General features: G+C 45.6%; 4 protein-coding genes and 4 long non-coding RNA genes across 20 annotated transcripts in view; 3 read left to right on the forward strand and 5 right to left on the reverse strand.

Moving 5' to 3' along the window:
* Positions 1-3831: 3831 nt before the first annotated feature.
* LOC141568192 (uncharacterized) lies at positions 3832-24150 on the reverse strand. Of its 2 annotated transcripts, XR_012491237.1 has the most exons (5): positions 24001-24150; positions 22057-22137; positions 12568-12938; positions 7638-7901; positions 3832-4207 (listed from the first exon to the last, which is right to left on the reverse strand). It is a non-coding gene; the product is annotated as an uncharacterized LOC141568192 (long non-coding RNA). The 2 variants fall into 2 exon arrangements; XR_012491236.1 differs by lacking the exon at positions 12568-12938.
* A 58492-nt stretch (positions 24151-82642) lies between these two features.
* Positions 82643-162654, reverse strand: LRRC28 (leucine rich repeat containing 28). Of its 3 annotated transcripts, XM_019726654.2 has the most exons (10): positions 162504-162622; positions 158161-158388; positions 148226-148266; positions 143820-143857; positions 143095-143232; positions 116397-116603; positions 103900-104002; positions 92406-92581; positions 90584-90743; positions 82643-82953 (listed from the first exon to the last, which is right to left on the reverse strand). In XM_019726654.2, exons 2-10 carry the CDS (start codon positions 158326-158328, stop codon positions 82881-82883), a joined length of 1104 nt encoding a protein of 367 aa, XP_019582213.1. In that variant the 5' UTR covers positions 158329-158388; positions 162504-162622; the 3' UTR covers positions 82643-82880. The 3 variants fall into 3 exon arrangements, with proteins under 3 accessions (XP_019582213.1, XP_019582220.1, XP_019582219.1); XM_019726661.2 differs by lacking the exon at positions 116397-116603 and having other exon boundaries at positions 162504-162654; XM_019726660.2 differs by lacking the exon at positions 143095-143232.
* Positions 124066-143084, reverse strand: LOC141568309 (uncharacterized). Its single transcript, XR_012491433.1, has 2 exons — positions 141009-143084; positions 124066-124348 (listed from the first exon to the last, which is right to left on the reverse strand). It is a non-coding gene; the product is annotated as an uncharacterized LOC141568309 (long non-coding RNA).
* Positions 162655-162818: 164 nt separating the features above from the next.
* On the forward strand, positions 162819-226430 carry TTC23 (tetratricopeptide repeat domain 23). Of its 3 annotated transcripts, none has more exons than XM_019726665.2 (11): positions 162819-164779; positions 170566-170771; positions 172988-173111; positions 174499-174649; positions 174836-174961; positions 185534-185711; positions 195359-195473; positions 202187-202314; positions 204625-204774; positions 224904-224986; positions 225844-226430. In XM_019726665.2, exons 2-11 carry the CDS (start codon positions 170592-170594, stop codon positions 225932-225934), a joined length of 1326 nt encoding a protein of 441 aa, XP_019582224.2. In that variant the 5' UTR covers positions 162819-164779; positions 170566-170591; the 3' UTR covers positions 225935-226430. The 3 variants fall into 3 exon arrangements, with proteins under 3 accessions (XP_019582224.2, XP_019582222.2, XP_074174017.1); XM_019726663.2 differs by having other exon boundaries at positions 162819-164746; XM_074317916.1 differs by lacking the exon at positions 204625-204774 and having other exon boundaries at positions 162819-164746.
* A 2086-nt stretch (positions 226431-228516) lies between these two features.
* SYNM (synemin) lies at positions 228517-251159 on the reverse strand. Of its 2 annotated transcripts, XM_019726662.2 has the most exons (5): positions 250214-251145; positions 244988-245112; positions 236753-236823; positions 232372-234818; positions 228517-231450 (listed from the first exon to the last, which is right to left on the reverse strand). In XM_019726662.2, the coding sequence occupies exons 1-5, from the start codon at positions 251021-251023 to the stop codon at positions 231154-231156; spliced, it is 3750 nt and encodes a 1249-aa protein (XP_019582221.2). In that variant the 5' UTR covers positions 251024-251145; the 3' UTR covers positions 228517-231153. The 2 variants fall into 2 exon arrangements, with proteins under 2 accessions (XP_019582221.2, XP_074174016.1); XM_074317915.1 differs by having other exon boundaries at positions 228517-234818; positions 250214-251159.
* LOC109444912 (uncharacterized) lies at positions 251150-346174 on the forward strand. Of its 7 annotated transcripts, none has more exons than XR_012491364.1 (8): positions 251150-251529; positions 265149-265352; positions 294161-294248; positions 317279-317481; positions 319925-320042; positions 320545-320690; positions 324315-324692; positions 345440-346174. It is a non-coding gene; the product is annotated as an uncharacterized LOC109444912 (long non-coding RNA). The 7 variants fall into 7 exon arrangements; XR_012491370.1 differs by having other exon boundaries at positions 345443-346174; XR_012491367.1 differs by having other exon boundaries at positions 320578-320690.
* LOC141568265 (uncharacterized) lies at positions 283371-292405 on the reverse strand. The gene is made up of 3 exons (XR_012491371.1): positions 292086-292405; positions 291508-292002; positions 283371-288949 (listed from the first exon to the last, which is right to left on the reverse strand). It is a non-coding gene; the product is annotated as an uncharacterized LOC141568265 (long non-coding RNA).
* An 8676-nt stretch (positions 346175-354850) lies between the features above and the next one.
* IGF1R (insulin like growth factor 1 receptor) overlaps positions 354851-576716 on the forward strand; it is a 258712-nt gene continuing 36846 nt past the window's right edge. Inside the window, exons 1-10 of the mRNA XM_019726667.2 lie at positions 354851-355934; positions 401290-401835; positions 556669-556981; positions 560845-560993; positions 563256-563400; positions 571120-571334; positions 573231-573357; positions 574857-575095; positions 575650-575817; positions 576028-576232. Of these exons, the coding sequence (XP_019582226.1) occupies positions 355841-355934; positions 401290-401835; positions 556669-556981; positions 560845-560993; positions 563256-563400; positions 571120-571334; positions 573231-573357; positions 574857-575095; positions 575650-575817; positions 576028-576232 (2201 nt within the window). The 5' untranslated portion in view covers positions 354851-355840. The remainder of the gene's footprint in view (positions 355935-401289; positions 401836-556668; positions 556982-560844; positions 560994-563255; positions 563401-571119; positions 571335-573230; positions 573358-574856; positions 575096-575649; positions 575818-576027; positions 576233-576716) is intronic.

Below are 576716 nucleotides of genomic sequence, written 5' to 3' on the forward strand. Positions count from 1 at the left end.
GAAGGTAAGAAGCTGAATGCTCCAGTTTTCCAGGCATGGAGTAATCATTGTTATTAATTAATCTATACAAAACATGCAATTCTGTTTCTGGAGGGACATCCCAGTGTACCAGGGATTATATTTATCCTGGCACCTAAACAACTTTACAACCAGACAAATATCTGTGAAGCAATGATGTTAAGACTTTGACAGCAGGAAGTACAAGACCGTGATTCTCAAGAGAAGGGAAACAAATCGAATGAGCCCTACGATGGCCACAGCTTGCAGCTGGGAGGCAGGTTGCAGCCGGCAGTGCAAGGATGGGAACCCACACAGAGCCCCGTGGTCCAGCTGAGTTAAAGAGTCAGAGGTCAGCGTTTTGGGAGGTCAAGAGAGCTAGAATGTCCAGAGCAGAATACCAAAGAAGACAGATACACAGACAAAAAAGGTACTGGAGATACACAAAAGGATGGCCCTTGGCTAAGTGTTCCATTCACACACGTATGAAAAGAAACTACCCAAGACCCAGAATCAGTAGAAAGTGGTTGTTAGTCACTGAAGATTTGCGTCCCTTCCCTAGTGGAATAAAATAGGCATAGGATTATGGGTGCCTTTCTGACTCTTTATTCTTTCTCATCATTTCCTTTTTATGTTTTTCAAAATAAGTAGAGATATTACTTTTACACTTTTTAAAAAGTTATCATAAAAAGTTCTTAGTTAGATGGTATATGGTACAGCAAAAAAAAAAAAAAAAAAAAAAAAAAAAAATCCAGTTATTTGAAAGTAAAAGAGAATAGAATAAAATTTTCTAAGATTATTTCTGGATCTAAAAATGTCATGATTTTCTGTTCCATCTAGTTAGCTACAGCTCAAAGGAAATGGAGGGCAACTTCGGGTACTGTGCATAGGACACCATCCCTGAATACTGATGGTCCTGCATTTGTCACCCCAGGACCAACCAGTCTGCTTCTCTCCAACCCAAACCTCTCTCTTGGATAAAGAGGCACTCTATCATTTGGTCGTGTCGGTGGGTGTCCCTGCCCCCACAATTTTTATGGACTCTAGGCCATCATCTGCTTTTGGATCCTGGGATAGCATTTAAAAATATTTGGGGGACATTTTCTTCATTGACCAAAACAAAAAAAGAAATGAAAGATTCTGTAGAATTATGACATGAATAATACTGTACACAGAATTATCTGGATCAGACATCGTGAGCCTTCTTTTCAGATTTCTATGAAAATATTAAAAGGTAAGAGTAACAGAACCTTTACTGAGAGAATTGGTCATTTTCCCTTCACCCAAGTAAAGTCATCTAATCCCTCAATATCCCCAGAGTTTCACCACCTCTAAGCTCACCTGGTCTGCCTGACCCCTCCTCTTGGTCGAATGTCCTCAGTTTTGACGTGTTCACTCTGACCTGTATTGAGTTACACTTGCTCCAACGTTCTGAAGTTGTCTGAAGTTTTTATCTCCTAGATTCAGGCAACAGTCCCATTCTCCACAGAGAATGACTTTCTTTCTTTCAAATCGTCAGAAAGGATTTAACACAACAGACATTGGATGAACCATGGTGCTCGATTGGCACTAACTTCATCTCACATCCTGCTGAAGTATCTGTAAAGTAAAAAAATAACTCGACCATCTGATAATTGCATCAAAGCGAATGAATTGATTTTGTCCACAGTGGTTATTTCTAACCTGTGAAGATGCAGTCCCTTTTTAGAATAATGAAAGCTAGAGACCTCTGAGAGAAACACTCATCTACAATCATCAGATTTAATCACCTCGGGCTAAGATGTATATTAAGCAGAATGCATAGAATGCAGTGTAAAAATATATTTGTTTAATCCAAGCCAGTGATGTCTGGGAGATGTTATCATTTTATGAGTTCATATTCGTGAGATCCTATATAGAACCTCTCTCTCTGGTGACGATGACTTAAATAATTTAAGAGTTTGAAGAGGGGAGAAAGAAATGAAGTACCTACCACCTGTGATCACATTTCATGACACAGCAACCCTGGAAACAGCTATCATTGAGTCCATTCTACAGCTCAGGAAACTGAGGCTCAGAGGATTAAACAACTAGTCTGAGATAATGCAATTACTAAGGAGAGGAGCCAGGATTCAAACCCAGGCCTGTCCAGTGCGTAAGCCCCAGAGTTGTCTTCTGTGATAACATGCCTCTCAAACATCAGCCAGACTTTGTACAATTGCAGCTGCACAAACCTCAATTTAGGCACCCAGTACTTCAAGTGCAAAGTATTAAAAGTGCCTCTGGTATGTGAAAAAGAGTATTTTGGCAATAAGAATAAGAAAGGGAGGGGCCAGCCTGGTAGCTAGGCGGTTGGAGTTCCATGCTCCTAACTCCAAAGGCTGCCAGTTCGATTCCCACATGGGCCAGTGGGCTCTCAACCACAATGTTGCCAGTTCAACTCCTCGAGTCCCGCAAGGGATGGTGGGCTCTGCCCCCTGCAACTAAGATTGAACAGGCACCTTGAGCTGAGCTGCCTCCTGGATGGCTCAGTTGGTTGGAGCGCGTCCTCTCAACCACAAAGTTGCCAGTTCGACTCCTACAAGGGATGGTGGGCTGTGCCCCCTGCAACTAGCAATGGCAACTGGACCTGGAGCTGAGCTACACCCTCCACAACTAAGATTGAAAGGACCACAACTTGACTTGGAAAAAAATCCTGGAAGCACACACTGTTCCCCAATAAAGTTCCCTTCCCCAGTAAAATCTTTAAAAAAAAGAAGAAAGTGAGGTCTTAGAATATCTTATTTCTTTTGCCTTTCACCTCAGACAAAGCTGTAAACTTCTATGATTATTATTTACAAAAAAGAGAGCATCCAACACAGTAGTTCTAATCCCTGTTAAACTCAATGCCTTCTTTAAAACAAAAATTTTGTTAAGATCCTGTAATAAAATTCATAGATCACCTACCTATATAATTTCAAAATAATTAATATGATTTAAATATAGCATGAGGAAGAAAGAAGAAATTACTTTATAACAAATAATGTGCATTGCACTATGTAGAGACTCAGGCATGTCTAGACTAAAAGCCCTAATGAACTAATCAGTTTTTTGCACCAATATGTAGAATCACACTTACATGTATAGCCTGATCCAAGAGTGTTATATTGGGGGTTCAGCTACCTTGAGCAGTGTGTTAATGTACTGTAGATGTGATTTTTCTGAAAAGGGGAACAATTCTCAGTGGAGTTTCAAACACAATGCAAAACAGTCTTTTCTAAATTTATGTGATAATTGCATTCCTGGAAAATTCAGTGCATATTAACACGTGCAAATCTTACTTTCTGTTTATATGGAAAAAAAAACAGTATTACAAATGTAGGTAATTACAAATTTTCCCCCTACATCGATGTCTGATAGGCTATTCTAAAGTTGTGTGACATGTGGGCCAACTCTCTGCATTGTAGGGTTGCCCCATGGGTATTGTCTTGTGTCCTTGGCCCTTGGCCTCTAAATGCTGGTAGTGTCGTCCCAATTCCAGTGGTAGCCACAAACACTCTCCCCTTCCCCACCACCCTACTTCCAAAACTGCTATTGTGAACAACTGATTTAACACGTGCCAGGCACTCTATTAAATTCCCTGTAAATATCATCGATCGTGATTTTTTTTCCCATTCAACAAGTATCACACACTCTCCTAGATGCTCGACACTGGGCCATGCTCTGGATGTACAGCTGTGGACAAGATAGTCAATGGCTTCTGACCACAAAAGTGAATGGTCTAGTAGAGGAGACAGATGACAAAAACTTACAAACAAATGACTATATAACCACAAAGCGTGTCAAGTGCGATGAAAGAAATAATGGACACTGTGAAACAGAATCACACTTGAATCTATTTTAAAGAACTGTATCAGGAAAGTCTCTCCGAGCCAACAATGGAAGCCAAGACGTAGAGGATGTCAAGGGAGCAGCCCTGTGAAGTCATTCTATGCTTTCCACGGAGGAAGAAAATGGAGCCTGGAGAAGTCAGCAGCCCGAGACCACACTGCTTCTGAGTAGTTGAACCTATTTGAGCTCAAGCCTCTTGAGTTCCAAAGGTCATCAGCTTCCCAGATCAAAAACAGATGCATTATTTCTGCAAAGACGATCGACGAATGGCCAACAAGCATGGGAGATGATAGCCAACCTCGTTACTCATTAGGGAAATGCGAGTCAAAACCATGAGATGCCACTTCGCACGAGGAACAAACTAAAACAGAAAATAACAAGTGTTAGGAGGTGGAGAAATTGGAAGTCTTGTACATTGCTGGTGGGACTATAACGTGGTACAGCCATGGTGGAAAATAGTATGGTGGTTCCTCAAAAAGTTAACATGGGATGACCATATGGCCCAGTAATTCCAATCCTCGGGATACATCCCTAATAATCGAAACAGGTACTCACACAAATCCTTGTCCATGAATGGTCATACAGGACTTTTCATAATAGCCAAAAGTGGGCGGGGGGGGGATCCCAAATGTCTATCAATGGAAATATGGATGAACAAATTGTGATATATACATACAATGGAATATTATTCAGCCATAAAAACAGTAAACTTTTTACTGTGCCGCAATGTGAAAGAATCTCAAAAAAATTAAAAAATGCTAAGTGAAAGAAGGCAGATGCAAAAGACCACATATTGTATGATTCCATTTATATGAAACATGCAGAATAGATAAACCCATAGAAACAGAAAGCAGATGGGTGGTTGCCAGGGGCTGGGGAAGGACAGGGTGGGGAGTAACCGCTTAATAGGCAAGGTTTTACTATAATATGGAATGGTGGAAATGTTTTGGAATTAGGTAGAGTGGTGGTTGTACAAATCGTGAGTACACTCAACACTAATGAATTATTCACTTTGAAATGGTTAACTTATGTTTTGCGAATTTCACCTCAATACATTTTTATTAAAAAAAATGAATGGATACATTCTCTTGCCGTTTTAGACCTATACCCACGTGCTTTGGGAAAGCCCTGACTTGTTTGTGTATTTTCTACCAGTGTACAGTTATATGGCCAGGTAGACAATGTCAGTCACCAAAGTTTTCTCACGAGAAACCCAGTCGGAGTGATAGAGAAAACCCACTTCTCAAGTGTTGGGCTTTTCTGAGCCTCCTTGACTGGGAGGCAAGGGAAAAGCTGGGACTAGGGAACCAAGGGGATCCCAGCCACATGCGGGCCCGGGGGGCAGACGAAGCAGGTTGTGGGGACCTCCTCAGGGAGACAGCACTGTGGAGGGGAGGAGGTCAGACAGGGGCTGTGTGCTGGGAAGAAACCACAGGACAAATGAGTGACAGCAGAGAAATGTCGCTGCTGCCCAGGGACGCAGAGGGAGAAAGTTCTGCTTCCCCTGGATTAGGGGAAACTCTCTGTGGTTTGTGCTGGGTAAGACCTCAGAGACCCACACTCTACTAACACCAAAAGTAAAGCTCTACATTATTTGTAAAGATTTCTGGGGTGGGTTTGTTTTTTTCTCAGAAGGTGAAGAAATGTGTAAGGACATGAAACTCATTGGATCACAGGGAAAAATTAAAAGTTGAAGGCGTTCATTGTCCTCTGTGAAGGTGAAGGCTGTGGTGCCAGCTACAAAGAAGGAAGATGGGGCCAACAGAGGGATTTGGCAGAGGGCGAACCGTCCCAATGAGTGAGGGTACAGCTGAGACTAGAACCCAGTTTTCTACAGTCCCATGTTACCTGCCTTCTAACGCAGGGTTCATTTGTAGCCATCAGAAACCACATCAGTCATTTTGAGCAGAAAGGGATTTAATGCAAGGAACTGTGTGCTTAAAAATTCATTGGAAGGTTCCAGGCACCAGCCTCAGGATGGACCTTGAGGAACAACTTCCGGTATATCGAGGCAATGCTGGAATGCCAGGGAGCTGCCACAGTCAGGAGCAAGGGGTACCCAGAAGCTGCCCTCCAGACAGTGCCTGTAAATCACCTTCCCTTACGCGCAATCCAGTGCTCAGAAAGCTACCGCAGAAACACTGGACTCCAGCCAGGCAGTACTCCTGACCTGCACCTACAAAACACGAGTGCTCTCTGATGGACCTCTGGAGGTCAAGACTGAAAGGGGGGAGTGGGGACTAATGTGACAGCACCGTCCAACATATCGTCAGTGGCACTTGTCAGCAGAAACAACAAAGACGTGGTCTCCACCTTACTTTTGCCGTCCGAACGTTGTGCAAAGTCACTCCACAGGCCAAAGCAGAATTGTATCCAAAAGGAGTGCTGCAAGGGATCCTGGGAGAAGCAGTTGTTAGCCCTTGCAGTACCATAAGGCCCACCAGGAGGACGACATAGATTGTATGCCCATCAACAGTATCTTTCACACCCTAGCCTCCCTTGAGACTATTTGTTACCTTAAAGGTGTTATAAAATGACAATGGATCCAGCTTTGTACAGACATCTAGAAGCGCTAACCCTTGCCCTCAGTTCCTTGTAGATTGCAAATCCTAAGGGAAGGGGTGCTGTGAGGTACTGATTTCTTCACTGAATTTCATCTAGACTTAAGAGAATCTGAGAATTCTGGAGTGACAAGGGGAATCATTTTGTCCTCCCATTAAAGCTGGAGAAAGTAAAACTCAGAGAAATCCAAGCCCTTGATGCTCATATTTTTAAGCACTCACGCTCACACACAAAATATCCCCACATAGAAAACAGTTGCTACTTTAGAAGGAAACTCCTAAAATCATATTTTCATAGGTTTTTAAAAAGTTCATGGACTACACCACGGACGGGTAACCGAGCAGTCATTTTGTGCCTGGGGCAAGTTCCAACTGCCCCTCCAATTTGCCCCCCTAATTTGCCAAACCATGGGAAAACAAACCTGCAATTAGAGTTGTATTTTTAAATCGTCTAAGTTTTATGTGGCACTTCCCCCCCTCCGCCACCACCCCCCCATACACAGTCTCGCCAAAATGCTGTTATTTTCACAGAAGAAATACAAAGAGTGGGTTTAAAATTACAAGTCACAGTCTAAGTCAGAAAAAGGAAGTGCGTTCTCTGGAGCGACCTCCAGGGTAGACTCTACGCAGTTGTCCCAAATTCACGAAGCCACAACAGCCAGCACCTGGAAGACTCCTGCTTCTAGTTTTTTCCACACAGATTCACAGTACCTTACTGAACCCTAGGTATGTGTGCACGAGTGCAGGCTTTTGGTCAGGGCTAATGAAGAAGTTTGGATTCTGGCCCCACATCCCTGAAATATCAGAAATGTTCTCATTGCCTCTGTTGGTGAAATGTCCCTGACGCATACCCCACTGAAACTCATGACATTTTATCTGTTCTAGAAATGACAGAGGATAGGTCCCTCTGGGATTCACATTACCTCTGCTGGGATTTTCACACCATTCGCCACGTTAACATGAAGTAGCAGCTGGGTTGAAGAGAGTTGATAAAAATAGCAACATCACCCTGCAAGCAAGCTGCACGGAAAAGAGGGGAACCAAGTATTTAATGTAGATAGGGAGGCACCGAGCGCTTTTTTGCTGAGTGCCGAGCTGTGTGTCTTGGAACACCCACTTTTTCAGAAAGAGCAAAGTGAATTTACCTTTTAGCTAAGTGTTGTCTAGGAGAATGTGGAGAGAGGCAGGCTGCTCCCCACTTGTAGGCACCTGGTACCCCTGATTGTTTACCTGGTCATGTAACCCGAGGATGTAGCCCCTGAACAATCAAGTTCAAAGGCGGGAACTTGGTCTTTAAGGGCGCTGTGTGTTGCTGCAGAAGCTTCCTGCTGTTACCGTTATCCTTCCAGTCGTTAAAGTGTAGCTCGCAATTGAACATTCTGACATAACATAACTGAGATTTTTGGCAGCCACGTTAACCATATTCAAGAGTTTCCTTCAGACGACGTGAAATTTTCATATCCTCATGAATGCTTGCCACCTTCTTTTAATAACCTGAAAAAACAAGCTTCTCTCAGGAACTTCATTGTTCCAATATTTTCCCAGCACACATTTACTTCTTTTAGAAGGATGTTAGGTGTGTGTGTATTTATAGAGTCGGGGTGTACCTCGGTGGGTTAGAAGTCAACATCTAACTTATGAAAAGTCCGCAGTGTGAATGGATCTTAGAGAAAAGTTATTAGAAGTCTAGTATTTTCTTCATAAGATCTTACTTTGCTCCTTCAAAGCCATTTGTTCATTTCACCACAAAATTAAAATTTGCAAAAAAGGGAATATTCACTAATTCTCAGCCATGGAGTTTGAAAATAGCCAGTTAGAAAAAATGTGTAGAAATTTTACAAAGAGGAGGTGGTAAAATAAGGGTTTCCTTCCTTTCTGCCACAGTGAAAATGGCCTTACTCTTTACAGTTACCTTAGGAGACATTTTTTTTAAATGGAAAATCAATCGGTTTAAATTTCTAGCTAGATAGACAATTGGAAATTTTAGAAAAACATTCTTGCTAAGATACAAATAGAATGCTAAACGCAATGGAAAGCCCAAAGAAATATGTCCTTATAAAGTGCCCACACAATGGGAAGTGTTTTCTCTTCTGGGATGGCAAGTGGTTTAGAAAGTTCTCTAATTCTCTCATTTAAATGTGGTGGTTGTTTGCAGGCTGAACTACAGCAGCACACTTACCGTAGCATTATGTAATAGAACACAATGTGCTTTACTGAGATTTTAACCCATGTTATGAAACTAACAAGCTCCATTTCACTTTAGACATTGAAATCTCTGCTCTGTGTCTTCCTCAGTCTTAGGAGGTGTAAGCTGGCCTAGGGAAACAATAGCAGATACATTGGTGACTTCCACTGGAATTCACATAGTGAACTCTCATCCCCCGATTTACAGGTGAGGAAAGGGGCGCTCAGAGAAGTTAAGGAACTTACCTGAATGGGATATATTCATATATATATAATTTTTTCCCCCATTATAACTGAATGAGATTTCAAACCCTGGTTCAATGACTCGAGAGTTGATATTACAACCATTCACAGGAGTTTGCATGTGTTACCTGAACCTGTTGGATGTATATCGTGCTGCTTGCTGATGTCTCTTGTCTTTGTGTGAATTAAAATTAAATTATGATGGTTTTTATTGACTCCTTCCCCCCACGCAGGTATAACACCAAACAGAAAGTAAAAGCTCACAGATGGGATTCTAGAATATGATTTCTCCAACACATGATTTTATAAATGGATCAGGTCCAATGTGCTTGGTTGACCAGATGCTAAAATTGTAACACAGACGTTCAAGCAGCTTCTGAAGAAATAGGGTTGCTTCCTGTGTGCATTTGTCAAACCTGCTGTAGTTTTAGCTGCCTCCCCCCACACCCCCCCAATCACCACCACCACCACCACCACCAAGATACATCAGGCCAGAGTGTGTGTTTTGGGAAGATAGGCAGGGTCCAGCCTGGCCGATAGCTGAACATCACTGAGCTGGGGAGCACCCACAGAACCCTAAGAGCAGGGATGAGGGGGCCCTTTATTTCCCTGAGGAAAAAAAATACTATGGGAAGTATGAACCAACAGCCAAAATAATACAGAGCTAGAGGCTTGGATGGATAAAAGTATGTAGTAAAAAGGAAGAGAATTAGGGGAGGTGTGGGGATAGAAAGACTGAAAGGGACTGTGAGATCTGGAGAGAAGTGTGAAAGGCAAAAGAAGAAAACCATGTCTGTGCAGGGAAGGGGAACTGCAAATTAACTGGCATTGAGCGAGGACTGCTTCAATGTCCAGGGAGAGTCGGGAACCCTCTCCTACACCCTTTGTTTCGGTCAGGGCATTCTTGCTTGGGGGTGTGGAGAGAACCTTAAATGAACAATTTTGTTACTGCAAGAGAAATGTATTGCCTCCAGCAGCCAAAATGTGGGGAGAGCAGGTGAGCGTCAGCTGTGGAGGCCAATGGAGCCAGGACCCAGCGGAGAGCTCACCGCTCTCCAACACGCTTCACTGTCTCGAATCACTTCTCCATGAGGCAGAAGGTGTGATACCTGGGCTTTGAGCTCTCCTCCCCTCCAGCTTCCAGGCCAGAGAGAGGCCTCTCCATTTCCTTGCCCCTTTCCTATTCTCTCGCCTCTGCTCCACCCCTCCACTTTGAAAAGTCCTGTGAGGTTTGGGTCATGTGCCCAACCCATGAGCCAATCCCTATAGCCAGGAGCAGATGAAGCACAATGATTAGCCCAGATTTGGTTATGTGCCCACCCCCTGAGCCAATTCCTGTGGGCAAGAGCAGATGAAGCACTATGATTGGCCCAGATTTGGTCATATACCCACCCCCTGAGCCAATCCCTGTAGGCAGGGGCAGGTAAAGCACTATGATTGGCCCAGATTTGGTCATGTGCCCATCTATGTGGGAAGGAGGTGCAAAGCCTTTTAACTGATGCAGTGCAGACCGGTGTGCTGGGCAGATGCAAACTGTATAGGTCTGTTGTGCTGCCCACATCTCTTTATGTTCTGGCATTGAGTTGGTCTATCATAACTCAGCTGAAAACAACCAGATTGTCCTTACTGAGGGTCATTTTTGGATCTCAGTGGGTGGAGGGAGTCTGCATGAAGTATATCAAATTATGTAATTCATTTAATTTGCTTTGAATCACAATGTTTAATTTCACTTGAAATTTCAAATATTGAAGAAGGGCACAGGATGTTAAACGTTTATCAAAATGGGACGCGGATTAAAAATATTTGAGAAACAGCATTTTAAAGGGGAGCTTCTTCCACTGTCTCACCAGCAACAGAATCCATTCCTGTTTCAACAGAGGCTGACTGGTCTCTTTAGTTCTCTGTGGGATGAATGGAGCATAAAATGATTAGCCATGCCCAGAGGGAGTGGGGGAGAAGAAAGGAACAGCCCATGTACTGAACTCCTACTGTGTATCAGGCACATGGTGTTGTGCACGTCCCCAAAAGTGGCCCCATTTCATCCTTCTGGCATCCCAGCAAGATACAGCCTCTTGGGCTATTTGTCATAAATGCACCCTCCTTCAGACGAGCATCTTGGCCACTTGCTGAGACTCTCTTTCAAGGTGCTTCCAAGTTTGCTGCGTGGCTAACAGTTCACTGTGTCTGCGTCCAAGTGTAGACACGATTGATGAGATGGTGTTGGCACAGCTGAGCGTGATGAAGACACTCCTTTCGGTTCTGAAACCTTATTAGGGTACTGAGCGTTCTTTCAGTCCAGAATCCGCTAGGGAAAACTGGTCGTGCTGCAGCCTTGAAAGCGACCAGCCTGTTTCCATTTCCTGCTCAGAGCTGGCTCTCAGCAAAAAGCGGTGGGGGCGAGTGAAGGGCTGGGTGACCACAGGCAAGATACCTCCTGAGTCGCATCAACTTCACTGATGATGTTGAGCTGCAGGGCTTTTAGTGAGGGACAGCGAATGGCAAAATAAAGCTTCTGGCACAGCGCCTGGCACGTAGGACGTGCTGAATGCATGCAGCTAGTGTTACAAAGGGAAGCGTAAACAGCTGCCAATTTATTTTTATTTTATTTATTTATTTATACCCTTAGCTTGGGGGCCTAGCTTTGCTCAGCTTTCTGGAGGCCAGCCAAGCTAAATTAATGCTCTTATCTTCTGGCCCCTGCAGCTGGCAGCCTCCCCGTATATATAGGTCCTTGAGGCATTCGCTTTGGCTCAGCCATGTCCTGGGCTGTCCCAGGCTGTCCTCTGCCAGGGCCTCCTTCGTCCACTTGCAGGTGAGACCACCTAGGGCTCTGTAAAGGGAAGTCAACGGGGCAGCCCTGGGCACTGCTCACAGTGGAAACACAAAACACCTTTGCTTTGAGAGTGAATCAGGGCCCACAGATGTTCAGGATAATTGTCTCTGCCAGGCAAAGGTTCTATCTAGTCATACCAGCTGTTCCGTGGAACGAAGTCCCCAGGTTATCTTAGGCTGTGGTTCTCAGCTCTGAAGTACATGGTAATCCCCTTGGGACTTTGTTAAAATGCACATTCAGATAGAGTGTGTCCTGGGTGGGGCCTGAGATACCCATGATGCTATCTGCTGACCGTGTTCTGAGGAGCTTGGCTCCAACACATTCTTTCCAAAACTTTGGTCACGGTTTTGGTCAAGTGTCATCTTGTTTAATATTTAGCTAATACTTTTCTTCAAACTGACCTACCTTTTCACGTCAATCTATGTATATTACTATGAAATCCCAGCTTTGAGGAGTGAGTTTTATTGTAATACACCTTTTTTTTTGAGCTTGCTTTCACTGACTTACCCTGTTTCCCCAAAAATAAGACCTAGGCGGACCATCATCTCTAATGCGTCTTTTAGAGCAAAAATTTATATAAGACCCGGTCTGATTATATTATATTATATTATAGTACATTATATTATATTATATTATATTATATTATATTATATTATATTAGACCCGGTCTTGTATTATAGTAAAATAAGACTAGGTTTTATTTTTGCTCCAAAAGACGCATTAGGGCTGATGGTCCGGCTAGGTCTTATTTTTGGGGAAACACAGTCCTTTTCAAACATTAATTTATTTTCCAGGTACAGATGACATAAATATTAGATTCGTTTCAGATATACAATATGGTGAGTAGACATTTATATGCACATGAACACATGACTGTTCAGAGAAGAATTATATGCCTACCGTCATTTTATGTTCCACCAGGGGGATGGCACAGCATAATTTTCTAAGAAACACGGGTACACAGGGGTTCTGGAGGCAACTGCAGCCTGGGCCGCGCAGAACTTCTCAAGATGCTTTCATTCCAACAGAGTCGCTGTTTCCGCAGAAGCGCTGGGGATTCTGGGAGGAAGCTGGGGTAAGTTTTGCACAATGTAGTAACTGCAGCCAAGGACAACTTCCTGGGCCCAGCAGGTTGTGTAGGGGCAGAACCCTTGTATCAAAAGCAGGGGCACCTTCAAAAGGGTGGCTGGCAGCAGTGGCCTCTCATCCAAAGTCATTTCCAAAATGCTTTTTTCTGCTTGGCTGCAATTTTGTGAACACCTGTGGAGGGACTAGCGAATAGGAAACATAAAAAATAAAAAAAGCAAAAGACAAATTTCCTTCCCATTCTGAGGTGCTTGTTGACAAAGTACAAAGTCCCTGGCGAATCGTTTCATGTGGAGTTAAATCTAATAAGAAGCCATTATGGCTAAATTCAATTTGAGCTAATTCCATGGGAATTCTATGGCCTGCATCATTTCTGGACGACTAACTCCTTCCGAGGCCAGGCCTCCAGGGACGAACTCCAGGAGGTCAGTGAATAAAGAATATGTTGAGCCTAAATGCTCAGGTTGTAGAGATGAGACATCTGCACGACGGGGCCGGGAAGCTCCTGGAGGTTCTATGTGGGGCGCTTACCAGAGACTAGCTTTCCGCTCAAAGCACCAACCTCTGAACAGCCCTTGACCAAAGCAAAGCATTCCACTAGAGCTCAGCCCGTTCTGGCCACAGCCTCGGGGAGCCAGTAGCCAGGCCACGGGTGTCTCTCACAGGTTCTCCAGTCCTCTGAACGCCTGGATGTACCACACACTGTCACAAATAGGATTCCACTTCACCCCCAGTCTGAGAGATGTTCAGGTCTCTCTTCTTTGTTGATGCAATAAGGTGCTTAGAACCATCACCGCCACCATCACCACCGGTAGTCACCGCGAGAGCTGGAGTTTCCACCCAGACCCCTGTGAGTCCGGTTATTTTGTCCCTTCACGGAACCGGTGACAATGAAGAACCCCTTCCCCAGGCAGGACCCCACCTCTCCCAGTGAGGATGTTCTCTGGAAGCTTCCACCTTAGAGTTTCAGATTTGATTCTTGATCCCGATTTGGCTGCTTTCAGTAGCTCACATTTGAGTGTGAATTATTCTGAGAACAATCTTTGGGCCCCTCGGCTCTCTGGTGGTGGGAGTTGGGGGGTGGGTAAGGGAACCCCAAGATGAGAAAGCCTCTGAAAGAGGAGGCTGAGGATGCCGAGGACAGGTTCGTGAGATTCCTTTATTCTTGGAAGAAGGGGCTACACTCAGGCCCCCTTCTTCATGCCGAGCTGTCTTTTCTCAGGTTGCTGCGTTTCCAGCTTTGATTTCCTCGTGTAACCAAACGAAACATCCTCCCCAATTTATCTGTAAGTCTCTCTTGGGCTGTGTTGATGATCTCACTACTCAATTTGCCATTCGGTGATTGTATCCACTAGATGACACAGGATTATGGAGCCCACAAAGGGACAAACTTGCAAACATTCCCCCCCCACCCCATCTCTGGAATTAAGGCTCCAAAGACTCACCTGTCTTCATTTCCACAAGCAGTAAGCACCTGCAATTGCATCAACATTAGCATTTCTTTCCTGGTCATATCACCGGTTTCAATTATTAAGATGACCTTTGAAAGAATTTACAGAGCAGGTCCTTCAGAGGGTTTCTAATGTGATGCATTTTAACTCGGCTGGTTTTGCAAATGAAAAGATTAGGTCCGCGACAGTGCTTCTGCATTTCCTGTTGGCCTGGCCTTCCACTCCCAAACAGGCTGTCTGAAGGCAAGCGCAGAACCATTGGTTGGAAAATTTGGAGTCCTGGGGAATGGGCACTGTGAGGCAGTTTGCCTGTGTTGGGGCCTGGGGAGCGTGACATTTATGTTCCTGAGCAGGATGTGATTTCCAGCTGAACAGCCTGGGCACTGACCCAGCCTTTACCTCGGCACCAACCGTGTGTCAAGTGCAACCGACATCTCTTTTAAAAGCTCCCAACAACAACCTGAATTGATATGGCTGTTTTGTTTCTAACCCAAGAAGTGGTTAGAAACCCGGTGACGTTCTCAAGGAAGGTAAAGCCCAGTACACGGCGATCCTGGGCACTGGACAAAGGGGCAGGAGCCATCTCCACCCGCCATCGGGGGACAACCAGAGCAGCATGTTCTAACATTTGTTTCTCTTCTTGCCGTGTTTCTTCTTTGTCATCTGGTGCCTTGCATTCTGACCTTCCCCACAGGCTGCAAAACAGTAATGATTGCTCCCCTGGGGGTGGTGACCTTTCAGTGGAAATACTATCCCTATGACAAGAGACCACAGGCAAAAGGTCACTGCATGGTCCAGCAGAGATCTAGCTGCCTTGTGTCCCCATCTGGCGCCATTACCCTCCCTCAGCTTTGGTGTCCCTGCCCCCTCATGGATGGAGGGGAGGGGGTCTCTGATATTCATATCCCAAAGTCGAGGTCTTCACCTCTCCCCCTTGCCCTGACCTAATTTCAGCAGCATCCGATTTCATCTCAGGGTTGCCCACCCCCTTAACAATGGGGGTAGGGGTGGTGTTGCCCCTCATTAAGTAACTTTACTCTTGGCCAATCCAGCACTCCTGAGCATAATGGTCCTTTCCCTCAGTTCAGTCATACCTTCCAGGCCTTACGGGGTCCTCAGAGGAGGGGCCCCTCAAAAGAGGAGAGTCTTTCATCGTGGTTCTCACGTCTCTACGCACCGCCCCCACATAGACTCTTGACCCTTCTCACACCTCTGTCCTCCTCCCCCCCTCAGCCTCCCACCTGCCTGCTGGCTCCTTGGAGCATCTGAGACTATCCGAGAACCTTCTCAGCCCAGCTCTAGTGTGTGACAAGAGGACCCTGGTCACTTGTTGTGGTTACTTTATTTCGAGAATTGCCAATGGTATGAGTCTGCGGAGAAAAACCACCTCTCCCATAGGTACTGTGATGGTCAGATACCTCCTTTCCCAGCCTGCCTTGCAACTGGGGCTCAGAGCAGGGGCCACGCAAGGCCAATGGGCCTCTGCAAGGCCAAGCACAGCTCCTGGGGCAGAGCCGGTGGAGCTCAGGTCAGTGGTGGGGCTTCCCCAATAGCCCAGGTCTGGGCTGTGGTTTGACTTTGTCCTCCAAGATCACCCTGAACCTGCCCTCTAGCCCTCCATCCAACTGCTAACTACTCGATATTCTTTCAAGAGACTCCTTTTCTGACAATTGAGTCAGCACTGGTTGCTGTTGCTTGCCACTCAGAACTTGATGCAAAGAGTTTCCCTCCACCTTAAAGCCTATCACAACCCCTGTCACTGAGATTTCTTTATCCTATTTCCTTTGTTGGCCTGCAGCCTCTATACAAAGAAAGGGAGGGGGAAATCATTTGAATTTCTGAGTGGATTTTTTTTTCTTTTTTAACAGTGACAATACTCTTTAAAAAGCCAAGGCTTTGGTTTCTTTAACAAATAAATGGGAGGGGAAGGGGAGAGACAGAAGGGAAGGAAGCGTCTTGGAGAAGTCTCGTGTCTACCACGACATCAGAGCAGAAAGAGCCAGCACATACAGGGACCTCAGCAGATGGGCCACCCGTGGCCTCCCAGAACCCCCAGCACCCAAGGGTGGGACAGCCAGTGCCACCGAGGGGACATAGGTGTACCTGAGAGCAAGCTGGGGAGTTCTGGTGGTGGGATAAAAAAGACACAGAGGAATCTGCTTGGATCTGGCAACTAGAGAGTGGAGCTCTTTAGAGACAGGTGTGATACAGTAGGTGCCAATGTCCTGGGGCCAACGAGGATTAGACATATTGGTTACAGCCACCCAGTGTCTCCCAACCCATAATTGCATCCTCCTCTAACTTAACACACCTGGAGAGAAGGGAGGGAAAGAAGAACGGGGGGGAAAAAATTGCTGACTGATTCAGTTTTTACCCAAAGGGCACTGAAAAAAATCCGGTAGTGACTGAATGGAAACAAGGGCTTGGGAACTCAGTTCAATCACAGAAAAATAAAGTACGTTATTTTTGGAGATCGGAGGTAGAGAACCACCCCTTCTCCGACTCAGCTTTCCATTTCTCTTTAAGAATTCCAGGCTTTCTGAACTTGATGTGGTCACATCTGAACTTATTGGCAAGAAACATGACTGCCAAGTGTCCTTGAAAAGTAATGCCTTACAGTCCGGTCATCTAGAAGGGCCAGCACCCTTATTCTGGAAAATTCTCTGCTTTCTCAGGGAGAAAACCGCTGCAGTGAATGAAAACAAAGCGAAACAAAACCAAAGGAATCAATAGATTTCCATCCGCCTTTGCTGCTTCAGCCTCTCTTCTTGGAAGCTCAGACTCAGAGGTTGGTGAGGCCCGTTGGGGAAGTTTCCATAAAGATCAGCATTCCTGGGTCCTCGGGGCTAGTCTGGAACCCCATTGCAGGACCCCTCCTCGTTGCCCTCCAGCCAGCCCGTTGTTGTTCTAGAAACACCTCCTCTGATCAAGAAGGAGCAGACAGATGGACCTCACTGTGCCTCTTGCTTCAATGGCTTCTTTCCTAGCACTATGCGATGATAATACACACCCTCCCATGTGTGCCTGTTGCTTAGTGCCCTTTACCTTGAGGCTGGGGTTTCAGTGCATGCCCTGGGCAGCTTCAGCACGCTCCAGGAAGCCTCACTTTATACCATATTCAAAGAACGCTCTTACACGGCCCTAACTTCCACTGTAGTGGACAACATGCTCGTCTCCAAAAAGGCTACACATGTTCTTAGCACTGTGTCTTTAACACGTTGCTTCTCAACCCAGACTGCCCCTGACCTCCATCCCCTGCCTACCACCGTAGGATGTCCTGGGCTCTGCTGATGGCCAGGCTCCCTAGGATGGAGCAGCCAGGGCACAGGAAACATTAATGTGATGTCTGAGAAACCACCATAAGCTGAAAATCAATCAGTTCATCTAAAATGAGACTGTGAGTCAGGGTGTGTCTTGGGCTCTGACCAGATGGTGACGGGATGGGTCCATCAGCTGTTCTCAGCCTCTAGTTCCTCTTTTATGAGCTGATGGGGCTGGATGGATAAGCCCTGTCTACCACACCAGCCTGCCTGCCACTGTGATTCTGGGCTTGCTTCCAAGATGGCTTACTCACGTGGCTTTTGAAAGGGGGCCTCAGTTCCTCACCACGCAGACTTTTCCACAGGGCTGCCTGAGTATCCTCACAATGTCACAGCTGGCTTCCCCCAAAGCGAGTGACCCCAGAGAGACAGGCAGAAGCCAAAATGTTTTTAAACCCTAGCCTCGGAAATAACATGCCATCACAGGGTCTTATTGTATCGGTCACACCGACCAACCCTGATACATTGCGGGAGGGGCATGGAGACCCAGAGGTGGGGTCACTGATGGCCATCTTGGAGGCTGGCTGTCGCAGGGCTCACCGTCCAAATTTAATTAGGCTCTCCTGCATCAAGAAATCTATTTGGGGATTTCTTAGGAGTGCTTTCCCTCAGGGTCTGTCTCCTGCTTCTTTGTTGCCCACAAGTGGATGGGTCCCATGCAAACTGGATACTAAAGTAACTCCTTGCAGGAAACGGAGCAATTTTGGGAACAGAGTTAACAGATGAACAGGGGCCAAGGAGAGAGTCTGAGGGCGTAAGGCACTGGGATAACCAGACAGGCACATCCAATGTCAGAGGCCAGAGCAGGGACTCAAGTCGGGGCTAAGTGCAAGGATACATGGTTTTTTTGAAGAATAGACTGAACCCTTCCTCGTTGCTAGTCATGTACGTGTGTTCAGATTAATACCTTGAATTACATGAATGTGTTTCCTTTTCTCACTCCTTCTTTGTGATTTTCCCTTATTTAGCCACAGTTGCCATAACGTGTGTGAGTAGTCGCTGGAATGAAGGAGAGAGGAGAAACTGGAATGAAGAGCGAATGCCCAGCATCAGACATCCAAACAAGCTCAGAAACAATAGGTTCGAAAGCCAAGTTTTCAATGGCAAAGTTGGGCTGTTGAGAGAGGAAAAATTCTCCTACATTTAAATAGATTTCTTTGAAATATAACAATACGGGGGGAGGAACATTTTTACTATACACTGTAAAGTAAGGAGAGATGGACAACAGGACCCAAGAGTAGTTCCCAATCCCACAGGAAAGGGAATAGCCTTTCTTGGAGGGCCTGGAATGTGCAGGTAACAGAGGGCAGAGATTGGAAACATTTTTAGTCAACAACATTAGATTAAGCCACTAAATGTAGGGTGCAGGGTGAGATTATGGACCTACCAAGTGGTCTCAAGAAGGACCCAAAAGCACTTTCAGTTTAGAATTCTAGGCAAAGGGCACCTTGAAGGGTGACCTACGGTAGAAGATAAATGGGGTGGCTTCAGTAGAAGAGAAATGCTGGTGTAGCAAGTTTAGGCAGAGAGGGAGCCTGGGATCCCGTAGACCAGTTTCCCTGGGGCCTGTGTAGATCCAGAACTTTCTGTGTAGGTTGGGAGTGGGGAATGGTAGCGATAAGAAGGTGGGAGGAGAGCAAGAGGTGGTAGCCTGCCTTTAGTGTCATGGTTCCAGGGATGGAGCTGACCTCGAGATTGATGGGCCAATCCCAGGTGCTTCCCACACTGTCCAGCCTGAAACTGGAGGACAGAGAGCAGACCAGGAGTATCTACTTGGTGTCATGAGGTATGTAAGCAACTTCCTGACCATCTTTTATGGCACAAGAAGACTTCTGAGAGGATAGAAATCTTAAAGGGACTTTAAACTTTGGTCAGTTAAGTTAAATTCTGCACCACCTGAGTAATTTTACAAAGCAGAGTAAGTCTTTAAATGGGAGAGAATTTACCCTGAAGCAGTAAGAGTCATTGCTTTTATTCGTGCATTTGTTTTGTTTTCTGCTTTCAGCAGAAATGGAAGCTCATGAGACAGTTGTATTTGATTAAGTAGAATTTTGCATTTCTGCCAGTTGGGTCACAGTGCATCTTATCCCCAGTATACCATTCAAAGGGGTATGATTTAAAGTGGGATGGAAGGGTGGCAGTTATTCAGTTTCAGGAACAGGGGTAGCATGACTAGTAGCTACTTTTAAAAACTTCCTTTGGAGGGTCTAGCATATATAAAGAACGCTTACAAATCAACAACAACAACCAAATGATGAATAGCCCCATTTTTTTTTTAATGGGCAAAGGAGTTCAACAGGAATCTCATGAATAAGATATATGAGTGGTCAGTAAACACATAAAAAGATGCTCAACACCATTAGCCATTAGGGAAATGCAAATTAAAAGTACAATGAGATACCATTTCACAACCACTAGAATGGCTAAAATAAAATACTACAGTGAATGCTGGGAAGTAGTGGGACAACTTGAACTCATAACTCAGTTCAGATGGAAAGCTATTTAGCAGTCTGCTAAAGTGGTAAATGTATGTCTACACTGTGACCCCATAATTCCACTCTTAGGTATTAACCCAAAAGAAATGAACACATATGTCTGCAGAGAGACTGGTACACGAATGTTTATAGTAGTCATATTCATAAAAATAAAAAAACTGGAACAACCTAAATGCCTATCAGCTGAACAGAAACACACAATGCAGTGTATCCATTTGTGGAATATTACTTAGCAATAAAAAGAATCATTTACTGTTAAACCTACTACCTGGATGTCTCCCCAATGATATTATGCTGAGTGAAAGAAGCCATACACAAAAGAGTACATGCTGTACGACCCCAAGTCTATGAATTTCTAGAACAGGCAAAATTGATCTATGTTGGTACAAGTCAAAAAGTGGTCAGGGTATGAAGGAAGTTTCTGGGCAGTGGATATATTCTGTATTTTGTTTGTGGTGGTGGTTGTTACATGGGCATATACCATGATCAAACCTTATCACACTGAACACCTTATACCTTAATTTATTATGCCTTAATTAAAAAAAAAAGAATGTTACAAATAACTCTTTTCTCAGAGTTTTGGTCCAAGTTCTACAGCAGATTGGCCAGGAAAACAACGCACAAATCCCAGAGGCTCTGCATCTCTGGGGTGCACCTTCCTTCCCTGTGCCCCTTGATGATACATTCCAAATGTGTACACACACACACACACACACACACACACACACACACACACTTTAGACCTAGAAAATGCCCCCCCCCCAGGGTGCCCCCTCTCTCCCAGGGAACCTGCAGGGTCACACGGCTGCCACTCTGTCCTCTGTCCGCCCTGCCCACACCCTCCCCCCGTCCCCCATGGTCTCCAACTGCACCAGTCATCTCCGGTTCTAAACCTCAGCACACCCTAAATCATAGTGTGTGTGTGTTTGCAGCAAAATACGGATGCTTTTGAAACCACTTTCCCCTCCGAAGGCCTCCTCCTTCCTTGTTAACTCCAGGCTGTGCCAGTTCATAAATAATGCAGCTGCCTCTCTCATCTCAGTGAGAAATGGGGACATCTCCTTGTTTTGAAGGATCGGATGGGCTGCTTTTGGGGTTGCTTCCTTGTAGCTCAAGTCCAGCCAGCAGCCACCCTCACCCAGACCTGGGACGGAGTGACCCTCTGCACTGGAGGCTCTGTCTTGGACTCACTCACTTGGTTAAAAGCACGCTGATTTCCCTCTGCCTCTCTTTGCTGAAAGCAGACTGGGCAGCCCAGCTCTCTCTCTCCGGCCTGTAGGTCCACGTGGGAGTTTCCTGTGTACCTGCTCCCAGGGAGCAGCCTTTTCCACAGGATCGTGCACACCATGTCACCAGCCCCAAGGGACAAAGGTATGTGACATCAGTGCTCAGATCTCAACGGCTCTGAGCCCCTTCCTAATTTACTATAGGAATTCTGAGGCGCACACTCTCCAAAGAGTTACCGATTCAGCACCAGTCAGACCTGACGGTTGCCCCCCACCCCAGCTGGCAAAACTGGATGTCCAAAAAGCCAGGCCCTGCTCCCACTGCCAGGCCTGTCCCCACTGCCCAATTCTGCTGGTGGCCTTGGTGAGGCTGGGCCTCCCTGGGGCTGGAGGCCAGGTGCTTTGCCGTCTTTCCATGCAGATGTGTGCTGCGCCCCATTGGGAGAACAAATCGTGTCCTTGGTGTATCTGCTGAGGTCTGCACCGGGCTGGAGATGGAGACTGCCCTAGAGTCCAAGCCATGCCCTTAGAATTTCTAACCTTTCTGTTTTTCACCCAAGGTTCCTGGGTGCTTGGTGAGGGGGTCATCCACACCTGGCATGGTCCCATCTGCTGATATGGGACTTCCTATATCAGCAGATGGGACCATGCCAGGTGTCCCATCCTGGCATGGGGCTGAAGGAAGCCAGTGGGTGAAATGCCCACCCTGACATCATGGCTCACTTGCTGACCTGTGGATGGGCTCCCGAGAAATCAACCCTGGGAGGCACAGCCCTCTAGAATTGTAAAATAGGGTATCTGAAACCAGTACCTCTTGGATGGACTCAACAGCAGCTGGACGCAGGAGACTTGACGAGCAAACTCCAAGAAAGGCCAACAGGAAATATTCAAGCTGAAGAACAGAGAGGAGAGAATGAAAAGAATAAAGCAAAAGACCTGTGGGGCACCATCAACTGTCTGACATGTCATCACTGGAGGCCCCGATGGAGAGAAGAGACAATGAGGCAGAAGGAATATTTGACGAGAGAAAGTTTGACAATTGTCCGAAACTGATTAAAAAAAAAAAATCAACCCACTCATTAAAAAAACTCCGCAAACCCCAAACAGGACATATACACAAAGAAAATCACTCCTAGATACGTCATCGTCAAACTGCTGAAAACCAAAATCAAAGCTGTAATGAGCTTCAAAGCAAATTATTAGAAAACGGGATAGTACCTACCAGGGAGCAACTCTGAGATGGATGGCTGACTTTTCCACAGGAACTCTCCATGGCAGGCAGAATAATGGGCCCCCAAAGACACCCATACACTAATCCCTGGAACTTGTGGATAAGTCACCTTACATAGCAAAAGGGACAGATATGGCAGAGATGATTAAGAATTTTGAGATGGAGCGATTACCCTGGATTTCCCAGGTATCCTTAGACAAGAGAGGCAGGAAGTCAGAGAAGGAGCTACGATGATGGAAGCAGAGGGCAGAGTAATGTGATTGCTGGAAAGGGGCCACGAGCCAAGGAATGTGGGCACCTCTAGGGATGCTGGAAAAGGCCAGGACACAGACCCTCCCGTGCAGCCTCCGGAAGGAACCCGCCCTCCGACACCTTGACTGAGACCCATTTCAGACTAATGACCTCCAGAACTGTAACGTAATAAGTTTGGGTTCTTTTAAGCCATTGAGTTTGCAGTCATTTGTTACAGCAGCGAAAGAAAACTAACACGCTATAGAAGTCAGTGGACTATGGAATGACACCTTTCCTGTGCTGAGTGAAAGAGCGAGAGGTAAGGCGCTATAAGGACCTAAGTAAATAGATTCACTATCACTGTGGTCACCACATCTCTTACTTCTCTAACCATCCTTGAAGCACAGGGATCCCATCAGCCAACCACCGTGAGACCCTCTGACGCAAACTCTCATATCTCAACCAGACTGAGAGACAGACTAAATTCAAATCTCTTGACCAACCCCAGTCAATCTAAATACATGGTTAGTGAAAAGAGGAACAAACATTTAAAATCAATTCATGAATATTCTTTTCGTCACACTTCCTCGTCAGTGATATTCTGGTTTAGGAAGGGGGAGGGGGGCTAAGATTATTTAACGTTGGAATAAAAAGAAAATGGACCTTGTCTTGACATCTGGGATAGGCTCTTGAAGCCCATTCCAGAAACAAAAGTGAGTCTCTTGGATTGTAAGGGCCAGGTACTTGCAAAAGAAAAGTCTTCTAAATTCCCAAAAGGATCTTGTTACCCATCAAGAACCAAAGCCAGAAAGACTCAACATGGAGTTTCATTTTAATGTGGTAAAACATACATAACAAAATTTACCATCTTGACCATTTTTCAGTGTATATGTAGTTTCTTAGTGCAACCATCACCACCATACAACTCTCTCATCTTCCCAAACTAAACTTTGAAACAATTTAAACAACCCCTCATTCCCCTCCCCCAGCCCTTGGCACCCACCATTCTACTTTCTGCCTCTGGGAATATGACTCCCCTAGGAGTCTCACATAAATGGAGAATGTTGGTTTTAAGCTCTAAAATGGGAAAGGAGCAGGATATAACATGTGGGCAATTTCTCTAAAGGAGAGAGGAACCAAAGTATACAGTTCAAAAGCAGTCTGGGCCCTGTCTCCCCAGGGAGGGGAGATTTGCTCTCTTCCCTAAAACACCCCTTTCTTTGCATGACCCTTATACTCCCCCCCCCACTGCCTAGAGCACTGCCCCGTCCCCCTCCCCAGACATATCCTCACCAACAGTCTTCCCTGTGGTCTCAGAGACCGAGGTGGTCGAGCTGGGCCCCAAGAGCTGCAGGAAGCTCTGCTAGATGCAGCAGAATGTTCCCAGGAAGAGGGGGTGTAAGGGTCTCTCAGTGGGGGTCAGGAGACTCTATGAGTGTCAGAGCCAAGGACCTCCCCTTTGTCACTCAAAAGGGGAGAGGAAGCTGCCAAGTGAGCTGAGGACAAGGAAGTGGATGACATGTGCCTTTTGGGCCTGCCTTGGTGCCGTGGGTTTTAGTTTGTTTGTTTATTTTTGCTTTAAAAAAAAAATCTCTACCCTATTAAAGTTGTCAGTAGAGTGGCCCTGGTTCCTTCTTTCCATGGCTTTGAGGGTGTACTCCAGCCAACATTTCTACTCTAATTAGCATCATCTTTCAACTCTAGACAGGAGGACCCTCCATCTTTGAAACAGTGAGAATTTTCTTCTCTTTTCTCGAGGCCTGGGGTGGGCCTCAGACACTCTCACCCAGCAAGGACCCCAAGTCCTCCAGCATCTGGGGACACTGTTGGCCCTTCTGTGCCTCGATTCTTCACCTATGAGGCAGGACTTCTGATGCCACATTTTAGACAGGTTCTTGACAGTTTCTAGACACGTCAAAGGCTTAACAATGACAATTAAACTTATGTTAGTGATTCCTGTGTGCTAGGCCACCATTCTAATTCATCTTCACAGCCACTTCGTGCGGTAAGGACTATCATTATGCCCCATTTCACAGATGAGAAAGCTAAGGCCCAGTAAAGGTGAGGGATTTGTCCAAAGTCACAGAATGCAGAAGTAGCAGAGGAGGGACTCGAACTGAAGCAGACCTCAGAGTCCCCTTTCTTGTCCACGCTCAGCTGGCTTAGACTGAGAGGCAGGGGTGGGAGCAATCCTAAATGCAAAAAGGGGCCATGCAGGACGCACAAACCAGCCAGCACACAGCCCCTCACAGGGGACAGCTGCTCTTTATTTATTTATTTTTTATTTTTTTTTTAAATTTATTGGGGTGACAATTGTTAGTAAAATTACATAGATTTCAGGTGTACAATTCTGTATTACATCATCTATAAATCCCATTGTGTGTTCACCACCCAGAGTCAGTTCTCCTTCCATCACCATATATTTGATCCCCCTTACCCTCATCTCCCACCCCTCACCCCCCTTACCCTCTGGTAACCACTAAACTATTGTCTTTAATTACAGGCAACTGTCACCAGGAGGGAGAGCAGGCTCTGTGTTGTCAGGCACTGCAGTTTTTTTCAGAGAAGCTGGAAATATGGATATTTATGTGAGATTTCCCAATTAAAAAATTGTCACCAATTAATTAAAATCTTTTCAAAATCTTATGTAAGAAAAAAATGAAAAACCCACCATATCTCAGCTCATCCACTTCCCACCTGTCTGTGGCCTCTGCTCAGGGCAAGGAAGATTGATGTCATCGCCTGAATCGACATTCCATAGGTAGTGGCTGCCTGGCCTGCAATGTTGAAAAGGATGCTGTATGTGAGTCTGGCCTCAGTGAGCAAGAATGCTACAATCCACTAGTAATGTCTGCCACGGGCACAGCCTGGACGAGTGACAGCATCTATGTTACAAGTTTGCTCTGACTGGATTAGACACTGTACAGAATGAATTAATATTTAGTTTCTGTTCCTCCAGAACCTAATTGTCTGAGTCGCCACCTCACCCTGGCTCAGAGTGCTTTCACATTCAATAAGCATCTGTGGTCAAATGTTCCAGATGCTAAGTACTTATGTTACTAACCTTCACGCCAATCTTGGGAGGCCCGTGTGGCCAGGTGCCCTTGGCTCTGTTTCGGCTCCACTCCAAGCAGGAACCAGAAGTCCTGTATCCTTCCCTATTGCCACAAGAAATCCAACCTCTCCAGGCATGTGGTCATTTCACTGAGGCTTCAGGAGTTCTTGGCAAAGGGACATCACACAACACATAGTATTTTCACTGGAAAAAAGCCTCAGAAGACAAAATCCTTCCTGAGGGCTTTTTTCCTCACTCCCCTGTGGGGCGTCTTCCTCCCCTGCCACACTTCCATCTTCTTTCAGGGTCTGGCCTCATTAGGTCTTCCCTCATGAGGTTTTCCTTATAGAAATTCCCAATGCTTTATCCCTTTCCGAAGCAGCCATTTTCTGTGGCTTGAAAACACCCTTTAGACCCTTTATCCCAATTTGCTTAAAAACATACTTTCTCCAACAAGGTGAGCCTCTCCTTAACCTTTTCACTGTGTTGATTTCAAGTTTGTTCGCCAACATGTGTCAAAAATCCACAGAAAATAATTACAGTATTTATATTTTTAAGTAAATATAGTTAAGGTGCTACATTTTATTAAAATACATGACTGCTTTAAAGTATAAAAATGTCCTATTGTTAATTATTCCTGAAAAACAAAAAAAATATATAGAAAAATGTACATCAGTATCACGCGGGGTGTCACACGGAATCTCAGCGGCCGCTCCCCACATAAGAACGCAGTATATGGTGTGGGGGCAGAGCCCCAGAAAGTAGTTTACAGGCTCTCGGCCTCACGTGGAGGAGTGCTGGCTCGGGTAGTAGATGGCCGTCAGCTGTGGCTGATTGGCCGTCAGCTGTAGCCAGTTAGCCAATTAGCCGCTAATATAACTGCTGTGGAGAAGGAGAGAGAACGGGGGCTAGCAAGAAGATGGTGGCTGGGCTGGCAAGCGTGGATGGCGGTTTGCAGACAGTGTGGATCCAGCCTCCAGTGAGAGTATAGTGCCGCCAGAGAGAATATAGTGGTATGACTCCCCTACCTATGGCTCTGTGGGTATTCCTTTTTGGCCTCACCATATCCTGCGTTCTTATGGGGGGAGCGGGACCAGAGACCCCGCAGGCCTCCCTGCACGACAAATGGTGCAGCAAGCAGGGTCTCCCGCATGACAAATGGCGCAGCGAGCAGGGTCCCCCGCACGACATATGGTGAGGCCAAAAAGGAACACCCACGGAGCCATAGGTAGGGGAGTCATACCACTATATTCTCGCTGGCGGCTGGGATAGAGACACAGGAAGCAGGAGCCACACGATCCGCAACCTGCTGTCCGCTTCTCTGCCAACCAACCCCTTGGTAACTGCAACCCACGCTTGCTAGCTCAGCCACGGCAGTTATATTGGTGGCTAATGGCTAACTGGTTATAGCTGATGGCCAACTAGTCAGAGTTGGGGACCATCTACTACCCGAGCCATCACCTTTCCACGTGAGGCCGAGAGCCTGGAAACTGCTCTCTGGGTCTCTATCCCCACAATTGGCTTTCCTAAACTGCCTTTCTGGAACACCGAGCTCGTGGGGTAAAGTCGAACACCACAGTCAGCCGCATGGAGATATCATTTGACTATAGACGAACGTCACAGCGAAAATGTTAAGAGACGTTCTCACTTTGGCTAACAGAGAACAGAGGTCCCAGTCATTATGGTTTCTATAGTCATACAGAGACAATCCTTGTGCAACTTCAGTTACGTGACACACACATGTGACATCTATGATACCCAGCTGGTCTCACCCACATGCTGATTTTTTTTCTTCACGGCATCCATATTTGCTTAGCGTTTCTTTCGCCGGGTGTAGCACTTCCTCTGCTCTTCGTTTTTCCTTCTTCATGACATTGGTTTTCTCAGTCAAGTGATGAGGAAACGGAGAGCAGTTCTGAATTCTAGTACCTTCTGCACTCATTGGACAAATGGCATGTGAGTGCTGCTGTGGGCCAGACACTTCTGGAACCCAGGGTTTCAGCACTCGCTACACTCTTGGAGCTTACCTTTCCCTTTCTTCGAATTGTGTGGCAGTGGATGCCTGTAAACTCGCTGGGCTTGAGGAGTTTTGAGGTTTCGTTGGGCGCAGTCACACTCTTGGAGCTTGCCCCGGCTTGCACTAGCTCCGTGTATTTGGCTTTACTTTCTCCTCGTGAAGGCTTCTTTTTCAAGCTGTGTTGACACACGCTTTGAAGAAAGACCACCCCAGGCCCAGGTGTTGCCACTTGAGCCCGGGCAAGGCACTTAAACTTCCTAAACCCCTTTCCTCACCTGTCAAAGACAGGTAATTTCTACATGAGAGGCTGCTGTGAGCTGTAAGTGGCGTGAAGCACGTTAGCATGAGGCAAATGTTCCTTATTATGGCAGCTCAATCATGTGCAGAGATCAAAATTAAGGCTCTTCCTTCCACTCCCCAACACTGCCTGATTGCTCCGGTTCTTCTCTTTCCATGAGAAAGAGAAGAGACAAAAGAATACAAATGCCAAGAAATCATATTCTTGATTTTGGAGTTTCAAAATCAACTCTTAAAACGTATACAAGAGAAAATAATCATGTGAATCTAGGCTTTTTCCTGTGCAATAGTGATTCTTAGGGTTCTCCAGAGAAAGAAAAAGAAAAGGAATAGTTTATATATAAATACATATATATACATAAATTTATATATATATATATGGACACTGTGGTCAGCGTTGCTCAAGCAGTAGTTCGCCATAATCAGAAGTGTCTGGACGCTGATGGGAACCACTTTGAGCACCTCTTGTAATTGCAGAAGTCACACGTGACTTGTATCCATCTTTTGTTATCGGTATACATTGAGCATTACAATTTTAATACAGTTTTTCTTTCTTAAATTGTGTACACATTTTTTGACACCATATATATATATATATATATATATATATATATATGATTTATTGTAAGGAATTGACTCATGGGATTATGGAGGCTGAGAAGTCCCAAAATCTGCGGTTGGCTAGCTGGAGACCCAAGGAGCCACGGGTGTAATTCTAGTCTGAGTCTGAAGACCTGAGAACCAGAAGAGCTAATGGTACAAATTCCAGTCCCAGGGCAGAACGAGGCTGATGGCCCAGCTCAACAGTCAAGCTGGAAGAGTTATATCTTACTCACCCTCTTGGCTCCAGTCAGATCTTCCACTGACTGGATGAGGGGCCCCCACGTTAGGCAGGCTGATGTGTTTGACTTTGTCTACTGACTCAAATGTTAATCTCATCCGAAGCACCCTCAGAGACACACCCAGAATAATGTCTCACCAAGTATCCAGATGCCCGGTGGCCCAGTTACATTGACACACAAAATTAACTGTCACAAAGAGTGAGGCTTTTTCAAAAACACAAGGTTTGCTGAGTTTCAAATAGAAGCTAAAGAACTCTAAAGAAGCTGTAGCATAAGATTTATTCCCCAAAGGGTAGCATGGGAGGAGAATAGGAGAAGAATTGAAATAAGCCACCTACCACGCAGACCAAGTTCAAGTTGCTAAGGGCAAGGAGAAGGAGCTGGGAGGGAGAAGCCTATGGTCCCCATGTCCTGCCAAGATGGCTCAGGCTCAGGGGAAGACAAAGAAACCCCTAGACGAGTTTGGGGCAATCTAACTGCAGGGAAACCTTTCATAAGCTTCCTGGTACAAGAGCACTTGAGAAGAGATACCTAAGTATGCGGACATATGAGTGAAAGAGCCTGGGCTGGGGCCCCTGCAGTCCTACAGAGATTGGGAGAGCAGCCAAAGCCTTGTATGCTCCTGAGATGGGCATGACAGTCAGCAGAGAGTGAAAGCTGATGGGCCAAGGGATGCTGGGCCCGTGACAAGAGAACACAGCTTATCAGTAGCAGATTGGGCCATGCAAACCAGAGGGCAGATGGAGATATGTTCACTCCCCTAGATGCTGATATGAGGAAGTGGCGGTTGTTGCAACTGATACCAGCAGAAATCAAATAGTGCAAATCTCAGTGAGGGCCAGCACGCGATGACTCCTGATATCGTCGGGATAGGACAGGCTATGCTGTATGAACAAACAGACTTGATACCTGAAACGTGGTTTCTCCGTCATTTTGGTCTGATCCATTGCAGCTCTTCCGCAGTAGCTCCCTTCCAAGTAATGACTCAGGGATCCAACATGCATTGTTATGAACTCTGGGGTGGCCTCAGCTGGAAAAGAGAAGACTGGAAAGACACACAGAGGGCTTTTCATTGCCTTCCCAAAGAAATGACATGCTTTACAGCCCTCTGGTCAGAACTAATCACATGACCCCAACCTAACTTCCAGGGAGGCTGGGAAATGCAGTCCTCTTGTGTGACCAGGAGGAGGAAATGAAATGGGGCTTAGGGAAGACCTAGTATTGTCTCTACCACCATCGCCACCATCGTGAACCAGGCATATTCTGGTCATGACGATCCATAAATCCTCTGTGGAACTGAGACATCACCTCAGTGAAAAAACCCTAAACTGCAACGAGCTTTAACCTAAATTGAGAAATCATTGAATTCTACTGGGTTTTCATGAAAATGAGTAGGTTATCATTTTTGTCATCAGGGAGAAACAGAGATTAAAGATAAAAAATAGGTTCAGGTATTAAAAAATCAATGAAGTCATCTTTGCCCATATGAGAACATGTGTCATTACAGTATCGCCTGGGTCATTATATTACTATGGGTTATATATTTTTATAGCTACGAAAAATCTTACAGATTTTGGGTCAGAGATGGAGTAGCATAGCGGTTCAGTACATTGGCTCGAGGGTTCATTCAATCCTTAAAACAACTCTATGACTTGGGTGTCATTATCACCATTTCATAGATGAGGTCATCAAGGCTTCCAGAGATGGAGTAACTGGTGCAAGGACACTGGGAGAGTTTTAAAATATCTCCCCACCGAGATCTAACTCTGGCTCTGCCATGCACTGACTGGCCAACCCTGGGCATGTTATCTCAGGGCTCTAAGATTTGCTTTCTCTGCCTGTAAGAGGGGGATAGAGAGAATACCTACCTCAAAAAAAAAAAAAAAAAAAAAAAATTAAAAAAAGAAAAAGTGAAAAAAGTCCACAAACTCTTTGACCTTCCTCCAGCTGAGAGGTGGGTCCCCTCCCCTTGAATCTGGTGACTTGCTTGTGACCAATAAAATGAAACTCAACTTCAAAGGGTAATCAAAAAAAGCCATGTGGTTTCTGCCTGCTTCCCTCCGACTTGTGCCTTTGGAGGCCTGAGTTGTTACTGTGGGTTGACTTGTCCCCTCCCCCGCGAAAGAATCCACACGTTGGAGGGCTAACCCTCAGTACCTCAGAGCGTGCCCTTCTCTGGAAACAGGGTTTTTACAGAGGTAGTCAAGTTAAAGTGAGGTTCGTAGTGCGGGCCCTACTCCAATAGAACTGATGTCCATTTAAAAAGGGGAGATTCAGGCATAGAAACGTGCATAGAAGGGAGACCATGTGAAGACACAGGGAGAAGATGGCCGTCTACTAGCCAAAGAAAGAGAGGCCTGAAACAGATCCTTCCCTTACCACCCTCAGAAGGCACCAACCCTGTCCATACCTTGATTTTGAACTTGTGGCCTCCAGAACTGGGAGACGATACATTTCTGTTGTTCTAAGCCACTCAGTTTGTGGTACTCTGTTAGGGCAGCCCTAGCAAATGAGAAATCTGACTCCCTGAGGCCTCCATGCTGTGAGGAAGCTCAGCTCACATAAGAAGATCACATGTAGGTATTCAGTGCCCACCTGAGCTGGGGTCCCAACTGACAGCCAGCATTAACCACCAGACGTGAGAACGAAGATATCTCTGGATGATTCTAGAACCTTCTGTCCCCTCACATCTTTGAGTGTCCCCAGACATCATGAAGCAAGTGGATCTTTCTGTACCCCTGTCTGAATTCCTGGCCCACAGAATCTGGGAGCATAATAAAGTAGGTTTCTGATGGCAAGTTTGGAGGCTGAGGGAACAATCTCATAGCTCGTGAGGGCTGGGGCTCAGTGACTCTGGAATGCAGGCCTTCTCCCCATGCAAGCTCGGTCACTTTGCTGTCGCAGAGGGTATCTGGGTAGGAGGACCTTTGCTGGGTCTTGTTTCCGAGCGAGTGAGACTGGCCCATGTGGGCTAGACTCTGGTTAACCCGTGAGAACTATCTGGCCCAAGGAAGCAGCACCTCTCAGCCTTCTTCCAGCTTCTAGAGCAGGCCAGGCTCCCAAGGGCAGACATCCAGTCTGGTCTCCTCGAGGTCTGATCCCTTGGTTGAGGGTTAGAACCGTAGATATTGCTTGAACCTGTTCCGTGGTCAGCATTCCGTATACCAGGAATACTGCTGGGAGGCAGAATACAATCCGGGTGTCTGACTGCCTGGGTTTAAATTCTGGCTGAACCACCAACTAGCTGTACGGTCCTGGGTATGTTGTATAACCCCCCAAAGACCGTTTCTTCACCTGCAACGTGGGGAATTAATAGCACCCACCTCACCGGGGTCCCATGAGGTTCAGTCAGGACATTCTCACAGAAACACTGAGCCCGAGCCTGGCATATGTGAGCTGCTATTGTTATTTACCAAAAGCAACCGGTGAGCTGAGGGGATTTGTTCTCTTCAATGCAGACGAGTTTAGTTCCTGGGAGCCGTCCCTGCCAAGGGGGAGAGGGTAGCTTAAAGTAACCCCAAGAATGTGGGGCTCTTTCAAAAGTCCATTTAAAAATAAATAAATAAAGATTCCAGACAAACCTAAAGTAGCACTGTCATTACTGGTTTTATTGTTGCGAGCAGCCTTGGAAAACTCCTAGCTTTGAAGCTACAAAGGGTAGCAATTAGGCTCCTCGTGAAAGTCATTCCAGCAGTAAAGCCTGGCCACGGGGCGCAGGGCTTCACTTCCTTCCCCATTTTGTGGCCACCGTGTCTGCTGCCGCGTCCCCCACCAGGGCCCAGGCAGGAGTGGTGGGTGAGTGGAGTGGTGGCCTCCGTGACCTGCTGCAGGAAAGGTCGGTCACCTGCTGCATGGATGACTCCCCAGCAAGTGAAGGCGGCTCGGGGTGACTCAAAGTGAACCATTTCCTCCCCCCACCCACACCCCCTACCCTGCATACTGCACCCCGACAAGACCCCCCCGCTTCTGAGGGCAAGACTGAATCACTGCTTGGGGCCCTGGGATGCTCAGGGGCCCCGTTTTACCCAGGGTGTCCTTGTGGATGGGAGAACATTCTCTCTAAGCAGCAGCCTGCCCCACGGCGGCACTTTGTCAGAACCGATCTCTGGGCCGGCTGCTGGCAGGCTGCTGGCTGCTTGCTAAGTCTCCCTTCTGCTCCACGCGGGGCAAGGCTTGTCCAAATATTTGGCTTGATCCTGCTTTCTGATTCATCATGCCCAGGAACCTCTGTAATTTCATCTACTGCATGAGTCAGACCAGAGCTGAGCACAAGTGCTGTGCAGCGGAGGCTGAAGCCTGCTCCGAGGCCAGGCCTGCAGCCTGCTCCCCGGGCCGGCCTCCTGGTGAGAGATGCAAGCTCTCCCCACCGACCAGCCTCAGATTAAATCTCTTTTGTCTGAGGTGATTAATGGCACCCAGAACACGCCTGAGCACAGGGGTGTGAGGTGCACTTTGTACCTTTTCCAAGTTTTTTTTTTTTTTTTTTTTTTAATGCTAAATCCATTTGCATCTCATAAATTATATTGGCTCTAAAATGAAATGTTCCTGACAGCAGGCAGGGTGTGGATTCCACTAAAACATTTTTTCTCTGGCATCCCCTCGCTGTCGCTCTGAGACCCTAGGAGAAAGCCTGCTTGTCTAACCGAGGAGGTGGGGAGGCAGCAGAATGACCTAGATTCCAAATCTGCAAGACAGGTAGAGCCGGCTGGCCTGTCTTCAAAAGGCTGCCTAGGCACAGTGTTCCAGCGTTTTGGAAGGAGCTGGCAGGAGGAGTCTCTGTCTTGTTCCTGCTTGGACCCTCCCCGCTTATGGGGGACATGGGCATAGTTTCTTTTAGCAGGTTTGTCTGCTTAAGAAAGGCCAAAAGTTGGGCTGCTTGGGCCCCTGGGCCCCACCCCCCACCCCTACCTGGTGCCCCTTTATGATGCCAACTGGGCAGGGGGGTAAGCGAGGGGGTGTGATTGACACAAGAGCTAAGACAACTCACGGGGAGGTGTGTGGGGCAAGAGAAGGGGGCCTCTGAATATCAGGCAGGAGTGGGGTGGCAGCTCAGACACTGCTGTCTCCAGGAGTCAAAGACATGGAGTTTAAACCCTTTTCCCACCACTTTCCAGCTTTGTGGCCTTGGAAGAAGTACGTGCCCTCTCTGAGCCTCTGTGTGTGACCGCGGCAACACGCTTGGGGGTGACGGTGCTGAAGGGAAGCATAGAGACAAGCTGGGAGGAAGACGGCTTCAAAGCCCCGGGCAAGGGCAGACTGCCACACTCCCTCCAAGCCACCACGGGCCTTCACTTCACATCATGCCCCAAAGGTCACCCTGCTAGGGTTTCATGAGAGGGCATTCCAGGCCTGCGGCCTGCGCAGGGCCTCCAAGTTCCCGTCGAGGGTCAGCTGCTGGAGCTCTGGCTCGTCCCAGTTGGCCTCAGCTGCTGCCAGGCAGGGGTGGGGTAGACAAGGGAGGAGGGAAGCAGGCCCCAGGGCAGCTGTCCTTGCCATCGGAAGCTGAGCCCCAGCTGGGGCACGGCGAGCTCTGCAGGGAGGGGAAATAGAGTGCATATGTACAAACGCATGTGATTTCGTGTAATTATGTGGTTTTTTATTTCCTTTAATTTCCTGAGATTCTGGGCAGTGGCTGTTGTCTGTCCCCATTTTATAAGTAAGGAAGAGCGAGGCTCAAGGAGAGGCCAGAGCCTGTGTTCCGGGTGCCTTCAGGGGGTGGCCACGACACACAGAGACGCGGCCATGGCACCAGTGGGACCTCTCTCCTGATCACAGGTTCCATTGCTCTCCACGGAGGCAAACACAGGGACATTTTTGTGTGTCTTGTTTTTAAGCGTGACGGCGAGTCCCCAGAAGGGGACAGAGCCTAAGCAAGGCCCCCTCGGGCCTCACTGCCCATGATGCCAGCACAGCGGCCCTGTCCACCTCTTGACCCTGCATTAATTCTGCAGACGGTGGGTGGGCTGTTGGAAGCCCATACTCAGCGCTTTCTACCTTCCTCTTCCCCTTTCACTTCCGGACATTATTTGGGTCTGCGGGCCTGCAGCTGCCTCCTCCAAGGGCACCACGCATGCTGAACTGCCATCGTGGTGTGTGTGGGGGACCGTGGGGGAGGGGGAGCGGGAATGGTGGGAGGTCCTCTCGTTTTTTCATCTGTATTTCCATGAGGGAAACAAAATGCACTGCAAACCAGGCCAGGGCACAGCTTGGATGGCCTACCAACAGTGTGGAGGCTCGGTTAAGAAACACCATTTTACTCAGGCTTTCCGTGGCCACCATGGCCAAGAGGGCCGAGGCAGCTTGCAGAAAGCTGTCAAATGACAGAGCAGAAAACCCTGCCCGCCTCAGCTGCTGCGGCAGAACAATTCCTCTAGGTGGGAACCTCAGAGCGTAGCCACAGGGAGGGGGGCGCTGCCTTTCTGATGGGGGTGTAGAGGCGCTGTAGAGAAATAAATGAAAGTAGCCTTACATCTTAGGGAAGTTTAAAAACACCCGGAGAATGAAATCTTAGACTGTACCTTCCTGAAAGGCTGAGGCCGGGCATAATTCTCTGCTTTTGTTCTCCTCCTTTGTCTTGGGTAAATGTTCCCGGCCACACTTACCTGTGGTTTTATTGTCATCCGTTTTGGACATGGGCAGGGTATAAATCAGGGAGTGAAGTTTTAAAATGTAGCTCTTTGGGTTTAAGCGCCGAAGTAGACAAAGACGAAATGGGCTTTGGAGGCTTGTGACTTGCGTGGGGCTCCCCCCCAAAAAGACAAAGCCTTGGCTTTGAGGTTGCTCACACAGAACCCAGGGTGGTCTTTGGGCCTGAGCTCACCGAGGAGCAGTGCTGGTGGCTTGATCTCGCTCCTGTTGGAAATTGTCTGCCCCACGGCCACCTCTGGGACCTGCCAGAACAGGGGGAAGGCCCTTAGCTGTAGCAGCGGATCTGTCCCCTTGCTCACTCACCTGGAAAAGAGGGCAGGAGAGGGTGACACAGAATAACCTCGTCCCTCCCTCCATCCTCCACTCCTGGCACCATTTTGCCACCATTGGCTTCCCCAGCTCATCCCCTGATACAGCAGAAGTGTGACATGCCGGGGAATCATGCTTGGGAGGGCCCCTACCCCATGACGCCAGGAGAAGGCTGGTTTGCCTGTCCCCACACAGCACTAGAAGTGGTTCGGTCTTGGCAAGTGGGTGACTGCAGAAGGAAGGTGAGATGTGTCACTGTTGCCGTGGAGGGCTTGGCAGAGCTGGCACCAGAGACAATGGGCTCCGTAAGTTGTGGGGGAAGATCCCAGGAAAAACGGTGGGATCCTGGGCAAAGGATACAACAGAATGCTTTAAATATTTGAGTTAAGTTGTGGCAGCGGGATGGGTGGCAGGGGGAGTGTTATGACAAGCCAGCCACCTGCAATCCTTGTTCTTTGTTTGGAGGGCAGCCGTGATGAAAACCTTTAAGGGACGTCAAGGTCACCATGCAGGCCTGAGTCATTTAGCCACACACAGATTAGGAGGTTAATACAGAACAGTCTCGAGAGATGAATTATACCCAGAAACTGTGTATGAGCCCATGGGGTTGACATTGAAAGGTTCAGTTATCCTAGGGGCAGGGGAGCCTGCCTAATTTTGATAGGGCTGAATTACTGTGATAAGTGCCCTTGGAGTTTAACTCTTTCGCTCACCTAGTGTCAGAATGAAGATTTCAGTCTCAACCGGGTATAAGTGGACTGGTCCCTTCTCTCCCCAGACGCTCTAGGATCTTTCGGGAGGATCCTTGAAAAATAAGGTGTAGTGTTTCAAAAGGATACATTCTTCTCACCTGACACTGTCAGCCCACTTTAAACAAACCTATGAAATTTCCTGGGAGGAAATCGGACCCTGGCTATCAATCAGGTAACCAAAAATCAACTAAGGTACCCCACCCCAAGTCCTGTTCATTCTGCCTATAAAATAGGGTTTTCCCGACATATTTCAAATCTATTTCTCAAAACCAGTCCTATCTTTGTGGGTCCCTGGTTTCACCCTTCTCCCACGGCGCCTTAGCTGCTGCAGCAGCCGCCCTCCAAATTCCCTTCACCTTCCAGCTGCCAGAACTCACTTCCAGAAACACACCCCGACCTTGGGACTCTCTCGTGCACACACCTGCCAACCACCTGCAGAAGAAGGGAATGTCGACATGGGACCCCACGCTTATGCCTGGCTTCATACCCCCCGCCCCCCTCCCCCACTTCTAGTTTCAGCCTCAGGTTACCATCTGCCTCCACACTGCTCCATGGTCACCTGCTCCTTTCCCTTGGGAAACCGCTCTACCCAGCTCACTGTTACCCATTCTTCTTTGGGGCCCCAGTCAAACGTGGGCTCTTCCCTGAGGCGCCCCAGGCCTCCAGCTCTGTGACTGCAGGATCTCATTGCACCGGTGATCTGACTGCCTGACCTCCTGTGTGGATGGTGAGACCCTGGAGGGCAGGCACTTTGGCTGCCCATTCCCTCTGCAGGCAGAGTGGCCGAGCCTCTCCTGAAATCCAGGCCCTCTGCTGGGTGCAGACAGCACCAGGAGGCAGGGAGTGCCATTTCCTGTGCTCCCGCTCTGCTCAGATCTTTTTTGTCCCGGGTTCTTCCCCTCCGGAGAGCCCCTTATCTGGGGACAGTCCAGTACACAGCAGCAGGCCTGGGGCAGACATCCTGCCGATTTCCTGCCTCGGCCCACTCTGCGTTTGAGTCAGAAGAACTGAGTTTGGAGCCAAGCTGTGAACCTCCTCCCAGCTCGGTGACCACGGCCACTGCATTTGCCTCTGCTCAGCCTCCGTTTCTTAACCTGGGAAATGAACTGTTTTCTGGTTTGTTTAGTATAAGTTTGATAAACATAAAAGTGGGCCTCCCAACCCACCCCTCTCCCCACGAGGGAGAATCTGAATTCTACATAAGCCTTGTGATTTTAGATGGCTTTTTCTGAGATTAATCCAGCGGCAAAAGGCGGGACCCTGCCTTGTTCCTACCAGGTAGGGTTCTCTAGGTGGCTTTTATTAACATGTGGGGGGACAGGCTCTGTGTCACTGCTGGACCACGACGGGAATTCCAGCTCCCCAGTTGGCCTCCATTGGTACTACCCCATGGGGTGGGGGATGCCCCATGACTGCCAAGTAGGGGTGGCAGCCTAGGTTCTCCCTGTATTCTCCACTGACAACGCAGGGGGGCAGGGAGCTCAACTATTTTTCTTTCTAAAACCTGCTGTCATAAGGAAAGCTGCGTTCATCATTGCTCACGTGGTAATAGGTAGAATCTTGGAGGTGGGACTGCAGATAAGAGAGACTGCCCATGGTACTTGGAGGGCAATGCTTTTCAAATTGAGGATTCCAGGGGGGTGCCTGGGACTTCAAGGGGGTACAGAGGAGCTGCATGAGGTGCCAGGAAGCGGGTGGGTTTGGGTTCTCCCCCACCCCCCAACCCCCAGATCAGCTTGAGATGCTTCCGTCCCCTGTGTTATTTACTCAGCTCCTGGGTAGAATTTCATTCGAAGAATGAGTTCCATGGCGAGAGAGAGAGAGAGAGAGAGAGAGAGAGAGAGAGAGAGAGAGAGAGAGAGAGAGAATTTGGAAACCAAAGTGAACATGTCTGTTTCCTTCCATTTGTAAGTTTCTGTGCTGGGGCGAACCGTAAAATGTCCCGGCCATGTTTTCCTGGCTGTTCAGCCAAGGAGACGTGAACTTGAGTATAACTGGCTACGAGAGCCTTTGAAAAGACAGAATTTGCCATAGAATGGTGTCCAAGTGCAAAGCATCTTGGTGCATTTAAAACAGCATTTGATTTATAGCAAAGCTAATTAACACAGGATTCTTTAGACACACATCAATTAGGTGATGCGAGGTGTGCCTGGACCAACACTCCCAAGCTTTCAACTCTGGAGGAGAACATCTGTGTGATGGGCCCTGGGGGAGCGTGATGGATTTCAAAGGAGGGACAGGTCAGGTTGCCAGGGAGAAGGAGGGTTGCCAAAACGCTCAGAACTTGAAAAGATAGGTCCCTGGCTGGCAGAAGTCTTTCCTAAGCATTTGTCCTTCTGACCTCCCACCCACCCGTTCTCATTTGGCGTGTGGGTCTCCCTTCTCGAGGCAGCTGCCTCACGTTCAGCTCGTGACACCTTCAGAAGCTCTGCTAATAAATGCATATCGGAAAAGCGTTCTGCCCATGGGGACCAATTTCTTTTTCCATCACCCGTGGCTTCACAACATGAAATTAAAGGCAGCAGCAAGTAATTGCCTTGTGGCAGCTCCCAGGCTTCAACTGCAGCCGTGGGACCTGGTCTGCGTGCCTCTTCCCCGCTGCCACTCTCACCACCTCCCACTCTGGGATCCAGCGAAATGTGGGACTTTCCTTTTTCACAGATATGAGGCTGACATCACTCTGTTAGCACTTGGCTAGTTAGCTGAGGCCGGGTGAGGTGCCCTCTGCCAGCCCAGGCCACGGTGGGGTCTGACCACCAGAGCACAGCTCCCTGAGCCGCCCTTCTCAGGAAGCCTCTGAGAGTGAGCCGCTGGCCCAGCCAGGGGGCTTCCCCAGGTCTTGTCCCAAGGACAGGGCTCGGAGAAGGATGTCACCCAATCTCTGTCACTGCTTGGGACCATGAGTGCTCCCACGAGCTGCCTCCACCCTATGACTATTGGGGGAGAAGGTCAGGAGAAGGAGGGCTTCTCGTGGTGCCCACACAGCCCTGGCCAGGCACCGGTGACATTTCACAGCCACGTGGCCAAATGAGGGAGTGCAGAAAAAAGATAAGTAGAGTTTGCTGAAGCTTTGGATGTGAGCAGCAAGAGAAATGGAGGTGTCAAGGTGTCATCACGGCTTTTGGCTTGAGCTAAGAAAGGATGGAGTGACTGAGGTATTAGGAGGAGTAGCTTCTGGGGGCGGAAAGCAGGAGTCCTACTTTGGGGAGGAGGCGGTTGGGTTTATGAGCCGGGAGTTCAGGGGAGACGCCAGGTGAGAGATATACATGTAGGAAGCATCAGCTGGTTCAGACATTCTTTCCCCGACTGCTTCATACCTGGCACCAGCTCTGCTCCCTCCTGGTGAGGTACATGTTCACTCCCCAGGGTCCCCTGCCCACCTGCCCTCTCCCTGCAAAGAAGCAAGCTGATGGGCAGGGTGTGGACCTCTGCTCCTGCCAGCCGGGCTCCTGGGCTGGCAAGCTCTGTCTGTGATTGGGCTGCTAACAGAACATCCTCTGATAAGATCCCTCAGCCCACTCATGGCTGCCCACCCACACCGGCCAAGTGTCACAGAAGGAATGTGATGGCAGCTGGGCCCGAGTCATAAGACAGAAACACCTAGGACACATATGTCAAGCTGGGAAGTGCCTCATGAAAGGGAGAAGCCCAAACAGGCCACGGGGTGTGGGGGTGAGTGGGGGAGGGGGTGGGCTCAGAGGAAACCAGGGCTGGTGACTCAGCCCGCTGTTCTGTTGGAGGCAACGTGTGTTGCCGTCAAAAACAAATTCCTAAAGCAGGTTTATCTCCTTGTGGAGGAGGAATAATCAGCAGTGTGAAGTGGCAGAGAAGGGAGGCCATGTGCCCAAGCCCAGCGGCCTGTGCCAGGGTCAGCCAGGCAGAGCAGAGTTCCAGGAGCATTTGCTCTCAGGATGGAGGCCTCTGGGGGCCCCGTGTAGGGGAGAGGCCCCCACACCACACAAGCCAATCAGTCCCAACCTGAGTGGTCCTGGGATTGGTGGCCACAAGGGAGGTACAGCTCCTGTGGAAACGCTGAGGGGATGAGGGGAGATAATTTAAAGCAAATGTACAGGCAGAATTTCTGGGGCACCATGTGAAAATCTCCATGGTGACACTGAGCTTTCAGCGGGAACCCTGTTAGGCTTGACAGTCCGGGCAGGCACAGCTCACGTGGCTGAATCTGTATAGTGCACAACCTGCCCAACCATCCCTGGGGGCCCTGGATGCAAGGTCCAACCCTCCATCTTTATGGATGTCATTATGTCCCAGGAGCTCGGTTCCCACCGTCAGCTGCTGCACTTGGGAGAACCCATGTAACACTTAAGAAAACAGGGCCAGGTAGGCCCTGCTCAATAGAGTAAATCACACCTCAGTGGTGGCTGCCTGGAACCATTCTTAGATTTCCTTTGTCCCTTTCTTCTACTCCAGTGGTTCTCACAGTGTGGCCAGGGTGGGTCCAGCCTTCTGTGTTTAACAGCCCTCCAGGGGATTCTGAGGTCTGATAGTTTGAGGAGGACCTGCACAGCGTGGGGACAGGTGGCTCCCAGCCTCAGAATCACCTGGGGGAACTTTACAAAATGCTGATTCCACCCCCAAAGGTTCAGCTTTGATTGGTCTAAGGGTCAACCTGGGCTGCAGGGTTTAGAACTGCTCTCCAGCTGAGAACCCATTTCCTGAACTGCTTGGCTCAGAGTCACTGTCTGGAACCAAAGGACCAGTCCAGGGATGGAGGCTGCACCTGACACCTCACAGGTGTGACCCTCACACCTGGCGAGAGGTCCGTGGGCTCTGGGGGGCACCAGAATCACTCCCGACTGTGGAGTGTTGCTCGGGGATGCAGACCCCTGGGCACCTCCCCCAGAGACCCCAATTCGGCAGGTCTGGAGGAGGACCTGGGAATGTGCCTGGTGAGCAGTGTCTTACAGCATCGAATGTGGGGTCGGGGCCCCCCTTTGAGAACCACAGGTCACGGTCACCCGGTTCCAGTTCGATCTCCACCATTCGCCAACCACACGCCCCAGCAAATCACTTCATCAGTCGTTGCCTCTTCTATTGACTTGGAAGGATCAGTAGAGGCTGCCGTCACCTCAGAGCTGTCCTGAGCCTACACAGAGACGGTCAAGAGTGGCCACTATGGGTGGTAGAAGAGAGGTAGGGAACTTCTGGATGGTCCTGCAGTCTGCCTGACAGTTGAGTGGAAGTTTTTAGTGAGAGAGCTTGGCAGACGTGGTGGAAAGACAGACCCAGAGTGGGCGGGTGCCATTCCTACCATGTTTCCCCGAAAATAGGACCGGGTCTGATATTCATTTTTGCTCCAAAAGACACATTAAGGCTTCTGTTCAAGGGATGTCGTCCTGTAAAATCAGGCTAGGGCTTATTTTCCGGTCAGGTCTTATTTTCGGGGAAACACAATAGCTCCTGGCAGTGCCGGGGAGGGGTGATGGGTCAGAACCAGGCTTTGGGTGTGTGGTGGGGGAAGGGGCCGGTGTTGAGATGCCAGGAGCCAGATCCAAGACTGAGGGGCCTCAAGGCTGAGATGGTCATCGAGGTCCCCCTCTTTTCTAATGGGCTCCATGACCGTTGGGACTTGGGCTTCTGCTCAGCTGCCCCTGACCACAACCGACCATAGCCACTTATCCTGATAGGAGTTTCATTTCCTCACAGAATGAAGCCAGAAGCAGACAGGGCTGGTGGAGTTGTGTGAGTGGCCCCAGGGACCCAGGCTCCTTTGAGCTCCGGGCTCTGCCATCCTCAGAGTCACCAGATGGCCACCCCCAGCCAGACTTCACTTCTGCATTCAGGCAGGAAGCAGCCAGGAGACAGGGCGGTGACTGTGTCTGGAGCCAGTCCTCCCCCAGCAGCCGGCACCCTGCCACGTGCAATTCATTGGTGAACTTGACCCCAGCTGCCGGGGAAACTAGGAAGTGGGGTGGCCCAGAACAAACTCCTGGTGGTGAGGTGGGAGGGTGGACGTGGAGCCAGCTCCCAGGCTGGCCGTGCTGGAGTCTGGTACCTGCCGGCCCACCCCTCCTGGGTCCCTGTGCAGTGGGGTCACTCAGACCTCCATGGGGCGTAACAGGGCCTCCTGCTCCTCCCCGTGCCATGCTCTGGCCCCGTAAAGCCAAGGACATTTCCCAAGAGACTATGCCATCAGGAGAGAGACACTGACTGGTCATTGCAGGACACATCCCTGTGTCCCAGAGCCTTGGTTTTGATGACATTTCCTGACTACTCATTGGTGCATCTAAGAATCAAATGGGGACGTGATTGTGGGAACACCTGAAGGGCTAAAAGTCCGGCAGAAGTGTCAGGCACTAAACCCTGACTTGCTCTCTTCCCTCACCCCTCCAGTTATACTCAGAATCTCTCAATTCAGATCTCATCCTCCCTGCTCAGGTAGGATTTGCACTCATGCCCTCCTCACTTCTATTGCTTCTGGGGGGTTCTGGTGTCTCCCTCCCGCAGTTCCTGGCCTCCTCTGGGCTGGGGTCTCTGTCCCCACAGCCTCCCCCTGCACGCCTGCCCCAGGCTCTATGCCGGGTGATATCTGGGCACCACCAGGCTCTGGGCTGCACTGATGTCTGACCTTGGCTGGCCTCGGGCCTTTCCCACTCAGCACTTCTTCACCTGTCAAGAGGAGATAATCACGTTTACCTCGACTCAGGCAGGGGCCGGGAGAAGGCAAACAAAAGACCTAGCACTTGGCCAACCTAAACAGCCCTGGAAATGCTTCATAATCAAAACGCTTTTTCCACCTCTTGAAAATAGAAATGGAGGGAGAATGTAAAGACAGAGAGAGGAACAAGGTCACGGCTTCGGTGGCAGGGAGGAGAGGGAATAAGAAGGAGAGAGAGGAGGGCCTTCCCTGAGGCACGTGGGAGGGGGTCGAGAATGCCCGCCCCCCCCCCCCCGGAGGCTTCGGGGTACATCTGAGGGAACAGAGTGGCTGAGGGTATATGGTCAAGACCTTGTGTCCTGAGTGATTTGCAGGGTGTCCCCCTCCGGGCTCTGCTCCGTGGCTGCCAGCTTCACAGTGGTGCCAGAAGGGAGGGGGCTGTGGGTGTGACTCAATCCCACTTATTTAGGTGTGAGGAGAGCGGAGAGCACCCACGACATCCAAGCAAGAAATCTGGGTCACTGCTGCTGTTGCCTCCTCCTGGGGTTGACCTGGGGGTCGTCCTGGTGACCCTGACTTCACCAGTGCAGCAGAGGGTCTTCTGAAGGACACCGCCATCTTTCCCACTAAACGTGACCTTGCTGGGGGGAGCACCTCTTTTCCCAGCCTGGGACTTAGCTCTGGGTGCCTGGCTAGGCACACAGGCTCCCGGGAGTCAGACTCTGTGTTTTCCAGCTTGTCACAGGGCAGTCGTCACCTTCCCACTGGGACAGGTGTCAGCAGTTTCTTTTTTGCATTTCTCTAGGTTGGGCAAGAGCAGAGGCTGAGCCTGTGACCTGTGACGACACCACCAGAGAAGCCACTCTAAGAGCGAGGGGATTTAGATCTTGGATTTGAGAGAAGACAATCCTTGAGGGGTCTGCTCCTCGCTTCCCAGCAAGAGGGGTGGTAGGAGTTTGCCTTGTCCTTCCGGGGAGCAGCTGACCTCTCGGATGGGGGAAAGAGGGGGAGGCATGCAGACCTAAGCAGAGGAGTCTGGGTTTAGACACAGCGTCGTTTCTGACCCACGAGGTGAAAACATCTGACCCTGGCATGGGTCTCAGAGAAGAGATTCAGGCCCGCCCTGCTCCTGGGCCAAGGAGTATTTTTATAAATTATTTCTAAATTATAACACTGGTACCCAGACATGGTACCAAAGTTTCAACCCTATAGCAGTGGTTCTCAAGTGGGGCGCGGCAGCAGCGTCACCTGAAAACGTGTGCATCAGACACTCTGGGGGTACAGCCAGCGGGCTGTGGCGAACAAGACCCTCCAGGGGAGCTGAGAACCCTGGGACACAGAGAAGGAGACCATGGCAGGTAATCTCCTCACTCTCGATGCTCCTCCCCGAGGGAAAATATTGATTCATGTTCTCACACAAATGGGAATACACCCTCCTACATACCACGCATTGGTCTTGGGAGCCCTTCCTCTGTCTCCAGCCAGCTGACCGCCCTGACCTCTGCCTGGGAGGGAACCAAACCAAGGAAAAGGTCAGGGATGGGTGGGTGTCATGCAGGGTCTCTGATTCCGCTCCCGATCCCGGCGGGTGGACACAGAGTATGGTGAGGACAAAAAGGAACACCCACGGAGCCATGGATGGGGGTTCATACCATTACAGTCTCGCTGGCGGCTGGGTTGGAGACACAGGAAGCAGGAGCCACATGATCTACAATCCGCCATCCACGCTTGCTAACCGCACATGCTAGCCGCAATCCGCCGTCCGCTTCTCTGCCAACCAACCAACCCCCTAGCGTAGCCATGGCAGTTATATTAGTGGCCAATGGCTCACTGGTTACAGCTGATGGCCAACTAACCACAGCTGATGGCCAGCCAATCACAGTTGATGGCCATCTACTACCTGAGCCAGCACCTTTCCACGTGAGGGCAAGAGCCTGGAAACTGCTCTCTGGGACTCTGTCCCCACACTGGGGAAATTTGGGGAGGCTGGATTTTGAGTTAGATAGAGGCTTTTTGCAGCCGTCAGGGATGGCGACTAGAGAACACGCACTGCAGGAGAGGCAGATCGGAATGGAGAATGAACCTGCTGGCCAAATTCAGGAGACAGCCTTGCAGTGGAGACAGTCAGTGCTACCCTTCACGATTCTATGGGTCCTGATGAGGGCTCCCAGGGGCCTCAAGGGTCTTCCACAAAATGACCCCACACCCACACACACAAACAAGACACCTGGATGTCTGCATGCGTAGGAATCCTTCCCGGTCTCGGGGGCCTGCAGATTCCCCGCCTGCCACCCGAGGGCTGAGCTGGGTTGGGAGTGGCATGGTGGGGATGTACCACTCCTCCTGCAATTTGGCCCCGAGGCGCAGACAGGCCCAGGTGCTGTCCCCCACCCAGCTCTGCCCACCATGGAGGCCATGTCTGTTAATGAGCCAGCTGCAAAGGAGTGGCCCCCAGCAGCCGCCCAAGCCCAGCCAGGTGTGTGTGGCCCGGGGCGGGCAGACAGCTGGGCAGGGCGAGCGCCACTTGTAAAGGGTAATAACGTGGTGCAACAGGGTAATCGCCCCTTCCCGGCAGGCAGACGTGATCTCATTAGCACTCATACGGGAGGTCAGGGGAGGATTCCGTGCTCCCCCAGGTGGGGGACGTGCTCAAAGCCAGAGACGGTGCACCGTCTGCTCCAGGTGCAAAGGGGACCAGGCTCCAGGTCTGGGGAAATATTGGAGGGACAGGCAGAGACTGGGCATATTGAACAGAGAAGGAGAAGGAACCGCATGAGTACTGCTCTCTGGGCTGGCAGGCCCACACCTGGCTCTTCCCTGGCCGCATTTGTGCTCAAGCTTTGTCCACACCAGGAATACCCCCTCCTCTGCTGGGAAGAGCTCTCATCCAGGCCATCCCATCACCTTCTCTCTTTCCTCTGAGCTCCTGTGCTGTTGTCACCTGCATCACCTGGGTCGCAGGAATGACCTACAACACCTCACTGCACGGGGAGTCCTTGCACTGTGGGTTCTGGGGTGTCACCTGGGTTAGACGGTGGCCAGTGTCCACGGCTTGGCTGAATTCTGCTCTCCTGATCTCTTCCCTCTATCCCAGGCGTTAGTTACACCTTTTTGATGCATGGCCACTGTTTAGAGCCTGGTGGCAGCTGTTCATCTCCTCCCAGAAAAATACAATGTTTTGTCTTCCACCATTGGGACACTTAGCAACTGGGGTCCAACTCCAGGAGAAGGGCCTTTGCACAGGTAGAAACAACCAGCAGGGCTCCTGGTTTTGCTGCTCAGGCTTCAGTGTCTACGTGCAGCGGCCGGTTGGGGGACTGGGCATGGGTTGGCACTGCTACGCCTCTGGGCTAGCTAGTTTCAAGTTCGAATTCTAATCTGATGGACTAAGTAACTTTTACTCCAATTGCAAAAGCAGGGTTTGTTCTCAATCTGGGGCCATTGACTCTTCCATCTCATTAATTGTGCAAAAGTCTTGATGGCTATGTAGATTGGGAGGGAAATAAAAGATTATTTGACCTTGAAGAAACACATGCGAAATAGGTGTACACTCTCCCAGCCTCCTGTTTCCTTTTATGATGGAGCTGCAAAAATGGGTACAGCCCCAAATTAGGCTATTGTGGGTTGTCGGCCATCTTGCAGCCAATTAAGATACAGTATTCTAGTAAGTTACAGAAGTTTAATAATTAGGGTAGTATTTACAGGCGAGCTGCTTGCTGTGAATTTGCATGTAAACAAAAAGGTGGCGATCAAAACCAGTCAGAAACAGCCCACTGATGGGGTCCAATGGGGGTCCAATGTAAAAAGGGAAAATGCCTGTGAAGGAAAGGATTGTCACCGGCATGAAGGTGAGACCTTTATGAAGAATGCTGGTTTCAAGGATAAATAGCCTTCTGACTATACCTCTCTTCTTTCCTTTTAGAAGTATTGGTGAAATGTCCTGTTCAGGCTGATTAGTTGTTTAGCTGGTTTGGATCCTGGCTCTAACCAGCCAGGTCCTCTCTGAGTCTCAATTTCTTCATCTATAAAATGGGGAAAACCCCAACTCCCCCCGCGCCCCAGGCCTGGTAGACTTAAATTAAATGAGATTGAATGCCGAGCTTTGGGTACACAAAGACTGCCCATAGAAATGTCCGTTTTTTTATTTCCTTTCCTTTTCCGACAACATACCTCAAAGGTTAAGGAGAAAATATTTCCTTAGCAGCCAAATGGACCCCTGAGGAAAAATCTGTCCTTGTCTCCAAGGAGAACAAGCCAAATAGCAAACTACTGGTTTTCGTTGCCCCCAGTGGGGTGTGTAGGTCAGGGCTGGGGAGACGGAAGTCCCGGGTTTGCCAGGGTGGGACCTGGGGTGAGTGTGGCAGCCCCCTTTTCACTTTCAGCACACCCCAGTCTGAACCATAAATTACGCAGTCACGTTTGTCACAGCTGGGCTGCACGGAACCACTGGGAAGCTCTTTGGAGGCTTTGGGGAAGAGGGACATAGAGATGGGGCCACGAATAGGTTTCTGAGCGATTGTGTTACGCGTCTGCTGAATGCTGAGTGCCAATCTCTCCTAGACCCGCCCCCCTCAAGTTTTCAGCACGTTACCTCTTTGTTATTAACCTGCTGTGGAGCGGGAACTCTCTGTTGGATGTGCGGATTGCTGCAGATGGCCTCAGGGAAGGCGCATGGAGAGACGGTAAGGGCCGCCCATGGGAGCTCACACATTTGGTTACACCTGGGCTAGTGTTCGGCCAGCGCTCCCTGTGATGTCTGCACCAGGTATTAAAACCTGCCCAGCCTTTCTCACCGTGGCCCACTCACCACTGCTGGTATTTCCACGATTGGCTGCCCAGCATTTTCCAGGGCCCTCCTGGGTACCCAGCATTTAAGGGCTTGACACCTGCTGCCCCCAGGGGGTGGGCTCCAGGATCCAACACCAGCGTACCCACTGCCATGGCTTCTGATTGGGTGACGCCCCTCCAGGTCCAGGCACCAATGTTGTCAGGTCACATCTCTTGTTGCCTATGTCCGCACCAAGCTCAAGGTGCATTTTTCTAGTAAAATTGCCAAAGGCATTCCGTCTTGACGAAGATTTAGTCTCATCGTCCTCCAAGGGGGAACCATATACACTCATTTCCAACTTGGTCCAGTAAGTATTTAAGCGGATGTCCTGAAGGGGAGAGCTGGCCACCAAAGCACCCACTCTCCCGCTCAGTGATTTCAGACCAGGCTCCTGGGTGTTAGAGTTGGCGGAAAGAGGCCACGGGCTGGCAGGACTGTTTTCCTGGCTAGTGCGGGGCGTGAGTTTTGGCTCCTGGCCTATGTCATAGTTTACTAATCTTTTCCACACCAACAGCCTACAAGGAAGGGCATGTGTGACGAAGATGGGGTGGGTGAGGTATTCCTCCGCTTGCTGTTTTTGGAAGCACGGGGTGGGGTGGGGGGGTTACACGACTATTATTGCATTTAATCTTTACATGTAGAGCAAATGGGAGCTGAGTCATTTTAATAGTTCATCGGCAGCTTTCAGATGACATATTTCACATTCCTTTTTGGATTCAAAGGCCAGTGAGAGAACTCTTGGCAAAAAGATCAACTCCATAGATGCTTGAGTGATGGGAAAAAAATAGTGACACAGTTTTTCCATTGCAAATCAAAAAGATAGGATCTCATGTTAGTACAGGGAAAGGTTTAGGAGCAGTGATATTAAACAGGGATGAAACAAAAGCCGGTACCTGTACACTAATGAAAAGTGTGTAGAAACAGCTTTAAGATCAGATGGAAACTCAAAGTTACGGCACTGGGTGGACACACTTCCAAATGCTAAGTTACGTTTTAAGTTGTTCTTGTAAATATTAATTAGTGACATGGACCAATAGTTCCAGGAGGAGGGTGGCATTCCCAGGGGTTAGCCAAGTGTTTCACAGACATCTGGTGCCAGGCCATTTCCCAGGACAGACACTGAGGCCACTTCCTCTGCTGCCTTGGGTGACCCAGGGGGAGGTGACCTCAGATGGAGCAGGGTTGGAATGCTTTCTAAGACAAGAGGGTGAGGGAAAGGAAGCAGAGCATTGCCGCTGTCAGCCACAGCCTGTGCACAAAACGCACCCAAACACTAAGGCACAGGGGTGCCCATCTGTGTCTGGCTGGACAAAAGTCACCAGGGCCCACTTTGGCCCCTGGGGCTTGGGGATGGGGGTTAGGAGTGAGGCTTCACTCAACTCCACTTTGAGCTGTTTGATAAAACAAATAAATAACATGCAAACATTTCCTATTCCAAAAAAACTGAACCTTTTAATTATTTTAAATATTTAAATGGGCTTCATCAATGCATACAGCCTGAACCCAAACAGGAAGCCTTTAGAACCCCCTTGGGTTCCCAGTCTGAGTCCCGCCCTCCCCACCCTGCAGCGTAACCCATATTAATGGCAGCTTCACCCTTTCCTTCCTTTGTTGTCCAGGGTGATGATTCTCAAAAGATTCTTCCCTGAACTTATCCTTTCCCCAAGTCCTCACGCCCAACCCTTTCCCTGGTCCTCTGTCAGAGGTGGCCACACCCTCACCGCTTTCAGAAGAAGGAAAGTTCCAGTGGGAATGAAAAACACAAGACATAGGCAATGTGCTTACAAAAAATCCAAGATAGCTTTTTGCACACCAAACAAGAAGCCAAAGACAAGCATCGAGTTTGTATCGTAATAATATTGTAGAGAGAAGAAGAAACCTCATGTTTCCCCAACTGAAGAGGGGAATATGGGCAGGGGGAGGGAAGGAGGGGAGCAGGGGGAGGCTTTGGGGAGGCTGGGGGCTGCGGGCAGTGGCTCAAGGAGAGCACGGTGTCCGAGGTAGGGTTGCCAGATAAAACAGAGGATGCCGGTTCAAACTGAATTTTGGATAAATCATGACTACCTTTTAAGTGTAAGGATGTCTCAAATATTGCATGGTGTGGTTTTAAATGAGGAAATCTCCCCATAGGTTTTGGGTGGGACTGGACCAAGCTGAAGCCCTGCCCCCTCTCCAGCTACAGTGATATTTCAGACCCACGTCCACAGGAGACTGGTGTCCCCCAAGCATTAGAAACCATCCCCCCATTTTGTACAAGAATCCCCTGTGACCCAGAGTCTTTGTAATTGCCCACCCAGTCAGGGGCAGGTCTGGAGTCCTCCTGAGACCCAGGGCTACTGCTGGGGCTGGAAGCTGGGGGTACAGCTGTGTCTTCCTGCACCTGACCCCACCTGGGTCGTCAGGCTCATTGCTGCTCAGAGGAAGACACACCAGTGTCACCAGACCTGTCCCCTCTGCCCTGCCTGCTGGACCACGGGATCAGGTCCCTTTCTCTTTCACCTTTGGAAATATCACCCACGGAGACATTTGAAACTCTGCTGGATCTGAGGTTGGCATCAGTCCCCAACACATGTCAATGTGATCACAACCAGGGGCGTTTAAATCACAAACCCACCCACTCAGGACATTGAAGCCCCAAGTCAAACTGCCACCTGCCTGGGACAGGTCCCTCCTGAAATGTCCCTCATGAGTCTGCTTCCAAACTGAGTCTCCACAAAGCAGAGAAATGGCGGACGAACGAAGCCTGAGGGTGGGCAGTAGGATGGATCCATTTTACCCACGAGAAAAACGAGGTGAGGACAGGTTACGTGCCCTGTCAAAGGCCACGCACATCCACAGCGGAAGAGCCAAGCATTACATGCCAGGGAAGATCCTGGATCCCTCTGCTCTTCCATCTTTCTGGGTGATCCAGTGGTCCCTGTGTGACACCTGGCCCCCCAGCCGCTATGGCTAAGGATGATGTAATGTCCCAGAGCAGTGTGATGGGGAAATCCTCCCACCCCCACGCCCAGCTACCCCAAGTGGCAGCATTCGAGAACAAAGCTGTGTACCCTTCCACCTTCTCAGGCCTGGGAAGAGCCTTGCCAGCCAAGCAGATGTGGTGATAGGGCAGGAAAGACAGGGAAATTCAGAGCAAGAACAAGCACCCGACATGCAGCGCTGAGACTCTGTGCAAGCGATGGAAAAACCCACTGCAAGCAGGCTTAAGAAAATCATTTCCATAATACAATTCTGTGCGGTGGGAACTATTTCAACCTCGCTTTTATAGATGAGAAAATTGAGGCAGAATGTGGTTGCCACGCTTGCCCAAGCTCACACTGCCGATGACAGAGCTGGGAGGGAACCCAGACGGCGTGGCGCGCCAACCATGGGCCAGCGGCCGTGACACCACCTGGGAGCTTGTTAAAAATGCAGAGCCTCAGGCCTCTCCTTGACTCCTGATCAGATTCTGCTTCTGCTTCTAACAAGGTCCCAGGTGACTCATCTGCGCGTTCCACTTTGAGACGTGCGCCCCAGAGAACTGTCATCATATGTTCTGTCTGGGTTTATTGGACCATGCAGCTGACGTCCGGAAGCACGGCGGGCAGGAATCTTTTTGTTTCCCGCTGTGTTTCCAGCACCTAGAACGATGCCTGGCATATAACAGACAGGCACTCCATCGATGTCTGTTGAGTGAATAAATGAATGGATGAATGAACTGAACTTGAGTTATGTCTAGCTGAGGCTACCGGCTTAGAAGTACCTTGAAGACCTTCCCCGGGATCACCTTTGGGTTTCTGGGACCCCTCCTCTCCAGCCATCTTGTTGGAAGGTGGGAAGGAGCCATGAAAAGTGCCTCCAGCTTCGGGATTACTCATCGTTTGCGTTACCCACACTTCCCTCATTCGTGGCGCTCATCTGCAGTTATAACATAGGCCCAACGATGGCTCGAATCACAGAAACTCCCAGAAAGGAAGCAGCCTTTCTCCCAGGCACGTTCCTCATTTCTTCCGCGTGTCCGTCCAACCTTCCCCACTTGGGCACAGGGCCTGTTGTTCTACCCTCACGTATGTCAGCCACATTTTACATACCTGGGGGGTATTTCAATACCATTGCACCAGCCTCTGCGACGGTTTTATTTTTGTTCGGTGAAAAGCCTTCAAAGCCCTCTCTCTGAGCTTTGAGTGTGGCATGGACCGTTTCAAACATTCAATGGGAATTGTTATGTGTGTGTTTTTTTTTCAAGGAGGAATTATTCTCAGTAAAGTCTGGGATGGGCTCGAAGGAGACAGCCAGACACCTCCAGGTCAGACAAGCTTCCTGCTGCTGTTCCTGGGTGAATCAAAGAGAAATCGGCCCCACCATGCCTGGCCTGACCCCAGCCTTTCATGTACAGCGGCCCCAGGGAAGAGAGAGAATAAACCAGCACAAACCCCCAAAGTAAAGGCTTCAAATGAAACCATTTCACGAGGACAATGCTCTGTTCTTCTTTAAATTCTCCCCAAGAACAAACGGAAGTCTTTTTTCAGTGGAAAGACTGGATTCGAGCTTTCATCCTCAGAAGTCTTTATTTTGGGTACCTCCCCCCTAGCCTCCTTTCATTATTTCAGACCTTCCTAGAGGCTGGGGTGGGGGCAAGAGAGGACACGAGCCCTTGACTCACCCCAGGTGGGGCCTCGTGGCCTGGTCTGGGGATGCTGGGGCTTAATGAAGGGTCTGCTTTGACCCAGGCAGTCTGGAATAAGGTAAGTCCAGGGAAATAACGGTGCAGGTACCCTTCTGTCTCCAAAGCAGGGAGCTGCCCAGCCATCTCCTTTGTGCATTCCCAGGGAGGGTCGTCACACAGCTGGCACAGCTGGATGGACAGCTGGATGCTAAAATAAAATATTGTCACAGTGTGACTCTGGGTCCCTGCCCCGTGTGTGGAGCACATGCAACAGGAAGATGGCAGGGACGGCTGTGACAGCCACACAGCCCTTTCGGCAGCTCAGAGGTCCAGGGTGACTCAGCAGAAGTCTCAGAGGCTCGGGGTCAGATGGTGCAATGCAGTCCAGCCGTGGAAAAGCACTCACACTCGGCTGATGGTGCTCCAGAGGTGAGAGGAGGCCGAGCTGGGTTTCAAGTACAAGGTTGCTGTTCCCTCGGGAACACGCCTTTCCAACCTGAATCGGATGGACAGGCCAGGGGGCATCCTGTCCTCAGTGACCCAGAGCGGGACCCACCCCTCATCCAGGCCTCCTCCCTCCTGAATCTACACCTCGGGGAACCTACCACATGGAAATTATCCCAGCTGGAGGAGGCAAGAAAGCCCATCCCCATCCCCGCGGGCTGCTGTCCGGCTCTGGTCAGCACACAGCAGATGCCAGGTGTTCCCCAGACCCAGAGGCGGCCACGGGGGGTGGGGGGCAGGAACCAGTGAGCAGAGGCAGTACAGGGAAGGGCCCCAGGGAGCACTGCATCCAGTCCAGCCACCCTGATGGCTCTGTGGGGTCTCTGCCTGCCTGGTGTCCTGGGGTTTTACGCAACAGGTGATCTCATCTTCCTCCCTAGTCGTCTGTGGCTGGGCCAAGAGGCTCCCCAGGCAGCACCCAGCCTGGGGCCTGGGCTGATCGAGTCCAGCTCTGCTCTCTGACATGCCCCTCTCCCCTGGGCGGAGGTCTCTTCTTATTGCCCGAGGCCCAGGCCCCACTCCGGATGGGTCCAAATCGCAGCCCTGGCTGGGGGCTGGGTGCTCACGGTGGGTGACACGGAAAAGCCTTAGTTGCCACCATCCTAGCCAGGCAGTCAGCCACCCTGGGAAGAGGCAGAGATGTCAGGGAGGGAGAGCGAGCTGGTGGGCAGCAAGGAGGGCTGGCTCAGGCCACATGGGGCTCACAGCCTCGTGGTCCTGAGGGACTGGCTCATCTGCATTGCTCAGCACCACTCCTGCCCACGTGTGGACCTCACTCTCCGGCCGCAGACAAGCTCTCCCGGGAGCAGGGGACACACGGGAGGCAGGCCGCCTTCCATGTCCAGCTTCCACTGCCCCAGGTATAAGATCCCAGCGAAGGACCCTGTTCACATGTACCCATGCTGCAGGGCAAAGGGTGCTGGGACGGCAAGGCAGACCCCCAGAGCCACACTGGGGGGCAGAAGGCCGTGCAACGCTGTCCACCTGTCACTGAGAAAATGCTAATGGATCTTGAATAGGAGGGAGAGCATCTGATTGGATCCAGCTGGGGTCACTGAGAGACCTTTTGGTTCTGTCCTCCTAGTTCATGCCCAAGGAAAGGGGCCCCTGGATGAGTTCTATGTCTCCTCAAGGTCACATTCCAGTTAGTCTCAGAGGCCAGTCCCTCCGCAGCACAATGCAGCACAGGACCTGGCGGCCCCCTATGTACATGGCTGGCGGGGGAGTTTGTAAACATGGGGACAGGAGGAACTGGGTCTCCTCACAGGAGAGACACCCACCCTGGGGGTTCAAAACAGGCAGCGTCCTGTGGTTGGAGGAACAGGGACGGCTCCCAGAGGCTCCCAGAAGCTGTGGGCCTTGCCATGGAAGGCAAAGGATGGATCAGATTTTATCAGCTTGAGATGGCAGAGGGGTGGGTCCCAGTGGGGGGCAGACCGGCTGGGAGGTGGGGGCACCCTGAGCTGCAGAGAATGAAGCCCCTTCTGGCCCCAACGGTTCCCTTTCCCTTAGAAGCACCGATAGTGGCTGAAATCAAATCCGGTTTTGTTCCCTTGCTGGATCCCCTGCGGGACTCTCAGTGCAGAATGGCAGCGTCTGGGTCACTGGGTCCCCAGCACCCAGCGCGGTGCCTGCCCTCCACAAGGGCTGATTGACAGTGGACAGAGCAAAGCGAAGTTGACCGAATGGGAAGAGGCCCGAAGGGGATAAGGTGATGTCACGTGGGCTTCAAGTGGCCCAGAGATGCTCAGTGCCTCAATGCTCCCTGCAGATCTGGGTGCCAAGACTCTAAGCTCTGACCTCTGTGTCTCTGCGGGAGTTAACTACCCTTATACTCAGCTTCCTCATGTTTTAGCCAATACAACAAGCAGCCTCTGAATCTGCACAAGGAGACTAAGTGTGCGTTCTTACCAAGTCCCTTTGGGCGTGCCACTTACCTTCTCTGTGCAACCAGTGTACCAGATTAATATATTTTCCTTCTCTCTTTTGTAAAAAAGAGCGAGACCTCACTTCTACAGGGACGTCTCATTCAGATTTCTAATATATAATATAAAGCAGACAAGAGCAGAACTGCCTGGTGGAAGGTGGGGTATGTGGGACATTGGGGTGGGGGGTTTGGGCAAGGACTCCTCTACACCCCTCCACAGAGCCCCAGGGTGCCAGGGACCCCAGTTGGAACAGCATTCTGAAGGCCTAGCCCTGTCTGGGACCAGTTCCGATGCAGCATACAGAGCTGCCAGCAGGAAGCCCGACCCTCCAGCTGCCACGAAGCCTCACGCAGGTTCCTGCAGGAGCTGGGGCAGCGTCCCCTGGGTGTCATCCAGAGAGGGTGGGGCAGTGAGGCTTCTGACTGGGGCCATCTGCGGACCTGGGGAGGGCTGGGTGCAGGCGGGCGCTGCTGGGTTCCCAGTCACCCAGCTCCTGCATCCCTGTCACCCAGCTCCTCCCCCGGCCACCCCCCCAGCTGCAGGCACTCCCGCATAGGTGGTTGCTGTCCTAATGCCCCCCCCACCCCCGCCACGTCCCCAGGCTGGCACACCCTGCAATTAGGGATACTGTTCCTTGGGTTCTCTGTCCTGCCTGCCTCATCTCCCCACTTTCCCAGGCTAATTGCTGGGTTTGCCCTTCACCGTTTCCACGCAGCGTTGCTGCGCCCGTCCCCTCAGCCCCAGGCACTGGCTGTTTTCGTAGCTGCAGAGAAAAAAAAGAAATCAAGATAGTTTCAGAAAAGCCTGTCCCTTAGCCTGGGAGAAGGGGGTCTTTGTGAGCAGACCACCGGGGCTTCTCACCCTGAAGTGTGCCCTTGGAGGACCTGGGATTTTGTTAAGGTGGAGACTCTGGTTCCACGGGCGGGTGGGGACGGCACTAGAGGGTTTGGATGTCTGCCCAGCTGCCCAGTGGTGGTCGGCAGGCCTCAGCGTGAGGATGAGGGCGCGGGAGAGCACAGTGAGAGCTGGGAAGTCACGACTTGCTGGCTAGCTTGGAGCAGGTCGCCCCACCCACCTGGGGGTCCAGGCCCAGTAGCCCAGGGCAGGTACTGTGAGGAGGGTTCCCAGAAACAGCGGGGACCCAGGGGTCCTCCCTTCCCACCCTGCTGAGAAAGCGCCACTCTCTTCCGAGGAAAAGATCCCTTTGATTCATTCTAGAAAAACATTTATGGAGTGAGTGCCTGTGGCATGCCAGACACAGTTTAGGTTCGGAGGATACAGAGTGAACAAAATAGACCATGTTCCTCTCCCTCACAGAGCTTCTGTTCTATTGGGGGGTGGGGGGGAAGAGACATGAAACAAGATAAATAAGTAAAACACAGTGTGGTTTTGGCAATACATGCTATGGAGAAAAATAAAGCAGGAGAGGTAGTGAATCCGGATTGGGGGGAGGGGCTTAAATACAGTGGTCCTGAGGCCACCCGAGTGTCTCAGGTGGACTGTTTATAACAGCCAAAGGCATAAGCGCTTTAAAAAAAAATGGAAAGAAGTAATTTCTGAATGTGTGACAAAAACATGAACCCCTCTGGGACAGGTCTTGTTCTTCTGTTGCTCGGCCGCCGGGGTCTGCATGCTGGCCACCATGGGGTATGGCGGCTGGGGACAGTAGCCTGGCTGCCTCAGAGTGGGCGAACTCTCCATCGGGATGCTGGCAGGTGGCAGGGACAGGAGACAAGCTCTCGGCTGGGGGCTTTGAATCAGTGTGCCCTGTCCCCATGGCAACGGGGCACTTTCTCATCCTCTGCCCTGCTCTCGGGTGAGGAAGACGGAGGCTGCCCAGGCTCCTTCCCCATCCAGCCTGAGAGAGTGGCCACCTGCCCCCCATGCACACACACACCAGCTCTATGGGGTCCCTGCCATGGGAGAAGTTACCAGAAAGCCCCAAGCCTGGCGAGGAGCCTGCTCAGGCGGAGAGAGGTGGTTGGAGCCACGCCTGTTCTTATTTTCCAAGTTTTCCATTGGAACTGGAATCCCAGGAGTGAAACGTGGCTTCACTTGGCAAAGGAGACTCTTGTGCCCGGTCATGCTGTCCCATGGCGGGGCTCTTCCCCTCCTTGCCAGGGCCTGCCCTGCGTGTGGCCTCTTGGGGCCTCTGCTCCCGCCAGGTCAGGTCTCACCCAGACGGAGGTGGGGGCGGAGGGAGAGGAAACAAGCCAGGAAGCTGCAGAAATAGCTTTCAGGGGGTGGGAGGGCGTGGTGTTCCCTGAAGGCCCACACCCACGCGGGGCGTAGTTTCTCCACCCTCCCAGGCCAAGGGGATTTCTGAGACAGGCCGCTTTCCCCAGGAGCCATGGCCCCATCCCAGCCTCTGTTTCCTGTCACTGTTCTCCACTTAACAGCTGGGAGGGGACCGCAACAATCTGCTGGCCACGGCCCCTTCAGAAGGGGGACCTGACCCCAGTATCCGTGTGCCCAGCGCATGTCCACCTATGTCGTCCGGCCGGCGTATGCAACCCATCTGACCCCTCCCCACCACCATGGGCACAAAGCAGCTCCAGGCAGCAGTGTGGCCAGGATGACACCTGTCTTTTATGTCCCTGCCTGTGTCAATGGCCTGTTCATGTTCCGGGCTCACCCAGGAGAGCCATCCGTGCCCCAGACTCCCACGAACTGAGGCTGCACAAGGTGCTGGGTGCCCAACTCTGTCCAGCAGACAGGACAGCAGTCCGTCTGTCTGGGAGACGCAGCCTGGACGCAGAGGACCCGTGAGCTCTCTGCCCGGGGCCCAGAGTGGGCAGAGGCAGAGGCCAGGAATCAGACTGAGGGGTGGCTGCTTGGAGGCTGAAGGGTCTGCGTGTGGGGTTCCACCCTCAGTGTCTCCACACTGCATCTCCTTCCTGCCCTGTGGGCAGGTGGCAGAGCAGGGCACAGACCTGTGACCCCCTGCCCCCAACTTCTTCACCCTCTGCCAGGCAGCCATCGCTTTCCTGGCACCTGCCCAGGTATAGCCCCCAGTCCAACCCCAAAGGAAGAGACCCTGGAGGGACCTGTCTGGAGTGAGAGGCCCACCCAGGGCTAAACCAGTGTTGCTGGAATCCTTGGTTGGGTCCCCTCATTAGCCCATGTGTGGCTCAGGGGAAGGGGAGAAGGACCCCTGAGAGCTGGGCAGGGCCCCCCTTCTCACACACACTTTCCTGAGCAGGGCACTGCCCACCTAGCTGGGTGCTGAGGAGTCCAGGGCCTGCCAAGGCTGCTCTGCCAGGTCACAGAGCCCTCCCTTGCTCTCCCAGGAGGCCTGATGCCTCCCCAGTTTGTCACCCCCTCTTGAGCCAGACAGTTGGGGGTCTGGCTCCCAGTGGATGCTCACTACCCTCCCACGAAGCTGCTGTTGGGGGTCACGTGGGTTCTAGGGGTTCTGTGTGGGGTGCAGCGGTGGTCACTGGAGGAAGGTTTGGCCCTGCCTCCGGGTGCCATGTCATTTCAGTCCCCTGCCTCCCTCAGGTGGGCCAACAGGCCTTCTCACTCGTGCCCTGTCTCCTGCCAGCCACAACCTTTCCTTGGCGGCTCCCGCCCACCCCCAGGTGAGGTCCGAACCCCCAGGGAGGCCAGCCCATCATGTCTCCACACGGCTCTGTGCACAGCCGGCCACTAGCCCCCTTGTGCTGGCCCCCATCAAAGAACAAGATGGGGGGATGTGATAATAAAGGCCAAGGGCCGGCCGGCACAGGGAGAAAGTGGTGCCCTAGCAAAGGGGGTGGGTCTCAGCAATGCAGTCAGTTACTGAGCCGTCCCCAGAGGCGGGGCTGTGCTTAGCATGTGCTCTCACCCAATGCCACCAGCTGCATGAACTCAGTTACCTAACTTATCCTTAGTGCCTCAATAGCCTCATCTGACAAGAGGGGAAAGGATCAGTGGCACACCTACCCAGGGAGGCTGGGTGAGGATTTAGGTGCTGAGAAAGGGCCTGGCCCTTTCTGTACATGTGATCGCCAGACGACAGGGAGGCAGGAGCAATTGACCCTGGGGTGAGGTGACTTGGCCAAGGTCACACAGCCAGCAGGGAGCTGGTCACACTGCCGAGAGCCTGCAGGAAATAGATGGGGGCCAAACAGCATGGTTTCCAGCCTCCTTCCACGGGAGAGCGGGCAGAAGTTGATTTCACCACACAGAAATCAATAAGCAGGAGGTTGTTAAAAACCACGTCCCCACTGAGCCTGCCGCTGGTCAGGAGTGGAGGGATGCTTGCTTCATGGCCTGTCTGGCCCTTGGCCACTCAGGGCCAGTTCATACTAGGTGTGTGGGGCATGCTCGTGGGGTGTGGACAGACGGGGAGGAGGCAGGGCTGGGCTTGGGAGGTTATGCACGCACCTCTCAGCTCCCTGTCTAGCCTTGTGGGTTCCTGGGGACAGAACTTTCTCCCTGACAGCTTCACATCTAGAGGCGACCATCAGCTCTGGGCAAAAAACAAGGCAGGTGTGAAAACAGCGTTTTATGCCAACGGGGGCCCACACTTCCAGGGGAGGCCCTCCCTGGAGGCCGCCCATTCGCTGTGCTTCCTTAGCTGGGCTTGAAATCACAACCCTCCAGGCAAGCACTGCTCCAGATGGGGAGTCAGTGCTCAGGGGCTTTCCACGGGAGGGGATGGTGGTGGGGGTTTGAAACAATCCAGGCTGGCCATGTTGTTGCTGAAAGAACTGGCCAGGAAACGTAGGTCAGGCTCACCAAGAACCTGAAAATCGGCCTGTCCTAGAAAGAAAATCGGATGATTTTTCTGGGGTGAGTGAGACTACTGGGGCCCTGAACCTGCCAGGATGGGCTAGGTGGTGCTGCAGTAATAAACAACCCCAGGTCCTGATGGCTACTGACCACAAAAGTTCCTTTCTTGCTCATGGCACGTGCCTGTGGTGGGTTTCACTCCAGGACCAGGTAGATGGGGCAGCCGCCATCCTGAACTCTGCTCTGTGGCTTCTGTTTCAGAAGAAAGGAAACCCCTGGCAGGGCTCAGCCCAGAATGCAGATTCTCCAGCCTGGAAGTGTCACGGGTCACCACTCACTGCCTGAACGAGTCCCATGGCCCTGCCCAGACACGTGGGGGCTGGGAAGGCAGCCGCACTGGGCTCCCAATCACTGGGCAGCCAACGGCACTGATGACCATTGTCACCTGCTCCAGAAAGCCCATCCTCACCTGCTCAGCCCCTCCTGCCACCACAAAGCCACACAACAGCCACATCAGGTTATGTGCATGGAGCTCAAGGCCAGGCTGCTCCAAGTCCTCTGGCTTCATGTTTCAGACATTGGCTTTTGAGCTTCTGAGCATGGACTCAGAAAGCCCGGGACTAACGCACTTCCTTGTTCTTATATGGTCTCCAAACACCTCAAGTTTTACGTGTGTGTGTGTGTGTGTGTGTGTGTGTGTGTGTATACACACACATATATATTCTATCAATACATGTAGAATATATATATTATATGTAAATTATATAATATACATATATATATATATATATAATACATAATTATCCCCGCAGCTTTCCTCTGGGGCTGGCTTGAAACCATCTTGCTCCAGTCTTGGCCACGTCAAGCAGACAGTCACAGGACAAAAGCGGGGCCCCAGGATGTAAAAGATACCCGGTGTCACGCGCTGCGACAGAGAACTGCTGACTCCTATTTCAACTGGGGGGATTCGGGCCCCTGCAAAGCGACACTTGAGGCTTTACTCTGCAGCATCCATTCACACGCAGGTCCCACTGAGATTACTGTCTTCTGCCTCAGCCTGGCCCACAGCCACCTCGGCCCAGATCACATGCTACGACCTGGGACTGTGAGCGCTCGGGGCGCTTTAGTCAACTTACTTTCCTGCCACGCACAGCTCAGAGAGCCCAGAGAGTAACACCCAGGGGGAGACAGGTGAGGCAGGGAACACGACCCTCTCCCCACCTGTCTCCAATCCAAGGGGACATGTTCAGTTGATTTTCTACCTAGCACAGCCTTTACACATTCATATCCATCACTCATACAGCTACACATCCATATATTCATCCCATCCACCCATCCAGCCAGCCAGCCATCCACCCATCCACCCATCCATCCACCCACCCATCCATTTATCCATCCATCCACCCACCCAGTCCATCAGAAAACATTTTCCTTTCCTTCTTCTTGCTCACTGGGCATCTACTAGTGTCAGGTGGTATGTTCACCAGCTGAGGATACAACAATGACCACACTGAGATGCGGGCCCTAAAGGAGAATAAATGACGGCTCTCTGCTCCTTCCAGGGAGCAGATTTTCACCAGAGGAAGGGGCCCAAGTGGTGAGAGGAGGCAAGGAGGGGAGGGACGCAGAACCATGAAGCTACAGAGGTTCTTTGCTTTATTCACAATTCACAGGGCAAATGGGCCACAGCCAACACCCCAGTCAGAGGGGGGAGTGTGGGAGCCGAGGCCCCAGAACCGCCCACGAGGGCAGGTGTGGGGCCACCCTTGTTGTTCAGCGCAGGTACGGGCTTGTGGGGTCCTGCCAAACCTGCTGACAGAGGCCACTTGAGAAGGTGATGGGAGGATAAAACAGTGTGAGTCCATGGGGACCCGCGCTGTGCAGAACGGGCTGTGGTGACTATGAGTCAGACGCATCATGCTTGTTACTGAATTATCTGGTTGCCTCCACGTTTTAAAATGCAATGTGCAGGCCCTGGTCGCCTTCCATTCGGCCAATAGTGGTTGTGTAATTTTAGACCTTCACCTTTGCCATCTCCCCAGGCTGTTCCGGAGGCCATTTCCCAGGTCACAATTTACATGGTGTCATTTCCTCTCGCTCAGGCCACACGCCTTAGCCTCCACTGCAGCGCAGCCTGACCTGTCACAGGACTCAGCACTGTTCTGCCTCCTCTGTCCCCTCAGAGTGGCTGGGTCACCGCTCCCATCTCAGTGGCACCGGCTGCTCCCCCAGGGCCCTCCGACAGGGACGCTCCCCAGCGAGAGCCTCTGGAAGACCCGGCGTTATGATTACATTTGCATGGTTGCTGGCCGGGTTCGATGCCCTGGGAGGGCTTTCACCTGGCCACTTTGTCACCAAAACTCAGCAATAAACTCCTGGAAACAGGGAGGCCACTCAGCCTCACGGAAAAGACGACGGCTTCAAAATAGCTGGATCCTACTTCCATGATTATGTGGCCTCACAAAAGTGTCCCTTTCCTCCTCTGGAAAATGGGATATTTCATAGACTCTGTGAGCCCAGAGGTGGTCTTGAGGGTCAGAAGACTGTGTCAGATTGCAACCGCTTTTCAGATGCCGGGGTGGTGACTGAAGGCCTGACACTAACATCTGCTCCATTTCATGGGACACAGCCCTGAGGACACAATAGGTGCTTAATCAATGCAAGTGACAGTGAAGCAGGGCTGTGGCCAGTGGAGGGGGGCCGGGTCACATTCCACTGAGTTGCTGAGGCTGCTCCGTGGGAAAGGCCAAGGGAGCGACAGGGACAGGACAGGTGGCCCTGCTGTTGGGGGTCTTGGATGCTGGATGGAGACGCTTCCGGAAGTGGGCTCGAGGATGGAGCAGCAGAAGCTGCCGGGGTCCTGGCGCTCCGCCCTCCGCCTTCATGCCCCACCCGGCAGAGCTGAAGGACCTCCCGTGGGCCTGGAAATCTCCTCCTTCCTGGCTGGCTCCGTGGTGGGCAGGTTGCATTCTCCCTGCCCAAAGGGCCCACCACCTTCCCCTCTGACTTGGCTAAGACAAAGTAAGGCCCAGGCCGGGGGCCAGACCCTCGTGCCAATTTGGCATTTGGCCTGAGCTCCTGCAGGCAGGGAGGGTACTGCTAAAGCACTCTGGGCCCAGAGGGGGCCAGAGAGCCCCAGCCTTCCGCCCCAGCCCCTGCAGTCCATCCGAGGCCCCCTGTGGGTGTCGTGACTCCAGACATTCTGGCTTCTGTCAGATTCTTGAGACTCAGGCAACCTGATCCTGAAACAATGACCAGCCTGGGGACAATCCTTCCCGGCTCCCCTGGAGCAGCATTTCAGGTCCGGCCAAAAGGCAGCCAAATGGAAAATGACGTTAGGAGGGAAAGGTCAGGTGCTGGGCCTCCAGCGGGGGAGCAGGTGGCTGCTCAGGCCAGAGGGCCAAGTGCCGCACCCTGCAGGCCCAAGCGAGTAGCAGTGACCCTGCAGATCATCCTGGGCCCCAGCTGCTGACACAGAGCCCGGCCTGGTCACCAGTGTGGCCCCACCATCACTCTGGCTGGGACACCTCAGGGCAGGTTCTGGCCTCTCAGCTAGCAGGCCAGCTTGGTGTGTTTGAGTCACATTTGCCCCAAGCCCCAGGCTGCCCGCAGATGCAGGAAGAGGGGATGGAGCGGAGGTGGCAGAAGGGGAGGCAGACACAGTCAGGTATAGCATTCGGCAAGATCGTGAGGTACGAGGTCCTCACTTAAGGAGCCGCATTTACAAAGCCAGCACTTATAGAGCCCCTGCTGTATGCCAGGAAGTCCATCTGTTATTTGTCATTACTCCTCACAGCAGCCCTGCCATGTGAGGACCACTCACCCCATTTTGCAGATCAGGAAACTGAGGCTTCAGTGATTGAGCACAGAGCAGACTGCAATGCCAGCCCAGCTCTCCTGCCGGGCAGAGACACCTACTGGCTGGCTTCTCTGTTCTTCTCTCGCTGCCCTGCAGGCACAGCCTGGGAGTGCCATGGGAGTTTGTGCCCCAGGGGCCTCTCATCTCACAAGGATGGGAGCTTGGGGATAAATGCTCGTGGGATGTCTCTCCAAGGGCCCAGTGGCTTGAGCCTGTTGTTGGCATGGGGAGCCCCCCATTGTGCACTTTTCAGGGACCTCCCTCCTGCCTTGTAGTTCCTGGGGTCACCTTGCAAATAAATGAGACACAACTTGTCCTGGGGTGTGCTTTGGAAACAACCAGATGAAGACAGAGAGAAGCGTGGTGCCCTCTGCCAAGGGCATCGTGGGCGGCATGGGGTGGGGATGCTCCAACACCAGTGTCCAATTCAGAGTCAGACCCGCAGGAGTGTAGCTGCCGTGGAGATGCACACAGATAGCCCTTCACCACTTCCAAGGGGAGCGGAAGTTGGTTCGAACCGTAGTGGTCAGGATGCTGGGGAGCGGCAAGGAGTGGGAAATCCAGCTGGAACTGGGTTAGGCAGTGAAGAAATTCTGAGTGGCGTGACGAGTCCAGAGGCGAGGGGCTGCAGGGTGGGCTTCGTCCATGGTCCTGCTCTGGTTCCTGGAAACCCTGAGTGGTCCTCGTCCACCCCGGGACTGTAGCTGGTGGCTATGGCAGTTCCAGGCTCACGACCACTCGGGACAGAGTACAGAGGGCTCGTCCTGGGCCCTCTACCAAAAGGGAGAAGCGGGGCGACCACGCAAACAATCTGGGTTCTTGAGATGGAAGAAGGGGTGGTGGGAATTGGGTGAGTAGCCAGTGTCCACTAGCATGTTTTCCTGAAATTTAAGTTTCTTCAGGCTGAGTTATCCTGAAACCTTCAAGGCCACGAAGAAGCACAAAATGAATTCTCATGGAAAAGCTTGGGAATGGCCAGTCCTCTCACAGCATTCTGTGCATGGTGGACCCATGGGCTGCCCGCATAATAAGGCTCTATCGTGTGAGTCAACATGTTCCTAATTTGAGGAGGGAATTTCAATGGACGAGTGTTTGGCGGCCTTCTCCGACGAGCTGGGCATCCTGCCCCCAGTTCTGTGGGCTCCTGCCTGTGACCTGGCCACTCGCCTGTGTCTGTGGACAGCTGAGCTGGCGGCCAGTGCAGGAGTTGCCATTTCAGGCAGGTGCTGTGGTGTGTGGCGGGGCTGGAGGGGTCCTGGGCAGGCACGGGGGACTCCTGTTTACCTCAGGGCAGTAGAGATGGCACAGGACACATGTCTATCCCTTCCCCAATCCCAGCCAAGAATGTCAAGACCTCAGCACCTCCTTTAAATAATTCCCAGCTGTATGTCCTCACAGATTGAAGAAAATGCTTTGAAATGTGGAAGTAACCCAACCCTGGTGTCCCAAACCCCCAGTTTTTCCTCCTCGCAGGGCAGTTCACCGTGGGCCACCAGGCCCATCTGAGAGCCTTCACCTCGCAGGGCTGCTGGAGGTGACGTTAGAGCATGATGAGGCCCCAGGTGCAGGGTAGCGCTGTGACCCACTCACCCTGGCCTCACTGTGTCACTCAGCATCCAGCTGGGGGCAGACACCACATCAGCTCTCGGGACAGAGAGAGTTTACCACAAAGAATTGTTAACTCGGTGCAGAATGGGCAAAAGGGGAAACTGAGGCAGTCATCGGGGAAGAAGAGCAGGAAGAGGGAAAAAGAGGTGAGGGTGGGATGACCGAAACCCAGGCCTGGGGACCCCCAGGGAGCGGGGACCGGATCTGCGAGGAGGTGTCGTGGATTTCCCCAGTGAGGAGCATGGAATGACAGAACGGGCTCTGCGAGGTCATGTGCGATTCGTCCCCAGTGTGGCCCGTGCTGGAGAAGCACGTGAGCATGGCTGCGAGAGGCCGTGTCCTCCTCAGAACTCTGGGGCACTTTCATGCACCTTTTCCCATGGCCTCAGGGGACAGTTCCACAGAGCTGTGTGCCTAAAACACCGCACGTGACACGTCACACCACCGTGCTGTGTGCATTTCAGAGACACTGGGAGCTCCCGGCGCAGCCCTGGCGGCCGACTCTGGCGTGCCCAGCCCGATGCCTGGTAGCAGCAAGCACCCCGAGACGGAATTATACTAACAGTTGGTGTGTCCAAGTCTTGTCTCCCATCCTACATGGTCGGTTTCTGAAGCTCCATGTCTGAATGGCCGGTGTCCCTGAGCATGCGTAAGCCATCAGGGACCACAGAGAACCCCCAGGATCCCTTTCCTACCCTCTTAGTCTATTTGGGCTGCCGTAACAAATTATCACAGAGGGGTGCCTTGTAAACAACAGAAATGTCTTTCTCACAGTTCTGGAGGCTGGAAGTCCAAGATCAAGGTGCCGGCACATTCGGTGTGTGGTGACAGCTTCCAGGTTCACAGACTGCCGTCTCCTTGTGTGTCCTCCCATGGGCAACAGGGTGAGGGAGCTCTCCAGGGTCCTAAACCCATTCATGAAGACTCCATTTTAATGACCCACTCACCTCCCAAAGCCCCACCTGCCAGTACCCTCACACTGGGGACTAGGCTTCAATATAGGAATTTGGGGGATGGGGGGAACACAAACCCTTAGTCTATGGCACCCTCCATTCCAGACCTACTTTCCCTGTTCCCTAGGGTGGCCAAGATTATACAGATTATTTATTTCCCACAGCTAGTAGCAAAGACAAATGTCCCACTTCTGGGCGGGTGACAGCTGAGGTGCTGCGTGTCTGCCCTGAACCTGGGATTCTGCAGGCGCCCTACAACCTTGGTCTCCTCCCCTCTGGCGCCCCCTGCAGGCTCGGTATCCCCCATGTGCTGTCCTGAGACCTCCCTGGGAAGCACCTAAGATCACAGGTGGGGACGCACCTGATTTGAGACTATAGGTGGAGGCTGAGGGGCTGAGAAGGGCATCCCGAGCTCATGGAACCATCCAGCGGCCTCACTTGGGTGTAAAAATCAAGACTTGCCTTTTTTGTAGACATTCTGCTCTTTTCCTCTTTCTTGTCTGCAGAGACATGACCAAGTCTGCCCTATCCTTCAGTTGGAAGGAGTATTTATTTTTAAGACGCCAACCTTGGCCCATCCAATCCACAGAGCGGTGGTTGGCGGGGAGCTGGGGAGACCTGATCGGGCCCTACAGTGCACCTGGAAGGGTGCCACTGCTTTCAGAGCAGCAATGAAAATTCTTGTCACACACCTCTGGCCCACCTGGGAAAGCCAACTGATGCCTCCGAACAAAGAAAACGTTTTGTGCTTGAAACATTTCTAGGTGCAAGAATTATTTTTATGAGGCAGAAGATGTTGATGCCGCCATTTCACACCTGCTAGAGTCACTTAGCCCAGGAGGTGTATGTCCCTCATTTTGACAATACCAGATCTGTATTTCCTCACTTCCAGTAATGAACACAGGTGTCCTTTGCCCCCTGAGCCCGTCATGACCCATTACTCCAGCCCAGGGTCCCTCGCAGGAAGGGACACTATAGCACTGTAAGAGGGTGGAGGGCCGGAAGCCCAAGCCCCTGCACTCCCACAGACGGGCATCGTCTTTTCCCATTCATTCATTCATTCATTCATTCATTCACTCACTTCAGAACAGACTAGTCTGACCTTTGGAGTCACCCAGGAGCCTGGTCTCTTCATGAGGTTTTTTCTTTCCTACGGCTCCATTTCCTGGAAGAACCTTTTTCTTCCACCCATTATGGCGGGACCATAAGGGTCCCTGGAGAAGTGGCAGTTGGCTTTCCCTCTTCCCATGGCCAGAAGCAACCCTCTATCTTAAAAAGTAGGAAGTGGAGATCCCAGAGACACTCACGGAACCCACCTTGTTCTCCCCCAAGTAAACTGCTTTCTCTTACCCAGTAGCAGAGGGCAGTATTGAGGGGACATTCCAATGGGACCGCAGCAGACCCGAAAGGGTAGGACCTCGTCTTTGCTGAGCTTTCAGAGAAAGCTTCTGGAGAGGATTGCTATGGCCAGCTCTCAGTGTCCCGGGCTCCAGTCACCATGTCACAGTGTCCCTACCTGAAACAAGCAGTACATTCGAACAGGGTAATGTTTTTTCCTTATTTGATTATAAATGTGGTCACTACTCTCTCTCCACTTCCCTTTCCTACTGTCTTTTTACTCCAAGAACTATTCATGAATATATTATGACCTTCTTAAAGGCATGGGCCATGTTCTGTATGTATGTATATCCGAGGGGCCTGGAATGAGATCTTAACTATTGTAGCAACTCAGTAAATATGTCGAGAAAGATAGGACCTGAACTTCACTCATATGGCTAGTCCCTCATTACAGACTGCATGGGAGGTGCCACAGTGGGAGGCCTGGGACATTTCTATTATAATAAGGAAGTGATCTATATCGTTGGGGAACTAGGACTACAGTGTACAGTCAAGAGGGCAGGGTTTGCTGCTCCCCAGCGGTGATGAGCCGGGACGCTTGCACCAAGGAGGGGAAGCGAAGAAGTCAAAAAGGCACTTGACCTAGAGGGCAGAAAGCAACAAGGGGTGGCCGTTCGTGTCCCGCGGCTCAGGTTAGACTTCACACTGTCACTGCTAGAAACAGGGCTTAAGGGGGGTGGGGGACCTCAGCAAGAGCAGGGAGGCAGGACTCCATCCTCCTACCTCCCACAGAGAGTGGGGTGGGGCAGGGCCTGGCCAGCAGAAGTTCCAGGAGATGCTCCCCGACTTCTGTCATTCTCCCTTTTTATAGGGCCCACATGAGAAGGAAGCCCTGTCACAGGGGGAATACCCAGGCCGCTTGGAGCCAGGAAGTCTGGTTTGTGGTGCCAGCTGTTTGCAGGAGTTGGCTGGGTGCTCCAGCTGCCTGGCAACTGGAGACCTGGGCCCAGGAAAGTTGTAGAGAAACTGCCTGTCCCAGGGGAGGCCAAGCCTGGGGCCGTCTCTCTCATCGGGAGCAGGGGACCCAGGTCCCAGCTGGCCCAAGGTCCAAATCTAGAGTGACCCCTTGATCTGTGGACTGCCTTGCTCCTGCCTTATAAAGCTATGGAGATAGAATGAGTAACTAGGAATTTCAAAAAATAAGAAGATCACAAGGCATTTTGTATAAGAAATTCAGGAAAACAAAGAGAACAGGTCGGTACAGGAGCGACTTAGTATCAGGCTAGATAATACAGGCAAGACTTATCTGTACGTAGGGAACGTGGGTGAGACATTCTGAAGTCTAATGCCGAGTTCCTTAGACCCATATGACAATCCAAAGCATCCCCCTGAAAGGCTCAAATGCTCCTGGGTGGTGGTGCCCATGCTGCATGCCAGCTACCAGCTGGAGAGCCCTAGAAGAGTTTTGTTGAGTGATGGTGGAGCTCAGGTGGGGTGGTGATGGGTGTGAGCCTGGATTTGGGAAATACTGGTGGATGAGATTTGGCCAACTCTGGCAACCACCTGGACCTGGGAAGTTAGTCACCAGGAAGAGTCAAGTATGACTTGTGTTCAAGGCCAGTGAGGGCTCCCTGGTGATGAAGGCATGCCTGGGGACATCAGGATGGGGGGCGGGAGAAAAGCACTGTGGGGCTTTGCCCTTTGTTTATCTTGTTTCTTAAAGCTTCTTTGAAGTCTACTTTCCATCCCGTACAACTTGCCCGTTTTCAGGGTAGAATTCAGTGGTTATTGGTGTATTTACGGAGTGGTGCAGCCATCACCACAGTCTTGTTTTAATGAGCTGTGGAGCTTTCCGGAGGCTGAGGAGGCAGGGTCAGGCCTGGACAGGGAGCTGACAAGGCTCCTCCTTGCAGGTGACGGTGGTTGATGAAGGAGACAGAGCATGGAGGACAGCCTCAGCCTAACAGCTGGGGGGCTGTGTTTACTTAGGGGGTGGAAGGCGGAGGAGGAGCCAAAGACACAGAGAGGTAGGAGGAGGGGCCTGTTGGGCCAGAGTTCAAGGCCAGGAGGGTCCTTGGGGTGGAAACTACTGGCGACGCAGTCACGGGAGCGTGGGCGGCTGCAGTGGTGGGGATGGGCGTCAGTGACCTCCAAGAGCTGTGTCAGAGGGCAGTGGTGGCAAGATGGAGGCGGGGCCGGGGGAGGGGGGCAGTGGGAGCAGTGGAGGGAGGGAGACTGCTCTTTCGGTGAAGAACAAAGGGACAGGCCAAAACCAAAGAGGCTGCGGACAGCGAGACGGAGAGGGAGTAGGAATTGGAAGACCGGGCAGAAACCTGGGGCACCTTCTCTCCCTGGTCACCAGTGCTGCCCGCTTTACCTCGTCCACGCTGCTGTCCATCCACTGTTTCCCATCTCCAGTCTGGCCCTTCTTCTGGGCTGCCCCCCATTCCAGCGGGCCTCTGGCCACTCTCCACTCTCAGCCTCCTCCAATCCATTCTTCAAGACGTCACATCAAAAAGTGTGACAGAGCTGTCAACCTGTGCGTCACAGCTTCGCACGTCCCTGGGGAGAGAACCTCCATTGTTTGAGCAGCGCTGTTGTCACCCCCTTGGGGCTGCTTCCCTGTCAGCCCCTGACCTCAGCTTCTGCTGCCGAGTGCTTACCACACTCCAGCCTCAGTTCCACAAAGGCCAGGTGCTTCCCCACCACAGAGCCGTCAGCACACAGCTGCTGTGCCTGGAACAGTCTTCCCTCAGTTCTTCCCACGACTGGCTTCTTCTTGCCTTTCAGACTCCCTGCCCAGTGTGCCCCTCTGAGCCCCTCTCCTGGCACCCCCTTCGTCTTCCTAGCCCTCGCCGTTCTTTGTAACTATCCACTGGGGTACGTTTTTGCTGACTATTTCCTTTTACTGGGCTACCAGCTCCTTGAAGGCAGGCCCCAGCTCTGTACTGCTCACCCCGCAACCCCCAGAGCCGAGCACAGCACCTGCCACTCTGAAGACGTGTCGTGTCAGTGAAGAAATGCAGTTTGAGCTCCAACCCTTTTGCAATCAGACTGTGAAACCTTAGCTCTATCGCTTAACTTTCCTTTGGCACTGCTTTCCTCTCCTAACAAACATGGTCCAAAATATCCTCCCTCCCAATGTCTGAGAACCGCTAAGGAGAGGTGGCGGATCTTATGTCTCTGGCTGGCTGTGTGGACCACTGCAAAGCCTTGGTTTTCTTCTCATATTGGGGCTGCCCATTGAAGACTTGGTCCTTGCAGATTCCCACACTGTGGGGTGCCTGCACCCCATCTGGCCATCCAGTGGGGGTTATACTAGCTAAGCCTTGCGCCTGGGGACACCCGCTGTCTTCAGGCTGCATGTCCTGGGGGCACAGTCTGACAGTCTACTCAAAGCCAGCCCGACCCTGCCTGTGGGTCTCTTTTCCCAGAGCCCCAAACAACATGTTTCTTTCCTGTCTTGTGTGGCTTTTCCGCAGATTGGATTTTCTTGTTTTTGTTGTCTGCAGAAGGTGTTCAAGTTTCTCTCCTTACCCTGACACTTTCTGCGCCCCTGCCCTGCCCCCCCCATGGGCTCTGGGACACACTGCCCATCCGTAAATGACGGTTCAGTTCTTTCTTTGTTGTTTTGGAGCTGTGACACCTGCGCTGTTAACACCATGTGCTAAAAAAATTAAGATTGATTATCAATTGCTATCATCAGAGCAAGGTGTGGTAGGATGGTTTCAACTAGTCCCAAATTTCTGGAAGGGATTTGGCCTCCCATCAACTCCCCTCTCCTGAGCCGAGGTTACCCACACATCATTCTCATCCATGGCCCACCATAATGTTGGGTTTACCCAATAAAATCCCATTCTATGGCCTCAGTGCTAAACACAAGAAAGGAACCAACATTTCTTGACAGGTAATATATTAGTTTTTTGCAGTTGGACTGTGGGACTAAGGATAGTATATTTTTTTTTCTGGAAGCTGAGTTTTAACAACTAGAAAGCTTAATTAAGCTTTCCTGCTGCATCTCTTTTTAATTGAGTTAGAAGCAGGAGAGTATTTTTAGAACTGAAGTGATTATTTTGTGTAACGGATACATGTCTGAATATTCTTAAGTTGCTATATAGGGCAAAACATAGCTAAAGAATTGACTTCACAAGTCTAAAAGTATGACCTGTTGTTTTTACACAGATGGTCACCATCATATCTATTTATTCTATTCATTCATTATTTATACCCTGTGTTCTTTCCTCCTAAGAACAAGGTGGGGTGGGGTTGGGAGAATTTTAAAAAATGCTTTACAAACTTGGCGAGCATTGAATGTTGTTTTCAGCTCCCTCTGGTTTTGCTGGTCTGCGTGAGCTCCCTTCCTAGATTTCTCATTTGGATTTTTTCCTTCTATTGAGAGGAACCAGGATATCACTTAAAGATGAATGTGTTACATGTTCCTTCAAATAGTAAAAAATAACACGAAAAAGTTTTGTTATGAGGAAGCTGCCGGTTAAATAACAGCCAGGGAAGTAAAACTATGAAATGTGCAGTGTCTCAGCAGCTTATGGTGACAAAGTACCAGATGGCACGTTCTGAAATGAGGGCTCTGGCTAGATTGGCTTTTTTAGACTCCAGTGAAAAACATGACAGAAAGGGGCCCAAATGAAACTTCCAGATTTTTCTAAAAGGTTCTTTGTATACAAGTAGAACAAAGGTGATTTTCATATTGGTAATGTGGACAATGCAGTTTGACAATTACGGCTACTACAACTCCTGGTTAAGGTCACTAAAATATTTACATACAGACAATGGAAATCATTTAATAGAACTAGAGTAACTGATCTGAAGTAGAAATAATCCACGTTTGCACAAATTAGAAATTTGGCAAAGGGGCTGAAAAAGAACCTGTGAGACACCTGAGGGTGAGGTGGGGCAGGGTGTGCTGAATTCTATTTAAGGAATTTTCCACATCCTCTGAGGGGAGTTTGCCAATTCAGATATATCAGGGAGATCCACGCAAAGATATGGGACTGGGCAGGACTGTCCCAAAGGAAGGCAGCATGTGAAGACAACTCCCTGAAGTGGCCACGGGCACAGGCAAACATCAAGTCACTTCTTGCTTTCTTTTTGATACTTGTGGTATCAGATGATTCTGCTCTTTAATCTCACATTTCTATGTTTACCTTTAGAGTGAGTTTCAGTATTTCCCCATATCTCTTCCTCTGCCAAACACTGCAAATCTAGGGACCTTTCGTAAAGGATCGTGCACCACGTCTTCTGAAATTGTGCGTTATCTCTTTCATTTAGGGCTTCTCTCCATCTTCAAATACTCAGGTTAGCCTCCTACAAAGTAAACAGAGATGTGCTCACGTTCAGCCGAGGTTTCCTAAATACAGAACGAACACAACCACCATACTCACCAAGACATGCTCCAGGACACCGACCCCCTGGCCTGTCAGCAATCACAGCTGCCTGCCTGGAGGTGACCGCCTGGCACCAGCAAAATCAGGGCCCTGCAAGTCCTTGTAGGACTGTGGTTTGCTAGAGGCAGAGAACATGGAGGGTACCAACTCCACATAGTTCTTTCCTTAGACTTGGGTACATATTGATAAAGCAAAACAGGATGAAGAGAACACATAGCTACTAGTAAAATTATGCTCATTGTTGTTTTAAGTAATGTGTTCTTTCTGAAGTGGTGGTGTCATATTTTTCATCATCTCTCCCCACCCCCCGCCTTTCTTTTCTTCTTACTCTGATCTTTTCACATTTCTTGAGTCTGCAGAGCTCCTCGGCCACGTGGGTATGAGCCAGGCAAACTCCCCCAAAGGGTGTGCCTTGCTCTTCTGCTGACTCACGCCCTCCTGCTGGCTCCCCTCTCCATGCCATTTTCTCCCTGGCATTAATGCAGCTCTTTCTGTGAACGTGAACTGCTTGTTTTAAAGCTGGTTCCTGTATCTTATTTTTGCAGTGACCCCAGATTATTGTGCTATCTATAAATATTTTGGCTGGAAATCTGATGTAAATCAATGCTGTGGATTTAATACGAAACAGAAGCTTAATTGATCAAATCCCAGCTCACTTTTTTGTTGCTGTTTTTATAAATATATGCCAAATGGTAATGTTTTGGGGGAAACCCCTTTACTGAAAATTGGCATACTAGACAGTTATACAAACAAAAGTCCATTTTGAGTTAAATCCTACTTCAGGGCTCTAGTCACAGTGAATTTGACATTAAATAAAAGGATAAAGTTTTCCAAGATCGCTCTGGTTGAAAAGAGCTAAAGTAATAATGTGTTTATAAAACTAGTAGCAATATACTTGCTTATAAAAGAATTAACCTCCCATTTGCCTTCCCCCCAAAATTGGTATTACATAGAAACTGAAATTGATCACTTTAAATACAAAAAAAAATCTTTTTGCTTAAAAATATTATTAAATATGTATAATACAATACACAATATTGGTAGACATGTAATGCTATGTAGCCAGTAATTATGTATATCTATATTTATTGATATGGGTTTTCATAATACATTAGGTGAAGAAAGCAGGTTATAAAATAGTATAATATTTGTACTAAGATGCCATTAAGTAAATCCATGTGTGTGTATTTGTAGGATTCATAGAAAAGAGTGAAAACTTAGACAAACACTCACCACAAGGTGGGGGGATTCCTAGGATGGTGAGCTTTTTCTGCATGCTTTTCTTTAGCCTGCAGTATTGCTTTTGTAATCAGAAAAAGGCTACTTGATATGAATTATAAACTATAAAACGATTATGTGGATAGAGAATTGTTGCAGGAAGGCTGAGATTAAGGTATATTCTTCTAGTAATTTAAAAAGAGAAGGTTTTTCCCTTTTAGGGTAGTTGACCAAGTGCTTTTATGGATGATTGAATTAAATAATCAATGTATAAGGCTCATTAGTAATAACTCAAAACACAACTTACCTGGATTATTTCAAATAGTAAAATCATATTAGTAATATTACAACTAGGTTTTGTATGTTTTCTCTTAAAATTCATTACCAGCCCAATGGACTAAAAATAAAGGACATATACCTGAAGAAAGCAAGATATAGCTACTGTTTCTTATATACAATTTAAAAATATCTATGTTTTACTTAAAATCTAGACATAATTTTGGTCTATTGTATTTGACTCCATACCAGCAAAGAGGGTGTAATTGTTTGGCCAAAATCTAACAGTGACTTTTATCAGTTTCAGAGAATGATGAACAGCCTTGGATTAAGGTATTTTTGGAATACCTGATAGAATAAGCACAAATATTTAATAATTATGCTGAAAAGATAGGACCTTTAGTAAATAATACCTCCCTGTACATTTTTGTTCTAGGTAAAGAATGGTACCCACAACACAGAGCTGCAAGCCAGGAAAAAAAGCAAATACGACTTCTGATACATTGTAGAATTTCCTACTTGATTATATTTTCAAACATTAATTTAATGGTGTATTACTTTCAATGGGATTTAGTCCCCGAGGGGCCTTCACTGGAATAACTGTTTGATCAATGGATTAAGTGAGTTGGAAGTCTTACAACTGGGATTTTTAAATGACTGCACTACTGGCGTAATGCTGGTGTTAACCAGAGAGAACAGACTCACACTAGATGAGCTATTAACAGAGTTTCCGTCCATTTCACCGCCATGGTGACAGCAGTCCCATTCATGGCTTCTGGACGAATTGTTATTCTATCCCAAAGTAGTTTATTAATAGATACATAAAGTAAGATGCACCATTGGCTTTGGTTTTTGAGATATAATTTACATACCATAAAATTCACCCCTCAAAAGTATGCAATTCAGTGGCTTTTAGTAGGTTCACAAGGATGGGCAACCATCACCACTGTCCCACTCCAAACCATGTTCATCATCCCAAAAAGAAACGCCATAGCCTTTAGCAATCACTATCCATTTTCCTCTCCCCTCTAGCCTTTGGCAACCATTAATCTACTTCCTGTTTCTATGGATTTGCTTATTCTGCATTTTCATATATAGTTGCAATCATACAGTATGTGGTCTTTTGTGTCTGGTTTCTGTCATAAACAGTTCCTCCATGTTGTAGCATGTGTGAGTACTTCTTTCCTTTTTATGGGTGATAATATCCCATCATGTATATACCACATTGCATTTATCTATTCATCTGTTGATGGGCATTTGAATTATTTCTACTTTTTGGCTATTATGAATATAAACATTTGTGTACAAGTTTCTGCATGGACATATATTTTCAATTCTTAGACACCTAGGAATGGAAATGCTGGGTCATATGGTAACTCTAGGTTTAAACTTTTGAGAAACTGCCAATCTGTTTTTCAAAACAGCTGAGCGAGCACCGTGTAGTTCTTTATACATTCTGGATACTAGACCCTTATCAGATATATGATTTGAAATAACTGTTCCAATTTTGTGGGTTGTCTTTTCACTTTTTTGAGTGTCCTTGGAGGTATAAAAGTTAATTTTGATGAAGTATAATTTACCTATTTTTTTCTTTTGTTGCTTGTTCTTTTGGTGTCATATGTAAGAAATTATTCTTTAGTTCAATATCAAGATTTATACCTATGTTTTCTTCTAAGAGTTTTATTATTTTAGTTATTACAAGTAGGTATCTTTTCTATCCTTTTACTTCCAACCTATTTGTGTCATTGGCTAACCCCTGTCTCTTATACGCAGCATATAGTTGGATCGTGATTTTACCCATTCTGCTATCTCCGCCTTTTAATTGGAGTATTTAACCCATTTACATTTAATGTAGTTATTGATATGGGAGGATATGGTCTGCCATTTTGCTATTTGTTTTCTGTGTCTTATGTATTATTGTTCCTCTGTTCCTCCATTACTTTCATACCTTCTGTTGTGTCAGTAGATATTTTCCAGTTCACCAATTTCCTTGTTGCATTTTTTTAGTATATATCCTTTAGTTATTTTCTTAATGGTTTCCCTGAGGATTATAACTCACATCTTAATGCAGAACAATCTAGTTTGGATTAATACCAAACTAATTTCAGTAGCATACAAAAATTTTGTTCCCATATAGGTGTGTTTCTCCCCCCTTCCTTTGTGCTATTATTGTCATACAAATTTTTCTCACTTTGTGCCTATCAACACAGATTTATGATTATTTTATGCAGTTGCCTCTTAAACCAGATAGCAGGAAAAAAGTTACAAACATAAATGCATTTATGCTGTCTTTTATATTTAGTTATGTGGTTACCTTTATCAGTGCTCTTTATTTCTTCATGTGGATTTGAATTATTGTCTATTATCCTTTCATTTAGCCTGAAGGACTCTATTTATTATTTCTTGTAGGGTAGGTATGCTAATGATGAATTTGGTTTTTGTTTATCTGTAAATGTCCTAATTTTTCCTTCATTTTTGAAGGAGAGTTTTGCTGAGTATAGAATTCTTATTTGATAGTCATTGATGTTGGCACTTGAAATGTCATCCCACTGCATTCTGGCCTCCGTGGTTTCTGATGAGAATCCCTTGTACATAAGTAATTTCTCTCTTGCTGCTTTGAAGAGCCTTTCTTTGTCTTTATCTTTTGACGGTATGATTATGTGTCCAGGCATGAACCTCTTTTGAGTTTACCCTACTTGGAGTTCATTGAGCTTCATAGATATGTAAATTCATCATATTTTAAAGTCTTTGGTCATTATTTTTTTCAAACATTCTTTCTGCCTTTTTCTCTTCTCTGATGGGACTCCCATTATGCATGTTGGTACACTTGATGGTGTCCCATGGGTCTGAGGCTGTATTCATTTTTCTTCATTCTTTTTTCTTTCTGTTTCTCAGATTGAATAATATCAATTGACCCACATTCAAGTTTGTTGATTCTTTCTTCTACCTGCTGAAATCTGGTGGTGAGCACCTCTCAGGAATTATTTCAGTGTTTGTATTTCATCTGCAGAATTTATATATTTTTAAATAATTTCTTTGTATTGATATTTTCTATTTGGTGAGACCTCATGTTCACACTTTAGTTATTTGAACATGTTTAAAATAGCTGATATAAAGTCACTGTGTACAAAGTATCTGGACCTCTTCAAGAACAATTTCTTGACTGCTTTTTCCCCTGTACATGGGACACACTTCCTTGTTTCTTGGCATGTCTATAATTTTTTAGGGCAACTGGATTATTTTAAATAATAATAGGGTAATTCTGGAAATTAGCTTTACTTACTTGCCAAGGGTTTGAAGTAGATGCTGGTTTTGTTTAGTGACTCATCTGAACAAACTCTTAAAGTAGTCTTTGTAATGTATAGACACGGAAGTATCACTCAGGTAGTTCTGTGGTAAGTTAATGATTGCACAGGGATTTCCTTAACCATCTGAAACCAATAACTCTTCCAGTGTTTGGTGAAGACACCCTTCGAACTCAGCTGGGAAGTTGACCCACCGCCATAGGCTTCACTTTCTGCTTGTGCAGCTCCTCAAGGTCAATGTGAAGGTGAGAGTTTAGGATGCTCTCAAGTCTTTCCTGAGCGGGCGTACAATCCTTGACTTGTGCAAAGCACTATGCGTACACAGGACCATCTAGATTCCCAGGAATGTCACAGCTTTAGAAAGCCCCTTCAAATACCTCATTCCTCAGCTTTTCCTTTTAAGCTTTTGGTTAGCCTACTGTTTGCTCCAATGGTTATTCACTGCTTCAGGCAGCCACGACTGCCTTTGATTTGTCATTTTTTCAATAAATGTCCCTGTGGAAAAGGCTTTTCACACCTGGCAAGCTCTGATCGGGCAAAATAAAGACAGCTTTGCAAGTGAGGTCTTCCAGGGAATCACCAGACAAGTCAAATAATGACAGTTCTCTGGGAATAAGCTTTGAAGGAGCTCCAACCCCTTTCTGTTCCCCTCCAGTGGCTTCTACACTGCTGCTTCTACCTTGATTGTGGACTGTTACTTGTCAAAGATACAACAGGGCTGGAAAGGGAGGAAGGTAATGGAAGTAGGGCAAATTAAAATGCCACAAAGCTTACTGTTCTGAGATCCAGCAATTTCTCTTGAATAAATATTCCTTTGATTGCTGCAAGCCTTTGGTTAATTTCCAGAGTTCTGAGAAAAGTTGATTTGGACAATTTTTGCCAATTTCCTCCTTGCTTTTATGGAGGGGAGGATTTTCGGAGGTCCTTACTCCGCAATTTTTTGCTGGCTTTAAATACTTAATGCCCTTTTATTTTTCTTAACAAAATGAATCTGGTGAAGACCATAAAGCTACCACCATCGATATTTGCAAACATTCACATGGTTCAGGTTCTATAAACAGCAGTAGCTGTGAGAACAACCAAACTGGATACAGTGTAAATGTTAGAAGATGTCCACACTCCAAATGAATGTCATAATTTCTAAGGAGGCAGAACACAAGAGTTTTAGAAATTCCTTTCATGATACAAAAAAAAAAAAGGAAGAAAAAAAAGAAAGACGATGGAAAGAAAAAAATCTTGGTGATAGTCTCAAAATCACTATGAGAAACAACCCTGGTGTTTTTTGACACAGAGAGCAAGGACAAGCCACACTGGACTATAAAGTGAGTGGGGGAAAAACCAAACCTGGACACCCTTGCAAGTCTCTTAATTACGTATAGAAGTGATCTCCAAAGGCTCCCCCTTCTGCCCAGCCACACTGGGCTGCCAGCAATTTTCTGACTCTGAAGTACAAGGGACCGGATAGTCATGTTTCCAGGAGAACATCTAGGCTATAAAGTACTCTCTTGTCCTGGGCGAGGATAAGTCACTCAGCTATGATCAATCCCGTTCCTACAGACACTTGCACCATGTCAGATATATTGGCTGATGACACAGGGAGGTACTTCCTGGGTAGGGACAGTGAGACTTGAATCATTTTTAGCTGGACATTGAGCTACTGTCAAGAGTATACTTTATAAAACTCCCCTGTTTAAGAGAAGGCAAGATATTCACTGAATTCCTGGGGAAATATAGAAGTAAGCAGGAGTCGGTAGAAACCACAAAAATACTAAAATGGCCAGGATTATATAAGGATAGATTTTAAAATTAGATTCCTGAAGAGAGTGTGTTTACAAGTCTGTGAAATGAATTGACCTCTCCGTATTCCAGGGCATCAGGTTTCATTAGTGTTGGCCCAGTTAGGAATCCACGTTCATAAATCATCTGAATAAAAATGTTTTGATTTCTGAAGCAACATATCAAGTTGAAGCTTTTTCCAGTAAAGATAAAAATGTCTGATTTTTCAATTCAGGAAACAGACACCTAATTTTACCATTACCAACTTTTAAAACTGGCTTTGAATGTCCCCAGCGATTACAAAGTGGGTATATATTTTAGGGAAAACTATATGCAAAGTCTTGGAAGCCAACTGATACTGAAGCCTTTTTTCTTAGACTAAACATTTTAATTTGTTGTGTGGAAGAAAAGAGAGCTGTACATTAAGCTAATCAGACGGTGGGTGTTGAGTATCGTGATCAAAAATGTTTCAAGCCTACCTCACTTTTCCGAAAAAGGAAGGCCAGGTGACAAAGGACTTCATCTAGTCTTCTCTCTGAACCAGAGTGGATCCTGCACCAGCCAGGGCTCTGTGGTGTATTGATCATTAAAAAAAAGTTTAAAGTGTGTTCAAAAAAAAAAAAAAGAAAAAAAGAAAAAATATATATATATTCATTGATGATTCATTTCATCTATACTTTCCTCTATACAATGTTATGTAATTGAGGATTTTGGTACAATAACAGGCATTTTGAGTAACACTGATAGGGTTTAAAATCATAAGAAGGCTCATGGCCAAGAGGGTATTTTGGATTTAAAAATTTTCCAGGAACCACATATCAGATTATTGATTGTAAAATTACCCAAACAGACTGTATTGCCCAAGTAACTCACTTGGTTTTTTTTGCGTTACTATAATTGCATGAACTAGTTCTCTACGTAGTATAATTGTTGCTCAAGAAAACACAATATAATAACACTTTAGAATTTTCTGCAAAGTTCTGCACACAATTCAAATACATAGCATGGAGGCAAATTTCCCCCCGGGTCTAAAATATCCTTTATCATAGCAAAGGGTTAAGAATGACATCAGGGAATCCAATAGAAAATTTTTATAATGAACAGCACCAGGGGAGATAAATTATAAATTCCATTTCTCATCAATTAAGCCGATGCTGTGCCAAGGGCTAAGGTTGAGACTGCCCAAAGGTTGCCCACGGCTGGTGCTCAATGCCCGCTGCTTGTAACAGGAACAGAGGATGCTTGGATAGTAAGTGTCTTTGTAAAACTTCAAACGCGTTAAAACAAAAGTATTCCATACCCTTATCTCAATGAGAATCCTGAATATCAGGTTAGCACGTCTCAGAGCTCCATTTTAAGACATGATTGCAGAGGGTGAAATAGAAAGATGCCACTATTTACTGTTTTTTAAAGGATAGAGAGCAGCCACTTAGGCCCGAATCACATTTGGGAAGGTTCATGCCACATTTTTCACCTGCTCACTTACCTACAGGTAGAGGTTACGCTAAAACTTCAATTATTCTGAAGGATGAAAGAAGAGTTATATTTTGAGATAGATCTCCAGTTCCTATTATACTACAAGCCTTTGAAGGCTGAACAGCCCAAGTTATGAAAGGGACAAGAGGAAGTAAGAACAGTGGAAATTCAGCTGGAACATATGTAACGTTCTGCCTTCACCATTCTACGTGGACAGTCTGCTTTCCGGGCAGCGGGGGGTGTGACTGTGAAAAGATCACACACTCGTCAGTAACTGGTAGGATTTTTAGCACTGTTACAGCCCAGCATTACAGATGTAGGGCAGCTAATAAAATTCCATAAACCAAACTTTTGGACAAGTCTGAAATTTTTTTAAAATAATTCTCCTACCAAGTAAATCTTCTTGGTTCCCCTTTCAGTCCTGCCTTAGAGAAAACACCGTATAATTTAAAGTTTAAAAAAAAAAGAAAAAGTCAAAGAACCACTTCACGGCCACCAGATGGACATCTGGCAGCTGTGCAACATTAAAACGCCATCCTTTCAAAGGAAGAACAAATATGTGACTCCTCCATTAACAGTATTTCTTCTGTCAGAGTGTAATGTCCCAGACTTCCCACTTATGGTCTTTTGGCAAAAGCCCAAGGCTGACTTTGGACCTGTTCTTCCTGTATCTTCTCAATGGTATCTGGACAACAGTGTTAAGTACATCAGACATCTAGGGTCACAATGAACATAATCGAATGCACCCAGGATTTAATTAAATGTACCCAAGCAGTACTCTGAATCCCCCTGCTAAAAACTAGTAGCCGAAGTAGCTGAAGACTGTTTGTCACACGTCACAAAAATATGTCAAAGTCAATATAAATTTCACCATAATAAACCCAACAGTAAGCAAGAAACCCTGGAAGACATATTTTGATGTGTTTTTTTCTCCCCTTTTCTCATTAGCCAGAAAATGTTTAGATCTAGAAAGGAAAGGATTCGGCCTTTAGAGCCTCAAATACTCCTCAAACTCTTCTCATATATATGTACTAAAAAAATCTTAATGGGAAATCAAAAATTTCAAAAATTATTTTTCTGTAAACAGCCTTTCAAAATAAGAGTGTATTTCATTTATAGCCTCCATTTTTTATTTTTAAAACCCCTCACAAAAGTCTCTTGATATGCTGCAGAACTCATAAACAAGGTTGTAGCTTTTCAGAGGGTGTCTGCTAGGACACTTACAGGAGCTCCCCTGGAATCTAACTTCACAGCCAACCAGGAACACCCCCTCCCCCACTACTAGTCAGTATTGAGGCCACGGGGATTGCTGAAATTTGTTAAAAACCTAGAGAATAACCCCTGGGGTAAAGCATTCTCTGGAGAAAGAAGGAGAGAGATTAGAAGTATTATTGAAGGCATGTGTGTCCAAAAATTAATTTGGTTATATTATCAAAGTATAGTTCTTGAGGGAATGGAAACTTGCTTTGTATTAGATTTTGGGAGGCACGTCAAACTAATCAAACTAAATAGTTTGCATATGAGACACAGGGATAAAAAGAAAAACACAGAAGACAAAGGGTCCTTAATTTGGGGGAGGATATATTCCAATGTGGGGGCAGGGTGAAGGCATTTTAGCTCTGAAGCTGTCATGACACTTCCAGAGAGTTCTGCAGGCCCCTGCATCCGACAGGACCGGATGGCAGGGCCTGTTTGGCCTGGCTGGATGGATTCTCCTGTCCTCGGCCGCACACACAGTGTGTGTGACATGCAGGCAAGTGCCGAGTCGGGCTGGCAGCACTCCTGAGGCTCTCGAGTGTTTATCAACTCAGCAGGTCGAAAGTCTGCAGACACTGGGTGGAGCAGCAGTAAGCCACAAAACTGACAGCTGTCCTCCTGGAAGAGCAGAAAAGGGAGAGAAGAACATCCTGAATTCAAGGTCAAAGTCTCAGGACTCTGTCCATCAGAGGCAGTCATTTTCTTTGTTAAAATAAAGGATTAGGCATGGTCCACAAAGTACACAGCAGAAATGTAAATTTCCTTTTCAAATTGAGACCTGGCATCAGTGAGGTATGTGTGTGCTCATTTTATTAGCAGTTTTCAGATGACATAATATCCCTCAGTTAGCAGCGAAGGAAAAACAAGCCTTTTCCACGTTACGCTCTGAATTCTGCTTACTAGAACCAACAGTGCAATGATAGAATTTGAAATACATGAGAAAAATCATGTAACAGAAAACGTCACCAATTTAGCTAGAATACATATATATCAGAGAGCTTAAAAAACATCATTTTAAGGAATTTATCCTACAAATGTATTCACAGGGATTGCTTGTAGAGGTAATTTCAGAATCTGAATAATGGGGATTTGGAGGTCTTCCCAGCAAAAGCAGTACTAAAGGGAAATTTATAGCACTAAACAGAGGCATTAGAAAAGAAGAATGCTCTAAAATTAATAACTTAAATTTCTACCAGGAAGTTGGAGCATGAAGAGCATCTTAAGTCTCAAACAAGTAAAAATCATAGTGCATGTTCTCTGTCCATTACGGAATCAAACTAGAAATCAGTAACAGAAAGACAACAGGAAAAGCTCCAAACGTGAAAATTAAAGAACATAGTTCTTTGACTTCTTTGACCCATGAGTGGGTCAAATGACTACTTTCCCATGGATTAAAGGGGCAGTCTCAAAGGATATAAAAACTTACGTGAACTGGATGGAAACGAAAACTACAACAAATCAAAAATTGTGACACACAGTAAAGTAATACTGACACAGAAATTTATAGAAATAAATGCTGATGTTAGAAAAGGTCTCAAATCAATAATGTGAACTTCTATGCCAAAAGAAAAACTAAAAAAATAAAAATAAAAAAGAACAAAATAAACCCAAAGCACAAGGGAAAAAAAAAATAAGAGGAGAAACCAATGAAATGGAAAGTTTCACTAGGATTAAGATAGATAAAACGGATAAATCTTCAGCAAGACTGACAAAGATAAAGTGAGAGAAGAGACAAATTAATATAAGAAATGATACAGACGATATCACTACAGATCCTGCAGCCATTACAAAGATATAAGGGAACACAGTATGAGCAACTTCATGCTCATAAAGAAACAAACGAATTCCTTAAAAACTATAAACTACCCAAACTCAACCAACATGAAGGTAAGAATCATTTTTGACATCTTAATTCAGGAAATGACGTAAATTTTAAGTTGTTAGACACTTTGTATTACCTTAATGTTTTTTTAAAATTAAATTTGGTTAGAACCCTAGTTCAGATACTTTGCTACACCAGAATGTATGTATTTATATAAATCACAGTTGAAATGAAACTCAGACACCAAGTTATCTTAAATGGCAAGTACATTTTTGAGGATCAGCTCACTGATCCATTTTTTAAAGATCATTGTAGTCAATGAAAATCATTCATAGAAGCAGTACCACAACCATTGAATTTTTAAAAATAAAGGTTCTAAGCAAAAGAATCCAACTCTGTAGAGACGTGGGATTTTTACTCTCTGAAGCATAACGTCCATTGGGTCATCGCTAACTCATGACGCACGCTCAGGAGGGTCGGGCGGGTAAGCTAGGGGCTTCCTGTTCAGGCTACAGAGAAATCCCAAGCCTGTGTACCATTTACTTTTGGGAGATTCAGCTGATAACATAGTACTGTGTGTGTCCCCGAAAATAAGACCTAGGCGGACCATCAGCTTTAATGTGTCTTTTGGAGCAAAAATTAAGACCCGATCTTATTTTACTATAATATAAGACCGGGTCTGATATGATATATGATATGATATGATATATGATATGATAATGCTATATGATATAATCCCAGGTCTTATATTAGTTTTTGCTCCAAAAGATGCATTAGAGGTGATGGTCCAGCTAGGTCTTATTTTTGGGGGAAACATGGTATATCTGTCTGTTGAATTAATGATATAAGTTGTTGCAAGTACACCAACTCTGTTACTTTAAGAATGCATTTGTGTTGGTTAGGGCCCTTAAAATTCCAGAACTGTGGCACCAGAGATGTGAGAGTTTTAGGGGAGATACTTTGAGCTAAGTAATAAACTCTACAGTTAGGAAAGAGATGCTGATACAGTCTATAAAGAACATCAGACGTGACATTTGTTGCTTTAGAATCTGAGCATATTTATAGGCGAGGCAGAAGAAAGAGCATTTCAGCTCACTTTTAAAATACAGAAATACCACCATTCTGAAAAAATAAATCACAACGTTGTTGGCACATATTGGAGCCCACAAAAATCATAAAAAATGTGGTATTTTCTTTGCAAACGTGTTTCCTGATTAGAAACAAAAAGCACATTCTTGACTCATACAGAAATTCAAGCCAAAAGAAAAATAATATTTATTAGACAGAGTTGATCAGCTAAAACCTCGAGCCTGGATATGAATTAACTTACGAGAGAATCATCTAATAACACGTTGTATCTGCTTGTTACATTTATGTTAATAGCAACTAGCTCTCATGGGAAGAGTCGATGTGCAGAACCAGAGGCTTAAATATTACATACTTGCTTCTCTACTTGATCTGCCGTCCATGCCCTAGAAATTCGGGAGTAAGGTATGTATGGGGAAAAAAGTATCCGATAACTTGGTCAAAGCTGAATCCCCAATGCCTAGTACAGTTTGGCACATAGCAGATGGTCAATACATAATTGTTGAGTGATACAATAAGGAAGAAACAGCTAATGACTTAAATCTGTTGAAGAATACTTTAAAATATTAAAAAATATATATTACAAAGCTACAGTAATCCAAACAATATGGTATTGGCATAAAGACGGATATATAGACCAATGGAACAGAAAAGAGAGCCTAGAAATCAACCCACATGTACACAGTCAACTGACCTTCCACAAGGAAGCCAAGAATACATAGTGGGAAAAGAAGAGTCTCTTCAACAAATGGTATTGGAAAAACTGGATATTCACATGGAAAGAATGAACATGAACCCTTATCCTACACCATGAACAATAAATGAACTCAAAAGGGATTAAAGAGGTAAACGTATGACCTGAAACTATAAAAATGCTAGAAGAAAACAAGGGGAAAAACTTCTTGACATTGCTCTTGGCATTGATTTCTTAGATATGACACCAAAAGCACAAGCGACAAAAGCAAAAACAGATAAGTGGGACTGCATCAAACTAAAAAGCTTCTGAACAGCAATGGAAACAATCAACAAAAGGAAAAGGCAACTTATGGGGTGGGAGAAAATGCCTGTTCCATTGTTAATATTGGAAGCACATAACTTGCCTGGTTTTACAAGTTCACAGCTGTAAAGGAGTTCTGCCCCAGGAGGCATTATACCCGACTTTTACCCACACCTGATGGAGATATTTAAGATGAGATTTTTGAACTTAAGAGTTGATGCTGGAATGGATTAGTATTTGGGGGGTGTTGGGTTGGCGTGGATTTATTTTGCATATGAGAAGGACATGAAATTTTTGGAAGACTGTTACAGCTTGAATTGTATCCCCCCAAATTCATATGTTGAAGTCCTAACCCCCAGTACCTCACAATGTGATTGCTACTGACTGAACTGTGCCCCCTCCCACCCCTCAAATTCATATGGTTAAGCCCTAACCTCCAATGTGATTGTATTTGGAGATGAGGTCTTTGGGAGATAATTAGATGTAGAGGCGGTTCAGTGCCCTTACAAGAGACACCAGAGAGCTTGTGCGCACGTGTGCTCACATTCTCTCTGCCACGAGGCAACAAGAAGGCAGCCATCTTCAAAACAGGCAAAGAGCCCTCTCCACAACCTGACCATGTGCATCCTGATTTTGGACTCCAGAACTGTGAGAGAACAATTCTGTTGTTTAAGCCACTCAGTCTACAGTATTGTGTTATGGTGCCTGAGCAAAGTAATACAGTCCGCTTATTTGGACACAGGACCATTGCAGGTGTATTTAGTTAAGTTAGGATGAGGTCATCAGGGTGGGGTCTAATGCACAGCACTGGTGTCCTTATAAAAAGGGGCAACTTTGACACAGAGACAGACGTACATGGAGGGACGGGGATGTGAAGAGATGAAGGGAGAAGACAGCCGTCTGCAAGACAAGGAGAGGCCTGGAACAGATCCCTCCCTCACAGCCTGCAGAAGGAACCAATCCTGCCAACATCTCGATTTCAGACTCCAAGCCTTCGGAGCTGGGAAACAATAGATTTCGGTTGTTTAAGTCACCCAGTTTAGGGGGATTCTGTTGGGGCGTCCCTAGCAGACACATACCATGCTCCTGCAAACCCTGGGTAGCCTGATTTCCTGCTGGGATATCCAGAACGTGTGAGAATCACACATGTGTGGGGAAAAAGCAGACACATGTTGTTATACTAATAAATAACCTTCTAAGTTGATGCTCTCCACCTTCATAAATGAGCAATCAGTTCTGGGAGTGAAAATTTGTGATTTCTGTAAGGATCAAAAGTCATGAATATGCCAGCCACTCTTCTCTGCTATAGATATTTGAAGGTCTGGGTACTTAATGTTTATGCAAAAATACTGTAATTTCTTTTTACTTCACTCTGTATTAAATGTAGGTTGGCACTAATGCTTGGATGTGTACAACACTTGTATGGGACTTGGTATTTTAGAAGAATACTCACTATGTTCTTTTAAAATGATGCCAGATGTTCACACTGACTTAGATATTGGCTAATACAATGCATTATTTTATGACAAGCAATGTAAACTGAACTAACTGTAGTAGACAACTTAACACATAATGTTATGAAGACCTTTGAGAGGTTATGACATTAAAAATATTGATTTTTACTTTCAGCGATAAGCTACTGAGATTCAAGTATTTGGTTTTCAGTGACCAAAAAATGGACTTTAAAGACTATGGTAGACACTGAAGTCAATGCTTTTAATCCACTCTCCATAGCAACATGGGAAGAAGCAAAATCGGGTAGACCAAATGAAAGCCACAAACTCTCCAATTCAGACCCTAGCATTAACTCACCACAGGAAGCCAGGTTTATATCTTGGCATCTCATCTTTGCTATAAGCACAGGCACTTCTGGCTTCGCTCAGCAAAAGGGCATCCATTGTTCAAGTCCCATGTAGCTGACACACACATTTTATCAAACTAATACTATTATACAGAGGGTGCCAAAAAAATGTATACACATTTTAAGAAAGGAAAACTGTCTTAAAATTGTTATACTCAATATATACCGATAACAAAAGATGAATACAAGTCACATTTGACTCCTGTGATTACAAGAGGTGCTCAGAGTGGTTTCCATCAGCGTCCAGACACTTCTGATTATGGTGAACGACTGCTTGAGCAACGTTGACCAAAGAGTCCACTTGTAGACATTTTTTTGGCACCCCCGTATTTATGTTCTGAAATAAGATTATTCGTAGTGAATTTCTAGGTTGTAGCAGAGAAATAAGTAGCAGTAAATGGAATATGCAAATACTGACTAACTTTCCCCAAATTGCTTATAAAAGTAACACAAAAATGACTTCGTTTGAAGGACCTACTTTATGTTCACAAATTCATTACCTTGATAAAAAGAAAGTGTATCTTTTTCAATAGGTATTTAGAATTTTATCAGCTACTAACAGCATTCTAACCATATTAAATTGCTTTCATTTTTTCAGTAAGGAAATGTCTTCTATAGGAAATTGTGCAATCACAATGCATTAGGACTTTACCATAGTTTAATGAATTGGTTGATTTTCCTAGGATATTACAGATATGAAACTCATTTGCTAAAAACACACCCCCAAGAAAGAAATTTTAAGAAGTCTCTGAGCTACAAAAATAGGTAATAGTTAACATTTACTTAGTATTTGTTACATGCCAGGCACCACCTGGCTTTTTTACTCCTCACGATGACCTTATTAAATATATTGTCATTATGCTCGTTTTACTGATGAAAACATGAAGCTCAGAGACGTTAAGTAATTTGCCTGAGGAATCCCAGTGGAGGAGTCATAACCAGGCCCATGCACTTGACCACTATGCATTGTTGCTGCTTATGGATGTGTATGCTTTGTTTGTTAATTCTATTCGTGTAGTATTACACTCAGACCCTGACTCAGTCCTTTTAACCCGAATTTAAACGGAATTCTGATAAATTTGGTGATCTGATCACCTTGGATTAGAAGGATCAAGTAGAAAGCGTTTGGAGGAGGGCTTCCGTAGGCGGGCAGAGGAAACCAGGAAACATTAAAACTATAGAGAGTTGGAACAGGAACTGAAAGTATAGCAAAATAGGATTATTCAGGGTAAGAAAAAGGTAAACGCAGTTTGGGGTGGGAGTGGGTACAGAGATAGAAAAGGTAAGTACCATGTTTCCCCGAAAATAAGACTTAGCCAGACAATCAGCTCTAATTCGTCTTTTGGAGCAAAAATTAATATTAGACCCGGTCTTATTTTACTATATAATATAATATAATACCTGGTCTTATATAAGACTGGGTATAATATAATATAACATAATATAATACGGGGTCTTATTATAATTTTGGCTCTAAAAGACGCATTAGAGCTGATGGTGCGGCTAGGTCTTATTTTTGGGGAAACTAGGTACCATTATTGAACACCCATTATATGCCTCACCTTAGCAAGTGAGGACCTGCTAAGCTTCACAATGGCCCTAGCAGGCTGTCCTGTCCCCGTTTTGAGGCTCATAGGGGTGCAGCACCCTGCCCACGCTTGCTCTCATTCTATAAAAATGATTACAAAGGAAACACTTCTTGGCACCAATAGAGGTAAAAACTTATCTGGAAAACTTACTAACCCAAAATACCACAATTGGTGGATAAGGGAGGTATTACAGTACTTTTTTTTTTTTAACTTTGAAAACTACAAATTTAGAAAATCCTAAATTTAGAAAATCTATAAGCTATGCTTGTGCTAATGGAGGATTTTTCATTTGATGTCCTATTTTTAATTGTCTGGTATCTTTTTTGAAACTACCAGTATGGGGTTTTTTACTTAGTGAACATTCTTAGCAAGTTCGAGGCATTGTGCCAAGAAACAGAGACTGGCAAGAGAATGCCATTTGCAAGGGATATAAATTCAAAACAGAAACACATGCATGCGTGTGTGTGCACACCTACACACACACACACACACACACACACACACACACACACTGTTTAGCCACACACTCAGTTAGCAACACCAATTAAACAGAAGGGCTGGGCTGGTCCTGAAATATTTTGTTCTTACATTCCTTATTGCCTAAAGACTATTGTGAATAGGGGAGTCGCAGGAAAACATTCCCACAAAGAATGAGCTATAAAATAATATACATAAAAAAAGTGTTCTGTATATGACCAGAAAGTAACAAAGGAAAGTCCGCTTTTCCTGTGATGCTGAAAATGTGCATTTGTTTCATTTAACTGTATCTCAGGAAGGACTCTGTGCCCCTGGAAAGCTGCTGACGTCACACTTGCAAGCACGTCCCCCACCTTCCCTGTCCGCCCCCCCCTCACCCAGGTGTAAGCCTCAGTGCCCACTTAAGGCATGATTACCCCTGGTGCAGCCCAGCCATCGGTGTCTCTCTCAGGGGAAAGAGCTTGGGGTAGACGATCGTAAACATGGGCTCACTACACCGGTGACAGTGCCCCAGGGGGCAGCGCAGCAGCTCCAGGAGACTTCTGGGTAATGAGATTGGAGACAGGAAGTTCAAATCTGGAACACAAGAGAAAATCATGCACAAATAAAAAAAAGTCAGATTTCCTTCAACTAGGCTTCTTAAGATATTATATGTCTCTTTGTTGCCAAGTCAGTTCAGTTAGTTCAAAAGTACTGCATGCTGAAAATTCTGTTATCTGAGACCCACTGAATAAAAATGTCACATTATTTGGAAATGAAAGATTTTTTTACATGTTTGATACTAAGAGAAAACCTAAATCTGCTCTTTTAAGAGCAACCAGAAGCTGTCCTGAGGCAGAGGCAAGGAAAGAATAAGACCAAACATTCTTTAAGAACAAAGATCAAACAGACATGAATTTACCCAGAAAGGGTTTATAAACTTCTAGGAGAGACAAGAGAATAAAAAAAAGACTGGGACTGAAAACTAAAATGGACGTTCATTAAGTTCTTCCTAAATCTCTGGGGCATTAGGATCAATCAAGCTAAATTATGTTTACCGAAAAGAATGAAAAGAGAAACAAAGAAAATGAAGAAAAGGAAAAATAATGAAACCAAGCTTTTCCTTGTCTCACTCCCACGAGCTATCATTAATCAAAATAGGGTGCTTTCTCCTCAGCTTCGTCTGAGCTACGCCAAAGAAACGTTTAAAGCAAAACACCCCAGTGGCGCAGGCAATTCTGAGCACAAACATATACTGGGCTTGCTATTGATGGTAAAAGCATCCAGGAGACAGAGAAATGGTCCTAATGAGGTGAAACCTAAATGTCACTGACTCATCTTTGGGCAGGAAATACAAGTTATCTCGTCACTGTTTACATCTGTCCAGACTTATCAATAATCAGAAAAATGTAATTGACTCATAGGGGAATAATTACAATTTTCTGTTTACTTTGCCAAAACAACTTTGTATTAGGCATTCCTGGAAGGTTAATGTTAGATGTCTTTTTATGGCCCTTTTTTTCCCCAAAGCAAAGACAAAACGGCAGTTTTAAAAACACTTGAAATGTGTTTTTCTTACTAATATTGCCTCGTGCTTTCTGAAACAGCTCAGATATCCACTCCACAAGACCTATGAAATCTATACACTGCCAAATCCTTTCCAAGCCAAGAGCTGGCACGCTGTGGTAATACTGAAGAGAGGCTCCTGATATTTCTTCCCCTCTAGGAACATGAATTTCTCAGATGTGAGGACGCTTTAAGGCAAAAAAATAAATAAAAAAATAAAAATTTGCTCGGCTGGAAGAGGTACCCAGTTTTGCTTTAAGGATACGATCTTTGCAAATTTTTTCCTACCGAAGAGAGCGCCTCTGCCAGCCTTCTCACTTCCCCCAAATACAGAATCCCAAACACCAATTTCCTTCATTTAAACCACACGGTTTAACTTTTAACCTCTGTCCTTTGTGACTGAAGACCCTGTTTTAGTAAATGCTTCTCTGTCTATGGGAGGTGCTGAAGGGATCGGTGTGGATACAGCATGAAAACTTTTCTTCTGATTAAAAAAAGTCCCATCGCACAACAGTGTGAATGTCCATAATGCCACTGAACGGAACACTTAAAAAATGTCAATTTTATACGTTCTGTGTATCTACCACACTAAAAAAAACCCAAAAAAAACACAACACCGCCGAAATAGGCAGCATCAACACAACTCCTAAATTCACTGCGTAAGAAGCAGAAAAAAAACCAAAGGCCATGTACCTTTCAGAAAACTGTGGCAGGTGTGATGCAGGGTCCTCATGGCCAACTCTTGCAGAGGTAGGACGCGGTCGTTCTCTGTCCCTATGATCTTCACCTCGGCAGGGAGGAAAACGGTGAGCTGCCCCGAGGAAAAGGAAAGCAGCTTCACCTCGGAAACTTGGATGGGAGCACCACAGCTGCAGAAAAGCACACATTCACAGCAGGGTTAGCAAAAAGGAAAAGAATATATGTGCCAATAAAAATGTCTTAATCAAAATATACATTGGAAATGTTCAGGCACTGCTGAATCGCCAGAATTCTTTTCAAAGTGAACAGATGCTATCCTGGGTTCCTTAATGAAACCTGGCATGGAAATCTCAATTCATCAGTTGGGACTCAGCTAAATCACTGCTGAGGTCCAGTTATTCCAATAAGAAGAAACTGGGAAGGAACTTTCCTTCGGAGGAGCTACACAATTTGCTTTGGAAGCTCTATTTATGCTCATTTGATCACCCTCTCCGAGTTTATGTTTATTGAAATTTTTAAAATTAAAAGGAAAAAAGGACACTCTGGTATGCTATAGTACCTTGGTTTAATAGAACTTCTGTGTGGGGAAAAAACCAACAGCCCTACAAAGCAAATAGATTTTTAATGGTAGAAGATAACTTTATCGGATCCTTTCATAAATGTGAAGCGAAACATTCTTGGCAGAGCCTACTGAACAAGCCAAGTCACGGCCTAATCTCTGCAGCCACGCATAGCACAGGCAGAGACATCCTGTTTCTTCAGCTACAGGGTTACCACAACTCAGCCGTGATCTCATCCTACCGCCTGTCTTTGAGACCACTCACGGTTACCTGAAAGTCTTAACACTTTTCCTTTTTAACGACAAACAGGTGCCCACAAACCTGGGCTCTCCAGACATAACATAACGTGGGATGATCTCTCGAACCTCAGCTATAAACAGGAAATGAAGGAGAGGGCACCAGACTGGAAGGCAGAGCCCTTGGCTCATTTGTTTGTTAAGAAGTTCCTTCATGGCTCAGTCTCTCCATCAGAACACGTTTCCAGGGCACCTACTATATGCCAGTCAGTCAAAATGCTTAAATTTACAAAAATAAGATGACCCCCCTCCCTTAGAAAATGTAACAACTATAATATAATTGTTCTAATGTTGGGTTGGAGAAGACAGAGTGACTTACCTGGTCCATGGAATTAGGAAAGATTTTACAGAGGAGACAATATCTGACCTAGAACTCAAAAGATTTCACTCAAACGATTTATCTACCATGCTCAAGAAAAAGAACCTCAGAAGGCCACTCTGGGCGCCCCATCCCAAGGGAACCACTACTCCGAATTCTAACATTACAGTTTAGTTTTGCCTTTTTCAACAGCATGAAGTATTCTGGGTCCTTTTTTAACATTATATTTCTGGGATTTATCCATGTTGGCATGTACCATAGTTCATTCATTTTCATTGCTATAAAGTAATTGATAAACATTTGGGCTGTTTCCAATGTGGGGCTATTATGAACATTTTTGTGTATATTTGATGCATACGAGCATACAATTCTGTTAGGTACATATGTGAGCTCTGAATTGGGCTCATTACAGTGAGGAAACACAGGCAATACAGCGATGCATATTTAGATGCATAGAATAAGATCGAATGAGAGGGGAGTGAGTGCTGCACTACTTTAAATACCATCAACAAAGAAAGTCTTTCTGAGGAGGTGACATTTGAGCAGAGACTTGATTGAAGGGAAGAATTGACGCAGGAAAGAGGAACTAAGTCACAGCCTGGTAGGCGCCTTAAATTGAGGACAGGAACGAAGAGTACAGGGAGTGCAAAGCAGCTAGAATTTGCAGGACAGTGAACCTCAGAGGAGAGAGAGGCACAGAGAGAACTCTGGAGATCTGCAAAAGGTCCCCCTTGAGTATTCAGATGCGTACGGATGAGCACAGGCAGGTGAGGAAACTACCTGAGGCTGGAGAAAGAACCCAATCAAAGGATTCGGGGTAACAGAGCCCAGCACTCACACACGGCTGAAAACAGTGCCTGTTCTTAGCAGTCAGATTCTAACCTCATAATTCAAAGAGCAGCATGCACAGAAGGGTCTTATCCCAATTGTGGGGAATAATTAGCGCTAGACTGAACATCATTCCATTCCCACCTAACAAATCTGAAAAGCCACATCTGAAAAGATCAAATTGTTTCTGTTTAGCTAAATTGTGTTCCAGAACATACATCAACAATAGTTACATGGAAACAAAATGCCCAGCGCTCAGCATGGTAAAATTAGCACTTTCTAGCATTCAACCAAAAATCACAAGGATTTCCAAAAAGCAGGATAATATGACCTATAATGAGGAGAAAAATCATGCAACTGAAACCAACCAGGAACCGATGGATGTTAGCACTGGCAAAAAGGTCATTATAATAACAATTATAATTACTGCATAGAAAAGCATGCTACGTGCATAGCTCTCACCTAAAGAAACTAGAAGTGAGCAAATTAAGCTGTATGTAAATAGAAGAAAGTAAATAATAAAGAGTATCAAGAATATCAGTGATGTAGAAAATAGAAATTAATTGAGAAAAATCAATGAAAACAAAATCTGGATCCTTGAAAAGATCAATAAAATCGACAAATTTCTAACCAGACTAATCAGAGGGAAGACACAAATTACCAATATCAAGAATGAGAAAGGAGACATTTACCAGTTTCTACAGATAATAAAAATGTAATAAGCAACTTTATGTCAATACAAAGTCCTTGAAGGACAAAAATTACCAAAGCTCACTCAAGAAATATATAAGTTGAACAGCCCTGTATTTACTAAAGAAGTGGAATTTGTAGTTAAAAGGCTGGAATACTTCCCAACTCATTCTATGAAGCCAGCATTATCCTGATACCAAAACCAGACAAACACATTACAAGAAAAGAGAAACAAAAACCAGTATTGCTCATGAACATAGCAAGAAAAAATTCTAGCAAATTGAACTCAACAATAAAGTCACTATAATTCAATGACGTCTATCTTACTAATCAAGATTGCATTAACATTAGAAAATCAATGTAATTCACTATATAAAACCTAAAAAAGAAAACCCATATAATCATTTCAATAGATACAGAAAAAGTGTCTGACAAAATTCAACACCCATTCCTAATAAAAAAAAAAATCTCAGCAAACTAGAAATTGAAGGGTATTTACTTATCTGATACAATATATCTATGGAAAACAACAGTTAATATTATACTTAATGTTGAAAGATTGTTTTCCCCATAAGTTCAGCAAGACATATATATGTGCACTCACTACTTCTATTTAACATTGTACTAGAGCTTCTAGCGAGTGCAATAAAGCAAGAAAAAGAAATAAAAGGCAACCAGATTTGAAAGGAAGAAGTAAAACTGTCTTTACTTCCAGAAGACATGACAGAGTATGTAGGAAGCTCAATAGATTCTACACAATAAGTGAGCTTAGCAAGTTTGGAGGTTACAAGATCAACATATAAAATATTTGTACTTCTATATGGCAGCAATCATCAACTGAAAATTGAAAAAATTTAAATATCACATACAATATAATGAGAAATATAAAACAGGGATAAATCTGACAAAAGACATCTAAGATCTCTACACTGAAAACTACAAAATATTGATGAGAAATGAAGACATTTCTTGTGATCAAGGTTTGGAAGACTCAGTATCGTTAAGATGTTAATTCTTCTCAAATTGATCTATAGGTGAGTGCAATCAAAATTACAGCAGGTTTGTTTTTAATATAAATTGAAAATCTGATTATAAAATTTATATGGGGATGCAAAACATAGAATACTCAAACAATTTTGAAAAAAAAATCGGAGGATTAACACCACCTGATTTTAAGATTTATTGTAAAACTATGGCAATCAAGACAACATGGTGTTGGTGTCCAAACAGACAAGTGGGTCAATGCAGCAGACAGAATATCCAGAAATGGACTTGCACATATATGACAACTAATTTTCAACGAAGATAAAAAGGCAATAGATAAGTTGATAACCAACCAGTTCCTGAAACCAACCAGGAACCGATGGATGTTAACACTGGCAAAAAGGTCATTATAATAATAATTACAATTACTGCATAGAAAAGCATGCTACGTACATAGCTCTCACCTAAAGAAACTAAAAGTGAGCAAATTAAACTGTACATAAATAGAAGAAAATAAATCGCAAAGAGTAACAAGAATATCAGTGATGTAGACAACAGAAAATTGAGAAAAATCAATGAAAACAAAACCTGGATCCTTGAAAAGATCCAGAAAGGACAGTATTTTTAACAAATGGTGCTAGAATAATTGTATATCCATTTGCAAAAAAAAGGAACTTCAACTATATCTTGCACCATATACAAAAATCAACTCAAAATAAACCATAGACCTAAATGTAAACCTAAACCCTTAAAAATTTTAGAACAACATGTGAGTATTTCTGTGGGTTAGAAAGATATTATCCTCATGAACCGTTTGTGAAGATGAGGACGTGAATCTAAATTTCCCTTTACAATTATTGTTTCTTTCCTAATATGGAGAAAATTAAGATGAGAGGATCATAGCCAAAATGTTACTATGCCAAGTGGCTACTAAGTCTGGAAACATAGGCGAACACATGATAAATGATTCTTTTGATGATATACTAAAATATGTGGTGTGACGATTCAATTTTTGCATCTATTTGGCTAGGTCACGGTCCCCGGATATTTGGTCCAACACCAGTCCTAGAGGATGCTGCAACGGTCTTTTTTTTTAAATGAGTTGAACATTTACATCAGTAGACTGTGAACAAAGCTGATTACCCTCTATCAATGGGAGTGAGCCTCTTCCAATCAGTTGAAGGTCTTAAGAGAAAAAGCCTGAGGTCCCCCAAAGAGGGAATTCTGCCTCCAGACTGCCTTCAGACTCGAGCTGCCACATCAACTCTTCCGAGGGTTTCCAGCCTGCCCTACAGATTTCAGACTTGCCAGCCCTCACAAGCATATGAGCCAATTCCTTAAAATAATCTCCCTCTCCGTCTCTGCCCCCCTCACCCCATCCTATTGGTTCTGTTGCTATGGAGAACTCTGACGAACACACATGGTAAAATAATAGTATTTGTTTCTAAACTTTATAGCCATGCTGTAGTATGAAAACGCTGAGCAAAACCATAAAACAATGAAAATGTAAGGTAGAAAGCAAGCAAGTCATTTGTGAGTATTTACTTCATACTGGTATTGCCTTTAATAGCTGCTGCTTTTCAACAACCAATGTGGATGAATTCTACATGGACAGTGGCCATTTAACGATATAGAGCAACAAATAAAGGTTTAGAAAACTGAAAACCAGATTTTCCCTAATGCTTTCCTCGTCTCCAATAATTAAAAAGACAGATGTCAGACAAACTACAAAAAAGGCTCATGTTAACAAGTGGATCCTTTTATGTCAGGTCTCACTTCCCTCTGACAATTCTTTTAGCGGAAGTCCCTACTCTTCACCCTTGAATCTAAGGAGCTAATTAAATCCATTTTACCATCTATCTATTAAATGCCTTCTCTGCTTGACACCAGACAAGAGCTGCAGCTATGCAGAGAGCAGGCTGCAAGGGAGGAATTCACGTGAGTTAGGGACCCTTCTGCTGGCCACGGCCAGGCGCCCTTGGGCTCTTTAGAGTAAATATCCACCCTTACTACAGGAAATGATGCAGGAGAGAGAAAGGTATTTTCTGTCTCTGCTCTCAAGTTGCTGGTGGAAAGGCTCACGCATAGAGAGGCAGTGTATGTAACACAGAGGTTAAGTATGGATAATGAAGCAGATGATAACTACCTCCAAGCTTGGTGACCTGGACAATTTACTTAATCTCTTACCTTCAGCGTCTTCATTTCTAAGACGCGGATAATACCACAAGGGCTGCTGGGAGGATTATATGAAATATGCAGATAAATCTATCAGTGAGCATACTACCTGGCCCTCAGTAAAGGTTAAGTAGTGTTTACAGCTGTGCTTTCTTTTTATTATTATAATAAATGATTCTTTTGATAATGTACTACAATACATGGTGTGATGGTTCCATTGTTGTACCCACTTGGCTAGACCATGGTGCCGGATATTTGGTCAATCATCAGTCTAGATGTTGCTGTGAAGGTATCTACTGTTACAAGCTAAGATTATCTCAATGATATTCCAGGAAAGGGACCAGAGATTCAGCTCTGAGGATACTCAGGGCACACGGGTTAAACAAACAGCGCCCACTGGCTGGAGTCTTGGGTATACGGAAAGAGAACGGGAAGTGGGAGAGAAAGCTGGAAAGGTCTCTGTCTTGAAAGCTAGTGTCACTCATCTCAGTAAGTACTCATGAAATGAATTTTCAGCAAGGAGCAATGGTAGCTCCATGACACGTTTCAGTTCACTACAAAATGAGATAATTATTAACTGACAATTATTAAGCCTTGGTTTGTCTGATTTCTAACTCAGTATTTTTTTAAATTTATTTTAGATTAAATGCCGAGGTGGTTACAAAAAGACTATACATTTGAACCCTTAAGTGACTTATTAAAATGAGTTGAAATCTGTTATAAATATTAGTTATTACCTCTGGCTTCGTTATCTAGATAACATAACAACTATCACACAATTTTCTTTCAACTCAGTGTTTTCAGAGCTACCATTCAACATTTAACCCTAAACAAGCTAAATGAATAGTGTCATCATTTTGCCACTGAGACTATGCTCCATTAATTCATATGTATTTTCACTCACCATTCCACCAAACAAAGTGTTAAAAGCAGTTTAAATTCCCTTACCAAAAGCACCCAAATAACTATCTTTTATCCTTCAGAAAGTACACTGTCATCCACATGTTCATTATTATGGAAACTGCTACCAGATTTACCCCCCTTTTTAGCAATGAAGTTTTTTTGTGTGTGTTTTTTTTTTCAGTTTAAAATAACAGTATAAAGGAAAGAGGTAAAATGGATATGGAGAGGAAGGAAACTATGGCAGCCAGAAAGAATAAGCCTTGGACTGGATAGAGTCTCTCTCATCTTGGCAAAACCTTCTTTAAGACTTAGTTTTATTTCATCTGAGAATCCATTTATTTTGCTTTCATTCTTGGAAGGTATTTCTTCTGGTTGCTAAGTGGACTGTCTTTTTCTTTAGCACTTTAAAAATGTTTTTCTACTATTTTCTTGCCTTCAAGATTTCTGATGAGAAGGTAACAGTCTTTTGAATTATTCCTTTGTATATAATTTGTCAATTTTTCTCTGGCGGCTTTCAAGGTTTTCTTTTTATCTTTGGTTTTCAGTAGCTTTGCCTAGGCAAGGTTTTCTTTGTAACGTATTCTGCTTGGGGTTTGCTGAGCTTCTTGAAAATGAATTGGTGTCTTACATCATATTTGGGAAATTTTGGGACATTATTTCTTCAAACATTTTTGTTGTTGTTGCTGCCCCATTCTCTCTCTATTCTTCTGGGATGCCAATTATACATACATCAGGCTTTTAAAATATTATCTGGCAGGTCCCCGATGCTGTGTTCATTTTTGTTTTCAATCTTTCTTCTCTGTGTTCTTCAGACAGAAACATTTCTATTGATCTGCCTACAAGTTCTCTGAGTTTTCCTCTGTTGTACCCATTCTGTTGTTCAGCCCAGCAAGTAAAGTTTTTATTTCAGATACTCAATTTTTCAACTCTAGAACTTCTAGTTGTTTCTTTTTCATGGTTTCCATTTTTCTGGTCTTTTCATTCATTGCAAACTTATTTTTCTTGACTTCATTGAGAATTGTTGCTTTAAAATCCATGGCTGTGAATTCCAACATTTTGGGTCACCTCGGGTTGGTCTTTGCTGTCTCTTCCCTTGAGAATAGGTCGCATTCTCCATATTCTTTATACGTTATGTAATTTTGGGTAGTATCCTGAACATTGTAAAAGTTATACTGTGGAAAATCTATTATAGTCTTCTAAAATTTAAAGAATGTTAATGTTTTTGTTTTAGTAAGTAATTACTTCACTGAAATCAAACTGCAAACTCTGTCTCTTGAGTGAAATCACACTTCAGATTTTTCGTCTGTAGCCAGGCTACTTTGTGCCTGCCCCATGGAAGAATGGTTCAGATATCTAATATTGTTTGTTTTGCGTGTGTAGGCAGCCCCTGCATAAAAGTGGACAGTGATCTAAAGGATATTTTTCAGTCTAGTGGTTTAACTTAGAACTCAGAATGCATTTCTCATATGAACAATTCTGTTACCTTGAGGGATTTATTAACATACCATTTAGCTAAATCATTTAACCAACTTGTACCCAAATCCAGCTATAATTGCTTATTTATATAAGAAAAAGGAAAGAAGTGGCTTGGTTTTCTTGTTCTCATGTAATCAGACTAGAAAAATGACTCTGGTATAGGACCACTTTTACCATTAAGTTCTCCCAAGAAAGCAGATGTGCCAATTACCACTCTCTAAAATTCTAATATGGGAGGGACATCTGGGTGAAACGTAGAATAATTGAAGACATTTATTCCTGCAGTAACAATGAGAAAAACCCAGACAAAATAGAAACCATACTTTTCCATGAGTCTAGAAAAGAGCAGTGGATACAGGAAGCTGTGATAGCCAGCCTCCAAGATGGCTTCCAACATCCTTCCCTCCTACCATTCATTCCCTCATGGAGGCTCTTCCCACAGTGAAAAGGGTTGACCTGTATACTCAATAGGATTTAACACAAATGGCAGTATGTGACTTCAAGGCTAGGTCATGAAAGATAGTCCCATACTCTAAATTTGTTATCACTCTACCTCTCTTATTTACTTTTTTGTATTACAGTTATTTTTGTATATTGTAATCTCTAAATTATTTTTGTCTTTTTCACAATTCTTAGCACAGGGCTGCCTTGCTAGTTGATGCTCAATAATTATTTGAGAAATAAATGAACATATAATGAGGAGGTGCTGACTTTATTCACATTTCCATGAATAGCAAACATAATTCTGTGAGACTTATGAGATTCCTTGGAACTGTTTAATATTTGTTACCTGCTTATATACCTTATAGTCGATTCTCTATTTTCCTTCTGAGATGTGAATTATAACATATCAGATTTTTTAATAGTGTCCCAGGTCCCTAAAACGGTGTTCATTTTGTTCTGTTGTTGCTCTCGTCTCTTAGACTCTTCATCCGTAATGGCGACACACCTGGCCTACATACCATCTGTGACAGAAGGAGAAACCCAGTGTGTCTGACTGATCCTCGGTTATCAACTTCAATAGCATTCCTTAAAGAGAATTAGCACCAACTTTGTTCAATTATTTACTATTCATTTGGATCCCTGACTAGATTACAAGGTCCACTGAATTGTTTTGCCCATCACTGTTATGGCCATTATCTAGCATTGTGACCAAACAGACCAGTTGCTCAATTGAATTGAATGGGCAAGTGAACTAAATTCCTTGTTAAGAATTTTCTAGGCCACAAATATTCTTTTGCTCTCTTTATTAGATTGATCTCAGATCCTGGTTTTACTCTTTACCCCTCCTGTTCCCAAAGCAGCCCCCTTTGACCTGAAGTGGGGGAGTCCCTTTGCACATAGTCAACAGATAGAAAAGATGAAAGGAGGGACCTTCCTTCTGTTGCCAAGTCTTCAGTAGTCACCGTCTATTAGAATTCTGAAAATGTTTTGACATAAAATAGTGTGTAAGTGAGCATAATTTGGGGGTTGCAAAATGGGTTACATGATCTTGTCATGAGCTGTCTAGAAATAGAACCACTAGAATTGCTTCTATAAGAAATGCATTCTGAGTTAAACCCACAGACTAAAAACGCCTTTGGATCACAGTTCGTTTCTAAGTGGGATTGTCTACCCTCCAAAAACTACTATTAGAAAACTGATTGCTCAATACTCTCCCTTTAATAATAATTTTATTTATTTTCTTATTAGTACTACCCAAGGAAGATGTTAATAATAAAAAATGTAGACGACTATTTAAAAATTTGCATATTTTGCCCTACTATTTATTTTTTCAAAGATTTGGAGCCCTCGTAAAATTCAGTACCTCTGCTACCAGACACCAAGTTAAGGATTAAAAATGATCTCTGCCTACTTAGCACAAACAGAACTCTCTGGCAGCCAGTAACTTCCACATCTAAACCCCAAAGTAAAAGTCTCTTTACTTTAAGTAAAAGCTATTCCTTAATTGTGGTAGAGACTAAATCGCGTTTCAGTGCAGTCTCTGAAGGCTGTCCGGTGAGGGAAAAACTGCCTTATTCTTGGAGCTGGCTTGCATCATTCCCTGTATGTGGGTGACTGAGGGCATTTTACTCACTCACCACTTGGAAGAATTAGGCTACATTACAGATCCTTTAAGAATTCATTAGGACTAATGACTGAGTAGTAGCACAGCTGTCACACATCAGCTGGAGAAAAATCACTGAGCTAAAACACTCCACCACACATTCTATTATCTCTGCTTCATAGGAAGGTTCTGGAATACATCTATGGGCTTGTATTTCATCACCCTCTATAGGCACCGAACTCTGCTAGGGCTCTTCCAAGATAATCGTATAATTTTTCCTAAGGGAAGGCTGCTACTTGTAGGAAGGCTTCCTCTGGTCAAGTCACTACTCCGTACCCATCCCCTGGAGCCAGGGCGGCAGGGGAATGGCTGTCCTCCACGTACACGCTAATTGTCACCCCTTTTCTTTCCAGAACTAGGTACTGTATAGTATGAGCTAGGTTATGCTGAGTGTTGGGATTACAAGGAGAGAGTCAAACACGCTGGTCAAGTAGCCTCAGAGGTGTTCTAAGTATCCTTCGGCTGCTGAAGGTGACGCCAGTCAAAGCAGGTTCCAGTAGCTGAGTTATCCTATATTAACCCCGTTCCACCCTGGAACTTCAAGGTGGTTCTGTCCCACTGTGGTAGAAGGTGGAGCTGAAGCCATCTTTTTAAAAGCCTGATGAGAAGGAAAGATTATTTGCTTCTCTGAAAATAAAAGCCTATCATTTCCCCATTAACTGAAGCATCTGCTTTGCTTGCTAGAATCATGATTTGTATTGAGGGATTATGTCAAATGTTGAGTTCTCAGTATTTCCAAACGGTAAAGCTCGAGATATCAGAGCTGTTTCTGTAGTAAACTTGTCACTGTGATGGAGCGCCAAGAAAGAAAAGCTTTTAAATTCATGCTGATATCGCCAGTTTCTGGGACTGGTACTGAGTTTATAATGATATGCATGGACTCATGTCTCTTTTGCCTGGAAAGTAATAAACAAGGTACTGACAGAACTTGCAGCTTACTAACTGAACTCAAAGTACAACACTCTAAACTGCTTGCCCAATATTCTTGGCTTCTACACATTCTGAGTTTAGCATATTCAGGGCCAAAGACAAAATCAAGCAGGGTTAATCAAAAGTCATTCATCTCTTTCTAAGTTGTATCAGGACCAAATAATGAAATAGAAACAAAAGAGTTGAGCTGTGGGAACATAGAATGTGAGATCCACCTTACCCACTGCATCCGATGACCTTATTGTACAGATAGGATGGCAAGCCTTTCAGGTGGGTGTTGTTATCCACGTAGACATACTGCAGTTCTGGAGACCGACCTAAGTCTGGACGAGAAAGAAAAGTACTATAATTCCCACAACTCTGCCCCAATGCAATAGGAAATAAAAAAAAACCTGAAGCTACAATATTACAATCATTCAAAATTCCTATTCTGGAAGAAAAATTGTTGGAAATCTGAGAGCGAAATGATGTCAGCTGCAATGTTAGATTCTACATCAGGAAAGAGAACTAGAAAAATTGCTTAACCCACCTGCACCGTGATTTCCTAAACTGTAAAATGAGATAACTAGAAATTGAATATTATTAAATTTCCATTCCACATAAAAATTCTGTCACTTTGAATAAACACTTTTTAAGAATCAAGTTTGTTGTAGGTCATTTATTTAGTTTCATTTTTCTCCATAGGAAAAAAGGTTTGACCAACTAAGTTGGCAGGTCAGCCTAAACAAGCCTAGTTCGGCCCCTATATGAAGATTTACTGTGTGTCACCTCCTCTGAACAGGAAGATGGGAGGCGGGGTGAGGGAGGGCTAGGGATCAGGCCTGGCTGGGCTGGGGACTCAGGAGCCAGGCGGATGTGGAAAGACAACACTGCCCATGGCTGCAGAGGGAGGACGAAGCAAAGGGAAGCCCAAATCCCAGTGCCTGAGTGAGGTGTGAAGGTCAGGTGGACAAAACCTGCAGGTCAGTGAGCGGGGACTGGAATGGGTATATAGCAGAAAAGGGAAGAGGTGACAAAGGGGGCCCCAAAAGAAGGGTCTGCAACAGGAACACATATGCCAGGAAGAGGCAAAATCCAGATGTTTTCCAGAAGTAGCCGGGCAATGGGGGAGCAAAGACGGGAGGAGGATTCAGGGAGGAAACAAGGGACAAAGTACTACAGAAGGTGATCTCCAGCCAACACAGGCAGCAGAGACACTTCCAAGTGTCAAGGTCATCCCTTCCTGTCTACTGTGTGCCCAACACTCCTGTCCACTCCTGGAATTCACTGGGTGGGGCTACTTGTCTTCATTGTTGTCACAGAACAGCCCTCGGCAGCCTGGCTAACCCTTTGCCCCCTGAAGCAAGAATACAATACCCGAAAAGTTTTCTTGAGTTCTGCTTATGAAAATAGGAAATAAGCTGAAGGAGATCTCTTTCCCCTTGTCCTTTCTCAGTTTAGGAAAGATGAAGGCCCAGACAGCTAATTAGGAGCTCCTTAAGTGTATTTACAGTTCAAAAGAAAAGCCATTTACCCATTACGGGCCTTTTAGGTACAATGATAGGCCTTGAGGATACAGATAGAGATACGAATATGATATAAAACGAACGCAGGCATGAAAAACAGTAACTGCGATGCAACATGATTATTGCAATAGAGAGGCTTGTACAGTCACGTAGGTACACAGATAAGTTCTGGACAACTTATTGCTGAAAGTGGGAGGGGGCTAACAAGAGATGGAGTAAGGAAGGCTTCCTCATGGAAACGGGTGGGGAAGGGTTAGCATTACCTCCTCCATCACAACACTCCTGCCTAGGGCTAGCACTGGAGCAAGTCACAAAAAGGGAAACCAAAACTGGAAGCACTGGAAACAGGCAATGAAAGGGGAAGTGGTGATTGTTAGGGAGAAAAAAGGAATTCTGGGTTACTGGCTAGAGAGGCCCTTTCCCAGTGTGGTGGTTTTAAAATATCCAATAAACTGAAAAGGTAGAAATGGTGTGAGATTTCACAGAGCAGGTTACAAAAGGCACTGTGGCTTCCTCTTTGCTCTTTCCCTTAGTTCACTCATTCCGGAGGAAGATACTTTCTTGTCATGAGATCCCTCCGGAAGCTTTCTGGAGAGGAAATGAGGCCTCTAGCCAACAGCCATGTCCGGGAACCATCTTGGAAGCAGCTCCTCCAGGCTGTTCGGTCAAGCTACCCAGGTCAAGCCTTTAGATTACTACAGCCCCAAGACTAAGTAGATATCTTGTTCTTCCTCAAATTTTTGCCTACTAATTTTAGCATCCATCAATGAATCTTGTTTGCAAAAATTATGTGATATTTATCTAATGGCTATTTTCTATGACCGTTTTTCTATCTACATGAACCCACTGGAATTCTTATGCAGGAAGAGCCATCTCTTCCTTCCCGTTCATTTTTTTTATTTTTATTAATATATCAGTATGGATTCATGAATACGTATTTTATTGAAAGGACTGAAAATCCAATACCACTGTCATTGACCGTATTGATAATAATGGTCCAGTTTTGGCAATTAGGAGCAACGTCAGGTTATTCTCTTATGTTCTTTCAACAAGTTGTCATCCTTCTTTGAGCACTTGCTTACTTTCTGGCACCACAAGATGCTCCAAACTTAGCTTGTATTTTCCCTGCTCTAGCCCTGAAATCAACTGCTTCTACAAAGGGCCTGAATTCCCTTGACTGGGGTATGGTGTTTAGAAACCAAGATCTGAGGGTTATGTGTGCTCATTACTACGAGGGTGCCACTGCTTCTAGGATCTCCAGTGGATAGATCTACAGAACATATATGTATGTATACTAACACATATACATACACTTCTATATTGTTGGAGTTGTAACTTCAGCTTAGATCCCTAGAAGTGGATTTGCCGGGTCTAAAACCAAGTAAATGTATAGATTCTTTGGTATTTCCCTCCAGACAGGTTAGACCAAATTTGCATTCCCTCCAGCAATGTATGAAAACATTGGCTTTCCCACAGTCTCGCTAACTTTTAAAACATGTTGTCCTATTTACAAATGTGTATCATTCTGATAGATGAGAAATTATATCTCAATATTGTTTTAATTTACATTTCTCTAATTACAAGTGTGAACAATTTTTGATGTGTCTGAGGGCCATTTTCACATTTTTTTAAATGAATTGTCTGTTCATATCTTATGTGTCTGTTCACTTATTAGCCAGGTGAGCAGAGTCTCCGTTTGCACATATGTTAAACGACATGATAGCATGTAGTTCCTCGGCCTTAACAGGTTATATAACTGAATGTGAAAGTAATCTGTGCAATTTAAATCACTATACAATATGTTTTAAAGCATAAAAATACATAATCCCCAAAATAATGTCTAATGCTACTTTAGTAAGCATGTATATACATATCTATTGGTATAAAAGGTTATAAACTTATAAAACAGATGGAAAAAATATAGGTAGAAGTAACAGAATCCACTTGCAATGAAAAAGGCCTCAAAATTACCCTAAGAGGACCGGCCCGGTGGCTCAGGTGGTTAGGGCTCCAGGCTCCTAACTCCGAAGGCTGCCTGTTGGAATCCCACATGGGCCAGTGGGCTCTCAACCACAAGGTTGCCAGTTCAATTCCTCAAGTCCTGCAAGGGATGGTGGGCTCTGCCCCCTGCAACTAGAAAACGGCAACTGGACCTGGAGCTGAGCGGCACCCTCCCCAACTAAGACTGAAAGGACAACAACTTGACTTGGAAAAAAGGCAGAATTCTTGGCACACAGCCTTCTCCAATATATGACAATTACTATTATATTATTCTCATTATTATTAGTAAGTGACATAGTTGGAAGTGCAGCCTATAGCAGAAGGTCAATTAAGAGAAAATTCTCTTTGGCATGCAGCAAAAGGTACTAACATTTTTCTGTACTTTAATTGCACAGAAAAGAGTTGGCGGCAACAGCCTCTAGAGACAGTGATTCATCTGCTTGAATCAAGGACACAAAATGGGACACGACAGAGAAAGCACCTCTCTCTTCTAATACACACAAAAGAGCTTGTACAAATTAAATGAGGCTACATGCAAAGATCACAACACAAAGTTAAATAAAAGCTGCCACTTGCTACTTCTTATATAGTTTAGCCTTTTCTTATCCTAGTTTTATAGGAAAAAAAGAGGAAGAGTCGATCACTTAAAATGCTACCGTGTTTCCCCGAAAATAAGACCGGGTTGTAAATTAATTTTTTGCTCCAAAAGACACATTAGGGCTTCTGTTCAGGGGATGTCATTCTGAAAAATCATGCTAGGGCTTATTTTCTGGTTAGGTCTTATTTTCAGGGAAATACGGTATTTAGTTCAGATCTTATCTTAGGTTTTCAATATTCCAGAAAGTTGTTTCTGCGCCTCCTGACTACCTGGTCTGGGGCACGCCATGTTTTATGTAGTATGCTAATAACGGAATGAACTACTTTCTATGGGAGCTGAAAGAAAACATGTCAGCTGTGTTCAAATCTATTACATATCAGTCAGGATAATTACCACACGGAAATGAGAATTTAACACAGACAATTAAACTTTCCAGATAACACAATATCACAGAGAGTAAGAAAAAGCAGAACTGAAATCGCATGATGTAGAGGGCTTTGGGGGCAGAAATGAGTCTGAATCCTGGCTTTCTACCTTCTAACTGCTCCACGCTCAGGGAAATGAAACTCTCTGAGCTTGTTACCTCCTCTGTGAAATGGAGCCGAGAATACCTATGTCACAGGCTTGTTAGGAAGATTCGACGATGTATGCAATGCCAAACGGGACGCCTCGCAGAGGAATTGGTGCTCAGTGCATCTGAGTTTTTTACCTTTCTCTTCGGAATATAAAAAGAAGATCACAAAACAGAGTGCAGAGTTATAAAGAGAACCAGGTGGCTCTTGCTTTAGCTGACCCAGTGTGGCGGAGACACCCAACATCCAGCAAAGTCATGGGCTGTGTAGCAGGGCAGTGACTACCTCCGGGGAGCGCGCTACGGCCAGGAAACCATCCACTGGCAAAACCTCAAGCACAATGGAATGGCGTTTTTCATCATACTGAGGCTGAAATATAGGGATTTTCTGCATGAAGAGGCTTTGAGATAGCTCTTCACTCAGTAATGACCTTTGGAAGAGACCGTTCATCTACCAGCCAATGAGCTGCTTTGTTTTTTCCTTCCGTTCATTTTAACGTACCAATACGTTTCAATAAATAGACCAGGCAATAATATTTTTGAAAATTTCTGTGCAAAAATCCCCAGTATGTGAACTTTACAAAGCAAGGAAGCTGCCCATCTGTATAGATGGTACAGCAACAAAGAACTTTTTCATGTGTTTTTTTAAAGTGCTGTACTGCATCTAAAATGTTTTCCTCTTCTGCTTCCAGAGTCACAGATCAAAGTATTGTTACTTAGAAATTAGCAAAAGCTAGCAGTCTTGCACAAACTCCAACTCCATTTTTTTTTTTTTAATCATCAAGGCTCTGGCATATGCAGTCCACATGGCTGGTGACAGAACAAAAAGGATCTGTGTGTCTAGGATCCAGCTTTTTAACTATACTGTAAAAGCAAGCACGGAATGACAGCATGGGCCAGAACCAAACAGGATCTGTTTACTGCAAACTGACCAGTATGAAACTCATTTATTTTATCAAAAGATGAATGGTGTAGTCTCTTCAACAAAATGGTGGGGCAATGGAAACCACAACATCAAAGCAACAAACCAAAATCGGTTGTTTAGAAGGCTCTACCAAGGTTACACCAATTGTTATAGTTCAGTAAGTCAGATATATGATTAGTCACAATTCCATTTTAATGCCTGTAAAATGTGGGTTTCTTCGCAATGAAAAATTTATAGTGTATTCCAAAATAAATTTTAAAACTAATTTAAATTACCTACATGATGCTTTTTACAAAGAGAACTTTTCAACCACTTTTTCTGAATAATGAATTTTTTAAGTGCTAGCTTCTTTACACACTCACACACTCCATTAAATCTTTCCGTAATCATATTCTTTCTGATTTATTCAAGTTTTACAAAATAAGATTTCACAGTGAATTATAATTTTAAAAAATGCTTTATACACTGATAAGCAACAATTGCTAGATTAAAATAAATTGATTTTAATGAATTTGAATGACTGAAGTCGTCCTTTGCTGTTGGTTTAAATATTCATGCGTCAGCATCTCTATGTCTGTTACCTGCACAACTCAGGTAACAAAGACATTATTAGAAGCAATGGGCTAGACACTGTGTTAGATGCTTAGGGTACAAAAGTGAAGACACACACAGTTCCAACCCTTCTTACCGTCTACCCTACAATAAAAATCGTTCATGTCGATTATGTGCTTATGTAGTGTTTCTGAATGATAGAAGTGTTTTAAATGGATCTTACGAAATAGCCTTCCTAAGCCCACGAACACACAGCTATTAAACGGAAAGGATGGAATTCAAAAGCATGTTGGCCTGCTTCACCATGATGTTAGACAGCCACCTTTGTTTCCATAGAAACAGGGAACTCCCACTCAATACAGGAAATGATACTACCTAGCCGGCTGCATGGGTGCTGTGGGTGCCAAGCACCCAGGGGTGATGTCAGGACGCTTTGCCAAGCAGACAAGTGACGAACAAAGTGTCCCTGTGCTTCCTTTAAAAGGCCAGATAACTGGTGAGGTTAATTCTGACTTACAGATTCAGGGTAGTAATTTCAAGAAATACCTCTAGAGAAGGTTTTGAGAAGGAGACTGTCCAGACTCGGAAATTACAACAGCATTTCATCCAGCACCATGGCAGCCAGCGTGGAGAGCAAAATACTTTCACACTGCATCTCACCTTAAGCTGTCACTCAGTGGACTTGTACCTATTTTTTTCTTTCTTCACCCCGAAAACTTAAGAACTTTTTTGAAAGCTATGACTGGTAGAAACTCCAGATTCTTGCTTTTAAAAGAAGATGTGGGGCCGGCCCGGTGGCTCAGGCGGTTAGAGCTCCGTGCTCCTAACTCCGAAGGCTGCCGGTTCGATTCCCACATGCACCAGTGGGCTCTCAACCACAAGGCTGCCAATTCAATTCCTCGAGTCCCGCAAGGGATGGTGGGCTCTGCCCCCTGCAACTAAGATTGAACAGGGCACCTTGAGCTGAGCTGCCTCCCGGATGGCTCAGTTGTTGGTTGGAGCGTGGGCTCTCAACCACAAGGTTGCCAGTTCAATTCCTCGACTCCCACAAGGGATGGTGGGCAGCGCCCCCTGCAACTAAGATTGAACACGGCACCTTGAGCTGAGCTGCCGCTGAGCTCCCGGATGGCTCAGTTGGTTGGAGTGCATCCTCTCAACCACAAGGTTGCCGGTTCGACTCCCGCAAGGGATGGTGGGCTGTGCCCCCTGCAACTAGCAACGGCAACTGGACCTGGAGCTGAGCTGCGCCCTCCACAACTAAGACTGAAAGAACAACAACTTGAAGATGAACAGCACCCTCCACAACTGAGATTGAAAGGACAACAACTTGACTTGGAAAAAAGAAGTCCTGGAAGTACACAGTTCCCCAATAAAGCCCTGTTCCCCTTCCCCAATAAAATCTTTAAAAAAAAAAAAAGAAGAAGAAGATGTGAGATATATATATATATATATATATATATATACACACACAATAGAATACTATTCTGCATTAAGAAAAGATGACATAGTGCCATTTGCAACATGGATGGATCTTAAGGTTATTACACTAAGTGAAATAAGTCAGACAGAAAAAGTCGAGAACCATATGATTTCACTGATATGTGGGATATAAAACTGAAAACAACAAAGGAACAAGACAAACAAATGAAGAACCAAAATCTCATAGACACAGACAATAGTTTAGTGGTTACCAGAGGGTAAGCGGGGAAAGGGGTGGTAGATGAGGGTAAAAGGGATCAAATACATGGTGATGGAAGAACTGACTCTGGGTGGTGAATACACAACAGGATATACAGATGATGTAATACAGAATTGTACACTTGAAACCTATGTAACTTTACTAACAATTTTCACCCCAATAAACTTTAATTAAAAACAAAAAGTCAACTGACAGCATCTTTCAGACTTTGTCACTATTTTAAAAACTCTAAGTTCCAGAATCAAATTTATAAAAACTTCGCTGGCAAGATCCTGTTCATGATTCTAGGTCTCAGAGTACTTATTTTCCTAACTTTCACATCTGTACTTTGTAAAGAATGAGCAACAGTTCTCTCTTCTTTTTTGTAAATTGATACTTGAGAAAACAGGGTTAACTTTTTTTTACAAATCACTTCTTAACCCCCAAATCCTACTCCAAACCTTTGAGAAAAATATACATTTGTCCATTTAAAGCTCACCTACTCTAGGTGAACTTTTTTCTTCATATATTAGCATAACTAATATAATCATTTATTGGTAAAATCAATAATATAATATTATTTAAAGTTAGTGTCTGGCCCATGCTGCAGAAGCCATATTAAAAATCCTATTAACTTGCCAAGAAAAGCTTAAGGCAACAGCTAAGTCCTGAGGTGAGGAAAGAGAAATAAAGCAGTGGAAAGGGGTCCGATGAGTCAGCAGCATTAGGCTGAAGGAAGGAAATTCTGTTACAAATACTTGCAAAAAGATAGAGCTCAAAAAGGAGCACTGCTGATCCATTTTGTTAACAAATAAAAATTCCAGAGTTATAACTTTACTCCTGAAACAAGGTCTTATAGACTTTAATTTATAGAATAATTCTCTCCCATGTTTCCCCATTATCAGTTTTTGAATTGTGTTTTCAGGGCTTTCTTTTCACCATTTCCATTATGCCTTTGAGGAGAGCGGCCCCACAAACCCTACAGAACATGATTTTAGTGGCGTGTTCGGGTCTCTCCTCACCTCTGGGACCTCTGGTCTGTAACTAGAACAAACCCTTCAGCACTGAAACTTAGTTAAGCTACAAACTTCGCCAATTATTCCTGTTAAACAATGACCTCAAGGCAGGAGTTTGTCAAACTGCACATCAAATACATTCAGAGTTTAGTACGGTTTACACCCATTTCTAAGTCTGAGATTACGGCATTATGGACTGGTATCCTGCTAGTTTCCAACATGGTTTGAAGTTCAAATAGTTCCACTGTGTGAATTTAAACATTTTCTTTAAAAACAGTACACAGCAATTCTTTCCCTGACTTTCTAAACAGATACGGAGAAAACAGAGAGAAGCAACAAGACAAAAAACAAGTAGTAACAGATTTGTGTCTTACATGCCATCTGCAATCAGAGAAGGGATTTCAGCCTGGGTTCGGAGAATGTCTAGAAGCAACTTCCGAAAACTGCACAGCGAGTTAGCATAAATTTTATTTTTTTAGGGCTGGTTTGACATTCTTATCAAAGTCACAGAGGATATCACAGCAGTAACGGAGCTGTCATGTCCCTCAGAGCACAAGTGTTTGGCACACAGAATAACTCTTCCTGAGAAAATAAACACTTCACTACTAAAACCTCCACGGAACAATGACTCTGGCACTGGTTTAGAAACCCAAATAATTTCCCATTAGCAGGAAGCTATTCTCCACTAACTTTTGGGTTTACTACGTGGTCGTGTGTGTATCAGAATAGTCTATAGATCTCAGCGTCACTTGCCCAATGGTTTGGGTTAAGAATTCATTCACTGTTTTGTAACTTAACACTCAAAAACTCCACCTGCTGACATAGGTGCAACTTTTGTTTTCTTCTTTTCTTCTACTTACAGACATTGCTACCATTGAGTTTAGCTCACACAGCACGTCCTGTAGCTAACTAAAGAATTCTCTCCCATAGCCAATGTATGCATGGAAACCCTTGCAATACTTATGTCTGCCATTCAACATTAAATAAGTTGTAAACATTACTGAATAACCAGCTTTATTAATTATGTAAGAGAGACCAGGAACACCTGGTAAAAAGGCCTTAGAGGAAAAAACCCTGTTCTTTGTGTCTTCCTACACTTTCAGAAGCCCAGAGGTGAGTCCAACTCCATGAGCTACTTGCTGTAAAGAGCTATACTCAACTGACAACAAATATTGACATTTCAAGGCCTCTTAAATCTCAAAACACTAGGCTCAAGTGGTTAATTTCCCCTTTCTTCTCACTGATTGTCACCACTGTGAATAAAGCGTCTGTTTGTAAACTAATCTGTCACTCAATTGTCATGGTATCGTTATGACAGCAGCATCTTTCTTGGCGCATCTTTTCATCATAAAAAGAAAATACTCAGGGACCGGCCCTGTGGCTCAGGCAGTTAGAGCTCCGTGCTCCTAACTCCGAAGGCTGCAGGTTCGATTCCCACATGGGCTAGTGGGCTCTCAACCACAAGGTTGCAGGTTCAACTCCTTGAATCCTGCAAGGGATGGTGGGCTCCATCCCCTGCAACTAAGATTGAACACGGCACCTTGAGCTGAGCTGGCACCTTGCGCTGAGCGGCCTCCCAGATGGCTCAGTTGGTTGGAGTGCGGGCTCTCAACCACAAGGTTGCCAGTTCGATGCCTCGACTCCTGCAAGGGATGGTGGGGAGCGCCCCTTCCAACTAAGATTGAACACGGCACCTTGAGCTGAACTACCACTGAGCTCCCGGATGGCTCAGTTGGTTGGAATGTGTCCTCTCAACCACAAGGTTGCCGGTTTGACTCCCACAAGGGATGGTAGGCTATGCCCCCTGCAACTAGAAAAAAAGGCAACTGGACCTGGAGCTGAACAGCACCCTCCACAACTAAGATTGAAAGGACAACAACTCGACTTGGAAAAAAAACCCTGGAAGTACACACTGTTCCCCAGTAAAGTCCTGTTCCCCTTCCTCAATAAAATCTTAAAAAAAAAAGAACATACTCAGAGGGTCGATGGTTTAAAAAGTATTACAAGCGATTTAGATCATCCCTTACAGGTAGCTCCTGTAGTGGCTTTTTGAAGAGGCTATAATCTGATACACATTTAAGAAGCCCCATTTAAAAAAAACTGCTTTTCTCCTAAGTAAAGCTTCTTTGGCAAAAATCTGAATTCAGTAAGTAGCTCCCAAAATAAGATTCCTACCTCCAGAGATACTATAGGACTCATTTCATAAACTTTCATGTTCCTTTATCATTCACATAGAATCATGGTTAAACATAGGAATCTTCTATATGGGAACCTGTGTGTGTGTGTGTGTGTGTGTGTGTGTGTGTACACACAGGCTATCTCCTAACTATTGTTAAAAGGCAACCCTATTTGGTGAGCTCCCGAGAACAGTGCAGCATTAAGAGGAAAGGCCTGGAATGAATCTGGAAAGAAATGGATGAGACCACCGGAGAGTTGCCATTTCCGGCTGCCCACAGGTGGCTTCAGGAGATGAGCGACAGAACTATCTATGCCGATGATGGCACTGAAGCTGCCGGAAATAGTAACAATCTTCTCAGACTTTTTTTTTTTTTTTTTTTTAACACCTTGAAGGTGGATTTGGAAAGGGAATTCAATTAAGACTTTAGGAAGAAAATAATTAAATCCACGGCTGTCCTTCCGTGAAGTCTGTGCACTTGAAACCTCTCCTTGAACTCCTTTCTGATAAACGAAGCTGTCTACTGCTAAGAACCGTCTCGGACAGAGTCAAATGAAACGCGTGTTGTCAAGTGGTAGAACCAGGCGGCCATCTTGGTCTAGGCCCTCTGCAATCGTTCTACAGCCTGTGGTTTACGTCACAGGTATACATTTATTAATTGAAATCTACTTCTATTTGATAGCTTTCTCACTTGAAAGCTCTGTGCTCTTAGAAATGTAGCTTCCTTCTGAAATGATTTATTTTATTTTGTTAATTTCAGAAGTATAGAATTTAATTATACTTCGCAAAAAGTCATCTTCTTAAGTTGGATAACTGTTATTACTCAAATTGATTTTCATGTCCCCAAGTTATTTTTAATTGAAAATAACGTGTGCACTGTATTATAGTGAAAATATTTCCTTTCAGAAACTAGTAAATTATTTACTTCACTGCCCTCAGATAAATTATTCATTATGAAAAATGCTTTTATGAGTAAAATCACATGATGTTTATTGTGACAGTTTAGGCTTCCGTGGGGCTTCACATTTTAATTTTCATAAGTGGCACTTTTGTTTCTTATAAGTTAACAAAAGAATTCATCTCTTAGTGAAAATAAATGCATTATTTTATTAAAGGCTTATGTTCTTTAACATATATCATGTCAGAAATGGGCCAGCTACAGAAATCTACAATGGATAATATGTTATTTATTAGCCAGGGTGATATTTCTAGCTCAGTAGTCAGTTTAGCCAATTTTAAAGTTTTACAATTTGTAGTCTGGTTATCTGGCAATGCTAATTATTAGGATACCCAATATACATGTTTCTAAATAGATGTCAACATCTAAGAAGATATATTTCTACCAGTAGCTGTCCTTTCATATTGCTTAATATCCATCAATTTTACAGTTTTATATGTATTATATGTACATACATACATACATATGTATATTTTTATTCCTTTCTCAGAGTAAATCATCTCACATCTCCTATGTTTTGTTCCTAAACAAATTTTTAGCACAGATTTCTTTTTTAAAATATGAAATCCCGAACTGAAATACACTTTGCTAACGGTCTGCAAAAATGGACGTCAAGGGGCAATCTTCAAGAGAAACAGGATGAAGAAAATGAATCCTTCCTAGTCAAGGAAATGAAGTCTTTCCATCTATCGCATCCTCTGGTGTTTTTGCTTTACCATATAAACCGGATCACTTACCAAGTGGCAAAAATGCAAGACGGTTTCCAGCCACGGAGAGCTCATTGAGGCTGGGTAGCTGGCAGAGGTGGCGTGGCACGCACCACAGACGATTTCGGTCCACAGTGAGGTACTGCAGAGAAAGGCACAGGTGAAGCCTCTCGGGTAAAGCTAGCAAACGATTGGTAGAAATGTCTAGTGTCTGCAGCTCCTTCAAATCGCCAACCTCTACAACCAAAATCAAAATTAAGATAAATCACATCCTGATGAACTGAATCAAATAGATAAAAATGAATCAATACTGTAACAGTTCAACTGAATAACACCAGTAACCGTAGCTATTTCCACATAAATGCCGAAGCACAGGGTTTAGGTCTAGTATACGAACAATCCCACCTGGTGGGTGTCTTTAAATGAGCCTGTCAGAATTTTTTTTAAATGGAGGAAGTGCTGGCATGGAAAAGGAGAGACACGATGTGGTGAGTCTCAGCCAGAAGTCTGTTACCATGGTTTCTGCTTCTTGACGAATCAAAAGTTGTTGTTAGGGTGAAAAAAAAAAATTAGTCACTACAGGGTACCTGGTTTTTGCTCCTTTCATGATTTTACCTATCCCAGTAGATAGTAGGAGACTTAAAAATATAAGGTCTAGTGTTACTGTAAGCACACCTTGCTCATAGGAACTAAATAGAAACTTTCTGGATTAAGAATTAGGACATCTTTGGAAATTTTCACTCTGGTAAAGATTACAATAATAAAAATGAAATTATTGGTAGGTAACATGTTTAGATATTGTCCAGCCTTGTGAATCCTTTTAAAAACCCGAAGTCTACATATCCTATGAAGAGTAATTCCATCCAAATGAAATCCTTCCATTTACTCCCACATTCCCTCACTATGGATGGTCCACAGCTGGAATCTGTTCCATGGTGAGTACAATTATGTGCTTGCCATACATCAAATCACCAAGTTTGCAGGTCGGGAAGTTCTTTCCAAGGTACTTTGTCCTTCTCAGGGAAAAATCCCCATGAAGCGTCTCTGAACAGAGGAAACTCTGCTTAGCAATCTCTAGGGGCAGGACGTTTACTCCATCCCAGGACAGCACACCCCCTCAAGGCTCTATCGGAAGCTCCCTGCAGGACAAGTCTACTTCGTCCTCATCATGGAACTTCCAAGGTGAAGACCGCTGTGAGGCTGTCTCTCTGCCTGTCCTACTCCTGACCCTGTCCCAGAAGCCATTCTTCCAGGGTAGGGTTTCCCATGCTCCCACCACTTGACTATACCCACTGGGCACATTCCAGTTTGTTCAGGGCTTGGATTAGTATTAACAATGTCTTTTCTATTGGAGAGAAGATCTTCCACCATTTTGGATGCTCAGTTACACAGCTTCACTCTTCTTATTGCTACAGACTGGGGGTTGGCAGACGACAGCTCACGGGCAAAATCAGGCCCATGGCCCCCTTTGGTACTGCTCACAAGCTAAGACTGGGTTTTACATTTTTAAAGGGTAGTAACAAAAACAATAAAGAATATGTGACAGAGACCCTATGTGGCCTGCAAAGCCTAAAAATATTTGCTGTCTCAGCATTTACAGAGAAAGTTTGCCAGTTCTTGTTAGAGACTTACAGTTGACAGGAACATTTTTAATAAAACTGGTTGTTAAATAAAAGTAATACAAGTGCAAAACACATTCATTGTAGTTATTATTATTATAATGTTACAAATGATGTGTGCTAGAGTTCACACTTTCTTGCCCGATTCCCCCAGTACTGAACAACATACGTATCTGAAGATGGGTAGGCAGAATTCAGTGAATAGTCTGTGACTCTTAATGGGTGTTTTGTTCTATTGGAACCTAATTAATGCACATGGAGGTCAGTTTCACTCTTGGCTCCAATAGCAGAGTTTTTCATTTAGGTAAGAGGGCCTGCCTATATATCTGTTTCACACACACACAAAATTGCTTCTGACTTGGAATGTGCAGGGGTGAGAGAGTTGGAGGAATAATCATGTTTGAAAATTGAATAGCATGAAAAAGAAATAGGAAACCTTTCTGACCACACATTACGAAGTGATTAGAGGAGTGACAGAAGTGCAATGGGACAGAAGTGCAACGAATCAGCTACACACCATGTGGCCGGGTGCTGAGAGAGGAATGACACAAGGTCTCTGCCACCAAGAACCACATTCTACACAAGGGACAAGGCACGCGAGAGGCTCAGAGAAAGAAGAGTTGGACGAGGAGTTGGGGACGCTTTTGCAAAATGTACTGACGGAGACGGGAACTTGAACAGGTCAAAGGAAAATGGACAGAGCATTTCCGGCAGGGGATAGAGATGGGGTTGAAAGCATCAGGAAAGATATGGAAGTGAAAACAAAACAAAAAAAACAACGGCATGCCTAATGGGGTATTTGGAGCCCAACAAGTATCAAAGACACCAAAGGGAAAAGAGTAGGAAACAAGCACAAACAAGTTCAATACAGAGGGCTTAGGGGAGACAGGGATGGTTCTCATAACAAAAAAAAATTGTAGCTATGTATGGTGACAGATGTTAGCTAGGCATATTGTGGTGATCATTTTGCAATACATACAACTATCAAATCATTGTATACCTGAAACTAATAGAATGTTGTATGTCAACCATACCTCAATTAAACAAAAAGAAGAAAAACTATTTATAAACAAGAAAAAAGCCAATAAAGGAGGTACAGACGAACAAAAAAAGATACAATTTATGTGGACTATAAATGGCAAATTGGCTGATGTAAATATAACCACATCAACATTTACATTAAATGTCAACAGACAAAATAAACTAATCTAACAGGGGAGGATGTCAGATTGCATAGAAAATAATATGCTGTTTATAAGAAACACACTCTATATTCAAGTGTACAAAAAAGGCTGTAAGTAAAAAATGGTAAAGATATACATACTATGCCAAAAATAACCTGAAGAGAAATAGAGTGACTGTATGCATATCTGAAAAATGGACATTAAGACAAGAAATATTACAAGAGGCAAACAGACGTTTCACGACAGTAAAATGATCAATGCTTCAGGAAGATATGACAATTATAACTATATATACACCTAAAAACATACCCCAAATTACATAAAGCAAAAACTGATAGTACGGGAAGGAGAAGTAAACATTTCAACAATGGTGGATAGAGATACATCACTCTTAAGAACTGATATAATATCTAAAGAGACAATAAGCAAGGCTATAGAAGACAATGTATCCTATCAACCATTTTGACCTAATCTCACATTTATACACTTTGGCAGAATACACCTTCTTTTCAAGTGCACCTCGTACATTTTCCAGTATAGACCATATGCTAGACCATCAAACAAGTCTTGATATTTCAAATCATACAAAGTATGTTCTCTGAACAAAATGCAATTAGAAATCAACGACAGAAAGAAATCTGGGAAATCTCTAAAATGTGGAAACTAACAACATATTTCTAAATAACCCACAAGTAAAAGAAATCACAAGAAAATAGAAAATGTTTTTGATCAAAGGAAAACAACATATCAAAATTTATGGGATGCAGCTAAGGAAGGGCTGCGTGCCAAATTTTAAGCTTTAAATGCCTGTATTAGGAAAGAAAGTTTCAAATTCCTTAAGCTTTTCATTTCTTGAGCTTCCACCTTATGAAAAAAAAAAGTGAAAGCTACACCCAAAGTAAGCACAAGAAAGGAAATAATAAAAATTATACAGGTGCCATGGGATCCGTGCAAGCTGGTGTACAAGGGGCACAGGGATTTTGGGGGGTGTTGGAACTCTTCTACATTTGATTGTGGTGGTGGTTACACACCTGAAAAGGGTAAATTTTCCTGTATGTTAAAATAAAAACAGTGACACAAAAACTATTTTCAAAAATAAAACTCTTTCTAAAAGTTAAAAATAAAATGTATATGAAAGCAAAATTTTAAAAATTCCATATATTGATTATCTGCAGATTATAAATAAGTAGAATAATTAGTCTTAGTGTAATTTAATCAGTTTCTTTGCTATTTTTATTTCTAATAATGTGTTAACTTTCATTTTTCTGAAGTCCTTTTTCAATATGGTATTATTATGTTTCTTTTTAATAAAATGGTCTATAATTTTATCCTTAATAAATTTAACATTATTGACACCTTCAAAAATACTTATTGATATGTCATCTGGAAATTAATGTGTATTAGTGATGTAGAGTGATAATGAATTATTTTTGGAATATTAGTAGAATCCTACCCCTTTCAGTTGGTCTCCCTGTCCCCTCACCACTCCCCAGGGTGTAAACACCAGTTTGTAAGTTTATTTCCTTAGTGTGCTTAAAATAATCCTAATTTCACAGTTGTTTGCATTGTTTACTTTTATGCTAAATATACAATACCTTAAAACTTTTCAGCTACTTATAGAATATCCTGAAAATGATTGCATTATTGTCACATAGTAATTAGTTACACAAAGCATAAAAATAACATTAGAGTGCAATTTCCAAAGAGCAAACAATAAGTTCCCTTTAAATTATCATTCTCTGTGGATATACACTGACCTAACCTAAAATTGAAATGGGAACGGGAAGGAAACCACCCACTTCATGCCGAACCAGTGACCACAGACTCAGTAAAAAGGTTTGGTATTTTCAAGTGCTGGCTTTTTCCGGTACCACTAAAAACAGCTCTAATTTGAGCTCCAAAGCACACCAGGTTAGGGAGCGCGTGCAGAGAAATAAAGTATTTCAGTGTCAGGTTCCATTCTATATACAAAAAGTGTCTCTCATTCTCTTCACTCTTTCTCTTGATTGGGTTGTGGAAGGTACATACTCTGCTATGTAGAAGTAGGTTCAAGCCATAGTCCTATTACTTTTAGCTGTGCAACGCCAGGTTATTTACTCAAATGTGTAGATCATTTGTTTGATGTTTTAAAAACAATCATATATAAAAAAGGGATAGAATAACACATGCCTGAAGTGATTAAATAAAATATCCCATATAATCCCAGCAATACATGGCAGAAAATATTTAGTTCTAGTTTTCAGCTCATCAGACCACATAATATTCTAAATGTAAATTCTAAATATAAATACCTTTTTAGTTGATGCAGTTTTATCACAGTTTTTAACAATTATGAACACAGTGTCCATGCGTGTTATGTCTAACAGAGAAAGGGGCTCTTTCAGAAAATGGGCAGGACACCTTCTTTGGTCAAATAAAATATTAAAACCAATCATTGCTCTATATTATAACTTTGAATGCATGGCAGGCTATGTTTAATAACGAATAGTCACAATGGAGAATAAAATATCAGAAAACTCACTGAAAAACTCTATTAACCATGCATTCATTTAATACAAGCAATATCAAACAAGCAATTAAGACATCCTCTTAATTATGAAAGATGATTAAGTATTATTTTGGAGCTTTTAAATAAAATGCTCCCAAACATATGACATCTGAGAAACACAATAGACATAGATATGACTTAAAGATTTATGTCTGCGTGTCAAGCTTGTCAATTAATTCCCAACAGAAATTTTAAAATGCTAAAGACACTACTTCAAAAAAGAAAATCACATTGGTTTGACATTTGAACTCGTGCTTTGTGTGTGATTAAATTAGGCGCTAAAGTCTCCTTCAGTCTTCTTCAAAATAAGTTATTTACCAGGTGTTTATTGGTTATCTAACCAAATAGTCAATTTGGCACTTGAGATACCTAGCAAACTGTAACTGAGAATATTGCAGAAGATAAGAAAAAGTATTTTGAAAGTATTCTTCCTGAGTGGTAATTATAATATAACTCACTGCTGGAGAGAAATGGCCTGTATCTCTTTAGATTCATACTGTCTTTGAAATTGAAAAGCATTTATTCTACAACTTAGCATCTTTAGCATTGCTTTGTGTCAGTGCGTGGATTACTACTTGGCAAAATCCTTGATCTTCCGCATTCTGCAAGAGTCATGGAGACCACATACACAGGTTTTCATTTTCAGCTATACTTCAGTGGTTGTCCATTTTCCAGGTGTCTTCCAGGTAGGCTTTATTCCTCTTTACTGAGGGAACACAATGGAGTTTGCGGCTTTGACCTGAATGAAACCAGCCTGCAGTGTCCTTTGTTGGCATAAAACTATTATAATCACCATCTCAAGAAACATCACAGCATCACAGTCTAGAATAAAAATTTGTTTCTGTATTTTACTACTTTGCAGAGAATAACTACAAGCAATCCATATATCACTAGCTGGAAAAAAAAAGACATCATTATAATGATTGCTTTCATCTCACTTTCTAAACTCAATATAGGGAAAATTTTTAAATAGAACATTTTTAGTGTACATACATTTCAACTTGATCTACGCTAGTTTATTTCTTTGAAATTCCCATAAGAAAAAGTAACTACATTGAAAAAGAGAAAGTAGTTGATTAAAAGAATGACCTCCACTGATGAAACACTTAGAAACCATTGTAAAAATAAGTCATACCCAACACATGAACCATAGTTTAAAAAAAAAATTCTCCATCAATTAAAAGAATTCTACATCAAATTCAAAATGTAACTGATTTCTAAATACAAACCCTTTATAAGCAACTATTATCACTATTAACATGAGAAATTTTACATTAGAGAATGTTGGGTTTGTGCATGTCAGTTGCCAATCTTAATGCAAAAACAACAAGTCTCTAGGTTTAATACTTGCTATTGTTTAGTTATGGAGCAAACTATAAACAGAATGAAAATAAAACGTACCCAACAGTGATTAACATCAAGGACAGGAATGAAATGGGGACATATAAAGATGTTAATGTTTCATTTTTAAACTTTCCTATACTGTCTAAATATTTATTTCTATGCTCATGTACTACTTTTATATTAATACAAAATTAATCACATGCTAATATGGTACTTCATGACACATTTTGGGATTCCTTAGAGTAAGAGATGTAAGAATTCTAAACACCTGTTACATTTTTTAAAAATTAGTTGTATTAATTTTGCCTAAGAACAATCAGAGAAACCTGTGATTAAAATTCTAAGAATTTGAATTTCCTAACGGCATTTCAGTTCACTGAAATACAATGCAACAGCAAACAAAAATTTAATAAATATTTATATACAGTGCTGCTATGCAAATTTATATTGCTGAGGGTCTTACAAATTCTGTCATTATAAAATGAAAAAAAATCAAAGTTTACACAGTTTCTGTTGAATATAAGCATTACAGAAAAACTGTATGGTGCTTCTAAAGAGAACACATAAAAATATATTTCTTCAGATTTCTATTTATTCCCCAACCTTTGGAAAAATACTACAAAGTAGTACCACCGCTTTGTTGCAAGTAGGTCAATATACATCGGAGTTTGAAAACTTTCATTGCGTTCTGTAAATCTTTTCTTCTATACTGCATTAACAAAGCTTGAGGGGCATTTGACCCTCAATGAGAGGAAGTGACAGAACAATGAAACAAAAAGAACAATAAAAACTTGCAAGAATAAAGAATACCGAACAGTGCAATATGAACAGATGACTTGTGCCCTATCCATTGTACTTCTTTTAGAAATGAGTTTGTTGTACACAGTTTCCAAGAATGTGAAACTTTATCAAATTAATTTATTGTATGCTCGACTCATCTGATTATTGGAACTGGCAGTAGAGTAGAAAATAAGAAATTATGTCAAAACAACGCCCCAAAAAGCAACTTTAAAAAAATCCACATTTAATTTTTACATGAATTTGATTGACAACAAATGTTTACAACGATACTTGTGGTACCACTAACATACAGCAGTGTTTACTCCAACCACGTTCACAGAAATACCAGTTTGGAACCATGTTCCCATGATGGTCACATAAGTTTAGGAAAAAATGGTAGGTGTGCCGTATTATCATAATACACATTAGCATATTAAAAAACAATTAGTCATTCAGGAAACCTAGTCAGTGGTGATTCACCAACAGTTCCGTTTCCTACTGTAGCACCTAAAACAAGAAAAGGAGGAATTTACTTTTCTGTTGCTTAGATATTACTGTTTATTGATCTGCTGTTGTCCTCAACAACTCAATTAGATTTTGTATTTTAAACAAATCGTCAACTCTGAAATGATGCTGTGCTCTTCTGGGAATTATTACAGGAATTGCACGCTTACTTGTTAAAATCTATCTTATGATAAAATCTCATTTTCTCCCATCCTCTGAAGAGTTGCAAATCTACAAACAACATTTGGTGACTTTCGTTTTATTCCTTTGGAGTAAAGGGGAATAAAAATTGATGTTAAATAGTGCCCTAAATAAATAAAATCCAAGATCTTAGGTTATATATGCATCTTATTGCTTTCTGACATTTACATTTGTCTTTGATTATAGTTTTAGACATACATCTGCAAGAATCAAGGAAACTCCCTTGTCCTGAATGAGCCACACTTCAGAAAGATGGTAAGGATAACAAAAAGATTTCTCATACTGTGCTTGAGGCAAGAATAATTAGCTAACAAATGACAAATAAAAGGCTTCCACCTTCTCAACTAAGGAGAATAATGTTCAAACATCCTAGACAGGAACTTAAAGCCCAGATTAGGAAAAGGGCCTAAGAAGACTTGCACACCCTTAAAAGAAGTTTACATACCTAAGAGAAAGTCTGTTTTCAATGTTTTTCTCAATAACTTCAGACAAAGGACCTTGTCTAATAACTTTAGAACTGAAGTGCCACTGAACAAAAGATGGAAAGACATCATAAAATTCATGACAAAAATAGGGATTCTGAAGCTCCATGAGGTCCTTCAACATTTAAAATAGCTAATCAAATAAATGGCTTGAGAATATTTCAAAAGAGTGGGGGCCTTGGGTGGGATGAAGAGCTCAGGGAAGTCTCTCCACTAAAAACAAGCATCATAACACTGTAAAAAAAACAACTATTTCAGGGCTCTTGAAATCAACTAAAGCAGACAGTAAGTCAGGAGTGTTTATTCTTGAAAACCTGGTAAAGCTTCACTCCAGAGTAGTGGGAGTCTGCATGCCTTTTTCTTTTCTTTTCTTTTCTTTTCTTTTTTTGCCTGGAGTGGCTCCTCTCCCGTCATACCACCAAGTTCAATCTCAAGAATGTTAGTTTAGGGGCAGCTGGATGGCTCAGTTGGTTAGAGTGTGAGCTCTGAACAATAGGGTTGCCAGTTCGATTCCCACATGGGCCAGTGAGCTGCACCCTCCACAACTAGATTGAAGACAACAAGCTGCTGCTGAGCTTCTGGAGGGGCGGCCGGATGGCTCAGTTGGTTAGAGCGCGAGCTCTCAACAGCAAGGTTGCCGGTTCAATTCCCGCGTGGGATGGTGGGCTGCGCCTTCTGAAACTAAAGATTTTTGAAAACGCTGACTGGACTTGGAGCTGAGCTGCACCCTCCACAACTAGGTTGAAGGACAACGACTTGACTTGGAGCTGAAGGGCCCTGGAAAACCACACTGTTCCCCAATATTCCCCAATTAAAAAAAAAAAAAAAGTAAAGAAATGTTAGTTTACCAAAGCATGGTTGACTATAAGAGCACAGCTTTGATCTGATCTGAGACGTGGGACAAAATCTCAAAGCTCTGTAAGCTAAAAGGGACACACCATGGAGGAAAATAATGAGGAAAATATACAACATCACATCTGCTTTGCTAGCCTGGGATTGCAGCGCCAGTTGGAATGAGTGGTTGAACGGCCATAAATTTAATGGGGAGATTCTGGAAATGAGAGAGCAAATTAAGTGCTAGATATGCTCTCTATAAATCCTTAGACAATTGAGAAACTATGAGTATGTACAGGGAAGACCCAAGAGTTCACACAAAGTCAAAGCCAAAGCAGATGTGATAACCGACTGCCTCTGCATGCACTCCACCATCCAAATACATTTCAACCAGCAGAAGACAGAAGCTTTACAGAACCTTTATGGACTTGAAGTATTTGAGCAAAATCTCTTTTCAAATAGATGGCTATCCCTAAGTTACACAGATACAATGGCCACCCTCGCAAGCCAGGTTAAAAAATAAGAAGTAAGACTAAAAATCTGAGCAGAGCCATCAGAGGCTACACACCACAGGGGGAAAAGATTCTGCAATTTAAACCCTAGAAAGGAACAAAAATTAAATAAATAAAACAATGCTCAGAAAAAGAAATCAAAATCCGAAGTTGCCACAATATATTACCTAAATTTTCCAATTTTTTACAACAACAACAACAACAACAACAAAAATACAGGACATGCAAAGAAACAGCAAAGTACGACCCATCACCAAGAAGAAAAAAAAAAAAAAGAAGTCAACAGAAACTAACTCTGAATGGGTCCAGATGTTGAACTTGGCACAGATTTCAAAGCAGATGTCATAAATGTGCTTAAAGAAGCAAAGGAAACTATGTCAAAAATTAAAGAAAAATATGATGACAATGACTCAAGCAATAAAGCATCTAAATTAAAAAATATAAGCCGTAAAAAGAGCCAAGGAACAACTCTAAAATGGAAAATACAATAATTGAAATGAAAAACTCACTAGGTAGTCTCGGGAACCGATTTGTGATGGGAGAGGAAAGAAATAGTAAACGAAAAGATATTATCAATAGAAATGGTCAACTTTGAAGGAAAAAAACAAGTGAAAATGAACAGAAACTCAGAGACCTGTGGGATACCATGATATGTATAATGGGAGATCCAAAAGGAAAGCAAAGAAAGTAGCAGAAAAAATATGTAAAAAGACAATGGCCGAAGATCCCATATTGGATGAAAAACATTAATCTACAGATCCAAGAAGTTTAGTGAATTCCAAGTAGGAAAAACACAAAGAGATCCATACCTAGACATACCATAGTCAAATTTTGCTGAAAGAAATAAAAACAAAATCTTGAAAGCCGCAGGAGAAAAATGACTCATATATAGGAAACAATACAACCAAAGCGGACTTCTCATCAGAAACCGTAAAAGTCAGAAGACACTGAAATGACATATTTAAAATGCTGAAAGGAAAAAAAATATATATTTTAAAACATTATGTATCCAACAAAACTATCAAAAATAAAGTCAAACTAAAGAAGAACGAGAAATGAGAAAATCAGTTTCTAGTAGACCTGCCCTATAAAAAATATTAAAGCAAGTTCGTAGGGCGGAAAGACAATGACACCAAATGAAACCAACAAGAAGGGATCAAGTTCTTTTACATTTATTGAGACTAGTTTAAATACTTAATAAATGTACTAACAATCATAATAATCTCTGCTCCGTCTGTAGAAGGAGCAAAATTTATCACTTTTAAAAGTAACTGTTGGGGCCGGCCTGGTGGCTCAGGCAGTTAGAGCTCCGTGCTCCTAACTCTGAAGGCTGCCGGTTCGATTCCCACATGGGCCAGTGGGCTCTCAACCACAAGGTTGCCAGTTCAATCCCTCGAGTCCCGCAAGGGATGGTGGGCTCTGCCCCCTGCAACTAAGATTGAACACGGCACCTTGCGCTGAGCTGCCTCCCAGATGGCTCAGTTGTTGGTTGGAGCACATCCTCTCAACCACAATGTTGCCAGTTCAATTCCTCGACTCCCGCAAGGGATGGTGGACAGCGCCCCCTGCAACTAAAATTGAACACGGCACCTTGAGCTGAGCTGCCGCTGAGCTCCCGGATGGCTCAGGTGATTGGAGCATGTCCTCAGCCACAAGGTTGCAGGTTCGACTCCTGCAAGGGATGGTGGGCTGTGCCCCCTGCAACTAGCAACAGCAACTGGACCTGGAGCTAAGCTGCGCCCTCCACAACTAAGACTGAAAGAACAACAACTTGACTTGGAGAAAAGTCCTGGAAGTGCACGCTGTTCCCCAATAAAGTCCTGTTCCCCTTCCCCAATAAAATCTTTAAAAAAAAAAAAAAAGCAACTGTTAAGGTAGTATTATTTTTAAATTATTATTAATACCAGCAATAACAATAACATGAATACAGTGCACTTAAACAATTAAATTTACTAAGAGAGCAAAACTATCTACATACTACATCTTCCCTACTGTTCCGCATTACAGAGTAACCAGTAGATGCCACTTTGAATCTCTGACAACAGACACCTCCCCTCTGCCCATCTCTTTGTTACAACAGTGCCCTCTCCCTCAGGAAAGCAAAGGAAAGGCCAGTGGCAGAGGAACTACAAGCCGGGCTCCAGGGCATGTGGATTTATTTTAAGAGTCTTGGAATCAACTGGGAGGCAGAAGAATGAGATAAGAAAGGGAGTCAAGAGGGAGGAAACCAGAAGCTAGGACTAGTTGAGGAACAGATGATTTAAAAAACTGACTATTGTTACAGATTAGTAACCTTCTGACCCCTTTTGGTCAAGAAACTTGTGATATGCAGTATTCTTTCATACTTCTGCGTTTGGGTGGCATTTATACAATGGGAAAGCTTATCAAGCCTAACGTCAATGTGATTTGACCACTTATGTTTGTATCAAATGCATTTGGTTCCATATTGTGATTAATCCTACATTAGTGTAATTTCCAGCATCCCCATTGCTGGAACCAAATCCATCCATACCCACCAACATTATCCCTAGAAGTAGAATTAATTGTTCGAAGATCATTAGGGTGGACGGCTGGCCCTCATCCGACAATGAGAGGCAGAGAGTAGGAGAAATACAGAAAGGTTTGAGGGAGAAAGGGCGTGGGCTAATCCTGAATTCTCCAAATTCAGAACCAATGGACCTTGAGACCATGGAGATGGCCGACAAGAAGCGTCAACAAGAGCAAAAGTGTCAGCAGACAAGAAAACAGCGAGTGTTCAAACGTTCAAGAAAGCAGCCACTGCAAAGCCACCCAGAGTACAGTGAGTGCTGCAGGACATGGAACAGTAAGAATCACCACAGTGTAAGAGCAACAGCAGGAACCCAGGGTGCCCAGGAAAGCAGGTGCCAGAGGCAGCGCTGGAAAACCAGGCACTTTTTTTTTTTTTTTTTGATTTATCTTTGTCAGAGCTTGCTTTCATTTCCTCACACAGAAGCATATTACATATATATATTATCAACTCTTTTTTTTTTTGGCGGGGGGGGGGCATATTAGGGAACAGTGTGTTTCTCCAGGGCCCATCAGCTCCAAGTCGTTGTCCTTCAATCTAGTTGTGGAGGGCGCAGCTCACTGGCTCATGTGGGAATCAAACCGGCAACCCTGTCGTTCAGAGCTCGCGCTCTAACCAACTGAGCCATCCAGCCTCCCCATCAGCTCTTTTATATCATGCTATTTTGAAAGGTATTACAAATGCATAAAATAACGGAATAGAGTTAACTAATTTCGATGCATTATTCATCCACTAAAACAGAAAGTGCTTTTCAAAAGTTTACAAAAATATGAAATTGAAGACACAAAAATGAAGGGTAACTTTGGGAAAGGAAACAATCCATCATTTAGTGTGAATGTGCGTTTGAACAAAACTGACTTTTATTTAGGTGGCAGTGGGTTAGCCGAGTTCCTTTAACCGGTTAGGGATTTGCGAAGTGCAAAGCTCCTGTAACGTAATCTGTGTTTTCCGCAAAGCCCCATCGGTCCATTTACTTAAGAAACCCATGCTTCCTGGCTTGGCGCCAGCATACCAAACCTGCCCAGTAGTGCATAGTTTTATTTCTGTTACTAAATTAGGAAACCAAAGCAGGCAGTGTCAGGGTCAACAGCAAAAAGAAAAAGTTCAGCATCAGTAGTCTGCATGTCTCCTTAAAAGCAAGATCATTCTAAGATATTTAATTTTTCATTAGAAATCCCAAAGTAATTTAGCCTAATAAGGAACAACAGAAAGGAATAATTAAATGAAGACAAAGGGAGAAATATGAACATTTAACAAAAGTGGTCCTCTGAATAGCCACAATCATGTTCCAAATTAACTAACTCCTACTATTAAGGCTTAATGCTTCAATGACTGATAGTAAAATACTGCCATCTTTTCCTAAGCAGTGAGGAAGAAATGGGAAGTTACCCATCGCAAATTTCACCAAGATTTACTAACATACTTTATACAGAGCACTGTTGAGAGAAACTTGAAGTAGACCATTCAAAGAGACCTGACTGGAGAAACACAAAGAAGAGTTTCAAGAGAACAAAGTCACTGTGTTTATTTTCAAAGTAATTTTAAAATGACATAAACATATAGAAGGAAAAATTCATAATTTTCCACTTTTCAAATTTTACTTGTTCTTAATTAGCATGTCCAAGAGGCTTAAGAAGACAGTAGTTGTTAATTAACATTCCGTAAAGTATTTTAAACATACCCCAATACTTTATCAAAAGCTAAAGCTTGAATCTTAAAGGTATTGGGAGAATTTTAGTTCTAGCAATATCTGAATGATATTTTTCTTATAAATATTTTGTTAAATATTGATAAATTTCAAAGTAGTATATATATTTTACTTTAGTTTCATGAAAGAATTTAAAAATTCAATGAATACTCTGCTACAAAATCTCTATTTTTATATGGATAAAATGTATTTATTCACCGTAATTTAAAAATTATAGTAATAGAAAATATAAATAACAAAGTTTGAGTATTACTCAATATATGTTACTCTCTATATAAAGAGGTTCACAATATTTACTTCCTAGCCTTTCACAATACATAAATTCAGTCATGCTTATAAAGAAGACACAGAGAGAACTCTTCCAGTAACCATCGTAATTGCTTGGCACCCTTTCATCTAATCTCTTTTTATACACAAAGGGTGCCCCCAAAAATGTATACACATTTTAAGAAAGGAAAAAACTGTATTAAAATTGTAATACTCAATATATACCGATAATAAAAGATGAATACAAGTCATGTGTATACATTTTTTTGGCACCCCCGATATTTACACAATCTCTAGAGGACATGGAAAGGCATTTAAGGAATCTGGTGTGAGTCAAAACCCAGAACCTTTATCTTCTTTTTGCTCCACGGCCACCACTGAGATCTGGCCATCAGTAAATAGAGCAGTAGGTCCTCAGGGGGTGGGACAAGCAGAAATAGCTTCCCTCAGTCTTGAGTCTGTCTATCCTTCAACTGTCCGTCCTACAAGAGGTCACGATGCAGACCGTGTCATCTGGCCCCTCACCTGGCCCTTCACTGTCCCTGTATTAGTGACAAGAGGCATGAACGCTGTGGAAAGCATCATAAAATGAGAGAAGCAAGTTTAAAGTCCTAAGGCACATAAATTAAAATGGAAGCAAGAAACAGACTGAGTGATCAGAAATTACACTGAGTACAGTGTAATGATCCCCTCTTTGATACAACGCCCTCCAGACCTTCATCTGTAGCTTCTTACTACCACTGTATATACATAGACGTATGTGTACAAATGGAACGCCCAAAATGCAGCATTGAGTTTTCTTTGGTTGTAAGAAAAATCAATGAAATTTGATTATTTCAAAAGAAATTTGAAAAAAAAACAAAAAAAGTTGGAGGACTTACAAGCCTCACCTCAAAACTTCTTACAAAGCTCCAGTGAGCAAGTCAGTGCAGTTTTCCCATAATGACAGACATAACGACGGATGGATCAGAATATGAGAAATTAAACCCATATGTTTATGGTCGGTCAACTGATTTGCGACAAAGGTATCAAGGTAATTCAACAAAGAAAGGATAGTCTTCTCAACAGGTTGTACTGGAACAACTGAATATCCCATATCTAAAAATATCCCCTCCCTTACTTCACACCACACACAATCATTCACTTGAAATGGATGACAGACAGAACACACAATAGCTAAGTTTATATAGAACTTGTGTAAGAGAAAAATTTGGGGGGGTCCTAGGTTTGGCTGACATCACAGCACAATCCATGAGATAAAAAAACTGACAAACTGGGTTTCATCAAAATTTAAAACTTTTGCTCTTCAAGGGATAAAGCTATTTCCCACACTTAGAATTCTATGGAGTTTTAAGAACTGTGAACTTTCAGTAATAAAGCAAAAGCCTATAAAACGCATGTCACTTGATCCCTATGTCTCCATTTCCTTATCCAGTGTGGTTTTAATTTGATGGGTTCTGATATTCACTCTACCACTGAAGTCCAAATTGTGCTAATTTTAATGTGTCTGATTTTATGACAGGCACAGAATGACAACCTTGAAAATTTACTTTCTGCTGCTAAAAGGCATGACATAATAGGATATGAGGGTTTACATATTACATTGATTACCTAAATGTTAATTTTTTCAAAAGGAATAGTAAAAAGTATTAAACAAAGAACTATGATGTCAATTGCACATGGGGGCTCAGAGGGGAGTTTGGTAACAATCCATATCAAACTAAATTTTGTTTAATTACTTCTATTACATCAACCCTTGGCAAATCATAAAGCTTTTCATTCACTAAAACAGTCATTAACTTCAAAATTACTTGCAGAATAGACAATCTGATTTAAATTAAAATCTTTAACAAATTAAAACATAATTTACAGATGAAGTAAGCAACAAGCATGCTCAAATAACATAGGAAAAAAAGAAAAGTATTACATATTGAAGGCATTACTTTTTAAGAAATACTTATTTCAGCACATAACCTATATTCTGCCAGCTCCTTTTTCTTCACAACTATATAATTTGACATGAAACATCATTTTCTGATCATGTCACAAAACAACACCTCTAAAGCGCTGCAAGTTGATTTAGAGCCAAAAATAACAATTAAATCTCTGCAGTCTCATTAACAGGTTGTGCCTAGGAAAATATATTAAGTTCTCAAGAAAATTCACTCTAAAAGATTAAGAACAGTTATATTCACCAGCTTCTTTTAATACCCCTAATTCTTGGTATTCGTAATCAACAAATGATTATGAACCCAGTCATGCATTTTTGGTAAATTATTTACATGAAGGATTTTAATTGGGGAAGTAGCATATCAAACCTGCAATTTCGAACGAGCATGCTGGACGCAGGACGTGTGACAGACTGTGAGAGGGCTACATTTCAGATAAAATAAAAAGAAGCATCCAAATCCATATCACGAGCTCCTCCCACACCACTTACACATCAGCCTGGTCCCTCCCATGACGCGTGACGTCTTAACTCCTCTGCCACTGACCTCAGCACTGTTTTCATGGTTCCCGCATAGCACCAAGCTTGTCAAAGCCATGGTGTAGAAAATTACTGTACACAGAAAGGAAAGAGAAGCAGACTGCATGCGTAGTGAATTCAGAAGTATTCCCTTTTAGATTTCCAATCGGATTGCCGCTGTCAGGTTAGCTGCTTTTAAATCTTTTCACGAAGGAACCGTCCGTGCCTTCGTCAGGAGTATGACTGATGGGAGAGACTTTCCAAGGCTGAAGGACTAACTTTTCTCCTTGTGACTTTTTTTAAAGGGATCATCACAAATGAACTTTTGTTTTTTGGACATGCGGCAAGTTTCCCACTATTTCCCTTCACACCTTCCCTAAAGAGTAGTATTTTCTGTATTTACTTGACACTAAGAACGATGCATGGCCCAGAAAACAGAACTTTCCTTCTTTTAGAAGAATTTGAATGGCCATTTTTATTCTCTGTTTTTTGCCCAATTTTCAAAGCGTGGAAAAGTTTGTAATAAAATTTTAAAGTTTTAGTTCCATGGGTAACCAGATTTTACAATATAGGATAGCTGCAGTGTAAAGATATTCCTTCTGAGAAATCTATGTGTTTTGGCTAATCTGATATACGCCAAGATAATGTTACATAAAAATATGAATAAAAATACTTGGGGTGCCAAAAAACATGCTGTATACAAGTGGACCCTCTGGTCAGTATTGCTCAAGCAATAGATTGCCGTCATCAGAAGTGTCTGGATGTTGATGGGAACCACTTTGAGCACCTGTTGCAATTGCAGAAGTCAAACGTGACTTGTATTCATCTTTTGTTATCAGTACATATTGAGTATTACAATTTTAATACAGTTTTCCTTTCTTAAAATGTGTACACATTTTTGGGGCACCCTCTGTATATATGTTACTATAAAGTTACTAACATACATTTAACTACAGTATAAAGTTACTTTCTTAATTAAGTACTATGTTCTAATGAGAGACACTGAAAGAGCAGGTTCTGAATATGAGTTTAGGACTTTGATAGACAATGTATTCAAGTGTTCAGTGGTCATCCAGCCAGCTGGGGTTAGGCGGATCGCTGCATATTGTCTCTCTATCCATTAGTTGTCACATTGGGTATCAATGTCACTCAGCACTGTACCAAGACGACAGACAACTAACACATTGAATACTTCGTTCTCCAGCCTCTCTGTCTAGTCTCTTCCTTGGAAAGTACACAGTTTAAAACACTAGACAATAAAATATGATAAGCTCCTCTGAAGTCGGGTCTAGATTTTGTTCCCCTTCACCATCCCCACTTCCTCTGACACACAGCATGGCACTTTGAACCAATGAATAATTTTTGGTAAGCAGATGAAACAGTAGTGCCCAGGTCATGTAGATAAGCCCACAACACAGAGAAAAGTCTATGTATATACACTGCTGCCCATACATATATAGTCTGGTGACACCCGAGGGGTGATCTGACAGAGATTAATTATTTAGATTCCTTTTTAGTGATGAAAGTGCTAGCGAGGTCTTTTACCAGCATTGATGGAGAATCAGTGAAAAGCGGAGTCTTCCCTAGCGGGGTAAATTCTCCCTAAATGACCGAGGTATCTGCCCAACTAGGGTACACAGGGTGAAAAGCCTTGATGATCTGGGGGCAAGAAGTATAGGGAGACCCTTTGTGTTTTGAGGATTCAGAAAGATGGATGCTTGACTCTCCCTTTGGGTTGATCACGCAGGAGGCGGGCACAATAGACATCAGGGCTGACCTAGTGTTCCTAGAAACCGCAGCCCAGGGAATGCAAAAGTGGGGTACCTGGAACCAGTCTCGTACCTGCAGGAGCGGGCTCAGAGCCCCTGGAGAAGCGTTTCCGCCTGTGCTATTATGCATCAGAGTCTAGCGATGCAGTGTCCACAAAGTGGGTAATAAGCAAAAAGGGGGGGGGGGGGAATGACGCAGGAGGGGGGGGAGACCCAGAGATGGAGCTCGGTTTCCTTCCCTGTCCCCTGCAGGAAGCAGGCTCATCTGCTCTTCCTGACTCCACATGAGGCCAATGAGCACACAGATCCATCCCAGAACAATTTAGGTGGCAACGGGACAGATCGAAGACCAGATACTAAATTTCATTTCAATACAGCAGCAGAGGCTCCACTAGAAGAAAAATACATTGTAAGAAAAGAAATAATAAATGTAACCATACTTGGAAGCCTGAGTTTTAGGAACAATTCAAGCTCGTTATATATACGTATTTCTGTGTTTGGGCATGCCTTTCTCCATTGAAGTCCAAGACAGACTGCTTTCATGTGGTTCATTGGGGCTAAAAAATCCTTCCTTTTTTGGTATGCAAAACAATTTTTCAAGGATAAAAGCATTTCGAAAAATAAATAGGCTGATTTATATGCCAGATGTAAGCAACAACTTTTCTGACTCCTGGTTACATTTTATTTGTTACCAAAACCTTCTCTCGTGGGAGTTCACAGCTTATAGTAAAGCAAAAAAGCATCCAGCTTCTCTCCACTCTCAAAGATTAGCTGCTTTTTGTGACTCTTCCAATACCTACTGTCCTTGGTGGTCTTTACCAAGGGTGAGTTACAAAACGCTTGGCAAGGAGCTCTCAGTTGATGAAAACCCTTCCCCAACTATCTTTTACCTGTAAGAGTACAATACTTCTCTTCATAATAGATCACATAACTTCACTTAAATCGAGTCAGAAAAAGCCTTTGGAAGAAAATGAGTTTAAATTTGATATGTAACAAATAATGTCATCGTTTTGGTACTGGAAGTGGCAGAAGGCAACCTGTGAATGTTAAAGTGGTATATGACTGATATATAGGCATGCAGGTAAGTGATCGGATGAGAAATCAAAGAACACATAACAGGCCTTCCACTCCCAGGCATGATACGCTCAGGGACACCAGACTTGCCTCCCACCGAAATACAATGATTAAACTAGTCAAAAATACATTAGGCAACGGTTTCCAAGCCATGGAGAGGAAACACAGCTTTTGATCCCTGAAATAAGGGAAGCAGAAGAGGTGAGCCCTGCATTGGACCTGGCTTTCTTCCACAGGACAGGGAGGTGGGGCCCAAGCAGAGTTCAACAGTCTCAGAGGGCAGAAGAGCCAGACATCAGATTCAGGGGGTGGAAGTGGCTGGAAAAGGTAGGATAGGAGGGTACTAAGCAGGAAACGGCTGTGAAAGAGTGAAGAAGGGCTTAAAAAATAGCATAGTGGACAGCACAGAAAAAGTTCATGGAGCAGACAACAGATCAACAGGTATCATCCAACCTTTAGATCAGGCGGGGAAAAAAGATTTTTTTTAAAAAGCCTCAGTAACCTGTGGAACAGTATCAAATGATCTAATGTGTGTAACTGGAGTTCTGGGAAGAGAAAATGGGGCAACAAAATATTTAAAGAAATAATGACAGAAAATATCCCAGTTTGGGAATCAAGAAAACCTCAAGCAGGAAAAATATTTTTAAAATCTTACATTGTGGCATATCACAAACAAACTGATTCACACCAAAGATAAAAAGAAAAATTTTAACGTAGCCATAGAAAAAGATTATGCACAGAGTACCAATGACATAAATTACAACTGACTTCTCATCAGAAACAATTGGGTCAGAAGACAATGGAAGGTGTGTGTTTTTTCAAATGCTAAAAAATAATCCTGTCAATCCAGAGAAAATATTCTTCAAAAATAAAGATTTTTGCATCACGAAAAACTGAGAGAGTTCCTTGCCAATAGACCTGCACCACAAGAAATACTGAAGGGAAGTACTTCAGGCTGAGGAGAAATGATACCAGATAGAAACCAGATCTACAGGAAAAATAATGAAGAGCGCAGGAAATGGTAAATACGTCTGGGTAGATACAAAGAATATCTTTTTTTGTTATCTTGATTTCCTCTAAAGACCACTGACTGTTGCAAAATAAACATGTTAGAGTACATAAGAACTAGACAAATAAAATATATGATAAAAAAACACAACAGAAAGAGGATAAATGGAAGTATACTATTGGAAGGTTCTTATATATTAAGTGGTACAATATCCTAAGTAAACTATAATAAGTTAACCCGAAAGAAAAACCAATAGAGGAATACAATAGAACACTAAAAACGTATTCAAAGTAATCCGGAAGAAGGCAGAAAGAAGGCACAGAGGAACAAAGACAAACTGTGGTAGCCAGTGGGGGAGGAGGACTGAACTCCAATCAGGAAGTCAAAAGTCAAAAGAGATTACCACTCACACCCTAACTACTAAAAGAAGCTGGATAAGCTACATAATTATAGTTTTTAAAACTTGTCAGAGACTGAGGACACCAAGAAACCTAGATCAACTCCAAAAAGTGACAATTCCCTTTTAAAAGAGAAGAGATTCCCAGCTGCCACCACCCTTGACTGAAATAGGACAAAGATTCTACTACAGACAAGGGTTAAAGAGAGACCAGTCCATATACAATAAAAAGTCCTTTTTCTTCCGATTGCATCTTATCTCGATTCAACCTGTGCAAGTGTAGTCCTTTCCCCCTCCCCATTTTATATTTTTGTCGTCAGAATTATCACTTTTTTTTTTTTTTTAAAGATTTTATTGGGGAAGGGGAACAGGACTTTATTGGGGAACAGTGTATACTTCCAGGCCTTTTTTCCAAGTCAAGTTGTTGTCCTTTCAGTCTTAGTTGTGGAGGGTGCAGCTCACCTCCAGGTCCAGTTGCTGTTACTAGTTGCAGGGGGCAGAGCCCACCATCCCTTGCGGGAGTCGAGGAATCGAACTGGCAACCTTGTGGTTGAGAGCCCACTGGCCCATGTGGGAATGGAACTGGCAGCCTTCGGAGTTAGGGGCACGGAGCTCTAACCGCCTGAGCCACCGGGCCGGCCACAATTATCACTTTATATGCTGCGTATTTGTTTGAAAATTGCAAAAGCTATAGTCTTTTTTTAAAAATGCTTTTCCCCCTTTAATCTTTAGTTTATAATTAAGTGTTTAATACAATATTCTGAAATAGAGTTGCAATTTTCTGCTTCTGTCCTCTGTTTGCCATCTTAGTCACAGTTTTGTATCCTTTCATCTTTTTGTTTCAGGTAGAAGGACTCCTTTCAACATTTCTCATTAATACAGGTCTTGTATTGGAACATTTCCCTCAGCTTTCATTTGTCTGGGAAAGCCTTTACTTACATAATGTTATGAACCAAGGTTACCCCAATACATTTAATTTAAAAAAGAGAGAGAAACCAGTCTTATTAGTTTCCATGTTCTTACACCACACACCATCACTTCAATAATTTTAGCTGGAAGATTTGTGGTGGGGCGTGATGATTATTTATTCATCTTGGAGTGAAGTTAGACCCAAACTATTTAACTAGCCTCATCTTTCACGCTGGAGTCTATGGACCAAATCAGGAAGATTTGTAAAATAAGTGCTCCAAGCACTTGTCTTCAGTCCCTGATGCGTGTCCGCTGAAGCTGGTTGGAGCGCCACACGTACCACATCAGTGTTCCCTGGCTAATGCCCCACTGCCAGCGTCTCTATCCCTGTGTCTGGGGCCTTTGAAATGAGAGAAGCCAGCTGCTGTGTCCACATGTGTGCATGTGTAGCCACCAGAAGCACCAGGCAATTCATACCCATCTCCCACCCCAGCAACTCTCAACCAGCAGTTTTGGGGAGTAGATGTGGAACTGCTTTCGCTCTCTCAGCGCTGGAGTGGGATGAGTCTGAAGGATGTGTTTTAGACAAGATGACGCTCTCGCTGCCCCTTCCACAATGGCTGGGATAGGCGGTCAGAGCATGTAATCCCCAAATATGCCACTCTGGCACACTGATTATTTTGAGCTAAAGGCAGTGGAAAACCGCAGACAAGAAGGGCACTCTGACCTTCCTTTTTCTTCCTGAAAACAGGAGATAAAATGTCCATGTGAGAGGCATACTCCCTGTGGCAGGGATAAGGGAGACATTCTTATCACCAGAGACCGGGAGTCAAGGCCGAGGGAAATCTGTACAAACAAACCTTGTTAAACTGACCTTCATTCCCTTTTCCACAATGCACTGCCCTAGCCCAACCCCTCTGTCTTGCCACAGTTGCACAACTGACTGCTTTTGTCCAATCTAGCACGTAAGCATTGGGCTCTCACTGCTTCTTGGGTCTTCGTTTTTCTTCTGAAGGTTCCTGTGCACACATACAAATTGCTAAGTAAAAACTGGATACTTTTCTCCTGTTCATCTGTCGTACGTTAATTGTCTCAGGCCCAACTGGAGACCCTAAGAGGGCAGAGGAGAAATTTTTCCTCCCCTATGCTGGCTTACTAACATACTCTTTATAGGCTGTGTTTACATTCCTACATCCCATCACCACTCCACACCAGTGTTCTCTGCACCTCCTAAAAAACTACGTGCACTCAGGAAAAGAAAAAGACATCTAATAGAAGAGTGCAAAGCGTATTGTAAAAAAGGAAAAAGAAAAAAAACAACAACAGGTGACAGAACGAACCACTTCACAGACAGACTCCTGACCGTGCCAACCCTGGACTTGCTACTATTCATCAAAGCTTTTGCAATTTCAAAGCATTTGAGTTAAGGAAACAGGAGAGTTCAATATACAATTAATCCTACACCCCAGACAGGCTGTTTGCAGCCTTTGGGCAGCTATGTTACGTGGAAGTCTGTTGGTGGCAATTTCTAGAAGCCAACCAGAGCTAGCTTCGGCACAACCCTGTGAGCCTTAAGGACAGAACCAGTGATGGGATAGTAAAGAAGACTGAGAAAGTCTCTGCCTCCATCTTCTCCCTGTGTATCTGCTTCATGTTTCTTGCTGTTTCCTAGTCCACGTGGCTCCTTCTAGCACCTTACAAGATTACATAGCATGGTGCAGTATCCCAGAGAAGAAAGACTGGGGTCTGTTTTATTTTCTGCCTCCTCTGCTCTCTTTTTCTCCCCCACCAGCCTCTTCCAAAATTCCCAGGAAAAACAAACAAACAAAAAACTGGTCCTGCTTGGGTCAGGTACCTGTGCCAGGACCATTTAAACATGGAGAGAAAGAAATGTCACATGGTAGAAAAATGGCAGTACTCTGCAATCCAATAGAATGGGGGAAAGGGACATTCCCAGAGAACGGACATTGGTAAACAACACAACAGAACCAAACACGTATGAGTCAGAGATTTGTTTGAGAAACTGAGGAAAACAGTGGACCTTCTTTACTACAGAGAAACACCAAACTGCACACAATTGACAGTGTTCATGAAACCCCTACAATCCATTCTTAGATCCTCCTTTTAAAGCTCTCGATAGCCACTCAGATCTTCCTAATGTTTCAAATTTTTAAAATATGGCTCCAAAATTTTTCAAATTTTAAATACTGAATATGTATTTAAAAAACACTCAAAGGTTTTTCAACCACAACAAATACACATAGTAAAATATTAAGTCTCTCGAAGAATGTGACACGTAAGAAATCTATACGTAACGGCATGGTCTAGGTAGAAGGGACGATCAATTTGATATCCACTGGTATGTACTGTCATCAAGTGGACACAACATTGTTTTTACCAGTTAAAATCCTTTTCTATATCATGTGCCCAAACATTTGCGATGTACCCAGCCCGTCACCCATCCAAATCATGACATGTGAAATTACCTTATAAAGAGATGCGTAAAGTGAATCAAATAATTAGTAAGACCCAGTCCGTTGCTATTTGTGATGGCTTAGAAAGAAAAAAAACCTATACAATGGCTCAATCCAAAGTTTCTATTCAAAATACATGGCTATTACTGCAAATAATTTTGCTTAAAACAAGAAAAATCAAATACAGAGAAGCTTATGATAGGGAAATAAAATGAAAAGTAAATACCTCAAATCTAGAGTGCAACAGGTGAGATATAAATTAAAAATTATATGAAAGTAGTCAGGAAACCTACACACTTCACTGGTTATTAGGAAGCAGTCAATGATATTAGTCGTACATAGTTAAACTCTGAGAGTATATAATGGAAGGAAATGGCCACATTCAACCATAAAATGCTCTTACATTACAGGAAAAGAGAGTAACAGAATACAAAGAACAATGGTTTAACAGAATTGTATTTCTCATGTGTTACTTAAACATGTATAAAAAAGGCTTATAAATGCAGTATTATATCCATGTATTTTGATTCTACAATATGTCTTTATGAATTTCATTTACGAAAATTTAAAGTATTATTTTAATGATATACTTTCTAGGTAATCTCCAAAAGAGAATCCAATTTCCTGAATATCTGGATATATAAACTTGATAAAGCTAGAACGATGCAACACCATTGGGCCTAATTCCATACAATAAACTCTAAAATAAAGATATTCCTACACCGTACAGGAAATTTTTATATTAACAGTTAGAAAAAGTAAGACATATGAAGTTTAAAAATTATTTTTAAACAGTCACTGCTATATTGGTACCATTTTTATAAATGATTTTGAACATATATATGTGGATCAGCACATAAAGTATAAAAATTAATCAGTAATTATGTGTGCATCAAGAAATTTCTGTACTTGAAAAACTTTGGAGAAAGTATTTTTTAAATCATAAAGAAATATTATAGCCTCTTGTATTCTTGGACTTAACATGAATAGCTTTGAACATTCTCCTGTGACCAGGAAGTTCCATGTCAGGTAGTAATTTGCAATTGTGGTTGTCACGCACTTCACGTGGATACACTAAAAGTCTGGCTGATGTTCCTGACAGAGTTATTAAATAGAAATAATCCCAGCCAATGTGACATCTGTATTTTTCTCTGCTCATTCTTGAATGCAAAGTAACTTTCATCTACTATCTGAAACACAAGGGTTTTTTAAATTTTTAAATCATACTTCTTTTTTTAAAATTTGGGAAATGACATATGACAGTGGAATTTGCAAATGTGTGGGTTCACAAGGAAAGTCTCAGGATGCCTCCCTAAGAAAGGCAGAGTGTTTAATGGTAGCCCAGGAGAATGCAGGTTGCCCTCAGGTACATCATAGTCTAATAGCATGTTCAGGAGGAAGAACTGACAATTAACCCTAGGACCAAACTTAAATTCTGCTACCAAATTCTAGTATGATTTCTTATTAAATCAAAGTGAATGCACACCAATTATCTCACCAGAGAACGTGAGAAAACACTGTATGTATCTGCTGTTTGGATACTAAAATGATTACATCATACACAGTTCATCTAAATCCTCTGATGTGAAACTCAAAACTGAACTTCAGAACTGAAGTAGCTTTTCTATACAAATAATTCACCAGGGCAGTGGTCTGAAAAGCAATGCCCAGTTGTAGTAATTGCAGCTCCAAAACATAAATGTCGGGGGCGGCTGGTTAGCTCAGTTGGTTAGAGCGCCGTGCTCTTAACAACAAGGTTGTCGGTTCGATCCCCACATGGGCCACTATGAGCTGCGCCCTCCACAACTAGACTGAAACAACTACTTGACCCGGAGCTGATGGGTCCTTAGACTTAAAAAAGTAAATAAAAGTTTAAAAACAAACAAACAACATACATCCCTCTCTCTTATGTTTGCATCAGGGAAAAGATTCTTTGTCACACTTCCCCTACATTTCTTAGTTTTATCTTTAAACCAATGGACAATCGAATACTTACAAATATATCCAAAGTCCACTGTCTAGACATACAGTGAGAAATATGAATAAAAACAGATTTGTGATAGACAAGAAACTACTGTGTGCTGCATATTATGATTACCTGGAGGTAGGAATTGCAGTTGGTTATTAGCTAATCGAAGATGACGTAAAGCTCGCAGACGACCAATTTCTGGGCAAATAATTTCTAAGGCATTGTCACTAAGATCCAAACACTGGAGTTTTACAAGGGACCCAATGGCTTCAAAGAGAAAAGAAGGGTAAAGGCAAAATCAAAATGTTATGCAACATCGTTAATGCCAGTACTCCAAGTTAAAATATTTCAATACTTAATATCACCATTTCAGTGGCTCATAAAATAAAAACATAGACCGAACCAAATTTTACGGAAGTGATAAGACTTCTAAATTGATATAAAATATAACTTAAAATAGAACATAAACAAAAATTTTAAAACATTGCAAAATATTGCTTGAATAAACAAATAATTCATGAAACAATATATAAGGTCTTTTTTAATCTAACCAAAATTCTTAACTGGTTTTACTGAATTTAGAACTTATTCTATTATTTACCCAAAAACAATATACATAATAATAATTTATTTAATCATTATAACCATTTTGGACTTACTTACTTACTCATAATTCTTAACTAGACTTATGAAGTACGGGGAAAAAAGCTTTGAAACAAATAAATTAAAGATACTTATAATTAAAATTCACTAAGACGCCAAACAAAATAGGTTTAAAAAGAGTATATATTCTACTATATAAAGGAAAGCTTAAACTATCGTGTCCCCTAACTAAAAACTGGAAATGCGCTTACCTTCTGGAACTACAACTATGTTATTTGAGTGTAGGTACCTGGGGGAAAAGACAGGAAAAAAAAAAAGCTGTTATCAGCCAGTACTTTTGCTACATAATCAGTTTGAAAAAGGCTCACTTTTCATATTAGAAATGTATCAAATATAAAAGGACCAAACTTTCACACCCTACCCTAAGTACATAACACAAAATATATGGTCATCATAGATAACTGATAATACTTTGAAATTAATATTTTTATGCTAGAATTGCAAATATTAAAACTATTCACCGATTGAGTTACTATTTTAAAATTAAAGAATGCACAATGGAAAAATTATGAGGTATTTTTGCAACCTCATAAAACAAATTACTAGTTTCTTCTTTTTAAATTATTCAGGTTTTCAGAAGTACAGTTATTGTGTAAAGAAAAGTCAACACCTACTGTGTAAAGGAAAACGCAACATTTAGTTTCTGAAGGACAACTTCACAAAATAATCAAACCAGAGATATTTCCAGCTGGCATGCTTACTGAGAACCAAAAATTCTGGAGAGATTAAATACTCATCATTTACAGTCTCTGTATAAATACTCAACTGTCAAGGTACAGGATTTATTTATTTCACAGCAAAAGGAATTTCATGAACAAGAATCAAATTCTTTTCTTAAAAAAAAAAGAAAAAAAACTCACCAGGGCTGACAAGTCCAGGCAAGCCTAAGCAAATATTAATAACACTTTCCCACTGAAGTATCTTTAGCACACTCTGGTGGAAATTTTATGAAATGAGAAGCAACCAACCATTCAGAGCAAACCAATAGTAACCACTGGAGATCATAGAATAATAATTTCTAAAACTAAATTTATGTCATTGCTTTTAAGACAAGAAACCAGATTTTGATAAACTATTTTCAAACCTATCATTTCACTTATTATCCCTCATAAATCTTCATAGTGTATTTTTAAATAGAATTTTGAAATTTTCTTCTACGTTTTTAAGTCTAACACCATATGTTAAAAATGCCAACGACAAAGAATAAGACAGATGGAAATTTAACGGATTTAAGATTATTCTATGGTGGATTAAATCAATCTAACACAATTTGAACAATTACATCATTCCCTGACATATTTTATTCCTTGCTTTGTGTATATGAAATGATTCCATATTTTAATATCAATGCTCTTTAAACATTAATTTTGGGAAGAAATAACTACTTTATCAGGTGTCTCTGTGCCAAAACACTAAATGTTAAAAAAAGAAACAGGCCCCAAATGGATTTACCTGCGCTAAGCCCATGTCACCAAGCCCAAACCGAGACTCCGGGTCTAACAGAAGTGCAATTCCAGCCTCTCCCAGGAATATAATCTTAACCAGTCAGTCTGGAATTTCCTGGTCAGCACTAGTGAGGTCATCTGCCTGACAGGCCACTGCCAATTCGAGCGGACGGTGATCTTGCCTGAAATAATCCATTCTTTGCTAAACACCTCCTTGTCCCATCCTCTTTCTGCCTTTAAAAGCCTTTCCTTTTCTACAGCTCTTCAGAGTCCTTTCTAAATATATGCTAGATTGGATGCTGCCTGATGCATGCATGCATTTTTGAATAAAGCCAATGTGAGCTTCAAATTTACTCAGCTGAAATTTTTTAACAACATAAGTAAGTGTGCACACACACGTGCAAACACACACACACACACACATTTGCATTTGTTACACAAAAGTCAGAATGCCTAGACACCAAAATAAAGAGCAAACTGATTTTTTAAATTCCACAAAATAGTTGCCTCAAGTTCTACCTATAAAAAAGGACCTTCAAATGTCCGTATGGAAATGCGCACTAAAGTATTATGCCTGAGATCAGAAAGTGTATTTTAACATATTAAATGTATCTATATGATGATGAAGAGGCAGTCTACAGTAGGACAGAATGTCCCCAACCTGCCTGCAGATTAGAACCAAGTGGTCTTCAAAATACCGGGGCCCAACACCATCCTGCACCAAGTGAAACATCGTCACAACTCGAGTTATTCCGATGTACCGCGATTAAGAACCACTACTGTTATAGAGAGTGTCAGAGAGCAGCCCCTGGAACCAGACTCCCTGCACCTTAATAGCCATGTGACCAAGGGGAAAATTCTGAACCTCTCACTCTCCTAATCTACAGAAGCAGATGGTAAAAGCACCAACTATAACATGGGGACATTGGAAGCATCAAAAGGGTCGACAAACGCGAAGCTCTCAGAACAGAGTTCAATGAATGCTGCTGTTATTGTTGCCATAGAATTATTGTCATCACAGGTCATTTGTAATCATAAGCTGAGCAATTTTAAGTCAGTTCTTTTTACTTCATTTTTGTAATTCTAGAGTAGTTGAAACGTTGGTGTTTCAGTGTAACTAGTTTTCATCATGTTGCCCTACCTCACGTAATGCAGGCATTCCCATTCATTGACGGTGGGGACGCAAGATGGTACCACCACTTAGGAAAACGGTTTGGCAGGGGTTTTTATAAAAAATATAGATATTAATAGTAATATGCTAATGTCAGTTTCTTAGTTTTGACAAATGTAACGTGGAAATGGAAGATGTTAACGATGGGAAAAACTGGTTAAGAGGTATATTGGAACTCTATGTACTACTACCTTTACAACTTTTCTGTACATGTAAAATTGTTCCAAAATAAAAAGGTTAAATTTTCCTGAAAAATTAAAGGAACAGGACTTTCACTTCCTGCCGTAACAGAGTAACAGGGACCAGATTTACCCAATTGCAATAAAAGCAACAAGAAAACTGGATGGAATACACTGGGGGTGCCAAAAAAAATATGTACAAGTGGACACTTTGGTCAATGTTGCTCAAGCAGCAGTTTGTGTAATCAGAAGTGTTTGGACACTGATGGAAACCACTCTGAGCACCTCTTGTAATTGCAGAAGTCACACGTGACTTGTATTCATCCTTTGTTATCTGTATATATTGAGCATTACAATTTTCATAGTTTTCCTTTCTTAAAATGTGTGTACATTTTTTTGGCAACCTGTGTATAAAACGACTATTTTCAAATACTGACACCACCAACCAGGATTACGTTCCCTGAAAGAAAGGAAACAAGTGAGGTGAGCCACACAGCTTTCTGCCTGGAGGCAGACTGTTGACGGCAGAGCAGGAATTGAAGTCTCACTGAGTTATGGAGACATATATCAGAGTCTAGGGAAGTTGTGGGGTACAGATCTGGAGGAGAGATTGCGACCAAAAAAATACCTCTAAAAGTTTAAATAAGGGATTGTTTGAGCTTAGCTGAATTCCAAAATGTAGGAAAAGGCAAATGAAAATCTCTCAGTTAAAGGATCCTTGGAGCTCATACAGGGCTAGAAAGTTCTGAGCAGCAGGTGTACCAAGCCCTTGATGATCAATGGGGCATCCAAGAGAGGTCCTACAAAGGCTGTGCCTTAGTAACAGGTATGAACCACCCCTAGAGGAAGAGGAGAGGCTACTCTCTCTAGACCTGTCCTAACAAGGTGGAAAGTCAAGTCATGAAAAGATCACACTAAATAGCAAATACCCACATGCTAGAACAAAGCACAACAAAAAGAAAGACAACAAAGTCTAGACACTCAAGAATGTAAAATTATAAGGTCCAACATCCAATCAAAAAGCATTAGATATGCCAAGAATCAGGAAAATGGGACCAATAACCAGGATAAAAACAAGTATACACAAACAGACCCGGTATGGCAGAGCTGATGGAATTCGCAAACGATGACATGAAAGCAGCTATGATAACTATATTCAGGCATTTAAAGGTAAAGACGAGCATTGTGAGAGAAAATGGTAAGGTGTAAAGAATGAAATAGAATTGCGACAGATCAACAATATAACCAATAGAGTGAAAAACTTTACCGGGTGGGATTCATAGCAGATTGGACACTGAAAAGAAAATGTTATTGACCCTAAGACAGAGAGATACAATTTGTCTGAACTGAAGCAGACAGAGATACTTAAAGTTGATACACTAAAATAATCAGCAAAAGAACTACAACAAATGAAGCATGGAAGATGCAGGAAGGAAGCTTTTGTTCTGTATTTTAAATCTTTTATACCGACTGTTTTTATCAGGTATCACATAGCAGTAACAATAACAGCAAGATGCCCCAATTATGTGGACTATCCAAAAGGATTCTGTGACAAAGACGCCCAGAAAAAAATGTACCTTTCATCATTCGTCTCCACTACCCTGAGATGAGATATTTAAAACACAAATTTAAATGGCAAAATACTTTTGGATTAATTAGAATCACAGGTCTACCTACATAAGCACTATGATCATGATAGCAAAAAATAATAAATACATTACAATCGTATTTCCTATTATTTCAAATACCTTAAAATTATTTTCATTCATGTTTTTAGAAAAAGTTTGAATAAACACACTCACAGTTCCACAAGGTTTGGAAGCTTCTGAGCAAGGTTTTCTGGCTGAAAATTAAAAACTCAGAATTAAATTTTATTTTTGAAAAATGCATAAACATCTCTAAATAGCTTAAACATAAAGTACTATCTTCTCGTACATTTTGAGAAAATGTGAAAAATTAATAAGTGAGCAGGTCTGGATTTATGCTTAGGTACATAGACCATACTATAATTTAAACTTAGGAGTTTGAACACTTGAAATCAATGTCCACTGGAGAAACCGGAAACCTTGTATTCCATAGTCATGGAAGAAATAAAAATGTTCTTACCAGATACAGACAGAGGGACTAACGCCATGCGATGCCAGAGCCAGAGATTGGAGTGACACAGTTGCAAAGCCAAAAAATACACTGACGGCCCCCAGGTGGTAAGAAAAAGGACAGATTCTCCCTCAGAGCCCTGAGAAGGAACCAGGCCCTGCCCACACCCTGAATTGGAACTCTGGCCTCCAAAACTGGAAGAGAAAACACTTCTGTTGTTTTAAGCCACTCAGCCTGCCTTTTGTTATAGCAGCCCTAGGAAACTAATACCACATTCCCAGGCTGAGCTCTTCAGAGGAAAGTAAGGGAAATCCTCAGGGGCCAGAAAGCAAGACCTAACTGAGCTTAGAAGAAATACAGCAGTGGTGGTCCAAGGCAGGGTCAGACTGGGCCACAAGTGCCAGGTCCTGGTTTGGGGTAGGCGTGGGGTCTGGCAGGGACAGGAAACAGGCCGCTGAGAGGGGAGAAAGGGAGCTGGGTCTAAGTTCCTCACACAGTTAGGCCCTGGAAAGACTACCTCTTCCATGAAAAGAATCCCAGAAAAATTCCACTGAGCGATTGGGAGCAGGCTTCTCTCTGCTGGAGACGCTAAAAAAGGGGCAAGGGCTCCGGTAAATAACTGAAGCGGTTCCGATTTACAGGAACACAGAGATATGAGTTAAGACTGAAGGAGCACACTGAGTCAGGAGTAATTTAAAAAAAAAAAAAAGTCTGCATTCAAACATAGGATAAGTGAGGTATCAACAACAAAGAATCGGGAATGGTGGGGATTTTTTCTGTTTTTGTTTGTTTGTTTGTTTGTTTGGTTTTTTTGGTAAGAAATTAGGTCTGACCTGAGTCCTAAGAGACAAATATGAATTATCAGAGGTTGCCTTGAGCTAGGAGGATAGTTCTGGTTAGTTTTCTAGGCACAAGAAGCAACAAATGAAAAGGAGAGAGAAGAGAAGGGAAGGGAAGGGAAGGGAAGGGAAGGGAAGAGGAAACATGCAAGGGGTGGGGGAGGGAGGGAAAAGTGTAGGTATGTTTGGGAAATTGCAAATACAATCTATTCTGCTGTAACCCCCTAACAGGACTCCTAAAGAAACATTTTATTTTTTAAAATCCTGTTATAAAAAACAATCCTGTCAATAGAAAAGCAAAAGAGTTAGGGACTAGAAAGTTTTAGGTTTGTAACAGTAATTTTTCATACAGAAACTTAGTAGCAGTGACTGTCATTAGGAAAAGGACTAGGGTTGCTCTTCGCCATCTACTTTTGTGTCATTTGAATTTTTAACAATGAGCATGCATGTCTTTTAAGAAAATCAAATTGAAAAAATGTGGTACACACAGTATAAATTGCTACATAAGCGAGTAATCAATCATATTGTATGCAGTTCGGGTTCTAAACACACAATAAGAGAAATGCCATTAGTTTGGTATGGCTGGGCCATCGTGTGTGAAGGTGTATCATGATTCTGCAGAGTGGCAAGGAAGAGATCAAAAAGGGCTTACATTTTATACTAAGGAAAAACATTTCTTTTAAAATCCTGAACACAATGGAAATCCACTAGTTTATTTTAAACAAGGAAACAACATTAATTTCATACTGGGATACTGGTATAGCCAAATACTTAGCACAGCAAATCAGGCCACTTACATACAGACGTCCTGGCCCTTTTCTAACCAAATAGCACTGAATGAAAACTGTTAGGAAGTCAATTAAGCATGTATTGAGAACCCACTTTTGATAAAACTTTGTTTTCAAATGCTGAAAGCTGTGATTCCTTCCCCCCCCCATGTTTCGATATCAGTATATGCAATGAATTCCTTCATGACAAGTCTTTCCTCAGAAGTGACTCTTGGGTCTGTCCAAATCCCCAAAATGTTTCTTTTAGTATCATTATTGTCCCTAGTGAGAAGAATATACACTTCCATTTATGAGTATACAAACTAAGTATCCTAAAAAACTAGAGAACTGGGGTTGGGGGAGAGGCTTAAAAATCACTGTTCCTCTAAAAAAGGAAAGACTTGTCCGGAAAAGAAACAATGTCAGACATCTAGCGTTTTCTGCTACAATGTCAGTATCATACCTGCTAACTTACAGGACCTGTGGTCATTCTTTCCAGCTGCCTAGCTGGCTCCAGCACACAGCATTCTAATCTTTCCATGACAAGCTCATTGGGTTTTCTTTTTCTTTTCTTTTCTTTTTTTTTTTTTTTTTGAGTCATATAGCTACATACACAAGTAAGCGTTGAATAATGTTCCTGCTGCCAACAGTGTGTCACTATGTTTTTATTAACAAGTAAGTACACTGGGTTTTTATTTTAAAATAAGCACAATGACCATGGAAAATTGCAGTTCATTAGAATACTAGGATTAAAAAAAACAAAACCACTTAATTAGTTTCTGCCCCAAAAACTGGTACATAAGCAGCCTGTTGCCGAGGCTGACACCTGCTGGTGTTCTATAATATTCTCTGCTTTCTACTAGCACGTTTTAATAATGTAGCTAAATAGGAGGGGGAAAATGATACATTTTATGTTTCCATAGTTTATGGAAAGTAAGTGAGAGTCTAGACAACTATACATTAAAGTCAAAATTTTGGTTATTCTGTGGCTAACTGAACTGTAATGCTGATTTGTGGAGGCACACAAACTAGTTTATCTTGACCCATAGGATTTAGAGTCTATTAAGTTTTAAATGTTTTAAAATTTTAAAATCCTGATAAAAGCAATCATCTTAAAGTACCTCTCAAAACTATTACTATTGTTTCTTTTTTCCCCCCACAATTTTGACACATAAAAATTTTAATAATCTGTACCAACTTCCTTGAGTATAATTTCCTACTAAGCTATTAATACTACTTGAAAATTGTTTTCGAAATTAAGCCAAAGTTCTCTACATTAAATCTCACATTATCACTTAGCTAACCAACTTTTCGTCACAAATAATGTAAAACTCAACTTCAGCTAGCACAGGTAGTGTAAAATTTACCTCAGATTTTGAATCATTGATGCTTTGCCATATCCTATTAAGAAAAACATCCAACCCCCGTAAATGGGAATGCTTTAAAATTGTTTATCCTGGAACAAATACTTTAAACAGGTTGCAAGCGTGTTCCGTGATGTTTTGTGGTAGGCGCTGTGCACCCCCTACCTTTTTCTCTCCTCTGGGTCCCTGGTATAGCTGCACCCCTCTCTTCCAGCGTGGGGCCTGGTTAAGTGACCTGCTTTTGTCAGTGAAATTGTGTCAAAGTGAAAGTCTTAGAGAGCTCGAGTGCAAAAGGGCCACTGTGGCCTCCAGAGGGCGGATGCTTTGTCAGCCTTCCTCCCTGAATGGGGACGCCAAGAACCAGAGTCCCCAAGCGATATGCCATAGTAGTACACTGTGAACAAGAAATAACTGTGCTGCTAGAAACCAGTAGGATTCAGGGTTCAGCAAAACCTGTTCCATCCAGACTTCTAACAACACACTTCAAAGAAGTCATAAATGAAATGCATCTTAGTTCCTGTAGCAGTTATAAAAGTAGAATGAAGTTGGACCTCTACTGCCCACCATATACAAATATTAACTAAAAATGGATCAACAATTTAAGTATAAGTTAAAACCATAAAACTCATAGAAGAAAACACGGGTAAATCTTTATGAATGTGGATTTGGCAAAGTATTCATAGATAAGACACAAAAAGCGCGAGCAATAATAGAAAAAATAGATAAATTGGGCTTCAATAAAATTAATAAAAGTTTATGCGTCCAAGTACATCATCAAAAAGTGAATTGTAAGACAGCGAAGCTGCAAGCGTCCCTCAGATTAGGGAAAAGCAAGACGCCCCCTCGTTGGAATTCAAAAGGAACCAACCAAACAAAAACAAAACTTAATTTGCTCTCCCTATGTCTTGCCACACTTGATTGCACGATATGCTCTTTTACCATCTCCTTCACTTAATGCTTTTCCCTTCAAGGTGTTCCCATGCTCATTTGATCCAGATCCTGCTCTTGCCAATTCCAGTGGGGGTGGAAGGCATCGCTGTGTGACAGACAGCAACCCTTTTCACCCTCAACCCCCGCCACCAGCCACAAAGACCGACCGATGTCAATACAGCATAAACACAAGGCATCACCATGACTGTAAATCGACAAACTCAGACCCACTGATTAATCAAATTTGAGGGCTGGATCAGATCTTAGTGGTACTGTAGTCCAACAATTTATTTTTAATTGTAAAAATAATATTTATTAAAAAGAACATCAACCAAACTTAAGGGTAGACCCTTCCACTTTCACTATAAAAAAAAACTTATAACTTAAGTTTTTTGGTTTCTTCCAGGTCCCATCCACATTCTTGTGCCCTCTCCCCATCCACAGCTAAAATCACCAGTAAGTGTGATGTACACCTTTTTTGTAAGCCTTAGTTTTTTCATCTATAAAGCATGGATCATAATACTGCCTACCTCATAGGAGTAAGTGTATTGAAGATTAAGCAAATTAATACACGTAAATTGCTTTAAACAGCGCTGGCACTTAGGAAAGACTCAAACGATGTCAGTTGCTATCAGATTTTAACCAACCTCACACCAAGGTTTTTATAATTTTTCACCAGGTACAATGCTGTGATGAACACCCTTGCTTGCTTGACTGTTTTTTCTGTTGGGTAAATTCTTGCAAGTAAATGTGCTCACTCAAACACATCCTTACATAAAATTTTGCCAGATATGGTCCAACCACCACCGCAAACATCGAGTCCATTTCCTCTCCCTCCGATCACATGTGAGAGTATCTTCTCATCGTCTTGAACTTCGTTCATTAATCATCTTCAGGACAGGTATTAATCTTTTCCAATCTGTCTATAGGTAAAGAGGATCAATGGTCTTTTACCACTTCTGTCGGAAGTTAAATGTCTTTTTGGGTTTGACTGCCTGCGTTCTTTTATGACCTGCCTGTTTGTATTGGATGCGGAAGGTCAGGAAGGTCTTGTCCTGGGCCAATAGGAAAGAAAAGACATCTGTGCCTCGGCCCCACCCCAATTCAGGAAAGTCACTCACAGACCTCTTCGTCCTCCAGTCTCAGTAGGACATTATTTTTAAATTTAAGTTCTCGCTTATTGTATAGATTAATTATTTAACCAGGGTCCATCTGTTCTTTTTGCTTAGCCATAAGCCAAACTCCCCCCTTTCATTGAAGTCCAGATGCCTCTTTCTTGTCCCTTAATATGTATAAGTAAAATGCACAACTGGCGAGAGCTCCATCCGTATTGGGGTCCATCACTCTTTCATGCCCCCAGGAAGGCCTCCTGCCTACTGCGCTAAGAGAAGCCGCTGCAGATCTAGTCATTGATTTTGCTTCCAGGCTGAGACTTCTTTCCCCCTCCAAGTCTTTCGTGGCCTTTTGTTTTGAAAACGAAGAAACTGGGGTGGAGAGGGTTGTAGCACATAGAACCTGGGTCTCTTACCTGCTAGGACTAGGTTTGGCCATCAGACAATGAAATGCCCCCTTGCTGGGACTGCAGCCCTCCAATGCTTGCTCCGCTGACTCCCTCCCATGATGAGCTAGTGCTGCTTCCAACCCAGAATCCCTCTCTAGCTCTTACAAAGTCTCCAGCTATGCTGGGGTCGTTGGGGGGCCGGGGCGGGGCGGGGACTGGGGTAGGCTCTACCTCCGCTTCCTCCATCCTGCCCTCTCACATCCTGCCATCCTCTGAAACTTCTCCGTGACAAACGACTCCCTCCAAAACTGCATTTACCACCCCCCAGGTGGCTTCAAGCCTGCCCAGCATGCAATTCTTCAACATCACTGGGCCTTTCTCACCTCTCTCGTCTTTCTAGTCAATCACACCTCCTTTCCCGCTTTGCCTCCAGTCCAGCTCCGATTCCACGGGCCGTCCTTTTCATCACTCTTGCCAAGTTCCTACATCTCCTTGGTCCTTCTGGGTGTGTATCCAGCTGGCAACAACTGACTGCGACAGTCCACCTTCTTCATACCTCAGACTGCTGAGTATGGCAGCAGAAAACCCCCGACAAGCCTAGCCAGCAACTGCTCGCTGAGTAATGCCAATGGTTCTGCGAGCCTTCCCCTAGCCGGACTCCCACGGGACTCTTCGCAATAGTTTCAAACCTGCGTCGTCCACTCATCTTCACTCCCCAACCTGATGGTCTTGCCTGGTCAAGGCATCACACAAGAACCCTCTGAAATGCCGTTCTCCACACGTGCCCTCCTCTGCCCCACCCCAATGTGCAGCTTTCTTTGCACCTAACCTCCGTTTGTCTTCTTCCAAGGAGGAAAGGATACTATTTCCAAGGTCAGTCCCTCCACATGTACTCTGGAACCCATCCTCTCCTTTCCTAGGACTCTGGACTTTTCATTACTCCCTTTTTCTGTATCTTCACCTCCACTCTAATGGAGAGTTCCCGTCAGCATTTATGGAGGCGCAAATCTTTCCTCTTAGAAAAGAGAGGAGAGGGAAAGAGGAAAGGAAAGAGAAGAAAAAGAAAATCTCTTTTGTTGTCAAGACCCCTCTAGCGCTGCCCTCCTTCCATATCATAACCAAACCTGAAGACCCACCTACCTCGTTGTCTATTGTTTTCACCTCCTTCTCACCCATGAACCCGCTCAAACGTGGGTTCTACTTCCAGGGATCTCTGCCCTCCTAACATGTCACCATCACCTTCTCACTCAAGTCCTCGTCGTATTTGGCGTCTAAGCACCAATCACTTCTGAAAACTCTTCCTCTGGCCTCCATAACATCAAACTCTTGCTTTTCCTTCTGCCTCTGACAGCGGCGCCTCCTCTTCTGATACCCAATTTCTAAACGCAGCAATTGAAGTTTAAATGAGCTCCTTTCCCCATTCCTAAGCAATTTCATTCTTGCCCTTGGCCTCTACTGCCATCGACATGTCACAAATCCCTACGTTAATGTATGCACATCTACTTTTACTCTCCCCAAGCTGCCCACCTCTGATGCTCCCAGCTCTGGAAACCAGTTGTTCATATAACAGGCTGTGCTCCGTAACATGTGTCATGTGAATGAATGATGACCAAATCAACGAACGGGGAAAACAGCCAGTGGCCAATCTGATTCCAGGGATACTGGCTCCAGGTACTCAAATGATGTCATCAGAAAGCCTTCTCTTTTTTCCGGCCAGATCTGCTCCCCTCTGAGCTTGCTTCACTCTCAGGTAGCAGCCAGCATGGCCAGCAGCAGCTTCAGGTTGTTGTTAAAAAGAGGGGAAATGTGTGGAGAGAGTATATAATTACGTACATACCAGCAAAGGAGTGACAGGACACAACCAAACTAGTAACACTGGTTACTCCACAGGACAGAAGTGGATGCAGAGAGAGACCACTACTTTCCATCTATTCCTCCGTGTTGTTTCATAGGACAGCACATATGATTTTTGTATTTGATGCATAAAAAATGTATTCTTTCAAGTATATGATAAGAGGCTTTTCCTGTGTTTTAGTTCTAAATATGAGCACTCCCCAATTTCTGAACATTTGACACGCAACCACCCTACAAACAGAAACCACTGCACTGAGTGACTGGAAGAGAAAGGGGAGACGGGCAAAAATTCTGCATGAAGGACCCCTTCTCTTCTCACCAAGAGGCTTCATACAGTGAGGGCGGGGAAGGAAAGAAGGGAATGTTAAAGAGAGGGCATTTAGCACAATGAAACAATGTCCATATGAAATAATAAAACAATGAGAAAATGGAAATGATTGGCAGATTCCCAAGCTTCTTTAAACTTTTTTTTTTTAAAGGCCAATTAACCCATCATGTGTTTGAGATACTCTGTTTCCTTTTTTTTTTTTTTTTTTCAGTCAAATGCCACCCACTAAATCTCCTCTATGAACTATAGTTTATCAGTAACACCAGTAGATGTTGTAAAAAGCCTTAAGTCACTAGCTTGGAGCACTCTGGGATAAGTACTGTTTCATCTGTTGCCCAAAACTGTGCAGTAAGCTGCTTTATATCCCACAGAGAATACAATGAATGCTGCTATTCCCACGCACCCCAACATCTGTACAGCACCGTACAGGTTCCAAAGCTCTTGATATACATACATAAGTCAAATGTTCCACCTAAGAGAAAGCATTAAAATAAAATATATACACCTACCATTATAAATATATGCTACAGTTTAATCTTTGATGAATAAAAAGGTGGCAGAGCATGAACTTGAAATGCATGCTTAAGAGCCATTATGAATATCAGTGAAAATTGTTTCGTAGATACCTAAATATTTTGATAAATAGAAAAGCTCAGAAACTGCCGCAAAACCCAAAGTTGTTATTTTTACAAGCAAAGGTCAATTTCTTTGAACAACATCTTCCCCCGTGGACTTGACTGATGGTTAAGAAGTCATCCACTCACAACTTTTTCTTTGCACATCAGTAACCAACACGGGAAAATCTGGGCTCTAATCCTTGACAAATGAGTTCTTACATGACTTCTTCTCCAAAGGGGGAAAAATCACGAAAGAAATATGGTTTCACATCATGCAATGATGATTTTGCAAAAAGGATTCATATAATTATATGTAGATTATCAAAGTCTGACAGCTGAAAAATCTAATTTTCAAACTCGAACCAGGCACTCAAAATAACATACATGCCAAACACCAAAAAACGAAAGCTGTATATCCATTTACTTCCAGAAACAGCAAAGATAAACAAATTTTACAATATTTTCTGCCCATTATAGGTATTTTACATAGGCTAATAAAACTTTTTTAGGAAAGCACTCCACGCATATGAAGCCATTAAGATATACTTTCAGATATTGAGGAAAGTTCAGTATAGACAAGGGAATGACGAATGGGTCAATTCACGAAGAAATAAGACATCGTAAATTATCGAAAATGAATAAGAACTAGAATTCAAGTATAAGATCCAAATGAGGTTAACTGATAACCAGAAAGGGACACATAAAGCAAATACATTTAAAACAGAGACCAAATTTCTCAATAAATAGTGGGAATAAAAAGTTTGATTGGAACATTCCCTTGAAAAAAATTGTAAATCTTTTTTTAATCTTATATGAAATAAAATTTAGGTTATAATGCTAACTATGTGATTATTCTTAGAACATAAAAAGAGTGAGTCAAATGTTGCTTTTGTGGCAAAATTTTCTCCAACAAATTGGATGGTAGCCAATTCAAAATCATTTGATTTTCACAGTGCAAACATAAAAAAGATTTTTTGCTTTTTCAAAACACTCAAAGACTATATCAAGCTTCCCAAATGCCTGTCTTAATATTTTAATCTTCAAATTCTCTTTTTAAAGTCCTTCTTGTTGGTCTTTCTCTTATTTTTTACCATTGGGTATTGGAACATCCAAAAATCATCTAGGAAACTCAACACATAAAGAAGACACAGGCCCAGACGCATAGGATAAGTGAAGAGGGCTTTTTGAATGGGGACTAATTTTGGAAGTGGCACATTAGTGAATACTTTGCTTTCCTATGCAGCTCCTCCTGTAACAACATAAACTGTAGGAATAATGAATTCTCAGCTAATGACAACCCCCTGTATGTGTATTGACGTTACCTGTTTATATAACGAGAGAAAATATACATCTTGGTCTGAGTATCTTAAAATATATAAGCTATATCTTGGTCAAGACCACATTATAAATGATTTTTTTAAATGCAATACAATACCGTACCAAGGTTGTAAGGGAGTTTCTTTTCATATAAAGTCTCTCCAAGTGCTGTAGTCCCTCATCTTTCAGTAACTCCAATGGGAAATGGTGCAGATTCCTATAATTTAAGAACAAATTCTTGTGCTTTTCCAGCCTTGCCACAGAGATCGTCTTACAAAGTTCGGAAGCCATGGCTGAACATATCCCATCAGGCACGCCACAGCACTACATCTTGTCAAAACTGGTCCATCTCTACAGAGGAAAAAAAATTGAATAATTATAATACTGCTTACTAGCATTGCCAAATAAATGAGGAAGCATACAGAGCTGTTTGCAGACACTGAAAAAGAGCTATACATCTAATCTTTACATTTTTCTTTCATAACAACTAAAGTTGTCACACCTATTTAGAAGGAGATAAAAATGAATAACTACTTAATAAAAATACACTCCCTATTTAGGCAATAGTCACTACTCAGAAGAAACAGTCCTAATTGAAAAATAGTTCTTGAACTTGAGATCTGAATCTCTGTTTAAGAGAACAGAGACCAAAGAATGTGCAACCAAAGAAAGAACTTAAAAGTCAGATACAGCAAACCCATTTCCTTCCTGAACTACCTCATTTTGTAGCTTAAGGTATTTCAAAAATATTTAATTATGTATATAAAACATATCTACATCATTTACAATGTCATTTTTTCACTTCTCACTATCGAAATATTGTCCTATATACTAATTTTTTCTTTCTTTAATCTCTTTTTTCTTTTCTTACTTTCTTCTTACCTTTGCAGATTATCAGAAGTAACAAAGAAACAGGTCTGGGAAACAGTTTTACTTTATTATTTCAATGAAAGAAAAAAATACTGCCTAAGAAATAAGAACTCTGTATTCAATCTCTCTGGGCCTCAGTTGACTCATATATAAAATGGAGACAGAAATTTATTGGTAAAAGCCAAAACCCAGAACAGATTAAATTCTCTTCTACCTCCAAATCTGACAAGGACAGGAAGAGAAATAACATTTGCCATCTTATCAACTACGCACAGGGCAGAAACAAACTTCACAATCATTTCACACTAGAAGAAACAAACTCAGAGCTTCAATAATTTGTCCAAAGTCGAACAGCTCATAAGGGATAATGAAAGCAAGGATTTTTTTTTCCCTTGGATGGTGGGGTGTCCAGTGTATTTCAAAGCCTGGGTTCTTTACATACACAGATTCACAGACTTCCACAGGATACTGAGAAAATACTAAAAGTAAAAAGAAGTTGAGCTTGATTCAAAGAGCCTACTTACTCTCTGTTTTCATGGACACTCTTTTCTAAACTTTCTCATGGAAAGTATCTTTCAAAGAATTTATTTTTCTTAAGAAAAACTATTTCTACTTGGAATTAGCACCAAGTTAGTGCAAAATGTAGTACCATGACTTTCAATAAGCATAGTTTTGTAACTTTTTGGTTATTTGCTATTATTTCTGAATTCTAAATCCTAGCTAATAAGAGCAATTACCACTGTATACAAAGGGGCAGAAAATATGGAATATTCAGTAACATCCCAATACAACATGAGAATCCAGTATTTCCCCATATTTAGTCTACCTGCTCACCTATTTTTGTGAGACATTATGTGACTTTGAGCAAGAAACTCAAATCTTTTTACATCTTAATTCTCTCAGCTGCAAAGCAAGAGGAACCTCCAACTTAACACATGTAAAAGTTACCTTTTTCCTCCCACATCCTCCCCAGGTTTTCCCATTTCAGAAAGTGGCTCGCCACCCACCTCCCCACCCAGCTGCTCAAGCTGGAAGGCTAGAAGTCATGAATGATTCCATCTGCTCATTCACCTGCCACCTCCAACTCATCACCAGGCCAGTGGTTTCCATCTCCAAAACATACCTCAAATCTATCCACAGTTCTCCATCAGCCTAAACCAAAAGCTAGGCATCTCCTACCTGGCTATCTGGATTAACACTGGTCTCCCTGTGTCTACTCTAGCCACTTTCTGGTCCTTTAATTACTTAGCAGTGAGCCTTTTAAAATGTAAATCCAATTATATTTTCCTCTCTGTAAGGTAAACTGGCTTTCTAGTGCTCACCCATTCTACTAAATAAACCCTTCAAAAGATTTTTTAGAAAATCAACCTCTTACCAGGACTTCAGGGTTATTTACTATCTGGCCCCACACACTTCTCCGGGTTTATCTGGCTTCTCACCAAGCTCCTGGGCTTTTCCAGTTCCAGAAAGTGTCAAACTCTTCACAGCACTTGCTGCCCTCCTCTTAGCCAGGAAAGCACCCAACGTCCCATCATCCTTCAGGTTTCAATGTAAAAATCACGCCCCTATCTCAAACTAAAGTATTCCCCAGTTATTATTGCAGAGAAACCCGATTTTTTTTCTTTGTAGGACTCTGCACAATTTGTAATCTACATATTTATTGGTGCATTTGCTTATTGTCAATCTAGCCAAGAGACGATAAGCTCCTGAGGGCAGAGATTTGGGAGTTTTCTTCACTCTTATATGCCTGCCTCTGGCATAAAACAGGCCTTCAAACAGCTGATGAAAAGAGGATATGTGAGTAACACAGTAAGTCCTCACCTAATACCTTGGATAGGGTCTGCAACTTAAAGTGAAACAATGTAGACACCAACTTTCTGGTATGCTAACTGACATAAACAAGAGTCAAGTTCTACATTATCTCATCAACATTGTAACAAAATGACACTGAACAAACAATGTTATTGAAGGACCTGCTGTACTGCGTGGTAGATTTTTTTCATTCTCTGAACTAAGGTCAGCTTGTAGGTACTATATACTCAGTGCTTGCTATGTGCCATAAAGATCCCTAATGCTGGGGCCGGCCCGGTGGCTCAGGCAGTTAGAGCTCCATGCTCCTAACTCCGAAGGCTGCCGGTTCGATTCCCACATGGGCCAGTGGGCTCTCAACCACAAGGTTGCCGGTTCAACTCCTCGAGTCCCACAAGGATGGTGGGCTCTGCCCCCTGCAACTAAGATTGAACATGGCACCTTGAGCTGAGCTGCCTCCTGGATGGCTCAGTTGGTTGGAGCGCATCCTCTCAACCACAAGGGATGGGCTCTGCCCACTGCAACTAGAAAACGGCAACTGGACCTGGAGCTGAGCTGTGCCCTCCACAACTAAGACGGAAAGTTCAACAACTTGACTTGGAAAAAAAAGGCCTGGAAGTACACACTGTTCCCCAATAAAGTCCTGTTCCCCTTCCCCAATAAAATCTTTAAAAAAAAAAAAAGGGATCCCTAATGCTCACAATTCTGCATTGTAATAGACATTATTTAGCCCATTTTATGTATGAGGAAACTGAGCTTCTCATACAGTTACTTGCCAGAATTGCAGCCCAGGCGCATCAACTCCAAAACCTGTGCACTGCCCTACAATGCAGCAGTTCAGGCACACACTTTGATGGGTTCGTTTAAGTGGTCGCCAAGGCTTCTATAAATGTAAGACCACAAAGCAAAACTATATACAAAACCCACACTCACTGATGGAAGATCAAAGAAGAGAATTCACTCTAGTCTGATGGCTTTCCTTCTGAACCCTCTGTCTGCCTTAAAAACATCATTACGCCCTGTTAAATGCATCTTAGTACAAAGGCAGTTTAAAAGGTAAAATCTACACAGATGAAATCCGAAAGCCACCAATCAATCATAAATAATGCTAATGGTATCCAATAGGCATTCACTGGCAAGATACATCCTTTACCAGGATACTTTTCTTACACAGATTTCCTTCACTACCTCTTACCTACAGTTAAAAGTAAATGACATACTTAATATTAACTGTATACCAATGCACCTCCACATGAGTTTTCTGACAGGTAAACACCAATCCACTTTATTATTTTAAAAAAACAAAACCTTCCATCTTAATATTTCACACATTTTAGGCAGGAGCGCCTTAAAGGAAAGGAGTCCCTGAGAGTGACTTCAGTACTTAATTCAGAATACCCACTCCGATTTCCTAATACTGGACATTAGAGAATTAAAAACTGTTCATTAAAAGCATTTGTAAACGGTTATTTTCTTACTTCTACGAAGCCCTTGCAGAAGTCTTAAGCAAAACACATGCCGTTTTTGCCCGAGTTAACCAAACACTAAGGTCGTTACAGTTTGGAAGCAGCGAGCCCAGTGGCAGGGATTTCAAGACCCAGTATCCGATTCTCAGGACGAGGAGGGCTCGGCAGCGGTGGGGACCCGAGGCCCGGCAGGGCCCACTCGCACCTGGATCTACCCATCGCGGCCCGGACGCTCTTGCCGGACCCCCCCTGGAGGTGGGGGGCCGGGACAGGGGCCCTCGCCAACGTGAGCCACCCATGGACCTGGACGGCCGCACTCACCTCGGCGCCGGCGGAGCCAGCGCTCCGGGGCGCAGGCTGCGCTGGACCGCAAGCCAGGAGACGCCGGGCGGGAAGGGGCGGGGCGCCGGACAGGGGGCGGGGCGAGGCTTGGGCGGTGAGGGGCGGGGCGGGGGGAGGGAACCCTGTCAACAGAGAGCTGGGCCGGAGAGAGCAGTGGAGAGAAGAACGGAAGATCGCGATATTTCCAACCTGTTCTCGCAGTTTCACGATAGGTCGGACGAGAGGCTCGTTTTCCGAGAGATGTGGCCATTGGCCGAGAGTGCTGCTTCCTGCAGGCTGGCCCCTCCCACCTCTCGACGCTCGCTTCCGGCTCCCGCAGGTGTCTTGCTGTCAAGAAAGTGGTTTTTTGCTGTTTTGCATTTTGAGGGGGTAATTGAGCCGGCTCCCACCTCAGGAACCGTTAGTAACTAATCTCTTCTTCCATTCACACATTCATTCAGACGTTCGTGCTGTCATGCAATAGGTACCTTGAGGGACGACCGCAGTCACACCTGAGCGCTTACTGTATACGAGGCATCGTTCTAAGAGCTATGCACAGATTACCTCACTTATACCTCACAGCAATCCCTTGATACAAGTACTATTCTTATCCTAAGTTTGACCGGTGAAAAACTGAGGCCCCGTGGATTTATGTAAAGTGGCCAATAGTGGGCAGGTAATGAACCCCAGCACAGGTTTAAGCGCTCACTGCGCGCTGATAGGTTCGTTCCAAAGAGGAGGCGGGAACCTAGTCTCTACTCTTGAAATTCTACCTGTTGCTAGAAAAGATCGCTGAAAAGGATAGTCACCACTTAGTAAGTTAAATATTGGGGCAGTTCCTAGCATGGCTGGGTAGGCCGTGAATGCATATTTTTTTCAAGACGGGAATTCCTATGTCGGGAAAGAGGCATAAAAGGAAGAGAGCTTTATGCTGGGTAAAAAAAAAAAAAAGAAAAAAAAAATCAAACATTGTCAGGGAACATTAAAAAAAAAACCAAAATTTATTTTTTAAAAATTCCTTGTTTGTTAATATGGCAACTTCCATTCTGCAATGAGGTTTTTCCATTTTTTTTCCTCTCATGAAACTGCTGTTATTCATTGTTCTTTGAAAAGCTTGATAATGACTAATTTACCAGTGCTTCATTGTCAAGTAACCTTGACTATGTAGTTTTATATAGTTGGTTTAGTTCATTACTGTTCGAGATGAATAACCAAGAAAGCAGAGTTATGTTAAATAACAATAAAACCTATTCCAAAACAAGACATGAGCTATAATGAAATGTCAATTATCTATATATTAAATCTGGTCTTCCGAAGTTAATGAAGTATATAGCATGCATTTCTAAGACCCTTTATATAGGTTTCTAAATACCTAAGAATTTGTTGTACTTAGGAATTTTTTGCTAGACTTAAAACAAGGAAACCTACAGTTTGTGTAAAAACAAAAACCTTTAGGGTATTAAAGATCAACCCAAATAAGAAGACTTGCTCCTAATACTGAAGTTACACGCGCTCAAAAAAAAAAAAAAAAAAAAAAGATTAACAATAGATTGAACCATTTCTTAGAAAGTAATCAATGTTAGCCTCTTATTTTCATTTCTTTAAAAGGGGAAATATTTTAACGCATTAATTTAACATCCAATAGTTGATCATGTAAAACGAATCATCTTAAAATAACTTCTATACCGCCCCCTCCAAAAAAAAAAATTGACAAAAGTAGTAGCCAAGTGATTCTATGGTTATAGTATAATATCCTATGACTAACTTAAAAGTTCTCTAAATTTGTCGAGGGTCAATTTTCACATTTTGCCTCACCCAAATCAAGGGCGAAGAAATACTCTAAACTAGTGATTTGGCATAATTTAACAAACTTGAACATCAACAGGCAGCGATGCCACTTTAAGAAAACCCAAGAAAAAAATCAACCCCATTTTAAAATTCCCACCTCTGGCTCCCAAGGATTGGTTATAAACTTCAACAAAATACTTTTTTCCACTCCCTATTGGTGCTTGCTCTGTCATTCATTCTTCTGCCTGGAGTTTTGTGAGGTACCAGCTTACTTTACGGGAAAAGGCTGCTCTGCTTTAGTCTGGAACTACCCTACTTTAGACTTTTTCATGGTTATCAATCTGTACAAGGAATCGCCACACTGATCAGCGGGACCCACTCTGGCAAATCAGGCTGTCGAGACAGCTCTGTAAATTCACTGGAAAAAGAAACGGAGAACGTCTCAAGCATACAAGGTAAATGGACAAAGGATTTTACGACACTGAGATGTAAGCATTGCAACTTTCCTGATTTTTCGCTAGATTTGAAGGAGGAAGTGTCAGGGAAAACCAGATAAACTACGGGCAAAATCTGAGAGTGGCAGAAAGTGGTTTTCAGAGGGTGTTTTCCTCTTTAGGCTGGGGTTGGAAGAACATTATTCCCAGGTTAGCTGTGGATTTTTGAGTGATAAAGGGAACAAAGTAATAAGATTAATTATAGATTATTTTATACTCTAAGAAACTGTGTGGGTTTTTTTGTTGCTGTTGCTTTAAGATGGATTTAGAGGGACAATTAATGTTATTGTAATTGTCAAGTAAAAAGGATATTTTTTAAAATTAAAGTTTACTGGGGTGACAATTGTTAGTAAAGTTACATAGGTTTCAAGTGAACAATTCTGTATTACATCATCTATAAATCCCATTGTGTGTTCACCACCCAGAGTCAGTTCTCCTTCCATCACCATATATTTGATCCCTTTTACCCTCTAAAACGGATAAAAAGGATATTTTTGTACATTATCATACCTAGCATAATAGACAATCCATCTGTTAAAAGACATAAGAGAAAATTAAAATCATCTTTTGTTTCAAATTTTGTGTATATTTGTAGATTACGAGATCCAGGGACAATCTGCTAATGGCCAAGCAAAACAATATTGGTATATGAATCAGAATCAGTAGGTAATTAGTATAATAACCAATTATCAAAAAATGAAATTCACCACTTATATAGTATTTTCAAAAATGATAGTTTCATTAAAACTAAACTCTATTAATAAAAGTTCAGGAAAATATTGATAAATGAGAATAACATATATTAAAACTTATATTTGAAATAGCAACATAATATTAGGATCCTGCCCAATATATAATTCCAAAATATAGCATTGTAAAGATTTAATTAGCAAATATAATACCTAGTGGCACATCTAAACCTCTACAAGGCTAACTCATAGTAGGTATGCAATAAATATTTCTTTAGGTGCCTCTGTTAATCCATATAGGGGGATATAAAATAATAAAATACAGTCTCTCAAGAAGCTCATACTCTAGTTAGGGGAATGAGACTCAAAACATTTAAAACATCCGGAGAGTTTTTTATGCATGGATGACTATTATAGACCATAAGTACTTCAGGTACTTAGATCAGTATGAGTTGAAATATTCAGGGAGAGCCTCACAGTAGGATTGGGTCCCATTGTGGGCCTGAGCAATGTGCGAAGTTTCAGTCGATAGAAAAGAAAGGAAGTGGCATCCTAGGTAATGAAATAGCAATAAGTAATATGCAGCCTAGAGAATAACCGGCTCTGGCTGCAGCAGAAGGTTCATTTGGGGGACTTGGTTTAAAAAAAAAAAAGAAAGAAAGAAAGAAAAGAAAAAAAGAAGCACGAGAAGTTGCATGAAGAATCAAAATTGCCACCAGAGTTAAGGAGTTTGGTCCTAGGATTTGAACAGGACGGAGACCTTATGAAAGTAATATTTGAAAAAGATAAAACTGACATCGCAATTTAAGATAGCTCCCAGAGCAGAGACTGGAAGTAATGCTAGGAATAATGAAGTAAGGATTAATAACAGCCTTTTAAGACATTTTATCCAAATGCCTTTTATAAAATTCACTTGGTTGAATAACATAAGTCTTACACATTTCTTTCTAAAGCATAGAGCTCATTTGTTTAGCACTTCGTACAAATACAAACCGTATTAGATGTGACAGCAGTTGTGATGCAATCAAAACAGTAAAAGTGATTATTGTTCCCATTGTATCAGTTCTTGCTTCTTTTCCCTCAGGATTTAAGTGTATTTCTTGGTTCTATTTAATTAAATTGAAGAATTTCAACAAACAACAACAACAAAACCCTTATAACTGAAGGATGCCATGAGTGGATAGGAGGTATTCTTAGACTGTTGGCTTTCACCTAACCTGTTCTCTGAAACAGAGCTCAACTCCATACACTTGATGAGCTGCTTCCAAGTACCAGATACCACCCTCAGTGTTGGGCAAACAAAAGTGAATCAAGGACCATCTCTTCCCCCAAAAAGCAAGGTGCCTCAGGGACACCAAGCTTGTTTGTCTCCAGCTTCAAAACTTGCTTCAAAGAATCCGAGGCCCATTTAGCCTACATTGTTGATCCTTGGTCCTTAAGAAGGTAGATGGAGACTATGGAAAAGAACTCTGAGACAAGGCCCCCTGATGACCAATGGGGCAGAGTGCAATGCTCACTAAATATTCCACTTACTCTCCTGGGTACCTAGCCCCCTTTGCAGATGGGGAGCAAATGAAATGTCAGCAGAGTGACTGACGTGTCAATTCTGGGCAATGATAGTGAAAAGCCAATGTACAGTTTTCCATTCTCTGTTAGTCTGCAGGACTCAGACTGATGTGTAGTTAAACTTTGGTCACCTTAGTTCTCTGAGAGACTCTGTGGATCAGACATTCCCACTCTCCACCCCCATCATACACTCTGTGGTATTTTGCATCTGGCCTGTTTCACTTAGTAGCATAATGTTTTTGAAGTTTATCCATGTTGTAGTATGTATCTGTACTTTATTCCTCTTATTGCTAAGTAATTTTCCGTTGTATGGACACTGCCAGATTTTTTTATCCATTCATCAGTTAACACACATTTGGATTGCTTTCAGTTAGCTATTGTAAATGTTGCTGCTAGGAAGATGTATACAAGTTTTTGTGTGAACATGTGTATAACCTAGGAGTGGAATAGCTGAGTCATATGGTAACTCTATATTTACCTGTTTGAGGAATTACCCAACTGCATTCTAAACTGAATGCACAATTTTACATTCCACCAGTGTGGTGTGAGCATTCCAGTTTCTCCACATCCTCACCAACACTTCCTAATGTCTGTCTTTTTAATTACAGTCACTCCGGTGGGTGTGGAGTGGTTCTCATTATAGTTTTGATTTGCCATCTCCAAATGACCTCTTGGAAATAGAAGACTGACACCCCACTTCAGACCTCTTCTTCCTTCCCCTTTGATCTGGGCCTAATCATGGGCTTCAGCCTTCTACTGGGCAGGTCTAGCAGAAGGAATCGCATCAATTGATTGAGTATGTCTGACTGGCAGTTGTGGGCACTGATTCAGAGACCCAAGAAGCTGAACCCAAGACTGGCAGGGAGAGAGGGTGGTGTGTGGGGCCTGGGCTGATTTCTAATGAAAATTTAATCTCCAGCGATGGCTATTAAAAAGAAAAGAAAAGTGGCTGATGATAAGCGTGTTGCTCCAAGTAAGTGAACCGAAGAGTGTGTCTTAGTGCTAAAGGTCTTACTGTGTGGTGCCACACACGTGAAACACGCACATATATAAAGCAAGGTCACTGATTGAGATGCTTCCGGGAGCCAGGCAGGTAACATGCTTCATTTCATCTATTCGAAAAGGCACCTTTCTTTTGGCACTTAAATATCACTGAAGTCAGAAGGCATGTTACAAGTGAAGGTAAGTCACAGGTTAATAGCAGTGTTGTTTCCTCCTTAGTGGTTATAAAATACTGGTGTGTCTTATCATGAGTGGTGTTTTAGATCAGGTGAAGTTCACATTCCTTCAGGTCCGGCTTTCACTTTGAAAGAGGTACGGACACGGGGAGACCTATTCTTTCACAAGACGAAAAGTGACAACACAGGAGCAATGGCGCCTGTCAACCACTTTGCTGCCTCTGTGTCCAGGGAGTGGTGACAGCTGGCAAACTGGAGAGTGCACTGCCTCCAAGGCCAGCTGCGGCTCCCCTGGGGCTGGTTGTTTGTTGCCTGTGGCGACCTAGGCCCAGGGTTGACAGGTGTAGCGTTTTCAAAGGAAGCCAGAAATTCAGAAATCTAGATCTTTATGTGAAACTTCTAATTTTAAAATAATGGCTCTTTTTTTTTTTTCCAACTGTCTCACCAAAAAAAGAAAAAGCACGGATGGGGAGTAGTTAGATCTCAACTATGAGCACTCAGATTATAACCTCTGTTTTAAGGATTTAATATTATGAGGAAGCATGAGATGAACCACTGTTGACAATTAAGCGAAAAACTAAAAAAAAGAAATAACAAACCAGTTTTTAAGTTACTTGACTATTTCGTCAAGTAACCTTGACTATACAGTTTTACATTGGTTTAGTTAATTTTTTGGTTTGGTTAAGTTTAACGCTAGGTTCAGAGGCCCAGAAGCTTTTGGCCATTATTTCTTCAACTCTCTTTTCTGTGCCTACTACAGTCTGCTTTCCTTTAGAAACTCCAGTTGTGTATATATATTAGGCAACTTGAAGTTGTTTCACAGCTCACTGATTGGTTTTTTGTTTTGTTTTGTTTTTGATGGTCTCTATTGCTGTGTCTACAAATTCAGTCTTTTCATCGGTAATATCTAATCTGTCATTAATCCCACTTAGTATATTTTCCATCTCATAATTTTCATATCTAGACATTCACTTGGCATCTTTTTTATAGCTTCCATGTCTCTACTTAACTTTTTAAACATATTGAACACATTTGTAATAGCTATTTTAATATTATTCTCTGCTGAGTTAACACATGTGTCAGTTCTGCGTCAGTTTTGATTGATTGATTATTCTCATTATGGGCCATGTCATCCTGCCCCTTTGCATACCTGGTAATCTTGGACTGGATGTCAGACGTGGTGCATTTTACCTTGGTGGGTGCTGGCTAGTTCTGTGTTCCTAAGAGCTTCCTTTGGTTTTACCCTCTGGTACAGCTAAGTTACTTGGAAACAGTTTCATCCTGTTAGGTCTTACTTTTCTGATTCGTTAGGTGGATGTGATCTAAGGCTAATTATTCCCCACTACTGAGACAGAACCCTTCTGAGTACTTTTCCCTCTGCCATGAATTCGGTTTTTCCAGTCCATTGGTAGGAATAGGCACTGCCAGCCTTAGTGAGTGCCAGACATGTTTCCTTTCAGTCTTATTAGAGGAGTCTTTCTCTAGACTCACATCGTTTTCTTACACACTCACTCGTCAGTATTCTCTCCACATTGTTGAGGGAGTCCCTCTGCTAATCCCTGGGGTCCTCTCTGTGCAGCTCTCCCCCCTCCAGTAATCTGTGCCGTGAACTCTAGCCACCTTGGTCTCCCCAGACACTCAGCTCTATTTTCCCAACTCAGACAGTAGTCTGTGGGGTACTTTCTGGGTCCCCCCTCATTGCATGTCCTGGCAACTTTCTCAAACCATAAGCTGGGGCAATCATTGGTCTCGGTTTGCTTCTTCTTCTTTTTTTTTTTTTTTTTTTCATCTCTCAGGCTTGATGTCCTGTCTCTTGAAAACCATTATATTATAAGTCTTTTGTCTGTAAGTTGTTTTTTGGTTTGGATGGTTGGTTGGTTGGTTGGTTGGTTGGTTGGTTGGTTGGTTGGTTGGTTGGTATTTCAGGCAAGAGGACAAATCTGGTCCCTATTACTGTATCTTGGCTGAAGTGAAACTTTAACGAGCTATTTTTTCCCACGTCAAGGTCAGTTGGGGTTCAGCTGATATAATCTGGGCTCTTTGAGAATTGTCTGGGCTCAGCTGTGTGATATATACGTATAAATGAACAAATAATGTTTGGTTTCATTAACCCTGGAAATCAGCCTGAAAGTTTTACAAAGAAGTCAATACTAGCCACCAGGATTTCTTTCTTTTTCTTTTCTTTTCTTTTCTTTTTTTTTTTTTTGACAGACTGCTACTATTTTCTAAGAAGTCATGGGTATAATGTTGAAATTTTTCTAGATTCTAGCCTCAATTTCTAGAAAAACTGCATTTCTAAAAGTAACTATGGAAATCATCATTGGACACTTCTATTTTCTTATTTAAGAATCAGAGGAGAATGTATATAAAAATATGCAAGAATCCCAGGAAAGCCATTTCTCCAACCACCTCGATGAAATTGTTGCCGCAGTCAGCCTAACGGCCCCAGAGAAGACCCCAAGCAAGCTGACGCAGACGGCTGTCTTCCAGCCTCCCCGGGAGAAACTCCAGCTCTGTGAAGAGAAAGCAAAGTCCTATTCCAGCAGGCACGAAGTAAGGAGCCTTGCCTTCCTGTACCTGTGACTGAGACGCGTAATAGCTTCCGTTGCCTTTCTACTCTCTGGAGTTTGGTATAAGAAGGCATACAGGAGAGTCCGTTTGTCATAGCACGAGTGGGTGTAGCACAGCTCGGGGTCCCACACAGCCGCTGGCACTCCGCATCTCTGTGTGCTGAATGAATGCACGAATGAACAAACAAGTCCACCCTGATTGTGTGCATACTACACCCATGGTTGGTTGGAGGCTTGACCTACTACTGTCATTTTCCACCCGTCAATGATAAATCTAGGTGCCAGGTCTAAGCCATGGAACCCTCCGCAAAGCAGGTGAAGCTCCTGCTCTCAGAGAGCTTACAAGTCTTAGGTTCTCTCTATGTTTCTCTCCCATTCTCTCCTGAAAAGTTTTGCTCATTCACTTGTTCATTTCAGATGCGTTTCTCCCTCACTTCCGGTGTGTCAGACCCTGTTTGTGCATTCATTCATTTCACAAATGTGTACTCTATGGGTAATACGTGGCAGGTGCTGTGCAGGGGCTGGGGGCATGGGTGGGAAAACCACAGCCTCTGCCTCAGGGGGACTCGTGGTTTGGTTGGGAAGGTAGGGGGACAGACAGTGGTTGTCAGAGCTGCCACTCATGGGGTTGTGGGTTGTGGGCAAAGAGGGCCAGGCCCTGAGCCTGAGGTGCTGGGCGGGCAGCAGTCGAGACGCTCTTCTTGGGGTGGGAGTTCCGTGGGCTGCACTGCTAACGTGCTCAGGAGTTGGCCAGGTAAGGGAGGCGACAGCAGCATTCTGGACAGAGGTAGCAGGTGGACAGGAGCCGAGGGGCTGAGCGCACACAGTCTGTTTGGGGAACTAGAAGGAACTGCCTGGGATGTAGGCTGTTATTTTCTTAACTGGGATGTAACTGACATATAACATTGTGTTAGTTTCAGGTGTACAGCCTAATGATTCAATTTATGTCTGTAATGCAAAATGATCGCCACCGTAACATCCATCACCACACAGAGTCACATGTTCTTTTTTCTTGTGATGAGAACTTTTAAGATCTACTCTCTTTGCACCTTTCAAATACACAATACAGTGTTATTAACTATAGTCACCAGGCTTACACCACGTCCCGGGACTTATTCATTTTATGACTGGAAGTTTCTACCTTTTGACTCCCTTCATCCATTTTGCCCACCTCCCAATCCTTTCACTCTGGCAACCACCAGTCTGTTCTCTGTATCTCTGAGTTTGTTGTTTGTTTTCCTTCTTTTTTTAGATTCCACACATAAGAAAGATCACGCAGTATTTGTCTTTTCTCTGTCGGGCTTATTTCACATCGCTTATTGCCTTCAAGGTCCATCCATGCTGTTGCAAATGGCAGGATTTCCTTGTTCTTTATGACTGTGTACTAGTCCATTGTGTATATACACCACGTTTTCTTGATCTGTTCTTCCATCCGTGGACACGTAGGTTGTTTCCATGAGATACAGGCTGGCTTTAGTGGCACAAGGCAGGAGATAAGTTTTCTTATGGACAGGAGATGGGGCCGGGGAGTTTCAGTGTCTAGGGAAGGAGTTGAGATTTCCTCCCCAAGGTTTAAGACAACTGTCATGGGATTATAAGCAAGACAGTGGCCTGAGCAGGTTTGAGTTTCTGGAATGATCGCTCGGATAGCTGGGCAAGGGAGCAAAACTGGAGGAGGGCCTTTGTAGAGGATATTTGCAATAATCCCAGCAAGGAAGTATAAGAACTGTCACAGGGACAATAGAGGTGCTGAGCTCTTTTGACAGGAATTTGGAAATGCGAGTCAGTGGCACCTGGTGATGGAGGGGGCATGTAGGGGACAGGACGAAAGGCAGGCGACAGCAGGCCAGGGAGCGAGAGCAGGATTCTGGAGAGAAGACTTGAATCCAGTTTTGAATGTGTGCATATTCATTATGCGACAGATATTGATTTAGTACCTACTACGTGCCAGGCCCTGTGCTAGGCAGGCCCAGGCTGGTGGCCTTTCTCGGCCAGAGTTCTGCTCAAGAATTAAGCCCTGCCGCCCAAAACAGTCTTGTCTGTTTTGTTCCTTGATGTCTCTCAGGTGCTTAGGACCTGGCACATAGTAGGCCCACAATAAACACATACTGAAGGCATGGAAGTGCAAGGTGGTTTTGTGCTTCGTGGCTCTCCGTTTCCACTTCTCTGCACGGTCAGCCCGCTTTCTCGTCCTCACAGTATAAGAAGGCCATCCAGGAGCTCGTGCGCTGTGTCGCGCTGACGAGGATTTGCTACGGCGACGCCCACTGGAAACTAGCGGAGGCGCATGTTAACCTGGCCCGAGGCTACCTCCAGCTGAAAGGTGAGCTCAGCGCAGACTGAGGATGGTCGGTCCTGCCGTGCGGTTCTGCTCTGTTCCCCAAATGTGACTCACACTTGACGGGAAGGATTAGGTTGCCTTGATTCTCCTCTCCACACACTGAGACGCCATCTCCTTCAGAAAGAGTCAATACAATTTTTTAATATAACATATGAAAAAGAGAAGGAAGATTTTAGCCCTTTGGAGTTTTGTTTCTTATGATCTTAAAAGCAGGGTTCTTGGGAGAGAATTGAATTTGTTAGGTTTGAAGGCATTGTAGAAAGTGCCCCCAGCATGGAGTAAGGGACTAAAATGGGATCCATTCCGTTCCCTATTGATGGAGAGTCTCTTGCCTAGAAGCGATCGCCCCTGCCCCAAATTAAATAATAGACTAAATCAAGATGGTATAAATGAAAGGTAATTTAAGGGATCATACCACTTAACAATCCAAGGGTAAAACTTAGTGTAGATTTCGCGAGATTCAGGTGTTCAAACAATGTAATCGGTTTCTATTTCTCTCTGTTCCCACCACTTGGCTCTGTTTTTCTCTGTATTGGCTCCGTTCTTTGCCCAGCTTTGCCCACACGTTAGACTTCCCTCCTCAGCATTCCCAGGAAAAAAAGAATGTCTCTCTGCCCAAATCACAGGATGTGGGGGTTCCGATTGGGCCCTGGGTTGCAAAAGGCCAGGAATAGTCTGACTGTCTAGACCTGCCTTTGGCTGTATCCTTGGGGAGAGGATGGCCTTAGCTAAGTCACATGGAATGGGTGTGTGTGTGGGGTGGGGGAGGGTCCCAGTGTCCCCCAAAGAAAGCAAAAAAAGAATGGGTGCAGGGAAGGTGAAAGCAACAGGATATCATGTCTTCTCTTTCATGACTGGGTAACTTAGGACTCCATGTATAAGAGTATATCTATCTCTGTACCCTGTTTCTTCATCTGCAAAGTGACGAGGCTGCAGTTTGTTGGTGGTGCTCAATTCCTGGAATCGGTCCAGAGAATAAATAAAATAACAGAAGACACATAAAGTCACCACCCAGTAAATCTGGCCAAATCTCATCATAGACTGGTTCTCCCTGATAGATAACAGACTGCCAGAGCCGGAGGAGACCTTGGAGAGCATCGAGTTTAAACACCCCCACCCCCACCTGGTTTCTTAAAAAACCCTTCTGAGAAAACATGATCTTAAGTCCTAGAGTTGGGGAAACTTTAGTTTCAGTACAAGGTATAAAACACTACTTTGGTTTTACCATCATGACAACCATTCGTGCTGCTCCGAGACATCTGTGTGTGTCACTTGAGGGGACCTCCTTAGAGTCCCTGGCCACCCATAACTGTATTCCTGGCCCCCTGAGATGAAAGAGAAACAGAGGCTTCTCCTTCTTTGTCTATAGGACTGTCACTGCAGGCAAAACAACACGCAGAAAAAGCCAAGGAAATCCTCACCAACGCCGTCGTGCCTCCCTATGATGACCGTGCAGAGGTTTTTAAGTGTTCGGTTGAGCTATTCCACACCCTGGGGAGAGCCTCACTGGCCCTTCAAAAGTATCCTTTTGCCTCTACTCCTTACAGACAAAAATACTGACATTTACTTCTCAAGGCCAAATCCAGAGCTGACAGATGACTCAGGAGGGGTGAGGGGAAGCATGAGAGCCAAGGATGTCCAGGAACGGGGGGCGGGGGCATCCCAGCATCTAGAACCAAGGATAAAGTTTCCTGAACACAACTCAGATTCAAGGAAGCTGCAGAGAATTTGACAAAAGCAGAGACGCTTTCCAAGGAGCTGCTACAATGTGGAAGGATCTCACAGGAAGAATGGATGGAAATTCAAGCGTGGACCAAACTGTCATTCGCACGGTAAGTTTCCAGTTTCAGACTTTTTGTGCACATGATGGCTGGGGGTGCATGGCCAGCAGGCTCTGCCTTCAGGCCTCAGGTGTTTCTCCATGATGCTGGGTCCGTGGTTTTTACAGCTGTGAAAGTATTCATGCTGCCCTGATACATCTCCATGTGTCACTTGACAATAAATTTGGAGTATGCACTTTTTCCTCTTAGGATTGTTTGTAGTTGTTGTCTGCACCTTAGTTCACTGCTGCTGGCTGCTGCTCTGCGCTCCAGAGAAAGCATTTGCCACGCTGTGCTTATCCAGCCTCCCAGCAATGGACGCTCAGCTTGTTCCCAGCTCCCTGCTCCCACGACGACGCAGCCACGAGTGCAGCTCCGCTCATTGGCGAAGACGGACCTTTTCTGAGGTCTGTACCCCAGGGTAGGGTGACGTGGTCACAGGGTACCTCCCTACTTCAAGTTCACTGCCCGACTGTTCCACCCATCTCCACGCCCCCTCCCAGGGCAGGGGGGTTTCTGTTTTCTCACAGCCCCAGCAGTGTTTGTGTTGTCTGTCTTTCTCACCTTTGCCAAGCCGATGCATATAATGTGCTATCTAATTATTTGTCAATTCTACTTACATTTCTCGTATTAGTGAGCTTGAGTTCCTCTCCATGTACTTCTTAGCCAATTGGGGTTCCCCTTCTATGAATAACCTGTTAGTATTCCTCATTTTTTCTTTTCTTTTTTTTTGTTGAGGCTTCCTGTACCTCTCTTGATAATTAAGAGATTCTTGTATATTATAAATTAGTGCTGTTGCAGATATTTTCTGACTTGTATTGCCCATTTATTAATTTTTGTCTGTGATGTTCTTCATGGCAATGGAATTCTTAATTTTGCTAGAGTCAAATCCATTAATTTTTCACCTAATGAGTTACACTTTGGGAGTTTGTCTAGAAAGTCTTTCCCACCCAAATGTCAAAGATATTTTTCCAAAAATGTCCCTATAAGTCCTGCTTTAACTTTTAACATGTAACATTATCACTGACATTAAGTTTTTAGTATTCATAACTTAGTGTATAAATTACCCTTTAATCCAAAGATTATTCATGTGGTACGTGTTTTATTTTGCAGATATATGAGATTTTTTCAGGACATTCAGATGGCATTGATTTCTAACTTGACTGCATTATAGACAGAAACATATTTGTATGATATGGACTCTGAAATTTAGTGAAGCTTCCTTTGTGACTTAGTCCACGATCAATGTTTGTGAAAGTTCTGAGTGTGCCACAAAATAAATTATATTCTTTATTGTGTGTAAGGTTGTAATAAGTCCGCTTGAGGGTGACTGTCTTAATTCTGTTATTCAAGTTTACATGTTTGTTTATCTTTTGCCAAGTTTATATATTAGCTTTTAAGATGCGCATGCTTAAATTTTGAACTACGATTATTGTTCTATCTATTGCTGTTCTACCAGCCATTTTTTTTTATGTAGTCTGATACATTCTATTGGGTGGGAGGTTAAAACGGCGTGTCTTCTTATTCTATTATTTTGCTAGTCAGTGTATATTGTCCTTCTTTGTTCCCTAGATCTATGTCTATTTTGCCTGATATTAAAATTGATACTCTTGCTCTCTTTTGGTATAAATTTTCCTATAATGTCTTTTTCCATTCTTTAATACTCTTTTTTTTTTCAGTTACAGTTGACACTCAATATTATTTTAAATTAGTTTCAGGTGTACAGCATAATGGTTAGACATTTATATAATTTATGAAGTGATTCCCCCAATAAGTCTAGTACTCACTTGACATTGTACATGGTTTTTACAATATTATTGACTCTATTCCCCATGCTGTACTTTACATCTCCATGACTATTTTGTAACTACCAATTTGTACTTCTTAATCCCTTCACCTTTTTCACCCAGCCCCCTAACACCCCTCCCTTCTTGCCACTGTCATTTTGTTCTCTGTATCTATGAGTCTGTTGCTGTTTTGTTTATTTGTTTATTTTGTTGTTTAGATTCCACATACAAGTGAGATCATATGGTATTTGTCTTTCTCAGTCTGACTTTTTTCACTTTGTATAATACCCTCTAGGTCCATTCATGTTGTCACAAATGGTAAGATTTCATTCTTCTTTATGGCTGAGTTCTTCCTTTAATTTTCAGTCTTCATTTTTTTGGGGGAAGGAGGGATATTTTAATTACGGATATATTTGAGTTTAAGTTTCCTTTTCTCCTACCAGTTTTATGTTCCTTTCTGTCTCCTTTCTTGCCTTCTTTTAGTTTAGTCAAATATTTTTATTATTCCATTTTCCTACCTATTAACTGGTAGGTTATACATTATTTTATTTTTCTTCTACTGGTTACCGTAAAATTTGTCACTTATATCCCTGACTTATTAAACTCTAATGTAGATTAGTTAATTAGCTGCCTCTTAGACAATGCAGGGACCTTTGAGCATGTTAATTCTCTTTATCTCCTTCTGTTTGGTACTGTGTTTTTCTATATTTAAATCACTCTATATTTCATACCACAGAGGGGAAGAAGATATTTGTAACATATATAACTGACCCAGGGCTCATATCTAGACTCTATAAAGAACTCCTGTATGTCAGTGAAACAAAGACAATTGAATAGAAATATGGGCAAAAGACTTTTCAAGAAAAGGTTACCCACATCGTTAATAAACATATTAAATGGTGTTCCATCTCATCAGTTATCGGAGAAATGAAATTTAAAATCATAAGATACTACTCTATTTCCACTAGAATGGCAAGAATGTTTTAAAAGACTGATATATCAAGTGTTGGCAAGGAGGCCACGCTCTGGTATGCTTTGTTATATGTTGTTGTTTGGAATGTATTTGGTATACCTACCTCAGAAAACTGGTTCTATCTACTGCATTTGGAAGTTCACATACCCTGTGACTCAGCAGTAGCACTCCCAAATACACACCCAATAGAAATGCATACACATGTTCACCAAAAGACACAGCCAAGAATGTCCAAAGGCGCATTATTTGTAATAACCAAGAATCGGAAACAACCAAATGTTCATCAAAAGTAGATAAAATTGTGATCCGTTTACACAAAGCAAATGATCAAACTGCTCCTATGATTGACATCATGGGTGACTCAAAATCATCCTGTTTGTGAAAGAAGCCAGACCCCAAAAGAAGTCACACTGTATGATCCCATTTGTGTCACAAGCGGAGGAAGAGAGTCATGCCTGGGAAAGACTGGCCGGTCAGAATTTCTCCCTGCCCGGAAGTAGGGATTCCAACTTGTATTATAAGATAGGAAATCAGCACGTCAGGGTCTAAGATCTGATACTGGTTGCCATCTGTTGAGACCTGACTAATGTTATTAAGTACTTTCTGTTGAACAGTGTTGCTACAAAACAGAATAAATTGTCTTTCTCTGCCTCAGCACCTCCCTGAAGAGAGCTTTCCAGACTAGCAGTACCAAACCTTGCCGGCAGATGGCGAGCGTTGTATGCATCTGTGCTGAATACCTAATAGGTTCCTGTTCTCAGCTGGCCTAGAAAGTTACTTTGTATTTAGCAGAGCTGGTTTCAACTTTGCTACCTTTTTTCCATCCTGATTCTTCAACTTGACACAGTCACTGGAACTTGCCTGTTTAAACTGATGGATTTTATTCAATCACTTGGCTTTGTTTCCTCATTGAGGAGTGACTATATTGCCCAAACCCAGCTCCTTTAGAAAGTAACAAGGCTTTGGTTTTATAGATTTCTGTAGTTATAATCACAACCACAGGACCGTTTCTTTTGCCTGCTTTGGAGGTGGAAGGCGGGGTTCATTTGTCAGGCAGCTCTCACAGGATTTATATTTCTCTTAAAAGGTTATCTTTTGGGTGCATCGTCTTCCTCCTCCTGCTTCGCCTTTTATGGTGCCTGTGAGGCCAGGCCGGTTCTTTTCTCCTTGGCCTGACAGATGCGTGCTGCAGCGTGAGTCATGCTCTGTTCCTTCCGTCCTTAACTATGGCCTGAAGCTTCGTCCCTTCTGCTCGTCCTCCTCTGTTCCAGCACCACTTCATTCAGTAATTATGTATTAACTTTGGAGACAGAAGCCAATCCTATGCCCGCAGTTCTTTTTGTAAATGTGGTCGAGAAAGTCATGAGCAAAAATGGGCAAACTCTTCCCCAGTGTTACAGAATATTTTCTCGCCTGGTTACTGAGAGCTAGCTCCCCAGAGACAGGTAGTTGTCTTTATATGCACACCATTGCCCCCCCCCACACACACACACCTGTATGTAAATGATCTTTCTATGTGACCCGATGGTGATGACCCATCAAGATTGCCACTCCAGCACACATGACCTGTGCAGCCTTTCTCTGTGACTGCTAGCGTCACCTTTGAGGTCTCCCATCACTTGCCCAGCCAGCCACGTTGTCCGACATTGCTGGGCCGCACTAGCTCTCAGGCGTGCCGGTCATAAGTAACTTTCCAAAGACCATCACCAGCGGGACACTTCCCAGGTATCCGTAAGGAGTGTGAAGCGGGAGAGCTGACAGCGTGGGCTTGAGAGGCAGACAGCTTCACGTTCAAGTCCAGATCCATCCAACCTTCCCCGCTGTGGGAGAGTGGGCAAGTCCCGCGCTCCCCTGCCTGTTAAAGTGGGGGCAGTAGTCCCGCACAGGGTTGCTTTGACGATGAAATGGACCCCACATTAAAGCATCTGGGTACCCTACGTGGTAACTACTTAAAAAAAGAAGTAGTTATTATCGTGACGATCGAACGGTGCATTTTCCTTTCTGCGACTGCATCCCAGAAATGATTGGATTTTAGAGCGTGTACTTACCTCACAGATTAAGATCCTGACTTTAAGACTGCCCCTGGCGTGCAGTGTTCTTTCCTGTATATTTTTTTTGTTATGGCTTGAGAAGGCTAAGTGTTTTTTGTCACTGCTCTCATGAACCACGTAAGCTGAAAATCAGATCGTCTTATATGCTTTATATGCTTTTAAAACTAGAGTTTACGTCTTTGTCTCGCTTTCTCTTGATTCATTGTGGTCATGAGATTTGGGAAATGATTCTAACACAAGTTTTCTGAAAAGGAAAGTAAATGGGGAAGGTTTCTCTCTTAGCCAATATTTCCTGAAAAAAGGTAGAAAATAATGGGGAAAAAACAATGGCAAGTGGGACAATGTATATATCTACGTGCTATCACCTCATTACAGTGGTGGAATTTTACTGAGTTCCGTTTGCTTCCCTACAAAGCATTCTCACTGGCTTTGAGAATTTTTGATACTTCAGCAATAACCTTTACTTTTCGATCCCACCATCCTCCCTAAGTTGGTCCAATCAGTAACCTCCAAACCCAGCTTCTCCTTTCTGGACTCAGCTTTTCTTTTCTTAGGGCATACCCTCCTGTGGAGGTCTTTGATGCCCAAATTACACCTCTAGATGTGTTTCTTTAATGAGTCACTTTCTTGGTGTTTCCCTTTTGCGCACCAAGGCTCTGACAGATGCTCACGTGTTCAAAGCCCTGCTTCTTTCTCCCTTTCCTTCCTGCTCCCAGGAAAAGCCCTGCTCTTCTCCAGAAGAGATGTCTCTCCTGTTACCTCCTGCCATGGGACACTGTGTACCTGGAATGCTTTATGCCTTTTCAACAAAGAAGGAAATCGTTGGTTTTATTTCTGGCACACTTCCTCACCCTGTATTCCCATGATTGAAGAGATGCTCTTAACTTACAGAAAGTCTGATTTCCTTTTTAAAAAATCTTTTTTCTTTTTAATGTGGGAAAGCAGAGAAACCACGTGGCACAGATGACTTTCATATACTTTATCTACTTTCTATTTCTTGAATCCCCTAAAGCTTTACTATTCTGAAGCAGTGCCTTTTTGTCTTTTCCTTTCTGACCGCATATCCTTTCTAGCACTATATCAGGAGCTAGTGAATATACATTTCCCTTAAACAGTTGCGAGTAGTCACAACGATGATTTTAAACAACCACACTAGCTACCAATTCTTGACCCCTTTCTTTGTCAGGCTCTTGCTGAACGCTTTGCAAGACCTCATCTCCTGTCAGCCATAGTCCTCCCTGCGAGGCGAGGTACCCTTAGTTATTCTATTTTCAGATGAAGCAACTGAGGCTGAGAGAAGTAAGGTCGTTCCCAGGGTCACACAGCTGGGGCATGGCAGAGGAGAGCCAAAGCCTGTCACACTCTGACACCCACATCCACCCCTAACCATGGCGGGATCCCACTTCCCAGTGCAGAATGGAAACCTGACAGCACGCTCTGCAGAGCGAAGCCTTTACCTGCCTGTGCCCGATGGTAGAGAGAGACCCAGACATGAGCCTTTTCTGCCTCTGACGCTAGAAAATCCCACTCATCGTCTTCCAGGATTGATTTCTCATCCGATTCCGATCCCCTGCAACGTTCCCACAAAGCCCCTCCTTTTCGCGGCTGCTCAGTATTCTTGCCAAATTCTAAAAGGAAACCCTCTGTTGCCTCAGTAATGCCACTGGAGACCGCATTTGTTTGTTGCGTGGTAAAAACAAGTCTCCATCCCTGTGAGATCTCCCGACGCTCATCTGAGATGAGATAGCATCTTGTCAAATGCTCTGTCGCATTACTGCGGATATATTTTCATTCAATAAAATATGCCATGATTTAAGTTGTGGACCTGCCAGATTAACATACCGCCACATTCTGCTGTTCCAAATTCTCTCTCTTTTCATCTGCCTGGTGTGTTTCCTGGAGGGTTTAGACAGCTTCAGTATTACACATTATGGGCCTACTACGGTAGCTAATAAATCCTCAAAGCATCCCCGGCAGGTAGATAGAAATGGAAAGGAAAAAATGTTGCTCTCCCAAACATTACGGATGAGCAAATGGAGAGAGACAAGATTACCTGAAATTGACTGATGCTTTAAGTGACTTGGAGATGGAAATAAGACCATAATTTAGTTATTTCCTGATATAGTCCCCCATCAATTCCTTTTTTATTAAATATATTGTGAAGCTAAAGTAATTTTATTTTCTATTCTGTCTTTTACGTGAACAATGTGCTCTCAATGAGCTGCAGAAGCTCACTGTAGATTGCATTACCTTGAAAGCCTCCATTTCTGGCTGTGGGAGACCTGGGATAGCCTGCAACAACTTCAACAATTGAGGCATAGAAAGGGCTCCATTTGCACACACTACACAGCAGAGTATTGTCGCTGTTCATCTTTTTAGCAAAATATCTCAGACATATAAAAGCATACATAGTGTTAGGCAAATACAGATGCCCTACCAAGCTTACCAAATAGAACATTTCAGCTAAATGGAAGCCCGTTATACATTCTTCCCATTCCTGTTTTTCTTACCTCCACATTAGAGGCAATTATTGTGCTGGATTTAGTGTTTTTTCATTCCTCCGAATGCATATGTAAATATAAAAAATGTACAGTATTTCTTTTCATTTTTTAAAACTTTATATGTATGTTTTCTCCTGTAGCTTGCTTTTGTTTCTGCATTACATTTGTATCTTTGAAATGTATCCATGTCTGTTGATACATTTAACTCTAGTCGCTTCATTTTAAACCTCTATGCTGTGCTTCATCCATCTGACTTGCCCCTAATTTAATTATCCATTCTCGTGAGCATGAGGGTGAACGTGTAAATTGCTTCTAGTTTCTCACTCTTACACATGCTATTTGCATGATCACTCTTCCCATGTCTCTTTGGGCACACGTGCAAGCTTATCTCTGAGGTGTATGCCCAGGAATGGGATTGCAGTTTCAACAACAGCGTGCAAGAGATGTTTTCTGAGCAGTGGGGCTCACAGTTCTGTGGGAGCAGAGGCAGGTGTTCACAGAGGCACCCAGCTCAATCTGGGATGTCAGAGAACAGAGCCAGGGCCAGGCTGAGGACGCCAGGTGCCCAGGACACACCATTTAAGGAGCCCTTGGCAACAAGGGGCCTATTCTTTACTTCCTTGGCACATGGTGCGTCATTGATGAACATGAGAAAGAAAGAAGAGGATTTCCCCCCTTTGCTCAAATATCCGTGACATTGTCTAAGTTCTCTAGGCTGAATTAGGTGGAAAAAATCTGAAGTCATTTTGAAAGTATGTGACTTCCTCTGGATTCTAAACCAGAGGCTGGCAAGCTTTTTCTGTAAAGGCCCAGACAGTAAATATTTTAGGCTTTGTAGGCCATATGGTGTCTGTCGCAGATTCTCAGCTCTGCCACTCTAGGGCAAAAGCAGCCAGGGATGATATGTAAACAAGGCGGCGTGGCTATGTGTCAATAAAACTTTATTTTCAAAAACGAGACAGTGAGTAGGTTTGGCCCCCAGGCCATAGCTGGCTTTTCAATCATGTAATCTTTGTCTACCAAGAGTCAAATTCTTTGGCTAAGAGATTTGTTGCCAACCATATGTTTCAAAGCCTCTTTGTATCACCAAAGATGCTAGTGGGTTTTCTCTTCAAAAATAAAATATGATACTTACAAAGGTCATTATTGCATTTGAAGCTTATTAAGAGTTAGAAAGCAAGTCCCATATGACTAGGTCACCTATGAATCTCTTCTTATTCAAGATTAGAGTTGCTGCAAGCTACCTACTTGGTCCAGAAACACATCCCTGGCCTTTTCCTGGGTTTTAAATGTCTTTACAATTATTGAAGTTATCCCAGTTTATAAGCTATGCAGTCAACATTTTATTTCATGGCCATCTGAACCACAGATCTGAAAAACATCTTTACTTCTATCCATCAATTCCTGTGAAATTTATTGAAGAGCAAAGATAGCTGTGAAAAATATCCAATGAGTGAATTGAAAACCAAGATCAGTTTTTTGTCTTTCCTCACTCTCTCACATGATGCCTCAGTTTACCCATGGGCAGTCTGGGAATGGTAGGTAAGGCCTTTTTTCAGTAAAGATTCTGGGATGGAAGGCAACATAGGAAGGGTTTGTATCTCTCATTGTGAATTATGTACATAACATTTTTCCATGCCCAGAAAAGTTTTTAATAGTCTTAGCAAATGTTTTGGAGAAAGTTGTTTTTAAATGTCTATTCTCGTGTTTGCTGAACAAAATATAAGGATACATTTTTTTATATGAGAGAATCTGATCTCAAGAAATTACAAGACTATCCCCTCACTGCCACCTTCACTTATAATTTTTAAGTTAACATTTTTCTGATGCAGAAGTGCTATAGTTTTATAGAAGAAAAGTCGAGAAATTTAGAAAGCATAAACAAGAAAAGCAAAATCACTCCCAACCAACTTCTCAGAGGTAACTATTACTAACACGTTAGTGACCATTTAGATATCTGTTTATGCGTATGTGTACATACAGGTTAAAGATACATAATTTCCACATACATGAGATAATACAAACTATTTTTGTAATGTGCCTTTTTCCTGAAGAATATATACCATGTTTCCCCGAAAATAAGACCTAGCCGGACCATCAGCTCTAATGTGTCTTTTGGAGCAAAAATTTATGTAAGGCCTGGTCTTATATTACATAAGACCCGGTCTTATACGTATTATATTATATAAGACCCGGTATTATATTATATTATATTATATTATATTATATTATATTATATTATACCCGGTCTTATTTTAATATAATTACATATTGTATTAAATTACATATTGTTTTTAATATAATTACATATTATATATAATTACATATTATATTTAATATAGTTACATATTATATTAAAATAAGACCGGGTCTTATATAAATTTTTACTCCAAAACATGTGTTAGAGCTGATTGTCCGTCTAGGTCTTATTTTTGGGGAAACATGATAGTGGATATACTTCTATATTGATAAATATGGATCAACATTAATGGCTAAGTGGCATTCTACAGTATGGATGTATTTACTGTAACCTGCTTGGATAATTGCCTATTGATGTATTTTAAATGCTTTGTACTTTTCCACTATTACAAAGAATGCTTAGGTAAACATTCTTATGTATATATCTTCTTGTCTTGCCAGAGTATCTCTTCAAGATAAGCTACTAAAGTGCCATTAGCAGACGTGTGTGCGCGCGCATATATATGGGCAGTTTTGATACAGAAAAGTTGATGGCCAAACGATATTCTCTCCAACAGTTAATGAGAATGCTTCACACCCTCACCAATAATGGGAAATTTCTGTAATTTCTCAATAGATCAGTTATCAGCATCACAGCCTCCTTGATGGTTGCTATTGTTGTTTTGTTAAGTAGTTTATATTCTTCAAACCAATACCTACAGAGCAGTTACTGCATGCCAGAGACTCTTCTAGGTTTTTTTTTATGAATATTAACTAATGTAATCGTCATAATAACCCAATGAAGTGGGCACTGTTATTATTCTTAACTTACAGATGAGGAACCTGTTATGCAACGCGAAGGTTGTACAGCTAGTAAGTGATGGGGCCAGGATTTGAATCTTCCTCGTTCTTCCAAAGTCCATCCCCTTGACTGCTATGCTTCTTGGAGAAAAGAAAAATCTTATCTGGCTAGGAAACATCTGGACAACAGGCCAGAGAGGCAACTCCTCACCACCGACCACCTATATTTTCAGTATTTTCTGTTTTAATTATTTTTTTAAAATAATCACTTTGATTTTATTTTTTTTTTTTAGGGTGTATCAAGGTCAGAAGAAATCGAAAGAAGCTCTGCCCCACTACCAAGAGGCTTTAGAATATATGGAGACCAGCAAAGGTGACAAAAGTCTTGAGTGTCTGCCAGTATTGAAGGAGTTAGCAGGTGTCGAACAAGCCCTGGGGTTGCATGACGCGTCCATCAACCACCTTTTACAGGTAAGCTGCAACGGACTGGCCACCAAAGCTGCTCCAGGGCCAGTGCTTTTCAGAGACACAAGGGAATGGCAGTTCTGAGAATGCCTGGCTTTGGTGTTTGCTCCAGATGCATAGAACATGTTGCCTACAAACATCTTCACACAGATGGCCACGGGGGTGAGCGTGGGATACCAGTCATCTGTTCACCAGGTGTACGTTCCGCAGACAGTCTGAGATTCCCTGAAGTGGCTTTGTTCATACTAGGTGCATAATTTAAGTCTTATTTCCCAGACAAAGTTTCCTCATCCTTTAGTATTTACCTGTTTAGAGCTTATGTTATCAAACTGATGGGGGTTCTTTTCTACTCCACTCTAAAGCCTTTACCTGAAGCCACTTAGAGTTGTCACCTGTTAGCTGCTATTCTGCTTTATCGTTACAAGATTCCTCTGTGAATGTGTCAGCCAGGCTTCTCCAGAGAAATAGAACCAATGAGATACATCCAGGTAAAGAGAAAGATGATTTTAAGGAATTGGCGCACACATTTGTGGGGCGGACAAGTCCGAAATCCATGAGGTAGGCAGGCCAGCTGAAAACTCAAGCAAGACATTACAGTCTTGAGGGAGAATTCCTTCTTCTCCAGGATAACCTCAGCTTTTTGCTCTTTAGGCCTTCGGCTGGTTTCAGGAGACCCACTCGTGTTATTATTGAGGGTAATCTCCTTTACTCAGATGCCAGTCACACCGACAGAATACATTCACAGCTACGTCTAGACAAGTGTGTCACCTCACAACTGGGCACCGTAGCTGAGCCAAGTTGGCACGTACAATTAACCATCCCAGTGAGTTGGATGTTTTTGGATCATATCATCTGCTGAAAGCGCATTTGAAATCGTTTTCTGAGAATTTTTTCCTGTTGAAGTTGTAAAACATGGACATTCATTCCTTTCATTTCAAATGCCATATCATGACATGGTGCTGAGAGTTCTTTTTTGCTACTTTTACAAAATGTATCCGACCTTTATCCTCCCCCCCCCCTCAGTTTATAGAGGGTCCCATTCTATCACTTTATCTGGATTGTCTCTCTTAAATATTACTACCACCTGGTGACATATTATTATGTCCCCTTTCTAGATAAAGAGGTCAAGTATTAGAAAGGCTGAAGGATATGTCTAGGCATTCCATTTGTGCCAATAAATGGCATAACCCAGATGAAAACCCGGTATTTTTAGAAAGATTATTCCAGCTGATACGTAGAGAATGGACTGGGGAAGGTGGTGGGAGGCAACTGAGGGAGTGACGGTTACAGGTGAAGGTGGCTTGACCTAGGATGTGATCGTGATGGTGAAGAGAAGTAGGTGCGTTTGACAAAGATTTAGGAGGCCGAGTGGATGAGATACGGAGATTGATTGGACGTGCGGAAGAGAAGGAAGGTGAAGAGTCAAAGGTGACTCCTGGGTTTCTGGTTTGAACAACTGAGTGAATGTTTGTCCCATTTACAGTGGGGGCTCCTATGTGACTGGGTGATGGACGTTGTTTATCCCCGAGGCTAATAAAGATTTGAGAGTGTTTAAATAAATACTTGGTGATTATTATAAAAGAGATAGCAAAATAGCATTGTATCTGAAACCAGGAACTCTGAGGTGGAGTTCAGATTCTTTTGTTTACCAGCTCTTTGATTATATAAGTCATTTAACCTCTCAAGGAAACAAAAACAAACAAAACCTACAAAAGACCCTGTCCACTTCACAGAACTCCTCAAAGGTTTGAGATGGAAAGTGCTTTGTGAACCATTAGGCGTGTTGCCAGTGTAAGCTACTTTTGTTTATTAACAGTAATTGTTAAACATTTATCAAGGCTCGCCTTTTCTTTAGGAACTTTACCTCAGATACAGAAGGTACAGCGTGGCCTCGGCACTCCAAGGGAGCCCAAGCCTAAAGCCATTTATTAAGTACACCCAAACAAAGGAGGTTTTGTTATTTCCCCTCTTGTTTTTCACTTTTCATTCCTTTGGAGTGAGAGAAACACCCAGGGATTAAAGACCTTTATTTTCTGCAGAATGTAGAAAAGTTCCAAAGTATTTTAGGAACTAACCCATTAAAATGGAGAAAAATAAAGCAAGCCCCACAGAGCCACCACACAGAGAAGGCAGCAGTCCCAGGGACTGAGGAAAGCTGTCATCGGCCCATTGGTCGCTTTGCAGCAGGGGGGCTGTGGGAAAACCATGCAAATGGTTTTCGTTTCTGCAACTCCTCATGGCAGATTTTGGCAATGAAACCTTATTTTCCTATCCAACAAGAAAATTACAGCATTTCATTTCTGTGAGCGGAGTGTGTTTGTGGGTGTATGCCTTCAAGGGGTCGAAATTAACACCGTACTAGCTTACACTGCTTTTTCACAACTCTGACACTTGACTTGCATATCTCTTTTTTCAGTTTTCAGAGCAGCTCTGCGGCTCAGTAGTTCCCAAATGTAGGCAAGTTTGATTTGCAAAGTGTAATAATGTATCAGTTACTACACCAAAGACTGGGGTCATAATACCTGGCTTCAGGCTCCTGCCCCGGGTGTTAGTGGCCTTGGCCAGGCCTAGGTGATGGCTGAGAGGTGCTCACACCGGCTCCTGGCAGGTCCAGACTCCTGAGCAAATGGCAGCACTTCTGACTGGGTCTTGTGAATTGCTGTGTGTTTGCTAGAACGTGCTAGTTTTAATTTTCAAAATCTCTGAACATACGAGCCTTTTTGTTTAAAGTTAGAAAAGATGCAGAATGCAAGTATGGTTTTATGCTTTATGAAAATGTTCTAAGAATGACATAAATCCAGGTGCCATACTGTTTCTTTTGAAGTAGCAACTCCTTTTTAAAAAACATATAAAAATGGTAATGCCCTTTATATTTAAAAAAAAAATCAAGCCTGGGACTATGATGGAGGGTTCAGATGTCAGGTCCGGCCCACAAGGAGCAGGGTAATGAGCGAGATAGACCTTTAGTTGACTAATCATGCAGATGAACCTAAAAATACAACTGTGACATGCTCTACAGGGAGAAGAGCTCCCAACAGGGCAGTCCCCTGGTGTGGGGGCCCATGAGGACTGATAGTGAGATACCCCAAAGGTTGAGGAGAGGCGAGAAGAGCCCTTGTGGTGAGAGCCAGCGGGGGTGGTGGGAGATGAAGCTGAGTTAAGAGGAGGGTGGGGCCAGGTTATGATCATGTGTGTGCACGTGTATGTGTGCGTGTGTGTAAGAACATGTGCCTATGTGTGTGTGCGTTCGTATAAGCATATCAGTATTTCTGAAAGGACACACAAGACACTGTTGACAGCAGTTAGTGATGAGTCAGACTAGAAAAGGGGAGAAGAGAGGGTGAGGCTCGCAGACAGAAGGGAGGGAGCATTTAAATTGTTGTTGATTCTTTTCTGCCACTTAGGATTTTAAAAGTTATATTCAGGTATTACTGTTCTAATCTAGAAACGTGGTTACATTTTCAGAAAACACACACTTGTAACCAAAAGAGGATGAAAATATAAGCCCCCGACATGTCTGTTTTGGCGGTAATCCTTACAGGGTAAGGCCTTTTCTCCCCAACCCTTTGGAGGAGCTAAACTTGACAGCTGGAGAGCTGCCACTGAGGACTTTCTCTGACTATTAAAAGCAACTGGCTTGGTCTGAGGCCCTGAGAACTGTTTTCAAATGCCTGCTGTACCCAGTGCCTGCCCTTCTGTCTACTCCCCCGGGGATCCCCAGCTCCCTCTTTCTCTTAGCCAAGGCTCACCAGCTGCCCCAGGTCCCTGGGCTGTGTGTGGCCATGAAAGGTTTCCCTACTGGGCAGAGATGGGAGAGGAAAGGAAGTGGCAACGTTGGGCTACAACGTGACCCTGTCTTACACCAGGGCATCAACTCAAAGCTGGAGGGTGGAATGGCCAGCTTTGGCAGGGCTGAGAGGGAAAGCAATGCAGCTGGTCAGTTATAAAAGAAACACGGCAAGCTCACACCTCCCAATGACCAGCGGACTTGAGCTTCCGTTGACTTAAGGCACCAATCTGAATCAAAGCAGAAACGCAGACACTTGGTGGGAGATACCTTAGTGTCTGTTCCATCCACTGACCCCCCCCTCTGGCGTTCCTCACCAATCAGTTCTCAGACGCTGCTAAGGCACCCACATATTGTCAACTCACTGTCCCCCTAACCAGCCCATTCAGTTTCAGGGCCACATCTGCTAGTTAGCAACTCTTCCTCTGATGCTTAATTGGTTCCTCATCACATTGATAAGAAAACCATCCTTCTGTAACACGGACCCTCTTAATAACCGGATGTCAGACGAGAAAAGCATGCAGCTCAGAATCACAGGTCTTGGTTGGAACCCATGTGCTGCCACTGACCCACTCGGTGACTTGCATTCAGCCAGTTACTGCATCTCCTGGAGGCTTCATTTCCCCGTCTGTAAATTGGGCTGTTATCACTCTCACCGGTCATGTTAAGTTTAAGCAAATGGGCGCATGTAATTCACATAGCACCACCTGGCAAAAGTAGGTGCCTTCTCACTGCTAGTTCCCTCCCACCCTCCCTGCCGCCACCCCTCACCTCTACAGAGAGACACCAGCTAGTACTAGGTTGAAGATCCCATGAGTGTTCTCACCTCTGGGGTAAATAGACTCAGTCACCGTCCACTAAGGTACCTTGAGCTACTTGTGGACTCTCCACTTGTTACAGGAGAGATTTCCCTCGGAATCAGTGATCCCCTAATAATTACCAAATGGGGAGAAAAATCTATCCCACCCTCCCACCAAGAGCTGGGAACCCTCCCCGTGTTTTAAGTTGTGTATTCATCTGATGGGGTCTGCCGGCATCGATAGAAACATCTTGTTTACTGGTCATCAAGTTTCCTCTTTAAGAACTGTTTATTACACATTTTGCAAATCCAAGGCAACAGGCCCAGTTAGATAAGGGTCTACCAGCTCCGGCTCTGGCTGCATCTACTGTCAGCTGCATTGGTGCTGAGGAATCCTAGGTTCCCGCCCCCTCTCCCCCGCCCCACTAGAAACACACAGTGGGACCAGAACGCAACAGCTGCTGTCACCTGGGCAGGGCCTGAGGTGGTTGGTATTGTGAATGAGGTTTTCAGGTAATGACCTTGCTCGATAGGGTTTTTAAAGTTTGAAGTAGATATCAAAGGTTGTTTTCATTTTTGTTTTTAACCCGGTGCAACTCACTAGCAGCACAAGAGATGTAGGAATATTAAACACTCCTCAGATGACAGTAGATAAACATTTAACCGTGTGTGGAGACAGAGGCCCAGAGAGCAGTTTCCAGGCTCTCGGCCTCACGTGGAAAGGTGCTGGCTCGAGTAGTAGATGGCCGTCAGCTGTGGCTAGTTGGCCGTCAGCTGTAACCAGGTAGCCAGTTAGCCCCTGATATAACTGCCGCGGTTGGGCTGGTTGGAGGGTCGGTCGGTTGGTTGGCAGGCAGGGAAGCAGATGGCAGGTTGCAGGTCGTGTGGATCCAGCCTCCATGAGACTACAGTGGTTATGACTCCCCTACCTATGGCTCCGTGGGTGTTCCTTTTTGACCTCACCATGTCCTGCCTTCTTATGTGGGGAGCGGGACTAGAGGCCCTGCAGGCCGTCTCGCACGACAAATGGCACAGCGAACAGGGTCTCCCACACGACACCGTGCAACACTGAAAACGGCAAAGGGCAGGAGGAGAAACTCCAGCCCTGGGGAGATTAACAAATAACAAGGAGTGAGTGCAGTCAAGCCACAGGTCCCCAGCTCGATCCATCCCTGCGGGAAGCCGGGAGAGGCAAGCCCGACTCCTGTCATTCTGGGAACTTGAACAGTTAGTCCGTAAATGCTCTCAGATGTGTGCAGCAGGGGTGTTTATATTCCCTTAGCAAACACAGGGTTGTTCCAGAGTGCTGAACAGTGGTTGAGTTTGGAAAGAGGGTGTAATCGAACCACTGGCTTTGTCGACTTCCTTGGCACTTGCTCCCTCTACATGGTGCAGAGCTGGGGTTCTCAACCTGTGTCACCCCGAGCCCTCACATTCTATGGAGGGTCTTTTGGGGGGCAGCTGGGTGGGAGCAGGTCCGTGGGTTTCCAAGCCCTCTCCACCTTCTTCCGTTAGAGCAGCGCCACTCTTACCTGCTTTGTCTATTCGAGAAGCATTTGTGCTTCAGAACAGAACCGTGAACATCAGTGGTGCCATGTTTGTGTCCTTCTGTAAGTTGCCTTTCCATTCCGTGGTGTTTTTGACATGGAACCATGTTAAGAAATGCAGATAGAGTTCAATCATTGTATAAATCAAGCACAATATATTCATTCCCCTGCCAATGGCTATTTAGATGGTTCCCCCCCTTTTTACCATCTCAAATAATGCCTCAGTGGACGTAAGGGCACTTTTACATACAAGAAAGGAAGGAACAGCAGGACAGGGTGGGTGGGTGGTGGGAATGTGGGGAGTGGGGAGAGGACTAGAAGCTCTGCATGGACAGGATAGAGCCAGGGTGCCCGCATAATCAAAGCGGGTCTGTGAGCCGCAGGATCCAGAGGCAGCACAGATGAAGCGATGACCCATGGCACGATGGGGGCTGGGGGCTGAGGGGAGAGAGGAACAGGACCTGTGGAAACCTGAGAGGCCAAGGTGTAGGTGGGTCATGAGCTGGACGATGTGTTTTGCTCTCTAAGCTCCACTGTGCGTCCTTCCCAACCCTGCTCTGGGCCCCACCAGAGGACCCGACCCTTAAGTGCAGTGTGAGGGGGGCCCGTGCCCTCTGACCAGGAGCTTGACCTTGGAAGGAGAGGACAGGGAATCTATTCCTTCAGCTCCCCCTGCAAGGTCTGTGCAGGTGCGCTGCATCCCTCTCCTGAAAGCCATAGGTCCCTTTCCATTGCTAGGAAATTCTCCCTCCCTTTCTCTGCCCCTGAAGGTAAAGCACCTTGCCTTGGGGTCCTGCACTCTCCTCGGGTTTCCTCCCTGTAAAGGATCGTTGTATCATCCTCTTTTCCTCTATGAACCCATCAGACTGTACTGTCTCTCTCTTGCCTGACAGCGCAGGTCCATCCCATGGATACTGAAATCACTGAAAATAATGACAGGAAGATGGGTGGAGAGGAAAGTAGTGAGCTGGGCGCTCAAACCTAGAAGGGCAGTGTCTGCAAGGTTAGAGAGAATCGAACTAGCCCACATTTTTATAGCTTTTCTGTGAGCTCTTTGAAAATGGAGCCTAGTTTTGTTTTTTAATAAATTTCTAGCGTTTGATATCTGGCACATAGAAAGCATTTAAAAATTAAGATAAATCGAATTGAATAGGACGGAATTAAATTGAATTGAATTTTAGTGAATAAATGAGATACTAATCTTGCACATTTAAAACATCATGGCTTCCCTTCTCCACCCCCATCCCCCCAGCGTGTGGCTTTTAGAGGCTTCATGAACATTAAATAATAAATCAGATCAGGCATTGAGTTTCTGAAGTGAATAATGAATAATACATGTTTGCTTATATTAGCATCTCAGACACAGAAAAATGCTGAGGTTATGAAGATTTTGTGATAAATTCAGATCCCTCAAGTTTGCAGGGTCCACTTTTTCGATACTCTGAGCATTTTTGCTCGTGGAAAACTTTGCTTCCTGTCTCCAAGGCAAAAGGCAACTTAAAGGACTCTCAAAACAGGCAGTTCTTCCTTTGAAAATAATTTTGATAGACACATATCTCCGCCTTGAATGATAACATTGAGTGGAAACAACTATGACATCTTTTGGAATTTGAATTTGGGTTTTAAGTCTTTGTAACAATCTTTTCTGGCCTCACAGACTTATCTCCTCAGTAGTAGAGTGTAGAGGTAGTTCACCCAGGGGAAAAACACAAAATAAACACGATTCAGTTTGCATTTGGAATTGGATGAGCTTTTCCTCTCACTCGTTTCCTCTCCCCAAACACCGCACACATGTCCCTTTAATTCTCTTCCTGTAGCTCCTGTTGTCTTTCCTCACATGTAATTGCTTTTTGGAGTGCCCGTTACTTGAAAAGCATTTCAAGTCAGAGCTCCAGGCCAAACCGAGATGAATGACTAATTTGGAGGTCGCCAAAATCACTTACTTGGTGTATTGATATCCTATAAAAAGAAAACTAGTTTTAAAACAAAGGATATTGTTAGCATTTGCAAATACGAACTTCTGATTGTTCTAACACAGCAGTAAAAGTTGTGACCCCCCCATCTTGATTTGCAGTGGCCCCTACCATAAAAAGTCTAGAGCTACTAACTCAGTTGAGTTTAACACATGACAAATGAGGTGGCCGTCTAGACTCTACTCTGACTCCCTCTCAGACATGCATTCAGCGGGTCATCAGGGGAACAAGTCTTTTTGGCGTCGCTGTCTTCTTGCTCGGTCTGGACTCGGAGGGTTTAGCAGTATGGCTTTATCTGCTAGACCAGCTGCCATGGGTTAGTCACAGCTCCTGGAGGCTGAATGAACCAGTGCTCGGGACTGTTTAGGCACCATCAGCGACGTCTGCCGCCGTGGCCAGGGCGGGAGGAATGGCAGCCTTCACGACCCAGTAGGAGAAGCAAATCTGCAGTCAGAGGATCAAGGTCAGAGTCTTACCTCCGTCCTTCGTTAGGTGTGAGATATCTTGGGCAAGTGACCCATTCGGCAACGTCAGTGTTCTTGTGTATCAAGTGAGGATAACAAAAATGGCCAAGACAATCACGATGGATATCACAGATGAAAACCGTTATTAAAGTGCAACTTCTATCCGAGTTGTTGTTCGTATGACTGTCCCAATCTAGTGTTTCTCTCTTTTTAACTCGTGGTATTTTAGTCTTTCTGTCATTTTTTGGGCAGCTAACTGCAAACTACCTACCGTCTCACGTGAGTGCCCTGGGTGGTTTCATGTTTCCTGTCTGTTTCTTTCTGGACTGCCCACATTTCCCAGCCTACGCGTCTCCTATAAATACCTGTTTATTGGATGAATATAAACATGTCACGAAGAGCATTTATTTATGTCTTTTATATCTCTTCCTTTGAAGGGATATATTTTGTGTTTTACTTGAAAGGATTATTATTATGTCCATAGGATCATAGAGGATTTTTAAAATCTTCTTAACGAATTTACAAAAAGGCTTTCTTTTCAAGGGGCCGAGCTGTGTTATGTGCTCGGGCCGCTCCCATGGGCCAGTTTGCAGAGGGTGCAGGCACGTGGGCTTGGTGGGTCGTGTGTGGGGGAGGGATCCAGGCTTTTGTGGGTGAGGCTGCTGATGCCGCAGGTGCGTCCCCCTTTCTGGGCTGACCGGTAGGCAGGGGTCTGGGCCTGCCCCCCTCCTCTTCCCAGCACTGGCACTTTTTAGTCTATCCTCTTCCTTCTTCAAACCCTCCTGGCTCCTCTGCTGCCACTGCTCGCCCAGGAATAGAAACTTTTACATGATTTTCTTAGTGATGGGTTCTGGCTGCAGCATCAAGCCATCTGCACTCAGCGCCCGGTGCTTTTGCTCTCCCACTGCACAATGCTTTTAAAACCCAGCTCTCCCAAGAGTGGATTGTGCCTCCGCAGAAATCACATTGTCCACCTTGCTAGAAAGTTCCCTAGCTTTCTGCTTAGCGCTGCGAGAACAGTTAGTTCCGGGTCGTGGCCGCCAGCCGTGTAAACACGTGTGTTCCTTCTTTCCGTGGTGGCAGGCGCATCTCATCATCCTGAAGAGAAAGCCCTCCCCAGAGGAAGCAACGCTGTCTGCACTCTGTGTCGCCCGGGCCGCCGTCACTTCCATCGCTTCCGGGAGGCCCGAGCACCATGGTGAGAGCCAGCCTCGTGGGGGTGCCAGGCGGGCACTGCCCACTCCCTGCCTGCCCCACACACCTGGGTCTGCAAACCAGCTGCCTTTGGGATGGGTGAACAGGTGGATGGAGCTGGAATGTGGGTCCTTCGCAGCTTTATTCAATCACCATAGCTACGCCACTCTGGGAGCGTCACCAGAGGCCTTTGCTTTCTATCCTGGTTCGGCCTGCCTCTCATCTCTTACTTTCAAATACAATGAATCCTCATCCACACCTAGCTCTTCAGAGCCCCAGAGAATCCACGCAGGGCTTGCAGGGAAATCTGCTCTGCTTTCAAAGGTGATCTATTTTTAAAGATTGTTGTGGAGCTCCTGTGACAGCGGAGCTCCTGGCCTGTTGGATAGCCGGCCTCCAGACTCTCACAGGGCTGAGCTTTCAATTAGGACGAACTTACCGAGTTTCAGGATTCCAAAGGGAAGTTGCCATTTATGACGCATATGTTTTTCTTAGCCCCCCATGATGGGTAGAGCCGTGAGCTTGGGGAGTTCTTATTTCATCATCCCAGGATCAGAGCATACAGTATGCCGCTATTAATAGAGAACACACAGTCCAGTGACTTTGTTTTTGGGTTCAGAATATTCAGAAACAATATAACTCATAGAGAAGACCTAGGGGTCTATTCCAAGATGTCAGGTAAAAATAATTGTGTGTTATAGTAAAATAAGGTCCAATGTGCCAGCAAGCCTGAAATCGACAGCAGGGAGGCTTGGGTTGGGGTTCTGGGAGCAGGAGAGGGGCTCAGAGGAGGAGGCTGGCAGATGGGAAATAGCAGGGACACGTCAGTGACGCCCTAGTCTGCAGGGATCCCCGGACCAGGCAGGGGCTCCAGTCCAGGGGGGAGCTGGTGAAGAGATGCCAGTGTTTATCCATCTGTCCGCCCACCTTGGGTCCCTCCCTCTGGTCTCCTGGAGCTTTGAGCTCCTTTTCAGAGCTGGAGGAGCCTGTCTAGAGCTAGAAAAGGCCGGTGACCTTTCTGATTCTCGTTCCCTAGAACACTTCATACATAACAGTCAGTTTCAAAACCTTCAAAGAGCCAACATTTTGACCAGCTTATTGTTGCCTACAATTCCTGTAATAGGGGAAAGGAAACTTCTGTTCCACAACTGTTAATCATGCACTTAAAATGCAAGTGCATGTTTGATGGAATCCCCTGGAGTAGTGAGAGTCATAAATCTAAATGTCCGTAGGATCCAGATAAGCAATGTGAGGGGAGCAGGTAGTGATTAGAAAACAGTAGCAGCAGTGAACAGACTTATAGACGGCAGTTCCCTGTGGATTATAATACGAGAGAGGCCGTGTGGAGAGGCGAGGCCTGTGGCAAACCTGAGAAGCCAGCGCCCTGTGGAAAGTGAGCCGCTGCCAAGTGGACGGCAGCCTTGTGTTGGCAGATCTGCTGCTTTTTTAAGAGAAGGCAGAAATCTAGACTTTTATGTGAAATCCATCTGTAATGGGTGGTAACTAACTCCAGTATGTTTCAGGCTCTGAGTGAGGCAAACAGTGCGAGGGCTGGGTCCGTAACTGGAAAGCATGAGTGCAGTGCGGGGGGTCAGCTGCCGGGTGGCAAGGAAATCCCCCTGCGTGGGGGTCTCAGCTCTGCCCTCTGTGTGCTCACACCTGTCTGTGCTGAGTACAATTAAAAAAAAAAAGAATTATTCATGACAAAAATGTCTCATTTGGGGTTCTCTGTAGCCTGCTTGCTGAATGCCCATTGAAGGTAGTGCCCTCTGACAAAGAAACCACTGCCGGCCAAGGAACCAGTGCGTTTCAGTCTCCAAGCTCAAGCCCATCCCTTTGCTCTGCCTTCGATGCATTCCTTATGCAGGCAGAACGGCCCTAGAAGTCACCGAGGGCTGGGATTGCACGAGAAGTCCCACTTCAGGCTCCTGGAATGTCCCTAACCTGAGCCTGGCCCGCTTCCCGGAGCAGCCATAGACAAACTTGGTATTAACTGCTCTCCCAACCCTGCAAAGTGCTCAGGGCATCGGCCCTGAGTTTATAACTCTTCTCTTAAAGGATATTAACATGAAATGGGCCCAAGCCAAGTACATCTCAGTGTAAACCTTTGAGAGGCACAGCCCGCCGAGCACAGGCTGCCTTGTTTGGAAGTGGCCCCATCTGCAATCTGGGCTCCAGGCGGCCAGGGATTTTTGTGGGGTGCAGAGACATCAGAACAGCACGGGTTCTGCCTCATCGGAGCCTTGGGGGTAGAGGGTGGGAACCCTGACTCGTGAGCCTGGGGTGCATTCCTGAGACATAATTCCCCGTGCACATGGACGGATAACCCCAGCCTCCATTTGTCCCAGCCTCTCCCCAGGTTTTGCACAAGAGATGTGAACTTGTAAGGATCTGAAACGAGGCACTGTACCTCGATGAAGTCGCCTCCTTTTCCCCTTACACGATCCTCCCTTGTCTCCACTCTTCCTCCTGTGGCCTGCCTCCTCAGCGTGCCCCCCAGGCTGGATCCTGCCCCCACCCGGGCCACTCCCTGCTCACTGGGTTACGGATGTCCCTTGGGCCTTGTGTGTCCCAGAGAGACTGGAAGCCAGACAGCCCTTGGTATACACATGCGCCCAGCTCCAGTGGGCTCCTGACAGGTAACATGGCCACCTGGGAGCAGCCAGTCAGGGGTTTTTCACCTTCCCATGGCCCTCCTTCACTGCCCCTGCCGGTGGAAATGGGTGGAAGCCCCTGCTGGCCACAACCACCCACCTCTCCCTTCCTCCTCATTCTTCCCCATTCTATCTTCCTTCCTGCTCAGCCTTTCCACCCCCTTCAATCCCTGTGTGCTCAGAGAGACCCTGCCTCGCTCTTACGCAGGGCCCTTTTCTGATTACAAAATGCCCAGCCAGCCCGAGCCTGGCCTGCCTCTGAGATCCCCAAGCAGATGTGGGCATCCATGCCTGCTCTGTGCTCCCCAGGCCAGGTGAGAACGCGGAGGCTGCAGAGAGACAGCGGGGGGTGATGCCAGAGATGCAAAGGGAAGCCTCTTACCCTGTTTCCTACCTCATTAGTAGGCCCTCCTTCTCAGAAACCTCTGGAGGCATCTTGAGCACATCCCTTCTAGAGAATTGGGGTCCAAGGTGTGGCCCGGGTCACTGCAGGTTAGAGGCAAAGCAAGGCCTGGGCAGAGGCCGAGCACTGCCTACTCAGCCCCACTCTACAACCGCAGAGTGAGCAGCACTGGGGGTGCCCCCGCCCCAGATCCAGGGAGACAGGAAGCCTGGAGGATGGGCAGGTGGGGGCTGCAGGGGTTCGCAGCTCTTGGGGCCCACAGAGGAGTACATGGGGTGGCCTCCTCTTCACCCCAACTCTGTGTTGTTGGTCTCTCTTCACAGAGGGACAGACTGTGGCAGAACTGAAACCCCATCAAGCTTTGCTTACAAATAGCCTTTCCTCTTAATGTCTGAGAACAAAACCTATGGCTTTATTCCTCTCCTAGGGAGGAGAAAGTGCGTGCCCTCTCTGGGAACCACTTTTATGAGGCTTCAGTTTTTCACTTTTGTGCTGGCTCATAACTTGTTTTCAGATTGTCTCAGAAAAGCCTGTCATTTATACCCTGACTTAGCTTCAAAGAGGATTTTTAGGGCAGTTTATGGAAAACACATACACTTTCCCAAGACAAGTAACTGGGGCCATAGGCCTGAGGCTGTTGGACCACTACCTGGTGGCCCCACATGGGACTCTGAGTGGTGGTGGGGTCGGTTGGGGTCCTGTCAGCTTCCTGGTGGTGAGGAAGTTTGAGGCAGGCAGACCCCGTGGTGCCTGAGCCCCCTCACTGAGCCTGTGGGCGCCAGGGGCAGACACTTCATGTCCACTCTCCCATCCGCCTTCTTTTTGGTCACCTCGCTCTACTGCTGCCAACCTGCCCCCAGAGATGGCCATGGACTTCTTGGGCCACGCGGCTAGTGAGCAGCAGGCCCGCCACTCCCAGGAGCCCTGTCAGGCCAGTGTGGACCACGGAGGTTCCAGTGGGAAGAGAGAGCCTGTCCTGGGCTTCGTCTGCTCAGGCGCCCCGTGTCCCTGCCCCCCAGCCCTGTGGGCAGCCTCAGAGCCCACGTGGCAGCCCCCAGCGGGATCTCAGTGGATTCAGTCTGCTTGTCTGCCTGGTGATGGTACTCCTCTGCGTTCCTGCCAACCTACGCTCTGAGACTTTCCGTGTTCAGATTCCCTGGGGTCCTCAGTGCTCTCCCAATGAGTCCGGAGTCCAGACTATTTCCAAGACTGTCACAAAAGGCAATTGTCCATGCAGGCCTCCCTCTCGGTGAAAGCTGTCCTCCCTGTTCCAGCTCTTGCCTAGGACAGTCTCAAGAAAGTGAACCCAGGGTTACTGGCAATTAGTTTAATGAAAAGCCTTTTGGCCCCCAGGGTGCCTAGTTGTGACCCTGCATTCCTCTTGATCTTTGAATGAAGCCTTGCTTTCTTTTCCTTCTGTGTGAGCACACAGATTGAACAGTCTGATGGGGCCTGCAGGAGACATTCAGCCACCCTGCCCACTGGGCCACTCTTCCTCCCTCGCTCTAACTTGCAGACAGGCTAAACATTCTGTTGGAGGGAAAATAGGAGACGATTAATGGCCCTGAAACACCTGTGCCACCAGGGCTCAGATTTACAAGCTAAGTCATGCTCTTGTGCTTTAGAAAATGACCTCATCTTCTGCCCAGGCCACGAGCATCAGGTTACAGAGGATTCTAGAAGAGGTTTTTAACGTTAGGAACGGTGCTGAAACTGCTGGCTCTTTGTGAACCCACACGCAGCCTCAGGGCACAGGGTCCATGCTGGGCGGTGGCATCCCCCCCACCCTGCCGTGACCTCCTCTCCCTGTGGAAATCCTACTGTCACATGTCCCTGATGGGCCTGCTGAGGGATGCCCGGCCCCAGGAGAACAAACTGTGCTTGTCAGGGGTGACTCCTTAGCCGTAGTCATAGGACAGATTTGCTCTCCCCTCAAAGACGAGTCGTGTGGCTCATAGTCCAGAAAGTTAGTCTCGGGGGTTTGAGGGGTGAGGGAAATAAGTCAGGGTCTTACAATAAGGGAGCTTTCCTGCATTCTGGGTGAAGATAACAGTGGTTTCAAATGTATAGACAGGGAAGGTACCCACAGTGGATGCCTTCAACCTTCCACTAGTCCCAAACCCTGGGCCATTCTAGTACACGAGGGTCTGGCCATGACGCCTTGTGTCATCGTGGTCAACTTGTACGTGATGAAAGCTGTCAGAGAACCCCCCGCCCCATCCTCACCTCCCTCTGATGGGAGACCTTCCAGGAACAGAAATGGGGAAAATCTGGAGGAATGGGGTGCAACTCTAGGAGGCTGAGCCCCGAGGACAGATCCCCAGGCAGTGCCGTCCCTGACGCCCCACCTCGCTGTGTGGCTTTCCTTCACTAGCCCAGCTGCCGTTGGTTTAAGTAATAAGTTCCTTCCTCCCTCCCCTCCCTTCCTTCCTCCCTCACTTCCACTCCCCCTTCCAGAGATCCATATGTGCTAACAAGCATCCTCGTTGGAAAATACAAGTAGGGTTCCCAGATCAGAGGTTACGAGCCATTTACACTGTCGTCTGAGTTACACAGAGCAGCTTCCTTTCTCCCAGCATCTCTGTGACATCAGTTCCACTAAGAGCGGGAGCATGCAGCAGTCAGGGGGAGGGGACCAAGCTGAAATGGGGTGCTTTGGGGAGGCAGTTGGCCATCACCATGTGACCAGCAGGGCAAAGAATACCAAAAGGTAGGAGAACGTGACAAGACGGGGGCTGGAAAGGGGTCGAGCACGGCTGTGTCTGCCCCTGTCTGAGATACTGGCTCGTTGCCTCCAGTCCCACATGGCCGCACCCTTTGTCCGAGCATGGTGGCACTTCCTCTGCCAAAGCCCAGGGTCTCCAAGTCAGCCCCTGCCCGTTCACCCCCAACCCCGTCCTCCGGCCTTTACACCTGCCGGTCTTTCTAGTGAGGGCTCCCCTCTCGGGGAACCAGGCCGAGACTTGGGAAGTTCCTTACTTTTTAAGAAGGAATTGCTTGGTTACATTCTTTGGGTAATTCCCAATTCGACAGAAAATGAAAATGTCAAGAGGCTTTCAGTCGTGAACATGCTCGTTAATTTTTAGCCACGGACCCATTCATCTCTGATGCTTTTAGAGTCAACAAAATAAATGCCACATCATCCCTCACGTTTACTGTCATGAGATTATCAAAGCAGCCAACGTTAAGAGTTTGAGCAGTTACATCGGTAATGTTTTGTTTTCCCATGAGTCAGCCACGAGTAGAAGAGGTAGAACACTTTCCATGCTGTAGAGTTTTTTCCTACCAGGAGAAGATTTTGAGTAATACTCTAAACATCCATCTGCTGGTCAGACCCCCATTGAAACAGACCCTCATACTCAACCTTAAAACGTACTGATGTCTTCAGGTCTGGGAGATAACGTGCATTAATGTTGCTTACTGTATGTAAGAGACATGAAAAACCAAGGAAGGTAAATTGCTGTATCCTTCCGAGCCCGAAATCTTTTCTGATAAAACAGACAGATAAATGAGCAAAACATAGTTTCCTTAGCTGGATTCTCTTCTCCAAATGCTTAGTATTTTCAAATAGTCCACCACCCCTAAGACCGTATTTATTTTGTTTCCATTTCAAATCTGTGAGCAGTTTTCAAAGTGGTTGTTCATGGTGCTCTTCTTCAGATGTGGCCGAACAGTATTTTCAAGAGAGCATGGCTCATCTTAAGGATGCTGAAGGGATGGGAAAAGCCAAGTTTCTTTCGATTCAAGATGAATATTGCCATTTTCTACAAGTCACTGGGCAAGAAGAGGTAAGTTTACGTGGGTGGCCTAGGCTGCTCTATTCTTTCACTCTGTAGGTATCCAATAGGCATCTATTATGTGCCAGGCATGTGTCAGGCTCCTCTGGGACGTGGATAAATAAGGCAGCCCCCAGATCTTGGGAAACAAAACTGTATGAGAATCATGTTCACCCACAAAGGCCTAGAAGCCTTGAGAAGCCAGTGGACAGACGCTGCATCTCCCCACCTATGGTTCTGGCTGGGATGCAGCTCGTGCCCCAGCACGTTGCTCAGAGAGCAGAACACAAGCTCTAATTTGGGCCTCCGCTTCTCCCACCAGGCGCCCTTGTGCCTGGCACAACCCATCTGACCAAACGTGGCAACCTTGCATCGTTCTCACCGTTGGTGCAGCCTCTCCCTGTGGGTTGTAGCCAGAGTCAGCCGACAGGGGCTGGGCCCGAGGACAGTCCCTGGGAAGCGTTTGGGGCTGTGCTCAGACCACCCCAGACGTGGTCCCAGAGCGCTGTGCCCACAGGAGGCTGATCTTTGGGGAGGAACGTGCCATTTCAGGTAAACTGTAAGTGAAGGTCACTCTAGTCTGTGTGCGTTTATCTTCTAGCTGTGCCATTCTCCTGCTCAAGAACCCTCTCTGAGGTCTTTTTCCCTGTAAGAAAGTCTAAACTCCTCCGCCTAGCACCACAGCCCTCCACCACCAGCCCCGCCTGCGGCTCCACCTTGTCCCCTGAGGCTCCCCGCCCTACTTCCTCTGCTGCAGTCAGATCAGGCCGCTCACTGGCCCTGAACTTGCCGTGTCTTCATCCCCCGCATTCCTGAGCTCCCAGTTTCCCACGCCCTCTTCTCAGTCCATCTAAGTCCTCTTTACTCCTCTCCATTCATCTTATCCAACTCTCAGAGGCTGCCATAGCCTGTTTTCCCTAAACCCATGTAGCATCTCTTCCACTGCCATCTCGCCTTACCATTCAAGTTCATGCACATCTATCTCTCTAGTTTCCCCAATCAAGCTGTACATGGCATCGAGAGCTTCATCTAGGAAAAGGAGTCAGGCTCTTCTTTCATTCGCTGGCTCCTTGCAGGCTGACAATCAATTCCCATAGCCAAGCTGCCAGCCCCAACACCACACCAAGCTCTGTCCTTGCTCGGGATGCGTCACAGGGCGTGACAGGCTCTAGCCTTAGGCAAGTCCCTCACTACCAAGGGGAGTCACGCTTTCCCAGTGTACACAATGTCTGCCTTTCCACCTGAGAAATCGTTTCTGCCTCACCAGCGCTTTTACTGTGGTTCCCCCACCCCTAGCTCCTTCTGTCTGTGGAGAGATGTCAGGCACCTTCAGGGCTGTGTGGTGGGGATGGTGGGGAAGCCCCCTTCCCTGGCTCCCACTTTCCTTAGCTTTTACATTCAGCATTTGTGTTCTGCATCTGTAGTCATGCCTTCATGAAGATCCTGGGAGACTTTCAGGAGTAACATGGCAGATCGACATACAGTTTTCCCTCTGTATATCTTGATGTCTGACTGAAGAGATTACTGTCAGAAGATACTGGTTTCTGACCAATTCATTTTTTTATTCCATGTTGGTATAAATCAGATAAACCAAACCAAATGTCAAATATATTTAATTTTTTATCATGTTGGAATGTTTGATTTTTTTTTTTATTGTTTCATAACAACTTCTTATCAGAAATAGAAAACCCTGGACTATGTTTTGGATGTTCTGTAAATAGATAAATCACCAGGAAACTGTAGTTTTTCACTTATGTAAGAATGTCACTGTGCACAGATGGAGAAGACCATGCAACTAAAAAAGATTAAAATTACTGGCCGGATTCAGATCCTGTCTTTGCCATTGATGACCTGTTGGACTTTGAGCAGATTTCTTGACAGCTCCGTGCCTCAGTTTCCTCCTCTGTCAAATGAGGATTAAAATTGTGCTTATCTAAAGGAGGCATGAGGATAAAATTACATGAGCTCACACATGTAAACTGATTCGCACAGTTCTTGACACACCAAGGACACAATCCATGTAAGCTTTTTTTCTTACTACTCAGCTAAAGTGGATTCTTATAATCTTTGATGTGGCTTTTTCTCCAGGTGTCCTTTATGTATTCTCTTTTTATAATTCACACCCTTTTTCTCCCATGGATGTTATTCCTATCTCCTATTTAACCAGAGGAAAGTAGGCTCAGCTCATGAGCCACGCTATCCAAACCCATTCCCTTAAAAAGTACAAATACACATGAGTTACATCATTTTCTTAAGAGGCACTGATCTTTATCAGCTGATCTTAGAACATTTTAACCAGACAGCTTTTGGTTTCTTTCGCAGAAAGCAACCTCTATCCTGAGAGAGTCCCTGGAAGGCAAAGTGGGAGTGTTTGGTGACCTCAGTCCTGAGGTGGCAGAGACATACCGGCTCCTGAGCGGGGCCGACCTGGCCCAGGGGAACCACAGTGGGGCCCATAAGAAACTAAAGAAGGTAAAACTGGAGCCAATTTAATGCAAACAGAAGCCCCCCTCCCTCCCCATGGGTCACTTTCTCTCCTTCCATCATGCTCTTTTTAAATGAACCTTTATAAGTGGCTTACTTAGGTAAGATGACATCATTTTTGCAGTTGATTTAATACTTTTTGGATAAAAAATATTGTAATCCATATATATATATATATTTTTTTTTTTTTTTAATGAATTGTCAATTTTTTTTTACCAATCTTTTTATTTTATTGTACTCTTTCTGTACAGCCAGTTTATAGAGGAATTCTTCTGTGTGTTCTTCTAGCACTGACATATTTATTTCTTTTTTAATTCGGAATTTATTTGTGGATAGTGTGAGGTATGGGTTTATTGTCTTTTTTCCAAATGGCTACCCAGTTTTTCAGCACCGTTTTACCGAAGAGCCCATCTACGTTCCAATGATAATACCATCATCATATACTACGTTTCCATATGTACTTGAATCTATTTCTGGATTTTTCTTCTATTGCCCTGATCGCTTTGTTTATTCAAATGCCAGTTCCTCATTGTTTTAAGTTTAGAGATTTCATGGGATGATTTAATATCTGGTAGACTAGACTCCCCTCATGGTTTTTATCCCCCTAGAATATCAGAGATATTCTTGCATGTTTAGTTTCTACATGAATTATAGTATCAACTTGTTGAACTAGAAGGTTAGTGGTAATTTTTGGAGGATTGTGTTATTTGTAAACGAACTTTGGGAGAACTGATATGATACCAAGCATTATACCCAAGAGCAAGGGATGTCTTTATATTTGTTGATATCTGTTTACATATGATTTAGGCACATTTTATAGGTTTAGCACATTTCTTATTTGGTTATTTTCTAAACATTTTATCTTCTTGAGTACTATTATAAATGGAGTTTTTATTCACTATTATATCTTTTGACTGGTTATTTTTGTGCACATGAAGACTATGGGTTTCTCTATGTTAATTTTACATTCTGCTAGCTTGCTTAATTCTTTTCTTTCTTGATTAATTTGAGCCTTGATTCTCTTAGGTTTTCCAGGTACCTATTACATCATCTGCAAATAGTTTTACCTTTTGTTTTTCAATTCTATGGCTCTAATTGATTTCTCTTGTCCAATTGCTTTGGTCCATACCTCCAGTATGATAATAAATAGCAGTGGAGATAATAGGCATTCTTTCCTTGTTCCTGATCTTAGTGGAACTGCCTCTAGTGATTCTTCATTTAGTAGATTCTAACTTTAGGACTGACATTTATATATTTTATCGTGTTAAGGAAATATCAATCATTTTCTATTTTCATGAGTGTTTTTTTAATTAGAAATGTGTTGGATTTTATCAAAGGTTTTTTCACCATCAGTGGTGATAAGCAGATGGTTCATCTTAGATCCCTAATATGGTGTATTGTATTATAGTATCAAACCAACCTTGCATTCCTGGAATAAATACCCTCAATTACATTGAAATGTTTTCTTAATATAAGGTGATTCTGTTTGCTAATACTTATTTTAGGATTTTTGCACCAATATTTGTAAGTGATATTTGTTAAGTATCAATGTTATACTTGCTTCCTAAAAATAATTTGGAAGCTTACCTTTATTGTCTATGCACTGAAGGAATTTGTGCAGCATTAAAACTATCTAGTCTTTGAAGGTTTGTACCTCCTCTGAAACTCTTTTGGTCTGGTACTTTTTTTATGGGGCAATTCCTTGATAGTTTTCTCTATTTCTTCTACTACAAAAAAAAAATTGGTCTGTTGAAGCTTTTTATCTCTAATGGGGTCGTTTTGTTTACTGTATTTTTCTGGGTAACTATTTTATTTATATTTGAGAATGATTTGCATAGAGGTTTGCAAAGTACAGTAGTACCTCAGTTTTCGAACGTCTCCGTTGACGAACATTTCAGTTTATGAACACCGTAAACCTGGAAGTAAATTGCTTCGGTTTTCAAACACGCCTCGGAAGTCGAACATGTCACATGGCTTCCGCTAAGTGCAAGATCCTGAGGCCTAGCTGTCGGCTGTTTTTGAACGTTTCAGAACTCGAATGGTCTTCCGGAACGGATTACATTAGAAAACCGAGGTACCACTGTAGTCTTAACAATTGTGAAAATTTCTACTTTTTAATAGTTGTTTTCCCATTGTTATTTCTTAGTTTTATATTTGGATTTTCTCACTTTTTTCTTGACTGAGTTAGTTAGTGGTTTGTCTCTTGTTAATTTTTTCAGAGGATCAGGAATTTAATTCCATGGGTCACTTGTCTTCCTATTCTGTATTTCATTAATTTCTAATTTTATCTTTATTGTTTCTTGCCTTGTGATTTATTTTATCTTACTTTGTTGGAGTTTTCTGCTATCTTTTTGAGTTTGAATTTAATGTATATGTTTTCAGTTTTACTGATTTGAGTGTTTTAGGCTAGGCTTATTATTAATTGCTTTATTAATACTATGCTCTTATCATTGCTTTAAATGTATTTGATAAGTTCTGTCATGTTGAGTTTTCATTACATTAATTAGTTATAATATGGGGGGAACCTGGGAACCTCTAAGTAACATGACTGACCAAACCAAAAGACTTAACTTTAGTTCGGAATGGGCTATCCTGTAAGTCAAGCCTTTTTCTCTTCTTCTGAGTTTTCTGATTATCCTGCAAAAGGCACCAGATTTGGTAACATGTGTGCTGCCTATTTTTCAATGAGATAACACATATATCTGTTATCAGTTGCTCAACAAATCGTTATTGGACCCCTTTTATGGGCCAGTTACTGTGCTGGGCAGACCTGGGAAAAAATAGTGACCAAGACAAAAACACTTCTTGTCTGGGCAGGACTTTCCAGTATAGCCAGAAAGACATATATTACACCAATCATTTCAGATATTTCAAAGACCACGTGGTGAGGGAGGAGGTGAGAAGGGAAGTGAAGGGTGACAGTTGCTGTGTTTCCCCATTGCCTGCTTCCATGTCATAATAACTGATGCCTCTTGAGTGAGTGTCATTCCCTGGTGCTGTATTAAGTGATTTACATATGCACAAATATTTAGCTTATTTAAACCCTCCATCAACCCGAAGAGTTGGGTTCCTCTACTCTCTGTTTTGCACAAAGAGGGAAACTGAGGCGGAAGGGATGTGTCTCAGCCTTGCTTGCATAGCTAGGAATTGGGAGAGTGGGGATTTCGCCCCTGGTAGTCTGTGTTCCGCAGTCTGCTCAACACTATCATTTATCATTTATTTCACAGTTTGGGCTTCCAAGTAAGATTTTGGGTGAACGAGGGCTTCCTATGCTTAAAAGAAGTTTGGAAACCAGTATCACAGTGGGGAGAATGCCAGGTTCAGGATAGTAGGAGTCTTTGGGTTGCCACTGACAAAATACAACTCAAATTAGCTCGGGTATGAAAGGGCGTCTATTATCTTGTGGTTTCCATGGAGGACCAACAGGCAGATGGTTAGCAGGGCAGGGATGCAGCCGAGCCTCAGAGGAAGTGCAGAGGCCAGACTCTAAGACTCTCTCTGCCTAGGACCTCTGCCTGCTTCACTCTGCACAGCCTCCCTCTCCTCTCTCACAGCGGGGTCTCCACTCAAGATGGAGACCAGGGCTGCCAGACCTCCAGAGTTACTTCCTACCCCCATGCGACTTCTGAGTCACAGCTTGAAAGCTCTCCGGGAAAGACCAATAGGCCTGGCTTGAATCCAGTGCCTACCCTGGGTCAGAAAGAGGAGGCCCTGGGCAGGATCGGGTGTAAGAACTTGGTGCCTCCAAGGCAGCGGGGTGGCCTGGGGGGAGGTGGTATAGGAAACACCATCCAATAGTCAGAAGAACTGGGCCAAGGTCAATAGAGCCCCTCCCTATTTTTGGAGCATGCGCAGTGAGTACAACAGGAATGCAGCAGCCCCTTCCCTTAAGAGTGAGTATCCCAGGCCAGTGAGGAAATGACAGACTGTAAATCCCCAACTACGATCTTCTGTGCTAAGGTCTGTGCTCCAGGTTCATACTGGTGGGCTCTATGGGACGGAAGAGGTTTAGGAAAAATGTTCACTAAGTTATCCCAAAAAGGAGTACAGCCCAAAAGGGAGGATTTCTTAGATTGGAAATGGGGTGGAACAGGGGCTAGGTTGGGGGAGAGAGGGAAGCCCATTTAAGAAGCACAGAGCAGTTGGGGACAGCTAGAGCACGGGAAGAGACGTGGGGCCAGGCCCTGCGAGGTGTTTGCAGGTTAAGGGGCCGAGATTTGATCCTTTACACAAACGACCAAATCCAGCCCACTATTTGTCTCTGTAGGGCCCGCGAGTTCAAAATGGTTTTTATAGATGAGCATAAAAATGGATGTGATGTTAGGGTACACTAACTTTGATCCCCACCTGAGATGTTACCCCGCCCTCCACAACAGGAAATCCATTCTTCTCGTGAGAACTAGATTATAAAAACCTGTGCTCATTGTTATGTTTTGAATGTCACTGATAACACTTGGTGGAGATTTGTTTTCTCGCATTACGTAAATACAGATTTTTGTCTGCAATATTTACCATCTGCCCTTTGTAGAAAAGTTTTCCCAGCCTTGCTCTAAGCAGCTGGGAGCCACGGAGGGAATGTAAAACAGGGCTCAACAGGTTTACATGTGGAGTTGGGGTTTTGTTAAATCGCTGTGGAGATAGGGTTGAGAATGGAATGGAGCGGCCCAAGAACTGAGCCAAGAGGCCTCAGTGTTCTCATCTGTAGAATGACGATGACAACACGAGCTCTCTGGCCCTCCCACACTTGTCCTGAGGGGGGCGTGGGGTGAGGGGAGTGGGGCTGCTGTGATTAGCATTAGGCCTGCCCAGGTGTAGACAGCCAGGCTGAGGGGTGGGCAGAGCTTTGCTTCTCCTTCCTTATTTCTCTCCCAAGGAGGGTAGATGAAATAGGGGGAAAACTCTTCTGGGGGTTCAGCCTAGCCACTCAACTGCACGCAGGAGAGGGACCCCAGGAAACGGGGTCAGGCAGCAAATGTTAGGGGCCACACAAGAAACTTGACCAGGGGCCACCCAAACCTTCAGGGGCCTTGCTGGCTTCTGCCAGGCTGGGCTGGTACCACCAGCCACCATGAGCTTAGGACCCGCTGCTGCCAAGGGTGTCACACATCCTTCCTGGTCCTCACAGGTGCCTGGCAGATCACACCTTATGGTCCTGTTTTACAGACAAGCGGCCTGAGTTCTATAGAAGTGAAGTAAATTGTCTGCGGGCTGGGGACTCAAGCCCACCATTTTCCTTTATGCAGATAGTTTGACAAGCGTGGGACTTAAACCCTGCATCAGGGTCACCTTCTGAGCCAGTGTCTGGGGCAGGGGTCCAGGGGCCCAGGGATCTGCATTTTAGCTTCTGGGGGAAGGTTGAGAATCAATCACTTCTCTGGGCCCCGTACCCACCACAAGCTGAAAATCAAACTCTTGAAACTCCGCTTCAAGAAACTCTCAAGTTGCATCACCTCTAAAACCTACAGTGGAAGCTGGCAACATTTCTTCCCTGTAGTTTGGCCTCAGGAACCATCAGTCCGAAGAACAATAGCTTTGACATTTTAAAGCTGTCTGGCCATTTGCCAGCGTCAGAGAGGACAGGTTGGTGTCCCTGTGGGTTGTGCAGACACGCATGGCCCGTGCCATCCTTGTGTCCACTTCTCCACGGGTGACCATCTGAGGACAGGGCTGGCCGCTCCATGAGCAGCAGGGCACACACGACACTTGAAACCTGCCTTTCCCATCTGCTGCTGAACTAGACCTTCTCAAATGCCATACTGAGCACTGAGCTCCGTGGAGCCAGCGGCAGTGTGCAAAAGCTTCCAGCCCAGGGATTCTCTTGTTTTTATCACAACAGCTGCGTCCCCCAACTTTTTCAGCTCTGGAGCAGGAATCCACTGAATACAGGCCTCCCCAGATGTGCCCTCTTTTGCCGGGTGACCCAGCCATGGTCCTGCAGGCATGAAAAACAGGAAGGCACGGGAAACAAAGCAGATAGCCGGATTCAATTACTGAAAAGAAAACCCGATTATTGATCTGTCTTTCAAAGGCATCTGCCTGCGGGGGGAAATTAGAGAACCCCATTGGTTCCAGATGGAAATTTCCACAGCAAAAGCGCCCATGCTTTTGCAACAGAGAGACCTGGTTTGAGTCTAGAATGGACATTTTTGCTGACATTTTCACCCGGGTGAAAGGCTGCAAAAAAGAACTCACGAAGATGACTTCCTAGGTCGGTCGTCTCTCAGAACTCATCCTGGGCCCGGTTACAGTGTGAATTTGGGGTTGGGTCCCTATTAAGTCTGTCATCAAGGTTCTGTCCACTGCTTGAGTACTTTACAGCTGCAAACATGAAACATTTCCATGAAAGAATAACATAATTTTGTGACCTCGTTCTCCAAGAAATCCAAAGCCCATTATAATAAATCACTTGAAGGAGGTGGAAAATGATTTTTATTCATAGATTGGAGGTGAAAAAGCCAAGAGAGGACCCATGAGAACAGGCTGTCAGGTCCTTTCCTATTCCAGCCATTTCTCCAACCAGCCAAACACAGCCTTCGCATAGACAGCTGTGTTTTATATACAACTCATGTTTTGTCATCCCATCAGTGGCCACTTAGTTTTACTTTCCCTTTAGCATATGTAGTGTTTTCCTTGTTGGCATGGATACCAGGGGATCCAGAGCCAGGTTTGGGGTCCCCACAGAGCCCCCGTGTTAGCCCCCATGTTTCATGTGAAGAGTCTCCTTCATCCTTGATCCTGACTTTTCTCACCCACTGTTGGGCTCCACCTCGAGTCCTTTTTGAAAGAGAGGAAGGTCAGAATGACATTAATTTTATACACAAAATCGTGAGCTTGAGTTGAGATGTGCGTTTAACGATGCTTGAAGCCCTCGTTCGTTGGTGTTTGGAATATGACGGGAGCTGATGGCTAAAGGGATCAGGATCATGCATTCTTAGCCTTTAGTGGGGACCATATGGAGTCTCCTGGCCTGCTCCAGGCTGCGTGGAAATGAGAATGCCCAGTCCCTGGGCCACAGGCCTCCCTGGTGTCATCAGCTGCCAGGAAGAGTTGATCTCCTCGGGGTCAGGCCCCTAACGACGACCGCCAGAGCCCAGCAGCCTCCATCTTTGGTGTCCCTTGGAAAACACAGATGGGCAGTGGACACAGACTGCCCCTGAACAAGACTACCTTAGCTATGGAAAGCTCTCAAATACGGGCACTCTCACTGTGGTTGGTGAGTGCCCAATACCCAGAAAGTTCCTAAACGGGCATGAGGGTCTGGAGAGAGCAGAACCGTGGGTCTAGACAGACCGTCCCGGCCGGAGACTCTCTGGCGATTTGTCAGAGCCTTGCTGGAGGCAGAACAATGAGTTTATGGGTGGACAGCCAGGGGTGTAGGGAAAGTCGAACCTCCTACCACATAAATTCAGTGTGACCTTAAACAAGTGGGCAGAGCGATGGCAGGATGGCTGGTACAGACGCCACCCACTCAGGGAGGACCCAACAAGATGGCCATGCTCCAGAGCAGGAGGGAAACGCGCCAGGAAAGGCAGCGCCAAGGCTTCGTTTTCAGAGGGTCTGGATCTCTTCCTCTGTCTGACTCAGAAATAGGCGAGTTCCAGCTTTTATACGAAAAGCTGGCTAGCCGCTCTGTTCGGTTGGTGCAAAAGGAATGACGGTTTTTTTGCAATGATTTTTAACCTTGTAAACCACAGTTACTTTTGCACCAACCTAATCAAAGCAAAGCCTTCATGTACCTGTGGGGGCACAGCAGGGTTCCCCCTCCACAGCCAGTCCTGGTAATGCCTCTATGTTCTAAACGTTTGTGTTCCAGTTGTCCTGGAGAGAGGTGATGGTAGCTTGCTCCCAGGCAGTGGCCAGGGGATGAAGCAAAGTCGTGGGGGAGTCAAGGGATGTCGATAAGGATATAGGACCCACGGCACTTGGCAACTCAGAGGTGAGGAGTGAGGGAGCCACGGATGCCATCCACACTTCCCAGGCTGGGACTCAGTAGACAGGTACTCAGGGAGAGCTTTCCAGATGAGCTGCCCCGAGCCGCTCCATGAGTGGCAGTTCCTGGGCCTCCCCTCCTTTCTCCCTCATCTCCCATTTCCTTCCTCTGCCCAGGGCCCCTGTTCCCATCTTACCTGTATTTCTCTCATGGGAGCCTTCCTCCCCACCTGTGCGGCAGTCCTTGGGGCTCAGAATGAGTGACCCTCCAGGTAAGGGAGTAGCAGCTGTGTGTGTGTGTGTGTGTGTGTGTGTGTGTGTGTGTGTGTGTGAGAGAGAGAGAGAGAGAGAGAGAGAGAGAGATATGCAGGGTGTGCTCCTGCCTGGAACCCCACCACCTTCCCCACCCTGGTGCTCTTCACCTGGCTGACTCCCCATTCTGCAGGCACCTCACAAAGGCCGCCAATGACGCCAGTACACTGAACCACGACAGACACCCGGTTTTATTCCCTCATAGTCCCATGTTCTTTTTCCATAACTCTTATCACGCGTTGTTATGACATGTTTGTCTGCATATTTTTAAGAGTCTAGCTCCCCCACTGCATTGGAAGCCTCCTGAGAGTAAGGCCCACATCTGCCCATTCTCTGCCCTGTCACTGGCGTGGGCATGGGTTAGCAAATTGCAGGGGCTCAGCAGACACCTGCTGCAGGAATGAGTGGAAATGGCAGAAGCTGTGGCTCCAGCCAGGACGAGGCTGGCTTCTGAGCAGCGTAGGAAAAGCAAACCCCACCCGTGCATGACTGTTCCTGTAGGAAAATGTCATGTAATGGATTGTGTTTGGGTTTGTCCTTTCAGTTCCCCCAAGTTCATCATTTAGGTCATCATTTCTGCCTGCCTTGTAAAGATTAGTAAATGAAAGTGTATTTGTGTTTTTCTAAACATGTAAGACATTTCACACTTTCATAGATTTGAGGTTCTGACAGCCTCTATTTTTAATACTGGCCTTGAGAATTGACACAAAAACAGAAGCCCAGTTCATGAGTTTCTGGGTAATCTCTCCTCCATGGACATATGCTAGCAGCAGATAGTATGTGTGAGGCAGACTCGTGATTAGAATAGTTTTTTAAAAACCTACCTTTCTCTGGCTTTGTTTTTTGTTTCATGTAAAGACAAAATACAATAGCATGAGGGAAACCTCTGCAAATCAAATTGAAGGGAGTTATACACAGCAGTGAAATGGTTCCCTAAAAGTCATGTGGATACTCAGAATTACAAGTTTTTGCCCACTTACAGAAAAGTGAGAAACAGCCTTTGGAGGCTGATTTCCAACGAGAGCGCTGGCCTCCTTGGAAGGATCTGGAGAACACAGAATCCCCTCAGTACGGTGGAATGTGTTCTCCTGCCGAGGCTGGGGAATTCTTTCCTTAGCTCCGCGAAGTGTTTAGCCAAAGTACCCACTTCACACCAAACTGCTTCAGCAAATGTAGCTATGAGCAGCAGAGTGTTGGAAAATTCAATTCACGTGTCTTAGATAAATATACAGCTCTGTGAGACAGTTTCTAGTCAAAGTCAATAACGGGTTATTTTGCTTTTTAAGAAAGACATCTCTTAAAGACCATTTCAGTTACCGAATGAACCACTTTTGCCTGTCTTGGTGCCCTCTGTGACCTCCCTGGGCGTTGTCATCCCAAGAGGGGCGGAGGGACTTTCTCTCTCTGAGTTGACAGCCCTTAGCATCTCTTCTCACTCCCACTAGAGTTTTGAGTGAATCTCCTTAGTGAAGCTAAGTAGCCTTTTTTTTTTTTTTTTTTAAAGAATCTATTAATACCAGGAAGAGAAGAATCTTGATTGGCATCTAAGGATCGGAGGGGGGGGATGGGCTCACATCTCTCTGGGCTTGATGATTGAAAAGGGTGACTTTATCCAACTGCGACCTTCTCTGCTAACTCCACTCTTCCTACTAATGTAACACACAAGGTCAGGCGAGGAGGTGGTTAGTCGAACCAGTAAGAATTTGTATAAGCACTATCCATTGCCTTCTCCTTCATCTCAGGAACCCATGTGTACTCTGTTAATTATATCTCTCTCCCTAATGAATGAGGGAGAACAAGCTTCAGTAACCAATGGAGTGGAATGGAAATTCCTCCCGGGTTTTAGATGTTGGAGGCTGGCTGTTAAGGCGGGGTGAACTGAGACCTCAGGCTGTCTCAAACAATTGCTATAATGTCAGTAAAATTCTGTAATGTCACAGTGAATGAATTAACACCAACCAAGCATGTGGATATCATCTCGTCTCACAATGATCTGTATCGGAGGCAATTGTAAATACATAAACAGGGGAGTTCGGGTAGGTTTAAGAGAGCTGATCTGATCTGTCACACGGAGTGGAGGTATTTCTGGCCATGCAGGAGAAAATGAAGTCTGTACTGGCAACAAGTGTTAATCCTGGAGAGAGGCCGCTCACTGACTGGCGTGAATGAGGGGAAAGCACGCTTGCTTCTTGTTTGCTGTCCTTACTGCGCACCTGTTCGGCCAGGCCCCCAGGGGAGTAAGCTTTACCACCTCAATGAACAGCCGTACCCAGGCTTCCTATAGCTGTGAGCCAAGCAGGAGAGGAGCACTGTTGTCATCATGTGTCGTGGCTGCTGGGACGTGTCCCCATCCGCTCCCCTCAAAGCCACAAAGACCTTCTGAAGGGTCCTAAATTTTTTTTTTTTTTTAATTAAATTTATTGGGGTGACAATTGTTAGTAAAATTACATAGATTTCAGGTGTACAATTCTGTATTACATCATCTATAAATCCCATTGTATGTTCATCACCCAGAGTCAGTTCTTCCATCACCATATATTCGATCCCCCTTACCCTCACCTCCCCCCCACCCCCCTTACCCTCTGGCAACCACTAAACTATTGTCTGTGTCTATGAGTTTCTGTTTCTCATTTGTTTGTCTTGTTCTTTTGTTGTTTTTGGTTTATATACCACATATCAGTGAAATCACATGGTTCTCTGCTTTTTCTGTCTGACGTGTTTCGCTCAGCATTACTCTCTCAAGATCCATCCATGTTGTCACAAATGTTCCTATATCATCTTTTCTCACTGCCGAATAGTATTCCATTGTGTATATATACCACAACTTCTTTATCCATTCATCTATCGAAGGACATTTTGGTTGTTTCCATGTCTTGGCCACCGTAAACAAAGCTGCAATGAACATTGGAGCACACGTGTCTTTATCTCTAAATGTTTTCAGATTTTTTGGGTAGATACCCAGGAGAGGGATTGCTGGGTCATATGGCAATTCTATTCGTAATTCTTTGAGGAACCTCCACACTGCCTTCCATAACGGCTGCACCAGTCTGCATTCCCACCAACAGTGTATGAGGGTTCCTTTTTCTCCACAGCCTCTCCAACATTTGTTACTATTTGTCTTGTTGATGATAGCCATTCTGACTGGGGTGAGGTGATATCTCATTGTGGTTTTGATTTGCATTTCTCTGATGATTAGTGATGTTGAGCATTTTTTCATATGTCTATTTGCCATTTGTATGTCCTCTTTGGAGAAATGTCTCTTCAAGTCCTCTGCCCATTTTTCAATTGGGTTGTTTGTTTTTTTGTTGTTGAGTTGCATGAGTTCCTTGTATATTCTGGATACTAGCCCCTTATCGGAGGCACTGTTAGCAAAAATCTTCTCCCATTCAGTTGGTGGCCTCTTTATTTTGTCAATGGTTTCTTTTGCTGTGCAGAAGCTTTTAAGTTTCATATAGTCCCATTCGCTTATTTTAGCTTTTACTTCCATTGCCTTTGGAGTCAAGTTCATAAAATGCTCTTTGAACCCAAGGTCCATAAGTTTAGTACCTATGTTTTCTTCTATGCAGTTTATTGTGTCAGGTCTTATGCTTAAGTCTTTGATCCATTTTGAATTAACTTTGGTACATGGTGACAAATAGCAGTCCAGTTTCATTCTTTTGCACGTGGCTATCCAATTCTCCCAGCACCATTTATTGAAGAGGCTGTCTTTGCTCCATTGTATGTTTTAAGCTTCTTTGTCAAAAATTATCTGTCCATATTTATGTGGTTTTATTTCTGGGTTCTCAATTCTATTCCATTGGTCTATGTGTCTGTTTTTCTGCCAATACCATGCTGTTTTGATTATTGTGGCCCTGTAGTACAGGCCAAAGTCAGGAAGTGTGATACCTCCATTATAGTTCTTTTTCCTTAAGATTGCTTTGGCTATTCGGGGTCTTTTGTGGTTCCAAACAAATCTGATGATTTTTTGTTCTAGTTCTTTAAAATATGCCATTGGGATTTTGATGGGGATTGCATTGAATCTGTATATTGCTTTGGGTAATATGGCCATTTTAACTATGTTGATTCTTCCAATCCATGAGCACGGAATGTCTTTCCATTTCTTTGTGTCTTCTTCAATTTCTTTCAAAAATGTCTTATAGTTTTCAGCATATAGGTCTTTCACATCCTTGGTTAAGTTTATTCCTAGGTATTTTATTCTTTTTGCTGCAATTGCAAAAGGAATTGTTTTTTGTATTTCTTTTCTGAGATTTCATTGTTAGTATATAGGAAGGCAATGGACTTTTGTGCGTTGATTTTGTAGCCGGCAACTTTACTGTATTCGTTGATTGTTTCTAATAGCTTTTTGGTGGAGTCTTTAGGGTTTTCTATATATAGCATCATGTCATCTGCAAAGAGTGATAATTTAACTTCTTCATTCCCAATTTGGATGCCTTTTATTTCTTTCTCTTGCCTGATTGCTCTGGCAAGGACTTCCAACACTATGTTGAAAAGCAGAGGTGATAGGGGACATCCCTGTCGTGTTCCTGAACGTAGAGCAAAGGGCTTCAGTTTTTCACTGTTAATTATGAGATTAGCAGAGGGCTTGTCATATATGGCCTTTATTATGTTAAGGTATTTTCCTTCTATACCCATTTTATTAAGTGTTTTAATCATAAATGGATGTTGTATCTTGTCAAATGCTTTTTCTGCATCAATTGATATAATCATATGATTTTTGTCCTTTATTTTGTTTATGTGATGTATCACATTGATGGATTCTTGGATGTTGAACCATCCTTGTGCCCCGGGATGAACCCCACTTGGTCGTGATGAATAATCTTTTTAATGCATTGTTGTATTCGATTTGCTAGAATTTTATTTAGGATTTTTGCATCGGTATTCATTAGAGATATTGGTCTGTAGTTTTCTTTTTTGTGCTGTCCTTACCAGGTTTTGGTATCAGGGTAATGTTGGCCTCATAAAATGAGTTAGGGAGTACTGTCTCTTCTTCAATTTTTGGAAGAGTTTGTGCAGAATTGGTATTAGATCCTCTTTGAAGGTTTGGTAGAATTCACTAGTGAAGCCATCTGGTCCCGGACTTTTGCTTTTGGGAAGGTTTTGGATGACTGATTCAATTTAGTTACTGGTGATCGGTCTGTTTAGATTTTCCAGTTCTTCATGGTTCAGCCTTGGAAGGCTATATGTTTCTAAGAACTTGTCCATTTCTTCTAGGTTGTTGAATTTGGTGGCATATAGTCCTTCATAGTATTCTTGGATGATCCTTTGTATTTCTGTGGTGTCCGTGATAACTTCCCCTTTTACGTTTCTGATTTTGTTAATCAGTGTCTTCTCTCTCTTTATCTTAGTAAGTCTAGCCAAGGGTTTGTCAATTTTGTTAATCTTTTCAAAGAACCAGCTCTTTGTCACATTAATTTTTTCTATTGTCTTTTTGTTCTCTATTTCATTTATTTCTGCTTTAATTTTTATTATTTCCTTTCTTCTGCTGACCTTGGGTTTTACTTGTTCTTCTTTTTCTAGTTCTTTAAGGTGTAACATGAGGTTATTTATTTGGGAGTTTTCTTGTTTCTTGAGATAGGCCTGTAATGAGATAAATTTCCCTCTTAAAACTGCTTTCGCTGCATCCGAAAATTTTGGTAGGATGTATTTTCATTGTCATTTGTTTCTATGTATCTTTTGATCTCTCCTCTAATTTCTTCTTTGACCCAGTCCTTCTTTAAAAGTATGTTGTTTAATCTCCATGTATTTGTGTTTTTTCCCGCTTTCTTTTTACAGTTGATATCCAATTTCAAAGCCTTGTGATCAGAGAATATGCATGGTATGATTTCAATCTTCTTAAATTTGTTGAGACTGATTTTATGTCCCAATATATGGTCTATCCTTGAGAATGTTCCATGTACACTAGAAAAGAATGTATAGTCTGATGTTTTAGGATGAAGTGCTCTATAAATGTCAATTATGTCCATTTCATCTAATGTGTCATTTAGGGCTACTATTTCGTTATTTATTTTCTGTTTGGATGATCTATCCATAGCTGTCAATGATGTATTTAAGTCCCCTAGTATAATTGTGTTTTGGTCAATTTCTCCCTTTAGTTCTGTTAGTAGTTGCTTGGTGTATTTCGGTGCTCCCTGATTGGGGGCATAAATATTGATGACTGTTATGTCTTCTTGTTGTACAGTCCCCTTCACCATTATGAAATGTCCATCTTTATCTCTTGTTATCTTTTTCACCTTGAAGTCTGTTTCATCTGATATCATTATGGCTACACCTGATTTTCTCTGGGTACCATTTGCTTGGAGTGTCAATTTCCACCCTTTCACTTTGAGTCTATGCTTGTCCTTGTAGCTGAGATGTGTCTCTTGGAGACAGCATATGGTTGGGTTTAGTTTTTTGATCCAATCTGCTACTCTGTGCCTTTTTATTGGTGAGTTCAGTCCATTTACATTTAGGGTGATTATTGATATGTGAGGATTTCCTGTCATTCTATCTTTAGTTTTCTGGTAAGGCTGTGTCTCCATTGTTTCTTTGCCTTTTTGTTGTTGTCTATTATTTCTGTGTGGTGGTATTCTATGATGTTTCCCTCTGTTTCTTCTTTTATTTCAGTATATATTTCAATTCTGGATTTATTTTGAGTGGTTACCCTTAAATTTATGTAAAAGAAAGTTTGATATTTAGAGTATTCCATTTTTTTCAGCACGCTTACTTTCTCCATTCCCATATTCCGGTTCAGGCCTTTACTCTCCCCCTTTTTGAGTTTTGGTTGCCACAAATTGTCCCTGTTGATGGTGGTCGAATAGCCTCCTTTAGTATTTCTTGTAGTGCAGGTCGTGTATTAGAAAATTCCCTCAGCTTCTGTATGTCTGGAAAGGTCTTTATTCCTCCTTCATATCTAAAGGATATCTTTGCTGGATATATTATTCTTGGCTCATGATTTCTCTCTTTCAATAGTTTGAATATTTGGTTCCACTCCCTCCTGGGTTGTAGAGTTTCTGCTGAAAAATCTGATGATAATCTAATGGGCTTTCCTTTGTAAGTTACCGTCTTCTTTTCCCTGGCTGCCTTGAGGATTCTTTCTTTGTCGTTGATTTTAGACAGCTTCAATACAATGTGCCTTGGAGAAGGCCTGTTGGGATTGAGGTAACTAGGTGTTCTATTTGCTTCTTGGATTCGAGGGTCCAGTTCTGTCCACAAATTTGGGAAGTTCTCATCGACAATTTGTTTGAATATATTCTCTGTTCCTTCTCTCTTTCTTCTCCTTCTGGTATGCCCATTATTCTTATATTGCTCTTTCTGATGGAGTCAGAAAGTTCTTGTTGGGTTCTTTCATTTCTTTTAAGTCTCAAGTCTCTTTCTTCTTCTCTCTGTGTCATTTCCAGGTTTCTATCTTCGATGTCACTGATTCTTTCCTCCATCTGGTCAACTCTACTACCTAAGCTGGTTATTTCATTCTTAATTTCTTCTATTGAGTTCTTAATCTCCAGAAATTCTATTTGGTTCTTTTTAAGATTTCAATCTCTTTCGTAAAATGCTCATGCTGTTCTTTGATTGAGTTTCTGAGTTCCTTTAACTGCCTATCTGTGTTTTCTTGTATCTCGTTGAGTTTTTCAGAACTGCAATCTTGAATTCTCTGTCATTTAAGTCACATATTTCTGTATCTTTAAGTGCCTTCTCTGGAGATTTTTCACTTTCTTTCTGAGCTATCTTGTTGCCTTGGTTATTCATGGCGATTACTGGTTTACTATTTCTCTTCCTAGACATCTACAGGAGTGGCTTCTGCAACAGGTTGATAGAAAGCGGTCTTTCTTTTGTTTGCCAGTACTTGTTGGTAGAATGTTTTATTATTTCTCCAACTGCAACTTATTTTCCTTCTCCCACACAGTAGTGCTATGTTTTCTCTGCACTATTCCAACTTCTCACACAATGGGGGGATTCCCTGGGAGATGGGCTTCTCCTCTGTTAATAGTTCGTCTAGGTCACAGGGCGCAGTGTCCCGGTGGGTATGCGGAGAGCTTTTGATGTTCCAAAGCTCTTCCAGCTCCTGATTCAGAGCCCTTAGGTTTCAGCAGTTCTGTTTACTCCTGCAGGGATCCGCCCAGATAGGTGGGGTCAGAGGCGGGGTGAGTTGTGAGAGGTGGCCCAGAGCAATGGCGGCAACCACCACCACAGCGGGTCCTGCTTCCACAGCTCTCTCCCCTTTGCTGGAACTAGTTGGGCTGTGAAATTGTGTTTGCAGTCCACAGTTCTCAAAACAGCAAATTTTCTGTTGTTTTGATCTGACACTGCTACTGTTTCGCTTTTAGCACCGGGCAGGTGGGGGCGGGGCGAGCTCTGGGAGGGGAGGGAGGGGGCGGCTAGTCTCAGTGCCTAAGGCTCCGTTCTCTGCTCGGCAGTGCGGGCTTAAACCACCGTTTTCAGCCTTTTTCCCTCAGTCTTTTCTCCGAGGTCTCTGCCGTGAGCGTTGGGTTCAGCCGTGTTATATGCTGTCCCCTCAGCCCTGTGGGCCACAAGTGGAGCCCTAGCAGTCCGATCTCCCGCAGCTGCGGTAGTTCCGGGAAGCAGCAAGCTCGGCGCACTGAGCTAGGTCTGCGTCCTCCGCCCGCGCGTCTCCGTCTCCGCGCACTTCTCCTCCCTTTCCTCCTCCCTCCACTCGCGCGAATCTCCCACCTGTAGGTGATTTCAGTCGGTAGTGGACCTCTTCGTGTTGCCTGTGTGCTGTGCAGGGAGTCCTTTGTGGAGTTTTTGTTGTTCGATTCGTTGTAAATTCCAGGGGAGCTTTACAGAGGCTCACCTCACGCCGCCATTTTTCCCAGGGTCCTAAATTTCCAAGGTGGTACTTGCTGGGCAGAGGGGCCGGGATCCTTGCCTTTGCAAAAGGTGGGTTATGTACCAAATAGGATAACGGAAAAAAGTTTACTAGCTCTTGGTGCTATATAATTCAACTAAGAAACAGCAAATATTCTTCTGTCATTAAAAAAAAAAATCCTGTCATATTCTTATCTAATAATATTTCTTTCCTCCAAAACGCAACCACATTCTCAGATTCCACCATCATATTCTCAATTCTTTAGATTGAACCAAACATTCAGACAATTTTGAAATTTTCCACAGCTCATAAAGACAAAGCATTTGGCTGCTTGCATTTTAATTTTCTCGAAGGCCTAAAACCGGGTGGCAGATCATAATGAATAAACAGTCAGTCATCAGTACTAGGTCCCCAAACTCTCACACTTTGTTTTTTTAACTCAACCTGTTACCATGTAGAAAAACAAATTCAATCTTTTAAAAATATATTATGAAATACTTCAGATATGTAGAAAAGTATGATTAAAACAACAAATACCTCTGAGTCACTATTTAACATAAGAAATAAAACATGACCCATATGAAGTCCTTTCTGTACCCCTCCCCATCCCATCCCCAGATTCACTACTATCCTGAATTTGATATCATTCCCATGCTTTATTATTTTACTGTGGTTTTGTTTGACATGTTTTGTAAACACACACACACACACACACACACACATATGTATACACACACACACACACACACACACACAGAGGGTGCCAAAAAAATGTATACACATTTTAAGAAAAAAGAAACCTATTAAAATTGTAATACTCAATATATACTGATAATAAAAGATGAATACAAGTCATGTGTATACATTTTTTTGGCACCCCGGTATAGATATATAATGAACTCATCTGCAATTTGCTTTTTCCTCTCTATAGTCATGAGATTCATCTATGTGGACACACATATATCAAAAATTTGTATATCCCACAAATACAATACGTACGTACATCACAATTTACTTCTCAATGACTAAAGACCGCCAAATTGCTCCACAACTACTTTGTGGAACTTGAACACTCACTCTCAATATACAAAAGACTTCTTGTTCATTCAAATCCTTGACAAAGCTTGATTTTCCCATGATCAGACTGTAATTTCTGCAATTCGATCGGTGAAGGGCAACCTCATAGAAGTGTTAATTTGCATTTCTGGTTACTAGTGAGATTAGGATGTTTATCAGCCATTCCTTATTTTTTATTTTGCAGTTGTTGTTGTTTTGTTTTGTTTTGTTTTTAAATGTGTTGGGGTGACAATTGCCATTCCTTTTTCAACTTCTTGAATAATCCTTTTATATCTTTTGATCATTTTTCTTTCTGGAGGTGGTTTTTGTTTTTCTCATTACCTTATAGGAGTTCTTTACGTATTCTAAATGCTAATCCTTTCTCAGTTGTGTGCAAACATTTTTCCTCAATCTAGTCTGTCGTTGTATACTTTGTTTGAGGTGAATTTTGGTGCACAGATGATTTGCATTGTAATATAGTTAAATTTTTTCAGTCTTTTGGTCAGTTCAGATCTCATCCAAGAAATACCTCAAGATCATAGGTATTTTCGTCTAAAAGTTCCAAGTTTTGATTTCACATTTAGTTCTTCAATCAGTCTGGGGTTGATTTTTGTGTTTGGTATGGGGCAGGGGTCTACTTTGTTCCCTTTGGAAAACCAATGATCCCAGTTCTATTCATTGACTTAGTTCAGCTCTTCCACACTGACCCTTACGGCCCAAGTGTTGGGCTCTCGGCCATGTTCCATTGGTCTATTTGTCTGTCCCTGGATAAAAACCACACAGTCTTAATTACCAAAGTTTTATAAAGTCGTTGACAGGAAAGCAGTTTCCTCCATTTCATTCTTCTTCAAAATTATTTTGGCCGTTTTGGGCACACATCGAATCGTTAGCCTTTCCTTGAGTTTGCCTTCACCAGGCACAAGTAATCAAATGGCAGAACAATAAGCAGAAGGGAGAAATCAAGCCAAAGTTAGCCCTGGATAACGCATAAGCTGAATATTTAACACCTAAGTAAATTAGTTCCTAAGAAATTACTGTGTAGTAATGAATATATAGAAAGCCCATATACAATAAAAAAATTTGTTTACAAAAACAAAACTATTAAAAAACAAACTTGTCTGGGCTGGAGCCAGGGTCACTTGAAAATAGAAACTAGAGACCATCCTCTGGTTAGTACCAATGTTCTCGCCTTTATTTTATTTATTTTTAATGATCCTTCTGTTAAATTTTTTTTTTAATTTTTATTGGGGAATATTGGGGAACAGTGTGTTTCTCCAGGGCCCGTCATCTCCAAGTCGTTGTCCTTAAGTCTAGTTGTGGAGGGCGCAGCTCAGCTCCAAGTCCAGTCGCCATTTTCAATCTTTAGTTGCGGCGGGGGACAGCCCACCATCCCATGTGGGAATCGAACCCGCAACCCTGCTGTTCAGAGCTGGTGCTCTAACTGAGCCATCTGGCCACCCCATAAATTTTTTTATTGTGGTAAAATATACATAAAATTTACTTATGTTATCTTATCCATTTTTAAGTGTACAGTTCAGTGGCATTAAGTACATTTGTGTTGTGGTGCAACCATGATGACTATACATCTCCAGAACTTTCCATCATCCCACACTGAAACTCTGTACCCATGAAATACTAACTCTCCCTTCCCCCTTCCCTCCAGCCCGATAATCACTATTCTACTCTCTTTCTCTATGAATTTGTCTATTCCACGTCTCTCTTATAAATTAGTTTTTATTTATTTTTAATTTTCATTTAAACATACTTTTGTGTACAGGTAGTTACAGAGTTCTAAAAAATACTGCTGAAACGGTACATTTGTTTCTGGGCTCCCTCAGAGCATCCAAATTGAAGGGCAGACTGTCCCCAGGAGAAACCCTGAGAAGGCACTAATTGCATCATAGCGGGGGTCTGTGAATGAAGCATCCTTCCTCGCCTTCAGGCGAGACTTGTATTTCTGCAAAATGCTCTCAGTGACATTTCCGTAACCTCCTGGTCGCTCCTTGATGTTCTGCAGTGTCTTCAGATTCAAACCCTCTTATACGGACCGCAGGACAAGAGGACACTGGCCACCCAGCAGTCCATGGACGTCTTGTTCAAGTGAGTTGGCCTTTCCCGCCCTGTTTGCCATTCAGAATCTCCAAGGAAACTGGTTCTGGAAGGTTCTGTGGAACTTTCCAATGAAAGCTTTACTAACTGACTTCCCATTAACTCATACACTATGCAAGACCTGTTTCGTTGAAAACCCAGTTGCAAAATGTCTTCCTTGCACTGAGAGTAAGAAGAAACTAGCTCTTGAATGATGTCAGACCTGCGTGCTGGGATTCGTCTTCCCGCAGGCCAGCTGCCTGCATGTTACCCGGTCCTCCTGGGGGACTAGGGCACAGAGCGCTGCCTCGGGCTTCCTTCAGTCTGGGGTTACCCGTAGGGACAGGAGCCCGGGAGCCCTTTGACTTCACCTTGAAGGTTGGCCCCACGTTTTTCTCAGCCTCTGCACCCCATACTCTGCTGGGGAGGTGCCTCACCTCACAGAGCCCCCCACCCCACCCCACCCCCTGAGCCCACAAGCTGACTGCCAAGTCCATGCTCATGGAAGCCAGCAGGGGGCACTGTCCCAGAGCCCCCCTTGTGGCCCCCGGCCCCTTATCCCTGGGCAAATGAGCCGCCAAGGCCTCCAGCCCAACCTTTCTGCTCTTGTTCTGCCCACTGAGCCAGCTAAGGGTTGGTCTTCCCAGCTGGGCGAGAAAGGTCACCAGGAGTTAGAAAGCAGGAGAAAAACCTTGTTTTACGTTCCTGTGCCACAATTCTCCTCCCATTTACGTCCGGTCCTGAGGCTCCTCCGTGAAATGTAGCTTGGCAACTGCTGGGCTTGTCTTCACAGAAGCCCCTAAGGCTAGGGGGAAACCGGGCAGGGGCCTGTGGGGCGCCACACTCACCCACCTTCTGTTTGTTTGCAGGGCCCCTGAGATGGCTGGGAAGCCGAGGCAGCCCCCGAAAGCCAAACCGGCCTGCACCGGCGTGGCCCAGCACACTGCTGGGAAAAGCTAGGCTGCAGGCAGCAGACTGACCCCGCCCCACGCCGAAACACAGCCTTGGGCATGCCTGGGTGCTGACGTTGAGGTTGAGGGAGCCGTATAAATCTCTCTCCAGTTAGAAGATGGAACTCAGCAGCCATTGTACAGGTTTCCAAGGCCAATTGTTTGCTCCCACACGCGACAGTGACACCATACGCCTCCCGGGGGCCACATTTTGACTGTGGATGCCCTTTCAGGGTCATCTGGTACTTCTATGTAACATTTTCCTTTTTACCACCCAAGTGGGGTTTTTTGCCAACAATCAGCAATACTGTAGCCGAAAAGCTTCTCTTCAAAAGTTCAGCGCTTCCTGTGCAGGAAAATAGACTCAACACCTGACTGGCCTTGGATAGCCCCTCGCAGGACAGGTCTGGAGCCAGACTGGGAGCAATCAAATCCTGGGAAAGGCCCTTTCTTATAGGAAAGTAATAGGGATTGAGAATAAAATGCTAACAAAAGGAAACTCGTAAGTGCTGGGGTCGGTATGTGCTTTTAAAATGACGCTCAAGGTTCCTCAGAGACTGGAAGAGGGGACACGGAGGAAGCCCCCTTCACCCGTGTGTCACTCACTCTTCAGACCCGGTTGAGCACCCAGGTGTGTACCAGGCGCGCGCTAAGAACTGGGGACACACTAAGACACGCTGTCCCCACCCTCTCAGAGCTTGCCACCCGACATGGATGCTCGTTATTGAACATATAATGGTGGAATTAACTGATGGCACGAGGGAAAGAGCCGAGTAAAACAAGGTAGGTGATAAGTGAACCTGACTGGGCCTAGAGGTCAGGGGAGGCAGGTACAAGCGAATGGAGATGACCCGGCGTGAGGCTGGCCCAGAGCAGGTACCTCGGGAAGGACGCTGACGCCCTGCTGCTTCTTCTGTGGCCTCCACTCCAGGCAGGACACACATGGCTGCCACCCTGCAGCTCCGTTCTTGAGTTGGCACAGCCCTAGGCCCCCTGCTCTCCCAAATGTGTTCTTGGGTTCAGCCTGTGAGGGGCAGGGTGGGCTGGGATGAGCGCCCCTGCCCCAGTGCGCTTCAGTCTCCTGGGGGTTGGGGAGCGGGGTCATTCGAGAACAGAAAAGTAGATGAGACGTTCTGAGCACCTGTCTCCATGCTGTCAACAATGAGCTCGGTGCTGGAATGAGGTGGAGGGTGGGAATGGGGTGCGGATAGTGCTGTTCCCTCTCCTCCCTCCCCAACCCCCATCCCATGGCCCAGGGCCCAGCAAGGCTGCAGCTGGGTACCCTTCCACTCCAACGCCCAGTAGGGAACCCCAGACCACTCCATGTGTGCTGACGGCCACCTCCAGAATTGATGGGGGAAAATACACCAAAAAGATCCATGACAGGGTGGACAGAGGCAGGGTCCCTCGTCCTCCTCGGACGTGTCACAGCAACCACACAGGCCACCTGCCCATCCCCGCCCATCCCAGACAGCCCTATGACATGAAGGCAAAGGAAATGTGACCCTCACCAAGTGTCCCATCTAGTTGAAGACGGGGTTCGAGGTGGATGGTTAGAATAAGCATCGTAAGTATGTACACATTGGCTCTGCCAAGGACTGAATGTGTGTGTCTCTCCAAAATTCACATGTTGGAGCCCTGGTCCCCAATGTGATCTCGGGGCCTCTAGGAGGTGGGATCTCTGGGAAGTAATTAGTACAAGAGGGTGGAGCCCCATGAATGGGATTGGGGCCCTGATATGAAGAGACACAACACAGATGGTCTCTCTCGCCACCAAATGAGGACGCAGCAAGAAAGCGGTCTGCACACCTGGAAGAGAGCCCACCCCAAGACCCGGAACCACCAGCACCTTGATCTTGGTCGTCTCTCTCCAGAACTGTGAGAAATAAATGTCCATCGTTGCAGCCTCCCCACGGTGGTATTCTGTGTTAACAGCCTGAACAGACCAAGCGTCCGTGCTGGGGTTTTGAAAATGTGAATTCTCATGTTACTTTTCCCTTCCTTTCTGTATTGCTTAGAGGATAGTATCTTCAAATCACAGAACCTGAAGCACATTTTGAAAAACTTAGCTTTCACCTTGGAAAAGAATGAATTTTGGAATAGTCTACCAAATGTCTCCCATCTATAAATTATGTTAACTCCAATGTGAGAGGAAGACTATAGTTATTTATGGATTTTTTTGTAAAAGGTTACAAACAGGTAAGGGTATGTAAGTACCCCTTTGTCGCAAACTACCACAATTGTTTCAAGCTCCTAAGAAACAACCATGATTGACCACTCTTTTCCATCTTGGGGTGCCCAGGGCTGTCTGGTTGTAGCACTGAAAGTCCTGTGCCCCAGGAGACCCCTCCATCCCAGGCAAAACGGGATGGCTGGTCACCTAGTGGCTTCAGCCTTCCAGGATGTGAATGGCAACATTCTTACCACAAACTGTCCAGTCCCTATGTGAATACGGGCCAGCTAGGTTATGCTGTCTGCCATGCTTTCTAGTTCTATGCTGACAATATCGAGTTCTGGCTCAGGCAAGGAATTCAAGAACTGGACCTTTGCCCATATATCGTCCCCAGTGATTCTGTACCACCATGAAAAACATGCGTGTGAACACATTATATGCTTTAATGAGAGTTTACATAGCAAACACAAAAACATCTACTGGAAAACATTCGTTCTCTTTAGGAGCAACGTGGGGTTTTTTCCTTAGATTTTTATTTTTACACATTCTTGTGACATTTCCCTTTGCAGGGAACAGGAGGTAAGCAAGATCAGCTTTTTAGATGATGCCATTCTAAATATACATTGTAAATAAACAATATCAAACAACCAGTAGGAAGGGAAAAACATTCCATTAATACTGTTTTACCTAAACACAATAAACAGGAAAAGACTGTGTCTTCGCCCCATCCAACCACGCCATTGATATCTCTCGTCTCCAGAGTGACTAGTTTTATAGGCCACGAAGCTGTTGAGGGCACCCCCTGCTCCACAGACGTAACCAATGACAGCTCAAGATTCCATATTGGTAAGTACCCTGGGCAGGATACTTCTCGAAGATATTCATTCCAACATGGAGATAAGAATTAAGATCTGAGATATTTATTTTTCCAAATACAAGTGGGTCACAATATGAGCAACCGGTCCGTGTTAGCACCCATTTACAAGGTCATGAGCTATGACAGTGACATCAAACTAAGCCACTTAGACTCACATAATAGAGTCCCCATTATCAGTCCTGCCATCAAACCTGTAAGCTGTCATCCTGACCAAATTCTCATGGAGAAATCACTTATACAAATACCACTACCAATTACAGCTTACAGGAAATCAGCCCATCTTTGTATGAGAAGTTTTTGCAAAGCCGTCCCCTCCTTACCAGCTTGTGACAATCACTAATTCACCTGGCAGATAACAAGTTTAAACTTGCAGCTCAAATCAACTTGCTTTCTGTTCCCTGATGTACGGTGTTTTTCAAATAGATCAACCTGAAAGCTGGGGAGCATTTCTCCTCCACTTGCCTGTCGATGAAGGAAATGCATTCGCCCTAAACTGCCAGCTGCAGCCATTTCTGGGAGCTGAGGAGACAGACGTGTGTCCCGGGAGTCTGAGGGCCATCCCCTGAAACCCAGAGGGAAGACCCTCAAATGCCAAACTCCCGCCCCACGTCATAACCCACCTGAGGGTGACCTTGCCTGGATCATTTTCCCCAGTGCACGACAGGCCATTCTATGGTACTGTATGTTAGAGAAAGCAGGTTAGGCAATGTTATGTGAGAGAAACTCGTTTGGGTTCAAATAATGCTGTGCTGCTAGAGATACTAGTTCTAATATGATGCTACACCTTGAAAGATGGAAGCTTGGAAAACAATACCCTGCGTAAAATAAAATGGATCCAATGGAGCACACTCATTGCAGTATCTTCCACTCGGTGGTGCAAATCTGCCGGAGCCCATTCTGTGGCCCCCCTCCGGTGTGCTTCCCTGCTGGGCGATGGGACAGGCACCCAGTTCCTTCCCCCAAACATCTTATGCTAGTTAACGCATTACTCATTTCCCCTGACAACACACCCCACCGGTAGTGATTTCTGTTGAAGGTGCAACACCTTTTGTGAGGTTGGGTGTCCTTTGTCGTCTCTGACTCCTTGAGCTCTGAAAGGCCTCCACCAGCAGTGGGTTGAGAAGGGCTCGTTTGGGAAGCACAGGCCCCCTCAGGCTTCAGATTTGACGGCGCACGGCCCCCCTGCCGGTCCTGCTCCAGTCGCGGCGTCCGCATCCTTCTTCACTGTCTCCAGGGTCTACCTCCCACCAGTGAAATGAAACGTTTAGGTGCTAAGGGCTAAAGTGCAGACAGTTCAAGTACGTTCTGCCGAGAGCTGGCTACTCCAGAAGTTAGGTCATAACCGAAAAGAATATTTAGACTGTGCTCTATTAGTGATCTAGTGCCACAGAAAAGAAACGGTGCTGTAAGCGAATCCTGGTCATCATTCCCCCTACACACGGGTCTGGGCAGGATCCTCAGCACACATAGCAAGTGTTGATTTGAAATTTTGCACTACGCTGGAGCTGTCCTCTCCATAAATAAAATGCTGTGTTGTTGTTTTTTAAGTTCTGCACATAGAAAGCAGTTCAAGTCTTCGAATGAATTTAACTCTATGACAAACAACTTTTTCCTAAAGATAAAATAATTTAGATTATTTTTTTATTTTTTTTTTTTACTGTAAGCAAGCTGCTTATTTCCTATGATTTCTTTTTGCAAAGACTTTGGAAAGAGAAAACTGTATTGGCTTTTTTTCCTTAAAAGGTTAGTTTCCTATTTCTTATTAGCACATGCAAAGTACTCTTAAATATATGAATCTGTTACCATGTGGGCATCTTACCTAAAGGTAGTTAATTATAGTTTCAAGCAGATGCCAGGCATTTCTGTGACCAGGTGCAAACTGGTAAAAATCGTCTCTAGGAGAGAAAACTCCAGAAAAGGGAACTTTTAAGACGACAAAGAAGGATTTTTTTGTATAAATCCCAACTCAAAAATAAAGTTCCAACACCTTTTAAGGCATGAATTAATTTGAAACCTTTACAGATTATCAAGAAAACTGACGTTGCCTGGAGCACTCTTTGGAGAAAGTGAAAAAAGGGAGGTTTTCATAGAGTGGGCCTCCCCCCTAAAACTTACTACAGGCCTTTGTGTGGTGGTATATTATCAAATCAGATACCATTTAAAACCGATTGTTTGTGTCTCAAAACCAGTGTCCCTCGTCCTCTTCCTGATTGTCTAGATAGAGGACGGCGACTTTCTTTTCGTCGGAAACCACCGACCTCTGGTCTACCATCCTCTGTAGCTGCACCGTCTTATCAAACTCAGCTTGCTCCTTGCCCTGAAAGCTCACGCTGGCTGCCCGGTCATTCCTACCGCCAGGGTCTCTCCAGGTCCCACTGTCAGACACGCTACGAGCTTCTGCTTCCGTCCCTGTGGGGAAGAGGAAGGTGGCCTCTCCGGTCCAGGTGGGGGCCACCTCTACGTTACTCACGTCCATCTGAAAGGTAAATGAAGTGTCTTTGGGCCCCAGTGCAACATGCCTTGGCGTTGTGCTGTCGTCTGCTGACTCGCCAAGCTCAGGGGAATCTACCGAACCAGCAAGGGCAAATGTTTTGGAAATGGGCCCATGGAAGACGATGTGTTCAGAGGTTTGGGTTTCCCCAGGACCTAGCTGAATATGCCTAAAGGATCTGCTTGTGCCCAGTGTGGCTTCTGCCCCTGGCGAGTCTCCCCCACTTGCCTCCTGGGGAGATGCAGAAATGGCCGCTTGGAAGGTGCTCTCATCAGTCGTTAGGACTTTCCTACCCCAGGTGTAACTACGAGTGCCCTGGGTCACGTCTGCTGAGCCCACTCCATGGGCCCTGCTTTCAGAGTCGCCAAATTCCCTGGGTCGGGGACCTGTCTGCTCCATGGTCTGAAGCCTCTGAGGCCCGATTGTCACGTGCCTGACGGGTGTGCCATTCTCTGCCCTCTCTTTGGGGTGCACAAAAGCTCCTCTGACCCCCGACTCCACTGTGTCTGAAAGGGGGGCTGTGAACTGGATTTGCGCACTGAACCCCTCTCTGGGACCTAACTGGAGGTGCTTTACAGAAGTCTGGGTACCCACTGACTCTTCTGTTTGAAAAGAATCACCAACCTTCCCTGCCCCGGAAATGGAGCTCTGAAAAATCATTTCCCTTGTTGCGTGAAATTGTTTGGAGCCAAACACGCTGTGGCCCCCCAGCCTGCCAGTATCGGTGGAGAGCTCTGCTGGGCCAGGCTCTGCCATGCCCCCCGCCTCCCGACAGGCAGGGACAGGCCCTTCAAAGAAGATTTCTTTGGACACTTGACTTTGATCAGGACCCAACATAGAGTGCCTCACAGACCAGCTGGCTCCCACCGAGCTCACTGCCTGACTCGGGGCACCTTCCCCACTTACCTCCACCACTTCTGCAATGGGTCCTTCACGTGTGACTCGCTCAGTCCTCCAAATTCCAGGGGTGTCTATTTTAATGTGTCTTACAGACTGGCTTACGTCCTCTAGCACGTGGGACTGGGCAAAGCCCGTTGGGCTGGTGACCTCCACAGTGGCTGACACCGGACCCTGGGAAGTGACCCTGTGTGTGCTGTGAGAGGCCCAGGCAGCGTCATCATCCTCAGCACAGGGTCTGTACAGTTCTTGGGTGGCCCAGCGCTTAAAGCCAAAGCCGGCCACTGGGGCTGGCCCTGAAGCTTCCCTGTCTGGGCTCCCAGGCGCTGGGCTGTACCGCCGGGCCACAGCATCTCGCACCACCGACTCCACCGCTTTCTCTATTTCACCGGCTTCACCTTTGCTCAGCAACTCCAGATCTAACTGGTCTGCATCCACAGTTTCCGAGAGGTTGACTTCAGCAACCAAGGTCATGGAGCCATCGCCCGAAGTCGGGATTTTCTTCACATCCACGGAAACATTCCCTGAGCCGCTCTGACCCTCTTTGGTGAGGGCAGACAGCTCCTCCTTCAAGCGCTCTGGGAGGCTGTCCTCCAGCTGTCCGATAACCTCCACCATCTGGTGTCGGGGCTCCTTGGAGTCTCTCCTCACGGAGGTGTGGAATTCGTGGGGTATTTTAATTTCCTTTTCAATGACTGTGGCTTCTGCATGAAATTCGCCACTTCTAGATTGTTCTTTCCAGTGAGGAGAACCCACATCGCCCTCCAGCGAGGGTTCTGGAACGTCCAGCGGCTTCACAACCTTCTCTCCCAATGCATCGCCCACCCTTATTCTTCTCCGTGACCCCGGCACAATTTCGTCTTGCCAAGAGTATCTGATGGTGGATTCTTCTTCGATGTGGACCTGCCCGTACACTGAGCCTTCATCCCTGTCGTGTCCGATGTCATGCTCGGGGCATTCATCTGGCGTTGACACAAAATAACTCTGCTCTCCCTCCGAGTCACCTGCCTCCGTCACTTCTTCAACGTGACTTACGTTCTCTTGGGGCAGCTCCGTCTCCTTTCGTTGATGAACTGAGAACATGACCTCTCTCTCTCCATACCCTGCCTCCTCAGCCAGCCCCTGGGAGCCCGGAGACATGTCATCCACCTCCTGCACGTGGAATGGGGTAGAAAACTCACCGGCCTTCTCGCCACCCACGTAGCTCAGGGGCTCTTCGATGATCTCCACGTTGACCACCTTTGCTGTCCCCTGTCTTCCTTTCAGACCGAGACTGATTATGTCTCCTATCGCCTGCTCGGTGGATTTCCCTTTCAGCCCCACCTTCTCCCGTACATTCATGCTCAAAAGGTAGTCCTGGCCAGCTTCCTCTGAAACATCGACTACCTCGGTCAGTTTCGACTCCACGACGATCTCAGTCTTTGTTTTCTTGTCCCCAGGAAGCTCCTTCCTGCCCACATAAGTGACTCTCGTGTCTGGAAAAGAATCAGCAGGTGCTTCTGTAGTGGGAGACGGGGAAAGCTGCTTCAGGATACCAGACACAATGTCTTCTGCTATGGCTTCAGTCATGGAATCACCTTTCAGAGAGCCTGTGGCGTCCCTGGCATCCCACCTGAGCCTTGCCTCTCTCCTTTCCACCCTTTTAGCTGGACCACCACCTGCATCCTTCTTTAAGGGCGTCTGGAAACCTTTGGGGGCCCCCTCTGGTGTGCTGTCCTGGGATAGGTCCAGACGGATCGGTACCTCTCTTTCTCTCACGCTTTTCTCCTTCGATGGCAACTTCTCCTCCACCTTTTCCCTCATTTGCTGGCTCTCTCTCTTTCTCGCTTCTTTATCTAACTTGGTTAGTTCTTCCCACCTTAAGTTTCTCTCCTCTGAAGCCTTCTCCTTAGAATCAAACATTTTCTCTTCTCGCTTTGCTTGGACAGTGCCCGCTCTGTTTCTCTCCTGCTCTCTCGTGGCTTTAGCTTCTGTTTTTTTCCCCAAAATGACAGTCCTCTCATTTGACCAAGGGCTTTCGGAAGCACTGGCCACCACATTGCCCTGGCGTTCTCGGTAGGACTCCTGGGTGAAGGAGGACTCTTTGGTGACACGAGCGGGGGCGTCCCTGGTACCTTCAGTTCTTGGTCCACTGGGGAATGTTTTCAGTTGCGCTTCAGTATTTCTTAAAAGCCCATGGCTGGGAGAGAAAGTTCTGAAGTTGGCTGGACTGCTGCTGGTGGTTTTTTCGTAAGCGTGTTCCCGCCGGGTGGTGGTAAAGGAAGGATATCCGGAGCCCAGGAAGCTTCTCCTGGCAACGTTTCTAGTGTGTGACGCACGGTCTGCCCACAGGTTAGAAGGCAGCGCTGAGCTGTGCTGGAATCTTCCCGAAGGTGGTTTCTGCCTCAGAAACCGATTTCTTTCATTTTCCCTCTGTAATACCGAGTTGGTATAGTGATAGGACGTGTTTCTGAATTCTGTAGAAATTGAGCAGTTCATTAAAATGACAGTCATCATTACCTTTTTTTTTTTTTCAACTTAAAAAGCATCACAGTAGGTCAAATCCCATCCCATCATAATAAATACATACTGTTACCACAGGATGGTCATTATAAATATTTTCAATCCCCAGAATAATTTTTTGGTAGTCTTAAAAATCCTGTTACAAAATATAGCCCTACAAATGCTTCAGCTCAACGCTTTCTCTAGTTACTAATGTTAAAATACTCATCCCTGTTAATAAATACGTCAAACGTGTGATTGTAAACCAAGACATGTGCGCCAGAGAGGTCACGGGTGCTCATTTTTGTGGCCCAAATGTCACAGTATTATGATAATTTGGAATCATTCATTTCTACATTGTTGGGATAAGTTTATTTTATTTATTCCAGCAGAGAAGAGCTTCATCATTACAAAGTACCTACTTCATAAACATTAAGTGGAATTACCTCTCCACCATTTAATATGCTCTTATTTTTCATTGATTTCCGTGTTGGGCCAACAAGTATTAAAGAATTTAACTTTTTTTTTGTTTTTTGAAGCGTCCTGATTTCTTCTATTTTTACACATTTCTCATTTGACAAGGTGCCAACTCAGGAAGCTGACCAGTCACTGACACTAGGAGCTGATGTAATGTCATGACCCTGGGGGTTGGGAGGCAGTCCCTAGGACCCCCGCCTCGCTCTGGACCATCTGCAGAGTGCTACCCGTAGGGGTGTCCGAATTCTACCAGGTTCCTGCTCTTAGGAATGGCAGCCGGTGGTTAGAATGTGGCCAGGCGCACCATCTGCCCCAAGTCTGCCCCCTTACCCCCTCATCCCTACCCACATCCCATCCTGCCGAGCTGGGCAGAGCCTTCTCTCCCCACCTGGTCTCCCTCATGGCGGCCAAGGTCAGGGGCTTCTTTGGAACAGCTCCCAGGACATGGGAGAGAGACCAGGCCAGGAGATTTGTCTACAGAGATTGTTCTTTTGGGGTCGATATACTGATTCTAAACTGAGAAGTCCCAGAAGATAAACCCCCAGGAACCAGTGCAGGAATGACCTGCATTTTCATTAAGGTTCAAGAAGAAATATGGAAGATCACAGGTTGGTTTCGAGCCTATGATCATGTGGGCAAGTGGCCAAATTATAATATTTTATGCAAATTACAGAAGCAACAAATGCATTAATAAGCACTGATAAATTCACTATCTAGGAGTACATCTGTACACTTATTCGTGAAGTTGATCGAACAGGACACAGAACTATCTGGAAGTTCAAAGCCTAATCAAAGAGTTCACAAATGGTATTTATTCTAATACTTCCTTTTGGCATAATACATAATTGCTAAAATAAATTTAGTTTACAAACACTGTCTCTATATCCTTTAAGAAGCTTGAAAAATAATGAATGAATGAAACAAGTTAACAGAGATGCCCAATCGCCCTTTTCCTGAGCTCTTCGTAGCCTCCCAAATTCACAGCTAGTAAAAGATGAGCGAGCCCTCGACCAGGACACTGTTGGTCCTCCTTTCATTTTGGTCGTGGCCCTTGTTTTCTTTCTCCCTTCTTTCTGTGACGCATTTCCAGACTTATATATCCACACATTAAAAAAAAACACAAAAAAAAAAAACGAGATGACTAAGTAAATCTTGAAATCTGGTGCATAAATAATTCTTATTTTATAGATGTTGCAATGTGAATGGATGCCAGGCAGACTGACGAATGGCCACTTCAGTGGACATCTTTGCTTTTTCCAAATTTACTCTCAAAATCAGAAAGCAAACTTGCTGGGCATTGCCCAAGACCAAATCCCTTCTGGTCACAGAAGATTAGAACCCAAAATTATTATTCTGAACCCAGTGACCTGTCAACTCTGTGAAGTGCCTAATAGGGACATTGTTTTTGAAAACTAGCTTTTCTTATATTTACCTTGTGGCAGGTTTTCAATGCGCTCAGTTAAGATCAAAATCTCTGGATTACTTTCTCCTTCCAGTAAGGCTCTGTAGAAATTTAAAAACACACACACACACACACGCATTAAGCACTAAAAGAGCAAGAAGTGCCCCTATGAGCTGTGGTCTGGAGTATTCGCTTACTGAGTACAGTGTCACCGTGTCATCTGTTTTAGGACTCGTGTCTGAGGAGGGACCACTGGGAAGCAAGCCGGCCTCACCGAACCCAGCTAGACAGAGCATCCATCGAACAGAATGAACAAAACAAGAGTCCAGAGCTTCAGAACTACTGCAGAGCCAAGCCCTTCTAGAAATCCCTTCCAAACCCAGGGCCAGAAAAGGAGGAGGCAGAGAGATGTGGGCCGTGGAGGGCAGGTCAGGGGTCTGGCTTCTCTGGGAAGCGAGAAGGGGCCCATGTACATGTCACCCCGGGCTAGAGGACCCCAGAACAATGACAACCCCACGGGGGTCTTTCTGGAGTCACAGGTCAGAGGCTGACTAGGAGCAGATGAAGGACCGATATTTGTGTGTAAAGAAGGCAGCCACTGCGTCTGTGGTTTTCAAACCGGGTTCCCTGGGCATATTCTGGAGATTTTTTTAAAAAAGGGGAGAGATGGGACGGGGGCAGCAGAAAAGAGGAAATGAAGAGATGCAGACCATCCCCACCCCCAGGGGCCACATTTCACCCAGAAGAGTATCCGTTATCTCCTCTAACAAATTTCTTTGGCCACGTCCAGCTCCAAGAGACTTAAAGTGTAGTGTCCACACTGAGCTGTGGTTCCCATCTACCACCCAGAGCCCGGAGGAGAGTGGACACGTCAGGCTTTGGGCTGGTGGACTGGGCACCCTGGGGCTGGCTTAGCACTGGGATGGCCCTGGCTCAGAGACCCCCAGGACGCTGGCTGCTGCGGACACAACAGTTGTTGGGTTGCTAGGGCAACGTGAGTCATTAACTTCGCTTCCAAGAATTGCACTGTATATGGCAAAGGGCACCCCGTAGCAGGGCCCACTTGGAAATGCTGAAATTACCACTGAGAGCTGGGCACGAAAACAGAGGAGGGGTGCCAGAGCGGGCAGGCACTCGGTGGTTCAGGCCAGCGGGCACCAGGTTTCATTTCCACTGATTCCAATGTGCTGATTCCCACAGGTGGCATGAACCCCGTGGGAGGGGGAAGAAAGCACGGAAGGCCCCCATCCGAGGAAAACGGCAGAGACAATGGTGAGGGATTCCTCTCAAGGTGAGTGCAGATGGGACCATGGAAGCAGTGACGGACATGCACACGTGTGTCGATGCCGGGAGACGGAGGGCCGTGCCCGGAGCCCCAGCCCTTCCACGCAGGGCGAAAGCCAGGAAACAGAACACCAAGCCACAAACTCCACACCCTCATGACCATGCATTCTGGGTTCCAGGAACACAAATAGCTTCCGCCATCGCCGAGAAAATTCCGAGCTCTGTATATAATAAGAGGCACGTTCTGGGTAAAAGATGCAGAGGGTGGGCACCCCAGGATGACAGCCACAGAAGAGGCAGCGTCCTACAGCTAAGGGGCCCGGGGGGGGGGAGGGGGGCCTGATGAGAAGGTCACGCTCTATTTCAGACCTTTCCTTGGCCGGCTCAGCAGGAAGCCTTGGGTACCACAGGGCTTGTTGCTGGAACTGCCCAAGTCAGGATAGAAGTACTTGACGAGTCCAGGCCTGCAGACAAACCAATGGCAGCTGTGTGTGTGGGGGGGGGAGGCGGGGGGGGCAGGGGGAGGGGTCAGGATAAAGAAGATCCCCTTAGAGAAAACAAATCCTCCCTCACCCCTCAGTGGGGAATGGTTTTGTTCCTTTTTCCAGGAAAATCCAAACTGTCACCAAACTTCTCCTGAGTTTGGGGCCCCGAGAGTAGGGTGCTGGGGTACACCGGAGGGGTACCAGCTCCCCATGGGGCTTGAGTGGTCGGGTGCAGCACAAACACCTCCAGTAGCCAGGTGGGCACCAAGCATTTCCACCCCTCCTTTCTGATCCCCACAATGTCCTCCCCCCAAACCCATGCACAGGGGCAGTGTGTGGGGGTGGGGGGAAACTGCAGTGCAATAGGGGGGAGTGAGATGGCACCCAGGCAGCTTGGATGCTCAGCCCTCCCTTTCAAGGCCGGAGACTTCGGTATTTCCTACAAATGGGAGACAGAACAAATCCTGCCGATGAAAGCATACCCGCGAAAGCATATTCCACACCTTTTGGTACTTCCATCAAAAGGCCGTCCAGGGCTCTCCCACAGACGATGAAGCTCCTACAGGGGTAGGGCGTGGTTCACAGCTGTGTCTCATCTATGGCTGGCTCCTAGCAAGCTGGGGCAAGTGTCACCTTCTCCATCTGAATGCCCACCCAGGCCCTCACAGGCACGGCCACTGGTCATTTAATTTGTGCCTTAATTAACATACACCCCGCATGACACACACTGAACCCTGCCCTCCACCACCACGAGACTAACGGCCCAGGTGAAAAAGAAACCGATGATGAGAGGCCAGAAATGTAGGAGTTCCTCAAAACCTCTCAGAGGACCATTTTTAGGGACTTAGACTCGTACGACTTTGAAAAGTCGGCAGAGCGTTCTCTGGTTATTTTGAGAGTGGAGAACTGCCGCCAGGCCCTGGTGACTTGAGATGCCAACCCACTGACTCACAGCTATCAGTGAACATCCCACAGCTCCAAGGCCGCCAGCCTCATAAGCAGGAAAAGGAGCGGACACGTGCGGGGAAGCCAGGTCTCTGGCCTCACGAAGAAGTTGGGGCAGATCCAGAGAGCAGAAGTGAGCTACCATGTGGCCTCTGGCCAGGCGACGGGCCCTAACAGACCACCCGCCGTCCTAACCACCAGCAGCCGGGCTCTCCGGGATCAATTGTCCTAATGGCATTCCAGGGCATACCCAGTGTTATTTCACACTGTGGGTACCGTGCTGCCACAATGTACGCCCACGACAGGAAGAGTGAGAGGGGAGGGGCCCTCGGAGGATGTTTCCAGAACTGACACCAGTGGGATCCAAGGATGGTTTCCATGGTGCTTCCTGGCTGAAGGCAGGTGGGAGCTGAGGGATGCAAAAGGGGAGGGAGATGGGGGGCGCCTCAGACCTGCCTCCCTGGCCTCCAGGCTTCAGAGGGGGTGGGAGGACTGACTTGGGACTGGGCACAGGAGGGAGGGAGGAGAAAGGGTGGGATTCCATTCGCAAGAGGGACGTCACCATCCAAACCGGAAAGGCTCTGTCCCAACCACAGGTGATACGTGAAAGAGAATAATGAGGAGAAGGTGCCATGTCTTTTCTGGTCATTCCTGCTGAGCTCAGTATTAAATCACATATAAAGCCCATTCATCAAGTCTGTAGACTGACAAAAAAAAATCAAACGAATGACTCTCTGTGACTCAGTTTCCCCATTGTGAAATGAGGACACATGCACAGGTTTGTGGTGGTAATTAAGTAATTAGAAAGTTCTTACAACAACGGCTGTCACACAATAGGTGCTCAATGATGGTGAGTTTTCATCATCTTCCAGCTTCCAAGAAGGAGGGTGCTTTTCCACCTGTCCCGTTCCTATCTCCCCACTTTCCCCACCCCTTCCAAGGCCCAACTCAAATCCGCATCCCTTGAAAATCTCACATAATCACCTCGGCCTGAAGCTCTCTGTCCCTTCTCTGAACCATGTTTATCTGACCTTGTAATTCGGCAGTCAGCCATGTACAGTCTTTTCTTGGAACATGCGTTCTATTATTTTAACATCTTCTCCTGCCAGGCCACCCTTACTTCCCACCTCCCCCTCTCCTACGTGTCTGTTCACATCTCCACCATCCTTCAAGACCCAGGTCCATCTCACCGCACTTATGAAGCCTTCCCGGATTCTTATAATTCCCTTCTGATGTCTGGAAACCCTGCACTTGTGTGTCTTTGGGTCATTTCCTGTTTCCGGCGATGCCGGAGGCTACTTAGGTCCACGCTGCCCACAGAATAGGCTCCTCGACAGCAAGCCCACACTGGCCGGACCTCTGTGGGTCCCTCAGCAGGCATCGCACCCCACAGGCCAAGTGTCTGCGGAGCAGCCTGGGAACATAGACCCCAGCTCACGAAACCACAACACTTCACAGGTGTGGTTCTTGCCCCTCCATCACCCGTGGCAGGCCCCCAGCACCAAGCCGCCCGGGGACACCGACACACATGCTTGGCACTGCCCCAGATGCCACACGAGCTCAGTCCTCAGGTCCTCTCCCAGGCTGTCTGTCCCTCTGCCCAGAAAGCCCTTCCCACACGCCCTCCTCCTGGCTCCCCTCCTGCAAGACCCAAGCACCACCTCTCCCAGGAAGCCCGCACTGCACACCTCCAGGGTACCCAGTATGACACTAAGTCTGTCCATCCTTTGTCTCGTCCTGTAGGTGGCTGCAAGACGGGCTTGGTGCTTTCTGGATGCCCTAGGCTGCTCTGCAAACAGGAATGTGTACACAGATCACGTGAGATATTGTTATGAGGCCGATTTTGGCCCGTAGGTCTGGGGTGGGCCTGAGATTCTGCATTTCCCACAAGCATGAGATGCCCCCTCTGCCGACACTGTCAGTCTTCTGGGCCCTGGACCAGTGCATCTCTACCCTGGACACACCTGACAATCACCTGGGAGCTTTAAAACGACTACCCTGATGGGCCCACCCTGTGCCAACCTACCCAGAGTATCTAGGACTGGGTCCCGGGGCACGAAAAGAGCGAGCACAGCCCCCCTTCTCTGGCACTTTCTCTCCTCTCAGCACCCTGGGCCCCAGCCAGCCCCACCGCTACTGCCAGGGGTCACCTGCACTATGGGAGGAAAGGGCTCATTGTCACATGCACCTCCCACATGACGTGCCAGGGTCTTCCCAAGCGACCAAGGTTTGATGAAATCCTCAAGTCTCAGACTCCGAAGTTTGCTTTGCGTTCATTTTATTAGTTTCTTAAGTGATATACTTACGACCTGTAAGTCTATATTGATGAATTATGAATTTTACTATTTTATTTCGCTCCCACATGTTTTCATCCCTGTGAAGGGTACCGGGAAGGGCCACCTGTTTGGGTTCGGAAGTGTCTATGGCACTCGAGAGCTGGCGTCAGCACAGCTGACAAATTCCAGCTGGACTGGAACATGCCTTCAGCTTTAAAGGGCCACAGCCCTTACATGTGACAGGTTTAGTGGGGATGAGGACGAACTGAGCAGTGCTGGGGGGATGGCCCCTGCAGGGGAAATTGAGGCAAATCGCGTGATGTCAGTCCAAGAGGGAGGGAATGTGAGCGGCAGTGTCACCCCACCCTCAGCCTCAGGAGAGGGCTGGCGAGGAGCTACGTAGCTGTACTGCATGGGCCCCTGGGCTGTGTCCCCACAGGGTTGACCCTCTGCTGCCCACGGTAAAGCAGGGTGTAAGGGAGAAGGTCAACTTCCCCAAAGACGGCGGGTCAAGGCACGTAAAGGTCCGGTGGGCACTTGTGACAGGGTTGGAAGCACAGAGGGCACTCATGCAAACATGAATCTCCTGTTCTCAGAATTGGGGCAGCCACGCAAAATACTGCAGAGTCACATAGAGATGACAAGGGTTTATCTGCCGGACACTCACTCATCAGTGACAAAATGCTAGGCTTCTGGCTTGGACAAGGACATAGGTTGTATTCCACGGCCAGTGTGTCTTCTAAATCCTGAGCAGAGGGCCAGGGGGGAGGCCTGCAGCCATTCTAACCACTGAGGCTGGTGTGTGCCGCTGGCCAGGGCCGGGCGTGTACCAGGCTCCTGGACCAGGCCCTTCACTTTCACTGCGCAAACTCAGACTTCAGAAAGGCAGACCGTGCAAGCAATCACTTGCTTCCCTCAAAGGACTGGTGCCTCCTAATTTCCTAGGAGGTGGCCAAGTTGACCCCATATTGGGTTAGGGAAACGCCAGCAACAGACACAGGCAGTCCAGTCGGACCCTGCCGATAGTCCGGCTGCTGTCAGGAGCGAAAAAGGCTCCCAGATCGAGGCCCTCGGGAAAAGCTAAGCCGGTAGGGATGTGAGCACCTACCGAAAGGGTAAGCAAGATGCCCAGCTGTGCCCTCCTACTTTTCACGACAGAGAACTGGGGACAGGACGAGGCGAGGAAGCAAAAGGGCTTCACGTCCCAGAGACAAAGCACAAAATCAAAGCACCCAATTCCAACCCAGAGAACTAATACAGAGAGGAAACAGGAAGATCCAACGGCTCGGTAGGGAAAGGACTCGCCTGGCATCATAACGGGGGCACAGAGGTGGGTTTTCTGTACCGGCCCAGCACCCGCTCTAGGGTGGTGCCAGGTCTAGCGTGGTATCTCCCAGTCTCAATCCATGTGACTCATGGGAGGCTGAGCCCTTCCGAGCCCTGGAGCACTTTGTCCCCTGGCCAGAGAGCTGGGCCCAGGAGCTCTGATGTGATGATTGGAAAAGAGCCCCCTTCCCCAACAAGGGGAGCAAGGCTGCGAGGACAAAAGCACCGGCCTGCCCCAGTGTGGGAGGGGACCAGCAAGACGAGACGGGAGGAAGCAGGGACAGATGGCTGACAACTCACCCCAGCACCTGGCCCCATCGTGCCCGACCCCAAGGACTTTTTCAGCCATATGAGGAAGGGTATCTGTGACACACAGGTGAAAAAACTCCTGATTAAGGCTCCCTTCCCCCAAATAAAGCCTGGCTGTTTTTGAAGGTTTCCTTATTAGGCACATGTACATTATGTTACTGAGCATTTGTCTGCACACCCTGTGGGTTTAATTTTGTCATCGTTCACCCCAGAAGATGTCCAGCGAGAATGCGGCAGGTGGACCTGGGGGAGGTCAGGCTGGCCAGAGACTCCTGTCTTCTCTCTAAGCCCTGACCACCATCCCCCCTGCAGGACGCAGCCACAGTACGGCTCCTTGAGGGGGACCCAGCAAAGCCTCCACTGTTTTGGCCGCAGGACCACCCCTCAATTCAGTTGGAGGCTTCTCCAAGGGCTGCCGTGCTCCTTAGCGGCCACAGTGGGCCCAGGTAAGGGGCTGCCTGAGAGCCTGCTCCCTCTTCACTGATGGTAAGAAAGGGCCCCGATGGAAGGCGGGCTGTGGGGGGTCTTCCAGACAACAGAGAGCGAGGCTGGCCCAGGTCGCAGTGAGGACCACCAGGGTGCACCAGCCAGACACCTCGCCACGCACAACAGAGCAACCCAGGCCCGTCTGTGATTCTCAGAGCAAAGTCATGAGCAGAAGGCTGCTCAGGCCGCCTGCAGGGAGGGCTGAGCAAGGCCCGGCTCTGCCCCTCACCAGCGGGGTGGACCTTGGTTGGAAGATGGCATCTTTGATGGTGCCTTCCATTCATTTGCCAAGGCAGACTTCCCAAAGCTCGTTCACACTCACGATCGGTTCATGCTCACAATCCCGGGAATGAAGGGGGCACCGTGTCCACTTTACCCGGTTTAGGGGGTAAGGGTCCCTCAGCAGCCAGGACCCCTGGCTTCCAGGCCCCTCCCCCTCCCCTGCAAAAGGGGTGAGTGGGATTCACCACCGAGAGGGTGACTGTAGGCAGCGAACAGCCACAGACAACTTAGCAGTAGGTCTGGCAGGCAGTAAGGACTCCGCCATGCCAGCGACTGCTGTCATTCTCACACGTGAGGAGCTGGGTGTCTACAATTCTTCTCACTGTCCGTGTCTGAACTCTGGGCCTCTCTGTCCCAGTTCTCACGGAGCATGAAAGCCGCGGAAAATAAGGGGCACCACCCCAACCAAAGACCACTGCCCAGGCAGGGGCAGGTGAGGAGGCACCACTCTGGGGACGCGGGCTGTGCCCAGCCCCTTTGAGGGCTTTGTGACTTGTTCATCTGGGTTGCTCACCCCGAATTCAAATTGATAAACAAAGCCAGTTGCTCAGAGTCCCATGCCAATCTTTTGGCAGAAGTGTGTTTCTTGAAGGCCAAACCCTGGGATGGGCTCCGAGTCCTAGGATTCGAGGCGATAGGCAGCTGGACTTGGACATTCTGGGTTCGAATCCTGAACCTCCACTTTCTAGGCGACAGAGCTGGTTCCCTTCACCGGGGGAGGCCACTCCGTGATCTGCATGAGGCCCCCTCCCTCCCACGTCCCTCAGGGCCTAGACTCCTCGCCTGACCATGCCAAGGGCTGCTCTATTTGTCACCAAGCCGGGACAGCGATTTCACACTGCCGGCTGTCTAAAGGCAGATGGCATCTTTACCTGTAGGTTGCCACCTCCAGGCTGAGGCCGGTCTTCACCTGCAGGAGTTCCTGGTAGTCCCGCAGCCGGTCAGCCATGGCCAAGGTGAGGGCCGCCTTCTCCTCCTCCAGGCAAGCGAGCACGTTCTGAAAAGAACAGAGGCTTTTGAGATCGGAAGACGTGGAGCTTTGCTGGGTCGAACTCAAGGTACCAACAGTTCAGGACACAAAAAGGGATGAAAAACCTCCAGGTTTATGAAAGATGAGGTCATCGCAAGGATAATTTTAAATACTGCATTTCTGCCATGTGGGTGTTTTTTGTGTGTGTGTGCATGTTTTTTTTTTTATTGCACAGGGAAGATTTTAGTAGGACACTGGCTTCTCTGTTTATATTCTCTAACAATAATGAATGCTTAGGAGTTTATTAGAGCGTCTCAATCCAGATATCCGTCTGCTTAGGAAACTCAATACAACAAACTAGTCAACCAAGGTGCTCTTGAAAATAAACCAAAACCAGAAAGCAGGGGTTTTACAGTACTTAAAACAGAGGTCACTCTGATTTGAAAGAGAATTTCCCCCTCTACTCATAAATTCCCCCAATAAAAAGCAGGTAAGCTGATGATACACAGCTATTTGTTTCACATAGAAAAGCTACTTTTAAATCATCTGGGGAGAAAGCCTACATTAGTGAGACAGGAACATATTCTGGGCATAAACGTCAAACTTCAGACCCGCCTCTAGAAAAATGCCCTCCACAGACGAGTTACACAGCACACGATTGGGGAATTGGATTTAAAGTAAAATGATGAAGATACTATGACCCTCCTCAAAATGCACTATTTTAAATCGACAATATCTTTTAATTAACATAACTTTTAATTCATAAACACGATGGCTTTAGTCACACAGTTTTACCGTTTTGTGTAACGTTTTATAGTTAGTCTCAGGAATCATGAACTGAACAAATATGTAAACGTTGAAATAAGTCCACATATTTATAGCTTACAATGGAAAAATCGCATTATTTCTGAATACAATTAACAGGCTACATTTTTAGACATTTATCTGTGTGGAATTCAAAAGTTGGAAGACAGTCAGGAGGGAGCATCTATCTTCATTCCTCATGGAATCCCCCCACCAAAGACCACAGTCAATGTCTTATCTGCGAAACCAAGCAACGATCTTAACTAATGATCTCACACTGGATTTGCCATTTCCAAAAATGCGTGGCTAAAACCAAAAACGGAAAGCACTGAGCTTTGAAAGTAAAGGAGTACATTTAAGAATCGCTAGCTAGTATCCCCGGGAGGATACATGTTAACAGCCCCCAAAGCTGGGCATTGTAAGCAGAGAAAGAGGGTCACGGCCAGTCTTGACTTAAGTGACAGAGTGGCCAGAATTTAACCATGCCATTCACATACTCTACAGCTGATAGTAAACGATTGGGGTTAAAAATCTAATGTCCCCCCATTTTAGAGGGAGTACAGACTCAGCAATAAGAGAATATAAATCTATCACTCCTTCCCACTATAGGAAATTCAACCTAAATATTAAAACTTGAGAATTCATAGTAATTCATTCTTTACAAAGAAGTTCAATTATTGTTAAATTGCTAGGAAAAAAACACCAGATGCACTCAAGTCTCCAAACAAAAGTCTCCTAAGGTCAAGACCCCTCCGGCATGTGTAAAGGTCAGCTCTCCTCCCAGGGAGCACAGAGGGATCTGCACCCCACAAAACACAGAGAGGACACTGGAACTGTGTTCAAGTAAGTATTGTTCCGACCACATTTCCATGTGAGTCAACTCTGCCTAAACTGTCAAAGGGAAATGAGCTGACTTCTGGAAGCAGGCCCGGAAGACTGACTGGTTCCCGACACTCTGCAGAGAAACCGTAACTGATTCTGCTGGTTGCACAAAGCTTCGGACTTGCACTCTACTTTGCTGGAAGTTTGCAAACCGTAGGCCAGGCCAGAGGTGCCAGGGCTACCAGCGTGCTAACTCTAACTCAGGCAGATGCCGTTTCGCCTAATGTTATCAAAGCTGGGCAGGGAGGTCACCTTCCTTAGTTGTTATTTAGAGACCTGTGGGGCAGCATTGCCACGGATGATGAAACGTAGGTCTGCACCAGGGAAAGCACGCTGCTGGGAGTATCCAAAGAATTCACTGTCTTTTAAGCAAGCTTTGAGCAGCTCCTTGCTGAACAAGTCACCCAGACACCATAGGAAGAGCTTGCAAATGTCACTGTCACATCACTGGAATCTTCGGTGTCAGAGCTCCAGGAACCGGATAACCTCAAGTCTAAGTGTGATCACCTCATTTAGACACAAAAACTAAATGCATTAATAATAATGGCAGTGATTGGATGCTAAGTATGTAAGGCTCTAGTCCAGACAACACCCTGACCTCTAGCTTCACCGTTTTATTTTACAACACTAGCGATGGTGTCTCAGAGGCATCTCAAACTGGACTTTGATTTCCCACCCAAACTTGCTCTCCTGCACCAACCCCCTTCCACCGAGCGCGCTCCTGTCGACCAGTTGCTCAGGCCACACCTGGAGTCAACTTTGATGCCTCCTCTCTCCCTCCACATCCAATCCATCTGCAAACCCCATTGGCTCCGCTTCTGATTGGCTCAGCTGCAAAACCCATTGGTTCAGCTGCAAACCCCATTGGCTCAGCAACCCTCTGGGGCTGCCTCTGACCCTGCCTCCAGCACCTCCTGCCGTGACCATTGCAGTCCTCTCCTGAAGAGGTCGCCCTGCTCCCACTCTTGCCCCTCAGCCTGGGAGACAGGGCGTGTTACGTGTTACTCAGGATTTCAAGTGACCTAGACGACCTTTGAAATGCGGGAACTTGGATGTCAGTTCAGCAAACTTTTCTCTGGCAAACCTGAGGCGAGGGGCCTCAGAGAGAAGGCACATGGGCCATCTGGGAAGAACGACTTTTCCCAGGGATTCCTAGGGAGCATCTTGCCCCCTTGAGCTGCAGAGGGGGCCCAGAGACGGGGAAACCCTGGGCATTTTGGAGGGGTGGGGGGAGCCTCCTGCCTCCAGATGGGGGCTTCCCATTAAATCATATGGAAAAGTAAATGAAAGATTTAACACTAAAACTATTCTGACAGTCAGCTGGAAGGGTCTGAAAACATTTTAGGATTTCAGATTAACGGGCAAGCCCTTCTGCTGGGCTAGGCCTCAGGAAAAGCAAATATCATCATTCCATGAATGTAAAGTGAATGCTGGTTAACAGTCTATGTTTGGTGGAACAGATAGAAGAGAGGCAATGTGGCCCAGTGGTTAGTTGCTCAGCACTGGAACCCGAATTGAATCCTGGCTTAGTTACTTATTAACTAGGTGACCCCTGAGCCTCAGTTTCATCTGTAAAATGGGGCTAATATTAGAACCCACCTTATAAGATTGGTGAGAGAACTGAGGGTGAATACATGTGAAGGTCTTTACTCCTTGCTCTTTACGTCTAGGGAAAAGAAGCAAATTCCAACAAGATAGATATCAGTGGACAGGAAGTTGAGGGTGGGATTCTAGTTCCGGGTCAGGTGTGACCCCAGGGAAGTCACTTCCCTGGGTGGGTCCTGGGGTTCCTGTGTCAAAGAGGGGCTGGATGGTTATTTTAACTGCACTTCTCAAGTCCCCACCTCTCTTCTAATGGGAGGGAAGGGTTCTGCTTGCTAAAAAAGAACACTGAAACCAGAGCTTCAAGGTCCAAAATGAGCCAAGGGAGCTATGACAGCAAATGAACGGTGAGGATTTAGCCCACACATCACACCTCAAAGAAGCATTTTTCAAACCCTCTTACACAGCATCCCTGGCCACCAACATAGAAAATGGAAGTGCTCTGGAATCTAGAGTAAGTTCTGGAAATCAGCACACACATCAGCCAGTTGCTGGCTTTGCTCCACCTTCAACCCCGGAAGAATGCTTTTCAAAATTATGAGGCAGAGGCTGCACAAAACCCAAGACCTAAAAGACGAAATCCCAACGCTTTAGTACTATATTGCTTTGTACGATTTCCCATCTAGACTCCAGCTCTTTGAACACTGAAAACCCAGTGCAGTGCTGGGGACCCTGGGGTAGTCAATAGATATTTGCTGACTATGTATAAATACCTATCATCTCACCACAGTCCTCTGTTGCCACAACCCCCATGTTCTCCTTCCTTCTCATTTTTTTAAAGCACAAAATCACTCCGTCACAAATCTTTAACGCGAAGCTACAAACAGTTCTCTTAAAATACATCTAAATTTATGTGGATGTTATTTTAAACTGTCCTGAGAACTAATGATAGGATGATTTGGGAATATTTCCAATTCTGACCTGGACTGGGCAGGACCAGGGCCAGCCCTAGGACTGGACTGGATGTCCAGACAATAAATCAGGCACAAGTGTCACCCTATCGGTGTCAGAGGGTTGAGCTTTGCTTCTCTGAAATAGTAACTGTTTATATTTCTCTGCACTTGTAATAACATCCTGCCACAGGGACCCACGTTTCTACCACTTTTACACTGCCCAGAGATCTGACCTCAGCTTCTACTGTGAAAAAAAAACATCTCCAATTAAGCTCTTTTCTGCATTCAAGTAGCTGCCCCGCCCAGAACAGGGCAGTGGCCCAGGGAGCCACAACCAGCTGTGTCCAGCTGGGAAATCATGCTGGCAAAATAAAATCCATTTTGGAAAACAATTCCGGTTTCCTCCAGGGGAGGGCCAGAGCCAACGGAGCTGCCATTCTGAATGGCTCTGGGTAAGACTTTAACCTCCCAACACTGGGACCTATCTGAGAAGGAAACGAGCTGTCACTTCTGGAACACAGAAGGGCTTCTTGGTTGACTTTATGTGCACTAGGGTCTAAGAAGCACAGGAAATTGAAAGAGAACCTGGAGTAATTTGTCAGGACACACCCAGTCATTCAAGGTCTAAAGAAGTTGACAACCTAACAAGATGATAGGGGCAGGGCTTTCCCCCAGGACCTTGCACTTGGCACTGGCTCGCTCAGTCGATGGACCAACGGACCGAGCTCTTTTTCTATGGCTGGCGAGATGCTGGGACCCTGAGGTCCCGCCTCAAAACAAGGGGCTCCTTCAGCAACTAGGTCCCCAGCCGGTCCGGGCACCCTCGGGGCCGGCCACACCCATCTGCGACGCTAAGTGAAGGTGCTGCGGATCCGGGGATTCCCTCCGTTCCCCCACCACCTGCAGGGCGCTCGGGGCCGGGGCGCGGATCGTCCCTGCACACGGACCTGCCGCTCCTCGGCCTGCAGCTCATAGGCCTCGCGCTTCCGCAGCAGCTCATCCTCCAGCAGCACGCGCAGCTGCTCCAGCTCGAGCGCCTGGCGCTGCAGCGCCTCCGCCTCCTGCGCGCACAGCCGCGTCTCCTCCTCGGCCTGGAGCCGGCTCTCCTGGCCGTGCCGCAGGGCCGCCTCCAGCTCGCGCACCTCGTCCTCGTAGAGCTGCACGGAGTCCCGCCACGACTCGGCCACCAGCAAGGCGTAGCTGTCGTGCACCTCCCGCAGGCGCGGCGGGGGCGCGGCGGGGCCGGTGGTGCGGGCGCGGTAGTGCAGGGTCAAGCTGGCGGCGCGTGCGCGCAGCTCCCGCACTTCGCGCTCGTGGGTCGCGTCGAGGCCGCGGCGCTCGGCCTGCAGCCGGCCCAGCAGCGCCTCGAGGGCGGCGCGCGCGCCCAGCGCCTCCTGCAGCTCGCGGCGCTGCACCCCCAGCTCGGCGTCCAGGCGGGCGCGGGCGGCGCGCTCCTCCTCGCCCAGCAGCTGCAGCTCCCGCAGCTCCTGCCGCAGCGCGTCGCGCTCGCCCTCGGCCAGCGCCGTGGCCCAGCTCAGCTCGTCCAGCTGCTGCCGCAAGCCGCGCGCCTCCTCGGCCCAGCGGGCCTGGCCCTGCGCCCCCAGGCCCTCCTTCCTGCGCCGGCCGCGCAACTCCTCCTCCAGGAGCAGGTTTTCGCGCTCCAGTTCCCGCACCCGGCACACGTACTCCGAGAGCCGGGCATTGAGCTCCTGCAACTCGGCCTTTTCGGAGCTTGTGTGCAGCCGCCAGGACAGCATCGTGCTGAGTGTTCGGGACGCTGCCGCCCGGTCGGTCCCCTCCTTCCCTGGTCTTGTCCCCTCCGCCGCGCCCGCTCCGGCCCCGCCGCCGCCCGGGAGTCCCGCAGACTGCCACCCGAGGCGGCGAGCGGCTGCACTTAGCAAGGACCCGACGCGCGGGAGGGGCGCGGGCCACCGCCTCTAGCCAATCAGAGCGCGGCCCGGCACGGCCACTGCGGCCGCACAGCGTCCCCTGCCGGAGCGACTGCGTCGCCGCGCGACTGCCCAGCCCAGGGCCCTGGCGGCCGAGTCCTCGTCGCCGGCTGTTGAGTAACAGCGGGCAGTGGCTCTCCCGCTGTGCCGGCCGCGGAGAAGGGATGCCAGGGACGCCTCCCTGTGGCTGCTGCGTCACGCGCTCCCGAGGCACCCAGGTGTCCTGGCGTTCGTGGACGGACACAGAAGCCACCACCACGTGAGATGCTGAGATGTGAAGCCGGTCGTTGGAGCGGAGGCCCTGGAGATTGGAGGTTTTTATGTTTTTTAAAATTATGTATATGCGCGTATACCTATATAATCCATCCTATACACATAGACGTACACACCCATATATGCAGTCAATATTCATTTTTAGTTTAGCATATACATTTATATCTATTTGCCAAAGTTTCGAAGTTCAGGCAAGACTTTGATATGGGTTGACAGGCGTGCCCTCTTTTCCTTCTTAGATAAACTAGCCGCGAGGGACATAGTCTGCACTTTCCCGTATCCGGTTCTTTCCTTCCGAATGAGAACTCCTGAAGTGCTCTGAGTGCAGAATTTTCCTGGACACCTAACATCTCCTCACACGTGTCACCCCCGCGCCTAACGTGATAGCTGTCTTTTTTTCCAACAATGTGCCTCCATTTAATTGTCATAGAAACCACAGCTCCCTTTTGCACACTTGTGTTTCATTAGTTTTCATGACAGTTATTTCAGTCACAAGTGACATAACCAGTACAAGTGGCATTGAGGGGCATAGGAACAAAGACAGCTGGCCCTTGTTTGGGGTGCCCCTGGATTAGTGGAGACAGAAGTGCCGAGGGGCAGCCTGGAGGGTCATCCAATAACCAGAGTACACCTCATGGCAGGGCCACCAATCGGTGCATTTTACAGATGGCGTGGAAAGGTGAATTGGTCAGCAAGTTGGTCCAGGGACGTTCCCTCAGGACAACTGCCAGTGCTTACCTTGTGACAGGTGTGAATCTCCAGCCACAAATAGGGCAGAGTGGGCCTTTGTTTTACCACCAACCCCATTTCCCAGACCCCATTCTGTGAGTGGTAGAGATTAATATGTTCCAAATCAGAATTCCTATCCCTTTCTGCCAAGGGTAAGTTGTGGGGGAGGGAGGTTATTCACACTGGAATATCCTATAATATGGAAAGTCTGGGCTCTAGTCCTGGTTTGGGTGTGATCTAGTCCTGGTGTGATTTTGGCCAATTCATGTCACCTCTTCAGGCCACAGCTTCCTTGGCTGTCACTGAGGAACTCACATTATGTTATCACCAAGGTTCTGGGGTAGCCAGCCTCCAAGAGGAACCCCCGTGATGCCACCTCCTGGCCTTCACTCCCTCATTGGGCCAGAGCATGTTGGCCTGAGTTAGAGTTATAAAAAGCACTATGGCTTCCATCTTTGTCTCTCTCTCTTTTCTTTGGATCATTCACTCTGGGGGAGGTCAGATGGCATGTCATGAGCAGCCCCTCCAAGACGCCGAGGCTGTGAGGAAATGAAACCTCGTACCCAGAGCCCTCAAAGAACTGTGGACTGCCCCCAACAACCCGTGAGTGAGCTTGGAAAGGTCAGCCCTTGAGATGACTGCTGGCTGGTCTGCAGCTTGGCTGGACCCTCATGACAGACCCTGAGCCAGAACAAGCCAGCTAAGCCACTCCTGGATTCTTGACCTTCGAGAGCTGTGAGAAAACAAATATTTGTTGATTTGAGATCACCTGTTAGGCAGCAGTAGAATACAGACCCTTGCTGGCTTTCAAATCCTATAAGCCTAACGTCCCTGAAATATAGCAATCTTATTCAGGGAAAGCCTGATTTGTAAGAATTGTTTGTCTTTCCACGTCCTCCCCCAGCCGGAATCCGTAAAGAGATAATGCAAAATATGCCAAAATTTATTTTGGAGGAACAATATTTATTTTATTTGTGTTTATAAGCGTTCGCAAAGCTTTGCTAATTTTGCTTCACTGAACCCTTTATTTCACAAATGAAGGTGGAAATCCAGATAAATTAGGTGATTGGAATAATGCAAATGTTCCTCATTTTCACATTTGCATTTCTTCAGTGGTGAATAAAAATGAGGTACAGGCTTGCTTTTTTTTTTTTTTTTCTGCCCTTGCTTCATCAGGAGAAATGTGTCTTGAGCAGTGGTGACACTTATAAATATCTTCCCAGGCGGCCCAGGCCCAGTGAAATCCCAGGGGTCCCTAAGACAGGGCTACATTTACAAGGGAGAATGAAGAGTGCTAAGTCACTTCCAGAAAAATAGCTGAAGCTTGCAGAGGGACAGCTAGGCAGTGGGGCTACCACGTCAGCCTGGATTAAGAAAAGACTTTTGACAGGACAAGAAATGACTTTCTGTTTAAAATGAGACCAGAGTCCCATGATAAACTGGGGGACAGGAAGGAAATTGAGGTCATGGAGGGTCAGATTCCAGGGGAAGAATATGACCGTGCAATGAATCTAGGCAGAGATTTAGGACAGGCTCACAACCAGAATCAAGATAAGAAATAGAAGATAGCCAGCCCCCCAAGAAGCCTTCCTCATCTCCCCTCCCTGGCACGTATGGAATGGTGTCGCCAGTATAATGGAAATACACAGTATGTATTCTTATGTATCTGACTTCTTTCATTCAACATAGCAGTGTTCTTTGCAACAGCCAAGAACTGGAAACAGCCCAAATGCTCAGTAACAGAAATAACTGAGTAAGTAAATGGTGATCTATTCATACAATGTAATACAACGCAGCAACCCAAAGTGACGACCTGTCGCTACACGCAGCAGCATGGATTAATTTCACAAACGTAAGGTTGAATGAAAGAAGCCAGACTCAAAAGACTATACGATTCAAAAGTAAACAAGCCTAAGTTACCGGGTTAGAAGTCAGAGCTGTGTGTACCTTTAGGGGTGATGGAAAAGCACAATGTCCCAGAAGTTGTTCAGTATTTTAAATTGTAGCCATTATAATGGGTGTTTACGAGTTAGGATTTAGTGTTAGGATTGGGGGTAGTTAATGTATAAGGGTTAAGGTTTTGCATTGTCCTGATTACTAATAATTTATTGGCTACTTATTTGTGAACATACATCTCTGTTCACATCTTTTGCCATTTTTTCTGTAGGGCTGTGTGTCTTTTGCTCATTGCTTTGATTTTTACATATTCTGGATACAAGTCTTCTCTTGCATCTACAGTTATAGCTCTCTGGTTATAGGTATTGCAAATGTCCTCTCCCACTCTGTGTCTTGCCTTTTCTGTTTCTTAATGGGATCCTTTAAGAATTGAAATATAATTCATGCACCATAAAATACACCTATTGAAAGCATACATTTCAGGGGTTGCTAGTATATTCACAAGGTTGTGCATTCGTCATCGAATTCTAGAACCTTTTCATTAGCCCAGAAAGAAACCCCATTTCCATTAGCTGTCACTTCTCATTTCCTCCTTCTCCCATCCCTGGCAATCACTAGTCTACTTTTTTGTCTCTATGGATTTGCCTATTCTGAACACTTCATATAAATAGTCTGGCTTCTACCACTTAGCATGTTCTCAAGGTTCATCCAGGTTGCAGCGTGTCTCAGAACTTCATTCCTTTCTGTGCTGAATATTGTTCCATTGTGTAGATATAACAGATTTTATCTTTCCGTCCATCAGTCGATGGACACTTGAGTTGTTTCCACTTTTTCGCTGCTATGAATAATGCTGCTGTGAACATTCGTGTACAAGTTTTTTGTGCGAACATGTTTTCTGTTCTCTTGGATTTAAAGCTAGGAGTGGAATTGCTGGGTGACACGGTAACCCTATGTTTAACATTTTGAGGAATGGCCAAACTTCTCAAAAACAGTCTCCCCATTTTATATTCCCACTAGCAAAGTATGAGGGTTCCAGTTTCTCCTCATCCTTGTGTGTCGTCTGTCATTTTGTTTATGCCATCCTAGAGGATGTGAAGTGGAGTTTCTTTGTGGCTTTCATTTGCATTTTCCTAATGACTAATGTTTAACATCTTTTCATGTGCTTACTGGCTATTTGTGTATCTTCTTTAGAGAAATGTTTATTCGAATCCTTTGCCCATGTTCTAATCAGGTTGTTTTTTCATTGTTGAATTGTAAGAGTTATTTACATATTTTGGATACAAGTCCCTTATCACATGTATGATTTGCAAATATCTTCTCCCATTCTGTGTGTCGTCTTTTCACTTTCTTGATACTGTCCTTTGAAGCACAAAATTTTTATAAAGTCTAACTTATCTATTTCTACTTTGGTTGCTTCTGTTTTGGTGGCATATCTAAGAAACCAAATCCAAGGTCATAAAGGTTTGTACCTATGTTTTCTTCTAAGAGTGTTATTGTTTTAGCTTTGGTCTATGATCCATTTTGAGTGACCTTGGATATGGTGTGAGGTAGGGGTCCAATTTCATTCCTTCCCATGTCTTCAGTTGTCCCAACACTGTTGAAAAGACGATTCTTTCTCCCATTGAATTGTCTTGGCACTCTATGTCTTGGCCATAAATGTAAGGCTTTATAGCTGGATTCTTAATTCTATTCCATTGATCTACGTGGCTGTCCTTATGCCACTAGCACACTGTATTGGTTTCTGTAGCTTTGCTGTAAGTTTTGAAACTAGAAAGTGTGCATCTTCCAACTTTGTTCCTCTTATCAAGATTGTTCAGACTATTCTGGGTCCCTTGCATTTCTCTATCAATTTTAGGATCGACTTGTTAATTTCTGCCAAAATGGCAGCTGGAATTTGGGTAGGGATTCTACTCAATCTGTTGATCAATTTGAGGAGTATTGTCATCTTAACAATATTAAGCATTCCAATCCATGAACATGGATGTCTTTCCATTTATGTAAATCTTCTTTAGTTTCTTTCAATGACATTCTGTAGCTTTCAGTATGCAAATCTTGAATCTCTTTTGTTACATTTATTCCCAAGTATGTTATGCATGTCACACATGAGTAGCCAATAAATGTATGGGAAAAATTTCAGCCTCATTAGTAGTCAGGACAATGGAAAACCCCAACCCTAATACATAAGTATTAACTACCCCAATCCTAACACTACGTGGAATTGTTTCCCTGGTTTTATTTCCAGATCAGTCCTTGCTAATATATAGAAATAACCCTGATTCTAATATATTGATCTATCCTGCAAATTGCTGAACCCATTTATTATCTCTAATAGATTTCTTTGGAGCATATATGTATTTACAGAGTCCTTAAGTTTACCTATACACAAGATCAAGTCACCTGCAAAAAGCGATATGTTATTCCTTCTTTTCCTAGATGCCTTTTCTTTTACTTTCTTGCCTTTTCTTTTACTTTCTTGCCTAGTTGTCCTGGCTAGAACCTTCAGGACAGTGTTGAATAAGAGTGATGAGAGTGGATGCCCTTGTCTTGTTTCTGATCTTAGGCTAATCATAGGTTGTTTTTTTTGGTTTTTTGTTTGTTTGTTTTGGGGTTTTTTTTGTTTGTTTTTTTGTTTGTTTGTTTGTTGTTGTTTTTTTTACCATTTCATCATTAGCTCTTTCTACATTAAGTATAATGGTAACTGTGGGGTTTTTGTAGATCCTTTTTATCAGATTGAGAACGTTTTCTTCTATTCTTTGTTTGTGGAGTGGTTTTTATCGTGAACAGGGATTGAATTTTGTCCAATGCTTTTTCTGCATCTATGGAGATGGTCATGTTTTCACTTTTTACTCTGTTTATATGGTAGCTTACATCAATTTTCTTATGTTGAACCAGCTAATGGTGTCCTTTGATGACAGAAATTCTTAATTTTCATAGAGGTCAATTTATCAACTTTTTACTTTAGATTTTATATTTTGTGTGTCCTGTATAAGGAATTTTTGCCTAGAAAGTGAAGGCAGCCTCCTATATTATCTTATATGCTTTGTTGTTTTACCTTTTACATTTAGACCTGCAGTCCATCTGAAAGGGGGTTTTGTGTGGAGTGTGTATAGAGATAGATCAACATAAATTATGTCGATACCAATTTCCAATGGACTATTTACTGACAAGATCAACCTTCCCCATTGCTCTGATGACCAAAGCGTCACCCGTGTCATAAATGGAGCATATATGTACTTCCAGACTCTATTCTGTTCCATTGATCGTTTGTCTAGTCTTGCTCCAATGCCACATTTTCTTAATGATTGAGCTTCGTACGTCTTGATACGCTGTAGTGCAACTCCTCTTCTTTTGTTCTTTTCCTTCACAATTAGCTTCACTGTTTTGGGCACATTGTATTCATTGCTGTATAAACTTCACAATCAGCTTGTGAATTTATACACACACACTCACATACCCAGGCAACTCAGCAAAATCTAGAATTTTTCTTGAGATTGCATTATGTCTATAGATCAGTTTTGGAGAGAACTGACATTTTTTACAACATTGAGGAGGCATGTCAGTTTTTCAGTAAGGGCTTTTTAGGCCTAGTCTTTTCTATGATTTTATTTAATGAGAATAAATGAAGACATTATGTAATTAAATAACAGCAACAAAAATAGTAGCTAACGTTTTTAAAAAAAAATTTTATTGGGGAATTTTGGGGGACAGTGTGTTTCTCCAGGGCCCATCAGCTCCAAGTCCAGTCACCGTTTTTCAATCATTAGTTGCAGGGGGCACAGCCCACCATCCCATGTGGGAATTGAACCGGCAACCTTGTTGTTCAGAGCTTGTGCTCCAACCAACTGAGCCATTTGGGAGCTCAGTGTCAGCTCAGCGGCAGCTCAGCTCAAGGTGCCGTGTTCAATCTTAGTTGCAGGGGGCAGAGCCCATCCCTTGCGGGAGTTGAGGAATCCAACTGGCAACCTTGTGGTTGACCACTGGCCCATGTGGGAATCGAACCAGCAGCCTTTGGCATTAGGAGCACGGAGCTCCAACCACCTGAGCCACCGGGCTGGCCCTAACATTTTTAACAGTTATTATCTGCTGGATGTTTGGGCTAAGTGCTTTTCGGGTATTATCTTATTTCACTATAAAAATTTTCCAAAAATTGTAAGACCTCCCTGGAGAAAGCCATAACATTTTATATATTTGAACAAATAGAAGACACAGCATGTCCCTGGCTGGGAAGAATTCATCATCATAAAAGTGTCAATGATACCAAATAAATATTTAGTTTAAATGAATTCCAATCAGAATATCAACGGTGTTTTCCTAGGGTTGTACAAAAAAACATTTTAGCATTTATATTGAAGAAATTCTAAATGTTTTAGAATTGACAACAAAAATCTTCAATTTTAAAAAAGAATATTAAGGTATGATTGCCTTACCAGATATTAAAACTTTCAACGATGCTAATACTTTTTTAATAACCATATGGTTTTTGATCATAAATAAACTTACAGATCAGAAGACCAGAAAGTCAAAAAATCTGAGTATTAGTCAAATTTAATCCATGATAAAGATAGCATTTCTAGTCAATGGGGAGAAGATGGCCTATTTAATTAATGCCGTTGGCATAATTGATTATTGACCTGCAAAAAAACCAAAACCTGTCATGAATAAAATCATTATGAATGTGCTAAAACTTGAAATGAAAAACGTAAAACAAAGAATAATAGAATATGCTTAAGAGAAAATTTGCATAGCCTCACAATAAGGGTTGGGGAAGGGCAAAGATGAACACGTCTGACTTTAAAAATTAAAATGCAAAAACATACTGGGGAAAACATTTGCAATTTTCTGGTCTGACAAATTATTGTCCCTAATATGCAAGGAACTCTTTGAGTTGATAAGAACAAAAACTCAACCCAATAGAAACAGAGGAAAAGGTACGACTGGGCAATACATGCAAGAGGAAATGAATGTGGCCAATAAATGTTTAAAAAGAATCTCCAGACTCTACTCAACAGGGAGCTACAACTTATATCAACATGATAGCATGTTTCAGCCATCACATTGGCAAGAATTAAAAGACTTGAAAAAGTACATTCAGTGCTTATGAAGGTATAGAAAAAACAGACTGTCTCATACGATGCTAGTGGGAGAGTGAATTATAATACTTCCTTTTGATAGAAGAAGCTGGCTGACAGCATGAGTTAAAATGTCAAACTATATACCATTTAACCCAGCAAATCCATTGGGTGGGTGCTATACTTCAAAGGACATATATTCACAGATGGCTTTTTGCAGCTATTGAAGAATAAGTTAGAGTTATTGTATGGACTATATGAGATGTTTACAGCGCATTTAAGTTGAAAAAGCAAGTTGCAAAGTAATGTTATAGACTCTTAATAATATACATTTAAATAACATTTATTATGCAGTAGGGTCAGTTCTAAGCAACTCACAGGTATTTCCTCAGGGAAACCTCAGGACCAATGAGGTGATGTCCCCCTCAATTTTGTTGTATGGATGGGAAGCGGTGACCCAAAAGCTGTGGTAGAGCTGGGATTGGAACCCAAGCTCCCTGATTCAAGCTGTCTTTATAACTTCTCTGGTATTCTGCATGTTGATTCCATTTTTGTTTTGTAATTATCCAATTTTTAAAAAGAAGAAGGAAAAAGGAAACCTGTATACATGAAATTATTTCTATGAAATGTGCAATATGAAATAACTGGGGGAGGTTTTTCTACCTTGTAATGCATTGTTTTGGTTGCAAAGGTCACTGGTTCTCATTGGAACATCTGTGAAGTTAAAAAAAAAATGCAGATGCATGAGTCCCCCTCCCAGAGATTCCGACTTAATTGGTATGGGGTGTAGCCTAAGCATCAGAGTTTTACAAGGTCCCCAGGTGATTTTAATGGTTGGTATAGTCTGAGAACCACTGGCACAGCTAACTTAGGTCTGAAGCCCAGCTTTGGAGTAGTTTGGCATGTGACTTGTGAGGCTATTTTTGCAATTATCCCATTGACCACTAGATGGAGCGTTTGTCCACATGACAAAGATTCAGCAACCAGGTTTTCGCAAAAAACAAAATAAAAAAAACACACAAAACGCTTTCTGTAGGCGAAGTAGGAGGTATCCAGGAAGCATTGAGAGATTCAATGGACCAGATCTGTGAGCAGGTATTTGGCCAGGCTTTTAGCCTCACACTGTATTATGTAGTTAGCAGACATCTTTTTTAACTTCTAGGAAGAAATTCTCATCATCTTTTAAACCTGACTTCCCCTCAAGTCAGAGAGACACAACTCTTTAGATTCTTCCTGTCTCTGTGTCTTTTCTTGGCTATGAATTACCGAAAGTCATTCTTTGTGGAAAGGCCACACCCTCTGTTGTTTGGCTGCAAGGGTGAAATGCAGTGAGGCTCTTTGGAAATCTCTTAATTAAAAGTCTGTAATTGGCTGTGCAGGAAATAGCCAGGAGGGCAATATTTAACCCCTATTTATAGATTCAGATTAGTGATGGGAGTAAGTAGGAGAAAACAGTTAAATTTTAAAAGATTCCTGTCCCCCTAACACACAAGAGTGTGATTTTTACTTGCAGAAAACAAGTACCTCTGGGCTTAAATTTTTCCCTTTGATCTCAAAATAAACACCAACCTCCACACTTCTTGGTCTGGGCACTGTTGATTCATTAAAGAGCCATATGCTGATTTCCCGTAAATGCTTAACTCCTAACAATTGTGGGCACAGTCAAGACACATAATTGAAGGAAAATTTCACAATAAAATTAGCCCTCAAAACTAAGTGTAGTTACTTTATCGGTCTTTCTACCATTTGGACTTTCTCCCATTGGAATTTACAAATAACAGGCCTTCGTGAAGGTACAATTTCCATGGCCTAGAACAGAGAATGCCAACTCCCGAAGGAATCAGATGGCGGCTAGCTACAACCCAGAGCAGGGAATTATGTGAGGGAGTTGAGATTTTGGTCACAGCTATTCATGCACCAAGCCGTCTGTGAAATGGGAGGTGCCTCGAACCATCTACCACAAGCCTGTACCAAGAGCTGGGTTAGTCAGGGTTCTCCAGAGAAACAGGACCAATAAACACACACACACACACACACACACACACACACACACACAGTCAAGCCCCACCTAACGACCTTTTGGTCAATGACCATCCACATCTACGACAGCAACCCCATAGGATTATCATGGAGCTGAAAATTCCTAACGCCTAGCGATGCTATCACCATCCAAAGGTCATGGCACCGTGCATTCCTCATGTGTCTGTGTCAGTGCTGGTGTAAAGAAACCTACTGTGCACCAGTCATATAAAAGTATAGCACTTAGAATTCTGTACAGTGCATAAGACTTGATTTAGCTATTCTCCCTTGATCTCAAAATAAACAAAGTACTATTACTTTCGAGTATACTCTTTCTAATTAAAAAAAAGAAGTTTGCTGTCAAACAGCATACCCTGGTGTACAAGCAACAGCCTCCTACGTCTCGTGTTGACCACATCTCTCGATTGCATCATTTTCTCTTGTGCTGGATTTCATTTCATGTTGTTTTGTATGGAGACATGCTGCCCAGGCTTATAGCCTAGGAGCAATAGGCTGTGCCAGGTAGCCCAGGGGTGTGGTCAGCTGGACCATTTAGGTTTGTGTACATGCACTCTCTCATGTTCGCACAACGGCGAAATCGCCTAATGATGCATTTCTTAGAACGTATCCCTGTGGTTCAGTGGCACGTGACTGTGTATGATGTATTATAAGGAGTTAGAAAATCCTTATAACAAGTTTCTTTGCCATTATGGAGACTGAGACATCCGCAGTCAGCAAGCTGGAGACCCAGGAGAGCCGATGGTGTAAGTTCTAGCCTCAGTGTGAGTCCGCAGGCAGGAACAGACTAATGTCCCAGCTCAAACCGGTCAGAGAGAGAGAGAGAGAGAGAGAGAGAGAGAGAGAGAGAGAGCAAATTCTCCCTTTCCCGGCGTTTTTGTTCTGTTCAGGCCTTCAACAGATTGGATAGAAACCCAGTAGCTTTCTCAAAATGTGGTCCATGGAATTCTAGTTCTTTGGGATGTTAATTTGGCAATTTGGTGTAAAAGGGTTCCAATGTCAAATAAGTTTGGAGAATCTTGGGTAAAACAGATTTCTTTCTGCAGTCCTTCTCAGAGCCTTTAATATGTCAGTGTGCTTTGTGACTCTCCAAGAAGAGGTCATACTTTGCAAAGCTTTCCAGACTTATTTAACATAATACCTTGCTTGGCATTTCATACCTCTCCAAATACTAGAATACTGCTTTATTAAGTACTTCAGAGCAGACTGTGTTTTATCAGATTTTGTACCCCAGCCTCCAGCTCAGTGCCTGCCAAACAGGAAAGACCCAATAAATGTTGGAGGGTCTATTACAGGAAATGATGAATGATGACTGAAAGGGTAGTCGAGATATGGCCAAGCCATAAACAAATCCTAACAAGACTAGCCTGAGACGATGGCAAGGACTTCTGAGCCCACTCCCAGAGTGCCAGAAAATGTGAAATAGATTTTGAGGACCTTGGACTCGAGCCTCAGCTCTCGCCATTGTAGAAAATTTCATGGGGAGAACAAGGGTGAATTTACTCTTCTTCGTGAAGCAGATGCCGCTGGTTCCCTGACTGTATCTGCTCTCCCCCATCTCTCTGCACGAGGACTGTATGGCCCCAGGTTCCTTGGAGTTGGTCTTGGCCATGTGACTTGCTTTGGGCAATGAAATTGGGCAGAAATGATAAACTCCACTTCCTAGAGGAAGCCTTTTCGAGCTAATGCCCAATTGCTGTGTTCTTTCTCCTCGGCCATGACCGATGGCCATGTTCCAGATGGGTCAACTCTATCCAGGATGACAGTGACACATCAGCTGACTGAATAATCATGTAGCATAAGCAAGAACTGAACCTTTGTTGCTTTAAGCCACTGAAATGTGGGGGTTGCTCCTATAGCACGGTCGAGCCAATTCTGATGGATAAACCTGGGAAAGCTGCTCCAGGAAAGACAGATGCAGAATCCACAGGCACAGTGGTTGTCTGCACTGTCTCCGGGGCCCGCTGGCTGGTGTTTGAATCCTGGCTCTGCCATTTCCTCTCTGAGAGACCCTGAGCGAGTTGCTGAAGCTCTTTGTGCCTCTGTTCCTTCACCTATAAAGTTGTACTGTATTTATTGCATTTTCTTGTGACAATTACATAGGTTAATTCCTGTGAAGAGCTTGGAAAATGGCCAGGCACAGAGCGAGTGCTCGATAAAGAGGAGATTGCTTATTAATATTTCTTCAAAAACAAACAACAGTTGGATGCTTCAGGAGGCCCAGATCCCTCCTTAGGAAAACTATTATCCAAAGGAAAGCTCGCTGGCATCTGGCTTCCCAGAGAGGCCATGTTCCATACCAGGGACCCAGCAACTGGCATCAACGTGTTAGCTTCCATTTTTTTCATGTTTGTTAGAGGCCAGCTACAAAGAAAAATGTCTTTTGTGATAAAAGCAGGGGTGCAAAGGAAGATGAATGACAGCTGATACTCAGCTTCCATGTTGAGGTCTCTGGGGACTGTGGGTGCTGTGGGGGAGAGGGGTACTGGAGAGCGCATGTCCCCTCAGAAGGGACAGCTGGGGGCCGTCCACACAGGCAGGGGTCATAATGCAAGGGTTTTCTTTCTTGTTTTTCTGTCGTAAGAAGTAGACGACTCAGATTTTAAAATGTGAACTCTTTTCTTTTTGATCTGCGAGGAAGTTGGATGCAGGCTATGGTTTGCAAAGCTCTGCTTTCAAGACCTACACTGTTCAGACATTTGCATCTCTGCACATTGGGGTGTGTGGATGGCTTTTCTAAAACCTAGGACACACCTCCCCGAAGATGTGCTTAGGCGTCCATCTCCTGCACACATAAAACCGCGCTCGTTTTTGACGTGGCATGGTTTTCAGGGTATACCCCCTGTGAAAGTCCCAGACTTTCGCCTGCATGTCACTCAAACCAACAGGAGTGGCATCTCCTTGCAGCCCCTGGGAGAAGCAAGCTTGTGCCAGGCTCCTGGCCTCGTGTGGGAGCATGAAGAGGGGGCAGTGTAAAGTCGGCCTTGTGTCCCCCACCAGCTACACACCGCTTTCAGGGCCCTTCTTTGGTAGGTGGAGGTTTCTGAGGCAGCTCCGAGGGAGTGGCCCCTGCGGTAGCCCCTGCTTCCAAGACGGTGGTCCTCTTGGAATCTGTCCCCGTCCACCCGCAGGAATAGGTGTGGGCAGTCTGGGGTGTGGAGTTCTTCCCCCATCCTCTCATTCTTCCCACACAATGGGGGAAGGTCAGGACGTTTAGGAAGTCATCCTGCCCCCTCTTTTGTCTGTTAACCTTGGCCTGGAGTAACCGTGATTTCTCATCGGCCAGGCAGCAGGGTCTTTTGAAACCAGTGACATCAGACAGATCACTGATACACACACACACACACACACACACACACACACACATATGATTCAGTCTCTTTTCTGTAACATAGGTGTAATAATAGCATCTTCAGAGAGTTATGTGTCACATAATTCATTAGCACTTTCAAATGCTGGTGAGCTTCTGGGGGTGGGGGGAGATGGTACACCCCGGCTGCCCTACTCCATATGCTCCTATACGTGAATGTCTCCGTTTTCTGGGGAAAGTGATTTTGAGAAATGTGATTTAAAATATTTTACAAGGATGCATTCATCCTTCGCATCACGGACAGCGCTTCTCTGTGCCATTTATCTCTCCAGGTGGGTTTCTCCCCAATCCGACCCCAGTTCCAACTCCAATCCATGTCTCATTTCATACATGTGGTCTAAACACAAAACCACACATGAACATGGAAACCAACCAGGTCTGAATCCCGTGGAAGAGGGCGGCGAGATGTGGCAAGCCTAAAGTTCCAGAAGCACAGAAAACCTCTCTAGAGACATTTTTTTCAGAGTCATCCCCATTAATATTAGAAGACATTTGCTGCCACTTTAAAAGATGAAGCTTCATAACGTGTGTGAAACTGACTCAAATTAATTTATTTCAGGTGGATTTATAGCAACAGCCGGGAGAAGCTCAGGATTCGGTTCGTCCAGCAAACACAAGGGATCCGATTCCATCTTCTGCAGGGACGTCGGACACGGGAAATCCTTCAGGATGATCCCCTTACTGCTGAGGAGAGAGCAGGAAACCCTTTTTTCGTCTCTTCCAGGCACCTGCTGGAGTAAAAGAGCTCGGCTTCCAGCGCCAGGTGGGAGTCTGGTTATTTCTGTATTCTTTTGTCACTCTCCAAATAGCCTTGGCCTGCACTTACAAGAGTGGATGTGTTGGGGATGTGAGGAAGGGGGTTGGTCCACACGTGCTTGCCAGCCCCGGGCACACAGATGGGCCTCGGCCAGCAGAGTCGGTCAACTGCTGTGCCGTTCTGCCTGTGGGTTCTGAGTCTGTCTTTCGTGGGCAGCGGGCTCTCCCTGAAGGGGTCCCACAGTGAAAGGGGAGCGGCTGTTCTCATGAATGAGGATGGAGACTCTGGTTACCACCCTGCGCTGCACATTCCATTTCTAGAATCGAGGCTGTCTGTTGCCATCGTCACCTCGGACAGTCTGTGTCCCTAAGAGTGACCAGAAAAGCCGTGGGGCTGACCTGAGACTTCAGCCAGACCTAGGAAAGACTTATCCTGGCAGACGTTTCAGGGAAGGTGTGAGCTAAGGATCACATGGCTTTCGCAGTGACATCCCAGAGCGCTGCCTGCTCAGGGAACCAGTCACACACTTTTTGACGTCTCCACTTCAAAGCGGATGAGTGAGTACCGCGAAGTGGTGTCCAAGAGATGATTTGTGAAACCATAAACAAATGTTTTAGTATATGTGCTGCCAAAGCGAGCACTAAACAAACGTTGATACTAGGTTCAACTTAAGCAACTGTCATCTGAAAATCCATAATGACATTTTCTGAGAGCCCACGCCGTGGGAGATGCCAGCTTTCACGTGGATTAGTATGTGTAGCCGTTACCACAGCCCTGCCACACAGTACCAGGTACCTCAGAATCCGTTTTACTATGGAATGAAGCGGGCAAGAGGCAGACCTGAGAGGCTAGCTTAGGTCAGTCTGACGACATTCATCTCTGCAGTCTCTTGACTCTAGTATCTGTCTATAAGCCCCTGGGTTTTGAATGGGTCTCCATTTTCCAAAACGTGGGCATGACTTGCGGTTTGTTCAAAGTCAAGTAGAAATGGCCACAGATGGGCCAGTCAGGAGGGCTTGGAGGTGAAGGACATGAGCTTGGGTGTCAGACTTCCTGGGTTCAAATCCCAGTGGGGCTATTAATGATCTATCCTTAGAAAGGCCACCTAGACGAAGGACTAAGGTTATTAGCACAGTACCTCACCTAGGTAGGAAGCTCTCTGCCCACCACAGTCGCCATCATTATAATTACTCTTGCCCTTGGACTTGAGACTTAGCGAAAGGGGTCATTCACTGCTTCATGACTACTTACTAGATCATTCAGGGCTGGGTGTCTGTTCTGCTGAGATCTGAAGAGAACAGATCTAAATGCCTCGCCCACCACCCATCCCTGCCTCTAAACTTCTCCCCCATGGGCCGCCCCCGCCTTCTTAAATTCCATCACTCACCCTCCTTTGGGTGATCTTATTTCTAAAACCTCCTGGTCACCAATAGGAACTTACCTGGCTAATATAAGGCAGTTAACAAACAACTAATGATGCCAGTACTTCTGCTGTGGACCGTTCCATCGTTATGGGGTCCTACCAATCTATTGATAAGTATTTGAACCCTGCAATGGACAAAGTGCCATCTAAGGTACTAGGGGACATACTGAAAACAGTGAAACAATCCTCTCCCTCCCCGAATTTACAGTTTAGCTGGTGACAGGGGTATGTGCTCACATGGCTGAATATCTGTCCAGACATAAGTCCTCACTTGTGAGGGGCATGGGGGGCTGTCACTTCCAACGTTAGGGATCAGGGACGGTTCGGTGGGGAAAGTGGGCTTTGAGCACAGACTTGACAGTGCTTAAAACCATATATAATATATAAGATATTTATGTATTATATATAAAATACATATATATATCATACAGAGAGAAATGTTATTTCCCTTATGCCGTTGTGAAAAATAGCAAAATAGTTGTTTTATTAGAAAATAATATACATTCGTTTTCAAAAAGGGTTCAACAATGCAGAAAACATACCTGTGAGATGAGCCACCTGAAATCCGCGCCACCCCCCGTGACCACAGCACTGCCACGCGCGCCCTTCCGCGCAGCTGCGGGATCCTGTTATACATGCTGGTGTGTGCCCAGCTGTTTTCGTTCAACAATATATCACTGGACATTTTTCCATGCCAATTATTCCCAATCTACACCACCGTTTCAGTGGCTGGCGAGTATTCCATTATACAGATGTACTCTAAATTAATCAAATCCCCATCGATAAACATTTAGTGTTGCGGTCAAGGGCACGGGCTGGAGCCCCGCAGTCCGAGCGTAAATCTTGGCCCTGCAGCTCACCGGCTGGATAATTCTGAGTGGAAACCTAACTTTTGAGTGCTGGTTCCTCCTCTGTAAAACAGAGGCATTCATTAATACCCACCGCATCGGGATGTTGTGAATGGATATTTGTAAAACATGTGTAACAGTTTCTAGCACATAGTAAATGCCCAATTGTCGTGGTTGTCGGCGGTACTCCCCATTACCTACTTAGGACAAAGCTTGCAAGTGGAATGAAATAGCCAACGGTAAACAGATTTAGCATCTTGATAAATGTCGCCCCATTTCCCTCCATGGGTGGGCAGGAGACTCTGTGGGTGGCAGGAGGCAGTGAGGCGCAGTGGTTGTCCCCTCACTGCCTCCTGGCCTGGAGCGCTGGAGACCTGTACAAGTTGTCTGCAATGCAGCCAGCGAGGTCTTCTGACTTGCCCAGGCTTCTGGGTGGCATTCTGGAATATAAAGCAGGAGGAAAATTAACAGCAAGTCAGGTCAGACTCTCTCCCTTTGATTTCTAGAAGGAGAACTGGAGTTGAGGCCATACTCAAAAATATAGGTCAAATCTCGGTTTCTGTGGTTACCAAACACTGTCAACCACCAGTGATTCCCTCCCTCGGGGGTGATGCCAGGGTTCCGAGGACTGGCAGCGGGGCCTGGCTCCCCTCCAGCTGTGCCCCCCACCCCGCCGGCCCGCAGGATCTGCAGGGAGAGCTGCAAGGGGGTAGGGGTCCTTGCACTTAAACACTTCTGGGGCGGGGGGCTCGGCGGCACTGCCAGTGGGGCTCGGGGCACCCCAGACAGCGTCCCTGCCGGCTCGCCCGCCAGCTCCCCAAGTCCGCGGCTGCAGGGAGCACCCGCCTGGGCTCGGGCCATGCCCGCCCGGAGGAGGGAGGAGGCCTGCGCCGCCGGAACAATGTGGTCGGTTGTTTTGCCGACTGTCAGCCTCGTTCCCGGATCCTCCTTTCCACGCCCCTTGGCCTAACCGCCACAGGCCCGGCACGCAGAGGGAAGAGCCCCCTTATTTGGTCTTGGAAAGAAGGGGGAAAGGTTATCCTCAGATGCCTGCGGCGTTGGGTCATCGGCCCGCACCGGGGCGCAGTGCCGTCTCCCGCCGCTAGGTGGCAGCGCCGGGCAGCGCCTGGCGGAGGTGCCCCGAGTGGTAAACAAGCCCGCAGGTTCCGGTACCTCCGTCTCGGGTCCTCTTTTGTGTGCGCGCTGGGGACGAGATGGGGGGGGTGACCCGACGGGGAGCGGGAGGGGAGCGGCCGAGGAAGGCACACGAGCGGGGAAGAAGAAAACAAAGCCTTTTTGATGCGATAGGCAAGCTTTCAAAATCGGAAAATCGGCTTTGGTCGGAGGGCGTGACTGAGCCCTGTCGGTTTCGTGTGAACCATCTGCGGGTGCGCGAGGGGAGGCGGGCGTCATTGTCACGGTTGGTAGGGATGCAAATTCCTCGAGGAACATTCATAAGGTGCCCTGTGAGGATAGTCCCAGGCTGGGGTCCCCTTTCTTTCCTCTCTCCACCTCCCCCCCCACCCCCGCCCCACTTCGCCAGCCTCACAGGTGAGCTAGTGAGGGGGACGCGAGCCATCTGCCTTCCTGTGGCCTGAGCGGGGTGGGAGCAGAGGTTCCTGCACACTAACGGCGTGCAAGCCGGCCCTTGCTCACCCGTAGTGCTGGTCCTTCCACTACTATCAGCGAGGCAGGAGCCATCCTGCCATTTTAAACGGAGCTCGGAAAGGCTAAGGCCCCAGGGACAGTTAGTGGCAGAGCTGGGATTTGAACCCAGGTACTTCACACTGCAAACGCGAGGCTTGTCCCGCAAGTAGGAGCACATTCCATCGCCACCGACTCCTCCAAATAAAACTCCTGTAACACCGTCTCATTCTTCAAAGATCTGGAAAGAGAAACACACTTGGTCGTGGTTTGAATTTCAGCAGCAGAACAAAGCAAAAGACACAGAGGAGTGGAGGTGAGCGCAGGGGAGGCGGCAGCGCTTCTGCGTAAGTGCCTGGGGCTCCTGTGCTTCTCCGAGGCTCAGGGGCAGCATCGTGCTCCGTACTCCTGGTACGTTGTCCCTCACAGGGCTCCAAAGAGGGGCCTGCCGGGCGGGAAGCTGCTGCTGACTTTTATTTTCTGTTTTAGGCAAGTTGCAGGCAGCCCTTTTGTTTGGTTCTGGAAAGAAATTAATTTTCCAAGCCACACAATTATAGGCCACTTTCAAAAGAGTTTCTGGAGTGACAGTTTCAGGCTTCCCTTAAAGGAAACGGTACCAGTTTTCCTTTTAAAAAACAAAGTGTGCGTGAACAAGGTTAAATATATATGGTTTTTTTCTCTCTCTTTTTTCGTGAAAACAAACAAACAAAAAAACACAGCTGCTTCTATCAGTTTGGGGGGGAGGGGGTATCCAGGTTTCCAAGAATTTACTTAGCTTGCTACATAGTATATTTCTGTAGAAAAATGACAGCAAGACGATCCTATAGATATTTTTATACTTTCCATCATTGTGTTCTTGGTTCCCAGCTTCAATCAGAACCAGAATTGTCTGGGTTTGCAGGGACATTCCAGAGCTTGGGTCCCCATCCCAGAAGCCAGACAGACCTTAGCAGCATCAGGAAGGTGACAGCGATGGCTGCTGCCTTGTCTCTTCCCAGATGCGCTGGCAAACCAAAGGGGTGTCCTCTAAACACTCACATCCTTTAGCTCCCCTCACCCTAAATGTGCCAAAATCTCGATTTGGTTCAATTTAGTAGCCTGGATTCTGTTCTGATTATGCCTTGAGGCGGATGGAACCCAAGGAACACCACCCTACACAGAAACTGTCCTGGTTGGAGGGACAGCGATGACCAGCCACCCACCATGGGGAGGGGGGGAACAGAGCTATGCAGCCTGCGCCACGCTCCTTAACCTCTGTGCTCCAGCTTGGGGAGGATTTAATGATTTCTTCGAATGTGAAGGACTTAAAACAGTGTCCAGCCCATGGGGAGTACAGTAGGGCACACTTCCTAGAATTATTGGAAGAATTAAATGAAATAATACCTGTAAAACCCTTAGCCCGGGGTCTGGCACCCAGAAAGTTCTCAATAAAATGTCTGGAAAGTAGTATAATCAGCTACCTCTGGGTGTAGCTGACTATGCACTCAAATTCTTATGGAAAACGTAGGGTGTAGATAAGATTATCGTACATATAGGGAATTCAGAATCAGGTGGTTTCAATTACCCAAAGTCATAAAACTAGTACAGTGGTATCTTGCTTTTCGAACATAATCCGTTCTGGAAGACCGTGCGAGTTCTGAAACATTCGAAAACTGAGGCGTGGTTTCCCCATAGAAAGTAATGCAAAATGGATTAATCCATTCCAGACCTTTAAAATCAACCCCAAAAACTGCAAATTTAGCATGAATTTTACTAGCTAATGATACCATAGATCCATAAACTCTACGGTGTTCATAAACCGAAATGTTCGTCAATGGAGACGTTCGAAAACCAAGGTACCACTGTATGGAGCAGGGCCAGAATCTGTCTGACTCCAGAGTGTGTGCTCTATTGATTATGGGCAATCTGGGAGGGAAGAAGAAATCATAAACAGTCCTATGTGATGAGCTGAGAGGTCCTCATGGGCTGGAGAGTTATAATTGAGTCTTTCGTATGAATAATTTGCTATTACTCCTGTGTCTGTTGGGTGTGGAAGACAGTGGTGTCAGGCTAATTACACATGTACATATAAGAATCAGTGGACAGCAGCCACCTTTAGATCTCCTGATTGTCATCAGCCTAAATTCCCAAAGCCTCATGTAACCCTTTTAAGCCTAGGTGAGAGATCACGCTATATACTGGATGGCACTCTTTTTATTTTTGCAGAAGACAGAAACCCACGCCAAACTGGCTTATGCAAAAAAAAGGAGATATAATTGGCTAATGAAACTGATCATGGTTATGTCGGCTTCAGATATGGCTTGATCCAGGAGTTCAACAAGAGTATATGTACTTGGCCTGATCCATATCTCAACTTTAGTTTCCTCCATGTTGGCTTGTTCTCACATTGGCTCTCTCACTGACCCTTTTTTGGCCCTCATTGGTTAGAACTAAGAAAACGTGGGTCCCTAAAAGGAAAATCATGGTTCCCTTTATTAAAAGGGGCAGGGGTGCTGGGCAGGCAAGAACAACAGATATCTACTCCCCTTGCCTATGTAGCACCATCAATCAGGAAGATGGTAGAGAAAAAGCTTTAGTGGTGAACATTTCTGCCACAAAGGACACTCATGAGTCAAGCAGGTGGGGAAGGGGTGACTAAAATTGTTTCTAGTTACACAAGGGACCCAGGAGTTCCCAGCATTTTCCTGTTTCAAGTCAGGCTAGCTGATTCTGAATGGTAGAGTAAAACCTCAGTGTCTTAAGGACTGTGTCTAAAGGTCATGAGAAACTTTTAGGGTCCTACTGTAGCAAAATGCTTTAACACTATAATATATAATTGTATAAATATAATGCACAATAAAATGCTATAATTACACATCTACAAAAAATGTATGTAAAAGTGGATATATGTCCATATATACTATTATAAGGATACATAAATTTATGTAAAAATGCAACAAAGTCCTACTGAATTTACTGAACTAAAGGTCCCTATAGACCCTTCATGACAGTCACCAGACAACACACGACTAGAAATAACATGTTACAAATCCATACCAAGTGTGAATGCCAGGCCGCCTACTAGGTTAGTCACAAGCTGCATGATGATTGGTTCCTTGAGCCAATCTGATGTCATCAAACTAGCACCTCAGCAAATTGGCAAATTATTAGACACCATGGACCTTTGGTTACATCTTGAGCAGTCCAGCTCGAGAATGCTCACTACACAAATTCCAGGGTGCTGGTTTCCTGCTATCCAACATGGTCTGAGCCAAGGAAGGGCAAGGCCACTGAACCACATCCTACTGTGTTAACTTAATATGAGACCCAGTCTTATTTTAATGTAGTATAAGACTGAATATAATATAATATAATATAATATAATATAATATAATATAGTATAATATAATATAAATATAATACCAAGTCTTATATAATATAATACAAGCCCGGGTCTATATTAATTTTTGCTCCAAAAGACACATTAGAGCTGATGGTCTGGCTAGGTCTTGGTTCGAAACCCGGTCTGTTCGGAACCAAGGGTGCTGCTGGACCCCCAAGAATGGGGTTGGAAAGGGAGCCAAATGTTTTAAATGAAATGTGCTAATTCTATATGTCCTTTGATGTGAATCAGTTATTCTTGACACCGGATGGAATCTATTGCAGTTTTATGTTGTTTTCATTGTGATAAAATACACAACCCTTAATGTACATCTTAACCACTTGTAAGTGTACGTTTCAGTGGTGTGAAATACATTTGCAGTTTTGCTACTTATCTCCAGAACTTGTGCATCTTGCAAAACTGGAACGCCATGCCCATTTAACAACAATGCTGTTTTATATTTTGAATAATTCGCCACAAAAACCCAATTCAATCCTTCATTTGGAAAATAAGCATTTTATTTCTGAATTTTAAAGGATGTACCTGGAGGAGTTGACTGTGAACATACGTATCATTTCTTGGGTAACAAAATCCAAATCACATGTTGGAAACGTGTAAAAACATCTGTTTCAAAATGATCTTGCTGGAACATGCTTTTTTCAAAAAAGCAACTAATTGCTAATTTATTGTTCCAAGCAGCACCTTTACTTGAAGTTTCAGATGAAATCTGTTTCTTTCTTCAATTTCCCCTGCTATATACACGTCTTGTTGAAAACCACTTGTCATCCCAGAAAAGGTCAGAAAACCTGGAGTATTTCTCTCTCTTTTTTTTTTTTTTTTGTCAAAAAAGACAAGACCTGTTTCTTTTCTTTTTATAATAAGTAGAATACTTTTATTAGGGTTGGCAGATTATAGGTGATGTCACAAAAATTGGTGTTCATGTAAGAAATACAAAATCTTGAGAAATCAATAGAGCAAACTTAAGAGCACTCCATGTTTCTTCTTCCTCTTCCCCATACGGCCACTCTTTTCTCTTTTACGGCAAAGGTCATTTAAGAATGGGACTGGGTCCTGAATACAAAGAGAGAGGAAGGGAGGATGAGACAGAATAAAACCGTAAGCCCCAATAATAGCTCCTATGTATTGAGGACATTCCTCACTTCATCTTTTTTTGAGAATATAATCTTCTTTGTTTCCCATTTTCTAAATGGGGGAAAATGAGGCTTAAAGAGACAAAATGACCTGCTAGTGAGTTGGCAAAGGAGGGATTGCATCTAGGTCTGATTCACTCCAATCTTTACGTGCATAACTACCTTCATGAAGACCTGTTTCTTAAGGTCACCACCTGGTGACCTTAAATATAACATTGCAGAAAGACTTGAATATATTTTAAACTCCTTGTTTTCATAAAATGCATCTCACTGTTGACGCCTTGTATCACATAGTGTACTTTGAATTGTCTCATCCAGCGCTTTCCCTGTGAATGGTCTGCACTTGTAGTCCTCGCTCTGAAACCTGACCCCAGAACTTCTAGAAAAAACTGCAATCAACAAACCATCCCTGCTGTGGTTCCATGCACACCATTTGCCCACAAACATCATCTTTAATCATCATTACCATCCCCCTCATCTACTATTGAGAGTGTCTTCTCTGCTACATCTTGCCTTTAATACACTTCAAGCAACCAAATTCTTTATTTTTTCATCATTGAAACAAAATATGGCAAATACCACAAACAGATGCATGTAAAAAAACACGGTACTTTCATCCAATTGCACAGCAAGTGTCCCATATTGTATATTTTCCTAATAGTTGTATTTTCAAATTTTCAGCAATATATTCTGTGTTTCAGCAGTATTTGCCAACAAATGAATGCATTTTGGTTTGTCTTAATTTTTTTCCACATATCAGTTCTGCTATATTTATGTGACAAAAAGAACAAGCACTCATAAATGGTGTATGACTTTTGGTCTTTTGCACCAAAAACTTTAGATAAAACTTCTAAACCTTTAGCACCTAATGAAATATTTTAAAGTTTGGATTGAGTATTTCATTAGAGATTGCTAGAAAACATGTAGAAGCTAAGAAATCTTCATGTTCTAGATGTTTGTTTTGTATTCACTGAGACACAAGTCTTAGGTATACAGCCTAATGAATTGTTACCTACGTTTCCCACCCCGGTAACTATGACCCAAATCAAGACACAAAACATTTCCTGACCCCAGGAAGCTTCACTGCCCACCTTTGCAATAAAAAACCTGCAGCAGTAACCACTGTTCTGACTTCTACCATCACACATTAGTACTGCCAGTCCTTGAACCCTATAGAAATGGAATCATACATCTGTGTCTACCTTCTGATGCTCACTGGTTTTTTCAGATAAATCCAGGTGATCATTTCTTGTCGTTTCTATGTAGTATGATTCCAGTGTACAAATATATGAATAAACCACAGTTTGTTTATCCGTTCTCCTACTGATGGACTTTTGGCCTGTTTCCAGTTTGGGGAAATTATAAACGAAGTTGCTATCAAAGTTCTTGTACTAGAGTAGGTGTATGTTTAATTTTATTAGAAACCACCAAACAGCTTTCCTGCTTCCACTCCCACAGAAATGGACGAGAGTTCAGTTGCTCTGATCCTTGCTAATACTTGACCCTTGGTCTTTTAAATTTTAACCACTCTGGTTGCTGTCTACTGGTATCATTGTGGTTTTAACTTGCTTGTCACTGATGAGTAGTAATGGCACATATATTTATTGATCATTTGGGTGTCTTCTTTTACGAACTGCTTGTTCACATATTTTTTCCATTAAAAAACTTGGCTACCTTTTTCTTATTGACGTGTGGGAGTTCTTTACATAGTATGGGTCTGAGTTCTTTGTTAGAATGTACTGCAAATGCTTTCTCCCACTCTGGTTTGCCTCTTCACTTCCTTAGTGGTGTCTTTGGATGGGCAATGTGACATTTTAATGAAATCCAATGCATCCACTATTTTAGTTCCTGGATAGTCTGTTGTGTACTATGTAAGAAATCTATCCTTTTTCTAGGTTACGAGGCTGTTTTATAGTTTTCCACTTTCCAGATTTAGCTTTTACAGTTAGCTCTAGGATTCCTTCTCACATTAATTTTTTGAGGTAGGGGGCAGGGTTCTTTCCCCGCCCCCTGGAGGCCAGGAGTCTAAGATGAAGGTGTCAGCAGGGCCATGTTCCCTCTGAGACTCGTGGTAGAATCCTTCCTACCTAAATTATTTGCAGAGTTTATTCAGCAGTTTTTTTGTTTGTTTGTTTTTTTCCCTTTCTCTAACTTCTGGTGGTGACCGCTGATCCTTGGCATTTCTTGGCTTGTAGCCCTTTGGCTCTTAATGCCATCCTCTGTCATCACGTGGCCTGTTCCCTCTGTGTCTGGGTCTCTATAGGGACGCAGCCATATTGGATTAGGGCCCCGCCTACTGCAGCCCCACGTGACCTCATCTTAATTACATTTGCAGAAACCTTATTTCCAAATAAGGTCATGTTCACAGGTACTGGTACTTAGGAATTTCATCTTATCTTTTTTTTTTTTTTTTTGGGGGGGGGACACAGTTCAACCCATAGCACACCTATTCCATGCCTCATTTCCCCTCCTTTCTTGTCTGACTTTTGAATTACTTTTATCATTCCAATTTTTCTTACTACTACACTGAGAGTGCTATAATTTCTAGTCTTTACCTTCTTCCCAGATAATAGAAGAACCGTAGAGCTAATGACCCTCCCTTGGTCCTCTCCCAACCTTATGTACTATTACCGTCACGTATTTCAGTCTATTTTTTAAACAATCTTTTTATTGTAAAATAAAACCCAGGAGGCAGAAAAATCACATAAATCAAATGTATGGCTTAATAAAAGATATTAAGATAAACACCGTTTCAGGTCAGAAATAAAATTTTGCTGGCCAGCGCAGAAACGCCTTTCTATCCTTTTTCCCAATTATAACCCCCTCCTAATTCCTTAAGTAACCACTACATTGATTTCTATACTTATAATTTGCTTGCATTCCTTTCAAAAATGGTTTTATCACCCAAATGCACACCCCTAGACCCTACGGCATGCATTGCCCATTATAATTTTGTGGTATTTCTTTTAGGTCTCTTTCAATCTATAAATTCTCTTTTCATCCTTATTTTGAAGAATCTGGGTAATGTGATGAGAAGTTTAAAATCCAGCACCTGGATTTTAAAAATCGCATCCTCAGAGTTTGCTGTATTTCTCTACCCTCTATATTTCTAGAAAATTGGGCAGCTGGATCCAGAAGCTGGATCCAGATTTGGCGTTGATCCCTTTGGCAAGACTGTACTTAGAGTTTGACAAGACTGCAGGAGATACCTAATGCCCAGTTGCCACTATTTTTGTTGTTAACAGTCTTTGATGTTTAATGCCTAACTCTTCATTCAGTGGGGGTTGCTAAGTGGAGATGGTCTACTTTTTTTGTTGTGATTTGATAGTTGTAATACTGTTCTAAGAAGACATTCCTCCATCTATTGTCAGTTTACCAGGTGGAACAGTTCATACAGGAAAGACAGGGTCAGTGCTGGAATCTTTTCCTTTATTCAGTACTTTTCAAGATAACAAATTAGTTCCCTATCGTCCTCTGAGGTGACCAGTTCTTTTTTCCCCCCTCAATATTATTACGAATTCATGAAGTTAAACATTATATGTATCGCAGCTCTAAGTGTCCCAGTGGGAGCCTCTTCAGGTTGGTTCCTGAGTCCTTTCGACATGACCCTAGGAGGTTTTAACAGCTTCCTTGCTGTTTCAGGCACGCTTTATATATTTCTTGCACGAGACCTGGATTCAGGCAGTTCTGCAAAAGTCTTGGTGACTCTTAGTGAGAAAATGTACTTCAAGACCACAATCTCAGTCCTAGGAGCATTCATTGCTCTAGGTTGCTCATTGTTTTCTTTTCAGTGGAGCTACACACACACACACACACACACACACACACACTTCTGAGTTTTTCTAATTCTGATGTATATGTCTTGTACACATATATACAAATATATGTTTAAAGATAAAATATCTTATGAGGTCAATATTGATACTTCTAATCTAATTCAAAACTATCAAGATTTTGTTTAACTTTCTTCTATATTACACCTGTAACACCTCTCTTTTACACCACGAATCCTTGTTTTAAATAATCTAAGGGATATAAGTACAATTATCCATAACTAGTATTTTTTTTATCCCATATTACACACACAGCGGACCTGGAATAAAAATGCTAATAAAAAATTAAAATTCTAATGTACTACCAATGTGATTATTTAAAACATTAAGATAAATATTTCTGCATAGGCTCCCCTATTTTATTTTCTCTTCATTTTTTAAACAGTTGTACTATATATTGTCAGAGCACACGACCATTACAGCCTACAGTCAGCCCTTCTAAGCCGTTATTCAGTCTTGGTTCTATAGGTTACTATAAATTTCTCGCTCTCTGTCCTCACATCATTGAGGGTCATTTGGGTTGTCGAAAGCTTATTTGCTAGTAAATTTTTCACAAAATGGGAACAATATTTCTTGAGATCTTACATGTTGATAATTGAAATCTGACGATAATCTAGTATTCTTTTCTTACGAGTGCCATTTTCTTTTCCGATGTTCAAATAATTTTTATTGTTTTGTTTAAAGTCCTGTAATTATAGCAGAATATCTCTAAGTCTGTAAGTGTTAGTATCCTTTTGTTGATATTTATAAGTACACGGTGTCCCCTTTTGACATGTAATTTCAAATCTTTTGTTTTTCTAATTTTAGGCAAGTTTTCTTGGATTAATCTTTAGTATTTGTTTTGTTCCCTTGGGTTTCCTTCTTCAGTGCTTCTACATTCATATATTTGGTCTTCTTTGCTATCTTTTAACATTTGTCACTTTCTCCCAGATCTTTTTATCCCTTTCTTCACTTCTTTTTTTATTTGCAAACTTTTTCTTTCTTTCACCTTCTACTTCTCTTTACTATTTCTACTTCTCTTATTTTTTGTTTATTCTTTTTCATGTTGTTTCTAGTTTAGTCTTCATTTCTGAAATAACTTTTTCTCTTTTATTCCTAATTCATAATTATTTCTGTCACCTCATTTCTAAGTTTTTATAATTCTGAAGTATTTTCATGTCTTTTATCATTTTCTTAATTTTCCTAGCCTGTTTTGAGATAGATTACATTTTTATCTATTGTGTGGGCATGTCTTCTTGTATGTTTTAAATGTCTTCATTCCTTATTTTCTTCTAAGAAATTCTAACTTCGTACAGAATTTGATCTTAATGTTCTTTCTGTTGCTAAGTTTTAGGTGAAGTTTATTTTCCTGATTTTTAGAATGAAACAGGGTGCTATGGACCCAATGTCTGTGTCCTCCCCAAACTCCTGTGTTGAAGTTCTAACACTCAAAGTGGTGGCATTATGATGTAGATAAGTAGGCCAGGAGGGTGGGGCCCTCATGAAAGGGATTAGTGCCCTTAAAAAAGAGACCCCACAGAGCTCGCTCACCCCTTCCATCACATGAAGATACAGCAAAAAGTAGATGAGAAAACTACCCACACGGTCACTGAAAAGCCCAATAAATAGGAACTGAGGGCGATAGACTGGCATCTTAGAAACTCCAGGGTTGCTTTGTGTTAGGAGTAAGGAGCCCTGCTCTGAGGCAGGAAATCTGGTTTCTCCCCACCTGTCTGTTGCCAGCCAGCTGGATGCCTTCTATAGATAAGCCAGCCTGTCCTGATGCAATTTCCAGTTCTGTCAAGTGAAGGGAGTGATTTGTTTCATGCCTTTTAAGATTCTAGCCTGAAAACAGGGATGTGTTCCATATAACAGGATTCTCTCCTGTTCCTATACGGGTTTCTATAATGCCTTAAATTTGTAGGAACTGAAAACTCAGAGCAACTCTGCTACAGTCATTTAATTCCTAGTAAGTTTTATGTGGTCAGCCCCCAAATTGTCACCGAGGCTGAAAGATGAGTTTGCTACTAGGATAAATGTAAAATGGATATTACATCTCAAGTTTACTGAAGGGGGAAAGAATATGGCATACTGTCTTAGATTATACACAACAATCATTGCCCCATTTCTTTAAAAAAGTCTGAAATCATTTGGCATAAAAACAGGTATATACACCTTACCAAGGTTTTACTTCCTGGCTAACGCTGCTAGTTTCATTTTTCCCCAAAAGAAGGTCTTTGCTTAATGTCTTTTTCTTTCTTGCTTTCTTCCTTTCTTTTCCTTCCTTCCTTCCTTTCTTTTTCTTTCTTTTCTTTTCCCCTCCCTCCCTCCCTCCCTCCCTCCCTCTTTCTTCCTTTCTCCCTCCCTCCCTCTGTTTCCTTCTTTCTTCCTTCCTTCCTTCCCTTCCCTTCCCCTTCCTCCCCTCCCCTCCCCTCCCTTCCCCTCCCTCCCTCCCTCCCTCCCTCCCTCCCTCCTTCCTTCCTTCCTTCCTTCCTTCCTTCCTCATCAGTGAAACAGCAGAGTAAATTTCCTTGCTCGCCCTTCAGTTCTACAGTCTGCATATAGGTGTGTCGTGTGTTGTGCTCTCTCCAGGAAAAAGTATGTGTGTCATATTGCATTGCCTTTTCCTCTTCTCCTCTGCACATTTCCTATGATTTCGTTTTCACAACTTAAGCTTCCATTTAGAACCTGGAAGAAACTCTGTTATTTTAAGGCAAGCATGAAAAATTGGAAGGCTTTACCCTAACTCATCTTCGGAACCTTTTGGGGAAGGCGTGTCCTCAGTGAACAGGCTTGGGCAGGATGGTATCTGGCTCCAGCCTCCTGGCTGCCGCAGCCCATCCCACCTTAGCAAGAGCCAGTGCCCAGCCCAGCTCACCAACCCCTGGCTGGTGGTGGGCAGCTCTCCTCCATCATGCCAAGCAGAGTGGTCTTCTCTTGGGCTCATCCCACTGCTGTCATTTTTCTCTCTACACCACATTTTTGGATCCCACCCCTTTTTCTTCATACCCCGGTGGGTAGACTGGTGGGTTTCCAGGATTCCTGAGAAAGGTGTCAGCCACCATCTGTTCAACTGCTTTTCAACTCAGGAACATGAGAAGTGAGCTTGACACTGGTGCGAGATTGTGGCAGGACTCAGGCACGGAGAGGGCTGTTCACATCCTCTCTAGGATGTGATTTCAACAGCAGCAAAATACCACGGCAGGGGCCTCATTGCTTTGTGCCGCCGCTGCCTTGGGGGATATCGCACCTGCGGAGGGATCCTGGAAAATCGAAACCCACAGCCTCCTTTCGATTGTGGTGGATTATCCAAGTTAATCTTTGCTTCAAAGCTGTCCCACCCTCTCCCATCTCTTCCCGCCCTCCCCCAGGACTGCTTAGCCTACAAGAATGAGATGGTTTGGTTTGCTCCGCTCTGGGTCCCTACACCACCACTCCAGCACCCATGACGGGTCATCCCATGGAGCGGGATGGTGTGGGCCTGGGGTACATTTACCAGGTGCTGTCTGGGTCCTGCCCAGGTCACTTGGGCCTCGGGTCCTCACCAGGGGCCATAGCGCCCCCAACTGGGAGAGAATTGGTACTGGGGGGGGTAATATGTGTACATATGTCTATATACATTCTTATATATATATATATACAATTTAAATTCTAAATATATATTATTATATATTGTACAAATAAGAATATATTTTATATGACTATATATATATAAATGAAGTCATATTTACACACACACACATCTTACTGGTACTGTTCCACTGGAGAACGCTGACTAATACGGGGGGGGGGGGGAGATCTGGCATATCTTAATGGTTTGTGACCCTCCCCCCACCCCACCCCCACCACAAAGGGCCACAGTATGTAAACACATGCAATATATCTGTGGTATTAAAATTTCATGGGGGCGGGGGAAATTACAAAAAAAAAAGTTCTTTAAAAGGCTCCGTTGGAGTGGCGCTGATTTTTTAAAAGATTGAGAAACACTGCTTTGGACCTGCTTTTCCACGTGCCCAAATACCTACTAGCTACCAAGACGTCTGTTTCTGTCTCCGAAGGCTTTCCCCGCATTCCCAGGGTCTGTCCACCACTGGTAAACTGGTTGGTGTGGAAATGCCCGTTCTCCCTCACTCCTAGGGTGCATTGGGCGATTCTGAACTATGTGTTTTCAGTGTGCCCACAAGGGTAAGATCCAGCTGCCCTTTGCGGCTGTTGCTACACAACCTCCCCTTTATTTCCCCTTTATCTGCTGCCTCCGCTTTCCTGCCTCACTTCCCCACTCTCCTGCCAGTTTTCCTGCACCTTCCTGATAAACCACCTGCCCATAAATCCCCATCTCAGCGTCTGCTTCTATGGGAGCCCAAACTAAGACTACACGTGTCTGTGTGTGTTTTAAATGACTGGGGACTTCATTGATGAAATAAGAAAAAGAGGGTCCATGCATGAAAGATTCTATCCTTCCAAGATTGTAATTAATCCAATTCTCAGTTTCACTGAGGACCATGTAAAACTTTTTTTTTTTTTTTTTTTTTTTTTAATAGCCTGGACTCTGGAGCCAGATTGCCTGGCTCCCCAACATCCTAGCTATGTGCTCACGGGCAAGTTACTTAACCTCTGTGCCTCAGTTGCCTCATCTGTAACTTGGGGATGGTAATATTACCTCCTCACAGGGTTGCCGTGTGCGTTAAAGGAGTCAGCGTGTGGGAGCTCCCAGGGCAGTGCCTGGACACGGAAACCTCTACCTGTGTGGTTGTGTTGTTGCCGAGCACGGCACTCTGTGCACAGGCTTCCGTCTCACCAGGACAGCAGGAAAGGAAAGCCACGGTAGACGGTAGATGTAGATGAGGACCTTTTGAACTAGAGGTCACCTTTTGTCTAAGAAGGCCCAGGCGTTAGGCTGTCTGGACTAACACGGTCTTACTATGTTAATAGTCAATTATTTAGTGCCTACCCACAGCGATCCCACACCTCCACCGTTGGGATTCAAAGATCCCCATCTCTAGAACAATCCATGGCCAGCACCTGCTTTCTGACCCGCTGGGCCACTGAATTCCAACACAGAATTATAAAACAGGTAGGCACTGGCCTAAACATAATGAGGCCTATTGGGCAATGGTCCCTCTGGCATGAGCAAAATACTCCCTGTTTCTTTTCTCTCGGTTTGCAGTGACTACAAATGTTCAGAACAGGGAGAGCACACACCTGCTTTCAATGTCCCCACCGGGTGGCAGGAGGAAGTTAGGACCCTTTTTTCCCCATGTCTGAGCCTCCACAGAGAGTTTTGTCCTACTGTAGTTCTGATTTTGATGTGATTTATTTGTGAGTCAGTGATCCCAGGAGTTGATAAAATGTTTAATACCTCTATAAAAACCTATGTGGTAATTTCTCTTTGTACCCAAGCATTTCCACTGAGATTTATACTTTGCACGGACTGCTTGTTAAAGAATGAAATCACAACCCACCAAACCTTCCCCTTTCCCTGTTTGCAGTGGAACCCATCTCCTACTTGAAGGCCCAAGGTCCCCTGAATAATCTCTTTTTGTTTCTTCCTTTCCATGATTTAAGGACATGGGACGTTTTCCTTCCTCATCTACCTCACCACCAGCATTGTGGACCTTCTTTGAATAGAACAGGGTCAGTGAACTTACTCTATAAAAGGCCACATTGCAAATATTTTAGGCTTCATGGGCTGGACAGTTTCTGTCGTAAACTGCTCCACTTTGCTTTCGTAATGTGAAAGCAGCCATAGACGATACGTAAACAAACGAACGTGGCTTTTTCCCAATAAAACTTTATTTATAAGACTAGACAGCGGGCCAGAGTTGGCCCACGGACTGCAGTTTGTGGATCCCTGCTATAGAACAACGAAAACAAACAAAATTAGCCACCCACCAACTCCACTCTGCAAGAATTAGAAAGTCGCCTTGCTTTTCAAAATGAGTTTTTATGTAATGCTACGTACACAGGCATTTCTATATTTACTTCTAGAGCTGCTTTGAGACCCAGCCAGAGTTGTACTGTAACATTCTCTATATTCACCATACTTTGTCAACTGAAAGCAGTAATTAGGGCCCTCAGATTCATGCATTCATTTCATAAAAACCACATACCGGCCACCGAGGTTACACCCGTTGGTACATTCATCAATGCTTCTTATTTCACTTTTCTTCTCGTTGCACACAGTATAATTTTGTTTACCACATTAGGCACAGTAGCGAGGATTTTTCTCCACCATGGACACACAATCAAAAGAAAAGGAGAATATTGACTATACTAACCTTGGCCCAAGACATCTGTGTGAAAAGTTGAGCACAGAAATACCATTTCTCTGGTTATTTTCGCCGCTCTCCTGAGCGCCATTGGGCAGGGATTTCTTGTCATTGTGGTGACACAAATAAAACTTCATTAGCATTGCCATTCTGATCTTGGTAAACACGTTTATTTACACGCCGGCACTGCTGAAGAATGAAGTCATAGAAAAGTTCGTGGTAGGTGGCCCTGCCTTTTTCGGGAAGGCAGGAGCACCTCAGTTAGACAAGCTGCCATTCAGCTCCCGGGGTTAATGAAAGTTGGGGGGGGTGGTGCCTTTGCAAAGGGGACAACAGCACTTGTAATCAAGGCCAGTCACATTTTTATCTAATGATATGTGTCGACGTGTGTAGTGTTTTTTTTCCTAACTCCTTGTTCGCTTGCTTGCCCTCCCAGGGCATATAAAAAGGATAAACCTAGTCTCCATTTGATGGCTGTTAGCAATCACTTACGTCGTTTTTTTTCTTTGTTTTTTTTTTTTGTTTGTTTGTTTGTTTTTTGACGAGTCATGTACTTCTCAAAGACAACAAATCCTGAGAAGCTGGGGCCCCGGTGCGTGTCTGAGATTGTGAGAGGGAACATGTGTAATTGTCACACTGGACAAAAAACACAATGCGGGGATCTGGCCCCGTTTCCTTCTCTGAAAGTAAAATGTGAAAAATAAGGGAGGGGGGAGATAAACCAAGCCAAGTCATCTCTTCCTGGGACACTAATAATTTTATGGCCTCCGCTCTGCTCCAAGTGTTTCATGTATTTTAACTCAGTCAGTCCTCACACCAATGCCGAGGGGTTGCTACTGTTACTATCCTCCGTTAAAGACACGAGAACAGTGCAAAGAAGTTCAATTCTTTGGACAAGTTACATACTTCCTCATGTCGCAGGGCGGTGATTCTAACTGAGACTTATGGCTGCCGAGGGGGAAGGAGAATGACGACTAACCAACATCAAGACAGACAGAGCTGTGTGAGGCGAGAGAGCTTTCATCGCTGTCCCCAAACAACTACATTTACAGAAGGTTGACGTTCAATATGTCTAGTCCTAATAAAAGAGGAATACACCTCATTTGGCAAACAAGGAAATGGAGTGTGGAGGGAATGATACAACTTGGGAAAACTCACATGCCTATCTAGTAGCTTGGCAGAGGGGAGACTCAAACTTGGTTCTGATTTGCAGCTTGATTTTCTTTCCACCACTCCTCTACTGGATGCTGTAAAGGGACGAAGGGACAGTCTGACCCCTTCCAGGATTCTGTGATGTTTGGTTACTAGGAGACCTCTAGAGTTAGGAGCATTTATTCCCACTTACGGGCCAGGCAAGATTTCTCAAGAGTTGAGATCTAATCATGGCGGCCATCCAGAAGACGGGAGATGGTTACCAGTTGTGTCTGTGGTATTACTCGGGGGGTCACAACACAACGATAAGCTTAGTCCAAGCGACCAGAGCCACGGTCCTTCCCATGCTCCCCAGAAACTAAAGGAAAGGCAAGATTTAAGGACTCGAGGTAAGGAGTACCCTGGCCCACACCAAGGGTTACAACCATATTACCACTAGCAAGACCACCTTTCAACCTTTCAACCTTCTCGAACACTGAAGATTTGGTGGAAGAGTCATCCGAAGGTTAGTTCATTTGTTCTTTCATCCAAATGTGCCGAGGAAAGTTCTCAGGAATTGCAGAGATCACATTTTTGAAGTGTCTACTGGACCGATCACAAGCTGAAGGCCGCTGTACCAGATACTCAATGTAAGCAATCACCTGCCTGCCAGCCGAGCCATCTGTCAGGTTAGGGTGGATGTTTGCATATCAAGGTGCCCAACCCTTCTAGGCAGAAGGGCTGGTTCCCCGAAGTAACCTGGGCTGGAGGCACCAGAGGGCATCCGTGCAGCCAGTGGCATGCGGGAAGTTCTGAAGGTCAAAGCTGGTAAAACGAACATTGTTGGAAACCCCAAAGGTCAAAGTCAGGTACACACTGGAACAACACAAGGCCACAAAGCAAAGGGAGGGAGGCACGTAGCAGGACCAAGGCAATTGTCACGGTCGCTTGTGTCTAGCAGAAAATCCCAATTCACAAATAGGAATCATAGAAGTTCTAGAAATCACACAAAGTACGCCGAGTGTGGTTTGTTTGTTTGTTTTCTCCCACAGAAGTTCCAGGGTGGGCTGTTCATGGCTCGTATAGCCAATCCGTGCCACGTGGCCTTCGGGACCACTTTAGTTACAGAACTGCTCGCTGCAGGGATAAGCGAGCCCCGGATACAAATGTCATCACAATACAAGCTGCTTCCCCTGGTTATTTGACCATCCAGTGGGAGTATTCCTGATCAGGAGGCATCTTTCCTCCATGCGGGTCCAGCCTCTTGTAGGCCCAGGCAACTATTTGTTCAATAAACCTATTTAAGAAATGTATCCAGGGAACTGGGGACACAGATTCCTTCCGTCTTGTGGTTCTGCCATTCCCCTGAAGCCCCCAAAGCCTCTGCATGTGGCCAGACGTTGGAGGGTGAGCACAGAGGAGGGAGTGTGGATGCCACTGGGCCACATCTAGAATTCCATTCAAATTCCATCGGCTGCTTTTGGTTCCAGCCCTGCTCCAGTCACGCAGCCTGGTCTCCCCAGCTGGTCCCAGCCCTGGGCTCCATTTCCTCCTGGGCTTTCCGGTTTCAGCCCCACCTCACTCACCCCCATCTGCCCAGATGCTCTCCCTGCTACTGCCCCAGGTCTCTCCCCCTGAAATCCTCCTGTCGCTGCCAACACACCTGGCGTGGATCACAGTATTGGAGGACCACGTGTTCACTATCAGAATCCCCACTCTCAAAACTGTTTACAGCTAGTGAGTGCGTGTTTTAGGGCAAGCCAGAAACGCACTTCCCCTTAGGCTTTATTTGTGCAACAAAATGAAATAGAGTCGAGTATCTTCTGTATAATCTGATGAACGTCGAGAGTTGCATTGAATAATTAGACCATTATCTTTGTGTGTGTGTGTGTGGGGGGGGTATTTTTGAATAGAGAAACAGCAAGGGGTGCGTTGTCAGCACCCCTCCTCTTTAGAATGTGTGGAGATGGCTTTTGTGTCTGTGCCACCTGGTCAGCCCAGAACTTCCAAGGTCTCTGGGCCATCAGTGCAAGAAGTCTCTCCGTTGTTATTTACAAAGTGATTTCTAGCCGCGGAGAAGTGGATTTCATGAGGGCAAAACTTAGGAAACAAGTGAAGTGAAAAGGCACCAAGCAACTAGTCTGACCATACATCCAAAACAGAAGTCCTGTTACTGGAAAACTCCCAGGCCACCGAAGCAGAGAGGTGACCAGCACATGTCCCAGCTTCCCAGGGCAGCCCCGAATTCAAAGATTCTCTTCCCTGAACACCCCAACAATTCTCATAACTGCATGTTTTGATTTGGGGTTCAGAAAATGGCCACCATAGAGCCAGGGCTCATGAAGGAAGCCCCTGCTTACCTGAGGGCACAGTGGAAGGTGAGGTCTGAAGGGTGCTGATAAAGAGAGCCGCTGACAACCTTACGGAGCCCCCTGGCCTGGCGAGGGCAGCCAGCTCGGAGCCCACCCGGAGGAAATGCAGGCAGGAGCCTCCTCCCCAAACTGGGAGGCAAATGCCATCTGGTTCAAATGAGCATCAAAGGCAGCCTTGCAATGGAAGAGAAGTCCCAAATGGGTCCCTAACTGCTCCTCTCCCTGCACTGCTGGGTGTGTGGGCGGGAGTGACTGTCCCGGGTCCCCGGAGAGCTCTTTCAGCATCTGCTTCCAGGGAGAATGGAGGGCAGAGCTGGGAGCTGGCAGTGGGACTCCTGGCCTGGCCCCTGCTTCAGGGAACAAAAGGGAGGGAGGCTTTCTCCCTGGGCTCCTGCCTGCACCTCTCTGGTGTGTCCCAACCTGGGTTCCTTATGCACCCAGAGTTCTTGGGTCTCGGGTTGTGGCAACATGTGGTCCTCAGGGCCTGGGAGCCCCACTTGGTGTTCAGGCGTCACTCCCATAAGAGGATGAGAGAGCATATGCTTCCCTGGGCACTGGCCTCAGTTGGAAAGCAGGACCCCGGCCTCATTTCAGAGGAAAGGGATGGCGAGGGGCAAAGGGCAGGGCAGGGGATCTAGTCTGCATCGCGTTACAATTTTGTTTTTGTGTTTCATTTTCAGATGAATAATTCAGTGGCTATGCCAAGGTTGAAATATTTTTCTGTTTTCAGTAAGATGTGAGAAAAGAAAATGAATTTTAATGAAATGTTTTGGTTTACTTTATCAGAGGCTTCCAGGAGGGTGGGATTCCCACGCCCTAAACAGATGTCAGCTGTTTTATCCTCTTGCCTGCAAAAGGCACAAGATGCCCTGTGCAGCCCTTGGCCGTGCCCCATTTCCGGGATGGGAAGAGCTCCCCGTGAGCACCGAGTTGGCAGGAATTAGAGGCCACATGCCTTTCAGAAAAAGTAACATTGCAAGTGATGAGCGTGATGTCTTCGCTGACACAGACGGCAGGTCCCCAGAGGTGATAGGGCCATGCGTGTCCCACTTTCCTGATTCCTGAGCCCGCCGCTCCCAGGAAGGACTTAAGCAGCATAGGATCCTGAACACAGGATTTAAGGGGAGGGGGGGCGACCTGAAGGCAGAGCAGTCAGGTGGAGATGAAGTCACAGACGGCTGAGACTATGTGTGAGCTCATTTATATAGCTGCAGGCTCCGGGCATGCCTTTAGCGGAAGCTTCTGAACTAAGTCAGCCACCAGCAGACCACATGGACTTTCTTAAATGGGATTGCTGGTGGGGTTCCTCCGAATTCAAGAACATGCCTGCCTAAAGGGAGTTGTCATCTAGAGATCCGTCAAAGGAATGATTTGTTGAGCCCTGAGCATGGCGCCAGTTTGGGGGGACGAGAAGTAAAGGTAATGAGACCCTTGCCTGCAAGAGCTTATGAAAATATGCTTGTCGAGGCAATAACTGACCGTGGCAAACCAGAGAAGATACGAAGATAATCTGTACTCAGGTGCTCCTGGCCTGGATTCTTGGCTGCCACCATCCTCAGGGTGTCGCCCTGTCTAAAGACCCAAGCAGATATCTAAAAAGACAGAAAAAAGAGCAGCTGTTGCAAGAACACAACTCCAAGAGATTTCTATTGCCACAGGGGTGTCATAGTAATTCTCTTTTCACATACTTCTCCACTTAAGGATTTCCAATCATGTTCTAATTGTGTATTGTTGTATCCCTGGTAAGAAAACGGAAGGGGCATCTTTGTGGATGCCCCTTACTGGATATTTAGAGGAGGCATGGGAAATCACAATGCCAGCTGCCTAGGACCAATCTTTGCTCTGCTCCTGTTTTGTGAACTATTTTACTGAACTTGACATTGAATTGTTGCTTGTTTTAGACTAAAGAACAAATCAAGAAAATCAGTTGTTACCACAGTGCTACCATATGGTAGTTACCTAAACGGTACCTTTTACAAACATTTTAGTTTTATTAAAATTCACTTATTAGTTACTGAACAGTTCTTAACATGAAATAAGATTATATGAGACTGTAACCAAATAATCAAAAATTTCATTGTAGGGCATCCGGATGGCTCAGTTGGTTAGAGTGCGAGCTCTGAACAACAGGGTTGCCAGTTCGATTCCCACATGGGCCAGTGAGCTGCGCCCTCCACAACTAGACTGAAGACAAATTAGCTGCCACTGAGCTTCTGGAGGGGCGGCCGGATGGCTCTGTTGGTTAGAGCCCAAGCTCTTAACAACAAGGTTGCCGGTTCAATTCCCGCATGGGATGGTGGGCTGTAACCCCTGCAACTGAAGATTGAAAACAGCAACTGGACTTGGAGCTGAGCTGTACCCTCCACAACTAGATTGAGGGACAATGACTTGGAGCTGATGGGCCCTGGAGAAACACACTGTTCCCCAATAAAAAATTTTTAAAAATTAAAAAAAAAATTTCATCGTAACTAGATATAAAAATGAATGAATAGTTAGATTTGTTTTTCCCCCCTTTTTTGCACAGTAAAATCTATTTTATTTTTATTATTTTTTTACTGGCAAGAGTACATAAGCAAATATTCAATATGAGGAAATTTTCAGTGTTTACATTTTATTTTTCTGGCCACTTTTGTTATTCATTTCACCTTTGTGATTATTGCTGAAAATAATCCAGTCATTTAAAGGAGGGAATTATTTTCTAATACTCCCTCCTCTATTTGGTTAAATTAAATAGTAATATTCATGAAGGATATAGTAATGAGCTAAATATGTTCTTGAATATATTCCTAACTACTTGAATGTATATCAAACATATAATATGGATTTATTTTTTTGAAGAATATTCGTATTCATTTAAAATGTTCAGGAAGATAATCTTCAATTCAAGGTTTTGGTAAATTGCTAAATTTGGTGAATCACCTGTTTGGTGTCTTAACCATTCAGTGAGTTGTCTTTACCCACATGCGATGGATCGTGTCATCTCTATTTATCTCCACAGGAAAGCTGAGATGTAGAGCATGTGAAATAATTTGTCTGAGCATCAGTATGAGGGGCTGGGATCTGAACCAGAATCTTCTAACTGCCAATCTCACTCTCTCGGCCATTATACTATAACTCTTCCTTACACACATTCTGCCGCCGGTTTGCTCCGTTGGTTAGAGCCCGGTGCTCTTAACAACAAGGTTGCCGGTTTGAGCCCCACATGGGCCACTGTGAGCTGCGCCCTCCACAACTAGATTGAAACAACTACTTGATTTGGAGCTGGTGGGTTCTGGAAAAATGCACTTAAATGAACGTTAAAAAAAAAACCCAGAAAACTAAAGTTGCCAGTGAAATGGCGTCCAGTGGGAACTTCACCGGAAATGCTGCCCAGGTACAGATGAATAGCTAAATGGGGATACAGAACTAGGGTCTACCCACCTGGAAATCAAACACCCTTCCGCCCAATCACCAATAAGGAGAGCACTGCTCAGAGGCAGAAGCCTGATCTCAGAGTCAAGAGGGTGAAGATGGGTTTCACAATTCTGACCTTCATGCCGGAACTAGAGATTTGAAAGGTGAGCAAAGCTTACTCAGTAGGGTTCAAAGGTCATAACTCAAAACTCTATGAGCTTCCCACAGCCTGAGTCTGAAGGGAAGGAGTTCAGGGAAAGGAGGCAGGAGAACAAAACCAGCACCCAGAGGTAGGGTATTCTCTCTTTCCCCTCCCCAGTCACCACCAAAGGCTGATTATTAGTCTTATCAAAAAATCTTGTTCCCTCAGTGGCGAGACAGAATAATTATCTCAGCAGTAGTCAGCTCACGGTCTTCTTCAAAGCAGTTTGTGCCAGGATATTCATTTTTAAAAATAGATTAACTTTTCAAGAGGGAGCCTCTTAAACCTGGTCAGAATGTATTTACAACTCACCTGGTGAGAGGACGCATATCTCCGAGCTGGAATGCTCTCTCATTCGGCCTTGCTCAATTGAATCGAGCAAAGTCGTTTTGGGATTGTCCCAAAAGAAACCCTTTTATCTCAAGGCAAGTGTGTCTTAACAAGGCCCGACAGGTAAATGAAGCCAGGTTTCCACTCACCGAACTCTTTGCTCCCCCTTTCTAAAGCTTAGACCCGACTTCATTTGTCTTTCTTTTAAGGGAGGAAATTACTTACGGAGTTAGCCGCTGCCAGTGCAAGCAACAAGTTGGCTCCCTTTTTCTCTTTTAACTGTTAAGAAACACTGTGTCTCCCTTCTTTCCTCACAAATCAGTTGTACATAAGCTGGAGCGTGCTTGCAACGCAAGGTCAAGATCAAGGTGTAACTAGGACAGTCAGATTCAGTCCTGTTTGGTTTTTGCTTCCCACTGGGTTGGCTCTGGAATTGAGGCTTTTTTGGTGGTGGTTGTTGTTGCGTAAACAACAGAAGTTTATTGTCTCACAGTTCTGGATAGAATTTATGCTTTGGATATACCTTTAGTGCATTAAGGAAAAGTCAAAGTTCACGACTGCGTACCTCCAGACACCCAGTGCAGCTGGAGCCCCAGCCATGCCTACCATGGGCTCCTCAGCAGTGAGGACACCTGTGCTGTGTCCATTCCTACTCCTCCAGCAGCTGCAGATGTGGATTCTGGAGGCCTGCATGGAGGTGGCGTTGGTCCCTGGGCCACACTTGAGACAAGAGAAGGATAATTGATAAGATCGTCATATACTTTTCAGCAGGAGGGCACACTCAATTTCTAAAAGCAACTCACAAATGTGAAGCGGGTCTTGAGTGGTCCGTGGCTTGCCAGGCATCCTGGGAGCAGCTTCTCCCAGATTCTCTGCTCCCAGCCCCAAAGAATCTAAGAGTCTAGTAGAAAAGTGACTTGTCTCCCCTGGCACTTTTCACAGTAGGTTTCCTTGACTCAGCACCAACTCTGGTTCCAACAAAAATGAGAGGCAGCCGGAGCAGCGTTTCCTCCCCTCCCTCCTCATCCACGCTGCCATGTCCTGTATTGAGCTGTGGCTCATATCAAATGTCACTCGGGGATGACTAATAGTGGATGCTGATGAAAAGCCTTCAGCCTTACGGTAAATGAGCCCATGCAGACTTAGAGCAAGTCATCTGACAGGTCACGTGGGCGGGGCGGGGCTGTCCCCTCCCACTCCCCTCCCCCCCAGTTCTCCCCCTCCCTCCCTGCGCTCCGTGACTCAGTGGATCACACGGTCCTCCCTCCAGGGAAGGGCAGGCGTTACATAAACGCCAGGAGTTCACACCCCAGCCACCCGGAGCTGAGCGAACACCACGACCCAGACGCCTCCTCGTTTAGCTCCGAGCCATCTCTCGATGGGGGCGCCCGCCTCCCCGCCCTCCTGGGATTCACAGGAAGGTCTCGAGACACCCGAGCTTCCAGTACACAAAAGCGGGACCCAGGAGATTGGCCCTGAGTTGCAAACCCAGGAAAGACAGCCTCCTTCCTTGGTCAATTGTGCGTTTCAGAGAAAGCGATTCCTCCCCCTTGCCAAAGCCGGCAGGGGCAGGGCGGGGTGGAGGAGAGAGGCCGGGAGACTTCTTCTATTATATAAACTTGTAATTGCTCTGGCTCCTGCGGCTGGGGCAAGGCACGTTGTTTCCAACCAGATGGATTGTGAGGCCCCGCAGCTTCCTGGTCCCCCCTTTCCTCTCCTCTCACAGTCCCCTCTTGCCCAAGCCCCACCCTTCTCCCTTCCCAAGTCTACCCACATTCCCGGTTCTTTCCAGGGCTCCCCTGCATAAAAGGGCACCCAGAAAGCATTCATTTTTTAACATGGTACTTAATTGTTACATTCACGTTGGCCCAGCCTGCTCGCCCTGGCTGCAAATCCACATTTCCGGACCCTTCCCTAACTCAGGTGGACAATCCACGGACCTAGACCAGTGGTCCTCAAACTTTTTTGAGGGTGCATCAGAAGACGCTGGGGGGCTTCTTAAACACTCAGAGTACGGAGCCCCACCCTCAGAGCTCTGCACAGCAGGTCTGGAGGAGGCCCTGGGAGCATGCATTTCTACACATTGCCGAGTGGGCTGATGCTACTGACCCACGGTTATAGAGGGGGCGGGGCTGCAGTTTCTATTTTGTCCTTTCTTAAACAAGGTTTGCCAAACAAAATTTTAGTGTAAACAGGATGTCAGGACCAGCCTCCTCTCCAGTGTGAAATGGGACCAAAGTCTGTTTAGCTGCAGGATTGTGAAAAGTATATGTAATGTGCGAACCCCATGATTTGGATCAGGCCTCTCTATGGGCCATATTATTACTATTATTATGAGTGGTCAAGGCCACTGTGCCAATTAGCAGGCGAGCTAACGATATTCAGCAGGTGAGGGCTCCAACTTGGACCCCTGACTTGTGATCTAGAATAATTTTTCCCACTGCCCTCGGGTGTAGGGAATGTCTCTTTAAGACATGTCTGTGACACTGGTACCTCCAGCTTTCACTGATGACGAAGCATCTTCTAGCGAGTCCCCACCGCTAAGGTGTGTGGACTTGTTGGTTGTTTATAAGCCTGACTGAAGTGATGAATCAGGGCCATTCAAGATGCCACTTAGAGCTTTTGTGAAATACCCCCACCTGAGTCACCCAATCTCTCCTGCTTTTTAAAATCGAGGTTTTCAGGGACTAGGGGCAAGTGTGAGGTCAATTACTGCTACAGCTGCCCCCCCAGCTCCACCCCCCGCCCCAACTGCCTCAGAGCAAATACCCCTAGAATGAATGAATCTTTGAAACTTCAATCTGGAGCTTAAGATTACTCCCTCTGAGCCCCTGAACTGGTCATATAGGTGCCTAACCTGCTTCCCCTGTATTTTCAGCAAACAGGGCTGCTTGTCACATCCCTGCACCTGCTTCCCCAAGCCCTCTGAGAGACGGCTGCTGCTTGGAGAGTCACAGAAGTGAAAGGTATGGGCAAGGGAGGGGTAAGTGGGAAGCACAGAACCCAGCGTGGCACAGCGTGACATAGTGGGTTACGTGAGAATGTGGCATTTACATTCCTACATGAAACAAGATGCTAAATGGCTAATAGCTTCCCTGGGGTTCAGTTCCCTGCTGGGGATGCCTTCTACCATAACGTCTCTTCTCATGAGAGTTTAGGCGCATTAAAATGTCACAGCATATGCTCACAGGTGAGGAGGCATCCACTCATGCTCTTGACATTGATGCTGAAACTCTGTGAGGAAGAAGAACTTTCCCACATAATCCGACTACTAGTTGGTATCCATAGGTAGTTCCAGGTTGTTTCTTTTTCCATATTGTTTCTTTTTTTCTCTCTCCAACCTGACTCTGATTCTGCCCTCAGTCTTGTTTCATAGTTACTCTTATTTTTAATTCTGCTCCCCCCATTTTAGACGCACTTGGCCTTTAATATCTTGAATTTCCACTTTGGTCCCCTTAGTTTGTTAGGGAACCACAAAGGTTGTTTTAGAACCCAGTCAGGCATAAGGAGATTTGTATGCCTAACGTGTCCACAGGTAGGTGGCATCTGTAACTAGAAAGGAATCTATTTTAAATCAGCGTGTTAGTCTGAATATTTATTCTGAGTTTCCTTGAGTGTTTGTCATAGAGCAGTCACTTATTTTCTCTTTTCATCTTGGTATTTTCCTCCTGGGTCAGTCATTCTTTTTAGCGTACCCTCAGGTATTTTGATAGAAAGATTCTGATTTTTCTAACCTTTGACAAATTGAAGTGCATGGCTCATATTTCTTAATATTGCAAGGGAAGTTTTCATTGTTTCTGTGACAACTATTGATGTATGTAATACATCCAGACCTGTCATTTGCAGAGACACCCAGAGAGGCAGAGGTGATATAAAACTAAACTAATTACTCACTTGGCTCCCTTTCAATGTTGCGACACGATTGTCTCTCCTGGGTTTTAAGCACCTTTTCTTATACAGCAAACATACTGAGACCCTATTGTGCCAGGCCCAGTGCTGCTTCGGGGAATCGTGATGGTGGCAAAGTGTAAACTGATTTGATCTCTAACGGTGCCATGATAGGAAGTAGTACCAGGGCTATGAAGGCAAGAGGAGGGGGTATCTGACCTGTCTTTGGGAGACCAGGATGGCTTCCAGAGTAGGTGGCACTTCCGCTGAGTGTTACAGGGAAAACAAGAGTTCAGTGGACAGAAGAGTGGGTCACTCAGTTAAGATGGCACCTGAAAGCACTCTTTATGTAAGATCTTATCTGTCTACAAATAACAAAGACCCAGACAAAATAGTGGCTGACGCAGGGAGAAGTTAATTTCTCTCACACATAAACAAAGGGCAGCGGTGATATGGACACTCTGCAGGTGTCATCTACCCAAAGTCCTTGTATCTTGTTGCACTGCCATGCAGGACCTCTTGGTCCAAAATGGCTGCAGGAGCTCCAGCCATGACAGTTTCATTCCAGGCAGCATAAAGGTGGAAGGAAACGCAGGAAGGCCTTCTCCTTTTAAGGAGGCCTCTTGATATGCCATACTTTCCCCATTGATCAAAATGTGTCAGTTCATTCCACAGAGCTGCAAGGGGAAGCTAGGGAATGAGGGCCTTACCTGTATGGTAGTATATCTAGGTAAAGTCAGGTTGTAAGTAAGGAAGAAGGGGAGTTATTGGGAAGCAACCAGCTGTCTCTGTCAGAGTGGTGATTGTGGGTGGAGAGAAAGCTATGTGAGCGAAGGAGGGAAGGAAAGCTTATCTTGTTTCAGGGAATAGATAAAGATAAGTAGGTCAATTTGACTTAGAGTTTGGTTTGCCAAGAGATAAGGCTGAAGAAATAAACAGATGCTCAGTGGTGGGCGGTCTTGTAAGCTGCGCCTTGCTGAGGGGCTGGAGTTTTATCCTCAGGACCACTGGGAGCTGGTGAAGGAATTTCATCCTTGAGGCAGACGGGAAAATGCACTGGGAGGTGACAGCAGAGACTTCATTAGAAAGTGATGATAACCTTTCAGGAGAAACTATGACAGCCCGAGTTAGGCAGTGGCCTCAGGGATGGGGAGATGTGAACAGATTCAAGAGATACCAGAGAGGTAGAACTGGTCAGATGGAGGTGGTGAGAAGTGGCCAAAGATGGCAGACGCCCAGGCCCCTGGCAGATCTGACACCATTCACTGAGATGGCAGAAGATGCTGGAGAAGGTGGGTGGCAGAGGCGAGCTTGGTTTGGACACATCGCCCGCATTCTATCTACACACATAGTTTGGCTTGATCCGTGTTTTTTTTTTTCTGTTTTTTTTTCTTTTTTAGTTTCAGGTGTACAAAACAATGTCATAGTTAAGACATTTACACCCCTCACAAAGTGATACCCCCCCCCAATCTACTACCCCTCTGACATGGGATGTAGCTGTTACAGTTCCACTGACTCTATTCCCTACGCTGTACTCCACATCCTGTGACTATATATATATATATATTAAATTATAGCTGACATTCACTATTATTCAGCTTCAGCGTCAGGTATACAGTGCAGTGGTCAGGCATCTACACCATCCATGAAGTGGTCTCCCTAATAAGACAAGTGTCCATCGGATACCCTACAAAATCTTCACAATATCATTGATTACATTCCCCAAACTGTCTTTCTTATCCCCATGGCAATCTTGTGGTTACTGATTGTGCTTTCTACTCCCCTCACCTTCTCCCTCATCCCCACCCTCCTCCCATCTAGCTACCCTCAGGGGTTGATCCATTTTTTTCGCAGCTTTGCTGAGGTATAATTTTCATACCAAAAATGCACTCATTGGAAGTGTATGGTTGGATGCATTGTAGTAAATAAATGTATGCAGTTGTGCCACCACATTCTGTTCCCCTGCCCCAGAAAGTCCCCTCCTGCCCATTTATAGTCCATGCTCTCACACCCAGCCTCAGGGAACCACTAATTCGCTTTCCATCAGATCTGTTTTTTAAAAATGTGATTTCAATAAAAAGACAAGTGCAGTGACTGTCTGGTAGGGAAGTGAGGGGTGGGCAGGGGGGTCATTTTCCCCAGGAGGGTGTACAAGAACCCTCTAGGGGTCTTTTTTCAGACTGCACATCTGTCCCTTCCCACAGGCAACCGTCCCCGCGTGAGCCACTTGTGAGAATCGGGGGTGAAGGGTGGGGAATATCGTGGGGAACCCCTGAACTTGTCAATTCTGAATAATTAGTTTAATGGATATTTTATTTCATTGTTTTCAACCAGACATTTTGGCAGTTGTCTAGCTAGAGCTCTGATTCTGGTTATATCCCAAATCCTAGAGAAGATGATGCTTGAAAGCACCCTTTATATAACAGGGTTTTTCAGGACCATCCCCCAGTTTTCCCGCCGGGGCTCCATGGTGCTGAGATGCGAACCCCAATGGCCACACTCCTTGGATATAGTGTTTCAGGTGCAGTCCAGCAATTTACAAGGCCAACGGGTGCCCCAGCCTCGCTTGATACGATAACCACATTTTGGGGCTGTGAATAATCCCACATGTAAGTGAGAATGAATGATTCTTTTTTTAGTGGCAATGCAACCCTGTTTAATGACTTGAGGACACACGGTTTTGGAGTCCCTGGTTTCTTCAGGAAGACTGTTCAATCAGCAACACCTTTTCTTAGTGCTTGACTTTAATCTTATTATAGATTTCTAAAGTCTCTCCGACTCCACTTCAATGATATCTATCTTGAGTAATGTCAGGATTTCTTAATTACTTGAGAACACCATCAATGCAATGAAGCCAGAGACTGCTCTTTTAGAAATGAGAATTATGTGGGCACCTTTTCCTCTGCTCCCCTAATTGTCTCAAAGCATTCAGGATCGAAAGGGGCTTTAGGGTAGGACCGTCGCTCTCACACATTTCCATCCCTCAAAGGGGCTTTTCTACTGTTTTAACCTCCCTCCATGTTTCTGTCACTTCCATAGGTAGGAAAAGTGATATCAAACACTGTAGAAACCACAAGCTTTAAAAACCATTAGATCAAATATTATTCAAGTTCAAGCACTTTCCTTGTGAGGGCACAGAACTGGCATCACTTTCTCAGGGCTAGGTGGCGAGAGGCGATCACCATGTATTCCCACACATATTTCTTGAGCACCTACTATGTGCCATGCCCTGGGGATTCGGCCGTGAACAAGAGAGGAGAGGTCTCTGCTCTCCGGGGCTGACGTTCTGGCAGGGCAAGAAATAGACGAGCCATAGGATAACCTCAAAGTAGTAAGTGAAGTAAAGAATACAGGGTGGTGCTGGTAATTGATGTGAGAGCCTCTTCTTAGAAGGGTCATCATGGAGGTGTATTAGTGGAGGTGGAATTTACGTGAGCCTCAAATGAAGAGAAGGAGGCGACTAAGGTCAGGGGGACCATTCCAGAGACAGGGCCCGGGCGAAGACATAGCTTGGCACACTCAAGGCACTGCGAGGGGGCCGGGCTCTGAAGAAGCAGGATGTAGGAGGAGAGTGGTGTACAATGAATGGGGCAACTGCCAGGCCAGCCCCAGATCAGCGCAGCTGTAGCCCAGGGCAAGACATGCTGCCACAGACAAAGAACGTCAGGGTCACTGGAGGGCTTGAAGCAGGTGAGTAGCAGGATGCCCTTTGCTCTGCAGGAGAATCACTCTGGCTGCTGAGTGGAGCCACGTGGGGTAGGGTGGGGGGGGGTGGGGGTCGGGGTCCAAGAGAGGAGACCGGGGTTCAGGTCAGGAAGGTATTGCAGCATAATGGAGGGGAGAGATGACTGACTCTGCCTTGGAAGGAGCTGAGGATACATTTCATGCAACTCAGAATTGGGGCTCCCTCCTGTTGTCTCACAAAGATCGGAGAGGCCCATATGGCCCCAGGGGCATGGTGGGAGGGCCGCTATGTGCCTGTCCATCAGGGTAGCAGTGTGGTGGCCCCATCACTTAATCTGTAAGGTCGCTGCAGGGTGACTGCCAGTTTGAGTAGCATTATGGGTTCTGGGAACTTCAGCAGAGGAGATCCAGTTTCCCCGAGACCCCTCCAAGAGCCTTTCCTCCCCTTCAAAGAGACCATTTTTCTCTCTCCTTCCTGCTTGGGGACCTCCAGCAAAACCTGTCCAGTGAGCTGGGAGTTTTTCAAGACGGGATCCTCTTCCCTCACACACAGGCTTTGAGCTTTTAGTGCAGCAAAGCTCCCTGAGGTAAAGACTTACAAAAGGCCTGACTCCTTGCTTGGAAATGGGGTGGAGGAGGGAAAAACACAGACGGAAGCATCCATGAATACCTCAGAAATGTCTCAGGCCTCACCTTTCGCTCTGTTTGGTCTGAGGCTTGTCGTAGCGCCATAATGCCTCCTTACCACCCTGCCTAGGGCACCCCTCCCATCTGAACCCCACGGATTTGCTGTCTCTGCCCTGGGTAGCAGGCAGCCCCCAGTCGCTGGCTGCCAAGACCCTGTAAATGCCCAGGCCGGGCTGGGCACGTCAGCGCCTCCCCAGGGAGCCGGAGAGTGTTTACTCGGCTGGCAAGGAGGCTGGCCTTGGCGTGAGAAGAGGCCTATTTAGAGTAGAAGGCCCGGAAGGGTTTACGGAGGGCCGGCTGCTGAAATAGAGCCGTCATTAAGGAGAGGTGAGCAGCCGTTGGACACTGGCGTAGTCAGTAATGACGTGGGCACAAGCACAGGTCAGGGAGGGCCTTCCTAGAATGTGCTGTTTGCTGTTTGTTTTGTGGGGGAGGACAGTCTGCGGCCTTTTGGGGAAAATGGGGATAAAACGATATGTACTTAGTGCTTGTGAGAAGCAGAGGAAGCCCTGGAAGCAGAAATCTTTCACTTGGCCCCCGAGGCACAGGTGGGCCTGGCTGGGACCCAGGGGCCCGTGGTGGGGCTGAGACCTACAGGCTGGAGAGGCCCTAGAGACCCACGTCACAGCGAGAGCCAGTGACAGAGACATCTCACATCTTAGCTTGTACTTCACCTGCAAAGACCTCAAGATGAGTTTTTACTCTTCCCCTTTAGGATTTATTTGAAAATTCCTAGCATTCTTGGAAGGTCTCTTTACCTTAGAGTCTAAGACTTAGACAGATTTTCATACGTGCTCTTTGAAAGTATTTACAAACTCTTCCTGAAGTTTCTGTGACTTCTCTGCATTGACTTTTCCCCAGGCACAGTAGCTTCATCAGAAATAATTTCTCTGATAAATTCCTGAAAATGGAAGCCCTAAATGTAGTGGTCACGTTGTTTGTGTCTGCCCAGCACCCTTTATTGGGGGAATATCTGTCTCTCACTTTTTGGTCCGAAAAGATGGGCATGGGACCCAGGACAGAGATGGTGATTGGTTAGGAGTAGACACATGACCCAGTCTTGGCCAATCATAGGACCACTTCCTCTGGACTCCACGATTGGTCTAGGATGAGCTTGTGACCCAAACAAGGGCAAAAAGAATTCCTTTTGGGAATGGATGCACGTTAATTTGAAAAGAGATGTGCTTTCTACTGGAGCTGTTAAGTGGGGCATTTTGCCTGGCCACAGGAGGGAGTCTGTCTAGAGTAGGAGAGAATGGAGCCATAGCACAGGGAAAGAGAATGGAGACAGGGAGGCAGGGGGAACCCCGAGTCATCATTTGTGCCCTGGAATGAAGCTGAGTCAGTAACACTCCTGGGCTTTTTAGTTGGGTGACACTCCCTTTTGACGTGTACCCTAGTTTGAGTTGGGTCTCTGTCACGTACAATCCAAAGTTCCTAAAATAGTGAGCAAATACATTTTGTAAAACAAAAAGACATTTTCCAAATGAGGTTGCTGAGATCTATAGTAAGAACGAAACTTCTATCTGTGAAATTGTGAAGAAGGAAAAAGGAATTTGTGCTAGTTTTGCTGTCACACCTCAGACTGCAAAAGTTACAGCCACCGTGCAAGAAAGGGCTTAGTGAAGAAGGAAAAGGCATTAAATGTGTGGGTGGAAGACACAGTTGGAAAACGTGTTCCGACTGACAGTAACGTGTTGAGCCAGAAAGCATTGAGCCTATATGAAAACTTCAGCAAGGGACCCCCTAAAACAAGTGACACCAAACCATTTACTGCAAGTAAGGGATGGTTTAAACAGATTCAGGAATAGGGTGGGACTGAAAAATATAAAAATTATTGGAGAGAGAGCACATTCACATACTTTTTATTGTATATTGTTATAATTATTCTATTTGATTATTAGTTGTTATTTTTAATCCAATATTTTCTATTTGCTAATTACCTATTTTAATTCATGTGGAATACTGATGCCTTAATCAAAAGAGTTTCTTCTTTGTGCTGTATCACACAACACTCTACTTTTCCAGGTCAGGAAATACATTTCCTTGAAATGTTACTGTTCTCAAAAAGGTATCTATTTTGAAGGGTTCAATTAACTTACTGTGTAGAAAGAAATCAATGTACTTTAATTTTAGGTAACTGGCTTAAAAGTCATCACATTTTACCTTCAGCCAACTGTGTTTTTGATCTGATATTTATTTGCTAATTTAGACATTGCATAGTTTTAAATGTGCTTCATTATTCTAAACTTATTTAATCCTTCAGAGAAATACTGATCCTCTAGAAACAAATGGTTGTTAAACTCGTATTTTTAAAAGAAAACCAACAGGCTTTTGGATTAGTTTTCAAGCAAAAAAAAAAAAAAAAAAAAAGCAAATATCAAGCTATTTCAAATGCCTGTTAACCATTTTTTTTAAATGATGAAAGTATGAAGCATTGGGAGAAGCAACAGTATTTCTAAACAATCTTATTATAATTGAGAGGATAGGAGATTGCAGTGTAAACATAGTCCTGCCAAAGGAGGGAGAGAGAAACTGGTGGAGCAGTAAGGTGTCCTACGGCTGGCTACGCCCCTGGGTACAGAGGAAGCCTTTGCAGATCTGTCCTCAGACTTGATGGGTAGACGGACCCAGGAATGAATGAAAGTTCCATTCAAATGGCTTTTTTCATCCTGGAATCAGAAAGGCCTGCTCAGAGCCCAGGTCAATGAGCCATGATGTAACCGCAGACAGGCAACCACCTCGGAGACGAAACATAAACCCAGGTTCTTGCCAGAATATTCCACCAAGGGGCTGGGCAAGACAGTGCCCACATTTCTAAGTAGCCATGTGCCATATTCCAATGTTTTCTTATCTACGCCAGATGTCTTGGCCCTTGAGTGTTCAGTTTAGCAGTTTATCCTACCCTGCCTTGCGTTTGTCTCTGTTTCCTGTCTCTATATTTTCTTCCCCAACCTGGTTGGGAGTAAGGATGGGGCAGTGTAGCCAGCCCAGGGTTTTAAACAAACAGACCAGGCTCTGTATCCCAGCTGAGTGCCTTACTATCAAGAAGAATTTAGCACACCCTTACTCTGTATGTGTTTGCAAGTTTTACTTTTGACATTCTTCCCGGGCCTTAGTTTCGTCACCTAGAAAGTAACACTAGCACCGCTGAGAAGGCACCGAGCACACAGCTTGGCACATAGTAAGTTCTTAATACATATTAGCCATTATCACTTGTATTTTCATCATCATCACTGGAGTAAGTGTGTGGCCTTTCGAGATTTTAAATCCCTACTTTGAAGAACAGCTGTCACCCAATGACTAGCTTTTTCCAAGATGTTAAAAGTAAGCCTCCTTAAAAAATAAGTCCTACATCATTACAATCCCACACCAACTTGACGAGATGACACTTTCTTTAAGTTTGAACACAACAGGGGTAAAACAATTAAAAATGTAGAAAGAAAATAAACACCAGCTCAGAGCTCCTACACAGCAGAACGAAACTGTGGGGGAAGGGGCCATATGTGTGCGTCTCTATTTGAAATCACTTATAATCATTCCAATCCCATGTTCTTCCCTGTGTCATATGGGTGGCGCTCAGTCTCAGAAATCCTTCCTGGAGAAAGGTAGAAAGTTGGTGCTTTGCTTGGTTTTGTCTCAGGAACCCTTTGCATTCCTAGTGGCTGGCCGCATACCTTTCTGCTCACTCATCAGCAGTAGACAAACCTACATTTTAATAGTCAATCAAAGCTCAGATTTCTTCCCTTCAGGCAGCTAAGGATGGAGTGACCACTCATCAGGAGTTGCCTAGAACAGTCTCAGTTTATGTGGTATCCTGGCATCCTGCCCTTGTCAGTATCTGTCCTGGATTTCCCATTTTTAATGAAGTATTATTAACAATGGTTGCATTCAAATATCTGGTATGGCTTGGGGAGATCTCCATTTGGTACTTGGCGATTCTTCCAGGGTCTCGACCAGAGGCATGCAAGACTCACGCAGGACAAATAGAGTTCTCAGCTCAACATAATGTGAAAACTGAAAGTTGAGTGAAACTATTTTTCTTGACCCTTTCCAGGCTCAGTGTAGCTAACCCTTCCCATTCAGGGACAGCACACAGGCCAGGCTTCTCTGGGCAGAGTTGGCCAATTGTGGGCAATAATAGAGTAAGTGTGAGAGAAGACATATGTATAGAAAATAGAAGCTGTGATCCTGCTTCAGAGCATTTACAGAGTAATCTGAAAGTTTTTGCGATGGTAGCCTATGGTATACATCTACAACTATTATTTCATTGGTAATGCTTTTTATTTGTAATAAACCTTTCAGCAGGAGTGACCTCCAAATCAATGTAAGTGCATATTTAATGAAAAGTTACACATTGCATTTGCATCCCTTAAGAAATTGGATAATGGATGTAAAACTTCGACAAAATATTTGTCGGCGGTTGTCATCCGCCAGAGGAACTGCAACAATCTGACCACGTGAAAACCGAAAGACACCAATCTGCTGAAAAAGCACTAACATCTATCACAATTATTTATTTTTCATAGCCCCCTCTACCTCCCCAACCACACTGAATGCATGCAAACTGCAGAAAGCTTTTTATGTAGAACTCTGTGCGGCATGTCTTTTCATTTAGATCGCATGTCTTTCTTGTAAATTAGTTTTGCTTTTTTCGATTTTATATGTTCTTGTGCACATGTGAAAAGTGAAACCATGGATGTTAATGTGTTGGCTCCTTTGGCAGCAGAAGAATTTTGCAAACAGTCAAGTGATGCGTGATTTATATCAGTGACATCAGACGCTGCAAACAGAAAACCACTTAACTCTGATAATAATTTAATATTTTCATCCAATTCATGGAATCAAAGTCTGGTTTTTAGAGGTTCACTCTGTAACGGCATTCAATTTCAAGGAGAAACAAGAGAGGGATAAAGTGAAAACAATTAAAATGGTTTCTTTGGCAAAAGGGTAGTAAAGATGGTCAAAGAGTGGCTATGAATGTGTCTTGGCATAGAAATAAGAGTTTGGAGTCATGTATTTATTTTGCATAATTCAAAACCAAAGTTAAAATAGTGACAATCAGTCCCCCCAAATTGGAAACAAATGGAAATAACTTGTATAGCTGTATGTTGTGTTGGTGGCATAACCATCTAAAGACAAAAATTACTTCAAGAGACTTTAAGTAATTTTGCCTCTACAAAGGGTGAGGGTGACACCGCAATGCAAAGGTTCTTACTGTTACTGAACTATACACTTAAAACTTAAATGTTAAAATGGCAAATTTTGGGTTATGTATATTTTACCTCCATAAAAATACTCATATTTTTTAAGAATTTTAGAAAATTGCAGAAAACTAAAAAAGAAAAGAAATCATCCATATTCCTACCATTTAGAGGGAGAAAAGTGTGTTTACTACCTCTGTGCATTAAAAGTCCTAGAAGGAATGAGAAGCCAGTGACAGTAGTATCCGATTGTGGTCTCAGTAGCATTTCTCACTAAGGGGAATCTGAGCTCCTAAGAGCAATGGATTGTTCCGAAATGGCTTATTCTAGGTCTACCGCACGGCTCAAAGACTAATGCAATTGTGTCAAAGGGACACAAGAGAAAGTTGAATGAGTTCCTCCTGGCCAAATTTAGGACCATTTTTACCTCAAACTAATAATGACCATGATTGATTATAACATAGTGAATGAATACATATTCATTACTGCATAATAGAAGTCCATGAATATGAAAAAAAAGGAAGCTCTTCTTTAAACAAAAACGTCAGCTGAGTTAAATGTCCAGGTGTGAAATTAGAAAATAACCGTTATGCAAACCCTCGTGTAACAACTGATTTAGGCAAGAGTCTTTAATGGCTGGTAAAACCATTAGCGGGCATCTGCCATCCTCCCCCCGTCACCACATCAAGTTCCATGAAGACGAGGGACCACTTCCAGTACCATTCCCTGTTTCCCCATGCTTGGCACTGTGCCTGGCACATAGCAAATGCATAAATATTTGTTGAATGGATGGATGAATGAATATACAAACATGCCGTCTCTCCTTATCAACATTAAGTAATCTGTTGCTCCATCAGTCAGAGTCTCTGACTGTTTATGTGCCAGTTTCTTGATTGCAACAGGTAACCTAGGTTGTGACGCTGGTGAAATATCGTCTTGACACGGTTTCTAGGTATTAGCTATGTCTATGTATTTATTTTTCAAAAGACAATTTAGCCTACGACTTAATATCATGTCTGTAATGTGTTACACCCCAAGAAGGCTTTTCTACTTTGTTACTTTCAAAGGAAGAAAACTGTTTGATCTTCTCAAAAAATATGTATTCTCTCTCTCATGTACTAAGCTCTCTATGCTTTCATAACTTTTGCTATAAATGTTCCTGAAATACAATCTTCGTGTATGAAAATTAGATACATCAGAGCAATTTATTCAGAAATGAGGTGGACAGTCAGGAGCCCGGGGTGGTCCAGCAGTGTGTGATGGATGGGACCACTCACTAAAATGGGGAAAGGAGCATTTCTGAGCTTGGTTCTCAGGATCCGTGGGGGGAGGGGAGGATGCTGGGTTTGGAAGTGCTTTAAAAACTAACATTTGTTGCAAATATTAGGCATTCGTCACCATCATCCCCAGCATTATCATAGTGTTTAACCAAGGTTTTGACATTATTAAATATATAACTTACACTAACTCAAGGTACTGACAGAAAAAAATCTCAGGAAAAACATAATTCTGTGTATGTATTACTTCTATTCTAACATTTTAATGAAAATCATATTTTTGTTTAAATGAATTTCTTTCTACTCTAGAACAAGAATATGGTAATTTTGTCTGTACTATATGGCTCTTTTTTTTTTTTTAATTTAAAATTGAGTGTTCTTAGGAATAATTTTCCAGGAATAATAATTCTCTTATTTCAATTCAAAGAATCTACTGCTAGGTTATTCCTTGGTAATTTTATACAGAGAGGAGGTTTGATTTCTTCTAGTACCATTTCATTTTTTGATGTCTGTTACCAACTTGTAGCTAGAACATAGAATTATTTTCCTGATGGAAAAGCATCCTTTTGTGGAAAATGCTAACAATGGGGTATACATTTCAGTGTCGTCTCAGTGCAAATCATAGCAGAGACACAATGTATGCGTGAATGCATGAAAACAAGGAAGCCCTTATTAACGTCCTTCCCCAATATAAACCAGAAAGAGTTTTGAAAGTGTTCCTTTTCCAAATTAAAAATAAATACAATAACACAAGTTTGACCTAAGATGTACTTCTGTTCAACTCATTACTTATCCCTCATTACTCATAAAACCTATCCAGGCTTGGGGTCAGGGACAGACATCCAACCACACCTAGTTTTGCTATGTTCCTGGGAACTGAAAACTATCACAGAAATAGAAATATTTCAGTTATTGTATTTTTATCGGAAATGAAACAAGTAGGGGGTGAGTTGGTGTTTCTTCCTATTTACCAGCGAGCTCGCTGATAAATGGCCTGCAGGTTTCACAGTCAGCTGGACATTCACAGAGGTGAATTATGTCATTAAAGAAATTTTTAGAAAAAAAATGAAAAGTAAAAATCTTAAAAGTTACCATAAGCCCGTTGCCCAGGAGTGGCCATTCGGTGTGTTTTCTAAGCATATACGATGATTATTGTTTTCATGGTTGGCATCAATCTGATTTGTAACCTGCTTGTCTCATGTGCATCATGGGTGGTATTTCATATCATTAAATATATTCTAAACATGAGTTTTAATATCCACACAGTAGACAATCTAATGACTGTGCCATAACTTAATTCAGTATTTGGGAACCTTTGTATACAACTTTGAGTAAATCTTTTTATACACTCAGTGTACATCCTAAAAGTAGAATTTCTGGAACAAAAAATGCTCATGTTTTTAGAGGCTTTTGATAAACATCTTCTTGGAAGGCTTTCTCAGGAGTATTTCATATTATCATTAAAGCAGCACACTTAAAGACAAAACAAAAAACATTACTCCATTATTTTAACTTACCTCTGATTTCTACTGAGTTTGAAATTTTAAAATACATGTTCATTGGTAGTTTGTGTATGTGTGTGGTGTTTTGCGGAGAAGGGATCAGATCACCTCTCCATGTCTTCTAGGGCAAAGAGTTGTCTTTTTCTTATTGATTTGCGTGAATAAGCCTGGTTTATAGAAACAGCAATAAAAGGCCAGTGTCTCCAGTGTCTAGGACAACAGAATAAGCTGGTTGGTGAGAGTCAGGTTATTTATTGCATGTATGTCATGCTGGTCTGTCAAATAAAACACTGACTGACAAAAAACCAACCAACCAACAAACAACCAAAACCCCAACACTTTGCAATAACAGTCTATAGTCAAGACGTTAGAACCCCTGGCATTTTGATATGAGGGAGGTCCAAGGAGTGGGGACCAGCCCTCACTTCCTCCTGGACAGACCCTTGTGAGGACCCAGGGACTTCCAAGGGCACAGCTCCCACCCATGACCATATTTCTGTCAGGAACATTTCCTCTTTGTGACCAGGTCTCAAGGATAGGTGGGAATATCCTTTCCTGCTCAGGTTATCGTAGAACCCGCAGCATCGGGCCAACTCTACCATGTCCTAGATAGATGACTCTGGACATGATTCTCAGGGCAGCCTTAATATTCTCATCTGTGAAGTGGGAATATTAGTAGCACCTCTCGTGGGTATTTTTGTGAGTAACAAATGATATCAGAGGACTAAAGAACTTGGCGTAACACAACACACATTAAATGTTCAAACTACATTCCAACTACATGGGTGTGATGGACTTTTTTCTTATCAATTTATAAGAAAAACTTTTTATTTTAGAACCAGCAGCCGAAACTAACTTTCCAGGATGACTTAAGTAGCAGGTTAGTTGCTGATGATACAATGATAGGTTCAAATACAAATAATTCCATACGCCTTTCTTGGATAAAACACTCCCTGAGCACCAAATGTATTATTATTTTTACTATTTTTCTACAAGACTGGCAGATAGGGGGAGAACAAGAGAGAGGAGAGTCGTAAAGGGGAAGTGGGCTAAGAGCTGGGTACCCCTGAGTACCATTTTGGCACCGTTGGGATTGAGTAAAAACCCAGCCACCTTCTCAGAGCAGGAAAATCCCCATTATCCTGATAACTAAGCACCCACAACTCTCTGCTCCTGAAAAGGTACAGAAGATGCAAAGTCCTTATGCACACAGGCTTTCTGCGCTTCTAGTCCTATCTGATGTTGACCCAACGTGGCAGAGCAGAAGCCACATGGAAAGCATCAATGGAGACCACATCCCCATTAAAATGCTCACTGCAGCCAGATGCTGGCCTGGGCAGAGCGCTGAAAGTGTGTGTGTCAGTGAGGATTTCAAGGAATTCGGCTTGTTCTGGGCTCTGCCTCTCCAGCAAAATGATTTCCACTTGTTCCCTGCATTACAGGCTCTCTCGATTATGTGAAGTGGTGGTATCCCTTCCCGGCACAATTGACAACACTAATAAAAATAGATAACGTATTTTTAAAACCTACAGCAGATTGTCATGGCAATAAATAATTGTATCATGTTGCTGTCATAGCAACGAAGTCTGTGTCACAGAGACAAATCAAGCCTATATAAATTTTTTCTAAATTTAGGTGTTTGAAAAGAGTTGAAATAGCCTATAGTCATGGAGAGGTGCATTAAAAAAAATACTTAACCTTCACTGGAAAAAATATTTTGAGTCATTTAAAAAAAATCTGAATTGCTTATTGTCATATTTTTCCATTCTCTTCAATATAAATCTTAACTTCCCTTTTTGTCATTATATATTACGTTTTATATTTTTAAGGACTTTCACGAGTGGGAGAAGACTAGCGAGGTATCTCTCGCTCTCTCCGATTCTTTCACTGTCTCGTCTTCAGAAGTAATTTACAAGGCAGAGCATAATAATTCTCAGACTTTCCCCTGGCAGCTAATGACACAATAGCGGGAATAACAAGTTACATTAGCTAATCCATGTTATACCAAATGAATAGCTAGTTTCCATATTCTTGGCATCATTTTTTTAAACAAGCATTTATTGCTGTGTGATATCTAGTATGTGATATGGACACCAGACTACCAGAACTGACTACAATTGTTCTCTCACACAGGAAACTTTCCCTCCTGGCTTCAACTAAAGTCTACTGACATGACAAATAAGTGACATTTTCTCAAAAGGGGAGAATGATTGTTTTCCACAGATATGTAATTATTGTACCAGTAAGGGAAATCTCCAAATCCAAAATAATTACATGAAAAAATGCTGCAGTTTCTCACATGACAAACAAGACCTCTTTCATTTTTTTTTTCTTTTCTTTCCTTTGGTTATGATGAAATAAAAAGGTCTCTTTTTTTTCTTTGGTGAAGATTTCTGTAATACTCTCTAAATCCCCATGAGGGAGAGGCTGTCATACCATAGAAAAGTGTGTGAACTTGGAACACCGCTGTGCAGTATCATTTAACTTTTAAACAATTGTTACTTAGAAAACAATAAAAATTAGATCACAAATCTTTAAAATTTAAACACTTAAATGAGGTAGTACATGCAAAGTATCTAATCCATAGTCAGTGCTCAGAAAAATGTTAGCTGCTATTTTAATTCAAATCAAAGATCGAATTATGTATTCAACTTTGATAAGAAACTAAAATGATGAGCCCCTTAATATCTATAATGTAGGAAAAACTCTACAATAAGCATCGTAAATAATCTATTATAAATCAATGCCTCTGGGTGGTGGACTTTCAATATGATATACAGATGCTGTTATATTGGGGTGTCATTGGTTAGCAAAATTATATACAAGATGTACACTTGTATATAATTTTGCTAACCAATGTCACCCCAATATATTTAATTAAAAATTAATTAAAAAAATAAATGCCTCTAATGATACTAATTCTTTTCATCACTATGGCCCTTCATGACAATTTTCATGACGTATTTTTCCCAGATGCGCTTTATTAAAAGGTGACTGCCAAAGAGGGAGCAATCTCTGGCCTTAGTTGGGGAGAAGGGGGAACAGTGTCACCCCATGACAGCATTCGCCAGGCTGAGGGCCACCAGCTTCATTGTGTGTCTATCTGGAACAGGTAGGGCTCCCTGGACAACAGGAGAAAATCCTGCTGCCTTTGTAGCCTCAGTTGTACCCCAAAAACATGATGGCTGACAATACGTGTGAAGAAGCCTGTGAAGGGATCAGAGAGATTGTGACCTGCCCAAGGAACCAGCAGTGTGTATCTTCATGTGAATAAAGTGTGCTGCGTGCTCAGGGAAGCCGGTCCTGTTTCCTTGAAGATGCTTCAGCAAGAGCGCTCAGCTTGGCCATCGTGGTCGCGGTGTCTCAGCTGTCCTGGCAGCTGTGTGGAGGCACCGGCAATAGCTCATCATTCTTGCAGAGGGGACACTTATTTGGCGGCGTGGTAGCTTCTTCTTTTTTCCTTCTTAGAGGATTCCTTTTTGTCTTGACTCTCGGGGGTTGTGTTTTATTTATTTCGTTTTGTTTTGTTTTTATGAGGACGTAAATGTCACCAAAGGACAGTCCCACTTTTCGAGAATGTTCTACGTCCTGCCTTTGAAAACAATGCACTTCCAGAAAGGGATCACATATGGGAAAAATCTTTCATCAAACCCAGAAAGATGCATGGCATTCTCATTGCAAAACCTAATTTTTTTTTAAATTTTATTTACCACTCCCTGGATTTCGGATATAAATTTCAATGTATACTTCTAAAGAAAGAAGGGAAAAGAATAAAATTAATAGATGTTCTTTCTAAGTGATGATGGTCCTACAGTATGGATGGTTTTTATTTTCCTCGCTTACATTTTACCTTATTCCTACAATGAATATTTTTAATCTGATACATGAACATTCTGTAGGGAAATCAAATTCTTCTTCATGTGTATCTATTGCCCTGGGTGTAATTAATTAAAATGAAATCAAAATGAGGGGGATGGGCCAGATGTGGTCTGTGACCTCATCAACTTTTAGATGCTGTAGGTTCGTTTTCTACAAGCAAGAATGCCAACTGGAAGCGGTGACAGAAATAGTACCATCCTACTTACCTTAAATACCTTAATCGTTACATTTATTATTGTGGTAGGATCACTAAAATCATTGCATTGCATGTGACATTTTCAAATTGTTTTCTTATTAGTTATTTTCTCCCGAGACTGTAATAGGACTTCACCCATTTTACAGAAAAGAAGACTGAGTCACCCCATTCAGTCTTCAGAACCACTTCTCATACTGTGTCTCTAGGAAATCGAAAAGCCGTTTAGAGTTGACATTGATTTTTAAGTGGCATGTGATTTTTGTGTGGATGTGAGAGGTGGCAGCAAATTTATCTTCCTAATTATGTTTTGCTTCAGCTAACATACAAATGGGCATGTATTTTCTGAGCTTTTGTCAGCTGGAAGTAGAGTGTTTTGTGATGGTGAGAAACTGCCTTGAGATTCCAAGTTGGTCATGTTTTAAGACAAACAAATAAGTGGAGGAAAACATTTGTAGCATGTGAGCAAGCAGTGTAGCAAAAGTTAATATCTTTATTATATAATGAGCTTAGACAAATTGATAGCAGCGACACTAAACCCCATCAGACAAAATGGGCAATACTTTCTATATTTTTTGTGACTGGGAAAAGAAATAGTTCTAGTTGAAAATATAGAAATGTTTGCTCAAACATTGCATTTTTGCTCAACCTTCCAATAAGCAAAGAAATTCAGTTTAAACCAAATTGGGGTGAGGTTCTTTTCAAAACAAGCATTTAAAAGGATGAAGTCCATATATTTAATCTTGACATTTATTTTGAAAGTCAACCTGTCAATATCTCTCAATACGTATCAATAAGAGCCATCAAAAATGTCCCATCATTCCACAGTTTTAAGGCAATGATTACATATATGGAACATGCAAGAAGACATTTGTTGTATGTAAAAGGACAGACACTCCAGTAATGTGAAAAAATACTCCGGGAAAATATATCCTGGGAAAAGGAAAACAAAATTGCATGTATCCTATGATTATAATGACTGAAAAATAAATATAGGAAAACAATAGAAAAGTGACACCTGGGTAACAGTGATTGTGGGCTTTTTATTATTATTGTAACTATTATTATTATTACCTTCTTTCTTTTTTCCAAATAGTTATTGTATGGATTTTTTCTCTTTTAATAGTTATCTCGTTTTCTTCCCCATGTTTTAATGCAAAAGTGTAGCTATGGGACACTGAGCCTGGATCTGCTACCTAAGAAATGGGATGGAAAGCTGTCCAATACCTCCCTCCGAATTTAAAAATGTATAAAGGCCACTGCATCAAACAAAAGGAACCTGTAATGTTTTTAAAGAGAGCGATGCTTTTTTAAATGTGTTCTTATCAGGACAACAGAATCTCAGAAATGCCTTTATTCAATCGATGTAAGTATGTCTATAGAGGGTGATTCTGAGAATGATCTATTTGAACACAATTCCTCTCTCGAAAAGTGACACTTGAAAATGTTCTCTGGGCTCCTTATTCACTCTTTTACCAGGACCTATGTGATCAATTCCTGCTTGAGTTTAGTTCTAGAAATCTTTTTATAGAAGTGAATTAATTTGTAAGCTTTCTTCTCCTCCTCTTCTTGTCCGTCTCCTCTCCTTCTCCTTCTTCTCTCTGTAGCCTCATTACCTGGTCAAGAACTCTTTTCTTCTGTTACCCCAGTATTGCCCGAGAGCTTTGAGCCAAAGTCGTTGCCTGTTTGACTCTAAGTAACACCGAACATCTCCATCTTATTTCCTTGAGGTTATCTGTGGCCTGTGGTTTTAATGCTTTGATGTTTCCTCTTGAAGTTTTCTCAGTTGTTGTTTAGTACAGAAATCACAAATAAACAGATGAAGAAAAGAATTTTGTCATAAAAACAGAATATACTAGTTTTTTTTTTTTTTAATAAAGATGCAAATGACCTAATGAGTAGCAAATGAGAAAATCAGTATCACTCTACCGCAGAGGTAATCCAGTTTGGAGTATATCTTTTCATATCTATAAATAGACAAACTTTTTTTTTTCCTAAAAAGGAAAGATATTAAAACATTTATTGTTAACACTGAGTTTGATGTCATCTTGAAATGTTGCATTTTTTCTTAAAGTTTATGATCTTTAAAGACGGGGGAGCGGGGGAACCCAGGCAGTATAATTGCTCCTAGTTCCATGCAGATGGGGTGTACGCGAAGGTTCCCATGTGTTCCAGAAAAGGGATTATGCTGTGTGTGGCAGATGAACGGATATGTTGCATAGAGATTAAGAAATGACCCAGATCCAGATATTTGATCAAATGCTTCTCTCGAAAACTCTGAGCTGCTTAGATTTGCAAATTCAGGTGAAAAAAACCCTTGCTGAAACATAAGGGGGAAGCACTCGCTTGTTGTTTCTGCTTGATTGTGGCATGTTTGTGTTTTGTTTTGATTTCATCTTTTCCTCTGATAGGATGGAGCTTCTGCCCTGTAGTTCAGACATGTGATGAAAAGATGTGCCTTACAGAGGCCGCTTTGGCTAAGTTTTACCTTGATCCTTTTTTTTTTTCCAACAGGAAGCTTGAATTAACTCCTGGGAAAAAGTGGACAGAGCCTCTAAAACTTTACCTCCCTGAATTTCCTGCTTAAAAAAAGAGAGAAGCCAACGCTTTTTTTAATAACAAAGAAGTGGTAGAATTCTTAGTGATTTTAGTTGTAGAAGATCTCAAGACACTGGACAACTGGGATATATATATATTGTGTTTCATATTATGAAAATTCTTAAGTCAAGTTGGGAAGCTTAAAGAAAAAAATTTAAATTACTCTCATAAGTGTAATAAAGTTACCAAAGGGTTATATAAATATTGGTATATAAAATGACCTGAATTAAAAAAAATTCTTTCCAGAAATATTAAGGGGGATTTTAAATCAGAATTATTTGTTCTTTCCATGGCTTTTTTTTTTTATTTAGATTTAGTACATATAGGCAAATATGTACTATGTGTTTGCAATTTGCCAAAAGTGGATAATTGCGTTATTTCAAATTAATGAAAATAGAATGACTCGAGGTCATTATTTAAATGACCATTAATGATTTAAAATTATTTTAATGAAAACAGGGTGTTATCCCTGTGAAAAACAAGAAATTATTTAATAGTTAATTTATTCCATCTGCAAGCAAGCTGAAAAAGTCTACATCAGTTACAAAAGAGGTGTTTCATTTATTTAAAAGGCTACATTCTTTTAGGATAGTTATTAAACATTATAATTTAAAATTTAGTTGAAATGCTGGCAGGACATATTGCACAGGGCGACTAATAGTGGGGTTAGGCTTTCCTATTTACTGACAGGAAACAAACATCCCAAATGAAGAGTATTTGTAAAATATAAGAAAAGGCAAAAAAAAATGTTTATTTTAAGTACTAGTGAATACTGCACAATTCTCATCTGGCACAAAAACAGTCTCTGTTTCTCATGATGTTTGTAATTAGTTTTAGGTTGTGATCAGGAACAGTACCACTCTACCATAATTCAGAAAAATTTCCCTCAAACCATAAAATCTGAGAACACACACACACACACACACACACACACACACACACCCCCTTAAAAGCAAAGTTTCCTTTTCCATTCCATTTCCATTCCATTTTTTTTAGCTTTTGTATAAAGGGAATTTCAAAAATGCATCTGATTGCTAAAATTCAGCCTATTTCACCCTTAAGAAACTTGGATCATTTTAGAGTGAATGGTTAAACTAACTGTAGCGTGTCTCTAGCATGAAGTATTACTCAGAAATAGAAAGGAAGGAACAATTGATTCATACAACAACTTGGATCTCAAGGAAATTATGCTGAGTGGAAAAGTCAATCCCCCAAGTTTATATTCGTCATGATTCCATTTCTATAATATGCTAGAAATGACAAAATTGCAGAAATGGAGAACAGATTGGTGGTTGGCCGGGGTTAAGAAGAGAGAGGAGTGAAGTGAGTGTGGCTGTAACAGGGCAATCAAGGGATCCTTCTGGTAATGAAAATGTCCTGAATCTTGACGGAGGTGATGGATACTTACACCTACACAGGGGATAACACTGTGTCGAGCTAAATACACACACATACAAATGAATTCAAGTAAAACTGGGGAAAGCGGAACAACATCTATGGATTGTATCAAACTCAGTATCTCCGTTGTGATATTGTGCTACCAGTTTGCAAGATGTTACCATGGGGGAAACTGAGAAAAGGGTCCACGGCATTTGGATTACTTCTTACAACTGGGTAGGAATCAATCTACAGTTATTGCGAAATAAAAACTTTAATTAAAAACACACACACAAAAAAAAACACAAGGTTTTACTGTTTTAGGATTGTCCCAGGCAGTGTTACCCTTCTCCTGATCCCAATAGATATTCAGAAAAACCTTTTCAGAGACTCCAGAACAAAGTTCCAATCTTCTTGGTACCACAGATAAAAATATCAAGCTTCAAAAAGCACACAGTAGCTTAACATTTTTCTCCCTCTGTGCTCGCTGCTGTCCCCACAGCAGGCACTTTTGTGTTTCCATAGGACCAGAAGGGAAGCTCCCCCTCACACTGCCCATTGCTGAGGCGCTGGGGGTGGGGGTGCGTGTAGGAAGCTTGTGTGCCAGCGTTACGTCCTTCTCTATTACGGTCCGCAAACGGCTGTGCGACTCTGTACCCACCTTAAGTTACTCTTGTTTCTTCCTTTTGTCGCAAGCTGTGGAACAGGCCCAAGACAACAATTGTGGAGCTCTTACTTTCTCCTTGCCACACCTTACGACCATGTTGGGGTTCTCCAAGCCCGCTGGGCTCACAGCGGAAGCTGTTAACAGTTGCTCTAGAAAGAAATAACTCTGGCTATTTCTCCAGTCAAACACTTTGGTCATGAACACACTGCTCATTTCTCCTAATTCACCTCTTTCTGTGCCAGAAGCTGTCCAACTCTTGGCTGGGGATTGCTCTGCGGTGTCATTTATTCCCGTTCTTTCCTACTGGCTCCTGCTTTGCTCTCACAGAAGGCGACCTCTTTCCCGTTGTCTTTTCCCTGTTGAGTCCGTTTAGCCCGCGCCTCTCCTTAGCCCCTCATTGTCTCCCAGGTGGGCCACTCCTGTACCTTGTCATAGACGAAGAGTGGGACACATGGCTGCCTTCTGTTGTTGTTGGAGGGGATGAGCTACTGAAGGGGAGCGTTGCCACGCTCCTGTGCACAAGCTGATGCCAGAAATGCTCTTACCTGTTTAGAGAAGGCCTGGGACACTCCTGGACAGGGACAGTCAGCAGGTTGTTTCCTGGTAGAGCCAGGTGAAAGGATCCTCACGCAGCTTCATAATTTCAGGAGGACTTGGGTATCTATGATATAAAATAATTTTCTTCTCTTCTTTGATTTGCTTGCCATAATAGTTTTGTGTGTGTGTGTGGGGGCGGGGGGGGGCGGAGAGGGAAGCTATTTAAAAAAGAAACCCTTCTTGATGACATTTAAAAGAAGGTGGGGAGAGGTTTGTGTTCCACTCTGTTGTTGATTCAGGCTCAGCTCTACCTGGAGGTGAAGTGTGCTCTCCAGGCTGTGTCACTGTCCTGCACATTTGAGGGTTCCGTGGTCCATTGGAAATGGTCAACACGGGCCATCCAGCTACTTATAGGGACAGCCGACTGGGGGACGGGTCAGCCACTCTTTTCCCTATTTGGTGAAAGAGACGCTCTTCTCTCTCCCTTGCTTCCCCACCCCCAGCGAGGGGTGGCAGATGTGGAGAGACTCAGATGACACGAGGTGGCAGAGGAGCCTGCCACGGGAGCCGGCTGGATCCAGCATAGACGACCCAACCCAGAACTAGCGCCAGGCTGGAAGGTCCCCGCTCACTGACACCCAGCCAGCTCTGTCTGGGCCAGCCTCCGATTCCATCAGCCCTTCCGGTTGTCAACGCCTTTTTCAAGGTACTCTGGCTGGGTTATCCCCTTCCTTCCCCACCTCCATTCTCCCTGCCAGCCCTCTGGAGCATGAGAAAGGGGCCAGAAAGTTATACTTTAGAAAGATATATTTTATTTTCCAGCTCCTTCTGTTCACAAAATTGTAAAGGAAAACAACCCCTCCCCCCCCAAAGAGGAGTTAATTCTGATAAGATTTTGTGCATTTTAGGGCTAGGTATTTTGGTGACACGAGAAACACAAACATCGTCATCTGGGGCTTCAGGGACCTAATTAAAACAGTCTGTCCAGTGGAAGAGAACATTGGCTTCCAGTCCCATTAACTCGGGGGGCCTCAGAAAAGTCACCCCTCCTTTCCAGGTCTCAGTTTCTCCTTTTGGAAAACAAGGAAATCTTAGAAACACATGGTTTCCAAGATTCCTTTTAGAGCTAACATTGCAACAAAATAGAAATGAATTATATGGAAGAAGGAGGTTAAGATGAAGAAATGCAATACAATTTAAAACGAATTAGCAAATTTGTGTATTTAAAAAAAAACACAAACAACAACCTCAGAGTTAGATACTGAGTCCTCCTATCTGAATATTTATGTCCAAGGGCCAACAGCTACACGAGAAGTGAAAATCATCACAACATGGACGATTGACTCATGAGCTGATCACTTAGAATATTTATTTTCAGTTGAACATCCTTCTAAGCGTGAGGTGAATACATACCCATCTCTCCCATCATATGCATATTGTTTTAGGTCGGTCTCTCTCTGAGGGTGAAAGTGCCGCGAATATCTCACAATAAAAGGCAAACAAAAATAAATTGGCCACAAAGTGAAAGTAAGAATTATTAAAAAACAAATAAACAAGCAAACAAAAAAAATTACAAAGTCCATTCCTGATTGGAAAAAAAAAAGTCACATTATCCTATCATTTTGGAACAGTTTTGACAAACCCTTTGTCATTATTACCTAAATAATGAATTTTGGTTAAATTTTACTTTTATGTCTTTGGCGTCAAGTTCCAATTAAATTTGTTTCTCCCGTGACGTGCTATACAATTTGGTTCCTGTTACAAATGGATTTATTTTAAGCCATGTTTCCCGGCATCAACGATCAGACAATGAGAAGCTACTGAACATACTAAGGAAAACCAACGGAGTGCTGACTTAGAGACAGTGGCTGATAAACTCAAAGAAATCTCCACGCATGATGGGTCACCAAAAACTTCCCCATGACAGCAACGCAGAGGAGATTTACGCCAGCACCCTGGTGGGCGGAGGGCTCCATCAGCCTGGTCTTACACCCTTTTTGGGTAGCAATCGGTCATTTTTTATTTATTTTATTTTTATTTATGTATTTATTTTCAAGGTTTATTTTTATATATTTTTATTATTTTTTTTTGTTAACTTTTTTTTATTAGTTTCAGGTGTACAAAACAATGTAATAGACATTTATCATTTCTATCCCTCACACAGTGGTAACCCTTCCCCCATCTACTACCCCCTGACATCGTATGCACAGCATCAGGAATAGAGGCAGCGGAAATGTAATGGCTGTGTGCGATGTCAGAGGGGTCATTGTTTATTGAAGTCTGACTGTGCGCCACAGGTGACAAACACCATCTCTTAATTCTCACAACAATCTTAGGAGATCGCTTGAATTATTTCCCCAGTGTAGCGCTGTCCTGAGTTCGTACAGCGACTGAGAGGCTAAGGGAGGTAGAACCCAGACAATCTGACCAGGAGCCCTTGTTCATCTAAATCAGTATTTCTTAACCTACACGGAGCTGCTGGGGGGACCAGGGGTCTGGCTCCTTCTGAAACGTTCCCAGATGATGCTGATGTGTAGCCGGGAGGAGACCCACTGACCCTGAGCAGACTTCTCTGATTCCAGTGCCCATGTCCTCCCACATAGGTTGTTAAAATGCTAATTCTGGTCCAGAGCTGCTGCAAATTCGGTGAGTCCATCGTTCTAATAAATAGGAGAAGCTGCTGGCCTTGGACTACACTTTGAGGGGCAACTTAGAAGGTCTGTCTATTTGGGCATGGTTTTGAGGGGGCTGATACAAGTCTGGGGTGAGTGTGTGTGTGTGGGTCACTCCCTGCCTCATCTGGAAACCCCACCTGGTGGCCTCACTGCAAGGGACTCTTGAAAACTCAGCCTCAGCCAATTATCCACAAGCAGGCGCCTCTCTCCCTTCAAGAGACAAGGGAAATAAACAAGCCAATCCTTCACAGTCGTGAGCTGTGGAGATGCCACCTTGATAGAGATGGGAGTAGGAAGGAAAATGACCTCAAGACACCTTCCCCAGCCCTTCTCCATGCTGTTGAGTTTTGTCGTCAAGCTGAGGGGCTGCCCGCCAGTTACCCAGGGCTGAAGAAACCCCATCTTTTCCGGCACTTCAAGGACAAATTTCTACTTTCCAAAGGGACCCTGAAGTTCTTCTGTTTTCTTCTGGAGCTCCAGGATTTGTATCACGGGACAAGGAGGAGAGACGCTCCATGCTGCTGCCCGGAAGACACGCAATGAATGCATTGTGACAAATGTCCAACCCTCTCCCAGCTCCCGCTGCTCTCCAGTAAGTCCTGTCTCCCCGAGGCATGCAACTAGCTGTTATTAAATATCTATTATTGTTTAAGAGTAACTGAATACATTGTGTACAGAAAAGATACAGTCACTGCCAGATGGACCTAAAACCTAAATAATACAAACAGACACACTGAGAAAGCCTGCATGACAGTGGATTACATAAGGCTGGGGAAGAGGAGTGGCAGGGACTGCAAGATGCTCATCGTCACAGTGACATCTGGGTACAGAAGGAGCTCTGCCGTCAGATTTGGAGTGGATGTGAAGGGCGGCGTATGTATTTGCGGGCCGGTGATATGAGGCTCAAATGCTGGAGAATGCAAAGCATTCGGCTTCCGCCACTTCCAGAGGGATGCGTGTGTGTTTGTGCAAATGTGCATGCACGTGTGTGTGTGTGTGTGTGTGTGTGTTTAAAGGGAGTGATGGCGAGGGAGCTATTGAACGGTAATATGGATAATAGAATGTTTCCTTTTATTATGCTGAATTCTATCTAGAACTGGATCACACACTTCCAGCATCTTTTCCAGGGACTCTTAGGCCTTTTCACCTACGAAGACCAAGCCCTGAAGTTCCCTTAGAAGGCTTCACAGAGGAACGGTACCAGGGTAGGAAGGAGCCTTCTCTCTCCAGAGTTTAAACTGTAAGTGGTTTGTTTGGTTTTTGTTTCTACTGTTTGTTCTGTGTTACGTGGAAGGTTCCTGAAGGCTTAGTTGCTGGCAAGACGTCAGAGATGGACCTGCAGTTTGATGCCTCTGGCATTGCTGTCACCCAGCTGGTGGCCTCCTGCCCCATACCTCCCACCTTACCAAACCATCATTTGTCTTCTGCACATGGACTCTCCCTCTCAGGAGACATTAGCCATGTCCTGTATCACCCTGCTTTGCCCCTCAGCCACACCCAGTTTGATCAGTTTCACTTTCTTAGCACCCCTCACCCTCAAAGGGTGTCCTGAAGTAGGATCTATGACTCATGGACCGAACCCTCCAAGGGCAGATCGTGAAGGACAGAGAAAGCACATGTGTCCAGAGAAATGTCCAGAAATGCTCCCATGAATCTAATGGCATCCAAAACGAAAAGTTAGGGCCCTCTGGACTCTCTAACACCCCTATAAAAACTCAATAAACATTTTTAAAAAAATCCTAACATCTTCCATCCACTGCTGTATTCTAAACTCCCAGTAAGATGACATTTTGCTCCAAAAAGATTCTAGTTGGCATTTTAAGATAGTTCTTTTAAAAAACTACTTAAATATCTGATGTGTGGGAAAAAAAACCACATTGAATTAAATTTGCCATTTGTAATTTGAACTAACATGAAACAGGGTTTGTCCGCAAGGTTTTGTAGAAACGTATGTAAACACACAGGCTTTTTGCAATAGCATGTGTTGGATGAAGGGATGTGTGAGCAGAGGCAAACTTTCATTCCACACAACAACAAGTTCTGGAGCAAAAGGAAAAACACGTTTCAAGGTAAATTGTACAAGATTTTTAAAAACTTGAGGCCGGAGTTGGTTTGATGAAAAAGCATTCACCTCTGTTGTGTTATTCAGAGAAACCTGCTTTTACCCACCACAGGTCTGAATGTATAATTGGCATCTTTCCCACCAGACTGTGAACTCCACAGTCTGGGGAGTAGGGGAGTGTGTCTGTTTTGTTCACTATTATTTCCTCAGTGTCCAGCTCAGATTTTGGCACCGCGATTGGGCCCTGTAAGCATTTGTTGAAGGAACGGGTCCATTCCTGACTGCTGGGAAAGTCCATTAAAAAGGGTAAAGAAAGCCCTTAACTGCTTTCAAATCGGTTTACTTAATTCTACTCCTAGGAAAGCATTCCCTGAACTTGACATTCCACCGCTGATTGAACATGTAAGTATATCTTAGTCTCAGTGGCTAACAACAATTGAAGGCTCACTGTGCTTCATAGATTATCCTAATTGGAGCCTGACAACACCTTTCTAGGGAGATAGGATCATCATCATCACCGTGCCCATTTTACAGGTGAGGATGGGGAGGTTAAGTTGTTGTCCAAGGTCACAAAGCCAGTAAGAAGGCAAGCCAGGATTCAAGACCAGGCCATCTGGCTTCACGTCACGGCAGACACGGTTCTGCAAACCCATTCCTGGGAAACCATGCTTGGGCTTTAGACGATGAAGACAAACTATCTGCTTCTCCTAAGTAGTATATTTTTAATTTAAAACCAAAAGCTACCAGGCTCCTGAATCAGGAACTACTGGATTCAAATCCCAGCTCAGAACATGTGACTTCGGGCAAATTACTTAACCTCTTGGAAGACTTTAAAAAAACAAAACAAAACACCTGTCCCCTAGAGCTGAGGTGTGGAGACTCTCCGGCCCATAGTAGGCATACAACCCATAGTAGGCATACAACTAATTCTCACTAAGTGCCTTTTATATGATTCATGTAGAGCAAAGCTGGTGGCTCCTGGCAGGCCTTTCCCTTCATCCCCTCCTCACACACACTGGCTGAGGAGTATGGATCTTATGTCCACACCATTGAGAGAAAGGATATTTAGGGGCAAATAACTGCATTTAACAACAGAAGACAAGATGAAGATCATGGCGTCCGTGATCTGCATAAATGCAGATGGCACGCACGCTGACAAATATTTTGTGCCTGGAAGCTGGCGCATTGCAAAACAAACCATTCCTATTTAGAGCTGAAGATGGACAGCCCGCGTACTTTGCAACTGCGATTGCCTCTGGCTGCCCAGAAGGAGGGGGGAGGGGAATTAGGCCAAGTCCTAAGTTGTTAATGAAAACCCACACCGAGTTTTAGATTTAACATTCCGAGGGCCCCTGTGTCATGAACTAAACATGTGAAGTTCAAAAAAATTGGAATGGAATTTAAATTCCACAGGGATCAGGACCTTTAGCAAGTAACCAGGGACCCAGGGTACATACAATGCCCATACATAGTGGGAGAAAGCTTTAAGTAGGAGGGTAGTGCTAAGGCCTCCTTTAAAAAAAAAAGGCTAACTACAATTCCGAGAACAGGCAGGCCCCTATATTTCTCGAGCTGGAAAGAATTGGGCCTACAGGTATGTTTACGAAGACTGAGCTCACTGAAGAGGTTATAAAAGACTAAAAAAATTCTCAGTGGGAAATAACCCCCCTTTCCCCTCCTTCTCCTCCTCGTCCCTCTCTCTCTCTGTCTCTCCCCCTCCCTCCCTCTTTCTTTCCATCTCTCTATTTTATCTCTTCTCTAGCTTTTTCTTTTCATGCACACGTGTGTGTATACACACACACACACACACACACACACACCCTGTACCATCAAGGATTCCATCCTCAAGACTGCTGGCCGGCTCCTGTGGGTGGTCACACACCAGCGGATGTGTTCTTTTGGGTTCCCTTGGAAGAGGCCTCCAGTTCTCTCCCCTGGCCTCTAGCCTGCTTTCTGTTCATCATTTTTACTCCCACTTTCTCGCCGTTGAAGCCCTTTCCTGATTTATACCGCCATCCTGAAATCCTACAAATTTGAAGCTTCCTCACTGTGTCCGTGGTGGCGTAAAACGCATTGTTTCATGTCTTCTCCAACTATAAAAAATTTCCTTGAAAACAATTGTAGCAGGAACTTGGCTACATTTTGCAACGGGAATTAATAAAGTGGCCAAGGGAAACCTCAAGAAAAACTCAAGGAGATCATAGAAATAAGTCCTTGCACATACATTTTTGTTTCCTGACAAAAGCTTTTTTTTTTATTTGCCTTCCTAATGTTCCTACTAGAACACCAAAAATCAACAGATAGAAATCATTCTGAAATAACAAGTGAGCCATGCAGAAGTTAACGGACAGCGGCTTTTATCAATGCCCAGAGATGATAAAGATGGGAAACCTGAGGATGCGTAGGGTTAATAGATGTGTGAAAACTTCCTAGGAGTGTGGCTGTGCTCGCCTTGGGCGTTGCCAGGTGTCGACTGACCTAACCGTTCAGGAGCCCATCACCAGGGGTTCCGAAAGGTTGGGGCCACCCCGTGGGATACTGAGCGTGTCTTCTTGGCCCCGGGTCAGACCTCTGCCTCATCCAGGAGGGAGAGGAGTATCTGTTACCTCAATGCCCACCTGAAAGGATGTGCCATCCTTAATTTCAGCTGCTAATGATTTAGACATATCCTTCTAGTGCTTTAAAAAAAAAAAAAGTCTTCATGTTAACGTCTTAATTATTGGAAAGGTTATGTAGTCCATTGTTTCTACTTTTCTGTATCTTTTAAGCTTTTAATACTAGAAATGTTTAAAATTGATACAGGTACCTGTGCCCTCTCCACCTGCGTCTCCTTTCCAGAGGAAGGGAGGTTTCCAGCCCAGGGTCCTGCCCGTTGCTCCAGAATGAGTCTGCACACGTGCACGCTATCTCGGAGCCCGCGGGGATTCTTACGTGTGAATCCTAAGATGCTGGCCCCCCCTGGACGTGAGCTGCCGGCTCAGCCCCACCTCACTGCCGATGATTTGGGGTGAAGGGACAGGGGGAGCATGTCTTCTGGCTGGGGCTGCCTCTGCTCCATGAGAACCTGGCCCGAGCCCCTGACCTGGCCCAAGGTTGAAAGCAGCGTGAGCAGCTGCCGTCACCATTGTGCTTCGGGGCACAGAACCACGAGCTCCCTGACACCCGAGTTCCTTCCTGGTGGTAAGTGCATGACACCCTCTGCCTGGTCTTACCAAGGTCACGGTGGGGTGGAGTAGGTTGGCGCATAGTCTTCCAGAGTCCTACTTGCAGTGCATTTGTGTGGTGGAAAATGGTGCTAGTGTAGAGGTCTTCCCCTTGGTGGCACATGAGGATACCTGGAGAGAGAAAATATATATATACCCTGATGTCCCACCTGGACCAATGAAATCCACCTCACTGGAGCAGAAAGAGGCCCGGGCATCCACAGGTAGTTCTAAAGCTGCTCAGGTGGTTCCCACAGGCAGCCAGGCTGTGGGGCAACACACAGGAGCCCGTGGGCCTTGGGTGGAGTCTGGGGCTGGGTCGGTTAGGTGGGCATGTCAGTTTCCTTGCGGAATGTGGGCTGTGTTTGCAATTCCGATGGAGGGGAGCATGGTTGTCAGAGGTCTGTGTTTAGGGTCATAGGGGTTTGCAGTGCTTGTGGCTGGGGGTGGGTATGGCTGGAAGGGGCACCGTGGGTGCTGGTGGCACAGGGGTGCTCAGTTTACTGTCCACTGGGGTGCAATTTACCCAAAGTGTGTCATACTCTGCTAAATGCGTTAGAAGTTACACACACACACACACACACACACACACACACACACACACACTGCTACAAATGGTAAACTGTGGTTACCTCTTAAATGGTTAGATTTCGTGCACTTTGTTCTTTTTTCCTTTTCCCTTAATGCATTGTTCGAATATTTAACTGTGAGTAGGTATCATTTTACAAAAACAATAACTGTTTAGAAAGAAAGTCAGTGAGAGAGAGGAAGGGGGGAGAAACACGTTATGGTTTACCAGGATAGCTCTGCTGGTGTCTCCTCTTTATTATAAAGCAAACAGTAACATTTATTGCTGTGGGGTTTTTTTTTGTTTTTTGTTTTTTTTGTTTTTTCCTGAGCCCTCTCCATCCTCTGCCCATAAAAATCACCTCCGTTTTTCTTCCGCTCCTCTGCCTCCTGAGGCCACGGGGACGGGAACAGCCAGATGGCTGGGCTGTCCCACGGCCTGATGAGTGCGGGCGGGGGCTCCCATTTTAAAGTGACACTCAGTCCCCCGTGGTGAAGAGCCGCGTGGGGCATGGCTGCTGGACTATGCAGTGATTATTTGATTGCTTCTTATTGCACACAGTTCCCCAGCAAGGAGTCCAGCCCAGTCCCTTGGTAATGCCCTTTAGTCCTTGTCTGGAGGGTCCCACCCGAGTCCCGGGACCCTGCCTTCCTGGGACAGTGGCTACTGGGACCTGTTCTGAACATGGGTGAGGCGAGGCCTTTGTTTTCTGTGAAGCAGGAGCGCACGCTTGCTCATAGGGGCATGTGCCCAGGGAGACGGGCTGGGGAAGCCGAGGCACGCGCTGCCCATCGTTTGAGAGAGGTCTCTATTGGGTGTGTACTTGAACTTGCCAGAATTCATCTGGCCAGGCTCAGAAATCCAAAATGAAGTTTCCCCCTTGTACTCCTTGTTCGCCTGCTAGACAGAAAGGGGAAAGGAGCTGGGCTACCAATCCACCAATGTAATCTGACTTAGCAGTGGTCACCCAGCTATAGAAGAAGTGCTCCAAAATAATTTTATTTCACTAGCATCATGGACTCTTTCATTATTGATTGGTTGATGGAGGAGAAAGAAAGTGCAGGAGCTTTGGCTGTTCTCGTTCAGTATATTGTACAAACTCAGAAAGAAAAAAAAAATTAAGTTCAACGTTGACTGTTGCCTGGTAAACAATGACCAGGTCTGCATTTCAAGGAGACTTATCCACAGCTGTGTCAACATGCTCTCTGCCCACCAGCGTGGCTGTCCTTGATATCCTGAGAAATAGATATAAAAGCCCCCACTTGTCCACTCCGAGAATGGCTGAGTTTCTCCTGCCTCCTTCAGAATCCGTCAAATCAGGTGGCAATGGTGTGAGCTCCCATTTTATCAAGCACTCCGTGAAGGTTGTCCGAGGTGGGCAGAACGCAGAGCCTGTAGGACGAGACCCCCCAACTCCCCACCCAGCAAACCAGGAGCGGAGAAAATGAATTCTGTGCAGAAGTCGCTTTCTTTTCACGCAGACGTTTGGTTCCGGCAGCTGAACTTCTTAACCCCCTAAGATCCCACATGCTGTCTCTTCCCTTCTGGGAGAGAGCAGTGGGAACAGCACCCATGTTAGAGGGGATCTGAGTTCAAGGGCAGGCTTTGTCACCCCGAGCCTGCACGGGCCTTGAGCCTTTATCTCTGACGTGGAGACAACATCTGGGGGTGATAATTTTCTCTCAGGGTCAAAGGGTGGGTTCTATGAGCTGGATGAGAGAAAGGCCTTTGCAGCTGGAAAATCACCACACAGCCAAAGATGATTTTGAGAGAAGCACGTTCTTATCCTCCGTTCTCACCCCATCTTCTGTTTTCCACAGAGCCCTGGGCTGCCATTTTTATGCCATTCCTCCTAACGCAGGGCTGTCTAGGGGGAGAGAACTTGCTGGGCTTGGTGGAAGAGACAGAAGGTGCCGAGTTATCTGTTTATTTACGTGCTTACTCTTGGCATTGTCACATTAGCATGTCAGCTCTGTGTAGGCAGGAGCTCACTGTCTGCCGTGGCCACGGCTGTAACTCAGCAGTTAGAACAGTGCCTGGACCCCCTTCCTGATATTGTAAATTACCCGTATTCTATCAATAGTATCACTGATATTTATAATCAACCTATTACTGATGATATATTATATCAAATCATGTCAATGATATATAACTATCCACTACATAGTAATGTATTAGCAATACTATACATTATAAGCTCCCCCACCTCCCCATTGAAGAAGAGCTGCTGGGGCGTGAGAGAACTTTACATCAACTATGCCCGCAGGGTGACTGCCATTGCAGACCTGTCACTGGAACGTCAGACTTCCGCTTTCCTGCTTTATGGCGCCTGGATGATGGCACCCCTTCTATCATTGGGGTTGCTCTCCGCTCACCATCTGCCTGAGCCAGAATACCACACTTTGCATGGGTCCTCATGGAAATCTCCTCGGAGCTCCCATAGCACCCCCAGCCAGGAGCCTTTCCTTTTCTCTTCATAAGGGTTTGATAAACTCCAGGGAAACTTTCTATACTACATGTAACGTCCAAAGCCTTGCTTTTTAAAACTCTACTCGTCACCATCCCTTGTACGTCCGCCTGCTGGCGAAGGTTGTGAGGGCTGGGAGTCCCACGAAGCATTCCTTCCGTTCAGGCTCCACCCTTCGGGTGCAGAAAGTTATCTCAGGGTTTCCTTCTTTCCGCCGGAAGGTCCAGGAGCCAGGACCTTGGGAGGTGGCATGAAACTGAGATGGCATTTTGCTGGCCAGGCGTACAGTAAGTGTTTATCGCGTTTTAATTGGATGACTAAACACACAGAAAACAAGACCTGTTCTCTCCAGGACCTGGAGCTCGATAGGAAGGTCATAGAGAGTGTCAGAAACTTGAAATAGGGAAAAGGAAGTGGACATTGGGCCTGGAGGAGGACAGGCCAGGAGGCTACCTGCTGGGAATCACGAGACAGCAGGGAGTTGGGGATTAGGACCCGGCCAGAGGCAGACACGGCCACCAGCCTCCTGAGATGTCCCGTCGGCCACCCACTTGGAACTGCTACTCTGGGAACTCGCTCTTTTTGTGTCCCTTGTCTGCGTCCCTTTTGTGTGCGCTTACTTTTTAAGATCGTTCTTGGTGATGATGCTTTCACCCTGTCTGGAAAGGGAAGATGGGAAATTCCGAGAGCCGACGTGAGTCAGACACAGAGGAGAAGCAGGAACCCTGCCCAGGAGGGGCTGTGACCACAGCCTGTCCCTGTCCAGGGAACCCTGTCCTGTCTCGTCTGCCTTACAACACACCTGCTATATGGTCAAGGTCAGCTGGAGAGAGTTTACTGAACCCCAGTGGGGAGGAAAGCCCTCAGAGGGAACCCACCAGGACAGCTGTTCTCTCCTATGCAAGCAGACTAGCGTTTTCCATGGTGGGCTCTGATGGCCATGGTTCTCTGGGTTGTGGCAGGCATTTCTGCCATGGAGGGTTTTAAAGTCAAAGCAGAAAAGCAGTTGCTACCACAGGACATCGCAGAGCCATTTCTGCCTGTAGAAGTTTGAATCATGACGCCCAACACTACCCGGTGTTAATTGCTGGAAACTTGTCCTGTCCAGGGGTCTTTGCGGATGTGATTAAGTTAAGAATCTTGAGATGGGAGGTGATCTGGGGAGGCTTTAATGCAGTCGCAAGAGCCCTTCATCGTGGCAGGCTGGGGGCGATGTGACACAGGTGGGAGAGGAGGACGCAATGTGACCTGAGAGGCAGAGGTTGGGGGTTGTGGCCACTGGGCACCGAGTGCCAGCCATCACCAGAAGCTGGGAGAGGTAAGGGCTACGGTCTCCCTGGCAGCACAACCGTCTGGACACCTTGATTGGGACCCAAGACACTGGTTTCAGACATTTGGTCTCGGGAACTACAAGAGGATACATGGCTGTTGTTGGAAGCCACCAAGTTTGTGGTGATTTGTTATAGCAGCCCTCGGAAACTAAACTGAGGTGTTCATTTAAGACAAAATTACAGGTTTCCTGAAAGTATGGAGTGCCGTCTGATTCGTTCCCTGTTTCATGTCTAGCTCCTGAATAATACTGGGCCTCGGTACATGCTCAATAAATATTTGTGGAATAAATGTTGGATGTTCATGCATTTCCAAGAGGAGGGCAATAATTTGTGGTGCTTCCCAAACTTATTTACTAAAAGAAACCTTTAAAAAAAAATGAAAAAAACCCCCAAAAAACGGCTTTTAGTACAAGGGCTGTCCGCTCTGGGAAACACTGATTTCTTTTTTAGCTGAATCTTTGGAAATACGTGGAGGGAAGTGTTTGAACAGTGCATTGGACGCTTCTGGCTCCTTGACTCGTAACCATGTATTTGCCCTTGCAATGCCCAGCATTTTATTTATACAAAGTGTCCCATCATCAGTGGGTGATGGGAAGTGTTTGCGGCTGTTGATGGTCGGATTGTGAGGGAAAATGTTTATGGGAGTGAATGGCTCTCATCACACATTTATATTAGCAAGAACATGATTCTCTGCAATGTTTAAATGCTATCCAGGCACTATTTACAGAGTCTCCGTTTAAGAGGAGAGGCAGTCAGAAATGTCACGCTTGCTCGACTTTACAGTAATAACACTGTTTATTGCGAGGATACAAATAGTAATGCTAGTAATATTTAGCAGTGGCGTCCCGCTCCCCTTTCCAGTGCAAGCGAGAGAACGTAGTGTTTTGTGTGTCAAGTGCAAATGATCAATTACAGTTCTCCTGAAGGGGACCCAGCTTTCTTTCTGTGTACCAAAAGCAGAGAAGCCCCTCCTCTCCTTGTCTTTCCCAGAATGTTTATGTTAGGCTTTTAAAAAGAAAAATGCACAAGGATAGTACTCAGACTTGTGGGTACTTTGGGTGAGGAGTGCCAGTGGGTGCAGCTCTTTCAAAGCACAAAATAACAACACAGTGGAAACTGTTAAGCCCGGTGTATATGTTATTTTGAATTTATTCCCAAGGTGCACTCCTGGGATGGAGGTTAAGAAACACAGGGAGAAACAGGTGAAAGGTCTGACAAAAAGCGCGTGGTACTGGTAGTGTGGAAACCATTTCCAGTCTCCGTTTAAGAAAGACTTTTGTTGTTGTTCAGAGTGCTGTTCCCCCCCTCCCACCGCCCCACACACCCGCCCACCAAGAAAATGTTAACTGCATTGACGAATTCTAAGAAACTCTGTAAGGGAGGGAATTATGTGCCCAGATGGAAGGAGGTTGCTGAGAAGCAGAATTATATTTAACTGATTAGTAATAAAAGGTCAAACTTCAGAAATCAAAGGATGTCCAAGAGAAGAGAAATTTTCAACTGAGATGACAGGATTCAAAGAATGACATAAGTTGGTGTTTGTCTCCCGTTACAATAGTTGAGAGCATTTAGTGACATTTTGTCATCATGGTCAATTACATAACAGACGCTGTTTGTTGTTTCACAAGGTAATTTGCATTTCCCCAGGTTTTTATGGTAAAGTCATTTAGAAAGAAGAATGTTCTGTGTGGATGATGGAGTGAGAGTTTCCATAGGGTGATTCCTTTCTGTTAAGACCATTGAGATACCAAGTGAAATATCAGAAACTTAGAAACTCTTTAGTGAATGTGTAAAGGCTTGAGAGCAAAAGAAGTGAGCCTTCTTAGGAGCTATGCAAAAAGAAAGAAGAGTAAAACCCTTGAAAGTAAGCAAAAACCTTATTCAATACACAGCATTAATATAGTAGGCAAACCATGAAAGCCCCTGTCTCTTCTATTAAAAAGAAAATACAAGAATCATAATCAGAATATAGATGACCTTCATTCTCAAATGAAGACTGGTAGGAGAGAACAACCACTAAATCTGTTAGGGTTTTAAAAACAGAAATATAGTGGTTGCTTTAAACAGAACAATCTAGAAAGAACTAGAAGGTAGGGGGTGTGGGGGAGGGGAGAAAAAACACTCCAGAATATTGAATCATTAAAATAAAGGATACATTGGAAAATCAAATATAAAATAAATATTAAACTCTCCATCAATATCACGGGGGGGGGGGGGGGCCTCAGGGGGCGGGGGAGGAAGGAAGGGACTCCAAGTTGAAAGTGTGGTTTTTCAAACCCGACAGTTTGGCAGCTTGTGGCAAAAGGTCCATAAAACATTAGCCATTGCAAATACTGTTACTCCTAAGGAAACAGTGTAGTGCTCAGACCGTCCTCTAAACTGTAAGCAAATAGGATTTCCAGAACCGATTCAAGACCCTAGACTGGCAACTGAAAGAGTGTTGAGTATTCACTTGATTTCATAGGTATTTCAAGTATTCCACATTTCATTCCAAAAAAGTATCTCCTCTGCATGGGGCAGTTACATAACAGACAGGCTATAAATAAAGCAAGAATTAGTTCAATCGACATATAAATAAATGAACGGGACTCGGGGATAACAGGATGGTCCCCAGAGGTTGGCCCCTTTGATACTTTCAGTAATTCTTGGAGAACGTGTCCGTTTCAGGGGAAGATATTGTAGTTGGTGGCACAGCTAAATGTTTGAATTCTAAACTCCGTGTTCCTCCGAGCGAGGGCCCACAAGGCCTGACAAGCACGTCAGTCAGTCTAAAATGCCCCAGTCGAGAACCAAAAATGCAACCCCGTTTTCTCCATGTTAAGTGTGAGGTGAATACAAGCCGCTGACGTGATGTGTTGCCTGTTCTATTATTTAAAATGTAATAAAGAGTGGTGATTTTCTGCTTTTCAAAAGCACTTTCGATTAGCGTGAGATCCAGTGTAGCAGCTGAGATGGTAACCTTCCCGAAGGCAGTGGGAAACTGTGTACAGTTTTCCTAAAAAGAAAACAGAAAAGCAAAAAGGGGATCTTCGTATATCACCTGCCAGAGATGATAGCAGAAAATTCTGCATAAACTCCCTGGCCATACACTGCAGCTTCAAACAGCGTTTCCAGAGTTGTGGCAATAAACAGTCAACATCAGTGACAGAAAAGTACAAAACTTTTTAAAAAATGGTTTCTCTCAGATATACAAACGGTGAGGAACAGGAGAAGGAAAAGAGGAGAGGGAAAGTGTAAAGTCAAGTGTGCAAAATTCTACGTGTCAGATTTTTCTCAATAGTTACTACTATATATTTATAAAAATACATTTTTTTTCTACTGCTTTGTAGAATTGAGTGAAGTGAGAAAAGCTTAAATAGGACTTTTTTCCAAGTGAAGAAACAAAAAAGAAATATAACTAAAAATAGAGAATAATAAAAATAAAATATGGTCACAATGGTTTAAATATAAATATTGTAAGAGTATATGCCAATGGATTAAATTTCCTTACATAAAAATGTTTTCCAGGTGGCATTTTTAAAAAAATCCAAGAATATTCTACTTAAAAGAGAAAGGCAAGTAGATATGGAAAGAGGAAAAACAATTGGTGGGATTAGTGGATATCAATCAAACATATTATGATATCAAAGCAGAATTAAAGCAAAAGGGTAAAACAATAAGAGTGAGTTTATTATGTGACAAAGGCAAAACAATTAGTGAAATTAGTGAAATTGTTAAATTTACATGAACTAAAACACACTGCAATCAAGTATGTAAAAGAAACTAAGAATTACAAGATGAAATTGAAAGAAACAAAATAGTAGCAGAAATCCTTATACCACCATAACAGTTCGATGAAGTAGGGACAAAAGAAACAAGAATTTGCAAAATGATACCAAATAAGGTTGAGCAATTTTATGGTGCAAATTTAAAGGAAAAACATAAAATATGGAAAACTTTCACAGAAAAAAATTAACAAGAAATTTCAATACAGGAAAACTACCAAAAATTATATATACTACATTGTATGATCTCATTGCAAAAAAAGATAATATTTTATTTAAAATTTAAAAAATGACTAGCTACCAATGCAACAAAGATTCTAACTATCACCTGATCCGGGACAAAATTTGAAATACAATAACAAATCATTTTAAAATGTAGGAAACAATGGTAGTACCCATCAAATCCTTGAACTTAAGGAAAGATATGTTGAGAGAAAACTTACTGCTTTAAATGTTTTTATTAATAAGAAAAGCAAAATTTCAAAAACTAGAAATATACTTCTAGAAGAAGAAGCAGGCAAAAACCTCCAGGAAAAAAATACATGCAGAAGGAAACAAATGGAACAAGACTTATTCTCTGAAATACTAAAACAGAGACTTTTTTACTTTGAAAAGACCAAATAAAAAAAAAATCAATCAAGCAATAAATAAATCCCCTAGTAAATTAAATGAAAACAATTTTTTAGAAACCAGAAAAAAATTTAAAAGCAATAAAAAGAGACTAAAAATCATTAGGGAATATGTTGCCCATTTACAGTGATGATGCATTTGGACTTTCAAGTAAAATGGATGATTTTAGCAAAGTTACAGAATTTTAAATGATACAATAAGAGGCTGAGAATGTGAATAGACCAATAGCTTAGAAAGAAATTGTTAGCTTAAAAAACTGCTTTTCTTGCTACAATGACACGAATTAACTGGAATTTTTTTCAAAATTTCAAATAAAAACTAATTATAACTCATAAAGAAATTTAATTAAATCTTTATTAGTTTACTCTAGCAGACAAAAATGGCCCTGTTCTTAAACCTGGTACCAGAACCAAGGAAATCTCGCTCTAGATGAAGCTCTTATAAATGTGAAAATATCTGTAAATAGAATGACACTATTTTTAAAGTATTTTTACCATGAACAGGTAGGGTTTATCATAGTAATATGTCCAGTTTAATGTAAATAAAGTTGGAATAAAATACATAATTTAAATAACTTCCAGAACAAAACAAAAATTAGGTGGCCTTAATAAAAGATTTAAATATTTGATGAAATCCAATGATTTTTTCTGATAAAAAAATTAAAAATAGAAATAGGAAAATACTTCTTTAACATGATAAAACCTACTCGTCTGTAATAGAGAAACTTTTGAAGCATTCTTTTTTAAAACAGGCAAAATCAAAGATGTGTTTTGTTAAAATTATTTGGCATGTCTTTGGAGATTCTTGTTATCTTAACAATGTTTCAAATATGCACTAGATAATCAATATTATAATTTTTAAAAAAGAATCATTATTTTAAGTTGAATTTGAAGAAACTAGGGATTCCAACTGAAGGTATTAGAAATGAAAAGAGATTTTGTGAAAGTATCCAGGTAAAGGCTAAATCTACAAAACTCCAAAGCATTTGTGGTAAAAACCAGCACTTAATTGGTTATTGGTTCGAGGCCATCCCCTTCACAATGCTAACAAAAACACACAATATTCTAAAATTACCCCAACTCAAGATGCACAAACAAAACTAGAAAATACTAAGCTTAAAAAAAGGATGTAATAGAAGACAACTGTACTATATTGGGTGATCCAACATAGAAAAGAATATATTTTTCCCACAAGTTAATTTTTAGATCTGCTTCACAGCCAATTAAACCTATAGAAATACAAAAATCTGAAAAAAATTACTCCAATGTTATGTCTCAAAAATAACTATGTATGAATAGTAAATACAAATTTCTAAAAGATTTTTCCTCCTTATAAAATGCCAAAAACAAATAAAAGAAAATACATGCTTATGGAAAATGTTTAGAAAATACAGAATAATGAAAATAAGAAAATAAAAATCATTGTGGTCTTGGTTGAAAAACAGAAACAAATTTAAACACAATAGAGAATGCAGGAGTAGATGATGATATATAAGAAATAGGTAAACGATAAATACTAACGAAGCAAGTGGAGAGGTATTAATTATTTAATGAATGTTTTGGGGATAATTAGAAATCAAAATGAAAAAATTAACTTAGATCTAGACCTCAAATCCATTACCATAATAAGCAGCGAGTGGATTAAAGGTTAAATGCTGTTACTACCCCTAATAATAATAGGAAAATTAGGAAAAAAAGGAATAGAACCACATGTGAAAATAATTTTGATTATTCAAGCAACAGAAAAAGTAGGTTGATAGAATTTGATTTCTAAAAACCATATAAGATAATGAAAGATATTTGAAACAAATGGTACACAAATGTTATCTAAAACAGAAGAAGGATTTATATAAATTCATTAAAACACAACCAAACACTAATGCTCAAGAGACAAATGTTAAAATGAAAGGGATGGTTTAAACAAAATGTAACACTCTAACAGGAGACCAATATCTGGTGGACCAACCACCTTTTCTAAAATTTAAAGAAATTAAAATTACATCAATGTGTCATCATTTCACACCCATTCCATCAAATTAAAGTAAAGCAAATGACAAAACTCATTCCTAGCTGGGGTTTAGGGAAACAGAGGATTCTTGTTTTTTTGATGGCAATAAAAATTGGCTCCTTTCTGCTGAAAAGCAATCTGACAACACATATCACAAACAAACAAAAAAGTTCCACTCAGAAAAAGTTGCCTCTCAGAAGGTATCTTAATAAATTTAATTTTTAAAAGATTAAACCCCAAGATACTTATAATAACGTTGTTTACATTTTCCAACACTGAAAATAATTTAATTGTATAGGAAAGGGGAATTGTAAACGTTGAAAGGAACTGTTATTGTGGTTAATCCTAGATTAGATAGGTATCCCTCCAAACCATATAGAATTTTGTTTGATAAAAGAATTATTTTATTAAAGAAAGTTTGACAGCTACTCCTTTCAAGAAAAAAACATGTAGGTGATTGCAGACACATTGAAAAATGTGTAAAAAAACAATGAAAAGTGAAAAAAGCAGAACATAAACATGTATGAAAATGTGTAAACTATGGATAATGGTGGTGCGAAATTCATTAACCTATGGACAAAAATTAGAAAAAGGCTTAAAAGAATATAAATAGTTGAACAATTTCATCAAAGCATGTGAATATCTCAATTGGTTGATGAATAAATACAGTTAAAATCTTAAGTTGAAAAACAGAAAAAGAAGTGATGTGTACGTGAAACATGAACTCCCACTAATGTAGGCACTCTGTGTTTTAGCATTTATTTCTCCAATCGCACCTAAGCAATACCACCTCCTGAAATCAGAAGTACCTTTACCCTACTTGCAGGAACAAAGCAAAAGAAAATTATTTCAGGTAGGGGAACTTTGCCACTTCCTTCCTTAATGTCCTGGGATTTTTTTTCCTTAAGCAAAAATGTACTCCCAAAACTGTGGGTTTTTCCAGCAATCTGAAGCCAAATCTCTGATTTGTTAGTGTCTATATTGTTGTTTCTGGTATCAATTAGTGTGATATTTAGTTAAGTATCTTTATGATATTTTGTTTGAAAAGCAAAAGATATATTTCCGTGAAAAACCAGCACCATTCTTCCACTCTCTTACTGGGTGTGTGTGTGTGTGTGTGTGTGTGTGTGTGTGTGCGTGTTTCCAGGCGCTCCTAGGAGAGAGTAGGGGTCTTTTGGCCCATGATTCTGGTTTGCTTAAAGGAGTGTTTGAGGACATAAACAATGCGAGTTTCGACTCTGTATAACACCGCCTACTCAGTGGTGCTTCTGTATAAACCACTATTGATGAAAATAACCAAACCGAACAAAAATACTAAGATAATTAGAAAGCAGTGTAATGAATTAGAATAATAGGCTAGAGAGCAGTGAAAAAAACCAAAAAGGATATAAATGAAGTATATGCACTCTAGAAAATTTATCTAAAGCATTTCTTATTAAAAGGTCTCCTAAGCCATTTATTATGAAGATATCGTCCACACTTTTCGTTCTTAGAGAATCTCCAGTATTGCCACACAGCCTCTCTGTGCATTCTCGCCTCTTAATTTCTGCAACAGAAAACAAAGTCCTTTGTTATACTCTTTCCAGGAGGGTCATTGGAAGGTAAGCCTTCCTTGCAGTGAATTCTTGCTAAACTTTGTACCTGGACATGACATTGTCACCTCAGACAAGTCACAGACCTGACAGGGTAGCCACCTTTTCTGAAGAGCAGCCTGGGCTGTCTTGGAGAGCAGTGTGGGTGTGGGGCCAGAAGTGCTGGGTGTGAGTTGCTGCTTTGTCCGTCTTTCTCGAACCCTGGGACCACGCATGTAAAACAGGAGAACTAATAGTGACAGTGCCCATGCTGCCAATTTCCCACGCTAGTTCTGAGCCTCAAAACAACGTTGTAAAAACGCGGTAAGATGTGGAAAGGTTAAGGGGCGACTCAAACTCAAGTTACTAGTTTATAATACCTGAAGACGAGATGTCTTACATTCTAAAATCTGAGTGTTGTTCCAGAATTGAGCTCTCAGTCTCAGAGGTGCCATGTTCCAGGAAATGGGGTTGTCTGCCCATCTTGCCCTGCTTCTCATGTCCCCCCTCCCGGGAGAGAAGGTACAAATGCCCACCTGCACTCCACTCCCCCTTTACTTCCAGCTTCCAGCCTCCTACCTCCATCCCAGAACTGTGACACCCCTCCCGTCCCCCACTGTTCCAGATGGCGTTCCGTGGTGTGGGCAATCCCCAGGCCCCCCTCAAAGCTGTCTTTAGAAGGGCCTCACCACTCCATGCCCATTTGTGGGGTGCGTTTGCACCTGTCCATCATGGCCCAGATTGCCACCTGTGGCCATTGGAGGTTCGGTAGAGTTGGATCTCAAAGAGTGAATAGGTCTGTACTTGAGGAAGTGGGTGAGGAAAAGTATTTCGTGGCAAAGAGAAAACAGGAGAAAAGACCAAGAAGCTGGCAAGTGAACTCCTAGGTGTGGCTGGCAGGGCTTTGGATGGTGGGCAGGCGACATGAGACAAAACTCCTCAGACAGAGAAAGCCCTAAGGGTGTCTCCATCCAGATAACGGTGACAGAGAATGGCTAATCATTCTAACAAGCCAGGTCTCTGTTGATTTCATCCATCTGTTTTTAATCTACAAATGTGATCTTTTTCCCCGTTACTACACCAGTTCTATCGCCAATAACCTATACAATTTATCCTTTCTTACTATACCAATATTACACCAAAGTTACCTTTTTTCTCTTCTATCCTTTTCTACCCGTACGATCATTACTCTACCATTACTCCAATAGCATTGCATTGCTATGGAATTTATTCTTATTAATTTCAAAGAGACTTTTATAAAATGTAATACTCAGTGTTGGTGAGGAGACAGTAAAATCTTATACTGGGCTGCTGAAAATGGAATTCGCAAAACATCTTGTACGTGCATTAGGAGATTTAAAAAAGAACAACGTTCATCTTCTTTGACCCAGAAATTTTGCTTTGAGGCATTTATCCCAAGGAAATAATCGAATGTTCACAAAAGGTACCTACGGGGACACCCACTACCAAATTATTTCACACTGAGAAAATATTGAAAACATTTTACATTTCCAACAATAGTTGATGGATTTGAATAAAACCAGGCTGACAAATAAGATTGGAATCTATTGATTGTTACAGCTTTCAGTGGAGAAAGCAGGCCACTGGATGGTCCTGGGTATGAATCAGCATATAGGTAGAGCCAGAAAAAAAGAAAACACACAGCTCATGAGTCACATGGTACCACAGCACGGTGATAGAACAGGTGGCTTTAATTTTATTTTACTTTATAGGTTTTCCAAGCTTTTTAAAAACAAAGCATTTGTAGCTTTATTGGGGGAGGGGATTGAGGAAACCCTCTTTTTAAACTTTTGTTTCTTATGGTAAAATATAGATAACACAAATGTTGCCATTTTAACCATTTTTAAATGTCCAATTCAGTGACATTAATTACATCCTCAATATTGGGCAACTATCACCACTACCTATTTCCAAATCGTTTTCATCTTCCCCAAACAGAAACTCTGTACCCTTGAAACAATAGCTCCCCATCCCCCTCTCTTCCCAGATTCTGGTCACCTTTAATCTGTTTCCTATCTCTCTGGATTTGCCTGTTCTAGAGATGTCATATAAGTGGAATCATACAGTATTTTTCGTTTTGTATCTGGTTTATTTCCCTTAGCACAAAGCATTCAAGGTTCATCCACGTTAGTATGTGTCAGAATTTCCTTCTTTGTAAAGGCTAAATAATATTTCGTTGTGTGGACGGAGTGCATTTTGTTTATCCTTCATCTTGTGATGGACACGTGGGTTGTTTCCATCTTTTGGTTTCTGGGACTCATGCTGCTATGAACATGGGTGTGCAAATATCTGTTTAAGTCCCTGCGTTCAATTAGTTTGGGTGTACCTAGGAGTGGAATTGCTGGGTCCTACCTGTATCATTAATTTTTGAGGAATCTGCTGCTTTTTTTTGCCAGGAAAAAATGACATTTTAAATCTCAATGCGATTTAGCTTTCAAGAATATGGTGTGGGAAGGGACAGTTTGATATCTATCAGTTGGAAAATTAAATGTCTCAAAATGTTCTGTGTTTGACACATGCCCACAAACAGTGAGAAACCCATGCCAACTTTGAGAAAAATGTCAATATAAATTTAATCTATCCAAATATTCCTAAGAGCTCCATATATGCCAAGTATTTCAAGGCTAGAAGCTAAAAGAAACCTGGTGATCAGTAACTCTTTTTGGAATGTTTCAAGTTGCAAAATCACCCCTGAGAAAACCACATCATTCACTTTGTTGGAATCTTTGGCCCACACTTAGATCTTTTCCTCACATTTCCACACACTAAAATTTCAGTTCTAGGCAAACGCTTAAGTATTTTCTTTTAGGAGTTAGGTATCTCATTTGAAAAAAAAAAAAAAAATCTGAATGTCACTTTTTCAATTTATTCTGAAATTCAACTTGGTTTAGTTTTTTGTTTTTTTTTTTTCCAGAAGTTACATCTTTATGAGTTTCATCTCAGGAAAAAACAAATACATAAGGTCACAGTGACAGCCATAGACACATAATTTTCCAATGTAGCCATGTATCCCTCTTCATAAAGATAATTGTGTGCACTCAAGTCAATCTTGCATCATCTGAAACTATTGGTTTAGTTTTTAAGGAAGTTTTCCTCAGGTAATTTGTCAGAAAAGCATGATTGATTGCTTGTGACTTGAATATTTTAAAAATGAGAATCATGGGATTTAGTAAAGTGTATTTTTTTTCCCCATGGACTTAGGACATTGACAAAAAATCCAATTCAAATGTGAGGCTTAACCTTCTCAAATTTTTTCCACAAAAATCTTTTCTTATTAACCTGGCAAAAGAAGTAAATTTGGCCAACAGTTTTCAGGACAAGGGATACCTTTTTTTGTCTGCTTTGAAAACTCTCCTGTATACAGAGAAGGTTCTATAAAATAAACAGAAGAATGGGTAAGGTATGGAGAGGAAAACCAGAAATTTTATAGACATCTGAGTTTCAAACTTCCTAGTTGTACAACTTAATTGTATAATCCAAGACCACAGGTACCTAGGATATATTCCAGAAAAGAAAAAAAAAAAAATCCTCTGTGTTTTATAGTGGAGCAGGAATATAAAAAATAGACTTATATGGAGAATGGGGACATTGGGAGGGGAACATAAAAGTAGAAATTTAATAAGAAAAGGAGTCATATCTAGAATGCATAAAGAATTCTTATAAATCAATAAGGAAAAGACAAAACAATTTGGCTTTAAAATCGGCAGCGTTAAACTGGTCATACCCAGAAGAGGAAGCTGCAATGGCCAATAAGTACATAAAAATATGCTCAGCTTCGCTAGCAACTGGGGAAATGCAAATTAAGACAATGAGAAGGCACTTTATACCCATGATATTGGTAAAAGTAAAATCTAACAACACCAGGCAATAGCATGGAAGCAGGAAAATAAGAACTCTCCTCTCCTGGTAGGAGTGTGAATTTGTGAAGCCACTTTGAAGAGCAATTTGGAAAAATCTGGAATCATTGAAAATGAACCTCCCCGTGACGCAGCAATTCCATTGCTAACGTGTTTCCCGAAAATAAGACCTAGCCAGACCATCAGCTCTAATGTGTCTTTTGGAGCAAAAATTAATATAAGACCCGGTCTTATTTTACTATACTATAAGACTGGGTCTTTAAAATAAAATAAAATAAAATCAGGTCTTACGTTTATTTTTGCTCCAAAAGACGCATTAGAGCTGATGGTCCAGCTAGGTCTTATTTTCGGGGAAACAGGGTAGGTACATACCCTTTTCCACAGGTACTTAAGGAAATCGGTGCAAATTCCTTCACTAAAAATAGCAAGTCTTATGGGGAAAACAGGGTTGGGGAACACACTAAAAAACTGGAATTTTGTCATACAAGAACTAATAAAAACAAACCAATTTTGAAAATCATGACAAGATATAGTACAGTAAATCCACTGCTGTCATTTGCCTGTCTTTTGTGGCTCCTTCTTTCCGGGACAGGTAGGTACGGGTGCCCTGGAGTAGAGACCATTTTCATAAAAATTAAAAATACGGCCTTGGCGATAGCCTTCTTTAGGATTCCATTGTCTTAATACAGGATGAGATGCTTCCAATTTCTTTGTTTTCTCCCTCTGTACTCCCAGTGTCACCAGATCATTCAGTAGTGGTCCTCGAAGCCACAAAACCTGCCACTCATTGCTCTGAAGAAAAACATTTCTGTCGATTTTCAGCTCAGGTCTGCATTCATTGCCAAGACTTTCTCTTTTGATCGCTTCAAGACAGTAACACATTGGGGAAAAAAATCACATAGGAGCCAACATGGCTTCCACGTTCTACCAAAACAGCCGTTTCCTATTCACCAATGGTGTGTTAGGAAATGTGTGCAAAAAGTAAGCCGAGTTGTAATAAGGATGTTTATTGCAGCATTGTTTGTGATAGTGATGAACTGGGCAGGGGGCCCTACATCCCTCTCCTTTGGGACTGGCTAAGTACGACATGCATATTGAAATCATGGGATGTTGTATAATACCTAAGGCAAATAAACCAGATCTCTATGCAGGAACAAGAATAGATCTTGAAAACATATTGAGTTTAGAAAGTAAGGTACGGAATATGTAAAAAATTTTTAACTCATGTAAAATATACTAAAAATGACATGCCATACAAATACTATAAAAATACAAATCGGAAAGCGACAGACCACAGTAATGATCTCCGCTTTGTCTGCAATGGGCAGGAGGAGAGAAAATGAAACCAGAGAATAAAATCATCTGTAAATTTGAATTCTTTTAAGCAAACAAAGATCTAAAGCAAAACTAAGAGAACGCTGCGATGGGCTGCAAATCCTGGCTCCTGGGGTAATGTGTCTCTTTAAAACTTGGCTCCTTAATTTCTCTGCATTAAAAATTTTCCCAGTGAGAAAGGAGGAATTTCGCTTGGCTTAGCAGACATTTACTGAATACTTTAGATGTGCCCTTAAGTAACAGTAGTGAAGGAAGCGACACAAACTCTGCCTACGAATCGTTGGCAATGTATGAAAATGGTAAGGGGAGGAGAAAGCATGGAGAAGGCAGAGCTGGTCCTGCCTTTGGAAGCAGGGCTGTTCATCCCTGAGAGATGCAAGGATGTACGGAGGGAACGAGGGCGTAGGGCTCGAGGGGGACTTTTCTCTTTAAGGTCTTAACATATTGCAGAAATACAAAGGGGTTGTTTTTTAAACACCTTCCCAAATGGAAACCCAAGGAAGTGAGACAAAGGAACCCAATAATACATCGTGTCATTACGACTAGCACAGGACATTTGGAAACACTAAAAGGTACAGTCCGTTTAGAGGAGTCTGCATTGCAAATGCTTTCCTATTTCTCACAACTTTCTTTTAATGAGGGTAGTGAACTTGGGGTTCAGAGAATGTCTACAGAGGGCTTTAGGCGTCCCTGAACCCCAGAAATTGCAAAATTGTGTGTTTGAATAGAGGCAGATTTTTCCAGGGACAGGGTCCACAAGTGGTATCAGATGACACCCCCCCAACCATTGTTGTAATCTTATAGGGTGTATCTTTTACTATAACCCAACTTTTCAATTATGTACAAAATATAAAACGACCTGCCTACTTTTATGAGGGTAACGAGGGGGATGGGAGTAGAGTATGGGGAGAAAGAGAATAAATTAATAAAGCAAGAGAGGAGCCTGGTACAGAACCATAGAAATAGAATACACACAGCCCTCCACATCTGTGGCCCACTGAGAAAGCAAGGCAGCAGCCAGCCCCCGTGGTGGCTGAATCACAATGAGCAGGTAAATGGGATAATATTTGTAAGAATACTCAGCATACCGTCTTTTGTTGGAGAAATTTTTTCCTAAGGTCTTCATTGTGAACCAGGAGGAAACGTGTAATGACAATTTAATGCCCCTTGCAAATGTCAGATTTTAGAGAGTGAGGAAAGATGTCTGCCTTTATGCTCCAAGTGCTCCAGATCTGGGGGGCGGGCGGGGGGGGAGCGCTGGTTCCTACAGAAAATTTCCAGACTCCTTTCTCTTTCTTCACCCTTACTCCCATTGGCTGGTGCCCACGACAAAGTACCACATACCCTCCTTTCCCTCGGGTCTCTCAGTAATGACTTTGATGCCTTTTTTTGGGGCTGTGGTCTTTGGAGACCTTCAGGAGACTTTGGACTGATGATTGACGTGGACAGGGATCCACCAACATCCCATTTTTCTTTTCGTAAGTGGATATGGTCAATTTTCCCATAGGCAGGGGAGGGCAGCTTTGGAGAGGCCTCAAGAATTTCCCCCTATTCTGGACATGGGGTTGTAACCCCTTGTGTCAGTGTCTACTTCTGAAATGAAGGTGTAGGGTGCTGCTTTGGGGGAGCCCTACAGACCCCCAGACGGAGCTGAGGCTCCTTCGTCCTCTGCCCTCACAATCTGTTCCACAGGCTCCCCTGGGGTGCCTGGTAACAGGCAGCGCTTTTCAAACTTTTTTAAATTATTAAGGTAGTGGAATTATTTTTTCCAAATGAACTATTGAGCCACAATGCAATCTATTAATACGTTGAAGCAGAACAGAACTTGGGTGGGGAAGCTGGTTGTATCTTTACCTACTTAACTTCTCAGCCAGAGAGGGGCCCTTCCAGCACCCTAATCCCAGGAACACAGCTGAGGAAAGCCTTGATGGGAGGAAACCAAAGCGGTCACTGATCACTCGCCCTGTCAAGTTTCTTGACCACAAATGGCAAGATCCAGTTCTAGGCCCCCCGATCAGTGAAGTAATTCTCTGGAAGGCTGCCGTGTAGCTGAGAACTGGGAGGAAGGCTGGGAGGACCCCGCTCAAAAAAAGGGGAAAGAATGAAGAGGGTCTAGATCAGCTGTCCTCCTGCTGAGAAGGTGGACCATGTGGATTACGTACCAAACAATTCCAGGGGGCCCATCCCCCGACTTGTGCAGTGTTCAACCTGCACAACCATCCTTGACAGTCCTGAGCAGGCCACTTGGGGGATCCCTTCATAAGGAGGTGACGTTCACGCATTTCATCCTCTCCAAAGCCTGCAGAGCACCAGAAAAATCATTGGGGACTCTTGTTACAATGTCGATCTCTAGGCTTTGCCCCCCTAGGAGTCTATCTGATACAAAAAAATTCTGGGTGGCCGCCTGGGAATTTCCATTTTACAAACACCTCAGCTGACTGATGTGGGTGGTATAGGAAACACACTTAGAGAAAGACCCCTATGAGGGTCAGATTTTATTATTGCCATTTGACAGATGGCACAAGTTCACTTCCCTGAGATCACACAGTTGGCAAATGGGAAAGACGGGGTTTGACTCTAGACCCTTTGGGCTCGGAAACATGTGCATTTTTTCTTGATGCCCGAGACATCTCTGTTTGTACCTGTTCAAACAGGTTCTTCAGTTCTCTACTGTCCCACAGGTCACTTCATAGGATTCTTTAAACTGATTTTATTAAAAATAACACTTAGATTGATTTTAAAAGAAAAAATTGTGTATGATTTCCATAAATAGCAAACCAGCATCCTTTGCTGTAAATGTAAATAATGATGAGAGGGGATGGGCAGCTGCAGTGACCCATCCTGGCGCCTCACCTGGAAGGCAGGAGTTTCTCTTATCCTGAAAACCCAGCCTCCACGCTGAGCCCACTTGCTCACCTCTCCCCACTGACAAACAAACAAACTTGACTTTCATGTCATATACATCAGGTTTTCTTAACTCGAGATCCGGATATGGGCTCAGAGGTTTCCCCCACCATAGGGCAATGTTTTCATGCTTCTTGATCTATGTGAATGTTTTCCTGGATTGAGGGTCGCTCCACAGTCCTCACCTGAGTCTCAAAGGGATCCATTATTCAAAAGGGGTTGAAAAGTACTGTTGGAAATGAATGAGTCCAATCCCGTTTTCTCTTTAGCAGGAAAACCATGATTCTCCCTCTCCCTCTCACCCTGCCACCTTCAAGACTCCCTCCTGGTGTGTTTTGATGGTCTTCATCTCCCCATATGGGCTTCGGAGACTCATTTTGAAAGGACATTTTGTCTGTTCCCATGAGTGCCCACTGGAATGTACAAGCCACCAAAGATAGATCTGGGAATGGATCATGCCATCAATTGTCCTCTCCCCTCCAATGTCTGCTCTGTAAATGTCTGCGCCTTAGGTCTGGATACTGTAAGATGCCGAAGCATTTACCTACAGCTTTTCTTTTTCTTCTTCAAAAAAATTGTAAGTGGAGCCATAGGTAAATGGATAGCAGCAGATGGTGACATCCAGGTTTCTAAGCCAAGGAGGTCAGAATGACACGTGTTAATGGATTAGTGTGGAGACTCAGTATGAGACATGTTTACTGTATGAGTGCATGTTTAATTTAATCTAGATACAGATACGAGCAGATACACAAGTTACTATACATGCACATATGTCCTTGTTATGTCAGCTAAGAGGGCCTAGAAGCGATGACACCCTAGTAACAACAAGCTCACCTAGTACCCAGATTTTGATAGAAGGAACCAGAGCTCTTGCAGAAATGATTGATTCTAGGACTGGGGCAGGAGGTAGATAAGATGAGCCTGGAGTAACCTGTAGAGCTAGAAAACAAGGAAGAGCTAAAAACAAACACACACACAAACAAACAAATTAACAAAATCAAAAAGACTCCCAAAACCCAAAAAATACAACAACAAACCCCCCAAAACCAACAAAACCCAATGATAGGGACCCAGGAACCAACTAAAAGAGCTCCCGAGAGCCCAAGCTGGAACAAAGTAGCATTGGATGATAAGTGAAAATATGAAATAAATATGCATGAGTCCATCCCGGTAAAAATAATGATTAAGAAATATACAAATAGAGAGAATAGACACATCTCTCAGGCAGAACTCCAAATCACTTATGGAGATAACTTTACCCTGAATGAGAGGGTGCCTAACTCCCCACTCCTTAAACATAGTGACTTTCTTTCAAAGAGGAGAGTGTGGAAAGAGGGGAAAAAAGAGTCACTTTACTGAGGAGAAACCTGATAAATGGCCTCAGCTAAGTGATCAAGGTCAACATCAACAGTAATAACTCAGGATGAGTAGATGTATTCTTCGTATGTGGTGTGAGGAGAATGGCATTTTACCTCCCCAACACACATTACCCCAGTCTGATGAGGAAAACACCAGACATATTCCAATTGAGGGACATTCCACATAATACCTGACCGGTACTTCTCAAACCTGTCATCACAAACAAGGAACGTCTGAGAAGCTCTCACAGCCAAGAAAAGTCCAAGAAAACATGATATCTCAGTGTGATGTGGGATCCTAGCTGGGACCCCAGAACAGAAAATAGACATTCAGGCAAGACTGAGGAATTCTAAATAAAGGATGGACTTTAGTTAAGAATAACAATCATTATCAATATTGGTTTACTCATTGTGACAAATGTACCATATTAATAATACAGTATGTAAATAAGAGGGAAGGTTTGGGTTAGGGGCATACAGGAACGTTCTGTTCTCTCTTTGCAATGATTCTGTTAATCTGAAACTGTTGTAAAATAAAAAGTTTATTTAAAGAAAGACAAGTAAAAAATTATAAAATCGTTCAAGCATATAGAAAAGTACAGAAAAGAATTTAAAATGTCCGTGTATCCACCATGTAGGTTTAACAGATACTAACATTTTGCCCCATTTGCTTCAGATCTCTTCTGTCTTTTCAAGAAATAAAATGTTACCAGTATAGTGAAAACTACTCTCTATACCTTTCCTCTCCCCTCATTCCCAAAGATAATGTCTGAGGTTGCTGTTTGTCATTTTCATGCATATTTTATACTTATGCTCTATATACATATTTACATTAACAAAATATGCTATCATTTTGTGTTCATAGTTATTTCAAGATAGCGTGTGGTTATATAACGTTTGCAAATTGCTCCTTCACACAATATTGGTTGTTAAATTTATCTCTGTTGATTCATTTAGATTTGGTTCATTCATTTTAACCTCTATATAGCATCCTGTTGTATGAAAAATTATTTGTCCTTCCACTGAGGGACAATCAGAATGTTTCTAGTTGTTTCTACTATTGAAAACAATGGTTCAATTAACATTCTTATATGTGTCTTCTGGTACATCTGTCAAGAGCTTTTAGGGTCCACTCTATGAGTAGAATTGCTGGGTTGTGGGGTAGGTATGTGTATCTTTAACCTTATGCGTTATTGTCAAGTTGCTCTCCAAAGTGGATGTACTAATTTATCTTCCCGAAAGCAGTGAATAAGAATTCAAGTCCCCCTGTGAACAGTCCGCCCCATCCAGTTCTTTATTTTCCCAGCCAGGTTCCTGAGTATATTTTTATGCTTATTGGCCATTCTGGTTTCTTCTGTGAATTGCCTGTTTATAGCTGTTGCCATTTTTGTACTGGATTGCTTATACATTTATTACCGAGTGCATATTTAATTTGTTACAAAGACAGCACATGGTTCTCAGATATCTCCACCCAGTGATGCATTGGGCAGGCCCAGAGTCTCACAAAAGCCTGTTGCACATTTCTTCAGAAGTCTGTACTCGGTGACTTCACATTGGTAGCTTGAATTAGCCCTGGTAAAATACTTACACAACGGTAATTGGCAAGCTCTACAAATCAGGGCTCCCCCCCACACACACACACATCACCTATTATCAAACATTTGACGCTAGCACACCAGCACACACATGTTATTTTAATCTCTACCTGACTCCCACCTGCTTCAACCATTTCCCACAATGTGGTTCATGTGAAACCAATCCCGGACCTCCTAGCTTGACTTTTTGGCCTATTGGAACTTGAACTTGAATGGAGCGATTGCATCAGGGTTTCTGCGATAGAAGATACATTCAACATCCCACTAAACTGACTGATACATCTTCATCTTGGAAGCCAGTCACTATTCATTTAAAGCAAAACCAGTTCCCATCAGACACCCAGCAATCCACACGGAAGTACGATCAAAATATGCAGTGATCCTGGAATTGGAAGGGACCTCGGATGTCACCCTTTCACCCTCTCAGTCCGTCCAGTACTTTGGACAATTTCTCTGGCAGGTGTGGACTCAGTCTCTGCCCCAACAGCCTGATAATTCAGAGCTCTTTCTCCATAAGGCCGTGCTCCCAGAAGACACTGCAAGATAATGCGAGTTATTTGTTTCTATTGGAAAAGAAGAACCATTCTTAAAAAGAGCTGAAATCTGTTTTCCTTCCCATTGGTCTAGCTCTGCCTATTGGAGTTACCTGGGTCAAATCTAATTACCGTTTCCCAGGTACATGAAACCAGAAGTCATATAAGACTGGTCTTAATATCTATGTGTCTTCATCACTCCTCACTGGGTATAGGAAACTGCCCTTTCCTGCGCTTGCCCCTGTGTCAGGTCTCTTGGTGATCGATGGCCTTCCAAGGACAGGTATAAACCCGATTCTCCAGGTGTCTCCACACCGCAGAGCAGCAGGCATTTGCACAGCTGTGAGATCTCTTATTCATAGCATGTCCACGAGGCCAGAAAGAGTGGCTGTTTGTAAGGACCTTGATACACTGACATTGCTAAAAACAATTACTGAAGAAATGTCCCAATATAGTCTACAGAATAAGGTTCCACTAGAACTTAATATCCCAAAGAGAACATTTTGTGGGGACATTCTCAATGATCAGTTGGGGGGTTATTCCTTTTGTGGGTAACCTGTGGCCACTTGCCCCTGCCGTCGTCACGTTTTGCTGTCTCTTCATACCCACATTCTTAGAAGAGAATATATGGAGATTCAGAACTGCTGAAAAAAATGTGTTGTGCTCTAAGAAACCCTAATGTGTGAAAAATCTGCCTTAATAAGACAAATTAGGAAGCTATTACTCCCAGAGCCTTGCTTCTGTTGCCTGTGCATTGATTTATAGACTATTAATTACTTGACAGAGAAGGCAAAAGTAGGAGACATACAGCTAAAGGACGTACCAGTCTCAATTACAAAACTAAGAAAGTCATCACGGCATTTCAGAAGCAGAAAGGGCTTTCCCAACATGATCCTCTTACAGAGGAGAAAACAGAGAGGCAGAGCAACCTGCAGAAAGTCACACAGCTTTGCAGACTGGGGCAGGGCAGGGCAGAGGAGCAACTTGTCTCTCCGTGACATGCTGCTGATAGAGCTGGTGGTATTAATCAAAGGGAACAAAAATTTTGATTTAACCCCACTTTTCAGGTACATCTGTGATGCACTTATAAAACGAGGAAGCATCTTTTGTGCTCTCTGCCAGACAGTTATCCTCACTGTTGATATGTATGGAAGTTAATTACACAGAGTGAAGGTGGCTCACCCATCTCAGAGACTCACCATGGCAAATGATGAGCGAAAAAAGATGGAGTCATTACAGCACTCTTGGCGTTGGTTAATTTCCCACAGATTACGAGGTGGGGAGTTGAACATGCCCCCCTTTCAGGTTGGGGACAGGCTCGTGCCTGTGGAAGACTGTGCTTGGGGCGCTAGTGCACTGAAAGAAGTCTTCCAGTCTCCACCTTGGCTCTATGGTAATGCCAAGGGTGCCTGGCACTCCTGGCCCAGCCTGGGTTTTCCAGAAACTTCCCTTATTGATGTTTCACCTGAACATGGTTCTGGAAGAAGTCCCCCAAAAAGAAGTGCCCACTGTCTCTGTCCAAATTCTTGCTGAAACTTCCACATGGTTTTTAAAGTGTTCTGGAGGCATGTAGCACGTATGGCCCTGCGAGCTGGCTATCTGGGTAATCTAAAATAGAAAATCTTCTCAAGTTGAGGGTAAACAAATCTCAAGGAGACCTGGGACTCTCACTGCTGTGGCTGTGCAGGGACTGGAACCAACTAGAACTCACTAAGACCTTTCCTGCCCCTGTGTGGCTTTGTGGAGACCCCTTGTTGCCTTCCACAGCTCAAGCCCTTTGCAGGGGACCTTAGGCAGATGTGTTTTTATCTGCAGAGATGGCTGTGGGCATGGAGGTCGGAGACGATCATCTCGACTAACTCACATAACAGCCAAAATGGAAAGCATTGTGCTAACCTTTTTTAGCACAGCTGCAAAATTTCCAACTTATATAATGCACTCTTAAAACCTTTTGAAAATTCAGATATAATTACACACGAGGCAAGTGCATCCATCTTAAGTGCACAGTTTGATGAATGCATCCACTACCATAGCCAGTACCCCAAACAAGACATAGAACCTCGCCACCCTCCTAGAAAGTTCTTTGTTCTTTTTCCTAGTCGTCCACAATATCCTGTTCCCCCTGCCAAGGGCAACCGTGATTCTATCTCATAAATCAGTTTTGCCTGCTCTTGAACTTTAAATGAATGGACGAATTTGTGCTCTTTGTACACTTTTGTGCCTGGCTTATACATTATATTTTGGGGGCTCATCCATGGTTTTATATGTATTAATATTTCCTTCCTTTTTCTTGTTCAGAAGTATTGCGTGGAATGGACATATGACGGTTTGTTTATCCATTCTCCTTTTGATGTATTTGGGTGTTTTTCAGTTTTTTGCTATTATAAATAAATCAACTACAACATTCTCATACAGGTCTTTTTGTGGATAGGTGTTCATTTCTTTTGGTTAAATTGTGAGGGGCAGAATAGCTGGATCATAAGTTATGTGTATGTTGAACCTTATAGGAAACTGCTAGATGGTTTATGCAATGCACTCTTAATGATCCTGATTACCTATGAAGTGAATTGTTTTACAGTTTTTCTGTCATGATCTGTTTTTGTTTTGAATTGTATAGATAGAATCTGTGTACACATTCTTCTGAAATGTATCTTTTAAGGATGAGACCTTGATTAGCTATATCATTTTAGTAGTACTTTAATGCTTCTGAATTGCTTATACAAACAGCTTGGAATCTGGAATCAGGTTGGAAACTGGGATGCTCTCTTTCTCCCCCATATTTTTCTTTATCTTTTAAAATATTTTATACACACACAACACATGTGTTAGTTATAAAGCATAACCATAAAATGGAAACCTATAAATCTACCACCCAGTCTGAAATGAACATATCTCTAAGAACACTGCCTGTACTTATGGGTTCTCCCCACCCACTCCCAGAGGGAACCAGGATCCTGAATTTTGTGTTATTAATCCTCTTGGTAAAAGAAAACAAAACAAAAATATTTCACCATGTAGTTCATTCTCTTGCTTTAAAATACTTACTATGTATTTTTTTGTTGTCCCTGCTTTTAAGAGCTTTATCAAAATGGTGTTAATTGTGTAGTTTTTTTCAGAACTTGCATTTTTTTTTTTTTTAACTTAACATTGTATTTCCAAGACCCGCCCATGTTGTGTGTGGCTGTAGTTTACTCACTTTTGCTGCTGAATAACATTCGTTTCTGGGAATCACAACATATTGTATTACTGCTAATACTTGTCAATTGTCAGTTGGGCTGTTTCTCATATTTTCACTTGGTATATATTACATTTGGGGCTGTCTGAAACATTTAGCAGCATCATTTGAGATATAGCTGTTTTCAAGTGCACAGTTTTTTTTAAAACGAAAAGAAGCAACCAGTTTCTGCTCCAAAGAAGGGAAATTTATGCTACGTGGGGAAAATGGCATAACAACAAACAAGTGTGATGCACTGTCAGTGTGATTGTGAAGCTAAGACTCCAGTGAATGTTTTACTACGTGATTTTATTTCCAAGGTGGAAAAAATAAGTTTGACTTTAGTATGTAGAATGTAATCATTGAAGAAAATAAAAATTGCCTTGTGTCTATGTGATCAAGTTAAAGCTGAAAGGCAACTTATATTTTGATTCTTTTTTTTCTAAAAATGAAGGTATGTAATAATAATCATCTAATTTTTCCATCTAAAATAGCTTAATCTTATTTATGTCCTACTACTTTAGGGAAACACACACATTTTAAAAATTGACAAATGAAAAATCATTTTGGTAAAAAATACCCAAATCACTACAATTTAAACAACTGAGCATTTGTCCTTTATTCTGTGTACCTTATGTCTTTAGGGACAAATGAATGGGAATTATTACTAATACTGAAAATATATTGTATAGTATTTAAAGAGTTTTTATTAGAATTAGTCTTTTAAAAGTCAGCTCTGAATTTCTGGCTAAATTTACAAGCATGTATTTCAGAATTCTAAACACCAAATACAATGAAAATATAAAATTGATTTTCGTTTACATTTAACTGCAGAATGAAGCTGTAGGCATCAAGACCAACCTCATGCAGGGAACTCTCTGAAGGAATATTTAAAAATTAGTAGACTGAATTTTAATTATTCACATGTAGTGCCTGATTTTTAAATGATACATGCTAAACTTGTTTCTTTTTAAAGATTCTAATACATTTCTTCCTTTGTTAACGTCCATAACATCTAAAACTGGAATATTTTATTTAAAAATTAAGCTGAATTTCATTTAGTTAAGCAAAACAATCCCATCTGAATAACTCTCTTAAGTAAAAAAAGATTTATTTCCCTTCTATACAACTGACAAACTGAATTGAGCTAAAAATTTCCAAGGAGATCACTGATCTAGGGAATAAGTATGGGGGTCTGGGAAGGCTAGGTTTCCATTATGATAGCTTTTGACTTGTTTTCAGGTCTTAATTTTAAAAATGATTTACAAACGATGGGATACAAACAATGTAACTCGGAAATCTTTTACAAGTAAAGAGTAAAAAAAAAAAAAAAAAAAGCCTACCTTTTCTTTAGAACAGATCCCTTCCTACCAGACAGCCTGGTTGTTCATGAGATAAACACTTCTGCTCGATCTAGACATTCACGACTCTTTTATTAGCCATCTTCTTTTTATTTGTTAACATCAATTAGCCTGAGTCTTGAAACCCGACCACATTAAGGGCAACACGTGGCCCACTCACTATTTTTTAAAGTCCACGTATTTCAAACTCCTTTCTCCAGCCATTGCTGGGCTGTTTCCCCCTTTAAGGACCTGGTCTCTGCAGCATTTATTCGTTAGATGGCAGTTCTCGGGCAGTCTTGCTTTGGGGAAACCTCTCCTTGGGCACATTCAAGAAAGCCACAGAGGAGACTTGGGGCTGGTGCTGATTTCTAGTCACTTACATAGCAAAGGAAGCAAGAGGGAGGGGCCCGGGGGGACCCGAGGCAGGTGCGGGTGGGTTTCCGCAGTGACCACTGATCGCGCGTATGTGCGGCGTGTTCCTGGGTCTCGACCCCAGTCAGGAGAGACTGTGCCCGCCACCGCCCCGGACCCCTTCCTTCAGGGGCCCCTCGGACACGCCCCCTAGCCTCGGGGGCCCCCGAGGCCCTCACGGTGCACGCGCTTTGGCCGCTCCCAGCAACCGCCCACGTGGTGGAGCCCGGAGCAGCGCGCGGAGCTTTTGGGGCGGGCCGCGGGTCTTCGAGGCCCGGCCAGTGCGACCCAGTCTAGCGGGCCCCCAGTCCGGGCCCCCACATTTCCTCTCCGGTTCGGAGGGAGGCGACACTCCGCGGGCCAGCCCTCCCCCGCGCCTGCTACGCCCCCTGGCGGCCGCCGCGGGGACGCGCCCTGGGCACACGGGGCAGCCTGTCTGGGCCCCCCTTTCCCGGCTCCGGGCTCGCGGCGGGCGGCTGGCCGTCTTCCCTTGCACCCCCTGGCCGAGCCCCGCGGGCCGCGCCCTTCCCCCTCAGCTCCCCGTGAGCCCCGCAACTCCGGGCTCCCCAGTCGCGACACCGCGGCCGCCCTAGCCATGCGTGAAAGTGCCCACCTTGGGAGCCTGGGAGGGATCTCCTTTCTCTCAGGTGTGCCCCTCCCGCCACGTTCGGGCTTTCCAGAGCGCTGCGAAAAAATGCCGCATGCACGCACTTATTTATTTATTTTGCAACAGCTGCAAGAAACAATGAAGCTTTTCAAGAACCGGGGAAACGCGCTTTCCAGCCGCGCTGTTGCTGTTTTCAATGAACCTCTCGGGCCCCGCACTCCCCGCCCATCCCGCTTCCTCCCCGCCTCTCCACCCCTCCTAGGCTGGCCCCACCACCAAGCCCGGACCGGCGCCGGGGGCATTGTTTTTGGAGTCCTGCGGGAGGGGAGGGCGCGTGCAGGGTGGCCGGCGCAGTGCGGGTGGGGGCGAGAGCGTGTGGGCGCGCGCGCGCGTCTCCGGGTGCGCGCGGGCGGGGGGACGGGGGCGGCGGGGCGGTGCCTTGCCGCCTTGTACCCCACGCCCCGGCTCCGCTCCGCACGTCCCTGGGATCCCGGGCTCCAGCTCTTGGCGCGCGCCGGCCTGGGCCGGGCCCTGGGCGCGCCGCGGCTGCGGCGGCGGCGGCTCCGGGAGGCACGCGCGCGCGTGTCCGTGTGCGCGGGCCCGAGAGCGCGCGCGTGAGCCCCCAGTGTGTGGCAGCGGCGGCGGCGGCGGCGGCAGCGGCGCGGCGAGGCTGAGGCTCTTGTTTACCAGCATTAACTCCGCTGAGCGGAAAAAAAAAAAAAAAAAAAAGGGAAAAAAAACCTGAGGAGGAGCGAGCGCACCGGGCGAACTCGAGAGAGGCGGGCGAGCGAGAGGGACGCCGCCAGCGAGCCTGCCTCCGGCGCGCGGTGCCCGGCGCGTGCAGACCCTCGGCCCCGCTCCCCGGGCCCTTCACGCCCCTCCCGCCCGCGCGGGGGGCAGCTCCACGGCGCGCCGCGCGCCTCGGCTTTGACCTTCAGCGAGCCGGAGCCCCCGCGCGCGGAGCCGGCGGCGCGGCGGGCGGGGGCCGGCGCGGGGCGGGCGGCGGGAGTGCTGAGCGCGGCGCGGCCGGCCCGCCGCTTTGTGTGCGTCCTGGATTTGGGCAGGAGCTCGCGGCGGCGGCGCGAGGAGCTCGGAGGACCTGCAAGAGGGGGAGCCTCTCATTCATTGTGACTCCGCATCTCGGCCCGGCCGGCCTCGCCCGCACCCGGGACTTCGCGGCAAGCTTGCGAACTGCGTCGCGCCCTCCCGCCGCCGCGGCTCGGGGCCCGCACCGCCTCCCCCGGGGGCCGCGGGCGGGTGTGTTGCGCTCGGCCCGGACGGATTTGGGCTTTGCCCCCCTCGCGTTGCAGTCCCCCCCCCACCCCCCCTCCTGCTTCTCTGGGTTTGAAAATGGAGGCCGACGACGCCGACAGCCCGCCCCGGCGCGCCCCGGGTTCCCGACTCGGCCGAGCCCTGGGCCGCGGCTGCCGACGCTGAGGGGCCGCCCGCCCCGTCCGCGCCGCCTCGGGAGGATTGTTTGCTTCGCCCTTGCGTTCGGAGGGGGAGCGAAGACTGACTTGGAGACTTTTGCTTTTCCTCCCCACCCCACCGCCCGCCCGCCCGCCCCTTTTATTTTTGAGAAAGGGGAATTTCGTCCCAAATCAAAGGAATGAAGTCTGGCTCCGGAGGAGGGTCCCTGACCTCGCTGTGGGGGCTCCTGTGTGTCTCCGTCGCGCTCTCGCTCTGGCCAACGAGTGGAGAAAGTGAGTATGTGCCCGCCGCCCGCGGCCACTGCGGGAACTTTTCCTCCGAGGGGCTGCGCCCTGTTTGCGAAACCCGAGTGGCCCCCGTCGCAGCTGTCGGGCCCGCGGGCGCAGGAGCGGCGGGGCGGGGCGGGGCGCGCAGGGGCTCGGCCCCGGGCTCGGGGGTGGCAGGCCCGCGCGCCCCGGCTCCGCGCGGTGCCCCCGAGGGAAGGGCCTCGCGGGCTGGCGTGTTCGCTGTCCCGAGAGCCGTGCCCCGCGCGCGGACCGCGTGTCTCCGTGGCGCTCCCTTCCCAGCCAGGCGCTGGAACTCCTTTCAGGAAGTTCGCGCCCCGTGGGGCCACGCCGCCCGCACCTTGTCCCTGTCGGGGCGCGCGGGGCTGGTCCGCACCCCGCGCTGGCGCCCGCACCGCGCGCAGACCGCGGGGACAGCTCGTGCGGCCGCGCGGAGCCCTCGCTGTGGGGCAGACGCTGCGCCCGTTGGCGGGGAGCCCAGCCGCCTGTGGGATACAAGTTGCCCTCGATGAGGAGGTGTCGGGCGGAGCGGCCCCGCAGCCCCAGGACACGTTTCCAAACATCCCCGTGCGGCCTCCTGTCACCCAACGCGCTTTGCCCCTCCGGCTCGTTGGGTTCCTGGCCGTTCGCGTCACTTTCACCCGATCCGCCGCAGGTTACTTGTCCCACGCTTCCCGGGGCTGCCCAGTACGGCTCTGCGGTGCGGGGAGCGTGCCCGCCTGCACCCCCATTCCTCCGTGCAGCTCCTGGAAAAGTGCGAAGTCGGGGGCCCGACATCGGCCACTCTTGGGAGCGCGTCTGGACCCCATTTCCGAGTGTTCCGGGACCTCCTCCCAGTGTCTGCCCGGCCCGTGGACGCTCTCCTACCCCTGGCGGGACTGGGGAGGGGGTGGTCGGGCAGCATCCGAGTGTGCGGGAGTGGGTTTGTGGTCGCAGCCGACGTGCGTGTACACACACGTGCTTGCCACGCGGGGGTGTCGCCGCCGCCACACGGCCGCGTGGGGACACCTAGACGCCGCGCCCTGGCCAGAGGTGCCCTGCGCCGCGGTGGACCGATCGCCGGGGTCCGCGGCGGCGGCGGCGGCGCGTGGGGAGGGGCGCGTGTTGTTTTGCGAGCGCGCAGCGCTGGCCTTGGCTTGGTGGCCGCAGTCGTCTCGCTCTCCCCCCCTCCCCCGGCCCCGCACTTCCTTTGTACATAGTTAATAAGCAGTGTCGCTCCACACTCGCTATCGCTGGCAATCTGATAGCTTTTGTTTTGGTCGTGTCGGGTAGGGGTAGGGAAGCACGGCGAGGGAGGAGGGAGGGAGAAGTGGGGGCCCCCTGGGGTGTGGGGGGAGGGGAAGGAGGGGGTTCTATGCTTCTCAAAAAATTAAAGTGTGGCTTACTGGTGCATGCGCGACGGCAGGGTAACTTGATCACGATTAAAGTTTAAATGCAGTCGCTGGACTGCGGGCTGGGGACGGTGAGGGCGTGCTGGTGAGTAATGGTTCCGAGGGTACGCAGGTAGTGCCAATTGGAAAAATCACGACTGAGCCGTGAAGAATGAGGGGGAGAATCCAGAGGCAGCGGGGGCTATTCGGAAAGGCCGTGTGAACAAACCCTTCTTAACCGCCTGGGAAGAGCTGAGTCCACGATGGAGGAAGAGCAGATTTTTTATAGAATTAGCGTGTTTACTGCGTGGAGTCAGACGCAGATTGAGGCCGGACCGTGTCCAAATCTGAGTTCTTCTGCTCTTTGTTTTCTAAACTTTCAGCTCATTGGATTGGGCGAAAGGCTTTCGGGCTCCCTTCTAAGCCTCACAGACAGAGTTTGGGGGGACAGCAGAGGGTTTGTAGCCTTTGAAAGCTAAATATAGTTTGGAAGACAGCGGTATTCATCCATTTTTAGAGTGGCATTGCTATTGAACTGTACTGTCTCTCGTTTTATTATTTAATGTTAGCACGTTATGAAATTCTCAGCAACAGTGATGGCCTCCGATACAGGAGTCCGGCATTTTAAAGTAGGATGTCTTGTTTGGAGCGTTCTTCTTGAAAAATATCCTTTGTGAAAGGCGTTCCATTCTTGAGAAAACAGGAGGGGAAGGGGTATTTGAATGTACGTTTATAATCCCACATAGCCTAAGCTTTACTCAAAGATGCCTTGAAAATGGTTGGTTCTGGGAAACCTGATGGGAGGCGAGAAGGCACCCCCAAATCCTGATTATGGTTTGTTGGACCTTCCCCCTCCCTACTGCTCTCAAGTTTTGAGGATGAAATGATAGGCTTAGTGTGAGCCTGCGTTCGGTTTTTATCCCAAAGGTGCTAGAACACGTACCTCTGATAGAAGTAACTATCACATCCTATCGGAGCCTGGCGTTCTTTTGGCTGGCTGGTCCAGTATCCAAGATTGGGGTGGTGTTGGTTCCCCATATTTAGGGATTCGTGTTTCCTCTCTGAGTGTGACAGCAGTAGGGTGATTTTTAAAACTCTTTAACTTAGAAAAGTTAGAAGTTTCGAAGCAGATGAAATCATACAGAAATGGCTGTTTCGTATCAATATAAGATGAACAGAGCATCTAAATAAGAGGGTTTGGAAGTTATAGCCAAATAATCTGTTGGCTTTTTTTAAATCAGTGGGCCCTTCGCACATGTTGTGGCCATCTCATTAAAAGGATCCAGTCAGCTTTCCGCCCCAGGCACGGGCTTGTTCTTGTCAGAAAAAATGGATGTGTGAAAGATCAGTGTTGAAAGGAGTTGATGTTTTATTCCCCGAAAAAAGAACCCAGAATAAGAAGTTTGGAAACAACCTAAGCAAATTATTGTGAAGACGTTCGACAGGGAAATAGCAAATAAATGGTACTTTTCAAGAGTGATCAGGTGTGGGACAGCATTGGAGGTTTAAAGGGTTATATATTTGATTTGTCCAACCTTAAAAAATATGCTAAGATTGACTGGAAGAAGCTTCAAAACATTATGCCAAGCGAAAGAAGTCAGTCCCCCAAAAATCCCATATTGTATGAATCCATTTATGTGAAGTCCAGAGTAAGCAAACCCAGAGAGAAAGGAGATTAGTAGTAGCTATAGAGATGGGGGAAGAAGGACGGGACTGACGGGTAATGGGTACAAGGCTTCTTTTGGGGGTGATGCAAAGGTTCTAAAATTAGATTGTGGTGATGGTTGCAAAACTCCATACTAAAAACCATTGAATTGTACACTTTAAATTAGTGACTTATACGGTATGTGAATTGTATCCCAATAAACCTGTTTTTTTAAAAAAAAAACAACAAAAAAAAACCACAAAAATATACCAAAGTTGAAAAGGATGCATTCTGTTACTTTGACCATGGGAGTTAGATTAAAATTATTAAGTAAATTTGTCTGGCAGGTTGGTGTCTGTCTGTCTTTCTTTTATTTATGGAGTTTTTCAGATCTGTGAACTATAGCAATAACAACAAACTCATAATTGAAGTTTATGAGTGATAGTGAAATAATTTAATGGTTGTGTAAAATCACATGCATTTAAAATATTTTGTGGCCATTACAGGGATTTGGTCAGAGGAGAAATAGAAAGGAAGAAAGAACCTTGGTTATACATAGTTCAGTTAAGGATTGAGGGGTTGGATTAAAAAAACACAAATGCTAGTGAAGTCAGATTTGTGACAGTGAAATCCTTAACTGAATCTGAAACAATTTTGGTATTTTCAAGATTAGAGTTTAGGAGCTGAGTCTGGATGGCTTTTTGAATTTCCAGTTTCTTCCATATGTTTTCCAAAAAAGAAGTAATGTAGTGTTTTAAGACGGTAAAGAATTTCCACTCTTTTTTTTTTCTTTTTGATCCATATTAACCACCCTGGTTGTAAAGACTGAGACTGAACTGTTCATTTTAATGTAGTGATTTTCTTTCCTTTGTTGCTCTTTTTATTTCTTACATAGCTTTGGAATCTGAGCAGGAAAAAGAATCTTTGTAGGCTACAGTAGCTATTTCAGGCATACCGTAATTTAAAAAAGAAAATTTAAATTATGGAACAAAAGATGTTATAACAAAGGCATTTTTTGTTTTCTAACTGTTATGCCTTTATCCAAATTTACGTTGGCCTTTTACTAGGAAAAGACCTAGAGAATAATTGTTGTTTACATTTGTGTTGGGCCTTTGTCTAAGGCTTAGTTTACTAATAACAATGTTTCCTGTCCGTATTGTTGCAAGGTCAGGGCAATAATGAAAATCAACTGTATCATTTTCACTTGTTGCCTTAGAGTTTTGCCAAGGGGATCCCATAGGGATGGCAGCTTCCTTTTTAATCTGGCTTCGTTTGTTTTGTAAGAATTTGCTGGGAAGGAGCAACTGAATCCTGCCAGCACTTATTGAGCACCTGCTGTATGAAAGCTGGACCCTATGTTAGGTCATGCCTGAGCCTACAGAAGAAAGAAGACTTTGCTTTTGCCATTGGGACATTTTGTATACTCCCATGTGAAACTTCAGATCTTGCTTGAAACTTCAGACCTTTTTCAGACTCAGCCTAGGATACATAGTTTTCCAGTAGACCGGCAAACAACATTTTAAAGGCCCTTTAAAAACATTTCTGTAGACTTAAGATAATGAAGTAAACCAGTCTTGTTGTACAAGCCTGTCCTGTACCCTTTTTTTTTTTTTTTTTTGCCTTATTGATACTTTTGCAGTTCTTGCTGCAGTGTCACTTGGGGCTGTGGCATCTATCCATTGTCATTGGCTGCCCTGCCTTCTTTATAACGTTGGGTATGACAGTTGTGATTTAAAATGTGCCGTGTTGTTACCTTTTGCCAGAACTCTAGGAGTTACAGGTGGGTGTACAAGCACATTGTGTGACGTGTTTTGAGTTGCAAGGATAGTGGGGCTTATTTCAAAACTTTTCTGCATTTACACATCGCTTAGTTAGCTTTCTGGAAATCATTAGGAAACTTTTATAATTTTGAGACTTTGCATCATTTAAAGTAACTTGTTGCTTTGAAAAGTGCAGCACAGGAGAGAATGAGATTGAGACGGCAGTTGGATCTTGAAAAAATTCTTAATTGTAAAATGTACAAGGCATATTTCTCACCGGCTTGTGATTTTTCTTCGATTTCTTTTCAAAATGTATTTAAAAATCAACCCTCATTTGTAGAAGAGGCGTTTGTGCCCATGGCCAACTTGCTTTGAACTGCTTTTCTTAGCCAATCTATGACAGGTGCAGAGTCTGAGAGATGCAGTCCTTTCAATTGTACTAAATATATAATAATTGCACGCATGCTTGGGATATAGTTTCTTGATTTCTCTGTCTGAGATGTTCTGAAGGAAAATTCTGAGCACTTTAAAGACAACAAAGGGAGTAATGAATGAAACACTCTGACCCTTCCTTGAAAATGGTGTTTGGCCTCAGTTTATCAAGAAGTTTTCTAGTTGTTTGGAAAGATAGGATTTGACTTAAACTAGGAAAGGTGGGGGACACAGCAGTCCCAGTGTTTGTGCACATGGAGACCTGTCCACGTTTAGGGAGCATAACTGGTTTTCAGTATTTGGAAAGATAAAAACTTTGAAATTTGTGCCCCCCCACCCCCGCCCCCAAGGATCTGTAAAAGAACTGGTTTTTGTTCAGAGGAAAGGGCTTGTGTTTGGTATAAAATGGTTAGTAAACAAGTTAGGGTGTTAATCTCAATAGACATAGATTCCCTCAGCGCGATGAACTTTGTTTCTTTTGTTAAATTGCTTTGGTCTTATTTGACTCAAAATATTAACAATTTATTTGATTCTTGAGACTTTTGAACTTTTTGAAGACTAAATTGTTTGCTGTTTTTAAAATTGTCCGCTTTACTCATGTTGTAAAGTCCCAGATACGAGTTTTGAATAATTTCCTACTTTTTTCACTTATGCCAGTTTCACTTATGGCTTAGGAAATGGATTAATTTTAAAATCTCAAGGAAATACTGATATTTCTTTACTTGAACAGAACTAGTTTTTTCCTCCTGCTCTCTTTCTCAGTAAATAAGTACACATTGAGCACTTATCTGACTCAGTTCTTTAAGTTTAAAAATTTATTCTGATACCATAAAGAATCTTACATAAGTTTTTAAATCTATGAGTCAAACCATAGAAATTACTTGCTCTGTTTATTTAAAACACGAAAGAAACAAACGAGTAAGCAAGTCTTCCATTTTTCTTTCTTCTTCCGTCCCTGGACTACAAGAATTTTTAAACTTATAGGCTGCTCTTCAGATTTTACTGGAACACAACAGAAAGTAGTTTCTTTTATGACGAGGCATGAGTGCCTACGATTGCAATAACTTTTACATTTATTGTGGCTCTGATTTTTGAATGGGAAAAGTAAGTAGGGCTGCAGGCCCTGTCTTTGTTTTCCTATTTATCTTCTCCCTGGTTAGTGCGATGATGGTTTACTTTGTAAGTTGTTGGGATGTGTCCATAGGGCTGAGTGACTTTGTCTGACGGACGATGGCTGATGGTCGTGAAGCCCACTCTTTCTTATTTGAAATAGTTTTGGTGTCTAGCCACTTAGAGGAAATGTGTATGCCTGTGACAGCATCATCAGACACTGCAGAGATAGCTGTGTCTGCCCAAAATGGCTCACACTATAATAGTCTGGAAGCCTTTTTTTTTTTTTTTTAAGCACTTATATTTTAAGGACTTCAGAAATTATTCCATCCCTAGTCCAGAAAGTTCTTGGGGGGGCGGTGTTGAAACTTCATTCTTCTATCTCCTCCCCCATTAAATGCCTTAGCAAAGCAGGTGTCTACTTCAGTAATAGTTATATAATGAGAATGCCTTTTGTTCAAAATTGTGTGTGTTTCCATACGTGATTGTTCCTGCTTTGTATACTTTCGTGTGGCTGCTTTCTTTTTAACCTGGCACTAGCTTTCTTTATGCTAGCTTTGGGATTGTTTGTCAGTTTGATAATTCAGGGGTGTGCAGACTGCGTTTTAAATTACTCTTGACATGGGGGAACAAATCTATTTTGACAGTCTTAAAGCATAAATATTTTATAGAGCAGAGCTTTTAAATTTTCCCGAGATACTGTGGATGCTTTCTGTGGGCCCGTCCTCATGCTATGCAAGCATACTGCACGTCGTTTTCGTGTGTTTCACAGATGTTGCCTTTTTTTTTTTTTTTACACGAATTGAAGGCAAGACCCTCCACCAGCTAAAAGATGATCTCTGAGGTCTGTCTGTCGTCAGTGGTTTGTCTCATAAAATTGATTATTGGAAATGCCGGTCTAATAAGCAAATCAGATAGTACCAAGTTGAGTTAGGCAAATTGTAGTGAGTAGCACTTTAAGGAACAGAAATCTGATGGTAGTTAAAGAGAGATGAGCTTATATATAACAGTTTTTTCCGTTTTCCCCGAATTTGAAGTATCTGAGTCACTTTGAATAATCTCCTGGGAAAAAAGTAGGAAGCCTAAGAAAAAACCCAGGTGAGAAGTCTGGTCCACCTGGCTGTATCAACTGCGGTCGTTTTTTAAGTGATGAGCTATTAATTAGATTGTAAAATCCTCATCAGGTGTGCTCAGATTCATCAGCGTCTTCCTGGAATTTTTCTTCCCCACCTAATTTTCCTGGGTCTCAGAGTAGTGGGATTTTACCCAAGCTCATAGACTCAGGATTTGAAAAAGAAGCACAGATTGTCATGCAAACAAATGAACAAAGAGACCAGCCACAGAGGAAGATCTTCTGTTCAGCTTTCCTTGGTTCTGTTGTCTGATTTCGGTGGATAATGAGTTCATGGCATATGTTAGGGCCCAGCGTGGTATAGTTTATAGGAAGTCCTATTTACAGGAAATGCTTGGTGTGGCAGTATATTTGGGATTTTCTTTCTAACGTACTTGCAACACGTGTTGGATCAGGGTGGAATTTCTAGTTAAATTTCATTTCTTCAACCCGTCCTTTTCTAGGGAGACTGACTAATTAATGTCTCCTTTCTCCCTCACTGAGTCACTTGCCCTGATTTGCCCCTTGTTCCTGGCTACACCCTCGTCCAGTTCAGACCTGCATGGATTCTGTGAGGAGATGTTCGCTTGGCCTCTGAGCCGGCCATTCTGACTCCGGTGCCATCTCCCTGGTCTGATAGATTTGCCAGGCCCCGTTCTCAGCCTGTGCCTTTTGTGGTCGGATCCTGGTCCAAGCACCAAGTCCCCTCCTATTGGGCTGTCATGCGCCCTTGCTCAGACTCTGCTATGGGGATCCCGTGTTATTTCCCAGCACTCCCCAGTACCTGCTCTGGAGCTGTGTGGGAAGTAAGTCACCCCATTCCTGACTCCATGGTTCTGCTCCTGCTGTGTGCATGACCTGGAATGTTCTTCCTCTTGACTGCTCTGCCACCCCCAGACTGAACAGTGGAAAGTGCTGCCCTTTAGCCCAGCAAGGTCAAACCTGGTTCTCGTTTCCCCTTCACCACCCATTAGTTCTTTGGCCCTGAAGAAGTTCTTTAACTTTCCTGAGTCTCACCAGAAATGCAGAGAATGAAAGGGATTTGGGGAGAATTTTCTCTTTTTCTTATTAAACAGCAACAACAAAACCATTTTCTAATCTATTTAGAAAACTAATGTCAGAAAAAAATTTTTTTTTTGGGGGGGCAAATGTAATTTTTTTTCATTTTTAAAAATCTCTAGGTTTCAGATAGATATGTAAAATAGGGACCCGACGATAACTGTCTAAAAGCAGGACAGTTTCTTACCAAAGCCAGTGAATTCCTTACCCCCAAATGCCTTTCTGTGGTTTTAATGGATCCGAGATGCTCTCCTTTCATTTCTATCTCAGATGCTTTCTCCGTGAAGCTTTTCTAGATTACCGTGAAGTTTTTCTAAATTATCACGTCTGTAAACCCGACTTCCCCTTACTCCTTTTGGGTTCGTAACCATGACTGTGCCGGGTAACAGTGATTTGTTTTACCTTGTACCTTAGCTGTCATTTTATGAGGCTGTAGAAACCTGCGGAGGCAAAGATTGTGGTTTGAATCTCAGCCCCTGAGTAGCTCAGATCTCAGGCAAATTGTTGACTCTTCCTGTGCCTCGGTTTCCTCATCTGTGAAATTATAATTTGAATAGAACGTATGTCATACAGTTATTCATAAAAATGAAGTGAATTAATCCATACATCAAGTGTTTAGAACAGAGGCCACGCAGACCAAATTTGGCTTTTTACCGCTCTTATGGACATGGTATCCAAGAAAAGAGACGTTCTTTGCATAGTGCCAGAAATATAGGACACACTTGATACTTGACTGCCCTTGTCATTTAAATGTGACAGCCTGGCACATAGTAGGTGCTCCTTACATGTTTGTTCTGTAAGAAAACTTGCTTTTGCTAAGGTGCTTTAACAGGATTGCATTTTGCTTGTGAAGCGCAGTTGTGTGATTTTACATTTCTTCAGGCAACAGTGGCCAGCTCCTGCAGTTCACCTTCCATTTCGGAGATCTGTTTATTATGCTTTCTCCCTTAATCCTTTCCTTTGTCAGTGTCTGCCAGTGCCTGAGAAGCGGCCAGCGTACACTTTGCCCACCTCACTAACGCGGAGGCGCCATCTAGTGGCCAGAAAGGAACTTCAGCCTGTGGGGTGCCCGAGTTCACAGCGCCCCAAGGTTGGAAGGTAGTGATCTCCCCACCCGAACTCTGCTAGGTTTTGCTTTCTTGGCAGCCCATTGCAGGAAAGTGTGGAAGCTGCAGCCGTCTGTAATAACCATTGGGAAATGCTTTGCGATGAAAGTTGCTGTCCTATGTCAGCTAGCATGAGAGACTTACGGTCTTTCAAAATGGTGTAAACAACTCTGGCAGAGTTACTATTGCGAGTGGGCCTTTTACAATTCAGGATTCCAGGTGCCTTTACAGGACTTTAATAAATGAAAAATGCTAAACTGTTTCTTTTGAGATGAGAGGTTTTTTTTGTGTGTTTTTTTTTTTTAAAACACTACTGATTCATTTTGAAAAATATACCAAGGTATTTACTTCCCATTGCTCTATTTAAGTATGTGGTAATACTTTAATTATCATTCTTTTATGTGTCCCCTTGGGCAATTAGATGTACTTAAGATGTTCACCAGCCAGAAATCCTAATAGAGAATAATAACATACACTTCCATTACTGGTTTTGCGTCTCCCATTGGCTGTATTGTGTTTCGTTTTCTTGTATTTGGTTTCATACTTTTTTTGGTATTTTCAGAAGCCACTTTCTTCGTGGAGACTATACGTATCGTACAGGTGGTTATTCAGTTTTACATTTTGAAAGTTTTTGATTCATTTCCCCGTGGTTGCCTATTATTATTTTTAATTTGGAAGTCATTTGTTTGGCTCTCCAGGAGAGGAATGCAACCCGCCATTATCTGAGACGCTTTGAACACATCCTCTGGCTGTTTGTGCAACAGGCTGGACTCACCCAAGTCTCTTTGCTGTGGAAGCCCCCCTGTTTGGAACAGCTATAGGACCAATTGGCCCTCTGGCAAACTCTTTTAAGAATTAGCTGCAGTTTCACCCTCTCCCGTGGCCTGGGCTCTGCATGAAGGAGGGTCCCATAGCACTCTCTTTATACCTCTTTTAGTGGCTCACCCCCATACTGTTCTCCCCCACTGGTCAAAGAAGGGAATGGTACCAGGTCCTCTTCGAATTTCCAGGATTCTTAGGAAGACCTTAAGAAATAGAAGACGTCTTAAAGGGATAAACTCTCTGCCCCCTCCCCATCCATTCACTCTGAAACCTTTACAACAAATGTATTTTCATCTTGTCATTAGAGCTCTGCCAGCCAAAACATTTTGTCACACTAGTTACTACTGCATAAAACGTGAAAGCAATAAAATGATCTTTAAAATCATCGTTTCGTTGGGCTTTTTTGCGCATTGAGGTGAATAACAATCTGAGAACTCCTGGACACGTCACTTGTGAGTTTGTGAGTCCTATGTCAAGGTCGCCTCCTCCCTGTGGAGGGAGGTCTTGTTCTGTGAGTTCCCTCCAGATAGGATAGAATGAATCATTCATCAACACCAGTTTGTGTGGCCATGGGCTTGAAACCATCTGGGTGCCTGAAGGCAGGTGGGCAGTGAAGATTCGTCCTCGTGTGGCCTGATGGCAGAGGAGCGTCCTCTGAAGCTGCTCACTGCTTGCTCTCTTCCTTGGGCCTGGGTCATTTCTCATGGCCTTTCCAACCTTCAGATCCCCAGACAGAAGGTTGAGAGGGATGGAGTTCCTAGGAAGGGCTGGTTGCACCCACAGCAGCAATGTAAACAGTGTTTGCTTCCATGTCTTGCACTGTTTCCTCGGTGCATCCAGGAAACATTTGCCTTGGATCCTGGCAGGGATGGTAGCCAATCTTCAAGGCCTCTCATCACTTCATGCCCCCTCTCTTTTCGGGTCAAGGCCTTTGACGCCCTTATAGAAGGTGAAGCCTGCCTCCTGCCCTTTGTCCCCCCCCCTGCCCCGCCAAGTTCACTTGTCAGGGGTGGTGTGAAGAGGACTCCTAAACGTAATTAACACCTAAGAAATTATCATTAAAAGTTTCATGCTGCTGAGGAGACTTGTGAGGCAGGATATTTCTACAGAAAATGTAAACACGATCATTTGGACCTGGCATGTTCATTTCAAGCTTAGCTTGTAAAAGAGCCTCTTGTAAAAATGCCACGTGAATGTTGACCAGGGTGGATGTGAATTCACCAGGACACGCACGTGCAGCTCCTCTCCTGCCTTTCATCTGCCAGTGTCGGTGGGGTTTACGTGTGAGCAGCGCTGCCTTTGATGCTGTCTCTCCGCTGCAGGGGAGCCTATGGGAAAGGGAGCCGCAGGCCTCAGTGTCCCCATCTGTAGTTTGGGATAACAGAGCTCTGCTCCATTAGGGATGAGGTAAGTGCAGACAGCAGGGTTGGCAACAATGTATCTAAGAGTAGCCATAATGTATGTTGGCAACAATGTATCTAAGATTGGCCATAATGTATGCTGGCAATAATGTATCTAGGACTGGCAACCACTTAAGGCACCCAGCAAAACTGGCAGGTAGTAAGCATCCAACAAATGGATGCTTTTCTCTGTGTCCACATTCCATGGTGGCCCTGCTGGCCTCTCTCTGGGGCACCAGTCCTCCCCCAGCACCGGGCATTGTCACGGCTCCAGAATAGACCTTCTTTCCCATACAGGGAAGGTTTGAACTCAGGAAGTCTGATCTGGGTGTTGTCTTTAAGTTGCCTGGGTCAGTTCCCTCGGATCCTTACATTCAAGGTCATGTCCACACCTCAGGAGGAGGGTGGCGGGGGTGATACAAGCCCTGCTTTTGGTTCCGAGGAAAGCGTATGAAAAACGTGTGATCTCCCCCCTACCTTCCCCCCCACCCCCAGGGAGCTTACTCTTCAGATGGGAAAAGGCGAATTTCCGGTTAGCAGTCCCAGGTGATGTGTATTTAGTGCTGAATTATGGGAAGCTGATTAAAGGTTTGGAGAAGTGCGGGGGCTGCAGGCGGTGGGTTGTCTGGCTGCTGAAGGGCTTGGGAAGGCTTGAGGGAGGACATCTGACTCCTGGGGTTCCAGGGGACAGCACTCCAGGAGAAGAGGGCTGGCCATGGGTAGAGGGGGCTTTGGCGTCTCTTGTACATTCGAGTGGACCTGATGAGAAGGTAAGCTGGGGGCCTGCTCAGTGGGGTCAGCGTTGGGGGACCCGGAGATAGAAAGCCCTGTGTGAGCCAATGAGTCCACTCAGGACCCTGGGAAAGGTCCCTGGAGGAGCACTCACCTGTGTCAGGGCCGTCAGGGCTACTTGGTAAGGTCCAGGACCAGGGTTAAAACAGGGGGAGTGACAACCATTACTTTCCTCTAAACGTAAAGTGGAACCTGTTCAGCTAAGCCCCTGGTGGCCCTGCATTCTAATTTTCCAAGGGCACCCAGGTGAGAGAGAGATGACTCATCTGACCAAGGAGGCCCGGGGCTGGGGTACACAGTGGCCTTGGGTGTCACCCTGTGGTTCAGGAGTGGGGGGGCCCTGCCCCCTGCGGGCTGGCAGTCCTTGCCAGGCTCTTTCCAGCCCTCCCCACCCTGGCTGAGAGGAGCCTGAGTGATGTGTAGGAAAGGGGACGCCAGCTTTGTGTCCAGGTCTGTCCGGGCTTTGCTATGGGTGCTTTGAAATGCACACTGATTTCTGTGTTTAACTCGCCTGGGCACCTTCTAGTTCTTCTCCATGAGAAGCAGTCGCTGGTCCTTAGCTTGGGGTCGGTGCTGGTAGAAAACTGTGTTCACTGGATAAATGAAAAACACTGCATGCAAGAGGCTTTCCGGGAGGGTGATGGCGTTTGGCCTGGGGGCTTGCGTGTTACTTTCCTGCTATCAGCAGAGTGAAGTCTGAAGTTAAAAGCAGCTTTCACCTGTTTGAGTGAGCAGATCCAAGCGTCTCCTTTTCCGTGACTGGAAAGGACGCCTTGTGGTTTCCCAGACCGCTTTCCCCCCAATCGTGTCTGATGGTATGAATTCCCTTTTGAGATTTGAATTAGAGCCCAGAGCTTCTCAAAATGAGAATTCGGATGGGCTGTGCTTGGGACCCCTGATGTACTCTCTTTGCCTCAGTTTCTTCAGCTGTAAAATGGGAGAGTTGATAATGGTACCCGTCTCAGAGGATGGGTACAAGTATTTCACGAGCCAATGCACATAAACTCCTTAGAATGACGTTTCTGTCATAAGCACAAGGGGTTAGCTGTGACTGCTGTTAAGGGTGGAGGCAATCCTCATTAGAAGTTGTTTACTTCCTGAAAAGTACCCTCCTGGGAACTTACGGATTCTCGTGATCTGCTCTTAGCTCCATCTGCCTTTTCTGACCTTTACGATAAGGCTCTACCTTCATTTTCCACAGAGAGAGTTTCACAAATACCCTGTTGAGGCTTTTCCTCTCCGGGGATAGAAAGTACCTCTCTCCTTTGAGTTCCTCTCTCTTCCTGATGACCCACCTGCCTCTGAGGGAGGGCGGGGAAGAGGCCCCTCCAGGAGAGGGACTGTGTGGATCCTAAGAAAGGCCCTGGTCACTGGAGACAAATGACTGACAGGAGTCATTCACATACTAGCGTGAATACTCTACCTCCTGCACCCTCTGTCTGCCCCAGGGGTCACTGGGTAATTAGGGATCGTGTGGTCTTCTGGGGGCGAACCAGATCTGCACGGTCCCCAGCACAAATTTAGGACACAGGACCTGAAAAGCATGATCTACTTATCCAGAAAAACTAATGAAAATGCTTCAAATGGAGAGTGGAGAAAGTTGCGAACCTGTGGACCTTGTAGGTTGAGGACTGCTTGCGAAAATGGGGGTCCCCAGAGAAGGCCCAGTCAGGTGGGGAGTCAGACACAGAAACTGCCTGATTAGTAAAGGTGTTGCTGGCAAGCCTTCCTCTAGAACAGTGAGAAGAGCTGCTCCCTGGGATGGCACGTGGTCTCTGCTTTCCAGGATCAGGACTCACGCTTAGTTCTGCTTCCGTAGCCCGTTGGGTGGGCTGGGGTGGTCTCCCGAGGGGGGCCATCACCTTTGGTGGTGTTTGCAAGGGAAATGTGTATTGAATCCAAACCACTTACTCAACCAACGTAATGAGACAGCTCAAGGTAAGTGGTAGTACTATTGTGAGAAAAGCTCTCTGAGGAGGAGGAGTTTGTTCCGTTGGTTTAAAACTCATTCCTGGAGGCCAACAAGCCCATGATAAGATGCTCAACATCACTAATCATCAGGGAAATGCAAATCAAAACCACAATGAGCTTCCAGCTCACACCCATTAGGATGGCGATTATCACAGAAACTCATAGACACAGACAATGGTTTGGTGGTTGCCAGAGGGTAACGGGGGCGGGGGGTGGGGGGTGGGAGATGAAGGTAAGGGGGATCGAATATATGGTGATGGAAGGAGAACTGACTCTGGGTGATGAACACACAATGGGATTTATAGATGATGTAATACAGAATTGTACACCTGAAATCTATGTAATTTTACTAACAATTGTCACCTCAATAAATTTAATAAAAAAAAAAAAAGAAACTGAAAAAAAAAAAAAATCTTGAAAGTAACACGTGTGGGCACAGTGCTGACGAGGTTGGGGCTCGTGTGCAGTGGTGCTGGGAACGAAGCCGCTCGCTGTGGAGGCCGGCACGGCACGTCCTCAAAAATGACACGTACAATTGCCGTCTGATCCAGCAATCCTACGCCTGAGTCAACACCCAAAGAACTGAAAGCAGGGAGACAAATAGACACATGTTCATAGCAGCAGATAATGGTTTGCAAGAGCCAGAGGGACCATCGATGGATGAAGGATTTAACAATGAGGTGTATGCACACAGTGGAATATTAGGCAGCCTTCAAAAGGAGGGGGATTCTGACACGTGCTGCAACATGGAGGAACCTGGAGGACGTTACAGTAAGAGAAACAAGCCAGTCTCTCTTCCGTCTCTCCCCTCTTTTCTCTCTCCCCCTCTCCTCTCCACCTCTCTCCCCCTTCTCCCCCGTCCTCCCTCACCTCCCTCTCTTCTCTCTTCTCTCTCTCTCTCTCTCTCTCTCTCTCTCTCTCTCTCACACACACACACACACAGTGTAGTTGCAGTTTTATGAGGTTCCAAGTAGAACGGTGCTGGCCAGGGCCTGGGGAGAGGAGGAAATGGGGAATCGTCATTTTGATGGGTCCAGAGTTTCAGTTTTGCAAGATGGGAAGCATTCTGGGGATGGATGGTGGTGATGGTTGCACAACAATGGGAATACACTTAATGCCACTGAACTGTACACTTAAAAACAGTTCAAAGGGGAAGTGTTATTTTATGTTTATTCTACCTCAATTAGAGAGGAAAACACTTCTTTCTGGATTGGTTTGGCCATGAGTGTACACTGTGAGGGTAGCGGGGCAAACATACGAAGACCTGCTGCTGCCCGTGGTGGCCAGTGGAGGAGCCGAGCTGAGGGTGTTCCGGTGCCACTGGGCATCGTGGGGGAGGGGGTGTGGGGGGTGTGAGGTCAGGAGTGGCCTCACCAGAAATGCCGAGACTGGAGCTGAGTCACCGGGATGGCTTTGCTTTCTGTAACAGGAGTGTCACAGATCATGTTTTCCTCTCAGGGAGAGCAAGTCCACTCTCGTGTCGTCTAGTCACAAATGAAATTTATTATGTGATGGGTAATTGCCTTTGCATTTTCCTATTTTTTCAGGAGAGAGGTTTGTGTAGGTATTTGGTTCTCTTGTAGATGAGACTGGAAGTTTTTCATTTGTTTCGACAGTTTTTTTTTTTTTTAAGTTTTTTTTATTGGGGAAGGGGAACAGGACTTTATTGGTGAACAGTGTGTACTTCCAGGACTTTTTTTCCAAGTCAAGTTGTTGTCCTTTCAGTCTTAGTTGTGGAGGGCGCAGCTTAGCTCCAGGTCCAGTTGCCGTTGCTAGTTGCAGGGGGCGCTGCCCACCATCCCTTGCGGGAGTCAAACCTGCAACCTTGTGGTTGAGAGGACACGTTCCAACCAACTGAACCATCGGGGAGCTCAGCGGCAGCTCAGCTCAAGGTGCCGTGTTCAATCTTAGTTGCAGGGGGCGGAGCCCACCATCCCTTGCCAGAGTCAAGGAGTTGAACTGGCAGCCTTGTGGTTGAGAGCCCACTCGCCCATGTGGGAATCGAACTGGCAGCCTTCGGAGTTAGGAGCATGGAGCTCCAACTGCCTGAGCCACAGAGCCGGCCCCCCCTTTTCTTTTTTAATTGCAAACCGACTCCCCACTCCATAGGAAAAAGATTGACCTCTGCAAGCCAGAATGCCAGCATCTCAAACTGCGAGAAAAGCCAGAGCCTTTGCTTTTCAGAAGAGGAAACAGGCTTGGGGAGAGAGCACAGGCCACGTGCTGCCTGCCCCCCATCCCAGCAGATACTCTCTGTGGCTGGTTCTTTGTACTGAGCTTTCAGCCAGGAGTCAGGGCTGGGTTCCAACAAGCCTGGGAGATGGCTGAGCCTGTCTGGCTGCAAGAGGAGTTTTCTCCACTGCGCTCCGAGAGCAGCCTTTCTCGGTGTGTGCCCCTGTGGGAGGAAGCTGGCTGCCAGCCGCTCATCTGGGTCTGGAAGTTGGGCTGGCATTTCCCTGCGTCTTGGAAGCAAGCCGAAGTCCCTGGGCAGGAAGTGTCCTCATGTGATGAGAGGGAAGTGTGCCCCTTCCCTGGGGTGGTGATGCCTTCTTAGCTGTAGCATGTCTGCTTCAGCTCGGGCTGCTGTAACAAATTACATACCACAGACCGGGTGTTGAAACAATAGCTGTTTATTGCTCACTGTTCTGGAGGCTGGAAATCCAAGGTGCTAGCAGATCTGGTGTGTGGTGAGGACCTGCCTCCTGGTTTATAGATGGCCATCTTCTCACTGGACCCTCACATGGTGTAGGGAGAGGGGAAGGGCGGGAGGGAGAGAGGGAGGAGAGAACTCTGGTCTCTTCTTATAAGACACTAATCCCTTCATGGGGCCTCCACTCTCATGACCTCATCTAACCCTAGTCACCTCCCCAAGGCCCCACCTCCTAATGCCATCCAACTGGGGGTGAGGTCTTCAGCACATTGGGTGGCGGGAGTTGCGGGGGGCACAAACGTGCAATCCCGGATGAGGGGGAAACGTGCCGTAGCTGAGGCGTCTCTAGACCGGGACTCTGTTTATAGTATGGACGTTCTTCCCCAATTCTGAGAGTTGCTTCCAGATTCATTCTGAACAATTACATGGCAGCCAGTACCAGTAAGGACACGTTTTCAAGATGGCACATTTGCCTTCAGCCACTCTGGCCAAATGTTTAAGATGTATTGTTTGTCTTCTGTGCACCCCATTGCTTTTCTTAAAGGGAGTGCTGTTTGAGAGGAACACAGGGATGGGGAAATCTCACGTGACCCATTTCCCAATTTTTGGATAAAGTGGTCATTTTTAAATTGGGAGGGGATTTTACACCAGGGCAGCTTAACGGTGAGTTTCTGGCACGCACCTATGGGATGTGTGGAATTCAGTTCAAAGGCCCTCATCTTCAATTCCCCAGGGTCTGTTCTGCAAACGAAAACCGCCATCAGTGGGTTGGAGGGGGACGTGTCTGTACAAGCAGGACAGACCTGCCACTGCGGCCCCCTCCAGCGCGCGCACTTAGTGGGGCTTCCTCTCTCCGCAGACCCAGAAGGCCGGGGAGGTGACTGTTCCTTGCTAAGAAGTATCAGCTGTTTACAAGCCGTGCTTGCTATTTTAAATCTGAGCCGGCTATTATGTTGTTTTGTTTCTGTTCGCAGCTGAGGTTTAAGCTGGGCAGGACTTAATGGTGAGTCACTCCCATGACGGTCAAATCTGTATCGATCAGGCTTTCCTGGTAATCCTGTGAGCAGCGTAGAGCCGGAGGAGTCGGTCTCTAGGCTCTGCCACCCAGCCTCCCTGTGTGCAGGCTGCGGCCACTCGGCCTTTGAGCCGCGGGTCTGAAACCTGTGAGGGGTGTTCGTCATGCTTCTTGGAACCCCTGCCGTGTGTTGAAATGAAGAGGATCCAAGCCCATGTGAGGTTTTCTCCCTGAACACCTTCCGGAATGTTCCGTGCATGCACATCAGGGGAAGTCACACCCTTTTCTTGCCGCCCTGGGCTTGGGACTGACGGCCGCTTGGGCCTCCGTTCCCTCCGTGGTCAGGGCATTGCTCCGACAGTCACGTGTGCGTGGCTGTTCTGGCTTCTGACCAGCTGAGGGATGGAGCAGGTGGAGTGTTAGGTGGTCCCTGGGCCGTGTGTCGAGGGCAGCTCACCAGCCGGACACTGGGACCTCCTCTTCTTGGCTCTGGGAACTCAGGGCCGCCAGTGGGTAAAGCACTCACGCAACCTGCCCTCAGCCCCCGTGGCAGCCTTGCCAGGTAGGGGTGGAAACTGAGGGGCGCCTGTCCAGGCCTGTGCACCCCGCTTGGCCCCTCAGTTCCAAGTCCTGAGCTGGGCCCCAGGGGCTGGCCACCTGGCAAGGAAGCCACACAGGACATGGAGGGTGCTCTGGCTCCTGGCAGGGGCAGTGGGTCGTGTTCACTCGCTTTGGCTTTGTCCCTGGTGCCAAGCTTTCCCAGGGTGCCCGCGAGAGCATGGCATGAGAGTGGAGTCAGCTACAGTGGGCAGCAGAGTGGGAGCTACTGGCGTTGCTTTTACTCCAAAGCAGAGGAGGCAAGGAGGCAGATCGGGCCCGAGGGACGCTGAGCTGAGCTGGGTGGAGAGAACTGGGTCTTGTGGCAGTTGGAGAGAGACAAATGGGGGTCGTGGACCTGCGGGAGGCGGGTTGGTGTGGAGAACGCAGCTCTCGCCTTTAGAGCTTACAGTGTCAGGGAGGAGATGAGGTGTGTGCAGCTGTGGGGGTAGGAGCAGGCACTGCTGTGAATGAGAACCGGATGAGCCGGGTGGGAAAGGGCTGTGGAAATTGAGGAAGAGGCCCTGTTGCTCAGAGAAATCCTGGAGGCCTCACGATGGAGGTATTTGGAGACTCAGTATCTGACCGCGTGGGAATGCACTGAGGTCAGGGCTTCAAAATTACGGGATGGGGCTTGAAGCCAGGCTGGAGAGGAAGGTTTGTTCAGGTAGTAGTGAGGAATAGATTGGCGGTCCTCAGAGGCCAGGCCTAGGGGCGTGGTTTCCTGATGGCAAAAGCAGTTCATGGAAGACTGGTTCTCGTATTTCTACTAAGTTAAAGCAACACCCTGGAGGCTACTGGTCTTTGTGAAATAACCCAGTGCCTTTTTGGGAGCTGGTGAACGTCTCGTGGAGGAGACGAGGGAAGGCTGGGTCCTGGGGGTCCTGTGCGGCCCCCTCCCTTGTCACTCTGAACATTCAGGTCATGTGTGATTATGGCACCTTCACTATTGGGACCCCGGAAAAACGCCTCCCAAGCGATCACCTCTGACACAAGTAAGTAGAAATGACTTTATGTCCTTCCTTTTGTTCTTTGCTTTCCACCCGAGAGGAACAGTTTTTAAAGCCTGTCATCCAGTACAACCTGCTGGTAGGGGTGGTACGTTTGATTTCTATAGCAAATAATTGGGAATATTTTACAAGCTCGGGAGCTCTCTGGAGTTGAAACGGGAGGAAGTTTCTGATTGAGTTGTTACTACTTTTGGGAGAGGGATGACAGTGCACTGTTTTCCCCTTGAGCCGCATAATAAACTCCCTGCAGACATTGGGTGTTGCGTGTTGACGCAATAGCCGACTTTGCAAGTGCCCCCTGCCCTGCTATGAGAGCTCCCTCGGTAAGGGGGGGCAGAATGAGAGCCGTGACCCCCTCAAAACCGCAGGTCTGAATGCATTCATGCAGTTGTGTACTGTGGGCCTCTGCGTTGTGCTCAGACTTACCAAAATCGATCAGGTATAGTCTTTCCTGAAAACAAAAGTGACCACTGTTTTCCATCTCCTGTAGGGTGTCTTGAAATGTGAACTATTCAGGGTCCCGAGTCTCCCGCAGGTTCAACATTGGGAAGGAATGAGGAGGCTGAAGCATGGGCGTGGGGTCTGTTTGTGGAAACCATTCGCTCTGTCTCACCCTCTTCTCAGCGGCATCTTAAACAAAACCCCATTTGTAGGCGGCGAGTTCCCAGTGAGCTTTTAATTATGGGGCAAGGTATGTGTGGTGGTCGGGGCCAGAGGGCTAGGGGCTTATGACAGGTTAATTTTCCCTGGCCTTTCTCTCGCAAGCCTCAGCTCTTTTAAGATTCAGAAAATAATGCAAAATGCCTAAGATTTTTGACATTCCTGGCCCTGGAGACTTGACTACATGAAAGAGCCAGGGTTTCAAGCTGGCCATTTCAGCATTAGCCATTCCCGCACTTTCTGATTCAGAGCGTCCAGGATTTGTAATGCCTGTAGACTTTTTTTTTTCTTTCTTTCTCTCTCTCTCTCTCCTTTAAAAGCAGCCATTGAAAGAAAAAATAAATAGCGAAATCCCCATCTCAGAAGTTTTACTTCCTGTTGTTGTTCTATTGAGCTCTGAAAAATAGCTCTGCAAGTTGAGGCTCTTGTTTGGGCTATTTCAAAGGAATTCTTGAGACCATTTCGTTTGGACAGGCTGTATGCAGGTGATAAGTTAAAAGAACGTCAGTTTAATCAGCTCAGAAGTGTACAAGCTAAACTTGACGTCCCTTTTTAGCTTTATGGTGTGTATGTGCATAAAATCCAAGCAACAGTGAGATAGCCAGACGCTTTCCACAATGCCAATAGTTTCCCTCATAATGTTAACGTTTGTTTTTAAAAGAATTACTCAGGTACAAATGACACTTTATGCATATGAAAGAAGTGGGACTGTTTCTTATTTCTGCAATTAGGGGGAAAGAGCCAAAGTCCTCAAGGAAATGATGGAATGTCAAATTTCATGTTTCTCATCCACCCTTTTCATTAAAGTGGGGGTCAGCGAGAAAGTGTCCCCAGTGCAAATGCTTCCATGCTACACATTGTATTCCTTTTCTTTGAAAATCTAACTTTTGATAAAAATCATTAACATTTGAGAAATACAAAAACCTTTTCAGCTTTAAAGGCATAGTGTCTTGGCTGCCCACGCGGTCCTGAGAGAGTTAACTAATTCTGGTTCCAGAATCATTTCCTCTGTGGTATATGGATTCCCCCAACAGCCCACTCCCTGCCCCCCAATCCAGGTGCCTAAAATGTGGAAGCAGGATAGCTAGTGACTCTGAGAAATAGCACAAATACTTCTGGGTAGAACTCCCAATGTCTGGCTTCCATGGTATAGCTTCATGACCATTCTTTGGAGGTGCTGGGGTGCACTGCCCGCTTGGAGCGTGCTACATGCTGTGCCTGCCCTCTCTGGGGTTCTCTCGGGGCTGGAGGTTATTGTAGGTTGGAGGTGCATGTGGTTTTACATGATATGGACAATGGCTCTACTAAGGGGACCGCTGGTGTCCTGGGGGACTGTTTCTAGAGATAAAGAGGAGACATATCTTTCTGTTTTGTCTTTCCTTGGTGGCTCATAACAGGTCTCTTACCGTGTTTCCCCGAAAATAAGACCTCACCAGAAAATAAGCCCTGGCATGATTTTTCAGGATGACATCCCCTGAACATAAGCCCGAATGCATCTTTTGGAGCAAAAATTCATACAAGACCCGGTCTTATTTTTGGGGAAACACAGTAGTTAGAATTTCTATTTATTTATTTATTGTTGGTTGAGGGGGGGAGAAGGTCTCTTAAAAAATTGGAAGAAAAATCCTCAACTCCCTGGGTATAACTTTTTATTTTTTTTATCTACCTACCTACTTATGTACCTACCTACCTACCTATCTTATTTCAAGCAGAAAGACCTCTAGCTCAGAGTGGCCTTACAGGTCACCTTTGGAAACACCTATGTTTGTAACAAACGAGGCAGCGTTGGCTGGAATCTCTCACGCAGGCGACATGCTCTGCAATTACAGCTGGGCATTTCCGGGCTCATCTTTGGCCAATTTCTGCTGATGGTATAGAGGTCTTGGGAGCGGGTTAGCGGACCAGCACCTGCTTTTAAAGGTCACTGTCCATTCTGCAAAACACTGTCCACCTGCAGAAGTTGCTGTGCAAATACCTGGGAAGCACCCCTGTGTGCCTGGCATTCCTAATGAGTTCTGCCTGTGTGTGTTTGAGGCCAGTGTCTGTTTCTCCCTCGACATCCAGCACCCTCCTCGATTTTCATCCGGTGAACTTCGCGTTGCGCTCGCAGTTTCTCTAAAAAATATTTATGAAAACTGGAGTCACGTGTCTCTGGTCCAGTGAAGTCCATCTGGAGAGCTTAAGACAGGTTAAATAGAGAGCGTAAGTCAGTGGTGCTGTCTGCATGGTCAGGATGTTAAGCCTCGCTATGGATTCTAGCAAATCTGTATGTTTAATAAAGTCTCAGTCTTTGGAGAGACTGGATTTTAGACACACGGTGTAATGATTACTGTACAATGTATCTGATTCTTGCATCGAAACAGGATTTATGATCAGGTCATAATCACACATACCAATAGGGCAAAACAATGCTCATGATTGTTTTAACTTCAGAGTTTGGAAAGAGAAACTGTAAGCTCCATGGTAGTAAGAACCACGTCCACTGTTGGGTCCACGGTACCTGGCACGTGGTGGGTGTTCTGTGAATGTAAATGAAAGACATGGAGGTCCAGCTAGTTCTAAGATCAAGGTCAAGTTCCTAACCCAAGCCAGGCTTCCTGCCGTCTTCCACTTACTGTGCTCCCAGTCTAGCTCATTGCCGCCTGTCAGAGGCCTACAGCTAGAGCGTTCAGATACTAGCTCAGAATGATTCAACAATCGTGTTCATATGGCAACGTAACAGTTTCACATATTTGACCTGCTTAAAAATAATGTGCCGCCGCGATGAACAATGAACCTTTAATTACGGACACATTTTCCTGCCACCTTATACTACAATTATTACGTTTATTGCTTTTTTTTTTTCAAATTATAAGAGTAATAAGTGGTTATTAGGGGAGAATTAGAAAATATCGTTAGGAAAAAAGTAAAATAAAAATCATCGTTAGTCAATCAATCTGGAGGTAACCAGTGTAAATATTTTATGGTATTTTCTTGAGGTCTTTTTTCTCTCAAAGTTATGTGTGTAGTTATATATTTTTAAAACTCAAATGGGTGTTACATTATATACATATAGTTTTTCCCCCCTGATTTTCCCCACTTAGCATCACATTGTGAATTTTTATTGGTTACGTTATATTTTTATCACCTGGAATATGGTCTTTAATGAAATTGTTAAAATTAAAATGATAATAACTGCTAAATTTAAGCATTTTACGATTTTTGCCATTAAAAATAATGTGATTAAAATCATCGTGTGCTATTGTTGATGTGTATACTGTATTTCTTTGGGTTAGATTCCTAAGAATTGAAAGTATGGAGTACTTGGAATTTTTTAACCATGCATACATTTGATCCTTGATAAATATTGCCAAACTGCTTTCCAGAAAACTGTTTAAACTCCCAGTAGCAATGCCTGCTATCCATACTCTTTACTGGTAGCGAGTGCTAAATTGAGCCTTGAAATTTTAACATTTAAGAATTGTTATCTCACTTGTTTTAATTTCCTTTTCTTAAAAAAAAAAATTATTGATGGGATCTTCACTCCCCCCCCCCCATTTTTCACTTGGAGTATTTATTGGTGCAATTTTTTTTATAGATTTGTGTGGAACTCTCTATTATAAAGGTGTTTTACCTTGTTTTCTGTATTGCAAATATTCCTCCTGATTTGCTTTTTTTTTTTTTTTTACGTGTTGAGATATCCAGTGTTTCATTTTAATTTTACTATAGAATAGCAGTCTCTTCATTATGGTTATTAATCAATCCTTTTGCTTAGAAAGTTTATACTCATGTCAAAACCAGTTAAATCTCATTATGCCTATTAACATCTAGTTTATGTCTTGTCTTTTTCTTTTAATTCTTTAATGCTTCTGGGATTTATTTTGTGTTTAAATTAAGTAAGACATGTCCCTGTTGATTATTTAGTTTCCCCAGCATGGTGCTGTTTTTTTCTTCACTGGATTATCTAATATATTTTCTTTTAGGGGATTTATTTATTTATTTATTTTCATGTGGAACATTTTTATTTCTAACTTATGTTTTGCAGGATATTTGACAATGTACAAAGAATCCCGGTTCTAGGTGGTGATTGTTTTGTATATGATTTATTTACAAAATCTCACCACATAATAGTAACTACCTTAAAAAACAACAACCCATCAGTTATTGGTCCTAATGGGATCCACTTAAAGCTGTCTTTTCACACAAATCTGTGTGCTGTTGGTGGTTAAATCATGCCGTTTTACACACAGCAGCTTCACGTAGGCGTATTAACACACTCTGGAAGGAATCTGCATTCAGTTAAAAGCATGTGCAGCGTTCTTTCCGATGACGCTTTGCATGTGTGCATTGTGTTTCGGTTTTGAACGTCTTCTTCTCCAACATATTCCTAAAAGAGAAAACAAATCCGTTGGATTTTGGTCATGATTGTTAATCAATTGGGGAGAAAATAACATTTCCAAATATTAGACCCGCCTCATTCAAGGCCATTTCATGGCTCTCCATTTATTCAACTTTTATTTATCTATTAAGAAATTACAGAATGGCATAGAGGTCTTATACTGTTCTTTTTGGGTTATTCCTAGGTAATTAGCACTTTTTGTTGCTAACGTGGGAGGCGTCTTTGTTCCCCATTATATCATTTAACTGATGATTACTCGTGTGTGAGGAAAGTTACGGTATTTTGCATATTTATCTTGTATCTACACAATTCATTAGTTGCTCTTGTTATAATTTTTCAGTGGCTTCTCCTGATTTTTCTACACAGAGAACTACTGGTAACCACTAAGGATACTTTTGTCTCCATTTTCCCAATGTTTATATCTCTTAATTCCGTTTCAGGTAGGTGTCATTTAGGAATATCAATGGTTACAAATAATGGGAAACCTGACGAATGAAGGTTTAAGCAGTCGGGGCTGAGTTTTCTCCAGTTGACGAAGTCTAGAGAGAAGAGAGCTGTGGCCACTGCATGTGCTCAGAGAGGGCGTGGAGGACCAGGGTTTTGCTCCTCCATCTGTCCTGTGGCTTTTGTCCTCATGGTTGCAGAATGGCCCCTTTGCCTCCAGCCATCACATTTGTGCTTCAGGCAGGAAGAAGGACTAAGGGATACAAACAAAAAGGCAGAATGATGTGCCTGCAAGCCCTGCTTAGCCAGCTGCCCCTCCCTCCCATGGTCAGAACTGAGTCCCAAGGCCACCCCTGGTTGCACTGGCTGGTATCCAGAATAGTATTAAATCCTGGTTATGGGCACATTTGTCTTTTTCGGCAAATGGTAATGCCACTGATATTCCTCAGTATGTGTGCTCTCTTTTGGTGTAAGAAATTTTCATCATGTCGAAGAAGAAACTATCTAGTGTTCATGGGCGACTTGTTAGGGATGGGTGCTGAATATCAGCAGATGTCATTTTGTCATCCGTTTTAGGTTCAGCTGTTGTTATTGTACCTATTAATGTGATCGGGGACTAGAGTACCTGGTAGTAATTCCTGAAATTCCTGGGCTAGACTGTTTTTGGTTGTGGTGGGTGATTGTTTAGATTCCTAATTACATTCGGTTTGCTAACGTTGCATTTAGAAATTTTTATCTCTAAATTTAAGTGAGATAATTTTATGGTTCTCTTTATATGCTATCTTTGTAGATTTCGCTATCAGGTTTATGCTCGCTTTGTGAAATGAATTGACTTTCCTTTGTGCCTTCTTCAGGGTAACACTTTATATAGTGTGGCAATACATTATCCTTCCAAGGTTTGAAAGAATTCATTTGTTAAACAGTTAGAGGCCGACGCTTTTAAAAATGGTAATTCTGTAACAACTTTTAAAAAAGTATTCCATGGGAATTGGTCTGTTCTGGGTTTCTTTTTTTCTTTCTTTCTTTTTTTTTTTTTTTGAATCAATTTTGGTAAGTTAAAAATTTCCAACGAATCAGTTTCATCACGTTCAAAAATTTTAGCTCAGTTGTCTGTAGTATTTTCTTTATGGTAGTTTCCTGAGAATCTGTTTTCTCATTTCTGTTTTTTGTTGCCTTTCCCTTGTATTCTTGGTGAGACCTGCCAGAGCCTTCTTTGTTTTGTGCTTCCCTCTCTCCCTCCCCCAAAGAAGCAGAATTAATTACTTCCTTCTTTAAGTGTCCACAGCACTTTGTTTATTTAGGATTCTGTCTCATTACAGGCCTACTTTGCCAGTAGACCTCAAGGGCAGGTGCCTTTCTGTCTGCACCATACCTGTTTCGCGTATCTATCTACCTGGCACATGACGCACAACCTCTTCTTGAATTCTTGCTTCTCTGCCTCTGTGTTTGCATCCACTATCCGCCGTTACTATAGTTACAGAGAGGGTTTCATCGGTTACAGTCTGTGCAATGGGTATTGCGTTGACTTTGGATGCTTCATGGAGAGAAGCTGCTTGCATATTTGGGTTCATTGCAAAGGATAGCTACCCCTGGACAAACCTCCAAGTTGAGCAGGTGTTGCAATTTGCTGGATATTTGGAGAGCCCCGGAAAACAGCTTGGGTGGCCTCAGGGGGTTCCTGGCTGTGAATGCAGGTATAGATTTGGGTGATGGTATAATGAGGGGTGGCTGGGGGCCTCTCGAGCTCTCGCTCCAACATCAGGGCGATTCTCGAAGCGATTGTGACACGCCCTTCGCTTCAGTGGAGAGTTTCATCCCTTGTCTTGGTAAAGGTCCACCTGGCTCAGTTCAATTGGAAAATTCTGTTCATGTCTCTGATTTAGACCTATATCAAGACACTAACTTGAATTTAGGGTCTTCCTCTGATGTTATTGGAATTATTGTTTGGCATATGCGACCATGAGGAGAGTGCCATTATTTAACATGGGTGGAGTGAGGTTGGGGAGAAATACCCTGATCTCTGCTGCGTCATGAAAAATCCATTAAGAATTTCAATGGTGTCGTTGTATTCACTTTTTTGAAGGAGGTGATTTTCTGGGTAGGGTGGAGCGTGATTACGAAGGAGGTGGCTGCCCCTACGGAGGTCTCAGGCCCAGAGTCCGTCTAGGGGCAGGACTGATGAAGGAACGACCCGGTCGGTGGCTGAGCAGGCTTGCACCCCAGAAACCTGCAAGGGCCTGCCGCGGGCATTTGGCCAGAGAAAGCGTTCCGTGGTGATGTGGTTTTGTATGGTTCTGTGTAAGTCCCATCTCCCACATCATACCAGGACTCTGTCATCGACAGAGGTGACCTGAGTTGTCCAGAGGGGCTGGAACATTCCAAAAGAAAGACGCCCACCTGCCTTAGGGTATTCCCGTTGGGTCAGCTAGTGTAGCATTCAGGGCCCAAGGAGACGACCTTCACTCTGAAGAAGGATTTCCGTGCTCTTGGCTTTTCTTTCTTTTTTTTTCTTTTTTACTTTTTTCATGGGGAAAGTGTCAAATGTAATTATAAGAGGAGACACTTTTTCTTTAAATAGTTGACTCAGACATGTTGGAGGTTTAATTGAAGAACTTGTCTACATTTTTTCCGTTTTCCTTAGGGACACAGAGACTAGTATCTTTCTCTGGGTTGCTTTTTAAATTTATATTGAATGTCTTCTGCGGGTCTCCGTTGGAATAAGTGGTTATGGTACTTAACTTTTCTTGCTATGTGTTTTACTCAGAGGAGGCTCCTGGGCGGCGTTCCTCTTGCCAGAGGTGACTAACCTCTCACATCAGTGACCTCCTACCTACATGTACGTGTGTTACGTATCCAGCGTCACCAGCGCCACAGCACTGGGACGCTGGTTTGTCTTTCTCTCCTCCCCATTGTTCATAGGGGCTCTTTAAGCACAGGGAACAGGTTCTTTCTTTTCCTGGGGTCTGACGAAGTGCCTGGCACATAGTAGGTGTTCATTAAAACAGGTGGGCTCGGGTTGCCATGGGGCTTAGGGGACATCTGACTGGTTTGAGTGTGTGACGTAGAAAGGAGACAAAGTGCCTTTTCAAGGCTGCATCCCTCAGTGACTCGTCCTGTGAGCTGGCTGTTTATGTTAGGATTCAGAAAGGAAAGTGTTCCGCTTCGCAGACCACGTCTTTCACAATCTGATGTTATCCAGCGCCGTGGACTCTCCTCCATCAGGCTCAGAAGGCAGGGAGGTTGCTGGCAAGTCCCCTGGGTCCTGCAAAGGGACGGGTGTTGTGTGAGCATCTGGGATCCAACTTCCCCTCCGCCGTTGTTTAAGGGATGAGGTGATCTTAGCTCCGCTTGGTTTAATGCACAACAGTTTTGTTTGTTGAGGACATTGCTTTCTATTGAAGTTTTTAAGATGTTAGGGTTGTTACAAATTGCAATCAAGTGGGTATCCTTTTATATAAGTGCATCTGACAAGCCTGTTTCACAAGCACCTCTCATCAGTCACAGTTGGATGGCGAGGTTTGTTGTTTAAAGTTTTTTGTTACGTGTGTGTGCTTTTTTTTTTTTTTTTTAATTGTTTTTAAAGTAGGGAAAGGAAGCTTCTCTGTAGAAACCAAACGGTTTCAGAGGCATGGATGTTTGGAAATCTGGACAGAATGCCCCATTCTTCTTACTCTGTTACTTCTGATCTCTGGGACACGGAGACAGCTGTTAATGGAACGCCTTGTTCAGAATATTGAGCTGTAATGAAATGCGCCTGTTGTGACCACCTGGCAGGTATGGATCCGTGGACCAGTTCTGGAGGCTGACGAGGCCGCGCTGAGCAGTGTTTTTACCACCTTGGCCTCTGAGCTGAACCACATGCTTTGTTCATTAGCAGAAGGCGCTACCCATCCTTTAGCCAGTTGTTAAATCACTTTCGATGTGTTGACAGCCTCAAAAAAGTCACAAGTTTAAAAAAAAAAGAAGTTCAAATTTGAAAAAAAGGAAAGGAAACGATCTCTTCCGTGAGACAACTTCTGCCTAAAAAATAAAAGCTTCAAAGACGTAAATTGTGTTACAAACAACTTGTAATTTTGATCGTTTTCAGTTGTAGTTCCCACAGCCTCTACAATCGATCTTAAATACATTTATCACAGCTGGAAAAATGTTTTGTCACTTTGTTTATCATAATAAGCTACCACCTACTCTGGTTGTGTCTTAACTGTAGTTCTCTTTGTTTTACGTTTTTTAATGGTGGAGGGGGGGAGGCAGATGAATGTAAATGATACCAAGAAATTGAAATAGAACCCCCCCGCCCCCCAAAACCCAAACGTATTCCGCCAGTGCGCTTTCCAGGTTATAACTAGACGTCAGCTGGCAACCTGCACGCTGTGGTTTATTGAATAATACTTAATCCTTAGCACAACCCTCAGTGAAGATCTTTTTATGGCTTTTCCTGAATGTTTTACAAACATAACTAAAGCTTATCCAGATGAGGGCAGGGAACTTTATTAAAGAAGCAAAATTTGGCCGTTGGGGTGCTCCAGGTTGGAGAGTCGAAAGAAAAATTGGTGGCCAGAGGAGACCCTACATGGGTGAGAGCGTGGCGTGTATGGGGTTTGGCCTCTGTAAATCTGGGTTTGTATTCCACCCAGCGCCGATATTTAGTGATTAATTTGGAGCAAATTATGTTATCCCCCGAGCCTCAGGCTGTTTGGGATACTTTGTGAGGAGTTGGGCCCCATGTTGTATGTTCCACACGCTGTATGTTTGTACTTCCTCGCTTTACCCTTCACACTTGATCTTTCCCTGCCTGAATTTTTCATGCCTTTGATTTTGTCCTGCCCCTTGCACATAATTGGGTGCCGTTTGTTAACATAATTGGAAAATTGCAAATTCATCTAAAACAAGCTCTTCAGCCAAGTGTAATGAGAAAAGTCCGTTTTATGGGCCCCAGTCATATTACAGACCTAAGTGGAAACCAGTTTCATATTAGTTTAATTTATCCACTTCTTGGCCATTCCACCCGATGTACAGTGGAGGGTCGAATTTCGCTTGATTGGAAATCTGAAGGTTGGTTCCTAGCATCTCAGAATTCCATTTGACTTTTCAGCTGGAACTGTTGGCTTTTGAAAAGCATGAGGCTGTGTTTGAACTCACAGGTAACAGCGCCATGATTTCCGGTGGTGAATGGAAATGTTGGTTGGTGGAAACATGAGCCCAGCAGCGGGGTGTTGTGTTCTTTAGGCCCCAGGAATCACCCCCCACCCCCGAGTCCTTGCTGGGGCTGCAACTTACAAGAGCACAAACCCCAGCTTCTAGGGTTGGTTAGTGCAGGGGGTTATGGCGAATCGGGGCCCTGGGTCTGCCCGGGTTTCTGTCCGTGGCTCCCTGCAGCCATCTGTTTCCTTATATTCTCTGGGGCATCTCTTCCTCGGACAGCTCTGTGTCCTCCACAGCCTCTTTCCTGGGCCTCTGGGAGCCGCCCCGACTGGCTCTGACCACGTCTGTATTTGCTGATTGTCTTCCCAGGGTCCCTTCAAACATGTATTTTAAGAGTTGGCCCTCCCCGCTCTCCGTGATGCCCCCCAACGACTGTGGCAGATGGGTAGAGAGCAAGGTTTGGGTTGTGAATTCCAGCCTTGGCCCAAGTTCACAGTGGCCAATACATAGTGGGGGTCTCCCCTTCTTGCTCACTGCACAGGTTGTCATCTGGGTATGCATGTTACAAGGCTGTTATTTCCTGCCCGTACCATTGTGCCGCATGGGCACATGTGGGAATGTTTTGGGCCAAGGCTAACCTCTGCTGGGTCTGCTGCAGGTTTTCTAGAAACATCTATGCTGGGCAGCATGAGACCAGGGCACTCATTTCCACCCTGCCACCAGCTTGTGGGGAATTTTGACAAAGTCACCTCATCTCTCTCTCTAGACTTCAGTTTACTCATCTGTAAAATGGCCTTACAGGTGGTTCAGGCTCAAGACTACTGGATTAGTGATCTTTTTTTTTCTTTTTTTCTTTTTGAGAAAGGGTCCAGCTTTTATCAGACTTTCGGAGAGATCCTGGCCCTAAAAACTAAAACCAGGATTAATCTCAGGGGTGGCATGCTTCCCACTCATCAGCATCTCTGTGTGGACATCCCCCCATCACCTCCTCCCGTCCTTTGTGCAGTGGATGGTGACTGTGGCTTGCCTAGATGTCACCGTCAAGTAAGCAGAAACTCAGCCAGTGTTAGCCAAATTAAATTGCTCCGCGCAAAATCAATGTTAGTGAAATTAAGTCACTTGCTCTTAAATGCAAAATGGAATCGCCGTTTTTCATATTCATTGGGCTATTTCCTCCCTCTGGATCGCTTACCATTCTTTCTGTTGGTTTTTGATGTTGTTTGCAGAGAGAAGCAGCTATGGACATTACGGGAGGCTTTTAGAGACCCCAGTTGGGGACCCAGGGAGTGGGCATAAATCGACTAATCAAAGTATGAATCCAAAGTATTGAAATCTATGCACTCCTAGTTGAAAGGTGATTCAGAAAGCATGTGAGCACCTTGCCATCATGGGTGCAAGGTGCCAGGTTCCCGTTGCCGTGATACCCGCCAGACCCTGTTGGACAGAGAGATTCTTTACCAGCGGTCCGGCCAATGTGTGACTGAGGACCGGGGGCCACCTCTGAGCGTGCTCCCCCATCGCTCTTTCCTCCCACCTCTCGTGACCCCTGGGCTGTGGGCAGGGGGTCCGGGCTGGGGGGGCGGCCCTAGAAGCAGAATTACAAAGTGTTTGTTGGCTCCTTTGGATCTGGTCTGGGGCTGAAAAAATGGAACACGTAAGGCATGAACTGTGTGGATTCATTGTCATTTTGAGGATAATTGCTATAAAAAAGACACACTTCTGGTAAAACACTTAGATGGGAGGTAAGGAGTGTCCGTGTCAGGCCCCCCCTTACTCTTCTCTCCTAGGACGCTCCCCCCTTTCATCCCACTCCCCAAAGGTAAGCTCTGCACGGACTCACTCTGCAGAGCCAACACAGCGTGTCCTGGGTATTTTACACGCAAATGGGCAATTAGTGGTTTTTCAATGTAATGTATCTTGGCTATCTTGCTGTAGCAGAGGGATCTACGTTGTTTTTAAAATGGTTTTGCGTGTGCAAGTAATAGGTGAAGGTAGGCTCCTTGTGAAAGGTGAAACAGTCGAGCAGCACAGAGTAGATAGAGGGTGGCTCTCCCTGTCCTTCCCTGGCACCTGTCAGTCCCCGCCCACCTGCCCCCAGAGGTCACCACTGCCACAGTTTCGCGTTTGCTTTGCGGTGGTTTCTCCCGTGTGTGTATATACACTTGTGGGCAGGTGACCAGGCAAAGGAGCCACAGGGCAGCGTGGATAGGTTTCTTCAAAACATAAGCAGAATCCCTATTGTCCTGTTTCGCTCTCTCTCTTTATTTTTAAATAATTGTTTTTTGATTAGAATAGTTGTAGGTTTCTAGGAAAGCTGCCAGGACAGTACAGAGTTCCTACAGAGCCTTTCACCGCTTCCCCGGTTAGCGTCCTTCATCCCCGTGGTCCGTTGGCCACAACCGAGAAACCAGCCTTCCGACGTTCCTATTTAATTACCCCCAACGCTCGATGCGGGCAGATCTCACCCATCGCCCAGTGTTCTTTTCCCGTCCCAGGATCCCGCTTTGCATGTAGTGGTCATGTCCCCTTTGCCTCCTCTGCCCTATGACAGTTTCTCAGACTTGGTTTTGGCGGCCGTGACAGTTTTGCTGAACACTGGTCAGGTTTTATGCAGAGTGTCCCTTAATTTGGGTTTGTCTGATGGTTTTCTACGGTCAGACTGGGATTATGGGTTTTGGTGGGGCGGTGAGGGGTAAGGGGACAGACCCCAGAGGTGACGTGCCCTCCCTGTCAACCTATCCAGGGAACATGCTGTCAGCATGACTTATCCCCGGGGATGATAACCTCCACCAGGGCTGAGGGGGTCTTCGTGGGTCTTCTCTGTTGGAAAGCGTTTACAAAACTCGGCAACCTGGTGACACTCTGTTCGTTTTCATTGCTCTGTGTTGATCCCTGTAAGGAGACCTTGCCTTTTCTTTCAAAGGTGGACCTTTAGGTTGTTTCCTGGGTTTTGATTTTACAAATAAGATTCTAGGGAATACTTAGACATTTATCTGTTGACCCCAGCTATGTTAGGGACGGGTCCCTAGAAGAGTCTCTGTGCCTGCTCCCCTGGGTCCAAGGTCATGGGCATTTGGCTTTGGGGATGGACGCTGACCTCCAAAACGTCTATACACATGTGTTCCTCCTGAAAGTCGGGGAGTCCCCGTTGCCCCATGTCCTCACTCAAGCTCGGCGTTACGAGATTTGTAATTTTTTGCTAATCCTATACATTAAAAATGTCCTCACGTGTGTTTACAGTGTCACGTGTGTTTACAGTGCCCCGGACACCTTCACGTCAGGGGGCCACGAGAACGGGGCTCTCCAGTGACATTTGATAAACATCTGCGTAGTCCCAAGCTCCGATGGATAGATAAACAACGGAAGGCTCTCCCCTCAAGGAATCAAAGCCTTCATCTAAAAACTCTTTCTCACAACCGCTCCTGACGACATTTTCCTTGGTCACAGCACAGGCCCCAGCTTTTAAAAATGGAAAGCACTGAATCCGTGGCACCCCGAGTTGGGGCCCCTCAGTTGTTGGCTCTGCCTGAGGGTTTGGAGGCTATTGGCGGGGGAGAGACATCTTCGAAGCATGAGGGGCCTCAAGGTGACGTGGGCCTGGCTGGTTGAGCTGTGGGACAACTTGAGGTCCTTCGTCTCCAGGGTCATTACCTGTGGCCAGGACCTTGTCTCCTGTTCCTTCGCCCAAGGCACGGACCTAGAGAGTGTGGGCGGTGGTGTCCCCTAATCCCAGGGCTGGGTGGACGAGCCGCCAGCCCTGCCCGGTCCCTTGGGAACACCCTTTACTTCCTGCCCACGAACCTGCTGCCCACCTGCCGGCTGTGCCTGGGAGACGCCTTAAGCCTCAAGGGCTGGGTCTGGGCTGGGCACAGGGCAGCAGGCACAGAGGTACTGCTGGCCATGGGTGGGTGAGGGGTGCCACCTGCATGTGGGGGCAGCACGTCCCATCCCATTGTGGAGGTGTGAGGCTTCTGTTGAGGCTTTTATCTCCTTTGCAGACCAACTGCATTTGAATGCCATCCTTTGAGCCAGGTTCCATGTGGGTCCCTGGGAAGGCTGGTCCACACAGCTCTTGAGTGTGGCTGCTGTCCAGCTGCAGACTCGGCCCTCCGTTCTCCTGGTTTCCTGCGCCCCCCCCCCCCCCCCCCGCCTCCAGCAGAGGCCACGTCCCAGAGCTTTGTTTCCTGATAGAGTGGTCATCTCCTTTCTCGGGTAGAATTCTTCAGGGCTGCAGCCTGCGTTCTCCTACGGAGGGGAAATGGGAGAACTGACTCCCTCCACGTGGGGCTGCTCAGCTGCTGCTGGGGCGTTTCTGTTCACCGTTTGGAAATGTGTCTGTCACCAGCACCAAGCAGCACTTCCATGTATCCTTTTGCACGTAACTGCCACGCTTTCTGTCTCCATAGTGTTTTTTTGTTTTAGTGTAATAGCGCTTGTCTGCATGACGTGCTGTGCTGCCGACCTGTGCGCAGGTAACACAGTGTGTGCTGGTGTCGGCACAGGGAAACTGAACTGGAGCTTATTAGAGGGCTGAGCCCACGGCACCCTGTGTTCCCACGTACTGGCCCTGCCAGGCTCTTTAATGCTTCACGACACCATCCTGTGTGCCCATGACCCCATCACCAATGAGAATGAGCCTCGGACAGGCTCTGGGACCCCGGTTGCACCCCGTGTGGCTTTGTGAACATCTGCCACCTTCCCAGAGTGAGTGGAGGTGGCGGTCGGACTTTGCCCCCTTCCCCTGGGACCTCAGCCGGCTCCGACCCCAGCACCCCCAAGTCTGCTCGACCAGAAGGCTTGGGTGAGAACGGGTGGCTTGATTTGGGGTGAGGTAGCAGATGCTGGTAGCTGCCTCTGGCCCCTCACACCCCACTACGTGGTTGGCCCTAAAAGCAAGAGCCGCTGGTGCTTGTCAGTTTTCCATCTACTTGAGAATTATACTATTCTCCACCTGAACTTGTAAAGAAAAGAAAACAAAGAGCTTCTCGATGGTTGTGGAAGAGCATACAGATTTTTCTTTTCCACGAGTGGGTGGTAAAGTCTCTGTACCTCAGGGCGTGTTTGTGTCATCTGCCTTTCAGCATCAGATTAAGGGCGTCTTGGGGACCGGCGTCTCTGACGGGCGGAGGAAAATCTGCCCCGTTTCGAGGTGGGATCGGTGCGTGAAGGGTGCGTGGACGGAAAGCTGTCTGAGTGGAGCTGCAGGTGGGCGTGTGATTCATGGAAACGCAGGGAGGGTGGTGAGCAGCAGTTGTCCTCCCCGGGAAACAAGCAGGGCCTGTGCAGCGAGGGCCCTTGGACTCGGCTGCGATTGTGTGTTCTGTCTCGACGTGTCCCCCGTGGTTTGTGAAAAGCAAACAGGAGTTGGATGCTCTGCAGAGGAATCGTGGCAACTGTCTGCTTTTCAGTGGAGTAGGGGGCCAGACACAATAGTGGCTTCCCCCCCCTCAGTGTCTGTCCCTTTACATACGGGTGGGGACATCTGGAAGGATCTTTACAGGCTTCCTTTGTTGTCTTCCTATGAGGGGCCAGGGCATTGGGGTTGATGAGGTGTCTACCCTCGAAGCCTTTAAAGGGGAGCCCAGGATGGGCGCCTGGCTGTCGGTGGGGGAGACCCCCGCCCCCACCCCGCAGGCACAGGGACCCAGCTGGAGCATCCTTGCCAGCCTGACCCCTGGAGTTACCCCAGGTGGCTCAGTTGGTATTTTCTGAGCCTTGTTTTCCTCAGCCGGAAACAGGGACAAATAGCATCTGGAAAGGTGACCAGCTGTCATTGGAGTCCAGACAGTCTCTGGAACGTGCCGCTGCACACAAGCCTTCCTTTATTCCGTCCTTCGGCAGCCCTGCCTGCTTTCAGATCGATCCTACTGTGTGTTCTGAGATGAGCCCAAAGCGCTCACTCTGTGTTGGTGTGAGTTCTGGGTCCCCCTCCCCCGTCAGGGGCACAGCGCACCGACCAGTCCTTCTCCCTGGGGCCCCCCACGTGCTGCGTTTCTGCAGCCACTCCCCGGGAGATGGATTTCATCTCCCCGCAGCACGCTGGCTGTCCCTGGGATGTCCTCCCATCCACTGTCTTCTCTTTCAAAGTGTGGAGACACAAACGCAGTTCGGAGGTCCTCTCCTGTGACCCCTCGCTCCACTATGCCTTAGTATCGTTTAAGACCACCTGACTTTTTTTTGGCGGTCACAGCACCCCATCATCACACACAGAAGTTCTATCCAATTAACTCTCCTAAGTCTTTTTCACACCTCCTACATTTGTGCATTTCTTTTTTTTTGCACCCAAGTGTCCAAATAACATAATTTCCTCTCGATTGCCGTTCCAATCTGTTGATCTTTTTAGCTCTTGCCTTTGTCATCCCGTGGATTTGCCGTTGCTGCTGGAGACTTGTCAGCCTCGCATTAGATCAACACTTTATTTGCACCATCATTCAAGTAATTGATAAAAAATGTTGAAACATGGGGACGTAGAAAGAGCACCGCGGTCTTTCTCTAGAGACCGTCCCAATGCTGTTCATTAATCATCCCTTCGGAGAGTGAATTGCACAGACCAGGCTATTCAAGTATAATTCATATTGCTTCACCTTGTCAGCAAGGCTACGGATTTAAACAAGGCACCGTGGACGTCATCCAGTGCCCTCCCCATCTAACAATTTAAAGCATCCTTATGGTTTAAGAAACCAAACCTCCCAAACTTCCATCACTGTGGTGTATGATGGTTCAGGGTTTATTTTATGGTCCATAGCTCCACTTTGCAGCTGTGTCTCTTTTCCTTTCTGCCTTCGGGTGATACTACTGCTGGATAATACAGTGGGGACGTGACGCCCCGGTGGCTCGGGTGTCGGGCCACTGTCCGGACGAGAGCAGGATTGAGCGGCTGGGGAGAAAGGGGTTAGCTGATGCTTTGGGGAGCCAGGGCCTGGAAGGGGAGGCAGGAGGCAGGCAGTGGTTCCCTTGGGGCTGCTGTCCCTAGGGGATGGGAAAACCCCAACTGCCGAAGCTGCCTGGTCTTGGTACAAATCACTGCATGCTTCCGCCAAGGACCCTGGGATATGATCAGCCTCCAGACGCTTGGCAAAGTGCAAAGTGGAACTCACAGCCCTCCTCTGGGGGAGGGGTGGATCTGGACGTGTAGAGAGCAGAAGAATAACTGTATATGTCGTAGAAGATGCAAAGCCTTTGCAAGCGTGGGGGTGATGACTTAGGGGGGCAGGAGCTTGGGGGACAGGCTGGAGCGTGATGGGGCCCTATGCCTCCTCCACCGCATTTTATAAGGTAAGAGCTCTGTGGAGGTGCAGGTGCATCTGGCAGTGAGAAGCGCCCCGCGAACACCCAGAGTTAGAAAGTCGATGAAATAGGGTGAGAATTCTGCCCTCAGTCATATCAGATGGTGTGGTTCAGCCACAGTCTACCTCGCAGAGATTGTGGGTTCCCTGTGGGGTTTTAGCTTCTGCCCAGCCCTCATAGAAGTGTATGCCGACGCCTACCTGTCTGACTACTTGTCTCTGCCTTGCGTGCCCGGAGCCCATTTCCCTGGGGAGTCTGTGCAAGACTCTTGCTGAGGGCCCGCTGTGTGTGGACGTCTCTGGCTGTGCTGGGGCCTGGTGACATTTCTAAATGCCCACCCCATCTGTGGCCGAACCTGCTTTCCTCAGTCCTTGGATGTGGATGGGCTGCCCGGCCCGTTTGCAGCCACCCATTCACCCTGGTGTGACCCACATGAGGCGCAGAATAAAATGCAGGAAACGTTTTCCCCTGTCCCTTTAAAAAAAAAAAAAAAAAAGGGTGGCAAAATACACATAACAGCAAATCATCTTGACCAGTTTTAAGTAAACAGTCATGTCAAGTACATTCACGTTGTTATACAGCCCATCTCCAGAACTCTTCATCTTGCAAAATGGAAACGCTGTACCCATTAAACAACAACAACTCGCTGTCTCCCCACCTTCCTCCCCTCCCCTGTTCTACTTTCCGTCTCCATGAATTTGATCCCTCGACATAGTGGGATCATACCATATGGTGTTTTTCGTTTTGGTGACTGGCTCATTTTACTCAGCCTAATGCCCTCATGGTTCACCCGTGTGTAGCATGTGTCAGAATTCCCTTCCCTCTTATGGAGTAATAATATTCCGTTGTATGCGTAGGACACATTTTGTTTGTCCTCTGTTGATGGGCACTTGGGTTGTTTCCACCTTTCGACTCCTGTGAATAACGGTGCCGTGGAGATGGGTGTACAACCCCCTATGCTTTTGGTGGGTTACGACCCAGGGCCAGAATGACTGTTCCCGAACTGCGTGTTTTTATCCCATTACAACCCAGGGCCAGAATGACTGTTCCCGAACTGCGTGTTTTTATCCCATTCATGCCCAGACCCTCCATTGCTTTTTAAGTGCTGGGTGTTCCCTTGGCTTTTTAGTGGCTTCTGTTCCATGCCTTCCTTTGCCCTTCCCCGCTTCCCATGGTATGCCTTGCCTCTTCCTGCTCTCCCACCGTTTCCTTCTTTGCTGCTCCAATCTGACTCTGGGGGTGGGCTGGGGGTAGACGGGACGGCCCCACTTGGTTACTCCTGACCTCCGCAGCTTGCTCCCCGGCACACTTCTTTCTGAGAGCTCCTGCTGTGTGTGGCTTTGGACGACCCCTGTGATGGGCGTCAGAGAGCCGGTCTCCTCTCGTGTTCTGTGTGATGGTTCTCCGTGGTGGGCACAGGGGATTCATTCGGCCTCCAGCAGGGGTATCATCTTGGTCTGGGTGTCCATCCAGCCCGTGGGGGACACAGCGTGGGGCGGCTTTAGACCCCCTGGGCCTGACTGCTCCATGAAGGCAGGAGTGTGCTGGTTTTGTGCACTGCGGACTTCCTGGCACCTGGAAGGTACATATTAACTATCACACGGTGATGGTTTTACGAAATATCTGTTGGAAGAATGAATAAATGTAGTCCCAGCCCTCCCCCTGAGTCATGAGCAAGCTGAGACGCAGAGCAATGAGGTGAGCGGCCGCAGGCCAAGTAGTGGGGTTAGTGATGGGACCAAGAGTTACCTGGTCCTGGGGACTAGCCCCCCGCCCCCCCCCCAACCCTCCCAGCAAAGCTCTAAGGTCAGATACAAAGCCGCAGCAATTCATTCACACCACCTCCAGGAAGAATGTGCCACGCGTGCTCACGTGGGGGCAGCGGAGGGGGGAGAAGGGACACGGAGAAGTGGGGTTTCTGCACCGATTATCTGTTTGTTTAGGTTGGATAACCGGCTAACGGAAGGCGTCCGGGTCACTTGAGGAAACTGGAACATTGTAGCGCTAAGTCACATACTTTAGAAATGAGGATGTGAGCTCTTAGCTGGAGTGATGTAACCTGTTCTACAAAGGGGACCAGTGAGCTAGGAGGGGCCGCAGGGCTGGCTTATATCGGGAAGGTTAGCCTGGTTCTGAGCAGGAAACGGAAGTCGTGAGGGAGGCGAAACGAAGGCAGACGGAGCACATTGTTTTCCAGGTCAGGCTGCAGCAAGTGTGCTTGTCCCATCTTGGGTCTCCCTTCAGCTCCCCCAGTGCCGGGGGCCTCACAGCGCCATCCGCTGGACGCACAGATTCACCATTTGGAGGTTGGGGTGCTGCCTGTTTGGTGGTGGAGGCTGCCCCCACCCCGAAGGACTGTACAGCGTGGTGGTTTGGGATAACCAGGAAAATCTAGTCTCTTCATCCGAAAGTCTCCTTCGTCTAAAAGGCCACCAGCCATCGGAACTGGGAATCATGAGAAAAGATGAGAGGCTCGTAGAAGGGCACTTTTAAAATACAGACTTAGAGGGAATGGTGCACTTTTGATATTTTACGTTCAGAAAGGAATTTGGTGTCACGGTCAGAGCAGGCCAGATAGTTTTCATGAAGCCCCAGGAAAACAGTTGGTGCTCCTCCTCTGAAGCAAATCCAGCTTTGTTCTGTACCCACCTGTCCGCTTCCAGATGCTTTACGTGCTGGGGACACGGGGCTTGTGCTGCGTCCAGTCTTTGGGTTCATTCCTGGAAGAGTGTCCGTTTCTTCAGTGGGGGAGGCAGGATGTAAGCATCTCCTGATCTTTGGAAGCTCCTTGCCACATTGTAGCACCTGCTGCGTTGCCCGCATGTGGCCCGCCTCAGGACGTCTTCTGTGTGCATGGGTTTTTAGCTTATGGTTCCACGTACGGTAGAGATGGCTGTCATGTGGGGCGGTGAAGAACAATTGGCACGTTGAAAATGACACTGAAGTTTTCATTTCTGTTCTCAAAGTCACCTGCGTCATGCAGTAGCTGACGCTCTTGTGATTGCATTTGTTACTGACTGTGTCAGGTGGCGGGACTGTTGTCTGTGTGAGAGCTACACGTATATGTACAACGTAAACCTACTCTCATTGACACGTTAAGATAAAACGTTTAACGTGAATGTGTCTGTTTACACGTACACAGACAACTCTACTGTAACAAATTCTACGAAAGCAGTATCAGTGTTTGTTATCATAACATTGCCTCCCCTCCTCACCATCTCGGAGATTTTTGGTTAGTTGCAGTCCACTGAGGAGGAGTGGTCGGAGAAAAAGCCACGCCACCCCTTTCCCTGAGCTCATCTCATGGAGGGTGTGCTCAGATCTCGAATGATCTGGGGACAGGACGGCAGGTTCAGCAGCCACGGGACCTGGAGACACCCCCTCTCCGCCCTGTTTACCTTCAGCTTTGCTGTGTTTCAAGCATAGTGTCTATGGGTTGCTTGGGGGTTTTTCCGGTCGAATGAAGATCCAATTAAGATACACAGGTACAGGCTTTACCTGTACCACACCGCTCGTGTGGGTGGGTGGGTGGGGAGGTGAGTGACAGGTGGTGGGGGAGGAGTATTTCCGAGGACAGCAGGATAAACGTCAGGCAGGTGCTTGTTAGACGTGCGTCTTCTCGGGCCCCTGCACTCTGTGTTGTAACAAGCCTTCTCGTGGCTCTGTGCACGCGCGGGATTTCAAAGGCTATCCTTGGACCTGGAAGGTAAAGCTGACCTCAGCACCCGCTGGCCTCAATCCACCTTCTAGTGTCTGCCCTGCTGTTGTTCTTGTTCCTCTCCCTCTACACGGGCTGTACCCCTGGGGTCCCCCTGAACTGCCACCAGCCACCTCCGGGTGTGTGCCCCTCCCTCTGCTTGTCTCAGCGCCCTGCCCCTCCACCATTCATGCTTCAGACCATCCTCAGGGCTCCTATCATCTGAGAAGGCTTCCTGACCTCCCCAGACATGGGCCCCTTGGCAGGGTCTTGCCAGAAAAGGCGTCAGAAGGACAATCGGTGATTTTGCTCATTTCTCCCCCTTTGTTGTATGTTAGTAATATTTAGATTGGGGCACCAGAATGGATGGATGTTTTTAGTAATGTTGAATTTATGTAGTAACATTGCCTAGAGCTTATTACTGTTATTTCAGGGTACCAAAGCACGTATCTGGATCCTTAGGATAGGTAGGTAGTAACAGCCATTGTACAGATGAGGAAAATGAGGCTCAGAGGTGGGGTGTGCCCCCTTGCGAACAGGAGCCCGTAAATGGCACTCTGGGCCATAGACCCAGGTCATTCCATGTTCTGTTTTCTAGAACCCCAGATCGTGCCGAATGTAGAACATACAAGAAAGCTGTAATTGGGTTTCCTGTGGAGTTCTTCCAGATCCCTACATGTGCAGCCTTGGGGGCGTTCTCATCAGCCCTTCTCTTATTAACAGTTCTTAGGGATTTAGTTTCCAAATACATAGAGTTTGTTTGTGCCACTCACGTCAGGCCTGAGAGCAGGAATTCTGCTTTTTGATGTTTTACAAACACCTAGGAATTTGGGGGGGAGCAGTATTCCTTTCAACTGAAAGACTTTATTTGGGGAAGTGAATTCTACCCCCCAGGGCCTCCCCTACCGCCTGCCTGACGCCCTGTGAGGTGGCCTGACCTGGGTACCAGGCCAGCAGGGCCTCCCACCCTCCTCTCTTCCCATGCCCCCTGCTCCCCACGTTGGGGGTCCTCCATTTGTTCCGGTTCTGCCGTCCCTGTCCACTGCCCCTGCCTCCCAGCTGTCCTCTTTCCCCTGCTTCCTGCTGGCCTTTGTTTCATAAGCTGCGATTAGTCTTCACAGGCCTGCCTGAGCGCTCATATTCCAAGGCCTTTCCTCAAGTTTTCCTAGCGTTTTGGATATCTGTGGTTTTGAAAAGGGAGAAACCATGTTTTGCGATGGCCCTTTAATCACTGATGAGGAGGATGGCAAGGGCATGTCTCCTTCACACGTGGTGTGGCCTGTTCCCTCCCCCCTGTGCTTCTATCATCTCGCAACACAAGTGAAGCACGTTACAGTCTCTTTCCTGTTTGTGGCTTGTGCCTTTTGAACGTGGTGCTATCATAAACCGTCCAGCTGGGTTTTCCCATTTCTGTCCCTATCGCAAAACATCCCAAAGACCGAAGCTATCACTCACAAAATCCCGAACAGCTGGGGGCCCGGTCCTGCCCTGCCCTTTGTGGCTTTGGGCTTATCTTCTCTTCAGGAATAAGTGGGTCGTTTCTTCCTTTTTTTTTCTTGTATAAATGGGGGGGAAGTGTCCAGTGTGGAGGCGTCTCTTTCATTGGAAGAGCTGTCAGTTCCGGCTCTGTCGTGTGGCTTCTGTTAGCTGAGTGGTCTCTGGGGGCCATGGAGGGGAGGCAGGAGGCAGAGGGAAGCTGGTGTCTCCCCAGTGTGTTTGGATTGCGATATGAAAGCTCAGCAAACTTTGGTTATGCGTCTTCTGGCTCTTTCCCTGGGCGCTGAATGTTTTGGTCTGTTGCAAATGGTAGCAAACAAATCAAAGCCTAACACTTTATAATCTGATCAAATACACATTGAATGCAATAATAGATTGAATGAAGTACTCTTCCGTAGAAACTTCTGTTTATTACGTAAGGGCAAACCAATAGACTTAATTTATAGCGGCGTGGAAGGAGTCTGAATGCTTAGGCTGGGCTGAGTGGGAAAATAGTACAAAAGGAAAAAGAAAGACTCACACTCAAGCTGGGTGACAGTTCTTGATTTTGAGAGCGTGCTGGTGGCGGCCATCTGGTGGAGACCTGGTTCTCTCCATTCCAGTGGTCTCTGACCTGCAGTGACCACCGGATTAATCCTGTAGAAGCACCCTTGGGAGCCTCAGGAGGGGCCTTGTTCCCAAGACGAAAGCCTTCATTCCCACCTGTGGTTTGGATCACTCACGTGCCCCATTTCCTCTGCTGGTCTGTGTCCCTGACCATAACATTTGCTGCCCGTTAAGCATACCGCGTCCTGCCTTGTCTCTGGCCTCTGGAGTGGTAGGTCCAGTGTTGAAGCCCGTTCACCCTTCAGAGAGCATCCCTGGTCACTGAGCAGAAAGGGCCTCTATCTGCAGGACGCTCCACAGTGACCCTTGTCTGTCCTGCTCAGTGCAGTCACACCGGACTAGAGTGGACTTGTACCCACTACCAGCTCCTGCGTTGGATGGCAGGGGTGTATCATGGGTTTTAGCCATGTGTCTTCTCGGAGGACAGGCACTTTTTCCATGCAGCTCCTACTGTGTCCTCCAAATGAGTGTATTACCTCAATCAGAAGACTTCACTCTGCAGAGACGCTTTAATGCTCGGTTTCGGGATTTAAAAAATATATATCCCAGGAAAGGCGAGTAACCAAGGGTTTTCTTTGCATGTGTGCCTGGCTAGAAGTTTTAAAATAAAACCAAGTCTTCTAGTTTTTAGGCCATTTTTATTAAAAGCCTTTAAAATTGGCCAATGCGTTGGCCCAGCAATTCCACTTCTGGGGATTTACCCTAAGAAAATAGTCTTGGATGTCTGCTGGGAATGTTCACTCGGGTATTGTTTGTGATGTAAAAGAACTGGAGGTAACCTAAATGTCCAACAACAGGGGATTGGTTAAAAAGAAAAAAGAAGACTTCATGGTGTATAGGCATACCCTGAAATTACTGTTTCCTTCTTAAGGTGAGGATTTAGAAGGACATTTGTTGACTTGGTAAACATTAAGTGAAGGAAGTATGTTTGAGAAAGTTATATTATTGTCTGATATCCTTTACCTTAAATTATTTATGGAGAAAGGACAATTGGCATCGGTGGTGTTAACAGTGATTATCTTTGGCTGTTGAGATTATTGACGATTTTTACTCTCTATTTGCTGTCTATTACCTAACCCGTCTACCAGAAGTATGCTTTCTTGATTAATAAAACACTTCATTAAAGTTGGGATGATATACCTGTTTGATTCGGACAAACCACACGTTCTTTGTCTGTTAACTTGGTCTTTCTATCTCCATTCATGCAGTATTGAGGAGAACCATTTGGCCCAGGTCAAATGATAGCAGGAAACATGGCACATGCTTCTTTGAGTCCCTATTTTCCAAGTCATGGAAGAGCGCAGTCTCAGTGCAGCCTTGAAAGCTGGGTGTCCTTGAGGCGGGACGGGGTACTAAGTTGTGGCTACTGGGCTGCTGAGCTATCCTTCAGCGGTTGGGACCCGGCGCTGTGCAGGAGGGGTGGGGAGCTGTGCAGTCCGGCTGGCCTGGGTTGTACGTGCTCCTGTGCAACCCTGACGGCCGAGCTGTGGTTTGCATGTTCAGAGGTTGGGGATGGCGTCTCCCATGGTTGGTGAGCACGTTGCACGGCGTCTGGCCCGCAGGCGGCGCTTCGTAAATGCCCACTGACCGGTTCGCTCCCCACGTAGTCAGCCTGCAGCCCACACCGCACGGCGGCCGGCCGTGCAGAATGGAGTCTTGTTTTTCAATGATCCTACAGAGATGTCCTGAAAACTCCCCCTACGGTGGGTTGGCAAATTGTTTCAAAAATGGCCTCTTTTTAACTCACACGTGTCCCGCCCTCGCCTTCTTGTGTCCCTGCAGTCTGCGGGCCTGGGATTGACATCCGCAACGACTACCAGCAGCTGAAGCGCCTGGAGAACTGCACAGTGATCGAGGGGTACCTACACATCCTGCTCATCTCCAAGGCCGAGGACTACCGCAGCTACCGCTTCCCCAAGCTCACCGTCATCACCGAGTACCTGCTGCTCTTCCGTGTGGCCGGCCTCGAGAGCCTCGGCGACCTCTTCCCCAACCTCACGGTCATCCGCGGCTGGAAGCTCTTCTACAACTACGCCCTGGTCATCTTCGAGATGACCAACCTCAAAGACATCGGGCTTTACAACCTGAGGAACATCACTCGGGGGGCCATCCGCATCGAGAAGAATGCCGACCTCTGTTACCTGTCCACAGTGGACTGGTCTCTCATCCTTGATGCCGTCTCCAACAACTACATCGTGGGGAACAAGTCCCCGAAGGAATGCGGGGACCTGTGTCCGGGGACCATGGAGGAGAAGCCACTGTGTGAGAAGACCACCATCAACAATGAGTATAACTACCGCTGCTGGACCACAAATCACTGCCAGAAAAGTAAGTCACCCTTTTTCTTCTGCCTCTCGCCTTCTGTCCTCCTCTCCTTTCCCCTCGCTCCTCGTCAGTGCACGTGCTCTGCGGGGTGGGGGCAGTGGCATTTAGGATGTGTGGAACGCGGGGAGGGGGCCTGGGGGTTTTGGTTGGCTTTCTGTAGCATCTGGGTTCTCAGCAAACACAGGAGGGTGGCGTGCTGGTGGGAGGCCATCATGGCTGCGGTCAAGACCATTCAAATCACACACTAGAAATCAGTGGGAATGAAGCGCTGCCCTTCTGGGCTAGAAGCTTGCTGACCTTCTGCTTTGAATTCCTGTGGGAAAGGTGACCTGGTATGTTGGAAGCACGTGAGCCCTTACATGTCAACTCTCATCCTTGACGTGGGAGGATATTTTTTGATCCAGCAGGGCTTTTTTCACATGAATCTCGTTGGTAGACAGTTGAATAAAGGAAAAATAAAGAGCAAACTCACTTCCAGGGAAAGGGGTGACCACTCTGTCCTTGGTCCTTAATGATGACAATCTGATGCTTGGCTGTCCTGGTTTCTGGTGAGCCCCTGGGCAACGTGGGAGAGCCCTGGGCCAGCTTCCAGGGGTCCCAGGTTCTCGCCGTGCTTGCAGGTAGCTGTGTAGCGAGGTGCATTTGTGCACCCCGCGCTTTGTTTCCTTTTTCTTCTACCTCTTTCCTGAAGACTTGTGCAAGTCTTAAGTAATCACTTACTGGAAGGACTTTGAAATGTGTTGCCTGCTCCTGGGTGTCAGGTGGAGGTATTTTGAAGCTTCCTGTGTGTTTATCTGCAATATGTTTCTTTTCTCACGAGTGGAACAGAACTTGTCTTGTTGTGATCGATACCTTGACAGCCAGGTTCTTTGGTATTAAAATGTGACTCTGGGCCGTTGCCCTATTCCTTTCGGCAATGCTTAGGTATATTGGCCAAGAAGGTTTCGCTCCCTGGTTGGAAATCGGTGTGCTAGCTGTAAGTAGCTATTGTTAATGGTTAAAGACCTAAGAAGCCCATGTACTCTGGCCAGTTACGGGGAGCCAAGAAATCCCAAATTGGTAGGCTTGCCTTGTAAAGTATCAAATCAAAGGCCAGACCCTGCAGGTAGTTGCTTTCGTTCTCGTCCAGCCAGGGCTGATGCAGGAAAAAGGATGTTTTCTTCGACCGAGGACACATTTCACACTTGTATCATTTGATCAGCATGCACATGAACATCTGATTTGTAGGAGAAGGGGTCCCATTGGCTGCAGCCAGGCCCTCAAAGAGCTGGGGGTACCGTCAGGCCACTTGGAGACCCCCCTGTGTCCTAGGGTTGGAAGAAAGCACTGTGCTAAAGTCACATGTGTGATTGATTAAAACTGTGCCCTATATGAGAGCATCCCCCAGTTTGAGGAAAGACCAAAATATGTTTTTAAGTAGTCTTGACATTTAAAAATTGTACTTGACACGAATCAGGTATCATTGAGGGAGGCATCATGGGTAGTGGAAGGACGTGGGACGTGACCGTGGCCTGCCAGCCCTCTGGACGGTAGCTGGACATCTTTAGAACGTTCCTTAGGGCAGTCACGTATATCCCTGCGTGGTGAGCAAACATGTGCACACATGTTTTGAAAACTGAGCTCTGTAGAAAAGGGAGGTGCTGTTTAAAACGTTATTAGGTGGGTACGTGTTCAGCGACTCAGTTGATATTCGCTTTGGTCTCACTGTGGAGTTTTTGACTGTTCCTGACCAGCAGCTGGTTGAAGACGCCTGGAGCTGGGGCGAGGCGTGGTCTGGGTCCAGGTCCAGTAGCTGTCACTGGCAATGAGCAAGTAATTTCAGTTGCCTGGCCCTCAGTTTCTTCATCTGCAGAATGGGATGGATCCCATCTTCCTCATAGGGCTGTTGGAAGATTAAAAGGAGAAAGAGGAAACGCACCATGAGGAAGGAAGGGGGGTTAGAAATTGGGCTCTGGTGCTGGTTTGGCTGATGCTGACGCCCCATTGGCTGGACCCTGGCTTTTCCAAGGCCCTCGTCAGCCCCCTTCTCCTCTGTCTCCGTCCTGCTGACTCTTTTTTGTGATTTCACAGTGGAGTATTTATTTCAAATGAATAACAGCATTCGGAGAAACGGTCTTCCCTTTACCTTGTCCTGAAAACAAGCATGGACAGGTTTCTCGGATGAGTCTGGTTGAATTTGACGTCTTTCCTACACACGGGATTTCAGTGACATAAGATGGGGAAAAAGAAGGTAGGTCTCACATGGTTCACACGGACTACCCGTTGCAGGGGTGATATTTCGGACGTCGTAGCGCAAGTACACTGCCACTGAAAGGACTCTCACCTGTTTCTTTATACTTGTTCATGTGGCTCCCGGATAATTGTACATCGCAGATGTGGCTCGCAGCTGGCTTCCTTGCAAGTTCTGAGGTCACGTATCCTTCCAAGGCCGTGGGTTCTTCCCCACACCACCTCTCTGGCTGAGCCCGGAGCTGTGATAGCCGGCCCCTCTCCACGAGGACGCTTAGGAATCAAAGAGCCAGACAAAATGTCTGCCTTATGGCCACTGTAAGCGGTAAGATGGCCATTGATAAAGATGACGCATAGAAGAGCCCCCTTCAGTTACTCTGCCCAGGGCTGGCTACCGACATAGGGAGGACGTCTGCACAGAGAGGTCCAGTGAGTGGCGTGCGTGTACAGTCTTTGGTGCAAAGGAGAAACACGCGCTTATGGAGTGCTGATACGCCATTTGTACGTGACGCTCTGCGGGAAAACCTCGTGTCTACGGTGACTGCAGTGACAGGTGGCGTTGTAGACAGCCCCGTTAAGGAAATTCCTGCTCCCTGGGTCCTCTACACACTTCTGTATTTCTCTCTGCCCTTGCGATGTGAGGGGTGGCTTTATCCAGACTGGACTTATTCCTAAAAAGTGATGGACCCTCAAACCACTGTGAAGGGCTTTTTCCTTTTGGTCAACACGTAACTGCTGCCCCCGGCTGCCGACGTCACTTCTCAGTCTGCTCTTGCCTCTGCAGCCGTGTCTTCCCAGCTGCTTTTCCTTGGTCCGATGTTTCCCAGCTCGTGGTTGCTCGAGCTCCATCCTAGGCCCTCTTTGCACTGTGTTCCCCAGCATCCCTCGTCCTCTGGAGCTGGGCCGTCTTCGCGCCTGTATCTGGCTTCACATGTCACCTCCAGCCCAGACCGCTTTGTGGGCTCGAGACCTTGCGTACACTCCTATCCCGATGACCGTGGGTGTTTCAGTTCTGATGGCCGTCCCCAAGTCCTCGCTTCTCCCCCCGTGTGTTTCCCCTCTTCCCTCTCTGGAGGGGCAGCCTATTGCCCGCCCAGCCCCCATGTCAGGAACTTGGCCGTCACTAGGACGCTTCGTCTCCCACTGGACACCAAGCCGCTCCCGTCTGAAACGTTGCTCTGATCTGCCCGTTCACTGACCTGCTCTCTCTCCAGCCTCCCTGCTTCTCCATGTTGGCCCATGACCTTCCCAACACGCACTCTGACCCAAAGACTCCCCGGTCTGAAATCCTGTGGTGTGATCATTTGGCACACCACGAAGCAGCTGGGGCTTCTGCCACCAGACCCTGTGCCACCGGGCCACACACCCAACTAGCTGCCTCCCTGTCTTCTGCCTGCGGTGTCCGTGGTCGTAATGGTGCTGGGCTGCTGCTCCCCGCAGACCCGCTGCCCCTCAGGCTGGCCTACGGCCTGGCCTTTGCCACCCAGAGGCCTTTGGGGCTTCACCGACTCCAGCACCCGGCAGCGGCCCTTATTGCAGCGCCGAATAAATCCTGGATGTTTCCTCCAACTCGGAGAGCACGGGGCCAGCACGGCACCTGCTTGGGAAAGATTTAATGTCGGAAAGATTCACTTCCCACCTTGAGCAGAGAACAGTGGGTAGTAACAGTCCTGAGCAAGCCCAAAGATTCTAGGATTCGGAAATGCAGTGTTTCCTGTGTAATTTTCATGGCCGTCGCGACCCAGGAGCCCTGCTGGCAAGGTGGTCCGCCCTGGATGACAGCTGCTTTCTCTTGCTCTTGTCAGGAGGACTCAAGGCCAGAGATGATGGAGAAGTAGGAAAATCATCTTAAAAGCTGAGGCTTGGCCCGGGGCACCGTTCCCCGCTTTGGGCAACAGTTATTTGCTGAAAGCCAACCCCGTACAGGGACGGAATGGGGGTGACTCCTTCCGGAAGACCTGTGGCTCTCTTGCCGCCTGGTGAATTTGCCTGAGGGATTGATGCCTAGTGTTTGCTTGCCTTAGGACCTTTGTGGTACTTGATTTCCGGTCGAGACCCCTACCCCGCCCTAAATAATCCAACGCCTCACTGCTAACCCTAGTCCCCAAGTACTTTTTAACCTGTTAGGACAAACAGCTCGGAGTCTGCTCACATCACTGCATTGCCTGTGAGAAGGCCTGGTCTTTGCCAGGAAGTGCAGGAAATGTACAAAAGCGCAGGCCTGGCCACGTTGGGCGCTGGCTCCGCTGGGGATGCAGCCTCGCTTCAATCAGAAGGGCACTGCCTGCCGGCGGTGGTCCTGGGGCGAGTTGCACTTCCCGCCTCCTTCCAAACGGGAAACCAGGAAGAGAGCCGATTGGCGCTGTCGTGGGAGGAGGCAGTCAGGGGCTCCTCCTGTTGACAAAAGGAAAACTGTCCTGGCTGTCCTTTCACTGATGGGACCAGGGACTTCCAAGGAAGGCAAGTGGTGTGAAAAAGACAGTCCTACATTTTGTCCCCCTACAGGGTCTCGTTGATCCGAATTCCTCCAACGGGCAGCGTTGGGAGGGGGCGTGGAATCGCTCCCCTTCCCCATTTTCTTACCGAGTGGTATGTCTGGCCCCGCTGGTAAAAGTGGGGGGCTCCTTTATTCATTTGTAAGTCATCTGCTGGGTGCGGGCGCGCAGTTTCTCTGCTCTGAGTCCCCACGCATGTGATGTGCATTATTTCATCTTAACACGTCTCCTCCTCCGCTGCCTCCTCCATCCTCCTCCTCCTCTTTTAAAGTGTTTGCGGGCGGGCAGCAGGCCCCGGCCTTGTGTCCTCCGTGTGGCCCTCAGGAGCTTGTGTCTCTTCCACTGCAAGGCCCCTGCTCTGGGCAGCTGCTCCGGGGCGCAGTGATCTCCATCCACGGGATTCCTCTGCTTTTTATAGTCCAGCAAGGCAGTCACACTCTCCCCTCCCTGCCGGGACCCTCGTGACCAAGGGCGTGCAGCAGTCTGTTCACGTTTGTCACTTAGTCCTGAAAGGCTTTGTGCTGGGCTCTTTGTCACTTGAGTCACCCTCCTGGACTTCCTTCAGAAGTGCCTTTTTTTTTTTTTTTTCTTTAAGGAGGGTCTCATTTTAGAGACTTAAAGCTTTCCGCATGACTCTCCTAGGGTGGTTTCTGCAGTTCTAGGTGTTTGGAAAGTGTCTGCAGTCCCTTCAGATCTCCCCGGTCACACCTACTTGTGAGATTGTTCTGGTCTCTTCCTACTTCTAAGAAGCCTCTGTCTTTTGTTGCGCTAATATTTCTCTCTTGCTTTTCTTGCACGAGGCCAGCGTTCCATGAGGCCAGGGTGACGTTCTCCACTAGAGTGCGGATGACGTATTACCTGTGGGCTCGTGGCTAGTCTTGTCCTGGACGATGTTGGTTAATTCGAGTGCAGAGGGTGCTTCAGAAGTTGGGCTCTTGGGGGGACTGGAAGCCATGCCTCCTCCAAACCTATTTTGCCACTCAGGAGCTTGGGCTCTAGGAGGTGGGGTCTCAGAGCACCCTCTAGGATGGGGTGCCCCCCTGACTGGAAGGAAACAAGAGACAGCCAAGGTATTCCGGGAATGCCGGTGGCTGGAGATGGGACTTTCTGTCCGTGGCACACAGGATATTAAACAGAGCAGGAATCTATCATGTGCGTAACTTGGGAATCTGGAGTTCAGACATTTAGAGACGTTCTATGTGGAAGAAGGAACCCCACGTGGAAATCTAAAATCTAGACTGTTCTGAGCTCTGGTCTGTATCGGCCACTGGCTAACACATGCCTTTGAGCTGGATGTTGTAATGAGAGCTGGGGTGGCATCTAGTTCCAAATGGCCTCGCTTCGCAGTCTTTGGGGCAGTAGCTCCCCACAGAGCCTGGCGACCATGTGACCTGCCTGGTGGGAGGGGGCAGAGTTGGGGAGCAGGTCTCAGCCTGGAGGAGACAGTTGTCATCTCAGGTCAAGGAGCCATGAGAACTTTGGTGGCTGGTTGAAAACAGCAAGTCAGAGGCAGGGAAGAGTGACCGTCCACGGAAGATTGTGTGTCCTGCCGGGTCAGCCTGGCCACTGTTCTAAAGTTTGCGGGGCAACGGATTGTCAGGGCCTCACTCCTAATATTCCTGGGGTGGCCGTCCCTGCCAACGTTGTAGAATCGTGGGGAGCAGCAGCCACCGTCACGTGCCTACCACCCTCAGTTTGAGCGCCTTTGGGTCACATATAGGGGGCACCTGGAAGGTGTGATTTCCCCCCGTAGACCATCCTGGCAGGTTAACATTGAAACTGGCAAGAATATATAATTTTGTGCAAATGGGGTGTATTAGTATTACTTTATATATATATATATATATATATATATATATATATATATATATATATAAATAAATAAATAAACTACACTGCTGGGGGGACAAGTGCCGTCCTATGGCAGAGGTTTAGGAACAGTGGATGAGTTGTGTTCACAGGTGCAGAGATGAGGGTGCCACACATGAGTGGCACGGAACATGTAACACACCACACGGTCTGCCCAGCACATAGTAGGTTTTGGGGAAAAGGTAGCAGCTGCTACTCTTTTTAAAAAGTTAGAGTGAACTCCAGTATCTACGAGCTGCGCTCACGTCACATACAATTCCGAGCCGTAAGCTGGCCTGAGTGTGTCCTACGCTTACTGCCGTATCGTCAATGGCCTTTCTCTATTGCGTTCCCTAAATTGCAAAAAGTCCAATGACCATAAATCGCATGGCGTAGTGTAGGAGTGCTTCCTGCTAATTCAATCCAAATTGTTCGAATTCTCGTTTCTGTGCAGATAAGTCGTATCTGTAAAGAACATTCAGTGAGGTACACACAGCTATGTCGGGGTGCCGGTGCGGCCTCTATGGTTCTGTGGAGACTCTATTTATTTAGTTATCAGACTCTGTGAATTTATTCTGCTTGTAAACGTGGGGCTGGGAAGAATTTAAGAAATATCTGCAAGGGTCTGGTTGGATGCTGACATTAAATAGTGTCTTTTTAAAATGCGTTTTGTTCGGTTTTGTTTTGTTTTGCGCAGAACAGTCAAGTGCTTACAGAGGGGGCAGAATTTTGGGTAAAGATAACAAGGTCATACGTTTTTATCTGTGTCGAGTGCAGGTGTCACATAGTACAGGTCGCCAGCCCTCGGTCGCGGCTGCAGCGCGTGCCTGTTTGTTCTTTTCTTTGGGTAATACTAGCTGTGTGTGTGTGTGTGTGTGTGTGTGTGTGTGTGAACACTAGCTCCGTGTGTGTGTGTGTACACTAGCTCCGTGTGTGTGTGTACACTAGCTCCGTGTGTGTGTGTACACTAGCTCCGTGTGTGTATGTGTGTGTGTGTGTGTAGAACACTAGCTCTGTGTGTGTATATGTGTGTGTGTTTAGAACACTAGCTCTGTGTGTGTGTGTGTGTGTGTGTGTAGAACACTAGCTCCGTGGGTGTATGTGTGTGTGTGTTTAGAACACTAGCTCTGTGTGTGTGTGTGTGTAGAACACTAGCTCCGTGGGTGTATGTGTGTGTGTGTTTAGAACACTAGCTCTGTGTGTGTGTGTGTAGAACACTAGCTCCGTGTGTGTGTGTGTAGAACACTAGCTCCATAGGTGTGTGTGTGTGCATGCGCGCACACACAAAGCACTTTTTTCTCCCTCCCAGCCTCTTCTCCTGTTTTGGCTGTTTTGTTTTGTTTCACATCCCTCCTCTCATCTCCGGCGCAGGAAACAAACACTGGTGCTCTCTGTCCTCACTTAGATCTTCCTTCCGTTCAAGGGGATCAGGTGGGTGGGAAATGTGGTGCAGGAATTTCAAGCCTTCTCCCAGAAGCCCGGCTGCTGTTTCATCTCATTATTGAACAGAAGTCACTTTTTGTTGGTCTGCCTGGGTCACAAAAAAACCACCCTTCCTGTGTCCTTTCTCTGGGCCATGTTCCACAGAATCCACGTGGGATGGGAGCAGGCAGTGTCTAGGGACGCTGTGCCTGATATGGACGCATAGCTTGGGTAGAAAAGCTGGAGTGGCCTTGAGTTTGTTTTTGCAAGTCCTAATGAAGGAATGTGGGTGTAGTTTGTGAGGTTGTGGTAGGGGGACCCCGTTCAGGAAGGCCTGTGGTGTGGAGCCTGGCTGCCCTGCGTGCTGACCCGCTGTCCAGCCCCCAGCCCTGCGCCGTGTGTGCCCAGCGGCCCCTGGGGAGGAGGCCCAGCTGCAATGCGCCTACATCTGCCCTTGGCAGCAGATCTAGGGATCGAGGCTGCCGTTGGATTTCCGGATAGATGCAAAGAGCTTGGATGGCTTTTAGCAGCTGCTGAGACCGGGGAGCTGGGCTTAAGCAATAAAAAAGGGGCAAAGAAATAGAAGAAGATTGGGAAGCAAATAGCCGACAACGCACAAAGGCACAGTGAAGGCAGATATTATTAGAAACCCCTCCTGGGCAGCCGCTGTGTTCGAATTAGGATTTTTTTCTCCCCCAAAAGATGGTTAGTGATAATACAGAGACAGATGGAAACTAGTCAGATCCGTAGGTCCAGAAGAGGCTAGCTTTGTTCCTGGGCTTGTAACCCAGTGTGATGTTTTTGTTCGGATTTCTTGACTTCTGGATGGCCCCTTATGCGTTGCTAAGTCGATGATATTATTAGGTTCTTAGATTCTCCCTCAGCCACGGTGTAGAGGTATATTTTTGGTCTCTTCCTCAGTGAACTTGAAATGATTGGATTATTTTCTGATACATCGATCCTTCTTTTAGAAGCTTTTGAGTAACTGTGCCAAGGAAACAGGTTGTAAGCAAGGTTGTGGGAAAGGCACCTCATGCTTTCTGTACTCCCGAGGAAAGACAGGCCCAGATTCACAAAGGTGTATGTCGTACTCCCCCTCTGTAGTTTCACATGCAGCCTGGGTGACACGGGCCAGGTGACATAGCGTTGTCTCCTGGGATCATTGGGTTTCCTGCCCCACGTGCCACCTCAGGGCTGGCCATCGTTGTGGGTTCACTCTAGGAATCGAGGCTTGGAGGATCTTGGCATTATAATTGCTGGCGAATGGAATTCCGAGAATGTGTAATTGTCTCGGAAGAATGCTTCTTCAGCGCAACATATTAAAAAAAAAATTTCTTATTTGCTGAGAAAAGGCTGTCCTTGGGAATGTCAGTGGATGTAGTGGATTAGGAGTTGTGGGTGTGCTTTGCTGAAGCCGTTTTTATTAATAGGCAATTGATAAAACAGCCACAGAGAACTGCACCAACCGCATTTTGCCAGAAACTTGTTTTGCAGGATTCATTTGATTTTAGAGTGGCTGTGGGCCGTGTGGCGATGACAGCTCTCGGGGCCGCCCCGTCCGTGCCTTCTGCCCATCGCCACGTGGGGGAAACGGTTAGACTTTGGTCACCGATTCCCTGTTAATGCTGCGGGGTCTGGAAACTTCAGCCCCTCAGCTGGAATTGGTCCCACAGGAGGGTTTATGATGTTTATTTGGGTAACTGTCTCCTCGGGGACTGTTATCTTCCTTCATGGAAAGCCTCAGGGTACCGGTAAAGAGCCACGGAAGATGTGTGAGAAGGGATTTCAGTGTCGTTCAGGAGAAACGGTCATTGGCTGATGCTCAGACCCCACTTGAGCGAATCAGTAAAAGGGGAGTGGCTTTGCTTCAGGTTCTGGTTTTGTACACAAATCTGGTGTACACCGCGCGTTTTTAAAATTGGGGTGCGTGCACTGTTCAGATGCCAGCTTCTTGACTTCCCAGAACTCCTGTCTCAAATTCCTCCACTATCAAAAGAAAAGGAAAAGAAAAGAAAAGAAAGAAATGCAAACCTCTCGACATTGCCTTCTCATCTCTGGAGCCAGGGTGGAGAGGCAGGGGGCTGGGTCATGAAATGGCAGGAAGCAAAGGGGCAGCCCTGCCTCACGAGCGATGGCATTTGCATGAAAACTATGTATAGGAAAGATTGTCGTTTATTGCGGAAGCACTGACCGGACCTCCTTCATTAGAGTTTGGCTGAGGAACCCGACGCCGGCCACTTACCCCCTGCAACTTGGTCTCCTCGTGTCACCTTGTGAACCAAGTGGGCCCTGAGAGTCATCGTTGCAGATGGGGTGTTGGGGACCTCGGATGGGTCCGCTGGCCTGACTTTCAGTAAACACTGCTAGAGAATGGAAACAACTAGACTGGCAATAGCATGAAGCCGTCGACTTCTTTTGGACGTGCCCTCCCCTTAGGGACTGGTTGGGAGCGAGGTTCCAGAAGGGTGGGTGGTGGACTACCAGGTACCCGCTCCAGTGGGCTGATGGGGCGGTAGCAGATGTCGGCGGGGAGGCTGGTGAAGCATCACAGTGACAGGGTAGGAGGCCGTAAACCTAGTTAGAGGAGGCATGGCGGTCGGCAATTCAGTAGGATTTATGTTGTGTCTTTGAAGTGACTTTTTCTGGTCTGGCTTTTGCTGTTACCCAAGTGAATTATGCATAAGTACTTTGAGAAACATCGATGTAACGGTGTAACGCAATTATGGTGAATGAATTTGAATTCACTTAAATCACTCTTTTCCCCTGCAGTAAGCTTTCCCTCATCCAGGATCCGAGCACGCCGAGAGCTCCGCGAGTTTCCGGCTTTCGTGGCCGGTGACTGGTGTCTGCCTGGGTGCTGCTCAGGGGCTGGGGACTCAGAAGTACTTTGGGGATGATCAGAGTGAAATGAAGGTGCTTTCTCAGCAGGGTGAGGGGTGGGTGTCTTCTGCCGCCACGTTGGCAGGCGAGTGTGCCGGGAGTTTCAGCTGAACAAACATCGAATGCCGAGGCCTGGTCTTTGCGGTCTCTCTTCACCGTCATCCTCTCGCTCGTCAGGGCTTGGCTCAGGTCCAGGCTTCCAGGAGACCTCTCCACACCCCCAACGGAGGGCTCAAGTGCCTGCATGTCGCTCACTCGGGTGCTGGTCTGGAGAGTCTGCCGTGCTCTTGGCTCAGTGACCCATTCTCTCCCCTGGCTCACTCATCGTTTGTCTGTTTCTCCAAATAGGTGAGAAGCCACTTGGGGGTTGGGGCTTGTGACTTGTTCTCTCCCCGCACAGCCAGAGGGAGGCCCACGGAGGTTTTTATACAGATCCGTCTCCCACGTGGGCTTGACCCTGCGTAGCTCCGAGTGGCTTGGTTGTCATGAAGAGCGGGAGGCTGGCTGTGAGGGAAGGGAGGTGGCCGGGACACGTGGGCTAAGGGGCCCTCACGCAGGTACACAAGTGTGAGAGCAGCGCCTGGTTACGTAAGACCGCGTGGGACCCACTCCAGTCCCGGCACTGATAGGGACAGGGTGTTTATAAAGGGATTGATACAGTGTTTTCAGATGACCAAGCTGGTTCTAGCTGGAATGAATAAAGCTGCTAAAATCTCAATAGAATTTCAGCGTGATTGAGGGAGGGAGCGTGTGAGAGAGTACGTGTATACACACACAGGGTTCCGGTTAAGTTCTTCCCCTCGGCTGAGTTGCACATTATTTTGGGTTTCCTGTTTCTCCTTAACGATTCTCGTTCACCTGAATCCAGTGTCATCCACGGAGTGAAAGAGAATGTGTTATTGTGTTATGCCCAGACCCTTCCTGTGCTAAGGGAGAATGGTGGAGAGGTTTGAATTCCAAGTAACAGCGAAGCTAGCTCTTGATGTGTCTGTGCAGGATTTCACTCTGGTTATTTGGCCGAACTTGCCACGGTTTCCACCGGTCAGCTCATTCCCTGCACGTTCCATGCTCGGCAATCGGAGGTAAATGAAACTTACGGTTTCGTTGTGAGATAAGATAAAAACTCGGAACATTCCAAAAAATCAAAGAGAGAGAAGGTATGTTGTGCTGCGGCGCTCCAGCCTTTTTTGCCAAAAGAGAGAGCGAGGTATCAAGTGCTAAGTGCTGAGAGGGGGGAGAGTTCCATACTTGGAGCTCCACATGGTCAAACTATTTGCCTCAAGTGAAATCGAGGCCTTTCTTTGAGAATGTCTACATTTGCTCAATACTGTTTGCCTAGCGTTGTATACACGGCCCTCGACGTGTGAATGGGTTGTGCTCCAAACCTTTGCCAGGCGCTCAGAATGTGGAGTAGACTGTTTCATAAAAATAGAAGGCAAGGGTGGTGGAGTGAGTGACCCTTCCCCTGCACCCCACCCATCCACCCCCAAGCCCGTTGGACTCAGATATCATTTATATCTAACCTCTGCCTCCAGCTTTGTTCTGTGGGGGCAGAAGATGGTCCCTTTGTTATCTGATGGCTGGGGTGGGGTGGTGGTGGGAAGCTGGTGGTTTTCACTTTCAATCTGAGGTTGATCTGTCTGTCCATCCATCCGTCCATCTGCCCGTCATCTATAAGACTCCCTCTCTGAGGGCTTAGCCCTTCCCAGATGTTCAGGGAACTTGGGGGAAACAAAGAAGGTGCTTTGCAGGAATCTGTGCATGGGAACAGGAGCCGGGACTCATGCTCACAGCTTCCTGCTTGTCGGAGATGAATCCGGCACACATCCACCAGCTGCTGTCGGAGGTGAGAAGGAGAAGATGGGATTCTTGCCCTCGAAGGCCCAAGTTGGTTTCTGCATGGTAGATTTTGGGTGCATTATCATGATTTTTATGAAGCATGAACTTGTGGTCCACGTCTGGGTTAAACTCCCTGCTCCATCACGGGGCCACCAAGCAAGTTTAATGATGGAATGTTGCTCAAGTGTCTGACACTGTCCCAAACCAGCATGGGGTTCCTTCTCCTTTCAGTTTTTTCTCCTTTGCTTTCCCCCCAACTTTGGATCTCAAATGTGGGGGTGCTGATTTAAACTTTTTATAATTTATTGAGAATCGTTCTTCGGAGTTGATGAGAAAACAAAGGGGTTCCAGACATGCTCCCTCTCCCCTTGAGTCTTCTGTTCCCCAAGGAAATACTCAGCGTGCGATTTTTGGCCTTAAGAAATATTAAATCTATGTTAAGTATGCAGACATGAATGGGCAAAGGAAGGCTTTGTGGCCGAGAGGATCTGCTGGAACAAATAAGTCATGTAAATGGGCAGAAAGAAATATTAAATTGATTGCGTCTTTCAGCTCCTGGTACTTAATGCAAAGATAAAATGGTGGGAAAGGCTGTCACTTGAAGTAATGGAAAGAAGGGGGAATTTGGAAGCTAGCTGGGTTTTTCCTGCGTGTTAATAGAGTGATTTGGATTACAGGCTATAAAAGTGAAGACGTTTGTGTAGGGCAGTTGCTCGTGATTCTGCTTTCTGAGCAACCTCAGTAGTAAGGGGGCAAAGCTAAAATCCCCAGGCCTGGAAGATAATGGATAACAGCTCATTCAACTCTTGTGGGAAGGCTCGCAATGCGTATTTTATGATGCCATTTGCATGTGTAAAAACGTGTGTTGTTAACATTTTTGTTGTTGTTTATTAAGTGGAGCCGTAGATTGGAATTCAGTGGATTTGATTCTGTCATCCTGCGTCATATGCTCAGAAGCCCAAAGTTGCTTAGAATTTTTATGACGGGAGGGAGAGCAAATTTAATGAGAAGGTTGGAAAAGCTTTGGAGCAGTTTAGGCCAGCCCCCAGTTAATTGTATCAGTGATGAATACTTGGAGAAAATGGAAAGGATTAAACGAACTCACATTTCTTCTAGGATTTTATTTTGTTATTTCAGGTTACAGGAAGTGAGTTAACTTTTGCACTGATCGACTCAGGGAACCTCCAGCAGGTAACCATTAACTTTTTGTGTGGTGTATCAACTCCCCCATGCCCGGACCAAATCATTCCATTAGCATCACCTATTAACCAAAACCGAAGAGCTTACAAGATTGATTTTTTTTTTTTTTAAAGGAGACTCAACTTTTTGGCTTTTGATGTAACGGAAATTTTAGGTATGGACCCAGAAATGAGTTTCCTAGTGGGGAGAGGCAGTGTCTCTCTGGATGGGTCAGTGAGGGGGCGATTGTGCCTTTGATGTGGCTTCTGGGCCCCGAGAATTAGGGGCTGCTAGTGTGGAAGGAAGAAGCCAGTTTAGGGAAATGCTGTACATGTGTCTGGGTCTCACAGTGAAAAGGAAACTCAGCCATCATTTAGTCCGGTCCCCGATTTAGTTCAGGAATCCCGCCTCCCGGGACCTCAGCGCGTGCGTGTTCTCATGTATCTGCTCGTTTTCACTTAAATCACTGCTATCGCGGGAACTTCTCCCGGACCCCCAGCCGAGACCGCTGTAACAGAGGCATCCTCGGTTTCCCTTGTCATGGAAAGGTGTGCTTGATGGGGCCGGGTTTTCCAGCTGAGAGGGCCTGGGTTAGAGCACACGGGCGTGCTGGGTCTGGAGTGCTTTGCCCTTGTGGCACACGTGTGACTTAGCAAGTGAAAGGAGGTTTCTCCTGCTGTGGAGAAAGAAGGTAGCAGAAGGCTGAGATGCCTGGTCGCTCACATAGGATCCTTCAGACACCATGTCTACAGATCTGGTTATTCAAGGACCTGCTGCCCTGACAACCGAAGAAAAGGCTTTGGCCCTGGAACATATAAAAGTGCAGTTAGAACTTTGTATTTCATTGGCACTTTCTAGGAAATTACTTCACATGCCCTGTTTCATCCCCCCGAAAAGTCGTAGTGAGTTACAGGGAAACTTCAACTTGCTGCAGGAGTAGGAGATAGAGCCAAGGCCACGCCCACAAACCCGAGGGCCACGCCCACAACACTTAGCCCACGCCCACAACGCTGAGGCCACGCCCACACCGCTGAGCCCCAAGTGGACTGGCCCCTGGGACATCCTCCGTCCACCGTCTCCGGCCGGGCACACGCTTTCCGTCCCCGGCCGTCATCTGCCCTGCTCCCTTTTCTCCTCTCCAGGCCTTTGGTCTACTGAGAGGGAGGGTGAGTGCAGTGAGCCACACTGAGGCACTGCGAGTGGTGCCAGGGGAAAGGTGGCACCTGATGGGAGAAAGAGAACCACAGCGTGTTATTAGGTCAGACTCTTTGTCTCCTTGTGATTTCAACGTTTTCTGAATAGGGGAAAAAAGATCTGTGTCTAAATCCCAGGTATGGACGGTATTGGCAAAGGGCATTTTTGCTCACCTGTGGTTGGAGCTCTTCAAATCCTGTTAGAAGGTTGCCCTACACTTGGAGGTTTTGCAGCTTAGAACCCCAGTCCCCACACGGCACTTCTGCATGGCTGACAATGAGTGGGACCCCCCGTGACACTGTTGACCCGTCCCACGCCGGCCCTTTTGGACCCCAGGGTGTGGACCCCAGGGTGTGGAGGTGGTTTTCTGCATGCGATCTTGGCATGGGTCAGTTGACCCCAGCCTCCCTCTGGATCCCCGTGACAATGAATCTCTTCTAAAGGACTGTGTTTATGGTTGTAACTGGCATTCATTGAGCAGTTAACAGGCACCTCCTGAGCATGCTCCTTCAGTCCCTTTTTGTGGGTGAGGAAACTGAGGCACAGAGACCTGACATGATGTATGTAAGGTATCATGCAGCTCAGCAGCCACCCGGAATCCAGCCCTGACTTCCTGTGATTCCTCTCCCCGCTGTCCCACACCACTTCCCGGGGGGCCGCCCCCTCCCTGCCATCTGATGGCTGCACAGCCAGCAAAAGCGAAGAACCCTGTTTGAGAATTCTTGGTGTCCTGCTCTAGCCAAGGTCCCTCCCTTCCTTCTTCTCGCCCTCCTCCCCCTCCCTTCCCTCCGCTTTACAGAATCAGAAGACTTAGGACTCTTAAGATAAAGGAAAGATGAAAATGAGTGCCATCGGCATACTCAAATTACAGATGCTTAATTGTGAAACCACTTGCTTTTGTATCAGACTGTTAAGTACCTATCCTCTTAGACAAGACTCATTTTCACATTGATGGATGGTTTTCACGTGGGGAGCAAAACTTTGATTCCGATCCGTGATCGAGCACCTTTTGTTTGGCTGATTTTTAACCAGGAGATTTCTTTCTTTTCTTTTTGAAACCCTTCTTTAATCTTGTAAAAATATCTTTAAATGGGTGGATGCTTTAGCTCTGATGAATGGCAGCTTGTGGTAAGGGAAGAAAGGGATGTGGTTTACAGTAAACTTTTTTATTCTTTTATAACAAAAAAAAAAAAATGTAACTATCGTACAGGGAGTGTCAGGAAATGATTTATCGAAATCAGATCTTGGAGTGCCTATTTTCCCCTGAATTAGGCTCCTGAAAATGAGTTGGCCACTTAGCTGTGTGTTTATTTTTTTCTTCTTTTATTTGTTGAGCACACCAAACGTGTGGTTGCCTGCCCACAGTTTAATTATGCCCCCCCACCCCCTGCAGGCAAGCCACGAGCATCGACATGGAGTTTTTCTCAAAGAGATAAAGGTGCACCTTGCAACGTGGGCTTTCCGATGCTTCCTAGTTCGGCCTGGTTCTTGGGCCCAGATGCTTCTGTACAGCCTTCCAGAGAAGGGTTGGTGGGCTGTCACCTGCACTCAGGTGGCCTCTACCTGTGGCAACAAAAAGTGACGCTCACCCCTCAGGTACTACCCCTGGGGCTTGAGGCAGAGCTCAGGTTTTCCTTCCGGGGAAGGGGCCGTGGGCAACTGAGGGGCTTCCTCCCTGCCGCCTGTCCTCCGGGTGGGTCAGGCAGGGGCTGGCATTCCGGTGGGCTTAGTCACCATGCGATCCAGGGGCAGTGGGAGGATGGGGAAACCTTGGCCTGGCACTCTGTCACCCCAAAGGAATGCGGGCCGGAAAAAGTCTCCGGAGGCTCTGCTGTAGATCCGGCTCTGCTGAGGCAAAGCAAGGCCCCCTCCTCTTCTTTTTCCAGCAGAGCAAAAGGGAGCAGGAGCTGGCCACGGGACTCCTTGAAGATGGCTTTTTTACACACGTTGTAAATATGCATTTTTGTTTTGCATGTTCCCAGATCTGTAAACTCACCAGCAGCTATTCAAGACACGCGTGTTAGTGAGAAGCAATGTTTCCGGGGTGACAGCCTGCCGATTGCTGCCCTCAGCCATCACCAGTGCTTTCATCAGTCTGGCAGAGGCTGGCTGGGCTCGGCGGGTGGGACTGGTCAGGCCAGTAGGCTTCAGCCTGGGTGCCTCCTCCTCTGCAGTGCTCGAGACCTGCTCATGTGACAGCCGAAAAGGACGAGGGGTGGCCCCCAGCCGTGCCCCACGCTGGCTCGATGGAGCCCATTCTGCCCTTTCCCCCATGCCAGCTGCTGGGTGAGACCCCGAGGAGTGGGCGATGGCTTTTTTCCCGAACAGCTTTTGCCGTGGCTTCCTTTGCTCTGATGAGGAACCAACACCTTTATCCCAGGTTGAAAAAGCCTTCGCTGGTAGATCCGACAGACCCAACTTAAAGTCGAAGCTCTGCTACCTGCTGACATTGACACGTTGGTCAAGAGCTGACCTTGCCAAGGCTCTTCTTCTGTAAGACAGGACAGTGGTGCTCTTCCAGAATCGTGAGGAGTAAGGAAGGGGCCCAGAGCAAGTCCCTGACACAGACCAGCTTCTCGGCGAACATCGAGCCCATGCTCCCGTGCTGGTTTCATTCCCAGGGGTATAACTGTGAGCGAATGAAAGAATGGCCACACAGGCACCACACATAGGGCCGATTGAGTTTGCTTCTGATTCGTATAGTTCAAAGGGCCGCATCCTCACCACACGGCTGTTTGTAAAAAGTTAGCTCTTCATATGCTGGTATGAGTTGTGTGTAACACGGTGCTGAGCGCATGTCCGTGCGATTTTTCAGGCGCGCCTTCACAAAGGGCGTGTATGCTGGTGAATGCCGGCGTCATCATCGGCTATCGGAAGGCATCTCAGAAAGCGATAGGCGTGTATTTTCCGTGGAAAGGGCCTGGAGATGCTGGCTGACCCTCAGCGCTCACCTGCGCTGTTGTCCTGCTGTTGGATTTCTGCCACGTGCTGTCACTGCTGTTAATCTTTTCACGGGCCAACAGGTATCACGTGGACAATATGATGGCCCGCTTGTTAGTTTCTCTGTTACACTTCTTTGTGTTAAAACAAAACCCCACCTTATTATTATTATTATTATTATTATTATTATTATTTTCTTTTAAGGTAGACTCTTCCACAGCTGGTTGACGTTCCTGAGATCAGGCTCTGTGTGAGGTCTTCGGGAACTCCCCAGCTGGGGACCTTGGGGACATGACCTGGGGACCCCCTCACCTTTCCCACTGGGCACTGGTCTTTCTCAGGAATAGAAGCCTGGGATTCACCTTCATCCTCCGTGAGAGCCCAACAGTAAGCCCTGGAACGGCCTTGGGATGACGTGTGTGTGTGTCTACACACGCACGCCTGTGTTTTCGGCAGGCGTGGCTAAGATTTTCCCTTGGAATGAACAGTTCCCTCTTGTAACCCCCTGTTTGTGCAGGTCCATGATTTGATAATTAAAAATTTATGGGCCCATGTGGAAGGCATCTGGGCTTCACAGCCCAGTTAAAAGAATATTTGGGTCAGCGGTCCCCCTAATTTCTCAAGTATGGTTGTTTGTAACGTCATCCTGCTGGATGCTTGTGTTGAATGTTTCATGGGTGAAAAGAGGCAAGATTCCATGAGGCACAGAATGTTTGAAAACTGGGGGGACTCAGATTTTAAAGTCTGAGTGTGCAGCTGTTGCACAGGCATGACCTTGGGTAGATCACCTCACCTGTCGAGGACGTAAAGGTGTCGGACCACATCAGTGGGTTTCAAAGTTTCTTTGACCAGACCCACAGGAAGACATAGATTTGCGTCATGATCTCAGGCCAGAATTAAATATATAAGGAAAATAAGTGTTTCCAGAGCACATCGCATCTGACACAGCGCTCCCCTTTCCTACCTTTGTCGTACCACAATATTTCTTATTCTTTTCCAATGCTGACAGAGACGTACTAAGCTGATTTTGAAAAAGACCAATGAGTGGCAACCAATGGTTTGAAAAGCATATTACATTAAGGTCTTCAGCGCTGATTCTGAGTCTGTTGGCTTGGAGTTGAGAAGCCTGTACCCTTGGAATTGACCTTTGAGGTCAGCCTTTTGTTTTCTTATGGAAATGAGGAGCGAAGGGCATTCCTTGTTTTTTAATGGCTACTCCCTGAGGAATGGGAAGATGTTAAGAATTTGAGTCTATGTTCCCAATGGTAGTATGTATTTTATTGTCCATCCGCAAGTGTTTTTGGATATTTGAGATCTGTATCTGGGATAATTCGTATCAATTCCTACCTTGTAAAATAATTTAAAGTCGGTTTTTGATGTCACAAAAATAATGGCAAACTTTATACCTTCCTGCTGTTCCTCATACTTTTCTTTGAATACATACAAAAACCATTAAAGAATGTTACCATATCAGTGTAATCACCAGAGAATTATTTATACTGAAGGCTTTTTATTAGATGTAGGATGATAACCGATAATATTTGAGTGCTTATTAGGCACTGGGCACTCTTTCTATTAACTCACACTTGTAAATAACCCCATTAGCTGGGTTCTAGCCAGGCTTTATTGGGCATGTGGAATCATTAGATGAATTTTGAAAATAACTTGGTCTGTTTAAAGGTCCTACCAGATCCAAACTCTTGTGGACTGGTGCCTGGTAACTTCGACGGCCATTGTGAAATGTTACTATAGTGATAATTCTTCTGGAATCTCAAGTCATTAAAAGTGATATGGCTAACTCTGGGCTGTGTGCTCTAAAAACAGATGCCAGGGGATGTGTGCTTCCTCCGCTCAGCGTTTTGGTTTATCCCAACTGAAAGAACATTTTCGTCAAGCCCTGCTGCCTTTTTCTTCTCTGCATAAATCACCTATCCATGGAATCATTAACCCATAAGAATGGGTGACATTTAACAAACGGTTGCATTTTTCCCTCATTTGAGTTCAGTTATTTGGCCCCTTGCTTTCTTCTTCCAGTGAATTTTTCAGACGTTGGGTATGACAAAAGAGCGTTACTGTTGCTTCCTGGGATTGGTTTGTTTACATAGCATCTTGTGCTCCTTGGTTCTGTGGCTGGGACTTCGTGCCTCTTACCCCCAGCGGTGGCGCCTCTTCTGGGGACGACTGGGAGTTGGCACAAATCGTGTCCTGTTTCCCGGAATGTGCTGTGGATGCTTCAGTGGACAGTGCACCCTTTCAGCTTCACGCTGCCCCTTTCACTTTGGAACCTCAGGGTAATAATTAAAGGCGTCTGTATTAGTTCCTCCTCTAGTTAGAGGAATAGAGGCTGGAGACTTGTGAGTAGCCGTGAACCCGTTGGTCCAGGACGTGAAGCAAACCTTTGGAAAATGTGGTTAAAATTGACAGCATGTTTACGCACAACTGTGTTGTTTGCTTCTACTTGTTGACTGGAGTTGCTGGCGTTGGGGGACGTCCAGCTCTACTTCGCCAAGTGGGTAGCGTGAAACTGACTGCATTGATTTCACAGCATTCCAATTCAGCAAACATTTGCTGGTGGCTGCCCTCTGCCAAGCACCGAGCTCAGCTCTGAGGATCCAAAGACAAATGAGCCGCCGTCGCTGTCCCGAAGAAGCCTTGCCTAGGGTGCTGATGTATGAATAAACTGCACAGCAGTGTGACATGGATTTTATTAGGACTGTGTATAAAGTGCCACGGGGGCCTAAGATAGAGCAGGTTGGCACGGAGAGATCAGGGAAGGGCTCACCGATGAGCAGGGGAGTTCACCGACTAGCAGAGCTTGGGTGGCGTGGGATGGATAAAGGCAGTAGAAAAATAAACTGGGATAGGCAGATGGTCATCAAGAATAAAGGCGAGAAGGCTGATGGAAACCAGGTCGTGCTGCGCCAGGTGGTCTGTCTGCCTGAGGAGACTGGACCCGACTTTACAGGCAGTGTCTGTGAAGTCGCGGATGCTAGAAGCAGACCTCTGTTCCATGAAGGTTTTCTGACAGTCATATGGGGAGGGAAGGAGAGAAGCTGGCAGAGCTGGTGGGCAGAGTGTGAGCCTAGAAAAGGGTGCCAGAGAGCTTTTGGAGATAGATTTAGCAGGACTTGGTGAAGGATAGAGGTGATGGGGACGGTGGAAGGAAAGCAAAGAGCTTAAGGCCGACAGGATCAGTTGGTGAAATGGATTGATCGTTGGCACCATTAACGAGGTATAGGAAAAAACAGAGGGTAGAAATTTGGTAGGGGAGGGGGAGAGAGAATGTTGCAGTTCTGACATACTGAGTTTGACGTGCTGTGGCCTGAGCCAGTGTAGCTGGTCTAGGAGGTTTCTGGAAACCCTGACCAGGCTAGATACTTGTTTTGGGGATCACCTGAGTAAGTGTTTAGGAGGGGTTGTGGGGAATGGGAAGAAGAGAGCCTCCAGGGCCCATGTTTTAGGATAAATGTGTTTCAAACAAGAGAGATAGATGTTGGTCCTTATATAAGGAGTAGACTATGCATGGAAGGATATCTCTGTGTCATTGAGCACCTGGCATATTCCGTGGAGGAAAACCTCAGCATCAGGACCCTTCCACTGACCTGAGGGTTGGTTCTGAAGGCGCCTCTCAGTCTCCAGGGGAGGAGGCTGCTTTGAAGGACTCAGGTTCTTCCTGTCAGATTTCAAAGAGAGAGAGAGAGAGAGAGAGAGAGAGAGAGAGAGATATGACGGAACCCGAGAGAAGGTTTTGTTTAGCCCGTGTTGTCCTGACAAGGCGGCAGTGTCTCAGGAAGGCTCACCTAGGACCACTTACCCTGTGTAGGAGCCAGGCCTCTGCAGCTGTTGCCTTTCCCCCAGCACCGTCACTTGAGAGGAGACTCCTCCAAAATTCTTAAGCTTATTCTTGGTAGAAGCAATACGCCACGTAACTACCTGATAAGGATGAGAAGTGGTAGGACCCCCACCCCCCAACCCCATAAGAGCTTAACGAGATCTGGATGGAACACAGAGCTGCTTAGAGCTCGTTCTGTTTCCAAAATCACCATGATGGGGACCTCAGCCTGTGCACTGAAAGGTGTCTGTGGGGGGCAAAGTCTAGGGATTTGCTAGTTCACCACAGATCATCTCTTCCTTTCCCTTTCTTGCAAGTCTTGTGTGTAGATAATTCAGTACATTTGATCCACTAACAGGCAGGACCCTAACAGGGGCTGATATTACATACCCTGGGGGTCCTTTACATACTGGCCACATTGGTGATGGAGCAGTTTCCCCAGCGGCAGGTAACATTAGCCTGCCTTGTGGGACCCTCAGATGCTGGCCGTGCATGTTGCAAATCTCAGCTATGAAAGACTGTGCATCCAATTTGTATAAACTATACTACTCTTTCCATTGGAAGTTTCTGTGGTCCTGTAATTCCTTTGGATTTTGTGTTCTCCATAATGATATCACTTAATGCAGCGATCATTCAGCCTTTGTGACTGGGCATAATAACAGGTCTTGTACTCATTTTGTTCAGTTGTATTAACCCAAAGTCATAGAACGAGCCTTTTTCTTTTATTCAACCTTTAAGAAATTTTTAAATACCGTAATTGGCTATAAATTCATCCTTTTTTCTTTTCTTTCTTTTTTTTTTTTTTAATTTCGAAATAGGTCAGCCTCAATCAAGTCTCAGTATTTCTCATCATGCCTTTTTTCCCCCCTTGAAATGGAAGCACATGGAGAAAAATAGCATGTTTCTGTCCTCCAGCTGTACCCAGGGTTGCCCAGAACCAGAAAGGTGGCATTAAATGTTGCAGGAAAGTAACTGACCCCAGACCTGTGTCACTTCAGGCTTTGTCAGGTGCTCACAGAGCAACTGAAAACTGAAGCAGAGGTGCGAGCGTCATAAATCCGTGCGGGTTCTGGACTAATTGGTGATTACCATCCTAAATATTAACTGCTGTTCGTGCTTTCTTGCTGCCAGGAGGCTGATTGCATAACCTTTGAAAGCCTCTTTGAACTTGACCCAGAACTAAATTCATACGGTGCCTTCCTATGTTATAATAAGGACTTTCGGAGAGTTGCTAAACATCACCTTCTTCTAAGTGCAGTTTTTGCGTGGTGCAGTTTTCATGCCGTTCTGAGTTCAGTGTGTCCCTTCAATGCTGAGGCGAATGTGTAGGTTAAACCTGCAAATGTTTCGATGCAGCCTGCCTGGGAAAAACGGGTCCCCAGGAAGGACTGTCTAACTCTACTTCCAATTGCCTGCATTTAAAAATAGGTATTGTTCGCAGTGTCCTTTCTTCTTGTCTCTGCTTCCTGGTGATGTGTGAAGTGTCCTAATGGCAGTGCCGATTGGATGGTAGCTGTGTTCACCGTGGGCTCCAAAGTTGGGGAGCGTGGAGGTGCTGTTTACTGAGGTGCCCACAGCTCCCGCAGCAGGAGGCGATGTGACCACCCCATTGCGGTTACTCCTCATTCCTTCAAATCCACGGAGGGCATTGTGGCCTTATGGGAAATGTGCTATATGACGTGTCCTCACTTTCATTTCCAAGGATGCGTGTGTGGGTGAGGCGACATTGCAGCTGGTGGATCTGGAAAAAAAACCCATTGTCCTCTTAATGGAAAAGTCTGAGGGTAGAACCGGCTTCAGGAGAGCCGGTGGGGGCTCTCCAGTGGGGGCTCTCCAGCCCACATGACTCACCGGCCTGCATGTGGGCTTCATTCTTAGGACCCACGTGGTAACTAACAGAAGGGTTGTTAGCAGATTCAACTCTGCGTCGCCCCAACTTCAGGTTCATTGCACAAAAGCCGGTGCTCTGTTCTAACGGCACAGACTCGTTTCCTTACATCTCTGCGGGCTGTGAGAGGCCCTTGGTGTGTCGCCCAGTGCGTGCCAGGGCAGTGATGCTTTGATGGGCCAGCCCAGGTCACGCGGTCCCCCAGCCTCAGGGAGGAAGAGGATGAGAGGATTCCCCTGGTGAAAGTGTGGAGTTCTGATCAGAAGCAAGAAGGGCGTGAGGAACATCCACCCTTCGCAGATGGCAGTGTGAGGTTTAGAGAAACACATTCCACGTGGGAACAGGGGGGAGGTACTTCAGAGGGCAAACACGCGACTATTTTCATGGGGCGCAGTCAGCCTCTAGGTTCTCTCTCTCTTCTTCTCCGTAGGTCTCATCTTTGCTCTGCCCAAAGCTCTGGGTCCATGACAGAGCGTGTGCCATGGCTCTGTCATCAGAAGTGTATTGAACAGACCCATCACATTAGAAACTTTTGGGATCGTTCACCAACAGGGTTTCCTGTGCAGTACTCCCCTGAGGGGGAATCGCAAGTACTTAGTCATCCATTTCATTGATCTATCATTTTTATTAAAAAGAAAAAAAAAAATCCCTCCACCAGAGGAAGTGCAGCCAGCTGCCTAAAGAGTGGAGCTGATGGGAGATGATGTTTTGATTACATTAATCCATATCCTGTTATCTCCCTTTGCTTCTGTCGCTGCCACTGGTGAAGTTACTAATGTGAACTAATTACATTTGCTCTGAAAAACCAGAATTTTTAATGCGTCTCAGCAAGGAAGGTTAATATTATCAGTTTAACAGCGTGAATGAAACATGGTGTGTGTGTTGAACTCAGAGTGTCCTAAAAGCCCAGTGGCTTGTCTTGTAACTCTCAGGGTCAGCAGCGTTGGTGAGACATGGTTAATACTTTCTCCTCTGAGTCTGATGGGGTGGTAGGCGTCCGCGTTAGAAGCTGTCGGCTTTGGGTAACTGTGTGTGACATAGCAGGCCACATGTTATCAAAAGGTGCCCCCTCCTTTTAAAAGCTTTGCAAGGGGCTGCATATGTCTTCCTACTCAGTGGGGGTATTTTTAAAGAGAACAAGAAATCATCTCACCCCCAAATGGTAACGACTTCCTTGTTTGAAAAGTGTCTATGAATTACTAAGCCCAATAATACAGTGTACTTTAAACGTGTCGTTTCTCCAAACCAAGCAGCCCCATGAAGACAGCATTTTGGAGAATGGGGTGTCTAGGGACGTAACTGGCCCGGCCTCTTCCGCACACAAGGGGTACCTGCGATGACCCCTTGCATTGAATTATTTCCTGCTTTGCTGAGACTGACTCAGTGATAAACAATGAGACCTGGCACAGTGTGCAGTCACTTTGTGCCAACCACCTTCTTGGGAGCCCCTGTGTGGCATTCTCTCCCAGGCGGGGTGTTGAGGGCTTTTAGCTGGTGACATTTTGGTGACCAGTTGGTTCCTCAGTGTCTTTCAATGTAGAGATTAGGGTTTGTTCTTCTGAGAACATGACGCGTCTCTGTTGCCTGAGAGGAGTGGAGTAAGTTGATAGGAGCTGGAAATACTCTGGGGTGGGACTCCTCCAATGGGTGGGCTGAGACGCAGAACTTCTGAGTTGGAGATCTGTCAAGGAAATGCCCAGCTGTCCTCAGGGGAAACTTTCAGTTGGAATTTTTCAAACATTAGTCAATTTTGAAAGAATAAAAAAAAAATTTGATCTTCTCCCCCTCTGCGCCCCCCTCGTCGCCCCGTCCCCAGGTGCCCTAGGATGAAGAAATGCCACTGTTAGGAAAACTTTCTTTTGCGTTATATAGACTTAAGCTGCCTGCGTCTGTTGGAATCCCACTCGATCACTGTTGATCCAAGATTCAGTTGGTGAAGCTGAGGGTGAAGTGTCTGAGGAGGTGTGGGTGGGGAGGGAGAGGAAGGTTCTGTCACCTTCTCTCTGGCTCTCGGAGCATCTCAAACTGGCCCTGCAGGATTTGTGGCATTGGTGTGGCGGCGTTGACAGGGAAAGAGCCACTCAGGCCCATGGTATCTCTGGCAGGAGCACAGGTGTCCCCTGGACCTGATCTGCCTCCCACAGCCTTGTTTACGAAGGCTGCTCGCTCAGCCATGGCTGGCGTTGTGCCGTTGTCATCGCAGGGTTTTCCGTGGTGCTTGGTCATGCTGAGTGTGTCTGGATGAAAGCCCGGTGGCAGTCTACCTGGTGCGGATCTCAAGTTGTTCAGAGAGCCCTCTGACAGAAAAAAGGGATGGAGGCCACACCTGAGTAACAGGTGATGTATTCCGCAGGGTGGTCCCATTGTAAGGCCGGGGAGCGGGGGAGGCCAGCTGATGAAGGGCTTTCTTTCGAAATGAGTAGGATTGCAAAGCGCTGGTGGGATGTGGCGTCCTCAGAGTTAGGCTCCTCTGTGGTCGGTGCCGGAGGCCCTTGTCCCAGACAGACGGTGGCAGATGCCCTCGTTAGATGTGGGTCCCATAGGCTGAGCTGACGTGCCTTGTCCATGACTCAGGCCTGATAAATATCAGACAGGCGCTATTTATGAATGTGTGCGGTCATTTTCTTTAAGTTCCAGTTATTGATATCTGAGCTAGAAAAGCAGAGGAATTTTAGCTCTGACTTCTGTGTTATGAGGCTGTTGTGTCTGCTAGGGCCAAATCACAGAACTCCCCCCCTGCCTCTTCTCCCCCCGAAAAAGAACATTCAGGATTTAGATGGATAACTCGCAGTTTCATTTTCAGGTGAATTTTTCTATTAGGTTATAAAATACCAAAATAACTGGAAATTCAAATTTGTACTTGAATACCTAATGAATGCCCAACATTCCCTTGAATCGTATTTTACAGTTTGCCCAGCACTCACTTGATCCCCGAAACAGCCGTGTAGGTGGTATAATTAACTCCAGTGTATATTCTGGACGACTGAATGTGAAATCCAGTGTCTTTGCCAAGGTCTTCTCAGCTTTTTAAGTGGTTAAACTTGAACCCTCACACCCTTCCAACTCCAGGATGTGTACTCTTATATCCGGAAACACAAACAAAACAAAACAAAATTGGAACTAGGTCTAGATGACCTTTTGTCCTCTGTAAAAACGTCAAAGTTTACATTCCTTTAAAAAAATAATTAGAATTCTGACTATGGGAATGATGTGCTCACTATTTTTATGCTCTAGCTATACCATCTGGGGGCTGTAGTCTTTGTGCATTTTAGACAGAATTAACCTCAGTAAATATTTGCCTCGGGAACTAGGCACCACCCAGGAAATGGTGGTCACTGGTATTAGCCGTTCTTGTGCGAGTCAAATTCAGGCGCACGTGCCATGCTATCTAGTGACTTGTTGAAGGTCTAGCCTGAGAGAGAAGCAGCTTGCTTGCACGTTTGTCACAGCCTTTTTAGTGACTCTTAGGCATACTGATTCTCTTTCATCATCGCCCTCAAAGTGGTACCTAGGAATTTTTTTTTCAAAGTTGAAGCATGACTATGGATATTTATCACAGACAAAATTATAAATTGATATAGACATTATGCCTTTGATACCAAATGGCATCTCCTTGGTGCGTCTTCAGCCCCTCTCTTAGAAATTTGTCTTTTGAACCTTCACGACCTACATGAGAGTATGATGGACGTGGAACATAGTCTGTGAAGAGTGGTACTTGCGCTAAAAGAAACGATTCACCTCGTGACTGGAAACGTAATCTGTCTTGTGACTGTGTCCCATGTTTGTCTGTGTATGTTTACAAGGGACAAGGTTGCACAGTTCTGTGAAGAATGCAGCCTAGAGAATGAACTTGACAGCATGGGTAGGTAGTGTCACTTTGTACTTAAATTATTTTGGCCCCATTACGTACTTCGGAAAGTCAAAGCATTAAGGCTAAATGTTCTGTTGAGTTTTGGGTTCGTTATCTTGCTGTTCTAAAATGCCGTAGCATCCCTACGTTTGCCGGGCCTGTGACGGAGTTTTGCCCTCATTCACACACGTTGTGCACGTGAGTAATTTCACCAGGGGACTCCCGTGGCTTTTTTAACTCCCTGTTTCAGTTTTACCCTCACGGCATGTCATGGCTATGGGTAATAAGATGGTAAATGGGACCGAGAGTAAAGGAAGGCTAAAAAAGCCTCCAACAGGTCAAGAATCTGAAGCTTTTCAGGAGAAAAAAACCCAAGAAACAAGAAACCCAAACAAAGCCAAAACATGGTCTTGAAGCATACCCATCAAAAGCCGAGCCTCAGAATTCCTCCTCGCTTTGCTGAAAAGGCTTTGTGGTTAGTCCTGTATGACACAAGCAATCAATGTGTCTAAGAGAAGTAGCATTTCTCTTTTTTGAGGAAAAATATACAACAAAGGGAAATGTTTTATTGAAAGTAAATATGCGGCCTGCCGAATCTGTAGGGCAGAGATGTGGCTGGTAGTATTTTGCAGGCAGGATAAAGGGGGATATTAAAATGTCTGTGCCTTGTAGCTTGCATTAGGGCCGCGCATGTGAAAACACCCTCGAATTTGCACAGTTTAAACAAAGTGGTTGATTTAGGAAATACTTCTTCCCGTTCCTTGGCATTTCCCATGTGCCCCCTCTTCCCCCACCAACTCCTGTTATGAGTCTGAATTGGCCCTTTAAAAAGGTTGAGTGAAATTTAATTATCCAAGGCAACCTCACTGCGTGTCCCACAAGGACAGTCTTTCTGGCTGGCAATTCTCCGTTGAGTATATCTATGGTCCAAAAAAATCGTTCCTGAGTAGAAATACCAAAGAATGGCATTTACCGTTGCTTCAATTTTTAAGTTTTTGGAAGAAGTTCTGTGCTCTGTAAATTTCAGTCTTAACTTCGCATTTGTATACTCATGCATGAGAATAACTCTCTGGGGTAAGTTATTAGCAGAAACTCTTTTGCGGACACGTCCGTCCATGTTCGTTTCATTGAGCTGTCTCCATGGTAGGTCTTTTGATAGGGCTTACATGTGGTTTTCCTGAGCATTTTGGGTAACCAGGAATCTGTACACGCCGAGAAACCTTTAGCTTTTCAGTTATACCATTTCCTGAAACTTTTGGACGCTAGATAGAGAACTGACTTTCTTTCAGTTAGGTGAAACCCTTCCTTCCTCACTGCAACGGTTGGCCGTCCAGTCTCGCTGCCTGATTTGTTCATTTCCTTCTTCTGCAAGGGGAGGCGAGACACTGTCTTTTATCAGGGACCCAGAAGGTCCGGTCAGAAGCTAGCACTCTTTGAAAAACATCCCCTCACCGAGAGTAAGTTGGCAAGTCCTTTCCAGGCCACTGAAGGGTACTGAAGGTGTCACATTTGCATGTGTCGGAGAGCAGACACCTACTCGAATACCAGCTGGCCAACGCTAGTCCATCACTGCCTCCTAGGACTGGGTTTTCTTCCCCTCATGCAGGGTCATTCTTCTTAGGCTAGAGGGTCTCAGCGTTGTTGGGTTTTCCCAGGAGTTACAGTGAAGGATCATCAAAGAAATCCACTCAGGTCTTCATCGAAATCTTTAATTCTACAAGTAGTAGGTTTCAAGGTGTATCTCTATTGCCCTCTTTCTACATATGGATTTTTATGTGGCTAATAACAAAATAGTATACATTTATTTATCTAAACATCTGTATTATTTGTTCTTGTTCATGTACATACACATATATACACGTGTATGTGTGTGTATTTTCAAAAAAATCTTCCACCATGTTTGAAAGGATGGAGTTGCCTAGTTGATGGTAGTCTCTGAGCAATATTTCGTGAGTGGGGGGCAGAAGGGGAGCCCGTGTGAGGTGGGGGACTTTGTCCCCCCTAAGCCAAGGCCAGAAGCACTTTCTCCTGCAGCCGGGTCCTGAAATGGTTCACCTTACGTGCAGCTGGGTGGGAAGACGTTTCTGTGAAGACCAGGTCTTCTTCCTGAGGAGCGTTTGCACCCCTCCCAGGTGCATACCTTGGTAAACATCAGTTTAAAATTAGCCCAGGCCTGGACCATGGACGACACGGAGCCAGCTCTACGTCAGATCGGTTTGTGGATAAGTGAGGAATTCGGTAAAATTTGAAAAAAGCCCACTCCCTTGGTCACTATTAAAGTTAGCAGGCGTGGTGAGCAACTTGCTCTGGCCGAGATGTCAGATGCTTGAGGGGGCACGTGGGACCCGCTTGCGGGGAGTCTGCAGGTTGGGGAGCTCTGACATTGTGTGGACATTTCTGAAGGGATTGAAATAACGTCGCCTTTCACTCTAGGCCAACGTGGCTCGATCTGAACTAGTCTTTGACAGCAGAAGCTCTGCGTTCATATTATTAGCGTAAGATTTTTCCGAAGTTCAAATTTTCAATGTCATTTCGTTGTTATGATTTTTTATTAGAAAAAAGTGGTGCTGATCGTTGGAGGCTGTTTCTACATAACGTTATTTTCACTTGTTACAAAAACTGTCTCATCTGTGTAATAGTTGCCCTCCGAATGAACCCCTTAAGGACACCTAGTAAGTTAATCACAATTTCATGGTACATAGGTGATGTTTAGATTTTATTGCCCCTTGTTCCAGTGACTAGCACTTCTGCATCTACCTTTCGAAAATAAATACAGATTAGATGGATGAAAACATAACGGAGGAAGGTGGGAAGGTATTACTCTCTGTATGATTCGCTAGTGTTAAGATGTAGAAACACAAAAACATGGAAAGTGTTTCCATCACGCAGATGAATCCCCGAGTCCTTACCGTGTGCCTTCCAGGTACCTGGGCTTTTCCTGTCATTTGGAGGGGGGCAGGCCAGTGACGCATCCATCTCTTCTTTCATTGGCTCACTCATTACATAAATGTGTATTAAAGGCTTCCTGGGCACTGAGGAGTCATTTGCATATATTGGTGCCTCCCCGCATGGACTGACTTTTGGGACACTGATTAATCACACCAGCCACAAACAGAGCATTGCATTTGTGGTGAGGGCCACGAAGGCCAGACATGGTGCTATGAGACCAAGAGGGAGAGGAATTAATGTGTCAAGAGACCACGGTGGGAATTGGGGGCGCTGAAGGACGGGGGCCAGGCCATGGCTTGGCCCAGAAGCCATGTTGAGAGGGTTTTGTATTTACCGTATGTGCAGTGGGAAATCAGTGTGGAATACGAAACAGATGTGGGGGGTGTGTGTGAACAAGAGAGCAAGAAAGAGACAATCATGTTTGCTTAAGAAATCACCCCGGCCACAGCACGGAGGATAGATCAGAGAGGGCAGCCAGGAAGCTTGTGGAGTCGACGGCACAGCGTGCAGCTCCCTGGGGGAGATCAGAAATTGAGGGTGGAGACGGTAGGAGGTAAAATTGCCCAGACTTATATTGAGGGGCACAAGTCAAGGACAAAGTTTAGGGTTCTGGTTGGGATGATGGCCACGGCAGTGCCAGGACCCGTCCCTGAGCAGGGGCATGCTGGGGGAACCTCAGCTGACCAGGGTCACGAGCGTGAGTTTGGAGATAGGGAATCTGAGGCCCCTCTGAGGCAAATGGGCATCTGGAGCTGTGGCCTGAAGCCCAGAGGAGAGTCTGGGCCGGCGGCTTGCTGGGGACGCCGTCTGGGTGCAGGTGGCATGTGAAGGCAGACACCCAGGCCAGCACCCAGGGAGGGAGTTTGGGTGAGAAGGCTGTGCCAGGGCCGTGGAGCCTGAGGAACATCAGCATTCAAGGGCCAGGGAGAGGAATATGACTGTCCCAGGAGACGCGTGGTCCGAGCGCAGGCGGAAAGCGAGGGAGTGTCCAGGGCTCCAGGGCAGAGGGGGGCAGGAGGAAGTGGTTGGTCAGACGTGCCAGCCGCCACGAGGAAGGCGGCTAGGAGGAGGAATGAAGAGATCCTGGGTCTAGTTCCAGGGAGACCTTTGAGGCCCCTGCCTGAGAGCTGATTCTGTGGAGCGGGGGGCCAGCAGCAGCTCTGTGGGCCGTGGGGGAGCTGAGGACAGAGAGTGGGGTGCCTAGGACGGGTGGTGGCCATGGGGACGGTGACGCTGACTGAGGGTGGCATTGTCCTCGGTAATAGAGATGGGGGTCCGCTGAGAGGGAAGGTGGCCGCCCCCTGAGAGAAAAGGGGAAAGGCCCGCAGGGGTCCAGAGACCCGACGATGGCACCAAAGCTCAGATGGAGGGATTCGCTTTAGGTAAGAGGACAGGTGGTTCCCTGCAGATGACGGTCATACAGACGCACACCCTCTTCTGCCATATCACGGCGGTGACTATGGCCTTGGCATGTGTTTTCTCATTTGACCTTACAAAGCCCTCTGAGTAGAAGCTGCCGTTCCCGGTGTGTGAGAGGACACTGAGCCCTGCAGAGCTGTAGGAACCGGGTGCAGGAGCCCGGCGCCCCCCCGGGAGCTGGCGGGAATGCTGGCCACCTGCGTGTCACCAACTGTCCAGTGACTTTTTACCCAGGACCATGGAACCTGCACTTAATGCTGTAGGGGATGGTTGCATTCATTTTAATGATTAGTTCTTTTTCTATTAATATTAACTAGTGTAGTTGGGGGCCGGGGGGCTAAGCGCTCTCCAAGTCAAGTAGCAGTACCTGTGTATTTATTTACTCGGCTGAGCTTTCTACTAAGTTACAGAAGTTAATTTACACTTTGTTGTTACACTCTTGGTGTTACGAAATGCTGGCCATGCGTTCGTTCATTATAAAATGGGCCTGGCTGCTCCCTCTTTCCTGGAGTGCAGGAAGCGTGACCCCCGTCTGACCCCCCCCGAGCAGCCCCATGTGGTTTGTGTGTCCTCCCTGATACCTGTTTCAGGTGAGACAGCTGAGAGGTGCAGAGACGGAAAGCTCGTGGCCAGTCCCGTGCCCGTCAGCGGTGTCTCCTTCCTGGGTCCCCTCTCTTGTCTCCTGGAAAAGGGAGAAGGGCTTTGGAAACTGGCCCACGCAGGGCTGTGGTCGGGTGGGGAGCTGTGCTTCTCTCTGCTTTTGTCCTGTGTGCTAAGCATAAGGGGGGTGGAAACCTCTGAGGCATTGCAGATGCTCTGCGGACGGTGTCAGGCGGGGCCTTCTGGCTGCTCTTCAAATGCGTCTTTGGATGAACTTCTGTTTTCTCTTCCTTTCCTGTGTGGAGGGTACAAGCCGCTCTCAAATCTGAAAGTTTGTCCAGCAGTCTCTACAGTCAAGACTTCGGGAAAACAGGAACGGTCAGACATTGCCTGTGGAGGGTGCAAAACGGTACGACCCTGCTGGGGGGCAACTCGGCGGTATTCACGTGGTATCAGTGTGTGTGACTTCTGACCCAGACATCCCACTGCGGGGAACTGATCGGACAAAGACACCTACACACATCCAACTAGTAATAGATTGGGAACAACGCCCCACCTGTCCTTCCATAGGGACGGGTTAATAAACTAAGATATTAATGGAATACTTTGTAGCTTAGAAAAGCTGAAGGCTGCTCTATGCTCTGTGTGAATAGACCGCCAGGATGGTCAGTGAAACAGGCAAGGTGTACTTCCGTTTTGTAAAATGAATGAGGGGAAAATGAGACTATATGCATTTGTGCTTACATAAAAAGCATTTGTGCTTACATTACGCATTAAAACGTAAGGAATGGAAGTGCTGGGCTCTCTGGTGCTCAGATGGCAGGGGCACTGGAACCCCCTCTCGGTCGATCTTAGGTGTTTGCAGGTGGTTTTTCCCACAGTCTGAAGTTTTCGAACATCAGCCACACTGGTAGAAACCTGTGTATTTTCTTAGACTGTAGAAACCATGTTGTCTATTTCCAGACATGTTTGTCGTTTTTTTTGTTTTGTTTTGTTTTTTGTTTTTTGGGCTCTTTATCTTTGTCATCATTCAAATCACAAGATCTCCTGATCAAATATGCTCCCGTGTTTTAAAAGAATGTTCTGTCTTTTTTTTTTTTTTTTTTGGTGGTTCTGTTTCGCTTGTGAGAGTTGAATTCAAAGGGCCGATGGGTGTGTTTTGTTAATTATGCCTTTGAACTTCTTTTGGCACTTGAATGAATGGTGTGGATTTTGTTCACTAATTAGGGTTGGTGAAGAAACTCTGAACACTGGTTTGGATACGTTCTGACACCGTATCTCTTGAGTTGAACCTATGCTCTCGTGAGGGATGAACTTGAGTTTCACCAGGTTCATGGATCACTATGGTTAGTTTTCTAAGCGATCCGCTGTTGAGCTGTCTAATGCCAAATGTTCAGGAGATAATGTAAATTCAGCGTAATGTAAATTCAAGCTGCTGACTCCAGCAGTGTATCTTTCAGATTAGAGCTCGATTGGTTCCCATTTACTGGCACCCTTCCCCCGCTCAGTTTGTAGTCAGACAGAGTACGTCACTTGGGGTGCTAAGTCAATTACTTGAATATAGGTTATGTTGCAAGATAGATGCCCTCTGACAGCTAAATGTTATAAGAAGAGCTGTGTGGTCTTGGAGGGGGGTTGGTAGTGATTAGAAGAGGATTTTGAGATTGAAAGGAAAAAAAGCTACCGCAAACTACAGCCCCTGGATGGCAAATGGACTGGTGGGTTATCACTCTGTGGTTGGGACTTTTTGGGGGATCCATAAAGTTCTGCTGTGTCTCTCAAGAGGAAGAGAGAGACAATCATATGACAAATTTGGGTCAGCTGTGTCTCATGTGGTATACCAGGTATCCCAAGTTTGGTGAGAAAAAGGCTCCTTACTGACTCTTAAAAATATCACCTATAATATTGGCTTTAGTAACCGAATGGTTCACTTTGTAGAGAGTGTGTGTGTGTGTGTGTGTGTGTGGGGTAATTAGGCCAAAGATTTTAAAAAGGTATTTGCAACAGAAATATTTGCCTTTCGAATAATTCTAAAACTAAAAATACCTCCCCCCCTTCGTTTTTATTTCTGATTTGCTTCCTGCTGCCAGGGAGTGAGCTTTATATAACCAAAATGTGCTTTCACATTTCTGCTTCTGCATGTACAGCACAGTTTGTCCGTTCCTTACCCGTGAGGTGCATTCCTCAGTGAGCATATGTCAAAGGAAAACGTATACACAGATACTCTTTTTCTGTTGACCTTCGTCGTAAAATCTGAAAACCAGTCCTCTTTATTTCTCCCGGTGTGCCCACATAGGACTGATTCTCCTGTTTCAGCATCGAGAGTGTTGTATAACTTTTTGCGATGTGACTCGAGTTCGTCTGTTGGCGATTAACCTGTAGGTTGGTACCTTCGCTGCAAACATTTTGTTCATTCTCTTTTGTTCTTGATCCATCCTTGCTTTTCCACGAGAACTTGACTTTCAGCGGCTGCATGGTTATTCCAGCAGTTATTAGAGGCAAGAGGCAGGGGGAGATGCTGTTGCAGCCTCATTTAGCCTGGGCTGGTTCATTCACATACTGCAGGTAAGTGTGCAGGGCTCTGTGCTGTGGGGCCCGGGCGGGGGGGAGGCACCTCTTTTCTTTCCATGAGACCCCAACACCTGCACTAGTTAAGGGCTTCCCGTTGGCCCATTCTACAACAAGTGCTTGTTTTTCCTACAAGATACCATTGCTTATTTTTCCCCCCATAAGTTTAAAGAATTGAGTTTAGGTAGGGTTAGTATAACTTTGTGGGGTCTTCCTCAGCTCTCTGAAACTCCCCTTGAGCTGTAAGGTGCTGCCTTTGTCACTGGCTCAGATAGTCTCGAGCAGCAGACCTGTGTGTGTGACAGGGAGCTTACCTTGGGAGCCCATCACCTAGAATCTGATTTCAGAGACACTTAGTTTCATTTTTCGGTGGGTTTACAACTGGTGAGAGGTACTGACACTAGCTTGTGGTTCTGTCCACTTTGTGACACATGCTTTGTCTTTATAAACTCACACGAGGACCAGCAGGAACCACAGAATACGACCTTTTATTGTACAAGTACCTTGTAGTTTACCTGTTTTTAAAACTTGGGTTTTTGTCCTGGCCTTGTTGTAGGTGGCCAGCGGGGAATGCTGTCTGTTTTAGTGCAGAGGGGAACATTTAAACCGTCTCTTAAATATTTGTATTTCTGTGTGTTCTTGGTGACACACAATGATTTGGGTCACTCTGACATTTAATCACGTCAAACAGTGTGGCTCTTAGAAAATATGTCTCGCCGGTAATCTGAGAGCTAGCTACCTCGTAACTCCACTGAGAAATGTCATCAAGGTTAATTTATTAATTTCTGAAGCACCTTTTGTCCACTTGGCCTTTAATTTTCATTTTTTGAAGTTTCCATGAGCAGCCACGGCCTCTCTCATTACTTAATAATGAATGGTTACAAATTGTTTGTGTTTTTGTAATTAGAGTGTGATAGCCGTCATCTTCTGTGTGAGCTGACACTGTAATGACATAAAGTCAGTAACAATTATGCCTAACAGGAAAATTAATTATGGAACCCTATCACACTGTATTTGGCCTGAGAGATGAGATTTGGCTGTTACTAGGCTGGGCTCGGTGGGTGACACCGTCATGTAACATTTCGCATTGTTCGGAATAGACTTGTTCGCTGCAATGTTCGCTGGATCAACTGGGAAAAGCATCTCGTTTTAGACTTTTCAAAATAAGTCTTTCCAGGCTTTTGATTTCTTTGCTTTTTTTTTTTTTTTAAAAAAAGGAAAATCTGTTCTACTTGGATATTTTATTCTCCTAGTTTCTTAGTGAATAAAGAGATTGGCTGGATGTCTACCCAAGAGGCGCCATCCTTTTTTCTCCCTTTTCCTTGCCTGTAAGGGACAGGAAGCTGTGAGTGAATTATTTGCAAATAGCAATACCGTTTTGACTCCAGTGATTTACCTTTCTTTTGACTTACCGTTCTCTTTGGTCATTCCTCAGCCTCCGACCTAAGGCACCCATTCCTCCAGTGTAAGAGCAGGTGAAGGAGGGGACTGGCCAGGCTGAGGACAGTCACAGCAGGTGACACTGGAGTACCTGGCCATGCCTCCCGTGGGGGTCTGGGCGGGCCAGCTCTGCAACCCTCACTGCCACCCTGTGCCCTGAGGTTTTGTGGGTCACAGGTAAGGGGGCTGGCTTCCCAGACCAGGTGCACTTTGCCTGTGAGGGACCATGGGGTTCTCTAGCCCCGCTTTTCGTCTTCCAGGGCAAAAACGGTACGCTAAGGTGTTGAGGGATTTGTCCCAGGGTAGAGCTGGCAGCACAACTCAAGTCTTCGGAACCTAGTATGGTATTCTTTCTATCATGCCTTGTTCTTACTTTGTTCTGATTTCAAAAGTTGCCTAAAACTACTCATCCAGGGATAAACATTTGTCTCTAACCTAAAGAATTTGGAGAGGAAAAAACAAACAAACCAGAAAAGTCAAGTCCCTCGTAAGCCCATCATTGAGAGCAGTGGAGGGTATTTTCTTTCAGGTTTTGAAAACATATTTCAGCACAGTCAAACCTCATATACCACTAGGTTCCCTTGCTGGCATTTTAAAGCTCTTCAGTGCCGTGAGCTCATTCTAAGCCTCATTTCTAATGGCGCTGTAAAGTTCCAGGACACAGCGGTGCCCTAATGTACGTAACCATTCCCCAAAGTTCGGGTATTTGCATTGGTTCCACTTTTTCATAATTTTTCATGATTATGAGTACGGTTGCAATGACCAGCGTCATACCTTAACCTTTGTCCTTTACTTCAAGTTAATTTCTTAGGCTCCATCTCCTGAAATAGGATTTCTGACGAAAGGTATGATTTGATGGCTGTTGACCCCTGTGGCCAAATTGCTTCCCAGACAGCTGATGCCAGCCTTTGTTCCGACTGGCGCTCCCCAATCCTCTGTGCGAGATGTTCATGTTTGCTCTGTAAGAAGCACCCCCTGAATAAGAAAACCACGAGGAGACAAAAGAACGCAGTTGCTGGGGTGTCTGCTGGGACTGGGGGGCTCCTCCCACCGCTTTCCTCCGCAGCCCAAGTCAGTCTTACTCTCGATCCTCAACTCACATAATGTAAACCTTTCCCTGTTTGTAGCGTGCGTTTCTTTCGTCCTCCCACGTCAGTGTTTGTTCATGTGGGCATTAGAGCATCAGGCTACGTCTTTCTGGGGGTTCCCCATGCACGATCGTGTACAGTCTTCGTTCTTGGGGTTCTGAGGTGAGGTGGCCCCGAGCCCATTTCGACAACGGCCCAGACACCTGCCTCCAGCCCCGGCCGTTCCACATCGTCTCCCACTTACATCAGCCAGTGACAGGCACGTGCTGTCAACGGAGCAGTCATTTGGGGACTTTTCACATTGTCATTATTTTCTGAACCCCAGACCGGGTCATTCTGGATAAAATCAGGGCACAGAACCGAAAACTCAAGGCGTGTGGCAATTCTAGTTAAGGGCTCCTATTATCTGTGGAGTAGTTGGGAGTTAGATCCGCTTTTAAGGAGTGGAGTGTTTATGAAATTAAAGCATATTTAAGTCTTATCCCCTAAATATATTTTACACATGAATAATATAGCACCAACTAGTGATGCTATATATATATATATATAGTGTATATATATATATATATACACTATATATATATAATATAATGTATATATATATATATAGTATATATATATATAATTAAATGTACCTTGAAGTATTATAAATGATACATAATTAGATTTTAATTAAAATGTATCATTTCCATCAATAGCGAACATTTAAGATGAAAATCCTAAAATAGTCATACAACAGTTACTCAGATGAGATGAAGGATGTTTGGGACTGGAGAATCAGATAAACTTTGATATACATTTTTAAGGGAATGTTTTTGTTTTTGTTTTACTAAGTATATTTATAAAGTTAATTGGATTTTGCATACATAAGCTTTTGAGTCATTTCAGTTAGTTTTTAACTTATCATCTGGGAGGCGATTGTGAAGAATTCCGTTAGTGAAACCATGGTAAGTTAATGCTTCTTGCAGATGGTTTGATTTCCTTTTTGTGTTATTGCCTGGCTTTTGAAACAAGTATCTTGGAAACTGTGAGATACAAAGAAACTGTGAGATACAAAGATGCGAGTTGGGACATCTTTCTTGTGTGTAAGTTCTGACTGGAATAGAGAAAGGATACTTTCAGTTTAAGCGGAGGTGTTTCTGCTTTTCACTCTTGGCTGTGACTTTGCTGCAAGGAGCGGCTGTGAGGTCCTCCCAGACAGTATCTGCTCCCGACTTTGCAATGCTCCCCGCGGCCACCTGGGCAGCTCATTTCTCAGGGAAGTCCCGGTTTTCTTTTTTAGAAAATTGAAATGTGTTTTCATCACATAGTCCCCTCCCTTTCCTGTTGTTACCTTTTTCTTCTCTGTATTTTGTGTTTAATTAATACTGTCTGACAGAAAGCGCTGGGGATCAGGACTGGGAGTGACCAGGTCTCAAAATTTCCCTCTTTCTTTTCTGCTTTTAATGACCCTTCATTAATCCGGGCAGCTTCCTGATGTTTTCTTTCTCTGTTTCTGTTTGGGATTTGGAAGCAGAGGGCTCTGCCAATGTCTCCTTAGTCCTTTGTATTGTCCCAAAGAGTCTTGAGTGATCTTCTCCAGGAAATCCTGGCTGTGAATATTTGAGAGAAGTTGCTGCTTTTTAAATGCCAGTTGAAAAGTTCAAGGCTGGTGGTGTGGTTGTGCTCCTCTCCCAACATGACAACAGAGCGCTGCCAACGCATTTGGGTCACCTTTGACTCACTCACACTGGCAGCAATGGTAACGCCGAAAAGGAATCTGCGGAAAACCTTGGCTGTCGTCGGAAGTAGCGAAAGCCACGGGTTTACGTCCTAAATGCCAGGCGGCCCTTGGAAACCCACAGGGCGGGGACAGTCAGTCCCGTCTTCCTTTGTGAGCGGAATGAGCTACGTAAGAATAAAATGTTTGCAGGTCAAGTGCAAACATTTAGTCCTCTCAGCAGCCAGGGAGAGGTGGGAGAAGGTATCCCCATCTAGAGGACTTGGAGAGGCTCAGGAATTCTCTACAAGAGAAGACAGGATTCCAACCCATCGATCTGAGGCCAGCTGCCGCAGTGTACTCCGTTGTTACCTGCCCAGGAAGTAACTGTGTAGAGAATCACTTTTCTAAATGTTGGGTGCCTGGACGTTGCTTGGTACCATCAAAACAGATCTTTTTTGGGGGGTTGGGGGTGGGGGGTGTCTTTCAAATTTTCTTTTCCCAGATAAAAACAAAAAGTGATGCAAGTGAAAAATAAAAGACCTAAAGGAAAATTGATCTCCGCTGTGTTCTTTCTCTTGGAAGATAAAAATATTCACATATACACAATATAGTTTGGGGTTTTCATAAAAATGGGGTCATGCTATTAATACAAAGAGTGTTTTATCTATAGTATTCTATAGCCTTTTGATTCAAGTATGGATATCACTTTAGGTCAATTGCGTATGAGTGTTGAAGTGAGTTAAAGTGATAGCAGTTTACAGTATGGATGCACCATATTTAGGCAACTTCTTGGTTGATGGACAATCGTGTTGCTTCTTGTTTGTTTTTCTTTCATCCTGTGTTTGTTTTTCTACTAAAACAGGATTATAGTAAATTCGCTTGTATTTATGTATATATCCCTCCTTGTGTGTTTGCTGGTACTTTCGTTTCTGTGGAAAATGACATTGCTGTCTTGTTCCTGATTTTAATAAAAATATGTCAGTGTTTTAAGCATTGGATATACTTGTTAAGTTTTCGTAAATTTATCATATTTAAGTTGTATATGTCCATTCATGTTTTAAATTTTATTGAAAAAGGCTGCTGGGTTTTATTAAATGCCTTTTTGGCATCATATAATTGTAGGCTTTTACCTCTATTTCGTGGTGTAATAAATTACGTTGATTAGATTTCCCAATAGTGAATCATCTTTGGATTCCTGGAATAAACTCTGATTTGTTCTGGTGCGGTAGTCTTTCGATACATTGCTATATTTGATTTGCTAATACTTTATTTAATTTTTATGACTGCAGTCTTGAGATGGCTCTGGAGTTTATTTGCATTTTATCACATACAGATATTAGGATTATGTTTTGAAAATGAAGAAGAATTTCATCCATTTCTAGAGTGTAAACGCATTTACAGAATATAGGAAACATCTAGTTTTTAAGACAAATCAACTGGAAAACCACCTGGGCTTGGTATCTTTCCCCGTCCTACCCCGAAATATTTTAAAGCACATTCTTTAGTTTTCCAGACTATATATTTGTTCCATTCTTCTCTTCTACCGTTTCTCCAGATTTTGATATTTACTACTTGCTAGGAAATTAGTTTACCTAAAATTTAAGTTGATTGCACAGAGTTATACATAATATTACATGTTTTTTCAATATCCATGGTTAATACCGTGTTTCCCCATAAATAAGACCTAGCCAGACCATCAGCTCTCGTGCATCTTTTGGAGCAAAAAAATTAATATAAGACCTGATCTTATTTTAATATAAGACCGGGTCTTGTGTAGTGTAATATAATATAAGACTGGATCTTATATGAATTTTTGCTCCAAAATTGATTGTCTGGCTAGGTCTTATTTTCGGGGAAACACGGTACCTTCTTCCTCATTACTAATGCATATTTTTGCTTTTGTTCTTTCCCCCCTTCTTCAAAGAACTAGTTATATTAATTTTATATACACCTTCCTTTTTAATTTAATTTCAGGATGTACTCTTTATTAGCTCACTTCTACTATTCTTTTTGTCTTAAGTTTATTAAATTGAATGCCTGTCTCATTTTACTTTTATCTTTAGTTTTCTTTTTTTTTTACCTTTAGTTTTCTTAAAATAGGGGCATTGGCAGCTATCAATTTTCTTTGAGGGGAGCTTTCGCTATGTCCCTTTGGTGTTTGAGAACTAATCCCCATTTTGTTATTTTCTAGATGGAGTGCAATTAAAATATTTACTTGCCTTTTGCTTCTGAGATCATTTAGAAGCGTGTCACTAAATTTTCTTTTGAGTATCTTGATACTGTTATTATCTATGAATGTAGCTCTGAAATCTATTAGAGCTGTTTTCAGTTGTCCCATGGACATTAAAAAAATTATATGCTTTGTAAATTACAAAAAAAAAGGCTCTCATTTTCTGTATTTTGTAAATCAAACTTATTGATTGTGTTAGAGCCTCCAAGCCCATGTTTGTGTTTAACAGTCAGGTTGGGTGGTAGATGAAAGGATCAAACTTTCAAACTTTCATATTTCTAAGTGCTTTGACTTAATCTACTCACCTGCTGTGTGGTTCAGGGTGTGAAGAGGTATAACTCTTATTTTTGCTTCGGATTATATATTTATCTTTATGTAATATCCCTCCAGTTTTACACTTGCGGCCTTGAATCCTTCTTTGATTTTAATATTGCCGTCCTTGCTTTCTTTTTATCTGCATTTACATGGTATACCTGTGTTCCAACTCTTCATTTTTAAGCTCTCTGTCCCTTTGTTGAAGGTTGGTGGTGACCCGTGGTTGTTTTCAATAGAGCTGGACTTTTCCAATCCAACGCAGCAGTTTTGGTTTTGAATAGGGAAATTCTGCCATGTCTGTCTTCATTGTTATAACAGATATGTTTTGCTGTATTGTTTCATCTTAGTTAGCGGTTGCCACTCTATTTTGTTTTTCTCAATTCCCAGGTTAATGGAACAATTCCTTTGTTCAACTGAAAGTTGTGTTGTAGTTACGGCTACCAGTGCCTGCCTACCGGTTGAAAGTAAAACTTGCTCTCCTAACACGCCAGCATTAAATAACTGACTCGTCACCGCCGTGGCACTTGCCCCGCTCCTGTCAGCCCCGTAACTGTGTGTCCTGGCTCTGTCCCCCATGTCTCTGGCCTTTGACTCGTGAATTCCATGTTCTCGTTCTTTCCTCTTGAACACCTACATTTCTGTTCCTTCATCCTCCAGAACATGCTCTGGAGCAATGGATGTTTGCTGTGAATTTTATTTTTCTCTCTTTGCAATTTTATTTAACGGTGCTAAGGGCCCTTTCACATGGCATGTACCCTCAACACGTGTTAAGTGTATACAGTGCAGTTTTGTTGCACAGCAGATCTTTAGAATTTATTTCTCGTTTTTCACTGAGGCTTTATACTTTACTGGGAAGTGAAAAAAAAAAATTTTTTTTTTCCATTCAGAAAGTTTTATACTCCACGGGTGTTCTCATTTCTTTCCCATTAAAGTGTTCCTCTGTCTGGTCCATTAGTTTTACTTTAGTAGGTGCCACTAGCCTTTCAGCTTGGTCACCCTCCGTCAGGCTCCTGTGTCCCTTTGCCTGCTTATAGCTGCCCTTGGCAGCCATGCAGGTCACAGCTTGGTGCCACTCAAGTAGTGGTAGAGTAGCAGGTGGTAGATGACAGAGTGAGGAAACAGACAGCCTGCTGCTAAGTCGCTCTGTCCCCAGCCTGTCCTGGCCACGCGGCTTGGGAACAGTGCCACCTTGCACTGACGCCCCCTTCCCTGGAGTTTCCGCTGGATCCGGAGCCTCCTTCCCTTCCTGTGGATGCTCAGCGATCCCAACCATAGAGAACCAGGCTGGCTCTTTCCCCCGGCGATGCCGGGCCTTCAGAAGTCCCCCAGACACTGCCTGCACTCCCCCAAGGATGGCACTGTAGATTGCTGTCCTTGTTACTGCAGGGATGGAGGATCATACGTTTACTGAAGCCACCTTCATCCCTGTAAAGAATGTGAAGGTTTTTATTTGCTGTATTGTGGGATGGAAGTAGAAAAAAGAGGTGTGTACCTGCATTTGGGAGTAACTTTAAGAATGATGGTACATCCGTACGGCATGAATGCCCTTCATTTCACTGGAGGAAATTGGGATACTTATTATAAAGGACACACCACGCAGTGTGTTTCTTGGATACAAAGGACTGTGTTTCTTACCCTTATCCCCAGCACTCTCTTCCCCATATGTCTCAGTACAGAGAATAATACATCCTATCAAAGGAGTAAACTTTGTTAATAGCATCAATTGTATGCCTGTAAGTGTGTACACACACACACACACACACACACACACACACACACACACACGGCATTACCTCTGTTCACGGCTGGAGAGCTTGCGGCAAAATGCCTACCCAGCTTGGCCCAAGTCTGAGCGTGCGAGTGGTGGCGTCTCAGTACAGGTGTTGGGGGCTTATGTTCACAGGCTATTTATGTGAAGGGGCACTGGGGTGCCCCAGAAAGGACTGCAGCGTGAGGTTAAGACCACACATGCTTATTCTACATTTCAATCACAGTCTTGGCTTTGGCATTTTCTTGTGTGCTTGCTTTCCCATGTTGCAGTGTATTACGGTGTAAGTCAGGGCCAGAGTACCCCCGTGGTTTGGTCTGACATGGGAAATGCCTTCCCTTGCGTTGCAGGGGGAGGCCCCCTGCCCGGTCTGTTGGGTGAACACATGTATTATTGCAGCGAGGTGCTATCGACATAGCTTCGTGTCCTTGCAAAATTGACACCACCAGTAAGAACCTGGAAATTGTTCCTCCGCCTATGTGTCAGAAGATGTCTTAACCACGCCCGTACTGCATTTTAAAAAAAGACTCAAGAAAAAAATAAAAAAATCAAGTTGTGTAGGCGTCCGGGGCAGTATGTCAGATGAAGTTGAATATCTTCATGGCGTTTTTCGCTCCTTGAGTTACGTAGTCTGTTGAAAATATCTGTGGGTAGCAGGTCTAACAGTGAAAATGCCCGTGAACGTGGCGTCTGCGCTCTGACGTTGAGCCCCAGCGTGGCTTGCAAGGTTTCTTATCAATGTCGCCAGCATCTCGTGCATTCCTTCAACAGGTGAGCTGCCTGGGACCCTTGGTCCTGATCCACAGTGACCAAGATCTGCAGACGGGGCCGCTGCCTCTGCTGCCATGTGGGCTTGGTGGCTGCAAGAGAGCACTGTCATTTCTCTCTTTGTTAATGAAGCATTAAGGTCCGTTTACATAGTGATAAATAAAGTAATTACTGCAGGGATGGCGTTCTGCCTAAGTCATCTTGAAAACTGAATGCAAAATCTTTTTAATAGCCCCATAATGGTCTCTTGAAGTGTTACAGATTTTCATAATGATAGCTCTGATACAAGGGCCATTATTTAGTGTGAGGCTTGTTCACTGGGACCATTTACATGGGTCCTTATGTGTCTCCAGCTGAGCTGAGTGCCTGGTACTGTAGACGTGGGCCTGCGTGCCGGCCTCTGCAGCGGGGTCTGCCAGCGTCGCCCTTGGGCCCGAGAAGGCGGCTAGCCTGTCACCATCTTGTGATGACTGCAGTGTCCGTTGCTATGTAGGAGTGTTTTCGGATCTGTTCTTTTTTGGTGAAATGGAGATCCCATTTTGGGAACTCCTAGCCCTTACCCAGTTTGGAGAGTGTTATGTCAGAAGTTATATTTCTTCTGTGTTCTGATGCCCCATCCTTTGATACACATCAAACACACACTCGAGTGATGAAAAGGGGGAGGGAACCGTTGCTCAACTCTTTTCTTGGCCAGTACCATTTGCTTTTAGATGTCTAATTTATGAAAACATTTAAGAATGACGTGTTCTGAACAGCCTCTTCATGCCAAATGTCAAGTCAACTGGAGACGACTTCAGCACAGAGTGTGTGTATCGATGCCCTCTTGGGAGCATCTGGGCTTTTTAAACCCCATGTGGCCAGGGCACGGGTGACGATCCTATTGTGAGGGTTTTGCAGCTCTCATGTTGAGGGCCCCGAGTTCCAGAGTGTTCTGTGGAAAGCCTGCCAGGGCACAGTGGGGCACTCGGATGTTTGCACATCAGTTATTGGCCGTCGTTGGCTTTGATGGCTTGGGGTCTCACGGATAGACACGCCATTGTCACCCGCAGAGGTCCGTGCTCTCCATCACTGCATAGCTTTCCAGCTCTTGCTGGATCCCAAGTCTCAGGGACAGAGGCAGAGAGGGACCAGGAATATGAGCCAGAGCCAAAGTGGGAAAGAGGAAAGAGCTACAAAGTCATGGGAGGGAGGGGGAGCAAGGAGGACACAATTTCATCTACCAGGTCACAGACAGGGACCCAGCCACGGGTCACGCCCTCACAGTTCCACTCCATAGCTTGGCCCCAGGTGGCGACCTGGGTGAGTTGGCCCGACACTAGCTGTCCGCCTGCCGGGCTAGGAGAGCCCACGTGGCAGCACACAGCTCTGCGGGACCTTCCCTTTCCTGCTGAGGTGGGAGGCGGGCCCTCTCGTTGCATCGCCACCCCTTAGTCTGGTGGTCTCACCCCCAACCTGGAGCCGTTGCCCCTCCCAGAAAAGCCTTTCCTCTGTGGGAATCTCCAGATGCTTGCCTGCCTTCAGGTCCCATTCAATCCCTAACTCCTCTGATGAACGGAGGTCGACGCACCTTCTCAACAAACGTCTAGTGGCCACCTAGTGCATGCCAGGGAGGGGCACAGGGGTGAACTTGTCCTGGGTCCCGCGTCAGGGAGCTCACGGCCTGGTGGGAGAAGCAGGCAGCACTGCCTGTGAACCAGCCAGCCTTGCATTCTCCACCTGTTTTATCAGCCAGTCCTGCCTTCCTGATGTTTTGTCCGGGACCATGGATGGTATGTAGGGCCCTTCCATGCAGAAGTGCAGCCTGTATGTCCCCACCTCTTGTAATGATGCAGCTTAGCAGGTCCGGCGGCCACAGGGATTTCTGCACCTGGGCAGTGGCCCCCATGTTTACGCAAAGACGCGTTTAACAATATACAAGAAACGAATAGACGTTGTTACCTCCTAAATGGATACCTTCTTCTATCATTTTGATTTTTGAACCTTGCGATTGCCTAGTCCAAAAGTTTTCAATACAGAAATGCATTTCTCAAAAATGCACACATTCCAAACATTAATTTTTCCGTGAGGAGATCACACTCATTCAAATATGTAAACTGCATTTTTTGTTGTTGTTGTTAAAGTAGACATTTGAGAGACAATGGAAACCCAGTGCAGCTTTGATCCTCTCTTCTGGTTTGATATTGGCATTTTCTGTGCTTCATCTTCCAGTCTAGCCAGGCCATCTTTTCCTTTTTTCCTTTTTTTTGGTTTTGTTATGACTCTGTTTTTCTCTATGTATTTAGATCCTTCCCCATTCCGTTATGTTCATGTTTGGTGTTGCAGTTCTGGAAGTGAAGGAAGGGACACAAGTCATCTTAGAAAGCAAGCACACGTCCTGAGGACTTGAGTTTGGTTATGGGTCTGTTTCTAGCAACAGTTGACATTGCACAACTGAGATGGCTGGGACAAAGCGTCGTGTCCCGTTGTCCTGGCGTAGGGCAGGTGGCCTGTGACGCCCACCCGCCTTGCCCTTGTTTGTGCAGCATTTGGACTGGTGTGGGGGCCCCTTTAGAAAACTCTGGGTCTTAGTCTCATCCAAGTAGACCTTAAATTCTGGTGTAACCTTGCTTGTGAAAACGGGGGTCAGCGGTTTTCGCCTCTTTTGTGCCTTTGTGTTGACTGCTTGGACCGGAGAGTCCCCAAGAAACCCCCTGAGTAAGTATGTGCTGCTTCCTTCTGCTGCTTCCAGCGTGGTTGGCCGTTGAGATGTGTCTGCAAATGCCCCACACTTTTTGTTTTGCGGGGGGGAACAGCTTTGTGGAGTTATTATTCACACACTGTACAAAGCACCCACTTAAAGTGTACAATTCAATGATTTTCAGTGTAGTTAGAGTTAGGCAACCATCACCACAATCAATATTTTAGGGTGTCCGGTATGATGACCTAATAATACATGTACACGTTGTGAAATGATTAGCACGTCACCTCACATAGTTACCTTGTTTTCTTGGTGGTGAGAACACTTAAGATCTACACTCGTAACAAATTTCAAGTATATACATACAGTGCAGAATCATTAACAATCGTCAGCATGCCGTACTTTAGAGCCTCAGAGTTATTCTTCTTACAACTGCAATTTTCTACCTTTTGATACTATATTTTCCATTTTTCCCCTCCCCATCACTCCTGGCAATCACCGTTCTACTCTCTGGTCTGATGGGTTTGCGTCTTTTTAGATTCTACCTATAAGTGAGATCGTACAGTGTCTGTCTCTCTCGTCAGGCGTATTTCACCAGCACCACGTCCTCCAAATTCATCCATGTCACCATACATGACAGGGTTTCCTTTTTTCAGGACTGAATAATATATATAATGGAATAGTATTCAGTCATAAAAAGGATATATATATCTCTCACATTTTCTTTGTCCGTTCATCCATCAATAGACATTTAGGTTGTTTCCCTATCTTGGCCATTGTGAATGTGGGGTACAGTTTCCATAATGGGAGACACATGGCGTTGCCACAGACTTCTAACAGGTCCCTGCAGCTGTGATGCCATCCCGTCCAGTGTGACTCCATTTATGGGAGTGGCTTCCAGTGAAAGCATCTTCTCTCTCAAGCATCCTTTGTCCTTTTGGCACCCTAGGACCAGGGGCCGTGCTTTGTGTGTGTGACAGTTTGGGGTGCGTGTTTCAGCCTTCTTATTTGTTTGGAGAAAATAATTGTCGATGGGAACACGTGCCGTTGTGTCTGATTCATTCCTGTAGCTGCTGTATTAGCAATAAATAGATACCCACTCTGCATGTTTAGTATAACGCTAACCCTTCTCCCTTCACCTCTGCTCTACGCGATCAGCTTTTCATGGCCTCGCAAAGCTTTTCAGTACACGCCGCTTTTGTGTCTTAACTGGGATATAACTTTTCTTCTCACTAATCAGAAAAAGTCACCAAGAAGGTTACAGTGTGAGGCAGTGGAGGAGTATTCACAAACAAGCTTATCTTTTCCTTTTTTTACACTACCTTTATCACAAGACAAAAAAAGGACCTTTTAGAAGTAAAAATAAATAATTCATTTGTTAAAATGCTCAACCTTCACAAGTACCACTGATACACAGTGTTGGTTTAGTGTTTGCAGGAAAGGAATTACACCTAGGAGAATGCCGGGGTCTCCTAACAAGGAAGGGAAATTAGATTTCATTACAAATCAAGGCTTTCAGCACAGAGAAAGGGAATACTTTATAAATAATACGAAGAGTTTTCAGAGATAATAGGATAACTGAGAATACTAAACCAATTTCAACAGTTTCTAGTATATATTTTTAATGACACTAACTATTTGAATGGTAATTCCTGATACTGTCCACAAACCCATAGGTCCACTGAGCGTCTGGAAGACTTCCTTTCTGATGTACATGGCGGGAGATTTGCTTTTTTAAAAGAAAATGTTTATTATTTTTATGGAGCTAAAATTCACATAACATAAAATTAGCCATTGAAAAGCGAGCACTTGGGGCCGGCCCGGTGGCTCAGGCGGTTGGAGCTCCATGCTTCTAACTCTGAAGGCTGCTGGTTCGATTCCCACATGGGCCAGTGGCCTCTCAACCACAAGGTTGCTGGTTCGACTCCCACAAGGGATGGTGGGCTGCGCCCTCTGCAACTAACAGTGGCAACTGGACCTGGAGCTGAGCTGCACCCTTCACAACTAAGATTGAAAGGACAACAACTTGACTTGGAAAAAGCCCTGGAAGTACACACTGTTCCCCAATAAAGTCCTGTTCCCCTTCTCCAATAAAATCTTTTTTTAAAAAAAAAAGAAAAGCGAACACTTAGTACGTCTACCATGTTGTACCACCTCTGTCTCTAGCTATCTAGTTACAAAGCATTTTTATCACCCCAAAAGGGGTGTACTACGTCAGCTACTTTGTTAATTCAAGGTACTGTGAAAATCTCAACAGGAGATTACTTAAGCAAGTGACAAATATTTCGCTCTATTTGTAGAAAAACTCCAGCACATCTAGCCCGCCCCATCATTCTGGGGTGGCATGTTGTGAGAGTGGGTTTCCCCCGCCCTCCCAGTGGTACCCTCTGTGCTCCTGGAAGCGCAGCTGAGCATTTCACTTGGGTCATTGGAAACCATTCCGTCTCCCATCTCTCTCTCTTTTGTGTTCTCTGGATCATTCGTTGTAAATTGTTCATGTTGACATGCATGTGTTAGGTTCTTCATGTTTTCTCTTAATAAGTGTACTAGAGGATGCAGGATCTCAGTATTATTTTTAATAATTCAGGTGAAATGTCTTTCTTGAGCATGGGCGTTTCTGTTCCACTTTCTTTTCCAGGTAGGCTCTAGTTCTGTGCGGTGGCGCTGTCTGGGAGCAGTGTTCTTGCCAGGGCTGCTACCACCGTGAAAGAAGGAAGGGTGGATTCATATGTGAGGCTTAATGGGTTGAATGTGGTTTGTGTTGTTTTTCACCTCTTCATGAAATTTTGGAAAACTGAGACAAAAAGTAAGGTTCTTCCCCTCCCCCAAAAATGTTTTAACATAAAAGTGCAATGAAAAACTTTCATTTTGAATAACCCCCAATAATGTTTTTTATGGTTGATATTCAACAATTTGCAAGTGCAGTGATCCTGTAGGTAGCTTTTTACCCCGAGGTGTTTTTAGAAATGATGGGACTTCAGAGATTAAAATCTAGGGTTCTTAGTTAAACTAGGATGACAAGGGAGAGTGGGCATGAGCAGAATTTACCACATTAATCCATTTTGTTTGGGCAGCCACCGCCCCTGGCTGGTTGGGGCATCCACTTCCTGTTGGTGCTGTGTGATCAGAAAGGGGGGGGGGGGTGCTATGCCCACCTTATCTGCCCCGTTAGTCTTGTTGAATATTTGTGTGTTTGTGTGGGGGTGATGTTTTCCTGAGACTGTTGCGAAAGGATAGAAATCCCCAGAGTTCCTCAGTCTGCAGACTACAGCTGAGTGGTGTGTGCCTTCTAGAAATGAGGTAAAATTCAGGCTGATGGGAAGACAGAAACGTTAGCCTGATGGAAGGAATGATGGATGCTTTGTCCACTGGTTACCCAGTGGAAATCCACTGTTTCTCATCTACACGCCACACTTCGGGACCTTGGATGAGTTTATGTGTCCAGGAAATTGGGCTGAGGTCTCCTGATACTTTCTGCTGCGCTGAGATTGTATTTTATTTTACTTTTTTAGTAACTTTGATTTTAATTGCTACTTAGTCTCCAAAGAAAATATTCACCGATGCTCTTTCTACACTGGGGCATTGTACAAGAGATACCAGATTTTAAAGTAAAAGTGGACAACTCTGGCCCCTCAGAGCTTACATATTAATAAATTTAGACAATGTGGAATGTGAACCCATTTGATATTTGTTACAAAAAATAGTGTATTTGATCTGACTCATTATTTTAACTCTTTTGACACAAAATTTCTATGTCATCAGAATCAGCAAACTTTTTAAACTGTATCCATACATATTTTGCTTACTTTGGTGAAAAATTTTAAATAGAATGACTTAATATTTTATTTGTAAGCAAACAACATCAAAAAGTAGCATTTCTTTGCCTTTATGGTATGCGTCTTGTGGCTGATTTGTTCCTCAAGGGATATGATTTGTGTCTTGTTGTTTAAATCATCTAAACCCTGTAAAATGTTGCCAAATTCATGTATATTTGTTCCGATGAGTATAAGGCATCAGAAAATGAATGGAAGTGAACTCATATTCTCATTTGTCTGCTGTCTTCCGTTTTTTCTTTTTTCTTTTTTTCCCTGTAAAAACCCATAGAGCTGTCTCCTCGGCCTGTACCCAGGAGCCTTTTAAGTGCTCAGCCCAGACACGGTGCCATGGTGAGAGCAGGAGAAGGAGGAGGACATTCTGCCATCATCCCTTTCTTTTTAGACTCGTAGGAAGTATATCGGAACATATCAGATGCTCTCAGAATCACAGCGTGTTGCAGGCTTGTAATTAAAACTGAAGCCCAAATTGAATAAGAAATAATTTTTTATTGATTGCTGGCATTTGTGATAAAGGTTTAATTAGACCCGTGTACGTAGGGGGCTTATTGGCTCTTTCTTTTGCCATCTCTGACATGGTTATTTTCTGTGTCTCATTTTGCTTGGGAATTTATGATTCTCTTTCACCTTTTCGCAAGTAGCATGACAGCAGCATAACTTGTTATGCTCATTAGCCAGAGCTGTTTTTTCAAGTAGACACGGCACATGCCCAAAGGGTTTTCCAGGCAAAATGTCTCTAACGTGGGATTTGAGACTGTCCTGTCCCTTCTGTTGGGGGTGATACCCGTAAATGGTGCCTCTGCTTTCCTGTGGTTTCCCCAGTTCTCCAGGGTAAGTGGGCCATCAGCGGCCTCTGAAGTCCCTTCCCCCCCAGAGCTGCCACTGCTCTACACACCGGAGGGCGTCTAACTTGGAACTCTCCTCAGACGTGCTATCCTGGGTCCCTACCACCTCAGTGGGCTTCCAAGTGTAGAGGTGAGAGTGAGTGACCACAGGCTGGCCAAATATCCCTCTGCTGGAATTACATGTTAGAGCGAGAGAGAGGTTTGGGCACAGAGGTTTAACCTGATGACCTTTGAACTGGGGAGTCAAGGGACAGGTTCAGGGCGTGGGGGGTCCATGAATCGGTCCTCAGTATTGGGTCCGGATTTGTCTGTGTGCATTTTTCTGTACATGAGTGGCCCCAGGGGTCCTCAGATTCTCAGAGACGTTCCTGACCCTGGAACCCTTAGAAATCACCAGCCCATCAGAAGGTCCCAGTGTGTCTTCTTAGTCCCCCTGGCGGTATGTTCGAATGGCTACTTCCGGTGACACTTCCAGTGGAGATTGTTGATGAGAGTTGGGTCGCCGTCGTGATGAAGCACACCTTCCAATCCAGAGAGGCCATCGGAGCAGGGAGCGGTTGTGGCCCTGCTCTTTCTGTTTCCTCCGTCCTTCCGTTTGTCCATCCTTCCGTTTGTCCATCCTTCCGTTTGTCCATCCTTCCATCCAAGCCCACACTGGAGATCAGTACAGAGACGGACACGTAGGCCTTGCTGTTCTTGTTTTCCTACCGTGGTCAGTAGGACAGTTGATACTTAGTTTTCTGGAGAAGTTTGCTAAGCAGACTTTGTGCCTTCTTTTTCCTGCGTGCTGCCTCCCAGTTCACTGCCCTCTGTGTGCCCACCACTCCCGCTCTCTCCTTTCCCAGGGTGCCCAGAATCTTCCGAGCAGAGCCAACCCACGTGCGCGCGCGCGCGCGCGCACACACACATGTTTGCTGAGGAAAAGGGACAAGGCCCCAGGCTTTAGCTAGTAAGCTGAGAGTCAGTATTGTCTACAGCGATACCCAGAAAAGTGACATGGGGGGTGAGGCAGGTGAGCTGGGCCAGAACAGGCCCCCAGAGGGAAGGTCTGTGGTGAGGCCCGTCTTGGAAAGAATATATTTCAGATCAGAGCTTGGGTTTCCCATTGCAGTGCGTCTATGAACAAGCAACAACTTACACAAGAGATAAGGCCTTTGTTTCAGAACGAACATTTTCCGTGATAAGGAAGAGGGAAAAACATGAAGGCATGGTTCCGTGTGCCATGTTTGCTTGCTTGTTTAGTTATTAGTAATTGTGACAAAGCCCAGGGGGTTCTTTGCTTACCAGCAGCTTGCTTATGAAGTTGCTGAGGTTCTCGCTGACATTCCCTCCCTCCTTCCTTCCTTCTCCCACCCCGTTGATCGTTTTTTGTTTGTGTGTTTGTTTTATTTTTTAAGTAGGCAGGAAGGCCTTTGATTTTTTTTAACAGCATGGGAATGCCCTCCGTGTCCCCGCTGCAGTGGTGAGTTGGGAGCCACTTAGGTGAGCAAAGACCCGTGTGCACAGCTGAGTTCTAACATGAATATATTGTTTATGTTCTTGACACACACCCACCGGGGGCTCCTCCAGGAAAGCCCCCCAACTGGGGACAAACATCGAATTTTAGGTGAACCCAAAGCTCGAAGTTTTTCTTTCAGATTATGACCCCACAGCATCTGTGCAATAGCCTGAACATTTCTGAAAACACGAAGCAGGTGCTTGATTATAAATTTTCTGACTTAAAACGTCTGTGAAATAAATCTTGTACCAACTTTACTAAAGATGACAGTCTTAGATTTGTAAATATTTCTTACAGTTGATTTATTCATACTTTCTAGCCACTGTCTGGAAATATAGAAACTTTTTGAAAAGGGTGATACATTTGCTACACTTTTTTTTTTAATGAGTCCACATGGACTGGTTGGGGTCTGTTCCATGGGACTGATATGGGACACGCTGCTCTGAACAGAAGAAAAGGTGAAGAATTAGAAGGAAGGACGACTTCAAAAGGTTTTTTATTTTTTTTATTTTTTATTTTTTATTTTTTTTTTATTTGGTGGGCAAAGGGATCAGGCACAGTAGATTTGTTCTTTTTTCCCCTGGCAGATAAGTGAGGGTCCCACTCCAGGCCTGTGGGTCTGAAGACTGCTTGCTTTTGAGTGAGGGGAAGTTGAAGGCTGAGGGTTGGAATCATTCTCTGACCCCTGAGGGTAGAGCCATTGCTACTCGTTGATTCAAATCTCTCTTTCCCATGTAAGGTAGAGACCCATGGATTCATGTTCTAACCTCAGATTTAGAGAACCTTGCTTTGCATTTACATGCCTCTGCTTCTGAAGGTAAATACTGGTTGTGCACCTTACCTCGGGTGCGTTTGTGGCCAAGTGTAGATAAGAGAATTAGAACATTGTTTCCAATGGGGAAACTTTTTTTTTTTATCATCTTCTTCCCTGGTTACCATAGCGAGCCACTTTCTTGTTGTTGGAGTTGTTGCCGTACTAGATAATAGCTCATGTTTCTGACGCGACCAGCGCCCTCCCCTCCCAGACATTCCAGGCCAGAGACCGCTGGGGGCTGTGCAGACCTGTGGCTCTGAGTGACTGTCAGTTTTGGCTGCTGTTGACTTGGAAGTTTAACTTTACAAAAATTTGTTATAATAATTAGGGGAGATCAAGGCACCTGGAAACTACCTGCTTCATAAGGGGTGAATAAGTCCCCCGAGTGGGAGGCGATTATATGCTAGATAGCTTATTATTCTAGTTAGAAGTTCTCAAGATGTCTGTGAAATTTGGGCACAAAGGTTAACATGGGGTCTTTGAAGCTGCCAGGCGCTTTGAGGGATATGGATGAGCAGTATTTCCTTTTGCGTAGCGCACCCTGTGGGCCACTGGCGGCTGCCCTGTCTGCACTGTGTAACAGCCACACATTTGGGGTGAGATGCACCCCACACGTGGCATAAACCAATCAGGGGAGTTGCCTTTAGCCCTTGGTGGTGCAAGGCCCCTGGGAGCTCTCTGTGCTGGGTGACCCCCCAACTTGTCTTAGGCCCGATTTCAGGGTGAAGTGCTCCCTCGTCACACCCCTGCTATAGCCATGTGTCGTTTACCTCTTGTGTGCTGTCCCATGTCTAGTTTATCAGTCACACATCAGCGGAAGACCAAACTTGGTTTGCTCTTTATTATCACCCAGGGAGCTTTTCAAATCCTACAGCCAGGCCGCCCTCCCTTCTAGACCAGTCAGCCACCATTTCTGGGGTGGGATAGGGCACGGGTATTCCCCCCGCCCCCACTTTATTGGCGTGTAATGGACAAATAAAATTTTGTATATGTAAAGGGTACAGGGTGATGATTTTATATACGTGAACGAACATATCTATGACCTCACGGAGTTACATTTTTTTTTTTTTAGTGAGAATGCCTAAGATCTACCTTTTTAAAGCAAATTTCAATTGTACAATATAGTCACCTTGTTACATATGAGATCGTCAGGACTTACTCATCGTATAAGTGAGTGTTGGGCCCCTTTTACTGGCCTCTCCCTATTTCCGTACCCACCAACCCTTGGCAAACACCATTCTACCCTCGGTTTCTGAGATTGGCATTATTTTATTTTAGATTCCACATATAAATGATACCGTGCAGTATTTGTCTCTCTTTAAGCTTTGTCTGGCTTAGTTTATATAACATAATGGCCTCCAGGTTCATCGGTGTTGTCATAAATTACAGGATTCCTATCTTTTGATGGTTGAATAACATTCCATTGTGTATATATACACACGCCCCATTTTCCTTATCCATTCATCATGGGTGGACACTTAGGTCGTTTCTGTGTCTTATCTGTTATGAACAATACTTCAGCCACCGTGCCAGTGCAGGTATCTCTTTGAGATAATGATTTCGTGTCCTTTGGGTAAATACCCAGAAATGGAATCGTTGGATGATATTGCGGTTCTGGTTTTCATTTCTTGTGTCACCTCCATCCTCGTTTCCATCATGGGTGCTCCAATTTGCGATCCCACCTACAGTACAGGAGAGGGTTCCCTTTCTCCACATCCTCCCCTCTACTTGTTACTGCTTGTCTTTCCGAGTCTAGCCATTCTGACAGGTGTGCAGTGACATCTCGCTGTGGTTGTGGTTGGCATTTCTTCGATGGTCAGCGACATTGAAGGCACTGGCATTTTTAAAGCTCTCAGGTGAGCACCACAGACAAACAAGTTCAGGGGCCACTTCCCTAGGCTTTGCTCTTTTCCTCCTGCCTCAGCCCGGGACACTGGTGACACTGCCACCGCCACAGTTACCTGCCCGGGGACTGTCCCAGGGCCCCAGCTGGAGGGGAAGCCACCCCCTCTGAGGTGGAGAAGGAGAGAGCAGCACTTGGCTCGTGTAAGCATTTGTGCTCACTGAGCCTCAGCTGGGGTAGGTCGGTTCCCCTGAGCAGAGGTCCTGGGGGGCTTGTTAAAACTCAGGGACTGGGCCCTACCCCCAGGGTTTCTGACTCAGCGGGTCCGCTGACGACTTTTCCTGCTGGTCCCGTCACTTGGAGAACCACTGGACTGTGGAACAAATCTTTGCGACCTGGGGAGGTGTGTTGTGGGAGGAAGGGCACCGAGGGTGGGAAGAGTATTTGCTCTAAGACGCTGCTGAGTGTTAGCCAAGACCGCAACCTTCTTTCCGGCTTTCATCATATGTGGACTTTCTGAATCGCACGGAATCACACATCCTTTAAGCAGCTTTTGACCGACTTTGGTTTTCTCTTTGTGCTGATTTTCCTTACACTGAAGGGGGGCGGGTAGGTGGGGCCAGAGATTGTATTTCTTTTTTGAAAAGAGGCATATTAGTTATTAGCAGACTTGCCTTCTAAGTGCTTGATTTCATAAGCCTTACTTTGTAGAGCTTCTGCAGCCTCCCCGCTGTTCCCTGACACCCCCCCCCCCCCGGCTTGAGTCAGGGGCTCTGAATAGCTGAGGTGTGTGAGCAAGTCACCCGGTCACCTCACCGTCACGGCAGATCTGTCCTACCCGTCTCGACTCACCTGAGGCCACACCAGTGAGCAAGGACGTGGTCTGTCTGGTCCCAAGCGTGTTTCCAAAGCAGTTATTTGGTCTGTGCCTGGATGTTATTCCACAGATAAGCCCGCAAGGGACCCACGTCTTAAATACCCAAGACCTTGAATGGGGAGGTGTTTCCAGCGGAGTGGCTAGATTCCTGCTTTTGTCGTCTCAGGTATGTGTCAAGCCTGTCTTGTTTCGGCGCTGGACACAGGTGCTTAGGAAAGTTCCTTACTGAAGGGCTTTTGGGATTGACAAGTCCTTGCTGTTTTTGTGACCTTGTGCGGGTTCTGGTTTCACAGAAGCCTTTGTGTCTCGGTTCTCGGGGCTGCCTCCAGCCTGGCCCTGTAGTCACTGGGCACCAGGGCGGGCTGCCGTCTGTTTCCTGCTCAGATACCGTGGTGGCCCACGGGTGTCGCCGCAGCGGCAGGGGCCGGGCCAGGAGGTGAGGAAGCCAGCACGCTCCCTTCCTAGTCATTTCAATCCTGCACTTGCCCCAGATGGATCATTCCTTTGAGCTGCTCAGTGTGGTTTGTTTTAAATGGGCCACCGCTTAATGCATGTGACCCTGGGAACTTTTGGAGCCAGTGGTAGTGCTTTGCAGTTTTAAACTTGAGGGGCTGTTAGCCATGACCTTTCAAAGAGGGAAGAACTTGCCTGGAATTCCTTTCAGGGTGTGGGGAAGGTGGGGGGTGCAGGGAGGCCCTTAAGAAACAAAGGACTGGTCAGAGACACAATCTGTGGCCGACAACGGAAGTCTTTAGTGTCCTCTCCATGAAGGGATGGTGACAAAGAGGGACCTCAAGGGTACAGGCAGCCCTGGCCTCTGAGGCCCGTGGTCAGTGATGGAAAGAGCCGCTAAGGAATCGTGGCCATTGTGAGGTGGAGGAGGGGCGTCTGTCGTCGTGGTGGACGCCGTGGTGGGCAGGAGGGCGAGGCAAGCACGTGGTGACAGCCCCTGGAGAGGAGCATCGTCTCGCCCTGGGAAGGAGAAGCGCACAGCCGCACGACAGGTGTGCACAGCCTGAGCGTGACGCGAGAGGAGCGGCTGGCATCGGCGGCGTGCCCTTTCTGCACAGCAGCGCGTGGTCACTGGGACCCTCCGCTCTGAAGAGGGTACAGTCGGGCTGGTGGGGAAACTGAGGGGAGGAAAGGAGAATCTTATAAAGACCACAGATGCCCTTCTGTTTTGGGGGGTGTATGTGTATGGGGGTGTTATCACTGATTGGGGACCTACTACGTGCCAGGTGGAATATTCCTCACTGACGACGCTCAGTAAGACGAGGTGGTGGACTAATCTGGGGGAGAAAACAGCAGAACTGGACGCTTCTCCCCCTGCCTGGAGAACACGAGAGGGGGTCAGTGGGCAGCAGGCTTCCAGAGAGGGAGGGGCGTGTACCTGTGCTCCCGGGTCACGGTCACGGACATCTGGTTATCTCACGTGTCGTGGGACATGGAGAGGCTGGAAGGCTTCCTCAGTCTGTCTTATCAACTTGCGTTTTATTTGAAAAAATGAAGTGTCTGGACTCCTTTTGCTCCTCCCTCCCAATCCCTGACACTAAGCTGTGGACGCAGGTGGTGGGGTGGGTTCTCGTCCCGCCCTTTATCGTGCGTTATTGATGACCTGCGTTCCCAGCGGACGCCATCGGCCCCAGCCCCACGAGAAACTGAGACCCCGCAGGGGCCCTGACCTGCGCTTGGCCGAGTGGTCAGAGCTCTGCTCAGTGGACACAGGGCTCTCTGAGCCCCCTTGGTCCTCAGGCTCCTTGTCAATAGGAAGACGACTTCCAGGGGGGCCCAGTGGGGTACGGGTCGGCCGTGTCACCCCTGGTTTGCTCCCTTGGGAGGAGGAAAGAGGTTAGCTGCCCCCTTCTCACCAGCAGGATTCCCTTTCAGGTATGTCCTGCATTGAACCACCGTCCCAGCAGCCTAGCGACAGCCTGGTAGGGGCCTTGCCTTGGCAGCCACCAGAGCCACATGTCGGGTCTCTGGTGGTGACCTGCTCTGTGCCATTTCCGGTGACTGATCTCTGTAGAGTCTCTGGAAGTTAGCCTGGAGGTAGTTCTCTGGCTTCTGAAAAACCATGGAAAAACCCACCACCAGCCCCCAAACCAGCAGTCTTTCTGCTGCTGAATAGACAGCCAAGCACGGAGAGCAGAAGGGTAGTTCCTTGTCAGTGGCTCTGGGAGTGCATAATCCATTTTAAGTGAGATTAAAAAATTATGTATTATTCTTACATAGTGGCGTCCGTGTCAGGGAAGCGAGCACGGAGCCGTGGGCGCTGTGTGCTGGGTACGAAGTAGTCACATCAGGCCAGCGTGCCGTATGTCTACTTTGTGCAGGAACAATGCATTCAAGGTCAGTGTGTGTTGGCTCCGCTACAGGGTTCTGGAAATTCCCAGGAGAAGAAGTTTTTTGTCTGTTATGTAATCCAGCACAAGTGAATGGGGGAGCAGCGCCTCATGTATAGTAAAGACTTTTAAAGCGCCATGGATTCTAACATGTAGCTTTTTAAAATTTCCACTGTTTAAACAAACAAACAAAAAAGTCCTCTGCAGGTAGGCTTGTGCTTATTTTAGTTCGCGGATTCAAGAAATAGTTACAGAGCACTGCTCTGTGCTAGGTTCCATCCGAAGCACTTTGCCAATATTAATTTACATAACCTCCAACGTCATTAGGTAACGATTGCTGTGCCCACTTTACAGATGTGAACACTGAGTGATAACCTAGTAGCACATGACGGAAAGCACAGCGGTAACAAAGAGCTCATGATTGGGCTTGTGTCTGGAGGACGACGACTTCCTGGGGAGCCGAAGCAGGGGCTACAGCAGCTCTGGGACCACCGCCCTCCAGTAGAGGGGACAGGAGAGCAGACTGACTGTCGGGGTGTTCTGGAACAGAGGGAAAGATGGACAGAGGGAACCCAAGCGAAGAGAGGTCAGAAATGAGTTAATTAGCAGTGGAGCTTTCCTGCCAGGCCCTGGTGGGCAAGTGTGCGTGGTTATCTGGTTCTGTTGTGATGGTTAAGTGCACCCCGAGTTTTCTGGCTTGGGCAAATCCAGCTGTTGTAGTGATTCGCACTCAGCTGTAAGGGGCTGCCACCTAGACAGCCCTGTACTGGAGGACAGCCTCCAGGCAGGAGGTGTAGCGGGCTGAACTCAAAAGACACCCCTCGCACCCTTGAACGCCATGTGTTCAAAGGTAGAGGCCCAGAATGGAGCCGGTGGACGTTTCTCTCTGTGTAATGACAACAAACATTCTTATTTATTGAGTACCTATCTCTGTGTCAGACACTGTTCTTGTGCCTTGCAATGTATTATCTGATTTAATAATTCTGGGCAGTGTAAATTAAGCCGTGAAGAAGGCTGTAAGGCGAGTATGTAGCTTGCTTGATAGAACTCTCTGTAAGTACCTTTTGGAGAATGTTATAATTTCCTATTTACAGATGAAATTAACAGGCGGATTACAAATCATCCTTCGCTGTTCATGCAGGAGAGCTAGCTCCTGAAGGTTCCCCTTAAGGTTAGGTGGATAACTGCATTGCGTAATAGAGTTGAAATGAATAACACTGCATTCCTTTTTAATGATATAATCCAGATAACAAGGAATAATTCTAATAGGAAATGTATGGGACCTATTTATGGAAAATGCACAGAATCTTACTGAGCAATACAGAAAAGAAAACTTAAATGAAGTGAAACATCATTTTTCCTAGGTGGGAAGCTGGCATAGTACCAGTGTCACTCCTTCGCAAATTGATTTATGATTTAAAAACAATTTCACTGCTTCTGCAGTTTATTTGGAGCTTGATAAACTGATTCTAAAGTTTATCTCGAAGCTTCGATAGGTGAGACAAATTTAAATTGTTTTGGAAAACAAGAAATGAATTGGGGTTGGGGTGTGGAGGGGACTTGTCTGGTCACTTGCTGGAATTAAATGCCCCTCTAAATTAGTGATGTTGCACGTCAGATTACGTTTATGTCCATTAGAAAATTTTCCTTTTTAAGGGAAGGCAACAGATAATTGGTGAAGACTTGGCTTCTAATGTGTGGAACCCAATTTCTCAGTTTTCAAGCTTAGATTTATTTAACTGAACTTTTTGCGAAATACTGTTTGGCTGTATTCTTACTGTTTATCATGCTTTTTTAATAGAAGTAGCGCGTTATCACATTTAATCTGTCTTGGTAAATTAATAGTATAAGTAAGGTTGAAGGGCAGATACGGAAACTTCTTTGAACTTCACAAGCCTTGCAGATTTTGTAACTCCTATTTGCATCTGCAGGTCACATGCTCCTGTGGAGACGTGCCCTGGGCCACCAGTGTGCCAGGTGCTGAGGCCGTATGGAGTCCATGTCTGGTTTTGGTCAGCTCGATGGATAACACGCCTTTGGGACGTGGCAGAGGCAAGGGACTCAAGTTCAGCATTTCTCAAACGCTGAACTGCCATGAGCATCTCTTCATGGACTGGCCAAGGGAAAGGCTGATTGCTATATTCCCTCCCGGTGTATGTTTGCAACAGCATTTCTCAAACCCATGTGAGCAAATCACTTTCGTGTTCATCTGTAGGTGTCCCTAAAAAGACTGTGAGTCCCCCGTCTAGTCACTTTGTAAGAAGGAACAAACTCAGTGACAGATTTGGATAAAAACCTGCTTCTGTGCATTTTGGGATGATATGAAAGCAAGTAACTTTTTTTTTTTTTTTTTACCCAGTTAAGTGGAAAACACATCTTATTTTAATCACAATTGGTTGATAGAAATCTAAATGTGTGTGTTCCGAATTTTTTTTTTTACAATGAGAATACATTTAAAATGTCTGTAGCATAAGTCATTTCTCCTTTACCTAATGAAGGCATCATCCATCTCGAGGGGTCAAGTCTTCATGACAAATAACTTGGAGAACAGTCTGTCTCATTTACACCATATATGCACAATACTCTTAATATATCATTTTAAAGGCTGAAATAGGATCATTCTCATGCATCGTTCGGTCCCTTTTTTCAGCTGACTCATTCTCCTTGGTTATCATTCTCTGTCAGTCCCTGTGGAGCTACCTCGTCAGTTATTTATTTTTTTATTCTCTCTCTCTCTCTCTCTCTCTCTCTCTCTCTCTCTCGCTCGCTCTCTCGCTCTCTCGCGCTCGCGCTCTCGCTCTCTCGCTCGCTCACTCTTTACAACCTGGTTATTTTTAACCACTGCATAATGCTAGAATGATGGGCACAATTTCTTCAATCCCTCCACATTAGGCATTGGTGGTTTCCAGTGTTTTCATGCTACAGTTATTTGTAATAAACACGTCTCAAATATGCATTCTTTTAGTTTTAAAATAGTCTTGTTCCTTCAGAAAGTTGCTCAATCATTGGCTTAGAAAGTCTTTTGTGCTAATTACCATGATTGCTTATTTTTGAGTTCTTCCTTTAGTTTATTGTTTTCATAGTATAAAATCCTAAACTCTTACATCTGAAAGAGTCCTTCTGCTATGAATGCAGTTCATCTTAAGGATGGGATTTCTAAATAGAGACTTACAAACTAACCTCCTTGGAGCTGTGGCTTCCTGATGAAGTGGTAACACGGGCTGAGCTCTGTCCTACGTCTGGAAGGTCTACATCGGGAACTGATGTGATTTGCAAGAAGCTGTCTGCCGACGCTGCCCAAGTTCACTTATTTGTTGTTGAAAGACTTTTGTGGTCCATTGAATTTTTAAAAAAAATTTCGAGATAATTGTATCTCCATATGCGACTGTAAGAAATAATACAAGAGGGAGCCCATGCACTAATTTCCCCCAATAGTAATATTTTGTAAAACTGTGTATGACAGTATCATAGCCAGGGTACTGACTTTTATACAGTGAAGATACAGAGCATTTTGTCACCACCCAAGTATCTCCTGGTGCCCTTTTGTAGCCATGCCCACTTCCCGCCACCTGTTCTCCTCCGTAATCCCAGTTATCACTAATCTGTTGCCCGTCTTTAAACTGCCAAACTGTTTTCCACAGTGGCTGTACCATTTTACATAACCACCAGCAATATGTGAATGACCCACCTTTTCCAGATCCTTGCCAGCATTTGGTGCCGTCACTATTTTTCGTTTTAGCGATTCTGATGGATGTGGAGCCCTGTCTCTGTGTGGTTTTCATTTGCATTTCCCTGATGGCTAATGATGCTGAACATCTTTTCATGTGTTTATTTGCTGTCTCTGTATCCTTTTCGGTGAAGCATCTGTTCATGTCTTGTACTGATTTTCTAATTGGATTGTTTGTTTTTTTTGGTAAAATATTGAGTTTTCCGAGTTCTTCTGCATACTAGAGACTCGTTCTTTGTTGGATATATGGTTTATAAATATTTTCTCCCAGTCCGTAGCTCGCCTTTTTATCGTCTTAAACAGGATCTTTTGCCAAGTAAAAGTTTTCAGTTTTCTGGAAGTCTAACTTATCATTTTCTTTTTTCTGTTATGGTTTGTGCTTTGGTTGTCCGGTCTAAGAACTCTGCCTAGCACTTATCCCCAAGGATTATCCATTTTGAGTTAATTTTTGTAGAAGAGGGGAGGCTTAGATTGAGGGATTTTTTTCTTTTCTTTTTCTTTTTTTTTTTTTTGCCTAGGGATATCTGACTCCAACATCATGTGTGGAAAGAGCTGTCATTCCTCCATTGAATTGCTTTTGCAACTTTGTCAAAAATCAGTCGTATATATTTGCATGTGTATATGTCTGGCTTCTCTGTTCTGTTCCATTGATATATGTATCTCTTCCTGTGCTTGTATCACACAGTTTTGATTAGTGCAGCTCTGCAGTAAATTGTGATGTCGTGTAAACCGAGTCTTCTCACTTCATTCTTCTTTTTGGCTATTCTAGTCCTTTGCCATTTGAGGTCAATTTTGGAATAGCCATGTCTACATTTTAAAACATCTTGCTGGCATTTCCCGAGGAATTTCAATGAGCCTGTCTATCAGTTTGTGGGAGAACGGACATCTTTACACTGATTCATTCCTTGAGCACAATCTGTCCGTTTTCTTTAGTTTCTTCTTGATTTTTCATTAGCATTCTGGTAGTTTTCTGCATACAAGTCCTGTACGTGTTTGTTAAAGTTTTGCCTCAGTATTGAATTTTTTTGTTCACTGCTAGTATATCAAGATACAATTTGCTGGACTCATTAGTTTTAGGAGGGTTTTTTTTGTTTGTTTGTTTTGTAGGTTTTCTTGGGATTTTCTGCATAGGTGATCATTGCCACCTGCAAATAGGTATAGGTTTCTTTTTTCCTTTCCAGTGTGGGTCCTTTTTATTTCCTTTTCTTGTCTTATTGCAGTAGCTGAATAAGAGTGGTGAGAAAAGACATCTTGCCTTATTCATGATCTTAAAGGGGTTTCCATTTTTTTTTAAACTTTAAGCGAAAGTAAAAATCTTAACTTTCTTAAAGACAGACTAGAATATTTCTCTAGTTTAAAGCTTTTTCCCGAGAGAGCGGAGCGGAAGCGCCCAGCCTCCCACCCTCCCTGCTTCTGTTCCGTCTCTGCCGGTGGGCTGTGTGCTCCGTCCCTCAGGTCCCCTCAGGTCCCCGGCAGCGGTAGGGGTGTGGGGTCGAACCCCGTTCTCCATGATCCATCTGGCTGGGACCCTGTCCCCAGAGCCTGTCCACAGGCTGACCTGAGATGAGTAAACTGTCCTTTTGGGCGTGGGCGCTGCATGTCTTGAAACCACTGCGGGTTTTCCACTGTAAGAGTCTGTGAGAATAGGCCCTGAAAAAGCCAGCTGGGCGCAGCTGCCCCCTGGAATAGATGAGGAAGAGGAGCCGGCCCTTGACAATGTAACTGGATGACTGCGAATCCGGCGGAATTGTATACCTTGTATTGACAGTTCAAGGGGGGCCGAGGCACCGGCTCTGAGCTACAATTTTGGTGGGGACATTGCAGTGTAACACCTCTCTGTCGGTACTGCAAGGATTTTAAATGTCGAAAGTGTGCTCTGTAATGTTGATTTTGAGAAGAAAGCTGTTTAAACTGTTTGGGATGTTGAACGTTTTGAAGTAAAATAGCTGTGACAGCCTAATGGTGCTTTGGAGAGCAGTGTCTGAAATCTACCTTTGTAGATAAGCTAAGTGGTGAGTGTACATTGTAGCTGAGATTACGTAGTGTGGTGCTGACTTCTAGCACATTACCTATGAGACAGAACCTTCTAGCACATTACCTATGAGACAGAACCTTCTAGCGCGTTACCTATGAGACAGAACCTTCTAGCACGTTACCTATGAGACAGAGCCTCATAATTTATTTCACTTGTATCAACTTTAGGGTAGAATGATGCATTTGTTCGTTTTTAAATAAATAACTTGTTTTTTTTAAAAAAATAAAGTACTTGTGAGGGCAAAACGTTTTTCCTGTAGCAGACAGCACACACAGCTGTCTTATATCCAGTTTGACTTATATCCAGTCTAGACGAGTTAGTATGTGCTCTCTATATGTAAAGTCTATTATTTTTATGAGGAACCGCTCAACAAATTTTGTGGAGGATACCTGTGCTATTTCCCAGGAAGCGCTTTTGTCGCAAAGTGATTTTAGGGATTTAAAACCACTCTATCAAATGCCTGCCTTCTTCCTAGGAAGTTTGAAGTTATTTAGGCCCAGTGTGCACGTACAGGTTCTGATTGGTCTGTCACACATAAGATGGCATGTGAGTTCAAGTTTTAAGTATGAAAAGTTTTTCCCCACCTTGGGATGAGTTTGTGGGTAGTACAGAGGTTGGTGATTCTCCTCGTGGCAGTACACAGAGGTGGCCTAGGGGAACCCTTCCCCACGGAGGAAGTACAAAGTATCTGCTTTTATTGCTACAAAGAACTCAGTCAGAATGAGGTACCAACCTGGGCCGTCAGAGTTCGCCCCAATACAGACTTTCCTGGGGTGTGATGTAGGCCAGGAGTACCCCAGGCCGGAGTTTCGGGGCGTCCTTTACCTGACTTAGTGTTATTCTAATCACTTACCCCTGAAAACTGCGTATGTATATAACATGCTGGGTATTTTGACAACGTGGATTAAACTGCAAAGTATATAAACACACACGTGTGTGTGTGCGTGTGTGTGTGTTTAGAAGGGGACAAGCAGTTAAACATGGGAAATAGTTCCACATAGTTTATCATTTTATGCTGACAATGATAAAATCCAGTTTTGCAACTGAAATTTGACTTGATTGCTTAGTGTCTTGCAGTCGTTAAGCTCCCACTCATCAGCATGACATCTTGTTGTGGGGAATTGAATGTAATTTTCTTATATAAAGGGTGTTTTTAGAAACGGTGCAGTGCAGCGTATACCTAGTGCGTACCAAGAAGTGAACGTACCCTGTCAGGTTCTTGCAGATTCTTTTTGACTTGCGGGTTTGCTTCATCCCGCTTTCTCCCAGCTGTTCCGATTCCCTGTTCCGCGGTAGCATATGAAAGACAGTCGTGCATATGCACTGAATTTGGGGACATCTAGGAATATCGTTACTAGAAAATACTCACTGACTTCAGTGCTAGGTACTCCAGCGTTACAAAATAATGTCCTTATGGGGAGGGGTAGCAACATTTACATTTGACGGCTGATTATAGGAGGGGATGTTTGTTGATCATTCTGAGGGGTTTGGGCTCTGGGATCAAGATTTTGTGGCTCCAAGAGGTTGCATAGAATTCGTCCAGAGTCCTCAGCAATAAATTGGGGATAAACACCTTTAGAGGGATTTTGGGGACTGAATGAGATAATGCGGGTAAAGCAGTGTAGCCCATTAAACGGTGTTGTTTTTCTCCTGGAGCTCCTTCTGGCACGATCCCTGCCCCACGTGAGGCCCCTCCCCCCTCCCCAATAATGGTTCTGATTGTCCAGCTGGAATGTGGATATCGGGTTTCCTGCAAACAAAGCACACCAGCCTGCCCACTAGCTGGTGCAGGGAGTGTGGGCTGGTGGTGGCTGCCTCCCCCAGTTATGGACAGTTTCTCACTGCCCAGCCTTCCAGTTGCCGCCTGGTCGCCCTGCAGACTGCCTCGCTCACCCTTCCCCTCCCCAGCCCAACCTGTGGCCGTCCCAGAATCCTTTGCACTGTAGGCTCTGGCAAGTACAGCCCAGTTCATCCCAGGTGTGGAAAGCAAGCTGCCCAGGTCTACAGGTGACTGTTAGATTTCCCAGCATGTGACTTTGGTGCAGGTTTAGTTCATTCCAGCCTTTCCCGACTGGTCCCCCCCATCTGAAGCCAGGAGCCTTCCATCAGGGCGAGGGAAACTTGAAGATGTAACATGGTTTCTTTGGCTCCTCTAACTGAGACTTAGATTTACTTATCATTGTTGCAAATGGTCCTTACTCTGTGGTTTAATTATTAACCAGGGAGAGAGAGAGAGAGAGAGAGAGAGAGAGAGAGAGAGAGAGAGGTAGGTAGGTAGGTAGGTAGATAGATAGATAGATAGATAGATAGATAGATAGATAGAGGTAATATTTTTTTTAAGGACAAAATATAAGGACAGAAACCTCTGGACCTTTCCGTATAGATCACCCACTGGAAAGAACGGTGCTCATGGCAGCAAAGGGCCCGGGTCTCACCGTGTGAAACCTGCGAACATAGGTTACTTCTATGTGGACTGTTTATTACGGCGAGAAAACCTCTCTCTTTGATCTGTGTTGGGGGAAAAAAAAATCCATCTTTGCCTGTGTATTTCACTGGCAGGGCTTGTTTAGAATGCTTTGGGGAAGGACATTTCTCTGGCCTGTCACCAGGGCCACGTCCCTGGTCATGCGACGATCTAGCAGATGTCTGTGCCATGGGAAGACTGAGCGCTGGGCAGTTACAGGGCCACCTCTGAAATGTAAACACCCCTGCTTGCTGCCACCCTCACCTCTTCCTGTAAGTCACGGGGAACGGAGCCTGACGTGGGCATTCCTTACCTTTCTCACCCACTTGAGGATAGCTTAGAGCCTGGGTTCCGGATCGAAATGGCACTATTTCTGGTTGTTGATGCTATTCTCTGAAGCTGCAGTGCAGTTTAGATATCCACCAGGGTGCCCTGGGTCCGTCAGCACCAATAGTGGTTGGTCATGAGACCTGGGGGTGGAGGGGCCGGGGAGGGCTGCCCGTCCTGGCTCCTGGGGAGGAGTCAGGCATAGCATGCCACGGCACCAGCTGCCAGGCACAGGGCTCTCTGTTTTCTGTCCTTTCCTGGATCTGTCTGACCTGCAGAGCACGACCAGCACCGGCCATGCCTCTCCTTGCCAACCTGACTTCTCTACATGGTTTTATTGGGGGCTTGGGGTACAAATTGCCCCCGTAGCTCTCCCAGATAAAATACCTTCAAACAAATCCAAACACTGTTACTCACAAAACCACCCACCTCAAAATTGTGAACATTGCAGGTTGACTGAATCCAGGAGAAGGTGTTAGAATGTGAGCAAATGGAAAGCGGTTAGAGAGAGGTTTGCTTTTCATAATCCAGACTGAAAGTTTACATGGCCCTTCCCCCCACCTTTACTAGAACCCTTAGTAAATAGAGAGTCTTCTATTTTTAATCCATCCTGCAAAAGATGACCCCTCACCTTTACCCCAGTAGGTTCTACACCGAAAACACTCGACAGAAACTTCTGACATTCTCAACTCAGAAGGAAAGAATTGGAATTCTCAGCTGGTCGTTTCTGGTAGGGGGGTGTATCTGCTTTTTAAATGAGCTACATATATGTTATCCACGTGCCTGGAGGCCGTTTGTGGTACGAGAACATTTCATTGGAAGAGCGCAAACAGAGGCAGAAGAGAAAGGCAAATAATTCTCAAGGCTACATCTTTGTGAGGGAAAGCGGGGGTGCTCCCTTTGGCCTGTGGATCCCCAGGTCACATTCCAATGATGACGAGGGCATTTGTTTTTCTTTGTGATGTTTTGGGAACTGGATGAGTTCATGAAGAATGCTAGGTGACCTGCACATGGCCGCAGGATATTGAGGGGCTTTGTGTGGGAGCCACTGTTTGGTGCACGCTCTGAGTGGATGGAATGTAATCGCAAAGCATCGCTCATGTGGCACGCCAAAGCTAGAAAGGGGCCTGCTCACCAGATGCTGTGCTCACCCCGATCCTGGGGTTCAGAGGGGCGTCTTGGCCGTGGAGGGCGTTCGCCCCTCGGAGGGGAGGGCAGAGCAGTCTCTGAGTCAAGGGCTGGGACCGTGAAAGGTCAAAGGGAAGGGTTGTCCTGCTGTCTTTCACATCCCACTCTTCCTGTTCTCCAAGCCCTGTCACTTCCCCAAGATGCTTTTCACTCAGATACCAGTGTCTGTCTGTTTACATAGAATGTCCATCTCTTCCATTAAAGGATTTTGAAGGCATTTATCTCATACAAGTCTCCCTCTGTGGGGGATCTTTTTCCTGATTGCATGTAAATAATGATGTCAGCTTTGCAGTTTGTGTAATTCTTCCAGCTGTCTGTTTACTGTTTGGCCTTGACTGGGCCGGTGCTGAGCCTGACAGCTCCTGGAGGGAGGGCTGTGGGGCTGGCCCCTCCCACGGCTCCCGCAGGTGCTGGGGTGCAGGCTGGGAGAGGCCTCTTCCCTGCTCTTTGTGTAAGACACATTTCTCTCCTTTTTCTTTTTCCTCTTCTGTCTGATACTTTCATGGTTTTGTTGTTGTTGTTGTATTTTTTATTTTCTTTTTTGGCACTGCCGTGGGCTTCATGTTTATTCCTTGCGGTTTCTCAACAGTTACTTCTAGCATCCATTTCACTTGATTAAAGCAATTAAAGAATTTTTGTGCTCAGTAGTCAGGGAAATATTATTTTCTCCGACATTTAACTTAGAACCCAGTTTTACAGTGGCTCTTCTCTCCCTCTCTCTCGTTTTTCAAGTTTCTGATGGTAGACCGTGCTCGGGACAGAAGAGCACGTGTGCACTCGTGGCTTTACTTTTTCCAGCTCACTTTCTTGTTCATTTACTTTTCTCTAAAATGGAAAGACAAATAAGCCACCCCTGACACCTCGCCCATCGCGATTGCCAACTTTTTTTATTTCTAGGTTATGTCTTCTTTATTTATCTTTGGGGGAAAAAAAACACACAAAACACCCTTTCCACTGTTTACAAGAATGCGTTGTTCTCGGTCTGTGACGCTTTTTTCCAGTTGGAACCACGAGGGGCGATACGGTTGATGCTAGCCTGTTTTTTTTATTTTTTAAGGCAAATCCCCACAACCTTCATGTATGCCATAATCACATTCATGACGTATGTAGTATGTTTCTCAGAAAGTCAAATGTCCCAATTCCGGCTTCTGTGACCCAGGTCCAGTATTCGTCCCCATCTGCGTACCACCTCCCTCCTTCTGACTTCTGGTCCTCTCCTGGGAGGAGGCGATGGCCTTGCATTTGAAAGTTGAAAATTCCATACCTTACGAAGAAGGTGATATGCCATTTCTTAAATGTAATTTTATGCAACCGTGGCTTTTGAAGTGGACCTTTAGAATTATGGCATTGAACTTCTTCTTTTGGGAAGGGGCTTTTTAAATTGGATGATCTTCCAGTTACATAAGGGGGAATAAGAGGCAGGCTGTACAGGCCACATGCTCTTAAATTTTGTGACCGGGGTAGGTAACCCAGGGGTTCTTTCGTGACCTCTGGAGGGTCCTCCACTTTGCTGATGGGGCATTGGAGGGAGATGGTCAGAGAGGGGGGTCCTGGGGTCCAGAAAAGAATGAAAGGCCATCGACTGAAAACAGTCCTGACTTGCTTTGGGTATCCTCCATCTGCCACCGTTTAATATCTGACTGAGCCAGAGGAAATGTATATTGACTATTGAGCTTCTGTGGCTTGTGTTCTGGGACTTTGTCCCCTGAGTGTACTCTGAAGGGACGGGTGGCTCTGTTCCGCTTGGGTTTCAGAAAGGCTGGGACAGGTAACGGAGGAAGAAGGTGTCAGCACGTGTGGGAGGCCCAGGAGTCGGTCATCGCAGTGTACCCGGGGGCCCAGCATGTCTGGCATTTTGGGGTGCTGTGTGTTCTGTGATGCTGCGCGCTGAGTGCATTGGGTTTGTGTAAAGTGAGGGTGACCTCACTTTGTATAAAAATGGGTGACCTGTGACCTTGCCTAGAAAGGGATCAATGCCTGTGTTATTTACAAGGAACATGTGAAGGAGCCCCCAGGGGTCATTTCTCCCTCCCTGGCCTTTCAGGTAACCAGTCCCTCCACAGCGCTGTGACAGATCTGCCCAGAGAACACTGGAACTTCCATGTAAAAGCACATCTGGAGAAACTTATCTCAGATGCAGTTTGTACTGGTCAAGGTGGCGGCGGCATTGCCGCGGGCCCTGGAGCTTGGAGCTTGGGGCTTGCAGGCCTTGCAGGTTTTAATGGCGCAGCAAAGCCTCTGGCCTCTCTGGTGGTTCCCATTGCCAGTCCTTTCCGTCTTTGTGCCCTGCGGGGAGCGATAAGAAAGCAGAGAAGGGGTTGGCCAGAGTCTTCCCCTCACAGAGATCAAAAGAAAAACATCTATAACAGCGTTAAAACCAAGTATAAAACTTCCACTGTCTTATGAGACCTATTTTTCTTTCACTGCATGTTGAATCACATAGTCAAGCTAATCAAATTATGGGGCTTTTACTACCCTAAGTATGTGCATTCATTTCATTTACCTTATAATGCTTAAAACACAAGCAGAAAGTAATATTGGTCAAACATATAGAAGCTACCATTTTCTTTCTTGTATTCTTAATGCCTCGTAGTCAGGTAACTATAGTGGCCTGCTTACAAAACCATGCCTACGGATTGGTTACACTGAAGCTTGTCACAAATCATTCTGTCAAGACGTTTTCGTGGTTGCTAGTTCATGTTCAAATGGTTTCATGATGATGGATTCTTGATTAGAAATTAACAGTGCCCAATGAACTACTGACGGATACATGTTAAGGCACAATCTCTTAGTGCCTGAATCAGTCCTGTGGTCCCCCCCCAGCCTTGTGGGCGTGGCTGCCCCTCCCCCCCCCCCAGGCTGTTATGTCATTTGTCATATGCAACATGTTACTCTGGTCTCTCAAAAGACTTGGAAAAGCAACAGTGAACTTACTTTGTATCATTTCCTCTAATAATTGAGATGGGCAATGCTATTTTTCATTTATTATTAAACTGAGGAGTTTACTTTCCGTTAAATTTTACTCCTAAAAGGGTGAAGCCAACATTGGATCTGTTCAGATTAAAATCCTTGTCGATGACCACCTACTTGTGAACTGTAAAAGAGGAACGCTTTCCAATCCAGAGTACCCATGGGTGTCCCGGGGAGGACGAATCATTTTGCCATCTGATAAAAAGTAAAACATATGGGTGAAGCTGGGAAATACTTTCGTGAAAGAAGCCGGTCACAAACGACCACCTCTAGTCTGCCTCCATTTTAAGTTGTAAGTTGGTAAAAAACATCATGTGACCAAGAAAGGCTGAGTGAGCGTGGTTTAGCAAACAGAGTTAAAGTGTTAGAATGAGTTCAGCCTCACACGCACATAGGATGTAGTTTTAATGATATGCACAGTGGTTGCATTGCTTGGCAGTGATGCACAAATAGAAAGTAGCACTTTGAAGGTTCCTGTTATTTGACACAAACACAAATGGAGAGTTTCTGGGGGTGTGGTTTGAAGGGGGAGAAGCAGAAGGTGGGAGAAAGGCAGTTGGCAGAGGGAAAATCTGCTCTCAGAACTTCCAATGCGTTATCTGGGTATAGATCTTCGCCTGGCAGACGCTGGGGTTACAGGGACAGGGACGGGCAGGGTGGCTCAGGGTGTATACAGTTGTCCCCCTTTATAAGGCCACTCGGCAGGAGGGAAGTCGCTTTCTAACTCTCCTATCACCTTAAAAATCCCCCAATTTACTTCCTGTAGAATATTTGAGTCCTGCGTCTTCCTAACATTTAGGTTTAAGGTGTGAATGGCTGACAGCTCTCTTCTCTCAGTCCCCCCACCCCGTCTCTTTGCTGATCTAAATGAGTGTTTAATTGGGCGAATATTGTAAATGTAGGAGAGAGGAAATCTAAGCCTTCAGATGGCAGCTGCTTAGTCTTTGGGAGAAGGGAAGATGATTGACAGCCACACACACCCCCATCATTACATGAACCCAGCATTTAAGAGGCATTTTCAAGACACGAAAGCACCCACAAGTGAGATTTCTGAGTTAGATTCATCTTTGGAAATATAGAAGACAAATTCCAAAAAATCTTTCTAATTTTAAAATGTGCCTTTTGATTCGATCATTATTTGTTTGGAAAGAGGCTTTCAAAGTTATTTAAAGTTTTTAAAATAACTACCTCGATGGCTAGTTATTACCCAGGTCACCATATTACGACCATTATGGGATTGTGGGATCTTTTCATATATATATATATATACTTTTTTTTTTTTTCCATGTAACTTCTATCTTTTTTAACATCCTTAGGTGGGGGCGAGTGGGAGTCCAAACTCCCAAAGCCCAAATTTTGAACAATTATTCCTCTTAATTATTGGATGATGCTTTGAATTTACAATGGTTTTCTTGTAGGAAAGTTCGCTTTAGTGTTTTGAATATATTATATCGATATTCTGTGCCTAAACAAAAACCAAAATTGAGGGTTCCGTAAGAGTTGATATTTTGTTGCTTCCTGTGAGAGTCCACATGCAAATTTAAGTTCCACAGGCTTTGGAACTGGATGTATCTATTTGCGAAAACTCTGTAAACATGTATAGCTTTGTCTACCGTTGTATATTGCTGTGTTGATTTATTTTTCCTCCTGAAAAGCTCCCGCCTGTCTGTTCAATGCAGATACTAAGGTGGCCTGTCCCCCAGGGCCACTGCAAGGGAGCCTCAGGGTGTGTGCACTGTTAGATATTCCTACCTGGGAAGTCACTCCAAGTTCTCTTGCACTTGATCATAAAATTCCATAAAGAGTTCAATGTTATATGAAGTTTCTTTATCACAAAGAATAAATGTTAAACAGATCCCGTTGTCAGTTGTTGACAGATGTGAAAATTCATGAGCAGCCAAACGTCTCCTTTTTAGGAAAGGAAAGCAAGTTTTGTTGTTGTTGTTGTTTTTAAATCTTGTATTGTCAATAAAAGACTCCATTTTAAAGGCATGCCTGAGCATTTGTAATGAAAATGGAGGCCTTGTGACGTTTCAGGGCTCATGCAGGGCCAGCTGATATGTCATCAGAGGCGCCTGTCACTGTTAACACTCAGTAATAGGTCTTAGCTCTGCCCTTTAAATCACGTACTCAGGTTACTCCCAGTTTTAGCAACCACCACAATACGTTTTTTTCTTTCAAAAGAAAAGCGACTGTATCCTAAGGCTTCTTTACACTAAAATGTAAGAAGACGCTATCATGTTAAAGTGACAGTTGAAAGGCTGTTATTTTGGGGGACATAATAGTAAATGTGTCATATTGTCCCTTGCTACATACTTGTAGCTTAGAATATATGCTCTGATGTGTAATATTTTATGAAAGAAATGTCCTTTGCCTCAGATCATTTCTAGTGTGTTGATATCAATCTGTAATTCACCCCGAGAGGCCTATAGGAAAGAGACTATATTAAGATCCTTTTATTTAAATCAAGATAAAACTGCATCCTAAGAGGGAGCACCCTTGAATCTCTGGGACCCTTGAAAGTGGAGTATTCAGAAATGCATTTAGTGCTTCTTTTGCTGGGATTTTTAATAGCATCACTTTTGCAAGAAGGCACACGATGAGGGGCATTTTAGGTGTAAAATTTTGAGTATTTGAGATGAAGCAAGATGCACAATGGTTACCCAATGTCAGAATGTCCGTAATGGCCACGAAAGCGTCCTATCCAGAAAGGAGGTGCTGTTGTGAAATGGCTGTCGCCTCTGTGTGCAGCTCTGTGACTGAAAGACATTGTTCAACAGCTGTGGGTTTATAAGATGTCGCACACTGAATGCTGTTCTCTGGCTTCCTTACACCAACCCGTCTAGACTTCTGCAAGTTGGGGTTCATAGCCGTAGTTTTGGGTTTTATCAGGTGGCTCTCCGAGGTCCTTTTCATTCAGGTAGACATTGATTTCATGCCGGCTGTCTGAGATGATTTTTCCTAAAAAAGGATGGGCATCTAGGACGTTCTGTATGAGAGAGCAGATGTTGCCAGAGGTGCTCAGATTGATTACGTGTGAGCAGGAAAAGGACAGGTAGTGGAGGGAACCTGTACCTTTCACACAGGACGGGGCCAGTGCTGTTTTTATTTACAAAGTGGACTTAAACATCCGTTAAACCATCCACATGAGGGGGCCGTTCCGATTTGTCCGTGAAAAGTGCCATTTTCCAGGGTTTCTCCTCCAAAGCCCTTTGACGTGTGTACAAACGTTTGCTGTCCTGTGCTTGTCAGGAGATCAGTCATGGGCTTCAAAGATCATCCTTTCAGAGCCCTTCATTTACAGTTGTTTGGGGAACACTTAAAATACCACGTGACCTTGAGTCCCTCCATCCTGACTTTCCCCCTTTTAGGCTTGCGTCTCTAACCTTGTTTTGTAAATGGCAGCAAATCTTGGACCTTCTCCCCTCTCTTCCAAGCTATGACCGATTGCTTGTATATTAGCATTTCTGTCACTTGGGACCAGAAGTCCTCAATCTTTCCCTGACTTGCACCTCAGGGCAGGTCGGCTTACGGACTAATCTGGATTTGCTGATGTAGTAGCACTGAATGATGGGAAAATTCATAACATTTGACTCTTGAATCCATCGGGAAAGTAAGTGGGGGAAAAGAAGTGACTAGTATAGCAGTTGTAATTTATTTAGGAAATAGCTACAAGGTAAGTTTATATTTAACTGAAGTTTGGAAAAGGGGGATGGGAGAGGGTGAGAAAGGAGTCATTAAGAAAACTCACTGTAACTTGTATACGATATTATTTTAACTTTGTCGTCCTCTGGACTTGGTTAAATAGTCATGGATTTTATGTCTTAAACAAACATATCCACATGTATCAGTAAGTTAAAAATTTAACAACACACAAATTACTATGTTAGAATAACGTGTTTCTTGAGGACATGACCTAACTCTTAACAAGCACATTTTACGTACGTGATTTCCCGAGAACTGTTGCTTCTGTATAGAATTTGCCAAATATTTGGAGTAATCTCTTTGTATGGTCCATGCTTGCTTCCTAAGAATTTGCAACCTTTATTTCAATGACTGTGGACACACAATAACCACGTCACTGTTAAGAATGATAATATATTTTTAGAGCCACTAAAACACTGAAGATCGGGAAATGCTAAAGATAGGTCCAAACTAGACTTGGACCTCTCAAGTCTAGTTTGCACCCAGGTCTGCCTCGCGCACAGACTGTGCTTTGGGGGGCAGTCCAGCACAGAAGGGGGATTGTGTGGGCCCCATTTCATAGGAACTGTGAAGGAGGGGTGTGGGTGGACATCACTGGGTGTGCTGGTGTGAGTGTGTGTGTGTGTGTGTGTGTGTGTGTGTGTGTGTGTTTGGGATTTGTTGTTTAATAAAAGCCCAGCAGCTTCTCGCTTTTGAGAAAAGTCCAATCCCGTGCAGAGGGTGGCCTGCCTGGGACGCTGTTGCAGAAGCAAGAAGTAGCTGGGGGAACGTTTCATTTCTTCAGGAAAGGCTTGCTCAGCCTCTGCCCTGTGCCAGGCGCAGCGCTGGAGCTGAGATCCCGAAGGGAACAAAAGAGACACAGAGGCCGTGGCCCTGAACTGTACCTTCTGATGGGGACACTTTTGTCTGTCAAATAGCGTTCTGTGTCTGCGGTCTCTGGCCGTCCCCTCCATCGTCTTATTTAGCTGCTGAGGTCTCAGGACTTAGTAATTGGTGACCTGAATCTGGGTGTCTCCACTTATTTTCTCACCTGTGATTTCACTTACTGAGTGATCGTGCCTTTTGTATGTCCTTTCTCCCTGTCCCCCCTTCTCCCAAGCTTTAGAAGGGCAGGGATGTGATCTTCTGTATTCTTCCACATACATCTCCTAAGCTAGACAGATCCCCAGTCACGAAAGCTTCAGAGAAATGTTTGCCAAACGCATGTTCACACAGCATGTGTTTGAGTCCTGTTGGGCTTCTGAGAGTGTATCTCACTCTCAAAGCCAAGGTCCTGGCTTCTCGCGGGGTGGCTGAGCCTGCGTCCCCCACATTTGCGGGGTGCTGATGTGTGAGCCAGTCCCCCACATTCTCCGCTGCCCTGTGCGGGTGGGTGGGGGGGGGGCAATGCGCTGTGCACACAGAGTCACGTCTCTGTGGTTCCTGGCTTCCCCACGGTCACGACAGCAGCTGTTCAAGGTGGCACCTGCTTTCTCGGCGGCCTTGTGGGGTGATTTTTCCTCTTTCAGGAAGTCACCTGAGGTCTGCTATGTAGGAAATGCACCCCAGGCTTCTGGATGGAGCCTGGGGTTGGCTCCGGGCTGCGGCCAGAGCCCTGTTTGTGAGTGGCCGTCACCCAGGCAGCTGTGATGAGCCCCGTAAAGCCCACTCATGGGGAAGGGAAACCTGCCAGCTGGTGTTTGGACAGGTAGCGCCCTGCGGGGACTGTTGGCTGTGGACAGAGTTGCTCATCTGGGGTGACAGATGTTGGGCTGTTATTTAGTAACTCAAATTTGTTTTCTTTTGCGCACAAGCCATCCCTAGACCCTGAGTGCTTCCACGAAGAGCTGAGCAGTCAGTGAGACACGTTGCAATGAGAGAGAACCTTCCGAGTATATGTCACGGTTGGAAACAGGAATCGTCCCAGCCCCTCTCTGGGCTCTGTGTCTTTAGTTTTTAGAGAATGTCAGTACGTGCACCACTATCCCTTAAAAAAAAAAAGACCACACACTCGGTTGCATAGTGGTAGCCCCTGGAGCTCGGAGATGGACAAAGCCAGACCCTTACTCAGAGAGAAGCGTCTGGTGGCAGAAACAGACAGTAAACACGTCATAATACCCAACAGTGACAAGTACTCGGAGGGAAAGAAAGGCATGAATCCTGGGGGTGGAGACTTGGGTCCAGCTCTCAGCAAAGGCCTTTCTGAGACCTGCGTCCACCCCAGGAAGACGTGGGGACATGGGGACCTGGTGGGTGATGAGAGTGAGGGGAGGGCCCCAGGCCAGGAGAGTGCTCGCCTGGGGGTAGAGCCATTGACTCACCCCCCCAAATCCTCACAGCACCAGCCTGTGCCAGCCACTGCTCTCCGTGCATGCAGGGACACAGCGGTGGCCCAAGGAGCAATCTGCCTTCATGGAGCTTTTGTTCAAGTGTGTGGGGATGTGCTGTGGCTGGGGGGGCATTTGGGCAGAGTCCTAAAGGAAGGGGCACAGCGGGATGGAGGTCAGTTGTGGGGCCATGCTTTGCCCCTGACAAGGGCTGGCGGCTCAGAGCAGAGGCGGGACACGAGTGCCGTCACCCTGGCTGCCCAGTGGAGAACAGACCACAGGCCAGGGACAGGAGTCGGACACCTAGGAGGAGGCGGTGTCACAACCCTGGGCAGAGAAGACACGGCTTAGGCCAGGATGGGGGTGGAGACCCCCTGGGAGAAGCAGTGGGAGACCGGAAGTGCCAACAGGACACATGAGGGATGGCAGAGAAGGAGGAAGAGAGCCAGGGCAGACGGTGGGCAGGCTTGATTAAACGATGGATGTCCTACTGTGTCTTTTCTTGTTCCTTTAGGGTCGTTGCCCTGCGTTGGGGTCATGGTGCCCACACCCGAGGGCTTAAGAAACAATTAGATGATTAACCGGAGATGTTTGGGAGAAACAACAGAGATGACTTTCGTTTTAACATGGTTTTAACATCTCACTAAATCTGTATCCATTATATGACTCATACACCCCATCCTGCCAGAGGCCCCTCAGAAAAATGATCAAGGGTGCATTTCCCTTACCTGTAAAGCATGCCCATGGTCACAGAAAATCCAGAGACCGCCCCCTCCCCCCCAGGCCTGTAGCCCTCTACATAAAAGTGCTTTCATGATGGCCAGAGGTCTGAGACAAGTTTAAAAACAAAAATGACGGTGGATTCCAGGCGGTGGCCACGAGAAGGTGTGGGTAATCTCTTTATAACGCTTGGCATCACTTCTGTAAGACTTGTTTATTTTGCCCTCCGCTTGTTATCCAGACGTTTTTTGCTTTGAACAGGCTATAGAACTATTGTGATTTAATCACAGACAGGTATTTCACAAATTCATCTGTTATCTCCAAATTATTTTCTTGTTCCTTTGGCTGTTAGTCCCTGGGCGCAGGTGGTGGGGGGCTGCATGGGAGGAGGGAATGTGGTAGGAATGAATGTTTATGGAAGGAGAGCTCTGAGGGTTTCTGTTACAGCCTGGGGGGCCGGGGAGGGGGGGCACCTGGTGGAAAGCATGTGGGAACATGAAGGGTGGGGTTACCGAGGGGTGGAAGTGCTGAGTATTTTCTGGAAATAGAGCTCACTTCTTTCTCCCCCCTTCCCACCAATGAGATTTTGAAGCCCTGGTTTGTGTTTTGCAAGAGTTGAGAGGGGACCAGTTAATAGCCCCGATCAGCTTATCTCTGGAGAAAAAGTCTATCTCACTTCACCAGAAGACAGCGCTGGTATTCAGACACCAAGCATGGTTTTATTCCTGTGTTCCCTGCACGCCGTTCCTCTTTAATTCTTGCACTAAAACCATTCCTGGTCCATGAAAATATGCCTTTATGTTCAAGCCTTGTTTTGGAGAAGGGTATTGAGTCTCAAAAAATTGTGTAGCGTCTCATTTGTCCTGTGATCTATGACTTTCCTACGGGACCATGTACTTTTGCAAGAAACAGCCTCCCTGGGCCTGGGAGGTGGTCCGAGATGCTGGGGGGGAGGGGGTAGAGGGGCCAAGGAAAAAGGGACTTCCCCAGGAGGCACTTTTTCTAGGATGCAGCTTGTCAATTGTCGATTTGTTTGGTTCGTCAGCTTGAAAGAATTAAAGAATTACACCTTACCGCCTGAGATTTCTAGCATGGCTGTATCAAGTCTGTGTACGGTGATGTCGCTTGAAGAGTAGACACCTGAAAATTCCACCTCTTCTGGAAATGTGTCGCCACTGCCACCCCGGTCTTTTATACCGGCAGCCCCGCTTTCACCAGCAAGGAGAAACCTTGGAGTTTAATTTTTTCTCGTGTTTTTAAATGACAGGCAGGTGAGAGATACAGAGTGTGAGTCAGCAGATGGGAATTCTTTTCATAACCGGCTGGGTGTGTTGGCCTCAGAACAGCTACTGACAAACAGTTGTGCGAATTGCCCTCTGCCTGTTCGGATAACAGACCAGGAGACCCAGAGAAGCCACAGCAAACGTTCCCTAGAGGAGGCACGCGCGGTGGGAGCATGAGAGGAAGTCTCTTTGTTTCGATTGTTTTCCCTCCGGCTTGGCGAAGGCTTGGCGAAGGCGGACAGGGATCCAGTCCGGTTCCTGCAGCTGCTGGGGCAAAGCAGGCTTTTTATGAATGGGGCCCCGGAGGGGGAGGAGAGGCTTGCGTTACACCAGCCATTGGGTAATGCACTTCATTCACTCCCAGCCATCGAGCCGGGCTTTATTTTAAAGGATATTGTTCATTTTTGGCGATTCAGCGCAGACGTTTTTCCTCCTCCTGTGCAATCCTTGGTAAATTAGAGCACTAAGCATGGGCAGGCATTCATATACATATATATATATATTTGAGTATTTGCTCATTTTATTGGGGGAGACAGTAGGAAAGGTGAACTGGGAGAGGGGAAAGGAAGGCTTTGTCCCACATGGGGGCCTTAGTTAGTTCTTCGTCCTCGTGCTACAGGGCGGGGTCCCTCTGCCCAGAGCTCAGAGCCTTGGGGTTGGAGAGCTGAGGGGAGCCGGGTGGGGTGGGGTGGTTGCCAGCTCCCTGGGGTCTACCAGCTTCTCCGCCCCGTTCCCCCTTCCTGCACCCGTGGCAGCTCGCCCCTGGGGGCACCTGAGGCCGCTTTGTTGTGGCCACCCAAACCTGAGTTGGAAGCTGGGTGACGACACTGGCCTTCCTCCCTGCCCCTGCTTCCTGCTGGGGGGCAGAAGGAAGAGGGCAGGCATTGTCTTGGGCATAAATGAACCTCTATCCAAACAAACACCCAGAGAGGGGGGCAGCCCGGTCCCAGCTGCCTGGCCTGTGTGAGCCCCGACAGAGGGCTGCTCTCCTCACAAAGGGTGCTTGAAGGCTGGACGCGGCCCTTTCCCTGGTGACCGTCCTGTGCACAGAGAGCAGACGACCCCCCACTTAGAGCAACTGGCCCTCCATGCCCCCCTCAAAATGACTCCCCAAGGCAGAAATCCCACATTATGATTCTGTTGTGAAGCTGGCCAGCCACAGAGGTGGGGCGCGCCCTCCTCCAAGACGGGCACTCAGAGTAGGGTTAGGGTTAAGCTGCATTTCTGCTCCAGCTTTGACTTAGGACCATCCCCCCACCCCGCCATTGCTAGCATCAGCCAAGTGCTTTAGGACACCTAGCACCCGAGGTCACGAGGGCTAAGCTCCAGATGCACTGAGTGTCTTTCCTTTGCTCTCCCTGTCTTGATGGTGTATAGACACAACTCTTAAGGACTCTCACGCACCCTTTCCCAGCGCGGGTGTAGACGCTTACCATTGATGCCCAAATCACTTTCCCCGTGGCCCTGGTTTCTCTCCTGTGTGTGTCCCATTACCAGGATGTGGCCCCTCCTCAATTTTGGATGCCACATCTGGGCCGTTTCAGGCATGGGCAGTGTGAGCTGGGTTTTCTTCCCTTGGAAGGAAAGGCAGGATCCGTTATTGGTGATTTCATTGCAAGTACTCCGAAGGACGGTCTGAGAGGCACATCACAGCTCGTCCCGGGTCCTCATGGTCGAGCCTCCCCCTGTGGCCCGTTGCCAGCCCGAGGGGCTGATTAAAGGCACACTGCCTGTGCCAGCTGTGGGCGCAGTGATGGCTCTGGCCTTGGAGGCCAGTTGCAGCCCTGATTAGAAAACAAGTCCTGGTGAGCTGAAGGAGGACGTGGCTGGCAGCTGCCAAGGCTGGCCTCTGGGCTCACTTTGAACAAGACTTGGCCCTCGGAGAACTTGAGGACTTCAGGAAGAAGGGATGGAGAAGGATTACAGTAATAAATAGAATAAGGAACAAGAGGGAAGGAAGCGAAGCCTTTTTCAAGGAGTAAGAAAATAATAGGAGGTGGAGGTGTTGCATTGGGTCCCTGGTGACAAAACCATTTTAGCAGCAGGAGTCCATCCTGAACAGCCAGTGGTTAAAGTGTCTTCAGAGGTGGCGTCTGTAGACCCCGTTTTCTGAAAGATGGGTAGACAGTAAAGAGGGGAGGCAAAGCAGGACTGAGGAAGGTTTTGGTTTCCTTTTGCTTGGCCTGCGGGTAGGGATCGCCAGGGTGAGCTCAGGGGAGCCAAGGCTGTCAAGCTCATGAAACGTTGCCGAGGCCTTTCAAGCAACGGCAACTTTGTGGAGCAACGTGGATACAGGCCTTGAACTTGAAAGACAAGGGTCACTTGTGTGCCCAAATTCGCATTGAAAGAACGCATCCCATTTGTGTATATGCAAACAGGTACATGTGTGTCATAGCTGTCTAGTGTCATTGCAACAGAAGTTTTGTGCTTGAGTTGATTTCCCAAGTAATTGAAGCTCACTTCTTACCCCCTTTCCCCAAAAATAAGACCTAGCCAGACAATCAGCTCTAATGCATCTTTTGGAGCAGAAATTAATATAAGACCCAGTATTATGTTATAGTAAAATAAGACCGGGTCTTATATTAATTTTTGCTCCAAAAGGTGCATGAGAGCTGATTGTCCGGCTGGGTCTTATATTTGGGGAAACACGGTAGAAGAGAAGATATTTAAGTTGTCCTCATAATTGTTACTGTCTTTAATAATGGATCGTTTTCTTGGTAACCCAGGGCACTGTTATGAAACCTGGTACCTCAGAATCTGTTGCCATGTGGGGTCTGGTTTCCTCTAAGTTAAATGGCCTCAGATATCGGTGCATGATTGTAGTTGATGCATTTTGTGTATTCTCTCTAAACGCGGGTATCGTAAATTCTGATCTTAGGCTAAGTAGAAAACTGGATTTTTGTAAATGATTTTCCATGAAGCTCAGAGGACTTTTGAGATTGCTTTTAAGTTGGCAACGGTTCCAAGTGTTTCATGGTTGAGATACTAGAATTCTTTCCATCAGATACATGGAGCGTTACCATAAACACTCAGATCGGAGCTCTGAATGGGAAGGATTTCTCATGGTTTCAGATTGTGAATCACTTCTGTTTATATCATCATATTTTTCTCTTTCATATTCATGGTCTTCAACCTGTCAGATCCCATAAGGATTTGTGGTTCATTTCTCTTACCTTTCCTACACAGAACTCCTTATGTTTTTGCAGACAGCCATTGTGCTACCTGAAATGAAAAGTGAATGTAATATGTAACATTCTATTGGCAATTGTTTGTTTCCATTCTAGGTTGACATTGAACTAATGATTTTTTAAAGTGTAGCGAAAACACAGTGAAAAAGTGGTTTCCTGCTGTTTGTTTTTTTCAAGTTGGAGTCAGTATTTTGAAAGTAATTAAAAATATACAGATCTCAGTAATGTATTTATATCCCATAGTCATGGGTTAACCAAGCAGCGCTCGTGTATAATAATAGCTGGGTGGGAAGGAAGAATACTGAGGTAATGAATAACCTATTTTATATACTTACACATTGTTTTTTATTTAGAGTGATAAAAAAAAATCTTTGTAGTTCTCGAAGCCAGGAAATGCCTAATTGAGGCATGATCGTGCTATTTTGCAAGGTAATCTTCCATTGCTAGAGGGTGTTACATGTAACTAGTGCGCCGGGGGCTGGTTTGGGACTAAGGTAAGAAATTTAGGGGGGCGCAAGTGAAAGGGAAGAAATCAACATGCCTCTTCTTTTTACAAGAAGGAAAGCAGTTCGCTTATTGATGTAGCTTAGAGACTATGGAGAATGAAGGCCACTCCAGGGCAAGTAAAGGGGGGAGCAACCTGGGGCGGGGGGTGGGGGGTGCGGCTGTCCCCACAGCATGCGAGTGTGAATGTCATTGTGAGTCAGGAGGGAGAGTGCTAAGACTGTCACAGACACTCAGAAAACACTTGCTAATCCACATGTTCGAAAATACCGTGACCTGGAGAGGATTTGTAGTAGGTTGGTGCAAAAGTCATTGCGGTTTTTGCAGTTATTTTTAACTTTTTAAACTGCAATGACTTTTGCGCCCACCTAATACATGAAATGGCAGATTCTTGCAGATAAGAAATACAGACTGATGACTCACCCGCGTTGGAAATTATCCTTCTAGCCAGGGATGTTTTCTTTCTGGATGGTTTTATACGTACGGTGTGAACTGAGGTGGTTCATGATTTCCAAATCTGGAGGAGTGCGTAGAGCATTTTGGGGGAGCCTCACAGGCAGGCAGGTATTCCCAGTTTAACTTTGTGCTGCCCGAGTTGGCACGCTCTGTGAGAAGTCCGAGGGCATTTGGATGAGTGGTGTTTCCCCCGCCCCCTCCAGAAGCTGATTTTTACTTTGGATGAAATGTCTCTCATTTTTCACAGAGCTAATGTTTCTCTAGAACTGTTTTCCCTGACGCGTGTGCTCTCTCACCCCGGCGTTTGGGCACAGCAACAAAAGCAGACTTCCAAATGACACACTGCATTTTAATGTGCTTTTGTGCTTGTCCTTTGCAGAAGGTGCCAGTATGTTTATCTGCTGAGTGTGTGTGTGTGTGATTCAAGGAACTTTATAACTGCCCACAACCCCCTCCAACACCCCTGAAATGTCGCCCCTCTTGTCTGTTTTAGTTGCCCTGTAAGTAGCAACCTGTGATAACTCCAGAGAGTCAGGAAGGAATATTTGTTTCATGTGTCTTGTTTAACCAATGAAAAGAAACTCTAAAATAAAACCCTAACGCAGCTCTGAGAAGTTGTAACGTGAAATAATCGTTTGGCGAACTCCTATAAAGGACTCACAAAGCCCTTTCTTTCCGGTTGATGGGCTAAAACTCTTGTCAGTATTTGGTGGATGCCTGATGCTGGTATGTCCCCACCCGTGACCGTCGCCTCCTGGTGCCAGAGAATGGCCTTTGCCAGCCACGGCCCCACTCCCGGCTTCCAGCAGGCGTCCACAGGAAGGACCAGGAAAAGAGACACCCGTGGGAGTCAGCTTTGCTTTTCGCAGTGCTGAAAACACCGTGAGAGAACTTCCACAGGAGGTCTGGTAACACCTATTAGAAGGTGTTTATCTCCTGTTTATTCCCATACACGCCAATTATGGAGAGAGGCTCCTATCGTTCAAGTGGAACTTTTAATTTTCAATTTTTTTTTAATTTTTTTTTTAGTTGCTATCAGGAAACAGATGACGGGGATGGGAGGGGTGGCACTTCAAGCCTGAAGATGTGGTACTTGGGCACTCAGGTGTCCCCAAGTCAGTGTGGGCGTCACACAGATCCCAGCTTTCCCTGCGTGGGCTTCCCCGGGGGACAGGGTACGGTGGCCGAATTCCTACTTTATTAGAGACTTGTGCACACCTCTGACAGAGCACCGACACTTGGCTTCCAGCTCTTCCTCCTGCATCCCTTCTCCCACTTTCCTTCCAGGCTAGTTCCAAGCCTTCCAAGGACAGGAAGGAAGCGAGAAGGAGTTGGGGGGAGAGAGAGAGAGAGAGAGAGAGAGAGAGAGAGAGAGAGAGAGAGAGAGTTTTATCCTCGAGTGCTCATGTAATAGCTATAAAAGTGGTTGTGACAGCCAGGCGAGGAAGCCTCCTTGAACTGTTCCCAGAACTTGAAGTGTTGTCACACAAGGAGAGCTGGTCAGGGGCAGCGAGCAGGAAGGCCTTCTTCCCAGGGGTCTCATGGGGCGGATGGGAAGGGCTGGCAGAGGACATGGGACTCCTTCTGCCCCTTTCTGTGATGCTGGCCTACTCCTGGGCCTCACAGACCGCTGTGCTAACCCATCCCCTAATAGGCAGTGTCCTGCATGTTGACAGTTTTATGCCATTGGATGTGATATGTTCTCCAGGCACGGAAGTTAGCGCTGTCCTGCTCCCCACCAGGCCCTCGCACCGCCCTGGGCCTGGCTCACAGTTGCTCAGTAAAATGCTTTGTTAGTTGTAGCATCTGTGGGGTGTTTATAAATTCAAATAACTTGGACGTAGCGGTCATGCTTTTAGCAGCTGAGACCATACTGGTCCTAAAGCATAGAGTCTTCTAGGGGGACTTCAGCAGGCTGCATCCAGGATGCCTCAACATAAAGCACATCATGTGACGGATTCTGTGTCCCTCGGAACTTCCCTTTGCCTGGATGAGCCATATAAGGTCCGGGCTGCTTTCTAGAGACGTTCCTTGTGCAATACATGTCGTCCTTTGTGATCTGTGAGGCATTTCTGTTGTATGGAGCTTGTTAGAGTGACATTTGGATTCCTGGCGTAGTTTCAGATGTGAATGCGTTCTCTGAGCAGCGAGGGGCTGTCCCCATGGGCGGCGGCCCGGTGGGGTTCCATCCTGACTCTGCCACTTACTGGCCACCAGACCCGAGCGCTGTTTCTCTCTCTGTAAGATGGCATTAGTTGAGTCCCACTTTGAAGGACTGTTGTTTTGTGAGGTTTAAATGAACTCATCAATATGAGGCGTTTACAGCAGTTCCTGGACCGCAGTGAGACACCGCTCGGGACAGTGTAAGCCATCATCACACCAGCGGGCATTATGACTTGTTCTACATGCACTGTCCCCTTGCCTTTCCCCTTTCACCCTGGCAGGGGGATTTTCTGTCCAACAAACGAAAGCCTCTATGTTTCAGTCAGTGTAAGTTCAGAGGAGACAGTAGCACCTGCGTGAAAAAAGTAACTTTCCTTGCAACGTTGTTGCGTGAAAAAAGTAACTTTCCTTGCAACGTTGTATCTGTGAATCTAGAATATCTAATCCACAAACTCATTGTCAGCGTTGCCTTATAATTGGAAAATTTTCTGAGAGTAGCTCCAGTAAACACTACTCTTCGATGGCTGAGGTCTCACGTTTTGGTGCTCAAGCCACTGTGATACAAAGACAGGAAATGTATGTGGTTCAGGAAAGGGGTCGGGACAGCTTGGCACGGGAAAGAATGAGGTTGTGGTATTCCCGTGAGGAGCTTAAATCAGCCGAAGGTGAAGTCGCGTTCGTTGGTACAAGATCTACCAATATTAAAAATAATTTGAAAGTAACAGTAAGGTATCAGGATATGGGTTAGCTGCCAAATTCGATAAGTTCAGCTGAATACACTTGCATTAATTCTGAAGTTGAAAGATTTCCGTTTTCCTGGTCAATCTGTTTATCTCCCAAAACGTGTTTCCAGCTTCAGGCTAAATTATGAGTAATCGTTTCACTTTGATTTTTAATATTGCCAATACAGCAATTTTGCAGCCAAAGAACAGTGGGTATAAGAACGATTCTGAACGATTCTCTGTGATGATGGTATATCCCTGAGCCACCAACACCCCCAGGGAACTTAAAAAGCAGAGGAGTTGAACATCTACCAATGAGAACCCACTGTGGGCCGTTATGGGTTTTGGTGCTGAGCCACAATGATGAACTTCACCCAGAGTCCATGCAAGGACAGGGGAAGGGTCTTCTTCAGAGATTTCCTATCAGACTGTTCAAGTGAGACCGTCCCAGTTGTTCTAGTGTGGAAACAAACTCCCCACAGAGCACACGTCCCAGGACCCTGGCAGATGCCCTCTCACATCCAAGGTGCCCCAACCCTGACTGTCCCCTGGCACGTGCTGGGGATAGAGGCAGCCTCGGGGCGGCACAGGGCTTCCCAGCCTGGCCCGCAGCACTCAGGACCTGGGAGGCTTGAGGACCTCCTGTGGGAAGCTTGGATGAGCCTTTTCCAGGGCACCTGGGGTTGGGCTCCATCAGCTCAGGGTCTCGGGAGCTGGAAGGGCCTGCTTCTGCGAAGGTAAACCTGGGAGGGGAGCCATGATGTCCATGCGTGAGCTCCGCTGCCCCCTGAGCCTGGCAGCTCAAGAGGCTCGCCTGGTGCCAAGGCTTTGGGCATCGGGAGCCTGGCCTGCTCTGCCGGGCAAGACACGGAACCACCGCAGCGACTGGCAGTGACTTAGCAGGCTCTTTCACTGCCGTTTCCCCCACTGCGTGTTTTCATAACGCCGCTGAGTAGACACCAGATTCTAAATCCTGTGCAAATAGTCTTCGAGTTTCTGGATTCTGCCCCAGCGAGGACTAGTTTGGGTTTTCAGGAATACTTAAAGAAAACGTGTGTCGGTTCCACATTCCAACATCATTGCTGCCCGAGGGCTCTGCGGTGAGATCCGTGAGTGCCTGCAGCGGACGCAGCTGCTTTGGGCAGCAGCGGTTCTGAGGGGTGTCCCACCCACCATCCTGCTGCTGACAGATGTGTACCCCGTGTTGGGTTTTGTTACCGTAGTGAAATCCCTTTACCCCGTCCATGGGGTCGACGTGGGGCAAGTGCAGGTGCGTACAGGACTTGGCAGGGCCTGCCGCAGGAGCTCTCAGTAGGGGAGCTCCATCCTGGGGACAGCAAGCTGACCCAAAGAGGTCACGAGAGGTCATGAGAGTCAGTTTTCTGGTTTGAGTAACGGCTGATACACGTGCCAGCCTTGGACGATGGTGTCCAGGAGAGCCAACCATAGGGTGGGAGGCACCGGGGTTGGGGGGACAGTGTTTTCCTTGCACCCCTGAGGAACCCGACTTGAGAACTGCTCTCTTGCTTTCTGGGTGTCATTAGCCGTGCGGGTGGTTTGCTTAGTATCTGCATTGTTTCCATTGTGTGTTACAATCTGGTTATTGCCAAGTTACTATGCATTGTGGAGCTCGCACTGACGTTATTTTCAATACGATTCCCCACCCCACCCCCAAATGACAACCCTGTCATTTTACGGTGAAAAGTCAAAGTCAGAATGTTTTATTTTAGTCTCTTTGGATACCTGGGTCTTGAAGGAAACAACACTTATTGAATGTTTGTGTATGTGTGCGGCCAACCCTTTCTCTCCTCTCTACGAGTCTAGGTGAGCCGTTCTCTTGTAAAATCAAAGCTTTTTAATGATTTTCTTAAATCTAAGTCAAGGGTTGGCAGACGACAGCCCACGCGGCCGAAACCCAGCCCGCCACGCCTGTTTTTGTAAACAGTTTTATTGCAGCGCTGTCACACTCATTTGCTTACCCACGGCTGCGGCTGCTCTGTCCTCATGATGGCAGAGCTGCGTCCTTGCAAATCTTGTTACGGAGAAAGTTTTCGGAGCAGCCGTGTGTTTCCTGGAGGAGGAACTCGTGTCTCCTGGAACCCCTCCAGGTTCAAACACCCCTAATCTTATGAGTCAACTTTTTCCATTTTCGGATAACTTAAGAGTGTTAGAAAATTCTTTCTTTAGACAAACAAACAAGACCCCACTTCCTTATAACTCAAGACCCCACTTCCTTATAACTTGCACGTGCTGGGTCTCTTTGTATCTTATGAACCATTAAAAAAAAGAAAAAAGGGACTATCCCGTGAAGAAAGCTGCCCCTTCTGAATGTGCGAGGGCATCTATTCTGTACCCGCTGAATATTTCCTTCTCCAGATGGACATTTGCAGCTCCCATACCTGTCGTTACTGCACAGTTTTTTTGTCTCCCGTTGAGACATTCTAGTTTCATAATAACCCTTTAAACCATGTCCCTGAGAATTAAAACAAAACAGCTTTGAGAATCGTCACGTGGAGAAATTAGACCCTGGCTGTTTACCGGCCTTGTTTTGGATGACAGGCACCTGGGGTGCAGCTGAAGACTATGTCGTCTTCCTCGGAGGCCCCTCGCACTGCTGACTTGTTGACATGAACCCACAAAAGCATCTCGGACCTTTTCAGCTGTTAGCCACATGTGAGGCTGACGGTTTTCTCATTCTTGACAAAGCTTTTCAAAACTTTGATGTATACCATTGGGACCCTCTTTCCACACTGGATCTTTTTATATCCTATGGTACCAAACTAATTGGCCCTTGCTCTCAGCTGTATCTTGGAATTCCGTATGTATGTTGTCTGGGTTCCCCCAGATGGCATGGAGGCACGTCCCTGGGCTTCCCGCTGGATAACTCCAAGCTGACTCGACTCCAAATGAGCTGCCTGCGCAAGTCTCACGGAAGGTGCCATTGTGGACAAGCGACCGTCATCCCATTGTCTTCCATGCATAGATTGACTTCCTTTCTTTGACAGCTGTTCTCACCTTTAGCTGCAAAACGGTGGTTTCCGTGGCATTCTTAGGAGTGTTGCTGAATTTGGAGATTCTATGCAGATGTTCCAATCATCCCCTTGACCTGAGTGAGGGTCACTACCTGGGGCCTGACTTGTGCTACCTTTCTGCATTGATCACACCTTTTTATTTTCTGTGATTCTGTTGCCTTGACATCTCGCGGGCTGGCTGACCGCGGAGAGGCTGCCCCTTCCAGGATAGTAAACAAGTGTATGCGCAGGCTCACTGATACAGAGCCCGCCTCCCGCACTTCTGTGTGTGGCGGTTCTCACACTCAGGGCCCATCTTCCCCTTCCCCCATCCCCCCAGGGCCAGGTGCCACATAGTAAGGGACAGCCCCTGCACCCCAGAACCCACTGAAACTATAAACTCTGGCCACTCCTAAGCCTGCTCCTGCCTGGGAAAACCACAGGAAAAGCTCTCGCTCACATTTTCCTCTGCCTCCTGACTGATTCTCGTGCTTCTCCATGTGGCGCTGTGTGCCATGCTGAGCCTCTTGGGACTGTGAGGACGAAGCTGTCTTCTCCGTGGTGGGCATTGCCATCCCTGAATAACAGTCAACCCTGCATGATAACACACGGTGAGGTCACTGCGTATTGAGAGAAGGACGAGGAGGAGGGCACTTTATTGGCTACAGAGTGGCCCCATCTCTTCCCGATGTCTGAGCTCTGAGGCCTTAGGAACGATGAGCGGGAGCCCGAGTACTACTTGCCTTCTCCGAGAAGTAGGTTCACGATACACCCCCCACCCCACCCCATCACACTCTTGAAAATTCCGATGAGTTTTGACTGTAGAGCCCAATCCAATGGATCAAGGTCCAGAATACATTCTGCTCGGCTGTGGTTGGGGTTGGTTGGTTGGTTGGTTTTTTTTACTTTCAGTGCTGAAGCTCAAGCGGATGCGAAAGCATGTCCTGAATGTTTCGTAAATCATGTGAGAACTGAAGTATGTGAGATAGTGAAAGAGCCACTGTCTCTTCCTGGAGCTTCCTAGCAAACGAAGCACGTGATTGCGGCTGCTCGCCTCACTAGGTCTTGCCGAGAAACCAAGATTGAACTTTGAAATACACTTTCGCTGAAGTCACTCCTACTGGCACGAATGATACGTCCCTTCAGAAGAACACTTCCCCATGCAGCGAAAGGTCCTTTTTATGCTCTGCGTAGCAGTGATTGCAGCCGCCTGCTAGGGTTTGTTTACATGGTTTGAAAAGCAAAAACGTGGATGCTCTCTGATGGCTTGTGGAGAAGGTGTTAGCGTGGTCATTTGGAACGCTATTTAAATTGGAGAGTGAAAAAGAAGTGACTAGGAGAAAACAAATGGGGAAATGGGGGGACGTGTCTACTCTTTGTGTCTGAATGTCAGCAGCTCAGACTGAATGGCCATTCTGAATTATTGGCAATATAAAGACTTTTCAGCTTCCTTAATGGAAATATTACAACTGGTAGGTAAGGGCATTTCTGGTTGAGGTGCTTCCTAAACCCGTGGGGAAAAAATCAAACTTAAATTCTGAAAGGAAATACAATGCTTTATATTTTTAAATACAAAGGATGTGTTTTGTTTTTTTAAGCAACACCAATAAAGCGATGAATTTTATTCTTTAGTTTACACTTTTCTTATCAGAAAAGGTCATTAGTATAAAAACATAAGCGCGCATGTGAACTGTATTTAATTCTGAAACTGGTACGAACATGGAAGAGATAAAAAACAGGAACATTTTGAAGGTTGCAGCTTATCACAATTTAAAATCATGGTTGACGTGTCATAAAAAGTTTGAAAGAAATCCCCAGCGTAAGAATTGTGTAATTTGGATTTTAGAGCCAGCAGCCCTGTACTGGTGACAGAAGAACTTTCTCAAGGGGGACAGAAAGTCGGGGGAACAATGGCCATTGTCTTTCCTGGGCCTCGTTCCTTTTCCTGGTCACCGCCTCTTCCTGTTGCTCCTTTCCTAATGGAATCACAGCAGTGAAGTTGTTGAAGAAATGAGGGGAAATCAGACCCATCGTCCTGCGGTGTGAAAGCAGGCCTTTGTGTGTGCTGGGCTGGGCCCGTGGCACACAGGGCACAATTGAGCTATTGTTTGTTTGGGAAAAGCGGCGGCATCCTATTGCAATTATTTATGGAAGGAAAGATTTGATGTTTTTGGAAGAGTTTGGGTGTAGGGGGATGTCTCATCTTCTCCAGATCTCTCAATGTATACGAGAGTGTTACGTGACGCCCATGGGTTGGGGTGTTTGGGGCCGAGAAACTGAAAGCATCGCTAGCGTTGGTCCCAGGACCGAGAGAAGAGACCATCTTACGCCACCTAAGGCTGATGTGAGGTGGCCTTCCAGCCCCTCTTACTTTTTGATGCTTTCTTTGCATTATTGCTCAGACTGCCCCTCTCTGGCTGAAGTCTGGACCGGTTACACTGATTCTTCACTACTAAGTGTTAGTAGAAAAGGAGAAAATACTTGCAGCCTCCCCGCTTCCCCTCAGTGCTCTTGTCTCAAGTGGGACGCTCTTCCCTGCTGCACTGGCGTCGCCCTGTAAAGGCGCGTGCCAGGCTCCTTGCGCAGCAGGCACGAGATGAGAGTCTGTCTCTGACCACCCAGAAACGGCCCACGTGCCCAGCCCTCCCCCGTTGGGCTTCATGTTCTAGCAGTTGCAGCCCCCTCGCCTGTGCCCACTTCATGTCCTCAGAAATAGCTTTCTCCCTCTCTCCTATGGCGCGTGTCACACTCTCTCTGGACCCTCACGAGCCTCCCTGGTGGCCCTAATCAGGGGTACGTCACCCTTGTGTACCTGACTCCCCGTGATTTGAGCCACCAGCTCTCCTGAGGACTCCCCCTGAAATTCCCATCAGTCCCTCCGAGAGCTGAGTGACGCTTGGCACATAGTAGGCCATCAGGAATTTGTGAGTGTATCGTCCATTATAAGTTTTCCTTCACAGAAGGATCCTTCCTCATCCTGCCATTTGGACCCAGACCTCCCTTTTCAAAGATCCAATGAGTAGGTAGGAAGAACAAACATGAACCCCCGATGGCGGGTCTCTCCCCATCCACCCGCCCTTTGCTCCTCTGCTGCCATGACTTGCCTTTGGGCTTTGGGCACAGTTCAAAGTTGGGTCCTTGTGAAGTTGCTGAAGTGACATATTTCTGTCCTCACTCACTCTGTGGCTGCAGATAACAAACGTTGGCAAGTACCCTTGTGCTTCCTTATGCTGGGAGGGTTTGTGTTTCCAGGCTTGTGTTTCAACATAACATGGAGACCTGACGCTCCCTGGAGTGAAAGAACATGAATAACTGCTCACGGTGGGTATTGCAGTGAATTCGCCTCTCCTGTCCCACTTGGTCCCCAGAGGAATCTGAGATTGACACAGACACGATGACTTTCTTTGGGAAGGTGGGAGAGGCTGGTGAGTCACGGGGCACGCAGGGCACATTCAGCTCGCCTCCTGCCAGCTGAATGGCTCAGAGTGTGGCCGGAAATGCCCAGTTGCTCAAATCTGAGATCCCCAAGGCGGTTCATTCACTCAGTTATTGATGTAACAAATAGTAAGCACCTACTGGGTGTCCTGTCCCGATAGCACAGTGAACGACGCGAAGGTTTCTGCATTCTGTACCCGGGGGCGAGGGGATGCACAGTAAACAGAGACAAGAACAAGCTAGTGCTGATTACCTAAGACGGATATGAATTCAGGTAAATTGCAGACGCCCGAGACTTTTCGGCGGGGGCAGGACAGGGCGTGGAGGTGTCAGTTCCTGCGCTGGAAGGAGAGTGAGGGACAGCAGGTTTGTTAGGGAGGTGTGCAGATGGAGCAGAAGCCGCGTAGACGTCCCGGGGAAGCAGGAAGAGGGAGCTGGGTAAGGGAGCATGGGCTCAGGGGGCAGGTCAGCGCTGGACAGGAGCACTTGGCACGCACTGTCTGTCGCTGCCCTCGGAGGAGGATGCGATTGTCTGTGGGCTTCAGACTCAGTGGCTGGGACCCCTTTTCATGGTTTAGTATTCTGGAGCACCCCAAGGAGCTTTGCTTTATGTGGGTTATGTGTGTTGGTGTTCGCCATCTGAAACATTAATATGGAATAAGTAAAATTAGTTATTAAGTCACCTGAAACAATAATAAACCCTTCTCATGTTAACATTTTGTGTGGGGGGAGCTGTACCCCACCCCCCCGGTGTAGTGAGTAGAGGGGCGATGTTTTACGTTTCTAAATCTCTTTACTGTCTCACGTAATGGCCTTCAACGAGATTCTCCTGTCTGCTCCCACCTTCAATCTGCTGCCATTATCACAGAGAATCTAGAAGCGTCCATTGTACACGCGTGAGACGCTGAGAGTGAAAAACAGGCAGATCACGTCTTAGTAGTGTTATGACAATAGGCAGATCTCATAGGTGCCCCCTGCCAATAGGGCTACAGAACCCCCCGGGGGTGCACGGACCATACTTTGAGAACCATCGATGAGGAGATTCCGTTCCCTGACGTCTGTGTTGTTCAGAGCATGGCTGAGGCGCTTACGTCATCATTACTTCTTCAGACATAATGAGTTCCAGACCCCCAGTTGACACTTCAGAGTTTGGCCCTGTTTAACTAGGGTCTTGCTGAAGCCACTTTCATAGCTGTGTAAATCTGGTTGTTCTCACTGCTCATCAAAAGACATATACGTAGGTACTGTTTTGTTTTGTTTTATCACAAAAATAGGACCTAGACAACAGAACATTCAAGAATAGAATACGAGAAAAAGCTTTATTTCTATAAATCATCACTGACCTTGGTTAGTGGTGGGAGTGGGCCGGATTTATTCATGAAACTGGCCTCAAACTACTAAGCCAGTCCTGGGAAGAGCAAATTTGTTTGCTTTGCTATCCGCAAGGAGCTTCTGGAATTGGACGCCTGCGGCCAAAGGGCCAAGACGGGAAGTGTCAAAGGTTGGGAGGGAGTTGGTTACTCGCCCAACACATGGAAAACATGCATGTGTACGTACACACACACACACACACACACACATTCATGGTGGCTTTTGAATTCCAACTCCAGGCCTGCACGGTTCCTTTGCCCTCCAATGGTAGTTATAAAGTTACAAAGGGTTGATGAAGTGCTAGAAAGATTTGCAGAGTATATTGCAAATACGAACTACTCTATAAATGATAAATACTAATTGAAGGCATGTCTGGGCAGAGTGAATCAGTGAGGTTGCAAGAAAAGAGATGTCAGGCCTTCAGAAAGGTGGGAAATTCCTGTTGTGTCTGCTAGGACTGTTGTAAAGCATTTGAGATACCATCAAATACCGTGTTTCCCCGAAAATAAGACCTAGTCGGACCATCAGCTCTAATGCGTCTTTTGGAGCAAAAATTAGTGTAAGATCCGTCTTATTTTGCTAGAATATAAAACCGGGTTTTATACTAATTTTTGCTCCAAAAGACGCATTAGAGCTGATGGTCCGGCTCCGTCTTATTTTCAGGGAAACAGGGTAGTTATCTAGTGAATGTTCCGTGGAGAAAGCGACCCCGACAGATCCCCTTTCTGAGCTTTGGGCCCTGGGCAGTGACCATGTATGGTTCTCGGCCTTGCCTCAGCCTCGAGGCACAGTTCTTCTGAGTGTCTTCACTCATCTGTTGATGCCATTTCTGGCAGGGTTGAGGTAAGTACAGGATTGGGGTCACACACGTTGTAGCCTTGACGTAGCTTTGTGTGGTCAGTGAATGTCACTGCGCTCTCTGTGGGCTAATCAAGTTCTAGGCTATTAGAAGTTGCCGTCTTACAAGATCCCAATGAGAATGGCAGAGCCCAACTTAGAATATGAAATGTGTTTGGATCCACTGGCATGGAAGCTGGTGTAACTTCACGCCCATGAGTCACTGGGTTTCTCGTTGGTTTAGGGTTGTAAGGCCTGTTAATGTTTTATTTTTAAAACAAATTATCCTACAAGAAAGCTTGTTCCTTCGAGTTGCACACACATAAAAAGTTGATAATGTTGCACTGGGATGCTTGAACTCTCCCGACTGTTTTGTGACTTCGGTGGTACCTCCCTACATGGCAGATGGAAAAACTCAGAATAAACTGCTTTGTTTTCCAAATCAGAAAGGAGTTCTTCCAACCTCTGGTAGAAGGTAAAAATAGTAGTTAAATGAAATAAATTAAGAGAATTTAACAGTGGAGAAAGAGAGGTAGTGTTTGCCTAAAGGAGAAACTTCTCTGAGTTTTTGAAGTGTGAATGATTTAAATGAGCTCCCAGCCTCACATTGCATGTGGTTTCCATTTTATAGTTTTCCTGCTTGAAAACAAACTGTCAGGATTTTTAGGTCAGTCCATCCGTGTGAACTGACTCAAGGCTTAGCAACAAACTTTGGCCCCTCTTCCCATCACCCTCCTCGTGCTGTGAAAAGTCTTACACCTTTGTGTTGATGGAAACCTTAATTTCACCACTTGTGTTCTAACCTGGGCGGAGGAAAACCAAGGACTTCGTGACCACCTCAGACAGGCTTCTCCCTCTCTCTTTCTCTCTGAAATGATTGGGCTTGGTGTGGTCCCCAAGTCCCCGACGAGGGGGAAGCTGAAATACAAACAAAGTTGAATAATAAAGTGATGTCACTTGGAACCAATTGGGACAGTTGGCATCACATGCCTGGCAGCTACTTCAAATGCCCACAAAGCAAGAGTGATGGCTTAAGCCGCCCTCCTCGCCCTGCCGCTCCCCTCGTCAACAGCAGACTTCTCCAGAACGGAGGCAGAGATGCAACTACTCCAGGCTGACTTGTTTGTGAATGATGCATCTGAACACATTAGTAGGGTTTTTGGGTTTTTTTTGTGCAAAACATGAAGACTAATTCAGAGCTGATTTTCTACCAGTATGGCCCAGACCATTTCTCATTGAGTGAGAAATGAGGATATGTCCCACTTTGATTCCAGTTGTGAGCCAAACAGGGCAGGGTCTGCGAGCCTCGTGGCACATTTGCAGGTGACATACCTGGGGTTTTAAGCTAACATTCATTTAAAAGCAGTTAACTTCTTGGTTTCATTACGACAGGGTTTCTGCGCAGTCTCCACACATTTTTTTGCTTGTGATCTAATAGTTAAAACTCTCCAAGAAAATGCTTCTTACTCTGGGCCACCCTGGTTTAAAAAAACAAAAACATAAAAACCGCTGCAGAGAACAAACAAACAACTGGGTTCACTGCTGCCTTCAGACACATTTGAGCGAGCACAGACCAGACAATCCTAAACCAACCAGCACGATTGCATGCATCTCAGTCATTGGGGAATGACGTGGTTCAACCAAAACTGAATTGAGAATAGTTTTTCTCATGAACACTTGGTTGCATGTGGGACTCGCGTAGGAAACTTGAGCGCAGGGCTGTGAGTCTCAGAGCTGACTAGCTGTCTGCAACCCGGGGCTCAGGAGAGGGGGGTAGTTACGTCTCAGGTAGCACTGCTTCTCCCCAGGTAGGAGAGAGCAGGTGCAGAGGTCGTGAGCCTGCACACCTGACCCCCTTCCTGTCCTCGCCTCCCCAGGCATGTCCATTAAGTAGGACCTGGAAGGCGTTTTCCTCCCGGATGCCTCTCCCCTACTGTAGTCTCCTGGTCGAGTCCTCCCGTTTCATCCTTTCCTCCCGTTCAGTCCATCCCTTAAAGGACTGCCAGACTGTTTTCTCGAAACTGCTGCTTTGGGGAACACGCTCGCCTGTGTAGGAGAATTCCTAAGGGCTCCCCGTTGTCTGTGACGTGAAGTCCCGTAGGCCAGCCTTTGCTCCCCCCCTCGTACCTAGGCTTATCTTCTGCTGTCCCCAGAGGCAACGCCACTTAAACTCATTTCCCGAAGGTTCTGCTAAAATGCTGCCTCCTTGCCTTCCATCCTCAGCACTGCACACAGCTTTTCTGCCGCTTGATTGCAGTGCCCTCCCCCTGTACCGTTTCCCTGAGCGCCCCCCCCCCCCCCGCCTGGCTAAGAGCCACGGTTCCCCTTAAGCACCCGGCTGCAGTTGTCGTCTTCAGTCACTCCCCTAAGCCTTGACCTCACATGGTGTTCTTTTCTTTAATTCCGTAAGCTTGGCCTAGCCTGGGTGACACCCTAGAGGTGCCATAGATTGATGAAGGCCGTGGGGTTGGGAGTTGGGTGGGTCCCCGAGCGTGATCAACCCTGTGACCTATTGATGGCCCTCAGCCTTGTTCCCCGTCTCTTTCAAGTGGGACGATTATCTCCAGCTCTCAGGAACACCATGGGGGTGAAATGGCGTGGCCTGTGTGTGTAGAGTGCTTGGGCAGTTTCTGGTGCATCATCAGTGGCTGTAAAGTAGCGCGGCGCGGTGACAGTGGTTGACTCCTTCAAATCACGGAGCTCCCCACATCTTTCCCCTGGGATCTAGACAACTGCAGAATGCAGGATGTCAATACATATGTGTTGCGTCTGAGGCTCGTGTGGATATGCTGAAATAACCCGAATATTATGAAACCAACCCAAATTGTAGCACGTCCTTCAGGATTTAACTTGCCAAATGTGGAAGAATGCAGGGAAGGCTAGGTAAGCTGTGTTTTTCTTGCGAGTCTAGTCCATGCTGCAAACTTAAATTAAAGGTTTTGGGAAAGCAATGTAAAAATGATTTACTCTTCCATAATTGGTTTCCTGAAAGCAAATGATATTTATGTGTCCAGCAATGAAAGATGCACCTACTGTAATTTATTGTAGAAGAGCGTTTTCAAAGGGTATAGCATGACGGGTGCTTAAGTGTATTAAATATTCTAGAGGAAGACATATTTAGGCTATAAATCGATGGACTTCCTCGAGAATCGGTTGTTTACCTTCTTCTCTGCCAGGTGTATGAAGACTGTACGTTCTCAGGCCTCAGTGGGAGGAAGATTTAAGGTTCCAGAAGTACGTTCGTGTCTCTTTTAAATTTTCTGTTGTTTATCAATGACTTATATAAATGTTTTAGGGAAGTGTTTGCTGTAACATTAGCCAATTGAGCCCTGTGCAGTTGTCTGGCAACCCATGTGATATGGAAAGACAGAAGTGCTGTATTTTGTCGCTCACAAGGATATTTCGAAAGCGCTTGAACAGGTAATAGCATAGTGAGAGGTGTTCCTGGAGCAGCGTGTCCCCTGTGACGTGTCTGCGGGCTTTATTATCCGTCTGGCCACACGGCTGGCTGTCTACGATTACACTTAAACACGGAGATAGTTTATCTTTGAATGTAATTGCCATGGTGTTAAGATTTGAATTTAGTACTACTAAGAATAAATCATTACCAGTTGTAGAGGCTAATTGGCTATCCAGTTTTCCTCTACGGCCCCACTCCTCGAAAAAAAAAAAAAAATCAGAGAAGAAAGCAAATAACCAGGACAGTGGAGTCTCCTGGTAGCGTTGTTGGACCAGGGTTTAGCGTTTGAGAGCACCTGGCCCTTTGCTTTAAGACGCCGTAGCTCAGGTCGCTGGTGTTGCATTAAAGTGATAGGTTGACATTCGTAATGAACCGAAGAGGCAGCACTTATGTGAGAAGAGCCTGGACTAGATTTGATCCTAATGTTTATAAAGAAAGTTCTAGAAAGCCCTCTGACTAGGTGAACTGAGGCACTTGGAAATCGTGTGAATTGGTTTAAAAGACCAATTACTCCTCCTTTTGTAAATGGCCTTTTAAACCAACCCTCACTTAGCTGATTACGTGTGGTCGTTTAAACTGCTAGTTACAATCAGAAGGAAAGACATTCTTAGGGTGCTGTCCTGCCTCGGAGAGGGAGGGAGGGAGGCAAAGAAGTTTTTTCTCCCATCCCCATGTCACCTGCTGAAAGCTGATCAATCCATCCGTCAGGTATTGAGTTTTCCCTGTTTGTAGTAAACTAGTCTCCAAACTTTGGGGTGGGGGTGGGGGGACCATCTAAGAAAGCAACGCGGGTCGGGAGAGCTGTCTGTCACCTGGCATGTTCTGCACTGGACGAGGGAGCCCGTTGGAGTGGTCGCCCTACATGACCAAGACTGCCAGCTTGGCTCTTGGTGGCGTGAGTGAGCCCTGTAATTCTTCCCAGCACTCTGGATGCTTGGCCTACACCTCTGTCCTCCTTAAGCGTCAGGAGGGGCTATCTGTCGGGAGCTGCTCTTTGACTCCCAGGCCGTTTGGGCTCCAGCGAGAATCCCGAAAACTGATGTGGAGAGCCCTCTTGCCCAGTTGTGTGAGATGCTGCATCTTGGTCGCGTCCCTGACCAATGGGTGGCCTGGCGGTTGGCTGCACGGGGAGGCGGGATGTGGCGAAATGACTCACTTGTGTCTGACGTCTTATACTTCTGACCCTTTGGATGCAAACGGGGAGAAGGAAGGAATGGCCTCTGGAAACCAGGGGGCGGAAAAAAGTAGTAGCTATGCTGTGAGATGGGCGTGCATACACGTATGCGGATTGCCCCAAGCCCCTCTAATCACATTCCCATTGATTTTCAAGTCCTGTGCTGTGGCCACGTGGTCTCTGCACCCAGGCACTTTTGCTTAGTAATAAATGACCTGTGAAGAAACACAAGCCTGCATGGAAACTGCTACCTAAAGGAATCCTGAAGTGACAATTTCTTGAATCCATATTTATCCCAATGTACTTACTTAGCATGTGTGTTTTTCCTATTTTGAAGTTTGTTTCCCTTTTAAACCTAGGCAGTGCCTCAGTATATACTATCTATTGCATTTGCTCATCTTAATATCCCATTGCATGACATAAAAGTTGACCAGTGCAGTTAAATGCCATAGACTGTTTTATAGGAACGTGATGGTATTTGAAGGACTTGGGAACAACTACTTTCAAGCCCTCAGCAACATTTAGTTACAATTGTCGGTCTAATTGCAAATGATTCTTATTCAGTAAATCAGGTCCCGGAGAACTTCGTACGATGCCGCCTCTTGGAATTATGAAGTCCTTCTTGCGTTGTGAGTCCTGACCAGGAGAAAAAGACTTCATTAATTTAAAAAATAATCTCCCCATCAGACTTGGATTGAAACAAGTCATTTCTACCAAGTCCAGCTCAAAGAGTTTTTTTTTTTCCTTCTTTTTTTTTTTAAACCACATTTGAAGTGCATAGTGAGAGAGGACTATTTTAGCTCGATTCCCTGTGGTTCCTGCCATTCGTCCCCGTGCCCTTTTTCCTTCCCTGCCTTCGGCACCACCCGTGTCTGAGAGAACGTGACGATGCTAAGTCCTTGAAGTACTGACTAGATGGAATTGCTCTGTGAGGTTTTCACAGCCATAGCGGCTATTACCTTCACAAACAGCTTGAGTCTTCCCCCCCCCCCCTTTTTGTGGGTGTTACACAAATATGTAATTAGGCTGTGTTTTTTTTTTCTGTTTTTTTAAAGAACACATTGACAAGCCAAAAGTGCGTGGTGAACCGCTTCAGAGTGCGGGTGTAGAGGAGGGAGTATGTCCGCGGCTCCGTTTTTGTGGAATAACTTTTAACATTTCTGTTTAGCATTCATGACGCTCTAAATAGAAGCCGAACACTGTAGCTCTTGGATCCTGGGAGAGGCGGACCACGAGGGCTCCCGTGGTTTGGGGACAGTCTGTGACTCGACATCTTTTTATACGCAGCAGTTACGACCTTGAACACCGGGTGGCTCTATTATCGGGGTTCGGTGTCGTGATGCATGTTTAATGCATCAGTGCCAGAGACCAGGTCGTCCGGAATTGACCACTGCTGTGTTTAGAGCACCGTGTTTGGATGAAATCCGTCGCCCTCGCTTTTCTCCCTGTACCTTGTTCTTTTTTACTGGAAACTCATTTATTTATGAAAATAACTGAGGGTGCAAAGCAAAGTATAACTGAATTTAAGGGGCCGTTCCATAGAGTTGTAACTCACTGACTACTGACCAAATGTCTACCATACATAAGTTAAACGTGGTTTTCTAAGAGGGAGATGACCAGGGTGGGGTGGCCTGTCCTTTGAAGTCTCTTTGGTTTGACCCCTCTGTTTCCTGGCCTGGAAGGTGGTTTCCCTTCCCTTCAGCAAAGCTGACAACCCTTTCGAGCTCAGACCCAGTGTCACCCGCTAGAGCAGGGGTGTCCAAACTTTTTTCAATGTTTTTCACCAAGGGCCATACGCGGTAAAATACACAAACAGCCGGGCCACTCACTCGAGGTGAAGTACGTATTGCCTCACCTGGTTTATTTAAGTAAACTAAACATATTTTTGGAATTTGCTGTGGGCCAGTTAACAATGGATCATGGGCCTCAGTTGACCCGCGGGCCGCAGTTTTGACACCCCTGGTCTAGAGTATCTGTCCTGCCCACCTGGGCCCTTCTCCAAGTTTCTGGAGCCGTGTTGCTGTCCTGCGTGGGGTGGGGGACCTCAGGGCGCTCAGGTTTATAGGCTCTGTCTGCACCTGCTTTCCCCTGTGCTGCTTTTCCCTGTGTCTCCCTGGTCCGCCACATTCAAGCATTGGGAAAACCTCCCCTCATCTCAGACTCAGTGTGTGAAACACCAAATGCATTGGTTTTTTAAAGCCAACCTCCAGACTCGACCACTGATGTACTGGCCTAAGCTCAAAACCTTGAAATCTGTCACCAGGGACCAAATTCTGCCAAATCTTTTCCACTTATAAGCTCTCTTTTCTGTGTGCTCCACCCTCATCCGACCCCAAGATTTCCAGTGTCCCGAATGAATTTCCTGCATCCACTTTCTCTCCACCTGAATCCATCCTGCCTTCCACCTGCCAGCTTAACGCTCCTCTGCGTGGACCGTGCTCAGGCACGAATGTAGCTCCCTCTTTCCAGGTTTAGGCATCGTCACCCGTTTGTTCTGCATATGCCGTCTCCGACGACATCTCGCTCTCTTCTGTTTGGTAGAAAAAGCTTTCAACTCTCTTCTCCACATGTCTGGGTCCTTTTCTTTAGATTTCAGGAAATTCTTCTTCCTCTTCACTCCCAGAACGCACATGGCTTTTACCTTCTGGCGTAGTACTTCTATTTAATTTTACCATCTTGCATAGGTTCTGTCTGTCCAAGAAGATAATAAACTCTTAGAGGTCAGGAGAGGAGACACCCCTTAAAACACCCCTGCAGCTCCAGCTACACTCATGGGTGCACAGATCACATGTCTGATACCCTGATGGGTCCCCAGCATCGGGCACAGGCCCACACACATTCTAGGAGCTCGTTCCCTATTGAAATGAATGACTGAATGATGGCGAGAAGCCAGGAAGGTAAGTTTGTAAAACCTTAAAGTATTAGGTTATCTCCAAGGTGGTTCGTCTCCTCACAAGTTAGATTTCTGGAGCCAGTCTGGGCATGTTCCTACTCCAAGAGCCTCAAAGATTAAGGACAATCCTTTTACAGGTACATGTTGACACATCTCTGTGACGATGAATTAAGTATGTAAAGATTGGTTGCCTTTCTTAGGGGCACAGTTTTCTCTAGAAAAGCCAGCTTAGTAAGGTGGGGTGAACCTTTCTCCTCTTTCTTTTAAGACACAGTGAATTACCTTACGCTACATGGAAATTGCCCTCCAAACTCAGTTTACTTGTTATGTCTACCAAAAATGCTATACCATAAGCCGTGGTTTACAGAATTTCTGGCACGTTCCCTTGGTCCCTGTTATTCCCAGATTTGTGAAACCAGTTTCTTGTTGCACATGGTACCGTTATTCGTTTAATTGCTTCAGATCCTAAACCATCTGCACCGGAGAGACTCATGGCATTCATTCATGGCCTTGACTGACGGGGTCCTGGATGTGGAGCTAGGGATGTAGGTTTGGGTTGGATGTGATGTTAGCCATTACGCTCGGATTTAAAACTCTCCAAGTCTCTTCAGCCTGAGGGTTCCAGTGGTACCATCTCCCGAGACACAGGAAAATAGCACGATGTGGTGGGCCGTACGAGGAAAACCAACAGCCAACCCGAGGCTCTTGTCGGAACTCCATCTCCGTCCACATCACTTTCCTCATCCCTCATCTGTCAAACAGAGACTTGGGAACAGTTCACATGTGTGCTCCCCATCGGGGAGATGGTAGCACCACCACCTGACTGCACCACACTCTCTGTTCTCGCCCCTCGTCTGTCGGATCTGAGATCCTCTTACATGACGTAAATGACGGTTCTTCATGTGACGTGCCCTTGATCCGTCCTAGTTGTTCGCCTGGTCAACCTGACTGGGTCCAGCCTCAGAATGTGTTTCCACATAGACAGCCTTCTAAATTTTCTTCCAAGGAAGCGGCTAGAGGATAGTGTTTGCATTGGCTGTTTGGTGGAAGTGAGTGATTCTCTCTTCACGGCAATACCTTCAGAATTTCATGTGACTGACTTGACAATAGTTCTCATGTTTGAATGGCCCATTGATAGTTGTAGTCTAAAAATTTCCAGAAATTACACAAGGATTTTTTTTTTAAGTGTGTGTGTGGGGTGGGGGCGGGGGGGGCATCAATTCCAGAAGAATCTTTAGGGCAATTATAGGCTGTTAGGAAATGTCATGTAATAGTAACAGATACGTAAGCTTATATCACATAAGTCATTAATCATGAATGCTTTTGACAGGGAAATTATTTTGCAGTTTTTTTGAAAAGAAAATATTAAAAGCTGAAGCTTTTTTTTGTTTGTTTGTTTGCTTTTTTTATTAAAAAGTAATTTGGAGCCAGTAACTTAACCTGTTTTTCATAAACGTGCTAGCTAGAGGCAGCCAGAAAAATATTCATGCTTACATAGTTGGGGTCCTCAAGTGAACTTACGTGTTGGCTCATGATAACTCTAGTAATTGCTTGAATTATCCTTGTTGGGTAATAATATGGACCCTGAAATCAGGGGTTTGATTTATTATGGCCAGATGTCTATTCTGCTGGGTTTATGAGGACTTGCTAAATGCCATCACCTAATTAAAACCCTCTTTACCCTTGTAACCCTTCTCGCCTACTCCCAAGGAATGAATTCATTCTTTCTCCATAGCATGTAACCGTTTGTGTTGCAGTTATATGTTTACAGCTTGATCGTTGGCTAGTCTATGGCTTTTTAAAAGGGTTTTTAAGGCTTTTAAACCTAATTCTTATTTATCTTTGTATAGCCAGCATTACCACGATGCCTGGCCCATAGCAGGGTTTACATTTATGATAGAAGCAAAGTGTTTATGGCAGAAGCATCAGGAGGAATGACTTCCTCTGGCCCGAGTCTTTGTCATCTGTTTAGGGGGGCTGTGCTTGTAAGAAAATGCAGGCCATTAAACACTCCAGATCCAACAATATAATCTGTGCTTTTATTGTGCGAGTTATTTAATTAAAGGATCACATTCTGTTGAAAACTCTTGGCTTCACACTTACTTTTGCTTTATTCTGTCTGATTCACTAGTTAGCTCCACCAGAATTGATACATGGGTTCAATAAGGCTCCAGTCCCGTTGGGACAAATTGAGTGGGAAAAGGCACTGAACTCTGGGGGTTTCCAGAAATATCTAAAAACAGAGAAATGACTGGGGTGTCTGAGCATTCTTTCTTTCACAGACGCTTGGCTCAGCTCTGAAAGGCAGCGCATCACGATATAAGCCATGGTTCAGTTGGCTCAAGCCCCGCAGATCAGGGGCACCTTTTGCCCTTGGACTTGAAAGGGTTTTACTTGGGAAAGGGCATTTAGGACACCCTCACCCACGAGCCGCCATGTACCTAGACTACTCGGGTATGTGCGATGATTTCCACCTAAACTGTCATCACCGTTATCAACAGCTTTGGTGGGGGACTTTGGGAATACCTGTCAGACATACCTCAAGGGTTGACTATGTTTGTCAGAGGGAGTGTTGGCTGTCTTAGGCGCTTATATTGAGGCTAAAGTAATGTGATCCTTTGTCAAACGTAACTTAGGCTATATAGGTGGGCAGGACAAGAGAGAAAGAAGTGACACACACACACACATACACACTCACTACTTGAAGTGTCTGCTGAGAGGACACGACAAATACAACTGTTACTCTTGCGTGCAGGTGACTGTTGGAAAGGAATACTGTAGGGGCATCAGTTCCTCCCATCTCTTACCAGCAAAGCAGAAACACTCACCTTGGTCTTCCATTCTTAACCCTTTCAAAGAAAGTGGGGGGGTGGCAGCAGGTGTGCTTTTAATTATGGCTTAAAAGTGCAGCTGTCCTCCAGGAATCATTGTTCCTTTCAGCAGGGGGTAGGCTTCTTTCCTTGCTTAACACTGTTTTTGTTGACCCCACCAGGGAGGACCTAGGCAAGCAGGGTGAACCCTCTTGCTTAGTTAAATTTAAATTGAATTCTATTTTAGGTACAACAGGTCAAGAGTAGGGAAAAGTTGCAGGACCTGGAATCAAGTGATATCGACTCATTCTATAAGGGAGTGAGGAAGGAATGGAAAGGCAGAGCCCTCCTGATAGCTTTCTGTGGGTGGGGGGATCTTTCATGGTGGGGACGAGGCCTGGGGAGAACGCTCATCCCCAAATCATCTGTGGACCTAGCTTCTGTATAACGAGGCCTCTGCATCCTTCAGTAACTTTAGTACTGAAAGTTTGTTGGGACTTCATTTTCTACAAAGCCAAGGTCTGAATCAGGAGTGTTTGTTTTGGATTCTAGCCAAAGTGCTTCAGTTTTGCTGAGGGAGGTTTGTCGTGGAAGAGGGAAGGAGTCAATGAATTGTGAGGGTGGTGTCCACTGTTTAGAATTTTGAAGTTCTCGGTAACTCCTCTTTCCTCAGTGTCAGTGTGATTTCTTTATTCACCTTCTTCCTTCAATCTGGTCCATTTGAATTTCAACCGGATAATATCAGTGGTGTTGAAGATTATATAAAATCGATCCAGTGAAGAAAATCTGGAGAGCCAGAACCCAAAGCAGCCGCTTCATAGGGAGGGTGACCCTACTCACCAGCGGTAAATGGAACAATCCCTTTTTCTTTTCTTTTCCTTTTTTTAAAAATAAGTTTGTATTTTGTAATAAGTTTAGACTTACAAAAAAGTTGGAGACACAGCAGAGAGAGTTCCCAAACTGTCACCCAGTTGTCACAAATGTTAGTATCTTACATGACACTCACGCAATTATGAAAACCAAGAAATGAACATTGGCACAATACTTACTACTAACTCCAGGCTTTCCGGGGATGTCCTTTCTCGGTCCCAGAAGCCTTCATTGCATTTATTTACTATGTGTGTCTATCGAGTCTCCTCCAATGGTGACAGTTCCTCTGTCTTTCCCTGCTGTTCATGACCTTGACACTTTTGAAGATTATGGATCTGTGCTTTTGCACAGTACTCCTCACCTTGGGTTTCTCTGACGTTTCCTCAGAATTCGCCGTAAGCATTTTGGGGGGAAGAATACCACGAGTGATGTTGTGTCCTTCTCATATCGGGGTGATGCCAGTATGTTTGCTCCTGGGATGGTAACCGCGGGTAAGGTGTGTCTGCCAGGTTTGTCCCCTGTAAAGCGACTGCTCCCCGTTTGTAACTAATGCCTGGGTGGGGGCAGGGGCAGGGGGTTTGTGGGGATACGTGGAGATTATGCCAACGTCCTGCTTCCCATTTTGCTGTCACTGATTTTGGCATCCTTCGGTGGCGCTTCCCTGCACCAATTATTGCCACCATGCCCTGGTGGAGGTTTCCTATTTTCTTCTACATGTATTCATTGGGATTTTTCTGTAAGGAAGAGCGTCCCCCTTGCCCCTGAACAGTTGCTTCACCATATTTGGTGCCAGGTAACTCTCTGGGTGACTGAAGTTGATTGATAAACACCAGTGATGTCTTTTCGCTGTTGGAAGGACAGCAGTCTCCGAGATGCCAGGAATGCCGTCTTCCTCTGGCATTGAGACTGCAAACGGCCTTGACCACAGTTCTCGTTTGGGTCCCTCGGACGGCTGAGCCCATTAGAGCATTTGCAAAATACAGCTGACCCTTACAACACGGGGCTAGAGGTACGGACTCCCCCACAAAGTCAAAAACCTGTGTATACCTTTTGCCTCGTCCCACACCTTGCTAGCCTACTGTCGGTTACCAATCACAGCGAAACAGTTGATTAACACGTATTTTGTATATTACATGTATTATAGTCTGTATTCTTACAGTACAGTAAGCTGGAGAAAATAAAATGTTATTAAGAAACTCATAAGGAAGAGAAAATACATTTACAGTATTGACCTCTAAGTGGACCCACGTAGTTTATACCCGAGCTGTTCAAGGTCAACTGGAGTTTTCATGGCTTGAGAGAGTGTGTGTGATACCGATTTTTAAATTTTTTTTTACTATTTCTTTCAATAGCTTTTATTTAGTAGGATAGTATAGAATGTTTTGGGTTCACCTTTATTGGGAAGAATTTCGATTTTCTAATTCCGCCTTTTTGTTTTCCGCCACACGTGACTGAGGATATCATCAGACCCTTTACTTTCTCATCTGTCTGCATTCGACCATCTCAGTACTCGTTGGCACCTTTACCCAAATTCAAAGATCGATGAATAAAATGAAATGTATCTCTTTGGAGCTGTATCAGGAGCATAAGCTAACGATGAGAAAATGGGAGGAAGTTGACCTTATTGGCCAACATGAACGTCTGCAATTACTTGTAGATTTCAATTAACCATGTCAAACGCTGGCTGTTCTGCAAGGAGATAAGAGAGATAGGTTGCCTTAAATTCTAGCCCGTGAGGATAATGACATATCATCGATGCACAGCTCCTAGAATTGTGGGCTCACGAGAGCGTCCTCAGCAGGGGTGTAGGCCAAACTAACTATATTTAGAAAGATGAGCAGTAAAGTGCCCTCTGCGACTTGCATGTAAAGCAAGGCAAACTAACATGTGACCCTCTGCATGTTCTGTCTCTGATGCCAGGTTTTGCAGTTGAAAATGAAATCTGGAGCGTTAAGAACTAATACTATTATAGGACTTATTGGAATATGAATATCTAGGGCTGGGAATGGTAGGGATGCCCAAAGTGCTTTCTTGAACCCTAAACTTGTCGGTTAGCAGGCAAATGGCAGCCCGCTGGCAGCTGGGCGAGGCTCCCGAATGACCTTGGAAGCCTGTGCTTCGATGCCTTGTCATGCTCTCGTCCATCAAGACATTTCCAGCACATTCTAAGTCAGAGGGCAGTGGACTTGGCCGATCTGATCAGAGCGTTAGCCTGGCCTCACTCATCTCGATTTATTTGTAGGCCCGGCGCCCAGACCATCCCTTGCAAATGGGACGTAGGACAACTTAAATAAGCCACCAGCCAGAGGCAGCTGGCTGCAGTCCTGGAGGAGACACTCCGGCTCCCTTGTCACTGCCTGACGTGCTGTCCTCCTGGCCCTCGGCTTTCCTCTTGTGACCACTCAGCTGACCTTGGAAAAATACAAGAATTTGTTCCTTACTGTCTGTTGGAGACATGGGTCTCCGGCTTTTGCTGGGAGAGTTTCAGTTGTCTCAGTCCCCACTCAACCCCAAACTCCTGCTGAGTCCCCCAAGTGCAGGAGGGACTGGAAGGCGGATAAGGGGTAAAGAGCCATTGGGTTTCACAAACGGCACCACAGGCCAAGCTGTGGCTTGTTCACCATCCACAAGGCTCACCCTGGGACCGGTGAGCTTACACCTAGATTACAACCGTAGCTGACACTTAGCACTTACTGTACGTCAGGTGCTGTTCTGAGCCCTGTGCACACACCAACTCGGTTGTCACATAGATATAATTATCATCCCCATTTTAGAGATTGGAAAACTGAGGCACAAAAAGGGTAAGTAACTTGACCCAAGAAGCACAGCCACTAAATGGCAGACCTGGCCATTCTGGCCCCAGAGTCCATACTTAGACCCTGCTCTCTACTGCCTCTTGCTAGAAGTCTGTCCCCACACACACCGGATCTAGCTGGCTGGAAGTGGCAGCTCAACTGTAGATGCCTCAGGCGTGAAAATGGTAGGTTCAAACTCCACTCCAGACTTCGCTTTTTCTCCTCGCTTTGTGTAGGGGAAGGAAAATGAAACATTCAGAGAGACAAAGAGCCTTGGTAGCAAGATAGTGTTTCCCTTTGTAGATTTAGTGGCACAGCAGGACCCTGAATGGTGGAGATGGTGGTGGTGGCCGAGCTCTGACAGACCCATGATTCCGCTTTGCCCCACTCATCACAGGGCCCAGGTCCCCCCGACTTTATCCATGCCTCAGCCAGCACGGTGCTGCGGGGAGCCCTGAGGGCACCCACGAGGACACCACCGTGCCCTGCGCCCGCAGCAGCCGTCCTACACCTGTGGCGTGGTGCTCACCTCCCTCACCATCCCCCACGGCCCCGTAGCTCCGATATTCGCCAAGACATAACGTGGGTGGATGTCTTTGCTCCAATGGTCCCTGGGTCTTCATTTCCTTTTGGAAGGACATCATTCGCCTGCTCTCGTTTTGTCTAAAACAACCACAACAACCAAGGGCGCAATCCAGGTTGTTTACTACAATGATCTGTAGTTAGCAGTTACTATTCTTCAGGTCCCTTCGGAAAACTCCGCTGTTCCGCGCACCTTTCACACGCTCTTGCGATTAACTTGTGCTCCGTGGACCACGCCCCTCGTGGTTTTAATTGCGTGCTCCATTCTTTGCTATGCTTGCTGGACATTGCTGTTGGCATGGTTGGGGCAGGCTGGCTGTCAGGACCCTCTTCCATCCCCCCCCACCGGTGGTGTGTGGGCAGGGTGTGTGCAGTGAAGCTTGTGATGCCACAACCCTTGTTGATGGAAGATACCACACAAACAGTGTGTGTGCTTCTCAATCCCCACTGCCTTAAAATACTGCTTTCTGCGGTAGTAAAATAAGCTGTTTCATAGTGTCCTGTTTCTTCTGGTACTGTCTGAACCAGTGAAGAAAAGCGAGGAAAGGAATATCCTTTAGGAAAAAAAGAAGGTAGGGGACAAAACGTAGTAAAGGCCTTGCCTTACCTGTAAGTTGCTTTTAAAAGTATGTAGATGTGTGTGTGTTGGGGGAGATGCGTGTATGTCCCTGTGGAGGTGTGTGAGGCTGTCCAACGTCGGGGAAATTACCTAGTGCCTTTCTGCAGGGAACCAAGAAAGCTGTTCCCTTGATCTTTCCTTGTCCCATGCTTTTCCTTGTCACATCGGGGAGGGGTTGGAATAGGTTTGTTGTGCCTGGTCACTGCCTGTGTTTAGCCAAGTCCTCTGTGGACTGAGTGCCTCAAAATATGGACGCACACGACGTGTGGAAGGTTTTGAGAAGTGCATTTGAGGAACGAGCTTCCTGGCCAAGGATGGGCGTTTGTTCCCTTTCCCATCCTTCTCCTCACCTGGGGCAGGGCCGGAGCTGTGTGTGGGGGGCTGCTCTTCCTTGTCTCTTGGGGGCTGTGGGGGAGCTGCTCTTCCTTGTCTCTTGGGGGCTGGCCCTCTGCTGTGTTTGCACATTTAAAAAGAAGTTCATCCACTCACTCCTTGAAAGGTTCTGGAAAAGGGGCTTCTCCACCCCAGCGACACTTCAGCATGTTTGCTTCTCCACTGTTGGCTTCTTGAGGAGAACTGTTGTCTTCCTGGAAAGGGGTGGCTCCTGGCATCTTCTTTCAGAGAAACTCCTTTCTGCGTCTCCTTTAGACGCGATGTTCTGTGTGTTTTGTTTTGCTTTTGTTTTGTTTTCCCCTGTCGATAGGAGTAACATTCTGACTGGAACGTTTCCTGTTGTGATACCTAAAATGGCCTCCCTAAAAAATTCCAGAACAGACCCTTAATCTCCGTCCCCGGAGAAGTGCAAGCAGGTGAAGTATTTTCCCGGCCAGCTGAGTACCCACCTTTTCTGTACCATCTAAGCTTAGAAAGCTATGCTCTGCATGTTCACTGTTTTGTTTTGTTTTGTTTTGTTTTTACTGCTTGACTTCCTTTAATGAGGAAGAGACTTCCTTATTAAAACTAATTTAGCTCTGAGGGGGACAAGAGTAAAACAATCTATTGTCCTGTAGGGGTCAAGGCCGTGCTTAACAAGGGACCATTGTGCCGTTTCAGGCGGGTTTGGGGGGACCGGGGAGAATGTTTATAAAAACAAACTTTGGAAACAGGGACAGTGAAAGGCTTTGTTTACCTGGCACTTGAAACTTAAGGTACTCATTTTGCCTGAAGAGTAATGAAATGCAGAGTTGTAATTAGGAAAGGTTGATGTAATTGATATGTTCACAGCCTTTGAGGTTTTTCTCTCTTGGGTTTCGGACAGTCATGCACTTATTTTTCTGAAGCCAAACTCTGAACTGTCCATCGAAGGCAAAAACAGGCCTCAAGAAACACCGTCTTTGGGCCAAGAAAGACAAAGATCCTTGTTCTCCAGGCCAGGGCGTGTGTGGGGGGAACATTTTAAAGCGCAATTTGGAAATGAACTCTTAGAATGAAACCTCAACACAGTCATTTTTACAGAGGTACGACAGGACGTGTGCAGGCATTGTGCTCTGAGCCTGAGCTTTCCAAAGCTCAGTCACCAAGTGACTATTTTGATAGGATCTCTCTCAGTTTGGGGGTGAACAGTTGTAGGGAATCTGTAGAAACTCAGCTGCCCTCTTATCTTTATATTTGCAAATAGCAGTAGATGTGACATGGTGAATACAACTGCAAGTTTTCTTTTTGTCATCAGGTTTAAGATGGAGTTCGGAAAATGGCCCATTACATTTCTTCTTGCAGACGTAAGGTGTGCCTTTTGTTGGCTGCATTTCCGGAAACTAACCTGCTGTTGATTTTTGTTCAAAATTTGCTTACTGGATTTATTCTGTTTTGCATCTCTTCCCCCCATCCCCCCCGCACTCCCTCCGCCCTGAAATTTAGAATATTGGCAGCTCATTGGTATTAGTCAAATTTCCACCTTATACAATGGTATCTTCTCTTATCCCCATCACAGAAGCAGCGGAGGTTCACGCTTATTGGCTGTCCGTCAACCACTTGGAAGGTGTGCTGTGCTGTGTGCCAGATACCCAGAGAGCCCCCGAGATTACAGAAATAAATAGGGCGCAGAGTTTTTCTTGTTTTCACTTCTCCTTGGGTTAGCTTCTTACCAGTTCTGAGTTGCATGTCAAAGGAAATTTCATCTACCCAACAGACAGTCTAAAATATTCTTTAAAGTCTTCCTCTTTCAGCACTCACTTTCCCTGTGTAGACAGGATACCTTGCTTTTCTTCATTCTTACCTTGACCTCAGAGAGCAGCCCTTAAGGAAGAGAAACATATCCACGTGCAATTTCCTTTGCTGTCACTGAGGGTCCACGAGCGTCACTGCTGGTTGCAGATCTTCTGGGCTTTCTTCAGAGTGGGATTTTTAAATATTTTGTTTTACCATAAATAACAGTCTATCAGATTAACAGTTACTAAAGGAGAAACTACATGTAGATACACAATTACATTTTTGTCAGCCGTACATTTTCATAACAGCAGTGAAAAAAAACACAAAAGGAAACCAACTCTTCTCACCAGCAGCTGAAACATAACTAATACTGAAGAAATTCCTGTGAACTGTGTGTGCTGCCGATTCCTTTTGTTTGTTTGTTTTCAGAGCAGATGGGCTTGTTTGCTTTTTGCTTAAACATTAATCAAAAATCAATTTATGGCTATGTAAGTGGCATTAGATAATTCTCATTCTGACTACAGTAAATAATATCTATTTGTTCACTTTAGATAAGTCTAGATGGCGGTGAAATGTAAAATAGAATTACATGAGATGTGACATATGGCTATGTATTTTATAAATTAATGCTTTTATGCATGTGGCAAGAGAAGTAATTTAGTGTACTGACGAAAGGAAAAGCAAAGGAAATTCCAGAGAAAGAACAGGGTAGCAAGTCTAAATAAATTTGGAAGATGAAGACAATATGATAATTGAGTTATATCTCTTTAACAAATCGTCCCAATTTATATGTTGGGATATGCACCATGAGAAAAGGAATATTCTAAGTGCTGGATGTTTGAATGTACTCCAACGATGCCTTTATAACTCCTGTGCTGACCAGTAGAGAGACACACACACACACACACACACACACACACACACACACACACGGGTTGGGGTGGAGGGCGTGTCATCGTGTCATATCATAGATGAAACGTTTTTTCCTAATCTTGTAGTTGGCATGTCCATTTGTAAGTAAGTTGTTTGAGCCAGTCACGTTTCTGCAAATGTAACTGACATTTTTTTGATATTAGAAAATAGAAAATTAAGATTTGCTGACTACATGTATATTATATATATATATATATATATGTGTGTGTGTGTGTGTGTGTATGTATATATATATGTGTGTGTATATATATATATATATATATAAAGAGATAATCTTTTATTTGAAATACCTAGAGAGAGTGAAAGATTATTGAAATTATTATTAAGGCTCTCTTTTTCATAGATCTGTTCATTGCAAGAAATCGGTGTTGCAGTTAACCAACAGGAACTTTTTATTTCTTCCCTAAGATTCATTTAGCCTTGAAAAGGCCAAAAGTTTAATGAAGCTGCCAAATGCCAATCTTTTCTTCCTTCTGTTAGAGAATATGCTTCAACTATAATTACATTTGCATTGTTTAAAATATTAGTAATTCCACAGCCAGACCTGAGATAACTGAGAATCATAAAAGTGAAAGCTTGAAGACATCATCAGACACCCTTGAAACCCTCTCCACACACCACACGCTGATCCACCAAAGCATTTTACAGGAGGTTTCTTTCTTTTTGCAGCTTTATTAAGGTACAGTTGACCAGAAAAAACAATTGTCCGCCTTTACTGATGTGTCCAGCTCCCTGTTTTAACACGCATATACGTGTACGTTGTAAAATGACCACCACAATTAAGCTCATTAATATACCCATCTCCTCACTGAAGGTGAAGTTTCCTGAATATTTTTGCCTTGTGAACCCTGGAAGGATCTGGGCAGTGCCCCCAACTTGGCAAACTCTTCTTGTACCTTGTATACAGTAGGCACTCAGTAACTCTGAGGGGAGCGTGAGGAATAATAAACACACTTCTAATACCTTGTCAGTGTGTGTTATTCACAGGGTAGATATTCTGACTTTCCCTGGGAATGGTGGCCAGGAAGTTGTCATTTGCCCCCAACTGAGGATCAGAGCTGGCACGGTCCCCTTTGAGGGGCTACGTGTATGTGCCGTTTGGACACTGGGTCAGTCTGTCCGTCTCTCCCCCTCCTTCTTCCTCTTTCTCCCTCCTCACTGTTCTCCCCCCGCCTGCTCTCTTGCTGATTTGCTGTCAGTTGAAATGAGCGTCTACATCACTCTTTTTTGCCCTTGGTCAGCAACTGCCTGTTCGCCTTCTGCTGTGGCCGCTGCATCATTCCTTGCTGGCATCCGTTCTCCGAGGGCCTCACCTGGTCATGATGGTGGTGGGGAAATCGCAGTGACCGGTGCTCCAACTCATTTGCCCATCAGTTTTGCAAAGTACTATTTAAAAAAAAAAAACAAAAAACAAAAAACACCACACAAACAAACTCTTCAAAGACATTTTCTTCCCTGAGAGTAAATACAGTGAATATCAGATGTCCCCTAATTGACTAAAATCTCTGTGCTATAAAATTGGCAGCTTTACAAAATAAAAGGTTAGCGGTAGAAGACGTACCCGTTTCCAGCATCCTGGGGTTGCCTTGCCTAAGATGGTTTGCGCTCTTGTCATGGGACTACCGACAGTGGCTGTTTCCATGTCATCTTTGTTTTTCTAAAAGATCTATTAATCTGTCAATAGCTTCTCTGATCGTAACCAAAGGAAAGAAACTTTCTTTGATTATATTATATGGACTCTTCTCCCCACACCTCGTTGCCATTATATCAAAGTGTGCTCTTGTCCGTGGCTGCTGAAGGTGTGAAACTCCGCCGGTCTCATAAGCCACGCAGAAAAAGCAGGCTGGTGCATGTTCCGGCAATCCATCTGTATTTTGTGGTGGTGAGCAGTTTGGGCCTCCTCCGTCCATTCCTTTGTACTTCTACTAGCTGTGTCTGATGCCTGTATCCCTGGGCGCATGGATGCTGCCCTGGGCAGTGGTCAGGTGGACCAGGGCACAGAGCCGTGGGGAGGTAATGAGGTAGGCGAGAAGGTAAGGTTCCTGTAGTGGGGCATCGTTGATCTTCACTGTGTGCTTGTAGCTTAGCCACGGAGGGAAGACGTGCAGGACGCGGAAAGTGAAGATCTGTTTCCCAGGTGCACCGCTTACAAGCTGGTCTTCGGGCTGGTGTGTTGGTGGGTTTCCTTAGCGCTGCCATCAGAGACGCCATCCGGCCCCTGCATCCCATGGCCAGTGCTTCTCAGGGTCCCCGTGTGGACGAGGGGGCAGTATTGGTGGACTCGGGGACCAGGTCAGCCAGAGCAGCCCTGTTTCTCTATGCTGCCTTAAAAAATAAATATTTGGAAACCACTGGATCACCCCCTCGGCCCCCCGCCCCCCAAGATTACGTTCAGCAGTTTAGTGAGTCAGTGCGATCAAGGAGAATGACGCACACACCTCTAGGAGTATGTTTTAATAAATGTAAGGGTGCTCTGCTTTGGGCTGGGCACAGCCTCGTCCCACCAGTGTGGTACTTAGGCGACCAATGATTACCGCCCATGAGACAAAGGCACAGCAGCCCATCGTTTGCAGGAGCTGTCTTCGTGTGGGTGATATCTTCTTCTGTCAGAGCCCAGACGTGGCATGCCCACGCAAACCGCACTGGCCCCACGACTCTGCTGGGAAGCTGATCATTGGACAGTGGACTTGCGGGCAAGGAAACGGCATTGGAAGCACACAGACCCGCCTGCATCGGAGTCGGGGTTCCCCTACTTCTTAGCATCCGTGATTCCTTGTCTGTACAATGGAAATGGTCATACGTGTTGCCCGAGATGGAGGCGACGATAAACTTGGCCAGACAGACCGTGTGCCTGCCCAGCACGCAGGAAATTCTCAGGTATACCCCTGGCAGCTTGGAGGACTTCTAAAACTCGACGATGCTGACCTTCAAGGTGCGTTGATGTGATTCCTGTGATGGGAAGACTTTCTCCTTCTGTCTCCGAATTGTCTGGTCCTGCAGTGTGTGGGGGTTTTTATTCCCCCCCCCCCCCCCCGCCAAATTTGCTAAGCACCTTTATTGCAGGTTGGGTCCTCCTACAGATTTCCGAGGTGAAGTTAGGAATGAAAAGATTTGCTAAGGAATAACACTTGTGAGAGCCAGAGGAGGAAAAGGACGATGCACGGAGAAGGAATGCATCGAGCTGCGCCGGACGGAGCAGAGGGGGACACGGCCCGCCCTGGGGGGCTCCGAGCCAGAAGTTGCCGTCCGAGGGGTGTCTTGTTGGACAGACAGAGCCAGGCCCTGGGGCCAGTGCTGTGCTCAGGTACTGGCCGGGCGCTGCCCTCAAAAGAGAGTGACCGGGCCAAAAGCTGAAATGGACCCTAAAGAAGCTACCCGCTGGTGACACTGCAAGTCCTTTCTGAAAGGGGACGTGAGCGTGGGATCTCTAGATTTGAAAAAGAGAAGTTTTTGGTGAGAGTGTGACTATTCTTAAAGCGGTATCTCTTCAAAACCTATGGACATGGGAGAGGAAACTACTTGTCAAATACCAGCAGAACCTCACATTCGTCACCTCATGGGAAATGCAGTCTGTCACCCACAGTTTGCGTGTTCACACTGAGTCCCTGCCAGTCTCCTCGGACTTGAGCTGGTTCAGATATACTCGCACGCATGGCTAATTGAGTCAGCCTCGCCAAGAGGTGACCTCCTCCAACCTCAGGACGGCGTGACATCAGGGGCTCATAACTGGTCCACCATCCTTCTTTTTCCCCCTGTGTATTTCTCCTAACGTCTCCGAATCTGCTAGGTCTTCAGGTTAAGGTATGCCATCTTCTTTTTGCCAGAGTCCCTCCCACCTCTGCCTCTCCAGCGATATGTCCCATGCCATCTGACGTGCTTGTTTTCTGAAGGCCTCCTCGAGATGCATTACTGTGATGCTGTATTTATTGTTGAGAGTTTTCAGCCTTTGAGTTTTTCCATTCCACTGTATTCTTCCAAAGGCACAGAAGAGAATGTCTTCTGCTAGAAACAACATAAACAGATGTGTCATAATGCATCCCTACAATATGCTAATAACTTGTTACAAGATACTGTAGGAGAAAAGACCCTATTTCCAATGAAAACCAAAAGAGAGAACACGTAAGCACTACCTGTGGAAAACTTAATGCTACTAAAAAACACAAAAGACAACTCGAGTACATGGGAAGTCATAACATATTATTAGACAGGAATAATTGACGATATCAAGACATCAGTTCTCCTTAAGTTAATTTATAAATTTAATGTGAGCCACGTGCCAGCAGATTTTCTTTCCCCTCCATTAGACTAATTCTAAAGTTATGACAAAAATCAAACAAGCTAGTTGATAAAACTGTACAGGAACAATGAGAAATCCTATGCTGATCAGACATTAAAATAGTCTATAGAGTCTAAATAATTGAAACAGTGAGGTAATGGTACATGAAGAGATAGGGCAAGGGAACAGAATAGTCCAAATGTGGATGCTAGTACACATGGAAATTTAGTATTTGCATAAAGGAGCCCCTCAAATCAGTGGGATGAAGATGAACTCTTCACTTACTGGCAAGGGGACATGGGTATCCATTGGGAAAATAAAGCCAGTTGGGTCCATATATCCTACCACACACCAGGTTAAATGCCAAATGGATCCAAGGTAAAAACGTGAACAGCAAAACGATAAAGTACTAAAAGAACACATGGAGGGATGCCTGTATAACCCTGGAGCAGGGAAGGGCTTTTTAGTTTTCAACACAAAATCCAGAAACCAGAAAAGAAAACATTCTTAAGAAAGAATTGAATACATTTTAAAAGAACCCAAAAACTTCTGCATAGCCAAAAACCATCAGCAATGACAAATGCCACACTGAGGAAAATATATGCAACTTCTATCACAGACTGAGCTAATCTTCCAACTTGAAACAAACGAACAAACAAGCAAACCCAACAACAACAAAGCAAAAGAAAAAAAGAAAAACAAAAACATGAGAATTCCTAGAAATTGGTAAGGAAGAGACTAGCAATTCCAAAGGGTTTGGGGTGAAATACTGAACAGATAATCCACAGAAGAGGAAAGACACATAACTATTAAGCATGCATATGAAAAAATCTTTAACCTCATTTATAAAAGAAATGGAAATTAAAACTACAGAGAGATTATCTTGTTTTCACCTCTCATACTGGGAAAAATTCCCAGCGTTTGATAACATACCCTGTTGACAAACCCGTGTGGAAACAGCCCTGTGTGGCTGGGAGGACTGGAAAAGGGTACCACATCTGTGGAGGGGGATTTAGGGATGCCTGTCAAGTTATAAATACATACTAGTTGGGGTGACTTTTGAGCTGATGCAGCAATTTGGGGGAAAGCATTTACCCCACGGATATACTCATCCACATGCAAAATGTGAAGAGTTATTTGTTAATTAACAGCAGTTCTTGAAACCACAAAAGATGGAAAACAACCCAGATATCCCTCCATGAAGGCATAGATAACTCAGTTAGGACCATGGCTCTCAAACTTGTCTGCTTATCACCTGGGGACTTTTTTTTTTTTTTTTAATTTCCAAGTTCAACTCATAACCCAGAGCAATTCAGTCAATCTTTGGAAGGCGGGTCACAGGCTCCATATTTTTTTTGAGGTTCCCAAAGGGATTCCAGTGCACAGAGAAATGTTCAAACAATTGAATTAGGGTTTCGCCGTACAGTGGAATATTAATGACATACGGTAGCTGTTAAAATAGAATGAGGACTTTTTTCATTTGCCGATCTAGACAGATCTCCAAGATATATTAAGTGACAAAAGAGCACACAGAACAGTGTGTACCAAAGGTTACTATGTGTGTAAAAAGGGAGAAATACAAATAGTTGTATTTGACGAGTACTGAAAGCAAAGTATGGGAAGGAAGACTCTGCTGTATCTTATACATATTTATATGTAGATATACATTTTTTTTCATTTTTATGCCACGTAGTTATTACCTATACTTAAAAACTTTCAATTAAAAAATAAGTACCTATCATAAGAGGCTCGAAGCAGGCTGGTTGTTTATTACTGAAATAAAGCAGTAAGTTTGTCAATAAAAAGTCCCCCTTTCCCACCATTAATCTGAGTCCACTTGGGAATATGTATAGGATAAGACACATCACATGTGATAGCGGGGTCCGAAGACCACAGATTCCCTCTGTAGAACCCCAGGATTCTTAGGACGCCTGGACCTCCTTTGTTCACGTGAGGCTGCAGAGTTTAGTCCTGCCCCTCCATGGGTGTTTCTGTGAGTGTCCGCTTCAGGGTCCTTCCTGAAGCCATCTCTGCCCCCAAACTCATCCTCCCATTGCCTGGATATGTTGCTGAGCGATTCGTTCTCTTTTGTCCCTTATGGCCCCCAAAGTGAATTTGGAACTTTTGGTTCGGACCAGTCCTTCCTCTGGGCATACTGGGCGTGTGGTGGTGAGTAGAGCAGATAAAAACTCCCGTCCTTGGAGCTTCTGTGCTGCGGGGCTGGGGGGAAGACAGACTGTAGAGCCAGCAACTGGATAGTCAGGTAAGAAGGATGATAGTTAAAGCTCATGAAGAAAGTTAAACAGATCTGTGTGATAGTGGCCGGCAGGTGGGAGTGGTAGGGGTGACATGTGAGCTGAGGCTTGAAGACTGAGAAGGAGCCAGAGACTCTCAGACATGGAGGAGACCTTCGGGAAGAGCAGGGAAGGACCCAATGGAGGCGCAAGCGTGAAGCGCCGTCTGCATCTGGAGACAGGCGTGTATTGGCTCTGTTGATACCTGCAGGGCACGCTTTGTGAAACTGCCCATCAGCCCTTGGTTGTGCAGCAAACCATGCCAGCGTGGTGGTACTGTGGTTGTGTCCTGGGGAGAGACGAGAGGAAGCATGGAAGCCGGGGGATGGGGTGGAGCTTATGGGAGGTCTGCCCAGGGTTGAAAGTGATTTTTAGGCAGGATAGGAATTTGGCAATTAGAGAAGGCGGGGAAGGACCTGTCAGTCTTCCAGCAGGAGCAGGAAAAGAGTTGTGTGTGTAGGGAAGGAAGCACTGGGACACCAGCAGAAGCGGACCTACACTGCCTCCAACTTAGGGGGTTGGGGGGACAGGTTAGCAAGGATCCAGTTAGGACACTCAGACTGGACTGGGGGGTGGGGGCAGAATGAGGCCTGAGTGCAAATGTTTGTCATGTCGGGAGTGGGCTTGTTGTAGGTCTGTGTCTGCAGCAGATACACTCATCAGAAGGTGACACAGCCCTTGTCCTCAGCAAGTTCAGGGTCTAGTGCCACAGACAGACCTGCAAGCAGAGTCAGAATGCGGTGTTGGAAGTGTTGTCAGGGCCATTGATGGAAGTGCTTTGGATTTCACAGCAGTTCTGCAGGGGCAGGGGAACCCTGGCCTCTCCTGGGCAGGCAGGGGTAAGGCCTAGAAAGTGGACGGAACAACCTGTGAGAAGTGTGTGCGTGGCTGGCAGGACAGAGTGGCTGGCTGGAGGGAGGGGTGCTTGGAAGGAAGAAGGCTGCACGCGTGGGGTCTGGGGCCAGGTGGGATGGGCCAAGGGCGACTGACTCCATTCTGCAGGCTGTGGAGGGTTTACAGGAGTGGGGACTCGAGGCCATGAGTTTCCCCGGGAGTGCTTGGGGTGAGACGATTGGAGTGGGCAGGTACCAGAGGCTGGGATTGATGGAAGGAGCCCCAGGTGGCCATTTCTCCCAATGTTGCATCCTGTCAGACGTCCTTTGCACCCTCTCTTTGTGTTCAAAGCTTGGACAGACTGGCTGTCTGGTCACAGGTGACAGTGAGGCTGACCAGCACAGTGCAGTCAGTGGAGATCCCTCTTGCTTCCAGTGTCCTGGTTCCCTGTCCTTCACCCCCACAGGGAAGGGCCTCTCAGGAATCTAGCTCAGGAAGATGGTTTGTGGAGACGGGCCAGGTGATCACCATCCATCTCCTGGACGCAGGCCTGTAAGCTGCAGGTTTTCTCAGCTCAAGCCCTAGGAGCATGGTGAGGGCAAAAAGAGGAATGCATTGTCCTTTGCGTCAAACCAAGTGGGCAGTTGCCATGGAAAGTGGTATCCTGGGTGAACTACACACTCTATGGAAAATGCAAATTAACTGCTTATTTCTTATCAGGTGCCCTTAACGCCATCATGTCAGTTTCTTTTTATGTAAGCTTCCTCACACGGGCCCCTTTCCAGTGAGATCACAGCTCCAGAAATTTGCCATGAAAAGGTTTCACAGGGCATCTGATTCACCTCTGTGCCGTTAACGGCGTATTGTGTCAGGAGACAATTTTTAGTACAGGGACGTACAACAACTTCTGAAAAGACAGAAGTGAAAATTAATTTTAAGGTGGGGAGGGGCAAAAGGGAAGGTCCACTAAATTGGATCTCGCTCCTTTCTGAGAGTGTTTAAACCACACGAAGAAGAGTAAAAATTGTGGAAACAAAACCTTTGTAGTTTTCCACAGAACAAAAATGATGTGAAGTTGCAAGTCAGCAGTTCATACCCAGGGGCTCTAAAGGACGCCCACTCGTGTTTGCTTTTCTGGGCGACCCTTCGTTGTTGCCCTGCCGTGGGTTCCTTTTGTCTAGTTCCTTTTGCTCCCCCCACCCGCCTCCATCCCAGGGCTGGGACAGGCGAGCTGGCATCCGGCGCCCTCCGTGCGGCTGCCTTGGACCAAGGTTGTTTACTACTTTCTACTCCGAGTAGCACGCCAATCACGAGGGCCCGCCCTCACCGCCGTCCAATCCGTTCGTTGGGAAAGTCCACCTTTCCAGGGGCCCGGGCAGCGACTGGCTAAGGCAGCTGTCAGTCAAGCGGGCATCCCGCAAGGATGCAGCAGAAGTATTAGGGACAGGATCACCAGAGCACAGGAGGAGTAACCTTCCCCATAAACAAGATGTGGGGCCCCCCCAATAAAGCAGGGGGGGTGGGGTGCCAGAGCGCAACTCAGCCCTGGGGCCCCACCGTAGCGGAGTGGGCTGAGCGCAGAGTCGGGGAATCCCTCCCCCCTCCCTCCCTCCCTCCCTCCGCCTCCCGCCCGCCACTGCTGCAGTTGTAAACACGTTTCCCTCCATGTCTGTTTTCCCTTCTCTCTAACAGTGGCCATTACAGGCTGCTGTTTACCCAAATCCTGCAGGGCACACACGTCTGCCCGGCCTTCATTGCTGGCGCCTCCCTGCCCTGATTCAACCTTTTTTCTTTTCCTCCCTCGGGTCCACAGAGTAAAGGAGGCCGGCTTGTGATCAGCCTCGTTTCTCTTTTATTCCTGTCCATGTGGGACAAGCCATGCTTTGTCAACATGCACCATTTTCCAGGAGATCGTGCTTTCTTTTCCAATTGCATGCATGGGGCCCCGAGGATTTGGGTTAGGTACGCCGCAGCTGACACTGGCGCAGTTCTGGAAGGGCTGGGTGGTTTTTTTTGTTGTTGCTGCTGTTTTGGGACACGTGGAAGGCTATTTTAATTCTGCGTTTTCTTCCAAGATGGGTCTTGAATCCTTCACCCGTTCTTCTTAGGTCTGAGATATGCACCCCACCCACCCCCTTAAAAAAGGCAGCCCTGTGTCGAACTAGATGTTTTTGTGCCGTCTTCTGTGATCTGAATCCGGTTTCCCATTTCCAGCTGCACAATGTGATTGTATTCAGTGTGATAGGGGCGTAGTGGACATGAATTATTTGCGACAGGGCTGCCTGGAAGATGTGGAGCGGAGTTTGCGTGGCCCGGAGCAGCTCCCGTGTCTGCGGCTTCTCTGTTATGTTACACAGGCTTCCAGGCAGGAAGCTCAGGCAAAATGGCAAAACACAGCATGTGGCATTCGGTTCACAAATGCCCATTTTTAGGAGCTGCTATTCCAGGTGACATCCCGTCTTATTGAAGCCTTTCTTTTTAAAAGAAATGGTCAAGTTATCTGTGAAGATGGATTGTTTGGGGGATTTTGTGAGAAGCCTTGTCTACCCAAAATGAAGATTTTGAGGTTCTGGTTTGCTGAGTGGGGGTTCGGCCTCCTTCCTGCTCTGAGTCACAGAGGGAGAAGACAGCTGCTTCTTGACTCACACGGAGCTGTGGCCATGGGGGAGGGATGGGACCTTCAGCCCATCTCAGCCCTGTCCTGTGGGCGCAGGGAATGAAAAGGGGAAGAGATACAGTGCAAATACACACGTAAGGAAGGTTAGCCACCTGGCCTGGTGACGTTTTCTCTCTCTCTCTAGGCCTATGTCTTTTCCTCCTTCAGTTGTCCATTTGCGCTCTCTCCCCTGCTAGGACTGTTTTTCCAAGATGATCCAATTAATGGATGTGCTGGTATTATTGTTAGAATAGGTTCCACTTCCACTTCATAATTTGACCGACACAGTTCCTGTGCGCCACGAGGTGACAGCAGGTGAAGGAGTGCCCAGGGCTGGGCAGAGGGCTGCCCCGGGACCGTAGATTTTCTGCCAGAGTCATCACAGCACCGGAGGAAGTGCTGCCATGCGGTGTGTCCCGGCGCCTGGCCCTTAGAGCTCACCTGGGGCAATTCAGTTCCCTGTGTGAGCCTCTGCCTCCCCTCCCCGAGATGGGAATATGCTGTCCGTGCAGGTGTGAATACTGAAGGAAATAGGGAAGGGAGTGCGCCTGGGTCTCTGCCTGGCCCCCAGAGGTGCCCAAGGCCCCAATTTGACCTGCCCTCTCTCTCTGGTAAATCGTCTCCCCACCATCTTTTCTTCTGGGCCCTTCCTGTGAGTCTCCTACTTACTCAGGCTGGCATGTTGAGCTCATCTTTTGCTGGGTTTCTGCGTCACCTGCTCTTTTTCTGGCCAGGTCAGCCTGTTCATTTTTCCATGCCAACAGCCTGGACGTGCCAGTAAGTCACGTCTGAATAAGCCAAGCATGTTTCCCTTCTGGAGAGTGCCAGGGCAGGCTGGTCTAGGAGCCAGGTGGCTTTCTCTGGTACAAATAAGTGGGGGAAACGGCGGCCTTGCTGCTTAGTGACAGGAGACATGTTTTGAATGACCTGGTGAATCTCCCGAAACCACGCCTTCCATCCCGACCCCAGCGTGGGACTCCCCCTTCTCCCCACGTGACTGGGCTTTGAGCTCTTCCTGATCTGACTGGAGCCTGCCTGTGCCCCCGGCCCCCCCAGCATGCGCCTGTGAGTCTGCCAGCCACCAACTCCTCAGTGCTCCTGTGACCACAGGACACGTGGCGCTCCTGTCTCCGTTCCCTACCCGGCCCCCCCACTTCTGCATGCCCCTCCCACAACCACCCAACTTTAGGTTGCCCTCCGGGAGGTCACGCGCTGCACAAGCTCCTCACCCCCTTCTTGTGAGTCTTGGCCCCCCACTTGGGGGACACTGTGCTGTGTCCTCTGTGGTCTTGAGTTCCTTTCTTACTTTCTGTGAGTCTCCCAGTCTGGGAGGAAGGCGGTCTCACCTAATGGCGTCTGGGCCACGGATCCAGACACCGCAGTACCCTGGACACGTGGCTGTGCCTCCCAGCCCGTCTTTCCTCATCTGCAGAAAGGGGAGCTAATACCTGTCCCTTGGGGGAGCCGTGAGGATTAACTATGCTTCGCAGCCGTGCCTAGTAGGGTCTTAGTAAGGGGGCGTTCTCGTGAGCGGTGTTTTTCTCAGCCCCCGATGTGGCTGATACCCACTTTATTGGGCCACCGAGAGAATAACAGAATGGTCCGAAATCACTTCGAGGCAGTCTGATGTTGGTTTACCTTTCCCCCGTAGGGACAGGTGCCCTATATTACACTTACGCCCTTTTGTGTTCCACTTGGCAAACCCTTGGTAAATATTAAACAAAACAGTGCTTCTTTCTCTGTGTCAATAGTGATTTTTTTATGAAAACGACTACTTAAGAGGTCTGATTTCTAGAACCCCTAATCTGAATTGGCCCAAACAGGAAGGTCTGAGCCCCTTGCAAACGGTTGTTTGACCAACACCTGGGCCCAGTGGGTCCTTACTAAATCATTCTCAAGTGTGGTTTTAAAATAATGGAGTTGTTGGGTGGAAGTTCTGAGCAGGAAGTGGTAACTCTTGAAGTGCTGCCCGCTTCTCCCAGTGCCACGTGGTGGTCAGTTTACGGAAGCAGGCTGGTGGCCAAAGCATGAAGCTGCTGTACAGTGGGCAAGGGCCAAGGTCACTGGGAGGCCCCGCTGTCACTGCTGGAGAGAGGTGGGGGGTGCTGAGCCTGCCGACTTTCGTGACCCTGGTAGGCACCTGCCCCATACTGGGTAGCCCCAAGCCACCCAGAGAACTACTGAACAGAGAAGCTGTTAGGACTCTTGTGGGATGCCTGTGCTAAACTCCGGGGGTACAGAGATGCAGAGCCATGCCCTTCCTGGAAAGTGCGCCCAAGACCATGGAGCTTTCCTGACCTAGTAGGAATTGTACAACCAGGCGTTATGATGAGCAGCATCCGTATTTGTTTCTGGGGGAGCTTTTCCAACTATCTGTCTATAGCTTTGTGACTTTGGGCAAGTCCCTTAATTTCCCTGGGCCTTGATTTCCTCCTCCTCGTAGCAGAGAAAATCTCAGCATGAGAGGCAGGTGAGGCAGCACAGGTAGGTGTAGGGCTGGGCCCTTTTGGAAGGAGCCATCGCTGACCATAGAAGACACTGACTGGAACATTCTTGCATGAATTAATCTGCTGAGTTATTTTAAGTTTGTATCTGAAAATAAAGGGTGGATTGCTATCCAAATATAAAAGAATTGGATCCAGGCTCTAAAAGGATGTTTGCTGTTCTTTAGCAAAATACCATTCTTCTTAAGTTTCATTCAGTCACTCCACAAAAATCTGAGAATCTGTTTTGTCCCAAGCGCCGTACTTGTAATGGGTGCCCAATAGCAAACAGAAACTCGCATCCTGCTCACGTTGAGCTGACAGTTGGGCAGGGAATGTAGACATTAAATAAATGGAAGTGTGATGATGGCCATAGAGGGGGAAGCTTGCGGTGGGTTTTCATATTTCAATGTATCGTGGGAAAGTCTTTCTGTCTGAAAATAATGATTTGCCCTCTTGCTTGCAACTAACTCCATTCTCTGTAGGCAGCTGGAATCCTTATTCAAGTTCCGGGTGAGAGGTTCTCTTGATGGGTCAGAGAGGGTTTTACCATGGAAAGTGAAGTAGAGATGATGAGGAGAGAGTATATATTGGGTTTTTCTTGGCTTGTGCATTGAAGTTGCTTAGGGAAAGCAGTTGCGTGCAAGTAGAAAGCTACCCCAAATTCAGGTAGACCATTTTACGTACTTCTTTTAAAATAAATGTACGTACCTGAAGCTTCACAGCTCTGTTCTTTCATCTAGACCTGAGCTGTCCTATAAAACTTTCTGCGATGATGGAAATGTTTTCTATCTGAGCTGCCCTGTCTAATAACGTCGCCGCTAGCCACACATGGCATTGAAGGGCCAGAAATGCGGCTTGTGGGACTCAGAGGTGAATTTCAGAGTAATTTAAATTGGAATAGCCACATGTGGCCTGTGGCTACTGGACAGTGCAGACCCAGACACGAGATCAGTTGATAATTCTTTCCTCCGAAAGGCTGTGTTTATTTTGATAAAGGCCATTAACACCTGTACAGTTCATTTTTCTTGTCATGTTTAGGGCTCAGCAAGAACATGTGCACATTTAAAAAAAAAAAAAAAAAAAAAGGCAACACAATCAATTAGACCAGCTGTTAATTGCACACATTTTCTGGAGCTGTTAATGTTGATTATTGGCAAGTATGAAATACTTCTAATGACCTAAGAACTATTAAACAAGCAAGTCACCTTCTATAACTGAAAACCAGTGGGTTTCTCACTTGAGAGTAAACAACCAAGAAGGGCTTCATGATTCTGTCAAGTGGCTGTTGATGTGTGGACAGTCAGAATCTTTAGTGGCCTTGAAAATAAGCTGGAAGTTAGAGATTTTGAAACAAAATTGAAACTCTCATTTGAGCTTAAAATTTCCGTGGAGTTGATTTTTCTTTCTTTTGGTTCATCTGTGGTTTTCCTCGTTTTGTTGTTTCCTTGGGTTTGGGAGAATAAAGCCTGGCTGGTCAGTTTCAATTTTTATTTAAATTCATTTTGTCTTCATTCCTTCTAATCTAGCAGAGTCCTGTGATGTATTGAGATCAGAGTGCTCCCGGGAAATGTCGAAATGGGAAAACATTTTCATGAAAACATTTCCACTTACATTTAATTTTTCTTCTCCATAGAACAATATTTCCAAGTTAATCCTCCCTCTCCCCTCTTGAAATGAATTGCATGCTTTAGAAATAACATCAATCCACCCAAGTGGAGAAGGACAATCTCAGCCATTTAATGGAGAGAGAAAGGCTCAGAGAATGGTGGGGTTCAGAGGCACAGACGTTCTTTCAGGATGCTAATAAATGTGGGCGAGGCCCCTGGTCGTTCTCCACCCAGTAGCACAAGAAACCAATGCAGCATATTTAGCCCCGAGCTTGCTGTGGAGAGATCTCACCCCATCTTAACCATCATCATCCTGGAGTTTTATTTTGAACCACTTGTGTCTTCCAGGACTGAGTGATGAAAGAGCCTCTTTCCAAACCCCACCTGACCTCTGGGACCAGCTATGCTGGAAGGTGTTTGCACACACCCTGTAGAGAGTGGCTCACTCTGTCTCAAGGAATGGAAGGCAAGCAAGGGCCTCTCAGCAGCTGGCTGCCTTCACGCTTCCCTTTTATGTTATTGTCATTGTTCCTTGGTAACTTCATTGTGCTTACTAGGAAGCCCAGCCTCAGGGGACAGTGAGCCACTCTTCCAAGAAAAAGTACAAACTCATAGAGGAAAGAATTGTCCAACATAGAAACACATCCGATTTGAGTTCACTGTGCTATTGCTGACAAAGCCCGTGAATACTGGGGTCTGTGTAAAAACATAGGTCACCTGCCTAGTAGTGAGCAGTGTATTGAGAGCTCGTTATACAATGATCGGGCACATGTCATTTAGATTTTGCAACAGCCAATGGGGTAAGCTCTACCAACATTGTTTTTCTGATGAGTAAATGGAGGCCTGGAAAAATCAGGTGTCCCGGTCACCTACCTGGTAGGTGAGAGAGACAGGATTTGAACCAAGAGAAACCCAAGTTCAAGATGTGTGTTTTCCCTCGCACTATTACCTTCTGCACTCAGATGGGAGAGAAAATCTTCTGTTGCGTGTTTGCAGCCCAAGGAAGAGCCCATTGAAATGAAAAATTTCAGTTTGAGAGCCTTGCCCTCAAAAGGGGAAAGAAAGACTTGGGTTCTTAAAACAAGAAGAAAAAGAAAAGTACCTTTTTTATTGTATCTGGGTTTTCTGATTAAGTTCTGATTTTTTGCCATTTTGTAAATTCTTCAAGCAGTATCAAGACGTCTAGGATTTTTCCTTGCAAACAAAATGAGTCACTGACAACATGTCACATTCTGCAATGCATCGATTAAGGTATAGTGGTCCAGTTACAGGATGTTAGAGCCTAAATATAAGAGTGTGTGTCAGAATTAATTTCCTCAACAAGGAGAAAAACCTGATGAACTCAGGACGTGGTATAGCTCTGTTGGCCTCGCCTGTTGTTATATTTCTCTGTGGACCAAACCGCATGGCTTGCTTGTGGGTACCGGTTCTTAAGACTATTGGCTCCTCCTTGATTCCTAACTGTATGATTGAAGATGCCAAGTTCAGTTGCTCATATCCAAACATAAGTCAAAACCACTTTCAGAGTCAGTACGTAGCGCTGGGTACAAAAGCCCAAACACTTGCGCAAGCTGTCCTGGTAGAAATCTGGGACCAGAGTGTCTTTGATGCTACATTGTAAACTCTGTGACTGCAGGAACCTTGCATCTCAGACGAGCCTCGAAGGTGCTGGAGAGTGAAATGCAAGCAAGAGCAAACAGAAGTACAGGGAAGCCTGGGGAATGGCTGAGACTCCCACCCCTGTTTTTGGACCCTATCGTGCCGGAAATCTTTTCCACGTAGATTATGTACTTCTTTGCTTCTTACTCTAGTGAATATAATTTAATCATTTCTGGCCGACTCCGAGCCATCAGTGAGTATAAATTGTTGTATTATGCATAATACATTGGTAGCCCCAAGGCCTTGTGGGAAGCAGTTTGCCCCAGACTGAAGATTTCGAGGGCTTATTGTGCTCTGATGGTCTGGTTTTATCATTTTTATGTCTGTGTGTCTGGTTAATAGACTTATTGCAGTAAGACAGAAAGCTGTGCCTATCGGCTGCTCTGTAGGTGATTAGTGGCTGCTTCCTCTTTGCTCCGAGTACTTTGAAAACAGATTTCCAAGCTTGTTAGAATTGTGTGGAGGGAAATCTAGCTTCCTTCTGGTCCTTGGCTGTCTACCCCAGAAACGTGCATTTGCTGGAGAGTTGAATTCACATAATTTTTTCTTTTACTTTTCTGTCTCTCCATCCATGTCTGTCTGTCTCAGTCTTTCAGTCTCTCTCTCTCTCTCTCTCTCTCTCTCACACACACACACACACACACACACAATGACAGTTGCTGGAATCATTAAAATGAATAGAACACGTTTATCCACATTGCAGCCTAACCCAGTGGTCAGAATCATTTCCGGACCACGCCGTCCCAATGCTGTGTCCTAGGCCCACCCTCAGCACCTCGCTCAATGACACAGTATCGCACAAGGGCCCCTTGTGCCTCACTTTCAGATAAATATTCCTCATCAGCCTGGTAGGGATGCTCCCCCCTCCCCTGCTCTTACTGCCACCTTCCTGGCTCTCCCTCCCTCCCTGTGGGGACACCAGCCTTCCACTCTCGACTCCAGTGAACAAACACCTGTCAGGTGTTGTAGCCCTTACAAGGGAACTTTATGTTAATTTGGGGGGGCAACATAGTTAAAATGGAGTCTGGATACTGGAGGGGGGCCAAGCGGAGTCCGCGCTTCACGACCTGGCTGGTGCTCTCTGACCCTGCCCAAGTCACATGCGTCTTCAAGCCTGAGTCTCCTGTCCTTAAGGAAGGAGCTTGGTCAGATTTCATCAGCACGGTTCCCGGTTCCCGGTGTGGGGCGGGGGCTTGCTCAGTGGGACCTCACTCCTTGCCTTTGGGTCATGCTACGTGGTACATGTGTCTGAGGCGCTGTGCCTCCCAGATTTCAGAATTCTCCTCTTCTGTTGCACGCACCAACCATGCTGGGAACACCGAAGTAAAAAGGCTAGCCTTTGCACACTCGTTTTTGGCCTCAATTTTCCATTATTCCCCAACGAGGATCAATTCATTGGAGGCCTGTAGCTGGAAAAAAGGTAGATCAGGCTTTTCAGGTGAGAGTGTAGTGCAGCCCTGGCCAACTCTTTTGATTGCCTTCGCTACCACATAGTGGTGAATCAGGAAACTGTAGGTAGGGCTTCCAATGCCAGGGAATTGCTGCTACTGCAGTGGAGATACTTGCTGTTGAGAGAATTTGGTCTCTTTTACACATAACAGGAAGAGAGCAGGAGCCTATATGATCTGTAGCAGATGACAAAGTCAGAAAAATACGGTTCTCACTACATTTCAAGCCTAAAGACAGAGAGTTGTTATAAGGATCCAGGAGAACTGCATGCAGTTTCCTGTTGTCCATTTTGTTGACTGTTTCTCTTTGCATTCCTCAACCATCTTCCCACTTCCACCCCACTGGAGGATAAATCGGCAATAAACTAAGTGTCAGGCAATGTGTCAAAATGGAAAGGGTCCTCCACAGGCATGGTCGGTTCTCTGTCAACCTGATTAGCCGCCAGCAACAGTATTTCTCTGGAAATCATCCGTAAAAAGCACAGATTTGCCTTATCTCCAAATTATTTATGAAACAAACATTATGAAACTGTCATGAGTTTGTCGTGGGGGGTGGCGCTGTTAGTAACTCTGGTTCAGGTGGTAGGCGCGCAGGTAAATCTATCATTCAAAGTGAGGTCTTGGAGTTTACCAATGATTGATTGGCATGTATCCTGACAGCTCAAGAGTCTCTCTTTCAGTTTAGTTGATGAGCATACTATAAGTTGCTTCCCCCACTCCCCTTTATGAACTTTTAAATAATGTGTTTTTTTTAACTTTTACATTTGAAATAAGGTTAGACCTGCAAAGAAAGTTACAGCAAGTACCAAGAGTTCCTCGCCACCCTTCCCATTCCCCTGACTTCCCCAAAGGTTAACATCTTTCCTAACCATCATACAGTTGTCAAACCTGAAATGTTCCCACCGAGGCAGCACCCACCTTTGTCAGCATCTCTTCAGTTTCTTGGCATCTGGGACTTTTTCTTCTGTCTTCCTTAGTCACTGACTACCTTCACACTTTCAAGGAGCACAGATCAGTTATTTTGTAGAAAGTTCTTGAAATTGAGTTTGTGCTTCCTCATGACTAAATTCAGGTTCCTTTTAGTGGGAAAATCACAACTGTGCCCTTAGCAGGGGACACACGATGCCCACGTGTTTATTTCTGATGACGTTAACTTTGATCTCTTAGTTACTGTGGCCTCTGCATGTTCCTTCCTCATGACTGTTCTTCCCTTTGTAATTAGGAAACATGTTCAGGATGAACTGTCCTCTTCACACGGTTCCTTGTTATACTTCCCCGCTACTAATTTTAACATCCACTACGATGGTGGTTGCCAAATGGTGATTTCTCTACTTCTGTTGTCTACACTTAGTAACTGGCATTCTACTTGACGTATTTTTAAAATGAGGGACATAAAACTTTTTCAATAGTAGTGCCAGCTCCACGCTCTCTGGGAGGACAGTTATGAATGACAGGCCACAGAAAAATATGCAGAAGCCTAAGAAATCTCAAATATGAATGTTATTTGAAATGTCATTGCCATTCTTCCCTTCAGAGGAGGTGAAGGAGAAGCGAGGAGATTGCAACTGCCCTCCCCCCAAAAAAATAAAGTCCCGTTAGTTTTGATCTTGGTGGCAAGTGTCTTGCTTGAGGACTCAAGAGAACCCGCTTGGAGGACTGACTCTGAACTCAGCCCTGAATGTTTGTATGTCTTCAGAAGGATTATGACACCATAAGAAATTTAATTAACAGTATGAAATTGTATCTCTCAGCTTTTTAAGTTGTAATTGAAAGGAGTGATCAAGATAGTTTCCTTCTTTTAGAATATCACTGTTACTGATACAGCAAACAATTTGGAGGGGAGGCTCTTCCCCCCCCATTTAATTAAATTTCAGCAGCCCCAAATCAAATTCCTGAGAGGAAATCATTATTTTGAATTCTCCATCACTAAAAGATTAAAATTACTCTTTACTTTGAAAGAGAGTTCTTTTTTAATTATGCTATTTTATTCTTTAATCCTACCTAGGTGATCTTTTATATCCTTTTTACTTATACCTTCAAAGAATGGAAAAGTATTTATACTCTTCAAGTATATTTTATCAAAGACCCGGTATCTGTTTGATAGAACTGTGAATGGCTACATTTTTTAATATCCTGCAATCCATCCCAGTTTGTAATTTTCTCATCACTCTCTGACAAGATCACAGTAGGTGCACTAAGCTTCCTGGGGGCCTTATTGCTCCTCACTCAGATTTGGAACAACTCACAGATTAAATTTCAGGAGTTTGAAATGTAACTGTTATATAAAGAAAAGAAAAAAAAAACCTCCACACTTCAAACCGTGGATACTCGATGGGTTACCCTGTCAGGGCCCTCACGTTTGCCGCAGCAAGTAGGAATTTTGACGGTACAATGGAGGGCTCTGAATTAGTTCGGATGAGAAATATATGTGGCTTTTAACTGTGTAGAATTCACGAAACCCTGCCCTAAAGTTCTTTCGTGTTTGCAATTTCTCGACGGAGGTTTTAAAGTTGGCGGCAAAGCAGAGCGAGACCCGTGAACATTTATTCGCGTGTTCTCTCTAGACCCCCATGTTGGAATACATTCCGATGCATCCATTAAAATGACTGCACATGCGACTGTGGACCTGGAGCTGCCACGCCGCCTGGAGCCTCGGCAGCGCCAACTCAGGCTCCAGCGGGCGGAGGCGGGGCAGGGCTGGGCGTGCGCGCTCCCGCGGAGGGCGGCCCCTGCCACGTGACTGCGCCCTGGCCCCGCCCGCCGCCACGTCACGTGGTCTCCGGACACCACGTGCTTCGACTGGACGGAAAAGGGAGCGGCCGGGCGTGGCGTTCGGGTTTTGGAACACATGAACAACCCCAAATTTCTTCTTTTGCGTTCTAATTTTTTAATCCCCGCCGTTGAAAACGCATAAACGATTGTTCATTCGTTTCCGATCGTGTCGTCTAAACTTCTTGGCGGTTAAAGTTTCTCCACGACAACGTGGTTTCGGTATTTGGGAGGCGGGAGGGGCCTCCATCCCCCGGTGCCAAAAGCCACGCTGCCTCCCTTGGGACTGGACGTGGAGGGCTTGGATTTCCTGAGTGTCCATAATGCATTTTCCTGGGGAAAGGAAGTCCTCCTGAACTATTTCACTACCAACTCTAGTTCCGCTTAACGGAAATCGAGTTCCGCAAAAAAAAAAAAAAATTAAAAAAAAAAAAGTGGAAAAAAAACAACAAAAAGAACAGCTGTCCTAAAGTTGCAGGCGGAGGGTGTTCCAACAACCCCGGAGTCTGGCGCGGTTGTTGCCACGTTCCTGGAGGCGGTGGCTCGCGGGGTAAAGAACTTGCGTGGCTCACCGCGCCCGCTGCTCATGTACTTAGAAGCGGTGCACGATTTAAAATGAAAGTAAACGATGTAAACGTGTTTGCTAAACGGGGGAAAAAATTAACATGGACGAAGGGCGTGCATTCTCAAGTCGGACTCGGTCTATTGTTCGGAGCTGACGCCCAGTCCCTCACGTGGTCCGCGTTAGCCCCGAACCACGTCAGAACAGCCGTGGCCGCTCGCGCCGTCCACGGGAAGACGCCCCTGTCGCGCTCCCCTGCCGCTGCCACGCAGGCACACGTACTCGCCTAGTTTCCTGGCACCCCGTCAATACAGACCCCCATTTAAATCTGCAGCGCAGTCATTTCTTTCCGTGTCGCGTGTTTCTCTTCAGTTTACTTTCTATTTACTTTCGTTAGTGCAACTTTCATTAAAAGCGAAGGAAGGCGTTTAAGGGAGATTCCAGTGTGCAAAGACAATGTGTTGGGAAGAAGAAAGGCTGAAAAACTAAACCTCATCTTAAAATTCCGAAATAGACTTCTTGTTAATAACTTTGAAAATGCAACTCGAACTTTTGATATATCCTTTCCCTGGAGTAGTTCTGGGGACCAGACATTTGGTAGGTGACTGTGTCTGGTCATCAATTATAGTGATTTCCTTGCATCAGCTCCAGAAAATCAGAATATTCATGAGCTTTCTGGTCTGACTCAGACCTTCGGGAGCCATGAAATTTTCCTGTTGGGATGAGAGGCAGGGCTGTCGGGGATTTGAGCAGCTGAACGAAACCAGAAATAGATAAGCAGGAGAAAGGGGTGATGTCCGTTTGCTGGGTCCCATCGTGCTGCGTCTAATTAGTGAAAAAGTTTTAGAAATCACATTAAACATGGGATCCTTTTTAGAATTCACTGGGTATGTTGCGGAAGTGGTTTTGTTTTTGTGAGTTTGTTTAAACAAATGGCTGAGGTTTTTGTTTTTCACTCTGTCTGGCCAAGCAGCATTGCTACACTTTTTTTTTTTTTTTTAAATGCATGAAATACTGACCAGTAAGTGTTCTTGACCACTCCTCTCCTTTTGTGACTAGAAGACAAGGAGGCAGACACCAATGGCGCCTCTGACAATGGAGATTTGTTTGTTTATTTTTTAAATTTAATGGAAGAATTGTAAGATGGTTTTAAATTTCCTGAGGGGGGGGCGGATAATTAGCTCATTCTAAACAACTTGAGCAGTAGACGACCCATAGGCGTTATCTTTGGACCCCCACAGCAGCCTCTTTTGTGGACCTCCTCCTGTGATTTTAAACAAATTTGATTTGTTTAATTAAAATCTTTCTTAAAGGTAAATATGCACGGAGGTTATTTTTTAAAGGATTTTAAGTTACAGATGAATAAAGATGGCAGGTTTTAATTTTCTGTTGAAAAATTTGAGAAACCCGCCCCCCCCCCCCAGTGTCCCTACTCAGCTACTCCTGTTTTGCTCACACCTTTCCTTTCAGTGGTATCTCATCCGCAAAATTTTTATCCTGATGTGTATCTTTTATGACATGAATCTTTCCCTTGAATCATTACCTGTGCGTACATCTCATCTTCTGTCTGACCTGGCTACAGAAGCCTTGGTTATTTCTTTCAGCCCTCACAGCATCTGGGGTCCCAGACAGGTGCAGTCAGGTGTAAAATGAACGAATATTAAATCCATAACAACTTACTAAAAGAAGAGCTGTTTGTATTTTTTTCCCAAAGCCATTGTCATTAATATTTAACACTGTGTTTGGGTGTGGAACTAATTCTGTGCTCTCTTAATTTGTGTGAATTATGACATTTAACGTAGAAATCATGGAGAAATATTTTGCAGTTCGGTTAAGCACAGTGGTAAAGTTCCCCCTTTTTTATATAGCCAAATTCATCACGTTTTGGTCCTTTGGAGTGGCCCCAAATGGCCCTGACAGACCTTTAAGGCAGATAAATGAGCCTCAGTGGTCTTAGGCTGAGCCGTAACTGTTGAGTATTTTTGTCTTCTGCTTATCAGCTCATGTCTCATCACAGCCTATTGGGTCCTCACTCTCCTCACAGGGAAAGAATGCTGATTCCTTTCTATGAGAGTGGCTTCTGAAAACGACGCTAGAAAATTCTGTGGCAGGTACAGGTACACTGTAGCATACTTGTGCAAGGGCCCTTGGGTTGCCTCCTTCAAGCTGTGTGACTCTGGGCAAGCCCCTCTCTGTGTCTCAGGCTGCAGTTCGGAAGGTGGGAAAGGAGTAGTTTCTCCTTGTCCCAGCTGTGGAGATTAAGTTAGGCCATGCAGGCTGAGCTCTTAGCACATGTAAGGACGAGTGACCTGTGTGGAAGGTACCTTAGCACTGATGACAGCAAACTCATTTTTCCCCCCATTCCCTAGTACCTACAGCTTTTGTCTATATCAAGCCCTTGAAAGAGAGAGAGTTGTTTTCATTAAAAAATTTCAGTTTGCCCCGAAGCAAGTATCATCTGAGGGAAGATGGAGGCGTGGTGGTAGGTCATATGGTTTCTTTCGGTGATTCTCGGGGAAAACCAGCCCAGAAATGAAGCCAGACAACTATGGTTCATTTTATTCCTTGTCACCTCAGAGTGGCTTCTCTGATTTTTGTCATTTTCCCCTTTTAGGAGGGGGCGAGGAGAGTAGTTTTTTTTCATACTACTCTTGTTATCATTGTTTTGTATTTAATAATTCGCTATCACAACCTGGGAAAGTACTTACCCTGAAGGAAACTGCCTTCTGTTACTTAATTGTTTGCTTTCAATTTATACTTTGTCTAGTGCCAAAGAGCATTTGAGGCAGATTTCAATTTAAAAAACGAACCAAAAAGAGCCTGGATGACACAGGACCTGAATGGCCGAGTTAGCAGGACACCCACATGGCAGCAGAGGACACTGGATTCCTCTGGATTCCTGGCACCCAGGGCAAAAGCTGAGATATAGTAAAAAGTGCGTGTGCCTACACATGTACCCCACACATACATTTTATCTCCAATTCAAGGGCCTTTGGAAAGTTTGCATAAATTGTAGCCCAGGCTTAAATTAGCACCCGATTGTACTGTGTGGAAGGCAGTAGTAAGCAAGCTGTGAGGCAAATAAAAATAAGAAACAGTGTCCCTGCCCTCGAGGGGTTTACAGATGAGTAGGAAACAGGGATATGTCATGTGTCACTGAACTCACACACTGAATACCTGCGATGGGCCCGGTTCTGGGTGCGGCCCTGGGAACTCAGTGACGAGAAAACACGGATTCCTGCCCCAGTGCAGTGTCCACTAGTTCCCCCCCCCCCCCAATTGTGGTAAAATACGTATACAATAAAATTTACCATCTTAACTATGGTTTCAGTGTACAGGTCAGTGACATCTGCACATTTACATTTTTGTGCAGCTGTCACCACCATATGTCTCCAGAACTCTTCTCATCTTTGTCAAACGGAAACGTCGCACCCGTTAAACATGAACCTCACGTTCCCCTTTCCTTCTAGCCCCTGGCAAAATAATAATAATAATAATGATAATAATGTCTTTGATTGTAAATGCAGTCAATGCTTTGAAGGAGATGAAGAGGATGATGAGACATAAAAGGATGAAGCAGCAGGAATGGCTCCTTCCCAGAGATGATGGTCAGGAGCGGCCTTTTGGGGGTGAAGACAGCCAGACCCAGCTCAGCAGGCTGGGGAGGCAGGTTGAGCGTGGGAAGAACGCAAAGCAGGGAGAAGGACCAGGATCTGTGAAGCCCCAGAGTCACGAAAGGGCCTGCCTCCTTCAAGAAAGAGAAAGAAGCCAGTGCCCTTGGAGCAGGGGCCAGGAGGGCGAAAGGTGGTCGTTTGGTTGTTTGTGTGTGTGTTTGTGTATCCCCTTCATGATTCAGTAAAATCATCTCCCCCCTCTGCAGCTTTTTAGTAACCTGGAGTACAGACTCATAGCTGCGTCCCAAGAAATGACAAAATCCTCTTTATGTGGGTGAGCGACGATCTCTTCCTTGCCACAGGCCCAGAGAGGGATGGTCCGAGGGTCTGCATGCCCCTGGCATTCCCCTTCCCATTGCAGTAGCCTAGAGTGACGGCGTCCCGATGAAGGAATGTCCCTGTGGCACTGGTCCCCAGGGTGGTTTTTGGGAAGCAAAAGCAGTGGGTCCTAGATAGGGTGGTGAAGGTATGTGGGAACTGAGCGGTCAGTCTGACGGGTGCTCCGGCCAGCTGGCCGTCCTTCCCATCTCCATGCAAGGAACGGCCCGGGCGCCTGTGCGTGTTCTTGGTCTGGCCTGTGGATAGGTCTGGAAAGAGATTCCCAGGACCTAGAAAATCATAATGGCAGATATGTTTACTCAGCTCTTAAGCAAGCCTCCAAGGGGTTCCCGTAGAACCCCTAAATATGAGTAGCCTCTGAACCTGACAGTGGAAAGTAGTATTACTTAGCACTGCCTACTTATTTGAGTAGTGATGATTGGTGATGACTGTCCCTAATCTGGCATCACGACATCATCCCCTCCCTCCACCTGCCTTCATCTCAGCTCGGCAATGAACTATAAAGGAGATGCTTCTTCACCTCTTTCTTTATTGCTTGTAGGGCATTTCTTCATTTCTATAGAGAAAGGGGCATGTACATCTCATTGCTATGGCCAGTGTCTTCATCCAACCCATATAAACGTTGGACAAAGTGTTTAGGAGCAAATTGTATTGGGAGTTGTTGTTTTTTTAAGAGCTAAGTGAAGTCCTTTGAAATAGAACATTCTTTTTCTTGTCTAAAAAGAGCGTACTGCCTGATGGAAGTGGATGGTTTAACTTCCATGCTTGTGAAAGCTTTCTTGGTGGGCTTTAGAAAGTTTAATCAGCCCCCCGCTCTCAACAGATCCCCCCACCTCCCAGTTTGTCCTCATCTCAAGGACCCTTCAAAATAGCAATAGAAACTACAGTGAACCTTCAAATGAGGTGGTATCAGGTACGTCGTTGCATTGAATGAAGATTATTTCAGAACAAATGGGTGTAAGAAGAGCGCTAAAACGCTGGAGTTAGAATGCCAGGCTCATCTGACATTTATACTGTTTCTGTTTGTTGGAGCAGAGATGAAATTTGAAATATTTTAGAATCCTGTCTCTTGGTTTTCTTTTTTTCCCTTTCTTCGCCACGTAATTCTCTCCCCCACCCACACCCCCACTGCCCAAAAGGAAATCTTGTGTGGATCCCCAATATATGAAACCTATTGGAGACACAGCTCCTGGTCTCTCCCTCCACCCTTCCTAGCACATCATGGCCCATTAAGCGTCACCAGGGGATTCGATGGAGCTGGGGGGGTGGGGGAGGCGGGGGATCACAGTGTGAGATGAGTTACCTCTCCTACCCTGTGTGCTACCAGCTGAGCAGGCAGATCCGGGCAACAGTCTGGGCAGAGCCAGGACTCGAACCCGAGGACCTTCAAAGTCCAGTCTAGGGATCAAATAATAACAGGTGATATTTGCAACAGAGTGACAACACGCCAGGAAAATGACTCCATCCAGTTATGTGGTTTACCACATTGATCTTGTACCAATAGCACGAGGTGGTATTCTCTTACATGTACACTGAAGAAACTGAGTCCCTTTGTCACATCGTCGCCAATAAATGACAAAGCTGGGGAATAAACTCACTTCGGTCTAAACCCAGAGCCCACGTTCTTTGATCTGAACGCTGCCTAGTCTCTCCTGCCGTGTCTGCAGAAGAGATGAGGAATTTAAGCATCTCAAAATTTTAAACACTGACTCTCCCTCCCAAACACTAGTTTTATTTAAAAGTAGACAGACAGACACACATGACTTGGGCCCTTAAAAATGGGACCACACTCGCTGGCACCTAAATGGGTGTAGGCTGTTCCTAAATTGTTGTTTTCAATTTTGCCAGCGTGACTTCTAGGCTGGTCGTTTTGTTTGCTTTTTAATATATTTTTAACACTGTGTGTGCAGAGGCATCTACGGCCTGTCCTTGGTCTCCCTCCTCCCTGAGGGCAAGCCCAGCGTGTCCAGGGACCACCTCGGGGAACGTGTGTCCAGAAGCAAAACTGCCTAGCGGGCAGGATTGGGGTACATAGAAATATTCACGGGCAGATAGATTTTTTTACGTAGAATATTTCACCATCATGGATTGATGTGTGTTAACCGGTAAGCTGAGATGCGTCAACATTGTTTCCCGTTCTTTCTGTTTTTTCATTTTCATTGATCTTTTTTTTCAAAGACATCTCCAGTAAGTTTCGGACGGAATTAATGATTTATCTTTAGATAAATACATTTATAGTCTTGATGACCGTCGGCGTCCGAGGTAAAGACTGAGGAGGGGAACCCCGGATAAAAGACACGGAATCACTGGCTGCTTTCTCCTGCCTGCTTTAGATGTGTACTCATTTGCTGACTGTTTGTGTTCATTAAAAAAGGCAAAACATGCCCCCTTACAAAGAGGCAAAGACACGTGTCGGCTGCGTGTCTGCTTGCACAGGCACCGGGAGACTTGAAAGAAAGCCAGGATCTGAAAATATTGGATTGGGGTAATGTAGTTTTTTTTAAACACCTGGCTAATTTAATATAAAGTGTTTACACTTCATTTTTCTGGCTGTGGGTTTTCTATGTAGGTGGTGGAGGATTTCCTGTAAAGTTTTGCAAGTTCCAGGGAAGGAGAGTTGCAATATGTACCCTCTGTGGTCACAGTGATCTGAAAGGCAATTTCTTAATCCCCCGTTGTTGTGTCCCACGTGTGTATGCGGATACTATTACCGAGGTGTCTGCTCAACCCCAGACTGTTGGGGGTGCACAGGTGTGTTAGTGAACGTGATTAAAAATGGCCTTTTTAGGAATTCCAAATTTGGAGTCTTGACAGAAGGTCATCTTTGCCTTACGTGTGTGCTGCAGTTGGAATCGCTGTGTACAGTACCTCGTGGGTGAAACGGATATTTGGAGCATGACTGAGCTTATTAAGAGCCCTGAGGCACTTCCTGTAGTGGGGTTTAGAAATTTCAAAGCACAGGGGCTGGGGCCAGAGGAATTGTGGGCATGCGGCGTGGAGGGCAGGAGGATGGAGTAACAGGTTCACGATCTACCCAGTGCCCCCGCAGGCGTCTACCGTGGGCCGCGAATGTGCGTTTAAGAAGACGCGGTTGGTGCGGCAGGAGAAACTGGGCTTGGGGGAAAGTTTAGGTGCTGTCATTTAGATGGGGGTAGGAGAGTGCAGTGGGAGTGCACATGCGTTTAACGTTTAATGGTGTTACTTAGCCTGGGAGAAGTAAGTTTGTGGCCTGGGGCACAAGTGCAGCTGGGTAGAAGTGACCTTGAGTAGGCAGCTTCAGAATCGGAAACTAGGGGGAAATCAATTTTGAAATGGCCAACAGTATCGGGGATTTGTGGGTTGTTTATCGAAAGGGTCATGTGCTTTCAAGGTGGACAGACGTTTCTCTTTGTGGGGGCATGGGAACGTCACATCCGATGTGACAGGAGCCCTGGGCTCGGGGTTCAGGTGACCTGCGTGCTGGGCCCAGCTCCCCTGTGCATGGTGTGACTTTCAGCCCTCCGAGCGTCACTTTCTTTATCTGCCAAATGCAGAGGAGGCCATTCAAATGGCGGCCAACTTCTTGGGTTGCTTGCAGCTCCGGAACAGGATGAGGCGTTGCTTTGGGCATTGATCTTCTGTCAAAAGCTGCTCCAGGCTCAGCAGTGAAGCACCACAAAGCAATGAGCCCAGACGGGTGGGGAGTGGGCCTTCGGTGAGAGGTCCTCCTGGGGGAACGGGAAACCCAGAACCTGTTTGCCTCCCTCTCCACTGAACAAGCATTGCACAGAGCCTGGCTGGAGCTGCCGAGCTGCCCCGAACGAACAAACAACACTGACTTCAGTCTTTACCCTGGGTTTCAGGTCACTCTGATTGTTTGCAAAACATGTTCTTTTTTTGTCACTTGCCAGGACTTGTTCTCTCTGGGAGTCAAACACAAACACCTCCTGAGGGATGTTGTGCTGGGCCTCCCAGGCCCTCTGCTGGGGGGTTAGGATGCACAGCACAACAGTTGTTTTGACATGAAATTCAGGGGAGCTGCTACACAGCTTAGTCCTTTGAAGGAAGAAAAAAAAAAGATAACTCTTTCACATGTTCAGATACTTGTTCTCAGTTTATTCAAGTCTAGGATTTTGGATAAGATTTTTGAAGAAAAGATTTATACTTCAGAGCCTCCCTTTTAAAAATTTTCATTCATTCATTCATTCATTCATTCATGGATTTATGTGACTTGGCTAGTTGGGGTTCTACGGTGAAAGGGTTAAGAAGCTGACTTGGGAAGCACAGCCATGTGTTCTAAAAGTGGCTGTCCCTTCATTTAGCAAGTCAACCTTACACACTTTCGTGGTATGCCATCCACGTGGCCGCAGGGGCACGCAGGCTGGACCTTCAGTGCAATCGGACCCCTTTGGGTTTATGAACTTTCTGTGTGCACACTGCTTCCGTCTTTAGACCAAGGATAGAATGGAAGGGTGCTCCTTGCTGTGCGTTCCAAGTTTGGGGCCTCACTTTTGTTTTGCAGGGTAAAGCTGCCCTGCTTGTTTTTTCCTAAAGTTCTTGCCTATGTGTTAAGTTCTTCCATCTTTCAAGGCAGATTCCTGTGAGCCCTGAAAATGGGGCTGTAGGATCTAGCAGATACTGTTTGGGAAGCAATTCAAAGATGAGGGAATGGTTGCTCAAACAGGAAGCGGAGAGAAACCCAGCTGTATCTCCCAGCACAAACCCGGCTCAGTGTGGCATTGTCTGAAGGACAGCCCTTGAATCTGTCTAGCCTACTTTTCAGAGCCAACAATAGGCTTTGTCTCGTTTTGCTTCATGTTCAGCGTCCTTAGACCCGGAAGTGATGTTGTTGGTGGGCCTGCCAGCATCGCTTTCCCTTTAATCTCATTCCCTATAATTTGCGTAAGTACTAGGGATAAAAACTGAATACCTGAAGCCGGAAATGACACTAGATATTTGACAGTTCAGAGATCCAGTAAAAGTTTACTCTCAGATGTTTCCTAAGTGATTAAGCACAAAGTACCTGTGAGCCCATCTCCATTGGACGGTTACAGCTGAAACACACTCTTCCAACTAGCATTTTACACCTGAGATGCTTGGGTCGGCATGTCATTTGAACCCGTTTTTATTTATCATTTACAAAAACAAACAATAACCAAAAACCCCTCAATAATTAGGGTTTAAAAGGGCGGTGGGGGAAGCCTTAAACTTTGGATCGTATGGTCAGCCTTTCCAAAGTATAGAGTCAGGGTTTTCCTAGTTGCAATTAAGGAAATTATAGTTTTCAAATGTTTGCGTTTGTATTAAGATAGGATTTGAGCACTTTGAATGCATTCTGGCGAGGTGGATAACACCTGGATCAAATACACTGCCCCACCTCAACCTCCAAAATAGAACTAACAAAATAAAATATGAACCAACAGTATTCTATGAGAATGGCAAATTGTGTTTCGGGTGTTTTTGTTTTTGTTTTTTTGTGGTTTTTTTTTTTAACGTTTGTGTGTTTTTCCGGGACACTTGTGAATCAGCAAACAGATTAAATATATTGAATTTTCGTGCGAGTCAGTGTTCTGCGGTCCAGTTCTGCACAAACTGCTTCTCGTAAGATTTGTGTGGTAGTTCTCTTCATCAGCATGTGTGACCATCTGGGACAGTTCTTCCTTCTTTCCTGATAAGAGAAGTTACTGTACTTTGAAAGACTAGAGGATCTTTTGTGGTTTCTCCACAGTAGTAAAAAACACTTTCACTTCAGGAAATGGGGGCAGCAATCAGAGTAACTAATGGAAAAGATAAGGTGGCGTTCTAGCATCATGGATACTCTAAAACAGATGTTTACAAGTCCGAAAGTGTGCCCTTAGGAAGTAACAAGATCAAAGGTGAGATGACCAGGCAAGTTGGGGAGAGATAATAAAGGACTGCCATCTGTATTCTGCTCTTCATGCTTCTCCTTAATTACTCAAAGGAAGGTGTGGGGGGTGGAGGGAGGCATTTTTCTCTCAAGCCACCGAAAACAAATACTTCCAAGGCACAATGCTATGTTTAAAAGGCATAGTCATCTTCAAGGGCTCAAACAAATTTAAATATATAGTAAAGGCCTAAGCGCCCAAGAAGAAAATGGATCAGAGACATTAAGAGACACTTAAGAGGTACTGATATGGCCCAGAAATGAAGGGGGAGGGTGGAACCCCGATCTCACTAGCAGCTACAGAATTTGAGATGAAATCTCTATCTCCCCTTCTGGCATTAGGCAAGAGAGAAAAAACGGGACTACAGGCCATTTTTTTCCTTCATTTTACAAAGATGTGCCACTCTTGGGGCTGTCGCAAAGAATGTGCTTTGGTCTTTAGGAGCATTTTTCAGAAGAGGATTCCAAAAGGACTTGGCAAAATTGTGAGGTCATCAACGAGTGTGTGTCCTCGATGAGACAGCTTTGGAAGAGCGTTCTTCATTGTTTGATCAACAACTGTAAAGAGGCTTCAGCAGACGTCTCTGCAGGTGTATTTGCACACATCTCACTTCCCCGCCCCCTGGAACAATCTACCCCGGGGTGCCTCCTCCGTGGCTCACTGTCTCCTGGTTACCAGTTCTGTTGTTGATTAAACTGTATCCCAAACATTATCTTCTGGTCTCTAAATAGTAGTTTTCCTGCAACTATCAGTTAATTCATTTAATTTATGTTGACATACGTGTTTATGATATATGTGGAAAGGGGCTTTCGCGTGGGTTGTGGAAACATTGCATTTTTGGGACTAACAATTTCTACCCAAATAAATAGGCAGAAGTGACGTAGGCAGCCACAGCTGGATAGCATGGCACTCCCGATGGAGACGTGCACTAAGCAATCTCTATCGGTGGCATTGATACTTTGGTCAACACCAGTAAGGCATGTAATTGCCCAGAAATGGGCCCAAACACCGGTTTGCAGAGATGCAGCCAAAACCACAAAGCCAGAGGCCTCTCCCTCTGAGCTTGGCCTTCACTTGGACGAAACAGCCCCCAATTTGTCCCTCCGGGACACAGGCCTGCCTTGTTAGGAAATCAGCAAAGTTTAGGAGCCCACAATACCTCACATAACTCTGTGTACAGTAACAGAGAGTGGAAATAGGGCTGTAAGCACGAACCAGCAGACAAGTTATAAATATAGAATACTCTCTCAATTCCACTTTAGTTAGTCATGGAGGGACAGTGTGAGTTTTATAAACTTATAAGGAATATACAAACAGTTCCAAATTTAAAATAACTGGGAGTAATTTTTAAGTGCGTGAAAACAGAGTATTTTTTCCACCCTGCCCATGTGTGCCTCTATGACAGGCAAAATAGTAAGTGGCTGGTGTCTTCATCTGGTCATGCCTGGAGGTCCCAACATGGGGGAAGAGGCCCAGAAGAATCACCCATTCTGCGGGGATTTCTCTCGTCCTTTTTGAGAAACATTTAAAAAAAAACCAAAAAAAAAAAAAAAACCAAACAAACAAACAAAAACGGATGGAGGAGGGGGTGTGAGTTGTGGATGAGAGACGCTCTGTGTGTCCCAGTGAAGAAGCTGGCACAGGCTGCCCTCACCACAGCTGCCTAACGCAGGGTCGGTCCTATCTGGACCTCTGAAGTATCCCACCCTCTCTGCCTTGCTTTCTCTCCCATTACAACTTGTCTGCCTTTCCCAGGTTTATATGTAGGCTTTGAATATGAGTTTAGAAGGAAGAATTTGGGGACAATTTTAAAGTACATTAGATTAGATTATTTTGTTTTGTTTTAAAAGAATATTCTGTTTTATAAGAATAAAAGGAGTGAGACCGTCAAATCTAACTTTATTCCTTTCCTTTTCCCTCATGGTTCTGAGATGCAGAATCAACTTCCTTTGCCTGGTGTGTCTATAAAGATAAAGCTCATTCGCATATTTCATCCTCCATCTTCCCAGCAGGTAGGAGGGTCACAGATTTGGTGACCTTCCCCCGCAGCTGAGGTGGCTATTCCTCTTTTTTCCTCATATCAGCGAATGACATAATTTAGTTCATCTGGCAGGTATCAAGTCTTTCTTCCTTTAGAATAAATTTAGGCTGTGAATAGATGCTGGCGTCCAAATGGGCCTTTCCACCAACTTCCCACTGGTAGACTTATGGCTTCATCACGGCGTGTGACTAGAATGGCTGACAGGCCTAATTCTGCCACCTGTGGATCTCAGATGTCTAAATTTAAGAACCAAAATCAAGGCAAACACATACTGCCACATGCCACCACATGGATGGACCTTGAAAGCGTTCTGCTGACAGAAGCCAAGCACAAAGGATCGTGTATTGTACGATTCCACTTACATGAAATGCCCAGAAGAGGCAAATCTGTAGAGACAGAAAATAGCTGAGTAATTGCCAAAGGCTGGAGAGGGGATGGGGGTCCGGGAGGTGGCTAGTGGGTTTCTCTTTGGGGTGATTGCACCCTCGGTGACTACACTATAAAAACCACCAATTTGTGTACTTCCACTGGGTGAATTGAGTGTGAATTATATCTCAATAAAGCTGTTTTTAAAAATGTGTGAATGAAGGGGGAAAAAAAAATCACACATCTACAGCGAGAGGAAGACCCCCTGACACTGACTTCTGTCCCTTACTTAGCTTTTGATGTTAACCGAAATCCCGCTTCGTATTTTTGCATGAATGCTGCTCTTTCTTTACTCTCACTAATTAGCTCTTGACATTTTTATTTAATAATGGTGCTGTGATAACTTCCCTCCTTCTGGCTTTTCGGTTGCCTTTTTTCTTTTTCTGTTTTCTCAATTATTCTGCCCAGCCCTGCTTGTTGGAGCCCGGCGACTAACGTGATCCAATGGGCATTGCCTGTAGCTGATTATTTCGTTTGCTCATTAATGAAATGTTCACAGATGTATTCAGCAGCCAGTATGAAATGTTTCCCCAACCCCCTCGGCTTATCTTGTGCTCTAGACAGTGAGGATTTCCTTGGAACTGCTTATGTCTCTGACCCTTGATTATAGTTGTTTGTGTGTCGGACCAAGGGGAAGGCACAGACTGTTTTTTCTTCTCCTCCATGACCAAGTTTTCTGTCTTGCCGAGATACATGAGTTGGTAAAGACAGTGAACTGTACTTATCTAATCGCGTGAGTAAGCCTTATTTGGGTGGAACAGGTCCCTGGGTCTTGTTGTTCTGCCTTCCTGATAGCACTGTCATTTCTATATAATTGCATTGGTTCCATAGAATTTCCCCTAAGTTCCGTGGCCCGAGTTGCTGCTTCAGCTTTCAACTTAGCAGTGACCCTTACTGATAAACCTGACGATTTGGGCTGGAAAATGGCCTTGAAGGTTCTATTTGCTCTAAGTCACTAAATAAAGAAGACTTCGTGGGCACAGGTTATCTCCTTCATATCACCTGGATGCTGGACCCTTTCCCAGAGTGTCACGTTCCGTGCTATTTGTCTAAGTGCTGCACTTCAGGGAGGGGAAAGGGTGCCCGGACTTGTGCTTTACTTTTTTCCTGATGGGTGCAGGCTTACAAAGAAAAGTGGCACGAGGAGAACTCCCTCGTCCTCTCCTTGTAGCTGGCGGAGACAGGCTGAAACATCAGCCACTGTCGGAACACAGTGGGGGAACAGGCTGCGACCCAGAGCCAGAGCTGAGTCTGAAGCCCCGGTTTACGGCTTCACCATTGTTTCCTCGGACAGTTCATAGCCCTGGGCAATGATTAAATCTCCGTGCCTCTATTTGGGCATCTGCAAATGCGGACAATGATATAGACCCCCATGTCGTTGTTAGGAAGCTAAATAATGTATACAAGATGGAAAGTGCTCAGTGATTATTAACTTTGCTAATAAAAAACCCTGCATTCAGGCTCAAGTTGCATTCATACAGGAGAGACTCAACTGGTAATTGCGACAAAGAAGGCTGGAATTTGAGGCGATTAGAAGCTCCAAATGCGCTAGCTCAGTGTGATGACAATAGTTATTTTGAAGATCCTTCAGGGAGACCCCCACCTTGGTCGAGGAAGACCACCGCTGGCCTCTCAGTCCCCTCGTGTGCCACACTGTGGTTTGCGGACAGGCAGGTATGAAGGAGCAGTGGTTTTCATGCAAGTTACATGAGCTGTGACTGAGTGAGGCATTTGGAGGGAGGCCAGGGTTGCCGTCTTGGACTATCGAGCCTGAGTACTTGAACGTTTGAGCTGCACAAGAAAGCAGCCAACGGCTCCTGAGTATGAGACGCCGGAAGGAGGCCCGGGAGAGTACACTATAGAAAGTGCGTTCTCGAGGGGGGGAAAGAAGAACTCTGGCGGTCAGAGAAGCACTTTCTCTAAGCTAATGAACCCCCTTCAACATTGCTTGAAGGCTCAGCTAGGTTTTTGTAGAGAAGTGTCTTGGACAGGCATGAGATACTTCCTTTCAACTCTAAGAATCTGGGGTTTGATGAAAAGGAGAAAGAAAACCATGGCCACTCGTTGCTTATGCGCTGGAGGCAGATCTAATGGTCCCGGGAGCTTCGTGCAGGAGGCTGCCTGTTCTGGCATGTTCCGAAGCCGTCCTGCCGCCCAGGGTCACCTCAGCCGGAGTGGAAGGTGGGAGATGACAGTTGATGGAGGGGAGTGATGAGCAGTGAAAGTAGGAAACTCTTGCCCCCTCCCCATACACCCCAGCCTTTCAGAAAGTTCCTGTGTTAACATGACAATACCTTGTCTAGGGGCATTCCATTAGGAAGGAAGTTTGCTCAAAACTGAGTCTTGAAACCCCTTCCAAGGCTGCAAGGAAGGAGCTACTTCCCACACCCTAAACTTGGGAGGAAGCGAGAGCTTTCAGGGGACTTTCAAAAACTCACAGGCTCACAGGTTCCCAAACCGTGGCCCACTCCTGTTACTGACCAGCCTTTCCGTGGGCATCTAGAATTCCGTTCTAGTTCCTTCTGTGTGCCTCTGGGTGCATTCCCGAACGTCTAGTTCTCCTGATGACTTTTCAATGACACACTGAATACTTTGGGTTCCAACAGAGGAACTGCAGTATCTTTGGATGCTAAAATTAAAATGTATCTTCTCTGGCTACTATTGCAGAATGTTTTGTCCAGCTCAGGAGGTATTTGCTTTTGTTATTGAGAAGAGAAACATTGTTGCCCATGTGATTTCATTTTGTGAACATTTACGATACGTTTATGCCATTTGAACTTTCTTTCACCATGCTGAACGAATTGGGCATAATGGCTACCGTTTGTATGGAAGTTGTTTTAAAACTTCACCTGGGATTTCTAGACAGTGGTTCTGGGCAATTTTCCCTTAACCATTGGTCAGGATATCAAGAAACTTGACATTTCTTCTTGTCTGCCTTTTGAGAAAATTGTGCGTTAATGTGTGTGTTTGTGTGTACACACACGCTCACACATAATTGTACCAGGTTTATTTCCCTTTTATTTCATGGGTCTAAACATTTTCATGTAAGCCTGCTCGTCCATCCTGGCTGACTTACTTCGGGAACTCCACTCTGATAAGCTGTGATAAAACATAGCAGCTCTGCCCTAACCTGAGAAGCTTTGGGTGCCCCTCCCCACTCTGCCCCCTTTGCCCGATGCCTGCTCTTGGGCTGATTGGGTCGGGGACAGTATGTGCGTGAGGACCGAAGGGATGGCAGATTGAACATTATTTCACCAAGTGGGAGCACTTGGGGCTGGCTGTGGGCTCCCTGGCCTGAGCTCCTCTGTGGTCAGTCACGGCTCCTGGAGAGGCGATATCCTTTCTGCCCAAAGTGGAGCTTGCGACCACGTGGCAGGAAGTTCGTGGTTCACTGGCCTGGCCTCCTGAGCTGGAAAGGTCGGCCTGGACCTCCAGAGGCAGCATGTCATGGAGACCTCAGCAGCAGCCCGCAGCCGGGACTCTCTTTATTCCCTCACTCCGGTTGATGTGATGACCAAAGAGAAAGCAGGGGCGCCCAACCTTGGTCGAGTTCTTCATCTTTAGGTCTTTGGTACCATGTATGTGAGGCTTAGAAGAAACATTCCACAAAAACATTATCAGCATTACTTCTCTTTGAACTTTGTGTATCTCTTAAGGAGGGTCCTCTCGGCACCCCTCAAATCTCCCTGCCCCCACGGGCAGTCCGCTTTCCCTCTGTCTGCTGACCACACCCTGTGACACTGCCAGCTCAGCCCCCTGGTTGCATCCATGCTGCTTCACGCTGGGCGTTTCATTTTTCTTCCATTTGGAGGTGTACACAAAAGCAGCACATCTCAGACTGAACTCATCTTTCTCGACCCCTCCCAGAAACCTTTTTTGCCACACTTTCCACACCCTCTTCCTACTTCTCCAGATGCATCTTGAATCTGCCCACTTGCCCCATTTGCATCACTGCCCCCCGACCTGGGCCACCATCCCGGCTCACAGAGATGGCTACGGTGGCCCAGGGCCACCCTTCCCTTCTGTTTTCCACTCAGCAGCCAGAGTGGTCCTTCGAAAATGCACACTGGCTCACATGACGCCCTGCTTGGAATCTTTAAATAGCTTCCCTTTCCTCTTCAGAGCGATCCAAAGTCCTGTTTGTGGGTGAAAAGGCCCTTGTTGCCTCCCTATACCTTGGCTTTCATTGTCTTTACCCCCTTCCCCCCCCCCCCCCCCAGTCCCCCCAGCCTCAGTCATGCGGCCTTGCCCAGTCTGGTTCTCTGCCCGCTCTCCCCGGCCTTCAGCCCTGCCGACACCCCCTGCACCTGCTGGCTCCTGTTGGCTTGTCAAGCTGTAGCCTGGCAGTCCTTTCCCCTGGAAAGGAAAGCCCTCCTTGCTGGGCTTTGCTGGCTCCTCTCAGCACTGCCATTGCTCGTCCTCTGGGTGGGGCCCCTGGGCGCGCTGGGCGGCCTTGTACCTTCCTTGTCCGCAGGATGTAGCCTGGGGCCTGGCCGAGAAGGCTGACGGATGGAACAGTCCAAAGGAGCCTTTCTCACTCCCGCACCTGTGGCTAAGTGCCCTCTGGGGGGCAATGCCAACAGCCTTGGGTGCACCTGGGTGTTGAGCTGACCCAGGTGGGGTCCCTCCCCTCTCCTCTCCTCTCAATGGTGTCTGGTGGAGTCCACTCCTTTCCTGGCAAAGCAAGAAAACGGTAAAACTTCTCTGGCCCCTGTATCTACCTCCCTGGTGCACTTTGGAAGCTGAAGTACACTTTCCTGGCGTTAAGAGCTGCTCAGTTCATCTTTTTGCGTAATGATGTGTGCCAATTAGACAAGGCGTCCCTCTTTTTATATGGAACAGTGTGGTGTCACTCAGGGTGACCCAGAAATAACCAAGATGTCCTGAAACTTGTCTGGATTTTGACTCAGAAGTTTGACCTCATTTGAACATCTGTGAACTAGTTCTGTCCTTCAGAAATCATTTGGGATACAATTATTTGCATTTAAAAAAATTATGTGGCGAAGTGGTCGCCCTGTCCATTTTGTGTTCTTCTGTGAAGATGTAGAATTCTCCATCTTCTCTTGCAGCAAAGCACCATATCATATGCTTTTGAACATGGTTTCACCGAAGTAAAGATTGTTAAAGAACTTAACTGGTGAGAACAAAAACAAATGTTTTTTTTAAAACCTGAGAAAGAATTTAATCAATGCAACGGTTCCGGAGAGGGAGAGAATTAAAGGCTGATATATATGAATATTTCTTTCTGTCCCCCCAAATGAAGAGAGTGAGCTTTTACGTAACTGTGACCCCCGAACCAATCCTCCTGGTGGTAGATGTGAGACATGTCATTTGCTTTTCCGTCTGTATAGACAGGCTTTTGTTTTTATTGTTGGTCGTTGTAAGAATTCCAGTGCACAGGAAGATTTCACAGGCAAAATCAATTTACCTTTGCCCCCTGTATATTTGTTAGCTTACAGTCGCTTCCATTTTCTTTTTCTTTTTAAAAGCAGAAATGCCTTTCATCCTGCCAGGTACCGTCCTTTTTCATGGAGCCAGGGATGAGGTTCCCTTCGTTTCTCGCACAGCTCCGTAATTGGAAATTTGGTAACTGTACTAAATTTAAAGTTTTGGCATTCACGTGGAGCAGCCATCCATCTGCTGGCGAGACACACTGCCCGGGGCTTTTCAAGAAATCCCTTAATAGTCCTGAACACTAATAATATTTATATACATTGCGATGAGACAAAATTTACAGCAGGCTTCTGGGGCTGGCTCCAGGACTCGCTAATACCCCGGACTTCCATGCATTCTCCTGCCCGCAGTCCAGAATTCTCTCAAATTGTGCCGCAGCCCAGAGCACACCGGCTTCCATCCCTGGAGTGGCCTCTTATTTACAGAGTTTGTCCTTTAGCAAACAGGTCACCTGTCCTTTCTCCTTCTGTCCTCAGCCCCTTTTATTCCCCCCCCCCCCCCGGAGTATTTGGTAATGCGTGTGTGCACAGTTTACATCAGGTCATGTAAAGGAACCCCCTGAGTTGGGATCCGTTAAGAGGAATTGTTTTGAGTTATACAGAAGATGACTTTTCCTAATTGAAGCTTGACTGACATTCCTTCCGAAGTAGGTCCCGTCGCAGACACAAAACCCTAGTTCGCCGGCCACACTGTGTGCCGGCCTGTGCAGTTTGGTGTAACACACCCCTTTGGGGAGTGTCAGTCTCCAGAGTCCGGTGGAAAGGGAAATGGAATGCAAAATATATCTGCAGACACTTTGTCACGTATTTGTTTGTTTTTCTCATACTGGAAATGCCCAGCATTTGCATCTGGGTATAACTGATTCTAAGCAAGTACACCGTGAATATTTTTTTGTCCTGTTCTTTTAAATGCTTTTAAGTGTTTAGTCCTACATTTATGTGATAGTAGTGTCTGCTTCCCATCAGTTTCTATAGCATTTTATTTAAGTTGTAAGTGAGGCGGGGGTGGGGGGGCCGAGGGTTGTTGCAAGTAGATATTGGTCCGATTTAATCTTCCGTGATGATCTGCCAAAGGATGATTTCAAAGGAGAAAGTTGCAATATTTTTGTAAGCTTGACAGTATCATGAGAATTTGTCTTATTTCTTCAGAGGTGACAGTATTCATTTGAGTGTCCTGGTATCTGTTTTTAGTTATTTTTACTTTTTCAGTTGCAGCTGACATGTAGTATATTAGTCTCAGGTATACAACATAGTGATTAGACATTTATATACCTTATGAAGTTTTCACCCCAATAAGCCTAGTGTCCCACCTGGTACCATATATAGTTACTACAATAGTATTGACTGTATTTCCTGTGCTGTATTTGATAGCCTCATGACTATTTTTACAACTGGCAATTTGTACTTCTGTTTTAAATTCACCTGTTTGCAGTGAAACAGAAACAGAATCTCCCGGACACAGCAGGTGTGAGTGTAAATTGGTTCAAACTTCCCAGAGGTCAGTTTGACTTGGTAAGGTCAGTTCTAGAAATGAATTCTTATGAATAGAATCTTCACTAAATGCGCACCAGAATCAATTATATATGTGTGTGTGTGTGTGTGTGTGTGTGTGTGTGTGTGATTTTGTGTTGTTTTCCAACTCAGAGGAAAAGTAGGGAATGTCTAATGCAAATCAGATTTTACATTTTGTGGATTTACACTTTATTGGCTAGTGAGACTCCCAGCCCCAGAGTGTGATCCGTACAGCACTGTTACGGAAGTAAACGCCAGCTTATCTGTTTGGGATGTGAATTGTGGATCTCTTGTTTTCAGACACTGCTTTCACTTACCTGTGGCACAGAGGGGCAAAGGGAGACGGTTTCTGATGTCCTGTGGTCCCCTGGGCTCAGAGACTCTACCTACCCATCCGTTTTCTTGTATTTGAGAATAACCATCAGACACGAGGGCTTCTCAGTGATATAATAGGTTAGGATGCATGAGTAAGTGGATATTATCCCTTTTGTGGGGTAAGAACTTTCCCAAAGCATTTTGTAAACGTGACTGGTGTCGTCCTTACTATATTCCAGTTCAGTTGTTTTTCCAATCATCGAGTATCTATTCACACACCAGGGCTTTTCAAGATACTTTCAGTTAGGTGCACCTTCAAGATGCAGAAGGAGGAGGGCGTAGTGCCTTTTAAAGTCACGCTAAGCCGGCCCGCATGCTCCTCGGCGGCCGTCTAAGGTGGGTGTGAGTACCCCGTGTGATAGATGAGGAAAGAAAGGGTCAATAGCGAGTACACAGGCGAGGCGGGACTTCTCACCAGGCTCTCCTTGCTGAAACTTGGAGTGTGGTCTGTCATACTACTGTCACTGCACATGTAACGTGGGATGCAGAGCCCAGTGATTTTCGGCGTGGGGACTTCACGAGTGATCCATTGGTTTGGTGGTGGGCAATGGAGCCATCTGGTGCTGGTGGGAGGGAATGACCCAGCCGAATGCTGGCCAGGCCCGGAGGAGGCCGTCCAGCCCCAGCCCCAGCCCCAGCCCGACTAACCGCCCTGTGCCCTCTGCCCCACAGTGTGCCCGAGCGCGTGCGGGAAGCGGGCGTGCACCGAGAACAACGAGTGCTGCCACCCCGAGTGCCTGGGCAGCTGCAGCGCGCCGGACAACGACGCGGCCTGCGTGGCCTGCCGCCACTATTACTACGCCGGCGTCTGCGTGCCCAGCTGCCCGCCCAACACCTACCGCTTCGAGGGCTGGCGCTGCGTGGACCGCGACTTCTGCGCCAACATCCCCAACGCCGAGAGCAGCGACACCGAGGGCTTTGTGATCCACGACGGCGAGTGCATGCAGGAGTGCCCCTCGGGTTACATCCGCAACGGCAGCCAGAGGTCAGTCCCGTGGCCTGCCGGTCACAGCCCCCCAGGGGACAGGGGGGGGGCTCTGTCACTTGTCCCGGCTGGGTGGGGCCCTGAGGAGCTTAAGGGAGATGAGCCCACGGAGAGGGCTGGCACAACGCGCATTGTTTGTGAGAGTCTAGAGGCAGTGGGCAGGGTATTGTTTTCTGTTGGAGGTGGACTGCCTGCCCTTTGAAGGGAAACACCTGACTCGCCGGCTCAGGTACCCAGCGGTCGCGGTCTCCCTGAGCGTTTGCCAGGCTGCCCTCCAAGCAGCGCAGACCGTGGATGTAGGTTTTTCCAGCCCTACAGAACCCTAGCCCAGAGGAGGCTTTGGGGGTGCAAGAGGCAGGCAGGACCAGCCCCACCAGCACCCTTGAGGCAGCGAACAGGCCTAAAACGTCTACAGCACAAGCTGGCTTCCTGTGCCTGACCTCGCGGCCACTAGGAGGAAGCTGTAGCTTAAAAGAACCTCCGTTTTCCATCAGCACCCTCTCCTTTCTCTCCCCCCTCCACCTTCGCCATCCCTCGGTTTTTCTGTGTCCCTCATTTTTCTTCCAAAATTGGGATACAAACAAGTCCCTTGTAACAAGAGGCATCCCTCTTGTGCAGGCCTTCTGGACTTCTAGCAAATTGCTGTTGATTTATCTTTAAAAAAAAGATAGCGTTTTAAAAAAAGGTAGCGTTGTTACAACATACAGCACCCTAGAAGCAAAAAAGACGGGGAGTCTGGGGTTTGCTGTTCCCTCCTTTGAAGCAGAGCCCAGAAGTTGCAGTTTGAAAGGGTTCCGTTGTCACATGGCTCCTTCATGACTACCACCAGGGGACCCTTACGTACTTGGGTTCTTCAGAAGCATCCTGTACACACACAGCCATTAGGAAAGTCAACATTCATTCTGAATGTGATGTGAAACTTCCCTGCGTTTCCCGCAGCCTGCTTCTGTGTGCTGCTTTCAGCAAGCCTTTGTAAAGAGGGGTTCTGTCTTCTGTGGAATATCTGGAGGTGTAGCTCATCCCGTAGGCTTCACTTCAAACCAAAGATAAAATGCACACGACTTCCTACTATTGGATGGAGAACGGTTTCCTGCTGCTGTAATTTCTATAACCATTAGAATAGTAAGGTTTATTCTAAATACAATAACATGATATATGTGCCAAGACTCCAATGACCTGTAAAGAATACATATTCCACACCAATAAGGCCACCACACTTTACTGACATTTTATTAGCAGGCTCAGAATGTAAAAGGGCTTTACCAGTGCCCTGGGCAGTGTCTGGAACCCAGACGAGGCTCAGCCACAGTTCGTCCTGGGTGGTGGGGACAGAGATGGGGCAGCTGGTTCATGAACGGCGGGGGGCAGGGAGGTAATACCATCCTGTGGCTACATTGTCCTGTGATGCAGGAGAAAGCTGGGGGCACTGTGCCTTTTGGCCATGTTTCTCCTGCTGCAGTGCAGTCTTCAGAGAACTGAGCCTTTGTTTTCCCATTCATTCTTACCTGTTCAAAGCTACAGGTATATGTACCTTTTCCATTTTAGAAAAAATGCCATTAAGAAAGAATAAAACCCCCTCTCCACCTTTAAGTGCTGTTTGGCACTTAGTTTGAAATATTTATTTTTTTAATACTGTTTATACTGTCTCTACCAGAACGGATTCGAGGAAGCTGAATCTGTAAACATATAATCGGAGCTCTTCCTTAGGAAAACATTTTTAAAGTGATAGATGATTCCTAGACATTTTTGTCTTCCAAAAACTTTTATTTACTTATTTATTATTTTTTATCTTAAAATTTTTTTGCAATAAACAATTGATACACAATAGCCTAGACATTTTAGCTAAAGTGTTTGGTTCAGAAATTACTATTTGAATGAAATATTGCGGGGGACGAAACAGACCATGTGACCTAGAATTTTCGCTCCTGGACATTTCCCCAGAGAACTGAAAAGGTACGTGCACACAAAAACACGTGCACAGTTGTTCGTAGCGGCTTTATTTGTAATGGCCCCACACTGGAAACCACTCAGCTATCCCACAGCAGGTAAATGGCTAAGCAAACTGGTACAGCCACACCAGGAAATATTATTCAGCAATAGAAAGGAGCAAAACTATGGAAATACACAACAACTTGGATGGATCTCCAGGACATTACACTCAAGGATATTGAGCTAACGTCAGAAGGTCACGTACTGTGTAATTCCATGTATCTGACATTCTCAAAATGGCAGGATTACAGAGATGGAGAACAGAGTGGTGGTTGCCAGGAAGGAGTTAGGGAAATGGTGGCCGGTAACTATATGGGTGATTGGTGTGGACTCGTTCAGGATCTTGACTTGGTGGGTAACTACACAAGTGATATGGTGACATAGAAGGACAGACATACACTGTACCAGTGTCCATTTCCTGGTTGTGATTTTGTATCATCATGAAAGATGTAACCACTGAGGGAAACCGGATGAAGGGCGCATGGAACCCTTCTGTACTCTTTGCTCCTTTCTGGGAATCTGTAATTGTTTCAAAATAAAAAGTTCTTAAAAGGGAGGGTGGGGACTAGATACGGTATCAAATACGGTATGTAGGTAAGTCAGAATCAATAAAAGACCAACGGAAAGGGCTGGAGGGAGGTTACTACCCACGCCAGCAAGGAGAACATCCGGTGTGATGTCGGAGGAAAGACAAATCCCCTCTCCTGTGGTTGGTCCAGTTCCTTTGAAAACCTTGCCTCCCGTTCTCCTGACATGAAATAGGAAAATACCAGGAAAGTTTTTTTCACTTATACAAAATACAACCCCGCATCTTTGTCTTGGATGTGCGGTAAAGTGCCAGGGCAGGGGGGCAGACTTTAATGAAAACACTGTAACTTAGAGTTTTTCTTTTTTTTTTTTTTTAATGTTTTTTTTGCTTCATGATGTTTCAAAGATTGTTCAAGAACAATAATATAAATGTAATGACTCTCTAACTCACCATCCTATTATTTATACACCCTATAATGTTGTGTCATTCATTTTGTTTGGAAATCAACCCAAATTTGGATCAATGCGCTGTGGTTCAGCAGCTGGATTAACAGTTTGCTCACTATTTCCTGAATAATGGTAGGTAAGCAGGGAAAGTGCCAGCCTCACTTCCCTCGGCCCTGCCACTTGGCGGTTTGTGGCATGTTCAGGAGAGCATTTGAAACAAGCTGATTACAAAATAATGGAACGTCCCTGCTTTTATTGTGCATGCAGCGAAAACAACATTTGGATCAATTTAGAGTTTCTGCGTAACCCTGTCAAGAAATAATGTCAGTTACGCTTTAGCAAGAAAAGAACGGATCTGAGTTGTAAGCACACGCCTTTCGGAAGCCCTCCCTGGGCTTCGCTGGGGTGCTGGCAGCGGGCGTGCGACTCCTGTTCACAGCAGAGACACTGCTGTCCGTTTGCCCCCGTCCAGCCTCCCAGCAGCGTCTCCAGGGTGTGTGGGGCAGGAGCCACGGCCGCAGGGAGCAGCCTTGTTCTCCTCCATCACCACCATTGCTTCCTCTCTGCGAGGCTGTGTCTCCCACATGGGACCAGCTGGCTCACCAGTCGACAGCCTATGAGCCACACATGTTTCAAGGAGGCAGCGTGTAGTTTGTCTGCAAACAAGCAGCACGCTTTTCCCTCCTAGGCACTTTGTCCTTTGGTTGGCAGTCTGAGTGGCTGGTCCTGGGTGGGCTTGGGGACGAGTGATGACGTGACCCCTCGAAGGCTTCCTGGTTTTTATAATGTGTGCTGTCAAAACAACCAGAATCCAAACACAGCCTTCTTCTGATTTTTTTTTGCAATGCAAGGAGACACCCTGACCTCTGTGTTTGCGGTTGGTTCTTTATCTTCCACAGCATGTACTGCATCCCTTGCGAAGGCCCTTGTCCCAAAGTCTGTGAGGAAGAAAAGAAAACGAAGACCATTGATTCGGTCACTTCTGCTCAGATGCTTCAAGGATGCACCATCTTCAAGGGCAACCTGCTCATTAACATCCGCCGCGGCAGTAAGTATCTATTCACTGCCCAGCAGCGATGGCTGGGTCTCCTGGGTTTCTCAGGTTGATGCTTTTCCTATTTGTCTATGACTCACAAATCAAATGTGGGCCTAGGAAAACAACATGGCGTGTCAGCCTTTTGCTTGACACGTCTTCTTTGAGTCCCCCTCAGAGATAAAAAACAGACAGAAGGGCAGTCTGTGTGTTAGCCAGTGGCATGTTTTTTCCTGCAAAGGGTCAGCCCTCATCTTTCTGTGAGTCGCCTCTTACACGGGAGAGGCAGGTCCCAATACACATACGCTCCAGAAGAGATGATGGATCAGAGGTATGACTCAGCAGTCTCCGGAGCGAGCCAAATCCACGCAGCTTTCAATCTAGAGCTTTGGGTCGTTGGATCTGTGGAGGAGCCTGGGCACAGGGAATAGTTCATGATGTCACTTTCAAATTTGATGAAGTCCCGAAGTGTGGTTGATCTCTGAATCTCCTTCTGAGAGCCAAAAGGATTTAAGCGTGTGTCATCATGTATTTCAAGTTTCAGTGTCACCCCTGTGGGATGACCGTCATTTACGGTAGACAGCGTCCCAGGTGATGGCATTTGTGCATAGCAGTTCCCATTGACTTGCTCTGTGATATTTTCGTTTTTGGTCTTTAATGGACAAGGGCTTATAGTAATGATGCCTTAAATGGTCCATCCTGGGACCACTTGGTACCTACCGATGGTTTCCTAAGCTACAATAAGTATAGTAAGGAGACCTTGAGGTTTGAAGGAATTTTTTTTTTCTCCTAAATCCTTTTATGAAGAAATTGTTTCTACAGTTGGAAGGTGGGGGGAATGGCTAATTTGTTTATTCTGTGAATTTACTTTTCCTTAATACTGTTTGTTAAAGGAGTTATGGTATAGAGATGGCAGGAGCACGTTTTTGCTTAGTTCTTTTGAATGTGTGGACGTCCCTTGCTTTTCCCGTTTTCCAGCCTTTCACAACAGAGATTGCTTTGTTCCCACGCAGCTAGAATTCTTACCCTCATGGTACTTCTAAAGTTTTATTCTTTTTACTCTTTCTAGATCCCTTAAATTAAAAAAAAAGATTTCCTTGTCCCTAGAATACCCTCATTAAATGCCTAAACCTGCCTTTTAAAAACAGTCCTAATCCGAAGATAACTATGTAATCCGTGAACTAAATCCATGGAGAAGTATAACTTGAGAAGGGGTTGGTACATCTTGGTGTCTGATGATGAAATGTGTCTTGCAGTGTGTGTCCAAAGCAGGAAATCAGTTGGACTTAAAGAGGGATGGGACATCTCGTTCGAAAGGTTTGACTAAAACCTGAGCTTTGACTAAAAGGCATGCAGCCTGCCCACATTTAAAATCTGGGCTCTTTTCTGTGAATTTTCAACTTCAGACAACCTCTAGCCTTTACAACTTGAACTTCTCCTGAATTTCTCTTAGAAAGATATTAAATTGTACCTTAAATGTAGAGTCTTGCCTTCCAGGACAGCACCCTTGTTTGTATCAATTCCAAGCAAAATAGGACCTTGGATTAAATAAGTCTTCACAAATCAAACTCCGTACAAACCTCACGAGTCGAACCACACCCAGTTCATTATAGTGCTTTATTATCATTTGGGTGTAAGTCAAGCTCCAGTTTGTTTTCTGTTTACTCTGAGAAAAAGATAGGCCAAACGAGAAGAAAAGCAAGCAGTCTGTTTACATACATAATGTCATTTTTACATATGTATTAGCAACTATTTTCCCAGCTATGTTCTAGCTATGAAAATAATACTTGGAAAGCTTAGAAAAGCAGAAAGGGATTTTTTTTTTTAATCACCTGCGGATAGCCATCCTCGATGGAGCGGGGTGTTTTCTCCCAGTCTTAGGAAGACAGACTCTTTCACTAGAGGCAGATGGCTGGATGGGCGGACCCAGGCCTAGCTCAGAGGCAGCGCCTAACGGTACTCCCTGTTGACAGAGCACATTAATTGAAAGGCGTTCCCTAGATTGTTGGCCTTCACTCATTGGCAGTCTGTTTTTTACGATGTGACGCTCTGTTAAATCAGCCAGGGAGCTGAAGTCCCACCTGGGAGAGGTGGTCTGCAGTCACTTAGGGAAGCAATTTGGGACAAGGCGCGTGGGTCCTGTGCCTGCAGCCTGAGCGTCCCCACCAAAACAAGACCCACCAGGGCCTGGCACACCACACGTTTGTGAGAGACCAGGGGCCGGTCGCCCGTCCGCGGAGTGAGCGCTCAGGGTCACCGGGTCCCCTCTTCCCATAGATAACATCGCCTCGGAACTGGAGAATTTCATGGGACTCATCGAGGTGGTGACGGGCTACGTGAAGATACGCCATTCCCACGCGTTGGTGTCCCTATCCTTCCTCAAAAACCTCCGCCAGATCTTAGGCGAGGAACAGCTCGAGGGGTAAGTGCTCCGACGGTGAGAATTGACCCTCTAGTACAAGGTCAGGAGCCTGCTTTTAAAAGTCTGTGTCGCGCAGGTAAGAGCCCTTTCTTGTTCAAAAGGAGAAAGGAAGAAGCAACGGGGAATGCCCCTGCTCCCTGAGAGACCCCCCTGCTGGCGTGACCTCTCGTGCGTGGAGCCATTAGCCTCCATCCTTGGGACCTTGCCGTTTTGGAAAACCGTTGTGTCCCATCGGTCCAGGGTCATGTGTCCGACTGTGGCTGGAGGAACGTCCCAGGGATGCAGTTGCTCTTTCTGCCAAGAGCGACGGGAATGGGTCTGAAGGGTTCGATGCCGTGAAATAGTCACTTACACCACCCTCAGTCTGTCTCACAGGGCTATACTCTGCTCCCTAAAAACACATGCCATCTTTGCACATCTATTGGAGCAAAGGACATTTGGAGAGTATGGGCAGTTCATTTGTTTTAATGAAATCTTGATTCACAAAATTGCTTTTAGGGATTAACTTACAGGATTTACGCTGTTGATGGGAGTTTTGCCTCCCGCAAACATGTGCTTTGGGAGAGGGGTTTTAAAATAGCCAGAGGCTTTTCATTGGAGGATAAAGAAAAGCTGATGGCTTACTGCGTCCACACTTGCTTTCTAGCATTTCGTTGGTGTATACCTTTGCATATAGACTTTCCTCTTCACCGGCTCCCTTTTAAACACAGCTCCTGCCAGGCTTAAGCTAAGGCTTTAAAATTAAAGGAGACATCCATTAATGAGTGAATTCCTTCTAAAGAGAGTTTGGGGAAATAATTTAGGAAAGAAAGGGTGGGAAGGTCGTGGGAAAGGCTGTCCTTGCGGACGGATCTGCCCTAACGATACAGTTACCGCAGAAGGGTTTCTTTACAGCAACCCTGCTTTTCTCAGACTAACTCTTGGTCAGTCTGACATTCTTAGAATTCCATCATCTGATACAGCTACAGAGAGAGGGCAGCTCTTCATTCCATCCTTGAAAAGAAGCTCATGGTCCTCCCCACTGGGAACACGGATCCTTTAGAAAAACGTCTTTCTCCTTTGCAAACCCAAGGAGGCTGCCACTATGTCCAGCCCTAGAGTGGCCCAGGTCCCTTAGGTGGCAAGCTGGGACTCTGCCATTTGGTGCTTTTCATTTGTTGTATTTAATTTTAAAGTGAATATTAGCACAGTTTTTTTTTTGTTTGTTTGTTTTTTCTGGAATTCCTGGTGTCGGGGAGCATTTTTTCTTCGGCAGATTGGTATCTGCAAGTTGTCCTGCTGCTTAAGGGCACACAGTTTCCCCTCAGGCTGAGCACATGGTAGACATAGATGGGAAAGCCGAGCGGAGAGTTGCATTAATTTTTTATTACGGATTATTACATGATGCGATTACCCTTTAGTTGTGTGTTAACTGAAGGAAGTATGCACTTCCGTATAGCCAAAAACCAAAGCCTGGTTTTCATTTGCAAGAATATTTCTGTATGTCTCATTATCTGAAAACTGTATAAAACCTGAAGTCCCAGTGGGACTTTTAAAGGCTGCGTGCCATTGCTCAGGTGTGTGGGCACTTCCGGGCTCTGGTACGCTTCGGGTCCCTGCCCTGCCATTAGCGTTTTAGATGACAAGGCAAGGCGGATGGGCTTCAGGTTCTCCCCCCCTGCCTCATAGCCTGAGGATGCTGGGCTTCCAGCCTGTTGTCTCTGTGTGCTGTTTGTTGGAGGGTGTCTCTTTAGTGAGGGCATTTGAGAATCATGGCTCTTCCGGTGGGAGCTGGGTTGTCCCACCTGCCTTCCACATCCATGACCAAACTTAGGGGTCCTGCTTAGGTCTGATGAGCTCCCCCACAGCTGTATTTGTATGAAGCCCAAGCAGTAGCAACAATTCAGTTCTTTATGTGCCCTTTTCAGACTTAGGGACAGAGTTAGGTCCAACCTCTTCACCTGCTCCCCTCATCCCTCCCGCAAGAAGGAAAGAGTCAGCGAGGGGAGAGAAGAAAGGAACATGATAACTAGATAAGTACAAAGCAGAACTTGCCAGATGCTACGAGGGTAAGAAAAGGAACGTGCCAAGGGCATGAAAAAGAGTCCGCTATCTGATTGAACAGATCAGACAGGCTTCCTAGAGGATGTGGCGCTTGAGACGGGCCTCGAAGGGTTTCCGGAAGCTCTCAGAAAACAGAAAGTGAAGAAAGGCAGTTCAGGATAGGTCGGCAGGAGCAAGGGCAGCAACAAGCTGAGGCATCCGGGGACCTGTTTGCCAGAATGCTGGGGAGGCAGCTGGTGTCAGAATTACATAACGTGTTATGCGCCCAGGTGTGGCGATTATACTTCAGGAAGGGCAGTGGGACATAGTCAAGGCTTTGGAGTTAGAGGAGTGTTAGCAGAGCTGTCTGGAAATGTCAGTTCTGTGTGCTTTGCTTTAAGCCAAGGTAACTTTATCCCAGTGGCTCCCACATTCTGCTATGCATTAGACTCATCTATTGATGGTGTCAGGCTTTGTAAAAACCCTGCTACTCAAGTTGCACTCTATCCCAATTCAATCAAAATGTTTAGGGGTGGGACCCAGGCATCAGTATTTTTCAGAAGATTCCAGGGTGATTTCAATGTGCAGCAAATATTGGAAACCACTGCTATATCCTGTTACTTCTGGTTCTCATATGCATATCTGCAAAGCACTTAGATTTATTATTATTTTTTGTAATGCACATGTACAAGAGTTCTATAAAATGGCTAACTTTTAAGCCCTTGAAAAGAAAGAGAATGTTACCGTTATCTGGACAATTCCTTTATCTGGACAACCCTACTTTCTGATGACATCAGATAAATAAGGAGTTAAAATGTCAGCTTTTTTTGTTGTTGTTTTCACCAAGGATTGTTGACCTGGAAAGAATAGAAGTAGATAGAGGTCCTGGGTAATAAGAATTGAAATTCTTGGATGCATTTAGGCATCTCTCCCCTCGAGGTCCCCACCCACCACTTGACTTTGCAACACTTGGTGCTCCATTTTACCTTTTTGCAACTTTAAGATTAGGTTACAATAGGGCTGCACTTCTCTGGGACTTTTACAAAATACACAGTCAACCATGTAACTCAGCAGTTCCAGGCTCTACCTTGCAGCTACCCACAAAAAATGAAAAACGTGCCCACACAAGACTTGTGTATGAATGTTCACAGCAGTATTATTCATTTTACTCACCCCACCCCAGAAAGAAACCCCACTGGAAATAATCCAAATGCCCATCAACCGATGAATGGATAAACAGAATGTGGTACAATGTAATACTACTCAATTATAATGTAACAACACGCAGGAACCTCAAAAACATTAGGCTGAGTGAAAAACAGCCAGGCACAAAAAGACTGAACATTGTATCATTCCATTCATATGGAGTTTCCAGAAGAGGAAAAACTAGAGACAGAAAGCACATCAGTGATGGCTGGGGCTAGGAGCAGAGACCCACCGGCATGGGCAATGTGGACTCTTTGGCGTCATGGAAAGGTTCTAGAACTATACACAGCGGTGATGGATGGACAGGTGTGCAGATTTGCTGAAGTTCCTGAAACTTGCAAAGGGTAATTCGGGGGTAGGTAAATTATACCTCAGTAAAGCTGTTTTAAAAAACACTTAAAGAGGAAACATTTTCTGAGTATGTTTGGTGCCGAGTGCCAGGCGAATGTAAATCCTTGCCCTTGCTGAGCCCCCAAGGTTGGTGCGAATGTTGGATTTGGGGGCCACTTGGACGTGGTGTAAAGCAGCGTGTTGCAGATGGGTGGGAGGCAGCGTCTGTGAAAAGGCCAAGTGCTGTATGTATCCTTTGCAGATGGCTCAGGTCTGCTGATCGCCCCCATGTGCTGGGCTCTGATGCCCCCTAGAGACAGCCGGAAAGAGGCCGAGGTTTCTCCGAGAAACGAAAGAGAATGATCAGTTGTTTTACTGCAGACTTTTTTTTCCATTTGTCAGCAAGGGCTGAAAAGCGGGGGAAGGTCTGTCGTCCCTCTGTAGGGGAGACCCGCCTTCTGTCCCACCCTGGGAGAAGCCGGATGGATACGTTGCCGGACGTTGTTATTGCTTAGTAAATGATGGGGGTGTTGCTCAGCCCCTCATCTTTTTATTTTTTTAAGGGCGCAGCTCACAGTGGCCCATGTGGGGATCAAACCAGCAACCTTGGTTTTAATAGCACCACGCTCTAACCACCTGAGCTAACCGGCCACCCCCACAGCCCCTCATGTTTGGATCCACAAATGCAGTTCTCTGGCCCCTGGGCTGTCTTCTAAGTACCATGCACATGCCTTTGCCTTCCTGCCCTTTATGGGAGCAGGCCAGGAGGTGCGGTGTGCTCATTACTCAGAGGTCAGATGGCCCCGAGACGGGAGCCACAGATAAAACAGCTGAGTGCCTAATAGGTACGAGGCATTTAGAATATCGAGAGAGGTGATACACAGCTGTCCTCGAGGAGATAACCAACCCCTCCCACCCTGCCTCGCTCGGTCTACCTTTGGCCGGCAGGGTCGACCCAAGTTCAGGAACTTATTCTGTAAGATTGAGAAGGCCCGGAGCCAAGATACAATACAGCTCGTTGTTGGGTCAACAGGTCGTTTCATTCAACGTCATTTCATCATAAAGGTGATGAGGTGGGGCGGGAATTTAACTCTTGTTTATATAATTTGGCCTGCGGGAAAATTGGTTTTTTAAATGTCCTTTTACTTAAAGGCACAGAACCTATGTACAACATTACATGAAGACCTTCCGTGTCTATAAAACCCAGGCCTCGTGGAGCCTGTGTAAGTTCCATAAGCAAACAAATAAGTTTTTAAAAATAGTCTTTGCATGTAAAGGCAGTAAGCTTAGGAACAATTAGGAAATCACATTTACTGAGTAATTGACTTAATAGCCATTTCCTCGAGGAAACAATTAAAATCTAAGTGTGTGTGTGTGTCTTCAAGATGTTCAGACCAGTGTCAGCCTTTTACCATCTCTTAATTCTCCTCTAATCATGGGAGGAATTGGGGGGAGCCAGGCCTCAAGCTGGAGTTCGAAAATGAGCGGTATTGACAGGCAGCTCCAGAAAGGTTTGCTGTTTATTTTGACAAGGGTTTTATTTTTATTTTTCTGTTGCTTACACAGACTCCGTAATGCCAGGGTTTTATTGGTACTGGTGTCCTGGCTCCCGGCCTTCTCAATGTTGTAAAAAAATGTATTTACTGTAAAAAGATAATCTTGCTTTTCAAAGTGATTAATCACATACACAGAATTTTTGTGTGTCTGCCACTCATTTGTCAGATTCCTGATTTATGAGTCATGCTTCCTCCCATGGGGAGAAGCATGTTTTGTTCAGAAGGCGTTTTCGGTGTAGTTCTGTTCCCTGCCAGTGAAGTTGGTTTACTGAAAAGAAGCCTCATCCTGGGTTGAGACAGCAGTTTGACCTGGTTAATTGGCTCTCATTCTCAGCCTGGGGTTTCTGTGCCAACAAGGAAGTTTTGTCCCGTGTGGCCAACTCAGGAACCCGGGAGCAGCCAGACCCATTGGGGTTGGCACTCAGAGCGTCCCTTCAGAACTGCAAATACCACATGGGCAAGAAAGGGCTTCAACTAGGAGGCGTCTGTGTTCACCTGTGAACCCCTCCTTCAGTTGTGTGACTGTACGAGTCCCCTGCCCTTCAGCCTCATTACCTGCAGCCCGGCAGGGAAAGAGAGGGCCTGTCCGGAGGGACGGCAGCTGTCACCTTGCCATATCGCAGTGCGTCCCACCTGTGCACAGGGCGTATCTTGCATCTAGATTCATGAAGACGCTATCTTCCATTGGTTTTCCAGCAAATAATAATATATATGTGTTAGGGAGTGGGCTCTGATGGAAAGGAAAGGATTGTTGACTTGCAAGTTTTTGCCACCTGGTTGGTGGCCATGAATGTGCCAGGCAGGTGGCCTCCAGGTGGGTTTATGAGGAGCCTGCTATGGTTTGAGGGGTGCCGCCTCTGGGCTCACTTGGCCCAAGGACCCCCTGTGTGGGCAGGGTTCCCACCCGCATCCCCCAGCATGTGTGTGGATGGGGCCCAGTGCTCACGGCTCCAGGCTGGTGGGGCAGACTCCATCTTAGCTCTGGGACTTCTCCTGGGTGTTAGGGTCTTGGGCTTTTCAAACCAACAGGGAGCTCAGATGACACCTGTTCATACGCCTTGTCCGCCTTGCCCGAGTGAGTAAACGGGACTACAGAAAGCGCTAAGTGCCCTGCTGTGGCTGTGAGCACGTTGATGACTTTCTGGTTCTGGGTCCCCGTCTCTGAACTCCCAGGGAAAGGTCACACCTCTGCTTGGCAGCGCTGTAATCCTAACCTGGGCTTTGCTCTCAATGCACGAGACGCAGGCTGAGCTCTGACCAGGTGGCAGAGGTCCTGGTATAGGTGTGAGTGAGAAGCGCACCTGGTACAGAGAGGAGCCCCAGGGCAGGGCAGGGCTGGGGGCTCCTGGCCTGGCTTTGCAAAGAGGGCTGGATCCTTTCCTCTCTGCGGTTTGTGTGTTGGATCTGGGAGTGGATGTTAGAAATATGCGTAGCTCACTGATTCCTACACTCGGTTTTGTATAGAGTGCATGACTGAGCCCAGAAAGAAACTGAGGCTGGGCAGGAACAGGAGGAGAGGGAAGGAGTCGGGGTCCCTGGGGGCGCACAGGCGGCTCTGATGGGCAGCTGTGGCCCTGCCAGCCTGGCTTTCTGAGGGACCCCGAGAGAGAGGCATACCACAGAGATCTTTCTCCAGGTCCCCAAGCTGTAGCATCTGCTCTCTCCCCTTCCCGGGTATGGCTTTCTTCTGAGGCAGCTGTAGCCAGTGCTGGCTGTCCAGGCATCTTGCCTTCCGTGGACAGCTGGTCTGCTGCCACCCGCTGGGGACAGGACCCACGTCTGACCTGGTCGGCTGCCGACCTCCAGGCCCTTGCTGGTGCCCAGCATCCGTTAGGCCAGCACTTCCCCAGATGTGGTCCTAGGACCAAAGCATCCTCACCCTGGGTGCTGGTGAGATGCGCAGATTCTCAGGCCACCCCACCTGCTGGTCAGAACCTCAGGTGGGCCTCAGCGCTCTGAAAACAGGCTTTGTGCTCCCTGAACTGTTGGACGCTGAGTCGCAGTTGCCTAGACGGGTGGGCTGTTTCTCCTTCCCCATCTTCTCCGGGGACTGAAGCTGAGGCTTTGGAAGGTGGGGGAATGTGCACGAGGGAGCAGGCCCAGGGCTGGCCCACCGCCGCGTGTGTCTCCCTGCCCCGTTCTCTCTCCGACCCCATCGGTACTCTGCCGTGGGCGGGGATGGCATCGACCTCACGGTAATGGCAGACTTTCTAGAGCAGATGTGTAAGCCGTTCCGGTTGAGTAGCCGAGCATATCTGTTCTCCCGTGGACTGGTTTCCAGCACAGGACACATATTCTTTGCTGAGAGAAATAACCAAAGGCGTTTCTGGGGATGATTGGAGTGACATCCTCCCAGGTGAGAAGCATTCTTTGTTGGTAATAGCGGTTATAAAATTAGTGTCTGGTCGATTTCCTTACGCTGTCCTTGGAGCCTGCGATGGCCATTGTTCATGGGGACACCGATGGTACCTAAGTTCCGTATCGGCAGAGGCAGTGGATTCTGGAGCCAGGTGGCAAAGAGGACCTGTGTGGGGGCTGGCAGGCTGGACAGGGCCGTGGGTGGCAATGGGCAGGGATGCTAAAACATGGGTGTTTGTGCTTCTAGGAATTACTCCTTCTACGTCCTCGACAACCAGAACTTGCAGCAGCTGTGGGATTGGGACCACCGCAACCTCACCATCAAAGCCGGGAAAATGTACTTTGCTTTCAACCCCAAGTTGTGTGTCTCCGAAATTTACCGCATGGAGGAAGTCACGGGGACTAAAGGCCGCCAGAGCAAAGGGGACATCAACACCAGGAACAACGGAGAGAGAGCCTCCTGTGAGTGACTGTGGACCCCACTGGTGGCCCGGTCCTCGCTTCCCTTGGGGGTGGGGGGATGGCACGCGGCCTCCTGCACTGGCACTTCGACTGTACATGTTTACTTCAAAGTCAATAGTAGGGCAGACTCATGACTGCTTTATGTTCGTAAATGTCCCTTAGCGTCTATCGGTATAGGTGCGCTGAGCTTTTATAAATAGGCTCACTCGGATTTTAAAGACATGCTTACAGAATACAGACGTCAGTGTCTTTCCACGCCCAGGCACACGGTTAGATTATTTTTCCAGCTAGAGCTGGTCCTCTCCAGCCCTGGCAGGCAGGCAGTCACCCACAGAGTGTCGGGGTGGCCTGAGGGGAGTGGTGGGGCTCAGCTACGAGGTCCTGTGTCCCTGACTCGGCCTTCTCCGTTGGCTGCCACACCAACGTGAAAACGACGGCGAGACCTGCCTCCCTGAGCTGATGCTGCTTTTTAAGTTTAGGACACTAGGATTCTAACCTTGCCCTGTGTATGCCATTTTTACTTTCAGGGCTCGTGTCTGAGACATACAATGGCAGTGTATTTCTTGTCTGACCCTGTATATTACTCTGCTTTTACCCACGTTGTGCTTTGTTTGGCTGGATGGCATTATAAAAGTAAATTGTCTCTCCACCATCAGCCTTCAATAAGGGAAGAGTGTTAGGGGGCAAAAAGGGAATTTACGTGCCTGAGGGTGATTTCCACACCCACTTGTGCACACACAGCCAGGACGCTGGGTGACAGGGTCAGCATTTGACTTGGACTTGTTTCGCTGGTGTCTGGACTTACCTGGTAGATACTCAGCTTCCTGCGGAAGAGTTTTTAGAGCAGAGACACCCGACGCAGAGCTGGGAGCACATCTGCAGTGAGCCCCTTCTCCCTCGTCCTCCCCGCCACCGCCCCTGCCTGGCTCACGCACGGTGTCAGAGTATTTTCCGTGCTTTTCTCCTTGCACGCACGCGGCCAGTCTGATCTGTCGGATCACGAATACAGTCGCCATTTATTTCCCTTGAAAAACATCATGTGTTCTCTCTACATAACACTTGAGCAGGAACTGCCGCATTTTGTCGACTTCACTCCCGCTGGCTTTGTCGCGCATTCTTGTGAGCTTGTAGCTGCCCGTAGCGTCTCTGCTTCCCTTGCTGAGTGAGCCGTGGGATGCAGGCAGAAGCGGGAGAAGCACAGTGTGTAGGGGAGTGTGGGCTCCGTGAGGGGGGCAGTCGTCCGTCCATCCCGGGTTCTCATCGCATTTGAATCTGGTCAGAGGAACAAGACAGAGGAAGGGCTTACTTCTCACAGAGCCCAGAAGGTTCTGCCACGTGACATTGCTCTTGTCCATGCTTCCTCTAGTCCCTGTTGTGTGTCAATGGCAGCTGGAGGCCTCCGCGCCCTTCCTGTGCCCTCTCCTGGTGACACCAAGTACACTCTCAGAGAAGGTGCCCTTGGTGGCACACGTGGCCTGTTGCCTGTCTTGGGTGGCCGCACACGAGCAGGCAGCTATCCACGCATCATCTCTCAGAGAGTCATGGCAGTTAAAGGTGTACCCTCCCCTTCCCTGGCCCCTCGGGAGCCCATGGCTTAGGGACCAGCAGAAAGATCAGGCCACCATATCTTTCAGGTGAGGACTCACTCCCAGGCCCACCTCCCTGGCACCACATGTGCTAAGGCAGAGGAGCGAGCCCCTGGCAGCTCCCTCCACGGACTGACGTGTTGGGTCCTCAGGAGAAGTCAGAGAGCCACCGCGACGTCCCAGAAGGGACTCAGTTAGCACGGGCAGCCCGCTCTGGAGAAGAGGGAATAGTGCAGGACAGGTGACGTGTCAGGCCCAGGGCAGAGACGGGCGCTGAGGGGTGTCACTGACGCACGTGCCTCTGCCCCAGGTGAAAGCGACGTCCTGCACTTCACGTCCACCAGCACGTGGAAGAACCGCATTATCATCACGTGGCACCGGTACCGGCCCCCGGACTACCGGGACCTCATCAGCTTCACCGTCTACTACAAGGAAGCGTGAGTGGGCGTGGCGATGGCGCTGTGTTGGCCGGGCTGGCAGCGGGCATGCCGCGCTCCATCTGTGCTCCCCTGCCCCCCGCCCACTGTCACATGGCAGCCATCATTGCAGGAGGGGGGGGGAAGCGTTAGCTTCAGTGGGTACAGGCATTTGCAGAACATAAATCCAAAAGGCAAAGCTTGTTTGTTTAGAGAATTAGAACAGTCTCCATATTCATGAGCTGGGATGGAGGACATGATTGAAATAAACCTGCCAGGCTAACCTGACTCCAGGAACATGCCATGGGATGCTTAGATCCCCTCAAGGTGACCCCCAGGGCAGGTCCGTCATCTCATTCCTGCCCTCCCATTCATGTGCCCCTCCCAAGGTCATGAGTCCTCTGAACAGGGGACAATGGGAAGAAAGGTCTTGGCCCTTTCATGGCTCTAACCTTTCATGATTTCTCCCCAGATCTGCTGGGGTCTTCTTGTGCCTTCCGGTGACACGTGCCAGCCATGACTTACACCTCCAGAAGGCAGCTCTTGGTCCCCTCTTCCTTCCTTTACCTCCTCTAGTCAGGGGGCATCCCAGCCTGCTTAGTCCCCCTTCCCCAGACCCCATCTTGATGCCTCAGGTCTCCTTCCCGGGGCTGGGCTTCCCCACACAGCTGGGACCAGAGCCACCCATGGCAGTCTCTGGTACCCTTCCCCTTGCTGGAGCCCGGGCCCTGGGAAGGGTCCTCGCAATGAAATAGGCAGGAAGGACCCAGGATGATGAGGTCTTGCTGTAGGTCGGGGTCCCTCACGGTCTTCCATTGCGATGACGGGGAGGGGGACGTTAGTGTGTTTCAGAAGCCAGTGGCCAGCTGCCGTCCAGTCCTTTGACCTGGTAGATGTCAGATTTCTACCCAGCATCTGTGGAAATGCTCTCGTCCCTTCGAGAGTCCTTCCGGTGCTGTGGCAAAGCCAGCTGGTCATCTCATCCATGAGTGGATGCGAGTTTCTGAGACAACCTGGAAGCCCAATATTTGAATATCATAAGACATCAGCAGTCAGAATTGCTTGTGAGCAAATGAGATGTCGGAAGCTGTATTTTAGAAGCTGTTTTTCTGTAGCAACGTCATTTTTCTCCAAAAGTCATTCTTCATCGTAGCTGTTGTCGGCGTGAAATGACGATGCTTATTTTTTTTCTTACTGGTGAAAAAAGTGCCCCATTCAGAAAGAGAAAACTAGCATTTGCACATATTCTTCAGGAGCAGTATTTTCAGTCCCAGGGACTCTAGAACTTACTCTTCCTGAGGCAGACTATTCCGTTCTATCATGCAAATGCCACCGTGGTGACAGCCGGAGTCCAGTACTTTGATTTTATTCTTCCATAAAAATCTAATTGATGATCTGTTTTATTTAGAATCCCCATTACAGAACGTGCAATGCACTAGGCCCCCGGGGAAGAGTTCCTGAGAGCATGGATGGCAGAGCCCTCACCCCCCCTTCTCTGAGCGTTACCGATTGTCTTTCAGCCCCTTTAAAAACGTGACGGAGTACGACGGGCAGGATGCCTGTGGCTCCAACAGCTGGAACATGGTGGACGTGGACCTTCCTTCCAACAAGGACATGGAGCCTGGCATCTTACTGCACGGCCTGAAGCCCTGGACGCAGTACGCCGTGTACGTCAAGGCCGTGACCCTCACCATGGTGGAGAACGACCACATCCGGGGGGCCAAGAGTGAAATCTTGTACATTCGCACCAATGCTTCAGGTATCTGTGCGCTGCTTTCCAGATTCAGTCTCGGTCGTCCCGCTGAAGCATAGTCATGGGATGGTAGACTTCTGGGCTGTTTACCCCGCCTTTTCCTTTCCTCCACGTATTCTCTCTCTCTCTCTGTCTCTCTCTCTCCTTTTTCACTTCCCCCTTTCATTTTGGCTTCTTGCCATTTGTATAAGATTCAAAATCCCAGGTGGGAGCCCGGCAGTTGTCACACACGAGAACATTCCGGTGTTTGAATTAGCGATAGGTTTTGTCAGCCATTCTCACCCTGGTGCGCCTCTATAACCTTTTTCCATTTGCAGCGCAGCAATGGTTGTGTTTGAAAGAGATTACCTGAGAATAGATATTATGAAGGGAAATGATGGCATTGAAATGAAGACTATTTCAAAACAGGGCCCGGTTTTTCATTTGGCATTTCTGTGGTCACTGCTGTCTGCTCATCCAGGCCAAACGTGCTGCTTCTGGTTGGTTTGCACTGAGTGTCTGACCGCCTGGATCTCGGGGTTCACGCCATTCTCTGAAATGTCCTTTGTTCCCCTCTCCAGTTCCTTCCATTCCCCTGGATGTCCTTTCAGCCTCCAACTCATCGTCTCAGCTCATCGTGAAGTGGAACCCACCTTCTCTGCCCAACGGCAACCTGAGTTACTACATTGTGAGGTGGCAGCGACAGCCCCAGGACAGCTACCTCTACCGGCACAATTACTGCTCCAAGGGTAAGGCTGCAGGGTGGGGAGACCTGTAAGTCTGAGCTCCCGTCATCGGCTGAGCTGATGGAGCCCCCATGTTACCTGTATCAGGTTACCAGCTCACGCCCTTTGCTGGAAACCAGCCGCGGTCTTGCGATGCTGTCAGCTCTCTGTCCTCGCAGCGTGTAGCACTTGGCTTTCATTTCTGCTCTCATTGGGCCTCTCTTTTCCGAGCAGACAAAATCCCCATCAGGAAGTATGCCGATGGCACCATTGACATTGAAGAGGTGACGGAGAACCCCAAGACCGAAGTGTGTGGGGGAGAGAAGGGGCCTTGCTGTGCTTGCCCCAAAACCGAAGCCGAGAAGCAGGCCGAGAAGGAGGAGGCTGAGTATCGCAAAGTCTTCGAGAATTTCCTGCACAACTCCATCTTTGTGCCCAGGTACCCGTATCATTTGAAAATGTCTCCGGCTCATGCCCCTCAGCCAGGGTCTGCTGCTTTCTCTCCACTCTGGTAGTTCGCAGGTCAGCAGCCTTGGGGCAGAGCCCATGGGGAGAAGTAATGCCATGGAGGGAAAGAACCCAAGTGTGCATCAGTAGATGAATGGATACACAAAGGTGGCAGGTCTAGCCAATGGAATACCATAAAAAGGAATGAGATCCTGAAATACAGGCTGCAACGTGGGTGAACCTTGAACACATTATGCTAAGTAAAAGGCACGCAACGCAAAAGGTGACATCCTGTCGCCATCAAGGAGAGAGTGGCAACATAGGATAGTACTTTGGGGTTCCTGGGGAAGCCGGTTAGCTCTGAAGGAAAGGGGCTCAGGGCTTGTGGAGATGGGGGCCACCGGCATGACAGGACAGCTGCCTCTCGGGCACACGACCTCCTGCAGAGGGCAGGCGGACTGTGTTGTGAGAATGGG

This window comes from Rhinolophus sinicus, linkage group LG13, assembly GCF_036562045.2.
Source record: "Rhinolophus sinicus isolate RSC01 linkage group LG13, ASM3656204v1, whole genome shotgun sequence".
In the NCBI taxonomy this organism is placed as follows: Eukaryota; Metazoa; Chordata; class Mammalia; order Chiroptera; family Rhinolophidae; genus Rhinolophus; species Rhinolophus sinicus.

Excerpts from the sequence above, each read along its gene's own strand:
- LRRC28 (XM_019726654.2), bottom strand. The coding sequence starts at position 158,328 with ATGGCTTCCGAACTTTGTAAGACGATCTCTGTGGCAAGGCTGGAAAAG. Across the intron at positions 116,604-143,094 it reads ACTGCAATTCCTACCTCCAG|AGGTTGGCGATTTGAAGGAG; the intron begins GTAATCATAATA and ends TTTTGGTTGTAG. Across the intron at positions 104,003-116,396 it reads TCTTGCATTTTTGCCACTTG|ACTTAGGTCGGTCTCCAGAA; the intron begins GTAAGTGATCCG and ends TTTCTCGTCCAG.
- TTC23 (XM_019726665.2), top strand. The coding sequence starts at position 170,592 with ATGCAAGAATCCCAGGAAAGCCATTTCTCCAACCACCTCGATGAAATT. Across the intron at positions 195,474-202,186 it reads CGGGAGGCCCGAGCACCATG|ATGTGGCCGAACAGTATTTT; the intron begins GTGAGAGCCAGC and ends GCTCTTCTTCAG. Across the intron at positions 224,987-225,843 it reads TCCATGGACGTCTTGTTCAA|GGCCCCTGAGATGGCTGGGA; the intron begins GTGAGTTGGCCT and ends GTTTGTTTGCAG.
- SYNM (XM_074317915.1), bottom strand. The coding sequence starts at position 251,023 with ATGCTGTCCTGGCGGCTGCACACAAGCTCCGAAAAGGCCGAGTTGCAG. Across the intron at positions 245,113-250,213 it reads TGCAGGCCGAGGAGCGGCAG|AACGTGCTCGCTTGCCTGGA; the intron begins GTCCGTGTGCAG and ends TGTTCTTTTCAG. Across the intron at positions 236,824-244,987 it reads CTGGAGGTGGCAACCTACAG|AGCCTTACTGGAAGGAGAAA; the intron begins GTAAAGATGCCA and ends AAATTTCTACAG.